Source organism: Homo sapiens, chromosome 3 (assembly GCF_000001405.40).
Source record: "Homo sapiens chromosome 3, GRCh38.p14 Primary Assembly".
In the NCBI taxonomy this organism is placed as follows: domain Eukaryota; kingdom Metazoa; phylum Chordata; class Mammalia; order Primates; family Hominidae; genus Homo; species Homo sapiens.
This window is the reverse complement of record NC_000003.12, coordinates 98614716-99191431: the sequence shown is the minus strand read 5'-3', so window position 1 is coordinate 99191431 and position 576716 is coordinate 98614716. Positions and strand designations below refer to the sequence as shown.

At 38.3% G+C, this 576716-nt stretch overlaps 2 protein-coding genes, 3 long non-coding RNA genes, 1 other non-coding gene and 6 pseudogenes across 37 annotated transcripts, besides 12 other annotated features; 4 read left to right on the top strand and 8 right to left on the bottom strand.

The window, feature by feature from the left end:
• Positions 126573-127073: an enhancer, noted in NCBI's record as "H3K4me1 hESC enhancer chr3:98783203-98783703 (GRCh37/hg19 assembly coordinates)". NCBI's record gives its function as "activates a minimal SCP1, AML or CMV promoter by ChIP-STARR-seq in primed H9 embryonic stem cells {active_cell/tissue: H9 hESC(primed)}" and the evidence as "EXISTENCE:reporter gene assay evidence [ECO:0000049][PMID:30033119]".
• Positions 192591-276866, bottom strand: LINC00973 (long intergenic non-protein coding RNA 973). 12 transcript variants are annotated; one of them, NR_186665.1, is made up of 3 exons: positions 276735-276866; positions 208898-208968; positions 192591-193662 (listed from the first exon to the last, which is right to left on the bottom strand). It is a non-coding gene; the product is annotated as a long intergenic non-protein coding RNA 973 (long non-coding RNA). The 12 variants fall into 12 exon arrangements; NR_186667.1 differs by lacking the exon at positions 276735-276866 and adding an exon at positions 237922-238077; NR_186671.1 differs by lacking the exon at positions 276735-276866 and adding an exon at positions 224115-224348.
• LOC124906343 (U7 small nuclear RNA) lies at positions 203983-204045 on the bottom strand. The gene has a single exon (XR_007096297.1). It is a non-coding gene; the product is annotated as a U7 small nuclear RNA (small nuclear RNA).
• Positions 262675-262866: a silencer, noted in NCBI's record as "fragment chr3:98647410-98647601 (GRCh37/hg19 assembly coordinates)". NCBI's record gives its function as "represses an EF-1alpha promoter that drives an FKBP-Casp9 reporter gene in an ReSE screen in phorbol 12-myristate 13-acetate-treated (for megakaryocytic differentiation) K562 erythroleukemia cells {active_cell/tissue: K562(+PMA)}" and the evidence as "EXISTENCE:reporter gene assay evidence [ECO:0000049][PMID:32094911]".
• Positions 268293-268587: an enhancer, noted in NCBI's record as "tiled region #3286; HepG2 Activating DNase matched - State 9:DNaseU". NCBI's record gives its function as "activates a minimal TATA promoter and a strong SV40 promoter by Sharpr-MPRA in HepG2 cells {active_cell/tissue: HepG2}" and the evidence as "EXISTENCE:reporter gene assay evidence [ECO:0000049][PMID:27701403]".
• Positions 282868-282973, bottom strand: RNU6-1263P (RNA, U6 small nuclear 1263, pseudogene; annotated as a pseudogene).
• Positions 286036-289418, bottom strand: LOC105374002 (uncharacterized). 2 transcript variants are annotated; one of them, NR_189120.1, is made up of 3 exons: positions 289287-289418; positions 288915-289010; positions 286036-286539 (listed from the first exon to the last, which is right to left on the bottom strand). It is a non-coding gene; the product is annotated as an uncharacterized LOC105374002 (long non-coding RNA). The 2 variants fall into 2 exon arrangements; NR_189121.1 differs by having other exon boundaries at positions 288915-289418.
• Positions 289406-290121: an enhancer, noted in NCBI's record as "H3K27ac hESC enhancer chr3:98620155-98620870 (GRCh37/hg19 assembly coordinates)". NCBI's record gives its function as "activates a minimal SCP1, AML or CMV promoter by ChIP-STARR-seq in primed H9 embryonic stem cells {active_cell/tissue: H9 hESC(primed)}" and the evidence as "EXISTENCE:reporter gene assay evidence [ECO:0000049][PMID:30033119]".
• Positions 289406-290838: a biological region, named in NCBI's record as "H3K27ac hESC enhancers GRCh37_chr3:98619438-98620154 and GRCh37_chr3:98620155-98620870".
• Positions 289419-289468: a silencer, noted in NCBI's record as "silent region_14563". NCBI's record gives its function as "represses an Ori minimal core promoter by ATAC-STARR-seq in GM12878 lymphoblastoid cells {active_cell/tissue: GM12878}" and the evidence as "EXISTENCE:reporter gene assay evidence [ECO:0000049][PMID:35858748]".
• Positions 289609-290298: a silencer, noted in NCBI's record as "silent region_14562". NCBI's record gives its function as "represses an Ori minimal core promoter by ATAC-STARR-seq in GM12878 lymphoblastoid cells {active_cell/tissue: GM12878}" and the evidence as "EXISTENCE:reporter gene assay evidence [ECO:0000049][PMID:35858748]".
• Positions 289737-395491, top strand: DCBLD2 (discoidin, CUB and LCCL domain containing 2). Of its 3 annotated transcripts, none has more exons than NM_080927.4 (16): positions 289737-290310; positions 309665-309892; positions 341834-341971; positions 366066-366117; positions 368691-368763; positions 369071-369204; positions 371144-371184; positions 372015-372230; positions 373539-373663; positions 378950-379100; positions 379878-379964; positions 380113-380238; positions 383258-383351; positions 389783-389832; positions 390716-390853; positions 391591-395491. In NM_080927.4, the coding sequence occupies exons 1-16, from the start codon at positions 290106-290108 to the stop codon at positions 392058-392060; spliced, it is 2328 nt and encodes a 775-aa protein (NP_563615.3). In that variant the 5' UTR covers positions 289737-290105; the 3' UTR covers positions 392061-395491. The 3 variants fall into 3 exon arrangements, with proteins under 3 accessions (NP_563615.3, XP_011510721.1, XP_024309116.1); XM_024453348.2 differs by having other exon boundaries at positions 290267-301040; XM_011512419.3 differs by lacking the exon at positions 309665-309892.
• Positions 290122-290838: an enhancer, noted in NCBI's record as "H3K27ac hESC enhancer chr3:98619438-98620154 (GRCh37/hg19 assembly coordinates)". NCBI's record gives its function as "activates a minimal SCP1, AML or CMV promoter by ChIP-STARR-seq in primed H9 embryonic stem cells {active_cell/tissue: H9 hESC(primed)}" and the evidence as "EXISTENCE:reporter gene assay evidence [ECO:0000049][PMID:30033119]".
• LOC124906384 (uncharacterized) lies at positions 319252-319349 on the top strand (annotated as a pseudogene).
• Positions 386348-386454, top strand: RNU6-26P (RNA, U6 small nuclear 26, pseudogene; annotated as a pseudogene).
• Positions 395492-395579: 88 nt separating the features above from the next.
• Positions 395580-459170, bottom strand: ST3GAL6 (ST3 beta-galactoside alpha-2,3-sialyltransferase 6). Of its 18 annotated transcripts, none has more exons than NM_001323360.2 (12): positions 458900-459170; positions 434892-435063; positions 422903-423002; positions 420476-420553; positions 420242-420311; positions 418516-418619; positions 417449-417512; positions 406392-406487; positions 403210-403396; positions 402969-403106; positions 399439-399591; positions 395580-397757 (listed from the first exon to the last, which is right to left on the bottom strand). In NM_001323360.2, the coding sequence occupies exons 6-12, from the start codon at positions 418526-418528 to the stop codon at positions 397671-397673; spliced, it is 738 nt and encodes a 245-aa protein (NP_001310289.1). In that variant the 5' UTR covers positions 418529-418619; positions 420242-420311; positions 420476-420553; positions 422903-423002; positions 434892-435063; positions 458900-459170; the 3' UTR covers positions 395580-397670. The 18 variants fall into 18 exon arrangements, with proteins under 18 accessions (NP_001310289.1, NP_001310287.1, NP_001310295.1 ...); NM_001323358.2 differs by lacking the exon at positions 434892-435063 and adding an exon at positions 408464-408574; NM_001323366.2 differs by lacking the exon at positions 458900-459170 and adding an exon at positions 457841-457976.
• On the bottom strand, positions 408042-409219 carry PDLIM1P4 (PDZ and LIM domain 1 pseudogene 4; annotated as a pseudogene).
• Positions 447008-447057: a silencer, noted in NCBI's record as "silent region_14561". NCBI's record gives its function as "represses an Ori minimal core promoter by ATAC-STARR-seq in GM12878 lymphoblastoid cells {active_cell/tissue: GM12878}" and the evidence as "EXISTENCE:reporter gene assay evidence [ECO:0000049][PMID:35858748]".
• Positions 457819-458566: an enhancer, noted in NCBI's record as "H3K27ac hESC enhancer chr3:98451710-98452457 (GRCh37/hg19 assembly coordinates)". NCBI's record gives its function as "activates a minimal SCP1, AML or CMV promoter by ChIP-STARR-seq in primed H9 embryonic stem cells {active_cell/tissue: H9 hESC(primed)}" and the evidence as "EXISTENCE:reporter gene assay evidence [ECO:0000049][PMID:30033119]".
• Positions 458567-459315: an enhancer, noted in NCBI's record as "H3K27ac hESC enhancer chr3:98450961-98451709 (GRCh37/hg19 assembly coordinates)". NCBI's record gives its function as "activates a minimal SCP1, AML or CMV promoter by ChIP-STARR-seq in naive and primed H9 embryonic stem cells {active_cell/tissue: H9 hESC(naive and primed)}" and the evidence as "EXISTENCE:reporter gene assay evidence [ECO:0000049][PMID:30033119]".
• On the top strand, positions 458781-477099 carry ST3GAL6-AS1 (ST3GAL6 antisense RNA 1). The gene is made up of 5 exons (NR_046683.1): positions 458781-459006; positions 472911-473013; positions 475655-475782; positions 475911-476056; positions 476934-477099. It is a non-coding gene; the product is annotated as an ST3GAL6 antisense RNA 1 (long non-coding RNA).
• A 53265-nt stretch (positions 477100-530364) lies between these two features.
• Positions 530365-533962, bottom strand: WWP1P1 (WW domain containing E3 ubiquitin protein ligase 1 pseudogene 1; annotated as a pseudogene).
• Positions 533673-533967: a silencer, noted in NCBI's record as "tiled region #220; HepG2 Repressive DNase unmatched - State 12:CtcfO, and K562 Repressive non-DNase unmatched - State 20:ReprD". NCBI's record gives its function as "represses a minimal TATA promoter and a strong SV40 promoter by Sharpr-MPRA in HepG2 and K562 cells {active_cell/tissue: HepG2 | K562}" and the evidence as "EXISTENCE:reporter gene assay evidence [ECO:0000049][PMID:27701403]".
• RPL19P7 (ribosomal protein L19 pseudogene 7) lies at positions 570736-571356 on the bottom strand (annotated as a pseudogene).

Below are 576716 nucleotides of genomic sequence, written 5' to 3'. Positions count from 1 at the left end.
AGCACTGCCTTAGCCACCGCAGCTGGTGTCTCAGTAAGCTGCATGCCCCACAAGTCCATTGGCACTGAGCCCTGTTCAGCCCTGGGACATGCTCAGGAGTTACAGTCCTTGTGGCTTAGACTGCCTTTCAAATTTATTTAGGGTCCCAGAGCATTTGAGCCTATGGTGATGAGGCTTGTCAGAACTCAGATTCCCACTGCCGGGGCAAGCAATTGTCCTTTGCCTAGGACTGGTTTAAATACTCCATCCATAGGTGGGAGTCAGCTGAGTTCAGTCTGGTTGTGCTTTCTGCTATGACAGGGCAGCACTGAGTTCAATGCAGTGTCTCGCAATTGCTACACTTTTCTCCCAAACACTCAGATTCTTTTTCCATACCACGTGGCCACTGCCATGGGAGGAGGAAGGGATGATGTAGGTGATTCAGGACTCTTTCCTACCCTCTTCAATGCCTCTTTCAGTGACATAAAGTTAAAACCATGTACTGTGAGCACCTGAATTTTGGTTCTTATAAAGGTGCTTTTTAAGTGTATATAGTTGTTAAATTGATGTCTTTGCAGGAGTGTAATCAGTGGAGCATTCTATTCAACAATTGTGCTCTTCTCCTCCACCCTATTTTTTATTTTATTGGGAACTTCCATACTGTTCTCCATAGTGGCTGTACTAATTTACATTTCTACCAACAGTATATGAGGGTTCCCTTCTCTCACCTCATCACCAACATATGTTATTGCCTGACTTTTAGATAAAAGCCACTTAGCTGGGGGGAGATTATATCTAATTGCAGTTTTGAATTGCATTATTTCTGATGATTTTTTAAAAATTTGATCATTAGGTTTTCTTCCTGTTGAGTTGTTTGAGCTTCTTATATATTCTTGTTATTAATCCCATGTCAGATTGAAAGTTTGTAAATATTTTCTCCCATTCTGTGGGTTGTCTTTCACTTTGCTGATTGTTTCCTTTGCTTTGCGGAAATGTATTAACTTGATGCGATCCCATTTGTCTATTTTTGCTTTGGTTGCTTTTCCGTTTGGAGCATTACTCAAGAAATTGTTGCCCAGACCAATATCCTGGAGTTATTCCCCAGTATTTTCTTTTTATAGTTTCATACTTTGAGGTCTGAGATTTCAGTCTTTAATCCATTTTTATTGTTTTTTGTATATGATGAGAGATAGGTGTCTAGTTTCATTCTTTTGCTATGGATATCCAGTTTTCCTAGCACCATTTATTGAAAAGACTCTGCTTTCACCAATGAATATTTTTGGAGGCTTTGTCAGAAATGAGTTCACTGTAGATTCATAGATTTATTTCTGGGTTCACTAATTGGTTCTATGTATCTTTTTATGCCAGTACCATGCTGTTTGGGTTATCTTAGCTTTGCAGTATAATATAAAGTCAGGTAATGTGATTCCTCCAGTTTTGTCCTCTTTGCTTAAGATAGCTTTAGCTATTCTGGTTCTTCTGTAGTTCCATATAAATTTTAGAATAATTTTTCTACTTCTATGAAGAAAGTCATTGGTATTTTTATAGGAATTGCATTGAATCTGTACATTGCTTTGTTGAGTATGAACATTTTAACTATTTTGATTCTTCCAATTCATAAACATAATTGTGTTTATTATTTTGTGTCCACTTCAGTTTCTTTCATCAATGTTTTATGATTTTCACTGTGAGATCTTTCACTTCTTTGGTTATTTATTTCTAGGTATTTTATTTTATTGTAAGCTACCATATATGGAATTACTTTCTTAATTTCTTTTCCAAGTTGTTTGTTATTGCTGTATACAAATACCCCTAATTTTTGAATGTTGATTTGTACATTGCAACTCTATTGAATTTGTTTATCATTTCTAGGCATTTTAAGGCTGTTTTTAGGTTTTTAGCAGTTTCTAGTTTATATCTTGGTGATCTTATGTTTGTTGCGTATATATTTATAATTGTTACATTATCTTGCTGAATTGACCTCTTTATTATTTTATAATGACCTTATCTCTTTTATGTCTTTTTTCTTGAAATCTATTTCGTAGTATAGCTCCTCCTGCTCTTTTTCAGTTTCCATTTTCATGGAGTATCTTTTTCCATCCCCATATTTTTCAGTCTGTGTTTTTTTTTTTCATAGGCAAAGTGTGTTTCTTCTAGGCAAGAGATCATTGTTTCTTCTTTTTATATCCAGTTAGATCCTTTATGTCTTCTGATTGGAGAGTACTATACATTCAAAGTTATTGTTGATGAGTAAGGACTTACTATTGCAATTTTGTTATTTGTTTTCTGGTTGTATTGTCTTCCTTCCTTCCTTCTTTCCTTCCTTCCTTTCTTCCTTCCTTCCTTCCTTCCTTCCTTCCTTCCTTCCTTCCTTCCCTCCTTCCTGTCTTCCTTTTCATAAAGGTCATTTTCTGTGGTGGTATGTTTTAACTTCTTGTCTTTTATTTTTCATGTATCTGTTGTGGTTTTGTTGGTTTGAAGTTACTATGAGCCTTGCAAATATCATCTTATAACCCATTATTTTAAACTGATGACATCTTAACACTAATTACAAGAACAACAAACAAACTAACAAGCCAGATAAAACCAATATAAACTCTACACTTCAACCCCAGAACTATTTAACTTTTTGTTTTTTTCTATTTACATTTAATTTATTGTCTATGTCTTGAAAAGGTATTGTAATTATTGTTTTTGATGGGCTCATTTTTTAGTCTTTCTACTGAAGATGTGAGTAGTTTACATACACAATTACAATGTTTAATATTCTGTATTTATCTGTGTGCTTACTAGTTTCAATGGGTTTTGTACCTTCAGATGATTTCTTGTTGCTCATTAGTGTTCTTTCAGATTGAAGAAGCCCATTTAGCATTTCTTGTAGGACAGGTCTGGTTTTGATGAAATCCCTCAGCTTCTGTTTGTCTAGGAAAGTCTTTATTTATCCTTCATGTTTGAAGGGTACTTTCACTGGATATACTATTCTGGGATAAAATACTTTCTCTTCAGCAGTTTAAATATGTCATGTCACTCTTCCTTGGTCTGTAAGGTTTCCATGGGAAAGTCTGCTGCCAGATGTGTGGAAGTTCATTTTTATATTATATGTTTATTTTCTCTTGCTGTTTTTAGGATCATTTTTAAATCCTTGATATTTAAGAGTTTGATTATTAAATATGTTGTGGTAGTGTTCTTTGGGTTAAATCTTCTTGGTATTCTATAACCTTCTTGAACTTGACTATTGGTATCTTTCTCTAGGTTTGGAAAGTTATCTATTATTATCCCTTTAAATAAACTTTCTATCCTGATTTGTTTTTTTACTTTCTCTTTAAGTCCAGTAATTCTTAGATTTGCCTTTTTGAGGCTATTTTTAGATCTTGTAGGTGTTCTTCATTTTAAAAAATTCTTTTCCTTTTCATTTCTCTGTGTATTTTTACATAGCCTGTCTTCAAGCTAATTCTTTATTCTGCTTAATCAATTATCCTGTTGACTCTGATGCATTCTTCACTATGTCAATTGAGTTTTTCAGCTCCAGAATTTCTTCTTCATTTTTAAAAATTAATTTGATTTCTTTGTTACATTTCGCTGATAGGATTCTGAATTTATTTTCACTATTATCTTGAATTTCATTGAGCTTCCTAAAAACAGCTATTTTGAATTCTGTCTGAAAAGCCACATATCTCTATCACTACAAGACTTATCACTGATGCTTTATTTAGTTTTGGTTAGATCAAGTTTTCCTGGTTGGTTTTGATGTTTGTGGATGTTCATCGATGTGTGGACACTGAAGAATTAGGTATTTATTGTAATCTTTACAGTCTGGGATTGTTTGTACCCATGCTTCTTGTACAGGCTTTCCAAGTATTCAAAGGGAATTGAGTGTTGTTGTATAAGTTTTTGTTCACTGCAGACAAACTGCGTTATGGTCCACCCTAGATCAGTAATTATGGACTTTTGCAGACTCATAGAGGTACTGCCTTGTTGGACTTGGGTAAGATCTCAGAGAATTCCCTTGAATACTAAGAAGAGACTCTTGTTCTTTTCTCTTACTTTTCCCCAAACAAATGGAGCCTCTCTCTCCATGCTAAGCTGCCTACAGTTGGGGGAGCAGTGACACAAGTAGCCTTGTGGCCACTACCACTGCAACTGTACTGGGTCAGCCCTGAAGCCAGCACAACACCGGGTCTCATGCAATGCTCATGGCAACCACTACCTAGCTACAGCCAATGTTCATTCAAGGCCCAAGGGCTCTTCAGTCAGAAGGTGTCAAATCTAGCCAGGCTGGTGTCCTTCCATTGAGGGTGGCAAGATCCCCTCCTTCATACAGGGTCAGTTCAGAAATGCCATTTGGGAGCCAGGGCCTAAAGCTGGGAACCTTAGGAATCTACTTTGTGTTCTAGTCTATTGCCTCTGAGCTGACACCCAATCTATAAGACAATGTCCTTCCCAATATTCCCTCTCTTTTCCTCAACAAGGAGTCTTTCCTTGTGGACATCACTGCCCCAGGCCCATAGCAAGTGCTACCTAGCTATCACACATGTTCAATCAAGGTCTCTTCAATCAGCCTGTGGCAAATGCTGCATGCCAATGTCTCTCTCTCAGGGCAGTGGGCTCCCCTCTAGCCCAGGGTGGATCAAAAAATGCTGTCCCAGTGCCAAGGCCTGAATTCAGGGACCCCAGGAGCCCACTTGGTGCTTTATCTTACTGTGGCTGGACTGTACCCAAGCTTCAAGACAAATTTCCCTTTACATTTCTCTTTTATTTCGTTAAGCCAAAGGAGTCTCTTCCCATAGCCACTGCAGCTGGAAGTGTGATGGGTCACCCTTGAAGCTAACACAGCACTAAGTCTCTCCCAAGTACTACAGTGATTACTGCTACAGCAGATGTTTATTCAAGGCCCAAGGGATCTCTAGTAATCAAGTGATATATTCTGCCAGGACTGGGTCCTTCTTTCAAGGAGTGTGTTCCCTTCTGGCCTAAGATGTGTTTAGGAATGTCATCTGGGAGCTAGGGCCTAGAATAGGAGCCTCACAACTCTGCCTGGTATTCTATTCTACTGTGGCTGAGCTAGTATCCAAGTTGCAAGACAAAGTCCTCTTTCCACTCCCTTCTCCTCTCTTCAAATAGAAGGAATGAGTCTCTCTCAGAGCTTCAAGCTCTGCTGCCTGGGGTTGGGGTGGGAGTGTTACAAGCATTCCCTTGGCCAACATGGCTGGTGTCTCCATAGGTCACATGCACCCCATGTGTGCTGGCTCCAATCCCAGATGGCACCTGTACTTGTCCAGGAATATCAGTCCTTGTGGCCTAGACAGGGTTTCAAGTTTATTTAGAACTACAGAGCACTTTAGCTGGTGGTGGTGGGGCTAGCTGGAGCTCAGGTTCTGCCAGTGGCAGAACGTTTACCGTCTGGCTGGGGCTGGCCTAAATGCTCCCTCCATAGGCACTATCTGAATTCTTCCCTGTATTGCTTTCCACTATGGAAGGGCTGGTACTGGATTCCAATACAAAGTTCCACAATCACTGCACTCTCCCTCCCTCAAGCACACAGATTCTTTCTCTATGCAATGTGGCTGCTCCTGGGGGACGGGGGAGGGGTGGTATTAGCAATTTAAGACTGTCTTTTCTACCATTTGCCGTGCCTCTTTCCTTGATTTGATGTTAAAAAAAGGTACTGTGATCACTTACCTGATTTTTTTTTATGAAGGTGCTTTCTTGCATGGATAGTTGTAAAATGTGGTGTTCCTGCAGGAAGTGTCAAACACTGGAGGGTTCTATTTAGCCATCTTACTCCACTTCTCTCTCTAGAGTTGATATATATATATATATATATATATAGAGAGAGAGAGAGAGAGAGAGAGATATTATATATATATATATATCTGTAGAGATATATATATATTATATATATATAGAGAGAGAGAGAGAAAGAGAAAGAGAGAGACATTAGAAGTACAAAATGGGAAAACATACATAAAGGATAATAAATTCATCAAAAAGATATTTATGAACTCTATAATGGAACTTCAAAATATGTGAAGCAATAGCTAATAAAATTAAAAGGAGAAATAGACAGATCCACAATTCAAGATTTCAGTATTCATCTCTCAGTAACAAATAGATAACATATCAACATATCAATAAGAATGTAGTGGACTTGATAAACATTGTCAAACAAATTGGCCTCATTGACTTTATAGAACATACCTAAAATCTATATCAAAATAAAAAGGAACTTGAATGGTCAAAAATACTTTAAAACTATGAACCTACAGTACTCAAGGTGGTGTGGTGTTAATGTAAAATTAAACATGTAGATCAATGACATAAAGTCCAAAAATCTATCTATCTATCTATCTATCTATCTATCTATCTATCTATCTAGGTTCAATTATTTTCAACAGCGATACCAAGGTAATTTATGGGGAAGGAATATTCTTTCCAACAAATTCTGCTGGAAAAATTGGATACCAAATTGGATACCAACTGGGTAAAATAAATTTTAATCTTTATCTGACACCATCTACAAAAACTAATTCAAAGTGAATCATGAACATAACTGTAGAAGTTAAATCTATAAAACTTATAGAAGAACTCACAAGACAATCCTCATGACCTTGAGATGTGCAAGGATTTCCAAATTAGGGCACAAAAAATACATGCTATAAGAAAGTAAAGTGATAAGTTGGGCTTCACCAAATAAAAAGAAACAGTAACTTTTGATCTTTGAAGTATATTGTTAAGGTAAGAAAAAGTCAAGTGACAGCCTTGGGGGGATGTATTAAGTAAAGCTATACACAAATGATAGATATAGATATAGATACTACATATATGTGTATTTACATATATATGAAATAAACATGACTATTTGGGCAAATAGTATTCCTTAAAAAGCATTTGAACAATTCAAAACCCATTCATAATAAAGGTTCTCTGCAAACTAGGTTTTATCAACCTAATAAAAATAATTTGGAAAACCCACAGTTAACATTATTCTTACATACTTAATGGTGAGGAACTATTTTTCTGCTAAGATTGGTAACAAATATGTATATCAACAAACCTGTTAAGGAATAATTTTGTACAGCCATTTCACAAAAGAATATATACAAATTAGCAATAATCACATGAAAATATGTTCAACATAATTAGTCATCAGGAAAGTGCAAATTAAAAGCACAACAGCATTTTATAATATATTTGACTATAGCTGCAATATGACTGACAATAGCAAGTGTTATCAAGGATATGGAGCAAGTGAACAACTGGAAGTGTTCTACATTGTTGATGAGACAATGAATAACACAAATACTTTACAAAAACAGTTTCATAGCTTCTTAAATAAACATTTACTATATAACTCAGTAATCCCACTCTTAGGTATTGACTCCCAAGTTGAAAATGTCCATACACAGAGTCACACAGAAAAAATGACAGCAGTTTTGTTCATTACAACCCCAAAATGAACATGACCCAAATGTTTATCAACAGGAGCACTGACAAGGCCGGGTGCGGTAGCTCATGTCTGTAATCTCAGCACTTTGGGAGGCCGAGGCAGGCGGATCACGAGGTCAGGAGATCGAGACCACCCTGGCTAACATGGTGAAACCCCGTCTCTACTAAAAATACAAAAAAAAATTAGCCGGGCATGGTGGAAGGTGCCTGTAGTCCCAGCTACTTGGGAGGCTGAGGCAGGAGAATGGCGTGAACCCGGGAGGGGGAGCTCGCGGTGAGCCGAGATCGTGCCACTGCACTCCAGCCTGGGCGACAGAGCGAGACTCCGTCTCAAAATAAAGAGTGCTGACAAATAATTGAACTTATTTATACACACAACAACATGAACAAATCTCAAAAACATAAGGCTGAGCAAAAAAGGCAGAAAGAGTCCATATTATATGATTAAATTTATTTATAAGAAAAATGTGATCTATAGTGACAGGTGGCAGATGAGTTTTTGCCTGAGCTGAAGTTTGGAAGATGTGTTTTGGGAAAGGGCATAAGAGAACTTCTTAAGATGATGGAAATATTCTATATCTTCATTGTGATGGTGGCTACTTAGTTATTATGCTTGTTGAAGCTCATTGAAATGTACACTTAAATAGGTGCATTTTATTGTATGGAAATTGTAACTTTATAAAGTTAATCAAAAATCAGTTGTATCACATTTTAAAAACTCATAATATACAAGCATAAAGACACCGCATTTCTGCTACTAACTGTAATACCTCTAGACTGAAAAATTGGAAAGTTTTATACACAAATGCATCTAGGTTATATAATCCATTTTGGTTTTGGTCTGAATACTCGTTTTCTGTCATCATGCTAAACTTTTGTTGATAGGCTACTAGTGTTTCTAGTTTGCCTTGCCAAGGTATCAAGCCAGCCCAGTCTCTTCCATCCAGTGGAGCAAAGCATATTCTCAGCCACACAGACTCCATTAATTCAAAGCAATTTCAGCTAATAATTTTTACTAAGAAAAATGTGGGAACATCAGGAGGGCTGGGGGCGGTGGCTCACGCCTGTAATCCCAGCACTTTGGGAGGCCGAGGCGGGCAGATCACGAGGTCGCGAGATCGAGACCATCCTGGCTAACACGGTGAAACCCCGTCTCTACTAAAAATACAAAAAAGAAATTAGCCGGGCGTGGTGGCGGGCGCCTGTAGTCCCAGCTGCACGGGAGGCTGAGGCAGGAGAGTGGCGTGAACCTGAGAAGCAGAGCTTGCAGTGAGCCGAGGTCGCGCCACTGAACTCCAGCCTGGGAGACAGAGCGAGACTCTGTCTCGAAAAAAAAAAAAGAAAGAAAAATGTGGGAACATCAGGAGAACAGCAGAGTGGATTTTTCTGCTCTCTGTTGAATGCCTTTCTATTATGACCATGGGATCAAAGAATGACAGCAAGTGTTGCAAAGATTGCATCTTTAGCTTGGGAAAGAGTTCAATGCTTTTAAAAGAAAAATAGGCACTCTGGCACGTGTTTTTTTTTTTTTTTTTTTTTTTTACTTTTAAGTGACATAAAAATCATTACCTTCCAATTTATGTAATCATGTAACTAGACACTTCTCTTTAATCCAAATGAATGCCATGAATATGTTACCTAGAATGTTTGTACAAACAGTCTGTTATGGGATTTATATGGCTGGATGTGAGCTCCCTCAACGATTATTTATAATAATCATTTATATGGTCTTTTTTTCTAAATCGTGATATCTTCACACTAGGGTTTGTAAATTCCTCATGTTACCTAGTCTGTATTTCTCTTTTTGCTATTTTAAATATTTTTTTTTTACATGAAGGGCATACTGGGGCTGGAGAACAGCTGATCAACATCCTCCAAATAATATCATGTTTAAATAATCATGGTCAGTAACTTTCCGACTGTGCTTTCTCCAAACCAAATAATCCTAATTCCTTTAATCTTGCATGCATCCAGTTGCTTAGGCCTTTTCTTAAACCCCAACAGCTAGATATCAGATAGTTCCAGCAATGTGTTTAGATCAGAGTTTTCAATCTTCCTTTAATTTTGATTAGAACCATTTTCTCCAGTAATACAAATTCATTTCCCATGCCTCATGACTTAAGATAAATTATTCTAAAGTGTACAGAGGGATGCTCCATCAGGCACCCAGCTGTCCCTCTTTTATTACCTAGATTCTAGCCAGTTAATGAATTAAACATTGTCTATCATGTGTTGTGTATGCAAGCATCCTTTATTGAGGATGGAATAGTCATCTTCAATCTCAGCTTTCCCTTGGAAAAGGTTAGATAAAAAGGTTACTAAACTAGTTAGCATAAGGAGCTGTATTATAGGAATATAATTTTCTTCCTAATGAATTTCATTCATACCTTTGGATGGAGAAGAGTGTCTTTCAAGATATATAAAATCAAATCATTATTAACCCTTTACCTAAAAAAATCACTTTGCTACTAAAATGAGAGGGTAAATACTAATTAGCAAATATGATACATGTTCTATACAATCTTTGTTCTTCATTTGAGGAAAATTCTCCAGGTTCCCCTGAATTAAATAGAGATCATATTTTGGCTAAAAGTCAAGAGTCCCAAGAACAAGATTGATTCTCATGAGCCTAGATAAGCTCAACTGAAACTCTCCCCACTCTGTCCAAAGATGTTCACCTTTATGGAAAGTCTTTAGTGTCTTGTTTTGTTTTGTCTTGTTCTTTACTTTTGCAAAACTAACTATATACATGAGCATTAATTACTTTGGCTTTAAAATATATTTTGCTACTCTCACAAAATTGGCTAACTTGTAAACAACTCTGGTTTTAATAACAATAAGAGCTGATATTTGGTAACAATTAGAACAAAATGAGTCTTAGTAATATAAATAAAATATATAGTAAAGTTTTGAAATGTAATTAGAACCAGTTACTCTACAAGTCATTCTATCTAGACAATGTGGTGTTGAACAAGCCCAAACAAGTAAATATTGGAACAGCTATACATCTAGAAAACAGTATTCAAAAAATTTTAGCTGAAATGGTTGCTTAGAATATTAAGTTTGTGACTCACATGAAACCAGCATATAAGTGAATGCTTCATAAGTGGTTTATATGCTTGATCATTTTTCGTAATTTAGCTCAAGAACAATGCTTTTACTATATACAGTTGTTAATAATTGAAATAAATCTCTAAACAACTGAAATAATTTCTAGGATTTTAGATATCCTTGGTATTGGGAAGGTAAATTATGTAACTGACTAAATGGAGCTCATTAGCTGTCTTTAGGTAAAGGTCAATGGTGCCAGTCTTTATAGCAAAAATTAATGTTAGTACTCAATTGCTTTAGGCCAGGTGCATTGACTCACCCCTGTAATCTCAGCACTTTGGGAGGCCAAAGTGGGTGGACTGCTTGATCTCAGAAGTTCTAGATCATCTGGGCAACATGGTGAAATCCTGTCTCTACAAAAAAATACAAAAATTAACTGGGTGAGGTGGCATGTAGTTCCAACTATTCTGGAGGCTGAGGTGGGAGAATTGCTTGAGCCCAGGAGGCGGCGGTTGCTGTGAGCCATGATCCCACCACTGCACTCCAGCCTGAGCAACAGAGACACTTTCTCAATAACAACAAAAAAGAAAATAGGCCTGATGCTGTGGCCCACACCTGTAATCCCAGCACCTTGGGAGGCCGAGGTGAAATGAATTAAAATGAAAGTTCATATTGCTACTGTCTACAAATCTTCTGAGGAGATTCTGTCAAGACTAACATTTCTATTTTATTTGAAAAGTTTAAACAGTAGAGAAAGGTAAAGATGGCACTAAACAAATATGAATTCTCAAGCCAGCATTTTCACCATATTCACAATTTGTTCTTCAGACATTGTGATTATGAAAAATAAGGCTTGGCTGATGAGATATAAATTTCCTTTATTCTTCTTGCCAGCACCCTTCCCTTTCTCCCTGCTCAGAAGCAAACAATGTCATTAATTTGGTGGATATGCATCCAGTATCATTTTGTATTTTTATTACCTTTCATTTATATAAATTTTCGAAAAACATTTGTTAGTGTATGAATTACTGTTGTTATGTTGAGAACTATTTTAATTATAAATTCATTTGGATAAAATAACATCTTTATTATACCAATTCTTCCAATCCATAAACAATAGTTTTTGGTCCCATTTAGTCAGGTTTCCTTTTATGTCCTTCAGTTTTCTCCATAACATTCTGTAAATATTTTACTAGATTTATTCATTGTAGCTTTAGAGTTTATTTTTCTTAAAAACAAGATTATGTTATTGCTACATTTTTTACATATTTTAATACAAGTAGGAACAATAGTGACTTCTGTTTGTTGATCTTGTATCAGCAGGCCTGCAAAAGTCTTTCCTAGCTTTTAGATTCTCTGAGATTATTTTAAAATAATGTTAATTTTACCTTATCTTTTATAATTTTTAAAACTCTAACTTTTTATCTTCATTAATTGGCTATAATATCTACTATGTTGGAAACTAGTGGGCTTAGTGGTTATTTTTGTCTTAATTGAAGATGTTTCTAATAAAGTTTTTATTATTAAATGTAGTATTTGTGATAAGGTTTGGCTCTGGGACTCCACCCAAATCTCATCTTGAATTGTAATCCTCATAATCCCCAAATGTCAAGGGTGGGACCAGGTGGATGTAATTGAATCATGGGGATAATTTCCCCCATGCTGTTCTCGTGATAATCAGTGAGTCTCACAAGATCTGTTGGTTTTATAAGTGTCTGGTATTTCCCCTGCTTGCACTCATTCTCTCCCTGCCGCCCTGTGAAGAGGGGCCTTCCACCATGATTGTAAGTTTCCTGAGGCCTCCCCAGTTATGTGGAACTGTGAGTCAATTAAACCTCTTTTGTTTATAAATTACTCAGTCTCAAGTATTTCTTCATAGCAGCATGGGAATGGACTAATACAATTTGATGCAAGTTTTGGTTTTATCAATTTAAAGGAGTTTCTTTTTTAAATTTTTAATTTTTTTGGCCACCTAGTAGCTATATATATTTATGGGGTACATGGGATGTTTTGATACAGACATGCAATGTGAAATAGGCATGTCATGGAGAATGGGGTATCCATCCCCTCAAGCATTTATCCTTTGAGTTATGTACAATGCATTTACACTTTTTAAGTTGTTTTAAAATGTACAATTCAGTTATTATTGACTATAGTCACCCTGTTGTGCTATCAAATAGTAGGTCTTCTTCATTCTTTCCATCTTTTTCTTTTTAAAAATTTTTAGAATTATTTTTTAAAATTTTGAGGGTATATAGTAGGTGTATATATTTATGTGGTACATGAGATGTTTTGATACAGGCATGCAGTGTGAAATAAGCACATCATGGACAATGAGGTATTTATCCCCTCAAGCTTTTATCCTTTGAGTTACAACCAATCAAATACATTAAGTTATTTAAAAATATACAGTTAAGTTATTATTGACAATAGTCACCCTATTGTGCTATCAAATGGTAAGTCTTATTCATTCTTTCTGTTGTTTTTGTACCCATTAATCATCCCCACCCCCCCCCACCCAACACCCCACTACCCTTCCCAGCCTCTGGTAACCATCCTTCTATTCTCTATGTCCATGAGTTCAACTGTTTTGATTTTTAGATCCCACAAATAAGTGAGAATATGTGATATTTGTCTTTCTGTAGTTGGCTTATTTCACTTAACATAATGATCTCCAGTTTCATCCATATTGTTGCAAATGACTAGATCTCATCCTTTTTTATGGCTTAATAGTACTCCATTGTGTATATGTACCACATTTTTCAAATCCATTCATCTGTTTGATGGACATATAGGTATGCAGAACCATTTGGAGGTTTCTCATAAAACTAAAAGATGAGCTACCATATGATCCAGCAATCCCACTACTGGTTATATACCCAAAAGAAAGTAAATTAGTGTATTGAAGAAATAATAACACTCCTACGTTTGTTGTAGCACTGTTTACAATAGATAAGACTTAAGGGTGTTTCTTTCAATTCCTAGTTTTTTAAGATTTTTGAAAATAATGAATTATTAAATTTTTCCAATATTACTGCATATATTGAAATTATCTACAACTTTTCTTCAGTCTGTTAATGTGATGGATCACGTAAATATTTCTGATGTTATGCTATCCTTAAATTCCTGGCATAAACCCAAATTAGTCAAAATTTATAAATGTACTTTTAAGCACCATAAAATTGTTTTCTTTCAGATGTAAAATCATCTTGGACAACAATTTTTCTTTGATATTTTCCTAATTCATTATGTTAAAGTATCTGCATTTAAATCTTCATGTTCCTTTTACAAGTGTCTTTTATAAAGTGTAGCTATTACAGCTTTATCCAATCCTATAATCTATATATTTTACTGGTTGTACTGAATCAAAGAAATTTTATTGTGATTACTAATACATTTAGATTTATTTCTGCAATCTTATAATGAAACATATTTTACTTACCTCTTTTCCTGACTTCTTGTTGTATTGATAAGGTAGTTTTCTTTTTTCTTCTCCTGAATTAGAAGGGATAGCATTTATTTCCATGAATTTAGTGCTCTCCTTTGAAGTTTTAAAACCTAATTAGCTTTATATTTTTCTGAAAAAGTAAAAAAATTAGTTAACATTTTGGTTCTTTTCCTAAACAAGAATGATAACTTGCTGTTTATCTCCAAAAACTATGTGAAACTTTTATTACACTTTTCTAAATACATTTTTAGTTTAATATTTTTAAGTATCTTTGCTTCCTATTCCTTCTCGGAACTCACTTTTTCCTCAGGGTTAATATTTTATCTTACTGAAAGTCCTTTTTAAGGGCAATCTTTAAGAAAGACATTTAGAAAACTATTTTTTAATTATTTAGTGGGTTTATTTTTTATACATAAAACAATATGAACTCAATTTCATATGTGTGTTATAGCTATTCTCAGCATAGTGACACAGTAGAGAATATTTGATAGATTTATTACTGAAGATAATCACAAAGGTTATGGAGGAAACATAAACAGAGGATGACTGCATTTAATGTGATACTGAACTAGTAATCTGTAATTTACCTTTAAACTAAGAATATTTGATTCTATAAATAGGCAAAAGCCAAGATTCTCAAGCTAATATGTAAACACTAAAAGATCAAATACAAAGACATTAAGTGTTTACATAAAAATAATAAGTTAAACTCTGTCAGGTCGCACTATAAAAAGTTTAACAACTCAGTCAAGTTATAACAACTTAAAAGTGTGTTTATATAACAAGTAAATCATTTCTTATGACTTGGTTTATAGTGAACACATATAAAATGCTTCCAAATTATTTGGAACATTAGGTAATATTGCACAATTTTTGCTAAGGTTCAAACTGTTTATTCTACTGAATGCATATTATGCCATGAGGTAAGAGAGATGAGAAGTATCAGTGTGAGTAGTAAGTAGTTTGAACTTAGGAGGCACACTAATCAGAGTATAAATCGTGATCCCACTTTTTGCCGTCATCTGTGAGACCTTTGGAAAAACACTTTACCTGCTGATGCCCTGGTTTCCCTATCTATAAAATGGAAGTTAACAACACAACACTTTCATAAAAGGTTATGGTGAGGATTAATAGAAATACTGCTGACAGAGCACTTATCAAATAGCTGAGCATATTATAAGACCTTAATAAAAGATAATTTATTATTAACGTTAGAAAAAAGCTTAAATTATTAATATTATAAACATTGTGAACTTTTCCTATTATAGTCTTTCCAGCAAAAGCCAATAACTGGTAGGAAAGGTATCCATATAAAAATTAGAGTCTATCTGGGGAGATAAAACATTTCAGAGTTTTACTCTATTAGGTGCATTCTGAGTAAGCTGATTAATAGGGGGAAATAGTATTATGGTATCTAGGAAATGTCTGCATTATCAATTTGCAATTGGGGTTATGTTGATACGCATATGATAGAATAAATTTTTCTAATCACTTTCAATTCACATTTGATATAGTAAAAAATTATATTCAAGTCAGATTCTGTTTTACATGTCAATTATAAATAAGCACAGGTTGATCCTCTACTATTATTTGTAATGTTTTTACTTGCAGCCTCTGATTATTCATCAACATAAGCCTATGTTGTTTAAAAACAATTTTTAAAAATTGTAGTTGTCAAAGATCAAACATACATTTCTCATAAAAACTCCTAGTTTTTAATATGAAAGAAATATGTTACATTTGCTCTAAACTAGCCATGCACATGCATTCTCCTAGAGTTTTGCATATTATTATGTCTATATAGAATCTCCAGTGGTCGTTAATGTCCTTCCTAGGGTTATATGGCATTTAATCAGTGTACCCACCTGGCAGGACTGTGGTTGATGTTCCACAGCAAGGAAGGAAACGAGCCCATTAATGAAATTTATAGCACTTTATTACATCATTTCTGGTGGAGAGGGGAATTAGAAGTCACTTCTGTTATGGTTTAATTTCTTGTGAAATTCCAGATGAATTCATTGTCATAAATATTCAGGTTCATGACAGAGAAAATGAACAAGCTGCTTGGGCTTTGTCCTCATTTGCTGTCGTAATTGCTACAATTGACTACGATGAGGCAGTTTTACTTCCCATGTAACTGAGCCATTCACTTTGATTTCCAACTTCTTACTTATAAATTGCATAATTTAATAATCATTAAATAATTGAAGCTTTCAGCAATCTAACCAAATATACATTGTTCCTTTTATTTTTTATTTTTATTTTTTAACTTTTAGGTTCAGGGTTACATGTGCAGGTTTGTTGTACAGGTAAACTACATGTCACGGAGGTTTGTTGTACAGGTAACTTTGTTACCCAGGAAATAAGCACAATACCTGGTATTATACTTATTAGGTATTTTTTCCTATCCTCTCCTTTTTCCCACCCCCTACCTTCAAGTAAGTTCCAGTGTCTGTTGATCCTCTCCTAGTATCCATGTGTCATTATTGTTTAGCTCCCACTTGTAAATCTGAACATGCAGTATTTGATTTTCTGTTCCTGTGTTAATTTGATTAGTATAATGGCCTTTAGCTCCATCCATGCTGCTGCAAAGGACATGATTGTATTCTTTTTATGGCTGCATAGTATTCTATGATGTATATGTATCACACTTTCTTCATCCATTCTACCATTGATGGGCATTTAGGTTGATTCCATGTCTTTGCTATTGTGAAAATTGCTACATGGAACATACAAGTGCATGTGTCTTTACGGTAGAATGATTTATATTCCTTTGGATATATACCCACTAATGAGATTGCTAGGTCTAATGGTAGTTCTGTTTTAAGTTCTTTGAGAAATTTCACTCACAGATGGGAATTGAACAATGAGAACACATGGACACAAGAAAGGGAACATCACACACCGGTGTCTGTTGTGGGGGGAGAGGGGAGGGATAGCATTAGGAGATATACCTAATGCTAAATGACGAGTTAATGGGTGCAGCACACCAACATGGCACATGTATACATATGTAACAAACCTGCACATTGTGCACATGTACCCTAAAACTTAAGTATAATAATAATAAAATAAAATAAATCTCCAAACTGCTCTCTACGGGGGCTAAACTAATTTACACTCCCACCAGCAGTGTATAAACATTCTCTTTTCTCCAAAACCTCACCAGCACCTGTTATTTTTTTAGTTTTTAATCATAGTCATTCTGACTGGTGTGAGATGGTATCTCACTGTAGTTTTGATTTGCATTTCTCTAATGATTTGTGATTGAATTTTTTTTTTCTTTTAGAATGTTTAATGTAGGCCCCCAATCTCTTCTGGCTTATAGGGTTTCTGTTGAAAGTACTGCTGTTACCCTGATGGGGTTCCCTTTGCAGGTGACCTACCTCTTTTCTCAAGCTGACTTTACCATTTTTTTCTTTCATTTTGACCTTGATGAATCAGATAATTATGTATCTTGGGGATAGTATTTTTGTGTAATATCTCACAGAAGTTCTCTGCACTTCCTCAATTTGAATGTTGTTCTCTTCGGGAAAGTTTGAGAAGTTTTCATAGATGATATCCTGAAATATTTTCTCCAAGTAGCTTGCTTTTTCCCTGTTTCTTTCAGGGACACCAACAAGTCATACATTTGGCCTCTTTACATATTCCCATATTTCTTGTGGGTTTTATTCGTTCTTTTTTATTTCTCTCTGACTGATTTATTTCAGACAGCCAGTCTCTGAGCTCTGAGATTCTTTCCTCAGCTTGGTCTATTCTGCTGTTAATACTTGCTATTGCATTATGCAATTTTTGTAGTGTGTTTTCCAGCTCTATTAGATCAGTTTGGTTGTTTTTTATAATGGCTATTTCATTTATCAGCTCTTGTATCATTTTATTGTAATTCTCAGCTTCCTTGGAATGGGTTTCAACATTCTTCTGAATCTTAATGATCTTCATTCTTATCCATATTCTGAATTATATATCTGTCATTTCAGCCATTTCAGCCTGGTTAAGAACCCTTGCTGGGGAAGTAACATGAAATTTTGGAGGAAAGAAGGTGCTCTGGCTTTTTGAGTTGCCAGAATTCTTGCACTGGTTCTTTCTCATCTGTGTGGGCTAGTATTCCTTTAATTGCAGTGTAAATGAGTAGTCAGTAGACTTTTTCTGGATGTTTTCAGCGGGCCAAGGCTTTGTGCAGGGTCTTTATTTGTAGCTGAATTCATGTCCTTAGTTTCACAGGGGAGTGTATCAGCCAAGTTATTTCTTGTGTTGCTGTTTTGGGCTGTGATCCACTAGGTGGCGCTTAAGTGTAATGGCCAGTAGGTAGGCTCTTTTTTCCCAGTCAGAAGGCTTCTTTGTATTTCCTCATGATTGTAGCTGTGCTCCCTCTCAGTGATCTGAAGGTATGGGCTCCTCTCCTATCCTAAGATCTCAGCTTGGCACTCCCAGGCTGCACACTGAAGCTCTGGGACAATCTCAGGCCTTATGTTTCGTCCTCAGCTTGGAGGCAGCAGGGGAAGGGATCTTAGCATTGGTTGTGGTAGTGGGTTTTCCACCTATCTCTTGGGGCTGACCCTAGAGAGATGCAGAGCCACTATCAATCAGTGTGATTTGCACAGGATAGGTTGGCTGAGCTGTGAGCCTAAGCCAGGGAGGCCCTGCGTGGTGAGAAACAGCAGAGTGTGGGAGCTGGGGAAGAAAGACTGGCGTCTCCTCCTTAGGGCAACTGCAGCTTGCTGGAGGTGTGGTTAAAGCACTGAGGGTCTTTGCTCCTCCCTGATCTGAGGGCAGCAAATGCAGTACTACTGCAATGGCAGTGGCAGGGAGTTTTCTATTGCCTCTGGAAGCTTGACCTCAGAGAAACATAAAGCCACTGCTACTGGGAATGTTCAGCCATGGGTTTGGGGTGGCTGCTCTGCTGGCCCTAGATGGTGGCTCTGTTTGTTGAAGAATGGGGACTCAAGGGTTCACAGCGATGAGGAACTGTGCTCCTCTCTCTATGGTGACTGTGGTATGATGGCAGCTTAGGTGACGACCTTAGGCTCTTTGTTTCTTCCCCAGATCAAAGACATTAGGGGCAGAACCATTGCTGTGGCAGTGGCAGGAGAGCCCAGTTGCCTCTGGGAGCCCCTCTCCAGGGAAACACAGAGCCACTACCAGTGGGCATGCTCTTCCCTTCCTGGTGAATAGTTGGGAGTAGGGGCTCACAGTTAAAAGTCACTGGACTCCTGTCTATATGACTGCTGTGGTATGCTGCAGGTGAGAGACTAGGCCCTTTGTTCCTTCCTCTGCCAAGGGCAGTTAGGATGGTACCACTGTAGGTGCAATGGCAGAGAGGTTATGAGTTGTCTCTGGGATTTCCTCCTCAGAGAAATGCGGAACTGCTTCTGACTGCAGTATTCAAGTGAGGGCAGGGTAGTGGTGCTGGAGTCCCAGGTTGGGAAGTCCTGCCCAGTGAGGAAAAGCAGTGACAGGCACCTGTGTGGAGAACAGTCTGGCCACTTTTCCACGGTATGGCTGTGCTATGCTGGGGAACCACACCACTCCCTAATCACAATGCACTCTCCACAGCCTGAAGGCTATAGCAGTGGGGACTGTGAGACAGCAAAAATGGCAGCTGGCCTCTCACTCTGGGAGTTCTGTCCATTGCGGAGCTGCTAATGGCTCAAGAACCCCAGTGGTGGGTGGCTGAAGTCCCAGTGAGGAGAAGCAGGATCGGGGACCTGTATAAAAAACAATCTGTATGCTTTTGCATGGGTTGGCTACACTGTGCAGGGGACTGAAAACACTCCCTAATCACCACTTGCTCTCCAGAGCCTGAAGGCTATAGCAGTGGAGGCTGTGAGACAGCAAAAATTGCAGCCAGCCTCTCCCTCTGGGAGCTCCATCCCGGGCAAGTGCAGAGCTCCTGATGGTCTGAGAACCCTGGTCAGGGGGTGGCTGGAGTCCCAAGTTGGGGTGTCCTGCCCAGTGAGGAAAAGTGGAATCAGGGACCCACCTAAACAAATAGTCTAGCCACCATTTCTGTGGGATGACTATATTGTGTTGGAAATCCATGCCACTCTCTAATCACCACTAGAGCCTGAAGGCTATAGTAGTAGGGTCTGTGAGACAGCAAAAATGGTGGCTGGCCTCTCTCACTGGGAACTCCATCCAGGGAAGTGCAGAGCTGCTACTAGCCCAAGAGCCCAGATGGGGAGTGGCTGGAGACCTAGGCCAGTGGGCCTTATCCTGTGAAATACAGTAAAGACGAGGCCTGCAGTCTGTAACTGCTCAGCCCCCTGTACTTGGCCCCTTTCCTGGGGAAGTGTGGGGGAACTTGACCTCCTCAATGACCAGAGCTGCAGCTGCTAACTCCAGGATGCCTGAGGAATCAAGGCTCCAAGAGTTGGGACTTCATGTGTGCCTGAGCTACCGCTCTGCTCAGACTCCGCATGGGTCTCTGTCAGTCTGCAGGCCCTGGTGAGGTGGGCTCACAGGGGGATCACCTTGAGTCCAGGGTTGCAAGGCCCACGGCAGAAGTGTTGGTCACAAGGAATTCTCGCACTCTCGCCATTTCACCAGGTAAGGAAGCCTCCCCTGGCTCCATGCCACCCTTGAGGGAACCAATCCACTTGTTCTTCTCCATTCTGAGTTGTTTCCTTGATGAATCCCAATGTGACCTCGATGTTCCAGCTGAAGATCTAGTAATTACACCCCACTCTTTTTTTCACTTCATGAGAACAGCACACACTAGCTGCTTCTAGTCTGCTGGATTTATTTGTAATTGATTCACTATTACATATTAAATGTACATATTCTAAGTATAGAGTTGGATAAATTTTAGCAAATGTGTAACCAACTTTGCAATCAAGATATATTAGAACATTGCCCTTGCCACCCTGGAAAGTTTCCTGTCACTATTTTCTTCCTTTCTAAAAAAATTTTTGTCTTAGGTTGAGGGGTGCACTTGCAGGTTTGTTATATAGGTAAACTGCATGCCACAGGAGTTTGGTGTACCGATTACTTCACCACTCAGGTAATAAGCATTGTACAGGATAGGAAGTTTTTCAGTCCTCACCCACGGCCCTCCCACCATCAAGTAGGTCCTGTGTCTGTTGCACTCTTTTTTGTGTGTCCGTATGTATTCAATGTTTAGCTCTCACTTATAAGTAAGAACATGCGGTAGTTGGTTTTCTGTTCCTGTGTTAGTTCACATAAGATAATGGCCTCCAGTTCCATCCATGTTGCTGCAAAGGACATGACCTCATCCTTTTTTTATAGCTGTGCAGTATTCCATGGTGTACATGTGCCACATTCTCTGTATCCATTTGTCTGCTGGTGAAAGATTGCTTCCAAGTCTTAGCTATTATGAATAGTGTTGCAATAAGCATGGAGTGCAGGTATCATTTCAATAAACTAATTTTCTTACCTTTGGATATATATACCCAACAGTGGGATTGCTGCATCATATGGTAGTTCTATTTTTAGTTTTTTGAGAAACTTCCAAACTGTTCTTCATACACTTACATTCCCAGAAAACAGTGTACGAGGGCTCTCTTTTCTCCACATCCTGACCAGCATGTTATTGCCTGACATGTGGATAAAAGCCATTTTAACAGGGTGAGATGATATCTTATTGTAGTTTTGATTTGCATTTCTCTGATGATAAATGATGTTGGGCAACTTTTCATATACCTGTTTGCCATTTTTATGTCTCCTTTTGAGAGATGTCTATTTGGATTGTTTGCCCGTTTTTGATTGAATTTTTAGATTTTTTTCTACTTTTTAATATTCATATATTTTCTAGTTATTAATTCCTTGTCAGATAGATAGTGACAAAGATTTCATGATTAGAATACCAAAAGCATTTGCAACAAAAGCAAAAATTAACAAATGGGATCTAATTAAACTAAAGACCTTCTGCACAACAAAAGAAACTGTCATTAGACTGAACAGACAACCTACAAAATGGGAGAAAATTTTTCCAGTCTATCCATCTGACAAAAGTCTACTGTTCAGTATTTACAAGGAACTTAAACAAATTTACAAGAAACACACAGCCGCATCAAAAATTGGGCAAAGGACATGAACAGCCACTTCTCAAAAAAGACATTCATGCAGCCAACAAACATGAAAAAAGTTCAACATCATTGATCATTAGAGAAATGCAAATCAAAATCACAATGAGATACCATCTCACACCAGTGAGAATAGCAGTTATTAAAAAGTCAAGAAACAACAGATGCTGGTGAGGTTGTGGAGAAAAAGGAACACTTCTACACTGTTGATGAGAATGTAAATTGGTACAAGCATTGTGGAAGACAGTGTGACAATTCCTCAAAGATCTAGAAGCAGAAATACCACTTGACCCGGCAATTCCATTACTGGGTATAAACCCAAAGGAATAGAAATCATTCTATTATAAAGATACATACACACATATGTTCATTAAAGCACTGTTTGCAATAGCAAAGGCATGGAATCAACCCAAATGTCCATCAGCAGTAGACTGGATAAAGAAAATGTGGTACATATACACTATGGAATACTATGCAGCCATAAAAAGGAATGAGATCATGTCCTTTGCAGGGACATGGATATAGCTGGAAGCTGTTATCTTCAGCAAACTAATGTAGGAACAGAAAACCAAACACCACCTGTTCTCACTCATCAGTGGGAGTTGAATGATGAGAACACATGAACACATTGTGGGGAAAAACACACACTGGGGCCTGTTGGGCATGCTGGGGAGGGAGAGCATCAGGAAGAACAGCTAATGGGTGCTGGGCTTAATAACTGGATGATGGGTTGATCTGTGCAGCAAACCACCATGGTACACGTCTACCTATGTAACAAACCTGCACATTCTGCACATGTACCCCAGAACTTAAAATAAAAGTTAGTAAAATAATTAGAAAAAAAAGCTTTCTCCCATTCTGTGGGTTGTCTCTTCATTTTTTAAAATTGTTTCTTTTGCTGTGAAGAAGCTATTTAACTTCATGTGATCCCATTTTTGCTTTGGTATCCTGTGCTTTTGAGGTATTACTAAAGAAATATTTGCCCAGACCAATGACCTAAAAAGTTTCATTAGTTTTCTTTTAGTAGTTTCATGGCTTCAGGTCTTAGATTTAAGTCTCCAATCCATTTTAGTTTGACATTTTTATATGGTGAGAGATTGGGGTCTAGTTTCCATCTTCTGCATATGGATATCCGGTTTTCACAGCACCTTTTTGAAGAGATTGTCCTTTCTCCAATGTCTGTTCTTGGCACCTATGTCAAAAATGAGTTCACTATAGAAGTATGGTTTACTTCTACATTCTCTATTCTGTTCCATTTGTCTAAGTGTCTGTTTAAATGCCATTTCATGCTGTTTGGGTTACTATATCTCTGTAGTATAATTTGAAGTCACATAATGTGTCTCATCTTGTTTTGTCCTGTTTGTTCAGGTTGGTTTTAGTTATCCTGTTTTGTTTTGTTTTGTTTTGTTTACAGTTCCACATAAATTTTAGGATAATTTGTTTCTATTTCTCTGAAGAATGTATTGATATTTTGATAGGAATTGCTTGAATCTGTAGAGTGTTTTAGGTAGTATGGACATTTTAATACTATTAATTTTTCCAATCCATGAATATAAAATATCTTTTAATTTTTGTGTTCTCTTCAATTTCTTAAATAAATGTTTTATAATTTTCATTGTGGAGATTTTTCACTACTTTGGCTATGTTTATTCCTAGGTATTCCATTTGTCACTATTGTAAATGGGATTACATTTTTTTATTTCTTTTTAAGATTGTTTGCTGTTGGCATATAGATATGCCACTGATTTTGTATGTTAATTTTGTACCCTGCAATATTAATGAGCTTGTTTATCAGTTCTAATAGCTTTTAGGTGGAGTCTTAAGATTTTTCCAAATATAAAATTATACAATCTGTAAAGAAGGATATTTTAACTTCTTTCTTTCCAATTTTGATGTCATTTATTTCTTTCTCTTGTCCGATTGGTATAGGTAGGACTTCCAGTCCTATGTTGAAAAATAGTGGTGAAAGTGACCATTTCCATATTGTTGCAGATATTAGAGGATAGGCTTTCAGTTTTTCTCTGTTCAATATGATACAATCTGTGGGTCTGTCACATATGGCTTTCATTATGTTGAGGTATGTTCCTTCTATACCCAGTTTTTTTAGGGTTGTTTTTAGAAGGGGTGTTGAATTTTACCAAATGTTTTTTCAGCATCAGTTGAAATGATCATATGGTTTTTGTCCTTTATTCTCTTGATATGATGTATCACACTGATTGATTTGCATATGTGGACTCATTCTTGCATCACTGGAATAAATTCCACTTGGTCATAATGAATAATCTTTTTAATGTGTTGGTGAATTCAGTTTGCTAGTATTTTTGAGGATTTTTGCATCAATGTTTATCAGAGATGTTGGCCTGTAGTTTTGTTTTCTTTATGTGTTTTTGGTTTTGGCATCAGAGCAATACTGGCCTCATAGAATGAGTTTAGAATTGTTCCCTTTTTCTGTATTTTTTAGAATAGTTTAAGTAGGATCAGTGTTATTTTTCCTTTAAATGTTTGACAAAATTCAGCAGTGAATTCTTTGATTCTTGAGCTTTTCTTTAATGGAAAACTTTTTATTATGGTTTTATCTCATTATTTGTTGTTGATCTGTTCAAGTTTTGGATTTTCTCATGGTTCAATCTTGGTAGATTTTATGTCTCTAGGAATTTATCAGTTTCTTCTAAGTTTTTCCAATTTATAGACCTGTAGTTGCTCATAGTAGTTGCTAATGATTCTTTATATTTCTGCAGTGTCAGTTGTAATGTCACCTCTTTCATCTCTGATTTTATTTACTTGTGTCTTCTCTCTTTTTTAGTTAGTTTGATTAAGAATGTAGCTTTCCAATGAGAACACATGGACACAGGGAGGGGAACATCACACACTGGGGCCTGCAGCGGGTGGGAGGCTAGGGGAGGGATAACATTCGGAGAAATACCTAATGTAGGTGATGGGTTGATGGGTGCAGCAAACCACCATGGCATGTGTATACCTATGTAACAAAACTGAGCATTCTGCACATGTAACCCAGAACTTAAAGTATAATAATAAAAAAAGAATTTGTTAGCTTGCTTTCTTTCTTTCTTCAAAAAACTCAACTTTGTTTCATTAAGCTTTCATATTGTTTTCTTGGTTCAATTTCATTTATTTCTGCTTGGATCTTTATTGTTTATTTTCCTTTACTAACTTTGGGTTTGGTTTCCTCTTCCTTTTCTAATTATTTAAGATGCATTGCTAGTTTTGCTATTTTTTTGTAAAGATGCTTATTGCTACACACTCTCCTGTTAGTACTGCTTTTGCTGTATTCCATAAATTTTGATATTGTGCTTCTGTTTATATTTGTTTCAAGAAATTTTTAATTTCCTTCTTAATTTCTTCATTGACACACTCGCATTCAGGAGCATATTGTTTAATTTCAATGTGTTTATATAGTTTCTAAAATTCCTCTTGGAATTGATTTCTAGCATTATTCCATTGTGGTCAGTGAAGAAACTTGATAAACGTACATTTTCTGAACTTTTTAAGATTTGTTTTGTGGCCTACCTAACATATGATCCATACTTGAGAATATTTCATGTATTGAAGAGAAGAATTTTTATTCTGCTGCCGTGGGATGAAACGTTCTGTGAATATCTGTTAGCTCCATTGGATCTCTAGTGCAGATTAAGTTGAGTGTTGCGTTGGTGATTTTCTGTCTGGATGATCTATCCAACGCTTAAAGTGAGGTATTGAAGTCTCTCCCCATTATTTTATATAGATCCATGTTTCTGTTAGCTCTAATACTTGCTTTATATATCTGGGTGACCCAGTGTTGGGTGTTTATATATTTACAATTATATCATCTTGCTGAATTGACCCCTTTATCATTATATGAGGACCTTCTTTGTCTCCTTTTACAGTTTTTGTCTTGAAATCTATTTTGTCTGAAATAAGTATAGCTACTCCTGCTATTGTTTGGTTTCCATTCACATGGAATGTCTTTTTCCATGTCTTCATTTTCAGTCTATGTGTGTTTTTATAGGTGAAGTGTGTTTCTTGTAGGCAGCAGAAAATCCCTTCAGTTACCCTATGTCTTTTAATTGGAGAGTGTAGTCCATTTACAATCAATGTTATTATTGATAAGTAAGGACTAGTACTGCCATTTAAATATATTTTTTCTTGTTGTTTTGTGGTCTTTCCTCCTTCATTTTTTCCTATCTTTTGTGAAGATTATTTTACGCAATGGTATGTTTTATGTTCTTGGTTTTTATTTTTATTTTTTGTGGATCTATTGTAGCTTTTTTGATTTGAGGTTACCATGAGACTTGCAAATATTATCTTGTAACTCATTATTTTAAACTGATGAAAACTTAACAGATTCCAAAAATTAAAGAAAACAAACAAGCAAAGAGAAAACTAATAAAACTCTGCCCTTTAATTTTATCCCCCAACGTTTTAAAATTTTTGTTGTTTGCATTTATGTCTTATTATACTATGTCTTAAAAAGTTGTTGTAGTTATTATTCATCTTTTAGTCTTCCTACTCAAGATATGAGCACACAGAAATTACAGTGTCATAGCATTCTGTATTTTTCTGTATATTTACTATTACCAGTGAGTTTTGTACATCCAAATAATTTCTTATAGCTCATTAACACATTTTTCTTTCAGATTGAAGAACTCTCTTTAGCATTTTTTTGTTGGACGGGTCTAGTGTTGGCAAAATTTCTCACCTTTCGTTAGTCTAGAAAAGTCTTTATTGACCTTCATGTTTGGAGTATATATTTGCCGGATATAATATGCTATGATAAAAGTTTTCTTTTTCTTTGTAACTTCAAATATGCCATGCCACTCTATACTGGCCTGTAAGTTTTCCACTGAGAAGTCTGCTGTCAATGTATTGGAACTGTTTCACATGCTTTTTTTTTTCTCTTGCTGCTTTTTGGAATTTATTATTGACTTTGGGAGTTTGATTATTAAATATCTTGAGGTAGTCTTACTTGGGTTAAATCTTTGGAGTTCTATAAATCTTCTTGTATTTGAATATTGATTATTTCTCTAGGTTTGGAAAGTTCTCTGATATTATATCTTTAGATAATCTCTCTCTCTCTCTCTCTGTCCGCTTTCAGGCAATAATTCTTAGGTTTGCCTTTTTGAGGATATTTCCTAGATCTTGTAGATGTGCTTTATTCATTATTATTATTTTTCTTTTGTCATTTTTGACTGTGTATTTTCAAATAGTCTGTCTTCAAGCTCACTAATTCTTTCTTCTGCTTGATTAATTCTGCTGTTGAGAGACTGTAATACATTTTTCAGTGTGTTATTTGAATTCTTTAGCTCCAGAATTCCTGCTTGATTCTTTAAAATTATTTCAATCTTTTCATCAAATTTGTCTGATAGGATTCTGAATTCCTTCTCTGTGTTATCTTCAATTTCATTGAGCTTCCTCAAAATAGCTGTTTTGACTTATCTGTCTGAAAGTCTATTTTGAATTCTGTTTGAAAAGTCACATATCTCTGTTCCTCCAGGATGGATCGCTGGTGCTTTATTCAGTTCATTTGGTGAAATCATGTTTTTATAAATGGTCTTGGTCTTGTGGATGTTTGTTGATTTCTGGGCATTGAAGTGTTAGGTATTAATTCTAATACTCTCAGTCTGGGCTTGTTTGTATCTGTCCTTCTTAAGAAGGGCTTTTTATGTATTCCAAGGGAATTGAATGTTGTGGTCTAAATCTTTGGTCGCTGAAGCTCTATCTGCATTGGGAGATAATAAAGCCCAGTGTTGCTGTGACTTTTGTAGTTTTATAGATGTGCCACTTTGGTGAACTTGGGTAAGATCTGTGAGAACTCCCTGGATTACCAGCCACAGTCTCTTGTTCTCTTCCCTTACTTTCCCTCAAACAAATGCAGTTTCTCCCTGAGGGCTGAGCTGCCTGGAGCTGGGGCGGGGTGATGCAAGCACTCCTATGGCCACCACTGCTTGGAGTGTGCTGGGTCACACCTGAAGCCAGCATGACACTGGGACTCGCCCAAGGCCCATGGAAATTACTGCCTGACTACCATTGATGTTTATTCAAGCCCAGCAGCTCTTTAGTCAGCAGGTGGTGAATATTGTCAGGACTGGGTCCTTCCCTTCAGGGTAGCAGGTTTCCTCCTGGCCCAGGGTAGGTCCAGAAATTTCATCCGAGAGCTACAGCCCAGAATAAGGGCTTCAGGACTCTGCTTGGTGCTGTATTCTACTGTGGCTGAGCTGATACCCAAGTTGCAAGACAAAGTCCTCTTTACTCATTCCTCTCCTTTCCTTGAGTGGAAGGACTCTCTGCCAGAGCTGCAAGATGCACTGCCTGAAGTTGGAGTAGTGGTTACATGAGCACCCCCTTGGCCTCCTTATCTGATGCCTCACTAAGCCACTGCACCCTAAATTCACTGGCCCCAAGCCCAGCACAACCCCAGGACTTGCCCAAGAATTGCCACTCTTGTCGTCTCGACTGCCTTTCAGATTTATTTAGGACCCCAGAGTACTGTAGCTTATGGTAGTGGGCTAGCTAGAGCTCAGTCTCCCACTGCTAGGATGGATGAGACCCCACTGGCTAGGGTTGGTCTAAAGGCTCTCTTTGTTGGCACTAGCTGAATTCTGCCCTGTGTTTCTTTCCACTGTTACAGGGCAGCACTGAGGTCCAATGGGAAGTCTCACAATCACTTTGCTCTCCATCCTCTAAGCACATAGATTCTCTGTGTCATGTAGTACTGCTGGAAAATGGGGAAACAAGTGGTGTAGGGAATTCAAGACTATCTTCCTACCCTCTACCCTCTTCAGTGTCTCCTTCCTTCATATGATACTAAAACCAGGTACTGTGATTGCTCACCTAAGTTGTGGTTCTTATGAAGGTGTTCCTGCATGGTTAGTTGCTCAATTTATTGTTCCTGTGGGAGGCACAATCTCTGGAGGGTCCTGTTTAACCACCTTGATCTGCCTGCTTTCTTCTCTCAGTATTTTAATTAGGTTGCTTGTCTTTTTATTATTGATTTATCAGAGTTCTTTATTCTAGAGTCAAGCCTTATTGAATATATGTGATAAAAATATTTTTTCTCACTCTTTGGCTTCATTTTTAAATGGTGTTTTTGAAGAAGAACAAATGCTTTTTATTTTTATGTCATTTCTACATTTGTTTTCTGATTTTGTTGCTGCTTTTTGAATTTGTTAAGAAATCTTTGTCTACCTTCTGTCAGTTTTCTGTGGCTACTATAACAAATTACTATAAATAGTGGCTTAAAACAAGAGACATTTATTCTTTAACAGTTCTGCAAGCCAGAAGTTGGATATCAAAGTATTATCAGAACTATCGTTCCCCCAAAGTCTCTAGAGGACACTGCTTCTTGCCTCCTTCAGCTTTGGGTGGCTAGAAATGTCTTGGTTTGGCTGCATCATTCAAGTCTTTCTATCTGTGTTCACGTTGCCTCCTTTTTTTCTGACTCAAAACTCCTCTGTTTCTCTCTTATAAGGATGGATCTGAGTGCATCTTTGTCTCACTTGTATAATCCAGAATAAGCTTCACCATTTAAGATTCCTAAGTTAATCATTTTCATGTAAGGTTTTACTCACAGGCTCCAGGGGTTGAGATGTGAACATATATTTTAGTAGGGCACTATTTAGCCTACTACTTATGCAAAGTCACAAAGATATTCCATATTTTTCTTAAAACTTTATAGTTTTAGTATTTACATTTAGGTTTATAAACTATATGGATATTTTAATGTATGGTATGATATTGAGTCATGATTCTGTTTTCTTTCCATATTGACATAATATTGACCCAGGACTGTTAAAAATGCTTTCTTTTCCCATTGAATTTCCATGACACATTTGTAACAGATTATTTGACCAAAATGTGTAGAGCTATTTCTAGACTCATGATTCTGTTTTATTGCTCTGTTAGTGTATCCTTCTGTCAATTACACATTGCATTAATTACTGTAGCATTATGGAAGTCTTAAAATTAAGAGTGTGGGCTCTCTGGCTTTGTTCATTCTTAAGATGGTTTTTAGCTATTCTAGGTCCTTTGTATTTCCATATACATTGTACTATAAGATAATCAATTATTATCTAAAATAGCCAAGCCTGCTGGAATTTGCACTGGAGTTGCAATGATCTTTCAATCTATAGATCAAGTGAGAGAAAATCAAAATTTTAAAAATATTACTTTCCATCTAATGAACATGGTACATATCTCCATTTATACAGATATTTTAAAACTTATTGCAGCAATGTGTTCGTGGCTTTCAAGTATAAAGATCTTTTCTCTCTTTTTAAAAAATTATTCTGAGGTTTTATAATTTTTGGTGTTATAAATGACATCAATTTTTGAATTTTATTTTTAATTTTTTGTTGCTGGTATGTAGAAATATGATTTTTTTTGCCTATTTACCTTGAGAAACTGATGAATTCATTTATTAGATATAGCAGTTTCTTTTTTATAAAATCCTTTGTATTTTCTGTGTAGATAATAATGCTTCTGCAAATAAAAATTCACTTCTCTTTTTCCCCCTGATCATTATACAAATTGTTTCCTTGTCTTGCCTAATCACATTGAATAGTACCTTCTGTAAAATATTAAGAAGGGTTGAGAGCAGATATCACTCAACATTTTAACATTAAGTATTATATTGGGTGTACATTTTTCTTAGATGCTCTTTATCATGTGGTAGAATCCTTTCTAGTTTGCCTAAAGTTTTTATCTTTATCATAAATAGGTGTCAAAAATTGTCAGATGATTTTTCTGTATTTATTCATATGACCATATGATTTTTCTTTATTCTGTTAACGTGGTGAAGTATATTGACTGATTTTTGAATGTTAAAAATAAACATGCATTCCTAGGATAATTCTTAGTTGTAATATATTAACTTTTTTATATTTTACTGAATTTATTTTTTTTATGGTTTTGATCTGTGTCCCCACCCAAATCTCACGTTCAATTGTGATCATCAATGTTGGAAGTGAGGCCTGGTGAGAGGTGATTGGATCATGGGGGCAGTTTTTCATGGCTTAACACTATTCCCCTTTGGTGTTCTCATTGTGGTAGTGAGTTCTCATGATATCTGGTTGTTGAAAAATGTGTGATACTTTTTCTAGCCACGTAAGACAATCCTGGCCTGGCCATGTAAGACAATCCTGCTTCCCCTTTATCTTCTTTCATTATTTTAAGTTTCTTGAGGCCTCCCCAGAAGCTGTGCATATGCCCAGCATTACGCTTCCTGTACAGCCTGTGGAACCATGAGCCAGTTAAAGCTCTTTTCTTTATAAACTATCCAGTCTCAAATATTTCTTTAGCAATGCAAGAACGGGCTAATACAGAAAATTGGTACCAGGGGTGCAGTATTGCTATAAAGATATCTGAAAATGTGGAAGCAATTTTGAAACTGGGTAATAGGCAGAGTTTGGAAGAGTGTGGAGGGGTCAGAAAAAGATAGAAAAATGAGGAAAAATTTGGAACTTCTTAGAAACTTGTTGAATGGTTATGACCCAAATACCAATAGTGACATGAACAGAGATGGCCAGGCTGATAGGCCACAGGTGAAGATGAGGAACTTATTGGGAAGTGGAGTGGTCACTTTTGTTACACCTTGTCAAAGAGCTTGGTTTGATTATGCCCCTGATCTAGGAATCTGTGGAACTTTGAACTTGAGAATGCTGATTTAGGGTATCTGGTGGAAAAAACTTCTAAGCAGCAAAGCACTCAAGATGTGACCTGGCTGCTTCTAACAGCCTATGCTAATATGTGTTAGCAAAGAAGTGACTTAAAACTGGAACTTATATTTAAAAGAAAAGCAAAGCATAAAAGTTTGGAAAATTTGCAACCTGGCCATGTGGTAGAAAAGAAAAGCCAATTTTCATGGAAGGAATTCAAGCAGGCTGCAAAAATTTATATATCTAAAAGTTGGCCACATGCCAATAGCTAAGAGAATGGGAAAAGGCCTTGAAGGCATTTCAGAGTCCTTTGCAGAAGCTGTTCCCATCACAGGCTTGGAGGCTTAGGATGACAGAATGGTTTCATGGGCCAAGTTCAGGGTCCCACTGCCCTGTGCAGCCTTGGGACACTGCTCAAAGGGGCCCAGGCACAGCTTGATTCACTGCTCCAGAGAGTGCAAGCCATAAGTCTTGATGGCTTCCATGTGGTGTTAAGCCTGTAGTGCAGTGTGCAGGAGTTCAGGCTTGGGAGTCTCCACCTAAATTTCAGAGGATATATGGAAAAGTCTGGATGTCCAGGCAGAAGCCTGCTGCAGGAGTGGAGCCCTCATGGAGAACCTCTACTAAGTCAGTGAAAGGGGGATATGTGAAGTTGGATCCCCTACACAGAGTCGTCACTGAGGTACTGCCTAGTGGAGCTGTGAAAAGAGGGCCACCAACCTCCAGACCCCAGAAAGGTAGATCCATTGGTAGTTTGCATCCTGCACCTGGAAAAGCCATAGGCACTCAATGCCAGCCCTTGAGATCAGCCATGGGGGCTGAACTTTGCAAAGCCACAGGCACAGAGCTACCAAAGCCTGGGGAGACCACCACTTTCACTAATGTGCCCTAGATGTAAGACATAGGGTCAACAGAGGTTATTTTGGAGCCTTAAGATTTCTTGACTACCCTGCTGGATTTTGGAACTGCATGGACCCTGTAGCCCCTTACTTTTGGCGTTTTTCTCCATTTTGGAATGGGAATATTTACTCAATGCCTGTACCCCCATTGTATTTTGGAAGTAACTAGCTTGCTTTGGATTTTGTAGGCTGATAGGCAGAAGGGACTTACCTTGTCTCAGATGAGACAGAACTTTTGAGTTAATGCTGGAATGGGTTAAGACTTCAATGGATTGATGATAAGGCATAATTGTATTTTTCAGTGTGAGAAAGACATGAGATTTGGGAGGAACCTGGGATAGAATAATATGATTTGGATCTGTGTCCCGACCGAAATCTCATGTTCAGTTGTGATCCTCAATGTTGGAAGTGGGGACTGGTGAAAAGTAATTGGATTATGGAAGCATTTAACACCATAATCCACTTAACACCATCTTCCCTTGGTGCGGTCATCATGTTAGTGAGTTCTCATGATATCCAGTTGTTTAAAAGTGTGTGGCACTTTCCCCACTGTAGTAGTCCATTTCCACGTGACTGATAAAGACATACCTGAGACTGTGCAATTTACAAAAAACAAAAAAAGAGGTTTAATCAGACTTACAGTTTCATATGGCTAGGGAGGCCTCCAAATCATGGTGGAAGGCAAGGAGGAGCAAATCACATCTTAGGTGGATGGCAGCAGGCAAAGAGAGAGCTTCTGTAGGCAAACTCCATTTTTAAAGCCATCAGATCTCATGAGACTTATTCACTATCACAAGAACAGCACAGGAAAGATCCATCCCCATAATTCAGTCATCACCTACCAGGTCCCTTTCACAACACATGGAAATTATGGGAGCTACAAGATGAGATTTGGGTGAGGACACAGAGCCAAACCATATCACCCACATTAGTCTTATTCCTAGTCTGGCCATGTAAAACAAACCTGCTTCCCCTTCACCTTCTGCCATGATTGTAAGTTTCCTAAGGGTTTCCTTGAAGCCCAGCCAATGGCCAGCATCATATTTCCTGTACAGCTTGTAAACTGTGAGCTAACTAAAGCTCTTTCCTTTATAAGTTACCCTGTCTCAGGTATTTCTTTATAGCAATGGGGAACAAACTAATATAGATTTTCTAATGTTTAATTAAGGACATCTGTGTTAGTCCATTCTCACACTGTTAAAAAAAACTACCTGAGACTGAGGAATTTGTGAAGAAAAGGTGTTTGACTCACAGTACCAAAGGCTTAACAGGAAACATGACTGGGAGGCCTTAGGAAACTTACAATCATGGTGGAAGGTGAAAGGGAAGCAAGCACAATTTACCATTGCAAAGCAGGAGAGAGAAGAAGGAAGAAACTACCACACACTTTTAAACCATTAGATCTCATGAGAACTCACTTGCTATTATGAGAACAGCATGGGGGAAATTGATCCAATCACCTCCCACCAGGTCCCTCCCCTAACATCTAGGGATTATAATTCAAGATGAGATTTGGGTGGGAACACAGAGCCAAACCATATCATTCTGCCCCTGGATCCTCCCAAATTTCATGTCCTTCTCACATTTCATAACCAATCATGCTTCCCATCAGTCCCTCAAGCTCTTAACTCATTCCAGCATTAACTCAGAAGTCCAAGTCCAAAGCTTCATCTGAGACAAGGTAAGTTCCTTCTGCCTATGAGCCTGTAAAATTAAAATCAAGTTAGTTACTTCCAAGATACAATGGCGGTACCAACATTCGGTAAATGCTCCCAGTCTAGATGGGAGAAATTGGCCAAAACAAAGGGGTTACAGGCCCCACACAAGTCTGAAACCCAGCAAGGCAGCCATTAAATCTTAAAGCTCCAAAATGATTTCCTTTGACTCCTTGTCTCACATCTATCCAAGCCACAGTGACACAAGGGGTAGGCTCTCAAGGCCTTGGGCAGCTCTGACTCTATGGCTCTGCAGGATGCAGACCCTGAAGCTGCTTTCTTGGGCTGTCATTGAGTGCCTGCAGCTTTCCCAGGATCACAGTACAAGCTCTTGGTGGATCTATCATTCTGGGGTCTAAGGGACTGTGACCCTCTTCTCACAGCTCCCAAGGTAGTGCCTCAATAGGGCTCTGTGTGAGGGTTTTAACCTCACAATTCCCCCCACACTGCCTTGGTAGAGGTTCTCCATGAGGGCTCTGTCCCTGCTAAAGACCTCCTTGGACATCCAGGCATTTCCATACATCCTCTGAAATCTAGGAAGCCACCAAAGTTTAGGGCTTGCACCCTCTAAAGCAATGGCTCAAGCTATACCTTGGTCCCTTTTAGCCACAGCTGGAGCTGGAGTGGCTGGAACGCAGGGCACCATGTCCCAAGGCTGCACAGAGCAGTGGGCGCCTGGACCCAGCCCATGAAGTTATTTTTCCCTTCTAGGCCTCTGGGCCTGTGATGGAAGGGGTTGTCACAAAGTTCTCTCATATGCCCTGGAGACATTTTCCCTATTGTCATGGCAATTAACATTTGGCTCCTCCTTACTCATGCAAATTTCTGCAACCAGCTTGAATTTCTACCTAGAAAATGTGTGTTTTTTTTTCCCTCTCTCTCTTCTGCAACATAGTCAGGCTGCAAATTTTCCAAACTTTTATGCTTTGCTTCCTTTTTAAATGTAAGTTCCCATTTCAGACCATCTCTTTGTGAAAACATGACTGTATGCTGTTAGCAGCAGCTAAGCCATATCTTGAACACTTTGCTGCTTAGAAATTTCTTTCTCCCAAAACCTTAAGTCACCCCAAGATATAAGTTCTACAGATCCTTAGAGCAGGGGCACAATGACACCAGTCTTTTTGCTAAAGCATAGCAAGAGAGATTTTTTTTTTTTTGCTTCTGTTCCCTATATGTTCCTCATCTCCATCTGAGACCACTTCAGTATGGGTTTTGTTGTCCATATAACTATCATCATTTTCGTCAAAACCATTCAACAAATCTCCAGGAAATTCCAAACTTTCCCACATGTTCCTGTCTTCTTCTGAGCCCTCAAAACTCTTCCAACCTCTGCCCATTACTCAGGTCCAAAGTCACTTCCATGTTTTCAAGTATCTTTATAGCAGTGGCCCACTCTCCTGGTATGAATTTTCTGTATTAGTCCATTCTCACACTTTTATAAAGAGCTACCCGAGTCTGCATAATTTATGAAGAAAGAAGGTTTAATTGATTCACAGTTTGAAAGGATTAAAAGGAAACATGACTGGGAGGCCTCAGGAAACTTACAATCATGGTGGAAGGCAATGGGGAAACAAGCACGTCTTACAATGGTGGAGCAGTTGAAAAAAGCAGGGGTGGGGTGGGGGAACTGGCTCACACTTTTAAACCATCAGACCTTGTAAGAACTAACTCACTATCATTAGAACAGCATGGAGGAAACTGTCCCTGTGATCTAATCACAGTTCTAATAGAACTTGTCTATTTCATCTACATCATCAGGTTTGTAGGCACGTTATTCATAATAGTCTCTTACTATCTTTCTAAATACTGTAGGGGTTATGGTCACATTTCCTGCTTTATTCTTGGTATTGATCCTTTGTATTTTCTCTCTTTTTTTGTTGGTCAGTCTAGTGATGTATCAATTTTAATAATCTTTTTAAGAACCAATCTAACTTTGTGTATTTTCTTTATTCCCATATAAATAATTTTTAGTCTCTATTTCTGATATCGTTTGGCTCTGTTTCCCCACCCAAATCTCATAATGAATTGTAATTCTCAATGTTAAGGGAGGGACCTGGTGAGAAGTAATTGGATAATGTGTACAGATTTCCTCCTCGCTATTCTTGTAACAGTGAGTGAGTTCTCATGAGATCTGGTTGTTTCAATGTGTGTAGCACCTTTCCCTTTGTTCTCTCTCTTCTTCTCTCTTGCCATGTGAAGAAGGTGCTTGCCTCCCCTTCACCCTTCTGCCATGATTGTAAGTTTCCTGAGGTCTTCCCATCCATGCTTCCTGTGTAGCCTGCAGAAATGTGAGTCAATTTAACCTCTTTTCTTCATAAATTACTCAGTCTCAGATAGTTCTTCATAGCAGTATGAGATTGGACTAATAAAATTTCCTTTCTTGTACTTATGTTGGGTTTACTCTGTGTAGCTCATTCGTTTTAAACTTTTTGTCTTTTAATATAAAAATTCTAAACCATAAATTTCCCTTGTAGTACTGTTGTAGATGATCTTATACATTTGATATGTTTTGCTTTTGTCATCTAAATCAAAATATTTTTTAAATGTCTTAATGATTTATTCTTTGACCTTGTATAATTTAGAGGTGAGTTCCTTAATTTTGACATCGTTCAGGAATTCTGCATCTTATTATCTTTTATTCTAACACAATTTTGTTGTGTTTTAAGAACATATTCTACGTTAGTTCAATTATTTTATCTTTATTGAGTTTTATTTGCTAGCCTTCTATATGGTCTCCCTTTGAGACTTTAAAAATATGCATTTGAAAATGTTGCATTCCACAGCTGTATGATATAGTATTTGATAAATGCCTATTAGGTCAAATCAGGTGAAATTTTTGTACTAAGCTTCTATGTAATTTCTGATGTTTAAAATTTGTTCCAACAATTGCTGAGATAGTAATGTTAGCATCTATAAGTACGATGGTATATTTTTCTATTTTTGCCTTTAATACTGTCTTTTTCATTTGTTTTAGGTATTTTGAAGCTCTGTTGTTAAGTATATGAACACTTTGTTTAATGTACATGAACCCTGTTATAATTTTGATATATTCTTTCATGCCTACAGTAATACTCATTGTTCTGAGGTCTATTTTCTTACAGTAATACAGTCACACAACTTTCTTATGTTTGTATGGCACATGTTTTTCATCCCATTATTTAAATTTCATTCTCCCTTTGTACTTTAAGTTTCTTGCTTATAATAAACTCATTTTTGGCTTTTGTAATTTTTATCAATTTTTTGTTATTTACCTTGTAATAGTTATTTTATATATCATTATTATTTTTTGATACATAATTTTACCTATTAATTGGGGTACATATATTTTGATACAAACATATGATGTGTAATAATGATCAACTAAGGGTAATTGGGATATCCATCTCCTCAAACAATTTTAATTTCTTTGAGTTGCAAACATTCCTAATCTCTTCTTGCTACTTTGAAATATATAATAGCACAATAGGGCAACTATAGCTAATGTTATATTATTAATTCTGATTATCTCTGCCTCTTATATTTAATAAAATTATTGTGATGACTGTGTTTATGTCTACCAGTTTTTTTTTAATTATTCTGTTCTTTTTTTGTTCCTTTGACCCTGATTTTCTGTATTCTTTTGGATTTAGGATATTTATTCTTCTGTTTATCTCCTTTACTAGATTTTTTTATACAAAACTTTTTGTATTACCTTATAATGGTTTTTTGAACTACAATATGCCTCCTTCACTTCTACAGTCCACTTTGGATTAATATTACACTACTATACATAAAATATAGAAAGCTGACAAATGCATAATTTCATGTATCTTTCTTAAATATTATTTGCTATCATTAGCTATTGTTTTCAAATGTTGCACTCTGTTATAGATCTCACAATTCATTGCTGTTGATTTTGCTTCAGTCAATGTCTTTTAAAGAAATCAGTAAAAATTAGAAAAAGCTTTACAAACCTTCCATTCTTGACCTTTTTCAGTATTTGAGTACTCTACAATCTTTACCACAGATTCAAATTTCCAACTGATGTCATTTCTTTTCAGTTTAAAGAATTTCCTTTAATATATTTTATAGTACAGTTGTACTGGTAGCAAATTATCTCTGTTTGTATCTAAAAATGTCGTTTGTATCTAAAAATGTCTTTAACTCCATTTTAAAAGATTTTTTGTTGAAGAACATAGAATTCTAAATTTCAATTGATTCTGATTGAAAATTGCTGTATTTTCCCTCTTAGCACTGTAAAAATATTATTCCATTGTATTCTGGATCATGCTGTTGCTGTTGATGGACTCATTATACTTATTGTGGTTGCCCTAATATGATATGATATGATTATTTTACTTTGATTGCTTTCTGGATTTCTCTCTCTCTCTCTCTTTCTCTCTCTCTCTCTCTTTGGTTTTTATAGTTTTGCTATGTGCCTAAGTTTGGCTTTCTCTTTATTTCTCTGTTTTGAGATTTGTTGAGAATCTTGGATTTGGGAGTTTATATTTATCATACTTTTTAAAATTTACCATTATTTCTTGAAATAATTTTGTGCTTCTTTCTCTCCTTCCTGTACATTTAGAACTTTGAATACACATGTTAAACTACTTCATATTGTCCCATAGGTCACTGATACTCTCTTCAGTTATGTCAGTATTGTTTTTTCCTCTTTGCCTTATTTTGAATAATTTCTGTCAATCTGTCTTCAGCTTCATTGATCCTTTCTTATGCAGTGTTCATTCACATTTAGTGTGTTTTAATTTTAGGTATTATGCTTTTATGTTCTAGAATTGTTTCTATTTTACAGTTTCCATTTCTATGTTGAGATTTTCCATTTGTTCATCTAATTCTTCTTTTTCCTGAAAATCCTTGAACATAATTATAATAGCTATTTTAATTTCCTTGAGTGATACTTCTACTGTTTCTATCATCTGTAGCTCACCTTCTATTGTTATTTTCTTGGTTGTGGACTCCCATTTGATTGTTTCTTCATGTCCCTTATTATGCTAAATTGTGTTTCCTAAAAAGTAAATCTCCTATAGTTTAAAACATTTTAAAAACTCTATCTTCTCAAGCTGACACCCTATCTCTATCTTTCTCATGGTTATCAAACTTCAAGAAAAATATAATCTATATTTGCTTCATTAATTACCCTATCACACCTTTTATGTTAAAATCCAGCTTTGACTCTTACTATTCTAATAAGTCTCTGCCATTCTTAGGTTTTCTGTTTCTATAAATGCATTATTATCTTCCTGTCACCTACACTTTAACCCTTGGAATCACTTCTGATTCTTCTTTCCCTTACCATATCATAATTGTCACCCTATATAATATTAAGATCTCCTGAAATGCTCTTCCCTTCTCTGTTTCTTAAGCCCTCATTAATTTTCTCCTAATGTATTCCTTTAATTTTTGAAAATATTTTTCTATGTTGAGTCAATTTTATTCATTGATATCAAATCAATGTTATTGAAATTCAGCCCTGTTTATCCTCTCAAAAAAATGACAATATTTTCTGCCATCTGCAAAAAACAATAAATGTTCTAGACATATTTTATATCACTTACCTAGTCTGGTCAAAGCTTATACATACCAATTTCCCACTAATTTAGAGTTATATGTCAAACGCATGGAATTTACTGTCCTGTTTCATATTTTAGGTAAATCTGTTGGTTTTGCGGGAAAAGCATTTCTACTACCTTAATGAGCAACCTAAAGATACTTCTTCCATGAAATTCTGTTTCCTCCAAGATTCCTTTAACATGTATCTTCAATCTCTTATGGTATTTACCACTTACTAGTGTGTATTAGGGTCATTTTGTGCTTATTTCTCTCAGATTGCAAGCCCTTAAGTTCTGATTCACCTTGTCTCCATATCTTCTAGCATATTTCTTAATTTTGTAGGTGCTCAATAAATATATTGAATTAAATTATGTTGTCAAATAAAAATGCCAAAACATATTCCATATGAACTATGTAAGAGAGAAAGAAAGTGTGATGTATTTTTGGAAGTTTTAATCCATATAGTAATTAATAAAGTTAAGGTTCTCAAAGAAGAAAACACTCAGCTCATTGGAAAACCATGGCTACCTAGAATCTCTGGACTTCAATGTAATTTTATTCCTGCCTCTAGTTAAATTTCATTATCTTAGATAAAAAAATCTCTGGCTCATTGGCAAAGCTATCAAAAATATTATCATACAAAAATTAAGAAAAAAAGCATAGCTGTACCTCTGAAAGCTGCATTCATTTTATCCTTGTGCCCCAAATGTGCAAGAAATATAGACTAAGAGATATAAAATGCTATGACAACTAAACAAGTTCTGACATATTTCTTGGTAGTTGTTGGAGGGCTTACTGAAGTACAGCTGACTAATGAAAGACCATGAACAGCTTTAGAGATGATCCCGAAGATGACTAAAGGACTGGAAACTAAGGTTAACATTGAGAGGTTAACAAAGCTGGAACTATACAATTTGATGAAGAAAAGACCCAAAAGTCATTTCATGCCAATTTTTAAATGCATAAAGAGACTTTATTCAGTGAGTACTGGCCATCTGCTTTCAAACTCTGATGTGCACAGAACATGACAAAATGGGTTTAGACCAAATTAGAAGGTATTTAATTTTATTTGGAATAATTTTCCATAAGCAATGAAGTTATAAATAAATCTTCTTCTCTAGAAAAGATGAGCATTTCACTTCCATATTTGTGGGGTTCAATGTGTTTCTGTTGAAGGAGGTGCACTTATTCAGTGTGTCTTGAAGATACCTCAAGGGTTCTCACAGTTTAATATTGTCAAAATGTCAATAGATAAGGCTATCCTAAAGTAAATTCTTCCCCTGGTAACTTCTCATTTACTTCACCTTCAAAGCTACCTTTACATTTTACGTCTGTGAGAAATTTTTATTATACCAGTTGAAGCCTACTGTGACCTAGAAGTTTTGTCAATGAGGGAGATGAGATTCTGGTTTCTGATCAACCAATCAACAATAACAACAACAACAAAAGATTTATATGCACTTTAAGAAATAAGCATAAGCTATCATGATTGATATTTTATCATAGTATATTTTCTTAAAATAATTTATGTTTAATTAGATTTTTTGTAAAGACTTATGTTTTGTATTACTACAGTGGCATTTGACCCAGTTCTGTATAGTTTTGGATTACACAAGAAAGTAGATGTCTTAAGCGACTATTATGTTCTGAAATATTTTTTCTAAGGTCAAGGAACAGATTGACTGAATAGCCTTTGAAGATAGGGTAAAGCCCATAAATCTCTATTATGTCACAGCTCTCCTTTCAAAAATGACAATAATCTGACTTGATTTGTTAACTAAATAAAACAGAATAATCCATACCAAAAAACAATTATTTTATTCATGGTATTAAGAACTATAGCCTGGCAATTTAGATGAGCTCGTATTACAAAGAAAGACATCTAGGGTAATACCTTTGCCTAGTGTTACTCACAGAGTCAGTGAGGCAGAGCCATGAAGAAATCTCAAGCCTCTTGATTCCCAGGTTAGTATAATATATTTTATACCAAAGAAAGCGGCCTCTAATCTAGGTGGAAATGTCTCCTGCAACTAATTCACCAACATTGAGCTAAATAATTTAAACCATCCTATAGCAAAAAGACTCTGAATGAAAATTCCCTTGGAAGGTTCCAAACACTTGCTTTCTAATATTCACCACTTATTCTGAATCCCAAACAGGCTTCCTATGAAAATATTCTTCCCATAAGCCTTGGTCTTCAAAGCATGCATATTTTGAAATCAATGTCTGTGTAGTATGTATGTATGTATTAATCCATTCTCATGCGACTAAAGACATATCTGAGACAGGGAAATTTATAAAAGAAAGAGATTTAATTGACTCACTGTTCAGGGTGGCTGGGGAGGCCTCAAAAAACTTACAGTCATGGCAGAAGGGGAAGCAAACACATCCATCCTTCTTCACATAGTGGCAGCAAGGAGAAGTGCAGAGCAAAGTGGGGGAAAAGACCCATATAAAACCATCTGCTCTCCTAAGAACTAACTCACTATCATGAGAACAGGATGGGGGAAAACACCCCCATGATTTCCTTATCTCCACCTGGTCCTTCCCATGATATGTGGGGATTATGGGAACTACAATTCAATATGAGATTTGGGTGAGGACACAGCCAAGCCATATTATTTCACCCCTGGTCCCTCCAAATCTTATGTTCTCACATTCCAAAGCACAATTATGCCCTTCCAACAGTCCCCCAAAGTCTGAACTCATTCCAGCATTAACTCAAAAGTCCAAGTCCAAAGTCTCATCTGAGACAAGGCAAGTTCCTTCCACCTGTGAGCATGTAAAATCAAAAGCAAGTTAGTTATTTCCTAGATACAATGGGTTACAGGTATTATATAAATATACTTATTCCAATGGGAGAAATTGGCCAAAGCAAATGGGGCAGCAGGCCCCATGCAAGTCTGAAATGCAATAGGACTGTCGTTAAACCTTAAATTTACAAAATGATCTCATTTGACTCCATGTCTCACATCCAGGTCATGCTTATGCATATGGTGGGCTCCCAAGGCCATGGGGAGCTGTGCCTCTGTGGATTTACAGGGTACAACCCCCCTCCAGGCTGCTTTCACAGGCTGACATTGAGTGTCTGTGGCTTTTCCAGGCACTCAGTGCAAGCTGTCAGTGTATCTACCATTCTGGGGTGTGGAGGACACTGGCCTTCTCCTCACAGCTCCACTAGGCAGTGCCCCAGTAGGGATTCTGTGTGAGGGACCCAACCCCACATTTCCCTTCTTCCTGCCCTAGCAGATGTTCTCCATGAGGGCTCTGCCCCTGCAGCTAACTTCTGCATGGACATCCAGGCATTTCCATATATCCTCTGAAATCTAGGTGGAGGTTCCCAAACCTCAATTCTTGACTTCTGTGCACCAGCAGGCTCAACACCACGTGGAAGCTGCCAAGGCTTGGGGTTTGCACACTCTGAAGCCATGGCCTGAGCTGTACCTTGGCCCCTTTTAGCCATGGCTTGGAGTGGCTGGGATGCAGAATACAAAGTCCCAAGGGAGCCCTGGACCTAACCCAGGAAACCATTTTTCCTTCCTAGGTCTCCAGGCCTGTGATGTGAGGGGCTGCTGTGAAGGTTTCTGACATGCCCTGGAGACATTTTCCCCATTGTCTTGGTGAGTAACATTCAGCTCCTCATTATTTATGCAAATTTCTGCAGCAGGCTTGAATTTCTCCCCAGAAAATAGGGTTTTCTTTTCAATCATATTGTCAAGCTGCAAATTTTTTAAACATTTGTGCTCTGCTTCCTCTTGAATGCTTTGCCACTTAAAAATTTCTTCTGTCAGATACTCTAAATCATCTCTCCCAAGTTTTAATTTCCACAGATCTCTAGGGCAGGAGGAAAAATGCCACCAGTTTCTTTGCATAGCAAGAGTGACTTTTACTCCATCTCCCAACAAGTTTCTTATCTCCATCTGAGACCACCTTAGTCTGGACTTTATTGTCCATATCACTATCAGCATTTTGGTCAAAGCCATTCAACAAGCCTTTAGGAAGTTCCAAACCTTCCCACATTTTCCTATTTTCTTCCAAGCCCTCCAAACTGTTCCAACCTCTGCCTATTGCCCAGTTCCAAGATGGCTTCCACGTTTTTGGGTATCTTTATAGCAGTGCCCCACTACCCAATACCAATTTACTGTATTAGTCTGTTCTCATGCTGCTAATAAAGACATACCTGAACTTGGGTAATTTATAAAAGAAAGAGGTTTATTTGACTCACAGTGCAGCATGGCTAGGGAGGCCTCAAGAAACTTACAATCGTGGCAAAAGGGGAAGCAAACACGTCCTTCTTCAGGTGTCAGCAGTAAGGAGAAGTACAGAGTGAAGCAGGGGAAACAGCCTCTTATAAAACCATCAGAGCTCATGAGAACTAGTTCACTATCATAAGAACAGGATTGAGGAAACCATCCCCATAATTCAATTATCTCCACCTGGTCCCTCCCATGACATGTGGGGATTATGAGAACTACAAAATGATATTTGGGTAGGACACAGGAAAAGCATATCAAATAGCTGAAAAAAATGTTCATAATAAGTTGTTTTTGGGAGAGAACAGCATTTAAAAAATATAAATACAAAAACATGCACCACTTCTCTAAAAAAAAGGAGTCAAACAAAAATATTAACTATATTAATCTCAAAGTGGTCACATTTTGGGTGGCTTTTTCCCCCTTTCCTTGTTTATCTATAGTTTTTAAAATCTAAAAATAAACATATATTACTTTTGTGATGAGACAAAAAATCAAAATGTTTTCAACAATATTTTTGTGATTTTGGTTGGAAAGTGTATAACATAATCTGAAGTGACTATGTGAGAAGAGGACTTCTAAACACTAGGTAGGCAAAATCTAGAAATGGAATAAACAGCTAGCATTACAGTTTACCATGCAGCCTACCTAATTGTGAATATAATGCTAAATTTAATTTTACAATAAAACATTACAATGTTTCCTGGTTCTTAATACTTCTCAAAAAAATGCCCTTTAATATTAACATCTTAATGGCTAAATAGATGTTCAAATTTGTCATTCAATGTATTAGTCAATCTAAATTAGAAGCGCTGCTGCTGGAAAGGCTTCATTTATGCTGGGACAAAAGTAGTCTGCTAGAAATTATACATTCTTGATTTTCAATGTATAATTATAATTTTATTATATAAATGCCATTAGTTTGCATACAAGATTGTAACCACTCACCATTTCATCATCTAAATTGTTCAACCAACATTCTTTCTTTCAATAGGAAGATAAAATAAAAAATCATGGACATAAACAAAAGTATAAAAGGAACACAGCTCGACCTCCTCTAGTGTATAATCAATTGCCCTTAGAATAAAGATTGTCTTCTTTAAATTTAACTTTCTAATCATTAGTACAAGCCCACTTGCTAATACCTGCACAGTGAAAGGTAACAAACAAGAATGTTGTTTAAAATAGCTTTTTCTTTCTGTCTTAGTCTGTTTTGTGCTGCCATAATGCTACACACTGGTAACTTATAAAGAACAGAAATGTATTTATCACAGTTCTAAAGTCTGGGAAGCCCAAGATCAAGTCACCAGCATTTGGTGTCTAGCGAGGGCTACATCCTCCAGAGCAGAGGAACACTGTGTCCTCACATGGTGGAAGGCAATGGCAAAGGCTCAAATGCTGCAGGAAGCCATTATTATGAGGGCCTTAATGCCAATCACTAAGGGGTAGCTTTCATGGCCTAATCACCTCTTAGAGGTCCCACCTTTAATGCTATCACACTGGCAACACCTGAATTGTGGAGGAGACACATTAAACTAATAGCCATATTCTTGAAACAGAGTATAGGTATAACCCTATTTGAATGGCCCCTGTTTTGCCTAAAATCCTTACTGATACTGAAGAGACTCTTTGTGAGCATTGTTTGAGAACTCCAAATGAAACTCTGCCAATGAATGATTAATAATCAGTTAGTAAGCCAACCCTGGGACTCATTTTTCTGGCACAAAAAAATGCATAATTCTATGACTCTTATTCATCTGATCTAGTCATCATCCTATTAATTATTCTTATTGCTAATTTCTAAGTATTATCTGTACCTTTTTCAATGGAGTTCTTCTGAAATTATTTCTGTGTTACTACCACGGCTCAGCTGTTGATAAGACTTTATATGACTGAAATTCTTAGACCTCCTGGGTCTTGCTAAGGCTTAAAGTTGCCCTCCTTCAAATACATTCACATTCTGTTTGACTGTTTTTAAACTGTTCACTTTATCTGGAGAACACTGGAGATGGGAGAGGGGGGAGATGCATATTTTCACAGTAGAGAAGAAATATTAAAGGCTGAATTAGAGGAAATCAGTCTTCCAGCATAATGTTGATTTGGGCCCTGGTGTTAAGATTGTATCTAGGAATATGAACATCTGGGCCTAAGGCTATATGAGCATGCATTTGAATCATGCATAAACAGGGTTTCTTCAACCTGGTAATTGCTGACTGCATCAATAAAGGTTCTGTCAGTGATTAGAAAACTTATTCTCTGACACCTGCTGGCCAGCCGTGTACTCCAAAAAGGACAGATTTAATCACTATGGAAAATAATTCTACAATTCTATTCATGGGTTATCATAAAGATGAGATAGCCAATTTATGGTGTGTTTTTCCCTGAAAACAGTCCCACACACTCTCTCTTTCACACACACACACACACACACACACACACACACACACACACAGAGCTACCTTTTTTGTGTGGAGACAGCTTGCTTCTTTGCCTACCCATGAGCCTCACATGTAATGACACATGAGAGGTCCTGGAAAGACCTCACACGACTAACTGAAAATTCCTTCAAATCAAGGTGCTTACTCCTATTGGAGGCAGCTTTTAAAATGCAAATGTTATTCAAGGTGAGAAATGTATTCTACTCTTAACACACATTTTCTTCTTGATTTACTCTGGTTACTTTAGGCAGAGCCCAGAAAACACATGCGTTTTGAAGAGAGGAGGAAGAGAAATGATCAGGCTTATAGGGCTTATAGTGTGTTGCTGCCACAGAGCATAAAACTGGGGAAGCCCTGGGAACCACAGAAGATGGAAGGAGGAAGAGAGGAATGGTGGCAAGACTCTACCAGCTTCCCAGGCCAAGTCTGATTTGATATAAAAATGTCTGCTAGTAGTCTCAATTGATTCCTATTTTTCTGTCAATAACTTTGTATTTATGGAGTTTTGAAGTGAATACTTCCCGTTTTTTCTGTAGTTGGTAGTTAACTTGAGAAAAAAATAAATCTAGCCTTTGTTTCAAATTTTTTAAGGAACATCAGGATATTCATTGAACAAGATATGCTTAAAATTATTCACATTTAAATCAAACAGGTATGGAATGCAGAAGACAAGTAAAATTACACAAGATTAAAAGCATTGAAAATCATCCTGAAACCTGCAAATGACATTTCCTGTTACCCATAAAAAATTATCAGGTGAGGATTGGGTATGAGGTGCTGCAAAGTTCCTTCTAATTCTGAGGTTCTAAAGCTTTCTCACCTGTATTTGTATGGCATAACAAATACATACAGAACAAAGTACTTTCACATGTATCTCTAATTTCAGTTTTATGATAACCTTAAGTCAGAGCACATGAGCCCCACAGAGAAAGAAACTGAGGCTGAGGGATTTGGGATGATTTCCCCAAAGTCATCAATTTCTTGTCATGGTTGAATTCTGATTACAATCAAGGTTTCCTGACTCTCCATCCAATGTTTTACTGCCCTTGGTTCACACAATACTCACGAAAAGATATGAGATTGGTTATATCAATCTTGGAACTTTGGAACACCTCTCTGCTTAGATATGGTTGTAAGTTAAGCAAATTTGTGCAGATAAACTTACTAAAGCTGTTTTTATTCTGTTGCCATATTCGTGTGCCAAAATGTGGTAGACATACGGTCCCTACCTCAAGAATTTTAGCTGTTTTAAACAATAGAATTGTAAATTAGTTTCCTTTCCACACATATTCATTACGCTCTTTCAGCATGCAGAGAGCACATATGCTCAAGTTTCCTCTGAAAAGTGGAGTTTATAGTTGGAATACAAGAGAAGTAAGAAAGGACCAAACACAGTCTCCTAAGGCCTTAAAGAGAACAGGGACATGCATCATTATAGCTCAGGATTGACAAAAGCCTTGAGAAGTCAGAGGAATCTTCTCTGAGAAGCCATGGTGAATGCTTATTTTCCATGCTTAGGACTCCAGCCTTAACTCTGTGGGTTCTTTCTCTAGGTGTTTCTTTTTATTAAATCAACTGTCTGTACACTCCTTTCCTGTCTCATATTCTTCATTGATTAGAGCTGCTTATTATGTTAACTTCTTAATTTTTAATTTTTCTGACCTATTTTACTTTTGACTTACTTACTTTCTTCTGAGAGTATCAGTTTGAGTGTGCTAGTCACCCGGACAGACCTGCTAGGACCCTGAAGACCTTTACAGGCATTGCCTATGTTTTGGGTCACGTCCCTTACCCCTTTCCTGATCCAATCAGCTTTCACAAGGGTTGTGGGCCTTGTGATATAAACATGGTGACCACAAGCAAGACTCTGTCCCAAGGAAGGTGGGGAGTGCTGGTAGCCAGAGACCTCTGACTACTTTTTAATATTTTATTTTACTTTGAGCAGTTGGACTTATTGCTTTCTATTTATTTGTTTGGTCAGATTTTCAAATAATATAAGCATTTTAGTAACACCAGTCAGTAAGAAAATCAGATAGTATTAATAATAAAATCAAATAAGGTAGAGATTATGAGAATCAATGATTTAAACAGAAGTCATTTAATATGAGGAATTTTAAAATATATTGTTTAAAAATAATGTATTTTAACTTAAACATGTAAATATCTTTTTTGCTTTTTTTGAGATTGGGTCTTGCTTGATTGCCCTGGCTTGGCTGGGGTGCAGTGGTATGATCATGGCTCCCTGCAGCCTCAAATTCCTGGGCTCAAGAGATCCTCCTGCCTCAGATTCCTGAGTAGCTGGGACTACAGGTACACATCACTGTGCCCGGCTAATTGAAAAAAAAATTTGTAGAGATGAGGTCTCACTTTCTGACCCAGGCTGGTCTCGAACTCCTGACTTCAAGTGACCCTCCCACCTCAGCCTCCCAAAGGGCTGGGATTACAGGTATAAGACAATGTTCCCAGCCCTAGATATCTTTTGATTGGAGTGTCCTATGGTAGTCTGTGCTGCATAAAGACCATCATTCCTAATGTGACATCTATAATTTACAACTTTTGCTTCTTTAAAGTAAGAATGTTAAAACATTTGTAAATAATATTAGTGCATAATTCTTCAGATTTTGAGGTTATTTTCCCAATCCTTTATAATTTTCTTAACTACACCAAAGTTGAAATGAAAAATTATATTTATAAACACAAATTTATAATGCCTTTCAGAAAACTGACTTAGTTTTGGTAGAAATTATTTTTATACAGATTTTATTTATATAATACTTTAATGAATTCAAAATTTTAATAACAAAATATTAAAATAAATAGTTTGAATAGTGGTATAAAACAACAATAAAACAGACAATAGTCTATAACACAACTGATGTAAACGGAAGTGCCAATGTGGTTCAGGGAATAAAATTGTCTCTAGGTTATGAGTATTTGATATGTATAAGCATAAATCACTATGATTTACAGTGGGAAAATACAGAATCCACTAGTCCAGCAAGTGAGCAAAGGAGTTTTCTTGTACATTTACCCAAAGTAATTCATAATTTCTCTTAGATTAAAATAGTAAGTTTTAAAAGGAATCAAAATGGAGAGAAAATCCCAATGGTGAATTTGTGTTGGAAAAATATAAAATAGCATAGAATTAAGACTGGCTACAAATACACAAGAGGCAGAAATGGTCACCTCCTCAGAATATACACAAAAATAAATTCCAAGTGATTGAAGTAGAAGTAGACTTCTGTTTTCCAAGAACATAGGGAGCAAAGAACATAAAGGTTCCTCTTAGGCATTCTTTAAAGTCATTGGGAAACCAGAAATGACAGGGAACATAAAGAGATAAGTCAGTAATAAGAACATAAGCTGCAACTCTACTCTTGGGGATGTGCTAAATTTTGGGTTTTAATGCACCGAAAGAGGAGCAGAGAATGTAGGGCTCAGAATGGATCTGGAATGAGACCACCAATATAAAGTTGGGACCTCAAGAGCCTGCACTCAACCAAAAGGTTAAAAACAGAAAATAAAAACATAGGGAGAGGGATAGGGAGACTACAAGCACATTTATTGGCATAGGGAGAATACAAGGACATTTATTTTAGCATGGACTTTGAGTGGTTAAAAAAAGAAAAGAAAATCTCCATATTGGGCCTGTACATCATCTAGTTTGAAAGAGAAATTGCTGTAAAAATTGATCTTGTAACAGTTATGCTCTTGAGAATCATAGAATAAGAAAACACAAAATTAATATAAGAAAAGAAAACCAGGGGGGAGGAGCCAAGATGGCCAAATAGGAACAGCTCCAGTCTAGAGCTCCCAGCGGGAGCAATGCAGAAGATGGGTGATTTCTGCATTTCCAACTGAGGTACCGGGTTCATCTCACTGGAGAGTGCCAGACAGTAGGCGCAGGACAGTGGGTGCACCACACCATGCATGAGCCAAAGCAGGGCGAGGCATCACCTCACCCGGAAAGCACAAGGGGTCAGGGAATTCCCTTTCCTAGTCAAAGAAAGGGGTGACAGACGGCACCTGGAAAACCGGGTCACTCCCACCCTAATACTGCGCTTTTCCAATGGGCTTAAAAACCGGCACACCAGGAGATTATAACCTGCACCTGGCTCGGAGGGTCCTACCCCACGGAGTCTCGCTGATTGCTAGCACAGAAGTCTGAGATCAAACTGGAAGGCAGCAGCGAGGCTGGGGGAGGGGCGCCCACCATTGCCAAGTTAGTTGTTTTATTAGGTAAACAAAGCAGCCAGGAAGCTCGAACTGGGTGGAACCCACCACAGCTCAAGGAGGCCTGCCTGCCTCTGTAGGCTCCACCTCTGCAGGCAGGGCACAGACAAACAAAAAGACAGCAGTAACCTCTGCAGACTTAAATGTCCCTGTCTGACAGCTTTGAAGACAGTAGTGGTTCTCCCAGCATGCAGCTTGAGATCTGAGAACTGGCAGACTGCCTCCTCAGGTGGGTCCCTGACCCCCAAGTAGCCTAACTGGGAGGCACCCCCCAGAAGGGGCAGACTGAAATCTCACACAGCCAGGTACTCCTCTGAGACAAAACTTACAGAGGAACAATCAGGCAGCAGCATTTGCGGTTCACCAGTACACGCTGTTCTACAGCCACCGCTGCTGATACCCAGGCAAACAGGGTCTGGAGTGGACCTCTAGCAAACTCCAAAAGACCTGCAGCTGAGGGTCCTGTCTGTTAGAAGGAAAACTAACAAACAGAAAGGACATCCACACCAAAAACCCATCTGTACATCACCATCATCAAAGACCAAAGGTAAATAAAACCACAAAGATGGGGAAAAAACAGAGCAGAAAAACTGGAAACTAAAAATCAGAGCACCTCTCCTCCTCCAAAGGAATGCAGCTCCTCACCAGCAATGGAACAAAGCTGGACAGAGAATGACTTTGATGAGTTGAGAGAAGAAGTCTTCAGATGATCAAACTATTCTGAGCTACAGGAGGAAATTTGAATCAATGGCAAAGAAGTTAAAATCTTTGAAAAAAAATTAGATGAATGGATAACTAGAATAACCAATGCAGAGAAGTCCTTAAAGGACCTGATGGAGCTGAAAACCAAGGCACAAGAGCTACGTGATGAATGCAGAAGCCTCAGGAGCTGATGCAATCAACTGGAAGCAAGGGTATCAGTGACGGAAGATGAAAGGAATGAAATGAAGCGAGAAGAGAAGTTTAGAGAAAAAAGAATAAAAAGAAACAAACAAACAAAGCCTCCAAGAAATATGGGACTATAGAAAACACCAAATCTACGTCTGATTGGTGTACCTGAAAGTTATGGGGAGAATGGAACCAAGTTGGAAAACACTCTGCAGGATCTTATCCAGGAGAACTTCCCCAATCTAGCAAGGCAGGCCAACATTCAAATTCAGGAAATACAGAGAACGCCACAAAGATACTCCTCGAGAAGAGCAACTCCAAGACACATAATTGTCAGATTCAACAAAGTTGAAATGAAGGAAAAAATGTTAAGGGCAGCCAGAGACAAAGGTTGGGTAACCCACAAAGGGAAGCCCATCAGACTAACAGTGGATCTCTCCGTAGAAACTCTACAAGCCAGAAGAGAGTGGGGACCAATATTCAACATTCTTAAAGAAAAGAATTTTCAATCCAGAATTTCATATCCAGCCAAACTAAGCTTCATAAGTGAAGGAGAAATAAAATCCTTTACAGACAAGCAAATGCTGAGAGATTTTGACACCACCAGGCTGCCCTAAAAGAGCTCCTGAAGGAAGCACTAAACATGGAAAGGAACAGCCAGTACCAGCCACTGCAAAAACATGCCAAATTGTAAAGACCATCAAGGCTAGGAAAAAACTGCATCAACTAACGAGCAAAATAACCAGCTAACATCATAATGACAGAATCAAATTCACACATAACAATATTAACTTTAAATGTAAATGGCCTAAATGCTCCAATTAAAAGGCACAGACTGGCAAATTGGATAAAGAGTCAAGACCCATCAGTGTGCTGTGTTCAGGAAACCCATCTCACATGCAGAGACACACATAGGCTCAAAATAAAGGGATGGAGGAAGATCTACCAAGCAAATGGAAAACAAAAAAAAGGCAGGGGTTGCAATCCTAGTCTCTGATAAAACAGACTTTAAACCAACGAAGAGCAAAAGAGACAAAGAAAGCCATTACATAATGGTAAAGGGATCAATTCAACAAGAAGAGCTAACTATCCTAAATATATATACACCCAATACAGGAGCACCCAGATTCATAAAGCAAGTCCTTAGTGACCTACAAAGAGACTTAGACTCCCACACAATAATAATGGGAGACTTTAACACCCCACTGTCAACATTAGACAGATCAACGAGACAGAAAGTTAACAAGGATACCCAGGAATTGAACTCAACTCTGCACCAAGTTGACCTAATAGACATCTACAGAACTCTCCACCCCAAATCAACAGAATATACATTCTTTTCAGCACCACACCACACCTATTCCAAAATTGACCACATAGTTGGAAGTAAAGCACTCCTCAGCAAATGTAAAAGAACAGAAATTATAACAAACTGTCTCTCAGAACACAGTGCAATGAAACTAGGACTCAGGATTAAGAAACTCACTCAAAACCGCTCAACTACATGGAAACTGAACAACCTGCTCCTGAATGACTACTGGGTAAATAATGAAATGAAGGCAGAAATAAAGATGTTCTTTGAAAGGATCTAGAACTAGAAATACCATTTGACCCGGCCATCCCATTACTGGGTATATACCCAAAGGATTATAAATCATGCTGCTATAAAGACACATGCACACGTATGTTTATTGTGGCACTATTCACAATAGCAAAGACTTGGAACCAATCTAAATGTCCAAAAACAATAGACTGGATTAAGAAAATGTGGCACATATCCACCATGGAATACTATGCAGCCATAAAAAATGATGAGTTCATGTCCTTTGTAGGGACATGGATGAAACTGGAAACCATCATTCTTAGCAAACTATCGCAAGGACAAAAAACCAAACACGCATGTTCTCACTCATAGGTGGGAATTGAACAATGAGAAAACATGGACACAGGAAGGGGAACATCACACACCGGGGACTGTTGTGGGGTGGGGGGAGTGGGGAGGGATAGCATTAGGAGATATACTGTTGTGGGGTGGGTGCAGCACACCAACATGGCACATGTATACATATGTAACAAAGCTGCACGTTGTGTACATGTACCCTAAAACTTAAACTATAATAATAATAAAATAAAATAAAAAAGAACAGAAAACCAAATACCATGCATTCTACTTGAGGGTGGAAGGTAGGAGGGCAGTAAAGATAAAGAAAACCCTACCTATTAAGTATCTGGTGATAAAATAAGCTGTATACCAAGCCCCAGCAACACACAGTTTACCTATGTTAACAAATCTCTAAATGTACCCCGAAACAAAAATAAAAGTTAAAAAACACTTACCATAATTAAGACATATGGTCTTGATGCAAGAAATGAGAAAAAGAACAATGATGATAATGCAGAGCCTAGAATCTTCTCTTTGTACACACATTTCTTGAAAGACATTGATGGGGCAGTACTAACTGTTGGGGAGGGAATAGGGTAACCAATATAAGTGTGAGACATTTGGCTGCCCATGTAGTAAAAAGACAAGATTACTTCTCTACCTCACACAATACCACATATAAAAATTAACTAAAAGTAGATGCACCATTTGATCCAGCAATCCCACTACTGGGTATCTACCCGGAGGAAAAGAAGTCATTATATGAAAAGATGCTTGCACATGCATGTTCATAGCAGCACAATTTGCAATTGCAAAAATACGGAACCAGTCCAAATGCCCATCAATAAATGAGTGGACAAAGAAAGTGTGATATGCACATATAGTATGGAATACTACTGAGCCATAAAAAGGAACAAAATAATGGCATTTGCAGCAACCTGGATGGAATTGGAGACTATTATTCTAAGTGAAGTAACTCAGGAATGGAAAACCAAGCATTGTATGTTCTCACTCATATGTGGGAGCTCAGCTATGAGGATGCAAATGCATAAGAATGATACATTGGACTTTGGAGAATCAGGGGAAAGGGTTAGGGGTGGTGAGGGATAAAAGACTTTACATTGGATACAGTGTACAATGCTCGGGTTATGGGTGCACCAAAATCTCAGAAATCACCACTAAAGAAACTGTTCATGTAACCAAACACCACGTGATCCCCAAAAACCTATTGAAATAAAAAATTGAAAAATTAAAAAGAAAATAAACGATAGATAAATAGATAGAACTAAATGGGAAACCCAAATTTAAACCTACATGTGAAAGCCAAATTTTTTAATTGTTTAAAGAAAATATGGAAAAATATGTTTATGACATCTAGTAGTAAAGGATTACTTAAGACACACAGGACAAAAACATGAAGGAAATTATGAATACATTTGACTGCTAAATTTAATTCCTTTATTTGACAAAAGACATCATAAATAAATACCAAAACCATGGGTCGGGATAAAATATTTATAATGGCTAAAACCAGCAAAGAATTCATATGTAAAATATAATTTATATATAAAATCATAAATTAATAAGAAAAATATAAACAATAGAAGAATGGATGCAGGCTGTGAACAATTTACAAAAGATAATCCTGAATAACTTGAAATTTATAGAAGTAAAAAATGAGACATGTTTTCATAGATTTTCTATTCTTTCAGTTGAATATGAGGAATGTACAGGAAGACAATAAATAAGTATTGTCAACCTGCCATTTTAACTTAGAACCTGTTATTTTGCATCAATAATCTGAATATTTTTGCAAAGAATAGGATCATAGCACTGTCTACCTATCCAAGTATGAAGGCATACTTGGGATGCATATATACTCAAGCTGCTTTTACTTTCCATCTAGTCCTAAGATATTTATTGACTGTTTTAGCAATGTAATTTCTATAGAACTCATTGAAATATGAATGTTTCTCTCCTCACCATACCCTACATTCGAAGCAGCTAAGAATTGGGAAAAGCCAGAAAGATCTTTTTAAATGTCTCTTTTGTGTGTCTTGCAATTAAGGCTCATTCTCTGGGGACATTAAAAATTTGAATATAGAAAAAAAACATGTAAAAGTTTTTATACCTGAAGAAGCTGTGGAAGCAATGGAGCTGAGAACATTCTAAATTAGGAGATTAGGTTATATCCAGAGGAAGTGTTCTATGGAGGCCAAGAACAAATCTGAAAATTAAGTGAATGATGATAAAAGCTAAGGATAGGAGAGTAACTCCCTGATATTTTGTTTTTACAAACTGGCTTTTCAGGACTTATATACCATTTATTGTTGAAATATGGCAATTTTAAAAAACAATTTTTCTATTTAAAAATTTACTGAGTGGAAAGTTGTTCAAATTTGTCTTTCAGAGAATGGTTAGTGAGTTGGCTTAGGAATCAGACTATATGGCTTTAAATGCTATATTTGCTGTATGCCTATGGGCAAATTATATGAAGCCCTGCTGTTTGGATCTCCAGTTTTTAATTAATGTACTATAGTTCATCTGCTGCTAATTTTAATGCATGTGAAATACTAAATAGTCTCTTTTTAAGGGTTGGAATTAAAATGTGAAGAGAATGATATGAAACATCAAAGAAGATAACATGTGCTACCAATTTCATAGTTAATATGGCTGGACACTGAGCACATGTGTATTTCTGGGTGAATACACAGATTAGATTAAATCTGACCACTGATACTAACCACACACACACACACACACACACACACACATACACATGGAATCCTGGGTACACATTATTTGCATTCCTAAATACCAGGGAATAAAACCACTATACTAAAATTGACATTCCATATGTTCTTTCCTATTAACCAGAAATGAACATATTTTCCAACATAATTAAAGCATGATCAGAACTACAAAATGTGGGGTATACATTTAAAAATGATTTTAGCATTAGGTATATCTCCTAAAGCTATCCCTCCCCCTCCCCCCACCCCACAACAGTCCCCAGAGTGTGATGTTCCCCTTCCTGTGTCCATGTGTTCTCATTGTTCAATTCCCACCTATGAGTAAGAATATGCGGTGTTTGGTTTTTTGTTCTTGTGATAGTTTACTGAGAATGATTTCCAATTTCATCCATGTCCCTACAAAGGACATGAACTCATCCTTTTTTATGGCTGCATAGTATTCCATGGTGTATATGTGTCACATTTTCTTGATCCAGTCTATCATTGTTAGACATTTGGGGTGGTTCCAAGTCTTTGCTATTGTGAATAGTGCCGCAATAAACATACGTGTGCATGTGTCTTTATAGCAGCATGATTTATAATCCTTTGGGTATATACCCAGTAATGGGATGGCCGGGTCAAATGGTATTTCTAGTTCTAGATCCCTGAGGAATCGCTACACTGACTTCCACAATGGTTGAACTAGTTTACAGTCCCATCAACAGTGTAAAAGTGTTCCTATTTCTCCACATCCTCTCCAGCACCTGTTGTTTCCTGACTTTTTAATGATTGCCATTCTAACTGGTGTGAGATGGTATCTCATTGTGCTTTTGATTTGCATTTCTCTGGTGGCCAGTGATGGTGAGCATTTTTTCATGTGTTTTTTGGCTGCATAAATGTCTTCTTTGAGAAGTGTCTGTTCATGTCCTTTGCCCACTTTTGGATGGGGTTGTTTGTTTTTTTCTTGTAAATTTGTTTGAGTTCATTGTAGATTCTGGATATTAGTCCTTTGTCAGATGAGTAGGTTGCGAAAATTTTCTCCCATTTTGTAGGTTGCCTGTTCACTCTGATGGTAGTTTGTTTTGCTGTGCACAAGCTCTTTAGTTTAATTAGATCCCATTTGTCAATTTTGGCTTTTGTTGCCATAGCTTTTGGTGCTTTAGACATGAAGTCCTTGTCCATGCCTATGTCCTGAATGTTAATGCCTAGGTTTTCTTCTAGGGTTTTTATGGTTTTAGGTCTAACATTTAAGTCTTTAATCCATCTTGAATTAATTTTTGTATAAGGTGTAAGGAAGGGATCCAGTTTCAGCTTTCTACATATGGCTAGCCAGTTTGCCCAGCACCATTTAGTAAATAGGGAATCCTTTCCCCATTACTTATTTTTCTCAGGTTTGTCAAAGATCAGATAGTTGTAGATATGCGGCGTTATTTCTGAGGGCTCTGTTCTGTTCCATTGATCTATATATCTGTTTTGGTACCAGTACCATGCTGTTTTGGTTACTGTAGCCTTGTAGTATAGTTTGAAGTCAGGTAGCGTGATGCCTCCAGCTTCGTTCTTTTGGCTTAGGATTGACTTGGTGACGCAGGCTCTTTTTTGGTTCCATATGAACTTTAAAGTAGTTTTTTCCAACTCTGGGAAGAAAGTCATTGGTAGCTTGATGGGGATGGTATTGAATCTATAAATTACCTTGGGCAGTATGGCCATTTTCATGATATTGATTCTTCCTACCCATGAGCATGGAATGTTCTTCCATTTGTTTGCATCCTCTTTTATTTCATTGAGCAGTGGTTTGTAGTTCTCCTTGAAGAGGTCCTTCACATCCCTTGTAAGTTGGATTCCTAGGTATTTTATTCTCTTTGAAGCAATTGTGAATGGGAGTTCACTCATGATTTGGCTCTCTGTTTGTCTGTTGTTGGTGTATAAGAATGCTTGTGATTTTTTACATTGATTTTGTATCCTGAGACTTTGCTGAAGTTGTTTATCAGCTTAAGGAGATTTTGGGTTGAGACAATGGGGTTTTCTAGATATACAATCATGTCATCTGCAAACAGGGACAATTTGACTTTCTCTTTTCCTAATTGAATACCCTTTATTTCCTTCTCCTGCCTCATTGCCCTGGCCAGAACTTCCAACAGTATGTTGAATAGGAGTGGTGAGAGAGGGCATCCCTGTCTTGTGCCAGTTTTCAAGGGGAATGCTTCCAGTTTTCCAGTTTTTGCCCATTCAGTATGATATTGGCTGTGGGTTTGTCATAGATAGCTCTTATTATTTTGAGATACTTCCCATCAATACCTAATTTATTGAGAATTTGCAGCACACCAGCATGGCACATGTATACATATGTAACTAACCTGCACATTGTGCACATGTACCCTAAAACTTAAAGTATAATAATAATAAAATAAAAAAAAAGTTGTAGATCACTATTCTAACATATCAAGCAAGAAAATATTATGCTTGGGAAAGTTTCTTGAAGTGGAATGAGGTATTATGCAAAATGAAGATGAATGAGATTTGGTTATCAAAATGCTAACCATCAACACCTACCTGCCAATCAAAATGTATTGGTAACTTATTTTAAATTTCAGATAAAAAATTATATATATTCTAATGAATCCAAAATAAGTATAAAAAGATAAATAGTATATCCAGAGAAATTAATTATGTAAAAGAATTTTCTGTCTCAGATTATACATCAAAGATATGGTCATGTCTGTTTTACTTACTTCGTATAATATTATGTCACATATGTAAATTGATAGCTCTATTAAAACTGTAAAAAATATTTTAAAAAATCATTTTATACTGAAACATTCTAAAACAAAGCTTTTCAATTTACAGATGAAAAAACTGAGTATCACAGGTGTTAGTGACAAAGCAGGGCTAAAACATTAGTGTCAACTCTGTGTCCAATATTTTTCTCAACCCATAATTTAGTAATGACTTTTCCAGTTGTGTTTAGTGTATTTAAAATCACATTCATGTGGCTAGTTAAAAGAAACAGCTTTTAATTATGGAGGAAATTACTGAAAGTATGTATTGCACATAAACTTTGTGCCCAACACTCAGCTAGAAATTATGGCAAGATGTGTAGTGTAGTGTTTAAGTGTGGCAATTTTAATGAAGAGAGCTGGGAGTGCTTTTGCAAAAGATGACTAAGTAGAAAACAATGTGTGATATCTCACATTTTCAAATAGTGTTGTCATTAAAAGTAAAGGGTCTGAACTCAAGCTGATTGAGTTCCAATATAGGTTCTACTAATTCCCAGCTATGAAACTTTGGTCAAGTTATTTTACCTCCCTTAGCCTCAGTTTTCTCATGTTGTAAAACAAAGTTTTCACCTTCCTCCAAAGGTTGTTATGAGGATAAAATGGCATAAAGTAGTCAAAGCCCTTGTGGGCCAGAGCCTAACAGGAAGTAAGTGGTTAATAAATATATTATCATCATTATTATTATCATTCAAATGGTGTTAAAGTCCAGCAGTTCTTCCTGAAATGTGAAAAACTCCGGAGATGTTTTCTCCTTGGCTATTAGTTTATGGTCACAAATAATGTGTTTAGATTTTTCTGTATCTGTTCATAAAGTTAGGCAAAAACATATCATGGGATTATTATGTGATTAAAATAAGATAGTCTATGTACAGTGCCTAGCAAAGTACCTTGTGCTTGATAAATCTTAGGCCCCACCCTTTCTCCCTCACAAAGAATAGGTTCTAGATATTTCTGTGAACAGGCAAAGATAGGAATATTTTCCCCAAATAAAGTGCTTAAAACAGGTACGGTGGACATTAGAGACAAGTCAAAGAGAAAAATTATAGTAACTTTTGACAAGTTGGATACTGGAGATGAAGGGAGAGAAGACTTAAGAAGGCTAAGGTTTTCTGAGACCAGAATAAAAGAACAAGTCACAGAAATGAGGAGCTGGCTAAAATGGTTAGTTACCTTGTTGAAGACGAAAGTGAAGAGGATGGTTTGAAGTGAAATATAGAGAGATAATTTTTAAAATTTAACATCTCGTAATTCTGTAAGCATGTCAGATAGAGCTACCAGCTAAGAAGTTAAATAGACTCCAAAATTCTGTCATGATTAGCAAGAGAGATCAGAGATGTTCCCTAAATCGACAAAGTCTGTGACAGAAGTTTAATTATAAATTACGTATCTGTTCTGAAGGGCAGGTAATACAAAAGAATTAAGGGTAGCAGACCCACCAAGAGCAAAAGGACCCAGAAAGAGACAGCAGAATAACAGCAAACTCATTGGTTCTGCATAATTTAGCCAAGAGTCTTCCATAGAAATGTGTTATTAAAGCAACTGAGCTCTGAAACTTTGATCAACTGAGCTCTGAAACCAATTTCATTAATGGGATTCTCCCCACACTAAGAATATTGGAAGCCATATACAATAGGTTGAATTGCATTCCCCTAAAATGTGACCCTATTTGGAAGTAGAATTGTTGTAGATATTAATTAGTTAAGGTAAAATGCAGTCATACTGGACTAGGGTAGCCCCTCATCCAGTATGACTGGTTTCCTTATAAAAAGGGGAAAGTAGGACACAGATAAGCAAATGTGGAAGACACCATGTGAAGATGACATCAGAAACTGAAGTGACACTTCTACAAATCAAGGAACGACAGATTGTTAACAAACCACCAAATGCTAGGAAAGAGGCATGAAACAGATTCTCTGTCACAGCCCTCAGAAGGAACTGACCCTGCTGACACCTTGGTCTCAAACTTCTATCCTCTAGAACATTGAGACAACACAGTTCTGTTGTCTAAGCCACCCAATTTGGTTATTGCAGCACCAGCAAACTAATACACATTACATTTCTCTGGCAATATCCCACTGTTGACTATCATTGCTACACGTTACAGAGAACTTTATGTCTTTTCTTAAAAAGAAGAATTCTTTGATGCAACAAGAAGAATTCAAAGAATACTTAAGAATAGATTTTGGGGGGTTTAAGGGAGGCCTATTAAAGCTGAGAAGCAAGTGATGCTGATATGGATCTGCATCGCCACCAAATCTCACATCAAATTGTAATCTCTAATGTTGAAGGTGGGGTCTAGTGGGTGGCTGGACCATGGGGACAGTTTCTCCTGAATGGTTTAACATCATCCCCCTTGGTGCTGTCATCAAAATAGTGAGTTCTCATGAGATCTGGTTGTTTAAGGTGTGTGGCACCTTACCCCTCTCTCTTTCTCCTGCTCTATTATGTGAAGTGCTGGCTTCCCTTTTGCCTTCTGCCATTATGGTAAGTTTCCTGAGGCCTCTCTGGAAGCTGAGCAGAAGCCACTATGCCTCCTATACAGCCTGCAGAATTGTGAGCCAATTAAACCTCCTTTATTTATAAATTACCCAGTCTCAGGTATTTCTTTATTTCAGTGTGAGAACAGACTCATACAGATACACAAATGAATTGCCTATGTCCAGTGAATATGACGTAAAAGAATAGGAGGAATACAAAGATGTCAGGCTTATTAATTTCACACAAGTAAAAGAACATTGTCAGCTTGTTGTATGTCACAATAAAAACTAATGCATATAGTTAAATTTGCAGAGTACACACGTAGAGAATCGGAGTTGACTATTTTGTTTTATTGTAGAGTCCAAATATTTTACGTATTCTAAAGAGCCCATAAAAATAACAGAACAGTAAATGACTTTAGACAGCATCTCATCTTGTAAACGTGGAACTGAGAGCAAGGAAGAGTAAGTGGCAGTCACAGCACTAGCCAAAGTCAGAGGCCTTGTGTCATACAGACTGAGAAGAGGTTGAAGCCCTTGGATTGAGTCAGAATCTCTGTCCCTAGACCTTGCTCGGTGTCCTTAGGTTGCTTGTTCAAAGCATGGTCCCTGAAGCCAATCATGCCAAGAATGTTTATGAAGCTAGCTATTCCCACAGAAACTCTGATTTGGCCTCATAAGCTACTGAGTCATTATGACTCAAGAATTTAGCTAGTTTGTGCCATTCTTTTTGGTTCCTGACCTAATTATGGAAATGCCGAGCTTGAGCTGTGAGAGCTTCTTGTGCTAATAAAAATAGATTCACAGACATGGTGAATTCACAGACATTGGGAAGGAGCAAAATCTGGGAAGTCATCTCATTATTCATTGTATTTGCCCCCTTCCCACTTTCCTCTTATCATCCCCTGAAGATCAAAAAGTGCAGATTGAAAATATCTTAGAAAGAGTCAGACTCCTTTGATTTACAAAAAGGAGACTGAGACTCACAGTAATTGTGCCTTGCCTATGGTTACACAATGAGTTTATAGAAAAACTGGGCTAGACCAAGTTTCCCAGATTCCAAGTTCAGCTTTCTTGAAATAACACTACTCTGCCATCCCAGGGGAGACTTTTTTCCATATATACTGTGTGTGCATATGTGTGTGTGTGTGTGTGCGCGTGTGTATTCAACATTAAGTGAAACAAGCATTCCTGCCTTGCTATTGATTGAATTGATATTGTTAACTCTTACATGTGAAGTATAGATGATAAACAATGGACAAGTCATGCTACAAGTTTGTCCAACCCCTGACCCCTTTATGCATTTTATTATTATAGCCCTAGTATACAGAGGAAATTGATTCTTTTCCAATCACTTTCATTCAAGGATATTATATTTCTGTATAAAAGCTTTGGTGGACTGATAGTTTCCATGAAAACATACAAATGAATATAATAGATAGACCTGTGCCAAACACACATTTATGGCGTGTTCTCAAAGTACTCTAAAAGTAAAGTAATTCTTTTGGGACTAGCCAAAGCATATTTTTAAATACTCTGTGCCAAGATCTCTGCAATTCAGCTACTAACTGACAATAGTTGGCAGTCTTGAGTTCATTCAATCCATGTGTACAAGAGCCTCACTTTCAATATAATGGCTGGCTCAATCCTATGGTTGTAGTACTAGCGAGAATTACTCTGAAGTTAATAGGTCATAGTCTTCTTAGCATGGAGTGAAATACAAACAATCAACAGAGTTTACTGAACTCTTAAATGGCTAATTTGGGCCGGGCACACTGGCTCATGCTTGTAATCCCAGTACTTTGGGAGGCCAAGGCAGGTAGATCACTTGAGGCCAGGAGTCTGAGACCAGCCTGGCCAATATGGTAGAACCCCATCTCTACTAAAAATACAAAAATGAGCCATGTGTGGTGGTGCGTACCTGTAATGCCAGCTACTCAGGAGGTTGAGGCAGGAGAATCACTTGAACCTGGGAGTTGGAGGTTGCAGTCAGCTGAGATCACACCACTGCATTCCAGCCTGGGTGACAGAGAAAGATTCTGTCTCAGATAATAATAATAAATAAATAATAAAATTAAATGGCTTCAAATTTATTTTTCAGATGACTTGTCTAAATTACTCAACGTGTAGATCATAAACTTTGAGTCATAAGGCGCAGTCCTATAGTTTTATTAACTCCTTTTATTCTAATTGTTGTTCTGTCACAAGTCTGCACTTCAATTAGCTTGTAAAGGATTAATTGATAACCTCACAAAGTGCAGACATCAAAAGAAAAAAAGAAAACCAAATTCTGCATGGCAGTTTAGGCCATAACATAATCAAGCTAAAAGTCCTACTATTTATAAAATCTGATCCTAGTTTAAATGAAACCAATACATTCTCATTAATAATAAGTTTTTTTCTTAGCATCTTCTTTTTTCCAATATGCCTATCAAGAAAAACATTAATTTCAGTTGGTACATGGGATTTGCTGTTCATGGTCAGACCTATTTCTGTTCTTCATTTTTAGATTTCTCCATCTACTTTCAGATGCCTGAAAATTTTAGAGAAACAAAACTTTTCATTTTATAAGCAGAGACTAAGAAGGAAAAATACACATGAACATGCTAGGCAATTCCATAAGTGTTAAATGTATGAACGGTACCTCTAAAGGAAATAATTTCCACACAAATAGTTGCAACTTATTTGCTAAAACCATTCCATTTTACTGAATTTGAATTCAAATGGAACTATCTGAATATTCCTCACTAAAAATCTGAGTACACATATTGTCTTGTCACTATGTTTTTAGGGATACTTTTCAGGGATGGTGATTGGAAGCTTAACGCTTGACATAGAGTACAAAGGTGTGAAACCCTCCATTCACACAGGGAAGGATCCTGCTATCGCAGGAACAGAACATGTGGAAATCTGGTTCCAAATTCCACCTGACAACCAGCATAACAGCAATAGAGCTACAGTTTCCAGAAAGAATCATTTCTATTTCCAATATTAACAATTTTTGAGCTGAATTCTTCTCTACCACATTTAAATAAGACAGTTCCTCAATAAAGGGGCAGCAGTTAACCTAGAAGAAAGAATATATTTGAAAAATATTCTGGCCTTTAAAATGTCTAATAAAAAATATTTCTTTCCCTCTAAAACATCAAATAACAATACTCAAAATTATTCATGGTATTTCTGTATGTCTGATTTCACTACACACATTTTTTTTAACTAATTGTGTCTTGCCTAAAATTCTAGAAGCCAGACCCTGTCTAGAATGGACAATTCCAATCTCAGCAGGATTCTCTTTCCTGAGAGGGAAAAAATATTCCTTGTCATTCTTGTCTCAGATTGGAGGAAAGTGGCCAGGAATTTTCATAGGTAGACTTCTTTGGTCAAGTTGCTAAATTTCTGGAATCAAAATAGGCCTTCACTGGGATGGGTTGTGAAAGTGATGTTTGTTCAGTTCTTACATTTGGGGGTAAGTAGATGCCCTGAGTAGAAAATGTGAATGTCTGTCCAAGAGATGTGGGAGTGCCTGTTACCACTTCCTTTCCACAGCATTTCTCTCACTGGCTTGCTGCATCTGGAATTTCTCGGCTTCTTTATGAAAATGTTGATGTTTATTCAGACTTTCTGAAACTTCACAATGATAGTCAGATGTCTGTGGCCACCTAGGTCACTGAATGGGAGGCTGGCAGCTCTGGAGACCACTGAGGCTGGCACCTGCAACACATCTCCAGAGATGTAAAAGCAGACTGGTCAAAGTCAAGTCCAGAGAGATGATGTGTGAATGTTTAGTCTGAGGCATTTTTTATCCGAGTCTCTTTTTTTTGACAACTTAAACTCACCCTTCTAAGTTCGTTGGTCTGACTTAGTTCTTACAAAATGAAGTATAAACTATTTTTCTTTCTTGGCCTGGCAAAAAAAGTAAGACTCTTTTCCGATATGAATATGAAGGGAAGTTGTGAGAAACTTAGGACAGCTGAAATTAGTGAAGTGATTGTACCTTTTAGGAAGACAAACAATTCATTCAAAATGCACTGCAAGTTATAGAACTGCAATTAAATATGCATCACATTTACACATTTTATTCTAATATCCCAGGGCACTCCAATCCCAACCTTCTCACCATGATTCCTGAACAAAGGGGACAACTGTGTGGTAAAGGATAAATGGAGAAAGAAACACTTACAATTGGTCTGAGGATTGCTATGGTTTATCCCACTGTACCTGGATGAGTTTCTCATTAAACTGCAGTTTATTTTGTTGCAGAATTAGGTAAGGTGAAAATGAAGCTGAAAATCAATCAAGTATTTTTTTCACACCTGTGCTTCTACAACTACAGTAGAGTTGAAGAATATAGAGATGTAGGCATTTCAACATAATGATTCAGGATGACCCTCTGTGAGCACAGGAACAGCCACACAGACTAGTTCATCTTTTCAAAGCAAGGGGAAAGGACAGTCTCTGAAAGGGAAAGTCTACCATGGAATTCATTTTGCAATTCAGGGAGTATTTGGGGAACCAAAGATGTAAAAAGACATTTTGACTTATTCAACCTTTTGGTATTCCATTAAAGTTAAAACATACAATCTGTTTGCTGAAAGATATTTCTAACTTATTGAATATCAGCCCATCAAGGAAGAATATGGCAGGAAACGTCTTACAGTTGCTTACAATGGGCAGCAGCCAAGACTAAACATTCATTATTATGGGGTAAACCTTTGTATATCTAAGCACACAATTTTTCAGATAGAATGCATATATAGACTTAGCATCTGGAAAATTTCTAATAATCTCCAATCTGGGTTCATTTTTTAATGGTAGACTAACCACAGCTATGGAAATGCTTGGACTGCACTTCCACAAGGATATTTTGGGCCAAGTAAGGTTGGCGGTATAGGGACTTCATTTCAGAACTTGGCAGTGCTTCTCCTAACTAGCAGGTGTTGGAACTAATAACAGAATCAAGTGGGTAATAATCAGCAGAACATTTATAAATGAAGGCAACAGAGCTCCACTGTTCTCACTGGTGTGCCTGATAAAATGCAAAGTCCCTGGATACATTCATTTCTGCCCATGTTTTATTTGCTTGGAAAAATGTTTGATATGTGAAGACATGTTTACAAGATTTTATCTGTTCTCAAAATATCAATATAATTTACTCAATTACTCTGAGAAAAAAAGAAAATCTCAACTTATCTGTACTACGCTTCGCCAGAGAAACAGAATCAATAGAATGTACACACACACACACACACACACACACACACACACACAGAGAGAAAGAGAGAGAGAGAGAGAGACAAGCATGCATAAAGACAGAGACTGTGGTAAGTCTGAAATCTGCACAGCAGAATGGCAGCCTGGAAATTTTGGCAGGAGTTGATGTCATACTCTTGATTCTTACGACAGTCTTGAAGGAGAATTCCTTCCTCTTTGTGAGACCTCAGTCTATTCTCTTGAGACCTTTAACTGATTGAATGAGGCCCACCCACAGTGCAAAAGGTAATATACTTTTCTCTAAGTCTATTTGTTGATTTAACTGTTAGTAACGTATAAAATATATCTTCACAGCAACATCTAAGCTAATGTTTGACCAAACAAGTGGGCAACATGGTCTAGCCAAGTCGACACATAAAATTAGCTGACTGTGAGCAAAACACCCTATCCCAAAATATGGCACCTTGGAGGTCACTTTCTGTGTGACTTCTCCTACCTTGCTGTGTAAGAGCTGTTCATAAAAATTCTCTGACCTTCCTCCCCTAAAAGTAGGTCATAAGAATTTCATGTGACAGATGTCCTGCCCTACACCCGTGGGGGAAGAAATGTCATACCGTTAAACAGAAAATAATCTTAACAAATAGAACTTGCTGAACCTCCCCTTCCCCTAGTTTATTACTGTTAGATCATCCTCTTTTTTTGTCCATTCATATTTCTCCACAATTATCCACTTCTTTCATCAGATTTAGCCTAAAATTACAGTTTTTCCCGGGTCTTCGGGTCTTCATTTCTGAAGCCTCCTATATCACATTTACTTTGGTCAAATAAACATGGTACCTTTTTCTCTTGTCAATCTGTCTTTTATTACAGGTGTGTGTGATGGTTAATACTGTGTGTCAACTTGATTGGATTGAAGGTTACACAGTACTGATACTGGGTGTGTCTGTGGGGGTGTTGCCAAAAGAGATTAACATTTGACTCAGTGGGCTGGGAAAGGCCGATCCACCCTTAATCTGGATGGGCACAATCTAATCAGTTGCCAGCTTGGCTAGAATATAAACAGGAAGAAAAATGTGAAAACAGAGACTGGCCTAGCCTCCAAGCCCACATCTTTATCCCGTGCTGGATCCTTCCTGCCCTCGAACATCGGAATCCATGTTCTTCAGTTTTGGAAATAGAACTGACTCTCCTTGTTCCTCAGCCTGCAGATGGCTTATTGTGGGACCTCGTGATCATGTGAGTCAATACTTAATTTTATATATATATATATGTCCCATTAGTTCTGTCTCTCTAGAGAACCCTGACTAATACAGGGTGTCAGGCATGAATTTTTCAACTGGTGAGAAAAAGATGTCACTTACTTTCCCTACATAACCACCACAGCATCTTATGCATAATTCACATTTTTATCACTTAAATATGCTCAAATGGGTTTGTGGAAAACTATAAACCTACAAAACTATAAAGTATGAACTATAAGTTTATCATAAATTATTTCAATCTCATGCTTCTAGTTTTCATTTGCCCCTTTATCTGAATTTTGCCCATGAAAAATGTTATTTGGAAATTATTATACTTAAGCCTGTAGATCCGCCAATGTATGGCAAAGCTACTTGAAATCTAAATCAACATTGTATATAAATTTTGTAATATAGTAAGGAAATAAAGAATTAAAATTTTTCACTGAAATGATGTGCAGTGTGGAAATAATATTGATACTCAGCACAAATTCAATTATAGATTTTTAGGTTAAACTTGACTATCTCTCTCTGAAAAGTCAGACTTTGATGGATGAGAAGTTTATGGAGAAAGTAATAACTTCTGGAGGAAGAGGTAACATCCCTGAGTGAGCAGAATCTGCCAATTTAACCATGAAAATCAATAATAAGCAAATACTGCAACCAGAAGACAACCTGGTAGTTTATTTAAATATAATCTCTTGTTATGACATAACCCCCAGGAGGTTTCTGACAAGAAAGAGATTCATGTTATATAGTCATTCACATATATAGAATATTAAAAAATCATACTAAACTTTATTTCTAACCTTTTCCCAATGACTCACCATTAATTGAGAACCCGCTTCAGATAATCACCTAGCAGTTTACCGAGGCTCTGGTTTTTCATCTGTGCTTTCCACTCTCAGTCCAGTTCTCTTGATCACTTCTCTCCATCCCACTCCTTCCCAGGATCCTGGCTTTACCTTCATAGAAGAGCATCTATAAGACAGGCCTTTCCCTTGCCAATTAGTTACACTTTTCATACATAGAATTATGCCAAAAATCTCTGTCTCTAGACTTTTTAAATGAAATACTCCCACTCTCACTCCAACTGGAAAGCAAAAGAGAAAACCCTACCCTTTTGCATAAGCTGAAAAATCCATCTTCTAGGGGCCTAAAGATGAACAGCATATCAAGATGAATCTGTTGCTACTCAACTGATGGATATTAGTATTATCATTAAGCTGTAGCAAGACCCAGGTTTCTCAATGTTTGGAGCAAGATGTTTTCTGTCTTCTGTATTATTTTCCAACAATTTCAAATAAGAAAAAAGGAAGAAGCTGAGTTGCTTAGCACTAGCAATCCAAAGGCCTTTCTTTCTTTTTTTTCTGGGACTGATTAGGAGTGAGTCAAGTGGACATCCAAAGACCACTGAATTAAAAAAAAAAAAGCAGCAAAGTATATCCTTCTGGCACTTGTTTCACAGAAAGGTTTTATTTCACACCTGATGTTTTCGGTATTCTACGATCAGTCATTCATGACCAAAAGTCTTTGGTCTGGAAAGGTAATCAAATAAAAAATACTTATTGAGTTCCTCTGTGTTTCCAGCTTCATAAAGCTCACCTTATTAAGAAAGAAGTAAAAATTTCAAGAAAGCACAAAGAAAATGGGATAAAAAAGTAAAGCATCTTTAAGATTAGGACACACCCGTTTCTGCTATTTTATTTTTACTTTGCCAAAACATTTGCTTTCATGTGGCTGACTCTGTGATGCCTATTGGCTTTTAGGAGGATGAACATCTTGCATCTTTGATACTTTAGCACTGTGGCCTCAAACTTTTTGATTGCATATAGCCCTATCAATAAAATTTTTGAGAATATACCTTCAGTGTATGTATATTTATTTATAAATTACACAACTGTAGCATTTTCATAACATATTATGTATATTATGAAACTACATAAAAATAGAATTCACAAAAGATAAAATATTTAAGTTGAAGTACTGATATCTCTTCCTGCACCCTTGCAAATCATTTTTTACCTCACAGAGTACACAGCACCCCATACCTTCTACTTTGCAAACCATTGCTTCAGCAAAGACTCCTTTTCTACTGGCTCTTTACACCCAGGGAATGTTATTTATTTTTAATTTTAAGAAAACCCTGCACCTAAAATCTGCAGCTTTGCATCTTTCTATCCCTCACTCTTCTCTGCTGAAGAGCCATGTGACTTCAATTTCATTCTTCCAACTACCCATAAATCTTTGCCACCACCAAAATTCTGAATATACTCTTGTTTGTACACCAAATGGATGGATATATACTTCAGTCTGTCTCCTTAACCATGTTGCAGCACTAGATACTATTAACTACAATCTCCTTGAAGCGCTCTTTTTTTTCTTGATTTATGCCTCAGTGCAAGGTTACCAGCTGCTGGTAATCCAAACCACTCGAGGTAGTTCAAGGAATAGAACCCAGAAGTAGCGATCTCTCTGGACCTTTGAAGGACTGGAACCAAAAATGATAACCTGAAATTTGTTTCTTTTGTTAAGCACCCTATGCCCGTTGAATCTGTCATAACTTCTCAGATCAGTTTCAGTCGTCTGTCTGGAAACAGATTTTCTCTGCTTTTGCACTGCATGGCTGCCCTGACCCTGTCCTGATTTACATGGCTTCCAGTTCCAAAACTCAGTAAAAGAACTGGAGTCTCCCTTTACAGTTACATCCATCAAGAAGAGGGAATCTGATTGTCTCAGCTTGCATCTTCTGTCAAGTTCTGGCCTCTGGTCAGCTGTAGCCAATAGTTTGGGAGTTTTTCAAGGGAACTGACTTGAATTGTGTGTTCCCTAACATGACGACAGGGAGAACATGATTTGCACCTCTGGAGCAGCTTCTGTGGCTCCCTTCCCTATGATTGCCTCCCCTTCATGACTTTTCTTCTTAGACTCTTACACGTGTTCGTCTTCTTCTAACTAGTCCTTTAGTAGGGGTATTTCCCTCAAGGTTCTGTCCCTGGCCCTTTCTCCACTCTGCATAATCATTCCAAACACCTGACTTCTGCAACTACCCAACACGGACAACTTCCGTACTTGTCTCTTCAGATCTGCAGTCTGTCCTGAGCTCAAGTCACATGCTACACCTGCCTGCTGTCTCTCTGCCTGATGTCCTCATCCACCACGAGCCCAGCATGTCCAGGCTGATTTCACCATATTCATCCCCACCACTGGTCTTCCCACTTACCCTTGGCTTACCACTAGCAGACCCAAAACCTGGTAGGCATCTAATTAGACTGCTGTTTTTGTCTGTATTACATTTTGGCTCTTACTTGAAATTTCATTTGAAATGCAAATCTCAGTTGCTTAAAAAACATGTTAAAACATCAAGTATTTAAAATCTTTCTGCTTAAATAGCAATCAATAATATTGATTGTTAACTCTTTATCATAAATGACTTTAGCTTATATCTTTCCAAATAACAAATGGCTGTGGTCAGGGCACCAGGTCATTGTGGAAAGTGATGCTGGAGAATGCCTTGGAAAGCCATGGAACATTATCTCTCATTTATTATTCACCCCCACCATAGGAAGTAAGCACTATAATTATATTAATTTTACAGGTAAAGAAAGATGCTGATATGTACAGTTTGAATAAACTGTGCAATGTTATAGATCTAGAAAGAGGCCGAGCCAGGCTTTTAACCCATATTGCAGAGCCCAGCCTCCTAATGATTACAATATGCTTCCTCTTTCTGTGCTACAGAAGTTAGCATTTGATTAAGAAAATAAGCTTGGAAGTCAAATAATACTGGTATGAATCACTGCTCACCTACTTGGGCTACTCACAAAACATCTCCATGTTTCCTCATTTGCAAAATGGGAGGATAATAGAGCTCTTGGAGGGCTTTACTGAGTAAAAAAGCATGATGGAAATGGAGTGGAGAACACAGAGCCTTCCACACAGTTAATTTTCAATAAATATTACCTTTTAGTCTAAATGTTGACATGTGGTAGATGGATGAATAGTATGAGTCACAACCTCTGCTCAGCCACTGTGTTAGCCAGGGTTCTCCAGAGAAATAGAATCAAAAGGATATATAGAGATAGGTAAAAAGAGGCTTATTTTGAGGGATTGGCTCACACAGTTATGGGGGCCGAGAAGTCCCATGACCTGCCATCTGCAAGCTGAAACCCCAGGAGAGCTGATGCTGTAGTTTCAGTCCAAGGCTGAGGCCTGAGCACAAGAAAGTCACTGATACAAGTCTTAGTCTGAGTTCAAAATCCTGAAAACCAGAAGCACCAATGTCTAATGAGAGAAGATGATGAATGTCCGTGCTAAAGGAGAAAGAGCATTTGCCTTTGTTCTGCCATTTTGTTCTATTTGGGCCTTCAGTGGATTGCATGATGCCTACCTGCGTGGGTGAGACTGACCTTCTTTACTCAGTCTACTAATACAAAGACTAATCTCTCTTGGAAACACCCTCACAGTCATGCTCAGAAGTAATTTTTTACCAGCTATCTGGGTATCTCTTAGAGCAGTCAAGTTGACACATAAAATTAATGATCACAACCACTAACACTTTGGATTACTTTGGGCAACGTTCTTTAATCTCCAGGTAATCACATTCTAAAAGAAGATGCCAATTCTATAAAATAAGGTTTCTAGTGAGGAAATATCAGTCAATGTGACAGGCAGAAGGGTCTTCAACCTAGATATGATACAAAACAGGCATTGATGGATATTATTTCCTTTTCCCATTCAGATGGCAATGTAAAAAACAGCAGAAGCTAGTCATAGGACCATTATGAGACCCCGAAATTCAATTGGGCAACATGTGGAATTGAATTTATTAAATAACTGTGGTATTGCTACAAGCATAATGAAATGACAGTAAGCCAGCTGGGAATACCAGGAAAATGAGTTACTCAATTCAAACCCATTCAGATCACCCTAAAAAGTGATGGTTAGCCATGCCAGTTTAAACATAGAAAGCACTCAGAATATTTGTGGTTAATTAGAAATTTCAGGATAGTGACAGCATTTCAAGAATCTCCCAATTGTTTGGTCACAGTTTTGTGGGCTCAAACCCAAGACACTACTACAGGAGAATATTGGAGTGCAGATGTCCATCCTCCACCTCTTCAGTTCTTAAGATTGATTTCCCCTGAAACTGCAGAACCAGTGTGGTCCTCTCCTAATATTCATTCCTTCTCCCCTCCAATTTGATTAAGTAAATCAAATTGGGCTATAGAACGCTGATCTCCAAGTAAGGTGGATTAAATCTGATTAGTGTAGCATAACCAACTCTTCTGAAGTGATAGGTCCAGAATAGGCTCTCAATTTTATAGGAATATTTAATTCAGATTTTCCTTGCCGGGAGAAAAAGAGAACATGAACATCCCCTCAAAACTCTTTCCAGGAATGTTATAAAATATTGTACTATCCAACTCTTTAATCAAATGATAGTAGCATTCAAAACATCCTGTACTTCAACATTTTTGTCTAGATCTTTGCCTATGTTACCCAAATGACACCCTTTTTACAAATTCAGTGCAGTGTAGGGGACCACTCTATAGAGCCAGGACACAGACTTTCCATCCAAAAGCCACAACTGTGGGGGGTAGGGGGGTGGGGGGTCATGAAGACATTTCTGACCAGAACTACTAAGTGCTGACCTAATAGCCTTTTTCCCCACCTTCCTCACAAACAGAAGCTTGATTGTATGCCTGGCAATGTATCCAGCTTACACAGTACATTTTCCAGGTTTCCTTGAAGCCAGGGGTGAACAAGGTACTTAAGTGAATATCTGAGAAATTTTGAAGGAGCACTGACTCAGTTAAGAGAGGGAACTTCTCACCCTTTTTCCTTCTCCTCCTTCTTCCTTCCTATTGCCCAAAACTCAGATGTAATCACCGATACTCCAGCAGCCATTTTAGACCAGAAGGAGATCTTGAAGTTAAAACTAATGTTTTAGCTCAGGCTGCCTTAATAAAATGCCACAGACAGGGTGGCTTAAACAACAGATATTTATTTTCTCACAGTCCTGGAGGCTCAAAGTCTGAGATCAGGTGTCAGCATGGTTGGTTTCTGGTGAGGCATCTCTTCCTGGCTTGTAGGCATCTGCTACCACACTGTTTGCCCATGTCTTTTTCTTTGTGAACTCAAGAATTCAGGGCAGAGATGGGTAAGAGAGGGTTTTCTGATGCCTCTCTTCTGATAAAAACAATAAACTAATCTTAGCATATCAGGGCCTATCTTGGTCAGTTTGAGCTATTATAACAAGATACCATAGAGTAGATGGTTTAAACAACATAAAATTATTTCTCACAGTTCTGGAGGCTGGAAGTTCAGGAGCAAGATACTGGCAGATCCAATGTCTGTTTAGGGCCCTCTTCCTGGTTTCCTAACGAGAGTAGGGGAAGCAAACTCTTTCCTGTCTCTTTGTATAAAGGCATTAAACCCATTCACATAGGGTTCTACTCTCATAACTAATTACCTCCCAAAGGTCCTGTCTCTAAATATTATCACATTAAGAATTAGACTTTCAACATACAAATGGGGTAGTGGGGACAGACATTTAGTTCATGGCATGACCTCACCCTTATGACCTAATTTAACTGCCTCCACAAAGTTTCTATCTCCAGATATAGTCACATCGGGGGGTTAGGACTCTGAGCACATAATTCAGTCTACAGAAGATGGGTAGCAGAGTTTCTCTTGTGACACTGATGCCAACATTGAGCCAATATACAGCCTTAGATTGCCTGTCTCTAAATATCCTTTATATGAGGAAAAAGAAAAATTCTTCTATCTTGCTGAGTCATAGAGTTTCTATAGATTCAAACCTAATCCTATATAATACAATATATATTCATTTATTCATTCAACAAAAATATTTGAGAATGTACTATGTCTTGGATACCATGCTGAGTACTAAGAACTGAGAATAACAAGACAAATCAGATTGATCCCTTGGCTCTAATGAGCTCATGGTTTTATGAAGGAGACAAACATGAATAGGTAATTCACATTTTTAGTGTTCTATAATGATCAGAAAGAAAAAGTGAACAAAGTTCTCAAATAAAGCTTAGCCTGAAAGTTTGGGAAAACCTACTCAAAAGTAGGATTTGAACCTATTCTTGAAGGATGCATGGAATTTCAGCAATTTGGAGGTTGAGTGTTCTCGACATAGAAAACAGTAAAAGCCAAGGAATGGAGGCATGGAAGAGTAAGGAATGTTCATTGGAGAGTGGGAATGTTTCTGTAATTAGCGAAAGATGATGGGGGTGGGAGAGGTACCTAACAAAGAAGCTGGAAAAGTAACTGGTGGCAATTGCCTTATTATACCATATTTAGATTTTGGGGATTTACTCTATGGTGATAAAACACATTGTAGATTTTCTACGCAGTGATGTTAAGGAGCAATATTATTAGATTTACATTTTAAGAAGATGATTATGCAGGTAGACTGGGATCAGGGAGACTGGGTAGAGGATGATTATAATAATACTGATGGGATATGATGAGGATATAAACAAGGCTAAGGGACAATAGTTAACTCATTCATTTCAGTTCTAACCTACCTTGTCAAATGAGTTGCTAATCATCTTCAGATTAGCTTGCACGGGCCAGTAGACTCCAACCCAGAAATGTAGCATAAGTTCTTACCGCATTAAATAGCAGCTCTTGAAAAATGGTCTCAGCTGCTATCATTTAAGTGTCATTAAGTGCATGTAGAAAGAGGACATCACTAAGATGGTAAAATAGAAGGTAACCCACTTATATCCCACCACCACAACAAGAATTTGTACCCATCCACAGTCAAAAGTTTCTCTGAGGAGCCTCAGGATTGATGTGGGAGTTTGTGAAGCCCCATTGGAGCCCAAGGCCAGACCTTGAAGGGTCATTTTGAGAGTGTAGACCAACACCCAGGTGTCTAATCCACTGAATCTGTTCCTGAGTTCCAGCTCAAAAACAGCCCAGTCTTCTAAGCCGGTTGGCCACATTTCCATTAGTTTATGAGCCTGCAACCAAAACCATTTGCCAAGGAGTCCAGAGGAATTCCCTCACACTAGTGCCTTGGTAGAGAGGCTCATCTGCCCACTGACAATGGTCTCGACCATGCTTCTGAAAGTTGCCTTCCATGGATCTGCTCCAGTCCCCACTTCATTGAGTTTCCAGTTCAGAGCTGCTTTTGTAAGGACCCAGAGGGAGACTTGACCATATCTCACAGCCTGGCAGTCTGAGTCTCCCTAATGGGCTCACCAATCTCTGTCCCACAGCAGATCCCAAGGGGACTCCGTTTCGGCTCTGGCCCTTCCCTTAGCCTCAGGGAACTATCCAGTTTTGCTAGAAGACATGTGCTCCTCTGAGCAAATCAGACCAGGCTCTCCAGCCTCTGCCACACAGCAGATTCTGAGAGGCCGACTGTTAGCTCCAGCGCACCTCGCTGCAGTCAGGAAACTATTCCATCTATGCAGGGAATTCTTGGGAGACATACACCCCTCTGAGCCAATGAGACTGGGTTCTCCAGCCTATATTCCACAACAGATCCCAAGCAAGGACCATCTTAGCTCCAGCCCCTCTGGCTCCAGTCAGGAAAATATCCTACCGGTGCAGAAACTTGCGGGGAGGCACACCTCTCTGGGTCACCAGAACAGTTTCCTGTACTCAGGTCCCTGGCGACCATTTCTACACAGCTCTAGTATCCTCCTTGGGTCTTCCCTAGGTCCATCTGGCCCCAAAAGCCATATCAGCCTCAGAGTCCTCCTGATACTCTCAGCAAGCCTGGTCTTAGACTGTCCCCTAGTGCTGAGAGAGGTGCAGTGGTCACAGGCTCAGGGAACATAGTGGTCAGTCTGCTTAGAATCCCTGAAAGGCCCTCTGAAAAAGGACAGGCACAAAGCAAGACTTTCAAGACTAAATTAAGTACCTAATCCCTCGATATACAGACATTGTGGCACATCCACAAGCATCTGTGCAAGGAGCATTAAGAACATTCAGGGAAATATGATCTCACTAAATGAACAAAATAAAGTGCCAGAGACCAACCCTAAAGTGATGGAGATGTGTTATCTCCCAGACAAAAAATTCAAAATAGTTGTTTTAAGGAAGCTGAACAAACTTTAGGAAAACACAAAGAATCAATTCAGAAATTTATCAAAGAAATTTAACAGAGAGATTGAAATAATTAAAAGTGTATGTAGAAAGAAATTTAGTGAAGTGATCAGGGGCAGACATAGTGAACATGCCAGTGCAGAGGCAGTCCTCCTACTTGCTGCCTATTTTCCTTGAGTGCTTGGGTTTGCTCCATACTGCCATTCCCCTACCTAGACAAGAGGACCCCAGGTGTGCTGCTCTGTATCCCTGGCCGCTAATTTGGTGCCGTACTCCTACCTTCTGTTTGCTCATCACACGCCTTTATTTTCTAAAAGATCTCCCTATATGAGATACCACTCAAAATAATATTATTTCCAGCTTTGTGTTACATTTCTAAGGCACACATGAATTATCCCTGTGTTCCTAGAAGAGAGTTCTAATTAGATCTCGATACCTGTTTAATTCTGAACTATGAAAACTTTATTCTCATGATCAGTACTTCCCTGAGGTGCTCTTTCTACGGGAGTCTCTTTTTTCCCTTAACATGGTTTCTCTTTCTTGCCCACATGCACTCCTCAGGCATTTGATGGAAGCATACACTAACTCCTTCCTTGGAAGTGATACTGATAAATGAGTATGTATCAGGGGCAGAATGGTGACCAGTTAGCTACAAAGTCAACTTGCAGCAAAAGCACAAAAAGGTTAGCTTTTCTTTGACATCAATAATGAGGACACAATTTCTTATGATATTTCCTTAGAAATTGCAAAGTGCAGAGTGAAAATACAATGTATTTTTAGTTCTTTGCCTTTCCTCATCCGTTGAAAAAGCAAGCAACTTTTTTCTTAAATTTAAAACTCATTAATCACTTCTGGATTACAGATTAATTTTATCTGAACATTTCCATAATGTCTGAATCCACACATCAATTATGTATACACACACACACACACACACACACGTGTATGTGATTTTATTCAAAACCAGGCCATCTAAAAAATTAAAATGGGAGGCTCAAAATAAAAATGGGAGGCTCCAAATAAAACATGATTACTTTCCAAGATTTCCACTGTGTTCTGATTTCAAATATTGAATTTTTTTTCTGGGATCTGTTGTTGTTTAAATTGTCTGTTCACCAAGCCATGTTCTCAGCTGGAGCACTCAAAAGCAGGGACATATTTCTGTATATATTTTTAAGGTTCATTCACATTATGTTTGAAAGTTGCAATAAATCAACTTAATTTGAATCAGTCCATAAGTTTATATGCCTGTCTAAACTTTCTGTTTGAATATAAACCGTAAGTGCATATTTTCCCTTTAATCATTTTTTTTTCTGTTTAAATGCTGTTTCAAGACTTCAATATGTGTTTATTCGCATTGTTGATTTATTCATTCATTCACCCATTCAGCAGATATATACCATGCTTCTTCTATGTGACAGATCCTATATTGGTAAGTGTGGAGATATAAAGACAAATAAGACATGATCTCTATGTTAAAGGGCTCTCAGTCTGGCAGCGGAGTGGGGCTTTGTAGTTCACATAGCATTTTCAAATACTTATTCACCCTCAATGACCATTACAGTGGGTTTCAACTGGAATGCAATGAGAATCACCTGGGAAGCTTTAAAAAATTACCAGTGCCTGGACCCCACCTCCGGAAATTCAGATTTGATTTCTCTTGGGTCAGGCCTGGTCATGGGCATTTTTTAAAAGTTCATGAGATGATTCTACTATGCAGCCAAGATTAAGGACTGCCGTTCTACTGTTATTTAATTGCTGTGGTTCTCCTTGGACACCATACTGTTTCCCATGCCTGAGTTTTTGCTTCTCTATCCCTGTACTTACTACTTTACATTGGAATCCTTTTTCTGGTTTTCAACAACCCTCTCACCCCCTGACACACAGACACAGTTTTGAACTCCATCTTATCCATCTTGTAGACCTGAGTGCCTAGCACAGTACCTTACCCACAGTAGGAGCTCATTGTTTGTTGAACCATCTTCAACTTGATCACAAAATATACTACTTTGTGTTATCTCTTCTACTTCAGCACAAAAGATGAAATCTTCCATCTGATTAGATCTACTATTTCATTTTTGTCTCCTTCTTGCTAAGGACCCAGGGCAATTGCCCTGGAGCAAGGCAGGAGGACAGGAAAAGTGGTACTGTGATGTTCTACACTCAAAATCATCCCTCCTCACTAATTCCTATTGTTTCATACCTCAACTCCCTCTCTCTGTGCTACATTTGGCAGGAAAGTAAGGAATGTGGCCATTGACCTAAAGCAACCCAGCTCATCCAGCCAAGGTTGCTGTCGGGAACCTCAACAGATCTTCATTAAAACAATTTTTCCTACTGACCCTTAAAGATATACCCAGCTGGGTCAAAATTCAAAATATGCACCAAGTTTAGACCTTAACTGTAAAATCTATAGCACTCAATACTTACGAAATTTCTTTCTTGATAATAGATCTTTACAGTGTATTTTTCTAACGGAATGAATGTTGTTCAAATGTGTTAGGGCCATCCCAAGAAATACAAACCAAGTACTTTAATTCTTCAAACAAGTTAAACTATTAGTATTACCAAAACAATTTGTAAAATTTAATAATACAGTAAAAATAAAATATTAAATGCTTTATACTAGTTTCTGGGCTTAAAACTGACTATTTTGTTGTATATGTGAATTTTTATAAACATGAGTAGAATAAAGTTGTTTAACATCATAATATTTAATACCTTTATTTTATTGTTATTTACAAAAATTAACATATGTTACACACATATATATGTAGTATATGTCTATATGTATGTATATGTAGTGTATGCCATAAATACTAACAGAAAACATGCTCTCATAGAGCATTTTAGCTCCAGTTTCCCCACCAGAAGCATTTTAGCTCCACTTCTGCTACCAGCATAAGGACGAGTTATTCATTTGGGCATGCAATGGGGTTTGTATAACAGGAGAAGAAACCTGAAATTATGACTCAGAACTTACATAGCGTGGGACATGTGCCCCTCCTCCTCTCCATAGAGAGAGAAACATTTACCCTGAAATGCAACCAAATTTTCTCTGATTATATTTTTTTTAGCTTTGTGTGCACACTCAAATCTCATCTTGAATTGCAATGCCATAATCCCCACATGTCATGGGAGGGACCAGTGGAAGGTATTTGAATCTTGGGGACAGTTTCCCCCATGCTGTTCTCGTGATAGTGAGTGAGTTCTCAGGAGATGTGATGGTTTTTTAAGTGTCTGGCATTTCCCCTGCTGGCATTCATTCTCTCTCCTGCCACCCTGTGAAAAGGTGCCTTCTGCCATGATTGTAACTTTTCTGAGGCTTCCCCAGCCATGCAGAACTGTGAGTCGATTAAACCTATTTTATTTGTAAATTACCTTCTCTTGGGTATTTCTTCATAGCAGTGTGAGAACAGACTAATACATCTGGGAAATGGAGGGGAAGGGCTTGACCATGGAACGTAAGCAAGTGGCTCTGGAGAGATGAGTCTCTAAATCTTTCTGGAGCAATGCACCATTTCTACTTTCCAGCACATATTTGCTATTGAAACCTGAGCTATACAAAAATATAAAAGTATTCATGGAGAACTGTCTCCCAATAAAAAATGTACAGATATTTTCTGTAAATAATTTGTAACATTAACCCAATGTTCTTTCCTTTTTGTAGACCCTAGTGTTTCATGAATTTCCACACATTCTGGACACTAAGCTAGAAGTAGCCACATATCCACTCAATAGTGACAGAAACAACACCATATGAAGCAAAGCCGGGATTCCTACATTTAAAATTCTGAATCAAAGCATTAGAATATTATAATTTGGCTGCCAGATTGTTGAACATTCTGGATTCAGTGGAATACAGAAATAAAATGGTTTTCGGCTTTTTTTTTAAACGACTTTCACTATGCCAGGAGGGCTGTTCATTTACCACCTCTTTGTAAAATCTCAGTCAATTTCCATAGTTTTCCAGCCACTTCCAGTTATCAAAAAGTTCGATCCAATTTGTCATTTCAAACTTTAGTCTTTTATCCACGCTTCCTCTAGTTCAAGTTAGCTGTGGCCTGAAGAATATGGAATAAGGAAGGGGCATGGAGTGCTCCATTAACTCATCTTTGTTCCCTTGCTGAGTCCCCTTCTCTTGTGGCATGTGGGAAGCAGACAGGAGAAACGAAAGATTGGAAGCAAACGTTTCTTACTTATCTATAGCTACAGCAGTCCTCTCTGTGAGATGATCTTGATATGATGGCCCTCGAATGGACACATAAGTGGGATCTTTAGATGACCCTTGTTGGGTCTTCTAACTAAAATTTCTGCCTGAGGATATTTGGTCTAGATTGACATTGTCAATCTCCATAAGTGTCTTCCTATACTCATTCAACCCACAGCCTCTTGCTTCTAGGTTGCCTTTGCCTGGAAGATACTTTGCCTATGAGTATTGCATCCATCCTGCCATGACAGGGGGAGTGAGGTGTACCCCTGCTCCATTTTTATCCCCTCCCTCATTTATGCCATATTTCTCCAGTTCCTTTTCTTTTGCTTAATTCCACACAGAGAGCAGCTCAGCAAGTTATCCACCTGGGCATACATCCCACAGAGAATGAGATGCCAGTGGCTGTCTCCTCTAATCTCTAGGATTGGCTCCTTTGGATCTCTTGACTCAGGGAAGGAAGTGATTCCTCAAGGAACCACTATCTATCGCTTCTGTAGAGGAAGTAAAAGTGTTTCAGTTATCTCTGCTTAGACTCCAATTATTCTCAAATTTCTGTAGTCTGTATAGTTTCTGCTCATATAGATAGGTAGTCAGGATACAGTGATGTTTGAAGTAAAACAGCCAACTTGGTCATCTTTTAATAAGACCTGAAAAGGTCTGGCCCCAATAGTACTCATTAAGTAACCTTATTAGAACATGGGGATTCTATGTGTCCTTCTGCTTCTAATTCTGGATCCCTGTTTCCAATTCTGGAACAATAGCAAGTCTCACTTGACAATGTGTTAGGTAGGGTAACAAGTCCCTTAGTTTCTTAGTTAAGGGACAACTAATTAGAATTGTTCTTATTGGAATTATTCTATATATTAGAATTTCTAGTCTTAGACTGCTTCTGATACATACAAATGCATTCTTTTTATTTACATCACCAAATAATCTGCCTTCTGCTATTCAAAATTTTATTAAACACTGCTTTTCCTAAGCTAAGTAATTAATCAGGCTAATGTAATTTAATGCCAAAAGTGATTAGCAGTAAAGAATGTTCTGGCTAGAAAGAACCATTATAAACTCAGTGAAATTCTATTAAGCAGTAATAATAGTGGATTTTAAAAGGTAAAATAGTTTTTCCAAGGTTATCAAATTAATTAGTGGAAAAGATAGAACCAGAATCCTGACCTCCTGACTTCTGAAAGAGGAAATTTTCCCAAATACATCATGATTTTTGTTTTTTTGCACAAATCAGCATGACCCAACAACAAAACTCACGTGAACCAAAAACATCCAGCTAGTTATACTTATTTGATGGCATATCTCTGGGCACCATGATCTTAAATGGCCATGAAACAATTATGACATAACATAAATGATCAAATAATTCCTTTCTGTATTGTATAACCTGTCATGAGACTGAGCCATGTGTTCTGTGAAGACAGGCAAGTTCAATACTCATGCTGAGTCATACTTAAAAATTGGCACATGTATTTGGAATGCACGTGGGAAAGACATCATTGCACAAAAGTGTGTATTCAGAAGAGATAGCAAGTTTGGCTTAAAACCATAGAAACCAAGTTTCCGGGCAAAGTATGTCATTTTGCAGCTGTTTCCTGCATCTGTAACAATCTTACTACAGTTAACCAGATTAAGTTGGAGGTGTCAGGATATAACCTGGGAGCATGTCTCTTGATGACTCCTCTGGGGTGTTGGGGAATTTTAGTATAAGCAATTACTAATATATCTATAATAAGCTATTGTAAGATGTACTAAGATCAGTGAATAAGAATAATTATAACTCTAAACCATCTTTTCCACAAACTTCAAGAAGTTGAACTAACTTTGCTAAAACATCTATGGGAAATATACTTCTCTTAGGAAAATTGAGGTGGGCATATCTTTTGGGAATGTCTTTGGAAATATTTATAGGAGGGTAAGCTGACATCCAGAATAAGGAGTACAGCCCAAGAAAACTAATTTAGTTCCATAAAGTGGACATTCCAAAGTCCAAAAGCAAGGAGACACAGGGGGAACAAGGGAACCATATATATAAACCAAAAGATTATATATGTAGTGATAATGGTTCCTCAGCCCAGCTTCCTTATTTGGGCTCATTGATATAACTAATCTTTATTGAGCTCTTAACTTCTGCCAATAATGGGAATATAATAATATTAGACAAGACATGGTCTCTACCATTCAGGAATTTATTACCTCTATGGGAAATAAATTAGTACAGCAATAATTACAATGAGAAATGACACTAATTGTATCACTTCCTGCATCTTGCTTTGCATCTCTCTTATGTCTTGATATACAGTTCCTTGGGTATGCTAATATTACTCCTACTACAGGGTAAGCTCTTTGGGAATAGTGATTATGTCTTTGAGGCTTTTGCAGTGCTTGGAAATGCCAAATATTTTACAAGCAAAAGGGATTACTTTGACTATGAGCAAAGCGTTACAATTTATGAACAACTTTTAAGTCCACAAAGTCACTTGGCTAAGGGCCACTATAACCCTATGAAATGTTTAGGGCCTGTATGATTATCCCTATTTCTTAGTCAGTGAAAATGAGGTTTGGAAATCTCAAATTGATTTCCCAATGTAAGTGGTAGAAGAGGCACTAGGCTCTATTTTCCATTCCCTCTGTTATTCCTATGATTATGTGTTGCCTCCTTAGAACATGATAAATGATCCACAAGTGTGATCCATGTTTGAAAGAGAGATAGATCATGTGAGTAATCAAAAAGATGTCATAAAAATATGGCATTGAGCTTATAGTATTGCTTCAAGACCTCTCTAATATTAACCATATTTAAGAATTTTTTTGCTATTTTATTAATTTGTATTCCAATTTGCTCTTCTGATCAATATTGAGGATGCTATTTTAAGTTGAAAACTTCTAGAGAACAAGGCAATATTTTTGTATATGAGGAATAGTATTCTGAATACCTGTTGGTAATAAGTACCTGATTTTCAATGACTGGGTAATTTATCTTGAAATTTTAAGACTTAAGACCACACAATTGTAGAGCTAGAAATGACTCTAGAAATAAAGTAGTAAAATTGTCCTACATGTTTTTGCCATGTAGTGGCCTTTTTATGAGCCTCCTCCCCCCATAGTTCTCCCCTACTTATTTTTAAATATTTTGCCACTATTATTTAGTCCAAAAATAAAGAAAACATGTCACAACTCTGCAAGGAATGCACAAACTAATGTGAGATGTAAATCTGTAATTAAATAACTGTACAATAAACATATTATCCTCTATCTTACGCCCTTTCAATCTGCTTCATCTCAGGAAATGGTGCCACTGTTCACTCAGCTGCCCATGTCTCCAGCCTAGACTTCATCATTCATTCCTGTTTCCCTCATTGCCCAAATCCAATCCATTTGAAGTTTACCAGCATGGCTACTGCTCTTAATTCAGCTCAATTATCACTTCCTTAGAAAGACCATCCCTGACCTCTTGATTTAATGCAGCCAGCCTCCCTGCTGTGGTTTGAATGTGTTCCCTCCAAAATTCAGGTGTTGCCAATGTGATAGTGTTAAGAGGGAGGGCCTTTGACAAGTGATTAGGTCATGAGAGGTCCTCCCTCATGAATGGAATTAATGCCCTTATAAAAGAGGTTTCCAGCAGCATTTGGCTAGCTTGCCCTTCTGCTTTCTGCCATGTGTGCCACAGCATTCCTCTCCTCCCAGAGGATGCATCAACAAGGTTCCCTCTTGGAAGCAGTGAGTAGGTCTCACTGGAAAACCAAACCTGCCAATGTCTTAATCTTGGACTTTCCAGCCTCTAGGACTGTGGGCAATACATTTCTGTTCTTTATAAATTACAGTCTGTGTTATTTTGTTATAGTAACACTCCCCAACTTCTGCTACCCTCTATATTCTTAAACTGCTTTATTTTTATTAATGGCACTGATTACTACCTGAAGTAATATTATTTTAACATTTATTTGCTTATTATTTATTTCACACTAGAATGTATAAAAATCATGAGGTTAAGTACTTTGTATTATTCTCTGCTGTATCATCAGTTACTAGAACACATAGTGGAAAGTCAACAAATATTTGGGTGGATGACTAGAGGGATGAATATATGGACAAATGAATGGATAGACATATCAACCAATGGATTATTAAATGGATGAATACATGAATAGAATGATATAGTGAGAGTACAATGAAAAGAAATGAGGAATCATGGCTGAAGGAAAAGCTAAAGATAGATGATAATCAGTTGGGTCTTAAAAAAAAAAAGTAGAAGTTAATAAGACAAATTAGGTAGAGGGGAGCAGTGCCAGCTAAGGAAGCTAATACAGACATGAGAGTGGGTATAGATCTTTCAGTGAGTGTGGAATACAAGGTATGGATCAGAAGCCACAGGAAAAGAGCAGTTTATTAGATTGAGGCTATATATCTAAAGACCTTGTATCCTTGCTAAGGACTTTGGATTTGCTCTTTGAGTAATATGGAAGAGATTTTATAAATAAAAGTACCACGATAAGATCTGTGGTGAACATGGGTTGAGCACACTTCACAGGGAAGAGCCAGGAGTCAGGAACAGAATTTAGGGCTTACTTTCAACATTACCAACTATACTATCAACTATGAGTGGAGGACCTAGGCCAAGGATGTGGCATGAACATGAACTTGGAGAAACATAAATAGGACATATTTCTGAAATAAAATAAAGTGACAGAATTATATGGTTGCGTTTGAGAAAGGGGGAGATGAAAAACTAAGGGTGATTCCATAATGCCCTGCTTGGGACCTGACAAGAGGGTGATGGGTTAATGAAAGTAGGGAAGCCAGAGGAAGGGTCAGGAAGTAAGAGGAAAAATAAGAGTTCAGTTCAAAGGAACAATATAACATATGGGGGTTGATTCGATTTGTTGGGTAGTTGGATATTTGGTTTGGGAACTGACAGAGAGATTGATCTTAAGAGTACAATGTTTATGAGCATGAAACTATAGGTGGTAGTTTAAGCTATGAGAGTGTCCATCAAGCAAACTTTGTGTATTAATAATTATTTTCACACCTTTAACTTATAAAAATAAAGCTTCTAATCAGAGCTATTGATTAGGACCCATGCTAACACAAACATTATGTTGATGCTTTGAATATAAAACAAAGAAACTTGAATTTTTAGTTGTCTTTTGTTGAATGTATGATTTCTGAGTTTTTTTTTTAACATACTGTCAATAACAGTCCTTATTCTTTGCAAATATCTGGTAGGGAGGAAGTCTGGGGCCTTCAAGTTAGGAACCAATGACCTAGTCCAACCCTTTAGGGAAAAAATCCTTAAACCCAAGGCATTATATCAGTTTAACATTAATTAATTCTTACCTTGAACTTGAATATGGAGGCTCTGTAGCCATGGAAGCTCCTTGTGTCATCTTTAGGATTTCCCTCAGCTCATTTGATACAGAAGTAAAAGAATATGGGTTGAGCAATATATTGACCCAAAGGCCACTAAGTTCTGACCAGCTCTCATTTTACCTTTACCTATGCTCTTATCCAGGGAAGTGGGGAGATGTGCACAGGACAACAGGACAAGGAGAAGAATGACAGTGGTAAAAGGACATGAGAGAGAAACATACAAATTTTGCCAGTCTTGTCCTTAATAAGGAGCAAAAGCAATATTAAGAAGTTTTGTCTCTAGTTTCTAGAAATATATAAGTAGATTGTCAGTTTACTGGAGGTATGATAGAAGAAAGCCAGATCAAGAATATGAAAATGGAATCTGCTTAAAAGCAGAAAATTTTTAATTTAACTACAGGGAAAATGCTAATGCTCTTAAAAATTAAAAACGTATTTGAGAATTATTAGGGAAACAAAAGTATGTATTTGCATAATGCCTATGTCTGCAGTTAATTTTTACATTTCCAGTCCAATTATTATTACTCATTGTTATTTAAAATTACTTATCCTTTTAAATTTCCCAGAGATACTAAACATAACCCCCATAACATCACCCTATGGAAATTTGCTGTGGAAAAGATGACTTTGGTGGCACATGGCATGTAGGCAACCTTATAATCCTAGTCACAACTGCAAAATGGGCAGTTTGTTATTGGAAGTGAAAAGACTTCTCTCTCAATTCTTAGAAACTCAAGGTGTTCAGAATTAATTTTTCAAGATTTCTAACTTTTCATTCTACCTTCCTTCTCACATCCCAGTAAAAATGATTTATCCTGAATTATAACCACTGTAGGCTATTTGAGAAGAGGTATGGCCCAAATTCTACTTAGAAATTCCATTCTCGCACCCCTTAGCTATGAGAATGGCCTTAGACAGGTATGTAACCTCTTTAAGATTCATTTCCCTCATATATACACTAAGAATAATTGGTCCACATAGTAAGATTGTTTTCAGGACTAGAGAAGATACTACAAGGATGGCCCTCAGTTCCACAGCTGGCACATTGAAGTGCTTAAAATATTTAAATATATTGTTTGACATAATTCAACTAAACCGTAAGTAGGAAGGACTGACCAGCTTTAAACATTCAGGGTATACCCACACTTTAAAACTGAAGTCTATAGCTGAATTAATTTCTTATTAATGGAATAAATAATAAAAAATGTATTATGTGCTTTCTATGCACCATATTATGATTTACCTATAACATCTTATTTAATCCTCAAACAATTCAATGAAGGAAGTTATAATATTAGAGGAATTTTACAGATAAGGAAACTGAGGCACAAACAGTTTAAGTAAATTGTCCAAAGTCACACATAACTACCAGAGCTCAGATTCAAATGTAAGCCATCTAGTTCCAATTTAAATTGAGAATTTTCCCACCTCCCTTTTATTTACTATGTCACCCAAAACCCAGAAAAAAGTGGAGCAGCAATTTTCCACCTGAGAATCAATCATTGCTGACAAAAAAAAAAGATTGCTTCAGAGAGGAAGAACAAATGTTTAGAGAGAAAGAACAATCAAAGGAGACTGACAAGCAAGAAAGCAAAGAAGAGAGGGGTGATGGATAGATAAATTTCCAATACTAGCCTCAATTTTCATTTTGGAAGCTCTTCATCATAATCAGGAAGATAATGAAAACTAAAAACAGAACAAATCAGTGGCTTTAAAACTGAAAAAAAAAAATTAGTTTTTCTGGCCAGACAAATAAATACCAGAGCAATATTCCCAATTTGCCCATAAAGCTCCATCACTGGATTAGGAATAAAGACATGTGGTCCTTGCTCCTGCTCTGACTCAGTAACTTATACAAGGTAGAATCTTTGTTTCAAGGGGTAGAGAGGTGAAAAATATCTGAGAGAGCATCATGCCCCGTTGAAACCTCAAGGCATAGGGGATGAAAGTGCTGATAACCAAAAGTAGCTTATAACAATGCTGACTAGATACATCAACAGTTTTCTGTGTGGTTGTCAGAGTGAATGGGAGCCAAAGACAGTCACCTGGGAGTGTCTTTTGTGACTTCAAGGACTACTCAACTCCCCTCCTCCACTTCTTTTAGTGCACGAGTGCAATAATCTCAAATCAGAAACAAAAGAAAGAAAAATACACTCTTAAAATTCTTCCATAGTGCCCCTAGCACTCATACATTTTATTTGTAAAGTGATAAGATAATTTCTGAGGTTCTTTTTGGTTTTATTGCTCAATGATAACTTCAAGAATCAGTGAAATTCTAAGTGTCTCGCCTAAAAAAATTTTAGAAAATATATTTATACTATAAAGATGTGTAAAACATAGTAATGAGTATGTGTGAACAACTGAAATAAAAAAATGTTTATTAATATGCAAATTCCATATTATACACTGTTAAGTAGTTATTATTTAAAATTTCAATTATGCTTATAAAGAGGTTATACAACATGAACAGATGCTTCAATTATTTTACTAAATGAGAAAAGGCAAATATAAAATTTTATGCACAATACGGTCACAATCATAATTCAAAATGTACAGGAAAAAGACTGGGTGGAAATATACAAACTGTTAGTATTGGTTGTTAATAGGTAGTAGGAATAGGCATAATTTTCCTCTGCTCTTCTAATTTCCAACTTTCTACAAGTGTGTTGTTTTTATTAAAATGTTGATCATCTATATATATTTTGGGATTTCTTTTTTAAAAAGTTTAAACTATTTTATATTGCAGCCAGCACCGGGTAACAGCATTGGGCAACAGAGGACAAGCAGGCAGAGGCCCAGGTATCCATGAGCTAGAAGCCTTACCTAGTAAACTAATCATATAGCCACAGTCATGTCACCTGATAGGATGTAGACCAACTTAATTGTGATGGAGAACCCAAAGAACTCCAATTTCTTCAACAAATAATTGTTGACACTATTATTTGTTAATGACAGGATTTCTCCTGATGAAATCTGAAATCATTTTACCAGTGTGATAGTTAATTGTATGTGTTACCCTTACTGAAACACAGGATGCCCAGATACTCGATTAAACAGTATTTCTGAGTGTGCCTGAGGGTATTTCTGGAAGAGATTAGTGTTGGAATAAGTAGATTAAATAAAGCAGATTGCCCTTCCCAATGTAGTGGGTAGCATCCAATCTGTTAAGGGCCTGAAGAGAACAAAAAGTGGAAGTGAGAATTTGCTGACACTGCCTGACTACTTGAGCTGGGACATTAATCTTCTCCTGCCTTCAACTCTCCTTGTTCTCAGGTCTTCAGGCTCACATTGGAATCTGTACCAAAAACTCCCCATTTCTCAGGCCTTCCAACTACACCACTGTCTTTCCCGGGGCTCCAGCTTACAGATCACAGATTGTAGAACTTCTCAGCCTCCATAATCACATGAACCAATATTTTGTAATATATATAATGAGATACCCTGTCGATTCTGTATCAATATCCTACTGGTTCTGTATCTCCAGAGAAGCCTGACTATTCCAAGCAGACATCACACACTATTCATGCCAATAAAAGGTTCTGAGATCATTTTATTTTTTATGATAACCTAGGCCATGTTCTGATATTTAGCCAGCAACACAATCAAAATTAATTAGTCCATAACATGGTTCTATATAAGCAAATATACAAAGTAAAGCCTGCTCATCTTTCTGTAAACTTGCTTTCATTTTTAAAAAGCTACTTCTGGCCCAATGAGAGAGAAGCACAAAGACAGCAGGAGCTAAACTTTGTCGCCATTCAGACCTTTGAAGAATTTTCAAACCATCTACTTGCAAATCTGAAGAAATAGTAATGAATTTCAATAGAGGAAAAATACCATCAATCATTAATTTGCTTAATTTTGTTGGCCAAGTTCTTTCATACACTAAACAGGAAAAGAAATGACTCCACAAGGAACAGGGAGATGTGAATGCAGAATCTTGGTCCCAAAACCACATTCCCTGGCACCCACTGTGGGATTTGTTTTAAACCCTAGGCACCAGCAATCTCTGTCTTGGAAAATCCATCTAGGGCATCAATCAAGCTGCAGGAGATGGTCTCTTTTTGACTAAGCAGAGCCTTGAGAGGAAAATCAGGGGTAACCTGAAATGAAGGCTCCTAATAGAACACTGCTTCTGCCCACATCAGGGCCTTCCCAGACAGTGAGGGCTGAAATCAGTTGCCAAGAAAAGCCTTCAGGGTTCAATTAAGAGCAGTGAGATGTTGGAAAATACTTAGCAAAAACCAATCTTTCAAACCAACATAGAATGTAAAAATTCTGGATGTTGTGGGCAATATATTACACTAGATCCTTCTGATTATATTAGGTGTATAATTAGAACTTCTTTACCAAAAAAGTTTGGTACAAGGTGAATAAGACTCCTAAGGTCTGCCCTAAAGGGTAGACCAGGTTAGAAGAGAAGAAACATTATTTTTAAAAAGAAATAAAGACCTACTGACTAAAAAGAGAAAATATCTCAAATCAGTGGCTATAAGACACAATTTCAGGGATATCTACCTTTGGGATAATATATTCATTTTTCTTAAGAACAACTTGAATTAACTGAAAAGCAAATACCTTGTGATCAAGAATGCTAGAACCAGAAGCAGCCTTAAAGATTATTTAATCCAAACCTCCTCATTTTCTTATGAAGCTGCTGAAATTCAGTGAGGTTTAATGGCTGCCTGTATTAGTCCGTTTTCACTCTGCTGATAAAGACATATCCAAGCCAGGCACAGTGGCTCACACCTGTAATCCCAGCATTTTGGGAGGCCAAGGTGGTTGGATTACAAGGTCAGGAGTTCAAAACCAGATTGGCCAATATGGTGAAACACTGTCTCTACTAAAAAAAAAAAAAAAAAAAAAAATTAGCCAGGTGTGGTGGCACATGCCTGTAGTTCCAGCTACTCGGGAGGCTGAGACAGAAGAATCACTTGAACCTGGGAGGCAGAGGTTGCAGTGAGCCGAGATCATGCCACTGCACTCCAGCCTTGGCAACAGAACAAGATCCCATCTTGCAAAAAAAAAAAAAGACATATCCGATACTGGGCAATTTACAAAAGAAAGAGGTTTAATTACAGTTCCACATGGCTAGGAAGGCCTCACAATTGTGGCAGAAGGCAAGGAGGAGCAAGTCACGTCTTACGTGGATGGCTGCAAGCAAAGAGCTTGTGCAGAAAAACTCCCCCTTATAATTCCATCAGATCTCATGAGAGTTACTCACTATCACAAGAACAGCATGGGAAAGACGTGCCCCCATGATTCAGTTACCTCCCATTGGGTCCTTCCCACAACATGTGGGAATTCAAGATGAGATACAGGTGGGGACACAGCCAAACCAAATCATTCCACCCCTGGCCACTCCCAAATCTCATGTCCTCACATTTCAAAACCAAGCATGCCTTCCCAACAGTCCCCCAAAGTCTTAACTCATTTCAACATTAACTCGAAAGTCCACAGTCCAAAGTCTCACCAGAGACAAGGCAAGTCCTTTCTGCCTATAAGCCTGTAATATCAAAAGCAACTTAGTTACTTCTTAGATACAATAGGGGTATAGGCATTGGATAAAACAGCCATTCAAAACTGGAGACATTGGCCAAAACAAAGGGGCAACAGGCCCCATGCAAGTCTGAAATCCAGGGGGGGCAGGCAAATCTTAAAGTTCCAAAATGATCTCCTTTGACTTCATGTCTCAAATCCAGGTCATGCTGATGCAAGAGGTGGGTTCCCATGGTCTTGGGCAGCTCAGCCCCTGTGGCTTTGCAAGATATAAACCCTTTTCTGGCTGCTTTCACAGACTGTGTTGAGTGTATATGGCTTTTCCAGGTGCACAGTACAAGCTGTCAGTGGATCTACCATTTTGTGGTCTGGAGGACGGTGGCCCTCTTTTCACAGCTCCACTAGGTGGTGCTCCAGTAGGGACTCTGTGTAGGGCCTCTGACCCCACATTTCCCTTCTGCACTACCAGAGGTTCTCCATGAGTCCCCAACCCTGCAGCAAACTTTTGCCTGGGCATCCAGGTGTTTCCATACGTCTTCTGACATCTAGGTGGAGGTACCCAAACCTCAATTCTTGACTTCTGTGCAGGCTCAACACCACGTGGAAGCTGCCAAGGCTTGAGGCTTCCACCCTCTGAAGCAACAGCCTAAGCTGTACCTTGGCTCCTTTTAGTCATGGCTAGAGTGGCTGGGATGCTGGGCACCAAGTCCCTGGACTGCACACAGCACAGGGATCCCTGGACCAGGACCACTAAACCATTTTCTCCTGAGCCTCCAGACTTCTGATGGGAGGGGCTTCTGTGAAGACCTCTGACATGCCCTGGAGACATTTTGCCCATTGTCATGGGGATTAACATTAGGATCCTCATTACTCATGCAAATTTCTGCAGCAGCCAGCTAGAATTTCTCCTCAGAAAATGGGTTTTTATTTTCTATCACATTGTCAGGCTGAAGAATTTCAAACTTTTATGCCCTGCTTTCCTGATAAAACTGAAGACCTTTAACAGCGCCCAAGTCACTTCTTGAATACTTTGCTGCTTAGAAATTTCTTCCACCAGGTACCCTAAATCATCTCTCTCAAGTTCAAAATTCCACAAATCTCTAGGTCAGGGGCAAAATGCTGTCACTCTCTTTGCTAAAACATAACAAAAGTCACCTTTGCTGCGGTCCCCAACAAGTTCCTCATCTCCATCTGAGGCCACCTGAGCCCAGACTTTATTGTCCATATTGCTATCAGGTTTTGTCAAAGCCATTCAACAAGTCTCTAGGAAGTTCCAAACTTTCCCACATTTTTTGGTCTTTTTCTGAGCCCTCCAAACTGTTCCAACCTCTGCCTGTTACCCAGTTCCAAAGTCACTTCCATGTTTTCAGGTATCTTTTCAGCAGCACCCCACTCTACTGCTACTAATTTACTGTATTAGTCCATTTTCACACTGCTGATAAAGACATATCCAAGACTCAGCAATTTACTAGAGGAACAGGTTAAATTGGACTTCAGTTCCACACAGCTGGGGAAGCCTCACAATCATGGTGGAAGGCAAGGAGGAGCATCACATCTTACTTACATAGATGTCAGCAAGCAAAGAGCTTGTGCAGGAAAACTCCCCCTTATCATAACCATCAAATCTCAAAATACGTACTCACTGTCATGAACACAGCATGGGAAAGACCTGACCCCATGATGCAATTACCTCCCACTGGGTCTCTCCCGCAACACGTGGGAATTCAAAATGCGATTTGGGTGGGGACACAGCCAAACCATATCATTGCCTAAAATGAGACTGCTTAGTAGGATCAGAGCCACTGAAATAATCTTTCACATTCAAATAGAACTTTGAGGTTCTCAAGCACTTTTTAATTTAATGGCTTATTTAATCCTCAACTAGCTCTGAGAGGTTTAGTAGCAGAGACTAATCAGTGGGTTGGTTCGTGTATTTCTGACAGTTTTCCAAGTAAAATTACATATCACTTGGGAGAAAATTAGGGTTTAAAACCTGAAAAATGTTCTTAATTCAGTTTTGCCAGTTCATTTATAAAAATGTCAACAGCTTCTATGTTCTTATTTGTATTTTGTCTCAGAATCATACAGGATGAATGACCAGCTATCTGTGAATTCTGCTAAAGTAGGAGGAATTCAGGCTTTTAAAGGGAAAACCCCTATAATGGTATCATTTTTGTTCATTGAAGAATAAAACACAATTCTTTCCCTTAGAGATTTTTCATGGTTGGACAGATTCCCATCTGTAGGTAAGAGTTGAGGCATACTCTTTTCTGGAATTGAGGATGAGACCTGTCCTGAGCTTGATGGTCCCCTCCATTCTTGGAAGAGGGGATTTACTTGCTTATTCATGGTTTTATTTCAGCCTAATACATCTCAGAAATATTTTGATTCTCAAGTGCATTAAAGCCTGAATTCACCTAAAAATTCACCAGTTTGGCTGTAATCGTATCTACCAAGAGCAAAATTTAAATTGGGCCTAGACAGAGACTCTTGCTCTAGGAGTGATTAATGTGACTTCCACTCCTTTCCCACTTCCTCTCCAAGGACTAATGTGGAAAGCAAGACTACACTAATGCCTAAATAAGCAGAAACTTTCTTCCTTCATTGCACTTTTAAACATTATAGTTTTTATAATGTATTGATTAAAAACATATTTTAATCATATTTAAGTGATATATTTAACTTAATTTCTTCCCAAATAAAATAATCACATTCTCCAATGCCCAGTTAAGCTCTTTTCTTCCTAAAGCTACTAACCAAACAGCCAGTCTTGAGTAAACCAGCAATTCCACACTTTGTATGGAAGTAGGACTAGAAAGTACATTAAGTTCAAACAGGAATAACCAGTGAAATTTAATGAAATTAAGTACAGATTGGGGATTTTAAACATTTGTGCTTCTCAGACTTGGCACATGATGGTATATGTCTTCTATCTTCCCTAAATCATCTTTTGAGATTTTGCTGGAATCGCTCCTTGTTAAATCATTTGACATGTAATTGGTTCAAGGCTCACACTCCTATTAATCGTCCCTTTTGGCCTATATAGCTTTGAATATACCTCATAAGAGATTATAATGAAGGATATATAGGCTGAAGAGCTCTAAGCAGAAACTTCACATTACACATGAAGACCACCATTCATGAAAAGGTTTTCAATTTGATTTTTATCATCTAGTAAATAAACTGAGTGGGGTTTGTTTTGTTTTGTTTTTGAGGAAAAAACTTGGCCTTTATTACACTTATAAACTGTAACACCTGTGCTTCTGTGGAGCTTGATAAATCTGTTCAAGGCCAAGAAAAACCGCTAATCCATAGAAAATTACCAAAATCCATTTTCTTCCTCTCAAATTCATACCTGGACCCAATTGTAAATACTGAACTTAGAGGGAATTTATCTGAAAAGGAATCTTTAAAAGCACATCAACTGTATTTCCACTGCATTCTTCCAGTTGAACTTAGGCATTTTGAACAATATAGTTGATTATCATCTTCACATGATAGATGCAGTAGCACTCTCCTCATTGTATTTTCTCTTCTACATTTCATAGTCTGTGACTATTTTTTAAATATTTCTGATATATAGCATTGCCAAGGAAAAAGGGAAAAGGAATACTAATAGTCTCATGTCCGCAAGTGTCCATACACTGTCTCTTACCTCTTCTTCATTTTTGCATATAAGTAGTCCACTAGACTGCAATTACAATGAGCATTAGATATTCCGAACTCTCTATTAATCAAGAACATATTGGAAATATTTTCAATTACAAAATCTAATATTGGATAAGAGCTAATGAAGAGAGATAATTAAATCTCCTGTTACATTGATGGGGATTAAAATATTTCCAATTTCAAGATCTAATATTAAAAAAACTAATGAAAAAAGATATTTAAAACTCTGAATATGAAACTAGGATGTTACATGAAATCACCACTTACACAAAAACAGGTTCAAACAGATGTTCGTTTTCAATTCACAGAGTCCTCGAGTACTCCTTCTTTAAAGAAGACCCAGCCTTCAAAAAACAAAAAAGGAATGTAAAAGCAATTTAAATCTCTAATTAAGATTCTCAAAGCATTTCCAAAGAGAATTTTACTCATAATATACAACAAAAATGCCTCTAAAAATCTTCATCCATTTTTCTCCCCGTGTCTTACATTGAACAAATTCAGCTGCCCAATTTTCTCTCTGCCTTCTATAAAATACCCCAAACACTTTTACAAAACACAACAGCCATGCTTTCTCTTTTTTGGCCTTCACTCATATATTCTTTTCTCCCATAAACAGGATGCTATACTATACACAGTAGAGGAAGGGCTGGTGCAAGTTTAACCTCCAAATATTTTGTAAGATGATGTCCAAATTTCTTAACAAATCTACCTGAAGAAGATATTCTACTGGCTGCTGAAACAAACTCTAATTCAACCTTTCTATTTGGGTCCCCACAATCCAGTGGAAATTCAAACCAAGCATTTCAACTTACACTATTGGCAATGATTTTTCTAAGGCTTGAATTTCAGGGTTTCAAAACAAGACTTCAGTGCCAGCTTATCCCATGGCAGGAAGAAAAGCAAATGAAACCACAGAGACGTGCCAGTTTTAATTTGATTCCCGGCTCAGCAACCCAACCCTAGTATGAAAATAAAACCCAAAACTCCAAACCCTCCTGTAATAACCAACAAAAAAATGCCATCCCTGCCCCCCAAAAAAAGAAGCATTCAAAGTTAATCCAAATGCAACTAGTGAGTGTAATAAGCTTCTCAGACAGAGGGGTGCAAATGGGTATGCCGTTTTAGGGCTAGACAGCATGGCGGGGACACATAACCTCAGTGGAAGAATGTATATGGGTATAAGGAAGAACACAGGAACTCGAGTTTTGACTTGGACTATAAAACTCTAATCCTGAAGATAGAATTTGTACTTAATTGAATCTAACAGCTTTAGCAGGGCCTTTTGGGTAAAAATGCTTTCACTTCTACCCTGTTCTTCCATAATTGATTTAACATGAACTGGGATGGGCGCTAAAAGTCCTGAATCCTGAACAGAGTCTGGTTAACCAAAACAGAAACAGCAACACAGGATACAACACAACACTGTCCAAAATCTACAGAACATAGGAAAAGTTAAGGAAACACAATAAAGGGTTTATCCTGCCTTCGAGGCAGGATAAAAGTCGTGTGCTAATTTCCAAATGAACGGGTCTTTTAATTTATGTGCAAATAGTTTCTAAACAAAAATTCCAAGAACTAAGCTAACTTCGTATCACAGTGACTTCTTATGTGAAGTGTTTTCAGGAGAAAACAAGAAAATATCACACAAGGAAAAAAGAATGGTTATTTGGATGAGCTCTGATAAATAAATTTGAACTACCTAATTAGTCATAAGAGTTGACGTGGTAAATATTCAGTAGTCGTAGGATTCTACCCTGCTGAGAATGTCCTCATATTCTTGGGACTTCAAATATGCTTTTCAGAATGTTCCTCATTTAATGCCTGTTAACTGCCCTTCCTACTTATTTTTTTTTACCCTCTAGTAAATGGCTGTAAGGTCACCTCCATGGTCAAAGTCTTCATTTGAAGAGCACAGGTAAGTGATGTAAGGTTGGGGGAACGACTTAAGCAATTATTAAAGAACTAAACAATAAACCCATGGGGATAACACAAATAACTGAAATTTCCTGGGGATTTAACCTGTCACTACTATTAGTACGTGCTCATAAAAAAATGGGGCAACCAAACTTTTTGAACATTTGACATAAGCAAAATAAACTGAAACTTTTAGGAACTTAAAATTGGTAGAAAGGAATGTTTGTTAATTAATCTCCTTAGTTAATCTGTCATTAATTCCTTTTTGTGTTCACCTAAGGAGTCTCGACCCAACAGCTTTAAGATAATGTATTCTCCTTGATTTAAAAATATGTATATGAATCAGGTGTGGTGACTCACACCTGTAATCCCAGCACTTTGGGAGGCCAAGGAGAGATGATCCCTTAAGGCCAGGAGTTCAAGAACAGTCTGGGCACTATAGCAAGATTCTGTCTCTACAATAAATAAATAAATTAAATTAAATTAAAATATTTATATGTATGTAAATCTATCATCTGGATTCAAATGTCAAGACTGTGCCACACTTGTTTTATTCATCCTTTTAATGCTTTTATTTTCTTATTAATGCTAAAGTATTGCAAAGAATTCTAGATATCATGTAATTTCATCTCAACATATTTCAGTATGCATCCCCAAAAGTTTTTAAAAATTATAATGTCTTAGATTTCAATCTTTAATCCATTTTGATTTGATTTTTGTGTATGACAAGAGATAGGAGTCTAGTTTCATTCTTCTGCATGTGGATATCCAGTTTTCAACAATCCTATTCTTATAATTTTTAATAATGAAATATTTTAAACAAAAAAATTATAAGACCCACCAGAGAGATAAAATAGACATAATATTTGACCTTATTTGCTTCAGTTTGGCTTTAGTTTGTTTTTTCAAAGGAATAAATCATTGCAAATGCAGTTAAGTTTCTCCTTTTTTCACTAGTTTCCCAACTACATAATGCCTCTTAGCCAGGATATTAAAATGCCTAATAAACCAATTCACACCAAGTTTTCACATAAATTCTACAGTTATCTATCTCACTTCAATTAAGACAAAGCCTCTACTAGTTATAAGCTTTGTCATTGAGTCACCTCTAAAAATATTTCCTAGAACTAGACTCTTCCACAGCCTTAGTTTTAAGTTATTATAAATTGCCTGAATGTTTTAGCTCAAGCTTTGTCAATATGCTAGAACATTATACTCTTTCTGGTAGGTATAAAAATAGAGATAAAATTTAATTTATAAGAGCATTAATCTACAAGTACTACCACCATGTCTCTTTTAAATTAAAAAGTAGAGAAATTTAATTGATCTTCCCTTGAACTTAATGTGAATTGAGACAAATTAAATGCATCTAATTTATTTAATCAAGAGGTATACACTAAACCTGAAAGACTTATCTGAGATGTGGTAATAAATTTATATAAGCCTACTTCAGGTTAATAGAAAGGGATTATTTTTAATCTGTATTTTCTTTACCTAGTGCACCTCCTCATAGTTTTTTATCTATCTGAACTCATTTATTGCATAAGAAATAATGTGCGGGGGGAAGGATAAGAAAAGAAGAAAGTAGGAATATTAAAGGTGTAAGTTACCTAGAAATTTGAGCTTGTCCAACTTAAATATTAATTTTCCTCTATGATTGTGCCAGTATATTTGCATTATTTTTCTAAAGTTGAATAGAAAGCAGCTAATTGTAGATTTACAATTTCTGAAAATGACAAATAAGGTGGTTGACAAGAAAAAAGGTCTATTGACAGCAAATATCACAGCCAAATCACAGAATCATAAATGATTCAGGGTTCAATTTTTTGTTTCATTGTTTTTCCTTTCCTTTTCACTTTGGCAATATGCCATTTGTCCAATTCATTGTTTTTAATGACAGGGACAATTTATACCTTACTGAATCTACTCTCATTCTGAGTTAAAGACCAGTTCAATTAAATCAGGCATTTATGGAAAGCAGGATATTGGAGTAGGGGTAAAGCAAGCAGAGACACTGGTAGACTAAAAAAAAAAAAAAAAAAATATATATATATATATATATATATATATATATATATATATATATATATATGACAACTATAGATGTTTGTACTCTGAAAACTTAAGACAGTTTTTCAGGTGAGTGAAGGCAGATGATTATATCTGAAGAATGAGGACAATCTACAAGACCAAAACTACATCGATTTAGCTAGTTAGCCCAGAAAGAAGGCTGGCTTTCCCCTCAAGATTCCATGAAGATTCCACTGTATCTACTATTGCCACCTCAACTGTTTCTTCGACTTGCTGATAGTTCATTAATCTGGCCTAACTTTAGTTAATAGAAGGAGGGAGAAGGCAAAGACAGATAGACTTCAATAAGGGAGGTGGTCCTTTCTGTCTCACCTCTCTCTCTGACTATTCATACATGCTGCTGATTTAGATACTACATTGCAAAAGGCTAAAGATCTGCAGATTTAGCCCACTAAATATTCTTTTCTTCATTTATTTGTGTTTCCTTATTTTTATTTTGTATTTATATAGAGTTGTACATATATGGGGGGTACATATGATATTTTGGTTCCTGTATACAATGTGTAATGATCAAGTCAGAGTAACTGGGATACACATCACTTCAAACATTTATCTTTTCTTTGTTTTAGGAACATTACTATATTCATATTCCAGTTATTTTGAAATATACAAATTATCATTAACTATAATTTCCCTACTGTATTATCAAATGCCACAGCTTATTCCTTCTAACGATATTTTCATACCCCTTATCCAACTCCTCTTCATCCCCTCTCCTCTGTTTCCTTCCTAGCCTCTGGTAACCACCATTCTACTTTCTACTTCTGAGATTAACTGTTTAAGATTCTACACATGAGTGATATCATGCCTATTTTGTCCTGTGCTTGGCTTATTTCACTTAATATCATGTCCTATAGGCTCATCTACATTGTTGCAAATGCCAGCATTTCATTCTTTTTATGGCTCAATAGTATTCCATTGCATGTATATATCACATTTTCTAGTCCATTTATTCATTGATGGACATTTAGGTTGTTTTCATATCTTGGCTATTATGACTAGTGCTGTAATAAACATGGTGATGCAGCTATCTCTTCAACATATTGATTTCATTTCCATTGGATATATACCTAGTAATGGGATTGTTGGATCATATGGTGATTCTATTTTTAATTTCTTGAGTAACTTTCGTACTGTCATCCATATTTACATTCCCACCGACAGTGTATGAGTTTCCCTTTTTCCATATCCTCATCAGCATTTGGGTTTTTGTTTTTTTTTTTGTCTTTTTGATAATAGCCATTCTAACTGCAACAAGGTTATATACCTCATTGAGGATTTTATTTGCATCTCTCTGAGATGAGTGATGTTGAACATATTTCCATACACCTGGTGTCATTTCTATGTCTTCTTTTGAGAAATGACTTTTCAGATATTTTGCCTATTTTTAAATCAAATAATTTGGCTTTTTGCTGTTGAGTTGTTTGAGTTTCTTATACGTTCTGAATATTAACCCCTTGTCAGATGCATAATTTGTGAATATTTTCTCCCATTCTGTAAGTTGTCTCTTTACTCTGTTGTTTCCTTTGCTGTGCAGACATCTTTTACTTTAATATAATCCCTCTTGTCTACTTTTAATTTTGTTGCCTGTGCTTTTGAGGTCTAACCTAAAAATTCTTCATTTAGACCAATGTCCTGCAATGTTTCACCAATGTTTTCTTTTAGTAATCTCATAGTTTCAGGACTTACATTTAAGTCTTTAATCCATTTAGAGTTGATTTTTGCATATGGTGAAAGATGGGAATCTAGTTTTATTCTTTTGCATGTGGATGTCCAGTTTCCCCAGCACTATTTACTAAAGTGAGTATCCTTTTCCAACAGATCTTCTTGGCAACTTTGTTGAAAATAAGTTGGCAGTAAGTACATGGACTTGTTTTTCTTGATAATCCAGAAGTTAAGCTTAGGGTACAGTATGCTGCTCTAAATTGTCTAAATATTTCTAAGGCTGGTCCCTCCTCTCCAAAAAAACAAGTTAATTAAGTCGTTTTTATCTTCAACCAGTCATCTTTGTAAAATAATAGGACAAATAGATATCATCAGATTTTACCTGATTCTACAACCACATTCATTTTTAGAATTTTAAAATATACCCAATAAAATGGTAAATATTCCATAATTTTATTCTTGTATAAGGGAAAAGCATCAATGAGGAAATCAGAAAAGCTATTTTGATATTGATTGTCCCACTAACTAGTCCTTCTTCCCCTTTGGATTTTAGACATATCTGTAAAATGGAAGGATTAGATCACATGATCTATAAGTTATCATTATTATTGTTTGATATGCAAGAGTTATGCATCTATACTTCACAATGCAGTCTTCATGTCTCTTTTCATATGTATGATAAAGTCTTTTGCCTAACAAGTATCTATCCACCTCTATTAATCTCCACTTCCTCGCTCCTACTCCAGGCCAACATAATCTTCAATCTGGTTGACACAGCAGCTCTACACTTCTCCATTTGTGTCTCCTTCCAGTCCATTCCCCAGATAGAAGAAATAATAAATTTAAAACAGAAGTCGTATTATGTTAAACTCCATCTTAAAAGCCCTCAATGGTTTCCTGTTGCATTTAAATACAATGCAAGAGAAGAATCTACGAGGCCCTATAGGATACCCCCAGCACCCTCACATCCTGCTCCAGTCTTACCATTCTCTGTCATGCTTTCCCCTTGCTCATAGTGCTCCAGCTACACTGTCCTGTTTCAGCTTCAACAACTCGCCAAGATCTTTCCTACCTTGAAAGGTGTTTTTACATATTCCTTCCTCTACCTGACTCACTCTTCCACACAGTATTCCCATGATTAGCCCCTCATCCCTGAAATTTCAGCTAACACATGACCTAAAATGTCACCTCCATAGATAAGCTTTCCTGATGTTTCTACCCCAAACCATTGTTCCTCTCTCTATTGTTTTCTAGCTCAGCATCTTACTTTGTTTGTTGATATTATCAACATTTGTAATTATTTTCCTTATCTATTTACTGGGTTTGAGTTTGACTCCCTCCCCCTTGTTAACTGTTTTTCTGTGTCTGTCCTGTTTAGCATAATATCCCCAGCACATGGCCTGGTGTCTAGTACATATTAGACTTCAATAAATATTTGCTGCATGAATTAATAAATATGTGATGGAGTTGAGACTAAGTCTCTGTTTTCTTTTATGTAACACCTGTGAAGTGTGTGTATCATGTGCACAGATTCTTAATACATAGAGATAATGACCTAAGCTGAGTTAATGGAAGGAGTAGAAGAAGGTTAACCCTAAGGTGGTTAACAAGAATTGCTCTCCCTGCACAGATGTGAGGCAAATCTGCTCCACGTGTAAGAACTTGGTGCTCACCTGAATTCTGTTCTATATCTACCATTACGTGCTCTTGTTTGAAGCAATCACTTCCAAGCCTTCTCTACAGTCTGCCTTTATCTTCTCCAGGAGGGAGAAAATATAGGGGTAGAGTAGGCAAGCCTCTCTTTTTAGGCAGTGTTTTGCAAATACCTTTTACCTAACACAGAAGGTTAAGTGAAACAGATTTGATGAGAAACAAATGATGACATGAATCCCACCCTCTGCATGTTGTGAAGGTTCCTTAGAAATAAGAGTGCAGCAGCTTCCTCCATATTCCTTCATAAAAACAAATCCGAAGTATTTCACAATTACTTCCCTGGGAAAATGCTCCTACCCCGACTCCCAAACCCAACATTTTCAATTCTGCCAAGTCAGAGAATTATTTTTAATCTTCAGAGTAATTTCCTTTTTATCAGCTGGGTCAGTTATACAATTACAATGATTGACTAGTTTAAAAGTTGAAACATGAACATTTTCTTTCATTAGCAATTATTGATAAACAACTGCCATCTCATTACCATAATAAATTTCTTAGTCCTGTGTCTCTGGAAACTCATTTTGCAAGTGTTTAATTATGAATTCTGACAATTTTTTTTATTATTGAAAATCGGTTGATAATTTCTCATGGCAACTTGCTGCCAGTTTAAAGACTCACAATTTTATTTCTTTTTGCTCAGATGTGATATCAACTGTGGACTTTCATGCAGGTTGTTGAAAGCAAAAGCTACCAATCATCCCAGTGACCTAAATAGAATATTCCCAGCTCTCTATAAATATGTATCATTAGTAGCCAATGATATATATTTGTATCATGTATACATATTTGTGTAATGATACATATGTATCGTTAGTAGCCGATGACACATCTCAACAGAAAATAGATGTTTTGGCATGATTATGGTCTGTTCTGCTAGAACCCACTTACTTAGCAAAGTCTCCTGAAGCTTAGTACTAGTCTTGAGCTTGTTAATGCTGCAGATCTAGTTCTTTTATCTACTTTATATGCAGAGCCCTATAGTTGGCAGAAGAATATGGTAATTACTCATTAAATATTTGAATCAAATGAGTCACATAAAATGTGAACTATCACATTGGTTATAAAATCATTTCTACAGAGAATATAGATTGAAATTGTAAAGTATATTTATTAAAAACTGTGGGATCATAAAGATCATTTATTTCAAATTCACTATTTTTGTAGGTGAAAAAGAAGGCCCAGAAAAGTTAAAGAATTTGACCAATATTATACTTTTATTAACTAGAACTGGAATTCCAGTTTCCAAGATCCCTTCAATTGCCCTCTATTTCAGGCCCTGAACACCAGTACTATATGTTCAAGGTACTTATCATTAATGCAAAAACATGGTTCTAATGCAAAGATGGAAATGTGAAGGATAGAAGTTACATAAAATATGACAAACTGAAAGAAATTGAGGTCTATTCTGAACATTGGATGTCCTGATATAAAACATTTAAAACACCTACCTATCATTAATTTTTAAGGTTTTCAGACATTATCCAATAGCTAAGGAACAGTAATATGCATTCATCTCAATATAAACATAAAGAATTTAATCTCTTTCACTGGTAATTTTCTGAAGTAAAGCATTTAATTTTCTTACATGGCCTCCTCCCCTGACATAATCAAGAGCATAGTAATGCATGTCTATTGGGGCACTCTATATATAGACCACACAAACACTTAACAGAGTCAATAAAATTATCAGCCACTTCATTTTAATATCAATGACTTTTTTATTGTTGAACAATCTCCTTAGGCTACAAATATCTCAATAAATCCATTTTTGGTTGCTGCTGCCACTGTTATTGTTGTTTTAATTAATTTGACAGTAGTTTGGGGCAGGCATTGCTACTGTTCATAGACAATCAGTTCCCCTCTCCTTCAAGGTGCCTGGAAAGATTCCCTAGAAGGTAAGCGGTGAACAGAAGTGGTGCATGTCATTTTCCTGTAGAGGCATTCAATTGCTAGGACCCAATTTCCTCTTAACATTTCACCTGCCCCAGCAATTATAGGCTCCATAGTCAAAAAACTAGAAAAAGTACCCCCTTCTTCAAGACTGACATTACATATGAGCATACTGAACACATTCAGAATCTCTGCAGAGGAAAAATAAAACTGTTTAACACAGTATTCATCAATTAATTTGACCCCAAACTTTTTATTGTCTAACATTTCTTCTTCCTTAGAATTATCTTGGACAATAGCTGGCTATGCTTTAGACATTGGTAATTAACTTAGTAGAGATTAGTTAACAACCAACTGAGTAGAAAGATAGGTGCTTGGAGAGTAGGTTGAAGAGTTGAGCACTAGCCATTGACTGTTTCCATGTGGAAATGACATGAAACGTTTCCAGTGGTATGCCTAACTTCAAGGGAATTCTTCTAGGTACCTCAAAGCAGAAGGAAATTAGATATCAATACCTGTCACGAACTGCTCCCAAAGTTTATTTTTGAAGACCATGGGGATGGGGGAGATTTGTGATACTAGTAACCCAAATGATAATGATTCAAAATAGCAATTGACAAAATTAAATGCCACAGTTCAGTGAGAAGATGGAAACTACACTAGTAATTTGAACAGGGAAATTTTAATGTAATGAATTATTAGCTAATAAATGGTGATCACTGGAAGGGATAAAGAGGACTCTAAAGAATGCAGAATGAACAAATGCTAAACTGCTATATCTAGGACAGAGGGAGAGCATTAAAGGAGCAAACTAAAAACCCACAGAAGGACTCCAGACACCCAAGGCTGTAAGTCAGACCTTGTGGAAGAGTGTGTAGCTGTGGTCCGCTAGAGGAAGCAGAAGTTTGCTGGGGTGCCAGCAGACTGGACATGGTCTGCAGGAAGCTATCTGTTGGGGGACAGAAAAATTCACTGCAGAATGAGTGCCACAGGGCCTCCCAAACACTACTGTCAACCATGCAGTGAGAAGAAAAGATAAAGCACACTAGAAGTAGAAAAAGAAGCCCCTTCTTCTGCTATGTTTTAAAGTGTCTCTCCAGCCTCCTCTATTGATAAAGCTTAACGTGGAGCCAGCTGGCAAAGAAAAAACTGTATGGAGTCCAGCTATAAAAGCACAAAGCAGTGCAAAGAGGGATGAGTGTGGATCTGAGAGACAATAAATTGAAGACCAGCACATCCAGGAAATGCCAGAAGAAAAAAAAAAGGGAAAGAGAGAGAGAAGGAGGGCTGCGGATACAGAAACCACAAACCTACTATAGACTCACAATCCATTTCTCAACTCAGCACTCTGTGTAGAAATAGAAGCCTAATTTGAAGCACACAATAGACTTTATATTACATGCACCTATAAAAAATTTCCTGGGGAGATGAATCACAGCGTTCTTCATGTTTTCGAAGAAGTTTACAGCCCTATAAAGATTAAGAAGAACTGAAGTAGAGTACTGGGCAAATGTCTAGGTAAGTGAGCAAAAAGAATTTTTCCGTGTCAATTACTCAAGACTCTACAAGAGCAGGCTTATGAAAGTAACTTTTAACCAAATTTTAAACAGTAATTTCTCCAAGGAAAGGTTAGAGAAAACAGAGATGACTCTAACAAAATTTAGAAGGAATAAAATTAAAGAAGTTCAGATTCTGCAGACAAAATATCCAGGCTGAATGCCTTCCCCATTGCTTTGGACTTCCAGCTGTTTTTGGATACCTGTCCCAGGGTTTTGCATAATTTTTTCCGATGGAATGATTCCACAAGTGCACAATTAGAATATATTTACTATTTTCCTTGGACAATTGTTTTTTACATATAATAAAATTGAGCCATTTTTAAGAGCAGCATGTACCACAAGGAAAAAACTCAGACCACAGACTGTTTAAGTAGGACCCATTTTTTAAAAAATGAAATTTAAATTCCTCTCAAATGAGAAGAATACCTTTCTTTTCTGTGACAGGCTGTTACTTCAGCCAAATCTCTGGAGAGGTTTGGAAAGTTCAGAAGATCATTTCTGCCCTGAGGCTGAATGTATTTTATTGTGGATTACTAACGCACCACAGACAAGGAAAGAAAATAGATTATTTTACCCTTTGCGGAGCCAACTCATATGAAATTCTGCAGGAGAATTTTAGGAAAACATGCATTTCCATGCCCCAGAGAAGAGTATGTGCATTATATCTTTTACTTTTCAAATGCAAAGAAATTTTTAGGCTTAGTTATTTGTTAGATTCATACATTTACCGGATTCTTCTACTCAAGAGACTTTTCATATTGTCCTGTAAATTATGGTATTTTTATTCAATTGCATGGGACTCAGAGATTTTTACATTTTTTTATAGAAATGCCCCCACTTTCCTAAATGACATATTCCTGAAAAAGGTTTGAAAGTCAAACAGCTGAAATTCAATCAATAGACATATACAGTATAATATTTGCTGTATTTCCATAGTCCAAAAATTTTATGAACCGCAAAAGTATGATTCCTGTAGTCACTGCTTCCCTCTTGGACACAGACAAGTCTAGTGGATGGGTGTAAGACGGCTAGACAAAAGTCTCTCATGTTAGAGCTTTACATTTAGTAAGACCCTCATTCCTCAATAGCTCAAACTCTTGGTCTCCTTTGTTTGAAAATAAGCTATATACATTTATACAGAGACATATATGCATATGTATACATACACATACTCCTGTTTTAGGACAGGCCAATCCCAATGAAGTAGAAGAGTCTGGCACATTCATTGGCTTTTTAAATGATGCTGTCACTTCAAGAAAATGAAATCAACCTTATTAATGTGATGGGTAACACAGTGTTTAAATTTGCAGTCAAATGCTCTACCACTGAGCTCTACCCCGTGGAGTGTTTAAATTTGCTTAAATTTGCTCTGGAGCCAGATTATCTAACATATAGCCTAGCTCCATCTCCTACTATCTGTATAACCCTGGTCAAGTTACTTAACTTCTTCATGCCTAAATGTTCTTATCAGGAAAATAAGGATAATATAAAGCACTTACCTGATAAGGTTGTTGTGAAAGTTAGGTGAGCTATTAGGCATAAATGCACTTGTGCTTCTACCCAGCCTATGGTGTGCCCTGTCTACGTTAGACAGTGGTGGCAGTAGTAACAGTAGTAGTGACAGTAGTGGTAGCATTTTACTATCACATACTACCAACATGAATGTTAATGGCACTTGTTGGAGCAGCCCACCTCGGACTCCCAAAGTGCTGGGATTATAGGCATGAGCCACCACACCTGGCCTAAGCTTTTATTATCTAATTTTAAAATCATGCAAATAGATATAATTAGAAAGTTAAACAATTACAGGACAATTCCGTGTTAACTGTCTGTCTGAATTAAGAACTAGAACTGTCCTAATATAGCTGAAACCACCTCTGGGCACCTTCTGATTTCATCGCCTGGCCTGACCTCCCCACGCCTGCTAAAGCTAATCATTATCCTGACATTTATTTTATTTTTAATCGTTTTACCACATACATATATATATGTAAAACACATTTTGTAGGGTTTTTCGTGTTATTTTACTTTTTTAAATGGCAGCAAACGATATGAGGTCCTCTTGACTTCCCCCTAACATTATGTTTTTAGGATTCTTTCATTTTTACTGCATATAAATATAAGTTATCTATTTTTTCCACCGCTGAGTCTATACTACAATCTATCCATTCTATTGCAATGAATATTTGTTTCCAAATATGTGTCCCATGAGCTATATATTCAAGAATGACTCTACAGCTTAGTATATATATGTAGAGATGCTGGTTGTAGAATGAGCACATCCACCTGTACTGGATAATAACAAGTTATTTTTCAAAATGATTATGTCAATTTTCATTCCTGCAGTAGTTGATAATCCAACTGATCTGTATCCTTACCAACTCTTAGTACTATCAGTCTGCTTAAATTTGCCAATGGGACCAGTATAAATTAATATTTTCGTGACTATAATTTATATTTTCCTAATTACTAATGAGCATGAGCATCTTGTTATGATATGTATAGACCATTTGCATTTGCTCTTTTGTGTAATATTTGTTCAAGTCTGTTGCATTTGTTCTATTTGGTTGTCTTTTTGTTATTTGTTAAGAGTTCTTTATATATTTTAGACAATGTCGCCATGTTGTACAATTTCAAGAAGTACATTCTCAAATCCAGAGGCTGCCATTTACTTCGAATAGAATGCAGTTGTCCACCTTGAAGTTGTGTAATACCAATTTCTTGGCCTTGCAGTGTTTTACATGTCATATGCTACAAGTTTGTTCTCCAAGTTTATGGCCCATATTTTTGCTGTCTTTATGGCCCATATTTTTGCTGTGCCTCCTGATGCACAGAAGTTCTTAAATAATTTCAATGTTTTCTTCTTCTATTTGGTGTTGCTAGTAGTTTTGTATCACATGCAAGAAATCTTTTCCTATACCAATGCTATAAAGACATTTTCTTATACTTCTAAACAATTTAAAGTTTTGCATTTCATATCCAACTTTTTTAATCCCTCACAAATTGAATTTTGTGCTTTGTGTGAGAAAATAATCCAGTTTCATTTTTTTCCATATGTAATATTTCATCATTTACCCAATGATATATAATGTCACCTCTACCATACATCAATTTTTCATATGCACTGGATCTGTTTCTGGGTTTGCTAGTCTGTTCAAGTCAATATGTTCATCCTTGCTCAATAATATACTATCTTAATTCCTATACCTTTACAATAAATATTAATGTCTAGTAGCACAGATCTCCCCACCTACTCTATTTCTGTAGGAAAGGCTTGGCTATACTGGGCATCTCCCCCTTATATATTTTAGAACTAGCTAATCAACTTTCTCAAAACAATTAGTTGAGTTTTGAGTAGAATTACATGGGACCTATAAACCACTTTGAGGAGGACTGATGTCTTTACATATTTTGAAGTATTTTCCATAAGAGTCTTGCAAATATTTTGTTAGATGTATTACTAAATATCTTTTTATTTCTAATATAAATTAATTCTATATTTTAAAATATATTTCCATTTGTATGTTTCTCTATGTCCAATACTCTTAAATTCTGCTACTGAGTCTAACAATATGTAATTATGTGGTATATTCTATTTAGATAGATGCAAATACTTAGATTGATACAATATCTATTTAGATAGATACAAGTATCTAAATAGAATACACCACATAATTAACACATTGTTAGACTCAATAGCAGTATTTGCAAATACTAGTAGTTGTACTACTGCCTTTCCAAGTCTTATGAGTTTTTACATAGTTCTTCCTTTATTTATTTTCGTGTATTATTACACTAACTGGAATCCATTGCACAATGTGGAATAGAAGTGGTAAATAGTGGGCATCTTTGTCTAATTAAGCTTTTTCACTCTATTTCAACAAGGAGACATATTTAATCTATTGATACAGTGTAAATTATAAGCAGCAAATTAAATACTAACATCTTGAATGAGGAATAGCAGTCAGAGAAAAGTGTAGCTGTCTAAAATCAGTTGCCAAAGACACAAAGGGATGAAAATTCCTTTTTATGTTACAATAGCTTCTGAGAGCATCACAACATTGGAGTCCAATATGATAATTGGATAACTGATGATTAGAGCAATGGCTTTCCTTCTCTTTATTCTTTGCTAGCTTCTCCTTCTCTGGTAATCCTTTAAGCACTAGAGTCTCAAGGACCGTGTACTGGTCCCATACTTTGGTCACATATTGGCCCTCCAGTCTCACCTGTATGCCTAAATTCCAAAATTTAAATCTCCAATGCTAATTACTTCTCAAGACTCCTGAGTTGTGTATCCAATTGCCTAACTGACATCTTTTTTAGATGTCAAATAGGCATATAATTTAATTTTTCCCACTCTATGATCTCAGAAAGTGATATCAGCATCCACCAGCTTTAAAGTAAAAAACCCAGGAGTTACTCTTAATTCTCATATTTTTCTGACCTCGCATTGATAATTAACAAAAAATCTATTGATTCTACCTTCAAAATGAAAAAGTGTACAATCTTGGCCATTATAGGCCAAGTTGTCGTCATCACTCACCTAGACTACTCTAAGAATTTCCTCATTAGATTTCCAGCTTCTATTCTTGGTCTTCTCTGATCCATTTCCCACATAGGAACCACCATGCTTTCTTGAGAGAGAGAGAGAGAGAGAGAGAGAGAGAGAGAGATGTATATATATGTATATATGTATGTGTATGTATATATGTATATATGTATGCATATGTATATATGTATATACGTATGCATATGTATTTATATGCATATATATATTTTGAAGTATTTTCCATAAGAATCTTGCAAATATTTTGTTAGATTGATTACTAAATACCTTTTGGTTATTTCTAATATAAATTGGAAGATATATATATATATCTTAAGATATAGATACATATACATGTATGTGTATATGTTTACATGTATATGTATATATACATGTATATATATGCTTTCTTAAGATATATATACACATACATGTGTATATATTATGTATGTATATGTATGTGTATATATATGCTTTAAGATATACATATCATGTGTGTATATTATATATATATATATATGATCATGTAAATCCCTGCTTTAAACTCTTCAGTGTTATTTCATCATAATTAAAATAAAACTTAAAACTCTTATTGGTCTAGGACAATAAGTCCTATATTATCAAGCCCCTAGCTTCCTTTCCAGCATCACCCTCTACCAGTCTTCCCTTGACAACTATGCTTCAGCTACACTCATCTTTTTACTGCACCTCAAACATGTTAAGCTTGTACAAATCTATATTAGGGTTCTTCAAAGAGACAGACCAATAGGATGCATGGTTGGATAGATTAGATAGATGATAGATAGATAGATAGATAGATAGATAGATAGATAGATAGATAGATGAGAAGACATTTATTGGGGGGAATTGCCCTATGGAATTATGGAGGCTGAAAATTTCTATGATAGGCCATCTGCAAGCTGGAGAACCAGGGAACTTGGTGGCCTGGCTCAGTCTAAGTTTGAAAGTCTCAGAAACAGGGAAGTCCAGGTATAAATCTCAGTCTGAAGTTGAAGGCCTGAGAACCCAAGGGACTGCTGATGCAAGTCCCAGAGTCCAAAGGCTAGATACCTGGTGTTCTCACATCCAAGGGCAGAAGAAGAAGGGTGTCTCAGCTCTAGGTGAGAAAATATTTGCCTTTCCTCTGCCTTTTTGTTCAATCCAGACCCTCAGCCAACTGGAAGCTGCCTCACCTTGGGAGGGTGTGTCTTCCCCACTCAGACCATTTACTCATATGTCAGTCTCCTACAGAATCACCCTCACAGACACATCCAGAAATAAGTTTACCAGCTCTATAAGTATCCCTTAACCCAGACAAGTTGACACCTAAAATTAACCATCATGCCATCTTAGGGCCTTCTGTTACTATTAACTGGAATACTCTTTCCCCTGATTCACACCTAAGTTTAAAAATGTCATTTCAACAGAGAGGCCTACATTAACCATCCAATCTAATGTGGCCACTCATTTGTCCTCCATCACAGCAACCTATTTTAATTATCTGCTTATCACTAAATGTTTGCACTTTTGTGTATTCATTTATTTTGAAAAAGATATTCTTCAAAATTCATTATTAAGAAAATGAAAAAACAAATTATAGTCTGGGAGAAAATATTTGCAAAATACATATATGCTAAAGAACTTGTATCCAGAATAGATATGTATCTTACAACAAATAGCCCAATAATAAGTGAGAAAAGTACTTGAACAGACACTTCACCAAAGAAAGTATACAGATGGTCAGTAAGAACATGAAAAGTTGCTCAATATAATATAGTCATTTGGGAAATATAAACTAAAACCAAAAAATATCATTATACACTTACTAAAATGACTGAAATAGACTAACAGTACAAAGTACTATCAAGGATGTGGAGCAACTAACTCTCACACTTTACTGATGGAAATTTAAAATGGCACAGCCACTTTGGAAAACAGTTCAGTATTTTCTTATAAAATTAAATATATACTCACCATACAACCCAACAGTTCCACTCATTAGGTAACTACTCAAGAGAAATTACAATGTTTGTCCACCCACAAACTTGCACTTGAATGTTCATAGCAGCTCTATTCATAATACATACAAACTAGAAGCAACCCTGGTGAATAGATAAATAAATTGTAGTCAATCTAAATAATGGAACACTAATGAGCAATTTAAAAGAACAAATTACTGAGGGGAAGAGAACAAAAATGTGAATCACAGTAGTGATTGTCAAGAGAATAAGGGGAGGAAATTGATTTAAAAATATATGCATGAAGAAATTTGGGGGATTATTAAATGTTCTAAATGTTGATTGTGGTGGTAGTTATGTAAATATATACATTTGTCAAAACTAATGAAATTATACATTTTATAAGATGAATTTTATCGTATATAAATTATACATCAGTAAACCTGACTTTAAAAGGTAGTCACTCTGGCTGGGCACAGTGGCTTATGCCTGTTATCCCAGCACTTTGGGAGACTGAGGCGGGCAGATTGCTTGAGGCCTGGAGTTTGAGACTAGCCTGGCCAACATGCCGAAACCCCGTCTCTACTAAAAATACAAAAATTAGCTGGGTGTGGTGGTGCACGCTTGTAATCTCAGCTACTCAGGTGGCTGAGGCATGAGAGTTGCTTGAACCTGGGAGGCGGTGGTTGCAGTGAGCTGAGACCACACCATTGCATTCCAGCCTGGGTGACAGAGTGAGACTCTGCCTAAAAAAATAAAGAAAAACATTAAGAATAGTCATTCAGTAAAAATTAGTTGAGTAGCTCTGAACCATCATTAAAAAACTGTTTAAAAATCTATGACGTAAAGTATCTAACGCATTTTATATAATTTTTATTAAAAAATAATATTTTTACTAAAAAATAAAATATTTAACAAATAATAACTTGGTTAAATGAAAAGTGTACATATATGCAACACTTTATTCTTTAACATTGTTAGGTATATGTGGTCATATTATACATAATATGCATGTATGTATACCCTTGGAAGTGTGACTACAAAATAGGAGAATGGTTTTCATGTGTAACCTGTGGGAGGCAATTTCGTTACTTTATATGCTTCCCATGTATACTCCCTCCGTGCTGTTCTCATTCTCAACATCTTTGTTAGGCTTCTCATAATTCTCACCTTACTTCTACAACAGCCTCCACACCTTCATAGGTCTCCTTTATTTTAGTCTACCTCCACATTTCAAATTAATCTCACACCCACAATAATCTACAATGAGTTTCCATCAAACTCTAAATGAAATTTAAGCTCTTTGTTCTGAAATTCAAGACCTTCCTAAATCAGACCTCAAACCTGTTATTTAAACCTTATCTTTACTTCTTGATCCACAGAAAAGTATACATCATTTAGATTAATGATAATTCAGGAGCAGTTCACATCATTCATTTTCCTTCGAAGGCCTCCCCCAATACTGTCAAAAATCTGTCCTTCCTGCCCAACTCCCTGTATCTTATGCTAATACTCATTGCCTGTATTTTTCAAGTGAATGAATGTATGAATGAATGAAGTATCACTTCTTCTATTATATTTGCCTTAGTCTCCAAACCAGATATTTCTCCTTCCTTTAATAAACTATGAGCTTTTCTGTATTTTTTCTTATTGTATTTGACATATTTCCCTTACATTGCCATTAAAAGTAGACTTGTCTCATTCCTCATACCAGAACATATCTACTTATTTTGTGTAATTTTGTTTCACTTATCTTCATCTCCATAGAGCATCTAGTTTTACATATAGTATATCCTCAGAAACAATTCTTAAAAGCATGTGTAGATGTTTGACTAAAAAATATAAAGAACACAATTCATAAAATGAGGTTGTATCATGACTGCTAAGGACTTCGTGAAATTATAAGAGGCTGCCCCTCTTAGTGCAAATTCAAAGTGAGTTGCACCCTGAAATTGTTGGAAGGCACAAATTTTTATGACAATTAACTTATAACTTATTTAAAACAATATGCACAACAGTAGTTTTGAGCTCAATTACATTGACCATGTGACTCATCTGATCTTTTTTTATGGAAGTCAATAGCTCAGACAACTGAATAGGAAAGATGCAAGTAAAAATGAATGATATAGTATGTGTAGTAGGTAATCAGTAATAGCCTTTGTTTCATTTCTACTTTTGTAATATGTAAAAAATTATCATATTCTAATGAGTAAAGATATTAATTCACAAGGTAAAAATTATTTTATTCATTATGTGAAAGGATAATGGGTAACACTAATTCCTTGTATTAAGACTTTATATTTCTCTTCCTTGCATGTCTAATTACAATGGTGCCTTTTTATGCTTTCTTGAAAGATATACTTTTCTTCTGTAGGCACTGAACAACATTCCATTACCAATACGGACATTTACCAATCCTTAATGATACAATAACATGGAAAATGCTTGAAATGTTCTTTGTCAATTAAGTTAACTTTTATAAACAGCTAATTAATTTCTAGATCATATCATTGAAAGCATTATTAAACATTACAAGCCGATCCAAAGAATGGAAAGAAAGAAATTTTTATATATTGCACATATGACAGAATTAAGAAACTTTTATTATGATACAGCATGCTTTTTAAAAAAGTTTATTTCTGTTGGGCTATGGAGAAACTACTTTGTAATTGAAATATATCATTAAATACTTCGAAATTTTGTCTAATTATGGTATTCTAGTAAACTGAGACTTTTGTAATTAAGGCTTTAAGCAGGAGGCAGTGTCCACCTACACCTCTAGGTTAGATCTGACTGACAAGTGTGCCAATTCATATAAATGCATAGCAAATGCCAGATGAGGAGGAGCAAGAACTCAGAGATATACGCAAATAAAGATGATTTTCCATCAGAGGGGAAACAATAACTACTTTACCAATGTCAAAAGCCATATAACTTTTCTTAATGGTTTTCTGCTTTCTCCAACTGAAATCAGATAGGAACAAAGTACTAAGAAACTGAAAAACCAAACAGATGCCTTTTCTATGAAAGTATTAAATCGTTGTTAGGAGGATTAAATCATTGTTAGGAGGATTAAATCGTTGTTTTAAATTGTTGTTAGGAGGATAAAAGACTTCAGGAGTTTCGACCTCTAGTGGCGCTCTCAAAATTTGAAAACCATGTGAGAGTGGTACATAACCCAGTTTGAGCAGGATACTCAAAGCAAGCTAATCTTTCTAAGGATGAGAAAAACAAAACTATATTAAAAAGTATTTAACAATAATTCAGTGTTAGTAAATACAGAATCAAATGGGTTTTTGTTTTAAGCTTATTAAACCCTTGTTCTAAAATGATATGTAATTTATTTCGAGTATATACACTTAACCAGTTCAAAGAGATAACTACTTTCAGGAGATTTGGAAATAAAACAGATGTGTTGATCCTTTATTAAGCACACCTATGGAAAACCAAGGTGTTATAACCAGAAGCCCAGGTGGAGATAATGTCTCCAATAGCAGCAAAATGCATAGAAGACAAACCTCTAGATTACTGGACTAACAAGCCCAAAACTTTCAAGAATTAGCACACATTACAGGGAATAGCAATTGGCAATGATCAGTTGAGTTAAACTTTTCATATCCAACAAGGAAAAATGTGATGATTCCTGGTCTCACATAAGATAAAGAGTAGAGGGTGGAGCCAAGATGGCTGAATAGGAACAGCTCCAGTCTATAGCTCCCAGAGTGAGCGACACAGAAGACAGGTGATTTCTGCATTTCCAACTGAGGTACTGGGTTCATCTCACTGGGGAGTGTCAGAAAGTGGGTGCAGGACAGTGGGTGCAGCGCACGGAGAGTGAGCCAAAGCAGGGCAAGGCATTGCCTCACCCGGGAAGTGCAAGGGGTCAGGGAATTCCCTTTCCTAGTCAAAGAAAGGGGTGACAGATGGCACCTGGAAAATTGGGTCACTCCCACCCTAATAGTGCGCTTTTCCAATGGTCTTAGCGAACGGCACACCAGGAGATTATATCCCACGCATGGCTCAGAGGGTCCTGTGCCCACAGAGCCTCGCTCATTGCTAGCACAGCACTCTGAGATCAAACTGCAAGGTGGCAGCGAGGCTGGGGGAGGGGTGCCCACCATTGCCAAGGCTTGAGTAGGTAAACAAAGCTGCTCAGGAAGCTCGAACTGGGTGGAGCCCACCGCAGCTCAAGGAGGCCTGGCTGCCTCTGTAGACTCCACCTGTAGGGGCAGGGCATAGCCAAACAAAAGGCAGCAGAATCCTCTGCAGACTTAAATGTCCCTGTCTGACAGCTTTGAAGAGAGTAGTGGTTCTCCCAGCATGCAGCTGGAGATCTGAGAACGGACAGACTGCCTCCTCAAGTGTGTCCCTGACCCCCGTGTAGCCTAACTGGGAGGCACCCTCCAGTAGGGACAGACTGACACCTCACACGGCTGGGTACTCCTCTGAGACAAAACTTCCAGAGGAACGATCAGGCAGCAACATTTGCTGTTCACCAATATCCACTGTTCTGTAGCCTCCGCTGCTGATACCCATACAAACAGGTTCTGGAGTGGACCTCCAGCAAACTCCAACAGACCTGCAGCTGAGGGTCCTGACTGTTAGAATGAAAACTAATGAACAGAAAGGACATCCACACCAAAACCCCATCTGTACATCACCATCATCAACAATGATAGACTGGATTAAGAAAATGTGGCACATATACACCATGGAATACTATGCAGCCATAAAAAATGACGAGTTCATGTCCTTTGTAGGGACATGGATGAAGCTGGAAACCATCATTCTCAGCAAACTATCGCAAGGACAAAAAACCAAACACCGCATGTTCTCACTCACAGGTGGGAATTGAACAGTGAGAACACATGGACACAGGAAGGGAAACATCACACACCAGGGCCTGTTGTCGGGGAGGGATAGCATTAGGAGATATACCTAATGTTAAATGACAAGTTAATGGGTGCAACACACCAACATGGCACATGTATACGTATGTAACAAACCTGCACGTTGTGCACATGTACTCTAAAAAAGTATAATTAAAAAAAAAAAAAGATAAAGATTAGATGTGCCCCTGTCTGTAACAAATTGGAGTTTCTCAGCCCAAGGCCAAGTATTTACAACAGTGGTTCTTAACTCTGGTTGTTTATTATTAATAAAATCATTTTGGAGCATTAAAAAATATGGCCTGGAGCAGTGGCTGATCCCTATAATCCCAGCACTTTCTGAGGCTGAGGGAGGCAAATCACTTGAGGTCAGGAGTTCAAGAGCAGCCTGGCCAACATGGCAAAACTCTATCTCTATTAAAAACACAAAAATTAGCCGGGCCTAGTGACATAGACCTGTAATCACAGCTACTCAGGACGCTGAGGCACAAGAATTGCTTGAACCTAGGAGGTGGAGATTGCAGTGAGCTGAGATTGCACCACTGCACTCCAGCCTGGACAACACAGTGAGACTTGGTCTCAAAAAGGAAAAGAAAGAAAAAAAAGAAAAAGAAAGAAAGAAGGAAGGAAGGGAGGGAGGGAGGGAGGGAAGGAAGGAAAATGCCTGAGCCCCACCCTCACAGATTTGATTTAATTTGCCTTAGGTGGACCCCTGTCACCAATATATTTAAACCTCCCTCACCGCCAAGTGATTCTAATGTGAAGCTGGGGTTGCAAACTGCTGTATCATTGCAAAGACGATTGAAGAGAAAGATGTTCTTGCCCTTCAGCTTTAAAGTAGCCCTAAGATCTCTAAAAATTTGATGAAGAGAGTAGAAAAAACAAAAACTGCAATTTAAAAGCATTACACTGTACACTCATTGCAAATGGTGCAGTCTTGAATTGGAGTAGATCTTCCTTCTGGGGAAACCAACTCAAAGGGCCTCTCATATAAAGGTAAAGCAAAGACTCCCTGGTAAAATAGAGGTGTGTGGAAAGACCAGGACTCCAATATTTTAAAAACTGCTTTGTCACAGACAGTGTTGCATTTGGAGTAAATTTTGGTATGTAGTGGGGAGAGGGATGGGTTAGAGTTGAAGGAGAGAGGGATGAGGAGTAGGTGGTATGGCACTTATGACCCTCTGGCTCCTTGAAATGGATATGAGCCTCCATGGTTAGAGTGATGAAGCCCAAAATCCAAATTTTTCACAGGAGGTTCTGTAGAATTCAGGCCCTGTGGAAAAGTGGTAGGCAGGGAATAGGTGACTCTGTCTGCCTCTCAATGGAACCTAGCTTTGACTCAGGGCTGGCAACCAGGAGAGCATCTGGAAATAGCACCACTGTCATCCCCATAGGAGTTCTGATCATGAGCACTCTCAGCTGAGCCAGTCACAATGCTTCTCTGTGGATTTTATAGATGTGAGACATGGGCCAGTAGAAGCCAGCAGGAGAAAAACAATAATATGCCACTTTTAACTGAGAGATAACCGTTGGGGAACTTCACAAATAATTGGAGTATACTTGGGGTTATGTGATCCTATTATCAAAGCAGTGATTAAAAGTTAATGTAACTTCTTTTTTAGTCACAGAGAAGACCAGGACATAGAGGTTCTACATATAAAGCACAAGGAAAAACATTCAGCAAGAGGCTTATCTCAGGGACCTACAAGGTTCTTACCACTACAACTAACAACAGAAATAACAGAAATGCAGGATATGGTTTGAAAGATGATCTAAGTGATGGCAGGGCTGAACTTTTTTCTCTCATTTATTAAACAAGTATCTCTATCTTCTGTTTGCACTTTATGTGTATCCCTCCCAAAGCCGCCCACTCACTTGAAAATAAACTTTTCAGGTGGAAGGTCAGTGCTATTTGGCCAAAAATATATACAGGTTGAGCATTCCAAATTCAAAACCCCAAAATCTTAAATGCTTAAAAATCTGAAACTTTGCGAGTGTCAGTGTGACACCACAAGTGGAAAATTCCACATCTAATCTCATGCGATGGGTCGCAGTCAAAATGCAGGCGCACAGTTAAGTTATTCAGCATCCCCAAAAGAAAAAAGACCTTTTTATTCTCCTTCTGCTGTATTTTGGCACAGGCCCAGAGTCCCACACACAAGCACACCCACAAGAGGTAATAAAATGGCACATGTGCAGGCAGGATGCACCGATGGCAGGTTCCCCACAATGTCCCACATGAAGCCAATAACTATGTACATTACTCACTATAATTGTACGTTTGCTTGTTTTCTTTTTTGCTTATTCTCTGTGATGTAAGACCTAAGGAAACAGAAGGATACACTGTGGAAGTTCTATGCTGAAAGTGATGAACAAAAGTTAATGAAAAATAGAAAAACACTACCTAATGTTAAAAATAAAGATCTCAGTCAAGTATTGAGAGACCAGATCTGTCAGTGTTGCAGTGAACACATGCCACTTAATGGTATGCTGACGATGAAAAGAGCAAAGATTTATCATGATGGACTGAAAATTGAAGGGAACTTTGAATATTCGACAGGAAGGTTGCAGAAATGTAAGAAGAGACACAATATCAAATGTTTAAAGATTTGTGGTGATAAAGCATCTGCTGATCAAGAAGCAACAAATTCCATTGACAGGTTTGCCAAGGTCATCACTGATGAAAATCGGATGCCAGGGTAAATATAGAACGCTGATGAAACATCACTGTTTTGGTGTTATTGCCCCAGATAGACACTGACTACAGCTGATGAGAAAGCCTGTGCAGGAATTAAGGATGCCAAAGACACGATAACTGTGCTGGGCTGTGCTAACACAGCAGACACGCGTAAGTATAAACTTGCTGTGATAGCCAAAAACCTGTGTCCACACTGATTTCAAGGAGTTAATTTCTTAGCAGTCCATTACTATGCTATCAAAAAGGCATGGATCAACAGGGACATCTTTTCTGATTGGTGTCACAAATATTTTGTACCAGCAGCTTGTGTTCATTGTAGTGAAATGGAACTGGATGATGACTGCAAGATTTTGTTATTTTTTGACAACAGTTCTGCTCAACCTTCAGCTGAAATTCTCATCAAAAACATTTTTTATTCCATGTACTTTGCCCCAAATGTGATTTTATTAATTCAGCCATGTGACCAGGGTATCTTTAGATGAATGAAGAATAAATGTAGCATTTATTCTTTCTTGAGTAGCATGCTAGCAGCAGTAAACGGAGGGTGTGGAATGTTTTCAAAAGACATTTTGCATAAAATATGCTGTATAAGCTGTTGCCAATACTTGCTATACAGTTGACTAAAGACAATTTGTGCATGCCTGGGACAATCTCTGGCTTGCAACTATGTCCAGTGATGATGCTGAACAAGGTGGTGACTTTCAAGGATTCCATATGTCAAGTGAGAAAAAAATGGTGTCTGACCTCCTTGCTTATGCAAAAATATACCTTCCATCAGTAAACTGGAAGAAGTAGATATTGAATAAATTTGTAACATTGATAATGAGGCTCCAGTTGTTTATTTATTGACCAAAGGTGTAATAGCTAAAATGGTTCTGAATTAAGGCAATCATAATACTGATGATGAAAATGACAACACTGTAGAAAACATGCCTATAGATGACATGATAGCAATGAAGCATAAGCCTTGCTTTACTGTTAAGTACTTATGTGTGAATAAGCACAATAAAAGGATTGCTTATCAGTAGCATATAAATTCGGAGTCGAGAATGAGGGTGAAACCAAACAACCACAGATTGTCCACATGGGTTCCTTATATAGTGACACTTGTGCTTTCTGATGTTCAATGTACACAAACTTTGTTTCAAAATTATTTAAAATATTGTATAAAATTACTTTCAGCTTAAGCATATAATGTGTATATGAAACATAAATACATTTCATCTTTATACTTGGGTTTCACCTCCAAGATACCCCCAAAAAATCCAAAATCCAAAACACTTCAAGTGCCAGTCATTTCAGATAAGAGATATTCAACTAGCTTCACTCCCTGCCAGAAATGCCAAATAAGTTATCACGTTTCTTTTTCGTACACACACAAACACACACAAAGTATAGTCATTGCCCCTCCCCCAAAGACCTTATAATCTACTTATAAAGAACTTGTCAAAGTCATCTATATAGTGAACTAAACTTCATGTAAATTATAATAAAACATTCATCTGGGTTATCTCTGACTTGCTTATACAGTGAAGGTTTGGGAATATGAATATGTGTGGCCCAAGAAAGATGAATATAATCCAGAGATAATGGGTCAACTGATATTGATAGGCACATTGTTTATAAGGTTATAACAAAGGTGGGATCAATATCATAACTGCACGTTTTAAAATATAGGTTTTATTATTTTTCAGGTATGATATGGCCTCAGGAAATGGTTGTCACTGAAAAGACAGTTTGTTACTGTATTAGGGTTCTCTAGAGGGACAGAACTAATAGGATAGATGTATATATAAAGGGGAGCTTATTAAGGAGTCTTGACTCACATGATCACAAGGTGAAGTCCCACAATAGGCCATCTGCAAGCTGAGGAGCAAGGAAGACAGTCCAAGTCCCAAAACCTCAAAAGTAGGAAAGCTGATGGTGCAGCGTTCAGTCTGTGGTCGAAGGTTCAAGTGCCCAAAAGCTGAAGAACTTGGAGTCTGATGTTTGAGGGCAGGAAGCCTCCAGCAGGGGAGAAAGATGTAGCCCAGAAGACTAAGCCGGTCTAGTCTTTGCATGTTCCTCCACCTGCTTTTATCCTAGCTGTGCTGGCAGCTAGGATGGTGCCCACTCAGATTGAGGGTGGGTCTGCCTCTCCCAGTCCACTGACTCAAATGTTAACCTCCTTTGGCAACACCTCACAGACACACTTCGGAACAATACTTTGCATCCTTCAATCCAATCAAGTTGACGCTCAATATTAACCATCACATTTACTCACAGATCCCAAGAGAAGAAGGCATGCCACACCATGTGGGGACAACACAGGGAAGCACAGTGTCAGTCAGGAGGCAGAGGAGCAAGAGGAAAATGTGGGCAAGAACCTTTATTGTGGTTTCTGTGGGAAAAAACAGGTGAGCTGGGGTAAACAGATTTAGGATTGGCTAGTTTGAATGATTTCAGAAGGGTCTGGTGCAGATCAGCTGTCTGCTACCTGACCCTTGGGTGATTAGGGCAGGTGGATAGTGGCCTGAAGTGTGAAAGCCCCTATAAGGGAGATGGTAAGGTTTGGACTATGGATTCCTCAACCCATATTGGGCAGTTATGCATATGAAAGGCATGCTAGAAGAAGAGTTTTTTGCTATCTCCAGGAATTAGCTAGCCCTGGGAGGAACAACCACTCCAGGGTCAGCAAGTCTCCAGGGTGTCAAAGCATCAGAAAATAAAAGGCACAGTTGATACACTGCATTACCTATTCCAAATTGGTAGTAATTTCTGAGCTGAACATAGGTTTAGATTTGGATTATGACTCCAGAACCCAGGTGAGGCAATAAGACCTGGAAAACTAACTTGAAGTCTAAACACAGCAGGTTCTCAGTTTCAGGTTTGCTGAGGGACTCAGCACACATCAATGTTATTTTTAAAGGTGAAAATGAACAGGAGCTGGAATAATAGAAAGGTAACATGGAAAGATGATGAAATAACCCTCCCATCATGCTTGGCATCAGTGAGACGATTGTTAAAGTGTTTCTGCCTGGTTTACAGCTCTACTGCCCCCATCCTCAACCCAGAGGGAGATGGAAAATTCTTTCAACTGCTAAAGAGCAACCAAAGACAGGGTGGGAAAATTGATCTACCATCATCTGTATTCATGGGAAAGATAGTTTACAAACCTGTTGTCATTTTATAATACAGTTAAAACTACATTTTTGTTTGAGAACATCTGAAGTGGTCAAGCAAATATTCACACACCTCCATTCTTCCTTTCTTTGCTGAGATCAAACTCCCTTTTCCTCACACCCATTGTGTTCACCTAAAGGTCTGGAAAAGTCAATTTGAGAATGTGTATTTCCTCATTGTGACTACATCAAGTAAAAATCTGTTCACCGATAACTGAAAATTTGCTCACTCTCTCTGAAATATTTCTTGCAGCAGTTCACAATTTAAACTTTAGAACACAAACCTGGGGCAATTTGTTGAATAATAGTCACCTCCTTTTAATATATCTTACCCTCTTGCTTCTTCCCCTGGTCCCAGTGTACTTATAGTCCCCCCTCACATGGTCTGGCTGGGTCAGGGCCTTCCTTGCTTTCGTGACCACTCCATCGATGCATAGAGCTGCTCTTGCCTCCCTGCTGCTAACGTTAAAGTCTTGAAGTTGCCAACCTATATCGAGTCATCTGAGAGAGGACAATGTGTTTTCTGTAAGATAAGCAATATGGTGGATGCACAGGCAGATTCACACTCTGAGTCCACATGCCACATAACACTGACACCAACACTCCCCTGCATTTTTCTGGGAAAGTGATATCTATTTTAACAAATGCATTAATTAAACAGTTAAATAACTTTTGTGTGTCAAATATCATTTTAGGACTTTTAGGGTATAATAAGAGGCACAGAATCTGATCAGCTTTCAATGAATTTGCTATTTAACTTTAGAAACAACCAATTTATACCCGTGAAAATTTAATATGTGAGTTATATATCAGTACAAAACAAGCCCCCAAGGCAGTTTTGAATTAATTGCCAATTAAGAAGAGTAGGTAACATTTGTGGGCACAGTGGCCTGGGAAGATGCCATGAAAGAGGCAGGATATGTGTGAGGCTTTTAAAAATGGGTAGGATTTAAAGAAGAAAAGCCAGACTGGGGGTATGGAGGAAAGACAGAGAACAAGGCATGATAACAATAAGCCCAGGCAAAGAAGAAGATCCTGATCCTGACTGTTTGTCAGGTTTCAGGATGAGAGCAGGAGAAAGAGGATAGAGAGTAACATTATAAAAGTGGCAGTTTGGGAAGATTTATTTCAAGATACTAAAATCTCTAGGTCTCCCTGTTAGATCCAAGTGCCCACTATTCCTTGTAAGATGCTCAGAGCTAATCCACCATGGACCACACCCCCAGCCTTCCCTCCCTTCTTATTTGCCAAAGGAAGAGAATCCCCAGACATCTAAACTGTCATCCCTCAAACAATCTGAACCTCTTTACCCTCTAACTCTGACTCTACCCCTTTTCCCTGCCTTCAGCAGTATCCTCAGGAGTTTCAATGAAGAGAAAACTCCCTCAAATCCTCAGCCTTTTGAACATATGTTGCCTCTCTTCCCTTATCTCCTCTAAGAATGCATCCTCTGCAATCCTCTCCAGTGGAGGCTGTAGTTTCTGCTACACTCCCACCTCCCCTCCTTTTGAATTTCAAGGTTAGGAGGGATAACTGGTGTTATCCTACAATGGTCTTCCATTACTCAAAATTGACCCCTTATTAAAATATATAGATAGACAATGCATATATGCACACATACCTTGCTTCTGAGGCTTATGCAATCAGCCAATTAGCTGTAACCCTCAACATTCATCGTTGCTGTCATCAACAAACCTGCCAGGCCCTACCCTCATTCACCAAAGATATTGTTGTTGGCTCATTCTTCCCCTTTATCCCAATTCTTGCCATTACCCTGGTTGAATTCAATATCTTGTCATTTTCTTGCAAAAATCATTCAGTGTTTCCCACTGCTCTTGGTTCTGAGCATGGTCTACACTTCCCAGCAGGATAGTAACCAATCTCTTAGCAGATTCCATGTATTCATTCATATTGGCCTTCTTTAAGTTCTTGGAAGACCCCAGGTTCATTCCCGGTCAGGATCTTGCAGGTACTGGGCTCCCTTCCAAGAACACTGAGACCCATCCTAGCTCCCAAAGACTCCTACCCCCTTCCTTCCACAACCCTAATGTTGAGGAAGTCCAATTCATCCTTCAGCTCTCTATTCAAATGGCCTATTCACAGGTTGAATGTTTCCATGCTAAACTCAGCCCCAACTTACCTAGACTAAACAGTGATTCCCAGCTGAGGGACAATTTGGCACCCCAAGAAACTTTTGTTTGTCACAACTGATGAGTGCTCTGAAGAGTACTTCTAGCATGTAGAAAGCAAAGGCCAGAGTGCTGCTAGTCATCTGTGAACAATGTTCACAGCACGGTCCCCACAACATAGAACTATCCAGTACAAAATGTCAATAGTGCTAAGGTGAGAAATCCCACATGAGATCAGAGGTGCACCCTGTACATTCTGTTGCAGTGCTCATCACATTTATAGTATTATTCATTTAATGTCTGTCTTTCATGTCTATCTTGATCACCATGAAATCATAACTACATACCATTTGGAACACTCTGGTGACCAATACCCATTTATGCACAAGAGAGAGACAAGAAAAATTGACAAGAAAAGAAGTCAGGTAGGAAAACACCAGTTAGGAAAGCTTCAATAATTCAATAATGAGGAAAGTTTGGACTAGAATGTTGTAAGTGAAAATGGTGAGAGTGCGGGGCATGGTGGCTCATGCCTGTAATCCTAGCACTTTGGGAGGCTAAGGTGGGAGGATTAATTGAGGCCAAGAGTTCAACACAGTCTGGGCAACATAATGAAACACATCCCTACAAAAAAATAAAAGAACTATGGAACAAAGATGGCCGAATAGGAACAGCTCCAGTCTACAGCTCCCAGTGTGAGCGACACAGAAGATGGGTGATTTCTGCATTTCCATCTGAGGTACCGGGTTCATCTCACTAGGGAGTGCCAGACAGTGGGTGCAGGACAGGGGGTGCAGTGCACTGTGAGCGAGCCAAAGCAGGGCAATGCATTGCCTCACTGGGGAAGCACAAGGGGTCAGGCAGTTCCCTTTTCTAGTCAAAGAAAGGGGTGACAGATGGCACCTGGAAAATAGGGTCACTCCCACCCTAATACTGCGCTTTTCCGACGGGCTTAAAAAACGGCACACCAGGAGATTATATCCCACACATGGCTTGGAGGGTCCTAAGCCCACAGAGTCTCGCTGATTGCTAGCACAGCAGTCTGAGATCAAACTGCAAGGTGGCAGCGAGGCTGGGGGAGGGGCGCCCACCATTGCCCAGGCTTGCTTAGGTAAACAAAGCAGCCAGGAAACTTGAACAGGGTGGAGCCCACCATGCTCAAGGAGGCCTGCCCACATCTGTAGGCTCCACCTCTGGGGGCAGGGCACAGACAAACAAAAAGACAGCAGTAACCTCTGCAGACTTAAATGTCCCTGTCTGACAAAATTGAAGAGAGCAGTGGCTCTCCCAGCACATGGCTGGAGATCTGAGAATGGGCAGACTGCCTCCTCAAGTGGGTCCCTGACCCCTGACCCCCCAGCAGCCCAACTGGGAGACACCCCCCAGTAGGGGCAGACTGACACCTCACACGGCCAGGTACTCCTCCAAGACAAAACTTCCAGAGGAATGATCAGACAGCAGCATTCGCAGTTCATGAAAATCCACTGTTCTACAGCCACCGCTGCTGGTACCAAGGCAAACAGGGTCTGGAGTGGACCTCTAGCAAACTCCAAAAGACATGCAGCTGAGGGTCCTGTCTGTTAGAAGGAAAACTAACAACAGAAAGGACATCCACACCAAAAACTCATCTGTACATCACCATCATCAAAGACAAAAAGTAGATAAAACCACAAAGATGGGAAAAAAACAGAGCAGAAAAACTGGAAACTCTAAAAACCACAGCGCCTCTCCTCCTCCAAAGGAACGCAGTTCCTCACCAGCAACGGAACAAAGCTGGACAGAGAATGACTTTGACGAGTTGAGAGAAGAAAGCTTCAGACGATCAAACTACCCCAAGCTACTGGAGGAGATTCAAATTAAAGGAAAAGAAGTTAAAAACTTCGAAAAAAATTTAGACGAATTTATAACTAGGATAACCAATACAGAGAAGTGCTTAAAGGAACTGATGGAGCTGAAAGCCAAGGCTCGAGAACTACGTGAAGAATGCAGAAGCCTCAGGAGCCGATGTGATCAACTGGAAGAAAGGGTATCAGTGATGCAAGATGAACTGAATGAAATGAAGTGAGAAGGGAGGTTTAGAGAAAAAAAAAATAAAAAGAAATGACAAAGCCTCCAAGAAATATGGGACTATGTGAAAACACCAAATCTATGTCTGATTGGTGTACCTGAAAGTGACGGGAAGAATGGATCCAAGTTGGAAAACACGCTGCAGGATATTATCCAGGAGAACTTCCCCAATCTAGCAAGGCAGACCAACATTCAGATTCAGGAAATACAGAGAACGCCACAAAGATACTCCTCAAGAAGAGCAACTCCAAGACACATAATTGTCAGATTCACCAAAGTTGAAATGAAGGAAAAAATGTTAAGGGCAGCCAGAGAGAAAGGTCGGGTTACCCACAAAGGGAAGCCCATCAGACTAACAGCAGATCTCTTGGCAGAAACTCTACAAGCCAGACGAGAGTGGGGGCCAATATTCAACATTCTTGAAGAAAAGAATTTTCAACCCAGAATTTCATATCCAGCCAAACTAAGCTTCATAAGTGAAGGAGAAATAAAATCCTTTACAGACAAGCAAATGCTGAGAGATTTTGTCACCACCAGGCCTGCCCTAAAAGAGCTCCTGAAGGAAGCACTAAACATGGAAAGGAACAACCGGTACCAGCCACTGCAAAAACATGCCAAATTGTAAAGACCATTGATGCTAGGAAGAAACTGCATCAACTAATGAGCAAAATAACCAGCTAACATCATAATGACAGGATCGAATTCACACATAACAGTATTAACTTTAAATGTAAATGGACTAAATGCTCCAATTAAAAGACACAGACTGGCAAATTGGATAAAGAGTCAAGACCCATCAGTGTGCTGTATTCAGGAAACCCATCTCAGATGCAGAGGCACACATAGGCTCAAAATAAAAGGATGGAGGAAGATCTACCAAGCAAATGGAAAACAAAAAAAGGCAGGGGTTGCAATCCTAGTCTCTGATAAAACAGACTTTAAACCAACAAAGATCAAAAGAGACAAAGAAGGCCATTACATAATGGTAAAGGGATCAATTCAACAAGAAGAGCTAACTATCCTAAATATATATGCACCCAATGCAGGAGCACCCAGATTCATAAAGAAAGTCCTGAGTGACCTACAAAGAGACTTAGACTCCCACACATTAATATTGGGAGACTTTAACACCCCACTGTCAACATTAGACAGATCAATGAAAGAGAAAGTTAACAAGGATACCCAGGAATTGAACTCAGCTCTGCTCCATGCAGACCTAACAGACATCTACAGAACTCTCCACCTCAAATCAACAGAACATACATTTTTTTCAGCACCACACCACACCTATTCCAAAATTGACCACATACATGGAAGTAAAGCTCTCCTCAGCAAATGTAAAAGAACAGAAATTATAACAAACTGTCTCTCAGACCACAGTGCAATCAAACTAGAACTCAGGATTAAGAAACTCACTCAAAACCACTCAACTACATGGAAGCTGAACAACCTGCTCCTGAATGACTACTGGGTACATAACAAAATGAAGGCAGAAATAAAGACGTTCTTTGAAACCAACGAGAACAAAGACACAACATGCCAGAATCTCTGGGACACATTCAAAGCAGTGTGTAGAGGGAAATTTATAGCACTAAATGCCCACAAGAGAAAGCAGGAAAGATCCAAAATTGACACCCTAACATCACAATTAAAAGAACTAGAAAGGCAAGAGCAAACACATTCAAAAGCTAGCAGAAGGCAAGAAATAACTAAGATCAGAGCAGAACTGAAGGAAATAGAGACACAAAAAACCCTTCAAAAAATCGGTGAATCCAGGAGCTGGTTTTATGAAAGGATCAACAAAATTGATAGACTGCTAGCAAGACTAATAAAGAAGAAAAGAGAGAAGAATCAAATAGATACAATAAAAAATGATAAAGGGGATATCACCACTGATTCCACAGAAGTACGAACTACCATCAGAGAATACTACAAACACCTCTACCCAAATAAACTAGAAAATCTAGAAGAAATGGATAAATTCCTCGACACATACACCCTCCCAAGACTAAACCAGGAAGAAGTTGAATCTCTGAATAAACCAATAACAGGATCTGAAATTGTGGCAATAATCAATAGCTTACCAACCAAAAAAAGTCCAGGACCAGAGGGATTCACAGTCGAATTCTACCAGAGGTAGAAGGAGGAATTGGTACCATTCCTTCTGAAACTATTCCAATCAATAGAAAAAGAGGGAATCCTCCCTAACTCTTTTTATGAGGCCAGCATCATCCTGATACCAAAGCCTGGCAGAGACACAACCAAAAAAGAGAATTTTAGACCAATATCCCTGATGAACATCGATGTAAAAATCCTCAGTAAAATACTGGCAAACCGAATCCAGCAGCACATCAAAAAGCTTATCCACCATGATCAAGTGGGCTTCATCCCTGGGATGCAAGGCTGGTTCAATACATGCAAATCAATAAATGTAATCCAGCATGTAAACAGAACCAAAGACAAAAACCACATGATTATCTCAATAGATGCAGAAAAGGCCTTTGACAAAATTCAACAACCCTTCATGCTAAAAACTCTCAATAAATTAGGTATTGATGGGATGTAACTCAAAATAATAAGAGCTATCTATGACAAACCCACAGCCAATAGCATACTGAATGGGCAAAAACTGGAAGCATTCCCTTTGAAAACAGGCACAAGACAGGGATGCCCTCTCTCACCACTCCTATTCAACATAGTGTTGGAAGTTCTGGTCAGGGCAATTAGGCAGGAGAAGGAAATAAAGGGTATTCAACTAGGAAAAGAGGAAGTCAAATTGTCCCTGTTTGCAGACGACATGATTGTATATCTAGAAAACCCCATTGTGGCAGCCCAAAATCTCCTTAAGCTGATAAGCAACTTCAGCAAAGTCTCAGGATACAAAATCAATGTACAAAAATCACAAGCATTCTTATACACCAATAACAGACAAACAGAGAGCCAAATCATGAGTGAACTCCCATTCACAATTGCTTCAAAGAGAATAAAATACCTTGGAATCCAACTTACAAGGGATGTGAAGGACCTCTTCAAGGAGAACTACAAACCACTGCTCAAGGAAATAAAAGAGGATACAAACAAATGGAAGAACATTCCATGCTCATGGGTAGGAAGAATCAATATTGTGAAAATGGCCATACTGCCCAAGGTAATTTACAGATTCAATACCATCCCCACCAAGCTACCAATGACTTTCTTCCCAGAGTTGGAAAAAACTACTTTAAAGTTCATATGGAACCAAAAAAGAGCCCGCATCACCAAGTCAATCCTAAGCCAAAAGAACAAAGCTGAAGGCATCATGCTACCTGACTTCAAACTATACTACAAGGCTACAGTAACCAAAATAGCATGGTACTGGGACCAAAACAGAGATATAGCTCAATGGAATGGAACAGAGCCCTCAGAAATAATGCCACATATCTACAACTATCTGATCTTTGACAAACCTGAGAAAAACAAGCAATGGGGAAAGGATTCCCTATTTAATAAATGGTGCTGGGAAAACTGGCTAGCCATATGTAGAAAGCTGAAACTGGATCCCTTCCTTACACTTTATACAAAAATTAATTCAAGATGAATTAAAGACTTAAATGTTAGACTAAAACCATAAAAACCCTAGAAGAAAACCTAGGCATTACCATTCAGGACATACACATGGGCAAGGACTTCATGTCTAAAACACCAAAAGCAATGGCAACAAAAGCCAAAATTGACAAATGGGATCTAATTAAACTAATGAGCTTCTGCACAGCAAAAGAAACTACCATCAGAGTGAACAGGCAACCTACAAAATGGGAGAAAATTTTCACAACCTACTCATCTGACAAAGGGCTAATATCCAGAATCTACAATGAACTCAAACAAATTTACAAGAAAAAAACAAACAACCCCACCAAAAAGTGGGGGAAGGACATGAACAGACACTTCTCAAAAGAAGACATTTATGCAGCCGAAAAACATATGAAAAAATGCTCACCATCACTGGCCATCAGAGAAATGCAAATCAAAAGCACAATGAGATACCATCTCACACCAGTTAGAATGGCAATCATTAAAAAGTCAGGAAACAACAGGTGCTGGAGAGGATGTGGAGAAATAGGAACACTTTTACACTGTTGGTGAGACTGTAAACCAGTTCAACCCTTGTGGAAGTCAGTGTGGCGATTCCTCAGGGATCTAGAACTAGAAATACCACTTGACCCAGCCATCCCATTACTGGGTATATACCCAAAGGACTATAAATCATGCTGCTATAAAGACACATGCACATGTATGTTTATTGTGGCACTATTCACAATAGCAAAGACTTGGAACCAACCCAAATGTCCAACAATGATAGACTGGATCAAGAAAATGTGGCACATATACACCATGGAATACTATGCAGCCATAAAAAAGGATGAGTTCATGTCCTTTGTAGGGACATGGATGAAACTGGAAATCATCATTCTCAGTAAACTATCACAAGAACAAAAAACCAAACACCGCATATTCTCACTCATAGGTGGGAATTGAACAATGAGAACACATGGACACAGGAAGGGGAACATCACACTCTGGGGACTGTTGCGGGGTGGGGGAGGGGGAGGGATAGCATTAGGGGATATACCTAATGCTAAATGACTTGTTAATGGGTGCAGCACACCAGCATGGCACATGTATACATATGTAACTAACCTGCACATTGTGCACATGTACCCTAAAATTTAAAGTATAAAAAAAAAAAAAGAACTAGTCAGGAATGGTGCTACACGCCTGTGGTTGCAGCTGATCAGGAGGCTGAGGAGGGAGGATTACTTGATCCAAGAAGGTCAAGGCTGCAGTCAGCCATAATTATGCCAAACATTGTAGCCTGGGCAACAGAAGAAAGCCCTGTCTCAAAAAAAAAAACAAAAAAAAAACAACAACAACAAAAAAAAAAAACAGAGAAAGAAAAGAGGAGATCAAAGGATGAAAGAAAGAAAGGGAGAAAGAGCGGAAGGAAGGAAGGAAGGAAGGAGAGGGAGGGAGGGAGGAAAGAAGGAAGGAAGGAAGGAATGGGGCAGAAGAAAGAAAGAGAGAAAGTGAGAGAAAAAGAAAATGGTGAGGATAAAAGCCAGGAAAGAGACATCTTAAGAAAGAATCGAAAGAACACATGAATAATTAGGTATGAGTAATGAAAAAGAAGTATCAGAAAAGAAAGTTGAGGCTTGAGCAGTCTCAAATGGAACAAATAGAGCAGTTTTATTTTTTATTGTATTATTTATTGTTCTTTTGTATCAGAAATTATTTGAGACAACTTAAAATCAAAGACATATAAAGTAACATTAAATGAAAAACAGCAGCTTAAGTGTCAAATAATGGGAGCAATCAATACTGATCATTCTTAGCAGCAACCTGAAAGAAAGGTAAGTGCTGCAAATTAATATGAAATAAAAATCTGAGCTTTCTGAGAGCCAAGACACAAAGCAAATCATAAACATGATTGGTCTCCACCTTCAATGAACTTTGGCCACACTTCATGCTATTTTCTTCAGTTATTTTGTTATTAATATTCTTAATTTTTGTGTTTCTTTGATTAGGGAAGATAAATTTTCCAGGAACTGAAATCTAAGAAGAAAGTATCCAAATGATTTTCTTAAGAAACATTATGCTACAGTGCAAAATGTTTTCAGTAGTAATTTTACTGAAGTGCATAAATGTCTCTCATGTGAGCTTCTTTTATTTAGGCTCAGGATTAATTAGTGTTATGAAGGTGTCTATACATCAGTGATTCTCAGCTACATGAGGGGCTGCTGGTGTGTGGTGAGGACAGGGGGTTTTTCAAACCGTGTTCATGCCCTTCTGCACTAGCCCTCCAGCTCTCCTGACATTAGACTCACTCATGGAGCCAGTGAGACAGTTGTCTCTCATCGGTTAAGTGCTTTTCACTAGATATCCTGTTGGAGAATTAAGGGGAAGGGTTGGAATGGGGATGAGGGGAGTGAGTGGGGATCTGTGAATGGGATTTGCAGTACAAAGAATTCTCTTTCCACCTGCTTGTACAGTTCTAAACAAATATTTCCTTAATAAACTCAGATGTGATTTTTCTAATTTGCCTCTGGATTTTACATGGGATTGACTGTAGTGTAATAGGTGATGTGACTGATCAGTAGTCATCCCTTTTCCCTACTTCACCAAGAGTTTATGAAAATCCTTGATCTGAAGAAAGAATTAAAACTATTAGATAGAATCATTACTAAAGTGAGTTCCAGATCAAGCTATGATGTAACAGAAAATAAGTATCTTAGATATTTCTAAACCCATGGCAATGAATGGCACACTCAGATCAATATGTTCAAAGAAGAATCATCAACAATTTCCTGAGCTAATTTTTATTATTAATCAGGCCATCTGAACATTCTAGTAATCACCTGGAAACAACCTAAAATCATTTCTAACTATAGGTTAATGTGGATTTGGGACAAAAATTTTTCCCTTAAAACATCTCTAAGATTAGTGTATTCCAGTTCTATAATGTGAATATTGGCTGGCACATTGCTGACAGTTAGAAAGAATGCAACGGCTAAATACCATGTGCAATTTCTCAAATCACAAATTTGAAGGATGGTTTGCGTCATGTCCCAACAGGACATTTTTGGGAAAATAAAGTGTTGTTTCTTCATAACTATTGCAGCTAATAAAATTCTAAGCCAGCTAGATAATTTTCTTTCATTGGTTAAATGCATTGTCACTAGGTATTTTGTCGGAAAATCTTGTTAAGAAGAAGGGCTGGGAAAATGCGTGCGCTAGGAGCATGTGTGGGGGTGTGGTACAGAGAACTCTCTTTCCACCAGCTCATACAGTTCTAAAGCACATATTTTCTTATTAAACTCAGATGTTATTTTTCTAATTTGCCTCTGGATTTTTAATGACATTTACTCCAAACGCAACATTTAATAGCTCTGTGAAAATAATAACAAAATTGAACAGAAGGGAAGTGTTTAGTACGAAAAAGTTGGATTTAAATTCATTTTCCAAGTTCTCTTCTTCCCTTTCCCCTTTCGTGTTTTGCCACTGACAATAATTCCAGTGTCAACAATGAGAACCTTAGGGATAAGTCAAAATATAAATGATCTACATTTATTTGGTTAACTGCTGGAGGAAAGACAACATCCCGTTTGAAGTTCATTATTAATTGAGATTAGATCTAAACCTTCCCAGTTAAAATGGATTTATGTGGACTATTCTGGCTTCCAAAATCAGCTTGGCAAATTTATGACACTATTGTCTGAAAGTAGAGATATAATTTATTGAAACACTTTATTTTAACCCTAGGTTGGATTCACATAGTGTTGTGTGCTAATTGCTCATTGGTAGTCAATAAAAACATTGAAGCTCAAGAATTAGGCATTGTGGTTTATGGCCTGCCTTGCTATTACTCAAAGTTCCTGTGTTCAGGACAGACATAGGCACCCTCTGTGGCGCCAGTGTTTTACTACCTTCTGATAACTATCCTCTCACTGCTGGGGGTCACCTGCCAGCGTCCCCCTCCCAAGCCACCCTGCTTTAAGTAGTATTGCATATTCCAAGTGACATCGTCCTTCTTTCTTACCCTCTAGGAAATCTCCTGAGTTGGGTGCACTGACCAACACATCTCCATGGTACTAGTTATTTCACTATGCTATCGTTGAATTGATATACATGTGCCTCTTTAAATGATGAGATATTTGAGGAGTCACATTCATCCTGGTATCCCCAGCTTTAGATAATACTTGGCACATCGTAAAGGTTCATTATTTGTGGAAGAAACAAAGATGAGAAGGAAAGAAAGAAGGAAGAAAAGAAAGAAGGAAGGAAGAGAGGATGGAAGAAAAATAACAGGAAGGAAGAAATGAAGGAAGCAGAAACTCTAAGAGAAATACAATCCTACGTAAATATTTATTAAAATAAAAACAACTGTAGCCACCTTAAAAGAACAAAACCTCAAGAAAGGTTTTATTTTCAAAAGACACTTAGTAAAACAAAATATAAATTTTTAAAGGTGGAATTTCAAGTTCTCTATTACATTGGTAAAACAAATGCTTGAAGTCAGGAAGCTTTCCTAATGCCTCTTAAATCACTCCATATTTACAGCTAAAGTAAATGGGCCTCAGTAAATGGGACCCTGCCTGTGTTCCCCATTTATACCTGTTTGCAATGGAATTTTCAAAGGTTTGGAGAAGGGGACATTAAGGGTGTTCACCGTCATATAGAGGATGAACCAGCAAAGTCCCAAATAAAGGTTCACAAGCAGATGAGCAAGTGAGTATTGGAAAGCCAATACTTCAAATTAGTGGAACTACTCTTTAGTAGTCCTGGAAGTGACCACTCTAAGTTCTCTGACATTATCTTGCTCAGCTACCCTTGTTTACATACTTTCATTACCACCCAGTCTCAGAGAAAGAGGCCTCTGTCCTCTGTCCTAAAGATAAGATTTCCTCTTGTTCTTTTAATCTCAAGTGTTCTCATCTCCACAAATGTTTTTTTCCCTGCAATTAACATTAAATTAAAGAAAAATTCTTTAGCAGTTTCAGCCTCCGTCTCTAAACCAGCCTCTCTCCTTCTTGCCTTCAAACATTCTCAGATCTCCCCCATCTGAAAATAAAGTATACAAGCAGTTGAACACAGCTATTCCTCCTATCAATCCAGCCATCTCTCTAGTACACTTCGTTTTTACAAACCATTGGGTAACATGTTACTGACCCTCTCAAATTTATTATAACAACATAAAGTTACCTATAATGTCATTCCAAACAAGTCTGAATACCTCATTTGGGTAACATTTTACAGGTTTGACCGTTTTCTTTTACCAAACACTATTGCCTTGGCTTTGCTTGCATTATATTTTGTTTCTCCTTCCTCACTAATCAATTAATCTATGTTTCAGTCCTCTTGTTCCTCTACTGCCTTAACTAAAATGATGATTTTCAGGCCTCCATTTTTTTTCCTGTATGATTTCCAACATTTTCTAATCTCAACCTCTTGCTCCAACCTTCAATTACTATACATTTTGAGTTGTAGACTCCTTTGTTTCAGACATTTGGAGAGCTGAAAGTGATGGGAGTGGGGGAAGGCTTAGGGGAAGAGTATAAATTGATGTACTATGAATGAAAGAGTCATCTACGTCTTTATAATTTACATGGAATTGACATTGATAATCATGTCTCTTGTTCTATATTAAGTGTTACATGATATGTAATGTTACAAATATTTCAACGAAAACTACTTAAATTATTTCTTTACCCAACCTGGAAATATTAGATGCCCCTGCAAAGTTCCTCCTTTTGAGTACTCAAATCTTTATTGATTCCCCAACAAAGTCCAGAAATTCTATTGATATTTTCTTTCAATAAGCATCAGAATTTTTTCATTTTTACTCCCCATACTTTGATTGGGCTTTTATTATCTATTGCTTTAATTATGTCCATTGTTTCCTCTTTTGTGTCACTTTTTCCTGTTTCTTCATCTCCTATCTATCCTAAGACACAATGACTGCTTTCTCTTTCTTAGATACCTATCATGTTTTGCTCCATATTACGAACTGAAAATGACCTATCCCCAATTCCGAGCTAAAGTTATTCCAAAGTAATTTTATTTATAATTTTGAGGAATGAAATTTGTAGATAAGGAAGAATGTCTTGAAACATTTGACAAAATCTTTCAAAAAAAAAACTTATAAATGAAGAAACATAAGCTAGGTGTTGGCAGAGTTAGGGGGATTTGTGCCTGACTGAATAAATAAAATGCTTCTGGGCTTGTGTCTGGCCTTGTCCTGTTCCTTATGTTTATCAGTGATTCATGTAAGGACAAAAGCATGCTTATAAATCCTTAGGAGACCAATATTTTGGAGATCTATAACAGCACGACAGAAATTCAAAACATTCTCTCTGGGCTTGAAAATATGACATGAAGTTATGTGATGATGAAGTAAACTGTACTTAGAATAAAAGAATCAATTATACAAGTTCATGAAAGGAATCTGGTTTAACAGCAATTCTTATGAGAATATAAAGACTTTAGTTGACAAAGAGCTTAATATTAATATTAATAATATGACTTACAGAATGGAATATAAGACTATCCTAAGAGAATATAGATTTAGATTAAAAACTAATTCAGTGGTCCCTAAACTAAAAGATGAGGACTAGCCTGTTACTGTAATGAAAGAGTGCTGATGTTGGTTCTGCAGCTACCAACAAAGGAGAAATGCCACAGGCTCTCAGTGTCATCTTTTTATTATCCCCATCCCCATTTCCGGCTCTCACTAGAGGTTCAATACATGTTGCTCACATAAACAAATAAACAGACAGATGGTGATGCAGTGGCAGACATCAGCCTAATGGGAACATCATTTACATATCTGAAGAAGTTGAAAATATTTATTTATTTATTTTGAGACAGAGTCTTGTGCTGTCACCCAATCTGGAGTGCAGTGGCACAGTCATACTTCACTGCAGCCACAAACTCCTGGGCTCAAGTAATCCTTCTGCCTTAGCCTCCCAAGCAGCTGGGACTACAGGTACCCACCACCACATCTAGCTATTTAAAAAAAAAAAAAAAATTTCTAGAGACGTGGGTCTTGCTACATTGGCCAGGCTGGTCTCAAACTCCTGGCCTCAAGCAACCTTCCTGCCTCCGCCTTCCAAAGCAGTGGAATTACAGGTGTGAGCCACTGCTCCTGGATGAAAATATTTAAATATTTCATGTATGTGTATATGCAATAAATGTATGCATGTAATGAAGAAGGTATTGACTTTCAAAAATTTCAAAATTAGGCAACTACAGATGACATGTTTACAGAAAAATTTCTAAGACAGTTGGGGAAACATGGAAATAATTATAAGCAAGGTATGAGTCTATCTATTTTGGCTAAAGTTACACATTTTATTCTGAAAGAGAGATTTCAATGAAACTGAAGCTGATAAGGGCTCTTTTTCCAAGTACCTAAAAAATCTGGCCTTTGTAAAGCCAAACATAATTAAATAATATAGCATCGTAGACCAGCTGCATAAGAATAATTATGTGGCATTAGATTCTACATCTCACCACTAAAGATGAACTTCCTGACTTCCCTCTAAATGCAAAAGATTAGAATCTTTCATTAAAATGAGGACTGAGTTGTACAGAACTGTACTTTCTGAATATCATTTATCATTGGCGATGATGTAAGGCATTGGAGCAAATCAAATGAATAAGTATTTATTGAGTGCTTAGTTCTCTACCTTCAAATAAAAAATTTTTCAAAGTACTATGAAAAAGTGAAATAATGTGCTATATCAGAGAAATGCTTTTAAGCTAGTTAATCTCCAGCCAAGCGTACTCCAAAGTGTATTGCCAAAAGGTGGCACTAACAAAGGAAAAAAAAACCTGGGTTTGGCAGAAATTTTGTGAGCACTACAAAGCAGAGATTTCTTAAGGGATACCTCATGAGTAATAATAGGTATACCTCTTGGCCTCCAACCAAGCAGAGATAAATGAGCTTTTCAAACTAATGTGCTAACCCTAGTCATTCGATAGTGACTGCTAAAAGTAATGTGATGGGGTGGATTCTGAAGCCAACTCTAAGCTTATCAGTAAAAAAGTACCATGATCAATGATCATGTCTGGAATGGATGGTAAATCAACAGCATATTTGCTCTGGTAGTTCTAAACCTGTAACATGCTGTTAAGTAATAAAATAAACAAACTTCCAAGTATCCAAAAACATCTTTCCTGAGTTTTCCCAACCAGGATAAACCTAGTTTTACAAATGAAAAATAAAAATCCTGAGGAATGATTCGGCCTCCATCTATTTTTAATACTTTCACTTGAAATCTTCTCTCCCTTCCCACCTCCACCACCCATTCCTGCTGGCAGACATCTCCAACTTCCAGTAACCCATCTAAAGACCTTTAAAACTGTAGTTCATGCTCCTCGTGTTTCCCACCAGCCTTCACTCAAATGGGTCTACCTCCCATGCTCTATTACCCCTGTGAAAATGTGCTCTAAGATGACAGCCAGGTAATCTGATCACCTTAAGCCTTATTTGAATTTAAAGAGAACTTCCATTTTGTGACACTTCCAGTACCCTTTCTTTCTAAGTAACATTTTTATCTTTTCAGAGACTATGATTTCCCCCACCTGCTCCTCCCAATCTTAGTATTTAACCCAAAGGAGTCAGTCTAATAGTAAGATTTTAGGAATATTTCAGGGCAATTAAAGTGTTAGGATAACTCTATTTTCCTTCCTACATCTTCATAACTGTACTTCCCCTGCCTCCATAAGCTTTCCAAATAGAATGTTCATACGTTAATTGAAATGCAGTAGGTGTACCACAGTATTGCTTCTCTTGCCCAGATCTATACATGCTGCTCTTAGAATGAATACAGACAAATGATAAGGATTATGTCAATGAAGAGAGCTAACCAAGCAGAGTTCCACCTGAGAAGTTACTATCTGTTCCTTCTGTTTAAAGGCCAAGTTACTATTTTAATGTAGCCAGAGGACCCATAATATTAACTCAAAAAATGCTTCTGATACATACATTTGCTTTGTGAACTGATGTATAAAACATGAACTCAAGATGAGATATCTTCAGTTTTCTTTGCCACAAAGAGAAATGACACCAACATGCCTGTGGTTTCATCCTTCTCAAGAGACACATCTTCTTAATATGTCTACTGAGTTACCATCATGGTCATTGGAGTGCCTTTCAAGGAGAGACATCACTCTGGCTACCATGGACACAGGTATGGTAGGACTCTAAATCATTTCCCTGACATTACTTCTCTGAAAACCAATTCATTGAAAAACAATTTGCTATGTTTTCCAGTTTTACTCATTTGACAAAAAAAAAAATTTAATGCTATCATTTTTAAATATTGAAATATTTGAGTATAAATTTCTTATGAATATGTATTAACATATTCTAACTGGTAATTCATTTAAATATGTTCGGGAAGAATATTTATTAAAACAACTTTTTATGAATTGAGTAAATGTGTTGTTCGATGAATTAGTCGTTCAATATTTGATATTTTGGGAAATGGGTTTTTGGTAAAATTGGCTTTTGTCAAATTGATTTTGGGTGGGTCAACTTGCTTCTCTATAGTAGAGACCATTCCGTCAAATATAATAGAGTAGTGTAAAACCAAGATTTATTTAAGATAGAGCAGTAGTCTCAACCATAAAAAATCATGTCCCATAGTGGACATTTGTCAATGTCTGGAGACATTTTTTGTTGCCACAACTGGAACAGTGGGAAGTTCTATAGCTATCTAGTGGGTAAAGGCCAGGGTTGCTGCTAGACATCTTCTAATGTACAGGGCACGCCCTCCCCACCATCAAAGGATTATCTAACATTAAACGTCAATACTGCCTAGATTAAAAGGCCCTGAGATAAAAAAGACATCTTCCTCAAAATTCTGTCTACATCTCTCCTACATCTCTCTACATCACCTTGGTGTGTGTGTCCCCGTTGCTCAATCTTAAAATTATTTCATTTTAGTTAACTGGTTTTGAGCCTGATTCTCTGGGATATATTTTGAGTACCCTCTGACTATCTATGGCTGTTTGGACACATACACGTATTTTTATTGGATTTGAGAGGGAATTGGGTGTCTCTTTTTACACTCCCTACCACCACTAATGTGTCATTTATGTAAAAATCTCCAAAATAGGGAGAGTACCTGAGAAGGAAGTAAAAGTGGCTCATTTTCTCTTCTCTCCTCTTTTCTTTTTTCCCTTTCCTTTCTCTACAAAGTCCACAATTCCTTTCATTAAAAGTAATATCAGACTCTAAAGGGCCTTACAGATTGTTCTAGCAAAAACATAGAACCAAAGACATAAGAGGGAAAAACCAAATGGAACATGTAATTACTGTGGACACAATGTTGAACTATTTAAACAAGCCCTGCAGTGCAAGAAAGAAAGAGCAATTACTTAGAAAAGAAGAATGTCCCAATTCCCAAAGGCAAGAGTGTGTCATAACCCCTAATCTTCAGAGAGTCTTCAGCAGAGTCTTCAACAGAGCCTGTCCAGTAAGGTCTGGCTGCTGGAGGTAGAAGAAGCTGCCTAGTCCATGTCCTCCAGAGACCAGCTTGTCAATTCCTTCCTGTTTCTTACCAGGACCACACCTGTTGAAAGTGGCCAAAGGAAATAAAATTTGCAGGTGCCTTGGGAGCAGTTTTCTTCACTGCCCATGTGTCAAAGCAAAAATCTGGAAGTGGAAACAGAAAGACGATTTTGTGGTATTGGTGGAGGGAACAAACAGCTTGACTGACTAGGAAAAAGTCAACTCCAATGCCTTCCTTTATAGGATCCAGCTTCTCCAGAACATCAGCTATGATTTCTTAAGCTTGGATTTTAAGAAGAAAAGAGAAATGGCCAGACAAGGGTAAGATAAGTCAGTTGAGCAAGAGAGGAGACAGTGATGTTATCCTGACCTGTCTGCAGCCTGTCTTAATAGAGGAACAGAGAATGAAGCAAATGTCAGGGTTGGAAAAGACTTCAAAAGTTTTCTAAATCTAAGCTTCTCATTTTGGAGCTGAGGAAATAGATATCCAGAGGCTAAGACATTCATGTATTGTCACATGCTAATAAAAGTCATAACCAAGTCTCTCCTCTCCACTTCTGGACTGATGTCCTTTTGACCCCAATGCCAATTTGGGGTAACAAGCCTAAAACCCATGTGCTCTTGACTAAGTCACCTCCCCTATCTCTACCATGGTTGTTTTGTAGGATTGACAATATTTGAGACCTAATACATGAGAGTGCACAGATGAAACATAAAGTAAGAGATATTGGCAATTGGTATACACAATTTGCTGAACAACACTCCATAAAAGCAAATCTAACTTATTAACCTTATGAAAACTTCTGATAATTTAATATATAAATATTTCAGACTTTTTATAAGCTAGTCTTCAAATTGGTGTATGAGTAGCCTTCAGCACATGATGTTGATACTTAAAATTAATTAAAAGAGATTAAGTTTGTAAAATAAAAACTGGTGATGTGAACTCTACAAAACTGATGTGTCCATATGGAATCTGTTGTTTAGTTGGGAAACTGATAGTGGTTGCAACATCTAGAATATCGTGAGGATATAACTAAAATTGGGCTAAGCATGTACGATCAGAATTGAGTCAAAGCCTCCAATGCATATTCATATAATATTTGTTTAATTAAGACACATGAGATTATCCCCAGACTAATATCACATGTTCTCTTGGGCATAATAAAGAGTAAACTGCTCTCTTTTTTTTCCAATTTCATTTGGCTCTGTGAACAATAAAATAAAATTAAGATTTTGGATCCCCAAATTTTCAGCTGTCCTATAATACATTTTAATGCCATTTCCATCCCCTTTAAGTCAGCCAAAAATGAGTAGGCTAACTTATAACTAAATGTGTTTGCCAAATTTTTTCAAAATCAAAACTCCTATAAAAACCTCACAGAAAGGAGTGGCAAAAAAGGTCACAAATATCCTTAAATACTTTTGAAAATACCAAGTGGGTTATTTCCTTTTTGTTCTGAAAAAGTGGCCAATTTACCTATATGTCATAATTAACGTGTGATATTTTAATTTTTTATTTTTATTAATATATAATAGATGTGTATATTTGGGAAGTATGTGTGATAATTTAATATATTTACATATATTTGATAATTTGATACATTTATATAACTTGTAAAGATAAAATCAGCATAATTGGGAGATTCATCACCTTAAATGTTTGTGTTTTCTTTATGATAGAAACATTTGAATTATTCTCTTCTATCTATTTTGAAATATACATTAGATTATTGTAAACTACTGTCACTCTACTGATATATCAAATCTAGGTCTTATTTCTTGTATTAAACTTTATATTTGTACCCATTAATCAGTCTCTCTTCATTTTCCCTTCCCCCTACCTTTTCTAGCTTCTGATAGTTACCAATGTACAGATACCTCTTGGGTACATTGATTTCCTTTCTTTGGGATTTATACCCAGTAGTGAAATTGCTGGATCATATGGGAATTCCATTTGTCATTTTTTTGAGGAACCTCCATACTATTCTCCATAGTGGTTGTACTAGTTTACATTTCCACTAACAGTGAACAATGTTTCCTCTTTCTCCACATCCTCGCCAGCATCTGTTATTTTCTGTCTTTTTTATAAAAGTGATTTTAACTGGGATGACATGATATCCCATTGTGGTATTGATTTGCATTTCTCTGATGATTAATAGTGTTGAGAATTTTTTCATGTACTTATTGGCCATTTGTGTATCTTTTTTCTTTTTATTTGTCAAAATTTATGGGTTACATGTGCAATTTACTTACATGCGTAGAGTAGTGGTCAAGTCAGTGCTTATAGGGTATCCATCACCTGATAATGTACATTGTACTCATTAATCAGTTGCTCATCATCCTCCTTCCTCCCACCCACTAACCTGCCAAGTCTCCATTATCTATCATTCCATTCTCAATGTCTACATGAGCACATTTTTTGGCACCCCCTTATGAGTGAGTGCATGTGAAATTTGCCTTTTTGTGTCTAGTTTCACTTAAGATAATGAACTCCAGTTCCATCCATGTTGCTGCAAAAGATATAATTTCACTCTTTTATGGCTGAACAGTATTCTATTGTGCATATATGCCACATTTTCTTTATTAATTCATCCATATCTTTGTGTTTCATAATGTGAAAAGTGCTATGATAAATATACAAGTGCAGATATCTTTTTGATGTATTGACTTATTTCCTTTGGGAAGATAACCAGTAGTGAGATTGCTGATTGAATGCTAGTTCTATTTTTAGTTCTTTAAGAAATATCCATGCTTTTTTCATAAAGGCTGTACATTCCCACCAACAGTGTATAAGAGTTTCCTTTGCTCTACATCCTCACCATAATCTGTTATTTCTGAGTTTGTAATAACAGCCATTCTGACTGGGGTAAGATGATATCTCAAGGTTGTTTTGATTTGCATTTCTCTGATGATTAGTGATGTTGAGTTGTTTTTCTTTTCCATTTATCTGTTGACCATTTGTATGTCTTCTTTTGAAAAATGTCTATTCATATCATTTGCCCACATCTTAATGGGATTATTCGGGGGGTTTCGTTGTTGAGTTGCTTGAGTTCCTTGTATACTCTAAATATTAGTCCCCTGCAGATGAATAGTTTGCAGATATTTCCCCCCATTTCTCAGGTTATCTGTTCTCTCTGTTGATCTTTTTTAGCTGGGCAGAAGCTTTTTAGTTTAATTAAATCTCATTTATCTACATTTGTTTTTGTTATCTTTTGTGGTCTTAACCATAAATACTTTGCCCAGACAAATGTCCACAAGAGTTTTCCCTAGGTTGTCTTCTAGTCTTTGTTTATTTTTAGATCTTACTTTTAAGTCTTTAATCCACCTTTCATTGATTTTTGTATATGGTGAGAGATATGGGTCCAGTTTCATTCTTCTGCATATGGCTATTCACTTTTCCCAGCACCATTTATTCAGGAAGGTGTCCATTTCCCAAAGTATGTACTTGTTGGCTTTGTGAAAGATTAGTTTGCTGTAAACATGTGGCTTTATTTCTGGGTTCTCTATTGTGTTCCATTGATATATATGTCTATTTTTATACAAGTACCATCTTATTTTGGTTACGATAGCCTTGTAATATAATTCTAAATCAGATAATGCGATATCTCCAGCTTTGTTTTTGTTGCTCAGAGTTGCTTTGGCTCTTCAGGTTCTTTTTTCGTTCCATGTGAATTTTAGAGTTCTTTTCTAATTATGTAAAAAAAAAGTGAGCTAGGTATTTTGATAGAAATTGCACTGAATCTTTAGATTGCTTTGGGCAGTATGGTCATATTTACAAAATTAACTCTTCAGATCCATTAGCGTGAGATGCTTTTCCATTAGTTTGGGTCACCTTTAATTTCTTTCATAAGTGTTTTGTAGTTTTTCCTGTAGATATCTTTCACTTCCTGTGTTAAATTTATTTCTAGGCATTTTACTTTTTGTAGATATGATAAATGGAATTGCCTTCTTAAGTTTTTCTTAGCCAGATTGTTATTGGTGCATGGAAATGCTATTGATTGTTGTACATTGATTTTCTATCCTGCAACTTTACTGAATTCATTTATCAAATCCAAGAGGGTTTTTTGGTAAAGTCTTTAGGTTTTTCTAGATATAAAATTATATCATCAGCAAATGAGGATAATTTTAGTTTCTCTTTTCCAATGCTGTTTATTTCTTTCTCTTGCCTGATTGATCTGGCTAGCACTTCCAGTACTATGTTGAATAAGAGTGGTAAAATTGGGCATCCTTATCGTGTTCTAGTTCTTAAAGTAAATGCTTTCAACTTTTTCTCATTATAATGTTAGCTGTGGGTGTACCATATATAGACTTTGTTATTTTGATTAGAGATTAAATTAGAAATAAATATAAAACCTGAACAGACTAATAATGAGTAGTGAGATTGAATCAGTAATGAAAAGTCTCCCAACATAGAATATTCCTTCTATGCTTAGTTTAAAGATAATTTCTACCATTAAGGAATGTGAATTTTATTAAATGCCTTTTCTGCCTCTATTGAGATGATCATACGGTTTTGTGCTTTATTCTGTTGACGTAATGTATCATTTTTATTGATTTGCATGTTTAACCATCCTTGCATTTTTAGTATAAATCCCACTTGATTGTGGTATATTATCTTTTTGATGTGCTATTGGATTTGGTTTTCTAGTATTTTGTTGAATATTTTTGCATCTATGTTCGTGAGGGATATTGGCCTGCAGCTTTCTTTTTTTTTTGTGGATTCTTTGTGTGGTTTTGGAATCAGGATAATGCTGGCCTCACAGAATGAGTTAAAGAGAATTTCCTCCTGTTTCACATTTAGAAATAGTTTTAGGAAGATTTATACTAGTTTTTCTTTCTTTGTTTGATAAAATATGGCTACAGATCCAGCTGGTCCTGGGCTTTTCTATGTTGGCAGACTTTATATTACTGATTTAATCTCACTAGTCATTATCAGTCTGTTCAGGTTTGATATTTACTCCTATTTTAATCTTTATAGGTTGTATGTTTCTAGAAATTTGTCCATTTCCTCCAGGTTTCCAGTTTGTCACTGTATAGTTGCTGGTAATATTCTCTGATGATCTTTTGTATTTCTGTGGTATCAATTGTCTGTCTCCCTTTTCATTTCTGATTTTGTTTATTTGGGTCCTCTTTCTTATTTTCTTGGTTATTATAGCTAGTACTTTATCAATTTAGTTTACATTTTTGAAGAACCAACTTTTTGTTTTGTTTTTCCTTTTTATTATATTTTTAGCCTCTATTTCATTTATTTCTGCTCTGATTGTTAACATTTCTTTTCTTCTGTTAATTTTATGTTTGGTTTGTTCTTGTTTTTCTAGTTCCCTGTTGTGCATTGTTAGATTGTTATTTTGTAATATTAATACTTTTTGATGTAGGCATTTATTGCTATAAAATTCCCTGTAGCACTGGTTTTACTTTATGCCACAGCTTTTGGTATGTTGTATTGTCATTTTCATCTATTTCAAAGATGTTTATATTCCCATCTTAATTTCTTCATTGACCCAATGGTCACTCAGGAACATGTTTAATTTCTATGTATTTGTATATTTTTCAGAGTTCCTCTTGCTATTGATTTCTAATGTTATTCCATTATGGTCAGAGAAGATACTTGATATTATCTCCATTTTTAAAAACTGGTTGACTCGTTTTGTGGCCTAAAGTGTGGTCTATCCTGGAGAATGTTCAATGTGCTGATGGAGGCAATATATATTCTGCAGTTGTTGGATACAGTATTCTGTAAATGTCTGTTAGGTCCATTTGGTCTAAAGTTCAGTTTATATCCAAAGCATCTTTGTTGATTTTCTGTCTAGATGATCTGTCTAATGCTGAGACTGAGGTGTTGAAGCCTCCCACTATTATTGTATTGCACTCTATCTCTCTCTTTAGATATACTAATATTTGCTCTATAAATCTGGATGCTCCAGTTTTTGGTGCATATATATTTAGAATTGATGTATCAATTGCAGGATTGATCCCTTTATCCTTGTATAGTGCACTTATTTGTCCTTTTTTTAATTGTTCTTAAAGTATGTTTAATCTGCTGTAAGTATAGCTACTCCTGCATGCTTTTGGTTTGAATTTGCATGGAATATTTTTTCCATCCCTTTACTTTCAGTCTATGTGTGTCTTTACTGCTAAAGAGTGTTTATTTTAAGTAGTATGTAATTTGATTATTTTTAAAACTCTAGTAATTCTATATCTTTTAAGAGGAGAATTTAATCCATTTATTTTCAAGGTTATTACTGACATGTGAGGCTTTGTTCCTGTCATATTATTAATTGTACTCTTGTTATTATAATTTCTTTTCTTTCTTTTTCTCTTATGCTTTGCCATTTAGGTTTGGTGGGTTTCTGTGGTAATACCATTTGAATCCTTTCTCTTTCTCCTTTGTATGATTGCATGACCAGTGAGTTTTATATTTTTGTGTGTTTTCATGATGATAAATGTCATTCTTTGCTGCCAGTTTTAGGACTCTCTTCATTAAGCATTTCTTGTATGGCTAGTCTAGTAGTAACTAATTCCTTCAGCATTTGTTTGCCTGGAAATGACTTTATTTCTTCTTCATTTATGGAGGATAATTTTGTTGAATGTAGAATTCTTATATCATTGCATTACCTTCTGGCCTGTAATATATTCCTCTGGAAACATCATATTTCCTTGCTTTTTCATGTTTCCTTTGCCCTTAAATTGATATCTGTGCATCTGGTGTAATAGTTGCTCCTTCTTATTTTTGAATTTACATTAGTAGGGAAGGACTTTTATCTGAAGACATATCTATGGTGTTAGTTGGGTAGGGTATTTTTGCTGTGATGGTGAATGCAGTACTATAGTCTCTGTATGATTTCATTGGTTGTAAAAAGCATTAGCCGTATTTGTGTTTTTTTCAGTGGGTTAGATGTAGTTATTAGTGGAGGCTGTAGTGAAGTTGTGCTGGGACTGGGAAGCTAGATTGACCAGTCTGCAGGTCACAATTGTGGCAGCAGTGGGCTGAGCATACCTATCTTTGTGCCCCAGGATGGTGCACACTAGCACCTGTATTGTCAGTTACTGGCAGGCTGATTCTTCAGCCTCCAGGTGGCATTCTTGAATGCCATTATGGTAGTTATGGACCTGGCAGGTGAACAGATTCTCGGGACCCTGAGAATCAGATGTGGTGTGAACAATGGGAATAGCAATGATGGGACAATTTTCTGGATCATAAGTGGTGTTCACTAATGTTAGCAGTGGCTGCAATGGGGTGAATGGGTGTCCATGGGAGGCCCTAACCCCAATGGTGACAGTAGGCACCAGCTGTTGTGAGCAGAGGCAGAGTGATCTTCAAATAGCTCAGGTGAGAGGTGGGTAGCAGCCGTGCTGAGGATCCACCACTAGAGAGGGTGGAGCCACCCTCAATGGCCACAGCCTGGGCTGATGGGTAGCTGATACACATTCCTTTCAGACACTAGTTCCAGCAGGTCTCACTCCCTGGTCTAGCTGCAGAAGCCCACAACCAGTTTGAGATCAACTTGCAAAGGTGAATCACACCTTGCTTAAATCCTGGTCTCAGACTCCAGCAGTGCTTACTTCCTGACACCGTCTGCTGCCACCCAGGCCTCACCTACTTCTAAGCGGGAGTGTAAAGTTTGTCAGAGACTAGTATTGAAAATGCTGCCTTGTTGAAGCTGCTTAGATCTCAGATAGTGTATTGGTCTTAGTACAAGCTCCCTTCTGCAGCAGTTTCATTCCAGGGACTCCCAGCAGATTCCTGTTTGTTTCAGGGGTTGAGATGGTCAAGGCGTTCTTCCTCAGCTAGGATAGCATGATAACACAGTAAGGGTGTGAGCCACTAGAAGTCTATTACTCACCCCTCCCCAGGAGTAACTAGTAACTCTCTCCAGGAGAGTTACTGGAGATGCTATCTCCCCAGGAGATAGCATAACACAGTAGAGGTGTGGGCCACTGGTTTATTACTCACCCCTCCCCAGGACAGTTACTCCTGGCCAGGGAGACTGTCTCTCCTCCTTTTTCTTTTGTGTTGTTCCTCATTTCACTGTTGAATTCCAGCATTCTCTCTTGGATAATGTGCTCAATGTGTGACTGTCTGTACACTACTCCAGCTCTTCTGTGTGGAGCAGGCAGTCATGAAATGCTTCCAGGCAGCCATCTTTAATGAGATTCTCTCCTCGGATGTCTTCTTTTGAGGAATGTCTATTCAGGTCTTTGACTCATTTTTCAATCAGATTTTTTTTTATATCAAGTTGTTTGTGCTCCTTGCATATTCTTATTTTAATCTTTTGTCAGATGGAGAGTTTGCAAATATTTTCTCCCATTCTGTAGATTGCCTCTTTGTTGATTGTTTCTTTTGCTGGGTACAAGCTTTTTAAATTTTTTTTTTTTTTTTTTTTTACCATTTCACTTTTTTTTTTAATTTTATTATTATTATACTTTAAGTTATAGGGTACATGTGCCCAACGTGCAGGTTTGTACATATGTATACATGTGCCATGCTGGTGTGCTGCACCCATTAACTCATCATTTAGCATTAGATGTATCTTCTACTGCTATCCCTCCCCCCTCCCCCCACCCCACAACAGTCCCCGGTGTGTGATGTTCCCCTTCCTGTGTCCATGTGTTCTCATTGTTCAATTCTCACCTATGAGTGAGAACATGCGGTGTTTGGTTCTTTGTCCTTGTGATAGTTTGCTGAGAATGATGGTTTCCAGTTTCATCTATGTCCCTACAAAGGACATGAACTCATCATTTTTTATGGCTGCATAGTATTCCATGGTGTATATGTGCCACATATTCTTAATCCAGTCTATCGTTGTTGGACATTTAGGTTGGTTCCAAGTCTTTGCTATTGTGAATAGTGCTGCTATAAACATACGTGTGCATGTGTCTTTGTAGCAGCATGATTTGTAACCTTTTGGGTATATACCCAGTAATGGGATGGCTGGGTCAAATGGTATTTCTAGTTCTAGATCCCTGAGGAATTGCCACACTGACTTCCACAATGGATGAATTAGTTTACAGTCCCACCAACAGTGTAAAAGTGTTCCTATTTCTCCACATCCTCTCCAGCACCTGTTGTTTCCTGAATTTTTAATGATCGCCATTCTAACTGGTGTGAGATGGTATCTCATTGTGGTTTTGCTTTGCATTTCTCTGGTGGCCAGTGATGATGAGCATTTTTTCATGTGTCTTTTGGCTGCATAAATGTCTTCTTTTGAGAAGTGTCTGTTTATATCCTTTGCCCACTTTTGGATGGGGTTGTTTGTTTTTTTCTTGTAAATTTGTTTGAGTTCATTGTAGATTCTGGATATTAGCCCTTTGTCAGATGAGTAGGTTGCAGAAATTTTCTCCCGTTCTGTAGGTTGCCTGTTCACTCTGATGGTTAGTTTCTTTTGCTGTGCAGAAGCTCTTTAGTTTACTTATATGCCATTTGTCAATTTTGGTTTTTGTTGCCATAGCTTTTGGTGTTTTAGACATGAAGTCCCATGCCTATGTCCTGAATGGTATTGCCTAGGTTTTCTTCTAGGGTTTTTATGGTTTTAGGTCTAACGTTTAAGTCTTTAATCCATCTTGAATTAATTTTTGTATAAGGTGTAAGGAAGGGATCCAGTTTCAGCTTTCTACATATGGCTAGCCAGTTTTCCCAGCACCATTTATTAAATAGGGAATCCTTTCCCCATTGCTTGTTTTTCTCAGGTTTGTGAAAGATCAGATAGTTGTAGATATGCGGCATTATTTCTGAGGGCTCTGTTCCGTACCATTAGTCTATATCTCTGTTTTGGTCCCAGTACCATGCTGTTTTGGTTACTGTAGCCTTGTAGTATAGTTTGAAGTCAGGAGCATGATGCCTGCAGCTTTGTTCTTTTGGCTTAGGATTGACTTGGTGATGTGGGCTCTTTTTTGATTCCATGTGAACTTTAAAGTAGTTTTATCCAATTCTGTGAAGAAAGTCATTGGTAGCTTGATGGGGATGGCATTGAATCTATAAATTACCTTGGGCAGAATGGCCATTTTCATGCTATTGATTCTTCCTACCCATAAGCATGGAATGTTCTTCCATTTGTTTGTATCCTCTTTTATTTCATTGAGCAGTGGTTTGAAGTTCTCCTTGAAGAGGTCCTTCACATCCCTTGTAAGTTGGATTCCAAGGTATTTTATTCTCTTTGAAGCAATTGTGAATGGGAGTTCACTCATGATTTGGCTCTCTGTTTGTCTGTTATTGGTGTGTAAGAATGCTTGTAATTTTTGTACATTGATTTTGTATCCTGAGACTTTGCTGAAGTTGCTTATCAGCTTAAGGAGATTTTGGGCTGAAATGATGGGGTTTTCTAGATATACAATCATGTCATCTGCCAACAGGGACAATTTGACTTCCTCTTTTCCTAATTGAGTACCCTTTATTTCCTTCTGCTGCCTGATTGCCCTGGCCAGAACTTCCAACACTATGTTGAATAGGAGTGGTGAGAGAGGGCATCCCTGTCTTGTGCCCATTTTCAAAGGGAATGCTTCCAGTTTTTGCGCATTCAGTATGATATTGGCTGTGGGTTTGTCGTAGATAGCTCTTATTATTTTGAGATACGTCCCATCAATACCTAATTTATTGAGAGTTTTTAGCACGAAGTGTTGTTGAATTTTGTCAAAGGCTTTTTCTGCATCTATTGAGATAATCATGTGGTTTTTGTCTTTGGCTCTCTTTATATGCTGGATTACATGTATTGATTTGCGTATATTGAACCAGCCTTGCATCCCAGGGATGAAGCCCACTTGATCATGGTGGATAAGCTTTTGGATGTGCTGCTGGATTCGGTTTGCCAGTATTTTACTGAGGATTTTTGCATCAATGTTCATCCAAGGATATTGGCCTAAAATTCTCTTTTTTGGTTGTGTCTCTGCCAGGCTTTGGTATCAGGATGATGTTGGCCTCATAAAAAGAGTTAGGGAGGATTCCTTCTTTTTCTATTGATTGGAATAGTTTCAGAAGGAATGGTACCAGCTCCTCTTTGTACCTCTGGTAGAATTCGGCTGTGAATCCATCTGGTCCTGGACTGTTTTTGGTTGGTAAGCTATTGATTATTGCCACAATTTCAGAGCCTGTTATTGGTCTATTCAGAGATTCAACTTCTTCCTGGTTTAGTCTTGGGAGGATGTATGTGTCAAGGAATTTATCCATTTCTTCTAGATTTTCTTGTTTATTTGCATAGAGGTGTTTGTAGCATTCTCTGATGGTAGTTTGTATTTCTGTGGGATCGGTGGTGAGATCCCCTTTGTCATTTTTTATTGCATCTATTTGATTCTTCTGTCTTCTTTATTAGTCTTGCTAGTGGTCTATCAACTTTATTGATCTTTTCAAAAAACCAGCTCCTGGATTCATTAATCTTTTGAAGGGTTTTTTGTGTCTCTCTTTCCTTCAGTTCTGTTCTGATCTTAGTTATTTCTTGCCTTCTGCTAGCTTTTGAATGTGTTTGCTCTTGCTTTTCTAGTTCCTTTAATTGTGATGTTAGGGTGTCAATTTTAGATCTTTCCTGCTTTCTCTTGTGGGCATTTAGTGGTATAAATTTCCCTCTACACACTGCTTTGAATGTGTCCCAGAGATTCTGGTATGTTGTGTATTTTTTCTCATTGGTTTCAAAGAACATCTTTATTTCTGCCTTCATTTCATTATTTACTCAGTAGTCATTCAGGAGCAGGTTGTTCAGTTTCCATGTAGTTGAGTAGTTTTGAGTGAGTTTCTTAATCCTGAGTTCTAGTTTGATTGCACTGTGGTCTGAGACAGTTTTTTATAATTTCTATTCTTTTACATTTGCTGAGGAGTGCTTTACTTCCAACTATGTGGTCAATTTTGGAATAGGTGTGGTGTGGTGCTGAAAAGAATGTATATTCTGTTGATTTGGGGTGGAGAGTTCTGTAGATGTCTATTAGGTCCGCTTGGTGCAGAGCTGAGTTCAATTCCTGGGTATCCTTGTTAACTTTCTGTCTCATTGATCTGTCTAATGTTGACAGTGGGGTGTTAAAGTCTCCCATTATTATCGTGTGGGAGTCTAAGTCTCTTTGTAGGTCACTCAGGACTTGCTTTATGAATCTGGGTGCTCCTGTATTGGCTGCATATATATTTAGGATAGTTAGCTCTTCTTGTTGAATTGATCCCTTTACCTTTATGTAATGGCCTTCTTTGTCTCTTTTAATCTTTGTTGGTTTAAAGTCTGTTTTATCAGAGACTAGGATTGCAACCCCTGCCTTTTTTTGTTTTCCATTTGCTTGGTAGATCTTCCTCCATCTTTTTATTTTGAGCCTATGTGTGTCTCTGCATGTGAGATGGGTTTCCTGAATACAGCACACTGATTGTTCTTGACTCTTTATCCAATTTGCTAGTCTGTGTCTTTTAATTGGAGCATTTAGCCCATTTACATTTAAAGTTAATATTGTTATGTGTGAATTCGATCCTGTCATTATGATGTTAGCTGGTTATTTTCCTCGTTAGTTGATGCAGTTTCTTCCTAGCATCAATGGTCTTCACAATTTGGCATGTTTTTGCAGTGGCTGGTACCAGTTTTTCCTTTCCATGTTCAGTGCTTCCTTCAGGAGCTCTTTTAGGGCAGGCCTGGTGGTGACAAAATCTCTCAGCATTTGCTTGTCTGATAAGGATTTTATTTCTCCTTCACTTATGAAGCTTAGTTTGGCTGGATATGAGATTCTGGGTTGAAAATTCTTTTCTTTAAGAATGTTGAATATTGGTCCACACTCTCTTCTGGCTTGTAGAGTTTCTGCTGAGAGATTCACTGTTAGTCTGATGGGCTTCCCTTTGTGGGTAACCTGACCTTTCTCTCTGGCTGCCCTTAACATTTTTTTCCCTCATTTCAACTTTGGTGAATCTGACAATTACGTGTCTTGGAGTTGCTCTTCTCGAGGAGTATCTTTGTGGCATTCTCTGTATTTCCTGAATTTGAATGTTGGCCTGCCTTGCTAGATTGTGGAAGTTCTCCTGGATAATATCCTGCAGAGTGTTTTCCAACTTGTTTCCATGCTCCCTGTCACTTTCAGGTACACCAATCAGATGTAGATTTGGTCTTTTCACATAGTCCCATATTTTTTGGAGGCTTTGTTCATTTCTTTTTATTGTTTTTTCTCTAAACTTCTCTTCTCCCTTCATTTCATTCATTTCATCTTCCATCACTGATACCCTTTCTTCCAGTTGATCGCATCGGCTACTGAGGCTTCTGCATTCATCACGTAGCTCTTGTGCCTTGGTTTTCAGCTCCATCAGGTCCTTCAAGGACTTCTCTGCATTGGTTATTCTAGTTATCCATTCGTCTAATTTTTTTTCAAAGCTTTTAACTTCTTTGCCATTGGTTCAAATTTCCTCCTTTAGCTCGGAGTAGTTTGATCATCTGAAGCCTCCTTCTCTCAACTCATCAAAGTCATTCTCCATCCAGCTTTGTTCCATTGCTGGTGAGGAGCTGCATTCCTTTGGAGGAGGAGAGGCGCTGCGGTTTTTAGAGTTTCCAGTTTTTCTGCTCTGTTTTTTTCCCATCTTTGTGGTTTTATCTACTTTTGGTCTTTGATGATGGTGACGTACAGATGGGTTTTTGTTGTGGATGTCCTTTCTGTTTGTTAGTTTTCCTTCTAACAGTCAGGACCCTCAGCTGCAGGTCTTTTGGAGTTTGCTAGAGGTCCACTCCAGACCCTGTTTGCCTGGGTATCAGCAGCAATGGCTGCAGAACAGTGGATATTGGTGAACCACAGATGCTGCTGTCTGATCGTTCCTCTGGAAGTTTTGTCTCAGTGGAGTACCCGGCCATGTGAGGTGTCAGTCCACCCCTACTGGGGGGTGCCACCCAGTTAGGCTACTTGGGAGTCAGGGACCCACTTGAGGAGGCAGTCTGCCCATTCTCAGATCTCAAGCTGTGTGCTGGGAGAACCACTACTCTCTTCAAACCTGTCTGAGAGGGACATTTAAGTCTGCAGAGGTTACTGCTGTCTTTTTGTTTGTCTGTGCCCTGCCCCCAGAGGTGGAGCCTACAGTGGCAGGCAGGCCTCCTTGAGCTGTGGTGGGCTCCACCCAGTTCGAGCTTCCCAGCTGCTTTGTTTACCTAATCAAACAACTAACTGGGCAATGGCAGGCACCCCTCCCCCAGCCTCACCGCCCCCTTGCAGTTTGATCTCTGACTGCTGTGCTAGCAATGAGTGAGACTCTGTGGGCATAGAACCCTCTGAGCCAGGCAGGGGATATAATCTCCTGATGTGCCATTTTTTAAGCCCCTTGGAAAAGTGCTGTATTAGGGTGGGAGAGACCAGATTTTCCAGGTGCCATTTGTCACCACTTTCTTTGACTAGGAAAGTGAATTCCCTGACCCCTTGTGCTTCCCAGGTGAGGCAATGCCTCACCCTGCTTCGGCTCGTGCACTGTGCACTGCACGCACTGTCCTGCCCCTGCCGTCTGGCACTCCCCAGTGAGATGAACCCGGTACCTCAGTTGGCAATGCAGAAATCACCCGTCTGCATCACTCACGCTGGGAGCTGTAGACCGGAGCTGTTCCTATTCGGCCATCTTGGCTCCTCCCCCTAAATTTTTTTTAAATTTCTGTGGGTACATAGTAGGTGTATAAATTTATGAGGTACATGAGATATTTTGATATAGGCATACAATGCATAATAATCAAATCAGAGTAAATGCAGTATCCATTACCTCAAGCATTTATCCTTTCCTTGTGTTACAAACAATCTAATTATACCTGTTTAGTTATTTGTTTTTACATATTATCCCAACAGTGGGCCTATTGTTGCCACCATTATGCTCATTTTGCTTTTCTTTTTATTTTTTTAACTTTTATTTTTGATTTAGGAGTACATGGCAGATTTGTCATATAGGTAAATTGCATGTCATGGGAGTTAGGTATACAGATTATTTTGTTACCCAGGCAATAAACACAGTACCTCATAGGTAGTTTGTCAGTCCTTACCCTCCTCCCACACTCCACCCTAAAGTAGGCACTGGTGTCTGTTGTAACCTTCTTTGTGTCTATCTGTACTCAATGTTTAGCTCCCACTTACAAGTGAGAACATGCAATATTTGTTTTTTTGTTCCTGCATTAGTCGACTTAGGATAATGGCTTCCAGCTCCATGCATATTAGTGCAAAGGACATGATCTCATTCTGTTTTATGGCTGCGTAGTATTCCATGGCATATATATAACACATTTTCTTTATCCAGTTTACCATGGTCATCTAGGTTAATTCCATGTCTTTGCTATTGTGAGTAGTGCTGCAATTAACATACACATGCATGTGTCTTTATGATAGAATGATTTATATTGGTAAATAACCAATATTGAGATTGCTGGGTCCAATGGCAATTATTTCTTATGTTATTTGAATAATAGCCAAACTGCTTTCACAATGGCTAGACTAATTTACATTCCCACCAGCAGTATATAAAAATTCCTTTTTCTCAGCAGCCTTGCCAGCATTTGTTATTTTTTGATGTTTTAATTATAGCCATTCTGGCAGGTATGAGATGGTATCTCATTATGGTTTTGATTTACAATTCCGTAATGATTCATGAGGTTGAGCAGTTTTTCATGTGCATATTGACCACGTGTATGTCTTCTTTTGAGAAGTGTCTGCTGTACCTGTCCTTTGCCAATTTTTAATGGGGTTGTTTTTTGCTTCTTAATGTGTGTAAGTTTCTTATAAATTCTGGATATTAGACCTTTGTCAGATACATAACTTGCAAATGTTTTCTCCATTCTGTAGGTTGTATGTTTACTCCATTGATAGTTTTGTTGTTGGCTGTGGGTTTGTCATGGATGGCTCTTATTATTTTGAGATATTATTCCTTCAATGCTTAGTTTATTGAGGGTTTTTTAACATGAAGCGATGTTGGATTTTACCGAAAGCCTTTCTGTATCTATTGAGATAGTTATTTGGTTTTTATTTAGTTCTGTTTATGTGATGAGTCATATTTATTGACTTGAGTATGTTAAACCAACCAGCAATAAAGCCTACTTGATCGTGGTAGATTTCGATGTGCCACTGGATTCAGTTTGCTAGTATTTTGTTGAGAATTTTTGCATCTATGTTCATCAGCAATATTGGCCTGAAGTTCTTTGTTGTTGTTGTTGTTGTGTCCCTGCCAGGTTTTGGTATCAGGGTGATGCTGGCCTCATTTAATGATTTAGGTAGGAGTCTCTTCTTCTCAAGTCTTTGGAACAGTTTCAGTAGGAATGGTACCAGGTCATCTTTACATAATACATCTGGAAGAATTCAGTTATGAATCCATCTGATCCAGGGCTTTTTCTAGTTTACAGGCTTTTTATTACCGATTCAATTTCAGAATGGGTTATTGATCTGTTCAGGTATTCAGTTTCTTCCTGGTTCAATCTTGGGAGGTTTTATATTTCCAGAAATTTATCCATTTCTTCTATGTTTTCTAGTTTGTGTACATAGAGGTGTTCATGGCAGTCTTTGAGGGTTTTTTGTATTTCTGTGGGGTCAGTGGCAATGTCCACTTTGTCATTTCTGATTGTGTTTATTTGGATTTTCTCTATTTTTACTCTCTTAATTTGTGTATATAGCTAGAAGTGGGATTCCTGGATCATATGCTAGCTCCATTTTTAGTTTCTGTAGTAAACTCCAAGCTGTTCTCCATAATGGTTACACTAGTTTACATTCCCAACAACAGTGTATATACTTCCCTTTTCTCCACATCATCAACAGCATGTGTTATTACCTGTCTTTTGGATATAAGCCATTTTAACTGGGGTGAGATTTTATCCAGTTGTAGTTTTGATTTGCCTTTCTCTGGTAATCAATGGTGTTAAGCACCTTTTCAGACACCTGTTTGGCATTTGTATGTCTTCTTTTGAGAAATGTCTATTCAGGCCTTTTGGCAAAAGCTTTTTAGCTTGATGTAATCTCACTTGTATACTTTTGTTTGGGTTGCCTGTGCTTTTGGGATCTTATACAAAAAAACTTGCCCTAGAGAAAGGGGAGTGGGTTAAAAAAAAAAAAAAACTACCAATTAGGTACTATGTTCATTACCAGGGTGACAGAATCTGTACTTCAAACTCCATCATCACATAATATTCCCATGTAACAAATCTGCACATGTATCTCCATATCTAAAATAAAATTTGAAGTTAAAAACATTTGTTTTGCCCAGATCAGTGTCCTAGAACATTTCCCCAATGTTTTTTTTCTAGTAGTTTTATAGTTTCAGGTCTTCTACTTAAGTCTTTAATCCATCTTGATTTGATTTTTTATATGGTGAGAGGTAGGAGTCCAGTTTCATTCTTCTGCATATGTTAACCCATTTTCCAACACTATTAATTAAGAGGGTGTCTGTTTCTCATTATAAGCTCTTAGTGTTTTTGTGAAAGATGAGTTGATTGTAAATGTGTAGATTTATATCTGGGTTCTATATTTTCTTCCATTTGTCAATGCGTCTGTTTTTATGCCAGTACCATGCTGATTCGGTTACTGTATCTTTGTAGCACATTTTGAAGTCAGATAGTGTGATGCCTTAAGGTTTGTTCTTTTTGCTCAGGATTCGTTTGTGTATTTGGGGTCGTCTCTGATTCCATGTACATTTTAGGATTTTTTTTTCTATTTATGTGAAGAATATCATTGGTATTTTGATAGGGATTACCTTGAATCTGGTTAGAATTTTCACCTTAACAAAATCAATTCTTCCAATCCATGAGTATAGGATATCTTTCTATTACTTTTTTGTCCTGTTCAATTTTTTATTCATAGTTCATAGTTTCCTTGATAGACCTTTCACTTCTTTGGCTAAATTGATTCCTGGGTATTTCATATTCTTTGTAACTATTGTATGTGGGATTGCTTTCTTGATTTCTTTTTCAGATTGTTCATTATTGGCATATATAAATGCCACTGATTTTTGTATGTTGATTTTGTATCTTGTAATTTTACTGAATTTTTTATCAGTTCTAAGTTTTTTAATGGTCTTTAGGTTTTTCTAATTATAAGATCATGTCTTCTGCAAATGAGACCTCTTCTTTTCCAGTTTTAATGTTCTTTATTTCTTTCTCTGGCCTAATTGCTCTGGCCAGGACTTCCAGTATTATTTTAATAAAAGAGGTAAAAGTGAGCATCTTTGTCTTGCTCTAGATCTTAGAGGAAAGACTTTCAATTTTTCCTCATTTGATATGATTATGGCTATTGGTTTTTCATATATGGCCTTTATTAATTTGAGGTATGTTTCTTTTTTACCCAGTTTGATAAGAGTGCCTTGTTTGTTTGTTTGCTTATTTGTTTTTGAGACAGAGTCTCATTCTGTCACCCAGGCTGGAGTGTAGTGGCATGATCTCAGCTCACTGCAACTTCTGCTTCCTGGTTTCAAGCGATTCTCCTGCCTCAGCCTCCCAAGCAGCTGGGATTACAGGTGCCCACCACCATGTCCGGCTAATTTTTGAATTTTTGGTAGAGACAGGTTTCACCATGTTGGCCAGGCTGGTCTCAAACTCTTGAACTCAAGTGATGCACCTGCTTTGGCCTCCCAATGTGCTGGGATTACAGGCATGTGCCACTGCACCCAGCCCTGATAAGAGTTTTTATCATAAAGCGATGTTGAATTTTATCAAATCCTTTTTCAGCATCTATTGAAATAATTATAGATTTTGTTCTTGGTCCTGTTAATGAGATGTATCATGTTTTTTGATGTGTGTATGTTGAACCATGCTTGCATCCCTGGAATGAATCCCACTTAATTATGATAAGTGTTCTTCTAAATGTGTTCTTAAATTCAGTTTTCTACAATTTTGTTGGGAATTCTTTCATCTATGTTCATGAGGGATGTTGGCCTGTAGTTTTCATTTTTTTGTCGTATTTATCTGGTTTGGGTATCAGGGTAATGCTGGCATCATAGGATGAGTTTGAAAGTATTCCCTCCTCTTCAATTTTTTTGAAGAGTTTGAAGAGAATTGGTATTAGTTCTTCCTTAAATGTTTGGTAGAATTCTTCAGTGAAACAATCAGGTCCTGGGCTTTTCTTTGAAGGGAAACTTTTTATTACGGCTTTGATCTCATTACACACTATTAGTTTGTTTGGGTTTTCTGTTTCTTTATCATTCAATTTTGGTAAATTGTGTGTGTCCAGAAATTTTATCCATTTCTTCCGGATTTTTTTATTTGTTAGTATATAATTATATATAATAGTATCTCATAATTCTCTATATTTCTGTAGTCTCAATTGTTATGTCTCTTTTATGGATCTGGTTTTATTTATTTGGGTGTTCTCTCTTTTATTTGTTAGTCTAGCTAAAGGTTTGTTGATTTTCGCTATCTTTTCAAAAACCCAAATTTTTATTTCATTGATCTTCTGTATTTTTTTGATTTTTTAAATTTTCTAATTATTAGAGGTACATCATAAGGTTGTTTATTTGAAGTCTTTCTACTTTTTTGGTATAGGCATTTATTGCTAAATAATTTCCTCTTAATGCTGCCTTTATTGTATTGTATGGATTTTTTTTGTATGTTAAATTTCCTTTTTTAATTATTTAAAGAAGCTTTTCAAATTTCCCTCTTAATTTATTCACGGACACATTGGGTCATTCAGGAGCATATTGTTTAATTTATATGTGCTCGTGTATTTTTCAAGTTTCCTCTTCTTATTGATTTCTAGTTTTATCCCATTGTAGTCAGAAAAGATAACATGACCTCTACTTTTTTGAATTTGTTGAGACTTATTTTGTTACCTAAGATATTGTCTATCCTGGAGAATGTTCCATGTGTTGATGAATAAAATGTGTATTCCGCAATAGTTAGGTGAAATGTTCTCTATGTGTCAGTTAGGCCCATTTGGTCTATTGCGTAGTTTAACTGTATTGTTTCTTCATTGATTTTATTTCTGAATGACCTGTTACTGAGAGCTGGGTGCTAAATTTGCTACTGTTTGCTTTATATGCTTGGGAGCTCCAGTGTTGAGGCCATTCGTACATTAAAATGCTATATTGTCTTGTTGATTTGACCTTTTTAATCATTGTATAGTGACCTTCTTTAGTTTTTACAATCTTTAATTTGTAGACAGTTTTATTTGATATAAGTACGCTACTCGTGTTCTTTTTTTGATTTCCAGTTGCATCCCATCACTTTCAGTCTATTGTTTTTTTGTAGGTAGAGTGGGTCTCCTGTAGCGTATAGTTGGGTGTTGTTTCTTTATTCATTCAGCCAATCTTTGTCTTTTAATTGAAGAATTGAGTCCGTTTACATCCACTGTTATTATTGGCAAGTAAGGACTAACTACTGCTATTTTTTTTCTTGTTTCCTGGTTGTTTTGTAAGTCCCCTCTTCCTTTATTTCTTATTGTCATTTATTGTGGTTATGTTCTCTGACAGTATGTTTTAATTTATTGCTTCTTATTTTCAGTGAATCTGTTATAGGTTTTCTCATTGTGGTTACCATGAGGTAAAAAATATAGATATAATACATTATTTTATTTTATTTTTTTAATTATACTTTTTAAGTTTTAGGGTACATGTGCACAACATGCAGGTTAGTTACATATGTATACATGTGCCATGTTGGTGTGCTGCATCCATTAACTCATCATTTAACATTAGGTATATCTCTTAATGCTATCCCTCCCCCCTCCCCCACCCCACAACAGGCTCGGGTGTGTGATGTTCCCCTTCCTGTGTCCATGTGTTTTCATTGTTCAATTCCCACCTATGAGTGAGAACATGCGGTGTTTGGTTTTTTGTCCTTGCGAGAGTTTGCTGAGAATGATGGTTTCCAGCTTCATCCATGTCCCTACAAAGGACATGAACTCATCATTTTTTATGGCTGCATAGTATTCCATGGTGTATATGTGCCACATTTTCTTAATCCAGTCTATCATTGTTGGACATTTGGGTTGGTTCCAAGTCTTTGCTATTGATAACACATTATTTCAAAGAGATGAGAACTTATCTTTGATCACACAGAAAAAAAATAGGGACAAACAAACCAAGAAAAAATCTTTAACCTCTACACATTAATTTTATCACCCCATGTTTTGACTTTTAGTTACCCCCATTTACATATTTTTATATTGCCTATCTTTTAGCAGGTTATTGTAAATATTATTGTTTTTGATAAATTTTTCATTTGGGTTTTATTCTAAAGTTATAAATAGATTGCAAACCACAATTATAGTATTAGTGTATTCCGCGTTTTCTGTGTACTTAATTTTACCAGTAACTTTTACACCTTTAAATGTTTTCTCTATGCACACTTTTTTCTTTAGATGAAGTTACTGAAATTTGTTATATTAGTTATACATAACTGTCAATTACTGAGAGTGAGGTGTTAAAGTCCCCTTCTATTATTATATTGCAGTGTTTGTTGTAGGACAGGTCTGGTGGTGATGAATTCTCTCAGTTGTTGTTTCTCTGAGAAATAAAGTACTCCATATTTATAGAATAGCTTTGCTGGATATAGTATTATTGGATGACAGTTATTTTCTTTCAGCACTTTGAAAATGTCAGACCACTTTCTTCTGGCTTACATGGTTTCTGTTAAGGAGTCTGTTGCCAGATGAATTGAAGCTCCTTTATATGTTATTTTCTTCTTTTTATCTTGCTGCTTTTAGGATACTTTCTTCATTCTTGACCTTTGAGAATCTATTATATGCCTTTGGGTGGTCTTATTTGATCAGATATGTTTGATATTCTCTGACCTTCCTATACCTGAATTATCTCATTCTCAGGGTTTGGTAATATTTTTTCTCATTTTTTTGAGTAAGCTTTCTACAATTTGCTCTTTCTCAACTTCCTCTTGAACACCAATAATTCTTAGATGTTTGTCTTTTGGGATAATTTTTATATTGTGTAAGTGATCTGCATTCCTTTTCATTTTTTTCTATCTTTCTCCTATGACTGTGTATTTTCTAATAGCTTATTTTCAAGGTCATTGATTCTTTCCTCTGTTTGAGCCATTTTACTCTTGACAGTCTAGTGAATTTTTCAGTTCAGCAAATGTATTTCTCAGTTCTAAGATTTCTATTCGATTTTCTTGTATTATTTCAATCTCTGTTAAATTTCTCTAATAAATTTCTGAATTGTTTTTCTGTTATTTTGGAAATCACTTAGTTTCCTTAAAACTCCTATTTTGAATTCTTGGTCAGAGAGTTAACATATCACCATCTTGTTAGGGTTAGTCACTGATTCTTTGCTTTGTCCATTTGGGAAGATCATGGTTCCCTGTTTGCTGTTGTTTCTTGTGGGTATACATTTGTGTCTTTGCATTGAAAGATTAGTTATCTATTCCAATATTCTCTGTTTGGCTTATTTAGGTTTTTAAAATATGTCCACTAGGTCCCTCCTTCCTTTTTGGTATGAGATGACACCCTAAGCCCAGGTTTGCCTTGGTTCTAGGAAACAGAGTGCCACCGTCTTGCATTAGAGAGGTCCCAAAGGGGATTTCCCTGTATCACCTTTGGGACCTCCCTAATTCAAGGGAAGGTGGCTAGGAGTTCATGTTCAGTGTACCCGTGGAACAAATCTCCTACAGGACAGTTCTGCTGAACAGCCAGTCTGATTTGGCACCTTTTTTGGCTGAGTTACAAATCAGAATTTCCAGGGCTGGCAATGGTAGTCCCACCTCCCCTTCTTTGTCTTTGGCTCTCCTCAGAGATATTTTTCCCTTCCAGCACTCCTGATGCTTCCCACGATTTGAGCCAGGGACAAGTCTCCTACATGGAATCCCAAATGGTGGGGAAGCTAATTGTTCACCTCAGTCTCACTTTTTCCAGTATAGAAACCATAAGTTGGGGGGTAATTTTCCATACACTTGGTGCTGGACAGACTGGGGAAGAGGGGCATTGCAGATATGGAAGTTCAATTCTCTCACCACCTGCTCAGAGTTTTTTCACTTATCTGTGGCCATAGGAACTGTCTTATCCTCATATTTGAGTTCTGGTCTATTGCTGGTGATAATCTCTGTGCTGCATATTTGTTTTTGGTTTTCTCTGGGGGAAAATGGAGCCAGCTTGTTTCTACACCACCACTTTCGAACTGGCACTTCTAGCAACATACGATAATTTTTAATTGGTTATTTCCAGTGCTTTGAAAGATGTATGAATAAAAACTTGCATCTTTGCTGTGCCTCCAATAGGGTACAGAAAACTTATCATTTCAAACAAAGATATATTACCTCAACAATTGTAGGAAAAGTGCTAATGATGTGTTGAGTAGCAAAGATCTAATGTTAGGCAATGGATGGTGTTTTACAAGAAAGGATCAAATAGAGTGCAAATATTTTCTTACCAACATTGCCCTGCTCTGCTTCTCATGTCCTCCCTACAATACCAAAATATGAGCTCAACTGACTAAATTATAAAGCATTTGACTGACTTAGAAGACATTATTACTATCTCCCATACATGCTTTCCTAGATTTAGAAGGGCATTTAGAATTAGGTTTGTCAGATCTTACACCTGTTAGAATGGCTATTATCAAAAAGACAAGGAAGAAAAAGGAACTCTGGTGCATTGCTGGTGGGATTTTAAATTAGTACAGCCATTATGAAAAACAACATAAAGTCTCCTCAACAAACTAAAAATAGAACTGCCATATTATCGAGGAATCCCACTTCTGGGTACATATTCCAATGAATTGAAATCAGTATGTTGAAGTGATATCTGCACTCACAAGTTTATTGCAGTATTATTCATAATAGCCAAAACATGCAATCAGTCTAAGTCTCCATCAATTGATGAATGTGTGAAGAAAATATGGTATACATACACAATGATATGCCATTCAGCCTTAAAAAATGGAGGAAATCCTGTCATTTGCTACAACATGGATAAACCCAGAGGACATTATGCTATGTGAAATAAGCCTGATACAGAAAGACAAATACACATGGTTTAATTTATATGTGGACTCTAAAGAGACCAAATTTATAAAACTAGAGAGTAAAATGGTGGGTATCAAAGGCTGGATATGGGGTGATGGAAGGGGAGGGGAATGATTAAGTGTTAGTCAAAGGGTGCAAAATTTTAGTAAGGAGAAATAAGTTTTAGGACCTATTGTACAGCATGATAACCACAGTTAATAATAATGTATTGTATATTTCAAAATGACTTTTAAAAATAGGTTTTAAATGTCCAAAAAAATGGACACGTGAATTAGCTTAATACAATCATTGCACAATGTACACATATATCCAAATATCACATTGTACCCCATAAATATATATGATTATTTATCAATTACAAATAAAAATAAAACAAAAGGGGACAAAACAGAACTAGGATTATCACATAGCCACACAGATACCTTAAACATCTGTTGTTATCCTGATGACTATAGGGTCATGTAAAGACCAGGTCAAATGAAACAACTTGATATGGCAAATCCAGAAGCACAGGTGTGTATCTGAGGTAGACAGAGAGCCTGCCAACATTTTTCAAGTCCACTAACTGCTCCTTAATTTTTCTGCAGAGAGAGAGTGATATGAGAAGTAGATATCTGGTAACAAAGTGAGTAGAAAATCGTAGATTTTTCTGACTTGTAGCTTAGAGGCTTGTCTCTTCTCATTGTATTTCACATTTGGTTGTAATCTTCCTGAGGTTAGAATTGTAGATACTAAAACTTTTAGCACAGTGTCTTATATATAGTATACAAATTGCTGAATTCAATTTTCTGCACATTAACTTTCAATATTAAAATAATGGACTAAGGATAGCATAATTTTATGAGGATTAAAAAGAGAATATCTGACAAAGACACACTAACCTGAACAAAAAAATGTAAATAGTAATTTTAAGTAAAACCAGATTCCTTGTTGGCCAATAACATTGTAGCAGACAAACAGAAGTACAGAAATATTCAGGAGAAAATACTTGGAAAATAATTTGGTATGATATGGCTTCAAATGTCCAGATGCCAGGGCTCAGGAAATAAGAATGCCTTCAAATCTTTTAAACAATTAAGCCAATGCAATCATCTAGAGATCATTCAAAGTTAGTGAGATGAGATCTATCCATTGATATTTCTGGTAGAACAGAATGTGAAAAGCATTTGAGAGAGAAAGAAAGGATAGTGAATAGAAATAATAATATTTAGTATAAAACATGTTGATATAAAGAGTTTTCCCAAAATCCTATAGAAAACCTCTTGTGATACAGTAGGAATTCTTATTCAGTTCTTTTTACTGATTAAATCATAGCAAGGGGCCAAATAACTTCCTAATTCACTCAGCTACCACATGGCACATACAGGACTCTATTCTATATCTTTAACTACAAATTCTCACCTCTACTATATACTTCCTATTTAATTTGAGAGGGCACCACAGAGGGCCTAACCAGGCTGAAGACATGGTCAAATATTGATTTTGAATCTGTTGAATGAGGAATAGAAGTACTGATCTGAATAAAGTCAATAAAATAATCTCTGGTTATGTGATTACTTATCACTTTCCACCCCCACTGTTTAATCCTCTGTTATAGAATTAATTATCCTGGAATCACAGAATTAATGTGTGGTAGCTGAAAACTGAGATGGAAATTTGCATGCAACAGGCAATTGGGCTGGTTTTGAAACTTTGAGAAATACAGCCACCTGTTGGACATAGTCTGGTATCACACTCTGTTCACCATTTGTTTTTTAATGTTCTTTGAATGCGAAAAACTTTTGTTAATAACCAAAACGTAAAAAAAAAAAAAAGCATAATTGTCACTATTAGAAAAAATAAAGATGATTAAAAACAGTTGAATGTCTTATTTTGTCTGTTTAAAGAATGAACCTGTGTATTAATAATGTAATTTTCTAGATATAGTCTGAATAAGCTGAAAAGCTTTCATCATCATAAGAACCAATTAATAAATAATTTTTTTAAAAAAGTTATTTCCTCACAAATTAGTAAAAGTAGGAATTTGTTATTTTTTTCATTCCACTCCAGCACTGGCCTCTAGAGCAGCAGTTGGCAAATATTTTTTAATGTTTTTCAGATAGTAAATACTTTAGGCCTTGAAGGCCATAAGCTTCTTTCTCCTTTCCCTTTTATCCTTTCATTTTGGAAAGTTAAGCATCTTTATTTTACTTAATAAAAACTGTATATATTTAAGGTGTACAACATGGTGTTTTGATATACATATACTTAGTGCACTAATTACTACTGTCAAGCTAATTAACATATCCATCTCCACCTATTTACCTTTCTGCATTTGTGGTGAGAACACTGAAGATCTACTCTCTTAGTAAATTTCAAGTATACAGTACAGTATTATTAACTATAGTCCCAATGCTGTACATTGGATCTCTAGAATTTATTCATCCTACATAACTGAAACATTGTACCTTTTAACCGATGTCGTCTCATTTCCCCACCTCCCCAACAACACACAGCCCCACCCCACTCCTGCCCCTGGTAACTATCATCTACTCTCTGCTTCTAAGAATTTGATTTTTTTTTAGATTCCACATGTAAGTGAAATCATGTAGTATTTGTCTTTCTGTTCGTGTCTTATTTCACTTAGCATAATGTCCTCCTGGTTCATCCATGTGGTCACAGATGGCAGGATCTCGTTTTTTTTGAGGTTGAATAATATTCCATTATATATATATATACCACAGTTGTTTTTATCCATTGATCCATGACAGACACTTAGGTTGTTTCCACATCTTGGCTATTGTGAATATGTTTCTATTGCAACTATTCAACTCTGCTGATTTAGCATAAAAGAAGCCATACACAAAGGGAAACAAATGTGCATAGCTGTGTGACAATAAACCTTTACTGATAAAAACAGTTGACAGGCCAGATATAGCCCACAGGCTATAGTTTTCTTATACCTTCTTGTGATGGTTAATATTGAGTGTCAACTTGATTGGATTGAAGGATGCAAAGTGTTGATCCTGTGTGTGTCTATTAGGGTATTGCCAAAGGAGATTAACATCTGAGTCACTGGACTGGGAGAGGCAGAGCCATCCTCGGTCTGGGTGGGTACCATCTAATCAGCTGCCAGCACAGCTAGAATAAAGCAGGCATAAAAGGGTGGAAAGAGTTGACTTGCTGAGTCTTCTTGTCTCCATCTTTCTCCCATGCTGGATGCTTCCTGCCCTCAAACATCGGACTCCAACATCTTCAGCTTTTGGGCTCTTGGGCCTATACCAGTGCCAAGGGCTCTCAGGCCTTTGGCTGCAGACTGAAGGCTGCACTATCAGCCTCCCTACATTTGAGGTTTTTGGACTCAGGCTGGCTTCCTTGCTCCTCAGCTTGCAGATGGCGTATTGTGGGACTTCACTTTGTGAACATGTGTCAATACTCCTTTATAAGCTCCCCTTCATATATACACCTATCCTATTAGTTCTGTCCCTCTAGAACACCCTGACGAATACACTGCTCTAAAGGCCTTTGCGTTGGCTATTCCCTCTGCCTGAATCACTCTTCCCTCAAGTATTCACACAGCTTACTCACTCACTTCCACAAATCCTTGTTTAAAGTATCTCCTTTCCAATGAAGTCTACCCTAACTACTCCACTTAAAATTGCAATCTGCAACCTTGCACCCCATCCCAGGTCTAAGAAACAACCTCACAGGCCACTCACAACTGAAACACCCCCAGGCCAGCTGAGCAACTGTGCATCCATGCTCCTGGCCAGAGAAATAACCCCAGGACCACAACCCCAGAGATCCAAACCCCAAGTCAGCTGACCCACCATGTGCACCTGTCCTAAGAAACCTGGCGAGTCCATCATCAGCAGAGCCACATGCCTGCTGCCACAAGCCCTTGCAGCCCAAGCCACTGAGAAACTCCCATATGTCATTAGTGTGACTTATGGCTGAAAAACTTAGGTAGAGACTACACTATTGCATCTACCTAGAACCAGAGGCAATGCACCCCATCTAACTGACACCCCCAAGTCCCATTCATATGAATAAATGTTTCTCTACAAAACCTACTCCATAAAATTGGAAGAGGTGACTATTTCACCAGATGCATTGAAATCAAACTAGAAACATATAAACATGAAAAAGCCAGGAAACATGATGCCTCCAAAAGAACACAGTAATTCTCCAGTAATAGGCCCCAATGATAAAGAAACATACAAAATGCCAGAAAAGTAGTTCAAAATAATAACTTTAAGGAAACTCAGTGAGATCCAAAGGAATACAGATAGACAATTCAACAAAATAAAATTGCAACCCTCTACTTCTCTTGCTTTATTTTTTTCTTAACAGTTAACTCATTTTAATGTATTACATTATGTTCATTGGAGCCCATCTCTCCCAACCGGAATGTTAGCTCCATGGCCAAGACTTAAAGCAGTGCCTGGCATGTAATAGATACTCAAGAAATATTTGTTGAACAAAAAGATGATTTATTCACATTTGCTCCAAAAACAATTAACAACACTAATTTTGTTTAAGAATGTGACTCCTGGCCAGGCGTGGTGGTTCACGCCCGTAATCCCAGCACTTTGGGAGGCCAAGGCAAGCAGATCACCTGAGGTCAGGAGTTTGAGACTGGCCTGGTTAACATGGTGAAACCCCATCTCTACTAAAAATACAAAATTAGTTGGGCATGGTGGTGCACGCCTGTAATCCCAGCTACTTGGGAGGCTGAGGCAAGAGAATCACTTGAACCCAGGAGGCCAAGGTTGCAGTGAGCCAGGATCACGCCACTGCACTCCAGCCAGGCTTGCATATAATTTCAAAAGTTTTATAAATCTCTTTGCTTTACTCATGAACGTAGTAGAAATGTCATTTTTTAAATCAGAATATCAATGAATATATTGCCCATTGTAGTCCCCAAAACTCTATCATTTTATTTAAACCTTACAATATTCTTATTACACAGACAATATTATCACCACTTCATAGATGACAAAACTAATGCTAAAAAATGTCAGTAACTTGCTCATAGTCACAAGGTAGTAAGAGAATGGCCTAGGGTCCATGTGTCTTGATTTTAAAGCCAGTTTTCTTTTCCTGACAATGCAACTGTCAGCCAACCTTGCCTCATTCCAAGCCTCTTGAGGACTCCTTTCTCCATAGCTGAATTAGCTTCAGCAACACCTCAATCCCTAGGACAAATTTGACTTCAGATAAAAAGGATTTGATGAGCTTTGACCCAAATTTGTAGAGGTGAACATCATTCACTTTGCATTTAAGATGCTTACTTATTTTCCTCCTTACTTATTTTCTTATTTGGCTCAACTACCAGATTCCCATCTCTAATTAGCTGGATCTGAATACCTTGTAAACTCTTGTACAGTCAGTTCCTTGCCTTTGTCTAGTGACAGTACTGGCTCTTAACAGTCTCTCCAAAGATCTACGTTCCCACCTACAGGCTGAGGCTCTGCTTTCTGATAACGAGTTTCCTAGGTGCTGACTGTTTCCTACGCCAGATTTCCAAATATCACTCACTCTAATCTTATGCTCTGTTCATGAGCAGGACAATCTCAGTTCTTTGGAGAACCTTTTCCCCACCTATAATTACAATTCCTTTCCCATATTTCTTCTGTATAGTCTGTAGCCTCTATCGTCTTGATATCATGCTCTCCTTTTGTGCAAGTTTAGGTACCTTCAAAGTACCTCTACCAAAACAGAATTTGGCATATGAGGCATAAAAGCCAATTCTGCTTTCTGCTGAGGAGTTTTAGCTAAAATGTGGCCAAAGCCTCTTTTGTGTTTAAGCGCTTTTCTGTGAGGTAAGGCTCCCAAGTGGAAAAATGCTGAACATGCTTCCTGCTACACTGTCTCCTGACTTATTACTAAAGAAGACAAGTTCAATATAGATTGATAGCAATGACAATTGAGTGAAACAGTAAAGCTGAGCTGTAACATGGAGGAAGAAATAATGAAGCCTGATAAAAAATTGGAGAAATCAGAAAAAATTAACAGAAAATTAGAATGGTTCTATAAAATCTCCAGCCTATGTGATTAGAGGAATAGTGGTTCCACTGCATAGAGAAAAGTAGTTGGAAAGTACAATCAATGTTGGAGTAAAGATAAATTCACTGAACAAATGGAGATTATGTTAGAATATAAATATATATCAAACTGAATATAAAGATTAGTGTCTTCCACCACATAGCATTCTAGAATTTCAAAACTTGTTTTTGCATTTATTTAGTGTCACACAAGGCAACCTGAGATGAATAAATTTTGACATATTTATCCTTTGACAAGTGAAACTGAGGCCTAAAGAGGAAAATAACTAAAATTCCACAGACCTTGTGTATGAACCCAGTACTTGGGACACCTTATGCTTTCAATTTGATCATTTGGCCTCTCAGGCCAACTACAACAATTGACAACTTTATCTGAATGTAATTCAGCCAAAGTCATTTAGTCAATAAAATATAGAGGAAATTGGACCAAGGGGCTTGTTAAGGGCAGAACTGATAGTTTATAATAAAATCTAAGGGTCGTAAACTCAAAGTTTAAAAGCTCTGATATTTTCTTTTATGAAAGAGAGAATAAAATAGATGGGATAAAATACAATAAAAGTATTCCAGGGGTAATTTGGTCAATCTGTCTTTCTCCAAACATCCACAAATTTCTATTAACTTTATTAAACTCCATGACCAAAAAGCCAGCCTCTGTACTTTCCCATCACAAACAACCAAAAAATTCATTTTACATGATTGTTTTATTTTGAATGTCAGTGATATGAATTATTATCTTTAAAATGGTCCAGTTAGTTACATTTTAAGCCAATATTTGCTTGTACTTTTGTTTAATTTCCAAAACAATGAAAGTATTTTGCCCTCTGGAGTGTTTCTAATAAAGATAATGGTATTTTAGAAATAAATCAATACTTGGTACTTACATAAAAGTTTTCACCTGAGAAGTGCACCATGTCTTGGTGTTACATTGTTATTTCACTGACCTCTGCTTATTTTGGCTAATGGGAGACACTGTTCTCACTTTACCAGAAGAGAAACCAAAGTCCAGGACCTGTCTAACGAAACAATGAATTAATGACAGTTTTTGGAAGAGGAATCAGTACGTTTGATTTCCAAGGTTTAAACAGATTTGTGATGCCAGGATATAATCCTTGTTCAACATGAAAAGTTGCCTTCCCACCCCAGGGGCCAAAGACACAGGAGAAGTTGGCATTCTTACGACATTTTAGTAAGAAGTGTTTCTTTTTCATTATATGATCCCAAGCCTTTACAACTCCAAAGAAAGAAAATTATTTCAAGGTACTTAGGATAAGGAAGAAACTCCCATGGCTTGGAAAACTTCTCACAAAAATTATTTTCTAACCTGTATTTAGTAGATGTTCACTGACAATAATTTTCTGTTTTCACCAGAGTTTAAGATTATGAGAATGCTACAACAGATAGAAAAAGAAGAAAGTGTTAGTCTGGGGAGAAAGATAATAAACCTTGATTTAAACAAAGTCTCTCCTGATCAAGCCCTCTTTATTCCATTTGAAGTTTCTTCAAAAATCTTTTTTGCCTCTATCTTCTTCCTTACCCTTTCTGAAAATAATGAGTCCAAGGATATTTGATGAACTGAGCAAGGTAGGTGTCCATGCCAGAGAGTGGGGAGCAAAGTGGACCTGAGTGTGCAAAAAGGGCATCCATGCAGGGTGTCAGCCCATTAGGAGCTATGAGATCCCAAGCAGGATTAAAAAAGCATCTGTGTAGGTGCAGGGAACCAGGCTGACCTAGGGGCTCAGGTTCCAAGTTGGGATTAAAGGGGCTGTTTGTGCAGAATATCAGAGCTTGAGAGAGGTGACAAGGGTGTCCATGTGAGGACTGACCCAGAATGAGGTGTCAGAGCACAAGTAAGGTGAGAAGGTCATCTTGGCTGAAAGACAGCCTAGCTCAGGTTATCATCAAGCAGGATGAGGAGGGTTTCCAGGCTGGGGTCCTTCAGCATGGTGTGTAAAGCTTGGGCAGAGAGAGAAGGGTGTCCATGCAGAACAGGGGATATCAGAGCCCAGCATATAGGTGAGCCCAGCACAAGGGTGAGGAAGCCAAGCATATCTAGACGGGGCATCATTGGTGACAGTGCCAATGAGAGATTGGACACCTAGGAGATTTCACATACACACACACACACACACACACACACACACACTTTGAAGAGGGAGCCAGTTTTCTCATTGTCAAAAAAGGGAAGTACAAATATGGAAAGAAAACTAGAATAAACTCCTGTGTCATTGGATTAGAACTGAAGATAATAGATGGGTAAATAGATACATTAATAAAACATTTTACTTGGCATTTTATAAGCTCCCAGTAATTTGTGTTCCCAAATTCATGTAAACTTTTTTGATCACTGAATGTTTAGGTTGTGAGAAGAATGTGCTTAGTAAAGATAATATGGTTTTTAGATTCAGGCTCAAGTAATATCTTGGGTTCAAAATGTATCTCAACTATTGGGTGATTTTATATAATCATGGTGAAAACTGTGGGACAGAAAATAAACAAACTGCAAAATACTTTTAAGTTTTTCTAAGACAGCAGTTCTCAACCAAGGGTGATTTTTCCAGTACTCTGATCTCAGGTATATTTGACAGTGTCTAGAGATGTTTTTGGTTGTTACAACTGGAGGTTGCTAATGTTATCCAGTGGGTGAAGGTGAGGGATGCTGCTAAACATCTTGCAGTGCACGGGACAGCCCCTGCAACAAAGAATTATTGTTACAGGCTGAATTGCATCCCCTCAAAATTCATGTGTTGAAGCAAAAACTTTTGTACCTCAGAATATGACTCTATTTGGAGATAGAGCCTTTCAAGAAATGACTAAGTTAAAATGAGGTCATTTGAGAGAGGGAGTCCTAATCCAATCTCATTGATGTCCTTATAAGAAGAGGAAATTTGCACACAGAGACACCAGAAATGTGCTTGCAGAGAGGAAAGACATGTGAGGACACACAATGAGAAGGTGACTACCTGCAAACCAAGAAGAGAGGCCTCAGAAGAAACCAAACCTGCTGACACCTTTAAACCTCTAGAACTCTGAGAAAATCTATTCCTGTTGTTTAAGCCACCCAGTCTGTGATATTTGGTAATGGCAGCCCTAGCAAACTAATACAATTATTCAGCCCAAAATGCCAAAAGCGCCAAGGTTGAGAAACTCTGGTTTAATATATACAGAAATAGTCCTGACAAGAACATTCATGTGTGGGTAATATAGTTTAAATATGTGTCCCAACCCAAATCTCATGTGGAATTTTAATCCCCAGTGTTGGAGGTGGGGCCTGGTGGGAGTTGATTGGACCATGGGGGCAGTTTCTCCTTAAGGGTTTAATGCCATCTACTGGTGCTGTCCTCACAATAGTGAGTGAATTCTCACAAAATCTGGTCGTTGAAAAGTGGGTAGCACCTCCCCCGCTTGCTTTCTTGCTCCTGCTTTCACCATATGATGTGTCTGCTCTCCCTTCACCTTCTGCCATGACTGTAAGCTTTCTGAGGCCTCCCCAGAAGCCAAGCAGATGCCAGTACCATGCTTCCTGTACAGCCTGTGGAATTGAGATTCAATTAAACCTCTTTTCTGTATAATTACCCCGTCTGAGGCATTTCTTTATAGCAATGAGAGAACAGACTAATACAGTGGGAAAGACAACCTGGCTAATATTCATCATTAAAATGGCAAACAGAAGGAAAGAGATAAAACAGTTTTGCCTCCACAAAAAATAGAAAAAGAAATAGCGAAAAAACATCACTCCCCAGGACTTTATGTAAAGGATGGGCCAGTGCAGTTAAAATTCTTTTTGGGCTGTAAAATTATTAAAAATATGTAATCAGTCTGATTTCAGGGTAAGTATATTTTTACTTCTTCGAATTTTTAGAATAAAACTAAATCTGGAAGACTCAAGAATTTGATTCCTACATGCATTTTCTCAAAATATTTTCACCCAAAAGGCTAAGGAAACCCAATCTTGGCTTAATTCCAAAGTTACTTTCCCTTGGTTTACAAAGAATAATATCTTCCTTGATACCACATATTTATTAGAGCTTTCATAAAAGTTCAAATGCGTTATATAATCTAATTTCTTCTTTGTCAGCACAAAAGTAAACCCTCAAAATACATTATAAATATATACCCAAAAGCTAAAACTATAAAATGTCTAGAAAAACACATAGAAAAAATCATTGTGACTTTCAGTTGGCAAAAATTCTTAGACACAAAAAGCACCACTTTTATAAGTGATGCTTATAAGAAAGCAGTGATTAGCTCAACTCCAGCAAATTTTTATATTTTTATTTTTTGAAAGACTCTATTGAGAAAATTGAAAGATGAGGTACTTGAGATTGGGAGAAAATTTTTTTTGTTTGTTTTGAGACAGAGTCTTGCTCTGTCGGCCAGGCTGGACTGCAATGGCACTATCTCGGCTCACTGCAAGCTCCGCCTCCCAGGTTCACGCCATTCTCCTGCCTCAGCCTCCGGAGTAGCTGGGACTACAGGCGCCTGCCACCACGCCCGGCTAATTTTTTGTATTTTTAGTAGAGACGGGGTTTCACCATGTTAGCTAGGATGGTCTGGATCTGACCTCGTGATCCGCCCGCCTCGGCCTCCCAAAGTGCTGGGATTACAGACGTGAGCCACCACGCCCGGCCAAGAAAATGTTTTTAATACATATGTCTGACAAGGGACTTGCATCCAGAACATAAAAGCACTCTTATAATTCAATAAGAAAAAGCAAACAGCTTCACTAACATGTCAAAAATGTTTGAACACAACAAAAGAAGATATTTTAATGATAAACACATAAAAAATTATCCACATCATTAGTTATCAACACAACAAAAATTAAAACTATAGCAAGACACCACTACATACCCATTCAAATAGCTAAAATTTAAAAGACTGATATTACTGGCTGGGCGCAGTGGCTTATGCCTGTAATCCCAGCACTTTGGGAGGCCGAGGCAGGTGAATCACTTGAGGTCAGGAGTTTGAGACCACCCTGGCCAACATGAAACTCCTTCTCTACAAAAATACAAAAAAATTTAGCCGGGCATGATGGTGCACTCCTGTAATCCCAGCTACTTGGGAGGCTGAAACAGGAGAATCACTTGAACCCAGGAAGCAGAGGTTACAGTGAGCCAAGATCATGCCATTGCACTCCAGCCTGGGCAACAGAGCAAGATTTCATCTCAAAAAAAAAAAAAAAAAAAAAAAAAAAGACTGATATTACCAAGTCTCACTGAGTGTGAAGCAACTGAAATTCATACATTGCTGGTAGATGAATAAACTGATAATGCCATTTTGGAAAAGAGTGTGGTACTTTCTCATAAAGTTAACATCTCATACAACCAGTACTTCCACTTTTAGGTATTTAGCCAAGAGAAATGAAAACATTGGCCCACAAAAACACACGTATATATACATTTCTGGCCACTTCACTTAAGATAGCAAAATCTTGACACAACCCAGAACTTTGTCAACAGAAAACGACATAAACCCATCATGGTTTATTCATACAATTAAATATGATTCATCCATAAGAAGGAATAAACTACTGATAAGTGCAATAACGTGAATAAATCTCACTGACATTATGCTGAGCCAAGAAAGCCAGACACAACAGTATATACCATATGATTCTGTTACTATAAAACTTTAGAACTGATAAAACCAACTCATGTGATAGAAATCAGATCAGTATCTGCCTGAGGTGGGGTTGGAGAGGAATAACTAGAAAGGAACATGAGCTTTCTGGGGTGATGGAAATGTACTCTATCTTAATTTGGGAGGTAGTTGCAAGCTTGTTTTCATTTATCAAAACTCATTTAACTGTCTACTTAAAATGGGTGCATCTTATGGTATATAAATTATACTTCAATAAATTTTATTTTAAAAATATGCAGAAGTAACTATATTTATATGTGACAATGGAAAGGACCTGCAAACAGCAACACTCCAAATCAATGAGCACACCTAGTACCCAAACTTTAGTGTTTAAATATAATTCTCATGTAAAGGAACCAGGAATTCTTGGGAAAATGGCTGGTTTCAAGGTTGAGGAAAACACAAAATGAAACTAGAATATGTTGTTGTGGCAGAAACTCAAGAAGTACTCAAAAAATAATGGACAGTGTCAAAAAGGACAAAGAAGCCAGCTCTAAGGGACTCCTGCTGGCCAACTCTGAGAGAATCTGAGTATCAAAATGTATAAGGATAGTAACAGATTATAACCCACTAAATTAAACAGGGAACCTAAATAAGAAATAAATAAATGAGTAAATTGAATATGATGAAGAAAGAGATATTTATTTGATTTTAAAAGTATCTTCCCTCAAAATACTTTTTAAGTACAAAGTAAAAGGATGTAGGAAAAGGATGTAATGCTACAGTGAAGAAGCATGGCAGACACCACTTCAATCAAATGATCAAAGTAAGCATCATTAATAATGCAATAAATTGAAATTGCCACCTACTAGGGCATATGAGGAGACTGCATCAGTTTTGTGACTCTACTATTAAAGACACATAACCTGAATCTATTCCTAGAGATGTTACTATACGCATCATGCCAACTTTAACTTATAGAAATGCAGCAAAAATCTCAAATGTTTCCTTCTGGGTCAGCAGATACCCTATACACAGTACAAGCATTGATAACTCTTCTTATTGTACCACTCATCCTTTCCTCCCTTAGACATATCTCTGATCCATCATCTTAATCTCTTTGCTATTTTTATATCTTTAGATATGCAGCACATTTTTCTAATTAGAGCACTTCTACTTCCTCAGAATTTGTATAAAAACAGATAGCAACATGAATATCACTAGAAGATTTTATCTGGAGACTAACCTCGTATCTTTTAAAATACCAGATCTCTGTCAAGAACAAAGTTTCCACAGGACAGTAGATTATAAACATCTGGCACCCAATGGCCAGTGATTCAGTTACTGGCTGACATTTCAACCCTGAACTCATCTAGCAAATGGTGTCTAAATTATAATTTCTGCTAAGCCTATAAATAAGGAGATAGGAGGCAGCACCTGGAGACTCCGAAAGCATGAGCTGGGGTCTTTTGTCATGCTTGGTATAGCACAGAAGCTTTGTAAAAAACTTAGTCACCTGGAGGTCAGTGAAAAATGACAGTGGCAGCTGCAATCACTCAAGTACAAAGAGGAAAAAATGTTTCTTTGCTGGACTGCATGGTTGGCTGGGCACTAGCCACTTGTGACGAGAAGAGAATTCAATTCATAACCTCACTATGTTCCTTGGGCGGCCCATGCATACTTCCTGACTTCTGTAAGGGTTACTGGTAGCACAGCTTCTCAGCCCTTTGTCCTTATTTGAGCATAGAACACTAAATCCCACTTTTAACACCATTGGTAAGAGAACATTAAATCTCCAGTCTCTGGGGTACTCCACAAGCCTGATCTCAACCTGGGAAAGAATAGTTCTCACCTGATGGAGCAAAGCCTGTCAGAGAAACAAACATACCATCTGATTTTTAAACTCCAAAATGTGCTTAAATTTTTAAACATTCCATCTCTGCTAATCTATTTAAGAAATGGAGTGATGGAAGTGAATACCTAAGACTAAGATGAGTCTTCCACCAGAGAGCCAAGCTAACTCACTACTTTAGGAGCAAGAGCTAATGCTTTGTTGTAAATCTAAGAATGCTTTGCATCATTTTTCCACTGTTCATTAAATGAAATGTATACCACTTAATTATTATTCATGTGACAGAATATTTTTATCATAATTATATTTCAATTTAGGCTCATTTCAGAGCTAGAAAACCCATTAAACAGAAACCCTAATATCTTCAGAATTATTGAGAAGAGAGCCCTGACTATATAGTCACACTGCTTCATTCTCTTGTCCCCTTCTGGTGAGACTTCAAGAATGTACCTTCCATTGACCCATTCTCTTCTCCTGATAAGTATACATATTTAACAACTGAATTCATTATAATTAATGCCCCCTAATATACAAAGGGCCATGAATCTTTAAAAACAAGAAAATTGGTGAAATCAGGGAAAAGGAAATATAACTGGCCAAAAACACATTAAAAGTGCTAAACCTAACTGATGATTAAGGAAATAAAAATTGAAGAAATTATACTATCAGAATGGCAAAACAATTATTCAATGATAACAGCCATTGGTAAAGATGTGAGAAACTAGGTAGTTGAATTGAAGCTGATAAAATCTCCTTAGGGAGCAATTTGGTATTATGTTTTAAAATGTAAAACTCATATTCCCTTTGAGCTAGCTCTTCCATTTTCAGAAAGTTATGTTATAGACTCTCATATACACACACTAGTATATATACACATATGTATATATGTGTATAAACACACATGCTAATTGCCATTTTAATTTTTTAATTAAAAGCAACCTAAATGCTCACTGATAAGAAATATGTTAAATATAATATATAGGTATATATACACACACACATTACAATGTATTGGCATATTCATACATTGAAAAGCTGTGACATCATGAAGACACCAAAGCAAATCTAAATGGAGCTGTCTCTCAGGTACACCAAAATAATAAACATATTTTGGTAAAAATTGTGTGTGTACATATATATATATATATATATATATATATATATGTCTTTTATAACTACATAAGCTTACATAAGCATACAACGTTTTTGGAAAGATCCACAAGAAACTCTTTACAGTGGTTAGTTCTGGCAAAGAATACAAAGGGTCCAAAATGGAAGGAAAGCTTATTTCTGTCATCATGTACCAATTTGAACTATTTGAATTTTGTTCATGTGCATGTATTACTTGTTCAATAAAAGGAACATGTTACATATAATATTTATGTTATATATATTTATTTGACCTGCAAAAATAAATATTATATGTAACATGTTTCTAGTTTGGGAAAACCTCATTAAAGTTCTGTGAATATTCTTGTACAAATTGTTTTGTGGACACATGCACTACTTTTGGCACATCCCAAATATAATATACTCAAAGCCATCTGTATTAACTTCTCTCCTTCATCTTACATCTTCAATTCATTTTCCTGTTCACCAGGATGACAAAATTTTTTTTTAAAAAATATTCAATCCCTAGAATTTTTTTGACTCTTCTCTCCTCTTCACTTTCTGTGCAAAATGACTCTTCAAAAACTATTGTTCTCTTTCTCTTATAGTTCACATTGGCATATGACAGACTACTCAAAAATTAGCGTTGTAAAACAACCACCATTTTATTTTTCTTATAATTATGTGGGTTAGGAATTACAATTGGTTCAGCTAGGTAGTTTTCACTTAGGGCCTCCAATATATTTGCAATCAAACATCAGCTCATCCCTGTTATCTGAAGGATTAACTAGCCTTGACATCCAAGACAGCTCACTCATATAGCTGGCAGCTGGTAATGGCTGATATAGTTTGGATGTTTATCACTTCCAAAACTCATGTTAAAGTATAATCCTCCATGTTGGAGGTGGGGCCTAGTGAGAGGTGTTTCAGTCATGGAGGCTGCTCCCTCATGGCCTGGTGCTGTCCTGGTGATTGTGAGTGCATTCATGTGAGATCTGGTTGTTTAAAAGTGTGTGGCATCTTCCCCCTCTCTTTCTTGCTCCTGCTCTTGCCATGTGACACACCTGCTCCCCCTTTTCCTTCTGCCATGATTGGAAGATTCCTGAGACCCTCACAAGAAGCAGATGCTAGCACCGCGCTTATATGGTCTGCAGAACTATGAGCCAATTGAACCTCTTTTATTTACCCAGCCTTAGGTATTCCTTTATAGCAATGCAATAAGGGCCTAATACAGAAAATTGGTACCAAGGAGTGGGATCTTTCTATAAGGATACCTAAAATTGTGAAAGCAACTTTGAAACTGGGTAACAGGCAGAGTTTGGAGGGCTCAGAAGAAGACAGGAAGATGAGGAAATGTTTAGAACTTATTTTAGAGACTGGTTAAATGGCTGTGATCAAGATGCTGATAGTGATATGGACAATGAAGGCCAGGCAGATGAGGTCTCAGAAGGAAATTAGGAACTTATTGGGAACTGGAGTAAAAGTCATCCTTGTTATGCCTTAGCAAAAAACTTGACTGCATTATGTTCATGTCCTAGGAATAAATGAAAGCTTGAACTTAAGAGTGATGACTTCGCATATATGATGGAAGAAATTTCTAAGCAGCAAATGTTCAAGGTATGACCTGTTTCTAAAAACCTACACGTTGATGTGGGAGTGAAGAAAGGACTTAAAGTTAGAACTTATGTTAAAAAGAAAACTGTAAACATGTGCAAAATTTGCAGCCTATCCATGTGGTAGAAAAGAAAAGCCCATTTTCAGGAGATGATTGTATTTTGCAATATGAGAAGGGCATGAAATTTGAAGGGCCAGGGGCAGAATGATATAATTTGGATGTTTGTACCCTCTAAATCTCATATTGAAATGTAATTCCCAATGTTGGAAGTGGGGCCTGATTGGAAGTGTTTGGGTCATGGGGACAGATCCCTCATGGATGGGTTGGTGCTGCCCTCATGATAGTGAGCGAATTCTCATGATATCTGGTGGTTTAAAAGTGTGTGGCACCTCCTAGTCTCCTCTCTTGCTCCCACTCTCCCTATGTGATGTGCCTGCTCCCCTTAGCTTCCACTATAATGGGAATCTTCCTGAGGCCCCCACCAGAAGCAGATGCAGTGCCATGCTTGTCAGCCTGCAGAGCCATGAACCAATGGGATATTCCTTTCTAGCAATTCAAGAACAGCCTAATATAGTGGCTCTACCAAAGAACTTACATGTGTCCTCTTCAGAATGGTGGATTCCAGGTAGTAAGATTTCCTAGATGGTGGCAGATTTCCTCCAGGGCAAGCATTCCAAAAACACCAGGGGGAACCATACAGTCCTTCTAACCTAGCCTAAATTATTAGCCAATTGTTAAACATTGATCAAAACACCACTGACTTAGTTCTTCCTTCTTTGCTTTCTATGTTTGTGTACATGCTGAAAAGCATTTAGAAAACTATGAAGTGTTTCACAAAAGTTAGAAAATCATTAGAAAATGATTATAAAAAATGGGTCTTATGTCTATGACAGGATAGATTGCTGAAATATCAACTAATGTTTTGATCTCATTATATTTTTTACCTTGGATTTTCAAGCAAGGTCATTAGTCTTCTTGTTCTTTTATTCAGGGACATTTATAGGACCAAAGCAAAATTTCATAACAACTTCCCTCCTGTATCTCATTTTCAAACACTAGACTTACTGAATATTATGCTAGAGGATGGCAAGAAAAAGTCAAGTGCCTTTTGAAGGGTGAGTAGGGGAACAGAGAAGAGAGGGATACTAATAGAAAAATCTTCCTTCTCATTCTCCTAGAGGTTTCCAAGGTGGATTACTGCCAGAACATTATAGCATATATCAGGAGTTGACAAACTGCAGCCTGCAGGTTGGCACCAAGTTTTGTAAATAAAGTTTTTTTCAAAGATGACAGATTAGAAGCTTTTAGCATGCCTCAGACACTTGTAAATAGCAAGACAGTACATAAAGATCATCTCTGTGAGTTTTAATTCAAGAAGGAAAATTGGAATCCACCAGAATTGTGAAGGACATCCAAAATCCTGGGCATGAGAACATGGGTAAACAGCCCCTGTGACAGCATCTGGCTAATAAAAAGATCCTGGTGTAGGGTGGGTTCTCTCCTGTCTACACCCAGGCAGATCACTAGACATTTGGAGCACCTGATCACCTGAATAAGCAGCCTGACCCAGCCAGTCCTTCCTATACAAAGACTGTTGTGAAGTGGGGTCCTCTTTGCTCCATGCTCAGGCAAATCTCCAGGCATCTGGAGCTCCACTCTCTTACATTAGGAGTTTAGGCTGACTCCCCTCCCCATGCAGATAACTTGGGGCCAGGGAGGAGGTTTCCCAGCTCCATGCCTAGGCACACCTCTGGGAACCTGGTGGTCACCCATGGGATTCTCCCCCAGCACTAGTGTTTGTGCCTGCCAACCCATATTGCCCCCATCTCCTCTCCCTGGAGCTGAACAGGGAACTCGGACCACTGAGCATTCCACAGATCAACCCATTGGCTGATGCAACAGAGAGTTTCTTCCAGTAAACAAGGATCAAGTATATACCCAGCCACACTGGCCACATCTGAGTCTTGTCTGTAAGTGCCATCTACTAGCTTACAGGTTGAACTGAACAGCCCAATATAAAACCTACTGACAGAGGTGCATAGGGCTATAGAATTGAAGCCAAAAGACCCTATGCATATTCTCTACAGTCACATCCCCTAGAGAGGGGGAGAAAGGGAAAAGCAAATGAAAAAAAAAAAACAATAATATTTTAGGGAAGGAAAGAAAAAGAAAAAATTCCACCCCCACAAAAAATTACAAAAATTAGAAATTCCAGCATCTTCAAATAATATGGAACCAGCATAAAAATTCTGGCACCATGAAAAATCTTAATGTAGTGACACCACCAAAGGATCACACTAGCTCTCCTACAATGGTTCCTAACCAAAATGAAAATTCAGAAATGACAGATAAAGAATTTAAAGCATGGATTGCAATGAAGCTTAACAAGATCCAAGACAAAGTTGGAAATCAACACAAAGAAACTTCTAAAGCAATCCAGGAAATGAAGTAAAAGATAAACATCTATAAAGGAAATCAACCAGAGCTTCCAAAATTGAAACACTCACTAGAAAAATTTCAAAATACAGTTAGAAGTTTTATCAATAGACTGGAATAAGCAGAAAAAAGAATTTCAGAGCATGAAGACTAGCCTTTTAAGCTAACCAAGTCAGACAAAAAAAAAGAATTTTAAAAATGAACAAAGTCTTCAAGAAATATGGGATTATGTAAAACCACCAAACCTAGAGGTTATTGGCGTTCCCGAGAGGGAAAGATAAAAAATAAACAACTAGGAAAACATATTTAAGGGAGTAATTCAAATAAATTTTCCTAATCTTGCTAGAGAGGTAGACACAAATACAAGAAATCCAGAGAATATGCAGGAGATACTATATAATACAAATATCACCAAGGCATATGGTCACCAGACTGTCCAAGGTCAATGCTAAAGAAAAAGATATTAACATCAGCTAGAGAAAAAGATCAGATCATGTACAAAGGGAAACCCATCAGGCTAACACAGGCTTCTCAGTAGAAACCTTGCTAGCAAAGAGAGATTAAGGACCTATTTTCAGTATTATTAAAGAAAAGATAAATCATGCTGCTATAAAGACACATGCACACGTATGTTTATTGTGGCACTATTCACAATAGCAAAGACTTGGAACCAACCCAAATGTCCAACAATGATAGACTGGATTAAGAAAATGTGGCACATATACACCATGGAATACTATGCAGCCATAAAAAATGATGAGTTCATGTCCTTTGTAGGGACATGGATGAAATTGGAAATCATCAATCTCAGTAAACTATCGCAAGAACAAAAAACCAAACACCGCATATTCTCACTCATAGGTGGGAATTGAACAATGAGAACACATGGATGCAGGAAGGGGAACATCACACACCGGTGCCTGTCATGGGGTGGGGGGAGCGGGGAGGGATAGCATTAGGAGATATACCTAATGCTAAATGACGAGTTAATGGGTGCAGCACACCAGCATGGCACATGTATACATATGTAACTAACCTGCACATTGTGCACATGTACCCTAAAACTTAAAGTATAATAATAATAAAATAAAATAAAAAAAGAAAAGAAATTCCCATCAAGAATTTTATATCCCAGTAAACTAAGCTTCATAAGTGAAGGAGAAATAAAATATTTTTCAGACAGGCAAGTTAAGGGAATTTGCTAGCACTAGACCAGCCTTACATGAGATCCTTAAGGGAGTTCTAAACATGAAACAAAAGAAGAATACCTGCTACCACAAAAACACACTTAAGTACATAGCCCATAGGTCCTATAAGGCAAGCACACAGTAGCAACCACAAAGTAGAAACTACAAAGTAACCAGCTAACAATTTCATGATAGGATGAAAACCTCAGATTTAGATATTAGCTTTCAATGTCAAGGGTCTAAATTCCCCCACTTAAATGACACACAGTAGTAAGTTGGATAAAGAAGCAAGACCCAACTATGTGATATCTTCTAGAGACCCATCTCACAAGTAATGACACTCAAAAGCTCAAAGTAAAGGATTGGAGAAAGATTTATCATGCAGATAGAAAATGAAAAAGATTCTATTCTTGTATCACATAAAACAGACTTTAGGCCAAAAACAGGGAAAAAATGGACAAAAAAGGGTACTATATAATGACAAAGGATTCAATTCAACAAGAAGATTTTCTAATTCTAATTATATGTGCACCCAACATTGGAGTACCTAGATTCATAAAACAAGTACTTCTAGACCTACAAAAAGCCATAGACAATGAAACAATAATAGAGGAGGATTTCAACACCCAACTGACAGCATTAGACAGTTCATCAAGGCAGAACACAAAGAAATTCTGGACTAAATTTGACAGTTGACCAATTTAACCTAATAGATATCTACAGACAACTTCATCCATCAACCACAGAATACACATTCTTCTCATCTGCACACAGAACATACTGAAAGATCAACCACATGCTCGCCATTAAGCAAGTATCAATAAATTCAAAAAATTGAAATTATACCAATAATACTATTGAACCACAGTGGAATAAAAATAGAAATCAGTACCAAGAAAATATTTCCAAACCATACAATTACATGGAAATTAAACAACTTGCTCCTGAAAGAACATCTTTGGGTAAACAACAAAATTAAGGCAGGAATTTTAAAGTTCTTTGAAATAAATGAAGACAGAGACACAACATATCAAAATCTCTGGGATATGGCAAAAGCAGTGTTATGAGGAAAGTTGATAGTACTAAAGTTAGGAACTTCTCAAATTAATGAAATAACAAAACACCTAGAAAAATTAGAAAAACTAAAACAAACTAACCCTAAAGCTAGCAGAAAAACAAAAAAAAACTAAGAGCAGAACTGAGCAAAATTGAGAACCAAGTATCCATACATTTTAGCTCAACAAAACCAAATGTTGGCTCTTTAAAATGATGAACAAGATCTATAGACTGCTAGCTAGATTAATAAAGACAAAAAGAGAGGTAAATCAGATAAGCACAATCAGAAATGACAAAGGTTACATTTCTACTGATCCCACAAAAATGCAAAAGATCCTCAGAGACTAGTAGAAACACCTTTATGCATACAAACTAAAAAAACTAGAGGAAAATGAGTAAATTCCTGGAAACACACAACTTTCCAAGATTGAATCAGGAAGAAATTGAAACCTTGAACAGACCAGTATCATGTACAGAATTTACCCAGTAATAAAAAAGCTAAAAACCAGAAAAAAGTTCTGGACTAGATGGATTCACAGTCAAATGCTACCAGTAATACAAGGAAGAACTGGTACTAATTCTACTGAAACTATTCCAAAAAATTTAGAAGGAGAGACTCCTACCTAACTGATATGGTTTGGCTCTGTGCCCCCTCCCAAATCTCATCTTATAGCTCCCATAATTCCCACATGTTGTGGGAGGTACCCAGTAGGAGATGATTGGATAATGGGTGTGGGCCTTTCCCATGCTGTTCTCATAATAGTGAATGGGTCTCATGCAATCTGATGGTTTTTTAAAAAATGGGAATTTGTCTGCACAAGTTCTTCTCTTGTATGTCAGCGTGTGAGATGTGTCTTTAAACTTCCATCATGATTGTGAGGCCTCCCCAGCCACATGGAACTGTAAATTCAATAAACCTCTTTCTTCTGTAAATTGCCCAGTCTCGGGTATGTCTTTATTGGCAGCATGAAAACAGACTAATACAGTAAATCGGTACCAGTAGAGTGGGGCATTGCTGAAAAGATACCCAAAAATGTGGGAGCAGCTTTGGAACTGGGTAACAGGCAAAGGTTGGAACAGTTTGGAGGACTCAGAACACAGGAAAATGTGGGAAAGTTTGTAACTTCCTAGAGACTTGTTGAATGGCTTTGACCAAAAGCCTGATAGTGATATAAACAATAAGGTCTAGGCTGAAGTGGTCTCAAATGTAGATGAGAAACTTGTTGGGAACTAGAGCAAAGGTGGCTCTTGTTATGTTTTAGCAAAGAGACAGGTGGCATTTTGCCCCTTCCCTAGAGATCTGTGGAACTTTGAACTTGAGAGAGATGATTTAGGTTATCTGGCAGCAAAGCATTCAAGAGGTAACTTGGGTGGTGTTAAAGGCATTCAGTTTCCAAGCAGCAAAACATTCAAGAGGTGACTTGGCTGCTGTTAAATGCATTCAGTTTTATAAGGAAAGCAAAGCACAAAAGTTAGGAAAATCTGCAGCCTGACAACGTGATAGAAAAGAAAATCCCATTTTATGAGGAGAAATTCAAGCCAGCTGCAAAAATTTTCATAAATAACAAGGAACCAAATGTTAATCACCAAGACAATGGCGAAAATGTCTCCACGGCATGGCAGAGGTCTTCACAGCAGCTTCTGGCATCACAGACCTGGAGGCCTAGGAGAAAAAAGTGGTTCCGTGGGCTGGGCCCAGGGTCCCTGTGCTGTGTGCAGCCTAGGGACTTGGCGCCTCTCATCCTAAGGAGCCAACATAAGGCTCCTCCAGCCATGGCTGAAAGGGGCCAACATAAAGCTTGTGCTGTGGCTTCAGAGGGTGCAAGCCTCAAGCCTTGGCAGCTTTCATGTTGTGTTGAGCCCAGAAGTGCACAGAAGTCAAGAACTGGGGTTTGGAAACCGCTGCCTAGATTTCAGAAGATGTATGAAAACACCTGGATGCCCAGGCAAAAGTTTGCTGCAGGGGAGGGGCCCTCACCCACCTCTGCTAGGGTGGTGCAGAAGGGGAATGTGGGGTAGGAGCCCCCACACAGAATCCCTACTGGGGTGTCACCTAGTGGAGCTGTGAGAATATGGCCACTGTTCTCCAGACCCCAGAATGGGTAGGACCACTGACAGCTTGCAGTGTACACCTGGAAAAGCTGCAGACATTCAATGCCAGCCCATGAAGGCAGCCAGGAGGGAGGCTCTACCCTGCAGAGCCACAGGGGTGGAGCTGCCCAAGACCTTGGGAACCCACCTCTTGCATCAGCATGACCTGGATGTGAGACATGGAGTCAAAGGAGATTATTTTTGGAGCTGTAAGATTGGACGGCCCTGCGGGATTTCGGACTTGCATGGGGCCTGTAGCCCCTTTGTTTCAGCCAATCTCTCCCATTTGGAATGGCTGTATTTACCCAATGCCTATACCCCCATTGTATCTAGGACATAACTAACTTGCTTTTGATTTTACAGGCTAATGGGCAGTAGGAATGGGCAGTCTTAGATAAGACTTTGGACCATGGATTTTTGAGTTAATGCTGAAATGAGTTGAAACTTTGGTGGACTGTTGGGAAGCCATGATTCATTTTGAAATGTGAAGATATGAAATTTGGGAGGGGCTGGGGTGGAATGATGTGGTTTGGCTCTGTGTCCGCACCCAAATCTCATCTTGTAGCTCCCACAATTCGCACGTATTGTGGGAGGGACCTGGTGGGAGATGACTGAATCTTGGGGGCTGGTCTTTTCCATGCTGTTCTCGTGATAGTAAATGGGTCTCACAATACCTGATGGCTTTAAAAAATGGGAGTTTCTCTGCACAATCTCTTTTTATTGCCTGCTGCCATCCACTAGATGTGACTTGCTTCTCCTTGCCTTCTGCCATGATTGTGAGGCCTCCCTAGCTGTGTGGAACTGTAAGTCCAATTAAACCTCTTTCTTTTGTATATTGCCCCATCTTGGGTATGTCTTTATCAGCAGCATGAAAACAGATTAATACACTAACTGATCCTATGAGGCTGGCATCACCCTGATACCAAAACCTGACAGACACAACAGCAAAAAATTATATAGACTGATATCCCTGATGAACATGGACATGAAAATCCTCAACAAAACACTAGCAAACTGAATCCAGCAGCACATCAAAAAGTTAATTTACCACAATCAAGTAAGCTTCATTCCTGGGACACAAAGTTGATTCAATATATGTAAATCAATAAATGTGATTCACAACATAAACAGATTTAAAAACGAAACCCATATGATTCTGCATCTCGAAAGATGCAGAAAATGGTTTTGATAAAATCCAACATTCTTTCATAATAAAAACCCTCAACAAATTAGCCATCAAAGGAACATACCTCAAAACAATAAGAGTCACCTTTCACAAACCCACAGCCAACATCACCCTAAATGGGCAAAAACTGGAAGCATCTGCTTTGAGAACTGAAACACAACAAGGACGCCACTCTCACCACTCCTATTCAACATGATATTAAAAGTCCTAGCCAGAGAAGTCAGGCAAGAGAAAGAAATAAAAGGCATCAAATAGGGAAAGAAGAAGTCAAACTATCTGTCTTTACTGATGATATGAACCTATACCTAGAAAACCCTAACAACTCTGCTAAAAGTTTCCTGGAACTGATAAATAACTTCAGTGAAATTTCAGGACACAAAATCTATGTACAACAATCAGTGGCATTTCTATACACCAGCATCCCAGCTGAGAGCCAAATCAAGAATGCAATTGCATTAACAATGGCCACCAAACACACACACACAAACAAGGAATACATCTAACCAAGGAGGTGAAAGATTTCTACAAGGAGAACCACAAAACACTGCTAGAAGAAATTATAGACGACACAAACAAAGGGAAAAACATTCCATGATCATGGATGAGAAGAATCAATATCATGAAAATCGTCATACTGCCCAAAGCAATCTACAGATTCAATGCTATTCCTATCAAATGACCAATGTAATTTTTTACAGAATTAGAAAAAACTATTCAAAAATTCATATGGAAGCAAAAAAAGAGCTTGAATAACTAAAGAAATCCTAAGCAAAAGGAACAAGGTCAGAGGCATCACATTATCCAACTACAAACTATACCATGAGCCTACAGTAACCAAAGTAGCGTAGGACTGATACAAAAAGAGACACATAGACTAATGGAACAGAATAGAAGAAATAAAGCCACACACCCACAGCCATCTGATCTTTCATGAAGTTGACAAAGATAAGCAATGGGGAAGGATTCCCCATTCAATATATTGTGCTGGGATAACTGGCTAGCCATATGCAGACAAATAAAACTGGACCATCAGCCTGTCATAATACTAGAAGAAAACCTAGGAAACACTATTCTGGACATCAACCTTGAGAAGAAGTGTATGGCTAAGTCCTCAAAAGCAATCACAACAAAAATAAAAATTGACAAGTGGGACGTAATTAAACTAAAGAGCTTCTGCACAGCAAAAGAAATAGTCAACATAGTAAACAAACAGTCCAGAGAATGGGAGAAGATATTTGCAAGCTCTGTATCTAATGAAGGTCTAATATCCAGAATCTATATGGAACTTAAACAATTCAACAAGAAAAAAAGCAAACAACCACATTAAAAAGTGGGTGAAATACATGCACAGACATTTCTCAAAGGAAGACATACAAGCAGCCAACAAACATATGAAAAAAATGATCAACATAGCTAACATCAGAGACATGCAAATCAAAACCACAGTGAGATAGCCTCTCACACTGGTCAGAATGGTTATTACTAAAAGGTCAAAAAACAACAGATGCTGGCAAGGTTGTAGAGAATAGGAAACACCTATATATTGTTGGTGGGAATATAAATTAGTTCAGCCACTGTGAGAGTGCTTTAGAGATTTCTCAAAGAACCTAAAACAAAAGTACCAGTTGACCCAGCAATCCCATTACTGAGTATATATCCAAAAGAAAATAAGTTGTTCTACCAAAAAGACATGTGCACCCATATGTTTATGACAGCCCTACTCACAATAGTAAAGATATGGAATCAACATGGAATGCTACGCAGTCATATAAAGGAATGAACATGTGTTCTTTGCAGCAACATTGATGTAGCTGGGGGCCATTATCCTAAGTAAATTAATGCAGAAGCAGAAAACCAAATACTACCTGTTTTCACTTATAAGTGGGAGCTAAACATTGGGTACTCATGGACATAAAGATGGCAACAATAAACACTGGGGACTAATAGAGGTGGGAGAAAGGGGGCAAGGTTTGAAAAACTAACCATTTCATACCATGCTCACTACCTGGGTGACAGAATCAATCATACCCCAAACCTAAGCATCATGCAGTATAGCCATGTAACAAACGTGTACATGTACTTTCTGAATCTAAAATAAAACTTGAAATTATTTTTAAAATTATAAACCAAAACCAAATAAAAAATTTAAAAAAATATTTTTGCAACACAGTCAATCCTATTCGTTAAGATATTGTGTATGGCTGCTTTTGAGCTACAGTAGTAGAGTTTACTAGTTGTGGCGTATTTACTATCTACAAAGTTTTACCCATGCTCTATGTGAATGGCACCATCTAGAGCTGAGTACTACAAAACTTGCACAATCATGCAGCATCCCAAAAACTACAGATCCCTGGCAAAAATCATCATCCCTACTGTGTCAGGAAAGTGACTTCAAATAACATGTGAGGTTCAATGGGGGCTATATTAGTGGGACTGTAACAGGATACATTTTAGAAGAGGATAAAAATCACAACTGCAAATACAAATTTAACATGTCAAGACTTTTATTTAACTAAATAATTGAGAGAATCAATAATATATAACAACCAGTTCAAATGAAGATTTGACTTCCAGAGATTTACAGTTTCTAGCTCATCAAAGAACACCAGAGCTACACAGTTAAAGGAGTGTATTAGTCCATTTTCATGCTGCTGATAAAGACATACCTGAGACTGGGTAATTTATATATAAAGAAAATGAGGTTTAACGGACTCACAGTTCCATGTGGCTGGGGAGGCTTCACAATTATGGCAGAAGGTGAAAGGCATGTCTTACATAGCGGCAAACAAAAGAGAGTCAGAATCAAGTGAAAGTGGAAACCCCTTATAAAACCATCAGATCTCATGAGACTTATTCACTACCACAAGAACAGTATGGGGTAAACTGCTGCCATGATTCAATTATGGGAATCATGGGAGCTACAATTCAAGATGAGATTTGAGTGGGTACACAACCAAACCATATCAATGGGCAAAAGCAGATTTTAATCAGGAACTATTGCAATATGGGAAAAGAGACCTCAATATAGAATTGTAATCAATTCCAAACACAACACGGACAACTTGTGGATTTATAGCCAACGAGCAAGGTCGGGGTTAGTGGATGCAAAATTACTAAAAGGAAGCATTAAGTGTAAGGGGTGATTTCTAGCTAAATAATCCAATAGGATTCTTATTGAAAGCTGGCCAGGATGAATGGATGTCACCTCGGGGACTCAGGGGAATTATAAATTAAATCAGATATCAAGGGTAGGGGTTCTGGTTAAACCAACTTAGCAAGACTGTTGCTATGGTTGTGTAATGCGTGTCTGATAAGGATAGACACTAAGGTCACAGCCTACAGGGCTTATAGGCAACTGACTAGGGTTTGGTCAAGGAGACAGTTTTTGTCAGTTTCTCCTCATGTTTCAGGAAGGAAGAAATTCTTCTTGAGCAATAAGAGTCCATTACACAAATGCCTTTTGTTCATTAAAGACCAGCTGAACCATCTGTTGAGACTTGGTAGTAGAGGATATCTGCTGGATGGTGCAAGTAGTCAGGTATTGAAGGAGGAGAGTTTCTAGGAAAACAAAGTAAGACAAAAATTAATGGTTGAAGCAAGCTGAAAACCCAGTTTCTGAGTCCAGAGTATAACCAGCTGACAAGAGTTTATGTTGGGTTAAAAGCATTTTTAGATGGTGGAGTGAGGATGGCAGTGGAGAGCTGACAGATTTCCTGGCTTGCAGTTTGAATGTCTTTGGTGATGATACATGCATTAGTGCTGCAGTTTTGGTTATTTCTCAGAACAGAGCATGGAAACATCTAGCTTCAAATACAGGGCTTCTTTAGATAGTCCCAAGAAGAACATGGGCAATCAGGTTTTAGTTCTCAGTAATGCAAAGTCAGGAGTGTGGGAGAAAAATTGGAAATGTTCATTTGGAGATATGTAGCCAGATTTCAGAGGAAACTAGAAAAGTTGAGGAGGTTCCAGTCTAGTTTACAGATAGATAATAAAGTAGAAAGTAAAATGGAGTTACCAGGAGGCGAAAAATAGCTCTAAAACAATGAACACTCAGAAAAGTATGCTATAGCTTTCCATGAAAATACAAAATTTCTCACTACAATCACCCTCATTTTGATTAAAGATAACTAAAGTAAGGTTATTCTTGTCTTCAGAATAAGTCTGGTCTCATTAGATCTGGCATGATTGTTTACCTAGGTGCAGCAAGACTATAATTGACCACAAAGACCTTTTTAAGTTTGCTTTGCTGAAACTTTTCATAAGGAATCTCAGATTAGACTTCTAAAATCCTCTCAAGACTAGGAAACCAAGCCAAGACTTTGCCACCAGATTTTACCTTCAATACCTACCAATTTGGGTGAATCCCTCTCTCCTTGAAGTCCCCAAAATACTCTAAGTTTCCTAGGCCTGCCTGAATAAAAACTACATTACTCACATGGAATGCTGCAAACACTATAAGTTAGTTCCCAGGCTATTTTTTCTAGAAGGGCTTTTTAAGCATTGGTTCCGTAAAGTCAACCTTAACTCCTTAAATCTGTCTGGTCATATCTGATTCTATGCCTATTATTCTTAAATATAACATTCCAGTCAAAGCCTTGGTTAATACAACCAATGTTTCCAATTATGTCCTGGTAAAATAAAAAAGGTAGATTCTTATTGAACTTATGTAAATAATTATATTACCATGAAAATAAGAATATTCAAAAAGAGCTTTGGAATTCTGAAGGGATCAGGAAAGGGAAAAGATAAATGTTTCATTTCTGTTTACAAAAGTATAATATACTAAATCATTGTAATTTATGGATAGTTTAAGAGAAAAAAGAAAGGGGTTTCTTATATCCAAAAAATGGAGCATTAAAGAACTAACAATATTCCAAAGAAAAACCATTATCTTCTCTCACCAGTTCATTCAGTCCCATGTTATTAATTCTTATTCTACTCAGCCTTGAGTTAATAGTTTCATAAACCCATCAGCTTTTCAATAAAACTCTTGGGACTTACATATGATTCCAAGGAAGACAGGTAATGAATGAGATTAAATTTTCTGCTAAACAGGTGGCTGGGTCTCAGATTCAGAATATATTTGATTTAAAGAAACTAAAGCATGTTGATATGTTTTGTATCTCTGAGTATATGAAGTAAAGTTCATATCTGTTGTATTCAAGTTTCTTGAGGACAGAGGCTTTGTCTTACTTCTATTTTCTTAAAGCTGACGCTGGATAAGTGATTCAAAAATATTTGCTAAATGGAATTGAAAGAAAAAGTCAATGAACAAAATAAATATAAACTAAGAAACAAAGAAAATTGGATATTTTACATAGTTAAATAAAACTTCATCGGGGGGAAGACTTCTAACGATGGATCATCTCACATGTGCACTATCCAAATTCTTATCTAACTTCACTGTGTCATGTATGAGAGAAATAACAAGAAGAATCTAATCTAGAAACTTAGGAGTTGCAGAGAGAGCCTTACATCTGCCTGTTTTCTAAGGAAACTGATTGAGGAAAGAGGATCAAATAGAAAATTATTTTCTCCTGCAGGAGAAAAAATATACTGGAAGTTTACACTTTAAAGGACACCTTAAGGATTATCTGATTCAACTGTTTTATTGTCTTTAAGCTAGTTTGCAACTCTGTAAATTGAAAATAAATGGTAACAACACAAAAATAATTCTTGCCTATTGACATGCAAATTCCATCCTGTTCAATAAAAGTCCAATTGATTTCCCTTCCCCTCCTGTGGAAAAACCAATTTTGCCCCCACCTGCAAGTTCATTTTAATATTTCTGATTTATAAATGTGTCTGGTCTTCAGATTCTCTTCTGAGCCAGCTGTAACATCTCCCTGGTTCCCTCATTGGTAAATGAGTAGAATAAAATATTTACCGTCTGTTCATTTTTATTTCTTTGACAGTCATGAGTTTCACCTTTTTTGAAAATTAGTTTTTAAGACTTCCCAAAATAATATTAGTTTTAGGAGAAAGTAAATATTCAATTCAAAAAACACACATAGTTAAAAACAGAATCAAAAAGAGGACATTCAAGCTGTCAAAATAAATTAGGAGGTAAGCTTGGAATAATTATTAGTGTGTTAAGGATACAGGTAAATATTTATGCTCATAATACATCACCTAAGCCCATTGCAGTAGCAACAGCATTCAGGTAATACTCTAAAAGCCATCTATAAATACATTGTTTTAATTATTTACCCCATTGCCTTCATCAAAATGTAGAGGTGAGTCAAATCCCAAAGCCAATTTCCTTTTTCTCCCTGTATTTACATTTGTTTCTTTCTTTTTGCTAAATATCCATGCAAAAATCACACTAGTGTTAAAATGTGTACATGTTATAGGGCTCAGTTATCCTCTTTTGAGTCTATTAAGAAATCTCCTGTGGTCTACTTCCAGGTAAGGCACTATAACAGCCCAATTCCTCTAGGACTGTCTGAGTTAACCTTCCTCAGAAGAGAGAAATTTGTGGAATAGCTTCAGGTTACAAAAATCACAAGGATCTTATTATGCCAACTGAATTTGATGTGAGACACCTATTATTTCCAAACTCTATGGAATACAATTACACCATTAATTCTCTGGAGAGAAAGAGGAGAGTTTTCAGGGATAAGCATTAAAAGAGGTTCCCTTCTAAATTATAATTAATTGGGCTCTGAGGAAAGTAAACCACAAGCTGAGAGAGAGATGCTCATTTGGTGAAATAAATGCAGTTTCTCCCAGACACCAGAGCATTGTTTGGGAAAGGATATTTTAGAATTGAATATGTGAAAAAATAAGAAGAGGTAACACATCATTTCCACTGCAGTTTTGTTAGATTCTAAAAACTACACATTATGTGCAAGAGAACACCAAATGATTCCCCAGAACACAGACTCAAATGACAATCCTGGTTGATTACTTCTTTTCAAGCTACATTAACTGGTGATAAAAAAGTTACAGGCTTTCACCAGCAGAGGGAAATACTGTCCTAAGGAAAAACATGGAATCTCATGCCCATTTTTTCCATCTTAATTCTTCTGTGGTATAAGCAAGAAATGAATGCTTCTCCCTAGTTCTTCTCATTTTATGGCATGTTGAACAGCAGAGAATTTTCTATTCAATGCCTAGAGCATAATTGTTTTGAGGAAGGATGAAGGAGAATGCAGGAAGCTGTGAGATCAGAGAAGAGTCAACTGAGAGCTGTCAGGCTTTAGGAGACACATGAGGCTGAATTATAAAATAGTTCCATGTGCAAAGAGCTTTCCTTACATATTCATAACTCACTCCTCTCTCAAACCTCCAAATCCAAAGCTTATTCTGGAATATTGATGAGTCCTCATTGGCTCTTTTCTATGGGAGACTATTAGCCATCCTCAACCAACAGGAACTTCTAATGTATAGGCATTCAGGGAGTGTCCTTCAGGAACTATATATTTTTAAATGTCTAGCTGTTTTCCACTTAATATCTCCATAACCTTTTGGCTTTATTTTCCAAGGTTCCCAATTCTGCCAACAATTAAGAAGCTGATTTCATGAAGGGAAGCTATATCCTGCAGTTGAATTACACAGCAAGTGTCACAATCCTGAATGAAAAGGAGAATCTATGTTCCTGTGATACAGCAGGCCTAAGCATCCTCCTTCCAAACCAACTTTAAAGCCCCTTCTAGGGTCACAGCAAGCAGAGGTCACTATATGTCACAAGAAAAGAAGGTAGAGCATCTTCAGCAGAACACTGGGGTTGCACCCTTTGGTTAGAGAGAGATTGTGCAGTGCCACATTATACAGTTGTCTTCAGAGAAGAAAGAAAGAAAATTGGAGCAAGGAAGGCAGGCAGGCAGGCAAAATGGTACAGGTCACTGTGTAAGACACTTTGGCAATTTCTTTAAAACCTAAACATTCTTACCACAAGATCCAGTAATAATGCTCCTTGGTATTTATCCAAAAGAAGTTTAAAATTTTTGTCTATGCAAAAAAAGCACATAAATATTTATAGCAGTTTTATTCATAATTTCCCAAACTTGGAAACAACCAAGCTGTCCTTCAATAGGTGAATGGATAAAGAAACCGCGGTGCACATGGAATACTATGCAGCCATAAAAAAGAATGAAATCATGTCCTTTGTGGAAGCATGGATGGAGGTGGAAGCCATTATCCTAAGCAAATTAATGCAGGAACAGAAAACCAAATATCACATGTTCTGTCTTATAAGTCGGAGCTAAACATTGAGCACAGATGGACACAAAGAAGGGAAAAATAGATACTAGGTTCTACTTGAGGATGGAGGGTAGGAGGAGGGAGAGGATCAAAAAACTACTCAGGTACTATGTTCATTACATGGGTGATGAAATAATCTGTATACCAAACCCCCACAACATGCAATTTACCTATATAACAAACATGCACATGTACCCCTGAACCTAAAATAAAAGTTGGAAGTAAAAAAAATAAACTGTGGTACATCCAGATATGATGAATTATTTAGCAATAAAAAGAAATGAGGTGTGAAGACATGAAAATGCATGGAAGAACCTTAAACATATATTGCTAAGTAAAAGATGTCAATCTGAAAAGGCTATATTCCGTATCAATATAACCATATGACATTCTGGGAAAGGCAAAACTGAAGATAGTACAAAGATCAGTGGTTGTCAGGGGTTCAGGAGGTCAGAAGGAGGGACAAAATTTTTAGGGCAGTGAAACTATTCTGTAGGATACAGCAGTGACAGATACATTTGAAAAAACACAGAATGTACAACTGGGTGTAAACTATAGACTTTATTTCACAGTAATGCATTAATATTGGCTTATCAATTCTAACAGATATGTCACACTAATGAAAGATGTTAATAACAGAGGAAACTGAAGGGAGAGGGCAAGGGTCCTATTGAAATTATCTGTATTTTCTGCTCATTTTTCTGTTCATTTTTCTGTAAACCTAACTACAAAAAAATTAAGTCTACTATGAATGAAACAAACAAATGAAGAATATCAAGAAAGAGCTATGGGGTTGGAAACTCCTAGTAAAAAGGAAATGGTCTGACACCAGAATCTATTGAATATCTTCTCTGTTTTATTGTATATATTTATCATATAGATGTTCAGGTCCAATCAGGAGTCAGAAATCATATAGTGATTTAAACAGGGGAAGTTTAATATACAAAGTTATTAAACTATGGTCAAAGTGTAACTATAAAATATTTTTAAGGCTAAATATGCTACCGTAGGATGAGGAGAGCACTAAAGAAAGGCCAAATTTGGAACGTGTGACTTCTCCCCAAGTCTGGGTTGGAAAAAGTAAGATTGCAGCCCAGTGGACAGCAGAGAGGTTTCCTCTTTGCCTGGACCAGATCTTCTGCAGTCACTGAGCAAGCAGGAAACAACCCTCTGGGGCTCACGCTTTATACAGCCAGTGGCCAGCACGCTGGCAAGCAGAGTCAACCTTCCAGGCATGGTGAGAGTATAAGTGAGCTTCAGAAAGTGGTTAGAGACATAGGAGTAATAAGAAGAACAAATACCCTGAGGAGAAGAGGCCTAGAGTGCAGTGTTTCCTAGTGTCTCTGTCAATAAGGACCAGGAAATTGATCACCAGGTCAGGCAGGAGCTTCAAGGTTGTGTAGGGGCCAAATATTCTGGGCTTTTGGCTGGGACACAGCACAACCCTGTCTTCATCATCACACCACTAACTGACCCTACAATCACTGGAAGCAGCAGAAGATCCCCTTTTGCCTCCTATGTCCTTCTAGTGCCCTCTACTGAGGATGTTGAACATCATCCTCACTGTAAAGGAGATGCTTACAATAATTCCTTCCTTTATCACAGAACAAATATTGGAGAGTAAATTTGGAGCTAAGGGGCAATAAATTGATAACTGTCATATATGAATAAACTGTATGTAATTAAATACAGAATGTGAGTGCAATGATTCTCAAAAAAAATTTTTGTATTCCTAAAGTTCTAAGATTAAGAACCCTTCCAGGTATTTGTTAAATAAATTATTTGACTGGATTGACCCTCACTGCCCATTAAAATTAAGATTCTGGAGATCGTGCCGTTGCACTCTAGCCTGGGCAAGAAGAGCGAAATTCCACCTCAAAAAAAAAGATTTAAGATTCTGGAGTCTAGAGTGTGAAGTAAGCCCCATCACAGAAATCTAAGTGGGTGAGTCCCATTGTGCCTTCCCAGTATCTGATGTTATAGCAACACTGTGCTGAAGTTGTTAAAATCCAAGTCTGTTGGGAAAGTGAAGTCCATGATGATAGGTCTAAAAAATGTCTCAAATAGGAGAAGTTCAAAAGATTTCAAAGATGCTTTTGGCATTTATTTCTGGTTTGTTATAAGAATTGAATACTTTCCAAACATGAAGGGATAAAATGATTCAGGACTAAAGGCACCAATAAAATAACCTACTAAGGGAAAGTCTGCTAAGGTAGAACAGTAGCATGAGTGGTTAAGCAAGATTTTGGAACCAGACTCCTTGGATCGAAATCAGGGCTCTGCCACTTATTAGTGATGCAAGGTGCTTAACCTCTCTGTAAGTCAGTTTCCTCATTTTTAAGATGGAAATGGTAATCATTAAGGTGGCTCTTAGAGACATTGTGAGGTTAGATGAATAGATACATGTGAAGCATTCAGAACAGTGCCTAGCACAGAGTCCATGCGATATAAGCATGGCTATTCTTATTTTTAAACTTGTACATGTACTGTACAAATAGCAGGTAAAATCAAGGGAGGAATTTTAAAGAGTAAAATGAATACCATATTAAGAGATTGGAAAGAAGACTGTGAAACATGAAAAAAAAATTAGAAATTCCAAATCTCTAGACATTGTGAAGCATGAGACTTCTCCCATAAAAGGTAAGTGCAGATTTTTCAAGGGAGTCATGGCATCCCATACCTCCCACAAAATAAGAAAGGGCTCTAGTAGTTATGAAGAGTCTGCTATTCCCTCCGAAAAGTAAGGGTAGACATGGTAGTAGGTGGTTACTGAAGGGCATACCTTTCCTGGGGAAAGTAGTCATCTGCAGTTCTTATCAAATAACCCACCTCTTTCTCGGTCTCAATGATTGTATTATTTATACTCACTTCTGCTTATTACATGGATAACTTACATTCAGATGTTTTGCATCTAGAATTTAGATACTTTATGGTAAACACACTCATTTCTGAATATTTTCATTCAGTTTAACAATCCAGTTGTTTCCACTGGAAATTTCTTGGTGTATTCTCAACCATAATAAGATACTTTCCTACTTTGAACTTCTATTGAATGATAGCACAATTGCACATGCCGCTTGCAAAAAATAATTGGAGTTGGTCATGCTTGCTTTCTTAGGCAGCCTCATTTTCTAGGATGCAAATGGATGAAATACAGGTTCTGACCTTAATTTTCTCACTCCAGCATGCTTGAAATGATTTCATTGTCTCATGCTCCACTAGGACAATTCTATCAACTATTTTATTTCTTAATCTGTAAGGATATTAAGGTATAGTATTTTTTTCTAGTGTATGTCTGTGCATCTCTTTCTGTTCAAGTGTTTTGCGGTTTTCCATTAAAATCCCATCCTCTTAAACTTTTAAAAATTCTGTCCACTTATTTTATATCCTAAGAAGATTACATAATTAATAAAATAATAAATATTATACAGGTTAAATTAATCTGATTTCTTTCTGCATTGTGAGAAAAATCAACTTGGTTTCATTAAGACTGCTTGCCTCAGGAATCATTCCATTGAGTCATTGTAGGATAATACAAGTATATATAGCTTCTGATAAATACATCATAGATTCCAATAAGAAACCTGATTCCAAGCCCCTACTATACATGGATGGAACTGCCCTTTGTTCACCAAAATGGTAAGTTGCAATAAATGGCACCCATTATTATTCCACAGACTCAAATTTTGGCCAAAGACAGAGCTGGGATGGATGCTTAGACAGGAGGCACAGTGTATTAGTTCATTCTCACACTGCTATAAAGAAATACCTGAGACTGAGTAATTTATTACGAAAAGAGGTTTAATTGGCTCATGGGTCTGCAGGCAATACACGAAGCATAGTGGCTTCTGCTTCTGGCGAAGCCTCAGGAAGCTTCCAATCACAGCAGAAGGCAAAAGGACAGCAAGGTGTCTAGCAAGGGGGGAACAGTGGCAGGGTCAGGAGGGAGGAGCAACACACTTTTAAACAACCAGCTCTCTGAGAACTCTATCACAAGAACAACACCAAGGAGATGGTGCTAAACCATTTATGAAGGGTCTGCCCCCATGATTCAATCACCTCCCACCAGGCCCCACCTCTAATGTTGAGGATTACATTTCGACATGAGATTTGGGCAGGGACATAGATTCAAACCATATCACACAGCTTCACTCCCTGGTCACATTCTGTATTAAGAGCGCATTTGTAAAGAAAATATGTTAGCATGACAGTTAACACCATGATGAGAGGCATCAGAAGACAGTAAGTGAAGGCAGAACTCTAAATAAAGTAGAAGACGAAGTCAAATTGTTGGGTTTGCATTTTTGGGGTGGTGGGCATTGTTTGGTTATGTTTATTGTTGTCATTAGAAGCTTGCTGCCCATCCATCCACCAGTAAATGAAGGCTGTGATTTCCCTCCCATCCCTTCAGCCAAGGCTCCTAGGGAACCACATTATAACCCTGCCTCCAAAGTGTCTTGCCTAAAGTCTCACAACTACTATGTGTCAAAACAGGATTCGAACCCAATTGCCCTTGGCTTCAATATTCTCAGATTGACCTTCAGGTCTGTTACATAAACCCCCAATGTGTGGCTAGCCTGGAAAACACAATGTAAACCCCACTACAGTCCCTTATCTGAAATTCCAGATCCAAAATGTTCTGAAAACTGCAAGGTTTTCCTAAGTTTGTGGTAAATGCATTTGGTGGTAAATCTGACCTGAACTGACAGAAAGATATTTACAGTCTTTTTTTTTAATTGTTTTTTTTTTATTTTATTATTATACTTTAAGTTTTAGGGTACATGTGCACAATGTGCAGGTTAGTTACATATGTATACATGTGCCATGCTGGTGTGCTGCACCCATTAACTCGTCATTTAGCATTAGGTATATCTCCTAATGCTATCCCTCCCCCCTCCCCCCACCCCACAACAGTCCCCAGAGTGTGATGTTCCGCTTCCTGTGGCCATGTGTTCTCATTGTTCAATTCCCACCTATGAGTGAGAATATGCGGTGTTTGGTTTTTTGTTCTTGCGATAGTTTACTGAGAATGATGATTTCCAGTTTCATCCATGTCCCTACAAAGGACATGAACTCATCATTTTTATGGCTGCATAGTATTCCATGGTGTATATGTGCCACATTTTCTTAATCTAGTCTATCATTGTTGGACATTTGGGTTAGTTCCAAGTCTTTGCTATTGTGAATAGTGCCACAATAAACATACATGTGCATGTGTCTTTATAGCAGCATGATTTATAGTCCTTTGGGTATATATCCAGTAATGGGATGGCTGGGTCAAATGGTATTTCTAGTTCTAGATCCCTGAGGAATCGCCACACTGACTTCTACAATGGTTGAACTAGTTTACAGTCCCACCAACAGTGTAAAAGTGTTCCTATTTCTCCACATCCTCTTCAGCACCTGTTGTTTCCTGACTTTTTAATGATTGCCATTCTAACTGGTGTGAGATGGTATCTCATTGTGCTTTTAATTTGCATTTCTCTGATGGCCAGTGATGGTGAGCATTTTTTCATGTCAAGTACTCCACTTAGTGTCAATATTCAAACATTTTCCTAGAGAAGCATTAATGTGTTTGAATACTGTCCTCAGACCTTGCTGTGGGTATACATATATTTTATTTATTTGTTTTCTTTTTCCTTTCTTTTTATTCACTTTTTGTGGGGGGTGGGGAGGCAGATTCCTGGTGAAAACTGGAAAATGTACTAGACAAATTCTAAAAGATCTGTAACACTGTGGGTATATATTGAGACAGTATGTAAACAACAGGGCAGTCACACAGGGCCCTACACTTAACAATGACCCTGCACTTGGCTAAAAGCTCTGCTGTGGCATCATGAAATCCTTAATAATTTTTTAACAAGATGCCTTGCTTTCCCCACCCCCACCACAGAGCCCTGTAAATTATGTAGCTAGTCCTGAGTATAAGCACTACAGTACAGTAGTATAAGCACTACTCATAATATCCTCATGGTATCTAATATATCTACTACTATATAATACTATAATATTATAGTACTGTATAATATTATAATACTATAATATTATACTACTATATAATAAGTATACAGTAGTATACAGTAGTATAAGCACCACTCATAACTTTTCTGATTTTTCTAAAATCAGAGAAGTTACGAGCTCTGAAACACATCTGACCCTAGGGCTTTGGCTAAGGGACCTATGTTACTACACTACCAGTATTAATTCTATTGTTACTAACACCATGGATTGAGTGCCTCCTGTAGGCAAATGATTTCCTAAGGACTTTACAGGTGTTAGCTATAACCCTGTGAGGTACATATTATGTTATTCATTTTTTTTAATTTAGTAAAGTGAGGTTCTGAAAGTTACCCTAAAGTTTTAAGATCACCCAGCTAGTAAATGGCAGAGTTGGAATTCAAACTAAGGTCTGCCTGATTCTAGAACTTGTTTAATATTCTAGGAGGTAGGTGCTTTGGAAGTATTAGGATGAACCATGAAATTGCCAATATCCAATCATTTTACATAGAAAAATGGCGATTTCATGTGGCTCAACTTAATATGAATGACTACTTATAAAATATAATCTCCCTCTATTTCATTTATGGGTGTTTTTTAGTTTGAAACGATGACCAAACTAATCCTTTTGCTAAAATGTAAATAAAAGATTGCAGTGAAGTCAGAAGAAAAATTTATGTAGTTCAATTTAAAACAAGTTGCATGTCTCATCCTGTCTCACTAGAGATGACATCACTGCTCCTAAATAGGGAGGATGGATCACATGGGAGAACTTGTTTTTATTGTGATCAGCTGCAGGCGATCAGCAATATGACCTCATCTGCAGCTGAGGGGATTTGACCTTTGCCCCTTTAGGTATGTGAAGCAGAAAAAAATCCTTCACAGGCTGAGGAATGCAAAGCAGACAAGCATCTTCAGCCAGCAGAGTTTATCAAGCATGTGTTCAGTGCAAATGCTCAGACTTGGACATGATGCAAAAGCAATTAAGAGAAAGAACAGTGAGTAGCCTGGGAGTTGGGTGGGTCCCTTGGTGTTTCTCAGTAATACTAGAAAAATATGTTTTTCATTTTCGAATAATAAAAGATAAGAAAGGGGCCTTTAAAAAAAAATGCTTCTTGTGCTAAGTTACCATAAGCAGATGATAGAATTTAAGTTCTTATCATAACCAGTTTCCTGTGAGAATATCTTAGATGTAATCAAGTCAGATCTAACAACTGATCAATTTAACTGGCTAGTTTTAAAAACAAACTCTAAGTAAAACATGCTCTTCAGCTGTATTTTTAAATTGATGCAGTGAAAGTGACAGTTGGACAATAAAAGCCCAGGTTATCCACTCACAAATGTCTAGGAATGTGTGGAAAATTAACGAGATAAGTTGCTTATTGTGTATTCTTTCCTCGTCCTGTTTATATCTACTTAACTCCCAGACCGAAAAGCTCACAGTGTTACAGATTTCCTTCTGTTCAAAAACTCCTTATTAACCAGAAATTGCTTAATATTTTAGGGCTTTGACATGTATTATTTGATGTAGCACTCATGGGCACCATGATGAGGAGCTCTTAAATCAGCTTAAGAAAGGTGAACTACTAAGATCAAAAGAGTGTTCCTTTTTCCTGGTGAGTAATTGTTAATGAATATCTTCCAAATCAAACACCTTGCAAGAAGCAGAGTTTTTGTATTTTACTAGCAACAAATTGGAGAGATGGAAGCCCTCCAAAAGAGTTCTAGAATGCTGAAATATGAAACGTAAAAAAAATTTCATCCAGGTTAAAAAGGCAGTTTATTATTCTAATTTTCAGCTGCACAGTTACCCAACTTAAGCCAAGTCTTTTCACACTTCCTGAGTGATTTTTATCTTACCTACTGCTTCCCACTTCCCAAGTGGGAAGAAATCTCATTCCCTCCAACTGAGAATCTGAGAAGACCAATTGCTTTAAAAAATGTAAGAAAAATGGCTGATGATTTAGGCAGTTAGTAGTATAATTATTTCTTCTATTTTTATTGTTTTTGTGATACTAGAAGTAGTCATTTTCATGTTTATCCAATATCTTTGAGGTCCAAAGTGAGGTGTCAAATTTCACAAAAACTTTATATTTCAGCAATATTTTTGGTGGGTAGATTTTCAAAAAGTTTTGCTTGGTTATCACTCAGTGCACTCAGAAAAATAGTCATTTACAAAAGTAAACATCAAGAGATAGTGAAAAACTTGATGAAAGAAAAAGTATTATATCCTAATGTCTACCACTAGGTGAATGGATAAATAAATTGGGGTTTATCCATACAACAGAATTCTACTGAGTATCAAAATAACTGAACTATTGATACACTCAACAACAGGAATACATCTTGAAATAATTATACTGAGTGAAAAAAATTCCCTAAGACATTTTGTGTGACTCTTCCAGTTTATAAAATTCTTTTAAAATGCAAACTAATCTTTAGTGACAGAAAGCAAATGAGTGGTTGCTTGAGAACAAGGAGAAGAGGCAGGGAGGGACAAGTGGAAGGTATTACAAAGGGGCAAATGAAGCTTTTGCAGGTGATGAATATGTTCTTTATCTTCATTGCAGGTAATGAATATGTTTGTTATCTTCATTGTGGTGAAGTTTTTTAAGTGTATACATATATCCAAACATATTAAATTTTATACTTTGTGCAATTTAGTTTATTTCAGTTATATTGCAATACAGTTTTCAAATCTTTAAATAAAATTAGGCATGAAAAAAAGGTATTGTAATTTGCCTTAAGTCACAGGTCTAGGTCACGGAGGAACAAGGACTTGTAATTAGCTGTCTGAAACTAAAGTCAGCAAGGAGGAAGAAAAGATCATTCTTCCAAATGATAGGTTTGCCAGTTAGAGAGGACTCCTTGACTAAGGAGGTTGCCTACTGATTATGTGAAAGTCAAGAATGTTCCAAGAGGGAAGTCCTTTAGAGGAGTGTTACTAGTTTGGATGATTTAATGTGAGGGCCAGTCTTACATTTTGACCAGTTTTCTTTGCAGGGCATCTAAAAACATGATGACCTTGATTAATCAGAGAAAAATAAATATGATTTCATATTTATTTTGAAACTGGCTTTCCTCAACCAGTTTATGGGTACTTAGTAAGTCTTCAAGGATTATAAAATAAATAGGTACTTGGAATATCTTGAAAAATTCTGGGAGAATTCTTCACATTCTTCCGAACTACTGGAAAAAAAAAATACACCAGGATGATGATTCCTTAGACCAGGGTTTTTCGGCTGCAGCATTATTGACATTTGGAGTTGGATACTTCTTTGTTGTGGGTGACACCCTGTCCGTTATAGGATGTTTAGCAGCACTCTTGTCCTCTAACCACTAAATGCCCAGAGCACAGTCCTCTTAGTTCTGACAACCAAAAATGTCTCCAGACATTGCCAAAATGTCCCTTGGAGTACAAAACTACCCCTGATTGAGAACCACTGCATCAGAATCATTGTCATGTTTGAGAAAAATTCAGAAATTGTAAATAAGCAAACAACTAATTTAGAGAAGAAGGGTTGATATCATTACTAACAAAAGAGCTCTTACAAGCCGGTTAAAAACTATACTGCTAGAGAGAGAAACATAAAACAAATAATAACTTCTAATATTTCAAATTAGCTTGCCACTGGTAAAGAGCTTTAAAATTTACATTACTTCTAAGCTGGGTCCTCTTTGCTGCTTAGTGGGTTCGGCAAACATTCTCTAATTTTATTGCCTACCTTATACAGCATTTCAGCCTGTAGTTTCAGCTGATCATTTCTCAGCCAATATACATCTGGTAGCATTGGATCTTTCCTTAGCTTTCAAACAATAGTAGCCATTGTCTTTAAACAATGCTTATGGCCCATTATGAAGTGGCCAGTTGTAATAAATGTATCTCAAACGTTAGTACAGAAAAAGTGCATCACACTTGAAATCATCTTGTTTCCATCAATCAAATAAACTCAGTTTCCATTAATTAAATCAGATGCCATTCTGATTTAAACTAGGCAGCAAAAAACCCAGAACTAAAAGAAAAGCTCAATGATATAATCAAGCTATTTGAATGAGTATGAGTGGTTGTAATAATATTCTCATTCTGTGATTATAACTTATTTAAATATAAATATTTATTGTGTACATGTATACAATGTAAGCCACATTAAAACATTTGGGAAAGAATATAAGGGTGTAAATAATGAATAAATTAATTAATTCATGATCTTTTTTCTTAAAATGACAATAGGTAGAAGTTCTGATCCTAAGAAAAAGAAACAATGCAAATGTTTGGAGAAGACCTCTAAATCTGGATTCTTCAAAGTAAAATTTGTATGCAAGGCCATTGATAAAAGATACATTGTATATGTGATAATTTCAGACCCTTCCACAATGCAGAGAAAGGATTTATTTGCATGCTAATGTATGCCAAAGGATAAGTAATTCCTCCCCTTCTTCTCCTTCTACATACTGGTCACAAAGCTTAGATTCAATGTCAAATAAATTTGAAAGCTGGTACTCGAAGTCACTGCTGGGGAAGAGAAAAGCTTTATGCCTGTAGCTGGGCCCATGGACAAAGCCAAGGATTCAGTAAAGTACTGAGGCTTACATTCCAGCTGTGTAATCATCTCCCTCTGTGACCTCGGACAAATGATTATGCTTCCATTCTTATTTCTTCATCTGTAAAAAATGACAAGAAAAGTTTGGAAGGGGAGATCTCAGTGTTCATACTCAAACTATAGATCAAATTGTTATAATTAAAACCACAACATAACCCAGTTCTACAAACCTATAGCAGATGCCATAATATTATATCATTTGTCAGTAAAAATCTGCTTCTATTCCATCTGATACAGACACAAAGGTGATGTATTCTTTAACAGGCAAAATAAATCCCAGTAGAGAATACTACTGGCATTGTTCTTTCCTTGCATTCAGCTCATTAAAAACAGAATGATCGTGTGGGAACCTTGAAAAAATGACTGAATATACTAAGTGAAGCACTTCTTTAAGAGTACATAATTTTAATTTTAATCAAAATCCCAATTTTATTTTTAATATTAGCCTTCAGCAAGAATGTGAAAACACTAAACCAAGAAAATTTACTTTGTTTATTCCTTTAGTTTAATAAGAGCAAATTGTTTCTAGTCTTAGTTCTATGAACAACAAGGTATGTGACTTGGACAGATATGGCTAATTTATAGAAAAGAACATTGTATATAATCATTATGCATTTATATTTAAGAGCCTTTACAGTAATATTGAGGGTAACTATAACATCAAGTAAAAAATTATTTAGAAGAGTTTTTACATTTTTAATCACTTAGAAAAGTATTCACAGAATACTAAGTGAACAGACAAAAAAAAGAAGTAAAACTTATATGTATAATATAATATCAACTACCAAAAAATGCCAGCGGTAGTAGAAAAATCTACCAAAATGTTAGCAATAGTGGTCTTATTTAATGTGGTGAAATTGTAAATGATATTTTTCTCTTCTTTCAATTTTCCTCTTTATTATATTCTTTAACACCTATATATTATTTTATAATCAGAAAATAATAAACTATTCATGAAAGAAAATATAACTCCCAGGCAATGAGAACTTCAGCTTCCATCTGTTAATTTCTGCAAACAGTAGTACCCATTATTACTGAGAATGCTCAGAGAATCTTACACACCAATGACATTTCAGAATCAAAGGATTAGTTATATCCCATGCCATACAAAAAAAATTGATTCCCCAGTATTACTTACTTCCTCTACTCATTACTGCAGCCAGAGATCAGGGTTGACAGTGAGGGAATAATTGTCCTTGCCTCAGACCAGGAAGCCTTCAATTCCAGGGAAAGAGATAACAATGCGAAGGAGTAACACAGCTGGGGAATACCTTATTGATGAAGCCACAAAATAGCTTTCTAAATGACCAGAAGTCGTGCCTAGCAAATGTATCAGCAAATCTCTGTGGCTTCATTACCCAAACTTCTTCCTCTAGGAAACCACCTACTTCTCCCACAGAGGAGTCATGAGCAGTTAGTGTCAGCTCAGGAGCAGCCACAACTGTCCACATGCTCCCAAGAGCTTCTAGTGTCTTTCTAAAATATACACACAGCTCTTTCTGGGTATAAGTATGACTCATTTCTTCACTTATTCTATATTTATTGAGCACCAAGTATGTGTCAAGCCCAGGAGACAAAAATATCTCCTCATTTAAAACAGGTAAGTCAAGCATTTTGAGGTTATAATTTGAAGTTTGCCTCAAGGTATTATAGAAAAAGTTTGCATTTTAGAGTCAGGTAGACTTGCGCTTGAACCCCAACAGGAAAATAATATTTATGGTTGAACTTGGATAATTTACTTAGCCTTTCTGAACTTTGATTAATATTCTATAATGGGGCTAGTCATACTAATATTATTTTAAATATCTGGTACATAATTGTGATTCTCAATAAATAATTTTACTTTGTTAGTAACATATTTATTAACAATTAAACATAAGAGAGGCATATTCTGGAAAAAATCATTACTACTTAAGAAGCATACAGAAAAATAGAATAATCAATACATATAATTAGAGCAGTATGTCCCTGAGGAACTTTGATGGAGAATAGCCCATTAGTCCCTCAATAATTTGAAATAAACTGAAATCTTTCTAGACATTTTAAATGTTTTATCTATTTCTGACAGAAGCACTAATTTTAACATAGAAGCTCTTCAAGTAAGTTGCTAACTGTAAAGTACCCTATTAAAACCACTCTTTCTGATCTACCCAAACTAAGGAAAAAAGAGAGAGAAACATACTGTTAAATTTTGGCTAAAGCCAAAGTCAAATGCTTTAGAAAAAAGGTAACCAGCTTCTCTACTTGGACCAGACTCATCAAGAAAACAAGTGAGAAAAGTCACTTTGTATCCTCATTCATTATTTTCTAGGTAGTGGGAAATAACAAAAGTGTTCCTGAATGAAAATAGAAGGGAAACGTTCTAAACAAGAGTGCCCAGGGTCAATCAAATGTGATCTTGTTTTGCTGAGAGGGAGGATATGTAGAGGAATCATGTGGGAATGAGGCTGAGGGAAAGGTGGGATGGCATTTGGAGAGGTTGTAGATTCCAACCTGAAATATTGGTATTAATGTCCTCATCATTTCATTTAAGATTTATAACATCTGCATGAACTAAGCATTTTGGAGTTGAGGAAACCAATTCCCATTAAGAGATCTGGCCAATGTCACACAGCAAGAAAGGGAAAGACAGGATTGAAACCCAATTTCCTGATTCCTAGGTCAGAGTTGACTGCATGCTTCCTAATAGACCCCTTAACAATGAACCAAACTCAAAATTTGGAAGACTGGAATAAGGAAATCTGCTAATATTGGTTACATTGTTTTATAACTTTATCCCATAGCATGTAAGGTGACAAATTTGTTTTGGCAGCATCCTTAGAATTCATGTGAACAATAGGTGTCAAGAAAGTATCATAATGAAATAGAGACAGAAATCACATATGGGTACTAATTATTTAAAAATCACTTAGAAGGTAAGTAAATCATCAAGATTTTCCTTTCTAGAGAAATGATCTAATAGAGGAAAAACATGTTTGTCTTTCCTCGGATGGTTTCCCACAATTTCAAAAGGATTGTTTTGCTTTTAACATATTTTCTCCCATGACATTCTTTGATCTTCAGATTAACTAAAATGTGTGAAGTCCCTGTTTGCTGAGAGCAAAAGAGAACTACAACTGTTCATAACCCTTCCCCTGCTCTCTTCAAGCTATGATAGGATTCAGAGCAAGGAAATATCTGCCAAGACTTGAAAATGCCATCTCTATGTTCTTGCATATGCTGTTCCAGAAGAGGCAGGCCCTTACTCTTCCTGACCTCTACAACCTTCCTTTACCCATAAATAGAATTACTGGATCCCCATTTGCAGACTCCACCTCTTATACCCCATCTCTAAGACCAATTCTGACATTTGGCAGAAAAGATGTAAATCACGTTGATTCTCTATTCTAGCATTCATCATCCTGTGACTCTCGCTCCTAGACAGGTCTTGAACTTGTATCCCAGTCTCTAACTGTGAGCAATTAAAGGACAGCAACTATATCTTATTTTATTTTATGCCCTAGAATCTAATATATTGGTGGCTTACACATAGACAAAAATGTTTGCTGATTGACTGACTGACTGACTGACTGACTGACTGGTGGAATGGAGCTTCTGCCCTGTTGGTAAAACCCAGTTGACACCTGTTTGGTAACTCAATCCCTGTTCTACTCTCTGTTTAAGTTCTTGCTTTGGTTACCTTCTTAGTAGTCTAGCCCGTCTGGGATGTAGGACCATGTCTTACACCTGGAAATGTACTTCACAGGATATGATTCCTTTCCCTGAGCTCCTACTGATAAATTTTTGACAATGGTAGAATTTACCTTGCTTTTTGAATCTCCACATATCATTTCTCCCCAGCTTCACCACAGCCCTGACATACTGACTTGCTGTAATACTGCTTCACTCTGGGTAGGTTGTGTTTGTTTAGGCTATCACATTGGCGAGTATAATACATACTACTAGATGACTTCTGCTAGTCTATTTTTCTGGTGGTACATGGATCACTTGTTTTTATAAAAAGTAATTCACATCTTACCGCAGACTTACTTCATTAATCTATAAAATCTGTTACTATCCAAATTATATCACGGTTCCATGAAGTAATCTGTCAATTGCCAAAAAAAAGAGAGATGAGATAGGTAAAATAAATAAACTTATTGACCCACAGAGAATAATTAAGTCATTTTGAAACTCCTCATTGTCCTTAACAAAATAGGATGTGTATATTTGTGTGTGTTTGTGTGTCTATGTGTGTGTGTATTTAGTTTTTGTTTAAGTTAAGCAACTCTCTCTGACCTCTGTTTTCTTTCTATTGAAACAATAGGTCTGTAAACACATTACTGCAGATTGAAAGTTTTCATCTTAAGCTCCTGCTTCATCTTATTTCTCAAAGAGTTGAACAACCTAACAAGCTGAAGCAAATCATACTCTGGAGAGCTACATTATTTTAATTCACTAATGATTCCATTTTAAGGCATCTGGAGACCCAAGAGTCTTGTACATGACAATTAAAACCTCACAACCAAGACAACACCCCAACCAAAAAAAAAAAAACCTATGCCAGATCATGGTCTAAAAAAACCCACAAAGACTTAGAAAAGACCCCTCAAATTTGGAAAAATCAGAGGAGTTTGTTGTCTTCACAAAATAATTGATGGCATTGTCATCAGTTTTTCAAAATTATTTCTGAGCCACTAAGCAATGAGTTGTTGAAGAGCATTTTCACTTTGTAAGAGGAAGGATGACTCATGGTTTCAAAGACAACTTGGTGCCAAGTTGAGGCAGGGTGGTGATCCCATTTTATCTACCTCAATGCACTTAAACCTTAAACCGATTGTTTAAAAAATACGCTTAATTTTTCACAAAGATTCACATTAGCAGAGGGATCATGAGGTCATGTTTGTCCATCTAACACCACATCCTGCCTCCAGTAATGGCTAGAGAATTCCTCAGAGGAAAGAGTGATGTTCATTTCATAATATTTCTTGTTAGCAATGAGATGAAACACTTAAGTGAAAGTATTTTCTTTTAATATTTCTTCACTACATGAGAAAATATAAGATACTAAATTTAATATTCAAGGACAAAAAAGATATTAGGTCAATTTTCTTCAGTCCAACTCCAAGATCTAGTTAGGTCATTAAATGTTAGAACTGAGAAATTTTAATAATGACTTTGATTTAAAGTTCAGAGGAAGTAAACTTTTAAGTTCATATGCAATTATGGTAGAATATAATTATATTCAAATCGATCTCCATAGCTGATTTCCATAGAAAGTCACAAGAAGAATCAGGGAGAAGGGATGTAAGACCCCCTGGCCGGGCGCGGTGGCTCACGCCTGTAATCGCAGCACTTTGGGAGGCCGAGGCGGGTGAATCACGAGTCAGGAGATCGAGACCATCCTGGCTAACACTGTGAAACCCCGTCTCTACTAAAAAATAAAAAAAATTAGCCAGGCGTGGTGGCAGGCGCCTGTAGTCCCAGCTAGTCGGGAGGCTGAGGCAGGAGAATGGGGTGAACCCGGGAGGCGGAGCTTGAAGTGAGCCGAGACCGCGCCACTGCACTCCAGCCTGGGTGACAGAGCGAGACTCCGTCTCAAAAAAAAAAAAAAAAAAAAATGCCAACGTATAAAACCCCAAGTCAAACCACACACTTGACTCTCTCAAGTCACCCACTTAGTCCTCTTCCAAGTGTATTTTACTTCCTTTCATTCCTGCTCTAAAGCTTTTAAATAAATATTCACTCCTGCTCTAAGAAAATCATAAGAGGAGAAAAGTGAGTCCTATGAACTGAATATCTGTGTCCCCCACCAAAACTCATGTTGAACCCCTACCCCTCAATGTGATAATATTTGGAGGTGAGGCCTTTGGAAGGTAATTAGGTTTAGATGAGGTCTTGAAGGTGAGGCCCACATGATGAGATTATTTTCCTTATAAGAAGAGAGAGGGACAAGAGCTCACTCTATCTCTGCCATGTGAGGACACAGAAAGAAAGCAACTATCTGCATGCTAGGAAGTGGTCCTCACCAGAAGCCAACTACTTGGGCACCCTGATCTCGGACATCCAGCCTCCAGAACTGTGAGAAATTGTTCTTGTTTAAGCCAATAGTCTATGGTATTTTGTTATGGCAGCCCAGGCTGACTAAAACAACGGGTATAATTCAGTACTCAATTGACTACTTATAATTACCATAAGCCTTCCTTCTGGAGTAGATCAGATCTTTTTCTCAGAGGTGGGGAGGGGAAAAAGCCCATTTTGTTTTTTGTCTGTGAGTGCAAAGTGTCCAACGCTGGACTGAGTTTAGGGAAATATTCCAAAGCACTTAGTTTGGCTGCTTGTGACCCACAATGCACAGGAACTAAACAACCACAATCTATAATGCTTTGCCTCTGCACAGATTTTCCAACAGTATTGTATTATTATATATTGTTAAATACTTCGTATTAGTCATTCAGAGCAGCAGAATTTTTTTTTTTAAGTTCTGGAGTACACGTGCAGGATGTGCAAGTTTGCTACATAGGTAAACGTGTGCCATGGTGGTTTGCTGCACCTATCAACCCATCACTTAGGTATTAAGCCCAAGATGCATTAGCTATTTTTCCTAATGCACCCCTTCCCCTGATTCCACCCTCCCAACAGGCCCCAGTGTGTGCTATTCCCTTCCCTGTGTCCATGTGTTCTCATTGTTCAGTTACCACTTATAAGTGAGATTAAATGGTGTTTGGTTTTCTGCTCCTGCATTAGTTTGCTAAAGATAATGGATTCCAGCTCCATCCATGTCCCTGCAAAGAACATGATCTCATTCCCTTTTATGGCTGCATAGTATTCTGTGGCGTGTATGTACCACATTTTCTTTATCCAGTCTATCATTGATGGGCATTTGGGTTGATTCCATATCTTTGCTATTGTGAATAGTCCTGCAGTGAACATATGTGTCCATGTATCTTTGTAATAGAATGATTTCTATTCCCTTAGGTATATACCCAGTAATGGGATTGCTGGGTCAAATGGTATTTCAAGTTCTAGATCTTTGAGGAATCACCACACCATCTTCCACAATGGTTGAACTAATTTACACTCCCATCAACCCTGTAAAATTGTTCCTATTTCTCCACAGCCTCACCAGCATCTGTGGTTTCTTGACTTTTTAATAATCACCATTCTGAATGGTGTGAGATGGTATCTCATTGTGGTTTTAATTTGCATTTCTCTAATGATAGTGATGTTGAACTTTTCTTCATATGTTTGTTGGGAGCATGAATGTCTTCTTTTGAGAAGTGCCTGTTCATGTCCTTTGCCTGGTTTTTAATGGGGTTGGTTTTTTTTTTCTTGTAAATTTGTTTAAGTTCCTTGTAGATTCTGGATATTAGACCTTTGTCAGATGGATAGATTGCAAAAATCTTCTCCCACTCTGTAGGTTGCCTGTTCTCTCTGATGATAGTTTCTTTTGCTGTGCAGAGAAGCTCTTTAGTTTAATTAGAACCCATTTGTCAATTTTTGCTTTGATTGCAATTGCTTTTGGCAATGTCATCATGATATCTTTGCCCATGCCTATGTCCTTAATGGTATTGCCTAGATTTTCTTCTAGGGTTTTTATAGTTTTGGGTTTTATATGTAAGTCTTTAATCCATCTTGAGTTAATTTTTGTATAAGGTGTAAGGAAGGGGTCCAGTTTCAATTTTCTGCATATGGCTAGCCAGTTCTCCCAGAACCATTTGTTAAATAGAAAATCCTTTCCTCATTGCTTGTTTTTAGCAGAATTTTTAAATTATATTTAATGTGATTGATTCTTGGCCTTTGCCCTTGAAAACTGAGCTAACATTTACACTGGCTTCCTATTTGTAATTATGAGATCAGAGGCAACTCACTAACAGATAGTTAGTAGTTCAGTCCCTCTCCAAAGAAGATGGTTTAAAGTGCTGAACAAACATGACACCAATATCTCTCAACTTCTATGGGAACAGGAAATGACTGGGTACCTAAAGGTTAGTTCTCTAAAGACAGAGAGAAAAAGGTGGGTCAAGGACTTCATTTTTTTCTGTATCCCATCCTTTTATTTGTTATTCCAAAAGAAAAGCCTGTAACAACTGGGAGAACAAATTAGGATAAGAGATGATTAAAAAGCTGAACTTAATTAAAAGAATGGACTTTTGAGAAAATAATAAAAGCACTGGTTTAATGACAGCAGAATAGTCACACGTATTGAGAAAGGGAATAGAAATCAAAAAAATGCATAAGATATAACAAAAAGGATAAGATTTATCCATAATAATAGTTAAATTAGTATACTTTGCTACATGCCATTTAGGTACTGCCATTTGAAATCCTCAGAATAACCTCCAGAGGTAGATGCTATGGTTTAAATGTGTTTCCTCCAAAATTCAGGTGTTGCCAATGTGACAATATTAGAAGGTGGAGCCTAAACCTTAAACAGGTGCTTTAAGATTAGGCCATGAGGGCTCCTTCCTTGTGAATGGGATTAGGTGCCCTTATAAAACGCTCTGACTTGGGGAGTTCATCCTTCTATTAGCCTTCTGCCTTTCATCATGTGAGGACACAGCAAGAAGGCTCTCATCAAATGCCAGCACCTTGATCTTGGACTTCCCTGCTTCTAAAACTGTGAGAAATACATTTCTGTTCTTATTAATTAACCAGTTCTTGACCAGATCTTGGGCAAGTTACATAACCTCTCTGAGCCTCATCTTTCTCCATGGTAAAATAAAGATGTCAGTAATTTCTATACCAAGGGATTATTTTGAGGATTAAGTGGGCTGCTTTTGCTAAAGTGTTTAAAATGGTGACTAGTCCATAATAAGTATTAAAATGTTTTAGTTAATTAAATTGTAAAAATCCACATAGGTTAAGGCAAAAAAGTTTAAAACTTCAGTATGAATTGACTACTTATTGCTTTACAATCAATATTGACATTACATGTAGCCCATATTTGCCAACTGCTAATTATTTTGTAAAAAAGTCAACCTAGGCCGGGCGCGGTGGCTCACGCCTGTAATCCCAGAACTTTGGGAGGCCAAGACAGGTGGATCACGAGGTCAGAAGATCGAGACCATCCTGGCTAACACGGTGAAACCCCATCTCTACTAAAAATACAAAAAATTAGCCGGGCGTGGTGGCGGGCGCCTGTAGTCCCAGCTACTCGGGAGGCTGAGGCAGGAGAATGGTGTGAACCCAGGAGGCGGAGCTTGCAGTGAGCTGAGATCTAGCCACTGCACTCCAGCCTGGGCGACAGAGCGAGACTCCATCTCAAAAAAAAAAAAAAGTCAACCTAATCCTTAAAAAAAAAAAAAAAAACTGTTCTGTGAAAGAAATTAAATATGGCCCTTGGCACTCAGTCTTTTTGTTCCCCTTAACAGCACTTCCTTCTTTGCTACCTCTATTTTCAGCCTGGTTCTGCCTGCGTGGTGGTTCCCAGTACCTGCAGGCCTCCTTCATCATCCTACAGCTAAAAATGGCAGTGAAAAACTTATTACCCACATGTACAACTAAGTTTCAGAAGAATTCTCATTGGCCTAAATTGGGTCACATGATAATCCCTGAACCAATCACTGTGACCAGTGAACTGGATGTGTTGATTGGTCAAGCTCGGGTCACACAGACAAGGGGGAAGGAGAGTCCACCCCAGCCATACCACATAAACTGTGAAAGATTATATCTTAAGGAAAATGAAGGTGCTGTTATGAGAAGATGGAGTAACAAAGGCTAGAGACAAGACAATAAATCTTTGCTATAATGACGAATAATATTTTTGTGCCACAAAAAAAAATTTTACTGGGAAATAGAAAACTTCGTTTTCATACTTTGAAAGATAATGACAAACTGTCATTCCAAGGTTAAAAAACGCTAATAATTTTGTTCCTATGGAATTTTCCTTCTGCTAAACTATGTATTATAGTTTTCTTTCCTGTTAAGAAAAGATTCTTTTCATAAACAGAGCAGTTTTAATATGTATTTTTAAAATTTTTGTTTTGTTAACCATTTGCAGATCTTATTTGGAAATTACATTAACTTTGTTCCTTTTAGTTCTCTTATAAAGAAAAGTGAGATAATGAACACATACTCAAGGAAACAGAGAATGACGGACTTGTTGAAAGTGCAGTGAAACCAACCTCCCTCTCTCTCTCTCTCTGTGTGTGTGTGTGTGTGTGTGTGTGTTTAATATTTCCATGATGACTCCTGGGAAAGAACCTCTGGGATTTATATTCCCTTCCAATCCTTCCCTCCCCCAGAGTGAGATCATAGCTCATTCGGTCCTTTTGTGTTTTCTTTACATTGCCCTTCAAAACACATTTAATAATGCATCCAGAAAAACTAAAATTAGGGTAACTAGATGAAGAAAATTTATGTCAAAATTCATATTGGAGAACTGCTGCTTTTTATCTTCTTAAAATCAGAAGGAACCATGATCAAAAGCCACTTTTAATTTAATTTCTTAAAAATCTTAGTACATATACTTAATCAGAAGCCCAAATAAAAGTGATATCTGGAAACTCCCGATATTCTATTCTGTGGTTAATTTTGTCATGCTATGTTATCGGAATTTTTCTGTGCTCCTATAAAGTGCCACTCATCACATTTTAAAGTGTTTATCTTTTATGGTTGCTTACTTCATCCTTTTCCTAATTTGCTGAAATGATTTTTCTAAAGAATTACTTTAGATAAAATTTGGCATTTGCCTTACTCAAAAAATGTAGGCCATTTTATAAGCCATGGTGAATTCTTCACAGCACAAAACTGACATTACATATTAGCTTTGTGTAACGTTAACCTCAGGGACCATGAGATGTACTTAGTATTAATTTGCCCTTATTTCCCTGGCTACCTACTGAACGTGAATTCCCCCATGCTCAGTAGGCTGAGCCCACTCTGTGGGCTGTCCTTCTACTGACTTCCTCTACATCTTATTCTCAAGTGAGATGTAAGAATTTTTTAGCTCAGAGGTGTCAGTCCGCTGACTCTGACATGTGTGTGTTGTAACCCCTGCCATACATCATTCCACAGACAGGGTATAACAAACTGATATTTCTATGAATAGAGGAAAAAACCTCATATACAAAGTCCCCAAACCTCATTCAATTATGTGGGTGATTCAACCAAGCCCAATCTCCAAGTTCACATCTTGGAAAAAAAGGCCCATTATCTTTCTTTATGTTAGAGGACATTATGACTAAACATCATGCTCATCAATGATTATGCTTCTCTGATATGTCAAGAACCTCTGTCTCATAACCATTAGGAAATGTGTCATCTAGTAAATCACCCTAACTTCCTGGGGAGATGAAAGGATCAAAGTAAGAATAATAGTCTGTATGATTCATTGGCATGTAATTTAGAGAAGGTATATTGTTAGGATAATCATTTTTAGTGTTGGAAATCTTGCCTCACTTCTTCAAATTTCTTATTCTGAAATCGAAGTCCTTAGATCACTAGTAAGTTCTTCAACAGAGACTTAAAAATAATGGTGACATTTTCAAAAATTCTATTGCCATGTTCTCAAAGCACTTTTATTTGCAATAAAGGGCTAAAATGTGAAAGGTCATTCTAATGTATTCTTTTTTAAAATGAAGCATCAATGGAGATTTGATTTTTATTTATTTTTTATTATTATTTATTTATTTATTTATTTTTGAGACGGAGTCTCACTCTGTCACCCAGGCTAGAGTGCACTGGCGTGATCTCGGCTCACTGCAACCTCTGTCCCACCCAGGTTCAAGCTATTCTTCTGCCTCAGCCTCCCCAGTAGCTGGGACTACAGATGCACACCACCACACCTGGCTAATTTTTGTATTTTTAGTAGAGACAGGGTTTCACCATATTGGCCAGACTGGTCTCGAACTCCTGACCTCATGATCTGCCCGCCTTAGCCTCCCAAAGTGCTGGGATTACAGGCCTGAGCCACCATGCCTGGCGGAGATTTGATTTTTTATCACCATACAATTAATAACTTGGGTGCTACTGTGAAAACAAGCAATGTCTTTGAGTGTGCTAATAAGTCTCAGTAATAAGTTTTATGCAAAGGCAGCTAAAAAAATGGGAGTGTATGAATGCTGTAGGAAGTGAAGAGGAAAGAAATGAGAGGAAAATGAAGGGAAGGGAAAGGAGGAAATGGCAGTGAGAAGATGTAGATGTAGCCTACGTAAAATATCCTTGACAGGTTAAATAAGCAACTGTTCACAAAGGGAGTAAGTGCCTGACCCATCTACACAGAAAATGTGACAGAGTTCTCAGACCTCTGGATAGATGTGAGGAGCATTTTTCAGTTTAGACTAAAGGTAGAGGTTTCTCTAGTCCAAATCTAAGTATAATAAAACCTTCCCATTGCCATAATTCGAAACAAAAAACAGTCATACCTACTTAGCTTCCTTCCTGAATAACTCAATTCAAAAACCATTAGGTGGGGTCTTAGTGAGCTACTAGTCCATATGGGGTAGGAGAGAAGTGAGACTACAGTGGCCTACCACTGGGTAAGAGTCCCCATGAAGGGGTAGCAGTAGCTGAGCATAGGACCAGGAGATTAAGAACACAGGTTGAGGCCGGGTGCGGTGGCTCACGCCTGTAATCCCAGCACTTTGAGAGGTTGAGGTGGGCGGATCACGAGGTCAGGAGATCGAAACCATCCTGGCTAACACGGTGAATCGCCGTCTCTACTAAAAATACAAAAAATCAGCCGGGCATGGTGGCGGGCGCCTGCAGTCCCAGCTACTCGGGAGGCTGAGGCAGGAGAATGGTGTGAACCCAGGAGGCGGAGCTTGCAGTGAGCCGAGATCGTGCCACTGCACTCCAGCCTGGGCGACAGAGCGAGACTCCTTCTCAAAAAAATAAATAAATAAGTAAGAATACAGGTTGAGCACCCCAAATCCAAAAGTAAGAAATCTAAAATGCTCCAAAATTCTGAAGTTTTTAGTGTCAACATGATGCTCAAAAGAAATGCTCATTAGAGGATTTCAGATTTTGAATTTTCAGACTTCAGATGCTCACCTAGTAAGTATAATGCAAATATTTCACAATCCAAAAAAATCTGAAATCTGAAACACTTCTGGTCCCAGGCATTTTGAATAAGAGATACTCAACTTGTATATGAGCATAATGGGAACCAGCTTTCTCATTCTCATGAAAAAAGCAAAAACTGGAATGAATCCTGTGGTGTTGGATTGGATTTCAAGGTATTGATATGAACTCATAGTTTTTATCAATTGATAGATAAGTGCATAGATAGAATGATATCAAAATAGAGATAAAGAAATAAATATAAATATTGTGGTAGCCTGTCTCTAAAATGGTCCCCAGTTTTTCTTGCCTCGGAAGGTATTCAGACTTCTGTGTAGACACCTCCCATACTAAACAGTGTCAACCTGTGTAAGCAATAGTATACTGTGAAAATTACAAAGTGAGACTTTGAGACCAGGCCATAAAAGACATTCTGGCTTCTTCCTGGCTATCCTTCTGGGGGAAACCAGACACCATTTTATGAGATACTCAAGCAGCTCTATGGAGAGGTCAATGACATGAGGAAATGAGGCCTCTAGCCAATAACCAGCCCTAACTCTTCGGACATGTGAGTGAGCCACCTTGAACGTGGATCCCCCAGCCTCAGACAAGCCTTAGGCCACATCTTGACTGAAATTTTACGAGAGTCATGGAGCCAGAACCATGCCCTCTGAATTCTGGATAAAACTGCGAAGTAATTAATGTCCATTGTTTTAAGCACTAAATTTTGAGGTAGTTCTTTTTGTACCTCAAAAAAAAAATTTTGTACCTCAAGAAAAAATAGATAGTTAATGTACTGGTGAATGTATGTATGTATAAAAAACACTTGCCTACATATATTACCTAGCTCTATCCATTGACAGACTCTGGATACAATAACACTTCAAAACCAGAGAGCATACTGGTGCCAGATCTTGATTTCTAAAAACAATTCTTCACTAAAAGGAACCAGTGCTCCTCAGAGAAATGGCTAACTTCAGGGTGAGAGCAGGAAAAATTAAAGATGAGTCTGAATGTTTTATTTAATATATCAAGGAAATGGTCAAACAATTATGAAAGCCAGTTTGGAATAGCTCCCACTGGTGAATCTGGGACAATCCAAGCCTCAGAATGAATAATAACCTACTGAATAAAACAGGAATTTATACCTCCATACTGATATGAATAAATAAGTAAAAAAGTAAATTGGAAGGAATAAATTATTGCAGTAGAATGCCAACTAATAAATGCAGAAGAAATGGTAAAATTAGAAGATAACTAGCGGGCAACCATCATAGTAATAATTAATTCAGCCAAAAAATGTCAACAGATACTAAAATTACCAAATGTAAGTGTGATGAGAAATGAAATGTTACATAGGCTCAACTATTCACAAAATGCTTATTAAATATAAGGAAGAAAGGAGTGACTGTACAGTGGAGAAATCTGGCAGACACCACCTAAACAAATTATTAAAGTTAACATCATCAGTAATGGGACAAATTGAAAGCATGTGCCATCTAATTGGATGCAATGAGAAGAACACAAAATCATTACTGTAATATTCCAGCCCTAGGAGAAGCACAACTTGAATCTAATAATAAGGAAACATTAGATAAATCAGATTTGGTGACTAATGTGATAAAAAGTCCAGGTCATGAAAGTGAAAAGAGACTGAGGAACTGTTCCTGATAAAGGAGACAATAGAAACACAACAGCTGACTGTAACATGTGATCTTGGACTAAATTATTTTTAAGGAAATTATTGGGATAATTGGCAAAAAGTTGAATGATACTTGTGATTTAGGTAATAATAGTGAATCCTTCTTAATTTCCTGATTTGATAATGTTACTGTGGTTATACAGAAAACTACTTACTTGTATAAAATATTCACTAAGGTATTTGAAGTTATGGGGCTTCTTACCAACAACTTAGCTCAAATTGTTCAGAATCAAAAAGCTCTTAAATCTAGCTTTGCTAATTCTTTGTAGGTTTTTTATTATTTTAAAATAAAAGGACAAAAGAAACACATTACAGATGTGAAAATTACAGCACTCATTTGGCGGAGAACATAAAGGCAGAGAACAAAAAGACACATCATGCTAAATAGAAAAAATACACAGAAAGGGCATGCATAGCAGGCATCATATACCCATAAAGTGCCAACAACAACAGCAACAATAAAAGAGAAAGTAGGAACATGGAGAGCAGATCCAAACGGAGACATCCACTGAATTACTTACCATCCCAAGAGAAAACAGATGGTGTAGTTCAAAATAGAATAATTTCATGAGGGTTTATTTACAAAGAGACTATTTGCAAAGATGTGGATTATGGGAACCATACATCCAAGGATTAGTAATAGCCTAATACCTAAGCTATTAAGAGGGGCAGACATAGTACAGGATCCACAGAGTCATGCCTACTGCCTTACGGGAGTCAATATTCTGTTGGAGAGACACAGCCAGCAGGAAGAGACCTTGCAGCAAGGGTGCCGGGGCCTCATTCCCCTTCCCTCCAATCTACTGCCAGGGCTCCCCATTGGCAAACTGGGCAAACTCAGTAGGAATGAAAAGGGTGTGGGAACTTATGATGTGGTCCACATGAGTCAACCTGTCTGGCAGAAAACAAGATATAGAAGAGCTGAGAGTGATTGAGGAGGCAAGAGAAGTGATCTGACCTATCTGCCTTGAATTATATGAAATTAAGAACAGCAACGCTTAGTTCTTTAAAAATAACCATACATAAGAACTCTATTTAAAATGTTTGAGAAAATTACTTTGTAAAGACTGAAAATTCCTTTAAATTGCAAAAAAAAAAAAGTGAGCCAAATCAAAACAACAACAAAAAACCATTTGGTACACTGGTGGGTCATCAACAGCAAGGATCACAAAAGTCATTGGATGATTCAAAATGGTACAACAAAAGAGAAGAGAACCAGGAAAGCAACAGGAAGCAACTATTAGTCACAGTTCTTTCAAGCACAACCTACCTACAAGTTTTGCCAGTTCCCTAGTCAGAAGAATTGAAAGTAAATATCAAAATTATTGGTAAACATAATTTCGCTTGTTATCTATTTAAACTGCAAAGAGTTCTCATAACTTTCTGCAGATTCAATCTTTCCATTTTATCTTTTCGTTGCTGTATAAAGTTCAAAAGCCGAAATCTCTTTGGATTGAGTAAATCCCATATTTAAATATCAGTCAATATGTTTTTTACCCCAAATTGGCAGGTAAAAGGCTGTTATTAAAAAATGTTGCCTTGGCCAGGCACAGTGGCTGATGCCTGTAATCCCAGCACTTTGGGAGGCCGAGGCGGGTGGATCACCTGAGGTCAGGAGTTCGAGACCAGTCTCAACATGGAGAAACCCCATCTCTACTAAAAATACAACAGTAGCCGGGCATGGTGGTGCATGCCTGTAATCCCAGCTACTTGGGAGGCTGAGGCAGGAGAATTGCTTGAACCTGGGAGGCGGAGGTTGCAGTGAGCCGAGATCGCGCCATTGCACTCCAACCTGGGCAACGAGAGCGAAACTCCATCTCAAAAAAAAAAAAAAAAGTTGCCTTAACCAAGCTTCTTCTTAGATGATTATGCTTAAACTCCTGTACAGAGCAGACAAGTGTAGAGAATCAATACAGTTTGAAATCAGATAAGTCTGTCTCATGGGTTTCCTCAAGTTTAAAAGCACTTAATAAAAACAAGCAAAAGTTATGGAAAAAAATGTTCTATGATAACAGTACCTCTGGTGTTTATGGTGACATTAAAAGAGGAGTTACAACCATCATATTTTATTATATTTTTATTTTCATAACAACACTATGGAAGACCCAGCACCTATTAGCCCCATTTTGCAGATGAATAAATTAACTAAATTTCCGCAGCTAGTAAGTAGCAGAGACAGAATTTAAACCTAGATTTCCTGAATACAAGCCTAGTGAATTTTCCATTATAATTCTACCTATAATTAAATCCAAATGTAAAATCAAGCCACTTTATATTTCCTAAGAATACTCTAATATGCATTGTGCTGTTATCATAATGAAGAAATAATTTTCTTCCCCAAAAAAATGAAGGAAGGATAATATTGAGGCAAGAAGGAAAGGAGAGAGAAAATGAGAAAGAAAGAGAAGTAATGAAAGGGTTTGTATTTGAAGGACATTCTGCTAAAATTCACTTGCAGAGAGAATGTTGCTTTGAAAGTAAGGCTAAGAGAAGCCATGGGTGGCCCTGCTCATATTCTTCATTATAGCTCCAGGTTGTGAATGGCTACTGGCTTGAATTCTATCCAGGGAACTATTAGAAAATGTGTTTATATTGCTTGGGAACATCATTGCTAATAAGAGATACCAAGGTACACAAGGGAAATAGTAGTAAAACAAGCAGAGTAGTCACTTAAAAATCCCTTCAACAGTCATTTGTTGAGTCCCTAGTATTAAAGAAACAAAGATAAAAACATGTAATGTCAGTCACAGTGGAATGAAATCTGTTTTGCTGATAAACAGCCATGCACATCCCAGAGACTTGAAACTGGGATTTATTTCACATTCTCACTACATGTCTGTGTGATTTGGCGGAGTTTCTGCTTCCTGTCATGCTCACTTTTGTCCCCAGGCTAATGCAGCAACCTCTATCGTGGAACACCACTGGTCATTGAGGCAGATGGAAAGATAGTACTCAACAAATTGCTTAGGGAGTCCACCTGGAAGAAATACATTTCATTCTGTTCACATTTCATTGCCCAGAGTAACTAATGACCAAAGCACAAGACCAATCCACCTCCAGGAAAATAGAGAAGTACAGCATGCTGGAGAAAAGAACTGGAAATGTTTGTTGAACATAACTAATTACTACCTGATACTTTCCTTCCAGGATGTTCCTGGCTAATGCTTAGTCTTCCTCTTACATCTTTATATTCCCACAGTAGGTTCCTGGGACAGAGACAGGACTCACCGACTATTCCATATGCTCCCTGTGTTTCCCAACCTCGCTTGCAATTAGGTTACAGTCCGGTGACTAGTTAAGGCAAATAGACCACGAATAGAAAAGATATTTGTTTATAACTCCAGGAGTTGGAAATTAGTGTGTAACTTCATCCTTCTCTTCCTGTGCCAGGGGGACCCCAAACTCCAGGTGTTCCCAGGGGTGTAGCTCCATTAGCCTGGTTTCCTGAATAACTTCATGGATCATCATGTCCACCAACTCCTCTGAGCATGCAGTGTAAACAAGATCAAAGCTTTGTTGTATAAGCACTGATATTTCAGAATGTCTGTTGCGCCAGCTAGCATTAATTATTCTAATAAGAATACTAGTACCTCAATGTGAAGTGTTGGTATAAAAACAACCTAAAACATATGAATTTGCTTAGTGGGTAATGAGCATCAAGGAAACTGATATCAGCAGCTGAAATGATAATGAGAATGTGTTTTTCAGTGGTGAAATATTTGACAAAACCATCATATGCAGTGACTTGGAAGTCAGCTCATATGGGTATTGAGCCAGGAGTTTAGAGACAAGGGTAGAAAATAGAACTTTAGTACTGTGCATTGGTGGCTCTTATATAAACTCAGAAAGAATTGACCGTGGGAAAGCGGATTGGAAGATAATTTGTAGGGAAAGACCAGAAATTCAGGGACTTTCAATCTGGAAAGTCAACTGCTTCTATACCTCAAAAGTAAGAAACAGGACTAAAAAGGCTTTGAGTGACAAATACCCAAGAAAAACTTTCAGTTCATTCAAGTGTTTCTAGGCAAATTCAGATTAAGGGTATAATCTTCCCATTTAAGCTCAACAGCCCCAAGATAGCCTCAAAAAAGCAAGGCGCATGTATGAAGAAGCACAGAAATAAAGCAGATCTGAAAATCCTATTTTGAAAGCAGCTTTTAGTGTGATTACTGGTATGTAAAATTTACTTGTGATATACAGATCAAAAGCCTCTTGATAGATTGCATTGCCAAAAATACTGGAACATGACCAAAAAAGCATTTGATTGAAAGCAAGACGAACCTCCAAGCTGTTTTCATGTGAATGGCCTGAGAAAGCTATTCAGCATCCAAGGAGGGCATGTACTTCCAATATCCACTTCAGATCCACTGAAGAAGAAAAAAAGATACATCCTGCAAACATCTATAGACAAAGAGATGCCTCCTATAAACAGCATCACAACCTAAAGATTTAAGGAAGCTCTCTCAACCCAGAGTCTACTCCCAATGTCTACTCAGTTGGATTTCAAAACTTCCACAGCCTAATGACCACTGGCTGTCTCCCTTCTCCCCCTCCCCAAATCAGAGTGGGTTCTGCTGTTATCCTGTCCTTTTTGTTCATCATTGTCTACTGGGGAGTGGGGATACTGGAAGAAAACCTATCTTTGTGGTTGTTAAGTGTCTCAATAAGGGAAGCCTCATCTGGACCTAATGGGCAGACTACATTAGGATGTATACACACTCTGAGTCACTGCTGAGGTAATATAAAGGAAGAGAAAAAGTCTCTTCATATTTTAATGATTTGAACTCTTTTGCTATTAGAATTTAAAGCTTTCATTTTTAGATTTTTAATAATTTTGCTGGATTTTGAGAGGAAATTTAGAGATGGTAGAGAACCAAGGTGGATTATTCCTAACTTTGCATCACCAATGAATACTGAGGGAAATGTTTGTATAGCATAAAAGCTGATATTTCAGATCCCAGACTACTGCTAGATGGCTGCACCCCCGCATTATTATATCCTTAGGTAAGGGGTAATTCTATTAGTTAAGATTCCTTTGGTTGCATATGACCACAACCCAACAAAAATTAATGGAAAGAAAAAGAGAAATGAGTTGACTCATCTGGTTAGGAAGCACACTGAGATAGATCATTAACTTGGAAGAGAAGCCACAGAGACCAGTGATTCAGGGACTGAGTCAGGGGCCTCAGGAATACCATGATGCTGTTGTTCTCTGCTTCTCTTTGTATTTGGCTTCTTTATTTTCTACTCTTTGCAGTCTCACTCCATGCATGAATTGACGGCCACTGACAATTCAGATCCACATTCTTACAGGTTGCATGCTAAGCATGAGAAAGTCATTCCTATCTACCTCCCACTGTAAGGTTCTGGAGAATAATTCTGATTGGCCTTGTTTAGTTGATATGTACACTGCTGTCAATAATAACTGTTCTAGTGGATGTGGTACCGCGACTGGCTCAGCCTGATTCATGTATTCAACTATGTGCCTGGGAAGGTAGAGGATAGGAATGCAATGATCAATATGTATACCAGGACCATGTAAAGAAGAGAGGAGTCTGCCAAAGGAAAGGAAATATTGTAGCTATGAAAAGGAAGATGGAAAAGTTGAGTGGGCAGAAAAAAGAGCTACCAGATTCTTCTAAGATAACCTAGATACAAATAGCAATGCCCACCATGGAATGTACCAAAAAAAAAGCATACCTGTGAGCAGAGGCACACACTTTTCAATCTAGGGCAGCCTGACTTTAATCAGTTCTAATGATTATCCAGACTCTTTGTCATGGTTTCCTCATTTCTCCATTTTGAACTACTCCCACTCTTCAGTAGAATACATGGATCCCCTGGGACAAGTAGTATGATTATAATGATATTCTACTGCCTCCTTCTCATTCTCTTCCAGGCTTGGGAGTGACCCCAGATTGAGTTCACATGCTCTCTAAAGCACTAAAAACCACAATATTTATATAAGCCCATATACATTTTTATTAAATGACTAAATGCTTTGTAATTACCAAATACTTTCTAATACCTCCACCAGATTAATGTTTCTACCATGTCACTTTATGTCACCTCTTAATAGAAAAACACATTCTATTTTCTTTAAATCCTCCTGAATAAACTACTAAGTCCAGGCTTTGAAAGCATTCAATAATGTAACTCACAAATATCTTTGCAGTCTGATCTTTTACTATTCTTTTATTCATGCCTTCTTTTTCATACAAAACAGACTACTCCCTGTCTCTAGGATACATATCATTTTTTCATCCCTCCCCATTTATTTACTAAGTCAACATATATTGGTTGCTTATTTATGTGCCAGATACTATTATAAGTCACGGGGATGCAAAGATGAAAACATGAACCCTTTCTTCAAAGAGTTTGCTCTAACTATAGAAGAAACATACATTGTAGATAATTACAATTCTCTGTGAAGTATATTGTAAGTGAGGTATTAAGAAATGGTTAGGCCAAATGATTGCATAAACAGTGGGGGCAAGTTTCTGCTTGAATGTGATATTTAAGCTGAGGCTTGAAAGATAAGCATAAGTTTGCCAGGTGGGAGAACAGCAAAGGGATATGCAAACGTCCAACAATAGAAAGATAGGTAGTTTGTTCAGGAAAATACAACTTTAGTAAAAGCTGCCTCAATTAACACCCACTAAAACAACACTCAAGGTTAAACAGGCACTACATGCCTGTATAAATATATTGGCTAACATGTAGAACATGCTAAATGCTTATAGCTAAAAGATTATTTTCCTGCTTACCCATGGGATTATATAGCCACTAGTTAAATTTTATGTTTGTTAAGAGTCAGTGGTATCTGCCAAAATCTGTTGTATTTGTTGTTATAATTACACAATTGAATTGCTATATAAACGAAGGTTTCTTAACCTAAGCACTATTGACATTTGGGCCAGATAATTCCTTGTTGTGAGGGGAGGCTATTCTGTGCTTTATAGAATATTTAACAGCATCCCTGACCTCTCCTGTTGGATGCAGGGAGCACCCTCCCCTGAGCTGTGACAACTGAAAATGTCTCCAGATGTTGCACTGTTAATGTTCTCTGGGGTACAAAATCACCACTGGTAGAATTGGGCCAGGTTATGAAGGGCCTTGTAAATGGACTTGATCAATACAATGAGAAGCTACTGAATGTGTTTTAGTAGTAGAATAACATATGTGGCAATATATTTCCAAGGATAAATCAGAAGAGGCAAGACGATGAGACTTGTTAAGGAGGCAGTTGCCATAGAACAGGTAAGAAGTAACTAGGGTATTGATGAATACAGTAACAGTGATGGTCAAAAGCAAATCAATGAGAGATTTTAGATGCAAATAAGTGTCATTCACTCTATTGAGATTCTCCCCCACTTTCTCTTCCTTTCTGTGTTCAGCTATTAAATCCAATCCAACCTCAAGGCACAACTAAAATCTCATGTCCCCAGATCAAGCCACCGGAAATGGCATGTCCTCCTCTGAATCTTGTAGCTCATTATTTGAGCTTCTCTTAGGGCAGTTCATGATATTATTAATTTAATACCTACATTATAAACTAAATTTTGAGTCTAGATTATAATTTTGAGTCTGGGTTATTTACAGGACCATATTTTGCTCATATTTGCTTTTAAACTCAGTGCCCAATAATATGCTTTTTATATAGCAGATGACAAATATTTATTGAGCATATTGTAGAATTCTAGGCCGAATTGCTTCAATACATTTATGTGTCCCTTGAATTCTTGTAGCCATAAGTATTGGGGGTGGAGGAGAGCCTGGGCTCAATTTAACCAGCACTGCATTCTTTATAGGTCTCTTTCCCACAGTTTCTATCTGCTCACATCACTGGAAGAAGTTTATATTCATTAGTCTTATAGCTTTTCTTATAAACCGCTGCTTAGAGAAATTCAGCAAAACAACATCCAAAAGCCCCTGTCAAAAAAAAAAAAGTAACCGAAGCCTAGATGGTATCAAAGTAGTAAACAATTATATCAAACAATATTAAGCACTATGTGAATTAATGTTAAACAAAAACACCCATCTGGATTTTTCTCAAAGTAAGAGTTTTTCTGCCCGAATAAACCACCTAAACCATCATTCACTGTATTATCTCAACTATATTTTTATTCAGTTGCTCATAGCTATCCTATTAGTTTGTACCAACAAGTGACAAGAAATATTAATTGTGAACAAATCTTTAATTGCATACTTGAGATTTATCTCTAGTGATAGAGGTTGGGACAAATATGTAAAATCAAACTGAACCTCTGTCACGTTGTATACCTGAATTGTTTTTATCCATGAAAATGGCCAATTATATTATGTGTTTCATACTTTATTGACAAAGCAGGAAGTGCAAAAAATGCCAAGGTCTCTGCTAATAAAGATCTTACGGGGGAGACAAAGGAAACAAATGTCACTTTTATCAGTGGCAGCATGGGGAGTGGGGTGGCTGGCTTTTCAGTTACATCTGGTCCCAGCTCCTCGTTCCATTTTAAATTATGGACCACCTTGAGGTTTTATATATGCTGTCCCTATTCCAAACCAGATAACTCAGACATAGTATCTGTCAGATTTTCACAAAATTAACCCCACTCACACAATGCCTTTGTGCATATTGCACAGTGTACCAATGGGTTAAGGTGACAGCAATGCTAAAAACAATTACAACTGAATATTAGATACACAGATTTAAGAGTCTCTTAGCCATTTCCATAAACTTAGCTTACATCTCCAACCTCTAGCATTCCCTTCAATCACCTGGGAGAAAAGTATCTTATTAGAGTCAACCCTACCATGGGTAGGGAATCCATCTGTTATTATTATCCATACTTAAGAAATAAGAAAACTTGTGGGCAAGGAAGTTAAATGAGTTGTCTGAGGTCACAATTGTGACAGACTAGCCTCAAACTCAGGAATTCTGACACCCCATACACTTCTCTCTCTACCACAACTTCATGTTCTCTAGTTTCATTACATGGTCCTAATGTCAATTGATCCTCTGAGAAGACCTGTCTCTTCTCAATAAAATCTCTTTTTTTTTCTTGATTTTATCTGAATGTTCCCAATACCACTGGTTCATCAAATGCCTGGTTTTTACATCTATTATGCTAGTAAACAGTTATTCTATAGGCAGTAACTGTTAATCTTGTCAATGTAAATGATCAAATTGGAAATTTCAAAATAAAAATAAAAACAAACGTCTAACAAAATAAAATTAACTGGCAAGCTAATACAACTGTCTTTAAAACACCCCACAATTGATGTCATTGAGTATGGAAGGTCTTCTGGCAAAACAGCCCTCAAGCCAAAGGCTACTAAAGGAGTAGGTCTATGTAGCACTATATAGTATCCCTTACCTGAGCCCCACTCTTTACCTACGGAGAGAGAAGGCTCTGCATGATACAAATTGTATCAAGAAAAAGCCTTCCCAACATTTATGTGAACAACATGAAATGCTTCTTCATATTTTGTGCAACATCCCTCTGATGGGAAGGATCCCAGATATCAACCCTAAGGAGGCTGTTATATTTCCCAAAGTTACAATGATTATCTCTTCCAAGGAGTCTAAGCAAAAGCATTTTTGCTTTCCAAACTTTTAGGTCAAAAGGTCTTTCAAAGACATAACACTAGGCAACTTTTGACAAGAAACTTACATACTTTGACTACAAATAGTATTTTGCAAACAATATAAGTAAAAGCAAGTTGGTCAACATTATAATTTAATCTTAGTAATTATTTAACCAAAAAAATGAATATTTTCAGTATTTGACATCTTGTTCATTGTAAATTTTGATGAGTTTGCCCTCTTACTCATTTTCGTCTGCTTTTTCAGAATTTGGCAAGAGTAGACAAAATAAAAGCATGTTTTACTTTTAATTGACTTTCAAAAAGTATTTCTGCTTTGAACTGTCTTTAATGTGGAAAGTTGGAACATTCATATCAAAAGAGCCATATTGTATAAACATAATAAATATTTGTTTAGTGTAGGGGTGAGCCATGCACTCCGCCTGACCAAAGACATCAGTGTTACCCACTCTGGTGTACTGTGGGTTTTTCCAGAACTTTTTCTATAAACTTATTTTAATTTACTTGTGCAAAATAATATGAGTACACATACTGTTTGTCAACTTTTCATAATTAATTTAATATTATCTGATTGTTCCCAATAATACCTCCTAGTTTATCAAATTAGCCCTCTAATTGCTAGATTAATTTTTTTCATGATTTTACAGATGAAGAAATTGAAGGCTCAGAGAGGTTAAGCTATTTACTGCTTGTTTGACTTCTGGCAGCTTAACTTCTATAATTTGTTTCCAAGTTATGCTACGTTTTTATATGACTTGTTTCCTGTTGCAATGATGGTATTCACTAAACTGTTCCAATCTGGTATCTGTGTTCCATTTAGGTCCTTGTGTGGTGTCCAGCTAAATTTAAAATAATTCCTACTTTGAAACAACATTTTTTCCAATCAATAAGGTCAACTAGTATATATAAAAATTAATTAATAAGAAACGCATTCTCATTGTCAGAATAGTTCAAAAATGGAAGTGACAGAACCAACAGGGAGAAATTTTCCTTTATGGGAAATAATCACTAGATGGGAACATTGTAAGGAGAATTCAAACTTTAGAAAAATATTCACCTAAATGACTCTTGAACTCAAGAATGTTTATTGTTGATGAGGATGATAACATGAGTGTGAAGAAGAGAAAAAGAAAGAAGGGAAGAAGGAAAGAGGCACAATACATTATTTTATTTGTGTTTGCCACCCAGGCTGGAGTGCAGTGGTGCGATCACAGCTCACTGCAGCCCCCACGTACTGGGCTAAAGCAATTCTCCCGGATCAAGCAATCCTCCCACCTCAGCCTCCCAAGTAGCTGGGACTGCAGGTGCAAGCCACCATGTTTGGCTAATTTTTTTTTCAATTTTTTGTAGAGATGGGGTCTCCCTATTTTGCACAGGTTCCTCCCAAACTTCTGGGCTCAAGCAGTCCTCCTATCTTGGCCTCCCAAAGTGTTGGGATTACAGGTGTGAGCCACTGTACCCAGCCATAATTCTTTTTTGTTTGTTTGTTTCTTTAAGATGGAGTCTCCCTCTGTCACCAGGCTGCAGTGCCTTGGCCCGATCTCGGCTCACTGCAACCTCAGCCTCCTGGGTTCAAGCGATTCTCCTGCCTCAGCCTCCTGAGTAGCTGGGACTGCATGCGAGCACCACCACATCCAGCTAATTTTTGTATTTTTAGTAGAGACGGGGTTTCACGATGTTGGCCAGGATGGTCTCTACCTCCTGACCTCATGATCCACCCACCTCAGCCTCCCAAAGTGCTGGCATTACAGGCATGAGCGACTGCGCCCCGCCCATAATTCTTATAAATAACTATATTCTGTGTGGAATGCGATTCCCAAAAATAATGATGTTGAGCAGTCTTGTTGTAAGCAGCCTTGAAATGGAATCAAGGCTTTGCTTAGTTTGAATAAATGTTCTTTAAATATTTGTTTGCTTTTATAAATGAGGGATTTTATTGCTCCAATTTCTATAACATTGCATTATGCACATGCTTTGGAGCTAGTCAGGTATAGTTGTAAATAATTACTATATGACCTTGGGTAAGTAACTCAAACTTTTATAATCTCAGTTTACTCACCTACAAAATGGGCATAGTAATAACTGCACCTACCTCATAGTATCACTGTGATAATAAAATGAGAAGCATTTTGCACAGTGCCTGGTACACAGCATGTGAAATATTAGCACCATGTTTGCTACATAGAAAACACTTTATAAATGAGGTATATTATTAAAATTTGTTGCATTAATTAAAAGCTATCTGCCACACCTTGATCTCCCCCATAAGGCCATTTCTTTCTGATTTTCTTGAACAATGAAATTATGCTTCATATGGAACTATTTTATTGTAATATTTCCACTGCAGGATATATTATTTATTCAGTGTTCTGTAGATCCATTAAGGGATGTCTCTCTTCCAGAGTTAACTGCTGATCATTGATCAATTTTCAAAGGGTTTATTAACTTTTTTATTTTAAAAAATATAGAATCATATTTCCCTCTGAGAAATCATCACATGATATTAGATCAAAAACAGAATTTTCATAAACTCCAAACTTTTGCATTTCTAGGTAGTCAGTAAAGAAAGATGGGCAATGCAGTGTGATTTCCAGAACATTTACATTTGTAATTTAAAAGATTTTAGAAAAAATAATCATTGGAAAAAGTGCCATTGATTCTGATTTATATAGAAGTGTTTCAACATTCCTTTTTCTTTTTGTCTATAATTTAAGTTGATAATGTTTGTATTTCAGGCACTCATTCCCTCATTTTAGTTATTAAAACAAGATGGATGCACACAAGTTCAAAAATTTACTCCTGGACAAGTGTGTGCACTATTGATGCCAACTAATTCACTCAGTCTTGTTGGAGGTGGGGAATAACTGATTTTCCAGCTTAATATATTTTCCTCATAGAGGTTGAATTTATGTTGGAGGCAACTAGTAATTTCCCTCTACCGATTTTAAAAAGCACAAAGACAAGAAGACCAAATATCTCCTGTGGGTCTCTCATTCACCAGCAGACACCCTCCCTTGCCTATTCCTTGATTCTCCACTAATTTTTCGCCTAGGTCATTTTTTCTCATTCCTATAAATCCAAATGGTCTACAGACACTTCCTATGAGATCTCATCTTGACTAATCACTATATATGACTCACCCCCAGGAGTCCAACACAATTCTGGGTGTGTAGATAAATTGTTCAATAAATAAGAATTTCTAACAAAGAAACTTTGTAGTGGCAAATGTTGCATTGTAACTTGCAGCTCTCACTCTGGGCCAGCAAGGCACAAGTGTTTTCATTCATCCCATATAAAATCAGCCCTGAATGTTTGCAAGACTAGTGGGGCGGGCTCCACTTTTGTAGAAATGATTCACATACTTCTGTCATCTTGGACATGCATGTTACCCATCTGGCTTTCTTGGAGCCATTCCCCTAAATAGCTAATCCATCAAGAAAGGCACATCCAGATCAGGAGGTTTTGTTTTGATTTTAGAAAATTCTTACACCAGCTTCACACCTTACTAACAAGTTGGTCAGTGAAATCAGCACAACTGAAATGTGTCATGCTGCTTTGCACACTGAGCAGACAATTCATAAATTTAATTTCATATTTTTATTTAAAATATATAATTCTATAAATTTACAACATATGAGGGTTTATGCTGAAAACCGATGTACATTTGAAGGTACTCAACAGTTCTAAAAGAGGACACAAATAATGACTTAATGGCATTAAAGTGTAGTTGGATACCTCAAAGGAACCACAAGAATCAGCCTTTAAACAAGGAATGACAAACTGACATTTACTGCAGTGTGCTCCAAAGCTGTTTAGTATGAGGACAGGGTATACTGGCATGTAACATTCTTTTCACAGTTCATTAAATGACTTAAACTATAATAAGAACAAGATGGAATGTATGGCTATTTTGTAAGCAGAAAATTTATCCTCCAGAGAAAACAGACTGGTTAGGATGTATTTATATTGTTTTGGTCTTTTTTACATAGAGAAAAAAATATGATTTGATTTTAGATTATGTTTCTGTGATTGCCTCTAAAATGTTTTTTAAAATATTCCTTGTGCTCAAATTAATGAGAAAAAAACCGAGATGCAAATGAGCCAGGGGCTGCTCAACTTGCTGAAGTAAAGCCTGTTAACAATCCAATAGCTTTAGCTCATAATCTCACATCTCTCAAAGTGTTAAAAGAATACTAAGATTATAATTTTATTAATTTATAAACATAAATACATATGTTACAAACTAAAAATAATATTGAATGTGTTTCCTTGGTCCTGATGTTAATGCCACTTCCTTGGTGGAGATTTGATTAAAAAGCTTAACCAAGTGTTGCTAAAGAAAATATTCTGATCCTTTATGGATCTCTTTGTTTTATCATCTTAGTTTTTATGCTCATTCATTTCCTCATGGTAGACTGAAAAAATCTAATAGCAGACTATCCCTGTCCTTCTCTGCACACGGTCAATATTCAGATTTGAAGGAAAAATTTTCTGAGGGGTAAGAAGATGGTGGATAGGAGACAGGGCTAATGTGTAGCTCCCACTTGGGTGGATAGAACAGCTTGTGGAGACTCACACGTGAAATTTTGCTTTAAGAACCACCTCAGAAACATTCCAGGTATATTAGTCAGGGTTCTCTTAGAAGGACAAAACTAATAGGAGATAGATAGATGATTGATAGATAGATAGATAGAATGTAAGTTACACATGTAAAGGGGTGTTTATTATATATTAACTTACACAATCACAAGGTCCCACAATAGGCTGTCTGCAAGCTGAAGAGCAAGGAGAGCCAGTCCGAGTCCCAAAACTGAAGAACTTGGAGTCTGATGTTCAAGGGTAGGAAGCATCCAGCACAGGAGAAAGATGTAGGCTGGGAGGCTAGATCCGTCTGTCCTTTTCATTTTTTTCTGCCTGCATTATATTCACTGAAAGCTGATTAGATTGTACCCACCAGATTAAGGGTGGATCTGCCTTCCTCCAGCCCACTGACTCAAATGTTAATCTCTTTTGGCAACACTCACACAGACACACCCAGGATTAATACTTTGTATCCCTCAATCCAATCAAGTTGACATTCAGTATTAACCATTACACCAGGAAAACTGAAAAAATTCACAAATCCTTGAAAGAAGTGGCACACCACAGCAAATTCTGCAAAACAGACAAAAAACTATAAGATCCCAAAGTCTGAGAGTAGTGAAGCTGCCTCCAAACATGTATCGTCACCGGGGAATCTGAAAATCCAGATCATGGGAGAAGGATTTAACCTTACCTAGAGCTGAAACAGATCTAGAGAGCTGCATAAAATATAAAAGTAGAAGCACAGTGGGAGGAGCCTTGTAGACACTCCCAGTCTCCAGCTTGGCCCAGGGAAGCCCCCTGATGATATCTCACAGGGGCCCTCAGGGAAGGCATCCAGCAGAATAAGGGAAGGGTCACAGGGTGAAAGAAGCTTCTAACTGAACTTTGAAATAATTTCAACTGGGCACAAACTTTCTTGAGCAGAATCTGAGGAGTGGATCAGAACTGCTACAGATATGAGCAGAAGAGCCACCACCAACATTGTGGGCAGATGGGGAGCAGTGAGGCCTGAAAGCCATGCTTGCTTTCTCAGCGGGGAAGCTTACTGCCTGGGGCAGGCTGCCTGGATATAAACTTGATGCTATTAGCAGGACACTGTGGGAGTGAAACAAGCCTTGCCAACTGTGTGGGAGCTGGGTAAGGCCTTTCACTACCAGCTATCCCCAACTTCCCTGGAAAACTATATGGCACAGCAGAGGCAGCCATGATCCCTTCTGGAACATAACCCCATTGGCCTGAGAAACACCCTCCCATCTGCAACAGTGGCTGCAGCAAGCCCTGCGCAAGGAGACTCTGAGCTCAGACCCACCTAACCCTGCCCCACCTGATGGTATTTCTCTACTCACCCTAATAGCTGAACACAAAAGACATAAACTCTTCGAAGCTTATGGCCTCACTCATCACCTGAGACTACTTACCCTGGCCAACTTAGGGCAAGCTTATATCACTCTACTACTACTGCAGCTGGTGCTCTCTTGAAAGCACCAACTCCTGGCTGGAGGCAAATCAACTCAAGCCACTACAGCAACTCATTACAGAGTAACCTTGCTCCCAGGAAGGAGAAAACAGGTAATACCACTGACTCCAGCATCCTGGCTAACCAGAGGTCCTGCGTCTGTCAATGTGACAACTTCAATGCTAGCATAACCAGAATTTGAGAGAGCCAGCACACTAAACATATATACAACCAAGGATTCTCACAGAGTCTGCTTCACTCCCCTGCTACCTCCATCAGAGCAGGTACTAGTTTACACAGCTGGGAGACCTGAAGATGGATCACGTCAAAGGACTCTTTGCAGACATTCCCTAGCACCAGCTCGGATCCTGGTAGCTCCACTGGGTGGCTAGACCCAGAAGAGCATTAACAATCACTGCAGTCCAGCTCTCAGGAAGCCCCATCTCTAGGGAAAGGGGGAGCGTACCACACTGAGGGATCACCCCATGGGACAAAAGAAACTGAACAGTAGGCCTTGAGTTCCAGACCTTTCCACTGAAATAGTCTACCCAAATGAGAAGGAACTAGAAAAGAAATTCTGGTAATATGACAAAACAGCATTCTATAACACTCCCAAAAGATCACACTGGCTCCCCAGCAGTGAATTCAAACCAAGAACAAATATCTGAATTGCCAAGTATTCAGAAGGTTGATTATTAATCTACTCAAGGTGATACCAGAGAAAGGTGAAAAGCAACTTAAAGAAATTTTTAAAATTACAGGTTATGGATGAAAAATTCTCCAGAAAAGTAGATATCTTTAAGAAAAAATAATAACTTCTGGAAATGAAACACACACTTAGAAAAATACAAAATCCATTGGAAAGTTTCAACAATAGACTAGAACAAGTGGAAAGAAGTTCAGAGTTTGAAGACAAGGCTTTTATTATTATTATTATACTTTAAGTGCTAGGATACATGTGCAGAACATGCAGGTTTGTTACATAGGTATACATGTGCCATGGTGGTTTGCTGCACCCATCAACCCATCATCTACATAGTATCTCCTAATGCTATCCCTCTCCCTACCCCCGACCCCCCGACAGGCCCTGGTATGTGATGTTCCCCTCCCTGTGTTCATGTGTTCTCATTGTTCAACTCCCACTTATGAGTGAGAACATATGGTGTTTGGTTTTCTGTTCCTGTGTTAATTTGCTGAAAATGATGGTTTCCAGCTTCATCCATGTCCCTGCAAAGAACAAGAACTCATTTTTTATGGCTGCATAATATTTCATGGTGTATATGTGCCACATTTTCTTTATCCAGTCTATCATTGACGGGCATTTGAGTTGGTTCCAAGTCTTTGCTATTATGAATAATGCTGCAATAAACATACATGTGCATGTGTCTTTATAGTAGAATGATTTATAATCCTTTGGGTATATACCCAGTAATGGGATTGCTGGATCAAATGGTATTTCTAATTCTAGATCCTTGAGGAATTGCCATACTGTCTTCCACAATGGTTGACCTAATTTACACTCCCACCAACAGGGTAAAAGTGTTCCTATTTCTCCACTTCCTCTCCAGCATCTGTTGTTTCCTGACTTGTTAATGATTGTCATTCTAACTGGCGTGAGATGGTATCTCGTTGTGGTTTTAATTTGCATTTCTCTAATGACCAGTTATGATGAGCTTTTTTCATATGTTTGTTGGCTGCATAAATGGAAGACAAGGGTTTTGAATTAATCCAATCAGACAAAGACAAAGAAAAAGAATTAAAAAAATGAACAAAGCCTCCAAGAAATTTGGAATTACGTTAAATGGCCAAAACTAAGAATAACTGATTTTCCTGAGGAAGAAGAGAAATCCAAAAGTTTGGAAAGCTTATTTGAGGGAAAAAATTGAGAAAAATTTCCCTGGCCTTGCTGGAGATCTAGATATCCAAATACAAGAAGCTCAAAGAACAACTGGAAAATTCTTTGCAAAAATATCATCACCTAGGCACATAGTCATTGGGTTATCTAAAGTCAAGATGAAGGAAAGAATCTTCAGAGCTGTGAGACAAAAGCATCAGGTAACCTACTAACAAAACCTATCAGGTTAACAGCAGATTTTTCAGCACAAACCCTACAAGCCAGAAGGAATTGAGGTCCTATCTTCAGCCTCCTGAAACAAATAAATTGTTAGCCAAAAATTTTGTATACAGCAAAACTAAACTTCATAAATGGAAGAAAGACAAAGTATTTTTTCAGACAAACAAATGCTGAGAGAATTTGGCACTACCAAGTCAGCCTTATGGGAAATGATAAAAGGAGCTCTAAATCTTAAAACAAAACCTTGAAATACATCAAAATAGAACCTCCTTAAAGCATAAATCTCACAGGGCCTATAAAATGAAAAAAAAGTATTAAGGCAATGGCTAGCATGATGAATAGAACAGTAACTTACGTTAATACTAATGCTGAATGTAAATGGCCTAAATGCTCCAATTAAAAGATACAGATGGCAGAATGGGTAAAAATTTACCAACCAAGTATCTGCTGTCTTCAAGAGACTCACCTAACACATCAGAACTCACATAAACTTAAGGTAAAGGGGTGAAAAAAGATATTCCATGCAAATGGAAACCAAAAGCAAGCAGGAGTAGCTATTCTTATATCAGACAAAACAGACTTTAAAGTAACAACAGTGGCTACGCACAGTGGCTCATGCCTGTAATCTCAGCACTTTGGGAGGCCAAGACAGGTGGATCACCTGAGGTCAGGAGTTTGAGACCAGCCTGATCAACATAGTGGAACCCTGTCTTTACTAAAAATACAAAATTAGCCAGACATGCCTGTAATCCCAGCTACTTGGGAGGCTGATGGCAGGAGAATCTCTTTAACCCAGGAGGCAGAGGTTGCAGTGAGCCGAGATCGCACCATTGCACTCCAGACTGGGCAACAAGAACAAAACTCCATCTCAAAAAATTAAATAAATAAATAACAACAGTAAAAAAAAAAAAAAAAAAGACAAAGAGGGACATTATATAAGGACTTGTCCTATAGGAAAATATCACAATCCTAAATATATACACCCCTAACACTGGAACTTCTAAATTTATAAAACAATTACTACTAGACCTAAGAAATGAGATAGACAGCAACACAATAACAGTAGGAAATTTCAATAATCCACTATACTCCACTGACAGTGCTAGCCAGCTCATCAAGACAGAAAGTAAACAAAGAAACAATGGATTTAAACTACACCCTAGAACAAATGGACTTAACAGATATTTACAGAACATTCTACCCAACAACAGCAGAATATACATTCTATTCATCAACACATGGAACATTCTCCAAGATAGATCATATGATAAGCCAGAAAATGAGTCACAATAAACTTAAGGAAAGGCCAGGCATGGTGGCTCACACCTGTAATCCCAGCACTCTGGGAGGCTGAAGCGGGTAGATCACGAGGTCAGGAGATCAAGACCAGCCTGACCAAGATGGTGAAAGCATCTCTACTAAAAATACAAAAATTAGACTGGCATGGTGGCAGGCGCCTATAATCCCAGCTAATCTGGAGGCTGAGGCAGGAGAATCATTTGAACCCAGGCAGCAGAGGTTGCAGTGAGCCAAGATCATGCTACTGCACTCCAGCCTGGGCGACAGAGTGAGACTCTGTCTCAAAAAAAAAAAAAAAAAATTGAAATTTTATCAACTACTCTCTCAGACCACAGGGGAATAGAATTGGAAATCAACTCCAAAAGGAACCCTCAAAACCATGCAAATACATGGAAATTAAATAACATTCTCCTGAATGATCACTGGGTCAACAATGAAATCAAGATGGAAATTTTAAAATTCTTGTAACTGAACTATAATAGTTACACAACCTATCAAAATCTCTAGGATACAGGAAGTGCAGTAGTCAGAGGAAAGGTCACAATATTAAACACCTACATCAAAAAGTCAAAAGTACACAAATAGACAATCTAAGGTCACACCTCATGGAACTAGAGGAAAAAGAACAAATCAAACCCAAACCCAGCAGAATAAAACAAATAAAGATCATAATAGAACTAAATAAAATTGAAAGAATTGAACAAAAAAATACAAAAGATAAATTATCAAAAACTGTTCTTTGAAAAGATAAACAAAATTGATAGACTGTTAGCAAGATTAACCAAGAAAAGATGAGAGAGGATCCAAATAAGCTCAATTAGAAATGAAATTCGAGATACTACAACTGATACCACAGAAATACAAAAGATAATTCAAGGCTACTATGAATACCTTCACACATACAAACGTGAAAACCTTGAGGAGTTGGATTAATTTCTGGAAATATACTACCCTCCTAGATTAAATCAGGAAAAATAGAAACTCTGAACAGACCAATAACAAGTAGTGAGATTGAAACAGAAATTAAAAAGTTGCCAAGAACAACAACAAAAAATGCCCAGGACCAGATGGATTCACAGCTGAATTCTATCAGACATTCAAAGAAGAATTGGTATGAATCTTACTGTAACTATTCTAAAAGATACAGAAAGAGGCCATCCTCCCTAAATCATTCTATGAAGCCAGTATCACCCTAATACTAAAACCAGGAAGCGACATAACAAAAAAAGGAAAACTACAGAACGATACCCTGATGAACACAGATTCAAAAATCCTCAACAAAATACTAGCTAACTGAATCCAGAAGCATCCTGTGCTCAGAATAACTAACTGATAAACCATGGGACTGGCATCCCTTAGAAAGAGCTTTACATAATCTAGCCCTTATTATAGGAAAACTGTGGTCCTTCCTACAACCTTCTCACTTCATTCCCATACTATCTCCTAAACTCTTGGTCAAATCTTGCCTTTACTTGGATTCCTTTAATCAAAGGAATCCTTTAATCAAAGGAATCCAATCCTTCTTCAGCCTCCTTCTTGTCCTTATAACCTGAGAATGGATTTGACTTTTTTATTTTGAGCTCTGGAACTCTTATTTCTTGAGATACATTTGTTCTGGCTCCATCTTATTCCAACCACCCCAGGGAAGAGCACTGGCATTAGTTAGCTTAACTGACTTCCTGTTAGGAGGCAGAAGAATCCATCCTATTTCATACCTCCTGCTCCATACCAGGGTTTATACACCAGACTCTTAGGCATTCTCCTAAATTGAGATTGTCCTTTTCCAGTCCATTCTCCATCACTTTGCTACTGCCATCCTAAAACACTTTAACATCTGCATTAATCTGTTCTCACACTGCTATAAAGAAATAACTGGGTAATTTATAAAGAAAAGAGGTTTAATTGGCTCATGGTTCTGCAGGCTATACAAGAACCATAGCAGCTCCTGCTTTTGGGGAGGCCTCAGGAAGCTTCCAATCATGGTGTAAGGCAAAGAGGGAGCAGGTGTCTCACATAGCAGGAGCAGAAGCAAGAGAGAGAGCAGAGAGGTGCTACACACTTTTAAATGGCCAAATTTAATGAGAACTCACTCACTGTTGTAAGAACAGTACCAACAGGGATGGTGATAAACCGTTCATGAGAAAACCACCCCCACGATCCAGCTACCTCCCACCAGGCCCTATCTCCAACACTAGGGATTACAATTTGACATGAGATTTGGTGGGGACACATGCTCAAACTATATCAACATCTCATTAAAACTTCTCATAATTCCATACCACTATAAAATGTAGTACAAACTCCTAAGCCTATGACCTAACTTTACCCACTCAGCTACTTCTTACAACTCCTTTGTCCTAGCCACAGTGGTCTTTTCACTGTCTCTTAGAACATATCCACCTGGTCCTACCTCCCACTTTGTATGCTGGCTTCGCCACCCTCTTAAATTTTACCCAGCATTTTATTCCTAGCTCAAGCTCACCTCCTTCATGAAACTTCTAATGCCTGTTCCATGTTGTTCTACCCCTATTTAAATACACCTAGAAAAGTTTGGAGATTGCAAGGGTTTGCTGTGTGTATTACTCATTGCAGTAATTAACAAAATATAATTATGTGATTATACATGTTTATCTAATGTATAATGGGAATTTTAGTTTTCCTAACAGTATATTTCATGAAGATAAGAACTATATCTTCAAATTATTTAAACTGTTTATAATATTAACAAATAAATACTTATTGAAAAAAGATCCCAATAATTCAAATGACTTTCAAGATTGTCATTCTAGTCATCACATGGGTTGAAGACAAAGAATATACTAGGTTATCTCATAAAATGTTTTCTATCTATGTATTTCTCAGATAGCCTGAGGTGGTTGTTTATGGAAGCTATAATTACAATTCTTGTTTCCAAACAACCAGATGGATTAATATCTCAAGGCATCTGTTAAATTTCTCATTTTGCATGGGCTTTTAATTGCCATGAGTAATTTGTTTTGAGTCACACAGATTGCTTTCTTTTTGAATATTTCTAAACCGAGCTCTAATTAAGAGGAAGAAGAGCAGAATGATTAAGATTTGCATTTAAATCCAGCTCTGCCCAATTATGAGCTGCTTAATTCTTAAGCAAGTAGCTTAACCTCACTGTCTTTATTACTTTATCTGTAAAATGGAAACATTAATAATAAGTGATGTATACTATTAGGTAGTATTAAGCAGTACTTATATATAGTAAACATAAAACACATGTTAGATCTTATAGTTATTAATCATTTCTCTCTAGGCAAAGAATCAAACATAAAAAGACAACATATGAGCTTTAATATAATTCCTTTTCTGGAACAGTCATAGCTGTTATCGCTATTTTTCATAGTCTAATCTGATTCACAATTTTGGAGCAGACTAAGGATAATGAGCTTGATTCTTTTCTTAGTCACAGACAGGGAAGGAAGTGAATTTTCCTCACCCACATGGTTCCAAAGCACAGAGACAAATGGAGCCAAGCAAAGAGATAAGATGAGAGCAGAGAAGATGGTTTTCTGGCATTCTCTTGGAGGTTCCCCTCTCAGTGTTGTGTTCAAACTTACAAATAAAACATTGAGCAGATCAAGCACCAATATTTCTCATTCTTGCCATCTGATTTGATTGTGCTTTTATCTAATCAAACTAGCATGTTGGCCAACTGAATTTAATGAATTTGGCATAACTGACTAGTTGCTTTTGCCCTGAGTTCATTCAGCCACATAGTAGAATAACCACAAACTTGTCAAGATAAAAACTAGTTACTTAAAGCCAAATTTTTAGCCAATGTTTTAGCAACCTGAGTATTCTCTGTAACTCCACTCAAAAAATAAGAATTAATATTTTAAATGTTTTTAAAAATGCGTTCATTGTTAGGCATGGTGGCTCATGCCTGTAATCCCAGCACTTTCGGAGGCCAAAGTGAGTGGATCACTTGAGATCAGGAGTTCAAGACCAGCCTGGCCAACATGGTGAAACGGCATCTTTACTAAAAATACAAAAATTAGCCGGGCATGGTGGCGCATGCCTGTATTCCCAGCTACTCAGGAGGCTGAGGCAGGAGAATCACTTGAACCTGTAGTCCCAGCTACTCAGGAGGGTAAGGCAGGAGAATCACTTGAACCTGGAAGGCAAAGGTTGCAGTGAGCGGAGATTGCACCACTGTAATCCAGACTGGGCAACACATTGAGACTATGTCTCAAAAAAAATAAAATAAAATGCATTCATTATTATTAATTATATTCAATTGAAAGAACACTAATTTGTCATGAAAATATATCATAATCATCATGCTAGTATTTGTCCTATGCGTCATAAGACCACAGTGGAAACAATATAGAATGAAGAAAAATAAAAGTCTGAACAATAAACGCAGACACTGAGACCCTGAGAATGTTTAATGTTGAGAAAGTTATTTAAAAAAAAAAAAAAAGCTTTTTCCAAACATATTCACATAGACCACCACATATATTTGCATTCCAGGTCGGCCACTTATCTCACCTGTGTCTTTATCATCATCCCTTCACCCTATATTACTTACTTACAGCTTCTCATAAATCAGCAGGAATACATCACTAATAATCAGTTTTTCTTGATTTAAATCAAACATTTTAATGAAGTGCTTGGAAGTACATCAGTACCTAATTCCTGCAGTGTAATATTTTCCTTTCCAAAATATGTCTGAATTACAAATTTTGTTAAACTCCCATCAAATAGGCCTAAAGGAATTGTAATACTCTGCAGACATTTGGAAATGCTAGGATTTAGTTCATTTTACTTAATATTGACTTTACAAAGCTCCAGGAGGCCTATTTCTATTACCAGCTCAGTCACTAGCTTAGTTGTGTGACCTTGAGCAAGTCATCTAACCTCTCTGAATCTCAGACTTTTTAAAAATCTGTAAAACAAAGTGGCTAAATCAAATAATTTTTAAACTCCTTCCTAATTTATGTCCTTATCTTTTACACAGGATATTTAAGATCTCCAACTCATATGGTATATTGCTTCTATAAATTGGGATTATATCTCATCTATCCTTTTGCTATTATCCTAGCTGCAGAGTTTGAGATGGGAAGATGAAAACATTCCACTCAGATGTGTTTTATCTGGAAAAAGCTCTACTTCATAGAAATGACAACCAATAAGACAACTTGATAATTAAGGATAAAACACCAGAATGGATAAACACCAAGTTAAATATTAACAATACGCCATACCTTCTTGAAAGGAAACGGAACAGTTATGAAACTTCATGCATAAACTGATCCTGTAGCTGAAAATTTGTTTTTAATCACATATATTAAAATTCAAAGTTATTTTATTATAAAGACAGGTGAGGAGTTTGGTGGAATCAGGAATAGCAGTTAAAGCAATTCTCATGTTGCTGAAATGTAGCCAAGAAGAATATCTGTAATAGAGGTTTTCTCCAAGAACACTGTGACATACTTGCATTATGAACTCTCAGGGATTTAGATGAGGGCATGTGGCTTCACCTTCTAATGCTGAAAGGAGAGAGGTGCCTGGTGCACCAAAGTAGAGACTGGGTCTTATGTGATGCCTCTACCATGGGAATAAGCAAAAGTTTAAATTTAAAGAAACTAGTCTGTTTAGTGAAAATCAGTCCAAGGGCCTAAAAGAAGGCTAAGCGGTGACTTTAAAGAAGTGCAGTGCACTCTCCTTCTTGCCATTTCTGTTTCCTTTCGAGTATTTTGCCTAGAACCTTGACTTGGCAGAGTTATCACAAAATGGCAGTGCTACACCTGAAATAACGAGCCGGCTGTACACCAGAACTGTTTATTCTTCCACTCTGTCTGTCCGAAGAGAACGTGACCAAACAAATCTGGACACATGGGAACCAGCAATCTTTGTTTTTAACAAAAGCTCTTCATATGTTTATGACGCACACTAAAGTTTGAAAGTGGCTCACGCCTGTAATCCCAGCACTTTGGGAGGCCAAGGCGGGCGGATCACAAGGTCAGGAGATCGAGACCATCCTGGCTAACACAGTGAAACCCCGTCTCTACTAAAAATACAAAAAATTAGCCGGGCATGGTGGCGGGCGCCTGTAGTCCTAGCTACTCGGGAGGCTGAGGCAGGAGAATGGCGTGAACCCGGGAAGCGGAGCCTGCAGTGAACCAAGATAGCGCCACTGCACTCCAGCCTAGGCGACAGAGCGAGACTCCGTCTCAAAAAAAAAAAAAAAAAAAAAAAAAAAAACAACTGAGATTTCATAGTTTCGCTATGCTTCTTCCTTACCCCCACCTGAAAAAGTAAAAGGCTTAAATTCACTAGAAATATTAGATCCAGTTTCTAATTTCAGTTGCTTCTATTTTATTGAAGGAATCAGCAAGATCTGACACACCTTGATTTTTTTTATCATTATTAAAATCCTCTAACTCTGAAATTCATTTCGATTAAAATCTAGACATTCAAGTATCAATTGAATAGAATAGGTCAATAAATATCTGTTGATCTGAGCAACCTTATCTTTCAATCTCTGAATTAAAGAGAAATGTGGTATTAACAAATTTACTCTTTCATATTTAGAAGAACCCTAGCAATATGTCACCTCAGATATAAAAAGAAGGAAAATCTCTTCATGTGTTTTCTTCTTTGCTTAGCTAAAAGCAGGAGTAACGCTCCAAAAATTATAACTTCCAAACAGATGACAAGAGAGCTATGTGTAACAAAAATAAAATTTTATTTTTCACCAATACTATAAAGACTAAAAAGAATAATGTATAAGTAAGACTAAATTTAGCTGCAAGTAGATTAAACAAGTTAGAAATATATTTCTCTGTCAGTATTCTAGGGACAGAGAGTTCAAAGTTCATAGTACAGGTTCAGGTGTCATGGACTTAGGTCCTTTCTCTCTGTGGAAACCATGGTCCAAAATGGCTGTTGGATCATCAGATACATTTACATTTTGAGTAGCAGAGACAAATATGGAGGAAAGAGGACATGTCATTCACTTAGAGAAAACATTCCAGAAACTGCACAGATCACTTCTTTGTAGATCTGATTGCTAAAGCTTGGTTATATTGCCACATCTAGCTACAAGAGATGCAAAGAAGAAATCTTTATTGCAAGCCGCCTTGTGTCCAGCTAAGGAAAGAAGAGGGGGAAAAACGGCTACTGAAATTCAACCACAAATGATAATACCCAGTCCTGGCCAAAGTGTGAGAAAACGGGCACTTTCTTTTTTAACATTGCTGTAGGAATGTAAATTGCTATAGTGTTTCTACGGACACTTGACAATATGCATCAAACACTTCAAAACATGACCCCAACACTTTAAGGAAGTTATCCTTTAAAAAAAGAAAACAAATAGATATACTATTAGTCAAGGCTCTCCAGAGAAACAGAACCAATAGAAGATACTTATTAATTATTTAATAATTATTATAAATAATTCACTCATGCAGTTAGGGAAGCTGAGAAGTCTCAATATCCACAATCCAAAGACTTCAGAACCCAGGGAGTCCATGATGTAAATTCCAGTCCAAGTCCAAGTGTACAGGCAGGAGAAGACCTATGATGTCCCAGCACAAAGACAGGGAGGAGGAGAGAATTAATTCTTTTTTTCTCAGTCTTTTGTTCTTTCAGGCCTTCAATGGACTGGATAAGGTCCACCCACATTGGGGAGGACCATCTCCTTTATTCAGTCCATGGAGTCAAATGTTAATCTCATCCACAGACAGCCTTAAAGAGAGACAGACTCAGAGTAAGATTTAACCAAATATCTGAGCACTCTTTGGCCGTCAAGTTGACACATAAAATTAACCATCACAGATACATATTACTATAATATTTACCATAGTGGTTTTTAGTTGTGGTAAAATACACGAAAATGGTTAGATAATACATTTTATAAGTGTAGAGTAGTGTTAAGTACATTCACATTGTTGTGCAACCAATCTCCAGAACTTTTATCATTTTGTAATACTAAAACTCTATGCTCATTAAACAACAACTCTGCATTTCCCCTCCCTCTTCTTCCTGGCAACCACTATTCTTTGTTCTGTCTCTATGAATTTGACTACTATAGATAACTCATATGAGTAAAATCACACAATATTTTTTCTTTTTTCTGGCTATTTCATTTAGCATAATGTCTCTGGGTTTATCCATGTTATAGCATGTATTAGAATTTTCTTCCTTTTTAAGGCTGAGTAATATTCCATTTTATGTATATAACACATTTTGTTTATCTATTTGTCAATGGACACTTAGGTTGCTTCCACTCTTTGGCTATTGTGAATAACGCTGCTATGAACATGGATGCATACCATGGTGATTTTAAGACCATAGGTTTTGCTCTTACTACTATTGGTGGGAATATACATTGCTATAAAATGACAAAAGTTAAATATTAATGTAATTATTTCTATTAAATATACATTTATTATCTGTAATGATTAACCCAAGAGTAGCCATTTGTTTAGATGTGACCATGATCACTCAAACACATCTGGCCAATTATATCTGTCAGCATCCTATCAGGAATGTGTATAAGGATTTATGTATTTTGCAGGGAATTGGGTTAAATCACCTTCTACTTATGAGATCCTATGAAACTCTTTCTCAGAGAAAGTTACAGCTTGAGCCCGAAGATTATATGAGCATAGAAGTCATATAGTATTAGAGCTGAAAGTAATTTTAATAGTAAACCAGGAAAATGGCTTATTTTTAAAATGAAGATGCTGAATCTGAAGAAAATTAATGAATTTCCCAAAGTCAAGGTAATTTGCATTAGTTCTAGGACCTCTAAATTATATTTGAATGATTTATGGATATGAAAACTGGCTATAGTAAAGAATCTCTAAATTACAGGAACCAACCTGAACTTCATCTACATTTCTACAGAAACTTATACTAGATCTTCCATATTTTTATGTGATAATTTTATACTTGCAATGATTTTTTAAGATTTAAAAATTATTTTAAAATTTATATACAGAAAAATTGATCTTTTTAGGTGGAGTTGTATAGGTTTTAACACATGTGTAGATTTGTGACCATCATTGGGACCACAGTCAGGATACAGAACAGTTCCATCACACCAAAAACCTCTGTACTTTCTCTTTCATAGTCAAACCATATGCCATTCCCTAGATCCTGGCAATCACTCATGTGTTTATATCCATATAGTTTGCTTTTTCTAGAATGTGATATGAGTAAACTCATAAATGTGTTATATTTTATAACTGGCATTTTCACTCAGCATGGCTTTGAGATTCATCATGTTGTTACAGCAATAGTTCATTCCTTTTTATGTTGAGTAGTATTCCATTGTATTGATGTAGCTCAGTTAATCTATTCACCTGTTTAAAGGCATCTGGGTTATTTCCCAATTTGGAGTGATTGTGAATACAACTGCTATAAACATTGAGGTACAGGTTTTTTGTGTAAATGTAAGCTTTTACTTTCATATGTGTTTGCATAAACATAAGTTTTCATTTCTCTCATCCCTAGGAGTGAGATTCCTAGGTCATATAGTAAACATATATTTAACTTCTTAAGAAACTGCAAAACTCTCTTTCAAAGTGGCTGTGCCATTTGACATTCTGAGCAATGTGTATGAAAGTTCTAATTGTTCTGCATCCTTGTCAGCACTTGAAATTGTTTATTGTTTTTTAAAAATAGCGGTCTTTCTAATATATGTGTAGCTGGATTCCATTGTGGATTTAATTTGGATTATCCTAATGGCTAGTGATACTGACATTTTTCTTGTGGTTATTTGTCATCTATATATCTTTGTTAAAATATCTGTTCACATATTTTGTTAATTTTTAAATTGAGTTGTTTTCTTATTGTTGAGTTTGGAGTATTATTGGATGTTAGATATGTAATTTGCAAATATTTTCTTCCAGATTGTATCTTGTCTTTTCATTCTCTTAATGGTGTCTTTCACAAAGCAGAAGTTTTTAATTGTTTGGAATCCAATTTATCAATATTTTCTTTTAGAATTAATGCTCCTCTTCTTCTCTTTCTCTTCTCCTTCTCATTCTCCTTCCTGTTCTTCTTATTCTTGTTCCTCTTGTTCCAGGGGTACACGTGCAGGTTTGTTTGTCGTATGGGTAAATTGCGTGTTACTGAAGCTTGGTGTATAAATGATCTTGTCACCCAAGTAGTGAGCATAGTACTCGATAGGTAGCCTTCCAACCTGTGCCCCCAACCCACCTTCCCCTCTCGAGCAGTCCCTAGTGTCTATTATTCACATCTTTGTATTCATATGTATTCAATGTTTAGCTCTCACTTATAAGTGAAAACATGTAGTATTTGGTTTTCTGTTCCTGTGTTAGTTCACTTAGCGTAACGGCCTCCAGCTGCATATGTGTTGCTGCAAAGGACATGATTTTGTTCTTTTTTATGGCTGTGTAGTATTTCGTGGTATATATGTACCACATTTTCTTTATCCAGTCTACCATTGATGGGCATCTTAGTTGATTCCATGTCTTTGCTATTGTGAATAGTGCTGTGATGAACATATGAGTGCAAGTGTCTTTTTGGTAGAATGATTTATTTTCCTTTGGGTATATAGCCAGTAGTGGGATGGCTGGGTCAAACAGTAATTCTGTTTTCAGTTCTTTGAGAAACTGCCTAAGTGATTTCCATAGTGGCTGAACGAATTTATATTCTCACCAGCAGTGTATAAGTGTTCCCATTTTTCTGCAACCTGGCCAGCATCTGTTGTATGACTTTTTGATAATAGCTGTTCTAAATGGTATAAGATGGTGTCTCATTGTGGTTTTGATTTGCATTCCTCTAATAATTAGTGATGATTAGCATTTTTCATATATTTATTGATTATATGTATGTCTTGAGAAGTGTCTGTTCATGTTCTTTGCCCATTTTTAATAAAGTTATTTCATTTTTGTTTCTTGAATTGCTTAAGTACTTTATATTAGATATTAGACCTTTGTTAGATGCATAGTTTGTGAATATTTTCTCCCATTTTGTTGGTCATTTACTCTGTTGGTAGTTTTTTTTTTTTTTTTTTTTTAGTGTGCAGATGCTCTTTAGTTTAATCAGGCCCCACTTGTCAATTTTTGTTTTTGTTGCAATTGCTTTTGGGGACTTAATCATAAATTATTTGCCAAGGTTGATGTCCAGAATGGTATTTACTAGATTTTCTTTTAGAGTTTTTATTGTTTTAGGTTTTACATTTAAGTATTTATTCCATCTTGAGTTACTTTTTGTAAATAGTGAAAGGAAGAGGTCTAGTTTCAATCTTATACATATGGTTAACCCAGTTATCCCAGCACTATTCATTAAATAGGGAGTCCTTTCCCCATTATTTGTTGTTAACTTTGTCAGAGATCATGTGGTTTTTAGTGTATGGATTTATTAATATTTGAGTTTTCTATCCTGTTCAATTGGTCTATGTGTCTGTTATTGTACCACTACCATGCTAGTTTGGTTACTGTAGCCCTGTAGTATACTTTAAAGTTGGATAATGTGATGTCTTTGGCTTTGTTCTGCTTAGGATTGCTTTGGTGATTCAGGCTCTTTTTTGGTTCCATGTGAATTTTAGTTTTTTCTAATTCTGTTAAAATGGTTTTGGTAGTTTGATGGGAGTAGCACTGAATCTATAAATTGCTTTGGACAGTATGGCCATTTTAACAATATTGATTTTTTCCTCTCCATGAGCATGGAATGTTTTTCCATTTGTGTATTTCCTGATTTCTGTCAGCATCATTTTGTAATTCTTGTTGTAGAGACTTTTCACCTCCTTGGTTAGAGGTATTCTGAGGTATTTTCTCCTTTTTGTGGCTATTGTGAATGGAATTGCATTCTTGATTAGGATCTCAATGTGGATGTTATTAGTATATAGAAATGCTACTAATTTTTGTATACTGACTTTTGTATCCTGAAACTTTACTAAAGTTCTTTATCATATCTAGGATCCTTCTGGTAAAGTCTATGGGGTTTTTGGCATAGAATCTTATCATCAGTGATAGTTTGACTTCCTCACTTCGTATTTGGATGCCTTTTCTTTCTTTCTCTTGCCTGATTGCTCCTGCTAGGACTTTCAGTGCTATATTGAACAGGAGTGGTGAGAGCGGGCATCCTTGTTTTGTTCCAGTTCTCAAGGGAGAATGCTTCCAGATTTCACCCATTCAGTGATGTTGGCTGTGAGTTTGTCATAGACTGCTCTTACCACTTTGAGGTATATTTCTTCAATGCCCAATTTGCCGAGAGTTATTAACATGAAGGATGTTGAATTTTATCAAATGCTTTTTCTGCATCCAGTGATATGATCATGTGGTTTTTGTTTTTAGTTCTGTTTATGTGGTGCATCACATTTATTGATTTGCATATGTTGAATCAATCTTACATCCCAGGATTAAAGCCTACATAATAGTAGTGAATTAACTTTTTGATGTGCTGCTGGATTCAGTTTGCTAGTATTTTGTTGAGGATTTTTACTTCTATGTTCATCAGGGATATTGGCCTGAAGTTTTCTTTTATCATTGTGTCTTTGCTGGATTTGGTAGCAGGATGATTTTAGCATCATAGAAAGTGTTAGGTAGGAGTCCCTCCTCTTCCTCGATGTTTTGGAATAGTTTCAGCAGAATTGTTAACTGCTCTCCTTTTGTATCTCAGGTAAAATTCAGCTGTGAATCTGTCTGGTCCAGGGCTTTTTTTTTTTTGGTTGGTAGGCTTTTTATAACTCATTCAGTTTTGGAACTTGTTATCAGCCTGTTCAGCATTTTAATTTCTTTCTGGTTCAATCTTGGGAGGTTGTGTGTTTCCAATAGTTTATTTCTTCTAAGTTTTCTAGTTTGTATGCATGGAGGTTTTCATAATAGTCTCTGAGGATATTTTTGTGTTTCTGCAGGTTTGTTTTTATGGTCACTTTTGTCTTTTCTGAGTGTGTTCTCTCTTTTTGTCTTCATTAATCGAACTAGCCATCTATCGATCGTGTTTAATGTTTAGAAGAACCAACTTTTGGGTTTATTGATCTTTTATATAAATTTTTGCATTTCAATTTTATTGAGTTCAGCTCTGATTTTTGTTATTTCTTATATTCTGCTTGCTTTGGGGTTGGTTTGTTCTTGTTTTTCTTGTTCCTGAAATTGGTAGGTGCAATACCAGGTTGTTTATTTGAGATCTTTGTAACTTCTTAATGTAGATGTTTAGAGCTATAAACTTTCTTCTTAACACAGTGTTATCTGTGTCCCAAATAGTCTGATATATTGTGTCTATTTTCATTAGTTTCCAAAAATGTTTTGATTTCTTCCTCAATTTTGTTCTTTACCCAAAAGTCATTTAGGAGCAGGTTGTTTAACTTCCAAATAATTGTATAGTTTTAATAGATCTTCTTAGTATTGATCTCTATTTTTATTCAGCTGTGATCCAAGACTGTAGTTGGTATGATTTCAGTGTTTTTTTTTAATTTGTTGATACTTGCTTTATGGCTGACCATATGGTCAATCTTAAAGTATGTGCCATGTGCAGGTAAGAAGAATGTATATTCTGTTGTTGTTGGGTGGAGTGTTCTGTAAATGTCCAGGTCCAACTGGTCAATGTTGAGTTTAAGTTCCAAATATCTTTGTTAGTTTTCTGCCTCAATGATCTGTCTGACGCTGTCAGTGGGGTATTGAAATTCCCCACTATTATTGTGTGTTTGTCTAAATCCTTTTGTAGATCTCTAAGAACTTGTTTTATAAATCTGATTGCTCTAATATTGGGTGTGTATATATTTAGGCTAGTAAAATCTTCTTGTTGTATTGAACCCTTTATATTTTTGCAATATTCTTCTTTGTCCTTTTTGATCATTGTTGGCTTAAAGCCTGTTTTATCTGATATAAGAATAGCAATGCCTGCTCTATTTTGTTTTCAGTTTGCCTGATAGATCTTTCTCCATCCCTTTACTTTGAGTCTATGGGTGTTGTTACTTGTGAGATGAGCCTCTTGAATACAGCAGACAGTTGGGTCTTGCTTCTTTACTCAACTTGCCGCTCTATGCCTTTTAAATTAGGCATTTAGCCAATTTACACTTAAGGTCAATATTGATATGTGAGGATTTGATTCTGTCATCATGCTGTTAGCTGGTTTTTATGTAGACTTGATTGCCTAATTCCTTTGTAGTGCCAATGGGCTATGTACTTAAGGGTGTTTTGTGGTGGCACGTATTGTTCTTTAATTTCTGTTTAGCACTCCCTTTAGGACTTCTTATCAGGCAGGTCTAGTGGTAATGAAGTCCCTTAGCATTTGCTTGTCTGAAAAGGACTTCATTTCTCCTTTACTTATGAAGCTTAGTTTGGCCAAATATGAAATTCATCTGCAAACAAAGATAATTTTACTTCCTCTTTTCCTATTTGAATCTTCTTAATTTCTTTCTCTTCTTTGATTGCCCTGGCCAGAACTCCCAATACTATGTTGAATAGGAGTAGTGAGAGAGGGCATCATGGTCTTTTGCCAGTCTTCAAGGAAATGCTTCCAGCTTTTGCACATTCAGTGTGATATTGGCCTTCAGTTTGTCATATATGATCTTATTATTTTGAGGTATGTTCCCTTAATACCTAGTTTATTGAGAGTTTTTAACATGAAAGGATGTTACATTTTATCAAAGCCCTTTTCTGCATCTATTGAGATGATCATGTGGTTTCTGTCTTGAGTTCAGTCTATGTGATATATCACATTTATTGATTTGCATATGTTAAACCAAACTTGCATCCCAGGAATGAAGCCTACTTGATCGTAGTGGATAAGCTTTTTGATGTGCTGCTGGATTCGGTTTGCCAGTATTTTATTGAGGATTTTTGCATCGATGTTCATCAAGGATATTGGCCTAAAGTTTTCTTTTTTTTGTTGTATGTCTGCCAGGTTTTGGTATCAGGATGATGCTGGCCTCATAGAATGAGTTAGGGAGGAGTGCCTCTTTTTCAATTCTTTGGAATAGTTTCAGTAGAAATGGTACCAGCTTTTCTTTGTACCTCTAGTAGAATTCAGCTGTGAATCCATCTGGCCCTGTGCTTTTTTGGTTGGTAGGGTATTTATTACTGCCGCAATTTCAGAACTCAATATTGGTCTATTTGGGGATTCAGTTTCTTTCCGGCTCAATCTTGGGAGGGTGTACGTGTCTGGTATTTATTCATTTCTCTTAGATTTTTTAGTTTCTGTGCATAGAGGTATTTATAGTATTCTCTGATGGTTGTTATTATTTCTGTGGGGTCAGTGGTGATATTCCCTTTATCATTTCTGATTGTATTTATTTGAATAATCTCTCTTTTTTCTTTATTAGTCTAGCTAGTGGCAATTTCTTTTATTAATTTTTTCAAAAAAACACCTCCAGGATTTGTTGATTTTTTGAAGGGATTTTTTTGTGTCTCTATCTCATTCAGTTCATCTCTGATCGTGGTTATTTCTTGCCTTCTGCTAGCTTTGGGGTTTGTTTGCTGTTGGTTTTTTAGCTCATTTAGTTGTGATGTTAGGTTGTTAACTAGACCTCTTTCTAGCTTTTGATGTGGGCACTTAGTGCTATAAATTTCCCTCTTAACACTGCTAGGAAGAATCAATATCATGAAAATGGCCATACTGCCCAAGGTAATTTACAGATTCAATGCCATCCCCATCAAGCTACCAATGACTTTCTTCGCAGAACTGGAAAAAAAACTACTTTAAAGTTCATATGGAACCAAAAAAGAGCCCACATTACCAAGTCAATCCTAAGCCAAATGAACAAAGCTGGAGGCATCACGCTACCTGACTTCAAACTATACTACATGGCTACAGTAACCAAAACAGCATGGTACTGGGACCAAAACAGAGATACAGACCAGTGGAACAGAACAGAGCCCTCAGAAATAATACCACACATCTACAACTATCTGATCTTTGACAAACCTGACAAAAACAAGAAATGGGGAAAGGATTCCCTGTTTAACAAATGGTGCTGGGAAAACTGGCTAGCCATAAGTAGAAAGCTGAAACTGGATCCCTTCCTTACACCTTATACAAAAATTAATTCAAGATGGATTAAAGACTTAAATTTTAGACCTAAAACCATAAAAACCCTAGAAGAAAACCGAGGCAATACCATTCAGGACACAGGCATGGACTTCATGTCTAAAACACCAAAAGCAATGGCAACAAAAGCCAAAACTGACAAATGGGATCTAATTAAACTAAAGAGCTTCTGCACAGCAAAAGAAACTACCATCAGAGTGAGCAGGCAACCTACAGAATGGGAGAACATTTTTGCAATCTACTCATCTGACAAAGGGCTAATATCCAGAATCTACAAAGAACTCAAACAAATTTACAAGAAACAACAAACAACCCCATCAATAAGTGGGCGAAGGATATGAACAGACACTTCTCAAAAGAAGACATTTATGCAGCCAAAAGACACATGAAAAAATGCTCATCATCACTGGCCATCAGAGAAATACAAATCAAAACCACAATGAGATACCATCTGACACCAGTTAGAATGGTGATCATTAAAAAGTCAGGAAACAACAGGTGCTGGAGAGGATGTGGAGAAATAGGAACACTTTTACACTGTTGATGGGAGTGTAAACTAATTCAACCATTGTGGAAGACTGTGTGGCGATTCCTCAGGGATCTGGAACTAGAAATACCATTTGACCCAGCCATCCCATTACTGGGTATATACCCAAAGATTATAAATTATGCTTCTATAAAGACACATGCACACGTGTGTTTATTGCGGCACTATTCACAATAGCAAAGACTTGGAACCAACCCAAATGTCCAACAATGATAGACTGGATTAAGAAAATGTGGCACATATACATCATGGAATACTATGCAGCCATAAAAAATGATGCGTTCATGTCCTTTGTAGGGACAAGGATGAAGCTGGAAACCATCATTCTCAGCAAACTATCGCAAGGACAAAAAACCAAACACCGCATGTTCTCACTCATAGGTGGGAATTGAACAATGAGAACACATGGACACAGGAAGGGGAACATCACACACTGGGGCCTGTTGTGGGATGGGGGAGGGAGGGGATAGCATTAGGAGATATACCTAATGTAAATGACAGGTTAATGGGTGCAGCACACCAACATGGCATATGTATACATATGTAACAAACCTGCACATTGTGCACATGTACCCTAGAACTTAAAGTATAATAAAAATATACAAAATAAAATAAAATTAAATTAAATTAAAAAACACTGCTTTAGTTGCATCCCAAAGATTTTGGTATGTTGTCTCTTTGTTCTTATTAGTTTCAAAGAACTTTTTGTTTTCTGCCTTAATTTCATTATTTACCCAAGAATCACTCAGGAGCAGGTTGTTCAATTTTCATGTAGTTGTGTGGTTTTAGAGAATTTCCTAATCTTGAATTCTAATTTGATTGCATGATGGTCTGAGAGACTGTTTATTATTATCTCAGTTATTTTGCATTTGCTGAGGAATGTTTTACTTCTGATTATGTTACCAATATGTTCACATTGGACAATATGGTCTCCATTATGTGGAGAGTTCTGTAGATATCTATCACATCCACTTGATCCAAAGCTGAGTTGAGGTTCTGAATACCTTTGTTAATTTTCTGTCTCAATGACCTAATATTGTCAGTGGAGTGTTAAATTCTCCTACTAGTATGGTGTTGGAGTCTAAGTCTCTTTGTAGGTCTCTAAGAACTTTCTTTATGAATCTGGGTGCTCCTGTATTGAGTCCGTTTAGGAGAGTCAGCTCTTCTTCTTGAATTGAACCCTTTTCCATTATGTAATGCCCTTCTTTGTCTTCTTTTAATCTTTGTTCGTTTAAAGTCTGTTCTGTCAGAAGGTAGTATTGCAACCCCTGCTTTTCTCTGTTTTCCATTTACTTGGTAAATTTTTCTCCATCCCTTTATTTTGAGCATATGTGTGCTTTGCATGTGAGATGGGTCTCTTGAAAACAGAATACCAATGGCATCTTGGCTCATTATCCAGCTTGCTATTTTGTGTCTTTTAATTGGGGCATTTAGCCCATTTACATTACATTTAGTATTGTTATGTGTGAATTTGATCCTGTCATCATGATGCTAGCTGGTTATTTTAAAGACTTGGTTATGTGGTTATTTTAAGGACTTGTTTATGTGGTTGCTTCATAGTGTCACTGGCTCATGTATTTCAGTGTGTTTTTGTAGTGGCTGGTAATGGTTTTTCCTTTCCATATTTAGTGCTTTCTTCAAGAGCTCTTGCAAGGCAGGCCCAGTGGTGACAAATTCCCTCAGCATTTGCTTGTCTGAAAAAAATCTTATTTCTCCTTTGCTTATGAACTATTGTTCAGCCAGATATGAAATTCTGGGTTGGAAATTATTTTCTTTAAGAATGTTGAATATTGCTTCCCAATCCTTTTGGCTTATAGGGTTTCCACTGAGAGTTCTGCTTTTAGTATGATGGGTTTCCCTTTGTAGGTGAACAGTCCTTTCTCTCTGGCTGTTCTTAATATTTTTTATTTCATTTCAACCTTGGAGAGTCTGATGGTTAGGTGTCTTGGGGTTGATCTTCTCATGGAGTATCTGACTGGGGTTCTCTGCATTTCCCAAAATTGAATGTTGCCCTGTCTTGCTAAATTGGGGAAGTTCTCTTGGATGATATCCTGAAGTATGTTTTCCAACTTGTTTTCATTTTCCCTGTCTCTTTCAGGTATCCCAATCAGCCATAGGTTCAGTCTCTTTACGTAATCCCATATTTCTCAGAGGTTTTGTTCATTCCTTTTAATTATTTTTTCTCTATTCTTGTCTGTCTATCTTATTTCAGAAAGATAACCTTCAAGCTCTGAGATTCTTTTCTCTGCTTGGTCTATTCTGCTATTGATGCTTATGATTGCATTATGAATTTCTTGTGTTGTGTTTTTCAGCTCCATCAGGTTGGTTATGTTTCTCTCTTAACTGGCTATTCTGGCTATCAGCTCCTGTAATGTTTTATCATGATTCTTAGCTTGTTTGCATTACATTATAACATGCTCCTTTAGCTTAGCAAAGTTTGTTATTACTCACTTTCTGAAGCTTACTTCTGTCAATTCAGCCATCTCAGCCTCAGTCCAGTTCTGTGCCCTTCCTGGAGAGGTGCTGCAATCATTTTGAGAAGAAGCACTCTGGTTTTTTGAGTTTTCAGCATTTTTGTGTTGATTATTTCTCATCTTTGTAGGCTTATCTACCTTCGATCTTTGAGGTTGCTAACATTTGAATAAGGTTTTCGTGGGTTTTTTTTTTTTTTTTTTTTTTTTTTTTGAGACGGAGTCTCGCTCTGTCGCCCAGGCTGGACTGCAGTGGCGCGATCTCGGCTCACTGCAAGCTCCGCCTCCCGGGTTCACGCCATTCTCCTGCCTCAGCCTCCCGAGTAGCTGGGACTACAGGCGCCCGCCACCACGCCCGGCTAATTTTTTGTATTTTTAGTAGAGACGGGGTTTCACTGTGTTAGCCAGGATGGTCTCGATCTCCTGACCTCATGATCCGCCCGCCTCGGCCTCCCAAAGTGCTGGGATTACAGGCGTGAGCCACCGCGCCCGGCCTTGTGGGTTTTTTTTTTAATGCTGTTGTTTTTTGTTTGTGTGTTTGTTTTTCTTTTATAATAACCCTCAGGCCATTCTATCATAGGTCTGCTGAAGTTTGCTGGGGGTCTGGTCCAGATCCCAGTTGCCTTGTTTTTTTCCCATACCTGGACTTATCACCAGTGAAGCCTTTAAAACAGCAAAGATAGTAGCAAGCTCCTTCCTGTGGAAGTTCCATCCCGGGGCGGTTCTGACCTGTTGCCAACCCACATGCATCAGGAGGTTGCTGGAGACCCCCATTGGGAGGGCTTACCCAGTCAGGAGGAACAGAATCAGTGACTTACCCAAAGAAGCAGTCTGACTGCTTTTTGGTAGAGCAGTTGTGCTGCACTCTGGGAGACCCTTCCTTGTCCAGACAGCCTGTATTCTCCACAGTCTGCATGCTGGAGCAGCTGAATCAACAGGACCACAGAGATGGTGGCAGCCCTTCCCCCAGGAACTCCATCCCAGGGAGAGATCAGAGTTTTATCTGTAGAACCCTGGCTGGAGTGGCTGAAGCCCCTGCAAGGAGATCCTGCCCAGTGAGGAGGAATGGATCGGGATCCCACTTGGCGGGCAGATCACGAGGTCAGGACATCGAGACCAAGGTGAAACCCTGTCTCTACTAAAAATACCAAAAAAATTAGCCGGCGCGGTGGCAGGCGCCTGTAGTCCCAGCTACTCGCAAAGCTGAGGCAGGAGAATGGCGTGAACCCGGGAGGCGGAGCTTGCAGTGAGCTGAGATCGCGCCTCCGCACTCTAGCCTGGGTGACAGAGCGAGACTCTGTCTCAAAAAAAAAGCAGTCTGGCCACAATCTGGAAAGGTAGCTGTGCTGCACTGCGGTGGACCCTTCCTCATCCAGACCATCTGTATTCTCCACAGCCAGCAGACTGAAACAACTAAGTGAACCGAACTGCAGAAATGGCAGCTGCCCCACCTCCTGAGGGCTTCCTCCCAGGGAAAGATCAGAGCTCTGTCCATAGAACTCTTGCTGGCATGGTTGAAGCCCCCACAGGGAGGTCCTGCCAGTAAGAAAGAATGGATTGGGGTCCCATTTAAAGAAGCAGTCTGGCTTTGCTCTGGCAAGGCAGCTGTACTGTGTTGTAAAGGACCCATCCTCATCTGATCATCTGTATTCTCCATAGCTGGCAGGCTGGAGTGGCTAAATCAACAGAATTGCAGAGATGGTGGTCACCCCTCCACACAGGACCTCAGACCCATCTCAGGCAGACTCCAACCCACTGCCATTGGCAGGTTGGGATTCCAAACCAGTGGGTCTTAACTTATGAGGTTCCGTGGGAGTGGGGCCCTCAGAAATAAGCTGCTTGGCTCCCTGGATTTAGCCCCCTTCCTAAGTATATGTATGGATGGATTTCGCACCTTGACAGGAATCCTGGGGTGGGAGAATGTAAAACTCCTGGGCCTCTGTCTATGCCTGAACAGCTGCTCTGCCGAGACTCCACACAGCTCTGTGTATCAGACCCAAGGCCCTGGTGGTGTGGGCTCATGAGGGAATCTCCTGATCCATGGATTGTAAAGGTCCATGGGAGAAGCATGGTTTCCCAGTCCAGGTTGCATAATCACCTACCACTTCCCTTGGCTGGGGTTGGGGGTTCCTCTCGGTGCCACTCCCAGTTGGGCCATTGTCCCACCAGCTCCCTAGTTTTCTTTGTTCTTTGTGGGTTGGATTGTTTGCCTGGTCAGTCCCAATGCAAGAACCTGGATATTTCAGTTGAAGGTGCTGAATTCACACTCCTCTTTGATCATTCCTCTCTGTGAATGCCACAGACCACACCTGCTTCTAATTGGCTATCTTGGCTCGATTGGCCTAATTTCTTTTACTCGTCTTATTGCAATAACTAGAACTTTTAGTACATTGTTGAATAGAAGAGTTGAGATTAAACGTTCTTACTTTTTTTCTGGAAAGCATTTCGTATTTCACAATTAAATATTAAATTAGGTTTGCCATTTTTATAGATGCCTTTTATCAGGTTAAGTATATTCCCTTATAGTCTGAGTTTGCTGAGTTTTTATAAAACTCATAAATATTGAAAATGAATTTTTTAAAATATAAAACTCATGAATGTGAATATTAAATTTTTCAAATGCTTTTGCTGTGTCAATTGTTATGATCATGTGGTTTTCCTTTTAGTCTCTAACATAATGAATTAAATTGATTTATTTTTAAACATTAAATCAACTTGGCATTCATGTAATTAACCTCACTCAGTTGTTGATCACGACTCTTTTACATATGGCTGAATTCAACTTACTAATATTTTATTGAGCATTGTGTATATGTTCATGTGGAATATTGCTGCATAGTTTACTTTTTTTCTTGTAATGCCTTTGCCAGATTTTGGCATCAAATTAGTGCTGATCACATAAAATGAATTGGAAAGTGTTCTCTCTTCTATTTTCTGGAAGAGGTTTTATAGAATTATTATTAGTTATCCTTTAAAAGCCTGGAAGCATTCACCAGTGCAACTGTCTGTGCCTGGAGGGTTTTTTGGGGGGAAGGAGAAGGTTAAATTATAAATACAAATTCTTTAATAGTTATGGAGTTATTCAGATTATATATTTCATATTGAGTTCTGGTAGTTTGCGCTTTTTGAGGCATTTATTCATTTCAACAAACTGTCAAGTTTACATGTAGAATTGTTTGTAATATTTACTTACTATTCTTATGATGTCTAAAAGGTCTATAATCACACACCCTGTTTCATTCCTAATATGAGTAATTTAAATTTTCTCTTTTTAAATGTTTTTAGTCTTTTAGAAGTATATCAATTTTGTTGACCTTTACAGCCAGTTTTTTGCTTCACTGATTTTCTCTATTGTTTTTCTGTTTTCAAGATTATTGATTCTGTCCTTATTTGTATTACTTCCATCTTCTGCTTGTCAGGGGAGTATCTAACTATTGTTTTTCCAGTTTCTTTAGATAGAAAGTTCAATTATTAATTTGAGAACTTTTATTTTCTAAAGTAAGCATTTGGTGCTATAAATTTCCCTCTCAGCACTGATTTCATGCATTCCATATATTTGGATATGTTGTATTTTTATTTTCATGGAACTCATTGTATTTTTTAAAGTGTCCTTTACGATGTAGCAGCATGGCAGACACTAGCTGCCAGGGCTGTTTGATTCACACTTATGACTTATATAAGAAATAAAATTATATAAAACGTCCTGGTAATTTTTCCTTGATAATAAGATTATGTTTACCTTAAAAATAGTATATTTTCTATAATTATTTTTACATAAGTGGAAATAAAAATGGGGAATATAAAACTTAAATGATGTTGACCCATATGAAATTATACTGTTTTACTTATTTAATACACAAAAGCATTAGTCCCCTGTGGTTCAATCTAATAATTCTTAGAATTTGATACATATGGTTCTCCTTTAAGTATTGCTTCTCAATATCTCATTTTAGGAATTGGGGTAACAAAGAAAGACAAAAATTTGTGGTGTATATCAGAGTCAGGACCAGATGAGGCCTTGTGAGTCTTCTAGATTAAAAAAATGAATTATTAGCTTAGCACAGTAGCTCACACCTGTAATCCCAGCACTTTGGGAGGCCAACGTGGGAGAACTGCTAGAGCTGAGGAGTTCAAGACCAGCCCGGCCAACACAGGGACATGCCCAAATCTACAAAAAATACAAAAATTATCCAGGCATGGTGGTGTACCCCTGTAGTCCCAGCTACATGGCAGGCTGAGGTAGGAAGACGGCTTGATCTCAGGAGGTCAAGGCTGCAGTGAGCCATGATCACACCACTCCACTTCAACCTAGATGACAGAATGAGACCCTGACTCAAAATTAAAAAAAAAAAATAAAAATAAAAAATAAATTCTTCCCTTTTTTTTTGAGATGGAGTCTCGCCATGTCGCTCAGGTGGGAGTGCATTTGTGCGATCTCGGCTCACTGTGACCTCTGCCTCCTGGGTTCAAGCAATTCTCCCTCAGCCTCCAGAGTAGCTGAGATTATAGATGCACATCACCATTCCCAGCTAATTTTTGTATTTTTAGTAGAGATGGGGTTTCCCCATGTTGGCCAGGCTGGTCTCAAACTCCTGACGTTAGGTGATCTGCCCGCCGTGGCCTCCCAAAGTGCTGGGATTACAGGCGTGAGCCACCATGGCCAGACAATAAATTCTTAAGACCAGGTTAAAGGAGGCAGATGCAGCCTTGACTAGGTAGTTCAAGTCTTCTAGAGTATCCAAGAGGTTATTTAGACACAAATATCAGAGCATGAAGATAATGCCAAAGATGAGGCCTCAGGTAAAGGCTACTCATTGCATCTCTAGTTACAGGCCATACTCTAGTATGTTCCAAAGAGGGTACCTTACAGAATCAGCTACATGAAAATCTGTTTTTGTGGCTCACAGCGTGACATTGGACAATGTTTTTAACTTTGTTTGTGAAGCAGAGATAATAATGCCTGATTTGTAGTATTGTTGCAGAGATCTAGCTATACAACACGTGGGAGGGCCTGGGATAAATTAGGCAATCAGTATATGTTAATTTCCTTCTTCCTTAGCCTCTAAGGAAATCGCTGCTCTGGAAGACCCTAGAGTTAGAGGAGTGGTGCATATTAATGGTTCAGGCATGGCCTTTCAATCACAGTGCTATGCTCAGACCTTGTATTAGTCTGTTCTCAAGCTGCTATGAAGAAATACCTGAGACTGGGAAATTCATAAAAGAAGGAGGTTGAATTAACTCTCAGTTCCACATGGCTAGGGAGGACTCAGGAAACTTACAATCACAGAAGGCACCTCTTCACAAGGCAGCAGCAGAGAGAATGAGAGCCGAGTGAAGGAAAGCCCCTTTTAAAACCATCAGATCTCGTGAGAACTCACTCAGTATCATGAGAACAGCCGGGGGAAAACCGCATCCGTGATTCAATTATCTCCACCTGATCCCACCCTTAAAACATGGGGATTATTACAATTCAAGGTGAGATTTGGGTAGGGACACAGAGCCAAACCATATCAGACCTCATTAGCCATATGACAAATGGCAAATTATGTAACTTCTTGATATTTCAGTTTTTCTTCTATGAAAGGATTTATCAGTACTGCCTATCTCCTAGGGTTGTTGAGAAGATTAAATCAGTCAATATATGTAATGCCTTTAGAACACTGCTCTGCAAATAGCAAGCACTATGTACATGCTATTTTATTAGTGGCATCGGAAAACTGATTCGGATCAACAACTTCATTTTGAAGGTAATCATGGAGTGGGGAGAGGCAGAAGTTGGATGAGGAAGAGAAGGAGGAGAGGAAAGGAGAAAGAAGAGGAGGGGCAGGTAGGAAGAGAAGAAGAAGGAGAAGAGGAGAGAAAGGAAGGCGGAAGATGAGTGGGGCATGAGGAGAAGGGGAGGAGGAGGAAGGGGGAGAAAGGAGATGTAAAAGAGAAGAAAGAGAAAAGAAAATACATATATTTAAAACAGCCCCTTTCTTTGTCTAAGAAGCTGGGAAGAATAGTACTAACACTGTGGCAGACAGGACACTTGCTACATCAAATATTTCTAGTAATGAAATCTTAAAGTTTCTTTTGTGTTTGTTTTGTTTTTTGAGTCAGGGTCTTGCTCTGTCACCCAGGCTGGAGTGCAGTGGTGCGATCTCAGCTCACTGCAGCCTCCACCTCCTGGACCTGGGTGATCTTCCCACCTCAGCTTCCTGAGTAGCTGGGACCACAGGCACATGCCACCACGCCCAGCTAATTTTTGTATTGTTTGTAGAGACAGGGTTTCGCCATGTTTCCCAGGCCAGTCTCAAACTCCTGGGCTCAAATAATCCTCTCACCATGGCCTCCCAAAGTGCTGGGATTACAGGCACGAACTGCCACACCTGGCCTCTGAGAATATTTTTATTGTTTGCTTTTGAAGGATAAAAGCAGGTAATAAGGAAAGTCCAGAGAAATTAACCAGTGAGAATATAGGTAAAATGGTGAGCAAAAAGAGAGAGGGAAGTTGCTATGCAGCAATGCTACAGTCATTGTGGATTTCATTTCAGAGAGGAGGAACTACAAGTGACAGATAATCACTTCATTTACTTTAGGTCTCTGAATACAAGATAATCCTTGATGCAAAAGTATCTTTGAGGAGCTTAGTGATTTTTCCCCTTAATGGATTGATGTCTTCATAGTACACATTGTAATAATTGGTTTTGCTTTATCTCCTAAATGTATGACCTTATGGCTTTCTTTTTAATAATTGTTGGCAGCTAGCTCTGCATGACAGCATTGAATACAAATATCACTGATGATGATGAATGGATTGAGGAATGCGGAATGCATTGTACTAAAAGGGTAAGACATTATGTCTATGTAATTGCTTCATCTCCGTTAGGATAGACAAAGTTCAAAGAAATGTGAACACAGATGACTCACAAGACATGTTCTTTAGGGTGACCCAGAACGCATTTCTCTGATTACATTAACCTTTTCTCCCTTCTGCACTTATCACAAGTGCACTTGCTGTACAGGGCATCTTGACAGGGTGCTCAGCCACTTAACTTTCCCACTTTTATTTATTGCAATATTTCCCCAAAGACAGCACTCAAAAACAGTAAAGTGGCAGGAAAACATTCATCTGAAATTGAGTTTCCAACATTTTTCCAAAATGCATATTAAGCAGTTTATATGTTTCATCATAAATATTATTCTTTCATATTTTGTTTGTAATATTGCCCGTCAGTATGTACTAATAAGAGTTTTGAAAAGCCTATACTAATTTGGTATTTTCTAGTTAACAACTGTGTGAGACACATTTTGGGGGGCCTAACCTATCTTTGTAAAGATTCTTAAAACAGTCTTGTTGGAATGGTATTCTAATTGATATAATTTTCCAACAAATAGGGTGTTCAACAAATCGTGATTCAAATACTTGAACCTTCTATTGCCTGAGAGCTCACTACTTAATGAGGTAGCCTTGACTATTGTCTTTGAACATTTTGAAGACTTTGAGTATTTAGATGATTGTTTCTGATCTTAAGATATTAACTCTGTAACCTCACAATCTATGCCTCTTCCTTATGATGATTCTTGGAATATCTGAAAGCTGGCATTACATGACCTCTTTGCCAAGCTTTTGTCTCCCGTCATGAGAAGTGGTCACTGGACTGAAGAAAATGTTGGCAAATGTCCTAGACCTCTTGAGCCTGACAAAATTCATCATGAACTCCGACACCAGACTTAAAGTATTCCAGCATAGTCCTATGGGTCAAAGTAGTTAGAGTATGATAAAATATTCACTTTCTGTCTCCTGAACCATAGTTTTTTTGGTCAGAAGACTGCTTCCTTCTTAGGAGCAGCTTACTTATCTGCTGTTCAAATCCAGATTACGACCAACTAAAAAGCCTTGTTCTTTTTTATACAGACCACTAAATAGTCACCCCCTTCCCACTGTCATTTTCTATCCCTTGTTTTAGGAAATCTAAAGAATCCATTCTATTAGATCATGCTAAAGGCCTTCAATACATAATGATTAAGAGCTTGTACTTTAGATCCAGTCTACTCGGGCTCAAAACTTAACTCTATCATTTCCTTGCTATGTGGCCTTGGGCAAGTGACTTGATGTCTCAATACACCATTCCTCATCTGTGAAATAAGAATCAAATGAACTAATTTATGCAAATCACATAGAAGAGTGGATATAGTGAGCACTAGACAAGTGTTTCCGGCTATTATTTTGTGTTCAGCTATTTCTCCCAGCATTGTATCTTCTGCAGACTAGAATACTATGCTGTCTATGCAGTAACCTGAGTGATTGATAAAAAGGCAAACAGTATAGTAGCAAGAACAGACTCACAGAATTCCTCCCAGGTTTCTCTTTGAGTTCCAAGAGTAGAGTAGACATTTGCCTAGCTTTCTGTCTGAAATGTTGGAAGAAGCACCTTCACATAGTCATAGTGGGGTCTATAGAGATAGCAGCACAGCAGATCTAGCCATGAGAGGGCTACAGATTATCCTCCTCATCCTCCCAAGTTGTTCATAACCTAAAGTGGTATAGAGAGCATTTGAAAGTACCTGTGGGTTCTGAGTGGGGTTTCGGGAGAGTCCTCTGGAGATAAAGCAAGATGATATGCCTATTTAGGGCTGTGCAGTCTGGACAAGGAATGCATGTCAGTAAGATCCAGGGTAGATAGTACACCACTAAAGTTTGGATTTGGATTTGTGTCTTTGCAGGTGGTAGAGGCAGGGGTAGAGCATGAGTTGGGTTGTTGTCCACACACCATACCGTTGCCAATGCAGCTGGAGCACTACAATCACCAATGGCAAACACCAAAACAGAAGGATCACTTCTAGATCAAAAGGCTAGCCAGTGGCACCATAGATCAAGACCTAAAAGCAGACATCTCCCTCCCCAGTGATGTCTTGAGACAGAGACCCTCTCAATTACATTTTTTGTATGCCTCAGCTTTTCTGAACTGTTGTGATTCCATAAAATGTATACACTGCATAACTAAAAACCTCACACATACACACTCTAACTTTCCCACTCTTCCTTCTTTTAAATGGTAGTGCTCTTTTATTCTCTTACCACTATGAAAGGGTTTGGGGCACTCCTACAACTACCTCAGAGAGAAAAGCTAGTTATTTAAGTACTGTAGATGAGGTAAAGTACACAAATACATCATATTATCTAGTTATGCTGAAATACTTTTTAAACCCTGATCAGTTCATTTAAGCATTCGCTAAGATGTCTCTTTTTTAATGCAGTGTAAACCATTGGCTTTCAAACTTTGGGGACTAATCGGATACGCTTGGTTGCAAGTGACATAAAACCTTATTCAAGCTTATTTAAATAAGAACATTTATTAGCTCACAGGAGAGGAAGCCCAGACATAGTCCAGGCTTCAGAACATTGTTGAACCAGTGGCTCAACAATGTCATGAAGATTCTAGTTCTTTTCCTCTCTTTGCTCTTACACCCACAGTGTCAGATTCCTCATCTCATATTGTAGGCTGGTTTCCAGGCTGGGCCAAATGCTTCCTCAGACATGTGCATTTGGAGGAAGGGCAGCTTTTCTCTCTCAAGGGTGAAGGGGAAAAGCTGGGTGATGGGTACATCAGGTTTATTCATCTATTCTTTCTGAATTTGAAGCAAATTTTGCAAAAGAGCATGGAGTTACCCTTAGATCAAGTATGCTCCCCCAAAACTGATATTAATTCTCAAAAATATATTGCTGACATACGATGTGCAAGCTATGAAATGAGTACTGGGGAGTTAACTACCAGAACCAGAAGAATCAGAAATCAGAAACTTGTTGAATCTGAAAAAAGCAATGGAACCTGTTCCCAGAAAATACAAATATGTACCAAATTTTGCACTCAATTTCAGGAGGCTCAAAAAGCCTCCTGAAGCACAATTAGAGCTCCCCCGGGAGTCTATGAACTTCAAGGCTATAAACCCAACAAGGCTATAAACTGACCCACGGGGCACAATAATTCTAACAGTATGCCTTTCTTTTCATTCTAGGTCCAGAAATTGCCACAAGTCTCTTTTTGAGTCTCAGAGAAGCAAGGCCATCATGTATAAGCCAGGTTGCTTTCTGATCTTAACTTGATAAATGAAATCAGCTGCTGATATCTCTTCAACAAGCCCTAGCTTCATTCTTTCTGCTTCCTATATTGCGTACTCTTCTTTCAGCTCTCCACACACTCCACAGACCTTGACATATACAGACCCATCCAGTTTTCAGGTCACACTGACCCTTCCTTTCTCTTTGCCTTAGGCTACTCCTTAGTTTCTGCAGTTTGCATCAAAATATTCCAGATTCTAAAGTGCAGATTTATTAAGTGTTTACTATGGAGTAGGGTTGGTAGTAGGTATTTTGCCTACATTAAATTGCTAAATGCTGACAACAAGTTCATAGGGAAAGGAATATTTATGTTGTTCTAAGATGAGGAAGTCATTCTACACAGACATTAGTTACCAAAGGGCAGAATTGGGATTTGAACCCAGGCCTTCCTGACTCTAGATTATAATGCTCTTTCCACAGCTTCACCACATCCCTAGACCTTCTGTCTTCCCCTTATTTAGTTCTGTGCATTACAAAAAAAGATACCAACTTCCCAAAGAAGCTTTTGTCAATTGCCTCTTAGCATTTTAAAAATTTCAGATCTCACATTAATATAAAGCCATGAAAATATCAACTTTTGATCTAGAGCTCATCCTTCAATTCACACTTGCCCTATGGGAGGGGAGTATTTCATCCTTTTTTAAAATTAATGCTCCTAAAAAGGGGAGTTTTTTGTTTCATCTCATTTTTTTTCTTTTCCTCTATTGCTCCTGGGAAGATCTTAATTTGACCCAATAACTGAAAATATTTTGGTATATGATTTTTAAGCAAAAGACACAATAGTTTTCTAACTTCTTTTTAGTTATCTAAACATTATCTGTTTTAGTGCTTCTTTGAAACACTCCTCTAGTTTTTCTAATCTTATTTATATAACTAGTCATCTTCTCCACATTCCAGTCAGGGGAGTAGAATCACAGACAGAAACAATCTTCTACAATGCTGAGATTGTGACAAGAGACAGAGCTCTTTTTTCAAAGCTGCTTGCTTACAGTAAATTTAATCATACTGCAGTTCTGTGATGTTAATAACAAAATCAAATACCTTCTCCTTGCATCAAAAAATAGCTTGGTATTTATTATATGTACACAAATAACTCCTAGCAAATTGGATATGGCTCACATGTATGTAGGAATGAAACAGCAAACTAACGCTTGAGTGTCTTCACAGTCCTGGGACTAGACCTTAATAGAATGACAAAGTTACAGAGAAAAGTGGGGCTTTGTAGATAGATAGAAAATGACTAGGGTAATATCAACATTATTTAGTAACTGGTATAGCACATGTCCTTATCAGATGCCAACCTCAGCCCCTGTGCAGGGGCCTAGAATCCTCCAACCATGCTACAGGTTGCCAGATTAGATGCTAGACAGTAAGGAGATCTGTAGAGTAGGAGCCACAGTGGTGAGGGCACACTTGGGGAAAACAGGACAATGACTATTTACTTACTGAATGAAAATATTCCAAAACTCTAGTATCTGCCCTTTATGGTATAAATCTACTGCATATCAGTTGTAAGAAAAAGGGTCAGAGATTAGATGACCCAAAGTCCCCAGAAAAGTCCCAGTTTATACTTGGTATTCCAGTGCTATTAGCAAGAGCTCCTTTTGAGACAATCACGTTTGCTTTTTGTGCCTTTATATTAGGATGACCATATATCTCAAAGTGTCTCTGATTGGACAATATATAGTCACCCTAATACAAGGATGAAAAGACAAAATACGATTCTCCCTGAATAAAAACTCATAGACAGGGGAAGACCTTGACATCCAGAAGAAAAAAAAATGGCAACACAGAGAAATTTTCCCTACTAATTCTTAACAAAGACTGTGGGTATATGAATGCCAGTGTTCAGTGTAATCTAGGGAGTCAAGGACACAGCTGAAGACAGCCCAAGATAACAGAGCTGCCAATGAATCCCATTGCCATGCTCTAGGAAAAGTAAGAGCCAGAGGAAAGACAGAAGACAAACACAGGGAAACTTGGCAAAGAGACTCTTCAGCCACAATAAGCAAAACAAAAGAAAACCCAAAGAATGGACAGGGCTGCCTTGTATGGCCATGGAGGTTGTGCACTACCCAGCAACAGAAATTTCATTCCCTCCATTAGACTATCACATGAATGCCATTCCCTAGAATTTAACAGTGCATTAGCATATGTGGCAGTCTCAAGACTAGCATTGTCTCAGCTCCCATGTGCCTGCACATTGACCTAATATTTTATATAAATTTTCCTTTAATTAAATTTCTTTTCTGAAACCCATCTGTCAATAATTCAGATGATATGTTCAGGATTTTTCTTCAGAGTTATGTGCAAACAATTCTATGGTATTAATTACTTGGTAACTTTGAAGAAGAGTAATCACTTCATCCCACAGTCAAAGAAAAAAGTAAGTCATAGACTGCATTTTCAAAATAAGGCAGATAAAGCAGTGAGCAAAGATTCATTAAGGATGCTTCCGCACTGTGGAACAATTCACAAAGTTCCTACACTTACCAGTTCACAGGCTGTATCACTTCCTTTGTATAATACTTTTTCATTTGACAAGGAGTGCAATTAAGGACCATTACATGTTATATAGTGGGCAAGGATAATCAAAGAGATTGCAGTTATTATGATCTTTATATCATTAAAACAGACATCTTTTAAGTCACCATGGAAAATAAAGATGTCCTAGTATATTCCAAACTCTTTCACAGAAAGTAGATACAAATAAAAAATTCACATTTACATTATACTCCCAAATTACAATGTCTTCAAGTTTTACCTTCCTTGCTGGAACTAAAAGGAGAAATAAATGTTTCTCTGACAGAAAGGTCAGAGATGGTTGAATTAAAATGCAAATGAGGAATCAAAGTGACCTAAATAATATTTTGACAGCTGTTGGGGGCTGAAAAAATTAATATAGTTTTCATGGTAGCTAGTAACTCCTAAGACAATACTTTGTATGTATCTACCTTCATGCCTTTGTCCATGTCATTTGCTTCTTTGATAGTGTCCTAAACTTTCAACTTACTAAAATCCTGTCCATTCTTCATGTCCTCCTCTATGAAGCTTTCCAGATCCTTCCAATAAAATGCAATATCTCCATCCATTACATCTATACCTATTTCATGGTATGCACTGGACTCTACTTTGTATTATATATATTTGGATGCTTATCTAATCATCTCTAATAAGTTTCTTCAAGGAAGAGTCATTACTTATTCATATTTATTTTCTACTATAGTATTGAAGACAATATGTTAGACATTTTAAAAATTGCTTAAGGTTTATTTAATTAAATTAGGGAATAGGGAATAACAGTCGTACTGTAACTCCATACTCAGTATCTATGAAAGAGACTATTGTACCAACTCATAACAAAGTCTTTTCAATAAAAAGTTCTTTTAAAGTCTCCTACCATCTTCCACAAGAAGTTCTGGACCCCTGTGGCTCTCTCTGTGGCTCTGAGGGGCCTGGGGCTGGATTTTATGTCCCTGAAGATGATGGTGTGCTGCCAGAAGGGCAGTTGTGTGCTTCCAGAGCAGAGACAGTAGATTCACAAAAAGGTGAAGATGTTAGTTTGCCATACCCAAAGCAATTATTGAGCCTACTGCCTACAGTGAACAAGATTTGGGTGATACTGTCTCCTCTAGAAGCTATCAATTACTGGGTGCTATTGGAAGGTTTTGTCCAATTTTCATGGGGTGGCAGGGGAGGGAGAGCTATAATTCCAGAGTCATCTATGTGGTTCCAAAAGCAAGGAAAATTAATACATCTCTGATCTTCAGAATTTAGCAACTGTCATGAAGTAAAACGATGTTGTGGCCACTAAAGTTGCCAGTAGTGAAGGGTTATACTAAGATCCACCAGTGGTTGAGAAGAAATGCCATCAGGACCCAGTTCACTTTGTTGTGACATTCTAGTATTATTACTCAGAAAATTTCATGTTTTTATGTGGACAAACTGGCTTAGTAAAAATGAGCCTGCTGTTTCTCAACTAGCTTGGCACCAAGTCAATACATGCTCTTGCCCACCAAGAAAGTAGCTGCTAAAATGCAAATAGGGTCTTCAGACTGCAGGGATACATGATGGAAGTATCCACTGATCAAGCCTGGCACACTGGAACTCATGGCAGGCTCGAGACCAAAATTAAGCAGTGTGAATAGTACTGGCATGCAGGATGTTTCAGAATCTCAGTGAAATTTCAGAACAGCCTATTTATTTTTTAAGTACACACTATGGGCTGGTCTTTGAAATTGTGAAAGCGGGATGGAAAAAGTTTAATATATAGACATTCATTTATTTGCTTCCCAGCCTCATTTTCAGCTCTGATTCTCAAATTCTAGCCCTTCTGCCTGATATTCCCTCAACTTATAAAACTGTAGCTCTTGTCCTTATTGACACATACCTTTTAAATTCTTCTTCTGTCACTTTAACATCATTTTTAGGGCAGGAAGAGGGAATAAACATTTGTGGTTAATCCCCCATAATTATCTAGAAATTAATGTCTCAGATTCTTTGAGGCTTGGGAGACTACATTAGGTAAAGTTGAGGAATGCTGATACATTCTCTAAATACAAAATTCAACCCCGGCTAACCTCCAGGACCTGGGCTTGTATGTCTTTCAAAATATACAAGACTTTAATTTTTAAATGAAATGTTAGATAATACAAGAGATAAAATGAGTATTCACTAACATCGTTTTCAAAACAGCCATTTGTACCAAATCACAATTTTATGACAAAAAAATGCACTTTTATTAGGTATTTACCTTGTTGCCTGTTGGTAATAAGCTTTGGAAAGAACTTTGATTGATGCAAGCAAAATTTCCAAAACAACATGGAGGCAGTGTGGTCAAGTGGAAAAAATCACATGTGCTCACATTAGACAGACTTGGAGTCTCAACCCAGTGAGACCTAGCCTAATCACTGAATCAGTGTGCCCATAGTTGTGAGTAATTATACTCGCCTCACTGAGATGCCATGAGACATCAATAATACATGTCGGGGAAATGTCCAGCAGAGGTTGATACTCACTAATCATGAAGCCCCATCTCCTTCTCTTCTGGCCAGGGTTGCTGAGCATTGGAGGTGACCCAGTATTAGAGTATATGATTCTTCATTTGCTACAAGAGAACACCTCATCTGGGTCACCAACAGCTTTCTGACGAATGCTGAGGAAATTGTGTGCAACTAATTCCTACAACGAGAATCCCGTACCCACTGTGATGGGTGATCTGTTTGCTCAAGACAGAGGAGCCCATTAAGCAAGCATCACGTATGACCTGTTACCGGGGTTTAGACACCATCTGCAGCCTGGCTTGCTGCCCATTGCACGTTGTGGCCGTGAATCAACATTGTGACAGAGAGGGCACTGGGTCAGCTACATTCCATTAATGGATCAAAGTGTTTCATTTAGATTCCTACAGCAAAGGAGAAGGAATATGGATGATATGTAGCCTGGGATGGACAAAAGCTTAGTTGGCAGAAACAGACATATAGAATTTTTTAATGTAAATCTGACAAAGCCAAAGTCCCTGATGAATTTACACAACATGGTTGCCATAATTAAGTCTTCCAACCAATTGGTTCTCAATATTTTTCTCACCACTATTCAAGGAGGCCACAGGTGCTATTAGGGGCTATCAGGACTTTTAAAATCCCCATCAGGTGATTCTGTTGGTACTTACCATCTCAGTAGAGCAGCTCATTTTACTCTATAGGCCAAAAACTTTACCATAATAATTTTAATGCAGCTTGTTTTTAATCAATTTGGAAACCTGATTTTTAAAATTAACATTCATTGTTCAGGATGTAGAATTTTCAGCTGCTTTGCTTTTTTTTCCAAAGACATTTTACATTCTCAATATATCCATAGTGACAATTCATATTATATTCTCCAAAATAGTTTCTTATCATTTATTAACTACATCAAGTCCATAAAGGCAATTTTTAAAAGAAGATATTTAGCGGCTACTCACTCTACCTTTCATTAATATTAGCTACCTCTGGTATCATTTGGGTTGGAAAAATAAAGGTGGGGTTTATTTTACATAACAGAATGAAATTAGACCCACAATTATGAAAATTATAAGACCAGGAAAAAAATCTTGATAAAGAAGAACTTACATTGTTTAAATGCATAATATACATAATATATAATATATAAGTTGAGAAATAACTTTTAGAAGAGAAAATTTGATCACAGATGGGATTTGAGTGTAATATTTTAACACATACTCAAACATGGCTTGTTCATTTCATTTTCTCTCCATTAGGGCACAGATGGTGTTAAACATTTCATTCTGGGCCATGTATAACTATAATTTGTCTAAATTGATGGCTGCAGTAAGAATGCATGAATGATTGTGTCAGTTTGTTCACTTGGAGAGAATTTCAATTATACACAGTGTTGTAGTTATTATTAAAATAAAATCAGAGGACTGATTCATCATGGCTTTCTGGTGAGCATACTATTTTGTAGGTGATTTAATTAATTGCATACATATATGATTAACAGTATCTAGAGTGAATATAACTATGGGTGAATATATTGATGTTGTAATAATGATGTACTTTCTTAATATTAGTTATTTATTAATATGAGAATAATAGTAAACGACAAAAAGACTAAAGTGAATCCTGAATTAACTTTTGTCTGGTAATTGATTTTAGGTGGAAAAAGCTTAATATTTCAAATCAAACAGCTAAACAAATAGATTTTGTCATTAGATGGGGCTGTTAATAATTGAGTGCCTTCCAAATAAGGTCCCAAATAAGAAGGAAATCCATGAATTTTGTTACTACATGACTTTTTGTGACTCAGTAATTTATGATTTTTATGAAGGCCATGCTCTTACCCTCCACTTAGGTCAACGCAGTAGGATAAGCAATGTGCATCAAATATACTGATTATATTCACAAAATGAATCTACATATCTTTGGAATCAAGCATTGATTTAGAGAGATCACCAATAAATAATGCCAGATATGTGGTTTAAAAATCGTTCTTTTAAATTCAGAATTGTATAAGCACTAGGCATGTACAGTTTTTTACAATTAAAAGAAAAAATAGCTAAGTCAGGGAAATTATATTCTCCTTTGTTTCTCTCCTAGGAATTATTTTTGTCTGCAATCAATCCTTCAGAAGAATCTCTCACATCTTCACTTTTGTGCAGTATGTTAACTATGAACAAAATGATAGTGTATGTCAGTCAAATGTAATACTTATATTAAAACCTGATTATTAATGCAGAAGCTCATGGAAAGTAAGGTTAATCTGAATAATATATTATTTCTCTTAGTCCACAATCTATCATTTCACAAACCATGGTTAATAGAATGACAAAAATAAAAAGCTTTGTTTAAATGAAAATGTATAATATATTCTTCATCTCATTTATATCTTATTGTGTTAGGTAGGCGAACATAGCTAGTCTGTGAATGTGATAAAAAGAAGATGATACATTTCTTTGTTTTAAAAATCTTAAGTATTCCTGCTAAATAGTGAGTTTCCAAAGGCTTGCTATTATTTAAAATATTGCTTCCTAGTCTATTAACTTATTAAACAAATATCTTACAGTTTAAAGGATTCAAAAAGGCTGGTTAAAAGAAGAGATCTATGCATTAAAAAATCCCAATTTCTATTTTTTAATATTAAAAACATTCCTTTTAAATATCTTTTTTTCCAACTTTTATTTTAAGTTCAGGGGTACCTGTGCAGGATATGCAGGTTTGTTACATAGGTAAATGTGTGCCATGGTGGTTTGCTGTACAGATAGTCCCATCACCTAGGTATTAAGTGCAGCATCCATTAGCTATTCTTCCTGACCCTCTCCCTCCTCCCACCCACACCCTCCGACAGGCCCCAGTGTGTGTTGTTCCCCACTATGTGTTCATGTGTTCTCAACATTCAGTTCCCACTTATAAGTGAGAACATGTGGTATTTGGTTTTCTGTTCCTGCATTAGTTTGCTGAGGATAATGGCTTCCAGCTCCATCCACGTCCCTGCAAAGAACATGATCTCATTCCTTTTTATGGCTGCACAGTATTCCATGGTACATATGTAACCACATTTTCTTTATCTAGTCTATCATTGATGGACATTTAGGTTGATTACAAGTCTTTGCTATTATGAATAAAGCTGCAATGAACATATGCACACATGTATCTTTATAACAGAATGATCTATTCCTCTGGGTATATATACGCAGTAATGAGATTGCTGAGTGAAGTGATATTTCTGCCTCTAGGTCTTTGAGGAATCACCACACTGTCTTCCACAATGGTTGAACTCATTTACACTCCCACCAACAGTGTAAAAGTGTTCCTTTTTCTCCACAACCTTGCCAGCATCTGTTGTTTCTTGACTTTTTAATGATAACCGTTCTGACAGGCATAAGATGGTATCTCATTATGGTTTTGATTTGTATTTCTCTAATGATTAGTAATGTTGAGCTTTCTTTTTTTTTTTTTTTTTGAGACGGAGTCTCACTCTGTTGCCCAGGCTGGAGTGCAGTGGCGCGATCTCAGCTGCTCACTGCTGCAAGCTCCACCTCCCAGGTTCACACCATTCTCCTGCCTCAGCCTCCCGAGTAGCTGGGACTACAGGTGCCCGCCACCACACCCAGCTAATTTTTTGTATTTTTTAGTAGAGACGGGGTTTCACCATGTTAGCCAGGATGGTCTCGATCTCCTGACCTCGTGATCTGCCCGCCTTGGCCTCCCAAAGTGCTGGGATTGCAGGCGTGAGCCACTGCACCCAGTCGCATGTCTTCTTTTGAGAAGGGTCTGTTCATGTCCTTTGCCCACTTTTTAATGAGCTTGTTTTTTTCTTGTAAATTTATTTAAGTACCTTGTCGATGCTGGATATTAGACATCTGTCAGATGGGTAGTTTGCAAAAATTTTCTCCCATTCTATAGGTTGTCTGTTCACTCTGATGATAGTTTCTTTTGCTGTGCAGAAGCTCTTTCGTTTAATTAGATCCCATTTGTCAATCTTTGCTTTTGTTGTAATTGCTTTTGGCATTTTCTTTATGAAATCTTTGCCCGTGCTTATGTCCTAAATGGTATTGCCTAGATTTTCTTCTAGGGTTTTTATAATTTTGGGTTTTACAATTGTCTTTAATCCATCTTGAGTTGATTTTTGTATATGGTGTAAGAAAAGGGTTCAGTTTCAATTTTCTCCATATGGTTAGCCAGTTAGTTCTCCTAGCACCATTTGTTAAATAGAAAATCCTTTCTCTATTGCTTGTTTTTGTCAAGTTTGTTGAAGATCAGCTGGTTGGAGGCGTGCAGTCTTATTTCTGGGTTCTCTATTCTCTTCCATTGGTCTATGTGTCTGTTCTTGTACCAGTACCATGCTGTTTTGTCACTGTAGTCTTGTAGTATATTTTTCAGCCAGGTAGCATGATGCCTCCAGCTTTGTTTTTGCTTAGGATTGTCTTGGCTATTTGGCCTCTTTTTGGGTTCCATATTTGATCATAGTGGATAAGCTTTTTGATGTGCTGCTGGATTCAGTTTGCTAGTATTTTATTGAGGGTTTTTGCATTGATTCTTATCAAGGATATTGGCCTGAAGATTTCTTTTTTTGTTCTATCACTGCCAGGTTTTGGCATCAGGTTAATGCTGATGTCATAGAATGAGTTAGGGAAGAGTCCCTCCTTTTCAATTCTTTGGAATAGTTTCAGTACAAATGGTACCAATTCTTCGTGCCTATGAAGTGAATCCATCTGGTTCTGGACTTTTTTTGGTTAGTAAGCTATTTATTACTGCCTCAATTTCAGGACTCATTATTGGTCTATTCAGGGATTTGAATTCTTCCTGGTTCAGTTATGGGATTGGGGGTATGTGTTCAGAAGTTCATCAGTTTCTTCTAGATTTTCTAGTTTATGTGTATAGAGGTGTTGATAGTATTCTCTGATGGTTGTTTGTATTTCTGTGGGGCCATTGGTGATAGCCCTCATCACTTCCGATTGTGTTTCAATCTTCTCTCTTTTCTTCCTTAGTCTTGCTAGCAGTCTATCTATTTTGTTAATTTTTTCACAAAAACACCTCCTGGATTTTATTTTTTTTAATGTGTTTTTTGTGTCTCTAACTCCTTCATTTCAGTTCTGATCTTGCTTATTTCTTGTCTTCTGCTAGCTTTGGGATTTGTTTGCTCTTGGTTCTCTAGTTCCTTCAGTTGTAATGTTAGCTTGTTAACTTGACATCTTTCTAGCTTTTTGATGTGGGCATTTAGTGCTGTAAATTTTCCTCTTAACATTGCTTTCACTGTATCCCAGAGATTCTGGTTCATTGTTTCTTCATTCTCATTAGTTTCAAAGAACTTCTTGTTTTCTGCCTTAATTTCATTATTTACCCAAGAATCATTCAGGAGCAGGTTGTTCAATTTCCATGTAGTTGTGTGGTTTTGAGTGAATTTCTTAATCTTGAGTTCCAATTTGATTGCATGGTGGTTTGAGAGACTGTTTATGATTTCAGTTCTTTTGCATTTGCTGAGGAGTGTTTTACTTCTGATGATGTGGTCAACTTTAGAGTAAGTGCCATGTGGCAATGAGAAGAATACATATTCTGTTGTTTTTAGGTGGAGAGTTCTGCAGATATCTGTCAGGTCCACTTGACCCAGAACTGAATTCAGGTCCTGAATATCTTTGTTAATTTTCTATCTGAATCATCTGTCTACTATTGTCAGTGGGGTGTTAAAATCTCCCACTATTATTGTGTGGGAGTCTAAGTCTCTTTGAAGGTCTCTAAGAACTTGCTTTGTGATTCTGGGTGCTCCTGTATTGGGTACATATATACTCAGGATAGTTAGCTCTTCTTGCTGAATTGAACACTTTACCATTATGTAATGTCTTTGTCTTTTTTTTTAATCTTTGTTGGTTTAAAGTCTATTTTGTCAGAAACTAGGATTGCAACCCCTGCTTTTTTCTGTTTTCCATTTGCTTGGTAAATTTTCCTCCATCCTTTTATTTTGAGCCTATGTGTATCTTTGCATCTGAGATGGATCTCTTGAAGACAACATACCGATGGGTCTTGGTTCTTTATCCAGCTTGCCATTCTGTGTCTTTTAATTGGGGCATTTAGCCCATTTACATTTATGGTTGGTGTTTTTATGTGTGGATTTGATCTTGTCATCATGATGGTAGCTGGTTATTTTGCAGACTTGAAAAATATGGAATGCTTACAAATTTGCGTGCCATCCTTGTGCAGGGGCCATGCTAATCATCTCTGTATTGTTCCAATTTTAGTATATGTGCCACCGAAGTGAGCACCCAATTTCAATTCTATTCTCTTCGTTCTTAGAAAATAAAAATTTGAATTATTATATTATTATTTGCTTATCCTAGTGTGAAAGATGTCACTTGCCTGGACGATTCCAAATCCTCTAGCTTGCTATGGTTCAAACATCCTGACTTATATAGGGATGGGAACCTAGTTTCTTGTCAAGAGAGTGGGGAGTGGCGTGAAGATTTAAGTTTCTCAAAATCTCTAGTTATAGTAGTCTTCTGCTTCCTCTGAATCCTTGATCCATGCTTTCATTTCACCACCTGCTGATGCTGCCCTTGTTTATGTGGAAATAGGCATGTCCTCCACTCACAGTGCCCAAAGTCTCCCCCAATCAAGGCTGTGATTGTAGTAAACTTAATGAAGAGTTTGGGAGGAAGGCAAGGGGAAGATTACAGTATAGCATATATAGCAAACACCTTGAAATTATTTATTAGATATCCCTATTTTTAAAGCATCTTTGCATTGAAATGAGTGGGAAATTATATTTCTTACATCTCTGAAGCTCCAGCTTCCTGCCAAGTTGCTAACCAGCTTTATTTCCTCTGACCTGGCCCCATCTCCTCTCTGAAAAGGTTACCCTGCCTGTCCAAGGTTCTGTTCGCTTCTTTCACAGAATAAAACTGGGGCTATTCATATAGCCTCCATTCATTAAGACATTGCTGGGATGCAGTTGGGGGACCTGAGGATTATTTTCCAAATCAAACACACCCTTTAAGGTGCACTGGTGTTCAGCAAAGACAATTATTTCCCAGAGACCAATTCTGTAGTTATCAGCGTTTGGTTCTTTTCCCTCCTCATTAGGTAGAAATCTGGGAACTGAAGACTTAGAATTTGACGTGAGGTGAAAGGGAGATGTGAATAAAGAAAATTTGGAAGTATTATCAAACTTCAGATTTAGAATAGGATCCCATCATTTTCTGTTATGGGCAAGGAAACTGAGGTCTAGAGAGATTAGGAGCCTTGCTGGAGGTTATATAGCACTTTCAAGCAGAAATTGTATACAAGAGTCTTATCTAGGGCTGTTTCCATTATCTCACAAAACTTAATTTCTCAGAATCCAAAGAGCATTTCAACTCTGTACATCTAATTCTCAACTGCGTTGCCAGCAAAAGTCCCACAGGAAAGGATACAGGCATATAGCAGGGGAGGCCTGCAGGTTACCTAAATCATATTATCTCAGATATACTAGCATGGTCACTATTCACATTTTACTGCTATGTTAACCATCCATGTATAATTAATTTCCTAATTTCTAGGCATGATAATAATGTTATGGAAGGCAGTTTTCACATGCTTTTACTAAAATCCTTTGAAATCTCCATCAGAGATAAAATACTAGACTGAAGCCTTCTTCTTGTCATGACCCATAAGAAAATGAATTGGTTAATTTCCTAAAGTTCCTAGAAAAACCAAGAGTGTGAGAGAGACTGGGGCAAGAGATGGAGAGAGAGAAAGAGAGTAAGATGGTTGCAGTAGATGAAGATGCAAATGGAAAATGCTAAAAGTTAGTCATGTTGCTGATATATACAAATGTTAATCTTTTAAGAGAAATATTTAACATTATCATCCACTGGCAGAAATTAAATACCTTCTATAATAAATTAGATTTCTGGCACTTTTGCCTTAAATTTGCTATAACAAATATCTTTTAAAAAGTTTATAAGTGTTAAGAAAATATGAGTAATAAACTTAGGAGAGTTGACTGAAATAAGTAACTGAAAAAAGCATACAAGATAAAGAGAAAAATGTGTCCAAAACACTTCTGTTCACAGAAAGAAAGTGTCTTCAGCGGAATTCAGACATTTAGCAGCAAAGTTGGCTGTAAACATTTTCCCAAACAGTCAACAGGACAAAGAAAATGCTCCTGTGAGAACAGTAACCAGATCTTAAGGCTCTGGTCTTTGATGTTTGAAGTATTTCCCCAGAACTGCCACAATCTTCTTTCTCTCCTACCCCACTGGAAGATCACAAAAGTACATTCTTGTTCATTCCCTCTTTCTGTTATCCTGCCAAAAATACACAGTCACTGATAAAGCTCACCAATGATTCATTACATACCATCCTCCTAAGGTTTCCAGTATAAATGCCATTTTTAATGAGCCTCTTTTGTTTCATTAATGCTAACAGACATTTAATAGCAATGATGGGTGCCAAATGATTCTTACGGTACCATTTCATTGAAACCCAGATGTTTCTGCACAGACAGAAACAAAGGCACCAGCCCCCAGGTTCTTTTCCTACATTCTAATTTCCTTAGCAGTTGGCTGAGCTTGGATTCATTTGAAAGTAGGAATAGTAAAATGTAACTATTCTTTTTATATTTCCCCTTTTCCCTATAGATTAATTTGATTTTCTTCATTCTTCCATTTTTTTTTTTTTTTAATGAGACGGAGTTTCACTCTGTCACCCAGGCTGGAGTGCAGTGGTGCATCTCGGCTCACTGCAAGCTCCACCTCCTGGGTTCATGCCATTCTCCTGCCTCGGCCTCCCGAGTAGCTGGGACTACAGGCACCCGCCACCACCACACCCGGCTAATTTTTTGTATTTTAAGTAGAGACGGGGTTTCACGGTGTTAGCCAGGATAGTCTCGATCTCCTGACCTCGTGATCTGCCCGCCTCAGCCTCCCAAAGTGCTGGGATTACAGGCATGAGCCACTGCACCCGGTCTTTTTTTTTTTTTTTTTTTTTGAGAGGGAGTCTTGCTCTGTCACCCAGGCTGGAGTGCAGTGGAGCAATCTCGGCTCACTGCAAGCTCCGCCTCACGAGTTCACGCCATTCTCCTGCCTCAGCCTCCCGAGTAGCTGGGACTACAGGCGCCCGCCACCATGCCCGGCTAATTTTTTGTATTTTTAGTAGAGACAGGGTTTCACTGTGTTAGCCAGGATGGTCTCGATCTCCTGACCTCGTGATCCGCCCGCTTCGGCCTCCCAAAGTGCTGGGATTACAGGTGTAAGCTACCGCGCCCGGCCTATTCTTCCATTCTTTACTGATTAAGAAACATGAAATAAAGAATGAGAAAAAGAGGAAGAGAGATAAAAAATTAAAATTTAGGTTGAGAATCTATTTTTATTTTTAAATATCTTAATGTAGAGTAAACAACCAGAAATACAATAAAATAATACACACTTTTGAAACCCTGTAAAAAGAAGCCAGAACCTGGGCTTGCCTTGTGGAGGAACTGTAGCTTCTTGGAGCCTCTATGTGCTACAATGATGGCCCTCTCCAAACCTATCCACTTTGAGACTTGATTAGAATCCCCAGTTCTGCCCCTGGGTTATGCATCTGGGTTGCATGGGTAAAATGGTCCTGGACAAGTATTGCTCCCACTGCCTCATAAGATGTCATTCCCCAAACAAACCAAGTCCCCAGAAGCAAGGATCATGACAAAGTTGTCTAGAGCAGCATGCAGAGAATAAGAAAGGTAATATAAACTAGAATTCCACTTTACCCGCATTGTCTTAGAAATGAATGCCTATTATATTCCTTTGGTGTGAGGTCCCAGGAGAAAATTTTGATCATTTCAGAGCAGCCTTCTGTCATTGTTTGGCAACTAAGTAGAGAGACAATAATCAGAAGAGAGAATATGGGTGCAACAGCATCAATCCTCTCCCACATCTGTGCTATATTTGTAATTTTCTATATACATAAAGCAATAGGGGGCACCACAAATGTTCTCTAGCCAGACTTCCAGACCCTGTCTTCCAAAGCGAAACTCCGGAAGCTGAGGCATAAAATAACACAGAAATAGTCAAATGGCATCAGTCACTAAGACCTTCTGATTTTGCTGCTTTAAATATAACTCCAACTTGCTCCCACCTCCCTCTCTTTTTCCCTGCCAGTGACCTAATTCAGAACCTCTTCACCTCTCTAGTCTCTACTTTTAACAACTTTAAAACACTAGACAGTAAGTAAAACAGTGATGAGAAATGTAAGTGCTCCTTCCTCTTGCTTTACACGTATGTAGTCGGGATCTTTTCCTGCTATATTAAAGGGGTAGGGGTTGCTAGAGACCAAATTTTGCCTCTTCCAGAAATGCTCCATAACTGTGCTAGTTCTTAGGTGAATTCTCTGCCTCTGCCACAGTTCTATGTAGTCAATAGAATGCCAGGCTAAGATTCACACTACCTTGCTCTGCCACCACATCTGTGACCTCAAGCTTCTCTTTCAATGGTCCTATGAAAGGAGTGATTCCACATGAAATAGGTTGTCTCAGGCACTACTACTAGAAATCTTATTTCATGACTGACTGCTTGCCACATTAGCACATCATGTCTGATAGGTTCAATTCTGAATTTATGATTTTTAACTTCTACTTCTTTATCCAACCAAACCAATTCTCCTTCTTGTACTCCTTACTGTGGGAAAGACATCACCTTCTACCAGAAACCTGGAGACTTCCTCAACTCCTTACACTCCACATAATCAGTCACCAAGTTTAAAAATATTCCCCTAGTTGGTCCCGCCTTCCCAAGCCCACTTTTAATGCACTAAAAACTCACCATCACTCCCTTTAACTGCAGACTGGCTCTCCCTGGCTTCCAGTCTTGCTCTTACACCAATGTATTCCTCACCCTACTGGCTGATTGGGGTTTTTACAATAAAAACCTGATAATGACCGGGCGCGATGGCTCACGCCGTTATCCCAGCACTTTGGGAGGCTGAGGCGGGTGGATCACCTGAGGTCGGGAGTTCGAGACCAGCCTGACCAACAATGGAGAAACCCCGGCTCTACTAAAAATACAAAATTAGCCGGGTGCGGTGGCACATGCCTGTAATCCCAGCTACTAGGGAGACTGAGGCAGGAGAATCGCTTGAACCCGGGAGGCAGAGGTTGCAGTGAGCCGAGATCATGCCATTGCACTCCAGCCTGGGCAACAAGAGCAAAACTCCATCTCAAAAAAAACAAAAACAAAAACAAAAACAAAAAAAAAACTGACAATGTCATTCTTTCTTAGAACCCTTTAGTTATTTTCCAGTGATACAAAATAAAATCTTGACTCTTAGCTTGCCTTACATCTTGCCCCTCCTAACTTTTCCAGACTAGTCTCCAGTTCCTCCCATTACGTCAGCAGTAGTCAATCCAGCTCCATCAACACCATTCCCTATTGAGCCTGTGACCCAGCCTATTTTGCCTCTGGCCTGAGATCACCTTTTTCACTTTAGTTTCTTATTCAAGACACTGGCATTTCAAACTGACGGGTTTTTTTGAACTCCGTTCACTGTGGTATTGTGGCACCAGTCCACACCTCTAACAGGGCACTAATAACAATAGGTTTGTTTACATGTCACCTCCTCCTCCAGAATGTAAGTTCTTCTCAGTAAACTTTTTATGCCCAATGCCCACAATGGCTTAGAGCATAATAGGGTTTCTTAGGCATTTAATAAATGTTAATTGAATAAATTTGGTTAAAGAGATTATTGTATAAGAAATATGCAGGGGAGTTGAAACATACGACCTCCAAAGTCCTTTCCAACTTAGACTTTCATTGAAGGATATCAGTCCCTTCCATGTTTTTGAATATCACATCTATGTATGACTATGTATACATATGTATATGTATACATGTATGGCTATGTATGACTCCCAGAGCCATAATTTCAAAGCTCTCAATCTGAGCTTTCGACTAAAATATCCATCTGCCTGTTACATAGCTTCACTTATTATCTAAGTTGGCATCTCAAATTCAATACGTCCAAAATTAACTTACTTTCCCACACAACTTGTTCCACCTTAGCAGTTTTTTGTATTTGCTAATGACACCATTGTCCTTTCAGGGACTGCTGTTAAAAACATCCTACATGGCCACTCTCTTCTAAAATAAATCACTGCGTAGACCTCTGCATTCCTCTTTCCTAAAATTCTTTTTGTCGTTCCATAGGCTTACAGTCTCCATCAAACTGCTTGTGACTCTAATTAGCACTTACTTCATTCTGACTTGCATGCTATATTTCCATCTCTGTTCCACATTTCAAGATTTCTGTAGATAGACAGCAGGTGCTCAACAACTCCTTGTAGAATGGCTGCATGAAGGTTGGGATGTTAGGTTTAAATTGCCTTTGCGGCACGGATCTTGTTTTACACTTTTTTGTCCCCCACCCCCCGCCATAAAAAGAGCAGAGAAAACAGGGAACACATATATTAAAAACTGAACACTGCATCTATTATTCTAACTCGGAGCTGTTGCAACAACTGGCGGCAGTTTTAACAAAACAAGCCACGCTCTGCCATTAAAAAAAAAAAAAAAGTCCCTTAGACTCAGCTCCCAGCTAAAACAACCCAGGATCCAGGTTTCCCACCCCCTTCCAGTGGTCTGATGTGCGTCGGAGGAGCGAGGAGAAAGGAGCAAGGAGCAAGCTGGGCCTGAGGAGCAGGGAGCGCGGGATGGGGGACGTCCCGGAAGTCACTGACGAGCTGGCTGCCGCCTCTGCGGGATCAGTTTGGGCTGAGGGCCCAACAATAACAGGCGCCCGGGCCGGGCGGGGGCCGCGGGGATCCGAAGCTGGAGGGCGGGACCTGGATTGGAGGAGGCGGGTGGGACGCCTCCAAAGGCCGAAGGGGATTGGAAGAGGGAGGTAAGGGGCGGTGGAGCTCGAGGAATGGGCCGGAGAACTAGCGGGTCGAGCGAGGAGCGAGCATGCTGATTGGGTTTCGCGGAAGGAGACGGACCAGAGCTGGCCGAGGATTGGCCGCGGTGCCTAGGGGGCGTGGCCGGCGCGCGCGAGAGGGAGCGCGAGGGAGCTGGCTGCGGGCCTGCCTGCCAGCTAGCCGGAGCCGCGGGTGAGCGCGGCGAGCGGCGACCCTGGTGAGGAGCGCGGCGCGGGAGGCACGTTCCTTAGCTCCGCCGCGGCCGTCCTCCGCGGCTCGAGGACTCCGCTTCCTTCCCTCCCCTCCCCTGCGCTCCGGCCTGGGGTCTCGGCGCGGGGAGCGGAGGGAAGGGACGAAGGAGGAGTAGGTGAAAGCGGGGTGAGGGGCGGAAGGGTCCCGGCGCGGGGTGAGGCGAGGGCTGCCTCTTGTTCTCCCGCCGCTGCCGCCGTCTCCTGGTCGGGTGCCGCGGCCAGAGGCGCGCGGGGCTGCCGAGGCACCCGCACTATGCAGGCAGACTGCCGGCCGCCGCGATGGCGAGCCGGGCGGTGGTGAGAGCCAGGCGCTGCCCGCAGTGTCCCCAAGTCCGGGCCGCGGCCGCCGCCCCCGCCTGGGCCGCGCTCCCCCTCTCCCGCTCCCTCCCTCCCTGCTCCAACTCCTCCTCCTTCTCCATGCCTCTGTTCCTCCTGCTCTTACTTGTCCTGCTCCTGCTGCTCGAGGACGCTGGAGCCCAGCAAGGTGAGTGGTCCCAGGGGAGTGAGCGGCGGGGGAACCTCCGTCGGGGCTGCGGGTCTCTTGGCCCCTGAACAAATCTGCAGACGCTGCAGGGAGGCGCGGTGCGCTTTCGTGCGTGGCCGGACCTGGCTGGGTACTCACGGGGTTGAGTTGCAAAGGCAAGGTCTTGCCCGTCTGTCCCCCAAGTTGGCGCGGCTTTACTTTTTGGCAAGGCCATTTATTTTTCTGAAAGGGGGACGTGAGACCCTGCTATGAAAGCCTCGTTGATATTAGGTCCTTCTGGGGAAAATTTTGGGGAGGAAAAAGAACCTTTGGAGGTAATGACCCCTAAAGTTAAGCTGCACGGATGGATGGACACTGTAGGAAGGCAGGTTAATTAAATAGCATCTTAAGCCTATTAAAGGTAAGTGGTGGTAATTATGATCCTTTGTGAAAGAGCCCGGGTTCTGAAGCGAATGGAATAGTTTCTGCTTATCTCTGAGTCTTGGATTCAGAACATGTTCTTTACAATCCATCATTGAGGCTGGTGGTCTAGACTGCCTTGGTCAAACACTGGGTCTGACCCAACGCTATGCTAATTTGCCCAAGTGAAGCTCTCCACATTAAAAAGGTAAGCCTTTCCAGAAAGTGACAAAACTTTTTTTTTTTTCCACCTACAATCCTTGAAAAACCTGTTCCAGAAACAGGCAAAACTGTTTATTAAATACTTATCATAATGGAAGGAGAATGCAGGGTGATTTCTTTTCCCCTTTAGTACTGTTTTCCCGTAGTGTACCACACTTTTTGAATCAGTTTGGCATCAGTTTTTGAAAAGATATTTCCATTGCATTTTCCATTTTATTGCAGTGGGAAGGATAAGGATTGGATTGTTACTTATTGCTAGGAAGAGAGTTTTTTAAAAAGAAAATTGTTCTCTGCCTTTAAGCCCAGCTTTATGTTGCTCTCATGGTTTTCAGTGAAGTATGGAATCATGGCCTGTCATTAAGAAGATGCCGAACCTTGACAGGCATGTGGAAATATAATCTCTGTAACTATAAGGAAAAAATGTATTTGGCAAACTGACCCCTTACATCTAGACACGTTTCTATATAGAGTAACTCAAAATTTAGATGCTTAGCATTTAGGTTTTAGTTAGATCGTCTTCTAAAATTACTGAACATCATCATCATTTAATATATTAAAGTGTGAAATCCTTCTTTCCACTGTAGAGATGTATTTCCCTCCTGGTAGGGGGGAAAACAGGCTTATATATGGCTAACACTTAGGGCTTACTTTGTGGCTGGAACAACTGGACTAAGTGGTTTGGGTTTATTAACTCCTTGAATCTTCACTACAATCAGCTGAGATAGTTATTGTTATCCCAGTTCAAACGTAAGGACATTGAGACACAAAGAATATAAGGTACCTTGATGCAGGAGGGCATATTACTCCATAGGCAGAGTACTCTGCTTTGCTTGTTTCTGGATCTGATAGTGTTTGTATCATGTTATTAAAAAAAATCTTGGAACAGTATAGAATCAGTTACATGTCTACCTTCCAAATGAGGGATTGCCTTGTTTTTAGAAAAGGCCAGTCTACCGGGCGCGGTGGCTCACACCTGTAATCCGAGCACTTTGGGAGGCTGAGGCGGGCAGATCACGAGGTCAGGAGATCGAGACCATCCTGACCAACATGGTGAAACCCCGTCTCTCCTAAAATACAAAAAATTAGCCGGGCATGGTGGCACATGCCTGTAGTCCCAGGTACTCAGGAGGCTGAGGCAGGGGAATCGCTTGAACCCGGGAGGCGGAGGTTGCAGCGATCGCGCCACTGCACTCCAGCCTGGCGACAGAGCGAGACTGTCTCAAAAAAAAAAAAAAAAAAAGAAAAAGAAATAGCCAGTCTAATCAGACAAGCAACATTACTTCATTTTTTAAGGTTTAATATAATTTTTTTTTACCAGAACATTTTAACAAATACATTTCTCTTTAACAGTGTCATCTTATGTAAACATCAACATAAATAGAAATGATTCTGATAATTAAAAGACTTTTTTTTTTTTTAGTTCTTCTAAATTGCTTGGGTAAATTTTGCTAAATCATTTAATATTTAATCTCTTTGTACCTCAGTTTTCTACATCATTAAGGTGAGCATGCATACCTATCTCATAGCTTAATATAAATGAAATGATAGTATGCAGGAATTTTGCAAAGGGAAAAGCTTAAAATAGCTATAAATGATTATTACTAATCTCGATCTTACTAAGTTGATAAATTAAGAGCTAATTAGGTATACATCATCTGAAAACTCACAATTATTTGAGATTTGAATTTTCTCATTTTTAAAAATTAAATTTTTTACTCAAAGGACCCTAAAGCAGCCCGTGGTGGAATTCCTTTTAAGCCAGTCTTCCCAGTCTAACAGATGTTCTTTAGGGTCTACTGATATTCCCTCACATAACCTGAAAAGAAGTCTGTTTAAAACACCTTTAGAATTTTTAATGGGATTTGTACATGTTGTAATGTTCAGCTACAAGGTAGAGTTTTTACTCTATAAGAAGTCTTAAGACTGGAAGGAAATAAACTGTTGACAGTTGTTGTCTTTTGGTGGTAAAATTGTGGGACATTTCTTTATACTTTTCTAAATTTTCTGTAATTCGCATATAGTCAGAATAAAAATTAAACTGCAAAAAAGGTTTCTTTGATAGATTTTTTTTCTTTATTTGACAACTGAAGGTAGAAATGCATCTAGTATGGAGAGGTAGAAATGTGCTTCAGTGTCTTTTTTCTTTCTGACATCATTTTGAAATAGCAGAATATATTACCTTCATTCCAATTAATGTCATACATAGCTATTCCTCAATAGATTTTCTGTTCACAATGACCTTTCTTTTTATTTGGCTCCGAATAAAATGTATCATTAGTTTGAAAACTTACCGACTTTTCACAACAGATGTATTTTAACCAGTTCTGTTTCACTTATAAATTTATAAATATATTCTGTTTACCTCTATTTATTATGTTGATGTTTCACATATGGCTTGTATTTGTGTAGAGTTCTAAGTTGGATATCAAGAAGTTGGTCTTCGAAATCTTTTTTATTGAAGACTTTTTTTCTGTAAAATGTACCTCTCAAAAAAATTAAATTGGTGAAACTTATGCTGGTAGCATATTTGCTATTGTATTAAATTTATTGGAAGTTGATGGTTTACTATGATTTTAGGTCTCTGGTTTCCATTATGACTGTAGGAATTTGGGTTACTTCATATCAGGAGCTCAGCTTCCTCATTTGTATCCTGGAAGGCTTGCCTACTTTCTTGGTTAGAATGTAATTTGAACATGGTAAAATATCAGGGAATTAATTCTTAAAAACCATTAAGCCTGATTTGTTTGGGCCTATTAATATATAACATGTTGTGAAGATATTAGTTTTTCTTTGCTAATTTAATCTGTGAAACAAATCAGGTTCATTCTTAAAAAGGATGTTTCAGTTATTTGAACATATTTGGAACCAATATGTGAAAAAGTTTATATTCTGTCAAGGAATGCCTTTATTTGCTTGTGATGCAGGGAAATATTTTTGAACAATATTTGTGAGTTGCCAGAAAATAAAAACTTATTTCTCTCTGCAAATAAACATTTGTAATTATTTTTCACATTGACATTAGGTTAATTTAGAAATTTCCATTGTCTTTTCTTTGTCTGATAAAACATTGGGGCTCTTATCCAGTTTTGTTCAGAAGCAAATAAATCAAAGCATCCTTTTCTGCTATATTTCTAATTAATTTTACAAAATGAAAATTAGAAGCAGCACACAATCCACACGTGTGAATGATCAGATTGAAACAGCACATTTTTGAAACTTGTAAATGAAAAATTGATTCTAAGATTGCAGGTAAATTATAGGTAGATTTCTCAGTGTTAGAAACAAAAAGAACATATTATTTTCCCTGGGGATAGTTGATAATTCCATTTGAACATCTGAGCCTCATTTTAAAGACAAACATGTAAAAATATCTTAAAATGGTGGAATTGGCATAAGTAAAATACCAGTAGTAGAATTAAAATGACAAATTAATTTCCAAAAGTTAATAGATCATGTATGTGGGAAAGGGCTAGATTTACATAGGAGTAGAATTTAAATTTAGGACTACACTTAGCAAAGTGACACTGGGAAGTGAAGCTCAGGTAGTAATGTTGGACATTAATTGAATGCATACAAGTAGACAGTTTCTGCTTCCACTTCTTGATATATTTGGAAGGATATGGAATGATGACCCAACAGTAGAAGGATGAGGAAAAGCTTCATAAAGATAGTGATATTTGCTAAGTGTGATTGTTGAAATATGAAGTGAGACAATTTGGCAATTTTTCTGATGTGGCTCCTGGATTCGGTTTTCTTTATAACAACCTTACGGCCATAGGACTTTGTATTTATTTTTAAATATTGTATGGATAACAATGATTATTACTCAAAACTAAAAACGTAGATGATTATCCACATTTCTGTCTTCTAATCCATCGACTTATAATTTTTAACTTTCCTTTCTATTACATATTCACATACCTGCATAATCTTTTGTAGTTGTAATTTTAATAGTGTGTTCATGTAAAATTAACTTATAGGCTAATTTAGCACACATAAGCATACCTACAAAATACAGTAAAACAAAAATTTCAAAATGCAAAATTTTATCATAAGACATTCAGTATTTATAAAGTAATTACTGTATTGTTCAGAGCTGTTATTGTATTTAATTGAATTCTTCATTCTGGAGAAAAATCTTTGAGAAAGTATTTCAGTTCAAAATGTTAGTTTAGAAACAAATATCAGGCTAATTTTTCAGTTCATTATTTGGGTTAAATTAGTACAACCTATGAGGACAGAAAATACAGATATTCAAATAAACTAGTATCTAATGAGTGCCAGTGCAGTACCCACTGAAGCTGATGAGATACTCATGATTTCCAAGGGCTACTAAAACATCATTCACCAGCTGAACGTGCACCCTGATGGGTGTGTAATTGAAAGAAAAACTTTGATTTGCTGCTTGAATTATGGGAGAATCCCAAGATGCACGTTCCCTCAACTGCTTTTTAAGGAGAGTGGCCCAGAATTCCCTGCAAGGCTTTTGTTGAGTAGGGTGTGTGCAACCTTGCCTTCAAAACTGAATTGCCTGGGATCAAAGAGAAGGTATTGGCACTCTTTATCATTCTCTCATTAAGAACTATCAGTATGAAGGGGTACCAACTGTGAACTCTCAAGAGAGTGTGCATGTACCTCAGTATAGTCCTGAGACATTCAGAGAAGAGTAAAACATTGTTATTGTCTTCAGAGAACCTACAGTCTATTTGAGAAAGTAATTCAAGTTGGAATATATATAATAATAACCAAGGAAGGATATCAGAAGGTTATGTAAGGCAGAGAGAACTCACCACTCCTGGAGAAGCAGGAGACGCCTACTATAATAATAATCAAGGAAGGTTATAAGAAGGTTGTATAAGGCAGAAAAAGCTCACAACTCCTGGAGAAGTAGGAGACGCCTCACTGATAAAGTGGTTTTAGATTGGTAAGCTTTGAAGTTTGGTAGGTTTCTTGTCCACAAGGAACAGCAGATATTTGAAGAGTAAGATCATAAGATTATAACCTGGGGAGTCAGGAAAGTGGGAGTGTGAAAGCCCACCCTTTTAGAATGAGTAGCAAAACTCATTCTGGTCATGCTCCACTGTTTGCTTCTTGAACTCATGCCCTGTGTCTGCCCAGTTATTGGAAAAACGTTGGTTGGTTACTGTGGGCCAGGCATGGTACCACATGCTGGGGCATTTTCCTCTTGGAGCTGTGTTAATGACTTCCATAGTGTTGCCAGCAGCCCCTTTATCATCTGTAAGATACCGTCCAAACTCCTTTGCGTATCATGTAAGTAATTTTTTTCACAGTCTGGTCCCTCCCTTTCACTCTGACTTAATCTAATGCCAGCATTTCTCACACTGTATAGTTCAGATATGAGACTGAGCTAATTTTATTCTTCTAAGATATAATTTCATGCCATTTTGCCTTGTTCCCTATACTAACCTCTTCATATATGCAGTTTCCTCTACTTGAAATGCTCTTACTTTCCTTGTCTTCTCGGTAAACTCTCGATCAGCCTTCAAAACCCTTCTTGGGTATCATCCCTTTATGAAGAGTTCTCGAACAGTCCCCACACACTCATCTCCGGATAATACATTCCACACTGTATTCTAAGTATTTATTCCTGCCAGCGGAGAGAGTTTTATTCATTTTCTTATTTCTAATACTTATCATAGTGTCTGTCATTCAAATTATGTGAATTAAGAACCCCATTTCTAGAGTTAATCTGCTACCCTGAGCACATTATTTGGTTCATCCCTTGGCACCGGCATGCACTTCATGCTGTTGTCCTTTGCCTAATCCCCGTAAATTAGTGGTCAGTTCAGGAGCCGGGAACAGAGCCATGTCTTGACCCTTACTACCTGTTTGCTCAGAGCCTAACAGTCTTCCCAGCCTTTCCCAGTCCCACCTCTTCCCAGGAGGAAGACTCCTTTGCTGCACACCCTTGACTATGAGAGGAATCCTTCAAGCTGAAATTCTGAAAATAGACATGCCTACTTCTTAGAAAGCTCTGCTCCCCTCAGATGGGTCATCCTTAACAACCGTGACAGCCTAAATCAGTGCCAGCAATTTGGGCACACTTTCTCCTTTGCATGCTTTCAGCTTCTGACTTCAATAGGCATCTCCAATATTATAAAAGTCCCCCTAGTTTTTGTTCTCGTAGTTGCCTGTCTCCTTTTTCTTGCCAGTGGATGTTGCTGGGGAGCATTCAGGTAGCTTCACTAATCTGGTGTAATAGAAAAGTAATGAGAAATGGAGGCTGGAACGTATTGTGGAGGACTTCCCATTGAGGGGCAGACTGAGGAGTTTGTATCTGCGATGTTAGGCCTGACATTAGCCTCAGGTGCTTCCTCTTTCACCTGGTTCATTTGTCTGTCACTAGGTTTGGTTATCTCTTCTCAACTCAGGCACCCCAAATCCATCATCTCAACAATGCTCTTTCCGTGATCTTGGACAGTTCCCAAACTTGGGCCCATGTGATAATCCCCATTCTCTGCTTTCTCTGGTTCTGGATAGCTCATAGTTACAAGATTAAGTCATGTGGTCATCGTGATTAGATCTGCCACAAATGAGGTCTGGCTAATCAAGTCCCAAGTGGGGATTACTGCTTAGCAGACTATCTCACTTTGTAAAGCTGATTTGTACAGCCGAACTCCTGCCCTGCTCCTAATCCTTGCACAGTATGACTTCCTCCTGACTGAAACCTTGTCCTCTTCCTCTTTATCAGAGCACTGCTACATTGGGGAATGTGAATTTTGTTTTGGCATGCTTTACACTTTGATGGCACTTTTACTTTATATCTGGAAACATGCTCAAAATGCCACTGGCTTTTACATATCTCTTTTTTCATTGCTTTGTGGTACCTTGTATCTCTGCTTTTTTCAGTGACGAGCTTTCTAAATGGTAATCTACATTTGTGCTGTATATTTTCTTAGTGACTGGCACACAGCAGATATTTGTTAAATTGTTAATTTATTTTTTAACCCTTGCAATAAAAAAGCAAGGGTTTTGTTTCTGCTTTACTGAAACTGTCATTTACACTGTCAGATTTTTGTTTGTTTTGGTTTTTGTTTTAGTTTGAAAAACCAAGCAGCTTTGCCTATCTTTATTATTGGTTTCTTTTTTTTTTTTTTCTTACTACAGTGGTCTTTGAAAATCTGGAGGCTTTGGACTTGGACATACCTGGATTTAAATAATAGCCTTGTTGAACTTGACATCCAGTTACTACTCTAAATATTTTAAAATATGTAACTCATCTTTCTTTTTAGACTGTAACGAGGGCTGGGATTGAATCTGGGTAGCAAGTAAATTTTTGTTCAATGAATGAATCAATATGTCAAAGAAAATTTTGTTTCATTTTACTCTGCAGTTAAAATTTCCATTTTTATATGTTTCCGTTCCACTAAGACTCACTTTTCCATCCCTCTTCCCTTTATCCCCAATTATTGTTCCACCCCCAGCTCAGTGAGAGGAGTCAGAGCATGCAATAGAGGAATGTGGCAGAAAGGCATGACTGTCTCCAGCCCACCCAAATCTTAATGTGAGTTCTGTGCTCTCCTTTTTGACCTTTGCTCTGCCTCTTCAGCCTTCTGCCTGTTGGTGTGCTTCAGTGTTTTTTGATCCCCACCATCTCAGATCATTTTATCTCTTCTTTCCTGATATACCTTTGTTTCTGTCTACTCTTGGCATCCTAAAAGCCAGCTTTATAGGTCTGGATGTGAGGTGGACATTCTTTTGCATGCATGGAGGAAGAGTGTTTTAGTTAGGACTTTTGAGGTTATAGAGAACAGAAATCCATATCTGATTAAGGTAGAAGGAGAAACTATTGGGAGGATTGAGAGGGGAAGGCAGGAATGCAGCTAGACTTCAGGAACCAAGGACTCAGCTTAGTTCTTCCCTCTTGTTTCAGTCTGGCTTTCTCTTTGTGGAAGGAATCATGGCTGCTGGCAATCCCGAAGGCTTACGGTTTTAACACGGAGAAATTCTGTATTTTCCCTATTGTACAAGGTCCAGGAAAGGGTGAGTTGGCCCTCACATTGACCCAGTGTGATTCAGTACCCACCCTTGGACCAGTCAAATAACCAGGGGGCATGAGGTCATATTAAAACTGTTGGGAAACTGCAGAGCACCTTCCAGAGAAGGATAAGGCAGGGTACTAGATAAACAGAGGCATCCTCTTCTAGGAGAAAGAGTGTTACATTTATAAAGAGACCACTGTATTTTAAAGAAGTTCTTACTGAACCTTTACATTTATCTTGGGAGATGGGTGGTGGTATCCTCATCCGTGAGGTAGTTGCATCCTCACCAGTATACTGGTTAGGGTATGTAAGCTTGTGGCAGTTAAGTGTCCAGGATCTTGAAAACTGGCATGTCTAGAATTTGAATCTAAGTCTGTTGGACTCCAAAGCCTATGTACTTTCTAATGTGTTAGTTGTCTACCATAACATTAGTTTAGGCTTATTTCTCATTCAACAGCATGTGCTAAGAGCCTTGTATGTTTTATTTCTGTGTGTATGCTTATAAAGGTGAGTAGAATGCATTGCCTTTCTAACCAAATTTTATAGGTTGGTATGGTAACCTGACATAAATATGCATAATTAAGCATATTAAGTACAGAAAGATATTATTATGGAAATAGGGAGAAACACCAGGAGCTTCAGAAAGGTTTCACAAAGAAAATAACATTGAGTAGGTATTTGCTAGGTGGATAAAAGGAGGAGGGACGTTATTCTTGGCAGAGTGGAATGTTAAGTGCAGTGGCACAGAGGTGAGAGCGTGGAGCATGTGGGGAGTCACCTATAGTTCAGGACTGTGGAACAAAGAGGTTGTGGGAAAAGTGAAGAGATGAGACCAGAAAGGGAATCAGGGGCCAGATTATGATAGCCTTTGTATCCTGGCTGAAGCATTTGAACTTCGTTGTATCATCAGTGGAAAACAGTTAAAGGATTTCTAAATAAGGGACCTACATGACCCAGTTAGTATTTAAGAAACTCTGGCTGAAGTGTGGACAGTGGATTAGAGGGAGAAAAGATAGAAAGTGGGGAAACCTATTAGAGAACTTTGCAAGGGCCTGCACTTGTTCAGAGGGACTAAATTTAGAACTGCTAAGGAGATAAAAAGTATAAAATATAATGATTAGTTAAATTTGAGAGAGCCAAGTCAGTTTAATATTGAGATTTTTCTTTCTGGAATCTTCTTCCTCTTCCTGCATTCCACTTCTCTCATTCACCAGGATTTCTACCTAGCTAACTGCTTGCTTGCTTGCTTGCTTTTTTCTTTCTTTCTCTCTCTCTCTCTCTCCCTCCCTCTCCCTCTCTCCTTCTCCCTCTCCCTCTGTCACACATGCACACACACACACACATTCTCACACTCACACTGAAGCACTCATTACTTCCCTGTAGTACTCATCATCCCTGGAATGACTCTCTGTGTTTGTCTTACTCCCTATATTGTAAACTCTGTAAGGACAGGGGTCTTGTCTGACATTTTTACTGTTGTTCCTAATACCTAGTAGCACACTGCTGGACATGTGGAGGTTGTTCATTGAATGCGTAGGACATGTGGAGTTTCAAATGAAGTGGAACTTCTGAGCAAAAGTGCTTAGTATGTATATAGATAAGATTGAAGACTTTGGAGCTTTCTCCATTTAGTGACAACTGAAGTCAAGGAGTAGATTGCCCACATAGAATACAGAGTGGGGAAAGAACTCTGAAGAATAGCAACATCAACAGCTGGTAGTAACAAGGTTACATACAGTTAAGGTCTGCGAGATGCAGTTGGAGGGTTAAAGGAATTAAGACATGGGAGGAGAGATTTAAGAAGGAGGGAGGGGAGATATGAAGTAAGGGAGAAGGAAGCAAGAGAAGGAAGTGCCAGCAATGCCAGATGCTGTAGAAGGTAACAAAAGATAAGGATGGAAAATTCTCCATTGGCTTTTGGCAGCTCAGAAACTGACTGCTTTAGTGAAGAGTTTCATTGGATATGTAGATCTGTGTGTTTCCTAGGGCAGCTGTAACAAAGTACCACAAGCTTAACTGACTTAAATTTATTGTCTCACAGTTATGGAGGCTAGAATTCTGACAGCAGGGTGTGCAGAGGGCCATGCTCTTTCCTAAGACTCTAAGGTAGGATCCTTATCTCTTTCTAGCTTTTTGGTGATTGCAACTCTTAGCATTGCTTGGCTTTTAATATATCACTCCAGTCTCTGCCTCTGTGGTTACATGTGGTTCTCCCTGCATCTCTGTCTAAACTTTCCTCCTCTTAGAAAACACCAGTTGTTGGATTAGGGCCCACCCTAACTCCAGAATGACTTCATTTTAACTTGATTACATTTGCAAAATCCAGTTTCCAGATAAGGTCACATTTGTAGGTACCAAAAATTAGGACTTGAACATGTGTCTTTTTGAGGGACACAATTCAACCCGCAACAGTCTTGAACGTGAATTGCAGTGCATTGACATTAGAAAAGGAGGCAAAGAAGACATCAAGTATAGGCAACTAAAGAAATCTATGTACAAGAAGGAAAAAGTGAGAAAAAGGTGGTAGATGGGGGGTGGTGAGGGGACACCATGTAGAAGGAGGTTTTGTGTGTTTTTAGTTGTTACCCTTAGTGTTTTAAAGCTTGTAAAACTGCAGATCCAAGGCCCCACTGAAGAACTACAATTACAGGTTATAATTTGCAAAAAAGGCAAAATCAGTTGTCTTGCAAATATAAGATAAACACACCAAATATTTTGTTCAACTCATTCATTAATGAGGGAATCAGTAAAATGTTAAAACTGTCCATAGAGTATTTGAGAAGCTAGGTGTTTATAGGCAATGTTAGGATATGATAGCTGCATTAGATGGCCAAAACTGATTAATGGCCAACAAAGCCTTAAACTTTTACCTATAGGTTATTTTTTCAACTATAGAAAAATTATGTGCATCTTTACCAAACAATCTGTAAGTTAACATGTAACCAAGACTGCAACCTTTAATCAGCATTAAATAGCAGGTGGTAATTATTTTGCCCTATAACTTTGAGTGGCTTTTGCTTTTTATGACATTTAAAGGATGTGCTGCACACTTTTTTTTTACCCTATTTCCAAGTTTCAGGTCATCTTTCTGACATACTTGTTAGAATCCAGGGAGGTGGAAATAGGAGCCTGAGAACCTTTAATTAGCCTGTAAGTGATTCTAACATTGACTTGACTTTGAGTACCACCAAATAAGAGAAAACTGAGAGGCTTTGAGTGCCCATCTGAGGCTGGAACCCATTACTATCTGATGACACTCATCTCCTGGGTTTTGTGAGTTTTTTCTCTTTCTATAGTGCTCAACTCTTTGACAAAGAGAAATTATTTAATGATCTAGGGTGGAGCTTTTGCCAGGCAGATATATGCTCAAGAAGAATACAGTGGCTAGAAAGCGAAGATATCAGAAAGAGTGTAGTTAATGTATTGGACGTGAGGCCCAGACTAGGTAGAGAAAGAAGTGAGGCCAGGATCAGCTTAACAGATGGAGAGAGAAGAGAGAAATCCAGTTCACAGAAAGTATGCAGTGGGTGTAAGAGAGCTGAGAGGTCAGGAGACTGTAACCAGAAGAGCGAGATGTTAAAGTTTTTAAGATTTCAGAGTTGGGAGTAGTTTCCAATAATGGCAAAAATAAAGTCCAGGTTGTGGTCCTGAGAGTGAGTTACTGAACTGCAGTAGAGGTCATTGGGTTGATTAGTGAGCATTACTTTCTCATAAATTTATACTTTCTACAAGACACTAGAAGCTTTAAAGCATGCTATAAATTTAAATTTCCTAAAATAATGTGCCATTGTTCTCTTAACTTTCGCCAGATTGTAGCCAAGTGTACTGGGTCAATAAACAATGGGCAAAAGCTGTTCTGATCTTTTATGACAATAATAGTACTCACAAATATTTATTGAGCACATTGTTATGGCTTAGGACCTTGACACCAGTTGTTTTCGTATGGTATGTCGTTTAAATCTTAACCTTGGTAGCTTGAATTGTTAATATTCCCATTTTACCCCTGGCAAAACTGTGATTTAGCAGCAATAAGTAACCTTTTCAAGGTCATAGTGAGTGGTAGATAGGACATTTAAATTGATTGTATGACTCCAGTGTGTATAACCATTGCATTCTAGGTAGAGTATGTGCATGGTGGAGTTGAAGAGGATTTATATATAGCTCACATTCCTTCATGTTATTCAGTTTTGTAGATTATCACACATGCAGAGATGAGTTTGAGCTTAAAAAGAATGAAGCTGGGGGCAATGTCTTTTTAAAAAAATGGTCACATTGACCCTCTTTGGACTCTGAATGCATGTGCATCTTATGCAGTATTTTAAAAATTAAATAAATGAGCTATCAAGCCACAAAAAACCATGGAGGAAATTTAAATACATTCTACTAAATGAAAGCAGCCAATCCGAAAAGGCTACCAACTATGTGATTCCAACTGTTTGATGCTCTGGAAAAGGCAAAACTAGGGAGACCCGAAAAAGATCAGTGGTTACCAGGGTTTTGGGGGAGGTAGAGATGAGCAGGTGGAACATGGGATTTTTAGGGCAGTGAAACTACTCTGTGTGATACTATAGTGGTGGGTACATGTCATATATTTGTCCAGACCTATAGAATGTACACCAGGAGTGAACCCTAATATGAACTGTGGACTCAGGGTGATAACAATGTGTCAGTGTAGGTTCATCAATTGTAACAAATGTATCAGTTTAGTCAGGAATGTTAATAATGAAGGAGGCTATGCAAGTGTAGGGGCAAGGGATATATGACAAATATCTGTTCTTTCTATTCAGTTTTATTATGAACCTAAAACTGCTTTAAAAAGTGAAATATATTTTAAATACTAAATTTATGTTATATATGTTTTACCACAATTTAAAAACTGTAGGGATGGAGAAAGATATACCTTGTGAACACTAAAGAAGACTGGAGTCACTGTATTAATTTCAGACAAAACTTCAGAACAAGGAAAATTACCAGGGCTAAAGAGGACATTAAAAAATTAAGTGAAATTAGAGTAGTATTTGAATTATCTGAGATTTGTAGTGATGCAACTTAACAAACCTCACAATTACAAGGTTGATATAGTACTTCTGGTCTAAAAATTCACAGTACCAAATAATAAAAACTTTATTGTAACCAAATGAAATCAGATACGTTAGTTAACAGTTGCAACTTACTCTTCTGAACACTTTTCTGTTTCGTAAAAGCTCCATGCTTTCTCATTTTAAGATCTCGCAGATATATTATGTGACCAAAGTGACAGTTATTTAGAGCAAGTATAGTCAGACTCACCAGTTCACCAAAAAAAACCTTGAAAACTCACTGGAAAAGTTTAAACCTTTGCTCTCCATTTTTGGCATATTTGTGCAAGTGTATCCTGCATTTGCTGTTAAAGGAAATAATTTTGGAAATCACAATGTTCATATTATTAAAATTCAGTAATGCATATATAAGAATATAATTAATACAATTTATCAGTAGTGATATGGCTAAAATCTGGGGGTGGCTGGAAAGTCATATGGAATCAGCATCACAAGCACATACTTAAACAAAAAACACACTTGATTTGGAGTTTAATTAGAGTAGCCTAAAAAAGCATGCATTCTTTGTTGCAATAATTCATTATCATTTAAATACGTTTAATTTTCTTTCTCTTTTTTCTAGGGATAAGTAGTAAAAAAAAAAAAAAAAGGGGGGGGGTTTTCCTGTAATAATATCAAAATTTGTATCTGGCTTAACACATCTGACCTTACACTCTTCAGAGGAAGTGAACACATGTTCTATGAGTAATTCCCTAGATAAATGTGCAGCCAAAGAATCATTAAGATCAAATTCCAGTGTTTATTCTTAGCTGAAATAAAATTAAAATTCAAAAATTAGGTTAACAGGCTTCTACCCTTTTTGATCAGTTATAGTCTGGTGGAGAACATGTCGAGGAGGAAGATGAAAAAGAGAACCTGTCAGTGATAGTGCTGATGGAGTTTGGAGAAGGAGAAAGTTAGTGAAGTTGGAGTTGGTGAGAATGTATGGATTGGTGCTCTGAATGTTGTTTTTTCCAAGAGTAGTTTTACTCTTTTTGTCAATTCTGCCTTATGAGCAGGAATAATAGTAGGTGGTGTAGCCTGGTCACAGATCATTATTCTTCCCAGTGTACAAAGCTACTCAGAATTAATAGCAGTCACAGATGATTACTGTTAGCTCCTTTCCCTCCTAATGTTAAGAGCTCCTGACCCAGAAAAAATATATATCATTTGAGGTCTGTAGACTAATAAAAAGCATTTCTTTATGTTAAAGAAAAATAAAACATTCCTTTTACTTTTTTTAAAAATTGGAAAGTCGGAACATAAAACTCTTTAGTATAACTGCTGATCTTTGGGGGAAAACCAGTCTCTTAGTGAATAGAACAGCATTACCCTTTGGGCCAAATGGAACCCAGCCAAGAGCTAAACCAGATCTTTTTTCTGAGATTTTCTAGCTTTAACTCTAAGTCAGCACTTAACCTCAGCACTATTCACTTTTAAGGTTGATCATTCTTTGTTCTGAGGGACCTCCTGTGCATGATAAGATGTTTTAGCAGCTTTTCTGGCCTTTACCTACTAGATGCCAATAACACCCCTCCCCCTCCAGTTGTGACAACCAAAATTGTCTCAAGACACTGCCAAATGGGAGGTAAAATTGCTTCTGTGGGGTCCTCTTCTCCTCTGCCCTGCAACCCACCTTTTGAGAATCACTGCTCTAAGTGTATTACATAATTGGTTGATCAAGAATGTTTTCCCAATTTTAGTTCTACTTTTAAATATTTTGTCGTATTTTAAGTATCTTGGTGGAATAGGCTTTACTTTTAAGAACTGTAAAAATAAACTGGAAACACATTTCTAATTTAGGGGTGAAAATGAGAACGAGGTCTTTCCTTGATTTGCAAATTCAATGTTAAGACCTTTGCATACCTAGCACAGTGTTTTTCAGATTGCAGTTGGGGACACATTAGGGGGTCATGAAATACTTTAGTGGGTCATGAGCGTGCATGCGAGAGTGTATAGGGTCACGATGTAAACGGTATTTCTTTTGGAATAAGCAAAAAAAATATGTATATGTCTAGCCTTCCCTTTTGAACTGGAGTATTCTGAACATATATTTCATAGCAGTAGGTGCTTAGTTAAGCTATTTATCCAGTCAGGTTAAACTTGTCAAATATTTTTTGAGATACAAAGCATTCAAATTTGTTCATTGCTGTAGATTGGAGACCTGTTGTTAACTTTAGTTTCTGGTGCATATCATCTTGCTTGCAAGAGGAGGAAGCTCTGAACTCCATCACATATTTTAGAACATTCTTGGCACGTTACTTGTGGACTGTTCCTGCCCTCCCCCTACACAAGGTTATGAAAAAAGACAACTCTGTAATTATTTTCTTCATCAGCATGCATGCAAAAGTCCTGTTTTTCATCAGTTAGTATTTCTTTTGTTAACTTTTGTAGAAATTATCCTTCATGTTGGAAAGGGCAGTAAATGTTCGTGTATTTATTGAGAATCAAACATGAGCATAAGACACCTAAAAATTACTCCTAACACTCTGCGTGTACTCTTTGTAAAAATCATTTTTAAATGACAACCGTAAGTTGAATAATAGCCTACAGGGAATACCTTAAGTGTGACAATCTGCCACTACAAAGTCGTAGATTCAGCTGTTAATAGAAAATACTTGAGTTTCTGAAATTCATCTACACTTTCAATCACCTTAAAAGCTGCCTTTGTTTTCTATTTACTAAAGAACGTGCATTTATATTTTGAGTTACTTTGTTTATTCAGTGGTTATTTTATGAAGATTGAACCACCTACAGGAAGAATGTTTTCATCTTTTCAGTAGTAAGGGCATTTCAGACTAGTTTTATAATGTTAGGAACTCTGTCTTAGGGTGGTAGTTTTTTCCTCTGAGGAAAAATGTTAGTGATTGTTTAAGAGTTATTTATCTTACAATTCATTTATTTTCACAGTAGATTTTTTTATATCCCTATGTTTTTAATTTAGCTGATATCCAGCAGAGATATTCAAGGTATTTTCATGCCAGTTTCAGGGGAAATTTGTGGTTTTTTTTTTTTATGGACTGTGTAACATCCTACATTTTATATTTGCAAAAGACCAGTGGATATATTGCACAGAAATCCACGTTTATTACATTCTGCCCTTATATATTTTTGTGTTACTGAGTTGCTATGCCTAGTTCTTGTGTATGAAATGAAAGCAAGTATAGAAGATAGCTAAAATTTAATGTTGATTAAAAACTAAGCTTTGTGTGAGAGATACTTGTTCAGAAAGCCAGATTTCTAGTACTGACCTTTAAAAGTAGACTAAGGAGCAATACTAATATGGATTCAACAATAAAATTTCTTTATCAGCCAAGGATACGATTTTTAAGTATTATCATAAGAATTTAGGTACAAAGTTGTTCCATCATTAAAGTTAGCTTTGAGACTAATTTGAAATTACTTTTTCATAGATTAATGTACAGTTTCCTTATTCAATTAATAAACATTTATTTAGCATCCACCACTTACTAAAAACTACATGAAATTCTTATTCATAGGCTTTTGAAAGTTTTCATCTTTTCTAGCAAATATTAGCACTACATTTGTTCTTAAAAATAATCAACATAGTAGAAAGTTCTATTACAGCCCTCTGTGTCCATATTGAGTTTAGAACTCAGCAGTGTCACTTTTAATATAGTTTTTGTGTAAGTGCTGTACTGTTCCAAAAGGTGATTTGTAAATAACTGTTTTGAAGGACAAAATGCTGTTATTTTAAAAGCATATATTCATCATCCTACTAGAAAGAGATTTATTTGAATCTTATTGTTATGGAATGCTGAACAGTACAGTTGGAGCAGCTGCTGAAACTCCTAAATGAACATTAATTTTTCCTTCTGGGTGCTCAGTAAAAACAAAATACAAACTTTATGATAAAGAATGCAAATATTTCATTTTTACAAACATGTTGTTAACTAAGTTTCTGTATTTAGCTGCTGAATAAATTTCTGGAGCAAATAATGCTGCTGCCAATATATAAAGGTCATTTTTTCAAATCTTTAATTTTACTTCTCCTTATTCTATAGGGAAAAAATAAGGTGTGCGGGAGGAACTACTAAAAAGTTAAATTTCAGTAAATATAGAATTAAACTTCATTAAATATTGCTTTAATAATTTCAAGAAGGAGTGCCTTGTAGTCTGTAATAGTCAGTAATCTGCATAATCTTTCGTACATAGTGTTTTTAGAAATATTCAGCTTCTCGACATTTATGCAGCCAACAAACATATGAAAAAAATGCTCATCATCACTGGTCATTAGAGAATGCAGATCAAAACCACAATGAGATACTATCTCATGGCCAGTTAGAATGGTAATCATTAAAAAGTCAGGAAACAACAGATGCTGGAGAGGATGTGGAGAAATAGGAATGCTGTTACACTGTTGGTGGGAGTGTAAATTAGTTCAACCATTGTGGAAGACAGTGTGGCGATTCCTCAAGGATCTAGAACTAGAAATACCATTTGACCCAGCCATCCCATTACTGGGCATATACCCAAAGGATCATAAATCATGCTACTATAAAAACACATGCACACATATGTTTATTGCGGCACTATTCACAATAGCAAAGACTTGGAACTAACCCAAGTGTTCATCAGTAATAGACTGGATAAAGAAAATGTGGCACATATACACCATGGAATACTATGCAGCCATAAAAAAGGATGAGTTCATGTCCTTTGCAGGGACATGGATGAAGCTGGAAACCATCATTCTCAGCAAATTACCACAAGGACAGAAAACCAAACACCACATGTTCTCACTCATAAGTGGGGGTTGAACAATGAGAACACACGTACACAGGGAAGGGAGTATCACACACTGGGGCCTGTCAGAGGCTGGGAGGCTGGGGAAGGGATAGCATTAGGAGAAATACCTAATGTAGATGATGGGTTGATGGGCACAGCAAACCAACATGGCACATGTATATCTGTGTAACCTGCGCATTGTGCACATGTACCCCAGAACTTGTATAATTTTTAAAAAGTTAAAAAAAAAAGAGCTTCCATTCAGCTTCTCACAGATATTTTGGTTCATGATTTGTAAATAGATGAAGCTGACCACATTTCTATATTTTACATTCACTTTTTGAACAATTAAGTTGCTCTTCTTTTGAAGATTGGATTTATTATAACATGTATATGTATATTTAATGACTACTAATTTATATTTACTTTTATTTGTTCAGAATTGAAATCTCCTTGAACTTATAAATTATATAAGTAACCATTGATTATTTTGACCTAACTTGTCTTCTCTTGCCTCCTGTGAATAGATATACTAAGAACAATGTCAGGTCTTGTGATTTGTTAAAGGATACAAAGTTACAGCTAGATAGGAGGAATCTACCACTGCAGGATGGCTATAGTTAACAAAATTATGTAGTTTCAGGTAACACAAGTGATAAATGTTTGAGATGATGCATTTGCTAATTGCCCTGATCTGATCACTATACATCATATGTATCAGAACATCACTGTGAACCCCATGAGTATGTACAATTATTTGTCCATTAAAAAAAATAAAATAGAAAGTATGGGTGGTATAAAATATTTGATGTCGTGCATATTTTTAAATCTTCACAAAAAAATCATTATAGAGGAAGTAAAATATGTGAGAATAATTTATCATTCTTTTCACTTTTTTTAAAGGTGATGGATGTGGACACACTGTACTAGGCCCTGAGAGTGGAACCCTTACATCCATAAACTACCCACAGACCTATCCCAACAGCACTGTTTGTGAATGGGAGATCCGTGTAAAGATGGGAGAGAGAGTTCGCATCAAATTTGGTGACTTTGACATTGAAGATTCTGATTCTTGTCACTTTAATTACTTGAGAATTTATAATGGAATTGGAGTCAGCAGAACTGAAATAGGTAGGACTTTTTTTTGTAAATGTACATGTAAATACATCATTGTCTCAATGATGTATTTTTTTGATATTAACATTAAATAACCATGCAGTGTAAGGTGCTATGTGGGAAATTATTGAATATGTGTAAAAATTTTGAATTTGAATCTTTTGGGAAGAGAAGATTCTTGTCTGTTTACTTTATTTACTTTTCTAATAAGCACATATTGGTACCCTTGCCCAAGATGCCACTGTACTACTAAGAAGGAGGAAGTTAATTCTCTGTTTTTTTTTTTTTGTTTTTTTTTTTGAGACAGAGTCTTGCTTTTGTAGCCCAGGCTGGAGGGCAATGGCGCAATTTTGGCTCACTGCAACCTCCGCCTCCTGGGTTCAAGCTATCCTCCTGCCTCGGCCTCCCAAGTACCTGATTACAGGCGCTCGCCACCATAGCCGGCTAATTTTTTTTTGATTTTTAGTAGAGACGGTTTCACCATGGTGGCCAGGCTGTTGGCCAGGCTGGTCTCAAACTCCAGCCTCAGGTGATCCACCCACCTCAGCCTCCCAAAGTGCTGGGATTACAGGCGTAAACCACTGCACCCAGCCAATTATCTCATTTTTAAAAATGTTTTCCTTTCATAGTTTTATTTGCAATTGAAGAATACAAGTATAATTAATGCTTAGGAGACAGTATAGCATGGTGATTAAAAACAAGGGTTTTGGATCCAAACTTCCTGGGATTAAAGCATAACTCTCATCAGCTTGCTGTGTGACTTTGGCCAGATTACCTGACCTCTCCATTTTTTCTCTTGTAAAAAATACAGGGAATGAACTAGTATGTGTAACGTGCTTAGAAAAGTAAACAGCACCTAAGATATAATATATGCTTAGTAAATGGTAGTGGCCATTGTTGTTGTTCTTGATTAAGAGCAGTGGTTCTCAATTATAGCTGCATATTAGAGCCACCTAAGTAGTAAACAATACCATAAACCCAGTTACCATCCTAGACCAGTTGAATCAGAATTGATTAGGTGGAACCCAGGCCTCAGTATCTTAAACGCTTCCTGGGAAAATCTCTTGCAGTCACGTTTAAAAACCTTTGATTTAGGCATCAGTACCTTTCTTAAGCAAGAAAGGTGGAAAAATTTGTAAGGCTTTTTAGGTGAACTAACATTATAAAATTAGGAATTCTCTGTGAGTTTATTTAGAAACATTTTTTGGTTCCAGTGTGTAAAATATCCTTCAGAACTATAATAGGAATCCAATATACTGTTCTTTAAATACCATACTATGTTCATCCTCTGGCTTCCTCTCCATCTCTAGTGAAATCCTTCATCTCTTCTTTACTTTTTTGGCCTCTTATCTACCAGAGGAAAAATTCCTGCCCTATCTCCCAGGCTGCTGATTGATAAACTTTGGTGCTTCTCAGTCACTTCTTGATTAACCTGGTGGTTTGAGCACCACGTGCGTATTGCATGAATATATGGTGTTGAACAAAGTTTTAGGAACACAAATCGCCTGAGGATGTAGAAAAACTTACTGTGATATTAACACTAATAGAAGATAACTGGATAGTAGATGTCTCCTGCAGATGCAGTAGGGAGCAGACAGTACCACCTGAGCATTCTTTAAGCAACAGTGAGGAAAAGTGAACCACAGTTTGGTCACCCCTCTAACACTTTACAGGAGATAAGGGAGATAGAGAAATACATTCTACTGAGTGTAAGGACTAAATTAAGGATATGAGAAATTCTGTAGAACAAACGACCTAGTTTCTTCAACATATACATAGCATTTTAAAAAAATAGGAGGAGGGGGAAGGTAACTGTTCTACATTGTGACATATCTTCCTAAAATAATATGTAGACTTTGCTTGGATCTTGATTCAAGCTAACCACTGAAAGAAATTATTTTTAAGATTATCAGACCGAGGTGGGCGGATCACGAGGTCAGGTGATCGAGACCATCCTGGCTAACATGGTGAAACCCTGCCTCTACTGAAAATACAAAAAAATGAGCCGGGCGTGGTGGCGGGCGCCTGTAGTCCCAGCTACTTGGGAGGCTGAGGGAGGAGAATGGCGTGAACCCGGGAGACGGAGCTTGCAGTGAGCCGAGATCGAGCCACTGCACTCCAGCCTGGGTGACAGAGCAAGACTCCGTCTCAAAAAAAGAAAAAAAGATTATCAGAGAAATTTGAAGCATTGGGCATTCAGTGATGGTAAAGAATGACTGTTTTAGATGTAATAATGTTAAAATTATTTTTAAGTTCTAATTTGTTAGAGACATTCTCAAGTTCAAATGTCTAGGATTTATGTTTAAGTATTTCAGAAATAGGGAGAAGGATAGGAGAAACAAGGGCACATTAGTGAAGCTGAGTAATGGGCAGATGGGAATTGTTACACCCTCTTCTTTCTACTTTTGTGTAATTTTGAAAATTCCTATAAAGAAAAGTGGTTATGTTAAAATAAAACAAGAGAATTATATATTTAGATAATACATAGTGGCACTGTTGGTAGAGTGGAAGAGTGGCGTGGGGAAGATTCTGAGCACAGGTTTCAAATTGCTCGCTGAATTCTAGTCAAAGCTCCAGGAGTTACTTGTTGAGAGTCCTTTTTCTACAAAGTGTTGAACCTGCCCAGACTTCATAGTCACTTTCTGTACGGTCTGAAGATTAAAAGAAGTAATACTTTGCAGTGTTTGGTGTGTAATAGGTATTTAATAAATCTCAGCTTTCCCTTATTTCCATTGCTTTTTCCTATTCTCCTCATGGGTGAATGGAAAGCTGCAGAAAGGTCAAGGGGCCTGAGTGATGATGGTTCCTGTTGGGCTTCAGTTTGTACCCACCCTTCCCCCATCACACCTACCGTATACCCACTGGTCCTCCATTTGGTAGCAGCCTATGGTTAGTGGTAGAAAAGTTTCTTAACGTATTGCAGAGAAATAAAGATAATTCAAGAATAGTCGTTTAACATTCTGGTTAAGATAGGTCTGCAGAGAATTACAGGATAGAAACAAATACATTGTGGGCATCAGGATTTCAGGGATAATGTCACTGAATCTTTTTTTTTCCCCCTATATCATGTTTTCTCAGTGCCCCTTTAGAAAACAAGCATTAAAGGAGAAGAGAGTTCATTGGTCTCTCTGTGTTTCTGATGTTCACATTTGAAGTATATGGGCTAATGATTTCGTGGGATGTGTGTCTGATGCTTCCTCATTATTAGATTCCAGTGACAGACTTTTGGCAAGAATACCACAGATGCGCTGTTCTCAGTGTATCATATCATGGCACATGAGATTGATTTGTCCCATTTCTGGTGCTATTAACTTTGATATTTTGGCTAAGGTGATGTCTCTCAGTTTTCTACACTGTAACTATGCTGCTCTTCATAACCAATACATGTCTGATTGGGAGACTCTTTGAAATGTTGGAAATATCCTGTTACTCATCAAACTTATACCCACTAGATTTGGGACATATTAATCTTGTATGAATCAATTATTATTTTCTAATTTCATTATTCCTTCTGTATTTATTAGGTTTTTTTTTCATACTAAAAACAGGATCTTTCCCTTCTCTCCCATTTGTTTGTTTATATCAGTGTGAAGTCAATGGATTCCTGTGTTAGGCCATCACTTATCACCCTTTCCTGTCATTATTTTGGTGCTCAGATTGTCCCAAATCTCCAGTGGGAGCCTCTTCACGCTAGCTCCTATGTCCTTTGGTGATGTCCTCATCATTATTTGAGTACCTCTTTATATTCTGGCACAGGATATTCTAGGTTTATCTTGTGATTGCCCTGCTCCAGCCCTGGAATCAGCCATTTCTTCAGGGAACCCTGGTTCTTTTTAGTGGAGAATGGTATTAGAAATCAATGTCTGGTTGCTAGGTTTAGACCAATGAGCTACCATATGCCTATCAACAAATAGATTTAGTAAATAGACATTTGTATATACATATGTATATACATGTACCTGTTATATCTTTTTATATTTATCTGCCTGTATTAAAGAGCATGAGTTTATGCTGATACCTTTAATACTAATGCAACATTATAGGGTTCATTCTATCCTTTTCCTATTTTTCTTTCTAACTCACTTCTCTGACAGTGAGAAATCTTGCTCCCATTACCTGTAATGTATTTACTTGTTCAGTGCTATAACCAGAAAATAGTTTTAGAATTGCTAACCCATGACTCGAACTGAAAGAAGCCTGCTACCTAGAATTCGTACCTGAGGACTTAGAGTCTAAATACTACATTAAAAAATTCTTTAGGCTGGTTCTTACTCCACCACCACCTGCCCTTCAATGTGGTTATGTTACTCATTTGAAATATGGTTTGGTTCATTTCTTTCTGTTCATCTTCCATTATAGGTTTTTTCTTTATCCTTGTTGGTTTTCTTTCTCTTTTGTTGAATATGTTAAACATTAACATGATTCTCAAAGTTAAAACTGTACAAAAAGGTAGATAAGTGACATTCCTCCCCTTTACAGTGCATTTCTTCTTTCCTTTTAACCCCATCTCCACTCACTCCCTGTAGCTAACCAATTGCATTAGTGTTTGTTTTATCTTTTCCGTACTTCTTTATACAAATGACATTTATATTTTCTGTTTTCTCCTTTCTTATACGAACTTTAACATTCTTTCAATATTCTTTTGTACTTTGCTTTCTCCCTACCTATCAGTGTTTTCTGGAAATCACTGTGCATCATTTTGTAGGATAGTCCTCATTCTTTTTATAGCAGTATAGAACTCCATCATGTGGATGTATCATAGTTTATTTAATCACTCTTTTATGAATGGTTGTATTGGTTGCTTTCAATATTTTACAGTTACAAACTATTTTTGTATTCTTAGAGGTGTCTTTGGTGTAGATTCCTGAAGTGATTGCTGAGTCAAAAGGTAAATTATATACTTTGTTAGACATTGCTAAATTGGAAGTTATACCAGTTTGCATTTCCATAGCATAAAAATGCTTGTTTTCCACAGCCTTCCCAACAAAGTGTGTTGTCATATCTTTTAAGTTTTGCCAATTGATAATGATAAATAGTGCTCAGTATAGTTGTAATTTGCATTTCTCTTACTATGAGTGAAATTGAACTGTTTTTTCCCATATGTTGACGGCCTTTTTTTTTTTTTTTTTTTTTTTTTTTTTTACTTTTTATCTCTTCCTGTCTTTTGCCCGTTTTTCTGTCAAGTTTTTTTTTATTTTTAAAGACAGGTCTTTCTATATTGCTCAGGCTGGCCTCAAACCCCTGGGCTCAAGCAATCATCTCACCTCAGCCCCCTGAGTAGCTGGGACGACAGGCACACACCATTTGCCCATCTGTCAAGTTTTATTGGTCTTTGTTTCTCTCAGGTTTTAGGACTTCTCATTATCTTTTAGGGATATTAGTCTATAAACATAATAGTGGTATATGCTACAAATAATTTCTCCTAATTTGTCAGTTGTCTTTTGACTTTGTTTATGTTACTTTTTTTCAACCATGCAAACTTTTAAAAATGTATTTATAGTTAGATTCATTAGTCTTTTTTTAAATTGCATCTAGATTCTAAGTCCTAGTTAGAAAGCTTCTTCCTATATCCCAACTAAAGATAAATTTACCCATTTTTTTCATAGTGGGATTATATGATTTCATTTTTTATATTTAGATCCCTGGTACATCGGGGTTTTTTTCTTTTGTATGGCATGAAGTATAGATCTCATTGTGTTTTCCATATGACTAACCACTTGCCCCATCACCATGCATTTAAAAGTTTATCTTTGTCCCAGTGGTTTGAAATACTGCCTTTATCATATACTGCAGTTCTGTATGTGCTTGGGTCTATTTCTGGACTTTGGGTTGCACTCCACAGATGTATCTATCCACATACCAGAATGTGACTGTTTTGTAAAGGCTTTCAGAGGCTTTACGGTATGTGTTAATGCCTGATAGGGCTTAGTCTCCTTTCAGAAACGTTCATTTTTAGTGTTTTCCTGGGTCTTCCTTCCTGTTTGTTTATCCATGTGAAGTTTAGTATCAGCTTATCTAACTCCACAAAAAAGCTCGTTGGTGTTTTTATTGACATTATACTGTTTATAAATTAACTTTATGATGTTGAGTTATCTTAAGTTCAAAACCAAGAGCTCTTTTTTTTTCTCCTTTCTTCACATCTACTTTTGTTGTCTTTAAGGATTGTTTTAAACTCTTTCTCATGTAGGGTTTACACATTTTTTGTTAAACTTAATCCTTAACATCTTATCTGCTTTGTTGCAATGGAGATGGAGGTGTTTTTGTTTTGCTGTTATATCCTGTAACGGGTTCCTAATTATGTGAGATTGTATTTCTGTATGTTGATTTTTTTCTGCTATTTTACTGAGTTTTTAAAATTATTTCAGTTAGTTTTATCATTCACTTTCTAGGGATTTTCAGATACACAATCACATCTGCAGATAGAGATAGTTCTACTTCCTTTTTTTCCATTTCTTATGCCTATGGTTGATTCTTTTATCTAATTGTATTGGCTAACACCTCCAGTCCAGGACTACGTTAAACAGTAGTGGAGAGAGTGAGCATCCTTTCCGGGTTCCTTATCTTAGTGGAAATTTAAAGTGTCTGAGCTCAGGTTGCCGTAACAAAATCTATAGACCGAGTGGCTTAAAAAAACAGCAGTTTACTTTCTCAGAGTTTTGGAGGCTAGAAGTCCCACATCAAGATGCCAAGCAATTCAGTTTCTGGTGAGGGCTCTCTTCCTGGCTTGTAGATGGCCACCTTCTTCCTGTGTCCTCACATGACGAGGTTGGAGGGATGAGGAGAGAGAAACAGCAGGTTCTCTTATGTCTCTTCTTATAAGTACACTAATCCTGTTGGATCAGCGCCCCACCTTAGGAAAACTAAAACCATTTAATTTTAATTACCTCTCTAAAGAGCCTAACTCCAACTCTAGTCATATTAAGAGTTGGGACTTCAACAGCAATTAATTTTGGGGGGCGTACCAGTATCTGGTCCATAATAGGAAGTATCCACTGATTTCCATTAAGTGTTGTTATCAAGAAAGACTATTGAATTTTGTTGAAAAGCTTTTTTAGCATCTATGGAGGTAATGATATGGTTTTTCTACCTAAATCTATTGGTATAGTGTATTATATTAATGGGTTCCCTAATATTGAAATAACTGTGCATTGTTGGAATAAGTATCTCTTGGTTATGATGTGACATTCTTTTAATGTGGCATTGGATTATGTTTCCTAATATTTTATTAGTATTTTTGCATAAATATTGGTGTGATATTAATTTGTAATTTACTTTGCATTTTCTTTATCAGGCTTAGGTATTGATACTATACATACAAATAAAAAGAAATATGAAGTTTTCCTTTCTTTTTAGTTCTCTGGAAAAATTTACAGAGAATTTGAACAATCTAGTTTTTGAAGGTTTCACTCTGTGAAGCTATTTTAGCCTGGTGCGTTTTTGATAGGATGCTTCCTTAATGACGTTCTCTGTTTCTTCTCAGGAAATTGGTCTGTTTGAGCTTTCTACCTCTAATGGGTCCAATTGTAATAAACGGTACTTGCCTGGTAAATTACCCATTCACCTAGGTGATCTAATATATTGGCCATGATGTCTGTAAAATAGAATCTTACAGTTATTAACATGGTTATTTCAGTGTTTTTCCAATAGTTATTTACCTCCTGTCATTTCTTATTTTACATATTTATGCTTCCCACCCTCTTTTTTCATTAAATTAGCTAGGGGCATGCCTATTCTGTTAAATTTTTCCAAAAAATGAATCTTGATTTATTAGAACTATTGTTTTTCTGTTGTCTACATTATTAATCTCTATTTTCATGATTTAAAATTTTTTTTTTACTTTGTTAACTGCTAGTTTTAGCTAGGCATTTAATTCACTTTTTCTTTCATTTTTATTGATAAAAATATCTAAGCCTATGAATTTTACTTTGATCACATCCTTAAGAATGATATCACTGATTAATATGGGTCAATTATATCATTTTTTAGGAATTTTTAAACTTTGGTTTATGTTTTTCTTTTACCCAATAATTGTTTAACAGGTTTATTTCTAATTGGAAGGACCTTTCTTTGTTATTGCTAATAATGTATAATTCTATTGCATTATAGTCAGAGAGCATTGTAAAATTTCTACTTTATAAGCTAATGTATGACCAGTTTTTTTGTGAATATTCTATATATACTTGAGAAGGTTTACTCTCTACTGTAAAAAGTTTGATATGCATTTAAAAATCTGTCTTTATTTTGCTGTTTCTGTCTTCTATATACTTATTTTATCTGTTTGATCTCCTATTTGGTGTGGTTCTTTCTCTTTCTTTGCTGTCTCCTGGAGGTTTTGCTTTTATAAAGTTGCTGTGCTGTGTCGACTAGATATTCATAATTCTAATATCTCCATTTTAAATTATGACTTCTCACATTTAAAGGTTTCCTACCCATCATATATTACTTTTTAGTTTGAATTCTCCTTTGTTTGACACCAGTATCACACACATACCCTCCTATTAATTCCTTATTGTTTTCATTATCCTGCTGTGTCTGTCTGTGCCCATCACTTTATTTTTAGCCTTTCTGAATCACTTTGTTTTGGGTGTCTTTCTTGAATATTGCATATTTTTGGGTCTTTATGAGCCAAATTGCAAATATTTTTAATGTCTAAGTTAAATCCATTCGCATTTATTTATAACTGATACATTTTAACTCTTCCATATCTTTCAAAGTTATGTATATTATATTTGTTGTGTTCATTTTTTCTACATTGTTTTCTGTCCTTCTGGTTTTTTTTAAGTGTCTTTTCGTGTTTGGTAAGGTTTATAGTTTTGTTCTAGGTGCTGCTTTTCAATTTATACTTTTTAAAATGCCTGTGGTCCCTATTGTCTTAATCATTTACTATCCGATTTGTCCATTTTTAATGGTATTCTTTATTTTCTACCTATTGCCTATAAAACATTCAATGAACTAGACTTCTTTCCCCTTCCTTCTGTACCCAGTTTCCTCAGTTTTATTCTGTTTAGTGTGGCTACGACAGAATAACTGAAGCTGGATGTTTTATAAAGAAAAGAGGTTTATTTGGTTCATAATTCTGGTGGCTGGAAAGTGCAAGAGTGGACAGCTCATCTGATAAAGGTTTTGTGCTGCTTCAACTCATGGAGGAAACTGGAAGGGAAAGGGGCTTGTGCAGAGAGAGAGGGGACCGAGGAGGCTGACTTGCTTTATAACAACCCACTGTCATGGTAACTAATCCAGTCCTGTTAGAGTGAGAACTCACTCCCGTGAGATGGCATTAATCAATTTATAAGAGATCTGGCCCCATGACCCAAACAACTCCCATTAGGCCCCACTTTCCAATACTGTCATGCTGGCAGTTAAACTTCAACATGAAGACTATACTTTCAGAGATCACTTCTGTAGTTTATTATTAGAAAGTTTCTCTGAATGTGTAGAACACTGGAAAAAATGATCTAAGACTACTGTGAATATGTCTGTGCACACAAACTAGAAAGTCTAGAGGAAATGGATAAATTCCTAGAAACACACAATCCCACAAATTTGAATCAGGAAGAAACAGAAATCCTGAATGGACCAAGTAATAAGTAGTGAGATTGAATCAGTAATAAAAAATCTCCCAATGACAACAACAACAACAACGAATGCCCAGGACCAGATGGATTCACAGCTGAATTTTACCAGACATGGAAAGAAGAACTGATGCCAATTCTACTGAAACTATTCTAAAAGATGGAGAAAGAGGGAATCCTCCCTAATTCTTTCTATGAACCCGGTATCACCCTAATACCAAAGCCAGGAAAAGACACAACAAACAAGGAAAACTGCAGACCAATATTCCTAATGAACATAGGTGCAAAAATCCTCAACAAAATTCTAGCAAACCAGATTCAGCAGTATATCAACAAGATAATTCAGCATCAAGTGGGTTTCATACCAGGAATGCAAGGATGATTTGACATATGCAAATCAACAAATGTGATTCACCACATAAATATAATTAAAAACAAAAAAAAATCATTTCAGTAGATGAAGAAAAAGCATTTGATAAAATTGAGCATCCCTTCATGATAAAACTCCTCAACAAACTAGGCACAGAAAGAACATACCTTAAAATAATAAAAGCCATATATGACAAACTCACAGCCAACATACTGAATGAGGAAAAACTGAAAGCATTCTTCCTAAGAACTGGAACAAGACAAGAATGCCCACTTCTGCCACTTTTATTCAACGTAGTACTGGAAGTTCTAGCTAGAACAGTCAGGCAAGAGAAGAAATAAAGGGCATCTAAGTTAGAAAAGAGAAATCAAGCTATCTCTGTTTGCTGATGATGTGATCTTATACCTTGAAAATTCTAAAGACTCCTCCAAAATCTCCTAGATTGGATAAATGAATCTGTAAAGTGTCAGGTTACAAAATCACCATACACACATCAGTACTACTGCTATATACCAATAATGACCAAGCAGAATCAAATCAAGAACTCAGTCCCATTTACAATTGTTGCAAAAAAAGGAAAAAAAAAAACCCTAGGAATATACTTAACCAAAGAGGTGAAAGATCTCTACACATAGAACTGCAAAACACTGATGAAAGAAACCATAGATGATACAAACAAATAGAAAACCTCCTATGTTCATGAATTAAAAGAATCAATATTGTGAAAATGACCATACTGCCCAAAACAATCTACAGATTCAGTAGAGTTCCTATCAAAATACCACCAATGCCTGCCTACCTTTCTTTCTTTCTTTCTTTCTTTCTTTCTTTCTTTCTTTCTTTCTTTCTTTCTTTCTTTCTTTCTTTCTTTCTTTTTCTTTCTTTTCTTTTCCTTTTTCTTTCTTTTTTTCTCTCTCTTTTTCTTTCTCTATTTCTCTCTCTCTCTCTCTCTCTCTTTCTCTATCTCTTCTTCCTTCCATTTCCCTTTCCCTTTCCCTTTCCTTTCCATCTTACTCTGTCACCCAGTCTGGAGTGCAGTTGTGCAATCTTGGCTTACTTCAGCCTCAGCCTCCTGCCTTAGCCTCCCAAGCAGCTGGAACTACAGGTGTGTGCCATCATATCCTGCCAAAAACACCATTTTTCTCAGAATTAGAAAAGAAAATCCTAAATTCAAATAAAACCAAAAATCCTGAATAGCAAAAGCAGTCCTGAGCAAACAAAAGAAATCTGGGGGCATCACATTAGCTATCTTTAAGTTATACTGCAAGGCTACAGTAATCAACACAGTATGACAACTGGTATAAAAATAGACACATATACCAATGAAACAGAATAGAGAACCCAGATATAAAGCCAAATAACTACAACCAACTGATCTTTGACAAAGCAGACTGAAACATACAATGGGGGAAAGGACACCCTATTCATTCAGTGGTGCTGGAAAATTGGATAGCCATACACAGAAGAATGAAACTGGTTCCCTATCTCTCACCGTCTACAAAAATTTACTCAAGATGGATTAAAGACTTAACCCTTTCCCCATTTGCTCTGAGAATACTCACCAGTGGCACTTGCGGCTGCATCATTTACCCCAAAGTAAATTTGCCACAAAATAGCACCCTATGATTATTATTTTTGCATTGCTCTAGTATATCAACTTTGGAAACAAAAGACATTATCCTATTTATAGCACTCCATTTTTAGTAGCGGTATTTCCACTTACAAAATAAAATCTCAGCCACTGAAAATGTCAAATCTTAGAAAACAGCATTCCTACACATGATGCTAACATTGTTCATGAAAAGTTGTTGGCCAAGGATTAGTTTCATGAATTCAGTTTTTCTGAAATAGATTATTCTGATGATTCAGACAATTCTAATGTTAGTTCTGTTTAGAAATAACTCCAAGAACAGTTTTTATATTTTATTTTCACATTGACTATCAGTCAGATTTGCTTCAGCCTCAAAGAACGTGTTTATGTAAAATTAAATGAGCGCTGGCAGCAAGCCACACCTTTTTTTGAAAACAGGAAAAGGGTCAAATGTAAGACCTGAAACCATAACAATTTTAGAAGAAGCCCTAGGAAAAATTCTGGATATTGGCGTAGGCAGAGAATTTATTAGTAAGAGACAGAGCAAATGCAACAAAAATAAATAAATGGGACTCAAACTGAAAAGCTTTGTACAGCAAAAGAGATAATCTGCAGAGTAAACAGAGAACCTACAGAATGGGAGAAAATATTTGTAAACTATACATCTGACAAAGGACTAATGTCCGTAATCTACAAGGAACTGAAATTAGCAAGAAAATAAATAATCCCTTAAAAAGTAGACAAACAACATGAACAGACATTTCTCAAAAGAAGATACACAAAAGACTAACAAACATATGAAAAATGCTCAACATCACTAGTCATCACAGAAATGCAAATTAAAACTGCAGTAAGATACCACTTTGCCCTAGTCAGAATGGCCATTAAGAAGTCAAAAAACAATAGATGTTGGCGCAGACAGGGAACACTTATACACTGTTGGTGAGAATGTAAATTAGTTCAACCTCTGTGGAAAACAGTATGGAAATTTATCAAAGAACTAACAGATCTACCATTCAGTTCAGCAGTCTCACTACTGATATCTGCCCAAAGGAAAATATGTCATTATATCAAAAAGATACCTGCACTAGTATGTTTATCATAGTAGAATTCACCATGGAAAAGATACGGAATCAACCTAAGAGTCCATCAAACCAATGAGTGGATAAAGAAAATGTTATATATATATGATGTAAACATATAGACACAGTGGAATACTACTCACCCTTAAAAAGAATGAAATAATGTCTTCGCAGCTCCTTGGATAGAACTGGGGATCATTATCCTAAGTAAAGTAACTCAGGAACAGAAAACCAAGTACCATATGTTCTCACAAGGGGGGACTAACCTTGTGGATAAATAACAGCATACAGAATGCTGTAATGGACATCGGAGACTCAGAAAGGGGGAGGGTGGTAAGGGATTAAAAAATCACCTGTTGGGTACACTGTACACTATTTGGGTGATGGGTACACTAAAAGCTCAGATTTCACCACTATAAAATTTATCTGTGTAACAAAAACTACTTGTACCCCTAAAGCTATTGAAAATTAAAAAAATATATAAATAAATTTCAACATGAGATTTCATGGGGACAAACCATGTCCAAATCATAGCACTCTCAGAATATACATTCATAACACACAGCATGTATCATATCTTCTTATTCTTCAACCCCATCTCTAACTTTTCTAGATCTATAATTAAATATAATAAATGATCACTGTCTTTTTCCTCAAGTCCTCCCACTAGTCTATTGTTTGGATGAAGTTCATCTTTGAATAGGTTGATTCCTTAAGAAGGGCTTATGTTGCAGATTTTGCATGTTTAAAACTGCTTACTTTGTAAATTTTTTATGGCCTTTAGGCTTCAGGGGGCTGCTTGATAGTATTTAAATCTTGGATTCAAATGTTATTTCTGGTCGGGCACGGTGGCTCACGCCTGTAATCCCAGAACTTTGGGAGGCTGAGGTGGGCAGATCACAAGGTCAGGAGATCGAGACCATCCTGGCTAACAAGGTGAAACCCCGTCTCTACTGAAAATACAAAAAAAGTAGCCGGGCGCGGTGGCAGGCACCTGTAGTCCCAGCTATGCAGGAGGCTGAGGCAGGAGAATGGCATGAACCTGGGAGGCGGAGCTTGCAGTGAACCAAGATTGTGCCACTGCACTCCAGCCTGGGTGACAGAGCGAGACTCCGTCTCAAAAAAAAAAAAACAAAAAACAACAAAAACAAATGTTATTTCTTTGAGTTAAAAAAAATGCTTTTCCATGATTCCCTTACTTCATATTGTTTTTTGAGAAGTCTGATGACAATTGAACTCTCCTGCCATTATAAGGTATTTGGTTTTTGTACAGTGACCATGAGGATTTTTTTCTTTACCTTTAAAGTCTATTAGTTTTCTAAGGATATGTGTTGAAGTTGATCATTACAGGTTTTCACTGGTACCCAGTGGACCCTTTCAGTATGTAAATTCAAGTCTTCCTTTATTTCTAGAAAATTGAATTGGATTATAGTTTTAATACTTCTTATTTAATGATTTTTTAAGTGACATGAAAATTGTACATATTTTATAAAATACCTAGGAATCCAACTTACAAGGGCTGTGAAGGACCTCTTCAAGGAGAACTACAAACCACTGCTCAATGAAATAAAAGAGGACACAAATGGAAGAACATTCCATGCTCATGGATAGGAAGAATCAATATCGTGAAAATGGCTATACTGCCCAAGGTAATTTATAGATTCAATGCCATCCCCATCAAGCTACCAATGACTTTCTTCACAGAATTGGAAAAAACTACTTTAAAGTTCATATGGAACCAAAAAAGAGCTGGCATTGCCAAGTCAATCCTAAGCCAAAAGAACAAAGCGGGAGGCATCAGGCTACCTGACTTCAAACTATACTACAAGGCTACAGTAACCAAAACAGCATGGTACTGGGACCAAAACAGAGATATAGACCAATGGAACAGAACAGAGCCCTCAGAAATAATACCACACATCTACAACCATCTGATCTTTGACAAACCTGACAAAAACAAGAAATGGGGAAAGGATTCCCTATTTAATAAATGGTTCTGGGAAAACTGGCTAGCCATATGTAAAAAGCTGAAACTGGATCCCTTCCTTACACCTTATGCAAAAACTAATTCAAGATGGATTAAAGACTTAAATGTTAGACCTAAAACCATAAAAACCCTAGAAGAAAACCTAGGCAGTACCATTCAGGACATAGGCATGGGCAAGGACTTCATGTCTGAAACACCAAAAGCAATGGCAACAAAAGCCAAAATTGACAAATGGGATCTAATTAAACTAAAGAGCTTCTGCACAGCAAAAGAAACTACCATCAGAGTGAACAGGCAACCTACAGAATGGGAGAAAATTTTTGCAATCTACTCATCAGACAAAGGGCTAATATTGAGAATCTACAAAGAACTCAAACAAATTTACAAGAAAAAAACAACCCCATCAACAAGTGGGCAAATGATATGAACAGACACTTCTCAAAAGAAGACATTTATGCAGCCAAAAGACACATGAAAAAATGCTCATCATCACTGGCCATCAGAGAAATGCAAATCAAAACCACAATGAGATACCATCTCACACCAGTTAGAATGGTGATCATTAAAAAGTCAGGAAATAACAGGTGCTGGAGAGGTTGTGGAGAAATAGGAACACTTTTACACTGTTGGTGGGAGTGTAAACTAGTTCAACCATTGTGGAAGACAGTGTGGCGATTCCTCAGGGATCTAGAACTAGAAATACCATTTGACCCAGCCATCCCATTACTGGGTATATACCCAAAGGATTATAAATCATGCTGCTATAAAGACACATGCACACGTCTGTTTATTGCGGCACTATTCACAATAGCAAAGACTTGGAACCAACCCAGATGTCCATCAATGATAGACTGGATTAAGAAAATGTGGCACATATACACCATGGAATACTATGCAGCCATAAAAAATGATGAGTTCATGTCCTTTGTAAGGACATGGATGAAGCTGGAAACCATCATTCTCAGCAAACTATCACAAGGACAAAAAACCGAACACCGCATGTTCTCACTCATAGGTGGGAATTGAACAATGAGAACAGTTGGACACAGGAAGGGGAACATCACACACCGGTGCCTGTCATGGGGTGGGGGGAGGGAGGAGGGATAGCATTAGGAGATATACCTAATGTAAATGACGAGTTAATGGGTGCAGCACACCAGCGTGTCACATGTATACATATGTCACCTGCACGTTGTGCACATGTACCCTAGAACTTAAAGTATAATACAAAATATATATATAAAAAAAGAAAATTGTATATATGCTGTACATTATGTTTTCATATGTGTATACATTGTAGAATGGGTCAATCAGACTAATAAATGCATTACCTCACGTACTTAACGTTTTTGTGGTGAGAACACTTAAAAAATCTCTTAGCAATTTTTAACTATACAATACACTGTTATACAGTGTTTCTTTTTAACTTATCACTCCTATGTAACTGAAATTTTTGTGTCCCTTGACCAACATCTCTCCAGCTCATCCCTCCAACTCCCCCTTCAACCCGTTCTACTCTCTGCTTCTGTGAGTTTGTCTTTTTTAGATTCTACATGTGAGTGGGATCATGTAGTATTTGTCTTTCTATGCCTTGCTTATTTCGCTTAACATCATATCCTCCAGTTTCATCCATGTTGTTAGAAATGTCAGGGTTTCTTTTTTTTTTAATACAGGCTGAATAGTACTCTGTTGTGTTCATATACCACATTTCCTTTATCCATTCATCTACTGATGGACATTTAGATTGATTCCATATCTTGGCTATTGTGAATAATGCAGCAGTGAACATGGGAGTGTAGGTATCTTTTCAACATACTGATTTCATTTTCTTTGGATATGTATACCCAGTAGTAAAATTACTGGATCATATGGTAGTTTTATTTTTAATTTTTTGAGGAACTTCCATACTGGTTTTCATAACAGCTATACTAATTTAGATTCCCACCAATAGTGTAGAAGTGTACCATTTTCTCCACATTCTTGTCAACACTTTTGTCTTTTTGATAGTAGCCATTCTAGGAAGCATGAGGTGATATCTCATTGTGGTTTTATTTTCATTTCCTTGGTGTTTAACGGTGCAGAACATTTTTTCTTTTTTTATTATTATTTAAGTTCTAGGATACGTGTGCACAGTGTGCAGGTTTTTTACATATGTATGCATGAGCCATGTTGGTATGCTGCACCCATTAACTCGTCATTTACATTAGGTATATCTCCTAATGCTTTCTCTCCCCCCTCCACCCACCCCACAACAGGCCCCAGAGTGTGATGTTCCCCTGCCTGTGTCCAAGTGTTCTCATTGTTCAATTCCCACCTATGAGTGAGAACATGCGCTGTTTGGTTTTTTGTTCTTGCGATAGTTTGCTGAGAATGATGGTTTCCAGCTTCATCCATGTCCCTACAAAGGACATGAACTCATCTTTTTTTATGGTTGCATAGTATTCCATGGTGTATATGTGCCACATTTTCTTAATCTAGTCTATCATTGATGGACATTTGGGTTGGTTCCAAGTCTTTGCTATTGTGAATAGTGCCACAATAAACATACATGCGCATGTGCCTTTACAGCAACATGATTTATAATCCTTTGGGTATATACCCAGTAATGGGATGGCTGGATCAAATGGTATTTTAAGTTCTAGATACTTGAGGAATTGCCACACTGTCTTCTACAATGGTTTAACAAGTTTACAGTCCCACCAACAATTTAAAAGTGTTCCTATTTCTCCACAACCTCTCCAGCACCTGTTATTTCCTGACTTTTTAATAATCACCATTCTAACTGGTGTGAGGTGGTATCTCATTGTGGTTTTGATTTGCATTTCTCTGATGGCCAGTGATGATGAGCATTTTTTTCTGTGTCTTTTGGCTGCATAAATGTCTTCTTTTGAGAAGTGTCTGTTCATATCGTTCGCCCACTTGTTGATGGGGTTGTTTTTTTCTTGTAAATTTGTTTGAGTTCTTTGTAGATTCTCAATATTAGCCCTTTGTCAGATGAGTAGATTGCAAAAATTTTCTCCCATCCTGTAGGTTGCCTGTTCACTCTGATGGTAGTTTCTTTTGCTGTGCAGAAGCTCTTTAGTTTAATTAGATCCCATTTGTCAATTTTGGCTTTTGTTGCCATTGCTTTTGGTGTTTTAGACATGAAGTCCATGCCTATGTCCTGAATGGTATTGCCTAGGTTTTCTTCTAGGGTTTTTATGGTGTTAGGTCTAACATTTAAGTCTTTAATCCATCTTGAGTTAATTTTTGTATAAGGTGTAAGGAAGGGATCCAGTTTCAGCTTTCTACATATGGCTAGCCAGTTTTCCCAGCACCATTTATTAAATAGGGAATCCTTTCCCCATTTCTTGTTTTTGTCAGGTTTGTCAAAGATCAGATGGTTGTAAATGTATGGTATTATTTCTGAGGGCTCTGTTCTGTTCCATTGGTCTATATCTCTGTTTTGGTCCCAGTACCATGCTGTTTTGGTTACTGTAGCCTTGTAGTATAGTTTGAAGTCAAGTAGCTTGATGCCTCCCGCTTTGTTCTTTTGGCTTAGGATTGTCTTGGCAATGCAGCTTTTTTTTGGTTCCATATGAACTTTAAAGTAGTTTTTTCCAATTCTGTGAAGAAAGTCATTGGTAGCTTGATGGGGATGGCATTGAATCTATAAATTACCTTGGGCAGTATGGCCATTTTCATGATATTGATTCTTCCTCTCCATGAGCCTGGAATGTTCTTCCAATTGTTGACCTCTTTTGTTGAGCAGTGGTTTGTAGTTCTCTTTGAAGAGGTCCTTCACATCCCTTGTAAGTTGGATTCCTAGTTATTTTATTCTCTTTGAAGCAGTTGTGAATGGGAGTTCACTCATGATTTGGCTCTCTGTTTGTCTGTTATTGGTATATAAGAATGCCTGTGATTTTTGTACATTGATTTTGTATCCTGAGACTTTGCTGAAGTTGCTTATCAGCTTAAGAAGATTTTGGGCGTAGATGATGGGGTTTTCTAAATATACAATCATGTCATCTGCAAACAGGGACAATTTGACTTCCTCTTTTCCTAACTGAATACCCTTTATTTCTTTCTCCTGCCTGATTGCCCTGGCCAGAACTTCCAATACTATATGAAATAGGAGTAGTGAGAGAGGGCATCCCTGTTTTGCACCAGTTTTCAAAGGGAATGCTTCCAGTTTTTGCCCATTCAGTGTGATATTGGCTGTGGGTTTGTCATAAATAACTCTTATTATTTTGAGACACGTCTCATCAATACATGATTTATTGAGAGTTTTTAGGATAAAAGGCTGTTGAATTTTGTCAAACCCCTTTTCTGCATCTATTGAGATAATCAATGTGGTTTTTGTATGTGGTTCTGTTTATATGCTGGATTACGTTTATGGATTTGCATATGTTCAACCAGCCTTGCATCCCAGAGATGAAGCCCACTTGATCGTGGTGGATAAACTTTTTGATGTGCTGCTGGATTCGGTTTGCCAGTATTTTATTGAGGATTTTTGCATCGATGTTCATCAGGGATATTGGTCTAAAATTCTCTTTTTTTGTTGTGTCTCTGCCAGGCTTTGGTATCAGGATGATGCTGGCCTCATAAAAAGAGTTAGGGAGGATTCCCTCTTTTTCTATTGATTGGAATACTTTCAGAAAGAATGGTACCAGCTCCTCCTTGTACCTCTGGTAGAATTTGGCTGTGAATCTGTCTGGTCCTGGACTTTTTTTGGTTGGTAGGCTATTATTGCCTCAATTTCAGAGCCTGTTATTGGTCTGTTCAGGGATTCAACTTCTTCCTGGTTTAGTCTTGGGAGGGTGTGCATGTCCAGGAACTTATCCATTTCTTCTAGATTTTCTTGTTTATTTGCGTAGAGGTGTTTGTAGTATTCTCTGATGGTAGTTTGTATCTCTGTGGGATCGGTGGTGATATCCCCTTTATCATTTTTTATTGCGTCTATTTGATTCTTCTCTCTTTTCTTTATTAGTCTTGCTAGCAATCTATCAATTTTGTTGATCTTTTCAAAAAACCATCTCCTGGATTCATTGATTTTTTGAAGGTTTTTTTGTGTCCCTATCTCCTTCAGTTCTTCTCTGATCTTAGTTATTTCTTGCCTTCTGCTAGCTTTTGAATGTGTTTGCTCTTGCTTCTCTAGTTCTTTTAATTGTGATGTTAGGGTGTCCATTTTAGATCTTTCCTGCTTTCTCTTGTGGGCATTTAGTGCTTAAATTTCCCTCTACACACTGCTTTAAATGTGTCCCAGAGATTCTGGTATGTTGTGTCTTTGTTCTCGTTGGTTTCAAAGAACATATTTATTTCTGCCTTCATTTCGTTATGTACCCAGTAGTCATTCAGGAGCAGGTTGTTCAGTTTCCACGTTGTTGAGCGGTTTTGAGTGAGTTTCTTAATCCTGAGTTCTAGTTTGATTGCACTGTGGTCTGAGAGACAGTTTGTTATGATTTCTGTTCTTTTACATTTGCTGAGGAGTACTTTACTTCCAACTATGTGGTCAATTTTGGAATAAGTGCAATGTGGTGCTGAGAAGAACGTATATTGTGTTGATTTGGGGTGGAGAGTTCTGTAGATGTGTGTTAGGTCTGCTTGGTGCAGAGCTAAGTTCAATTCCTGGATATCCCTGTTAACTTTCTTTCTCATTGATCTGTCTAATGCTGACAGTGGGGTGTTAAAAGTCTCCCATTATTATTGTGTGGGAGTCTAAGTCTCCTTGTAGATCTCTAAGGACTTGCTTTATGAATCTGGGTTCTCCTGTATTGGCTGCATATATATTTAGGATAGTTAGCTCTTCTTGTTGAATTGATCCCTTTACCATTATGTAATGGCCTTCTTTGTCTCTTTTAATCTTTGTTGGTTTAAAGTCTGTTTTATCAGAGACTAGGATTGCAACCCCTGCCTTTTTGTGTTTTCCATTTGCTTGGTAGATCTTCCTCCATCTCCTTATTTTGAGCCTATGTGTGTCTCTGCATGTGAGATGGGTCTCCTGAATACAGCACACTGATGAGTCTCGACTCTTTATCCAATTTGCCAGTCTATGTCTTTTAATTGGAGCATTTAGCCCATTTACATTTAAGGTTAATATTGTTATGTGTGAATTTGATCCTGTCATTGTGATGTTAGCTGGTTATTTTGCTTGTTAGTTGATGCAGTTTCTTCCAAGCATTGATGGTCTTTACAATTTGTCATGTTTTTGCAGTGGCTGGTATTGGTTGTTCCTTTCCATGTTTAGTGCTTCCTTTAGGAGCTCTTTTAGGGCAGGCCTGGTGGTGACAAAATCTGTCAGCGTTTGCTTGTCTGTAAAGTATTTTATTTCTCCTTCACTTATGAAGCTTAGTTTGGCTGGATATGAAATTCCGGGTTGAAAATTCTTTCCTTTAAGAATGTTGAATATTGGCCCCTACTGTCTTCTGGCTTGTAGAGTTTCTCCTGAAAGATCTGCTGTTAGTCTGATGGGCTTCCCTTCGTGGGTAACCCAACCTTTCTCTCTGGCTGCTCTCATCATTTTTTCCTTCATTTCAACTTTGGTGAATCTGACAATTATGTGTCATGAAGTTGCTCTTCTCGAGGAGTATCTTTGTGGCATTCTCTGTATTTCCTGAATTTGAGTGTTGGCCTGCCTTGCTAGGTTGGGGAAGTTCTCCTGGATAATATCCTGCAGAGTGTTTTCCAACTTGGTTCCATTCTCCCCATCACTTTCAGGTACACCAATCAGACGTAGATTTGGTCTTTTCACCTAGTCCCATATTTCTTGGAGGCTTTGTTCATTTCTTTTTAGTCTTTTTTCTCCAAATTTCTCTTCTGGCTTCATTTCATTCATTTGATCTTCTATCACCGATACCCTTTCTTCCAGTTGATTGAATTATCTACTGAAGCTTGTGCATTCGTCACGTAGTTCTCATGCCATGGTTTTCAGCTCTATCAGGTCATTTAAGGACTTCTCTACACTGGTTATTCTAGTTAGCCATTCGTCTAATCTTTTCTCAAGGTTTTTAGCTTCTTTGTGTTGTGTTCAAACTTCTTCCTTTAGCTCAGAGAAGTTTGATGGTCTGAAGCCTTCTTCTCTCAACTCGTCAAAGTCATTCTCCGTCCAGCTTTGTTCCGTTGCTGGCGAGGAGCTGCGTTCCTTTGTGGGGGGAGAGGTGCTCTGATTTTTAGAATTTTCAGATTTTCTGCTCTGTTTTTTCCCCATCTTTGTGGTTTTATCTACCTTTGGTCTTTGATGTTGGTGACATACAGATGGGGTTTTGGTGTGGATGTCCTTTCTGTTTGTTAATTTTCCTTTTAACAGTCATAGCCCTCAGCTGAGGTCTGTTGGAGTTTTCTGGAGGTCCACTCCAGACCCTGTTTGCCTGGGTATCAGCAGTGGAGGCTGCAGAACAGTGAATATTGCTGAACAGCAAATGTTGCTGCCTGATCATTCCTCTGGAAGCTTCGTCTCAGAGGCGTACCCGGCCATGTGAGGTATCAGTCTGCCCCTACTGGGGGGTGCCTCCCAGTTAGGCTACTTGGGGGTCAGGGACCCACTTGAGGAGGCAGTCTGTCTGTTCTCAGATCTCAGACTCCATGCTGGGAGAACCACTACTCTCTTCAAAGCTGTCAGACAGGGACATTTAAGTCTGTAGAGGTTTTTGCTGACTTTTGTTTGGCTATGCCCTGCCCCCAGAGGTGGAGTCTACAGAGGCAGGCAGGCCTCCTTGAGCTGCGTTGGGCTCCACCCAGTTCGAGCTTCCTGGCCGCTTTGTTTACCTACTCAACCCTCAGCAATGGTGGGCTCCCCTCCCCCAGCCTCCTGCTGCCTTGCAGTTCAATCCCAGACTGCTGTGCTAGCAATGAGTGAGCCTCCGTTGGCGTAGGACCCTCCGAGCCAGGCGTGGGATGTAATCTCCTGGTGTGCCGTTTGCTATAAGACCATTGGAAAAGTGCGGTATTAGGGCAGAAGTGACCCGATTTTCCAGGTGCCATCTGTCACCCCTTCCCTTGGCTAGGAAAGGGAATTCCCCGACCCCACGCGCTTCCCAGGTGAAGCGATGCCAGTACCTCAGTTGGAAATGCAGAAATCACCCATCTTCTGCGTCGCTCACACTGGGAGCTATAGACTGGAGCTGTTCCTATTCGGCCATCTTGGAACGGAGGACCCAGAACATTTTTTCATATATCTGTTGGCTATTTGTATAATAGGGGAGGGGATTGTTTTCATAAACTTTTTCTGAAAAATGCCTACTTAGGTCTTTTTTCATTTTTAAAGTTACTTGTTTTCTTGCTTTTGAGTTGTTTGACCTCATATGTTTTTGGTATTAACCCCTTACCAGATACATGGTTTGCAGGTATTTTCTCTTTCTGTGTCTCTTCACTCTGTTGATTGTTTTCTTTGCTATGCGAAAGCATTTTAGTGTGAGGTAATCCTATATGCCTATTTTTTAATGTTAATATTTGTTCCATTGCTTTGTGTATTTATTTTTAATACTTATGAGAGGTGACAGCGTGCTGGCAGCCCTCGCAGGCCTCGCTCGCTCTCGGCACCTCCTCTGCCTGGGCTCCCACTTTGGCAGCACTTGAGGAGCCCTTCAGCCTGCTGCTGCACTGTGGGAGCCCCTTCCTGGGCTGGCCAAGGCCGGAGCCGGCTCCCTCAGCTTGCGGGTAGGTGTGGAGGGAGAGGCGCAGGCGGGAACTGGGGCTGCACACGGCGCTTGCGGGCCAGTGCGAGTTCTGGGTGTGTGTGGGCTCGGCAGGCCCCACACTCGGAGTGGCCAGCTGGCCCTGCCAGCCCCAGGCAGTGAGGTGCTTAGCACCTGGGCCAGCAGCTGCTGTGACTTTTCGCTGGGCCTTAGCTGCCTCCCCGTGGGGCAGGGCTCGGGACCTGCAGCCCGCCATGCCTGAGCCTGCCCCCCACCGTGGGCTGCTGCGTGGCCCAAGCCTCCCCGACGAGCACCGCCCCCTGCTCCATGGCACCCAGTCCCATTGACCACCCAAGGGCTGAGGAGTGCGGGCGCACGGCGCGGGACTGGCAGGCAGCTCCACCTGCAGCCCCGGTGCGGGATCCACTGGGTGCAGCCAGCTGGGCTCCTGAGTCTGGTGGGGACTTGGAGAACCTTTATGTCTAGCTAAGGGATTGTAAATACACCAGTCGGCACTCTGTATCTAGCTCAAGGTTTGTAAAGACACCAATCAGCACCCTGTGTGTGGCTCAGGGTTTGTGAATGCACCAATCGACTGTATCTAGCTACTCTAGTGGGGACGTGGAGAACCTTTATGTCTAGCTAAGGGATTGTAAATACACCAATCGGCACTGTGTATCTAGCTCAAGGTTTGTAAACACACCAATCAGCACCCTGCGTCTAGCTCAGGGTTTGTGAATGCACCAATCGACACTCTGTGTCTAGCTAATCTCGTGGGGATGTGGAGAACTTTTGTGTCTAGCTCAGGGATTGTAAACGCACCAATCAGCACCCTGTCATAACGGACCAATAAGCTCTCTGTAAAATGGACCAGTCGGCTCTCTGTAAAATGGACTAATCAGCAGAATGTGGGTTGGGCCAGATAAGAGAATAAAAGCAGGCTGCCGGAGCCAGCAGTGGCGAGCCAGCAGTGGCAACCCAGCTTGGGTCCCCTTACACACTGTGGAAGCTTTGTTCTTTCGCTCTTTGCAATAAATCTTGCTACTGCTCACTCTTTGGGTCCACACTGCCTTTATGAGCTGTAACACTCACCGCAAAGGTCTGCAGCTTCACTCCTGAAGCCAGCGAGACCACGAACCCACCAGGAGGAATGAACAACTCCAGACGTGCCGCCTTAAGAGCTGTAACACTCACCACGAAGGTCTGCAGCTTCACTCCTGAGCCAGTGAGACCACGAACCCACCAGAAGGAAGAAACTCCAAACACATCCGAACATCAGAAAGAACAAACTCCGGACATGCCACCTTTAAGAACCGTAACACTCACTGCGAGGGTCTGCGGCTTCGTTCTTGAAGTCAGTGAGACCAAGAACCCACCAATTCTGGACACACTTATATGTCAGTTGAATCTTCTTTGCCATTTATATCCCCTTTCATTTCAGCCACATTCTCACTGATCCTTTTTACTTTTTAAATATTCTTTTTAGTCTGTTTTTTTTCTTCTTTTCAACATTCCTTATGTTTTCGTTAGAATCTGTAATTCCTTGTGCACTTTATAATGTCTTAATTCTTCATTTTTGGTATACTTTTGTCTTTTTCTTATATTTCTTTCCTGAGGTCAACCAACTCTCATTTCTTTCTGCTTTTTTTGTCCATTTCTGCCCCTAGTTTCTGAATTTATGCTTCAAGATGTTTTATCATATCCCAAATGTATGAGGACATTTAATTAACTTTGGAGTGTTGTGCTGTAGTTTCCTTCTGTCACTGTTTTTATAGGGGGAGAGGGTTTTCATAAACTAAATTTTAGGGATTCCCATTTTTTGTTTTCTTTTTATACTGTGTATTTTTAAGTAGATTAACATTGTACCTCTGTATTTCTGTGGATAGGGCTGGCAGTTTGCAGTGGTTTATAAGCTTTGTAGCTCATAATAGGCCCCTTTGTTAATATAGTTTTTTCTTTTTTTTCTTCTGAGAGAGACCATAGTTCGGGAGAGATTGCATATATATTTGTTGTTTTGTTTTGTTCTTTCAGTATCCTAAATGTTTCCTCTGAGGTTTTGAGGCAGATTATTGAGGAATTGACAACTGTCCATTTCTCAGCATTTAACTGGAGGGAACTTACTCTCCTGTGAGATCCTGCCCCCATCCAAGAATTCCTGTTTGTGAGCCTTTTAAGTGAATATTAAAAGGTTTTGACATCTCCTAAGTAGTGAAGAGTATATTTTTTCAGAAAAGCTTTAAAGAAATTTCTTGATATTCTATGAATGTCTCATCTGTGATGCTTGGCACCACATCTGGTTTTGCTGAAGTCTTCACATTATTATGACTCATTGCTTTTTGTATTAGCATACTTGGCATGAGAAACTGCCAGCTATACTGAAATAATCTGTCAACTTAGTAAGAGCTAGGACCTTGAATCACTACCTTTTCAAGATGTTTTATTAAGAAATAGAATGTGAAGCTCTCTTTACAGAGTTGGCTTGTTTTCCAAAAGATAACTCTTAAAGTCCTTTGCTAAAGTAGAAGTTTCATAAGAGAGAAGGAAAGCCCACTTGGAAAATTTCGATGGGGAATTTTGATATTACCTTATGAATATTTCAGCCCATCTGAATGCTATAAATTTTTCTATCAAGACCGTTTGGTTACCATTGTAGATAGTGGTAAAAACCTATATGCTCTTTTGTCTGAGCTACAGTTCTGAAAGGATTTTAGAGGAGGGAACTATGCTTACAGTCAAAGAAATGCATAGTTTTAAAACTACATTTTTTTCCTGACTTTTGAATTCATAAAAAATATTAAAATTTTAATGTTATGTTTGTGTGAGTGTGGTAAAACTGACACTTTTTTATGTTGAAGATGTACGTAAGTACACATTTCTATACGTAGAAGAGGAATTGCTGGGTCACTGGGTTGCATATGTTCAGCTTTAGCAGTTATTGCCAAATGTTTTTGTGGCTGTACTATTTTATACCCACCACCAGTGTATAAGAGTTCTAGTTACCATTCTCTGCTTTTCTCCATGTTAACTGTTCTGGTGTGTGTGTACTGATGGCATGTTATACATAGTTTGCTTTGTATTTCCTTGATAGCTGATGATACTGTGCTCTTTTCATACATTTATTATCCATTTAAATATCTTTGTTTATAAAAAATCTGTTTACATTTTCATGCATATTCTCTATTGGGAGATCTTTTTCTTATTCATTTGTTGGAGTTCTGTATATATTCGGGTAATGGGTTCTTTTTAGATGTAGTAAATGTATCTTCTCCATTGCTATGGGCTGCCATTTTACTCCCTTACTGGTATCTTATGATAAATAAACGTTAATTTTATGTAGTTTGCGTTTACTAATTATTTTATGGTTAGTACTTTTTGTATTCTGTTTAAGAAATTTTTGCCCAGTTCTAGGTCGTGAAGCTCTTCTCAAAGTTTTCCACTTAAAGCCTTATTGGATTTGTTTCTAATATTATCCTCAATCCATCCAGAATTGATTTTTATCTGTGTTGTGTGAGGTAGGAGTCAAAGTGTCAAGGTACATTTTTCCCTTGCAGCGTTTATTCACTTTAAAATGTGCAGATATCAGATCTGCTGCTTAAGAAGAATAACACCAAAATAGCCACTTTTCTAAAATCAAGATGTACAATGACTATGATATGTTGTAGAAAAACATAATTTAAAATACTTTTCTAAAACCACTATATTTTAGAAGGAGAGGCAAATTCATTTTTAGTAATATTGTTAAATCCCTTTTAAACCTAGTAAATATCTGTTATGTCCCATTTTAAATATATACCCAATAGTCTAATTGTTCAAAAAGAAATTAGAGCTATACCTTCCTATCATTATCTTCTGCAGGCAAGTCTTTGCTGAAGCAGCTAAAAGTAAGGCTAAATCCAGCCAAAAGGACAGCTTATTCACAGTATAAGAGAAATGATTATGGGAAGACATTTTAGACATTCAAAAAGAGAACACTCAACCACTCCAAGCAGGGGGTTAATTTGTACATCTCCACCTCACTCTGGCCCACCAAGCATAAGACAATGGTCCTCAAAGCCAGACTTTTTAAAGAAACTACTGATGGGAGTTATTTAATGATAGCATCTATGGTAAACATTGTTCAGGAGCTATCATGGCCTCTTCTGTACCTTAGAGGATTCAACTGTACATTTGATTTGTCCCACTACACTAAGCTTTCTGAGGGCATCACTGCCTCTCATTCCATTACTGAATCCCCAGTTCCTGCCTGGCTTAGTGCCTGGATATTCAGAGTTTCAGTAAATGAGTTCCTTTGAGAATTCCAAATTTTGTTTTTGAGACTAGAGATGCTCTATACTAGTTAAAAAAAGAAAAAAAAAACCTGTTCGTAAATAAGTTTGTAAATTAGGACTGAGGCTCTTTAAGCAAGCTTCATTTCCCTCCACTGAAAGTGGGCAGAGCTGATGTGCTTTTGTTCTAGCAAGTAACTCTCTACCCTCTGGTTCATCCTTCTAAGTTGCAGATTCCTAAGGAGAGCATTGTTCCGTGGCACACCTCAGGAAGTTGAATGAGCTTCCATTTAATTGAGAACATAAATAAGATTTCTCAAGTTTCGTAACAATATTAATTATACTTCTGGTTTATCAGAGTCAGATGCACTATCTCCCCTCTTTTGAATACAGAATGTTTCCATTTAACACCTTCTAGAGCTTAATTTATTGCTGTTATTCATCTACTGTGGTTGATGTGGACATCAGAAGAGGCATGGTGACCATAAGGTCTCTATACTCTGTACAAGTGGCTACAAGCTCACTGCCAACAGGGTCTAGACAGATGAAATAAAGGAGTGAAATGGCCTAGGCATATGAAGAATAACAGCATAGCCATGATGATAAATGATAGCTGAGCTTCAGGACTGGTGGCATTGTGGAGTGATAGGGCTGTGGCAAACTGGAGTGTGACTTTCTTTTTCAAAGGGGACAGCTGCTACTTAAGGACAACCACTTAGAAAACTGGCCTAGATTTCCTTTTTTTCCTTGTGATTTTTCAAGAGAAGTTGGAAATTCAGAATTTATGTTAAGTTTCCAGATTTTGAGAACTTTAACACCTAATTTAAACATTTTTGAAGGAGAGTATAGCCCAGAGCTGTACAGACCAAGAGGCCTGTGGGCTAATTTGGGTCCTGAGCCATCAATTCTAACTTCGCCTCCATACCTCTATCAAATTCAATTATCCAAAAGCACAATATTCTTGGACTGTACACTAAATTCCTGGTTGTATTCTGTTTTACTTTGCTTCTTAATAAATTATCACAAGCCTACAACTTAAAACAGCGCAGTTTTATCATCTCACTTCCCATGGATCTGAAGTCTAGGCATTGCATGGCATGACTGAATTCTCTGCTTGGGGTCCCACCAGGCTGAAATTAAGGTGTTAGCTGGGAATACGTTTCTCATCTGGGGCTCACAGTTCTCTTCCAAGTGTACTAGTTGTTGGTAGAATTCAGTTCATTGCAGTTGTAAAACTGAGGTCCCCATTTTCTTGGTAACTGTTGGCCAGGGACTGCTTTAACTTTCTAGAGGTGACTTGCAATGGCCCTGATAGGCAAGTTGCTACATAGATGTTTGCATTCTTCCAGGCCACCTGGCATGTGTCTCTCTTATTTCCAATTCTGCAACCTGAGAAAACAATGTGCTTTTAATGGGCCTACCTGATTAGTTCAGGCTTACCCAGAAAAATCTCCGTTTTGCCATATATGTAACATAAAAGAAGTTAAAAATGAAACTGACAGGGAATCCTGGTAAGAAATACCCTAGAAGGCTGGGTGCGGTGGCTCACGCCTGTAATCCCATCACTTTGGGAGGCCGAGGTGGGTGGATCACCACAGGTCAGGAGTTCTAGACCAGCCTGGCAAATACGGTGAAACCCTGTCTCTAATAAAAATACAAAAATTAGCCTGGCGTGTTGGTGTGCGCCTGTAATCCCAGCTACTTGGGAGGCTGAGACAGGAGAATTGCTTGAACGTGGGAGGCAGAGGTTGCAGTGAGCCAAGATCACGCCACTGTACTCCAGCCTGGGTGACAGAGCGAGACTCCTTTAAAAAAAAAAAAAAAAAGAAATATCCTAGAAGCATTAAAAGATCACATACTAGAGGAAATTTTACAAGTAAACACACATTGGAAAAGTTAATCAAGAAAATAACAAGTTACCAGTCTCTTGATCACCAATACTGCTGGGGAGAAGGGGAATAAATTGGTACAGCCTTTTTGTTTAATTAGATTCCATTTGTCAGTTTTGGCTTTTGTTGCCATTGTTTTTGGTGTTTTAGTCATGCAGTCTTGGCCCATGCCTATGTCCTGAATGGTATTGCCTAGGTTTTCTAGGTTTTTTATGGTTTTAGGTCTTACGTTTAAGTCTTTAATCCATCTTGAGTTAATTTTTGTATAAGGTGTAAGGAAGGGGCCCAGTTTCAGTTTTCTGCATATGGCTAGCTGGCCAGTTTTCCCAACAGCATTTATTAAATAGGGAACCCTTTCCCCGTTGCTTGTTTTTGTTAGGTTTGTCAAAGATCAAATGGTTGTAGTTGTGTAGTGTTATTTCTGAAGCCTCTGTTCTGTTCCATTGGTCTACATACCTGTTTTGGTACCAGTACCGTGCTGTTTGGGTTACTGTAGCCTTGTATAGTTTGAAGTCAGGTAGCGTGATGCCTCCAGCTTTGTTCTTTTTGCTTAGGAATGTCTTGGCTACATGGATTCTTTTTTGGTTCCATATGAAATTTAAAGTAGTTTTTTCTAATTCTGTGAAGAAAGTCAATGGTAGCTTGATGGGGATAGCATTGAATCTATACATTTGGGCATTATGGCCATTTTCCTGATATTGATTCTTCCTATCCACGAGCATGGAATGTTTTTCCATTTGTATCCGCTCTTATTTCCTTGAGCAGTGCTTTGTAGTTCTCCTTGAAGAGGTCCTTCACATCCCTTGTAAGTTGTATTCCTAGGTATTTTATTCTCTTTGTAGCAATTGTGAATGGGAGTTCTCTCATGATTTGGCTCTCTGTCTGTTATTGGTGTATAGGAATGCTTGTGATTTTTTCACGTTGATTTTGTATCCTGAGACTTTGCTGAAGTTGTCTATCAGCTTAAGGAGATTTTGGGCTGAGACAATGGGGTTTTCTAAATATACAGTCATGTCATCTGCAAACAAAGACAATTTTACTTCCTCACTTCCTGTTTGAATACCCTTTATTTCTTTCTCTTGCCTGATTTCCCTGACCAGAACTTCCAGTACTATGTTAATAGGAGTGGTGAGAGAGGGCATCCTTGTCTTGTGCAGGTTTTCAAAGGGAATGCTTCCAGTTTTTGCCCATTCAGTATGATATTGGCTGTGGGTTTGTCATAAATAGTTCTTATTATTTTGAGGTATGCTGATTTTGAACTTTTTAAAGCAATTTTATTCCTAAGTTTTTTAACTTTTTTGATGCTATTATGGATGGAGTTTTAAAAATTTCATTTCAGATTGCACTAGCATATATGGAAATGCAGTTGATTTTTGTATATGGATCCTGTGACTTAGCTAAGTTTCTTTACTAGTTCTAGAGAGGTTTTGTTTTGTTTTATTTGTCAATTCCTTAGAATTCACTACTCATAAGATAAAGTATCATCCTTGAAAATGATATCCTTGGAGGTCCACATTACTCTTATTCAAGTGATGTTGCCATAGCTTAAAACATTTTTGGAAGTCCTTATTCAGGCTTTCTTACACAAGTTACCAAGCACATAAGAAAATCAGTTTTTATTATTTATTAGTGTGTGTCTTGCTTTAATTTTTCTTCTTCTTTCTTTTTATCTTAGTATCTTAGATCTGTACTGAGGATATGTTATTTTTTATATATCTGATAGACCAAGCTTGTCCAACCTGTGGCCTGCAGGCCACATGCGGCCCAGGACAGCTTTGAATGCGGCCCAACAGAAATTTATAAACTTTCTTAAAACATGAGATTTTTTTGTGATTTATTTATGTTTGTTTGTTTATTGGTTGATTGATCGTGCCCAAAAGCTGTCATTAGTGTTAATGCATTTTATGTGTGGCCCAAGACAATTCTTTTTCCACTGTGGCCCAGGGAGACCAAAAGATGAGGCACCTCTGTGATAGACATTAAAGGATGAAATTTAGGCACACAGTTTTATATATGCATCTGACATTCAAGGAAAAAGCTGTGGATGGAAGGTTAAGCTTGTGAGTTGTCAGATCATAGTTAAAGCCATGGGATCAGATATGATCACCTAAAGAGATTAACTAGAAATCCAACAACCCTCAGAAGTAAAATTGAGTAGGTCCAAAAAAAGGCTTGAGGGATGACCTGAGGCTGGAATCTAAGGGGTTTGAGGGAAGCACTTTAAGAATACTACTAATTAATCATCAATTCATTTGTGAGCCACCTGCCTGGATGAAATATTTTGTTAATTTTTTTTTTAGTCCCTCATTATTGTTTTGAAAGAGTATACATGTCTTTCACAGGAAATTAATCTCTATAAGTTCAGTGATGCATGTACTGCTTTTCCTTTTGAATCATTTGAATAGACATTACTTGTCATTTTTTTCCTCCAGAGCAATATGATTGGTAATCATTAAACATTTTAGTCATTATTCCATACTAATTTAACAGCCAGCTTGGTATATTATTCTGCTTCTGTTATCTACATTGCAAATATTATTGACTTCATGAGAGTCATCCCAAATAATCTGCTTTTCTTTCATTCCTAGGCAAATACTGTGGTCTGGGGTTGCAAATGAACCATTCAATTGAATCAAAAGGCAATGAAATCACATTGCTGTTCATGAGTGGAATCCATGTTTCTGGACGCGGATTTTTGGCCTCATACTCTGTTATAGATAAACAAGGTAATTTTCACCTTTTGCAATGGTTCCTACAGTTTGTAATTTCTAACAACAAAAATAAAATGCTTTTTTTAAGTACCTGTTTTCTGAAATTGGAATAGAGCAGAAAGACTGAACAATTAATAGCACATATATAAATTTGACAAATAAGGTGAGTTCAGTTTCAAAGTTCCAAAAATAAAAGTACATAAACGTTACTTCCCTTTCCTTAGTAAAGGAAATACTGCTGAAATGCTGATTTTTTTTATTTTTATAAGATTGGAACACGAGCTATAATAACTTTTTTTTTTTTTTGAGACAGAGTTTTGCTCTTGTTGCCCAGGCTGGAGTGCAGTGGTGTGATCTCGGCTCACCGCAATCTCCACCTCCCGGGTTCAAGCAATTCTCCTGTCCCAGCCTCCTGAGTAGCTGGGATTACAGGCATGCGCCACCATGCCCAGCTAATTTTGTATTTTTAGTAGAGATGGGGTTTCTACATGTTGGCCAGGCTGGTCTCGAACTCCTGACCCCAGGTGATCCGCCTGGCTCGGCCTCCCAAAGTGCTGGGATTACAGGTGTGAGCTACTGCACCCGGCCTATAATAACATTTTTAAAATTTATAAATTATTGAAATGTTTTATATCAATTTAAAACATTATTATTCACAGTTTACCACTTCATAGTGCTGTGTTAAAGACCATACTACCATTATTTTCAAAGAATAAGATCTCACATCCCCAGGAGTACCTGAGGAGTGCTGAGACAGCATGAAATAAACATGGGATATTTCTAAATTGCTAATGTTTAGGAGGAAAATGTGGTGTAAAGGGGGAAAATTAAAAACAAGGTTATTCAGATGCTGGTGAGGTTGTGGAGAAAAAGAAACCGTATACACTGTTTGTGGGAGTGTAAGTCAGTTCAGCCATTGTGGAAGACAGTGTGGCAATTCCTCAAAGACCTAAAGACAGAAATACCATTCAACCCAGCAATCCTATTACTGGATATATACCCAAAGGAATATAAATTATTCTGTCATAAAGACATAAGCATGTGTATGTTCATTGCACCGCTATTCAATAGCAAAGACTTAGAATCACCTTAAATGCCCATCAGTGATAGACTGGATAAAGAAAGTTTTGGACATGTATACCATGGAATACTATGCAGCCATGAAAAAGAATGAGATGTTCTTTGCAGGGACATGGATGGAGCTGGAAGCCCTTATCTTTAGCAAACTAATTAATGCAGGAACAGAAAACCAAATACTGCATGTTTTCACATATAAATAGGAGCTAAATTATGAAAACACATGGACATATAGAGGGGAACAACACACACTGGGGCTTTTGGGAGGGTGGGAGGTGGGAGAGGATCAGGAAAAATAACTAATGGATACCAGGCTTAATACCTGGATGATAAAATAATCTGTAAAACAAGCCCCCATGACGCAAGCTTACTTATGGAACAAACCTGCACATGTACCCCAAACTTAAAAGTTTAAAAACAAAAGATTATCAAATAGAATAAAATCCAAAATTTACCTGAATCTCTAAGATAAAATGCAAGACCTGCATGAACTCTCTCACGTGTTTTAGCTGCTGTGGGATGTGTTCATTTCCCCCTGCTATATAGGGGTACCATGATGAGAAAGTTTAATAAGTGTTGCTAGTACAAGAATATATCAAAACAATCATTTAAATTTTTAACAGTTGATTATTTTGATATTCAGCATTGAATTAAGTTACCATTTAAAAGTTTAAATTGGCTTTTACTTCATATTGTATAAATGAGGAGATTCTCAAGAACCTCCTAGTTGTGAGAATGCTGGGCACTGGGAATTATAGGGGAAAGCAAGCGATTCCTCCTCAGCTATGGTGGGCTTGAGATAAACACGATATGTCTTATTGAAAGTTTCATATAGAAAGTGATAGAGGAGAGAGCTGTTCTGTGTGGAGGAACCTGCCTTTCCTTAGTTTATAAGCAGTAGGGCAAGATGTGAAGGCTAACAAAATCTTTCATAGTAAATGAGAAGGAAAATTCATTTGGATGAAATAATAGAAAAGAACTAGAAACATTATGCCAAATGAACAATTAATATTTTCGACAGAACCAGGAAAACTTAGTCAGTGTGATGTTATGGAAAGGACTCTTGGTATCCCTGCCTCTGCCACGTGCTAGCTGGCTAACCTCTGGCCAGTCATTTCACCACTGTGAGTTGTATCTTTGAATGGATTCGTTGTGAGGACTGAATCTAATAAAAACATGTGTACTGTTTGTAGGCTCATGACATAGCAGACACATACAATGTTAGTTTCCCCCCTTCTACCACTGTACACATGCATACACGTGTTCCCCACCCCTACCACCAAAAGAGTAATGTAGAGAACACAAGTGAGATGATAATGGATTACCGTCCTTTAAGTTTTACTTATTGAAAGTCTTGGGTTGATAGGTGAGAGGATAGAAAATAAAGTTAATTTGCTTCTTATTTTCATTAAGTTTCTTAATATCAGGTTAAATTATTTATTTTGATTCATATTTTTGCTTTTCTCTGTTATTTATCAAGTTGAAGGTTTCTGGAAAATAAGTATCCTGTTTTTTTAAAAAAAGGTTCTCATATTAGATATTTAAATTATGAGGCTTTTTGGCCCACAGAAACCTTAATGTCCTGCATGAAATTTACTTAAGAATTGGCTATGACCTCAGATAAAAGAATCAGTATGTTGTGTAGCTTACAAACCTGTACCAAATTTCAAATGGCTATATTCTATTTTAGATGAATCTTAGCTTCCAAAGATTTTTGAAACAACCACCTTAATCAGGAATTTCTTGATACTAAAACTTTCCAAAGTCATAATCATCTTGGGAAATCTCATTTAACAGCTCCTAAAATCTTATTATTTTTTGCCTGTCTTTATCCCATCCATCAAGCATTTGTTTTATCTGAACTAGAATGAATTGCCTGAACTATATTCAAGACAACACTGGTTGAATTTCTTATTACTTCTTCTTGGGTGGCTTTTTGATGACAATTTCTTATAATGACTCATTAATTTGAAGGTTGCTTGGCTTTGGTTGAGGTCCTCAGTATATTTTTATCCAGGAAACTTAACTGCCACAATGAATTCCATAAATATTTTCAAGGAACCTAGCTACATGTCCCTAGCCTAGAAGTCTAGTTGAAGATTTAGAGTATTTGGGAATGAAAAGATTGTGAAAAATATTGCTTCATCAGCTACTTCATTTGTTAGGCTCTCAAGATGACTTGTGTTATAGCATGGGTTGTTGATAGAGTCATCATTTTGCATGAGATAGACTAATTCTCATTACCTTGTGCAAGAGCCCATTATAAAAATCTATTCCTTTTGATTCCTTATTTCCTGCCCTATACTTGGCACCAAGGAAACAGCAGTAGATAAGACACAATCACACCTTCATGGAACTTGCAGTATAGGGTTGGAAAAAGATATTAAACGATTACTTCATTGCAACTATGAAATAAAGTATGGTGAAAGAATCACCAAATGATAGGGGCCAGAGGTGTGTGGGGAGTGGAAGATTGATAAAAAGCAGAGTTTTCCTGAGGAAGTCACTTTTAAGCTGAGAAGTGAAGGATTGGAGTTTCCAGGCAGACAAGGAAGGAAAAACATTCTACAGAAGGGAACAGCAGGTGCAAAAACCTGATGGTAGAGAAGAGCTCTGGGAGAACTGGAAAAGAAAGCAGAGTAGCTGAAGTAGATTGGGTTGGGGGAGAGTAGGCTTCATTATTCTGAACCTTACAGAAAATGTAAGGGTTGGAGCTTTTTCCTAAGAGTGCATGGAAGCTGTTAAGGAAGATGTTAAGAACAGAGAAGTGGTGTGACTGGATTTATGTTTTTGTTTATGCAGTCTTCCCTGCTCTGTGAAGAGCGGGTCAAATAAAAGTAAGAATAAATGTAGAGAGGCCCGTTAAGAGGCTGTCCGAGGAGGCAAAGCAGAGATGATTGAATTAAGAGGTCTCGTTATAAATGTAACTAGAATTATGCCAGTTTGTAAAGACTGTAGAGTCAGACATATCTTCTATAGGGAACATTTCGATGAATTAGAGTTTATCTTGGTGGAATTTAAGCTCTAGGAAGAGTCTTTGAGCATTAGGAAGCCCTCTTGGGTAAAGCTCTGAGCTACAGTAATGCCCGGGTTGTATCTTGGGCTCTCTACCTGGAGTCCTCTTCCACTTTCATTTCTAGTTTTCATTAAATTTTTAATAAAGCTTTTTCCCCCCTCTGCTATTTTTAATGATCTTTGAGCAATAGTTTTCAGCTTTTTTCATTACCAGTTATCTCTTTCCATTTTCACCTATAAACCTCATTTTTGAAAGATAGTGAAAGGAAAAGTTCCCATTTCCTCAAGCAATTTGATATATAGAAATATGAATCAAGACTTCCAACAACTATGAGAGGACTAATAATTTCTACTCTAAAGTAGCATAATCTCAACAAATTTCAACTGTTCCACAGAAGCAGCCACTAAATACTTCCTTATACAAACAACCACATCTATAGTCCTCATAATAGGTATTCTCTCTAACAGTCTATTCGCCACACAGTGAACTATAATAAATACTGTTAATCAGTTTTCATCTACCACGGCCAGACTTTCTGAAAATTTGAACGTGTATGTGGACCTTTGTGGTATCTTGGACTTTTATACTGGCAACCCCTGTTTAGAAGCTCTATAGAAACTCCTGAGTTACTGCTGGTGTTACTGAGTGAGGCAGAACCTACCACAGTAAGGTCCAGACTCAGGTAACTTGGATCTTTTAATTTAGTATAATAATGAATGTGGCCAGGTGCGGTGGTTCACACTTGTAATCCCAGCACTTTGGGAGGCCGAAGCGGGTGGGTCATCTGAGGTCAGTAGTTCGAGACAAGCCTGGCCAACATGATGAAAACCTGTCTTTACTAAAAATATAAAAAATTAGCCGGGCGTGGTGGTGGGTGCCTGTAATCCCAGCTACTCAGGGGGCTGAGGCAGGAGAATCGTTTGTTTGTACCCGGGAGGCGAAGGTTGCAGTGAGCCAAGACTGCATTACTGCACTCCAACCTGGGCAACAAGAATGAAACTCTATCCCAAAATAATAATAATAATAATAATAATAATAAATGCTACTGACATTTTATTCTGAAAAGTAGATTTAAAAACAGTGGTTGTCATTGGAATTGAAAAATAAAATGAATTTTATAGATGATCTAAATTTCTGTTTTTGAATCTGTTCAACAATGACCAGTTTCTAGGAGGAACTGGACATTTGTAGAATGGTTCTGGGTGACGAATTTTTTAAGTTGTAGTTATAAAACAGTGAACTCAAAAGAAATATATACATTTGCATTGAAAGCTTCAAGTCCTTCAAGACAGCATTTATTCATATGTACCATAATTGGGGTGTGTGTGTGTGTGTGTGTGTGTGTGTGCATGCATGATTGGAAAGTGGTGATCCTGGTATTCTTTTTGGAGAACATGAAATTGTCACTTAAAACATAATACTGAATCTTACTACTTTAGATTTCACCAACTCGAAATTTTGTAGTGCTCAGTCTATAAAGTTTGCCTTTATTTTGGACGGGAGAAATAGTAAATAGTTTAAAATTTCATGTGAAATAATGTAGATATTAATATAGTTCCTAATCGGAACTCATAAACACATGTTCATTCATTGTCTGCCACCCCTTAGAATCTGATGACAGTGCACTTAAGACTTGTAAACAGCTGAGCCTGGAAAATATTCCCATTTAACAAGATTATCATTGCTATATGATGGATTATTTTTAGAATTAACACCAATAGTATAAAAAATATTTGCTGCATTTTTTAACCACATCATTTTTGCAAATATTTGCCATTTTTTCATTCTTACATCAGATTATATGAGTTTGCAAATGAAACGTAGGGCTGACTAGATAATTCCTTTCTAGCAGAGTCCAAATTTCTGTAACCGGTTATTTTTTTCCTGCATGGAATGTTTTCGGCTTTGAAAATAGAGTGTGAATTCCTTAGATTGTTTGCCTTCTTAACCGTACAGTAATTTTATAGAATCTGTTTTGTTTCCAGTACTACAATTGGCTAGGTTCCTATTTGTTATTTTTATATTGGGTTCCAAATTTTGGTTCCTGTATCTGGCAAACATTTTAAAACTCTGATACTATTAAACTTAGTAAGATTTTATTAATGAAGTTTCAGTTTACATTCCTATCTTTAGATATGCTTTTATTTCCATACAAATGAGTATGTATAATGTTTGTATGTATAATATAATTAACACGCAGAAGAATATTTGTAGTTTGGTGTCAGTTTGTAGAACAAAGGTGCTGACGAACAAAGTGTTACCAATTTTGCAGAGAAAGAGAATTTAAACACTTAATCTGTTAAGATGGTGTTAACCTGAAGAGGCAATTCACATTACAGGATAGAGTTTATTCCAAGCTGTTAGATAAACCTGAAGAGCATCTTAATGATTTTAATGTTTTCTATGTTTTTAATTTTTTTGGCATATTAGGAGTGCTGAGAAGAGACTACATACGTGTTTGTGCTGTCCTGTGCTGTACAGTGGCTCTATCCTTCACTGTTGATAAATACTAATGTATTTATTAGCTTCCTAGATACTGTGTAGGTCACAAAATAATTATGCTATATTTTAATGTTTTGTATTCATTTTTTAGTGTATGGAGATTTAGATAAGGAGTTTGATTTGATCCAGTTAACCATGTGTAGCTTATAGCGTGTTTGACTACATAGTTTATTGCTTAGGCAACTGAGCTATGCTTTATATCATCCATAGGAAAGCATTAATTATTTTCATCTGAGAAAATTTTTTCTGGGCTTCTACTGTGGACTCTGCTTTCATAGATGACATTGTTATATTCTTAAGAGAAACATAAGGTTTAGTGTCCACTCTCAGTATGTAAAAGGAGAGAAGAGGTAAAATACCTAGTATAGTGTCTGGTACTTAGTAAATGTTAATTGGCTCTGAATCACTATAAATTATGTTGTACTATACTATATATGTAAATTTCTCTTAACAGAATTGCAGATGCTAAAAAATCAATGCCAGATTCCTATAATAGGAGCAAGGAATTAGTCTTAGGACCACACAATAATATTGTCAGGAGAATTTAGCAGAAGACCAGGCTTATCCTACATCCTTTAGCACTTGAACAGAGTAGCTGTTCATATATCTACGATGCAAGGCTATTGACAAGATGAGAACTATGAAAGCAAGACCACATATTGTTTAAGGCTCTGGGAAATTGGTTATTTAAATAATTTTAGATCACATAAGAGAGAAGAATGAATAGGTGTACATTTTCTTGTTTCGGCCTATATTTTCTTATTTCTAGTAAATAATACAGTAACTTTGGAACAGTACTTCTGTGCTTTCTTTTTTGAGATGGAGTCTTGCTCTGGCACCCGGGCTGTAGTACAGTGGCACGATCTCAGCTCACTGCAGCCTCCGCCTCTCGGGTTCAAGCGATTCTCCTGCCTCAGCCTCCCAAGTAGCTGGGACTACAGGCACACGCCACCATGCCCGGCTAATTTTTTGTATTTTTTTTGGTAGAGACGGGGTTTCACTGTGTTAGCCAGGATGGTCTCGATCTCCTGACCTCGTGATCTGCCTGCCTCGGCCTCCCAAAGTGCTGGGATTACAGGCATGAGCCACCGTGCCTGGCCACTTTCTTGAGTTAGAATAAATATAGGCACTTGAGTTCAACTGTGCAAAAATGTTTACAGCAAATATAGTTGTCATTATACCAACTTATTGTGGTAAGTGATGGCTACTGACACTACTGAGGGTCTTTTTCAATTCATTCAAGAACACAAAACAGTATTGAAGGAAAATCTAAATAAATATATTTTGCAACCCTACAATCTCAGAAATAGCCAACACTGTCAATCAAAAATATTTCTATGATAGTAACCAATGTGCTGATATTTTTTGATTCATTTGTTAACATAAAATATATTTTCATGGTATTATATATGGGTCAACATAAGATTTCAAGTTTAAATATTTCATGCAACAGTTACAAAGTTCTCTAGCCTTTGCAGTTATTATGTCTTGAAAATGTTTTTAATTGTACTTTATTTTTTTTAAATGTATATATCAGTTATGGCAGATAATATAGCTAACTAAGTTTGCAACTGTCTTAGGAAATCTGATGTTGGTGTTTTCAGAAAACCTGACGTTCCTCAGGCTGTTATTGATTATTGGCTTGCCTTCACATTTGTATTCTCTCCTGCTCTTTCTCACAATCACATTATCCTGCCTTCAGAGCCCCATCTGAGATCTGCCTGCTCTGGACAGCCCTCTAGGATTAGGGAAGGCAGGTAATGGGGAAGGATAGAAACTCTTTTTATAGATACTATGGTTACACTTCCTTTGGGTTAAACTCTACTGTGAAGACTAGTGTATATTCAACACTGAAGATGCTCTTTTGGGGGCTATACAGAAAAAGAGGGAATGCCAGTTTGCTTCAGCAGAATCCCTGAGGGCATTCTGTTTACTACTGCCATCGCTGTTATCTACAACACCCAAATGAAGTGTACCATATGTGTGATACTTCGTGCAGTAATGTGTTACAGTCATTTGTATGTATTGTTTGATTAAAATTACCAGAATAAAATTCTATGCAGAGGCTGTCAGTTTAAAACGTAGCAAATAACAGGCATGGGGGCTCACATATGTCTTCTCAACAGTTTGGGAGGTTGACGTGGGAGGATTGCTTGAGGCTGGGAGTTCCAGACCAGAAAGGTAGTGAGACCCCCATCTTTACCAACAATTTAAAAAATTAGTTGGGTGTGGTGGCACATGCCTGTAGTTTTAGCTACTTGGGAGGCTGAGGTGGAGGATTGCTTGAGACCAGGAACTTGAGGCTGCAGTGAGCTAGGATCATGCCACTGCACTCTAGCCTCGGTGACAGAGCAAGGAAAAAGAAATGTAAATTATATACTGCCCCGTACTTTGAACATATCACTGATTTTTCTAGTATTATAGGACATATTAAAGTGGATCCAGCAAGATAAGTGTTTTCTCAGTATTTATTATAATCTAAGCACTTCACATGTAATAAGTTCATCTTTTAAGTTGCTCAGTCCAGAAATTTTAGTGTATCTTTGACTCCTCTCTTTTTCTCAAGCTTCATATTCAGCTGCCAATTCTTCGAATATATATGTACATGTACCAGAATCTGACTACATCTTAACAGCTCTACTACTACCACTCTATTTCAGGTTCCAACTTTTACCTCAATTACGGCAATAAATTTCTTACCTTTGTTTTTGCTGTTTTCCCCCTTCAATCTACTCTGAATTCAGTGGTCAGTATGATCTTATTAAAGTGAAAGTTTCATCTCACTCTACCAACTATCCTTATCTCCAAGATGCTCTAGCATTCAGCTTCCCATTACTCATCTGACTTCATCTTTTACTTGTCTACTGTGGCCTCAAACATGCTGAGCACATTTCCTAACAGGGCCTTTGATTCCCGCTGCCTGTTCTCAGATTCAAATACCTAACACCTCACTCCCTCACCGATTTTAAGAGTTTTACTTAAATGTCATCTTCACAGTGATGCCTGATCTGACCACTGTACTTAAAATTGTAACTCCCTAACTTTTTAAAACTTCCTTGTTCTCATTATTTTTCTAAAGTACAATACACATTCTAACACAGTATTTTTTTCTTACTAACATTGTCTTTTACCTCCCCCACCCCACCCAGAGGTATACTCCCTATACGAAGGAATTTTTATCTGGTTGTTCTTTGTTTTATCTCTGGTGCCTAGAATGACATCTGGTCATAACACATGCTTATTAAATATATGCTGAATGAATAAATGAACGAACTGCCAGCCCTGGCTCTTTTACTAGGCTTTATTTCACCCATCAATACAGATATGCTACATATGAAAGGACACTGTTATTCTATGATAGTTTCTTTTTATTTTATAACAGTCTTATTAAGTTATAATTCACACACCATACAATTCCCTTATTTAAAATATACAATTCAGGGGGGTTGGCCAAGGTGACCAACTAAAAACAGCTAGTGTGTGCCGCCTTCATGGAAAGAAATAGAAGGGGCAAGTAAATACAGCACTTCAACTGGAACACCCAGGTACACAAACGGATTCATCAAGAAAACAACTCGACTGCATTCCAGCCTGGGCAACAGAGCAAGACTCTGAGAAAGAAAGAGGAAGAAAGAAAGAATGAGAGAGAGAGAGAAGGAAAGAAGGAAAGAAAGAAGGAAGGAAGGAAGGAAGGAAGGAAGAAAGAAAGGAAAGAAAGAAAGAAAGAAAGAAAGAAGGAAGGAAGGAAGGAAAGAAAGAAAAAGAAAGAAAGAAAGAAGGGAGCACAGGGTTGGGGGTAAGGTCACAGATCAACAGGATCCCAAGGCTCCCTCTCCCTCTCCCTCTCCCTCTCCCGACGGTCTCCCTCTCATGCGGAGCCGAAGCTGGACTGTACTGCTGCCATCTCGGCTCACTGCAACCTCCCTGCCTGATACTCCTGCCTCAGTCTGCCGAATGCCTGCGATTGCAGGCACGCGCCGCCACGCCTGACTGGTTTTGGTGGAGACGGGGTTTCGCTGTGTTGGCCGGGCCGGTCTCCAGCCCCTAACCGCGAGTGATCCGCCAACCTCAGCCTCCCGAGGTGCCGGGATTGCAGACGGAGTCTCGTTCACTCAGTGCTCAATGGTGCCCAGGCTGGAGTGCAGTGGCGTGATCTTGGCTCGCTACAACCTACACCTCCCAGCCGCCTGCCTTGGCCTCCCAAAGTGCCGAGATTGCAGCCTCTGCCCAGCCGCCACCCCGTCTGGGAAGTGAAGAGTGTCTCTGCCTGGCCGCCCATCGTCTGGGATGTGAGGAGCCCCTCTGCCTGGCTGCCCAGTCTGGAAAGTGAGGAGCGTCTCCGCCCGGCCGCCATCCCATCTAGGAAGTGAGGAGCGCCTCTTCCCAGCTGCCATCACATCTAGGAAGTGAGGAGCGTCTCTGCCCGGCCGCCCATCGTCTGAGATGTGGGGAGCGCCTCTGCCCCGCCGCCCCATCTGGGATGTGAGGAGCGCCTCTGCCCGGCCGAGACCCCGTCTGGGAGGTGAGGAGCGTCTCTGCCCGGCCGCCCCGTCTGAGAAGTGAGGAGACCCTCTGCCTGGCAACCGCCCCGTCTGAGAAGTGAGGAGCCCCTCCGCCCGGCAGCTGCCCCGTCTGAGAAGTGAGGAGCCTCTCCGCCCGGCAGCCACCCCATCTGGGAAGTGAGGAGCGTCTCCGCCCGGCAGCCACCCCGTCCGGGAGGGAGGTGGGGGGGGTCAGCCCCCCGCCCGACCAGCCGCCCCATCCGGGAGGGAGGTGGGGGGTTCAGCCCCCGGCCTGGCCAGCCGTGCCGTCCGGGAGGGAGGTGGGGGGGTCAGCCCCCCGCCCGGCCAGCCGCCCCGTCCGGGAGGTGAGGGGCGCCTCTGCCCGGCCGCCCCTACTGGGAAGTGAGGAGCCCCTCAGCCCGGCCAGCCACCCCATCCGGGAGGGAGATGGGGGGGTCAGCACCCCCACCCGGCCAGCCGCCCCATCCGGGAGGGAGGTGGGGGGGTCAGCCCCCCGCATGGCCAGCCGCCCCGTCCGGGAGGGAGGTGGGGGGGTCAGCCCTCCGCCCGGCCAGCCGCCCCGTCTGGGAGGTGAGGGGCGCCTCTGCCCGGCCGCCCCTACTGGGAAGTGAGGAGCCCCTCTGCCCGGCCAGCCGCCCCGTCCGGGAGGGAGGTGGGGGGGTCAGCCCCCCGCCCGGCCAGCCGCCCCGTCCGGGAGGGAGGTGGGGGGGTCAGCCCTCCGCCCGGCCAGCCGCCCCGTCTGGGAGGTGAGGGGCGCCTCTGCCCGGCCGCCCCTACTGGGAAGTGAGGAGCCCCTCTGCCCGGCCAGCTGCCCCATCCGGGAGGGAGGTGGGGGGGTCGGCCCCCCGCCCGGCCAGCCGCCCCGTCCGGGAGGGAGGTGGGGGGGTCAGCCCCCCGCCCGGCCAGCCGCCCCGTCCGGGAGGTGGGGGTGTCAGCCCCCCTGCCCGGCCAGCCACCCCGTCCGGGAGGTGAGGGGCGCCTCTGCCCGGCCGCCCCTACTGGGAAGTGAGGAGCCCCTCTGCCCGGCCAGCCGCCCCGTCCGGGAGGGAGGTGGGGGTGTCGGCCCCCCGCCCGGCCAGCCGCCCCGTCCGGGAGGGAGGTGGGGGGGTCGGCCCCCTGCCCGGCCAGCCACCCCGTCCGGGAGGGAGGTGGGGGTGTCGGCCCCCCGCCCGGCCAGCCGCCCCGTCCGGGAGGGAGGTGGGGGGGTCGGCCCCCTGCCCGGCCAGCCACCCCGTCTGGGAGGGAGGTGGGGGTGTCGGCCCCCCGCCCGGCCAGCCGCCCCGTCCGGGAGGGAGATGGGGGGGGTCAGCCCCCCCGCCCGGCCAGCCGCCCCGTCCGGGAGGTGAGGGGCGCCTCTGCCCGGCCGCCCCTACTGGGAAGTGAGGAGCCCCTCTGCCCGGCCAGCCGCCCCGTCCGGGAGGGAGGTGGGGGGGTCAGCCCCCCGCCCGGCCAGCCGCCCCCTCCGGGAGGGAGGTGGGGGTGTCGGCCCCCCGCCCGGCCAGCCGCCCCGTCCGGGAGGGAGGTGGGGGGGTCGGCCCCCTGCCCGGCCAGCCACCCCGTCCGGGAGGGAGGTGGGGGTGTCGGCCCCCCGCCCGGCCAGCCACCCCGTCCGGGAGGGAGATGGGGGGGTCAGCCCCCCCGCCCGGCCAGCCGCCCCGTCCGGGAGGTGATGGGCGCCTCTGCCCGGCCGCCCCTACTGGGAAGTGAGGAGCCCCTCTGCCCGGCCAGCCGCCCCGTCTGGGAGGTGTGCCCAACAGCTCATTGAGAACGGGCCAGGATGACAATGGCGGCTTTGTGGAATAGAAAGGCGGGAAAGGTGGGGAAAAGATTGAGAAATCGGATGGTTGCGGTGTCTGTGTAGAAAGAAGTAGACATGAGAGACTTTTCATTTTGTTCTGGATCTCAAATTTCATAACGCATGGGCCCTTTTCACCAAAAAATAATTTCCATGGGTTCCAATTGAGTAGCATTAACTGTGGAACTAACGTTCCATGTTATACAAATTTCATCCACAGACTTCCACCTCTGGCAATTACTAACTGGTACCAGATCTACCCTCCTCTGCCACTGTAAACAATCAGAAAACTGAGCAAAATATTGGAGGCAACCATTTTCAGGCAAGGGACAACAGGCAGTGCAGAACCAGAGCACCTGCCGGCAGGGAAGCAGCTGGTAAATATGTGGATACATACAAAACAGCAGCTTTTCTTTTGTCCTCTTAATTTCCTTAAGATGCAAGTGGCTATTTAAAATAATAATATTGCAAGGTGAGGTTTACATACACACACACATACACACACACACAGGAGGACTGATTTATTACTATAAAATGGTGAAATCTATACATAAGTTCAAAAGAATTTAGATTCTCCTCAATGTGAATAAACAAAAATTTAAAAATCTTAAAAAAAAAAAAAAAGAAAGAAAGGAAGGAAGAAAGAAAGAAAGAAAGAAAAATTCATCTCCTCCCCTCATATAAGCACCAAATAATTATAGTAGCATATGGAGTGGCCAGGCGTGGTGGCTCACGCTATAATCCCAGCAGTTTGGGAGGCCAAGGTAGGTGAATCACCTGAGGTCAGGAGCTTGAGACCAGCCTGGCCAACATGGTGAAACCCTGTCTCTACTAAAAATACAAAAATTAGCCAGGCATGGTGGCACGTGCCTGTAGTCCCAGCTACTCGGGAGGCTAAGACGAGAGAATCGCTTGAATCCGGGAGGCAGAAGTTGCAGTGAGCCGAGATTGCACCATTGCACTCAAGGCTGGGCAACAAAAAAGAAACTCTGTCTCAAAAAAAAAAAAAGAAGAAAAAAAAATAGCATACGGAGTGAGAGGATGGATAAGTGAACCTGGCACATATTTGGTGCTCAATAGATGTTTACTGAGTGAAGAATAATTAAATGGCAAGAAAATAGTTATCTTAGAAGAACAAATGAGAAGGGAATCATTTCTGGCTGGGGACACCCAGGAGTTGACATTTGAATTTGACCTTGAACAGTGGGTAGGATGCTTTTGGTGATGAGAAACCCATTCTAGGTAAGGGAGGAATGCCAGGAAAGAGTAGGGACTTAAGAATGTGCGAGTATGCCGGGCGCGGTGGCTCCTGCCTGTAATCCCAGCACTTTGGGAAGTTGAGGCGGACAGATCATCTGAGTTCAGGAGTTCGAGACCAGCCTGACCAACATGGTGAAACCCCATCTCTCCTAAAAATACAAAATTACCCAGGTGTGGTGGCACATGCCTGTAATCCCAGCTACCTGGGAGGCTGAGGCAGGAGAATCGCCTGAACCTGGGAGGCAGAGGTTGCAGTGAGCCAAGATAGGGCCATTGCACTCTAGCCTGGATGACAGAGCAAAACTCTGTCTCAAAAAAATAAAAAAAAAAAAGAATGTGCAAGTTTATAGCAGAAGGGCTGGTGGCCTATTGGGATGGAAAATTTAAAGACAAGCAGTAGGAATCAGTTGGGATTATGACAGGCAGCTTTGGGTTTGAAAAAGGAAGTTCCAGATGTCAAAGCAGTTCAGACTGAGGGGAGGCTTTTAACTTTTTAGGATAACATCTATAAGTTTCAATATATGGAAAAGATATCTGCACTCCCATCTTTATCGCAGCACTATTCACAATAGCTAAAATATAGAATCAATCTAAGTATCCATCAATGGATGAGTGAATAAAGAAAAGGTGATGTATACACAATGGAATATTATTCAGCAATGAAAAAGAATGAGATCCTGTCATTTGCAGCAACAGGCATGGAACTGGAAGTCACTGTGTTGTGAAATAAGCCAAGCATGGATAAGCAAATATCACATGTTCTCACTCATATTTGGGAGCTAAAAACGTAAATCTCATGAAGTTAGAGAATAGACTGGTGGTTACTGGAGGCTGAAAGGGGAGGAGGTGGGGGGATGAAGAGAGGTTGATTAATGGGTACAAATATACAGTTTGATAGAAGAAATAAGACCTGGTGTTTGATAGATCAGTAAGGTGACTATGGTTTACAATAATCTGTTGTATATTTTGAAATAGCTAGAAGGGAATAAAGCAAATGTTTTAGCATAAAGAAAAGTATTCAAGGTGATGAATATCCCAATTACACTGATTTGATCTTTGTGAATTCTATGAATGTATTAAGTTATCATATGTACTCCCCAAAATAGGTACATCTATTATGTATCAATAAAAAAATTTAAAACAAAAAAAAAAAAAAAAAAGAAAACAACTCTACTCACAGAGAATGGAAAAAAGCAAAGCAGGACAACCACCCACTCAGGAACGACACAGGGCCAGAGGAGCCTCCCCCACCCAGGGAAGTGGTGCTGGAAAATCCGAGGTGACTGGGGACCAGAGCAGGCCCCTAGTTTACTGGAGTAGTCATGGAAAAGTGGCCAGACTGTTTCTTACATGGGTCTCCACTCCCATATCTCCTCACTGGGCAAGTCCTCCAGGCTTGGGTTTCCAGCCTCCCTTCACTGGGACTTTGGAGCCAGTAGCAGCTCTGCAGCAACCTGGGACAGAGCTCCCACTGGGAGGGTGGTGTTTCCATCTTTTCTGCCTTGCAGCCCTCACCTTTGCTGTTTCCAGGCTCTGGAGAGTCCATGGGACTGAAGCCTGGTCTGAACCCCAAGCACAGTACCCATCTCACCAAAAAGTGGTCAGACGGTTCTCCATGTAGATCCTGGTCCTCACTTCTCCTCACTGGACAGGGCTGCCTGACCTGGGACTCCAGCACAACCACTGTACCCCCACCTGACCACTTCAATTAGAGGCAGCCCAGCAGTTAAAGGAACACCCACACAGAGAGATGAGAAAGAACTAACACAAGAACTTCAGCAATTCAAATGGCCAGAGTGTCTTATGTCCTCCTAACGATTGCACTAGTTCACCAATGAGGGTTCTTAACCAGGCTGAGTTGGCTGAAATGACAGAAATAGAATTCAGAATATGCACAGGAATGAAGAGCATCGAGATTCAGGAGAATGGCAAAACCCAATTCAAGGAAACTAAGAATTAACAATAAAACAATACAGGAGCTGGCAGATAAAATAGCCAGTGCAAAAAAGAATCTAACTGACCTGATAGAGCTGAAAAACACACTACAAGAATTTCACAACCCAATTGCAAGTATTAACAGCAGAATAGACCACGCTGAGGAAAGAATCTTGGAACTTGAAGACTGGCTCTCTGAAATAAGAGAGTCAGACAAAAGTAAAGAAAAAAAGAATGAAAAGGAATGAATAAAACCTCTAAGAAATAAGGGATTATATAAAGAAGCCAAATCTGCAAATCACTGATATCCCTGAATTGGATGGGGAGAAAGCAAACAACTTGGAAAACATATTTCAGGATATCATCTATGAAAATTTCCCCAGCCTCGCTAGAGAGGCCAACAGTCAAAATTCAGGAAATACAGAGAACCCCTGCAAGATTCTACACAAGATCTCCCCAAGACACATAATCATCAGATTTTCCAATGTCTAAATAAAAGAATGTTAAAGGCAGCTAGAGAGAAAGGGCAGATCACCAACAAAGGGAACCCCATCAGGCTAGCAACAGACCTCTCAGCTGAAACCCTGCAAACTGGAAGAGATTGGGGACCTATATTTGACATTCTTAAAGGAAAAAAATCTTCAAGAATTTCATAACCAGCCAAACTAAGCTTCCTTAGCAAAGGAGAAATAAGATTCTTGTCAGATAAGCAAATGCTAAGCGAGTTCATTACCACCAGACCCACCTTTCAAGACATCTTGAAGCTAGCACTAAATATGGAAAAGAAAAACCATTAAAACACCACTAGGAAAATACACTCAAGTACACACACCAGTGACACTATAAAGGAACCACACAAACAAGCCAGCATAATAATCAGCTAACAACACAATGACAGGATCATATGCACACATATCAATACTACCCTTGAATGTAAATAGCCTAAATGCCCTATTTAAAAAGGCATAGAGTGGCATGCTGAATAAAAAAGCAAGACCCAATGATACGCCGTCTTCAGGAACCCATCTCACATGCAATGACATCCATAGGCTCAAAATAAAGGGATGGAGGAAAATCTAACAAGCAAATGGAAATCAGAAAAATGCAGGCATTGCAACCCTAATTTCAGACAAAACAGACTTTAAACGAACAAAGCTCAAAAAAGACAAGGGCATTACATAATGTAAAGCATTCAGTTCAACAAGAATACCTAACTATTCTAAATATATATGCACTCAACACAGGAGCACCCAGATTCATAAAGCAAGTTCTTAGAAACCTAAAAAGAGACTTAGGCTCCCACACAATAATAGTGGGAGACTTTAACACTCCACTGACAGTATTAGACAGATCATCTAAGCAGAAAATTAACAAAGATATTCAGGACCTAAACTCAACACTGGACCAAATGTATCTAATAGACCTCTACAGAACTGTCCATCCAAAGACAATAGAAAATACATTCTTCTGATTGCCACATGACACATACTCTAAAAATGACCACATAATCGGACATAAAGCAATCAGCAGATGCAAAAGAACCAAAACCATACCAGACACACTCTCAGACCACAGTGCAATAAAAATAGAAATCAAAACTAAAAAAAATGGCTCAAAACCATGCAATTACATGGAAATGCTCCAGAATAACTTTGGAGTAAATAATGAAATTAAGGCAAAAATCAAGAAGTTCTTTGAAACTAAATGAGAACAAAGATACAACATTCCAGAATCTCCGGGATGCAGCTAAGGCATTGTTACAAGAGAAATTTATAGCACTAAATGCCCACATCAAAAAGTTAGATCTCAAATTAACCTAACATCACAACTAAAAGAACTAGAAAAGTAAGAGCAAACCAACCTTAAAGCTAGCAGAATATGTATAATCAAAATCAGAGCTCAACCTGAAGGACAGTGAGACGCAGAAAAACATTCAAAAGGTCAACAAATCAAGGAGTTGGTTTTTTGAAAAAAATTAATGATAGGCCACTAGCTAGATTAATAAAGAAGAGAGAAGGGCCAAGAGCGGTAGCTCATGCCTGAAATCCCAGCACTTTGGAGGCCAAGGTGGGTGGATCACTTGAGGTCAGGAGTTGGTAATGAGCCTGGCTGACATGATGAAACCTCGTCTCTACTAAAAATACCAAAAAAAAAAAAAAAATTAGCTCAGCATGGTGGCATGTGCCTGTAATCCCAGCTACCCGGGAGGCGGAGGTTGCAGTGAGCCAAGATCACACCACTGCACTGCACTCCAGCCTGGGCAACAGAGCAAGACTCCATCTCAAAAAAAAAAAAAAATTACTAGCATTTCTGTACACCAAAAACAGTCAAGCCAAGAGCCTAATCAAGAACACAATCCCATTCACAATTGCCACAAAAAGAATAAAATACCTAGGAATGCAGCTAACTGGGGAGGTGAATGATCTCTACAACAGGAATTACAAAACACAGCTCAAAGAAATCAGAGATGACACAAACAAGTGGAAAAACATGCCATGCTCATGAATTGGAGGAGTCATTATCATAAAAATGGCCATTCTGTCCAAAGTGATTTACAGATTCAATGAAATTGTTATCAAACTTCCAATGACATTCTTCACAGAACTAGAAAAAACTACTTTAGAATTCATATGGAAACAAAAAGGAGCCCAAATAGCCAAGGCAATCTTAAACAAAAAGAAAAAAGCTGCAGGAGTCATATTACCTGACTTCAAACTGTACTGCAGGGCTACAGTAACCAAAACAGCATGGTACTGGTACAGAAATAGGTGCGTAGACCAATAGAACAGAGTAGAGAGCACAGAAATAAGGCCACATATCTGCAACCACCTGATCTTCGACAAAGCTAACAAAAATAAACAATGTAGAAAGGACTGCCTATTTAATAAATGGTGCTGGGATAACTGGCTAGCCATATGCAGAAGATTGAAGCTGGACCCCTTCCTTATATCATATCCAAAAATCAACTCAAGATAGATTAAACACTTAAATGTAAATCTCAAAACTATAAAAACCCTGGAAGACAATGTAGGCAATAGCATTCTGTCATAGGAACTGTCAAAGATTTCATGATGAAGACACCAAAAACAATCACAGCAAAAGCAAACATTGACAAATAGGATCTAATTAAAATTAAGAGCTTCTGTACAGCAAAAGAAACTATCAACAGAGTAAACAGACAACCTACAGAATGGGGAGAAAATATTTGCAAAGTGTGGATCTGGCAAAGGTCTGATATCCAACATCAATAAGGAACTTAAACAAGTTTACAAGAAAAAAGAAACATTAAAAAGCAGGTAAAGAACATGAGCAGACACTTTTCCAAAGAAGACACATATGTGGCCAATAAGCATAAGAAAAAAAGCTCAATATCATCGATCTTTAGAGAAATACAAATCAAAACCATAATGAGATACCATCTCATACCAGTCAGAATGGCTATTATTAAAAAGTAAAAAAATAACATGCTAATGAGGTTATGGAGAAAAGGGAACACTTAAACGCTGTTGGTGGGAGTGTAAGTTCAACCATTGTGGAAACCAGTGGTGATTGCTCAGAGTGCTAAAAGCAGGGCCACCATTTGACCTAGTAACCCCATTACTGGGTATATACCCAGAGGAATATAAATTGCACTCATATTGTTCATTGCAGCAGTATTTACAATAGCAAAGACATGGAGTCAACCTAAATGTCCATTAATGGTAGACTGGATAAAGAAAATGTGGTACATATACACTATGGAATACTATGCAGTCATAAAAAAGAATGAGATTATGCCCTTTGCAGGGACATGGATGGAACTGGAGGCCATTAACCTCACAGGAAGAGAAAACCAAATACCACATGTTCTTACTTTTAAGTGGCAGTTAAATGTAGCACATGGACACATAAAGGGGAACAATTGACACTGAGGCCTACTGGAGGGTGGGAGGAGGGAGAGGAACAGAAACAATAACTGTGGGATGCTAACTAGGCTTAGTACCTAGATGACAAAAGATACAGCAAACCCCCATGACACAAGTTTACCTATATAACAATCCTGCGCATATACCCTTGAACCTAAAATAAAGTTAAAAGGAAAACTACCTGTTGGGTACTATGTTCACTCTCTTGGTGGTGGGGTCTGTACCCCAAACCTCAGCACCATGCAGTATACCTATGTAACAAACCTACACATGTACCCCGTATCTAAAATAAAAGTTGAAATTAAATAATAAAATATCTGTATATACAATTCATTGATTTTTCAGTGTATTTAGAGTTGTACAGTTATCACCATAGTCAATTTTAGAACATATTTATCACCCCAAAGGAAATTCCTTAGTTAGTAGCAGTTATTCCCCATTTCTCTCCTCTTAACCCCCTACAATCCTAGGAAACCACGAATCTACTTTTTATTGCTATAGATTTGCCTATTCGAAACATTTCATATAAATGTATCACATAGTATGTGGTCTTTTGTGACTAGCTTCTTTCACTTAGCATATTTTCAAAGTTTATCAATGTTGTAGCATGAATCAGTACTTCATTTCTTTTTATGGCCAAATAATATTCCATTGTATGTATATACACCCCATTTTGTTTATCTATCCATTCATCAGTTGATGAACTTTTGTGTACAAATGTTGGTGGGGACATAGGTTTTTAATTCTCTTGGGCATATACCTAGGAGTGAGATTTCTGGGTCATATGCTAACTCTTTGTTTAATATTTTAAGGAACTGCCAAACCATTTTCCAAAACAGTTGCACCATTTTACAATTTTACTAGTACTGCATAAAGACTCCAGTTTCTCCACATTTTTGCCAGTGCTTGTTATGTCTTTTTTATTTTCGCCATCCTAGTGAGTGTATGGTGGTGTCTCACTGTGATTTTAATTTGCATTTCCCTGATGGCTAATGATGCTGAGCATCTTTTTATGTGCCTGTTGGCCATTTGTATATCTTCTTTGGAGAAATGTCTGTTCATATCCATTGTCTGTTTTTAAATTGGTTCCTTTGTCTTTTTAATGCCACATAATAATATTCTTTATTCTGGATATTAGATACATCTGTTTTCATTGATATATCATTTGTGAATGTTTTCTCCCATTCTGTGTGCCATCTTTCTCTTTCTTAATGGTGTCCTGTGAAGTACAAAAGTTTTTAATCTTGATGAACTTCCATTTATTTTTATTTGTTTTCTTGTGCTTTTGGTGTTTTATCTAAGAAATCACTGCTTAATCCAGAGTTGTGATATTCTCATATATTTTTTTCTAAAAGTTTTATAGTTTCAGCTCTTGAGTTTAGATCCACTTTATTTTGTATGTAGTTTGAGGTACGGGTCCAATTCATTTGTTTGTTTGGTGGATATCCAGTTGTCTCAGCATCATTTGTCTAAAAGATAATTCTTCCCCCCATTGAATTGTCTAGGCACCCTTGCTGAAACTCAGTTGACTATAAATTTGAGGGTTTATTTCTAGATTTTCAATTCTGTTCCTTTGATTATGATGACTTATACATTGCTATCAGAAATCTCTGGGGCAGATGGATTTTTCTGGAGCTAGGCTGTGTTCTTATTAGCTGGGAGCATTGTAGTAATGACAATTTTCTGGAAGGCTGTTTACTTGGGAAAAGCTTTTAAGAAAGACATTTTAAAGCTTCTTAATTGCCTGCTTTATTTGATGTTGTTTTCTTTGTAGAGTTGTAAAGGTCAAAGTGTGTACTTAAGGCTTTCTTTATCTTCAGTCTTCTTGGCTCTCCTTGTAGCTGTCCATTTTGAATTCTTATTTTTCTCCTTGAGAGCTCTTTGAACTTCCATGGAATTTGAGAGCAACTTTAGTGAGTTGCACATTTGCATGGCATAGTTTTGGAGTCTCAGCACTGCATGCACTTACAACCAAAGCCCTGTTCTGATCAAATAATCCATAGTTGACCAGATTTCTGGCATGTGGCTGGAAGATAATGGGGCCAGCTGGCAGTCTTCTTGTGGTTTAAGTGCCATATTGGACCACACAGTACCTTTCATCCCAGGCTATTAATCTTAGAAATTCAACTTCTAATCTTAGAAGTCGGAAATTTTTTTGGTGGAGCAGAAAGTGGAAAATTGATTCTTGTTGATGCTGGGCAAAGATTGACAGGAATAACTAGAGAACTGGTAATTCAATTTGCCTGCTCTTCTGGTTGGTCAACTGGGTGGTAGTGAGCCCCTATTTAGGCATCTATCCTATTAAATTCCTAAAGCACAGATTTAGCTTAACTGTCATTCAAATGCCTGTGGTTTATAACTATTAATTTATACACTTGCCTTGAAAATACCCCTTTCTTACTGGTACAACACAGTTATTAAGCTCTAGTTCAAGACACATTTTAGTTGAATAGTAAACACAAAATTTCTTCAGAATTATGGAATAAAATGATCGATTATCATATGCTTGCTGTGGTAACCATTAATTTAACAAATATTTATATACTGTTCAGTGTGCTAGGAGCTATCTCCATCAAGGGTATATTGGCTACCCTTGACACAGTTCTTTAATCAAGCGTTTATATGTAAAATCACTTACTTTTGTGATTGCCTTGGGGTCTTCTTCCAGGTTTTCTTCCCTGCAGGTTAGTAAATAACTGGACTTAGCCAAACATGCTAATGATCAGAAACTTTTATTCATCCATTGATTCAATAAATAAGTCTCCTGTATACCATATGCTGTTATTGCTACTGGAAATACAAAGGTGAGGACAAACAGCCTCAGGCTCTGTCCGGGGACTAGGCTTTATAGAGTGATTTTGCTTATAACTCTATAATTACACCAACAAGTCAGGCTTACATATTAACATAACACATTACGTTTGACAACACAGAATAGTCATCTGTTTATTAAAACAAACAAAACTTAAGTGCCTACTGTGTGCTAAAGGAATTTGACTTGTGAAGCTGAGGGACAGCTTCTGTGAGGAAGTGGCAGTGAAGCTGAGCTCTTAGAGAGGAATCAGCTAAGCTAAGTAGTAGTGGGAAAGCCTTACAAGTCGAGAGAGCAGCTTGTGCCAGGGGACCAAAACAAGACTGGAGCGGCGAGAAGCCAAGGCAGGTACACACAAGACTGCAGAGTAAGACAAGGCCAGCACTTCAAGACTCTGTAGGCTGTGTTGAAGGCTTTGCTGTCTAACCTAAGAGAAGGAAGCCACTGAAATGGTGTGTTTTGTTTTGTTTTTTTTGCTTTTTTTTTAACCAAAGCCACTTTTTACATAGCCTATGAACTTGGTCTTAATTAGAGGCAGATTAGTTCTTGCTCAGCTGTATTGGTTTCTAGGCAGAAAATGTTAAATTTTAGAAGTTTTATTTCTTTAGAGCAATGCTACTGCAGCTTCCGTGTGCTTAAGAAATTACTGAGAGGACTTGTTAAAACAGATTTTTGGGCACCACCGCCAGAGATTCTGTAAGTCTGGATGGAGTTCAAGAATTTGAATTTCTACTAAATTTCCAGAAGGTGCTGATGCACCAGTCCTGTCTCTGGACCAGATTTTAATTAGCAGTTATTAATAGTTAGAGCCATAAAATTAACTCTCTTTGTCATTATTTTCCTTATGTGCAAACAGCAAAGGGTCATTTTTAGTTATATAATAACCAAGAAATATTTCTGTGTGTGGGTAGCTGTATTTTACAGAAACCACTTTAAAGCTATAAATTTTACTTATCTATGCATGTTCTAAATATATATATATATATATATATATATATATATATATAAATACACATATACATATATGTGTGTATATGGTATGTGACTTCCTGAGGTGATGTAGTAAACAGTATTGAGGGGACATTGCTCCAAAAATCAAGAAACTTAATATCAGAAAGAAATTGTGATTAACAAAAGTTGGCAAAGTTTTTAGTACCACTTTGACAGTGCCATTGAGATTTTTGAAAATTAGAGTAGTACAGTTTGGGATTCTGAGACACTTGGAGTTTCAGCAAGGTAATCCTGTATATTAATGGAATCAGTTTTTTATTTTTGTTTTTCTAGATCTAATTACTTGTTTGGACACTGCATCCAATTTTTTGGAACCTGAGTTCAGGTATGATTATATTTGTGACTTTTTTTTTTTTTTTTGCTTAAATGTTACTTTTCATTCACTTCTTCATTTTCATTCTGTATACTCTTAGGGTTAATGTATATTGTGTGATACATATCATTGTTCCGAGACTTCAATAAATTAGAGCTTACTTAAAGCATAAAGCCATTTAGTTGCATGTTTACATTTTGCTTTTATTGTAGCATTTAGATCTGCAAAATGAAAGTATCATTTTAATATGCTTTGAAAGTAGAACTAGTTGCTTTTCAAAATCTAGCAAAACTCCTAGTAAAAGTTGAAAAGGTATTTATCTTTTTTCAAAAAATTGAAAGAGCATGGTTTTGGCTGTTATAGAATTCTGCAGTGTTGTTACTCAAGTACCATTTCTACTATTTCTCTTCTTTATGCCTTTGTCTCTTGCCTAGACAACTTCTAATCGAGTTCCTATTTCTGTTTGCTGGCTGCCATTCACACTGCTGCCAAGTTGTTTCCAAAATACATATCTGATCATTTCCCTGCATAAAAATCTTGAGAAACTACTTATTATGATAAAAAACAGTTGTCCAGATTTCCTTAACCTGGTCTTCTCGTTCTTTCACAAGCAGTCCTCAGGCCATTTTTCCAGTCTCATCTTATGTTCTCCATATTGAAATGACTCTTGAGTTATTTACAGTGCTCTGAGCTCACAGAGCTTTTACCAGGAACCACTTGCCTCCTCTGCTTGGCAGATCATTCTCATCTTTCAAGAGCCATCTTACTAACTTTTCCGAACTTACTACCACTTCCCCCCAAGAACCTTAATTTTGTCTTCAAGAATGGTTCTGTGTGGGAAGGGTGCCCTCTTCAGCATTTGAGGGGGACGTTAGCTGGGGTAACCCTAGCATCAGTGTATGGTAGACAGCCCTGGCAGAGGGTCAGCTGCGCTCGCGCCACTCTCCAGCTCCATGATCTGCCACAACAAATCCAAGCTCCCATTATCCCTGTCCGGGGCTGCTGTACTATTGCCTAATGGTGTCCCAGCCTCCACTCATGATTCCTTGCTATCTCTTTTCTTCCCAGGAGCCAGAATAATCTTTTTTAAAAATACTAATCAGATTATGTATGTAAGCTGCCAAAATCCTTTACTGGCTTCCTATTTTTACTTAGAAATATATTCCATACTCTTCACCATAGCCCACAAGGCTCCTGCATTACCTGCCCGTCTGTCCAGTCTTCTCTCTAACTAACCTTAGTTTTGCTCTCTGGCACCTACTTGCACTGCCGTCCCCACTTCCGGACACACACTAGGCCATCCTGCCTCATGCTGTGCTCATCCCTCTGACTAATGTGCATTTCCCACCACTTGTTCTAGTGACACCCCTTAGCTCACTGCTGAGGCTTCACTTCCTAAGAGCCCCATCCTGCCACCCCCATTCCCTGACTGGGGGCGGTACAGAGTCCTGCATAAGAGCATGGACTCCAGACCCCATTTGCTACCTGCTAACTGTGTGAATGGGCATACAGTTCCTTAATTTCCCTGTTTCCTAAAATGAGGACAACACTAGCATCTCCTCCATAGAGTTCTTATATGGATTACCTAAAGCACTTAGGGTGCTACCTGGCAATTCATTAAGTTTACTGAATTATTGTGTTACTTGTATTAAGTTAGATTTCTTGCGGTTATTTCAGCATGACTTCATAGCAGAATCAAAATCAATTATTTGTGTAAGTATTGGTTTAATGTCTTCTACCACTGGAATATAAACTCAGTGAGGACAGGGGCAATATTTGTCTGTTTGACTTTTGTAAACCCAGTACCTAGTACTGCCCTACACTCAACAGACAGCATAATAGACACTCAAATAAATGTGTTGGGTGGATGGGTAGCAGCGTGAATGAATGCACCTCTTTTAATACAGCTTAAATTGGATCAATAGAGGGTTGGTAAAATGTATTATGGCATATCCACAGAATAGAATATCATTTAGCTCTTAAATTTGATGAGTAGGTTTTATAGTAGAAACATGTCTACCATTCATTATGAAATAAAATAATCAAGGCAGTATGTAATAAGACAAAAAAATGTTTCAAATGTGTGAGTAAAGACATATTATATATATATGGATGGAAGAAAGTCTGAAAGGGCTTTTTAGAACTGGTGGTCCTGGCCGGGCACAGTCATTCACACCTGAAATCCCAGCAGTTTGGGAGGCCGAGGTGGGCGGATCACCTGAGGTCAGGAGTTTGAGACCAGCCTGGCCAACATGGTGAAACCCCATCTCTACTAAAAATACAAAAATTAGCCAGGTGTGGTGGTATGCACCTGTAATCCCAGCTACTCGGGAGGCTGAGCCAGGAAAATCTCTGAGACCCAGGAGACAGATGTTGCAGTGAGCCAAGAAGGTGCCATTGCACTCCAGCCTGGGCGACAAGAGTGAAACTCCGTGTCAAAAAAAAGAAGTGGTGGGTCTTTGAGGGTAGTGAAATTATGGTATTCACCTTGAACTGAAAAATGTGTCTGTGATATTTTTGGGGGGTTGCTTTTTTCCCTGTAAAATACAGCATTATGTAACCTTTTGCTTGTTTTCATTTCTCAGTAAGTACTGCCCAGCTGGTTGTCTGCTTCCTTTTGCTGAGATATCTGGAACAATTCCTCATGGATATAGAGATGTAAGCCAGATATAAACTTATTTGAAAATTGTGATATAACTCTATTTTTTTAGAACTCCAGAGTAGTTAGAGGTGTGTTAATCATATATCCTTATCTTTTGCCTTTTTAAGACATTTTTTAATCATATGTGTTTTATTCTTTTTCTTCTGCTAAAACTGTTGTGTTACAGTACCAATAATCTATTTTTGTTTATGAAGTTTATGAAGAAACTGCCTAGATTAACTGATTTCTCAGGAAGTAGAGTGTCTTGTTTATGAATTATTAAGAGAAAATTAAAAATGAATCTTTTCTTTTCCCTTCCTTAAGTCCTCGCCATTGTGCATGGCTGGTGTGCATGCAGGAGTAGTGTCAAACACGTTGGGCGGCCAAATCAGTGTTGTAATTAGTAAAGGTATCCCCTATTATGAAAGTTCTTTGGCTAACAACGTCACATCTGTGGTGTAAGTATATATGCAATTTAAAAAATATATGCTATATATAATTAGCATTCTGGGTAGCACTGGGCTAAGAACTAGCTAGATCTCAGCAGTATCACTGTTAATGGTGTTCATGAAAGAACATTTAGGCAGTAAGCACTCACATTAGTGTGCTCAGTGTCTGTTTTTTTGTTTTGTTTTGTTTGAGACAGAGTTTCGCTCTCATTGCCCAGGCTGGAGTGCAGTGGCGTGATCTCGGCTCACTGCAACCTCTGTATTCTGGTTTCAAGCGATTCTCCGGTCTCAGCCTCCCAAGTAGCTGGGATTACAGGTGTGTGGCACCACGCCTGGCTAACTTTTGTATTTTTAGTAGAGGCGGGGTTTCACCATGTTGGCCAGGCTGCTCTCGAACTCCTGACCTCGTGATCCACCCGCCTCGGCCACCGAAAGTGCTGGGATTACAGGCGTGACCCACCGTGCCCAGCCAGTGTCTGCATATTTTGAAGAGTACAGGTGGTGTTGTACTACTTTAGCTTATTGTTCTTCAAAAATGTAGTCATTTGGAAGAGTAATGTGTTTCTTCTGTCTTTTCTAAGTGTTAAAAAAAAGTCTACATAAGAGTCTAGAAGTTTGTTGCCAAATCCTTATTTATTTTACAGATTGAAAGGCTTAACTACTGTGTTCCTTATAGCACATGGGGATTCAAGATAATTGAAATACTTTAAATATAAATTTAAGTTTGACATAAAGTGTTACATCATAAGCATTATTGTGAATCTTCCTTTCATTCTAAGAGAATATTTTGAAGATGTATTTTCATGGTAACTATAGTGTTCTACTGTTTTATAAAACGTAGGGTAGGCATCAAAAGCAAGAGAAATTGAAACATTAAATAGAAATGCAGTGTTAGCAATCTGTTTTTATAAATCTTGTCTCTTAGATCTGCTCAGTCTTTCAGACAACACTAAGCCTAATTGAAACCAGCTTTTCTTCAGAGGTCCTAGGCCAATTTTCATTCAGAAGACACAAGCATCATCCATATCCAGATTGGTATACAACAGGATTCAGCAGATTTGTTCTGTAAAGATCCAGCTAATAAATATTTTAGGCTTTACAGGCCACATGTCGCTGCAGCTTATTCTTTTTTTGTTTTATTTATAGCTCTTTATTCTTAACTCACGGCCCATACAAAACAGGCCATGCATGGGCAGTCATTTGCCCATCCCTGGTATAGATTCAACTACCTTCCCTTCTTTTTTTTTTTTTTTTTCTAGATTATTTTATGCAGACCCTTTCATTCCTTTACCATGTTATACCTTTAGAAAGATTTAGTGTTTGTGAATTCTCTCTTTCATACTTTAAAAAAGAAAACAGGGATAAATTGCATCCTCTTGTAATGGTTTGTATGTTGGACTAAAGGCAGGAGTGTACACTGAAACTTCTTCCATGAGATGTTGATTTCTCCTAAAAAAAAAAAAAAAAAGAAAAAGAAATCTATTAGTACCCAACTTTTCTCATGTTTATCCGAAAAAACTTGAGCCTCATTCTCTGAGAATTAGACCTTTTAGTGTATTTTCATCGAAAGCATTTGCCACAGAAAAGTGTTAAGAATCCATTTATTTCATGAAATAAAGTAGTGAGAGATTGACAGTAAACAATGAGTAAATACATATGAAAAAGAAGTACATATTAAAGATTACATAGAGAACTTTTGCACAATCACATATGAAACTGGGTGCTAGATACTTGTAGAGAAAGCTGTTTATGCTGATTTCAGAAGTTGTCCTGCTTAGAAATGAGACTTTTTTCCTAGGAACAATATTAGTTGTCTAATTTTTAGCCACACAGTCTTCTTGGTTCTTTTATTGGGTGGGGGGAACCAAATCAAAAGAAAATGTTTCACTAAATATGGGGCATCATGTGTTATGTGAGTATCACCAAAAAAAACCCTTCTCTCTTTCAGGGGACACTTATCTACAAGTCTTTTTACATTTAAGACAAGTGGTAAGCCTTTTATGGACTTTATAATTTTTTATTTATATAATATTTTTTGAACACTGTTAGGCACTGTGTCAGTTGCTGATTTATTGTACTTTCTCACGTAGTTGTCTTAATAACACTATGAGGTAAGATAGTTATCTAATAATATAATGAATAGAGCAAATTGAAAGTTTTATATTTATAGAGAAATGGTCATGTAAGCAAGGAAGGTTCCTTAAGAAAGATGACTTTTGAACTTGTCTGAAGAAGTAATCAATTCGTTCAACAGAAAATACTTACTGAGTGCCTTCTCTTTATGTGCCAGGCATTGCTCTGGTTCGAGTGATAGAGTAAAGTGAACAAACTCCTGCCTTCCTGGAGCTTACATTCTAGTAGTGAGAGATTGATGATAAGCAATGAATAAATTTCTGTTTATAATGTACTGTTTACAATATGATAAAAGATGTAGGAAAATAAGGAGGACTGGATTGAAGTTGGGAAGGGCCTTCCTCCCAGGGAAGACCTCAGGGAGAATGCAACATAGGCCAAAAACCTGAAGGAGGTAAAGGAGTGAGTTACTCAGTTATTTGGGAAGAGTGTCCCAGGGAGAAGATAATGTATCTCCATTAAACTAACAGTCATGCTTATAAATGAGCATGTTTGTAGGTTTCCTAATGATACACAAAGACATATGCCCAAGAAACACTTGCCTAGTTTTGAAATTTCTCTGTTACAGTGTATTATTAGTGTAGTGTATGTTAATTAAAGATGGAATAGAAAGTTTTCAGTGAGCAGGTCTACATGCATTTTGAAATTATACCTGGAAACCAAATTTAGTCTTTTCTTTGTTTCAGGATGTTATGGAACACTGGGGATGGAGTCTGGTGTGATCGCGGATCCTCAAATAACAGCATCATCTGTGCTGGAGTGGACTGACCACACAGGGCAAGAGAACAGTTGGAAACCCAAAAAAGCCAGGCTGAAAAAACCTGGACCGCCTTGGGCTGCTTTTGCCACTGATGAATACCAGTGGTTACAAATAGATTTGAATAAGGAAAAGAAAATAACAGGTTAAGAGACAAAAATTTTCTAAAGCAATTTGTAACACTTATTTTATTTGAAAAACTAGTAACATCTAAGATTTTCAGAGAAAATTAAGGCATTAAAATTGTAATTATATGGTTTTATATTTTCTTCACTGATGTTAATATTACTAGAGACACATTTTATGAAACATGGCAGAGAAAAGGAGTTATTTGTGTTGGTCAGGGTTCTCTAAAAGGACACAACTGATAGGACAGATGTATATATAAAGGGGAGTTTATTAAGGTGTATCGACTCACATGATCACAAAGTGAAGTCCCACAGTAGGCCATCTGCAAGCTGAGGAGCAAGGAAGCCATTCCGAGTCCCAAAACCTCAAAAGTAGGGAAGCCAACAGTGCAGCTTTTAGTCTATGGTCAAAGGTCCAGAAGTCCCAAAGCTAAGAACTTGGAGTCTGATGTTCAAGGGCAGGAAGCATCCAGCATGGGAGAAAGATGTAGGCTGGGAGACTTAAGCCAGTTTAGTCTTTTCACATTTTCTTCTGCCTGTTTTTATTCTGGCCGTGCTGATGCAGATTAAATGGTGCCGACCCAGATTGAGGGTGGGTCTGCGTGTCCTAGTCCACTGACTCAAATGTTAATCTCCTCTAGCAACACCCTCACAGACACACCTGGGAACAATACTTTTCATCCTTCAATCAAGTTGACACTCAGTATTAACCATCACAGTATTTAATTCGTAATAGCTTTTTGTTTCCATTGTAATGAGACTCTTTTTTTAAGGTAGTGTTTCAGTAAAGTGGTCTTGAGACATCTAAAATAACGGTCTCCTACAGTCATTAAGAGAAATTTATGTTAAAGGAGTCCATTTTAAATGATGAGATCATTAATTTTCCACATGTGGAGAGTATAAATTTAATTTAGGGGAACTTAGCAAATGGTCGGAATAATTGGTTGGGATTGGTTTAATTTTGTTAAAATATTTATTTTGTTTTGGTACTGTAAATAATACCAATAATCATCTTTAATCTGTTCATTCCCAGGAAGTCATCTTACCCAGTAGTCAAAATCTATTTTACGACGTTATAAACACAAGACACCAAAACAGAATAGTTCTTTACTTAATTAATGCCCACCCATAATCCTTCCTCTCTCTCCAAGGGAATAAGGCCAAGGATTTAGTAATTGTTATGACAAAAACGTGCACTTGGATATGGAAATGAGCCATAATTAGAAATGTTCGAGCTGTGCATTTCAAGTGTTTATACTTTGATGCTGAACAAACTTAGGGAATCAGACCATGTGCATTAATGAAAGCAACTCTTCATTCCCCAGGCATTATAACCACTGGATCCACCATGGTGGAGCACAATTACTATGTGTCTGCCTACAGAATCCTGTACAGTGATGATGGGCAGAAATGGACTGTGTACAGAGAGCCTGGTGTGGAGCAAGATAAGGTAAAATGATTACCAAGGTATTTTTAAAAAACATTTTTTAAATGGGTGGTTGCCAAGTCACAGAGCTCTCCTGTATAAAAGAGATGTAGAAGTTTAGAATGTCTTATACTACCCTCTTGTGGTTATTTTAGGTAGTGTTATTGGCCTTACTCTACTGACTTTAGAAAATTCTCAGTAGTTCTAGGTTCCTTTTGGTGATTGTAACGGTGAGTACTTTTCTGATTTTTGTCATTGCATTTTTAATTGAATTGTTTAGACACTTTATTAAGAAAGTCTAAAAGGGACCTTGTAATTTCTTATTTTTATGAAGCTTTTTTCAATTCACCAGATGATGGAGAGCCTTTGTTCCCAGATTTCTACTCTGTAGGCAAGAGGTAAAAAAAGAAAAAAGCTGAAAACCAACGTGCATTAAATTATAGGATATTAGAGATGAAAATTCATCTGAAGATCATCTCACCAACTTTCATCTTGGGAAACTTCTGTTTTTTCTTACATGAAGAATTGCTCTAGCATCTAATTATGGAATCTTTGTTTTAGTTAGCAACAATTTATGAAGATGCTGGAATGAGCCAGAGGAAATGATAAGGGGTGGGGAGCAGGCAGAGATGGGTCTTATTCAGATGTGTATCCCTTTGATCTTTAAATGGAGAAGTCCTTGTGCCTAAGGAAGATAGATGTCTCCCATCAGTACCAAAACTATGGGGCTGGGCATGATGGCTCACTCCTGTAATCACAGCACTTTGGGATTGCTTGAGCTCAGGAGTTTGAAACCAGCCTGGGCAACATGGCAACACGCCATCTCCACTAAAAATACAGAAAATTAGCCAGGCATGGTGGCGCATGCCTGTAGTCCCAGTTTCTTGGGAGGCTGAGGTGGGAGAATCACCTGAACCCAGGAGGTTGAGGCTGCAGTGAGCTGTGATCACTCCACTGCAATCCAGCCTGGGCGACAGAGGGAGACTCTGTCTCAAAGTGGAAAAAAAAGAACTGAAACAATGATGACATTTTTTCAAACTTTCCTATGAGTTTGATTTTGATTATATATTTTTGTTTTTTATCATGTATGATTTGCTAAAAAGTCTTCAATTACTACTTTTCTCATCTCTTTGTTCAAAAACCTCCAGGGGCTCATTATCTTTCATATGCATCTTAACTCCTCTGCTTTTATTCAAGGCCTCTTTCTTCTCTTCTACTTGGCGTCACATGAACTTCATCTTTGGTGAGCCTCTCCCTGTTAAAGAAAATAACAATACTGTCTCCATACATATCTTCTACCTCATGCCCCTAAACTTGACTACTCTTTACTCCTGCCACATCCATATTCATTTGTATCACATTTATTTTGCTTGTGGAATATAGCTAAATTTTTGGAATGTTAAGAATTGTTCAGGCTTATACTATAAAAACTTCTAAACATTAAATGATATTTCTGAAAAAGATTCTATGTTGCATTCATTTTTGAAAGGTAATTTCTCTAAGTGTAGAAATCTGGGTTGATCAGTGGTTTTTTGGTTTTTTTTTTTTTTTGGTTTTTCCTTTCAATAATTGAAATACGTTGTCTGCTGTTTGCTGGCTTGCATTGTTTTTGACAAGAATTCTGCTATTATTTCTGTTCCTCAATATGTGATATGTCTTTTTTTCTGTGGCTCCTTTTAAGGTTTTCTTTTTATCATTTGTTTTAAGCAGTTTGATTGATGTGGCTTTTTTATATTTTTCTTCTTTTTTTTTTGCGTGGGGTTCTTTGAGGTTTTTGGATCTGTAGGTTATGATTTGCATCAAATTTAGAAAATTGTAGTTCTTTTTTTTTCAAATATTTCCCTTCCCCAATTCTAATTTTATGAATATTATGACCCTTGAAGGTATCTTACCATTCACCAATGCTCCGTTCTTTATTTTTTTCAGTCTTTTTCTCTTTGTATTTTAGTTTGAAAGTTTTCTGTTTTGTCTTCAAGTTCACTAATCTATTCTTCTGAAATGTCTAATCTGTTAATCCCATCCAATGTATTTTTATCTCTGATACTGTATTTTTTATCTCTAGATGTTCAGTTTGGGAGTTTTAAGATGTCTCCAGTGTGTCTTTACATGCTCATGCTTTTCTCTATCTCTGGAACATGGAGCATATATAATAGCTCTTTTAATATCCTCATCTGCTAATGTTATCCTATGTCATATATGGGTCTTTTTATGTTGATTGATATTATGGATCATATTTTACCTGCCCGAATTTTTTTTATTGGATGCCAGACATTGTGTTACATTGTTTGGTGCTGGGGTTTTTTGTTATTAATATTCCCTTAAGTATTTTTGAGCTTTATTCTGGAATGTAGTTAAGCTACTGGAAACAATGTGATATTTTCAAGGCTTGCTTTTAAACTTCATTAGGCAGGACCTGGACAGCCTTCAGTTTTCTTATTTTTCTCCCCCACTGAGACAATACTGTTCTAAGTACTCACTGCAGCATCCCATGTATTATGAGGTTTCTCTGTTCTACCTCTTGGCAGTGTAAGGAATTCCCAGATCTACGGAGCTGTGAGACTTGTCCTGCTGACTCATTCCAGTGTTTCTTTTACTGGCCATAGGTCATTTCTTTACATGCAGCTGAAGATTTAAGGGATAACTCCTTATATATTCTAGAAGTGTCTCTCTCTCTCTCTCTCACTCACTCTATCTTTATAGCTCTCTTCTCTCCTAATCTCTGCCTACAAATTCTAGCTACCTTATTGGCCTCCCACTCTCAGCTCTGTCTCTGCAACTCAGTGAGACCGGCAGGCTCTGTTAGGGATCTCTCTCCCTGCACTGTGGCCTGGAAACTCTTCTATAGACAGTACTGGGGCAATAAATAGCAGGGTTCACCTTATTTGTTTCCCTTCTTTCCGTCATTATTGCCCAAGGCAGCCTGTTATCCAGTTTCTCAGGTACGTATAGGGCTGAACAATAAGTCTAATCCGTTACTCTTATGGTCAGAAATGCAAATCTTCACATTGAATTGTATGAATTAACAGTCTTTTCCCGCTCATGTAAGTCCATCTGCTCCCTCATCACCTCCAACCCAAGGGTAATTGGTGTATTCATTTTACCCCTTTTCTGAGCCTGCACATGTGCATGAGTACGCAGAGACTGCATTTGGTTTTGTTTTTAGAAAATGGGATTTATATATATATATACAATTTGTTTTCATAATATATCACTTTCTAACATTATGCCATATTTATGTGTGGTAATCAATAAAATTTAAGTTTCTTGAGGGTGGGAACTGTAGCAACCATATCCATTTTCTCTTCATGACACCTCACATACTTCTCTGTACATGAGGATTCTCAGTAAATGCTCATAGGTTGACTATAGCAAATCTTTTTTACTCAGTTTTTATAAAATTGAGACAGCAATATAGAGGAATATCTTAAAGATAGTTTTTATGTGTTAAAGTAATGATTTGTTATCGTCCCTGTTCCACTAATATAGTAAGAATGAAAATAATTGCCTTTCATTTTATTTCAGAGTAATATCTGAGGAAATCACGGGAGCTCACTAGTATGGAAGTTATTGTAACTGCAAAACAAACTTTTTAGGAAATGAAGGATATTAACACATCTTTCGAGATTTATAGTCTAATGCCAAGTGAATTAGCCAAGAAGAAATAGAGCCACAATACTTGGAAATAGCTTGATTGAGAAGTTAAACATTTACTTAATCTCATCTTAGCTGATTAGAAAAAAAATCACTTTGATTTTAGGCAATATATGCTTATTAATGGTCTTTAGAAACTACCTAGTTGATCTGACCTAGAGAACAAACAGGGCTCTTTTTAGCTTATTGGAGTCCATACTTAAGTCGGAAGACCCAGAGTCAAGTTGCTGCCCTGTCATTGACTAGCTGTGCAATCCACTTACAGATTCCTGTGCCCTCCTATTTCATAGGGTTGTCTGAATTAGTTACATTAAAATGTTTTATAAATAATTAAGTGCTGGTCCATTGTAAGATACTATCATTATTTGCTTGAAGTAGTTAAGGGAATGAGACTCACCTAAACTCATATTTTTACCTAGGGATTATTTTTATAATGCATTTGTTGCTAGTTAGTTACAAGCATTAAATTAGTCACAGGCCAGGCGTGGTAGCTCACACCTGTAATTCCAGCATTTTGGGGGAGGTCTAGGTGTGAGTATACTTGAGGACAGGAGTTTGAGACCAGCCTGAACAGCATAGCAAGACCCCTTTCTACAAAAATAAAAAATCACCAGGTGCAGTGGCTCATTCCTGTAATCTCAGCACTTTGGGAGGCTGAGGCAGGTGGATCCCTTGAGGTCAACATGGTAAAACCCTGTCTCTACTAAAAATGCAAAAATTAGCCGGGCGTGTTGGTGCACACCTGTAATCCCAGCTACTCAGGAGGCTGAGGCAGGAGAGTTGCTTGAACTTGGGAGGAAGAGGTTGCAGTGAGCCAAGATTGCGCCACTGCACACTAGCCTGGGCAACAAAGCGAGACCTCTTTTCTAAATAAATAAGTAAATATTGCCACACATGTTGGCATGCGCCTCTGTAGTCCTAGCTACTCAGGAGGCTGAGGTGGGAGGATCTTTTGAGCCCAGGAGTTCTAGGCTGTATTGTGCTATGATCCCGCCAATGCATTCCTTGGATGACAGAGCAAGACTCTATCTCTAAAAATAATTAATAATTTAAGCATAAAATAGCATTTCAAAGTCACTTCTAGTTTAAATAGCAGCATGGAACAAAAACCGGGATAATAGGAGAACTGTCTTTATGCAGTTTATCCAGTAGGTGGAGGTATATATCTGTTATATGTTTGTTAGTATATGTTCACCTTCAGCCTGTTGAGAGAAAAATTATGAAAAGTACACAAGCAAAATATTTCCCCTAAGACTTGGCATGATCAATTTTGTTTTACTTTAAAAATAAAAATTAATATATTTAAATAGTTGGTAATTCCACAGGACTAGAGTTACTGATTTACTAATAGGATAAATTGTCTCACTGGATTTGAAACCTTTTACCCAAATGCCAAGTTAGCCCTCTTGTTAAGTTCTTAAATCATCTTAAAATCATTTCTATATTAAATATTTTTGTTTCATAAACTTTTGATAAAAATGTGCAGCATCTTAATATTTTTCCAAATTATGATTATTTTCTTAAAAATTGATCCTTATTATCATACTTTCCAGATGTAATTTAAGGCCTAGAGCAAAGAACAAAAACATGTTTAAGTGGAGAAATTTAGCCCTGACCTCTATTGATTTGAAGTACCAATTTTTTGTTGTTTTTTTAAAGATATTTCAAGGAAACAAAGATTATCACCAGGATGTGCGTAATAACTTTTTGCCACCAATTATTGCACGTTTTATTAGAGTGAATCCTACCCAATGGCAGCAGAAAATTGCCATGAAAATGGAGCTGCTCGGATGTCAGTTTATTCCTAAAGGTAAAGAGACAGTTCGTTTAAGATATGTTTTTACTGGATTGCCAATTTAAAATGGTTTTGCTGTTCTCAGAGAGAGTAATTAATAATGTGAGTGTCTTTCTGGTTAAACTCTAATTACAATATCTTCTTAAAGGGATGTTAAAAAAAATGGTTACCCTATTAAAAAGTTAGTTATAAGAATGGTTTCCAAAATTATAAGTGGAAGAAGAAATAGCATCATTCATAAGATAATGTAAATGAGATCACTTTCCAAATTTAATCTCAATCCTAATAATTTTAAATCAGGTGTCATGTACTGTAATATTTGTTTAACATAAGCATGAAAGATTGTAACAATACATTTAAAGCAAGAATAATTTATCTCAATATTATACATTTTAATATACTGTTTACTTTTGTACGCCCAAAGGCTACCACAGTGCCTGACACATCGTTGGCCCTCCATAAATAACTATTAAATGAATTGAATAAGTACTGTATCAAAATGTGGATGACTCCTTTATAGCTTTAGCATTCAACATCACTTTCCACCCCATTATTCTTCTTCCTAAGATTATTTTCAGATGATTTAATTATTTAAAAACTGAGAAATCCTGGCATATTTGTGCCTTTATTGCAGAGTATAATATTTATCCTTCCAATATATTTCTCTCTGAGAGTTAAAATTATTCTGCAGAATTAAATACTTTAGGAAATATTGAAGACATTTAGCATTACTATTTTTAATTATGATTTTTAAAAACAAAATGTTTAAATTTTTCTAAACCATTTTTCAAGGTCGTCCTCCAAAACTTACTCAACCTCCACCTCCTCGGAACAGCAATGACCTCAAAAACACTACAGCCCCTCCAAAAATAGCCAAAGGTATGCCTGTTTTTAATGTGAGAATTTGATATTCCTTGGATTTATGGTGCAACTTTCCAAAAATATATTAAAAGCATTATCAAATAAGTTTATGTTAATCAAGTTGGTACAGATTAAAAAGTAAAGAGCTTTTGAAACTTTTTTAAAGGTCGTGCCCCAAAATTTACGCAACCACTACAACCTCGCAGTAGCAATGAATTTCCTGCACAGACAGAACAAACAACTGCCAGTCCTGATATCAGAAATACTACCGTAACTCCAAATGTAACCAAAGGTATGCAAACATGGAAATGAACGCCTAGTACATAGTATTGTTTTGTTCTTAACTGAAGTTTTCACGGGCATTTTTAAACCTTCAGTTTATTTTCTTCCAACTATAGTTTTTAAGTATAGCAAAAAAAAAAATTTATTTTCTTTCATAGGAAAAGACTGCATTGATCTAAGTTGTAGTCTCTGCTGCCATGTAGAATTGCTCTTTAAATATTTAGAGAAGGCCACTGTGTTGCAGGCCTCCTCTTGTGATTTATTGTTCCTTACAGCTAAACATGTTGACTCTCAGGCTTAGAAATACAATATTTTCTAGAAATAACTGAAATCATAGCAGGAAACAAACTTGTTTCCCTTGATAATATATTAATTTGATGGATAGGGAACTTGATGGCAAAAAGGGGAAAATAAAAACAGAACTTTTAGTAGAAACTAGTAATTGTTAAAAAATACTCATAGTTAACATATTCATAAAAAAAAACTTTGGTCTCTTTTTAAGTGTTTGCAATTATATTTTTTAAGATCATAAATAGAAATTTATTAGAATTTACTTTCAAGTTTTGTTATCAGTGATAAATAAGGTCTCAAAATACATAAAACATAGTAGTCTTACTAGTTGTTGAAAAACAAAATTTCAATTGAATTCAAAAAAGTGTCAGTGTCATAGTAGACTAAGTATCAGAGTTGTCACATAAAAAGCTTCCTTGTTTTCAGGAAAGTGCAGAGAGAGAAAGCCGTTCATCCAAAGTAATTTGTGCCACATAGAACTTCAGTCATTCTCATTTTTTGAAAGTTTGCCTGGATTCAGATAACTTTCTCTGACTTTCCCCATGTTGGTTCTTTCCCATCTTCTGAAGTATTTTCACAAAGATGAATTACTTTCTCATGCTGCAGGTACAGCTAGAGAGAATCAAGGGTTCTCAGAGGCAGGAGATCTCAGCATCTTTTAACTGCTTACCAGTTGTCAGAAGGCATGTACTAAGGCAGAATCCCAGACCACATGCCTGGATGGAGATCAGTCACTGAAAAGTGTTGCTCATCTTAAAATCTGATTGCATCTCAGACCCTCAAGGCTAAAAAGAGTCCTTAAATAATTTCCTTCCAGAATTAGGATCCCTGTATGCCCAAAAAGAATAACAAAGAATGAGTTGGTCTTCTCAGAGACCTCCTGTCTCTTTTTTAGGGGGATGGTAGTATATAAATTTATTTTTTGAACCTAAGAAGATGTTTTAAAGCCTCTGATTAAATCACACAGCATCCATCTAAACTTGATTATCTTCTCTTGTCTCACTAATCTTATGGAAAAAGCACATTTACCGTTGTGAATTCTGAGTGCTTTCTAGTCTAAGTCATTATTTCTGTTTATGGACTTCTCCATTTTTACAGCCAGGCTGAGAGTGATTTCATGGAAAAGATTATGTCATGGTCAGATTTGTGCCTCTGTAGTTTCCAGGTCCTCCCTCAGTGGGGCCCGTGGCACCAGCTGGCTGACCTTCTGAAAGGCTGCAGTAGCTCTTCTGTCTGTTCTCAACTGTAGCTATTTTACATATTCCCCTTATTTTCAAGCCCTTCACCCAGATATCTTCACCCACTCTCAGTTACCGCTCCAACTTCACAGAGAAAGTAGGGAGTTTCCTTCCAGTGAAACTCCCTTTTTGTGGAGCCTACAAACCTATCTGTATCCTCTGTTCACTGCAGTGAAAAGGGGGCTTCCTTATGTTGCCCAAGGCTGATTATATCACCTGTGCCCTGGTTCCCCTCGATCTACCTCTCAGGGACCCAATCTTACTGATTATCCTCTCCCCCTCCTGTATCTTCAGCCTCTTTCTCTCTTTTGGATACAGTTGTTTTAAGGAATAAAGAAGATGGTGCAGGTTAGACTCATTGCAGTGTCCGGCTCTGAGCCCCCAGTAAATATCAGCAGGTGCTGCTATTATCATCTTCATGGCAAGTAGGGGGTTGAGCGACAAAGGAAGAAACTAATATCCCAAGTGACCTTAGGCAGATCATTTTCTATATCTGGGCCCAGAATTCCTTATCTCTGGAGTGAAATTAGGGGATTAAATGATCCCTAAATCTCTCCCAGTTCCAGCATTATGCTGGCTTCTGACCTGGTCACACACACATTTCCAATTGACTTTCTTAACACCACATTGTTACCTTCCCATATATATATATATGAATGTTTTGCCATTATGATGTAACGTCATTTCAATTGCTGGATTATTTTCTCTTGTAAGGAGGATACCATGATTTATTCCCTCTCATTTTTGGGCATTTGGATTATTTCCAATTTTTCACTCTTACGCAGAAACAGGGAGAACATCTTTAAGGATGCATCTTTTTTTAGTTTCTGAGAATAAATTCTAGGAATGGAATTGCCAATAGATTTTTGTACATATTGCCCAAAAATGCCAATCAGTGAGATAGCATCAGTTTATATTTCCATTAAAAAATAACTGTTTCCTGGTAGCCTGTTCATCAATTAGTTGTTGTTTTAAATATTTGCCACTTTGATTAGCAAAAGTAGTATTTTGTTGTTTTAACTTTTTTTGTGTTGGTTGTTTAACTTGTATTTCTTTGATTACTAGTGAAGTTAACATATTTAATGGTTACTTGTATTTTTTAATGTATTACTAGTTAATCTCTGCTGATTTTTCTCTTAAATGTTTGGATTTGGCTTGTAATGCCCTACAATATAATAATTATTTAAAGTAACTCTTCTCATATGTAGAAAATATATTTTCCCAATTTTTCATTTGTCTTTCAATTTTATTTTAGTGATTTAAAAATTTAGGAAAATTTCACATCTCTACACAGATGGAATGAATAGTGTAACAAGCTTTTGTGTATCTGCAAAAGCTTCTACAGTTACCACCACATGCCCAGTCTTGACAAATAATGTTTATGGTATTTCCGTGAGGTAGAAAAATGTTGAAAGATGATGTGGTTAATTTTCCCTAGTGATTTCTGCCTTTGGTGTTAATATGGCTTTTGTTTGTCTGTTTTTGTCTTTGTAACTTCAGATGTAGCGCTGGCTGCAGTTCTTGTCCCTGTGCTGGTCATGGTCCTCACTACTCTCATTCTCATATTAGTGTGTGCTTGGCACTGGAGAAACAGGTTAGTACATAACTAGTTCACCTGAGTCCAAAACTACCAAATGTGAAGTAGAAGCTAAATATAGAAGATGAAAATGTTTACCTGTTTGAGAGTGAGAGTTAAGGTAATTATTAAAATGAAAATTTCATGCTTCTCCTTTATTCCCATTAAAAATAAATAAGTTCAATTCCACAATCAGTTACTAAGTACCTTTTTTGTATCAAGTTCTGCATTATACACTGGGATATGTACATTAATATGAACAATTTCTGACACATGATAGTTACATTTACTTAAAGAATGAGACACAATTCCTTTCTCTGAAGTGTTTAGCAGGGTTGACTAACAAGGAACTATATCATGTGGTTTGATGAGTTATGAACCATGAGAATTAACTGAAGTTTTTTCTTCGGGAAAGGGGACTCCTCAAGTTTGGCTTGCTTTGCCTTAAAGGAATTGTAGTTGGCTAGATAGAGGAAGGTAGATGTCTTTGTTTGGGATGCTGTAAGAAAATACCATAACCTGGGTGACATAAATAATAGAATTGATTTCTCACAGTTCTGGAGGCTGAGAAGTCCAAGATCAAAACACTGCAGATACTATGACTAGTGAGGGCCTGCCGTCTGGCTCATTCATCAACAGTGCCTTCTTGCCCGATCCTCTCATGGTGGAAGGGATAAACACGCTCTCTCAGGCCTTTCCTGTAAGGGCACCAATCCCATTCATGAGGACTCTGCCTTCATGACCTAATCACTTACCAAAGCCCCACTTTCTAACGGGGGTTAGGATTTCAACATATGAATTTTGGAGAGATGCAAATATTCAGACCATAGCACTAGCAAATGGCCCAACCTGAGCCAATTGTTTGAGTGAAGGCACAGAGATATGGAATGTAGGCAAAATAGTGAGTCATCGCATGTACGCTTGGCGTGGGAGAGTCCTGAGAAATAACCATAGAGGTTCAGTCTGGGCCTGGATCAGGAAAGGCTTTTCTGGAAGAGAGAAATTTAGATTTCATTCTATAGATGGAAAGTCACTTGAGTGTCAAGCAAAGAGGTGATATTGTCAGATGATTGTACAAAGATGGTGGCAGTTTTGAAGGGTAGATTGAAGAGGAGAGAGGCTGAGAGACTTAGCAAGATGAGTTAGGAAACCACTGAGGCCAGGCAGGCACATAACACACTGATTCTAGGAAAGGGAGAAGAGATGGAGTGGAGATGTTTCCCAGTAGCATTGACAGGATGTATGACTAGTTGTCTAGTAAGGAAGAAGTGATACAGGAGGAATCTGAGGTTTCTGGCTTGTGCAGTTAGACCAGTAGAGGTGTCATGAGTTGAGATAACACAGCAGGAAGGACAGGTTTGGTGGAGAATGAAAATGACTTCATTTGTTCAGCCATGCAACAAGTATTTGAATATTTGGCTGTTACCCTATGTCAAGTATTGAGCCATGTGCTGGGGATTCCAGTGATGAACCCCAAAGCTTACAGATTAGGAACGGATGCAATGCAAAAAAAACTCCCAGCTGTAACACCAGCCATAGAATATATGCCATGGGAGGAAGCTAGTGGATCCCAGCTTCATGAACAGGCTGTCTAAGCAGAGACACAGCAAATTAGTATGAGAACAATAGGGAAAGGAAAGGACTTTAGGAAATTCCAAAGAGGAGAGAGTATGATGCATTTAAGGAACTTAGCAACAACAGTGATAGTAGTGATGAGGCCCGCAGCAGCAGAAGCTAATTTTTATAGAAAATTGAATGCTAATCTTAGTCACTATTCTACATAATTATTCCAAATACCTGTATTTTCTATTTTCAATTTTATTTTAGTGATTTAAAAATTTAGGAAAGTTTCACATCTCTACACAGATGGAATGCATAGTGTAACAAGCTTTTGTGTATCTGCAAAAGCTTCTGCAGTTACCACCACATGCCCAGTCTTGACAACATGCACCTCTACGCAAATTATTCTAAATACCTGAATTAATTAATTTAATCCTCAAAACAATCTACGAAGCAGGCACTATAATAAGCCCCGTTTTACAGAAGGAGAAAATGAGACACAACATAAATAACTTGCCTAGTTATGGGCAAATAACTTGCCTAGTTTATGGGCATAAATAACCTGCCTAGTTATTGCCTAGTACATGGGCAGAGGGGAGTTTTGGACCAGACTTGAGAGATCGTGCTCTTACCCACTGCTGCTCTGAACACATAATAAATAAAGTATAACTCACTGTTATTAAAGCACAGGGTGTGAGGGGGAGGACTGAGGAGTGCCGCTGTTGAGAGGGCAGAAGTCAGACAGAGCCTGAGGTCAGTTTGGGATGGTGTTGAAAGGACCCTGTGGACATCCAGACTCCTGAGGCAATTCGACCACACACCTGGCGTTAAGGACACGATCTGAGCTGGAGAATTGAAGTTACTGTTAGGAACGTAGTTGAAATCACTGATGAGTGTGGCTTTATGACAAGGAGTAAAGGAGCAGATACCATTAATATGCTGTGGAAAATAGGGAGGATGAGAATGATAATAAAAACAGCTGCAGCTTATTGAATCCAGAGCTCATTCTAAGCACTTTATACGTAATGAATAAGTAACCAGAAGCTTTGTCACTTATGTGTATAAAATCCTTTATAGTACAACCTATGGCTAATATTGATGCCATAAATTTGTTGTCCTAGCAATATAGGGCATCTAACTTCTATTTAGAAAAGATGATTTATTTATTTTTTTATTTCTAAATCATGTGATGATTAGAGCATTTTCAGGGAGAAAGGTGTTTAATCAGTATTTTTTTTTATTTCTTTTCCATTCAAGTGTTTCATTAACATCTTCAACACTCATTATCTTTTCCACAAATTTTTTATTATGCTGTACTTTGAAATAATGAAATAAGTATACCTACGCTTTAAAATGAGGATGCATTTAGTATCAAAAATATAGTCTTATACTGGAGAATGTTTCCCAGTAGGAAAAGCACATGGCTTGGGCTTTTTATGAAAACCACATTTGTGGTGCTCACTTCGGCAGCACATATACTAACATTGGAACGACACAGAGAAGATTAGCATGGCCCCTGTGCAAGGATGACACGCAAATTCATGAAGCGTTCCATATTTTTAATTGACCACATAGTTGAAAGTAAAGCACTCATCAGCAAATGTAACAGAAAAGAAATTATAACAAACTGTCTCTCAGACCACAGTTCAATCAAACAAGAACTCAGGATTAAGAAACTCACTCAAAACCACTCAACTACATGGAAACTGAACAACCTGCTCCTGAATGACTACTGGGTACATAATGAAATGAAGGCAGAAATAAAGATTTTCTTTGAAACCAATGAGAGCAAAGACACAACATACCAGAATCTCTGGGACACATTCAAAGCAGTGTGTAGAGGGAAATTTATAGCACTAAATGCCCACAAGAGAAAGCAGGAAAGTTCTAAAATTGACACCCTAACATCACAATTAAAAGAACTAGAGAAGCAAGAGCAAACACATTGAAAAGCTGCAGAAGTCAAGAAATAACTAAGATCAGAGCAGAACTGAAGGAGATAGAGACAAAAAACCCTTCAAAAAATCAGTGAATCCAGGAGCTGGTTTTTTGAAAAGATCAACAAAATTGATAGACTGCTAGCAAGACTAATAAAGAAGAAAAGAGAGAAGAATCAAATAGATGCAATAAAAAATGATAAAGGGGATATCACCACCGATCCCACAGAAATACAAACTACCATCAGAGAATACTACAAACACCTCTATGCAAATAAACTAGAAAATCTAGAAGAAATGGATAAATTCCTGGACACATACACCCTCCCAAGACTAAACCAGGAAGAAGTTGAATCCCTGAATAGACCAATAACAGGCTCTGAAATTGAGGCAATAATTAATAGCCTACCAACCAAAAAAAGTCCAGGACCAGACGGATTCATAGCCGAATTCTACCAGAGGTACAAGGAGGAGCTGGTACCATTCTTTCTGAAAGTATTCCAATCAATAGAAAAAGAGGGAATCCTCCCTAACTCATTTTATGAGGCCAGCATCATCCTGATACCAAAGCCTGGCAGAGACACAACAAAAAAAAGAGAATTTTAGACCAATATCCCTGATGAAAATCGATGCAAAAATCCTCAGTAAAATACTGGCAAACCGAATCCAGCAGCACGTCAAAAAGCTTATCCACTGTGATCAAGTGGGCTTCATCCCTGGGATGCCAGGCTGGTTCAACATATGCAAATCAATAAACGTAATCCAGCATATAAACAGAACCAAAGACAAACACTACATGATTATCTCAATAAATGCAGAAAAGGCCTTTGACAAAATTCAACAACCCTTCATGCTAAAAACTCTCAATAAATTAGGTATTGATGGGACGTATCCCAAAATAATAAGAGCTATGTATGACAAACCCACAGCCAATATCATACTGAATGGGCAAAAACTGGAAGCATTGCCTTTGAAAACTGGCACAAGACAGGGATGCCCTCTCTCACCACTCCTATTCAATATAGTGTTGGAAGTTCTGGCCAGGGCAGTCAGGCAAGAGAAAGAAATAAAGGGTATTCAATTAGGAAAAGAGGAAGTCAAATTTTCCCTGTTTGCAGATGACATGATTGTATATTTAGAAAACCCCATCATCTCAGCCCAAAATCTTCTTAAGCTGATAAGCAACTTCAGCAAAGTCTCAGGATACAAAATCAATGTACAAAAATCACAAGCATTCTTATACACCAATAACAGACAGAGAGCCAAATCATGAGTGAACTCCCATTCACAATTGCTTCAAAGAGAATAAAATACCTAGGAATCCAACTTACAAGGGATGTGAAGGACCTCTTCAAAGAGAACTACAAACCACTGCTCAATGAAATAAAAGAGGACGCAAACAAATGGAAGAACATTCCATGCTCATGGATAGGAAGAATCAATATCGTGAAAATGGCCATACTGCCCAAGGTAATTTATAGATCAATGCCATCCCCATCAAGCTACCAATGACTTTCTTCACAAAATTGGAAAAAACTACTTTAAAGTTCATATAGAACCAAAAAAGAGCCCACATTGCCAAGACAATCCTAAGCCAAAAGAACAAAGCTGGAGGCATCACGTTACCTGACTTCAAACTATACTACAAGGCTACAGTAACCAAAACAGCATGATACTGGGACCAAAACAGAGATATAGACCAATGGAACAGAACAGAGCCCTCAGAAATAATACCACACATCTACAACCATCTGATCTTTGACAAACCTGACAAAAACAAGAACTGGGGAAAGGATTCCCTATTTAATAAATGGTGCTGGGAAAACTGGCTAGCCATATGTAGAAAGCTGAAACTGGATCCCTTCCTTACACCTTATACAAAAATTAATTCAAGATGGATTAAAGACTTAAATGTTAGACCTAAAACCATAAAAACCCTAGAAGAAAACCTAGGCAATACCATTCAGGACACAGACATGGACTTCATGTCTAAAACACCAAAAACAATGGCAACAAAAGCCAGAATTGACAAATGGGATCTAATTAAACTAAACAGCTTCTGCACAGCAAAAGAAACTACCATCAAAGTGAGCAGGCAACCTACAGAATGGGAGAAAATTTTTGCAATCTACTCATCTGACAAAGGGCTAATATCCAGAATCTACAAAGAACTCAAACAAATTTACAAGAAAAAAAAACAACCCCATCAACAAGTGGGCGAAAGATATGAACAGACACTTCTCAAAAGAAGACATTTATGCAGCCAACAAACACATGAAAAAATGCTCATCATCACTGGCCATCAGAGAAATGCAAATCAAAACCACAATGAGATACCATCTCACACCAGTTAGAATGGTGATCATTAAAAAGTCAGGAAACAACAGGTGCTGGAGAGGATGTGGAGAAATAGGAACATTTTTACACTGTTGGTAGGACTGTAACCTAGTTCAACCATTGTGGAAGACAGTGTGGTGATTCCTCAGGGATCTAGAACTAGAAATACCATTTGACCCAGCCATCCCATTACTGGGTATATACCCAAAGGATTATAAATCATGCTGCTATAGAGACACATGCACACGTATGTTCATTGCAGCACTATTCAAAATAGCAAAGACTTGGAACCAACCCAAATGTCCATGAATGATAGATTGAATTAAGAAAATGTGGCACATATACACCATGGAATACTATGCAGCCATAAAAAATGATGAGTTCCTGTCCTTTGTAGTGACATGGATGAAGCTGGAAACCATCATTCTCAGCAAACTGTCCCAAGGACAAAAAACCAAACACCGCATGTTCTCACTCATAGGTGGGAATTGAACAATGAGAACACTTGGACACAGGAAGGGGAATATCACATACCAAGGCCTGTCATGGGGTAGGGGGAGCAGGCTTACCAGTGAATTTACTCTGTTTGCTAACTTCTCTTCTGTATTTTTCCAGAAAGAAAAAAACTGAAGGCACCTATGACTTACCTTACTGGGACCGGGCAGGTAACTCACGTGGTCTTTGCATCTCATTTCTATCAGAGGGATGTCGCTCCCCTACAGGGGGCAGTAGTGAAAAAAGAGTCATTCTCTGGCCCAGGTGAACTCCCCGACACTGTTAGAACAATGGCATTACTCTTCAGTTCTCACCATTTTTACCCTTCTGCAAAGTCTCTTGTAATTCCTAAGTAATGAAATGAAAAGTACAAATTTCTTAAAACAAGCTCTGTTCTTTTTCTTCTGGAAAACTTGTGTAGTTTGTCCTGTGTATCTGTTTCTCATGAGGAGACCGGCTTTCTGTGGCCCACGTGAACACTGAGTAAGAAACAAAAGACTGTGGTCTCCAGGACACAGTGTGTGTTTGTCCTCTGCCATGGTTATTCACCAAGTGGAGTCCAGCAGTTTAGGAATCGGGAGGTCTCCCATGATGAGTTGTCATCTTCTGAATTGCTGCAAGTGACACCAAAGGGGCCCCCCTACCAGTTTCTCACTTCCCAGTCTCACTACTGGATCAGCTCTTAGGAGCCAGGAGAGTTCACTGCTGTGGCTAGGATAGAAAAGGGCAGCTAGTGCCCCAGGGTAGATCTTGGAAAATATTTTTTGGGAAAAATGTAATTAAGGCCACCCCTAAAATAGATACTGTATCTGGCTGTACTATACTAACAGTGATTTGCCTGCATGTGTTTGATAGAGATTTCTACCATGTACTGCTTGGTGCTGGATAGTCTATCACAGCAAAAAAAAAAAAAAAAGTTGGATTATAAAGGCAAGTTTGTAGAGATATTTGTTATAGAAATGGCTTAAATGCAACAGGATTTTTCTCTTGATACTACTGTTTGAGATACAGGTTTTTATTTAATGGTCTCTTTGGCTTGCCGTCACAATGAAGGTTGGTGGAAAGGAATGAAGCAGTTTCTTCCTGCAAAAGCAGTGGACCATGAGGAAACCCCAGTTCGCTATAGCAGCAGCGAAGTTAATCACCTGAGTCCAAGAGAAGTCACCACAGTGCTGCAGGCTGACTCTGCAGGTAACTATGTTGCAGCCTTCTGGTACCAGGCAGAGGGAGAAACTGCTTAGGCTTGCTATAAAGTGCTTTGGGATTTACAGTTCTTTGATCCCTTTCATGTTTAAGAAATGAATTGTTTCCTAAAGGTAGAACCACTTTTTTAAAAGGTGACTCTTCAGAGAGTCATTTCTGTATCTTGGATATTCTGTCTGTAAAGTTGGGACATTGATTTCTAAAGACTCTGGGCATTATGTATGTTAACTGAGGCTTGTGGGGAGACCCGAGATGTTGAGAGGAGAGCGGGAAAGACAGAAGAAGCCTTACAGTGTTTATCCTCTTAGCCTAGTACATACTTATTTTAAACATTTCCTAATATTTGAAAAAAATCTCTGAAATTATTTTTCAAGATTAATATTTATTCCAGTAACTGAATGTTTCTTTTCCAATGAAATATTCTGAAAATAATTCAGAAAGGAAATATTCAGTAAAGAAATATGTTGTCTGTAAATCTAAAGAACATATGTGAAAATTCTATATGCAAAATTACATGAATGAGACTTTCTGGTATATTATTACTATGAGAAGTACTAGACAGTATGTTTAATTTTAATTTTCAAAGTTCTTACAGATTAAGTATTGATGGCAACAAAAGTATCCTAAAGAATGTTTGCTTTTAGTATAATCTGCAGCTGCCACCCTAAATTATGCAATCTCTTTACTAGTAAAATGACTTTTCTGTTGTTTTGTGATATCCACAGAGTATGCTCAGCCACTGGTAGGAGGAATTGTTGGTACACTTCATCAAAGATCTACCTTTAAACCAGAAGAAGGAAAAGAAGCAGGCTATGCAGACCTAGATCCTTACAACTCACCAGGGCAGGAAGTTTATCATGCCTATGCTGAACCACTCCCAATTACGGGGCCTGAGTATGCAACCCCAATCATCATGGACATGTCAGGGCACCCCACAACTTCAGTTGGTCAGCCCTCCACATCCACTTTCAAGGCTACGGGGAACCAACCTCCCCCACTAGTGGGAACTTACAATACACTTCTCTCCAGGACTGACAGCTGCTCCTCAGCCCAGGCCCAGTATGATACCCCGAAAGCTGGGAAGCCAGGTCTACCTGCCCCAGACGAATTGGTGTACCAGGTGCCACAGAGCACACAAGAAGTATCAGGAGCAGGAAGGGATGGGGAATGTGATGTTTTTAAAGAAATCCTTTGAAGATGATGCTGCTTTTTACAAAGCATCGTTTTAAAGCACATGGCCTTTTTTTTTTAATTATTAGTGGTAGTAATATATAGAATGTATTACATAACTGTCACTGAAGTGGTTGGGGAAAATGTGGTGACTGAGGTACAGGAAACTACTAATCTTGCCATCTTGCTTTAAGGTGTTATGGTGGCACAGTTACTGCTCGCCTGTTAAATTTCAAATGTCCTGTTTGATACTACTGTAGAACACTATTTTTAATACAGAAAAAGCTCCCTATAATGCACTTCAGAGAAATTAAAAATCACAGAGTATTTATTACCAATGCTGCAGGTACATTAATGAACTCGAGATGGCTCTGTAAGCCTGACTGGCAATAACGCACGGTACTGTTCTTGAAATACCTAATGGCTTGAAATTCTAGTCTGTTTGTGAAAGATGGGTACTATCATGATTTCCTCTTCTATTCCTATATTCTTTTCTGGATTTTTTTTAATAATTAGTGATATAAGCATTGTTTTTATTGCAGCCATATCCACTTATCCATCTTAAGATCTGTAGCTGGGATTTTCTGACTTGTAATGAGCAGGGGGATTGCTTTTTCACTTTGTGACACTCTTTAGAGCTTTAATGCTTCACAGTATATGGCCTGGTCTCATCCTTGCGTGTTCCACTTGAGGCCCTTTGGTGTCTTGCCCCATTCTTGTGTTTATAAAATGTTTGAGTATTTCTGATGAGTGATGCTTGCCTTAGTCTCATGAATTCAGATCCCTTCATGTCCTTTAAGTATGCTCCTCAATGTGTAAACAGGAACAACTTTATGATTTGAAAGCTTTAAAGGAGATTCTTCTCCCACCCCCAACTTTATTTGCAATGGGATTTTTCCTAGGAGAGTTATGAAAAGTTGAAGGCTTCTAAGGGAATACTGTAAACATGACCCACTTATATTTATCACAGTGAAAGGCAAAATTATTCACTCAGAAGTAATATAAATTACCTCTTTAAAAAGTAACCAGAATTTGTCCTTTTTGGTTTTATACATTCACAAACATATACATTTTTCTTGAGTCTCAAGGTATTTTATATTTTTAGTCAGAAAAAATAATTTTTCATTTCAGTTTTCCATAAACTGTTACACAAAATATAAACCTAACGTGTATTTTTCAGGACTGCGTGATCGTGCACTTTGTGTGGTAAGAGGTTTGAGTAGTCCTATATGTCACCTAGGGAACAGACATTATAGCTTACTAGCAAATGAATATTCATGCCTTGTTTTTGATACCTCCTGGCAGCTTCCATGTCACCACTTGTTCATACCTGCCCAGAGCTAGTTTTAGACATGGCAAAATAGAAATCATCTGTAATTTATTAGCTAACAATGTAAAACCATCTTTTAAAGCCTTCAGACTGTCAAGACGACATGAGCAGCTCACCATATGATAAAAATACATAAATTTGACATTCCCTCTTCCATAAACCTTTGTTTGTAGATTTAATGTTGAACAGTACTTTTCCATAAAGTTCTAGTCACTTCTGTTGGCCTGAGCCACCAGATTATGATGTTGCCAGAATTCACTCAATTTGAATAAAGATGAACAGTATTTGTTTTCTTGTTTCCATGAATTATATCAGTATTCTAAAACATCGCTTCAGAAAGAGAACTGTTTATTTCTGCAGGCTTCCTGTCCTTTTGTGGTATGGTTTTTTGGCCTTATTTTCACTGGCTTTTCCTTCTCCAAACTTTGAGGCGTGATTTCATTCATTGAAGAATCAATACATATTTTGTTTCAAAATGTTTGAAACAAAAGACATAGATGGTAGACTTTTATTAAAACATATATGGATGTGGAAAGCACATATATTAATGCAGTCATCCCTTTTCAGGTGGGAAGAGAGCAAACCAGTTGATTTTTTAATTCATCCTTAGTACACAGAGAATATACTTTTCCTCAAGTAATATACCTGTTTGAAGCTTTAAGAGAGATGTTTTTGGTAACTATTTCATTTTCCCAAAGAAGTTTGCTATTCTTGTGTTAATTGTGTATACCTGATTGTTTTTTCCTGGAGGTTTTTGTTGTTGTTGTTTAGTTTTGGGTTTTTTTTTTTTTAAGAGGGGCAAGTGTTTTCTGAAATGATGCATATTTTAAGACTCGATTCATATTGCCACTGTGCTATCCTTGAACTACCAATAATTTTTATAAAATATCTAGTTTTTACTACTTTTATATAAACTTTACTTTCCAGATGAAGAGCTGAGCCTGATTCAAATGGTTTTTCTGCTTTATACTTCTTTTTAGTTCATTGGTTTTTATAGTAGAGGTTTTCTATTTTTTTTTTTTTTTTTTTTACTACATTTATATGTCTGATACATATACGGCTTTGGAGACAATCAAGTAACAACTGAAAATGTGAAAGTAACCATATCTGACAAAATTCCCTTGAATTTTTATCCTTTGCTTGCAACATTTAAGACTCAAAGTCACTGGTATATTGGATTAAGTTTTTTCCTGTTAATGCAATTATAGAAATACATCGGAGACACAACAAATGTGGCCATTACAGGTTTCATAAAATTACACTGACTTGGCTGTTACTTGATCTTAGGAAACAGCACAGTTTAAGATATTGTGAATTCTGACTTATACTTTATTAAATGCTGTAAATCTAAATAGATCCTGTTGGATGTGATGGGTCTAGTCCAGTTTATTTAAGTTCATGTTTCACTGTTTGCACTTTGCATTGAACAATGGGTTTATTCGCTGATGTAAACGGTTCGAGTGAAGAATTAATGCAGTAAGTATGACAACACATACACACTTGCCTCTCCCCATCTCCAGAAGAGGGGAGCAGAGTCCGAGCTTATCTAAATATGAATGTGGCCACAAAGCTGTGGAAGGTGACAAAGCTTAAACACCTTTGCCCTGGCTCTGCATTGTCACCTAGAGAGCAAGAGGTCTATAGAAACATCATGTCACATGAAACGATTCTCTGCTTTTTGGTTCTGAACTTGAAGTCCCTAAACTGCAAAATCTAAGAGTTGGGTGGTTATTAAAATGCTTTTAAAGTCAACTGTGGCACCAATTCTAATGTAATCCAACTTGTGACTGTTTTTTTTTGTTTTGTTTTGTTTTTGTGTGTGTGTGTGTGGCACTGGGAAAAGTGGAAACAAACATGTATTGAAATACATATTGGAAATAAAAATGGTTTGAGCGTCAGTGATATTCTCCCAGAATGTACTTATCTTACCTCGGCATGTACTGTAGTCACTCAGTATTTGTATATGTTGCTAGAATTTAGATTGTAAAATAGTGAAATTTTAATGTGTTCATTTGTTTTTAATGTATATATGTCTTGCTCAGATTATTTGGTTTAAATAAAACAACCTTGAGGTTTGTAGCTTTTCCTTATACTATAAAATGCCAGATTCTTCTATTTTAACCTCACTAATTTATGGCCAATATTGTGCTTCCAGCAACATTTGAAAATGACACTGTTAGTTTACTTTGACTTTTTCTATGACCAGCGCCATCCTTTTTTTAAAAAAATAATTTCAACTTTTATTTTAGATTCTAAGGGTACATGTGCAGAGTGCAGGTTGTTACATGGGTATATTGTGTGATACTGAGGTTTGTGGTATGAATGATCCCATCATCCAGGTTGTGAGCATAGTACCCAATACATAGTCTTTCAGCCCTTGCCCTCCCCGCTCCCCTCGCTCCCCCCGCCGCAGTCCTCAGTGTCTATCGTTCCCATCTTTATGTCCTTGTGTACCCACAGCACCATTCTTTTTGAAGCCTGATTTACTTTATATCAATTGAACTTCAGCAGCCACACTGCAGCCTATGGCTGTGTGGTATGAGGGGAAAATCACACTGATTGATTACATGTGATTCCAGTTCTGGTACCTTCCTTTTGCACCTCAAAAAGTTATAAGAGGAATCAAAACTGTGGGACTCTGCAAACATATGCTGGTATTCATGTCTAATCTGGGTTAGATCAACTACTACTGTTCTCCCCTTTATTCTGCTTTATAAGTACCGCATTCTGTTTCTGAGCCAAATCTAATGTATTTCACCCTTTATACACCCTCTTTAGAGAGGCAGGTTGGTTGTCAGTAATCAAGCCATGGTTTTCCAGTGTTTCCCAATTGTATTTATTGGTCAAAAGAGAGTAATTCTTTCTTCAGCTCATACCTCTTCTGACAACTTTTAGTTCCATCCTTATAACCTCTATTTTTCTGTTTCTTCACCTCTCATTCCCCTACCTCCAGATGGCCTTTGGTTACATTTATTAAAATATAGGAAGGAAGACTAGCTCACCACATTTGTAGGATTGACTGGCTTGCATTGGATCAGATTCTCTGGTGCACCCTAGGTAGCCAGGCAAGCTTTCCATCTGAAGATTAGCTTTAATCATGGGAAAATGAGATATTCTTTTTGTACCATTTAAATCCAAAAATCCCAACTTCACTTTTTATATTTTTTAGAAGACAGCCTCACTCTGTCACCCAGGCTGAAGTGCAGTGGCGCGATCTTGGCTCACTGCAACCTCTGCCTCCCGGGCTCAAGCAATTCTCGTGCCTCAGCCTCCCGAGTACCTGGGACTACAGCGCATACCACCACGCCCAGCTAATTATTTTGTATTTTAGTAGAGATGAGGTTTCACCATGTTGGCCAGGCTGGTCTTGAACTCCTGAGTTCAGGCAATCCAGCTGCCTCCCTCGGCCTCCCAAAGTGTTTGTTAGGATTACAGGTGTGAGCCACCCTGCCCGGCCTCAGCTTGACTTTTCTTAAGTGTTTACTTGTTCTGTTATCTTCTTTACCTTTCCTAATTTACTTCAAGTGGAAAACCTTCAAAATTTAATGAATAAGTAAGTCAGGCAAAAAAAAATAATGTTCAAGATTTTTTTTTCCTTCTTGAGCTTGCCTAGCTTAGCTTCACTGTATAAAGTTAAACTTCATTTCTTTAAAATAATACAAAGCCATCAGAGTTTAGTAATTGTATTCTTTCTTTAGTTATTTACTTATCTAATAAGAACTTTATGTTTAGCCCATTTCCTTTAACTTAAAAACAAACACTGCCTTCATTGTACCAAATTACTCTTCACAATCATGGTTCATTTAATTCTGGGGGTTGTCAGGAGAGAGCTTAATTAAACCAGTATGAACTTAGATTTCCAGAGCCAAGTGGTTTCGGCTTGCCACATCAAGCCACAATCGTGATTTTCCACCAGCCATGTTTACAGTAGCCAAATATCCTCCTCAAAATGTCTTATTGTAGTCAGAATTGTTGTGGTAAACTAAATCCTTAGTAGGAAGTCATATCCCTTCAAAAATCTAAGATGAAGTAACTATAAAAAGACGTGTGAAAACACCTCAGAAAACTAGCTTATTTTAAAAACAATGCAATCAAAACTTATTTTCCTGTTATCTTTACATTTCTTGGTTTTCATAAGTTAAATATACAGTATTCACAGAAATTAAGCTGGTGGTTATGAATCACCAGGCAGCAACAGACAGTATACATAATTATTTGACGAGTGCATCCAACATATTTTAAACTAAAAATTGCAGTACAAAAATAAAACTAACACTGTTAGCATCATCTTCTGAGTCTGTAGAGTCAATCTTGAGTCAAGTTGATTACGAGGTTTTTTTCTATAATGTCCTTCAAAAAGAGCTGCTCTGCAGTCACATTGTGATACGCGTTCTAAAGAAGAAAAATACAATTACCATCATTCTTTCCCAATCTCAAAGTATTAGCAGCACCAATGGAGTACTTTATATCTAAAAAAATCCGAATAAAGAACTCGAATGTTAAGTAACGAGTTGCATGTACTTTTAACTTTTGATAGCCTTTTAAATTACTTTCCTTGCTGGTTCTTGTGCAAAAGCTTTCCCTACAGCCCACTCTTTCCATTTCAACTCTCACATAAGTAAGACTCCTTCATATCAAACCCTGGTAGACCGAATCATGGTACAATACAAATCTGGAGACCAAAATTTTGAGTTGTTCACTTTAATGGAAGAAGCCCCTAGAAATCAGTTTAAAAACAAACAAAATCAGCCTGGAGATAAACTATTATAATGCCTGGTTCAGTTTAAGATGTGTTAAAAATTACTGTTCTATACATGAATATCCAAGTTTTCTTCCTGAGGAAGTTGTTTTAATATTCTGCTCTTTAGATGACACTTGAAATACCACAAGTGCTACAGGAAAGTTTAGGGCGGAGGAGAAATCAGCCTAATCCAAAGTCTGTTGGGGTACCTCATTCTTGAAATACTTAAGTGCTTGTCTTACCTGGTGGGGACAGAGGGTGGGGGTGAGGGACAAAAGACAATACTAAATCTAACCTGATTTATACCACTTTCTCAGCTTATATAGTGGGGTGATTCAAGGGGACTGATTTCATGAGATATATCCATATACTTTTTATCAAGTAATATTTCAATATTAAAAGTATACAGATAACATTTTAATCCCATCACTTGTGATGCACTACTAATTTAAGTTAGAATTACAAAACTAGGAAACTCCTTCCCAGTCAAGTAAATTACAAATCCTTAGCCAGGCACAGTGGCCCATGCCTGTAATCCCAGCACTCTGGGAGGCTAAGGCGGGCAGATCACATGAGGCCAGGAGTTCGAGACCAGCCTGGCCAACATGGCAAAAACTCATCTCTACAAAAATACAAAAAAAAAAAAAAAAAATTAGCCGGTCGTGGTGGCGGGCGCCTGTTATCCCAGAAACTAGGGAGACTGAAGCAGGAGAATCACTTCAACCTGCGGGGTGCAGGTTGCAGTAAGCCGAGATCATGCCAGTGCACTCCAGCCTGGGTGACAGAGTGAGACTCTCAAAAAAAAAAAAAAAATTTAAACTAAAATTGTTAAAAAAAATAAAATACAAATCCTCACTATTAATCCCTATTCAAGAGAAGTGTGATCCAGTATGAAAGTTGGTAACCTTTTTGATCATGAAGATTCTCTTGTAGGGTTAAAATATTCTACACCATCTTGTCTACTTAAAAACAAATGAGAATAATTAAGCACAGCAATGCAAGGTGAATTTGTAATATCTCAAACACAGCAGGTTGCCTGAATTTCAATAGTGCAAATATAATATCTAAAGTAAGGTTCTGTACTTATATGGGTTTGATGACACTTGGCAATAACCATGAGGCCCATAAATTGGGATTTCATGCTGTAGTAAAATGATCCTGGACATGAGTTCTAGTTACAGCCCTTGGTAGCCCTGTAATCACCATCAAGCCCTCAACCCTTCAAAACGTGGTCCCTCAGTAAAATGAGTGTGAGAAGAGAAAATATGGGCTTTCCATCCCTCAAAGATTAGTCCAAAGCATATGTATATTACCTAAAGTACAGTATATTACCTTATTCATCAAAGACATGGTGGCATTCCCATAGTAGTGCAAAGGACTCTTGAGGTCAGAAAAGTTGTATTTAAAACCAGCTAGGTGAACTTCGTGACATATGTAAAACGCCAATGTGATGGCAATAATTCCTGTTGTTGGGTGTTTAGGTTTCTGGGGGAGGGGATGAAAAAAACTTTTTTAAGCAAAAGGAGCTACTTGTTACCAAAGCATATTTGGTTGGCTGAATCATATAAAACAGGGATTTCTAAACATTTAATAAGGAGAGAAATAACTAAACTCTCATTATAAGGCTCAAGCCCCAAAGAGTATGCATATATACCTTAACTCTAAAAAATATATAAACTGTGATTGAAATCTTAGGAAGTCTTTAAAATAAAATATAGCTGTGGTATTAGCCCAGAGGACAACTATCCAATGAAAGAATACTGTGAGGCTTAAGGAAGAGAATGTTGCTGTATTGTTTTAAAAAACACAAAAACATGATGAGTCAGGCTCCTTATGGCAAAAGCAAAGCCTGGGAATTTTGAACACGTGTATGAAATATAAGGACAGCTTCATTCACAAACGGATGGAATCATGATAAAAGACTTCATATAAATTCGCCTTCGAATAGCTATATTTTATACTCACCATTTAAACTAACTCTAGGGAAAGGCTAATCTAGTACTTCAATGATAAATTGTAACAGTATCTGACTAGAAAATAAATATTCCAAATGCATACATAGCAATATCACAATCTCAGCTGCACCATTATACTTTTAGAAAGAAAAACCAAGCATCCTCTTTCCTTATCTTACATATATCTTGAAAACCAGTGTGATAGATATTTGACAAGAGGGTCTTGGCTTTCAGAAATTGTAATTCTCACTGAGATGGCCTTCAAAGCGAAAAACAAGATACATCTTAAGCTTTTTACATAACACTTTCAATAAAGTGTTTCTTATAGTTCCCATTGAAATTACATATGACTTACTATGATTTTGAGGAAAAGAAAAAAAAATCGAAGAAGCACAACCAAATCAATTCCAGGAGGCAAACTTGTCCGAAAGCATTAACTGCCTTCAGCATAAAATTTTCTTTATCCTATGTACCATTGTAACCTAGGAGTCATTCAGCCTCATTGATCCCATTGCTTTTTCCTTCTCCTTGCCCCTTTTCATGTCTTCTACTTCCTTTCTTCACATCTTAAGAGTCCTTCATCCGTCTTTATAACCATTCCTTTATATAGACCAGCTCTTCTGCAGCCATCACCCACAGAACCTATATTACCACCTGACAAACTCTTATAAGAGGAATAAGCACTGCAGTCACCCTGTACCCACACCCCAGCAACAGAATAGGGCAAGAGAAAAATACGTTTACCTGGTTGAATGTTGAATTTATGACCCAACTCTCAAACAGGCAGTAAGTATTGCCTAGCAATCCAGTTACGTTTGACTAGTAAATTTCCATTCCTACTCTCCAAGATGAGAATTTATAACTTTGTATCCTGCAACAGCCCTAGTCTTCTTCCTAATTTGACTAGTTAATCTTTATTTTTTTAAGGAAACAAAAGCAGTCAAAAGAGTGGCTTCATCATCCCAACTCCAAATCTACCATCTTACCTGTATCTTTACTCACATTTGCAGTGCTTATTCCTCTTATAATGGATGAGATGTAACTTCAGCAACTTTTCACTAGTGTATATTTTATCCCATATCACTTCTCAACAATTTTACTTCTGTACTTAACTACTTTCTCCCCTCATCATCAGTGTTTCTTTCTGCTGAACCATTCCCTTCAGCATATACACAGACCAAAAATAAAACACGCTTCTTCGATCCTATATCATCTTCCAACTATTGCTTCATTTCTACGATCCTTGTTCTAGCAAAAAGTCCACTAAAGATTTGTTGCTGCTTGCTCATGTCCCAGGTTCTCTTCAACCCAATTCAAGCAGGCTTTTTCCTTCTTTCTTGTTAATATATATCACCAATATGACCTCCACGTTTCTAAAACCAGGGTTTATTATTTACATTCAACCTCTGGACAGCATCTGACATGGCTGACTTCTCTTGAAATACAGCATTTGATTTCTGGGACACCATGTCCTACTGGGACTTTGATGTAGCTACAGCTAGTTCTAATGTCATCACTAAGTATGCTCAGGGTCTTCCTGTGCTTTTGGAATTAAAGATATTACCTAAAATGAAGAAGCAAGAGATATACCTGATCATACTTCACTTAGGAATATAGGAAGTGAAAACTCACAAAACACACATTCAGAAGCTGTCCTTTACCCTCAAAATTACTAGGAAGTCAGGTTTAAATTTAAAACATGTATGCTTTTTGACTTGAGCATTCCACTTCCAGAAGTCCATCCTACAGAAATCCGACAAATGGGCAGAAAACCCCTATAAACACATGTACTGCTATATTATTTAAAGAGAAGAAAATGTTGGATATATCTGAGTGTCTATAAATAGGGGAAGAGTTAAATAAAGAGAAAAAAGAAAATAACAACAATACCTATGGTATAATCATAATTATACTGAACAAACAAAAAGATTATGTGTTTATGAATGCATAGCAAATAGTCTGGAAGCACATAAAAGGTAGAAAAGCTTGAGAGGTTACATGGGTTGTAGAGGGAAGAGAATAGACTGGTGACTTCCTTTTTGATTTTTAATATTCCTTTATTTCAGTGTGCAACACTAACATTTGTTTTCAGCATATAACACTTTTGAATTTCTTAATCACAATTCTTATCATGCTAAATATACATCATGAAAATACATGATGTATATTTATTTCTTTGGATTTTTCCCTACTTTAAAAAGGGGTGAAAAACTCATTTCAACCAAGGTGTCATGTTATACAGTTACTCAAGCTTCCAGTAAAAAATATCTCTGCCACTGTATGGGTCTAGAGTATTGTTTTCTAGGGAAAGAAGGCAAACAGGAGTGAAAGTCAATGAGATTTCATTTTGAAGTTTCAAGAACTCTTTCAATATTGCTGTAGCTACCATTTCTTGAGAATTTAATGCCAACATTTCCTCTGACCACAGAAATGTTTCTGGACTACTTTATTGTCCTTCCTCACCTTTCCTCTGGCTTTCCTGTGATATTTTTATCAGAGCATCTCAGACACTTCTTTTTAGCCTGCAAAGCCATGCACTTGGCCTGAAGCCAGGCCAGCTACTCTGAGCACAAGCCTGCCCGTCAGCCCACCCAGTCAGACTCTCCTCACTGCAGAACACTGAAGACAGAGTTATGAAAGATAAATTGTTTCGGCATGCACAAAGAGACCCCAGGAAGGCCCTACAAGGGCAGGAAAAAAACCCAACTTAAAATTACATTTCCTTGCAACATAAATGAAAAACATAAAGATAATATCCATAGATAACTACTTTTACTAACTCAGAGATGGCCCTCAGAAATCATCTCATGAGCTGTGGTTCTCATACAGTTTCTGAGAGTTCCCAGGACCCTCTATCCTACCTCAGCCAGATCTGTAGTTTGAAACCATGCAGAGATAAATACATACCTGATTTTTGGGAAACACTTTTGGAAAATGAAGCAGTTCATAAGCTGCTGTTCTGATAATGAAAGGATCTAATATTCGGATTTGATAAGGTTTATAAATCAGGTTTAAGGCTGGTTTCTTCCAAAAACCATTAGTGTTCTGAAAGTAAAAAATATAGAGAATAGAACAGTGTGGCTGTCTGTTTTTTAAGGAAAAAAAGCACTAAAGGTAATCTGAAGGCAGAACAATTTTGCCTACTTACTATTTTGTCACCCATCAACAATTCCAACAGCCACCTTAAATCATGTGGCTTAAAAGCAGTGAGAATCACTGTCGTATTAGGGTCATTGTGAATAGGATCTGAAAAAACAGATTCTGGATAAAAAAGTCGGAAGGTTGTCCTTCTCCCAACTTCTTCTTCATGTCCTAAAACAGGACCATTATTCATTCTGTGGATAGTAAAACATACAAGATATGTAGACCAAGTGCAGTATCTGCCATTCCCATCACAGTTCTCAGAGGTTTCAGAGTTGGACAAACATCAGCCTTTTATCCTGTGCTCTGAAGCCACAAAGCAATAGATCAATCTTTCACACATAATGGCCAAGGAGATCATTCCTTTTCATGAAATAGTTGGTTGATCAAAGGCAGAAATGTTCATTTGTATTTGAAAATTAATTGTGGAGCCAATGATAATTCAGTCTTACCTCCAGGGGAACTGAAGACTAAATTTAAAAAAGTGGGAACACAGAGCCACAGGATACCAGAGTTGAAAGAGAACTTGGAGGACAAACCCCTGGAGAGAAAATTACTTGCTCAAAGCCACACAGTCATGTAGCACATGGATGTGTGTGACTGACAGGTAAGAAGAATCACATTTAAGTTGGTTTAAAGACCCATCAAAATTGTTGTACTCTGAAATAAGGTTAACAATATAAATCTGCTATATTATATTCAAGCACAACCAAATGAATGTCTATTGCTAGAGTAAACTAAAGAACCACAAAGGATCTACTGTTGGGTTTGTGTATGCTGAAAGCCAAGGTTGGACATGCACTATTTATGCACACATTATGAAGCCATGCTATAAAAAAAGAAATGCTTTGTTTCCAAAACAGTGTCCCCAAAGAGATAAATACTGTTTTGCCCTTTGCTACTGACTCTACGTAATATAAGACGAACAGACTTATTAACACTTGAGATGACTTTCAAAATGTTGTACCCATGATATTTTCCTGCAAGGGTTTCCTGTGGCTCTAAATTATCAGATTTAGACAATTATGGGTAGAGAAACCTGTGATTGCTTCAAAATTGTTTTGTAGGTAAATTATCACAGCTTCCTCAAAATGGATAGTAAACAGAAAATAAGGTGACCTCACCATGCAGAAACCCTAGGCAGCTTGTAACCCCACAAAACCCCCAAAGCTGCCAAACCATCCTAATGTATTGCCTCAGTATGCTAACTTTGCCATTCTTTAAACTATTCATAGCTACTCCTAACACACACACACACACACACACACACACACTTATCCCAGATGATGACCTTATCTTGACCTTTCACTAAAAAAATAGAGATAGAAAGGTCCGTATTTTCCCCTCACTACATCAGAGGGACTCTTGGTAGTTGTAACCACAATCCTGGCTCTCCTTTCCATTATGAAACATTAACCACACTTGTGTTCTGAACCCCCTTCCCCTCTCTTTTACCACCCCAATCTCTTTCTCATTTCCACCAGTTAACCAATGTACTATAGTGCCTCCAATCTTTTCAAAAGAAGAAAACAAACAAAAAAAAAACCCTGATTGCATAACCATCTCTAACTGCCATCTGATTTCTCAACTCCTCTTTGAAGCAAAATCCCTGGACTACATTGGTTTCTCTACATCTTCATCTGTACATTCAGGTGTACATTCTCTGCATTCCCTCTTCGACCTAGTCCAGCCGGGCTTCTTGCCACATCACGCCTCTAAGCCTGCTTTTATTGGGAGTGTCAATGAGCCTCAGGTCACCAGTCCAATGGTCACCACTCTGTCCTTATCTTGCATGACCTCTCACCAGCACTGGGATACAGTTGGTCACTCCTTCTGTCCTGGAACACTTTGCTCTCTTGGCTTCTGTGATCACCTTCTCCCGATTTTCTTCTTACCTCACTGGTGGATCCTCTTCATCTCTTTTACACATTCCTTTTTCTTTGCTCAACCTCTAAATTTTGAGTTCTCTGAGGCTCAGTCCTCACTCTCTTCTCTCTCTCTCAGTCTCTCCTTGGGAAATCTCACCCAGTCCATGGTTTAAATACAGCTTATAGGCCACACACCATCAAGATTTTAACCTGTTTATCCAACTGCCTACTCGACAAACCCACTGCAAATCTAACAAGCATCTCAAATCTAACATGTTCATATCATGGTTTTCCTCTAAACCTGCTCCTATACCAGTCTTCCCCAACTTAATAAATGATACCACTCTCCAGCCAATCTCCTAAGCTGAAAACAGAGTAGGAGGCATCCTTGATTTCTTTATTCTCATTACTCTTCACATCTAATACGGCAACAAATCCCGATAACTCTATGTCTAAAACACATCTTCAGTCAGTCCACATATCTCTTCCTCTCCTACAACAATCCTGTCCCAAGCCACCATCATATTATACCCGAATACAGCAACCTAATTGGCCTCTTCATTTCCACCCTTGTCCCCCACATTCCATTGTCCATGCCACAGCCAGAATATTTAAGACATAACCAGACTGCTTTGTTCTCTTGCTTAAAACCCTTAAAAAGCTTCCTGTTGCACTTAAAATCCAAGTTTCTAATCCTAGCTTACAAAGTCCTATGCAGCCTGATCTTTGCTCACCGCTTCAGCTTCCAATTCCACCACTCTCCCCCTGCCTGCTACTTTCCAGCTTCACTGGGTTTCTTTGCTACTCCTCTCAAACTCAGGATCATCTCCTCCTGAGGCCCTGCAGCAAACATCCTTTCTGCCTGGACTGCTCTACCATAATCTTCATATGGCTGTTGCTGTGTGGTCACTTGGGCCCTGCTTAGATGTCTCTTTCTCAAAGTGGTCAATCATTACAAAGGAGCCATTCAAAGATTCTCTGTTATATCCTTTTTAAATTATGTATGGCATTTATTATTTTTATATATTTAATTACTCATTTTCTTCCCTCCACAGGGAGCACAAACATTGTTCTTATCCATTGCTATCTCTCCTGTGGCTAGAAGCATGCTAGCACACTAAGGAGACTTAACAAATACTTGCTAAATGAGTAACCTGAAATCTAGGTCTAACTCTAGCCAACAACCAAGAGAGAAGGTTGTGCAATAAAAAAAAAACCAAATGGAAACATCTCCCCTTCCTGTCAAAACACAGCTGTATTAAGGCAAGAAACCATATTCTTTTGAAACAATTCTAGGGTAGCAAATAGAAAATATATTTACCTTATTATTACATCATAGGAGTCGATTTTTTCTCCTAATGTCTTATTCTTCAAAACTCCTCCATTACCAACCACCACACACTTTTTACAGGGTATGCTGTTGGACAGATGGACAAGTGAGAGATTGAGCCATCTTTTACAAAACTGATTCCAAGAATCCATGCATACTGTCAGAAACCCAGTGCCAAATTCCACTTGTTGCGCAAGTAGAAAAAGAACCAACTGCGACTTACAAGTCTAGAGCTGTATTAAAAAGATACAAGATTCAATGAGTAACATTCTATAGGAAGAGCATATCATTGTCAGCAACTATTATCAGCCCATACATGTTCTCTCATTTGATTCTCATACCCACCTATTGAGATAAGTAAGCCTGATATTCCCAGTATACAAATGAAGAAAGAGGTTCAGAAATCTATTATGTAACATTTTAAAGTCATACTCCAAAGTGGAACTAGCATGTGGATCCAGAACTTGAGACTGTGAAACACACCTCCATATAGGACTCTGCATTTGTGTTTTACATTATGCAGGTCTACATTCTTTGCCAGCATTACCCACTCCTCGAAGATTCTACCTCTGGCTCTCTGCTGCACAAGTGTGGAGATGGACAGTTTGGAATCTGGTGAGAAAAGTGCAGTTTTCTGTACCCTGCCCATGCTCACTTCAATTTCTCAAACATGGACTGGTCCTTGGAGCTTAACCAATACAAACTAAAAGTTCACGCGGTGTTCCTGGCAAACAGCTTTAAAGTAGAACACAAAGGGGAACTTCGTGTTGCTGGTCCATCTCTCTCCCAGCTCTTACCCTCACCCAGGCAGGCCTGGAGAAATGACAAAATAGACTGTGTCCTTGCCCGCTAGGGAACAAAACCACAGAAGGGAAAGTTGTTGAGGCTATCCTTCCAGGGCCCTCATGGCATGGAAAGTCTAAAGAGAACACTGTTTCCCTAAGACCCGTGAAATCAGCAGACCAGATGAACTCAAGACCTTAAGGATTTTAGGAAATCAATGAGTAGCAAAACTGTACAAACACTGTAGAACCCAGAAACATGGAGAATGTGAGAATTCGGAAACTGTTTAAAAGAGCCAAGCATTGGCTTTGTCAGGTAAACAGGAGATGATGTACACACTCCTATATTCATTAAATTTACCTTTTTTGAGTAGTACAGTTCATCTGATTGTAAGGTTTAAAATTTAAAAAATACTTTTAACATATTTTAATTGGAAGCTCTATGCTCTCAAATATTAAAGAGTCATGCCTAAATCAGTGTCTACCTAATCAGTCAAGAAAAATAAGTACCAGTGGCACAGGTTGGTAAGGACTTGGGGGCGGGGAGGGCTGTCCAGCAGATGCTCCTTCAGTGTGTGCCTGAAACCTCGCCTTGTGGACACATCTCATGTCACAGTAGGTTCCAGAAGGGTCTGTTTGTTCATTTAAATTTTCTTTGCATTTTTTTTATTTCTTTTTTCTGGGAGTCTATAGATGGAGCAAAAATGAAATCAATGTCAGACATATTATATTTGATTTGGTTCAAATGTGGCTGATGTCCATTTGCAGCAGAGAAGAACTGAGGGGAGGAAGGTACACAGTGTTGCCGGCAAGGGGACACTGAACAAAAACAGTTTGCCATTCATTGTAAAAGTGGGCGGGCACCACACAGTCAGTGTGAGTCAGTTAACCAAGACAAGGGACTCAAGGTTCAATGAGCAGGGATAAAACCAAGGTAAGCGGGTTGTGGGGTGGGGGAATAAGTACAGAACTTTCAAGAGACAAGGCCAGAACATTTAGAGAACTAGCTGCAGCAGAGGCTGGCTGGAGAACGGTGGTCAGTGCAGGTCTGCTGGATCACTTGGGGAACATGATGACCACATCGTACCCTCAAGTGGTGTGACTTGCTCCTGGGCATGCTCTTCACAGTAGATTTGATGGAAAAAAAAAAAAAAAAAGCCCTTCTCTTTCGGGTGAGTGTCACAATCAGTGCACACGTAACATTCAGGGAGGGGATGATGGTCCCCGCAGCTTTACAAACATGCCTACAATGCCAGGACCACATTTGTCACACATGGGCACCTTCTGAGCATTTCCAATTGATGCAGCCACTGAGTAATAGACTGAGCTGAGTAACACTTCTGAATCCTGAGGGTTGTTGAGATCCCCTTTTATCTCAGACTCCAGGATTTCCTGCAAAATCAGGAAAGAGGTAGACTGTTTCAGGGGTTCATTCAACTCCTGTTTCTCCTGAAGCATCTTGTAAACTTCAGATTCTTTGTTGATTATGAGACCACTTGGAGGCTGAACATGATCTATGGACACGCCATTGGCCTCCTCCCTGCTGGCAGCAGTTTTTGAAATACCAGCAATATGGTATCTCAAAGTATTGTTGAAGTTGGAGATGTTTTCAGAAGAGAGGCCAGCTGGGTTACTGTACTGGTTTGGATGACCCCAGGGACAGTGCTGGAAGCAGGAGAGGCAGTAAAGAGCATGGTACTTGGATTGTAGGCACTTCCTACGTGCAGGACCTCCTGGGGTTCAGAGTGTAAATTCATCTTGTATGGATGACACTTCCTTTTCTCCATCACCAGAAGAGACTAGATTTTATATTCAGATCTGGCTATTGTGAGAGTCATGGTACAGCCTTTTGACTTTTTTCTGAGCTTCCAAGGGCATCATATTGCTGATATTTTCCCTATCAATGGCTGTAATTACATCTTGCATACATCAATTAGCTATAGCAGCCTTGCTTCTGAAAGTGACTGGGAAAACAGCTGAGAAGCTACTGGAAGTCCTTGCTGTCCAGCAGGCGGAAGCCTCATGGTCCTGGGCTCTCTGTTTCTAAATAAGAAAGTAACATAACTCTAGATGCTTTTACAAGCAAGTTTGATTTCAATCCCTATTCTAGAAAGCCAACTTTATCAAAGGCTCTCTGCTGTGGGGCCATGTAGTATGGCTGAGATGGGAGCTGCTGAATATTCAAAACCCTTTCCTCTCAGGGTATTATTGCCATTATCCTCCCCAAATCATCCCATGAATATGCTATAGGAGGGGGCGATTCTCACACTCCCAGCTTGCTTGCCCTTTCCATAACCTCAGGGTCAGTTTAATTCAGATCAGAGGCTACACCTCCTAAAGCTGGCTCCATCTCCACTAGGAATGTTAAGCAAGGCTGGGCACTGGGGAAGGCATGGCTAAGACAAGATTGAAATAACAGCTGTTCCCATGAGATAACCTGCATAGGGGTAGAGGGGGAATATCTATAGATGGTATCTAGTCTAATCCTCTCCATTCAATGAAGGCTGTAGGCCAATCCTCTGTCAAGAAAAGGGGCTGCCTCGCCCTGAGCCCAGGTGCCTCAGGGGCTCCTGCATCCATCCTGGCCTGGAGTTCCCAGTCTGACACTGGGCTACCTGACTCCACCTACATGGAACATGCAGGGGCAAAGGCCAACAAGCCACCAGCATACCACCAGAGCCCCTGTCCTCTACAAAAGACTCCTGAACAACAAGCCAAATATCTGAAGTTGACCCCAGAAAGGTTACTCAGCTCAGTCTATTTTTTTTTTTTTTTATACTTTAAGTTCTGGGATACATGTGCAGAACGTGCAGGTTTGTTACATAAGTATACAAGTGCCGTGGTGGTTTGCTGCACCCATCAACACATCATCTACATTAGGTATTTCTCCTAATGCTATCCCTCCCCTAGCCCCCAACCCTGCGACAGGCCCCAGTGTGTGATGTTCCCCTTCCTGTGTCCACGTGTTCTCATTGTTCACCTCCCACTTATGAGTGAGAACATGCAGTGTTTGGTTTTCTGTTCCTGTGTTAGTTTGCTGAGAATGATAGTTTCCAGCTTCATCCATGTCCCTGCAAAGGACATGAACTCATTCTTTTTTATGGCTGCATAGTATTCCATGGTGTCTATGTGTCACATTTTCTTTATTCAATCTATCATTGATGGGCATTTGGGTTGGTTCCAAGTCTTTGCTATTGTGAACAGTGCTGCAATAAACATACATGTGCATGTAGTATAAAGTCTATATAGTATAATGTCTATATAGTATAATGATTTATAATCTTTTGGGTATATACCCAGTAATGGGATTGACTGAGCTCAGTCTTAGACGTGGTCAGTTATATAACATTGCTCAACAATGAACTGATAGCTTAGACCTTAGTGTTCACAGAAGTTTCCACTCTATCACACTGAGTTACAGATGGTCATCAAGCCCTAGATAATGCGTGGCCCAAAGAGTATCATGGTAAGAGTAGCTACCATCTGTCATATACATGTGCCATTATCACTGGTCATCACTCAGACTCAAGGTCCTGGACCTCCACCCACATACCCTATAAGCCAAGAAAAAAGAGGGGTCTAGGGTTTCAGGCAGATCTCTTCTGCAGGGCAATTCCTCATACTCAGCCTCTCCTACTTATGGTCCCAGCAGTTCAAGGACTTTTAAAAAACAGGAAGAAATAACATAGACATTGCCTCATTTAGAACGCCCATTCCAAAGATTCTTTGCAGCTCTACGTCACCATATTTTTAGGAGTTTCATTCTACTTTTTTTTCCTGTCAGCTTATAGGGGACAAACAGAAAGAGAGAAGGGCCTTTACTATAGGAAATCATGCCAATGCTTTTGAAAGGAAACCTTATCAATGAAAGTCCACTTTTCCTCCTGGTAAAGGATATTGCAAAGATTTACGCATTTTTCTGAAAATCACATAGAAACTCTTTTGAGGGCATCCCTAGGACTACTCTTTGGCAATAACACTTTATCTACAGCTAGTATTCATAGTACCACCATGGCTCTGGGAAGTATGGAATGGTACAGATAAGCTGTCTGAATCGCACTCCTCGTTACTCATTGCTTCCCTCACTCTCTAGCAAGTACCCCATACTCTGAAAGGACTGATTCATTCTCTCCTTGACTTCATCCATTTGGCTTGTGATTCTGGCTTCCTCTGCCTTTTTATGTGTGGAACAATGACTTTCAGTGTCCTTTGGGTGACTGTAAAACTTCACATATTTAATTAACATAACTTTCATGTAGAAATAGCTGCAGTAAATTGTGAGTCCCTAGAGGAAAGAATAGTATCATTTATATCTCTGTATCCTCCCATCTACAACACTTCCTGATTCACAGGCTGTGCATTTTAGAATTCAGTTTGGTTGTTACATTAAGTATATGGAGGTTATTTCCCTACTTTGTGTTTGGAGAAGGAATTACTTTTTACTCCTCCAACCACCCTGGAAACACGGAGGAAAATGCGTATGCTCTAAACTGCTTACCCAGAAAACAAAATAATTGTTTTGGAACCTGTTAATGGAAATCTGGAAAGCTGCTAAAGCAGTGGTAGTAAGAGATTACACTTCCCCCAGGTGAAAGCTGTGTTTCTCATAAAGTCAGGCAAAAGCTGGAAGAGTCATTACCTTATGCAGAGGGAAACATTAAACACAATCAATATAGAGCAAGCAAACTTGAGTTGCCCATTTCAAATGATCTATGATGTGTTTTATTTTACAAATGCTTTTTGACATGCATTTTCCCTTCAATACCATCATGTACATTAAAATACATGACTCTACCTTCAGTGTAACAATCTATGGCAAATCATACCACTCACATTCCCAACACCCATTACCCCATGTGCCTTGCTAGCAGATCCCTGCTTTCCTAAGCCTATAATAGTGAGCTCATTGTCTCTGCCAATGTTTCATCTAGACATAGCCATGTGACCCATCCCTGGGCAATAAGATATTAGGGAAGTCTATTAGATGCTTTTGGAAGAGATTTTGCTGCTGCCAAAAGAATCATGTGAACAGGATACTTCATTACTCACTTCTTCCTTTCTGCTTAGACATTGACACGTGATAACAAAAAGTTAGAGCAGCTACACATCAGAGAAAAAGACAGCCACAGAAAAACTACCCTGGAGCCTTGACATCACTGAGCCACTAACTCAATCCCCCAACCAGGGCCACTCCAAACATATGTGCAAGTTGTACACAGTCCAATGTCCGGGAGCACCATTCAGATAACTATATGAATGAATCGGTACTCCCTGGAGTTGTGCAATCCACAGTCTGTACAGCCATAAGCAGCCCCACACTGCAAGCTGGAACCACAAATATGCAGACCTGAATCCACATGTCTACGCAATACAGGAGATAATAAATGTCCACGTAGTTTAAATCACTCCTAGTGAAGACTATTACTTGCAGCCAGGAGATCCTCAAACTACACAAGGAACTGTAGTTGGAGACCTGGTTGCTAGTTCTGGCTCCTCCGCTTAGCACCTCTTAGGACCTTGGTGTAGTAATCTGACCTCTCTGATCTCGGTTTGCTCTTTTGTGAAGTAAGGGAATCACTTAGGTCTTGTATGTTACTCTCTGATGGAAGAGACCATTTCCTTTGGCAAAAGTACTGAGACTTCTATACCTTTACCCAACATCTGACCACAGCCGATGCTAGAAAGCAGGCAGGGGCTGCTTCTGCATATTCACCACAAATGATTCACTCTGTTGATGTAGAATCGCAACTTCCCCTCATCCTCAAGCTCTCCTTGCTAAAAATCCTGCAATGTAAAGAAACTCTGCAAAACAGCAGAATGTCTAAAGTAGGGAGGCAGATATTGATATTCCGTTTAGAGTTAGGACTCTTTTTCAATAAATACACCACTAATGTCTAATTCTTTTTTAAGTTTTCTAAAGACATGCTCCTGGCCTGGCTGGTAGTCAATCTAACCCAGCTTTGCTGATGCTGACATAATGGATGCTGCTTGAGAGAGCAACCAGGCAGCTTTTACAAATCCTTGTCCATTTAGCAGGCAACTGACTTGACACAGGTGCTTTAGTCAGGTAAGATATTTATGTCTAGTTACTATATAACCACCTGTGCTGCAGGACTAAAGCATTCTTCATAAAACTTGGCATGCTTTCAGAAGGAATGTTGGTGGTTGGGGATGGGGAGCTTGTCTGTGCATTTTAAGTGGGAGCTGAGATTTGATCATTTAGGGTTGCTGCTGTTTCTAGCTGTGTGAGGATGTACTTCCACTGAGGAGAAAGCAATAATCCTTAGGACTAGGGGGCAGACTGGTGCTGAGGAGCTACATGGACAGCCAGGAAGGATTAGGGCCTTGGAATATGGCCATATTTTTAGTATTCCTTTTCTGTGATGCAATTCTCTTAAAAAATCCTCAGTCTTCAGTGAAGTTTGTTAAACTTAGTCACCTTATGTTGGCTGTGCTTTGGAGAATAAAGAGAAGAGCCTGTGTCCATGAGAAATCAGTAGCAGCAGCAGATAAAAAAGATGCACTGAACTCAGTTGTTAGAGAGCAGAGTCAGATATTTGACTTCAGAATCCTGAAAGTGACCAGGCATAAAAACAGATGGGGACCAGGGAAATGATGCAGAATATTGGTAAAGACAGCTATTTGTTCCCCAATAATCTTGTTTCCTTCATCTGTTAAAATCATGTTTGCTTTTAAAGGTGAGCACACAGTCACCTGGAATACAAACTACATTTTCCGGTCCACATTCCAGCTAGGGGTGGCCTTGTGATGGAGTCCTATCCAATGGGATGCAAACAGTGGTTGCTAGTCAATGTTTAACAATCAGTTCTGGGGGAGGGGGAGGAGTATGAATGGGCAAAGCCCTGATTTGTAATGTTTGCCAATTCCCATGGTACGAATACTCTCACCTTGGCCATTTCAAGCTTTCACCTTGATGGCACTAAATATGGAGCTGAATACAAAGAGATACAGCTCTCACAAGTTGGTACCAACTGGTTCCAGCACATCATTGGAGGTAAGGAAGTGTTATATGGGATTTCTGGGAGATGCCCTTAAGAAGAAGGCATGTCTTAAAGGGTTGGGGTATGCCCTTCGCCCTTTCCTCCTCCTGGCTGGCAGGGAGGTAGGCGTGATCGGTGGAACTCCAGCCATCATACCAGACCAGAAGGAACAAGTTGTATATTTAGGAATGGTGGCGTCAAGATAGAGAAGCAGCCTTGGTCCCTGATGCTCACAGAACCAGCCCTGGCAAGTTTACCTGCAGAGTTCATTTACATGAAAACTGGACAAATGGAGAACTTCCTTCTTACAATCACAACTGATATTTTGAGTTTTCCCATTCACAGTGGAATCTATCCCAACTGAGGGCATCATACATGCTGGACGAGATATCTGACAAAACTACAACTTATATCTGGTAGAATCTTAAAGGATTCAGATTTGAAACAACAGCACCAACAACATCTGACCCTTTCTAGAAGGGACAAAGAGGATGGAAGGAGAATAAAAAGCAAGGAAAATAATGTGCTTAGCTGTTATAACTCAAACTACGTCGAGCACCTTCTAGAGCACAGGTAGGAAAAAATGAGCAGAGAGCAAGGCCAGCAATTATATAAATATCAGTAAAGAAAGCAGAAAAAGGAGGAAAGTAACTTGAAAGTAATCCCTTCTACCTCAGCTCCTCCTCTCTGACCTACAGACCCATGATGAAGGACAAGCCAGCCTAAATATCAATACCTTCCTCCTTGGACGTGTGGGCCCAGCTCACAAATTCACAAGCCAGGGGCTCAGGGAGGACTCTCCTGCCAAAGGCAGTCTAAATTCTCTGCCTGAGAAAGAAAGACTGTTCTCAGACATCTTTCTTCTAGAGCTTTATTCCCAGGCTGAGAAGAGAAATGAGAACTACATAAGGTCACTTGAGGAACTAAGTTGACTCAGAGGCAGCATTCAGGCAATTCAGTCCATTCTGCCTTTCTGGAGTTTACTAAAAATGTATTGCTCAGGCACAGCCTGGTTGGTTTTTTCCTATGTGTTGTACATTGGGCACATGATAAAGGTAGAATGACTCACTTAAAATATAGGCAAAATTTAATACTACATGTGAACCCCTCTGAAAAGTGCTATGCAAATAGAAGATAATAGTGTCATAAATATATTCTTATCTATTTTTGAAATACTCGATAAGGTTTGCCCAGGTCGAACACACAACTCAGCAATGCTAACTGAACATCTGTGATGTTACAAAACATGTGTCACTGTGCTCCCTCTGTGGGGATCCTACAGGGTTATTTGCCATTCATTCTTTATCTAGAGTCTCTGACTATACATTTACTTCACTTCAGACTCTTGGCAACTTCAGACTAAAGGACTCCTGCAGTCAGCATGATTTTCAATCCCTCCTCACCAGCTACACTCTACTTCTCTCCCAAGAAAGGTAATGCTAAGAAATGAACTTAGCATGATGGTGGGGAGTGGGGAGATTCTGGTGACAGGAGGAAAGGGGCAGGAAACAGCAAGACCAAGGCAGCAAGAAGAGAAAAATTAGCCTGATGGAGGCATACACAAACAGATGAACACCTGTGGGACAAGGGGTTATGAAAGCAACTAAATAAAGCACAGTCTAGTTCTTAGATAAAAATTAGTCAAGAACAAAACTTCTAGTCATATAGCCTCCAGAATCCTGACAGTAGCTTGCATGTATGGAGTCAAGCATCTTTACAAATATTTGCAGATAATTGCTGCAAGGACTCACAATTATCTTTTTTTTTTTTTTTTGAGACGAAGTCTTGCTCTGTCGCCCAAGCTGGAGTACAGTGGTGGATCTCGGCTCACTGCAACCTCCGCCTCCCTGGTTCAAGCAATTCTCCTGCCTCAGCCTCCCAAGTAGCTGGGACTACAGGCATGCGCCATCATGCCAGGCTAATTTTTGTATTTTTAGTAGAGACTGGGTTTCACTATGTTGGCCAGGCTGGTCTCGAACTCCGACCTCACGATCTGCCCGCCTCAGCTTCCCAAAGTGCTGGGGGATTGCAGGCATCAGCCACAGCACCCGGCCACCTTTATTACTCTTAACTCAGACATCCAGGCACTGGAGTTGAACTATCTAGGTTCACATCCTGGGTCTGGCATTTACCAAGTGTAACAAACTGTGTGCCTAGCCTCAGTTTCTCCAGAAACTTACAGAATTAGAGAGAATCAACATAAAGCACATATGTGAAAGGTCTGCAAAAAACAATATTCTACAAATCAGAGCTACATAAATTTGGGGGTTGAAAAAATTTATGGTTGCTATTGATATGCAATCAAAATTAAAATTGATTAGGTTGATGGCATAGTTTGAAGTTATAAAAAACTGAAATGAACCAATACACATTACACAAATACACACTTCACGTCAAGCATCTTGGTCTCCAACAGAGAAAAATGAGATAAACCTGGACAAAATCTAACGCTGCTCTTATGGCAAACTCTGTCTACACTTTCAGACCTCTATCCACTACCCTCACTCTCTGCACCCAAAAAATAGCACTCCTATTCTCTTGGGCAAGAGGGTAAGTTCTGCCATTTTCCTTTTTAATGGAGGCCTTACATCTGTAGACTACCCATATTATCACACTGGCACCCTGGCCAAATTCTAAAGTGTGGCTTGAAACTTTGTGAAATAAACCTACCTCTGTAAAATAAGCCCAACAGTGAAGAAGTCTATTTTTGGCAATTCAATTTATATGGGGTTATTTAATGACAAAATTGTCTAAAAACTAAATTACTTTTGTAGTCAGAAAACATCAAAGCAAGTATATTTGTCCTTCAAATGTAATTCTGATTAAAAAAGAAGAGAGCTGCTTCCAAAATCTAATAATCTCCTTAACAAGTGAGACAGAAAGAATCTCATCAGTAGTTTGGAGGATGCATGGAAAAGTATGGGAAACAGCCTATAAAGGGAAGCCATGAGCTGATTAGCAGGGGGTGAACTAATTCTTAAGTAGGAACAACTTAGAAAAAAATGAATGTAGGTTAAAAATGTCCTGATTTGGGACCAGTGTTGATCATCATCAAGATTCTGCAAACTTTTGAGCCAACCAGTTATGCAGCGTCTAAATTAATTTTATAGGTATTTAAGTGTCAAATTACTACTAGAAATTTTGGTTATGCACAAACGCTATGAAATTTTCCTGAGTAAATACATCTTACATTTCTTGGGGTACATATTTTGAACCAGCTTAGCTGAAGCTAAAAGCCAGACTAGAAGCAAGGAAATAAACTCACTTGTCAAACTCATCAAAGAGATCACAACTCTGCAGTTTTGAAAGAGCAAGTCGAAAATATTCCGCTAGAAAACAAATGGAGTGTTATGAATAAAAGGATAATCATGTCTTTTTAGTACTTAGTAAACCACCTTACTCCCTCCCACACAAACCCATTTCCAACCAGCATGGCCACATTGATTTATTCTGTGAAAAATTAATGATACAACTGCAATTAGCCAGCACTACTTCAGCAGGCCCATTCAAAATCGTAAATGCTCTAAAGACACTTTCCAAAACCTCCCCAAAAAACAACACATTTAATCTGAAAAACAATCATATAATTTTAAAATAGCACGATTCTGAAATTGATGTTAGAATAGAAATAGTAAGTTTAACCCAATTAAATTCTCAAATTCTCTGCAAAATAGTTTTAAAATAAAAAATAAAACAAAAAAATACAACCCCCACCCTCACAGGATCAGTTGAATAAGCAAAATATGACTCACAATGTTGAAGGCTTGTCACCTTGGGCTTTTATGATCCCTCAAAAATCTAGAACTTAATGCTATATAGGGCCAATCACTTATCAACAAGCAGAAGGGAAAGTGTTTTATCATTAGAAGATGGAATAATTATCTCTAAACTTAACAAAAATAAAATATCCACTGGTTAAATTAAAAGACTGCTTAAGGAGATAAGAATCGCTGATGAGATAAAACTCACAGGTAAAAAGAAGCCATGGGAAGCTAGGAAGGAAGCTAACCCTCAGGTTTTCCTGCTAATTCTAAATTAGAATAAAGTAAGGCACCAGAACTTACATGGATCACATGGCGGCAGAGCAAATGTAAAAAGTAGTTTCTCAACAACAACAAATCTACCCCTGTTATCCTTTGGTTCTATACTGCCTCAAAAGGAGTGATAATTTATATTTTAAAATGTAATTCATTTCATTCCATCCCAAAATCATATCCATTGGAAATCATTAGGAAGCAGAAAGAATAAAAGCCCTTAAAATTATATTAACATGCCATTCTCATCAAACACCACTCAAATTTAACAGAACCAGGTAAGAATACTACTACTGACCTGATGTTCTCATCCCATAGGGCAAATCAAACTTATCGCTACCATACAAGGAAGCAATCTTTCTAAAATCAGCCGCACACAGAAAAGGGTGAAACTGATGAAACCTGGAAGGAAAGGATAAAGAATGATTTTGCCAAATACCTACTATATTTGCAAGCTTTTAAAATCAAAACTAAAAGTAACTACAGCATATAATCCATATCATTATACTGGCTATACAAAAATGTATAATTTTTTTTAATTTTTAAAAATAACTTTAAACCGTGCTGAAATATTGCATAGAATGGGGTACTTAATGGAACTACACAACTGAAATGAAAACACTTTGCAGCCACTAAGATGAAAATTATGTTACAACTCAGGAAGTAAAAACAAAACTTAAAAACAAACGAAGAGCAAGTGATAAAATAATAGCCATATATAGGAAAAAACAAAGTAATATTATAAAAGTGCTGATGCTAAGCTATTTCTAAATTTAAAAGTACCATATATGTGAAGTTGTATCAGCTATGACAAGTCTGGGGTCACTATCCCATAAATGACAGCTGAAATCCACACCCAAGCCTAATTATAAGGGAAGATGTTCTCTTTATAACACTGAAGATAAAAGCTCCAGGTTTCCCAGAAGAGCTTCTCCAAATTGCTGCTGGCTTTTCTGTTTCTGAGAAAGTGGCCTCAAGTACACTCTAGGGGACTGCCCTCAGAGAATACTGTCCACATGATAAACATAAATCTACCTGTCGCTTACACTGTAGACTTACATATTGCTGAATAATCTTGCATAAATACTTTAACCCTTTTGGGTTTTCTCAGAAAGGAAAGGATATCTTTTTTCACTAAAGTTATGGAGTACCTTAATTCTAGAGTAGCATTTTAACCTGTGGTCTGCAACCCGTATGTGGCTCAGAAAATCAATTTTGTGAGTCACGATCGGCATCTTTTTAAAAAGTGAATGGAACAGAACACAGTACATCTGGAGTAGTAAAGGTAAAAATTCTTTTTTTTTCTTATTATATAAATATGTGTTTGCACTAGATCCCAAGTAAAATGTATTTCTTCCTGAGTCATGTTCAAAAAAGTTTAAAACACTATTCCAGTTTTGCAGTGGTCCTCACTGGACGCACACCCCTGGAAAGGCTACAGGCAGCCATAGCAAACTTGGAATCATATACGAAAAAGTCTTATGTATTTGCAGTTTTCCAGAGAGTTGATTGATTGTAAAGGGATCTGTAGCCCCAAAGAGTTAAAAAACAGTAATAACAAGGTGCAGTAATAAAAGACAATAGGAAAAAAAATGAATTTTTAATGCTTCATAGAAAAAATGCTGAACAGATTGTGCCTGTTTTACCCAATTAAACATGCCTTGAACAGATTTTTATTTCTTGTTATCTAGAGCATTTTGACCAGCAATCTGTCAAAGTCAAAGTGATGGAGGAAAAGAACATATGTGAATAGAAGAGTAAATTCTTTACAAAGCCCAAGAGCCACAATCAACAATCATTGACATTTTATGTAGATTAATCATTATTTGCATTCTATGTAGTTCATTAAAAGTTAATAAAAGGGAAAATTTCTACTCAAAAAGTTTAACCTAGAGGCAAGGAAGGAGAAGCCACAAATTAATAAGGGTGGAAAATAACATGAGAGCAACAAGGGGGAAAAATAAAACCCTAAAGAACAATTCGCTTTTTTATAATCAAACACAAATAGACCTCTCTAGCCTCACCTGTGTGAAAAGAATACTGGTTTGATTGAGTTCCTCAATGCCTTTTCTTAAAATATATGCAGAGCTCTGACTAAAAGCACAAAAAGAGACAGGATATTCAAGCTCTTCCTTAAATATGGGGTGTCCACTTTATACTGCTAAGATTTGCATTAAAAAAATAAACAAGTGTGGAAAATGATTACAAGCACATTTAGAATATTTTGTATGCCACAGGTTTTTCTGGTATATTTTTACCTCAGCAGAGAGGCAAAAGCTGGCTTTGATAAACAAGGCTGGATCTTATTTCTCCGTTTCATTTCCACAGGTGCCACCCTATGAGACAAAAATAATGTCAGTCAGAAACCAGAATCGGGCACCCTGCCCAAAGGGAAGCAAATGCCCTGGGAACTCATTCATGCCACCACTGAGAGGTTCTGTGGCAGCAAACAAAAATACTCCCTGCACCTCTTGAGGTCTGCCAGTACCTTCTCCAAGCCCTACACACACCTGAGATTCATGGATGTAAGGAAAGGGAGGGTGGAAAAGCTGAGGTGATGAGCAACCCAGAAGTGATTCCAAGAGCAATGATTCAAAGGACCTTCAGAGAAGGGCCAGGATTACTGCATTGTAGAAGCTGCAACCAGGCTCACTTTTTAGAAGTCCCTGAAAGCTGGAGAAACCGAAACTCACCCCAAGGGCACGTGGCTATTTACCTCCTCCTGCCACATCTGCTGACGCACACCGGCAGCGAACACCACAGAAACACCTGACCTGAACAGGTTCCATAGACCCTTGCCTTGGGATCCGGGGGACTCTACAAATCACACTATTGAGAGTCATTTCTAACTCTTCTCTATTCTTGGCATAAGTTAGGCCCTTGTGTGCTCCTGAATGGAGTACTTGTCTCCACAATTTAAAAGGGTATTGTGAAACATGACAGAGCACAACAAGGAAAATAAATGAAAGGGGTGGTGGATGGCAGGATCCAGACTTAGCTGGGAAAGAGGAAAACAGCTTAATACAAAAACTTATTAATGATCATCAGTTATGTGAAGAATTCATATTTAAAAACTAATCAATTTTCTTCTATAATCAGCAGAATTCAAAATGAAGGAAATACCCTAAACCCTTCATGGACAGACACAATTTTCCATTTTTGTGGGTACAAAATCCCCATAGTTAGAATTGCTAGGTTTCTGAACTGTGAGGCTAGTAAACTCCTTACGCAGGAAAACATCTTTTGTGAATACCACAATGGCAAGGACTCCTTGATTTATACATAAGGAAGATACATAAATATGGTGGACCAGCACACTAGACCAAAAAATCTCAATTATATTTGGAGGATAACATGAAGATATTATTTGATTTCTAAAGTCATTAAAACATAGAAAACAGTTTTAGGATATTGTGAAGACAACCTTTGGGTGACTTTTTAAAAGAAAAACACAATTATATGTCTTAAATCATTTTTAAGGAAGCAAGTTCATTGCACAAACAACTGTCTGAGCTAATATCCCAAGGTACTTGCTGTGACTATAGTAATGTGTTAGCTGAGGAGTGACATGGTCACTTCAACCCTGATGACAAAAGACTGCTGATTTAGATCCTTTTCATCACCTTCTTTATCATTTTCCCTGTGACCAACAATAGGATTTGTAGGAAAGTAGCAATCTAGTAAGCTTTTTGCTTTCTCTTCTATTTTTGTCTTCTACTACTAAGGGTAGGACAGAGAATGTGGCAAAGATGTAGGGATAGATCCCCTTGATGTAGTCCTCATTTAGTACATAATCAGACTTCAAAATTCTCTAGCCCGATATTTGGGTCCAAAGCCTAAAACTTTAGGGCCAAAACTATCCACCTGGCATTGGGTTTTTTCCAGTGGCCATTTGCCTAACGTCCTTCCATGAAAAGCATTACAATTATTTTTCAATCAACCAGTAATGAAATCAAATGCAGAAGCATCAGCTTTTTTTCATCAAGTAAGCACAAGTTAGAAACATGATCTAAGATGTACTATGAAACACTGGCAAAAAATACTGACTCTTTGTCTAAGACAGGAAGTTATGTGATTTATTTTAGCATAATTATGTACTGCCACCCGCTTGGGATTTAAAGGTCATCAAAACTTTTTTCCTAGCCAAAGGACTGACAATGAGAAGGTTAAAATCCCTATTACAGAGGCTTTCTCTTCAGTAAAACTATCTGTGCCTCTTCAAAGTTTTATATGTGGTATTTCAAGTCAAAGCTATTTCAGAAGATACATATATCATCGTTCACCAAATATATTTAAACAAAGGAAACCATATGTAATATCTGTATTTTATCAATAATCTCTTAAGCAAGCATTTTAGGTTCCAAAAGTACCACTGAGCCCAGTAATTACGCCATTAACTCAAGGAGATGATCTATAGCATAAAGAAAGAATGTTATAACCCAAAGATGGTTAACACCATGGCTTCCCTGGGAAGTCAATAGAAAGTAGGTGTTGCTTGTCAACTTTTAAATTGTTCGAGATACAATCTATAGGATACTGGAATGGTAAAACCCCAATTTACAATGGAAAGCAAGAAAATATTCAAAATGGTACAAGTTTTTTTCATAGGACCCTCTACTATAATTTGTGGATTTGTGTGAAAGACTAGGTTGAGAGTTATTTTTAAATAACAAAATGAAACTTACCAATAGACATTCGTTCCCCATAATATGCAATGCAGTACATAATAGAGGAAGACAGCACTCAGGAATATGGCCACAAGATACCCTCTCATGGCTGGCTCACCTGAAACACAAGGAATGAAGTCCAAAGCAAAGGCCAGGTTGTTATACAAATGGATTTTCACAATGGCTCAAATATAAGCATTATTGGAAAAAATATACAAAAGGAACTATAGAAAAAAATGATGTGGGCATGTAATTTTGGAAATACTCACTAAACGTGCAGAAAGATAATGTTTTTTCTGTCTCTCCTTTTATCAATAAGCACAACATAATGTATGTTTAGGCCAATAAACAGTTCCACGGTCTCAAAGGTAGGGGCCTCCCCCTACTACTTTCTCATGGTAGGTAAGAAAGAAATAATTCCTTCAGAATAAAATTTTACACATCTATTCCATATCCAAAACTTTTTTCACAAACATTAAAACCTATCTATTTTCTCTCTCAGTAGAAAGTGAATAGATGCCTTAAACTGTGAATATTTCATTTCTTCAGTGCTTGAAATGATGTTAAAATGTTATACATTATAATTTTTACAAGTCATTTTCTAATTTTTAACTGAGGAAAAAAGCTACTGAAAAAACATTTCCCTCATCCTCAATTTTTATATACTTTTAGATCCACCTATTTGATTTTTCCACATCACAGTTCAGGTATATTCAGCTACTTGCTTGTTTTGTATTAAATTGACAATATTATTCATTACACATTTGCAGACAGACAAAAACCTTGACACAATCCTCTCTAAAATGTAAATGCAAAAAAAGCCTTTATAGAATATATTTTAAAAACCTATAAAACATGTTTGGTTTTCTCTTTTGCTTCAAAGGAAAAAAGGAAAAGTTTCCATTGTCTTATGTAATTAAATGTAAAAGACAAATTTAACATATGGTTCCATAATAGACCTATTTCAACGCCTGTGACTTTAAACAGGTACACTGCTTCTCTGTCTCCCTTATCAAGTTTCTAGTTCGTCTAAACAACTGCATGTGCCACTCCTTTCACTCCTATCCATGCCTATTAACCTCAATCATGGCGATGCAGTATAGAACCTGGGAGTCTGGTTGAATAAATTTCCAAATAATATGGCATTGCCTTCTTTTTAATGGTAAATATGTTCAAATGGAAATCTTAAAATAAACCACTCCCTTTGCCTTCATAAGTAGAATATACTAAACATAATTTAAACTTTTCTTGATAATATGGGGTCAGCTCAACAAATATAATTGTTCTGGGCTTTCTTACAGTTGAAACCCTCTGCAGCTAATGGGTGTGTGGGGCTATTTGCTAAGCAGTCCTAAACTGGCATGATTATCTGGTTGAGTTGCTTTTCACTCCTCCCTTGCTGTCAGCTGTTGGTTCTTGCTGCTATTAATGCAGTCACCACCCCCACATGCCACTATTCTAAATTAGTTAGAAATGAAAACTATGTCAGGAGAAAGCAAATAAATAAGCAAGTTAATGAGCAAACTTTAGTTCACACATACTTCTAATTAGGTATACATAATCCCTGTGAAGAGTCAACACTGGTTGGAAATCAGAAGACAAGATTCACAGCCTAACTCTACATATGGTGTGGGGACCCTAAGGTAAATCAGTCTACCTCTTCTGACCTGAGGGTCCTCATGTGTTTACAAGTGAGAACACACCATCTACCTCTTTGGGTTATTAGATGGTCCTGGAAGGCAGTTTACCATGGGCCAAAATAGTGAGGAACATCTTATTAAATGCTCAAATCAAACATTTAAGGCTCCACTAAGAATAACTTCATTTGGCTGGGCGCAGTGGCTCATGCCTGTAATCCCAGCACTTTGGGAGGCTGAGGCAGGTGGATCACGAGGTCAGGAGTTCAATACCAACCTGGCCAAGATGGTGAAACACCGTCTCTACTAAAAATGCAAAAAAATTAGCCGGGCGTGATGGCAGGCACCTGCAATCCCACCCATTCAGGAGGCTAAGGCAGAGAATTGCTTGAACCCAAGAGGCAGAGGTTGCAGTGAGCCGAGATCACGCCACTGCACTCCAGCCTGGGCGACAGAGTGAGACTCCCTTTCCCAAAAAAAAAAAAAAAAAAAAAAAAAAAAAAAAGAATGACATTTATGCAAAGATCCAACAAGGATAAAACTTACCAGTATCAGCAAAATTTTTTAATGTATTTACATCTAAGACAGTATATGAAGGTCTAGGGAAAGAAGTCAGTATTTACAAGTCAAAATTCCTATGTATTCTCCAAAACATACTCTTTGGGCAATTTATGTATTATTCTACAGAACACGGAGGTATGGGTAAGCGAGACTTGTGTTATTGTTTTGTTGTTTTTCATTCACTAATATGTGGTCTAATTAAAAACAAAGAAGTGTGAGAGAATGCTCTGTTTTCAAACAATAAAACGAACCCACTCTTGAACAGCTACTGCACACGCCACCTGAAAAACATTTAGGAAGTTAAGGCACTATCGTATTTCATGTACAATTCACAGCTTCAGTATTCAAGTTGCAAAGGACACGGGCCAGCCAGGATATCCTTGTGATAAACATGGTTCCTCTGCTTGCTCACAGGAAAAAGCTTCCACAAATAAACCAATTATCTAATTATATTGTATAAGTGGAAGGGCATTTTGCTTTGAGCAAAAACATTCAAAGAAAAAAACAGAATTTAAGAGGTTATCTGCTTTTAAAAAGACATAAGGCCCTTTAATATAGCTTTGATTACCAAAAAAAAGAGTTTTCAAGATCTTGACATTAAACAGGACCAATGCCAGCTTTGTGGCTGCAGATGCTCCTAAAATCAGGGTCCCTAAAACATCCTTTACAAAAATGTGGGTAGAGGATGGCAAGGGAAAGAAGGACTCACTGGCAGAGGACAAATGTTCACATATTCTCCAACTAAGATATGTAACCCAATGTATAAGTAACCTATATATGCCAAATTAAACTCAATCTTGACAAATGTTTCACTTTGCTTTAATAGTAAAAGCATATTTTGTGTGGAGCATCAAAGTTCATAAAAAATCTTTTATATGTCCATCCCTCCATTTAAGGCTCAAAATAAGCTTGTTAGATGGGTGTGCAGGTGTTGTCTTCTTGATGAATGAGGAAAACTGAAGGTTTATAAGGTTGAGTTGTCTGAGGTCACACAGTTTAAGGAAGACAGAAATAGATTTATGGTTCAATCATTTCTTTCTCAGAGTTCCATTCCTGGTGTTATCCTGTCTCTCAAGATAAAAAGCACAAGGCAAATCTAAAAGAGATAATTCTAATCTGAAAATTCCTAATGGTGTTCCATTGGTATCTTGAAGTCTAGAAGGGTAAATTCAGATATTGGTGAAAGGAGGTGACTCTAGGGCAGGCTCAAGAGTCTGCACCAGGCGGGGACTTGTTAACATGCACACTCCTGAGCCTCTACTTAATCTGAATCTCTGGGGCTCAGGAATGTGCATTTAAACAGCATCCACCAATTTGATTCTTATGCACACTAAAATTTTGAGAATCACTGCTCTAAGAAATACAATAGAACCATGGAAGAATTTCTGAAATACAGAGACTGTAACAGATACAGATCCCATAACTAGATGCTTTGTATTATTTTTTTTTACCCTAAATGCCTAGCACGTGGTAAATGCTCAATGAATAACAACTGATTAGAAGCATTAAGATGTATGAGTGCTTAGCCTGTGCCAAGGCATGTGATAATTGCTTTTGGTGTATTACCTCATGACATCCTGACAACCACCTTGCAAAAGAAGTGGTAGACTTACAATTCCTATTTTGTAGAGGAGGAAACCAAAACTCTGGGAGAAGCAACGACTTTGTTGAGCTGACAAGTAGCAGAACGAGGACTCAAATCTGTCTCTATCAGGCCACAGGCCATGCGTTATACTACCTCCCCCTAGATGTGAGCTTTCACAAGTGAGCACAGGCCCCTCCTTTTGCTACCAGACTAAACATTACTGAACATTTCTCCAACTTAAGCAATCCTGCAAGCTCCTTAAGCAATATCAATTCTAGTAATTGATGAAATGGAGGTAAAGCTTATAATACTTTTGATTCAAACTCAGCTGAAATAAAAGCCTGTTACTCCCAACCCTGTTCCCAGTTCTGCTCCTCCCAACCATGCTAGCATTGTTTATAAAAACAAACTCTACGGAGAAACACTTGAAAAAAATGTCAGGTTTTTTTTTAGACTCCCCTAATGCTTTCTCAAACCAAAGGGAGCTTGCTTTTCCAACCAGCTAGAAAAAAGCATGTTCAGCAATAATTCTAGAAACATTGTTCTACTTATCAAGCATTAGGTTAGTGCAAAAGTAATTGTGGTTTTTGTCATTTAAAACCAACCTAATAGAAAAACCCGGTGGGTATCTCAGTCAATATGCAACACCAAGGAAGAAAGACCCTTGGCGTTCTCTATTCCGGATGCTGAGCACACACAAACCTCACCTCCCTGTCTCCTCCATCCCCAGTTCTGTTTCAGTCTGGAAGCAGGTGCTTCCTAATGCCCATCTGCAAGCCCAGCCACCCCAGGCACTGGGACTGATTCTGACCCACAGAAAGAGAGTCTGAGGAGCCCTCGACTAGCAGCTTAACAGTTGGGTCAGGTTCCTGTGGATCCAGTAGTGATCCTGGTCATCTCATCCACTGGACCTGGGTTCCTGCTGCTGGGTGCTTAAACTATACCACACTTTTCCAACGTCTGCATTCTTCTCTTTCCTAGTCACCCTAGCAGCTCTGCAGCCAAACTTCCATTTTTTTTTTTTTTTTTTTAGTCACTAGGATCCTAAACCATGTCCCCATCTGCCCTGGGGTGAGGCACCCTTCTGTTCCCTGCTTCCTCAGTGGCAGACATACTACTCTTTCTACTACTAGGTCTCTTCTCAAACCCAACATGCTGCTGTTCAATAATACTCCTCAGTAACTCACATCTTTGTGCAAATAAGAGAAGCACATCCCCCTTCTACCTCCACACAGCCTGTGGGCACCTAATGTCTAATATCTCAGCAGCATCTAGATTTAAGCCACAACCTTCCCCTTAAGCAGGTAACCTTGTTCATGGCTCACCTCCATACCTTTACCAGGTGGCCCTGCTGACACCTGTGTCCATTCAGCCCCTGGACAGGCCGTCATCCATCCTAGTCTCTGCTGGTCTTCAGCTCACACTGACATACACTCCAGACTGTGTGGAACATGGCCAACAGATTTCACATCCTGCCTTCCTTCCTCTTTGTACTTATTACTCAATTTGTGATTATAATCTGCAGTCACATGCCTACATGAGCAAATCTACAACAGAACCTCCAACTCTAGCCATGCATTAATGTCTAGATTTTTTTTGGTCCAGCCTCATAGGTCCCCTAAGCCTAAGCCTCACAGACCCAGCCATCTCCATATGACCTGAGCCTTAATGTACAGGACTCCACAGTGATGAATGGAAAGGCCTCAGTCCTCCTCAATTCATTTACTACCTCTCTTTTAGGTTTGGTCCTTATTACTAATTAGGTAGTCCAAATGCGTGAGATCAGCTTCATTCATATCCCAAGGATCTACAACCTCTGGCAGCGATGATCATGTAAATGATAGCACAGTTTATTAACCACTTACTAAATGGCCAGCACAGTACTAAGCCCTTTTTCACATAAGGATGAAATCACGGATATTTTCATCCCCATGCTAGATATGTTTAATACCCAGAGCACTGGCCAGAATTCAAACTGAGATCTGATTTCAAAGCCCACACTTTGAAATTGTGGCTTATAGAAAACTATAATAACCATATTTTTAAGAGTATGAACTGTTAAATAATCATTTAATAATATCTTTTAAAAATAAAACAAGGGGATGATACACATTAAATTATGCATTTATCAAACACACTTCTTTAGAAACATTATAATATGAAAAGCTATTAATCTCATAATTAAAGAGAGAAATCCTAAGGAATCAGTAGTCTGGTTGATGGGATTTTCTGCTAGAAGGATGACGAAATTCTCAATAGACCATAATTAAAGAAATAAAAAACAGCACATATAGATTTTTTAAACATACAATATTACAACGAAAAGGCTAAATTTAATCTGAAGTTATAAACTAATGCTATTTAATACAAGTTAAGAAAAAAACTCTGACATTGCTGAGTAAATTAACAGAAAATCTGATTTATGCCCCCCTCCAAAAATATTGAGTTGTGTAGTGTCAACAAATTAGATCAGCTGTATACATTTTGACTGATTTCTAAGAATATAACTATTTTCTTTCTGCATTGCAGAAAGGGAACACGTATAATTAACTTTCTTTCCCTCTCCTCCCCCAACTCTTCTGCTAATACAATGATATGAAGCTGGTTCCGACATGCATATGCACAAACACCCTTCTCTTTCAGCTTTTCAACAAAGCCAGTGCTTTCACCAGTGCTTTCACTGTCCTTAGCACATGTAGACAGATCTTTTCACTTAATTAAAGATAAGCCTTCTGCCAAAGCAGATGACCAGATCCTCTCCTGAAAGTGGGGTGTGCTCACTGCAAAGAATATAAAAAGGAGAGAAATGACTTCTCAGCAGAATTTTCTTCTTTAATAGCACAACAGGACACACTAAAATCATTCAGCTAATAGCAACTATATGGGATGCTAAAAATAGAAGAACTGGAGTTCCTGTTTTCAAGAGCTCTCTCTTCAGACTCAGGTCCATTGCAAGTACACAAGTAAGCTTTTAGGGAACTTCTTTTGTTCCTACTGTTTATTCACATTTTCTTTCCATGCCCATTTATTCTCTTAAAGTAAAAATTGTCCCTGTATTCTCTTATTAACATCCTGCTAATAAGATATCAGCTTCCAAGAAGCATTAGATGTTGTTAACAGGTTGATGACTGTGGCTACTTTTTTTTTTTTTTTTTGAGATGGAGTCTTGCTCTGTTGCCCAGGCTGAAGTGTAGTGATGCAATCTTGGCTCACTGCAACCTCCACCACCCGGGTTCAAGCAATTTCTCCTGCTTCAGCCTCCCAAGTAGCTGGGACTATAGGCACGTGCCACCATGCCTGGCTAATTCTTTGTATTTTTAATAGAGATGGGGTTTTGCCATGTTGGCCAGGCTGGTCTCGAACTCCTAACCTCAAGTGATCCACCCACCTCGGCCTCCCAAAGTGCTGGGATTACAGGCATCAGCCACCATGCCCAGCCTGTGTGTAATTTTTAAAATTGCCTTTATTCATTTTTTTCCTTTTTTTGAGACAGGGTCTCACTATACTGTCCAGCCTGGTCTCTAACTTCTGGGCTCAAGTAATCCTCCTGCCTCAGCCTCCTGAGTAGCTGGGGATAAAATTTTTATACACTAAAATTCGCCACTTTTAAGTGTATCAGGTAACAACCACTGAAGTCATGATTCTAAACATTGTCATCAACCTCAAAAGTTCCTTTGTTCCTCTTTGTAGTCACTTCCTTCTTCCCACTTCCTGGCCCCTAGCAGCCTGATCTGCTATCACTATAGTTTTGCTTTTCTAAAATTTCATATAAATTGAATCATATAATATATATCTTATTTCTGACTTCTGTCAATTAACATAATACTTTTTAAAAAAATGCTCAAGTTGTTGCTTGTACCAGGAGTTCATTCCTTTTTGTTGCTAAATAGCATCCCATTGTATGGTCATACCACAATTAATTTATCAGTTCACAAGTTATTTATCAGGCAATACACATTTGGTTTCTTTGCAATTTTTGGTTATTGTAAATAAAACTGCATTAAACATTCAAGTGCAACTTCTTGGGTGGATATACGTTTTCATGGGCCATATGGTAAACACGTTTAACTTTATATGAAAACTTTATATTGCATTGTGGTGCCTATCTCAGTTATATTGCATGCTGGTGCTTATCTCAGTTTAAAAAAAAGCCCTACCTATACCAGTTCAAATTATTACTGCTATTGAATAATACAAATCACTGACCGAGGTAAGAATCTCTTATCTATTAATATCAAGAATTTCATAATGTGTACGTACTCGACTTTAGGATATGGAGAATAGAGCTCACAGTCTGGTGAAGGAGCTGTTACACTGTTTCAAAATTATTTCCATTATCTGCTACGAGAATTAAAGCAAACTATTTTACACCTCTGTTATTCAAAGTGTGGTCCATGGACCAGCAGTACTGGCATCACCTGGGAAGTTGGTAGAGCTGCAGAGTCTCAGCTCCAACCTTTGATCCACTGAGTCAAGTGGATTTTGGCAAACCCCATGTGATCTGTGTGTTTGAGAAGCACTGCTGGAGAAGGTCAGAGAAAAAAGGAATTGTATCCAGCCGAGAAGATCAGGGCTTCACAGAAAACAGTTTTTGAGGGGAACTGGCAGCTCATTCTAAGTTTTATGCTACATCTTTTAAGAGTCTTTAGGGCTTGACCTTTGAAAGTTTTCAATCAACAGAAGTTTCTCTGAAGAAACTAGTCAGATTCCCTTTGAAAATAAGTGGCTTTGAGAAAAATTTCCCTCACCACTCTAGGGAATGTTTGTGGGGTTTTTTGTTTTTTGTTTTTTGTTTTTAATTCCCTGGACACTGTCTTTCCTGTATTATTTTCAGTCTCATCCTTCCATCTACTATTAGTGTCAGTATGATACTACCAGTATTTTTGAGGGAAAATATGTAGGATTCCTCCATTCACATTACAGCTATAGGACACACACCTTATCTTGCATCTCCTTCTGATTCACCTAAGTGCCAACTGAATCATTGGCCACATATTTACAACATTTCCAATTATTGCAATTTACAACTTGAACCCAAGAATTACAGATCTTAGAGCTGGGAAGACCGCAAGAGTTGGGGGCATTTAGACACAGTGAGGACTTACGTATCATACTACAGAAGAGGCAGCCAGGATTTTGAAAAGTTTAAAAAAAAAAAACTTGTCAAAGGCTATCTTGCTAATAAGTAGCAAAGTTGGTAATAAAGAAGAACATTTTACACGGGTTCCCCTCCAGCACAATTCCTGTCACATTATGGGTGCACAATAATATTTACTTATTTCATGAGTAAAAAAGTCAATAAATGAATAAATAAATTACTATCTCCAAACCCACTCGTCTTTGTTTTTGTTCCAATCCTCTCTGATCTCTACGGTTTTCAGTTCCAGAATCTCCCCTTGGGTAGCACTACACGGCCTCCCTCCTCTACTTCTCTGCCTGTGTTTCTAGATTTCCTCTTCTTCCTCTGTCCACCTAAATACAGGTGTTTTCAAGCTGTTATCTTAATCCTGTTTCCTAAACCCATGTTCTCATTACTTCTCACCTTAGCTACTAGCAATGATCTCTAATCTTTCTTCCCTTTAAACCAGCCCACACGCTGTACTTGGCATAAAATCCTCGAAGTGCAGCTCTCATCTTGTCACTTTGCCTGGTATTTAAGACTTCCATGATTTGGTCTTAATAATTCATTGGCAATTTATTCTTTGTAGGTAGTAGCATAATTAGGTGTTAAGATTGTTTGCTTGACAATCAGACCCCCTGAGTTTGAGTCTCAGCTCTTCTTCTGATGAGTTGTATCACCCTGGGAATTTGCCTAATCTTTTTACACTTCAGCTTCCTTGGCTGTAAAATAAGAAATAATAATACTTCCTAATAGAGCTATTACAAGTAGTAAATATAAAATACTTAGGTAAGTAACTGGCACATGGTAAAGACTCTCCTAATCTTGTTTCAATTCTTCTTTTAAAATTAGTGAAGTATCAGCTTCCCATGCACCAAGCCCTCCCTAAAAACTTAGCTTCCTAATGTCCTGGTAGAGATGCTAAAGAACTCATGACTTTGTGCTAATAACAGCCTCGAAAAATTAAGTTTCCATTACTGTGCTATTATTGCTGCACAATCATTTTAACATCTTAAAGTATCTGTGACAGGAAGCTTTACTCATCTGCTTTTGAATATAAAGTGAAAGGCATTCAAAATAGTATTAATTCACTGGCAAAACTCATCTTAGAATTAGACCCTATTTCTGGCTATAGAAACCATATCTTTTTTATGCTTTTCATAATAAAACTGCTCTGAAATTTAGTAAAAACAAACAAAAAACTCAGATTTGTAAACAACATTTCAAATTTATGTTTTGAAGCAAGCAAATAAAAATCAAGAACTCTATAAACAATCTGAGTTGGCAAATAGGTTTCATGAAATAGGTTTCATTCTCATTTGGATCCATTATAATGTTGAGAAGGATTCAGATATTGTGTCCTAGGTGTTGAAGCAAATACCATGGTGACTCTAGCAATGTTTAACAAGGTAAGGATAAAGACTGGAATTTTTCTCACCCTAGGCTAGAGAATAAGGACAGAAGAATAAACACTGTATGACAGGTGCCAATAAAAAGTTAAAATTAGGACCGGGCACGGTGGCTCAAGCCTGTAATCCCAGCACTTTGGGAGGCCAAGGCAGGTGGGTCACTAGAGGTCAGGAGCTCGAGACCAGCCTGGCCAACATATAGTGAAACCCCGCTCTACTAAATAATACAAAAATTAGCTAGACGTGGTGGTGCACGCCTGTAGTCCCAAGCTACTTGGGAAGCTGAGGCAGGAGAATTGCTTGAACCCGGGAGGCAGAGGTTGCAGTGAGCCAAAATCGTGCCACTGCACTCCAGCCTGGGCAACAGAGCAAGACTCCGTCTCAAAAAAAAAAAAGAAAAAAAAGCAGTTAAAATTAACTAAACGCTTATGTGATAGAACAGTTTTAAATGCTTTAGACATAGACTTATTTTAATCCTCAAAACCAACCTTTACGAAAGGCTTTATCGTCATCCCTATCATACAGATAAAGACACCAAAGCACAGAGAAGTTATAACTTCCCCCGGGATACCCAAATCAAAAGTGACAGAGCTGGGACTTGAACCCAAGCACGTACTAGAGTCCAGGAGCATCACAAAGACTCTCAAAATACTTCCATCTTTTTGATGCCAGAAATGGTAAAGATTGACAAGAAAAACAGCTTTACAAATCACCAAGATGATTACAGTCCAGATTCCACTAAATTGAGGTGTTGCTGGCAGTAAAACCTGAGGATCCAGCCCTACCTCCAGCCTTGATTCAGGTCCTCAAGAGTTCTGCAAGTCCAGTGGCTAAGGACCACGCTGGGGAAGGACTTTGAAACCCTCATGAGCAATCTCAATAGGAACAAGCAAGAGCTTAAGAGGTTCCCTAGGACTAAATCACAAGACCATTATGAGTGTCCATATTGGCCAGCACTACTAAAGCATAATGTTATCAGTCAATAAGTGTCTTTCCCAAAAAGATCTCCAAACAAATTTGCTAGAATAATCATTCTCTGATGAACCTTAATAAATCATTGAGTGCCTGCATATATTCATGGGTAAAACATGTAGTTCATTCCTGGTAGACATCTGAACTCTAGATCTTTTTTCAGAATAAAGTTATACATTGATGTCTGAAATCTGTGCATAGGATTCCAAAAAAAGTAAGAAAAATCAGCCTAAAAAATTAGAAGGTACTTTAATGAAACTATCATTAATTGTTGCACTTAAAGACAGAGAACTGGAATTAATTCTATTGAGAAAACAAGGCCCAAAGAGGGAAACCCTCTTGCCCAATATAAAGCTGGTTAACAGTAGAATTTCTATAATATTTGTGATGCATATAATGTTCTAATTTTAAGAGTTTTCTTACTCCTCACTTATGTATTGGTTAAGAAGAGTCCCAAAGAAGGCCCATTCAACTGAGAATAAAAATAATATTTAAGACTCTCATAGCTCAACTGTGGGATATGCTGAAGGGTCATGGGTTACATTAGCAGTCTTATAGGCCCCCAGGCTGCAAAACTAGTAAGAGAAAAAAATAGCAGGCACCTGTATTCATAGAAGAGGGGATTTTAACATCACCCACAAGAGAAGCATTGTATAAGAACATTACAAGTGCTCAAGTTTACATTTAAGCAATTTGAGACAATGGTGGTGTTGCCTTTGCTTACCTGCACTTTTAAGAATCTGTGTCCTAAAGACCCTCTGTTCGCAAAGGTGGAGAATTTGCGAAAGAGGGACCAGGCTGCCAAAGACTCAGGACGCTGCCTGCTGAATTGCTGGGGCCTCTCTGTTAGAAATTATCTAAAACCCAGGGTTGTGCTGCTTCCTCACTTGCAAATGCTGAAATAAAACATAAAGATAGTATGTTTCTAAGAATGGTTCAGCTGCCCCAGAAAAATGTAAAGTCATTTTTAAAACTTTAAGGAAAACGCCATTTTAGTAAACTCACTTCTGATCTCCTAAAAAATGTTTTCCAGGATGATGAAATTACCAAACACAAAAACAAAACAAAAAATCCAACAGTACATATTACATTATTGCCTGCCTTTCAGAACTGGCTTTCCAAAGGACCCAGCTCAGTCTCCTTAAAAATAATAACATACCCAGCTCAATTAATCCCAAGTAACCTGGTAATGAAAGAACCATCTGTCTTCTTTTCCAGCTTCTCTCCACACATACACGCAGCTTTATTTTGAAATGCAGAGGTGAGGTGAGAGAAGTATCTATTTCTCTGAAAATCATTAGAAGAGGAAGGGACAGAAGGAGAGAGGAGAATGAGGAGGAGATCAAGAAGAATAAAAATATCTAGAAGAAAGTGAGGGAAAAAGAAGTGTGGGTGAAGTATTAGAACAACTAGTTTAAAAATGTGCCGTGGGCTACTTTCTAAAAAAAAAAAAATGAAAAAAATCTCAAACCTCTCTTGCTACAGCTATTTTTACACAAGACTAACACACACACACAGACACGCACACACAAAATGCATGCTCTTTAGGACGTTAAAAACAATTATGCTAAATCTACTCTGCCTGTGTGCTATAAAAGAACAGCATGGTTTATGGAGTATTTTAAGTCCATTATTATGGTATTAATATTCCGGTATTTTGCCTATTTAAGTTAAAGGCACTTGAAAAATAGCAGCTGCATGAATATCTCATTAACCCTTGTGCTGTTTCTTAAAAGCAGAAAATGAAATTCCCACATGGAAGATACCCTCTTTATACTAGAAAAAATGGCAACATCCTTATCTTCAAAGACAAGATGTTGAGACAGAGCTTGTTGAAATAACTCTTATCTTTTAAGCCTCCCCACACAATTTAGCTGCATTTTCACAGTTTATTATGTTCAATCTAGTATATAAGTTCAGGCCGGGCGCGGTGGCTCACACCTGTAATCCCAGCACTGTGGGAGGCTGAGGCAGGTGGATCACGAGGTCAGGAGATCAAGACCATCCTGGCTAACATGGTGAAACCCAGTCTCTACTAAAAAGACAAAAAATCAGTCAGGCGCGGTGGCAGGCACCTGTAGTCCCAGCTACCCAGGAAGCTGAGGCAGGAGAATCGCTTGAACCGGGAGGTGGAGGTTGCAGTGAACCGAGATTGTGCCACTGCACTCCAGGCTGGGCGACAGAGCGAGACTCCGTCTCAAAAAAAATAAACAAATAAATAAAAAATAAATTCAGACACACTGAAGAGATATTGCATGTTCAGTTCCACACCACTGCAATAAAGCAAATATCACAATAAAGCAAGTCACAAATTTTTCAGTTTCCCAATGGATGTAAGTTATGTTTATACAACAGTCTATAAGTGTGCAGTAATAGCATTGTGTCTAAAAACCAATGTGCATATCTTAATTTTAAAATATTTTACTGCTAAAAATGCTAATGATTGATCATATGAGCCTTCACTGAGTTATAATCTTTTTGCTAGTGGATGATCTTGACTCAGTGCTTATGGCTACTAACTTATCAGGCTGGTGGTTGCTAAAGGTTGGGGTGGCTGTGACAATGTCTTAAAATAAAACAATGACGTTTGCTGTGTCAACTGACATTTCCCTTCACAAAATATTTCTCCGTACCATGTAATGCTCTTTGATAGCATTTTAGCCACAGAACTTCTTTCAAAATTACAGTCAATCCTCTCGAACCCTGCCACTGTTTTATCAACTAAATTTATCTACTATTCCTAACCCTTTGTTGTCATTTCAACAAAGTTCAGAGCATTCTCACTAGGAGCTGATTTCATCTCAAGGAATCACTTTCTTTGCTCCTGCATAAGAAGCAATCCTCATTCATTAAAGTTTTATTATGAGTTTGTAACAATTCAGTCACTTCTTCAGGCTCTACTGCTAATTCTAGTTCTCTTGCTATTCCCATCAATCTGCAGTTTCTTCCTCCACTACAATCTGGAAGCCCTCAAAGTCATCCCTGAGAGTTGTAATCAACTTCTTCCAAACTTCTGTTAAAGTGGATATTTTGACCTCCCATAAATCACAAACGTTCTTAATGGCATATAGAATGGTGAATTCTTTCCAGAAGGCTTTGAATTTACTTTACCCACATCCATCAGAGGGGTCACTATCTATGTGACCCCTAGACACACTATCTATGTGACACCTAGAGCTTTACAAACTATATTTCTTAAATAATAAGACTTGAATGTTGAAATTATTCCTTGATTCAGAGACTGCAGAATAGACGTTGTTTTAGCAGGCATGAAAACAACATTAAACTCCTCATACAACACCACCAGAGCTCTTGGGTAATTAGGTGCACTGTAGAGCAATAATATTTTGAAAACAATCTTTTTCTTCTAAGCAGCAGGTCTCAATAACTGGCTTAAACTATTCAGTAAACCATGCTGTTCCTTTATAGCACACAGGATGAGTAGATTTAGGACAATTATTTTTTAATAGATGGGTTCTCCCTATGATTCCCAGGCTGGCCTCAAACTCCTGTGCTCAAGTGATCCTCCTGCCTTGGCCTCCCAAATGCTGGGATTACAGGCGTAAGCTACCGCACTTGGCTGATTTAGCATAATTTGTAAGGGTTGTAGGATTTTCGGAATGGTAAATGAGTACTGGCTTCAACTTAAAAGTCAACAGCTGCATTAGCCCCTAACAAGAGGGTGAGCCAGCCCTTTGAAGCTTTGAAGCCAGGCATTGACTTCTCTCTAGCTATAAAAGTCCCAGAAGCCATCTTCTTCCACTAGAAGACTGTCTGTCTACAATGAAAATCTACTGTTCAGTGTAGCCACCTTCATCATTTATCTTAGCTAGATCTGGATAACTTGTTGCAGCCTCTTCTTTAACACTTGCTTCTTCACCTTGCACTTTTGTGTTATGGAGAGTTTCTTTCCTTAAACCTCATGACTTACAACTTTTCTTCTGCAGGTTCCCTTAGTCTTCATGGAAAAGAGTTAGAGCCTTGTTTGGGATCAGGCTTTGGCTCAAGAAAATTTTGTGGCTTGTTTGATGTTCTATTCAGACCACTAATACTCTCTATATATCAGCAATAAGGCTTTCACTTTACCATTTGTGTATTCACTGGAGAAGCACTTGTAATAAGAACTTTTCCTATGCATTCACAACTTGGTTAACTATCTCAAGAGGCATAGTTTCTGGTCTGTATTGGCTTTCAACAGGCTTTCCTCACTAAGCTTAATCATTACTAGCGTTTGATTTAAAGTGAGAGATATACAACTCATCCTTTCACTTGAATACTTAGAGGCTATTGGAGGATTATTAATTGGACTAATTTCAATATTGTTGTGTCTCAGAGAATACGGAAGCCCAAGGGGAGGAAGAAAAACAGGGAAAAAACTGGTCGGTGGTCCATTCAGAACACATAAACATTTATAGATTACGCTGACTGTCTTATAGTGGTGTAGTTTGTGGTGTCCCAAAACAATTACAATAGTAACATCAAAGATCAGTGATCAGCTGGGCGCGGTGGCTCACGCCTGTAATCCCAGCACTTTGGGAGGCCGAGGCGGGCAGATCACGAGGTCAGGAGATCGAGACCATCCTGGCTAACACGGTGAAACCCCGTCTCTACTAAAAATACAAAAAATTAGCCAGGCATGGTGGCGGGTGCCTGTAGTCCCAGCTACTCGCGAGGCTGAGGCAGGAGAATGGCATGAACCCAGGAGGCGGAGGTTGCAGTGAGCCAAGATGGCGTCACTGCGCTCCAGCCTGGGCAACACAGCAAGACTCCGTCTCAAAAAAATAAAATAAATAAATAAAATTTAAAAAGAAAGAAAAAAATATATATTTTATAAAAAGATCAGTGATCATAGATCACCATAACAGATATAATAATAATGAAAAAATCTGAAATATTAAGATTACCAAGATGTAACACAATGGTAAGAAGTGAGTACATACTGTGGGAAAATGGTACCAATAGGCTTATTGGACAAAGGGTGGCCACAAACCTTCAATGTGTAAAAAGCACAATATCTATGAAATACAATAAAATGAGCCATGCCCGTAACTGGCTCTAACTGCTTCTTTGCGTCTTTACTTCTTTATGAGGGCTCCCATGCCACATAAAACTTGTAAAATTAATGTGCATGCTTTTCTCCTGTTAATCTAACTTATGTCAATTTAATTCTTGGACCCAGCTGGGACCTTAAGAGGATGAAGGTGGGGTTTTTCTGCTGCTATGGTCTCTGTTAGAATATATTTATTTTAAAAAATTCTTAGAAAACAAATACCTTAAAATTGGCAAATATTTTATTTCATAGGCCATTTATGAACTCTAATGCCCTTAAACAGGGAAATAATTATGCTTGATTATGAAAATCATATAGTAACATAAAAAATAGATTTTACCAAAGAAAGTTTTTAAAAGTTGACTACATGAAGATTATTTCCATTTGTTAGACATATGCATATGTAACACCTTATAGTAAATCCTCACTTATTGTTCATAAGTTCTTGGAAACTATGACTTTCAGCAAAGTAAGGTACATCAAAACCAATTTTTTTCATCAATAATAAAATGACAATGAACAAAAATGTTTTGCTTAAGGTTGTAGTTTCCAAAAACCTATTAATGACATTAAATGAGAATGTACTGTACTGAAAGGCATTAAAGAAAAACAAAATCAGCTGATGTGCTGAATTGTAGATTACAGAGAATTTTTTTAAGTACATAAATGTTTCAATTTTCAAAGAAACTGAAAGTGCTTATTTTCATATATCTCTATATACATTTCACTTTTGAAGTGTTAAGTAGCAAACCCATTTAGAAATCAAGAGAAAAGCAAAGGAGTGCTGTTTAATGCCTACTATTAGAGAAGTCTTCACCATGAGACAGAATTTTGAACCTAAAGAAATTATGGATCATGATATATTTGTGCCTCAGGATTATTCTCTCCTTAAATGTATAGAAAGTATAGTTCCTGAGTTTCCATCATCTTCTATCCACTATTACTTATTACTAAAGAATCCATCACAATTTTAAAGTTGGAAGGGTCCTTTAAGATTATTCAGTCTGGGACGAGCGCAGTGGCTCACACCTGTAATCCCAACTACTCGGGAGGCTGAGGCAGGGAGAATTCCTTGAACCTGGGAGGCAGAGGCTCCAGTGAGCCAAGATCATGTCACTGAATTTCAGCCTGGGCAACAGAGCGAGACTCCATCTCAAAAAAAAAAAAAAAGATTATTTAGTCTGGATAAGTTGGTAAAGAAACCTCAAGCACTGTCATACTGGGGGAAACAGGGATTTAGTTACACCTGGGGAAGCTTAAATCAAGGAAGGAAACAAGACAGCCTAGTCACAGGCTTGAAGGTCCTTCATGAAGAGGATTTTACTTGGTTCTGATGGCTACCAAGCAGTTATGCCAAGGCCAGTGAATGCAAAATTCAAGGAGTTAAGTTTGAGCTCAGTACTAGGAAGACCTTGCTAATATTTGGACTGCCTAATACAGGATGCATTCTTGGAAAGTGGGTCACACATTACTAGTATGTTCTAAAGTCCATTTGGCAGGAGTGGGCAGAGCAGTGCTTAACAAACTTTAATAGCCATTGGCATCACCTGAGCATCCTGTTAAGTTGCTCATTCTGATTCAGCATGTCTAGGGCAGGGCCTGGTTATCTGCATTTCCAGCAAGCTCCCAAATCATGCAAAAAAAAAAAAAAGAATGCCAGTGCTGCTAGTCTGAAGCCCCTGCTTTGAGTGGCAAGAATTTAGGGTGAACAGGAACATTCGAATGTTACTTAAACCAGGGTTTCCCAAAGTATGGTCACTGTACAGAGTCTTCTAACTACATTATTTCAAAAGTCTTCAGCCCTGATTTTGAGGCAGATGATTAATAAATAGGTTAAGTGGTTATTAGCAGAGTTTTGTGAGTCCACACATTCAAATGTCCAAAAACATGTTATATCCTATACCCCCAAGGTCATACCCCAACCAGTAATTAATTTTGCACAATTCTAAAGAAGAGATGTTTCACTTCCATAGAAGAATGGTGACCTTATTCTGAGCTTGGAAAGTACTTAAAACTAAGTAAATGTGCTCTGATGAAGAAAAGAATGAATGAATTTGTGATTTCAGTATACTACCATTAATGAAAATGCAGAATGCAAGAAAACATGGCTCTAAAGTAATTTTTCCAGGGATTTCTGTTAAAAAAAAATCATGTGTCTCTGAACGGGGCAGGGAAAGTCCCCTAAGGCCACAATTTGCAGTCTTCTTTTTCATTGTAGGGCTTTACATTATATTCCTAGCCCTGGAATTTCACCTCCCAACCACCTATACAAACTATAAGAATTTCTTAAAAGCTTTGAAGGTACTCGTTTATTGCTTGGTCATATTTTGCTCTGCTCCTCAACTGATCCAATAGATTTGGGCTTTCAATCAGTTCAAAACTCTCTGATGTCTTTCTTGGAGCAGTATGCTGATATCTGAATACACAGCCCTTCCTTACACTTGAAAGCATTCTTATGTTTTTCTCCCAGGGTAAATAAAACTACAACTAAGGGGGAACAAGTTTCTGTCTTTCCTGATTCTAAAAGTCCCCCTTCCAAAGAGTTTACTGTTTTAGTTTGCTTAAAAGTTATAAATAACATTTCATCTGATATTTGAAAGTTCTGTTTTCAAATACTTATTATGCCAATTTATTCTGAATAAGCCTGGATTATTCTGGCCCTTAGGAAATATCCTCTCCAATCTGATTTTTTTCCCTTACCTTTTCTGCTATTTTTAAAAGAAAGAAATGAGTTAGCTTAAGGGTGAACAATCAGATGAGCATATACCAAACCTTAAAATTCCCGTGTTGAAACTGTCCTGCTCTCCACAGCAAATGAAAATGTGACAACACATATACCACTATCAATCAGATGATTTCCTAGAGCTAAGTTACAAATATGAGGTGAATCTTAATTTAGGGCAACTTATAATTTATTATTACAAATAAATCAATACATATGATAGATTTTTTTATGAAATGAAACAATCCTAGATTTATTTCCTAAAACCAGTGGATTGATCCTTAAGGCAAAGTGAATTTCAAAATCATTTCTTGCTAAATTTAACTCTGAATGTTTTCACTTTCTAGGGTAACTTTGTTGATTTCTTCAATAAAGAATTTCTCACTGACTACTCTGTGCTGGACACTGTTTTAGGCTTTGGAGATACAGCAGCGAAGAAGAAAAACAGTTTACAGTTCATCAAGAAAGGCAGAAATTAACAAGTAGTTCACAAGTAATCATCAAGTTCCAATTGTAGGGTGACTAGGGACTGATCCAGATAGGGAAGGACAGGAAGTGTCTCTGAAGGATGAAGAGGAGTTAATCAGATAAAACAGGGTAGAAAGAAAGAACATTCCAGGCAGAGGAAGAAGCATTTGCAAAGATTCTGAGGTGAGAATGAAAATGGTACACTCAAAGAACCGAGGCTGCAGATAGCAGGGGCAGTGATGAAAATAATAATAGCGCAGGCCAGGCGCGGTGGCTCACACCTGTAATCCCAGCACTTTGGGAGGCCAAGGCGGGCAGATCACCTGAGGTCAGGAGTTCGAGACCAGCCTGGCCAACATGGCAAAACCCCGTCTCTACGAAAAATACAAAAAATTAGCCAGGCATGGTGGCAGGCGCCTGTAATTCCAGCTACTAGGGAGGCTGAGGCAAGAGAAACGCTTAAACCCGGAGGCGGAGGTTGCAGTGAGCTGAGATCTCACCACTGCACTCCAGCGTGGGAGAAAGAGCAAGACTCTGTCTCAAAAAAATAAATAAATACAAATAAGAAAAGAAAATAATAGCTAATCTTTTTTGCACACTTACTACATTCCAGGTTTCACAGGCACAAACTCATATAATCCCCACAATAGCACTGAGATGGAGATGTGCACTACTATTCTGACTCTACAGAAAAGGAGACTGAGACCTAGAGAAGTTAAATGACTTGCCCAAGGTCTTAAGCTAAAAGGTATCAAGGCTGGTTTGCTCTTAGGCAGTTTGCTGCCAGGGTCCTTATTCCCAACCTGTAAGCTTCCCAAGAGTGAGATCAACTTGAAGCTTTCCTCATGTTCAAAATTCATTCTGTTAATTTTCAATTTGCACAGAATGACATCATGAAATATTAGGTGTGCCTAACAATAGCTTCAGTCTCATTCCCAGAATCTTGATAAATGTATGGCTCCTAGTTGTGATCTATTTCATTAGGAAATATTATGCATATTTATCACAAAAACATTAATAGAGGTCCAAATGTTAATTTAATAAATGCCCATGAGCTCATTACCAAAAATAACCATCTCTTCTGAAAGATATTTTTAAACTAGATTTATGGTCCCTTCCCTACCCCCATTCCTCTCCTCCCAGTATCATGGATTTGATACATAGTCAGTCCCCTTTTTATATATACACACAAAAACACATACCCACACATACATATTCATAAACATTATAGAGTATATGATATTGTTTTCAGTGTTAACATTTGAATAGCAAATACATAATATTCTGAAATTTGTGTTTATCACTCTATATTTTTAATTTTTAGGTCTATCCATATGGTGCCTAAAGATCTGGTTCATTCTTTTTAAATGCTCTATTCTATCAAACAAATACATCACAAATTTGTACATTCCTTGGAGTAGAAATTAGGTTGTTTTCAGAGACTTGATTATCTAAATGTCATTTTGGAGCCAAATCACTTTTTGCCAATCTGGTAAAAACAGTTTACTAAGCTAGTGAATCGTACAAATTGCTAGAAATACTTTAGAATTGTCGTTTCATTTTTAAATAGAATTTTTTTCTAAAACATAAACATGTTTTTGGTAGTTTAAGTCATGTAACATAAACCTTTGGTAGCTCAAGTCATCCGAAGATACCTAGATATTTAAAACACTATGAATCTCTGAAAAAGGAAATAAAACAGAAAAAGATTTCCAGTTTATGTGAATCTATAATAACGCTGTTGAAAACAAAACATATTGAAGAGAAAGTAGATGCAGAAAATAGTCTTCTTATAACCAATTTCTCTTCCTGATAACCATACTGACGGGGCTGAAAAAATGAGCGCATTGAAGAAAGTAGATAAACAAACCAAGGTTTCTCTGGAATGCTTTGTTCTGTGTTCTGGCCAGAAAATAATCCAAGGCACAACCTTACAGGAAGGTTACCACATTGTTTTTAGAATCAAGGGACTGTGAAGTGCCTACCACATACCATAGACAATGTCTGATAAAGGGGACTATTAAACAGAGCATGAACGAGCCTGGTCTTTAGTCTTGAAGTGGTTAGACTTATAAATGATGTGACTATAAACAATGATCTACTTACATGAACGGCAAATGTTACCTCAAAGACATTGTAACAAGGTTTATTATCAAGTGTAAACTGAAATCTAGTTAACAAATATGTGAAGACTCAAATATCCTAATTATCCTGATGTGATTATATGAATGTATCAAACTATAACATGTGCCCCCAAAATACATACATATAATATGTAACAATAAGGAAATTAAAATAAAATAAATAATATTGCATAATTTTTAAAAATTAAAAAAATAATTTTGTTTTCACTGACAAAAATGTGAAGACTCATGTATGGAATTCTTTCACTGTTAACGTTATTTTCTATAAAGAAGAATCTGAGAAAACATTAAAAGGTAGATCTTTCAAAAGATGGATAACTATTTACTGACGACATTATTCACATTATAAAACAACCCAGTCTAGAAAATACAATACAAAATTCAAAGGGCATTTCTCTTCTGGGGCAGAGGGGAGAAGAAAAGTATCTTCTACAGAAGTGTACGCAATCCCCAAGAAGGTAAATTAAAAAAAAAAATCTGGGCTCCCAATGAAAAACGTCACCCCAGTACACTGAGGGTTACAATGGAGTCTGTTTGGCCTCACTTTCACAACCTACTAGAACAATATTTTAGTACATTCCATAGCCAAGCTAAGGAGTTATCAGTTCTAGATCTCTGAAGCTTAAGAAATCCTCCTGGGCTTAGGAAAACGCTTCCAAGCTTCAGGAGGCACCCCTGAAATCAACTGAAATTCATATCACTAGCATAATAGTTTAGTGAGAAAACCGACCAAGCAGATGGAGCAGCCCTATCATTTGTTCATCTATCCATATATCCATGTATCCATCCATCTCAGCCCATCTCATCCATCCATCTATCCAACCAACCTATCTCATCCATCTATCCATCCAACCATCCATCACAGATAATTATACCCATCTATCACATGCCATGAAATCTCAGGGTGTAAGGACTGTCTGAGCCGAGAGAGTATGGATGTACTAAAGGCAAGCCCATGTAGTCACACATTTAAACACAGACAATAAAACATAACATACACATAACCCCTTGCTCTATCCCTGACCTCTGAACTACAAAGTGTACTGTTTTATATTTTTTCAATTACATAAAATGTGCATTATATATAATATATAATTAGCCTAAAACTCCCTCCTCCAAGGGCAAAATACTTCCCAGTATAAACAACAGGAGCTAGAAGCTGAAAGAGGCTTAACAAGAGAATTAAGAATGTCAAATAGACCAGAAACCAAAACTAGGATTACCTAAACTTCTGAAAGTTGGTGATTTTTAAAAATGTCTTGAAGACTTTCCCATAGTTGCTAGCAATATTCCACTGCTTCTGAACAGAAAAGAAAGGGACAGTTGAAGAATGTACATCCACTCTAGGCTGAGGACATTAAAGACCAAAGGACAGTCTGTGCTAAGAGGATTTAAAAGAAATGCCACCAGCAGAGTCCCTAGGTCCCAAAGCAAGAACACAGGAACTGGCCTGAGCCTAGAGAGTCACTCTGGGGACTTCACAACAGTACTGTCCTTGTGATTCCCCTAACACCAGAAACTCAGCCCAAAATAAAAAACAGATAAGTTCACAGGCGCAGTGGCTCACGCCTGTAATCCTAGGACTTTGGGAGGTCAAGGGGGGTGGATCACCTGAGGTCAGGAGTTTGAGACCAACCTGACCAACATGGTGAAACCCCGTCTCTACTAAAAATACAAAAATTAGCTAGGCTTGATGGCAAGTGCCTGTAATCCCAGCTACTCAGGAGGCTGAGGCAGGAGAATCGCTTGAAACCCAGAGGCAGAGGTTGCAGTGAGCTGAGATCACACCACTACACCCCAGCCTGGGTGACAGAGCAAGACTCCATCTCAAAAAATAAATAAATAAATAAAATTTAAAAAAAAAAAAGTTGTAAGGCAGTTTAAAGACGATCTTTCAATGAGTAAGGAACATCCCATGTCTAGTATGCTCTGCATGGTTCCCTATTACTAACCAAAGTCTAATTGTTGGGCTGCTTTTTAAACTGAGGGCTTTTCTATTTTATCAAAGAAGAAGGAATCTTTGACATGCCAAAGTTCAGCATAATGAAGCCTTTATTTACAACATGCCACACTATTTGGAAAATCAGGATTTCATTTAAAAAATAAAGTGAGCTGATTTTTTTTTTTCCTATCAAAGATATTTTTGGGGCCAAAGGAACTGGGAAAAACTGGACACCAGAGGTGTGGCCCCAATCTGGTCTAGGAGGATGAATAAGAACACTTCAGCAGAGACCCAGGCAAGGTGCAGAAGGGCAGGTCTGCAAGGCTCAACCTGGAGCATGTCAGGAAGCAAACTGGCTCAATCTCAAAGTGTAGTAAAGAGCAGAGTCAAGAAATGAAGAAAAACCAATATAATGATAATGAAACTTGTCTGCCCCCAGGGCACATCACAGACAGGGAGTAAGCAGAAGCAAGAGAGGCAGTTTTTGAGTCAGTTTAGAGAGCCACAGCTTGGACAGGGTGTAGCCACTACTCAGTTGGACCATCTTCAAGACCAAGAACCAAGTGTACTCAGGGGATGCAGAGAAGAGGGATCAGTACCATGGCAGAACCTCTGTATTAGTGCCTAGGACTGCTGAAACAAAGTGCCACATACTGGGTAGCTTAGAACAACCGATATTTACTGTCTCACAGTTCTGGAGGCCAGAAGTCTGAAATCAAGGTGTTAGCAGGGCCATGCTCCCTCTGAAAACTGTAGAGAGGAATCTTTCCTTGCCTCTTCCTAGCTTTGGCTCTGCCACCAATCTTGGGCATTCCTTGGCTTGTGGATGCATCACTACAATTCTCTGTCTTCACGTGGTGTTTTCCCGTGTTTCTGTCTTCACCTGGACACTAATCATATTGCATTAGGGACCCACCCTACTCCAGTGTGACCTCATCTTAACTAATTACATCTGCCATGACTCTATTTCCAAATAAGGTCACAATCTGAGGTACTGGGGATTAGGACTTCTAAATATCTCTTGGAGCGGGGGGGGGAGGGGGGCACAACTGAACCAATTACACCCTCGTTGGGGTGCCCAAGGCTCACCCTCAGCCAGACGGATCCTAATATCCTAGGTCATTCAGAATACCAGGCGCTAATTAATGTGAAAGAGAAACAGGAAAGAATTAATCTATGGTGGCAAAAGTCAGAGTAGTGGTTACATGTGAGTAGTAATAGTGACTGGGTGGGAACACATGGTACCCTTCTGGAGGGCCTGTATTGTCCTATTTCTTCATCTGGAGGCAGCTTGCCTGGGTGCATTCACTGTAAGGAAATTTATTGAACTATACTTATATGCTTTGTGCACTCCTCTGTATGTCTGATATATTTCCATAAAAACTTTACAAAACATTAGAGAAGATGGAGCTATCCAAGAAATAGGGGTCTTGGAAGCCCAGCTAGGACCTCAGGGAGGGGCATTATCTGGGAGGAGTTACACAGCCAGGAGTTGGCAGCTCAGCCCTGCGGGTTCAGACACTTGAGTTGTCTGTTCACCTGAGAAGCAGAATTCTTAAGAGGCTGCTTTATAACTGGAAATGCTGAAGTAATTCATTTAAATAAAAAAAAAAAATTGGGCCAGGCACAGTGGCTCACGCCTGTAATCCTAGCACTTTGCGAGGCCAAGGTTGATGGATCGCTCTGAGCTCAGGAGTTGGAGAACAGCCTGGGCAACATGGTGAAACCCCATCTCCAGGAAAAATACACACACACACACAAAAATGAGCCAGGCATAGTGGCTCACATCTGTGTTCCTAGCTACTCCAGAGGCTAAGGCTGGAGGATCGCTTGAGCTGGGAAGCAGAGGTTGCAGTGAGCCAAGATTGCACCACGATATTCCAGCCTGGGCGACAGAGCAAGACCTTGTCTCAGAAAAAAAAAAAAAAAAAAAAAAAAGAGCCTGGCATGGTGGCTTATGCCTGTAATCCCAGCACTTTGGGAGGCTGAGTCGGGCAGATCACCTGAGGTCGGGAGTTTGAGACCAGCCTGACCAACATGGACAAACCCCGTCTCTACTAAAAATACAAAAAAATTAGCCAGGTGTGGTGGTACATGCCTGGTATCCCAGCTACTTGGAAGGCTGAGGCAGGAGAATCGCTTAACCCAGGAGGCGGAGGTTGCTGTAAGCCAAGATTGCGCCACTGCACTCTTGCCTGGGCAACAAGAGCAAAACTCCATCTCAAAAAGAAAAAAAAAAAAAAAGAAAGAAAGAAAAAGAAAAATATAAGGGCCAAGAAGTCTGTATATTTGAATCAGTAGATTGGCAACTTCTATAGGCAAATCCATGAGTGATAATTAAAAAGTTGTTTGGTAAGCATGGACCCCTCAATAAGGGTATGATCTCCCCTGCACAGTGCTGCAAATATGCTGATATTCTGCTTTGCTCTGTTTTCCTAGCCTCCTTGCAGACCTCTCCCTGACATTCCACTTTCAGGCTAATTAAAGTTCAAGTAAGTTATAGAGTTGTTTCTTTCACATCTAATTCTTCTCTGGGAATTTTAAGCTCTTGCGGTTAGGGTGTTTTGGGTCCTAATGCTTAATTTCCAAGGAAGAGGAAACACCACAAAAAGACAGAGTTAAAATCTACTGGACAACACTCAAACTTAGAAAACATATTTTTGGAGTAAAAATGTAAAATTTTTTAGAGCTAAATATTAACATCAGGTATTGCATAAGCTATGAATAACACATTGATATATCAAATCAAAGGAGTGGAGAGGGGAAGGAAGTCAAAACTTAATTGCAATGCCAACAAAGAAATACAAACCAAATATTGATGAAAATGTATTTGTACATTGTCATACACATAATTGTGTAAAATGAAGCTGTGAATAGAAAGCACTTGGCTTTCTACTGTGTAAAATATATGAAGAAGGTACTGAAAGGTTCGAGGCCACACATTTGTAGTGATCCTCTTGACTCTTCTCATTGGATGTCTCAATCCCGTCAAATCCCATCTCTACTATCAAACTTCATACAGAATCCCCCACCTCAAAAGTCACAAATGACACTTCACATTTCTATCCTTCACTCAAGTTATTAAAAGTGAGAGTGCTAAATATCAATTATATATTAACTTAACTAATGTTTTCATCATATTCTGGTGACAACAGCAATTGGAAGGAATGTATTACATGCCATATTGTAAGCCCCAAGTCCAAATTTAGAAGCAACATGTAGAATTTACCTGTTATAAATTGTTTATATAGACCTACCTCCCTAAGTGCCTTATAGAGAGATATAAATATATAAGCCATAGGCCTCTAAGTCTGATCCAGCTGGCTCCTACGGCCTGTCCTGCCTTATCTCCTGAAATGCTTGACTCTTGACTCATCTCCTGAAATGCTTGACTCTAGTAACACCAAACTTTGTGCACTTCTCAATCCTTCTTGGCAGTTTCATGTCTCAGCGCCTTTGGTCATACTGTTCCTGCTGCCCGGAATGTTCTCCCTCTCCTCTCACCCTGCCCCCCAATTCCCCTCCCACAACATTCCCACTCCCCAATATAAATTGGAATAATCTGTTAGGATTCTGTTCTTCAAGGAGGACTTCCCTTTCTATCTCTACCCTGCATCTGGATGATGACATAGGAGTCCAAGAAAGCATATGTAAAGCTGTTTCAAGATCAGAGATAACTACAGTGTTTCTATGTTTTGAACCATAAAAAAAAAAAATCTCAGATTTCAAGAACATTCGGAGAGAACGGTTTTTGCTCCTTAAGCCTAGTTTATTCTGAAAAATTCATAGCTCTATTCAACCTACAGATTTTCTCTCCCTAACTCCACTTGAAAGCATATGTACATACATGCATGCACACACACACACACACACACACACACACACACTGAATCCCTCTACTATATGCCCATGGATCCCTTTATAATAGCAGAGTACTTGGCATATGATAGATGCAAAGTATTTGTTGCTGTTCGCTGAAGAATGATGAAAGAAATATAATAACATAGGTAGATTAACATAGTCCAAAGGGAAGCCAGGTGCTAAGAGGAAACAGATCTGAGAAAAAATTAGAGGTATATAAGAACAATCAGAAAGGGTTTCTGGGGAAAGTCAATTTTTAACTAATTGAGGAAGAATAGAATTGTCATAATAGCTATAAAAACAGAGTTATAATAGTAATAGTGGCAGATAACACTGATTAAATATTTGATATTTGGCAGAAACTATGCTCAAATATTTGTATGTGTTTTTTTCATTATCACAATTACTGTGATGTGGATATTATTTCAAATTTATAGATAAGGAAAGTAAGGCTCAGAGAAGTTAGGCTATTTGTTCGGAGTCATGCAGTGATAAGTTATGAAGCTGGAAACTGAACACGTTATAATCTGGCTTAGATGGGAGAGTGTGGAGGAGAAGGAGAATGGCACTGAGTGTCAAAGAACAGCCTGAGCTGAAGCACTAGGAGACCTGCGTGGCTACAGCGTCAAACAGGACAATAAAAAGAAAGTTAGCAACATAAGATGGCAGAAAACCTCAAAAATCAGTGAGAGAAATTCTCTGGATTTTTAAGCAGAAAAAAAATAATGAAAATCATTGATGGTCATAGAGAGCTTGAATATAAGATTTTTGTAAGAATATGATTTTTTATTCTATGACTAAAGCAGAAGAACCATACACATCAAATTTGTAAAAAAAAAAAAAAAAAAAAAAGTGTTTTGCAATAAGAGAGCCAGATTTGCCCTCCAAAAAATTCAGTGTGTGCAAAATATTTATAGTTACTTGGTGATCAGAAAACACACATATCTCCTTACATCCCGTTTATCAAAAAATCCAATTATTTATCATTTAATTGTAGCATATCTGGGATAAAAGAATAATAATTAGCTAAATCACTTCGACATCTACCTGAAATATTGGCTTTAAATATTAAAAATATTTTGACAGCAATGTCCTTTATCTCACAAGATCACTTACAACAGAAAGCTCCTTTAATTACCACAACCTATCAATTAAATAAGATTATAAATTACATTTAATTGCTGTTCTAAAATGTAGTTGAAAAATTCATTTGTACCCTATTTGAATGCCTGGATTATCTATCACCTCACTGCTCTCATCTAAATGCAACTGCTTAACCCATCTTACAGTTTTTAAATGCAATGAGTTATCCACAAAAAAGACAGAATTAAAAAAATAAAATCTACAATCTCCTTTTATTCTTTGGCCCTATGCTAACCATAGAAAATGTACACATTCCCTATATCTGCTTCCTCCACCCCTTAATACATTAAGGACTCTTACATATTAAAGTTGCATAAGATTTTAATAAAAGCATTTGAGACTTCCTTCTAGGTTTCCTGCCTAAATATTTGTAATGGAATATTTCCTAAGCTGAAAACCCCACTAAGAGGTCAGAAGCAACAGGCTGATACCTCTTAAGACTAAAATCTAATGGTATGGGAAAGGTGATTTCATAGAATCAGCTCAAAGACAAGAGGTCTGTGTTTATATGGCATTTTGCATGGGTTTTTTTGGGGTTTTTTTTTTGTTTGTTTGTTTTCTGTCTCAATTTCCTTCAAGTCAAGTCTACTACTGGTTATTTCTCATCTTCTGCTAGCTTTAGGCTTGGTTAGCTCTTGTTCCTCTAGTTTCTCTAGATGTGATGTTAGGTTGTTAATTTGGGATCTTTTTGAATTTTTGATGTAGGCATTTGGCACTATAAACTTCCCTCTTAGCAGTGCTTTAGCTGTGTCCCAGAGATCTGGTATACTGTATCTTTGTTCTGATTAGTTTCAGAGAACTGATTTCTGCCTTAATTTCACTGTTTTCCAAAAAGTCATTCAGGAGCAAGTTCTTTAATTTTCATATAATTGTATGGTTTTGAGTTATTTTCTTAGTATTGATTTCTATTTTTATTGCATTGTGGTCTAAGAGTGTGGTTGGTATGATTTTGGTTTTTTTGAATTTGCTGAGGATTGTTTTATATCCATTTGTGTGGTTGGTTTTAGAGTATGTGCCATGTGCAGATGAGAAGAATGTATATTCTGTCATTTTGTGGTGGAGAGTTCTGTAGATGTCTATTAGGTACATTCTGTCAAGTTCAGGTCCTGAATATCTTTGTTAGTTTTTGGCCTTGATTATCTGTCTAATACTGCCAGTGGGGTGTTAAAGTCTCCCACTGTTATTGTGTGGAAATCTAAGTCTCTTCATAGGTCTTACCTTGTGAATCTGGGTGCTCCTGTGTTGGCTGCATATATATTTTGGATAGTTAGGTCTTCCTGTTGAATTGAACCCTTTATCATTATGTATTGCCCATCTGTATTAGTTCATTCTCACACTGCTATAAAGAAATACCTGAGTTTGGGCACAGTGGCTTATGCCTGTAATCCCGACACTTTGGGAGGCCGAGGCAGGAGGATTGCTTGAGCCCAGAAGTTCAAGACTAGACTGGGCAACTCAGTGAGACCCCGTCTCTACAAATAATTTTTTAAAAAATCAGCCGGGTGTGGCGGTGTGTATCTGCAGTCCCAGCTACCTAGGAGGCTGAGATGGTAAGATTGCTTGTGCCCATGAGGCTGAGGCTGCAGTGAAGAATGATTGTGCCACTGCATTTCAGCTTGTTCAACAGAGTGAGACCCTATCCAAAAAAAAAAGAAAGAAAGAAATACCTGAGACTAGGTAATATAAAAAGCAAAGAGGTTTAATTGGCTCACGGTTCTTCAGGCTGTACGGAAAGCATGACTGGGAGGCCTCAGGAAACTCACAGAAGTCTCCTGGCAAAAGGTGAAGGGGAAGCAGGCACATCTTACATAATTGGAGTAGGAGGAAAGGCGGGGGTGGGGGGAGGGCGGGGGGAGGCTAAACAACCAGATCTTGTAAGAACTCACTCAGTATCAGAAGAACAGCACCCAGGGGGATGGTGTTAAACGATTAGAAACTGCCCCCCATATCCAATCACCTCCCATCAGGCCCCACCTCCAACACTGAGGATTACAATTGAATATGAGATTTGGGTGGGGGCACAGATCCAAACCATATCACTATCTTTGTCTTTTGTGGTTTTTGTTGGTTTAAAGTCTGTTTTGTCTAAAATTAGAATAGCAACCCCTGCTTTTTTCTGTTTTCCATTTGCTTGCCAGACTTTTCTCCATCCCTTTACTTTCAGCCTTTGGATATCATTGAATGTGAGATAGGTCTCCTGAGGTTTCAGGTTTTATGCCACTGTGTTAATCAGAAAAGCCATAATTTAGTTGTTTTGTATGTTAGTTAAGTATGTGAGTTAACAATGGGCCAAAGAATCTCAAAAATAATTTTCTATCTAAAAATTGTGCCAAGTCTCCCTAGATACTAATAGAGTGGTGATGATGAGACATCTTGAAATCAAAGGACAAGAGGATAAAAGGAATACTGTATAGGCGTCTCTGAGCTCTGCCTGTCTTTGTGATATTCCTGTGCTCTGCCCTAGGGAAAAGAGAGGGGAAATCAGTTATGGTAAATTAGTAGAAAGAAAAAAAGGCAACTAAGGGTAGAAATTTGTGTGTTTATGTGTGTGAGAGAGAGAAAGAGAGACAGAGAGACAGGAAGGGGCCGCGTGTGGTGGCTCACGCCTGTAATCCCAACACTTTAGGAGGCCGAAGTGGGCGGATCACCTGAATTCAGGAGTTCAAGACCAGCTTGGCCAACATGGCGAAACCCCATCTCTACAAAAAAAATACAGAAAATAGCCAGGTGTGGTGGTGCATGCCTGTAATCCCAGCTACTTGGGAGGCTGAGACAGGAGAATCACTTAAATTCAGGAGGCAGAGGTTTTAGTGAGCGGAGATCGAGCCACTGCACTCCAGCCTGGGTGACAGAGCAAGACTCCACCTCAAAAAGAAAGAAAAAGAAGAGACAGGAAAGCCTATCATGACTGGGTGAAGACTGAATTAGGCTCTCATCAAAAATCTCCAGGCATGCCAATTCTAACTAGAATACGATTCAAACTCCACAAAATCTGCCTTCCTATCTTACTGACTACATCTCCTCCCACTCCGTCTTTTGCACTCTTCTTTAACTACATATTGTCTTAACCACTCTCTTCTCACACTGCACCTTCTGTTTCTCAAACGACCCAAATTCACTCATGCCTCATGTATTTGTAACTCATTTTTTGACTCTGCCCCCCATAAAACATAAGCTCTGTAAGAGCAGGGGCTTTGCTGTGTCCAACACGGCACGCTCCCAACCCCACCCACAAGAACATCTCTTGTTACATGGTGGACATTCAGTGAATGTTGGTTGACCATTAGGGAAGTCCCATCTCATGGATGACCACATGGAATATCACCCAAAGTCCACTGAAAAAAACACTTTCTGCTCCCTTGTTGCCCCCATCTTTCAGCATAGTGACTCTGACCCACAGCCATAACAACTCCAGGCCTGCTTCCACAACCTGTGGAAGGTGAGAATAACCCTCCCACCTCTGGAGGAATCTCCAGCTTCCTTGCCGTCTCCTCTTCTGGGGGCCTTGTTCTCATCATGTCCTAAAGATCTTTCCATTCCCAACCAAATAAAAAGTAAATCAATGTTTAAACCATCTTTCAAAGCCTAGCACTAAATACATTGCAAAGTATGCAATGATGCTATCTGTATACTTTGTCTTAGGCTAAGCATATAAGAAGGGGAAAGAGAGAATGGGGGAGAAGATAACTTTTCACTCAGCTTTCCAATGTTTTTAAGAAAATCTCCTAAGGGCTAGGTGCTTTCCTTTCCCTCTATCTCAATGGTGCAGGAAGAGGAAGGCCCCTGGTCAGATACAAAAGTTTGTGGCAGTAAAAAGGTAAACTGGACAATCCTCCTAGATGACCAAAAGCTCTCCAAGAAAAACAAACATGGGCACAAGGAAGAAAACCAGGTCTTACTGATCCTGTTATCTTTTACTTTCATAACCTCACTGCCAGAATCTCAGCACTTCTTAGCCTGATTATACGACAGTCAAGTTCCTGACCAAGTCTGAGACACTGCAGCTGATTCAGTGCTGAGGTGTCACCATCAGGGGAAAGAACTCCAGCTATCCCACAATGGTGAGGGAATTGTGTTTCTGACATCCTGATATGGAATTGTAAATAAAATTTCCTACCAAAACACTATAATATCCAATGTATACATTCTATTCCATGCATCAAGCTCACTCCAAATCAAAATCCATTTTAACCCCTAAGGGTTAAATTGGAAACTGTGATGTGTGATGTGTGCTATTATCCATCACAGTTGGGACAGACAGGAGAGAATGTTTCATTTCAACTGTGAGGGTGGGGATGTAACCCTGGGAAAACCTCTTCCAGGTAACATATAGCTTGAGTAGGAGCTTCAGTGAAAATGTATTCAGAAAGGAAAGAACTTTTGGAATATGCCCATTGAAGACAGCATAAACTCCTAGATTTCGCCAGACCCTGATCACCTAAGTGACACATCAGAGATGTGCAGAAGATAGAAGGTTCCTGGCTGGTGAAAGTCTAAAGCTGTCACAAGGAAGGCAAAGTACGCAGACCACCTATTCAAAAAGCCCAGCCTGGGGATAACTAGAAAGGCATATTCAGACCAAGGTATATATAAATGGAGGATATGCCAGGCAAAGGAGAAAGATATGCACAGGAAATGGAAGAATTTGTGCAGAATGTATACTGCAGAGGATTCCTGGGATGGTGTAGGCAGAGGTAGAGTCAAACCTTTATGTGAGCCACTGCAACTCAACCTAAGGCAATCTTGGTTTTTTAAGCTATAAAATGGGGCTAAAAATTCCTTTCTTGCAGGAGTTTTGTCAGGAAGATTAAATAAAATAGCATATGAGAACACACCAAAAATCAGAGTGGGTGCCAAATAGGAGTTCCATGCTTCCTTCACCTTCTCAATAAGCATCACCTAAAATGCATACTAAACAGATCTCTGGTCACCACTCCTGGATGGAAGCACAATTTCCATGGAAGCCATCTGGCAGTCTGCATGGTTAGCAGATGATGCTTATCAGGGAAATGCGGGAAACATGGCATTACTCACGTCTTCTCCCATAAGGTTCCACATGATGTGGAACACAGAAATGTCTCCAACAGAAGAAAACTGCTGTGAAATCCAGTCGTCTGCCACTGAATGAGAACACCTACGATTTACAATTTCACAGGAGACAGACTAATGTTTTTAAATGGTATGTCTCTTAATGGTATTATTCTGTCAATACTGTCTATTCTTGAGCCTCAAAGGTTTTTTATTATTATTATTGATATAGGGCATAAGAACAAACTATCTCCAACAAATCTACTGAAATGTAGTCAAAATTGCAGTCCCATTTTACTGCACCATGTAAACAACATATGGTGCAATCTGGGACTGAGACATTGTGGAACTATAGTAAAAATACAATTCAAGGAAAGCGACATCACAAGGAATGAAGATCTCCCCTCCCAGTCTACATGACCACAAGAACAGCTTAGGAAACCAGACCAATGCAACACTTTCTAGAAAAATTATCTTCTTATAAGCAAAGTTGCCATTATCCAAAGACCCTCTGTGGAATTTGGCCTTACTCAGAGACAATAAACTAAATAACAGTCTAAGGGCATCGTTTTTCGCAGATCTTGGTATGAAAAGCGTTCTTAGTGAAACAAAAAGGAAGCAACATAAACCAACTTGCAAATGTCAAATCGGCATGCTTTCAAACGGAAAATAACCTGGCAGCCTGAGCAGATGTTCCCAAATATTTAACATCTCCCTGTAAATAAAAAGACAGTTTTATGGTCTGCAGCTAGGTGAGGAAGATTGAGGACCGGAAAGTCAAACATTCGGGCTAGCCTAAAAGAGGTGGCCGCTGGAGACCCGAAGAGTTACGAGGTTCAAAGGTCAGCGTGGACACGAGACCACAGACCACGAGGAGCTTTCAGCAGATCTACAGTTTCCTTAACTATCCACCTACTCACAGCACCCAGCTGGTCCTCGTAAGGCAAATGGGACTTACGACTTTAGACTCGGTGTGATTTCTGATACACTAGCAGTCACCACGTTATTTTCATCCCTACCCCCACACACTGTTTTTAAACATTACCTTTCAACAGCAACCTCTTCTCCCCCTCCTGCTCCTCCCCACTGTCCCCGCCAACCCTCGCTACTGAAAAATCCTAAAAGAAGGTGCTTTGGGTTTGTTTTTGGTTTCTGGGCGTCGCTTTTTATAGGTTTTCTTTTAAGCCAAAATAACAGCACACAAGAAAGAGGCTTGAGATTGCCGGGATCTCCGGAGCCGGCGGCCTCAAAATGACAAGTTGCTTCTCCCTTATCTTGAAAATTAACAGCAGCCCAAACACTGCAATTTACTCACCGTCCTCCTTTCTCCTAAACTGCCTCGGAGCTTGTTTTGTTAGGTCTAGTTCCATTGTGGAGGGAAAAAGGGTTTCTCGAAAAACTTTATACGGTAAGAGACCAGAACCTTCCAGACCCCTCAACCCTCCTCGCGTACAGACCCTTTTACAAGAAAACAATAGTGAACGAGGAGCTGGACACTCCTCTTGGCTTCCCAATTGCACAACCTCGCCGGCGATTCGACAAAAGAGGGTCCCAGAGCAGATTCTCTCGGCCCCCACGGCTCCTGGGCTTACCCGCGAGGCTGCGCGTCCCTCCCGCCCTTCACTGGGGCTCCAGGATCCCCGGGTGCCCTCTCGGCGGTGGCTGCGGCGCACGCCGGCTGGCTCGCGGGTCCCAGCGCCCATGGTCCCTTTACGCCTCCGCACGCCACCTCCTTGGTGCTGGCAGGATATGTGGAGGGGCAAACAGCGCTCCGTGTCCCCACCCCCAACCCTGAGCCTCAGAGGCTGCAAAGCCGGAGGGTCGGGGCAGCACAGACCCCAGGCCGCCCGGACCCCGGCCCAGACCGGTCTTCCCGCACCCCCAATTTCCCTCACCCGGGCAGTGCAAACCCGCAGCGAAGCCGGCCGGCAAGAGTGACCCGCCGAGGCCCAGGAGCGACGACCGCAGAGGCGCACCGGGCTCCGAGACCTGAGGGGCCGCTGCTCCAGCCGGCTGCTGCCTCTCTCGCGGCGCCTGCCACATCGGGCCGCAGAAGCCCGAGGCCGGCAGAAACCAAAGGAAGGTGGCGCGGGCCAGGGGCGGCGCGGGCACGATTCCTTCCCCGCGGATCTGGCGGGGGAGCAGAGGAGGGAGCAGCCCTGCCCGGAGTCTCAGGCTCCCGCCAGCCCCAATCCCGGGCGACTGCGCCGAGCGCCTCCGGAGTCGCGGGAAGCTCCTCCTGCTCCGCGGCTGGCGCCAGTTGCACGGTGGCCGCCCCCAAATTCGAGGAGGAAGGTGCAAAGTGGTGGGAGGCTGCGGGTCTCCCGGAGGGTGAGGCGTTGGGGACCAGGCGGGAGCACAGCCGAACCCCTACCTTTCGGGCGGGGCGGACACCAGCCGCGCGCCCTCGCCGGGCGCCGGGACCGGAAAATCACCGCGAAGGGAGGGACGAGGAAAGGCGGCGGGTGGCTTCAGGACAAGGTAGGAGGATCGATTTCCACAGCCAAGAAGACACTCCCATCCCGCCCTGGTTTGTTTGGAAAGCTGCAGGAGCTAAAGTGAGGGGTGGCCGGGTACTCCCCTTCCCCGCCCGGCTGGCAGGCGGCAGAAGTAAACACTGAGGCTTGTGGCGCCGCGGACTGACTGTGACACAAGGCTCAGCAGAAGGTTTGGTCCCTATCAGAAGGGGAGGAGTGTTCAGAGAGCTCCTGAATTCCGGGGCTCTGCCCTTCAAGGGCAAATGTGTTCGTACTTTTTATCTTTTGAAGGAGATAAATTACTTTAGGGAGAACGAAGGTGGAACGTGCTGTTTGCGTTTTCTTTTCTCTCCATAGGCAAAACCCTACGTTATTAATGTCCTCTTACTTGGATGGCTCTGAATACTTTTTAAAGTGTGTTTGTCAAATAATTCCTTGTCTAGAAACATTCAAGTCATAGCTCCAACCTTTGGGCCCTGAGCAGTGTAATCACGTGCCATCAATTGACCCCAGAGAGAAGACCCACGGACTTGGATGTAATTCAAAGTTGGCAATGTGTCACGAACTGGAACAAAGTCCTTCATCTGTGATGGGCTTTCTGGTATTTGTCCTTTTTTTTTTTTTTTTTTTTGAGACAGAATCTTGCTTTGTCACCCAGGCTGGGGTACAGGGGCATGATCTTGGCTCACTGCAACCTCTGCCTCCCAGGCTCAAGCGACTCTCCTGCCTCAGCCTCCCGAGTAGCTGGGATTACAGGCTGGGATTACCACTCCCAGCTAATTTTTGTATTTTTAGTAGAGATGAGGTTTCATTATGTTGGCCAGGCTGGTTTCGAACTCCTGACCTCAAATGATCCGCTCGCCTCCACCTGCCAAAGTGCTCTGGTATTTGTCTTAATTGTAATAACAGCCCTAGGAGGTATCATTTGTTGTTTTCCCAACCTTACTTTAAAAAAAAAATGGCCGGGCGCCGTGGCTCACACCTGTAATCCCAGCACTTTCGAAGGCCGAGGCGGGCGGATCACGAGGTCCGGAGTTCCAGATCAGCCTGACCAACGTGGTGAAGCCCCGTCTCTCCTAAAAATACAAAAATTAGCCGGGCATGGTGGTGCGCGCCTGTAATCTCAGCTACTCAGGAAGCTGGGGCAGAAGAATCGCTTGAACCCAGTGAGCTGAGATGGCGCCACTGCACTCCAGCTTGGGCGACACAGCGAGCCTCTGTCTCAAAACAAACAAACAAACAAACAAACAAACAAAAAACTCAATGGGTTCAGATAATTCATATTCTTTGCCCTTTCTACAGATTGCCTTTGACATAACCCACACAGATTTTGTAATTTTAAACGTGGCTCTTGAGACATCAGGATAGTGAAAGAGTTTTAGGGAATTTGTCTATCTGAACTAATTGGTGTTGAGGTTTACTTTGCTCTTTTAATTTCTCCTGGGTTCTTCACTGACCCCTTGTTCATGATCTTAAAAACTAAAACTGTATTTCACCTCATCCACTCTGGCCTTCTGGACTTCTTGAATCTGCAAAGCAGTGTGCTAAGGAGAGAGGCTATCTGCTGTTCTGAGGTGACGTTTGTATTTCATATTTGGTAGTGGCCAGTAGTGACTACTGTTGACCCCAACCTAGTTCAAAAGCTACCTCTTCTGCTGACCTGCTGTGTGACTTTGGGCAAGTGGCATTACCACAGTGGGCTTCATTTTTTGTCAGGTGTAAAGTGAGATAATACAGCTAGTCTTGAAGGGTGATTAGGATTAAAACAGTCTCTGTTGTAAAGAAGGCTTGGCACAGTGCTTGCCCCCAAAACCATCAATTCAGGAAGTAAAATGTTGACTTTAAAAATAACGCTAAAAATATTAACTACCAGTCATTGCCCACCATGAGTCAGCCACCCACCATGCATTGTATCTGTTCCTCTCACTCACCCTGCAAGCCAGTCATGGTAGAAAGGAAGGAACAGAGTCAGGTGGTCTAGGGCTGTGCTGCCTACATTGGAGCTGTGACTCAAAGGAAAGCACCTGAGGCCAAAATCATTGTTCTTTCTGAGATATCACTGCTATGTAACTCTCTGTGATGGGAGGGGCTTTTGATCAGTGTAACATTAATTTTTAAAAATTCAAGATATATTATTGTATGGGCACATGATTGCTATTATATAAATATTTTATATTCCTGTGGAAACTGACAAAGGCTTAAGTAGGGTGATGGAATTAAAAGTTTTTAGTCCTCTCTGGGTTAGTGTTTTTGGTCATTGTTTTGGAGAAAATACCCTCCCAATATATGTATATTTAATTTGGCCTTTTGGTAGAAGATTTCTTCTAATAAGCTGGGAGGGGAAAAGCCACAAAGAAGGAGAGGACTCTTGGGACATGCAAGGTCTTTCAAAGGCCCCTAAAATTATAATTTTCAGGCAGTGTACATATAGGGCTGGCCCTGTTTTACTAGGTTTGTTTTTTTTATTATGGTGGTGCAGTCTCTTTAAAATAAATGCTATTGTTTCATAGACTGTCGCCTCTGCGCACCAGTGACAGGTAGAGGCCAGGTTCCCCACATTACCATGGGAGGCCATTCAGCACTAAATGTGCAGTCTAGAATAGACCAAAGTATTTCCTCCTCATCCCCATTGTAGGGCCTGCCTTCTAAATTCTCCTGTTCTGTGCCAAGTACAGCCTTTTCTGCCATGACTGATGGCAAGAATGTCTACTCCTTGTAGGAGAGACCTACTCATAAGGGTGTGCTCTCAGCAAGACAATCAGATCAGATCATAGTAAGTGAACCCCAGGACTGGAGATACCTATAAAGTGACATGAGGCCACTTTCTTACAACATCCTCTTAGAATAATTTTTAAAACTTTAAATTTTTTTTTCTTTTACAGTACATGATGTTCAAAAGGTTTCTTTTTAAAAACAGTTTTCAAGGTCGAGTTCAATTTTTTTTTTTTTTAATTTGACACATTGGTCAGAGAACATTGAGTTCAATTTTAAACACCATCTAGCTCATGACTGAGCTTGACCAAGCTAATCGTTTTTACATACAATCCTTCCTCCAACTCAAGGAGAAAATCCTGCCAGTGCAGTCTTCTGGCTGTCTTGGAGTTTTATCTCCTATAAGCAATTATTTAAAGAACATGTGCATCTCAAAAATAATAAGCCACAGTAGGTCGGGCGCGGTGGCTCACGCCTGTAATCCCAGCACTTTGGGAGGCCGAGGTGGTTGGATCATGAGGTCAGGAGTTAGAGACCAGCCTAACCAACACGATGAAACCCCGGCTCTACTAAAAATACAAAAATTAGCTGGGTGTGGTGGCGCACGCCTGTAATCCCAGCTACTCAGGAGGCTGAGGAAGAAGAATTGCTTGAGCCTGGGAGGCAGAGGCTGCAGTGAGCCGAGATCCTGTCACTGCACTCCAGCCTGGGCTACAAGCGAGATTCCATCTCAAAAAAAAAAAAAAAAAAAAAAAAACCCACAGTGCCTAAGCAGTATAAATCCTGACTTACAGCTATGACTGTCCACAGTGTAGAAAATGTATCACATTAGCAAAAAGCAGTTTAGTTGCATTAAGCAGAGTCATACTTCTCCAAAATCTCTATTTCAGACTAGAGTCTCAGCTACATTTTTGCATATGTAAATATCCATTGTGATGATTTTTCCAGTATTGTGATTGTACAGAAAAGGAAGTCAAGTCTACCAGGAAGCTTATTTGCAGCTTCATAAATGATGACATCCTCATATTCTACCAGTTTTGTCAAAGTTTCAGGGGTCTTCATTGCTCAGTCTCTTTTACCACAGGCTGGAAGGTGAGGGGAGGTGGGATGGTGTGACTGGCGATAAGTTCATCCCAAACTCCTGAACATGTAGAACATCTGTACAGTGGAAACCGTAAATAGGGCAACTGACAGAAAATAATTGCAATGTATTTTTTTTAAAGGGAGAATATCCAGAATATGTTAAAAAAAATGCCTATGGATCAGTACCAAAAAAAAACCCTATTTTAAAATAGAACACAAGCCATAAACAAGCAATTCGTACAATAAATACAAGGGCCAGGTGCAGTGGCTCACGCCTGTAATCCCAGCACTTTGGGAGGCTAAGGCGGGCAGATCCCCTGAGGTCAGGAGTTCCAGACCAGCCTGGCCAACATGGCGAAACCCCGTCTCTACTAAAAATACGAAAATTAGCCAGGCATGATGGCGGGCACCTGTAATCCCAGGTACTAGGGAGGCTGAGGCAAGAGAATTGCTTGAACCTGGGAGGCAGGGGTTGCAGTGAGCCGAGATCGTGCCACTGCACTCCAGCCTGGGCGACAAAGTGAGATTCTGCCTCAAAAACAAAAAGAAAAGAAAAGAAAGAACAAATAGTTTACAACCATGTGCAAAAATTTGTGTCCTTTTATAATAATACTACTTTAAAAAAATAATGAGAAATAAGATTGGCTGAAACTAAAAAAAATGAATGCGATACAATTTTGTTAAAAGGTGTCAGAAAACTGTTTATGGAATTGTAAAGTGCTACTTCCTTTTTAGAGAGCAATTTGGTGATTGGTATCAAATTTACAAGGTTGTTTAGGGTTTGAATTTCAAGACCCTAATTAAAGTTCCTTAACTTTTCTCCTTAGAAGACATTTTGGCCTCAAGTCAACAAGCAATGTAGCAATGTAGGGGGTGGAAAAGAGCTCTCTTAGTTGACTCCTAGCTACCTTGGTCAACACGGGAGGAAAACTTCCAATTGCTGAGCGGTTGCCAATACAGACTCAGAGATGGTGGGAGCTCTTCCTGGAGTTGTGTGGGGGCAATCTACAAAATAATGGCAACTTGGGGCAAGGCAGCTTCCTCAGAGCTCTTATTTGATTATGGGAAGGACTAGAAGCCTGAACTACTGTACGAGTTGATGGGCCCCCCTTTCAGGAGAGGAGGGAGGTATCTCACCCCATATGTCTGTGGAGCTTTTCTCCTCATTTCTGCTTCAGAGTCTCAAAACTAATAATTCTGTCAAAGTATTACAAATAGCTTTACTTTAGGTATACACTTAATTCATTAGTTATGCTTAACCTTTTTAGCTTACACCTTTGTCTCGTTTTGGGGGGTTTACAGAGCTGGACTTAAAGCAACTTCATGTGAATGTTTGTAAAAATATTTCCAAATGCTTGATTTTCACAATAAGCACCTATTGACTTTGTAGCTGAAAAAATTTTTTTCAAAACATTTAACACTTAGAAAGTTTTACATGCAATTGCTTAGAGACATCAAATTGACTTTTACTTGTTGGGGAAGGGAGATCAATTATTTTTCTGAGAAGTGACAACAGCTGATATTGTAAAGGGGTGTGTGCGCAATTATCATTAGGATCTTGATAGTTACAGTACTTTGGCTATTTATTCTCATCCTCAGAATTAAAAGAACTCATCTACCCCCAAACTTATGATTCTCTCATCATCATAAGGATACTTAGAGTGGCTTGTCAAGCTGAGACACTAATAGGATACAAATTTCGTGCTGGGGAATACACAAGAAATTGCCACACATGCACACTGGGGGCCCTCTCTCAGCTTTTGATCATTACACCTGGAAGTAAACGGAGTGACACCAAGAGAATAGAAAAAAAAAAAAAAAAAACCTCACATGTGAGTTCATATTTGCTATATCCCTCTAGATGCTAGGAGATTTTCTATAGATTATATTGTTTATTACACACATCAACCCTGAGGGCTATCATTATCCCCATTTTCCAGATGAAGAATTGAAGACTCAGAGAAGTTTCATAATTTGTTCAAGGATCTAGAGCTAATATGTGTCAAAACGGGGACATAGTGCCTTTCTGTTCAAGAAATAAGAAAAATTAATACCTATTATTCTACAATGTGACATTCCAGGAAAACATTTATAGCCATAATAAATTTAATGTGAATCCTGTGAAGCCTTAATTAGCCTTTTGTGAATGAGTATTAAGCTGTCAACTGAAATGGAATTGCAGTCATTTCCAGTTCCCATTGTTTCAGTTCTGGTTCTCAAACACCATGATGTTTTCTTCAGGGATATGTAGAATGTAGATTACTGAAAACTTTCTTCAGGACCACAGGCATCATTCCTCCTAGCTGAGTCAATGATCTCTTTCACTCACTCTTCGGGGATGAATCCAATTTTTAAGGTAACTGTAGTGGCAGAAGCAGTAACTAATGGCATCAGGCTCATAGGAAAAATATGTTTAGCAGCTCCCTAGGAGCATGCAAAACCAGTACTTCAGTTCTTCATTTCTGCTTCTTATGGGGAACTGTTTATTATACTACAGAACATTATGAATACAAGAGAAACAGCATTAATAATTAAAGAGCCATACATACAGGGAACATCTTGCGATGAACTGAATGCGTTCCCCAAAAATTCATACATTGAAATCCTAACCTTTCATTCGTTCCCATGATGGTATTAGGAAGTGGGCCCTTTGGGAGGTAATTAGGTCATGAGGGTGGAGCACTCATGAATGAGAATAATGCCCTTATAAAAAGGGCCCCAAAGATCTCTCTCAAACTCCTTCTATCGTGTGAGGATGCGACAAGAAGATGGCAGTCTGCAGCCTGGAAGAGGATCTTCAGCAGAGCTCAGCCATGATCTCAGACTTCCAGCCTCTGGAACTAAAAAATGAATATCCACAGTTTCCAAGCCACGCAAAATCTATGGTACTTTGCTGTAGTAACACAAACTAAGACTTGTGAACATCTGAAATAGAAGTATAAAGAAAGATTTAAATTGGCGATTTTTTCCCAGTGATTTTGACTACTAATCTGTTTTACTACAGTTTTTGTTTGTTTTTACTATATCTTCTTGTAAACCTTTTAATTTACTTTTTGTACTCAAAAGTGCCATGTTAGCAAAAGTTTTCCAAATCCTGTTCATTAATGGCAGTGACTGTTACTTGTGACGAGTATGTTAACCATATGGTGATATACTGACCATCCAAACAGCTATCTGCAATGCTTCAAAAGTGGTAAATACTGATAACTTCAATCATCATTATAATTTTTTATTATCCCCAAAAATGAAGGGTCTTATGAATCCTTACCTAAGGACTAAAAAAGAACACATATAATTTGTGCTCTTTGGAGAAAGGGAAGGATGTAAGCAGAATTTAATTGTATGTCTCTGCTTATCACATAATAAATTAATGCATTTTAACAAAATCAAATGGGTCCTGGACTTTGGACCCACAATATTTTGTATAAGCGATAAAAGATTTTACTGGCTATAGATTACAAAGTTGAATATTTTGAATCTTCCTGGGCCCTTGATAGTGAAGAGTCCTGCTTACTGACAATGTCTCAGACAAAACTCTAATCCACAGGCTGAAAAACAGTAACACACCAATACTAAAGATTTGGAAGTTGTTCCTAAATTTTACTTAACCCCAGGATTATTCACAGGTTCATTTGAACATCACTTCAGAAAAGGTGCATGTCCCTTCCAGTTCAGTACCGCCTACCTCCAACACTTACTCTGTATCTGAGATCTCTCAAGGATTCATTACCCAACTTCCATTGAGGGACTAGCGAGTCTTCTATTCCTAGCTCTGACTACTTTCTTAAGTCTTAGTCTTGTATCTCCAATTGCCTGCTGAACATTCAGTTTAACATGTGTTTATCAGTTCCCAATGTAAAGCTAAACTCTTTAGGCTTCCAGCTCAGCCAGCCATTTAACTTACATTTTTATTGGTGATAATGCTTTTTCTCCCACTTATGAAACCTCAGTCATCCTGACCTCTCCTTTTTCTCATCTTACTTGAACTTTCCTCCTTCATGTCATTAACATACTTCATATTCAATCATTAAATACATCTTTACTTAGTGCCTACTATTTGCCAGGCACTATAGTTCTAGGTGCTAGGAGTACAGTTTACCAGCAGGAAAATAAAAAGAAATTATTGCTTGCTCTCTCTAGAGGTGCTCGCTCGCTCTCTCTCTCTCTCTCTCCCACCCTCGAGAGAGAGCAAATTTTTTATTTTTATTTTATAAAATTTTTAGAGACAGGGTCTTGCTCTGTCACCCAGGCTCGAGTATAATGAATAACACAATCATAGCTGACTATAGCCTCCAAATCCTGGGCTCAAGTGATCCTTCCACCTCAGCCTCCTGAATAGCTCAGATTACAGGTGCGCACCACCACACCGGCTATTTATTTTTTGTAGAGACAAAGTCTCACTATGTCGCCCAGGCTGCTGCTCCAACTCATGGCTTCAAGTGATCCTCCGCTTGGCCTCCCAATGTAATGGGATCACAGGTGTGAGCCACCATGCCTGGCTGCTTACAGTCTAATATTTAATGGTGTCCAGAAAGAGTCTTCAGAGGTCATCTTGTTGATCGCTTTATCTCTGTTTCACTTGTGCTTCCCCTCCCATAGTGTTCATTCGCATTCCCTGTGGGAGGTCACCTAGAGCTGGGATCTGTGCGATGCTATCCCAGGGATCCACAACTCACCATTCTACTTCTCAGTCTTGGGCTAGTCGCCCAAACTCTTTCTCTCCTTAGGTTTCTTTTCTCTTTCTCTGTAGAATAACCTGCCTCTTCCACCTCGCCACGCTCATTCCCCTAACATGAAGCACAACAGTGGACTCCTGCTTCTCTGACTCAATCAGTCTAAGATTTCTAAACAAAAGAAACACAAGTTGAGTTGTCTTCTGGATATCTGGTGACTTTTAGTTTTTATTCTGTAACCAAAAAATCACTGAGCCAACAGAACACCAAAGCTCTGTTACCTTCTTGAGATGGAGGAGTGATAAATATTTACAGCAGGGATATATGTGGGAACATAAAGAGATTTAAGAGTAATTCCTGTTTAACAGTCATCTATCAACACAAGGCAAAATATGGCCACCCCAAATATATGAAAGCCCTCAACAGACAAGAAGTCAGATGAAGCAGGGGGAAAAAAAAAAAAAGACCGAGCACAGTGGCTCGCGCCTGTAATCCCAGCAATTTGGGAGGCCGAGGCAGGCGGATCACGAGGTCAGGAGTTCAAGACCATCCTGGCCAACAGGGTGAAACCTCATCTCTACTAAAAATACAAAAATTACCTGGGCGTGGTGGCGTGTGCCTGTAATCCAAGCTACTTGGGAGGCTGAGGCAGGAGAATCGCTTGAACCAGGGAGTCGGAGGTTGCAGTGAGCTGAGAGCGCACCACAGCACTCCAGCCTGCCAACAGAGCAAGACTCCATCTCAAAAAAAAAAGAGGGGAGAGGGGATTTTGCATTCATTATCATATCTAATAGCAACAAATCTAGTAGTTAGATATTACTGAGGTAATATGATGAGAGCAGAAACAGTCAAGGACAGAACCAGAGGCAAACCCAGGTCTCCGTGGGTCCAAAGCAAAGACACACAAACTCACCTGACAGAAGCGGGGGATCCAGTGCTCTTTTAGGAACCCTCTCAATTGACTCTGACATAAAAATAAAAATTTTAACTGAGGAGAACAGATATAATTTAATTCTCAACTTTCTGAGGTTTGATGAAATATTGATAACAAGTAACTAATTCATGTCATTACTTTTTTTTTAACTTTAAGACTAAATTTCAAGTTTGTCATTACATTTCCATTTTTTTCCTTGTAAAAATTGTGCTTTTCTTACTATCCTTAAAAAGAAAGATCTGGGAATGGCCTATTAAGTAAACAGCTGTCTGATGCAGCAGCCCAGACCTTACAGTTTTCCCTTCTTTGTAAATGTTATTTCGGAAAAGATTCAGTACTTTAGGAATTGAGTAGCCTTTTCCAAATTGTATCGTGCTGGGAGATGCTAATCTGAGTTCTAAGAACAAAGGATATCTCGCAAACAAGATTGAGTACTAACCTCGCCTCCCACACCCCTGCCTCCAGGCCATATTCAGTACATATTAGCATATTAAAGAACCAGGTAAAAACAGCAAAAAGGAAAGCTGTTTAACTTTCCTTAAATGTTAAACAGATCTAAACAAGCTTGTTTTTGTGTCAAAGACTTTTTTATTCAGTATTCTATCATAATCTCCTATCTCTATCTCCCAAAACAAATTAAAACAACAATAAAAAAACCAATTGCTGTAGATTTGGGTCTGTATATATCCAGTTGGAGGACCAACAGCTGGGATCTTTGATAAAATCAACTGTGACTATAAAGGGTTAAAGATGAAAGTCACTTTATTTCATTAGGAATTTATTTATCAATCTATTAATTTATTTTAGAGACAGGGCTGGAGTCAATGGCACAGTTATTCATTGCAAGCTCAACTCCTGGGCTCAATCCTCCTGTCTCAGCCTCCTGACTATCTAGGACTAAGGGATAATACTACCACACACGGCATATCTATCTATCTGTGTGTCTGTCTGTCTATCTATCTATCTATCTTTACTTATTTATTTATTTTATTTTTTTTTTTGTAGACAGGGAGTCTTGCTATGTTGCTCAAGCTGGCCTTAGATATCTGGCCTCAAGCAATCCTCCCAAGCTGGCTTCACAAAGTACTGGGATTATGGGTGTGAGCCACTGCACCCAGCTCTAGAAATATATTTAGAAGAAAATTGCTTGGCAAACTTGCAGTGACAGGTTTAATATAAAATCATCACTGTATTTTTGAAACCATACATCTATCAGCATTTCCTTTTTTTTTTTTTTTTTTTTTTTTTTTTTTTTTTTTTTTTGACAGAGTCTCGCTCTGTCGCCCAGGTTGGAATGCAGTGGCGTGATCTCGGATCACCGGAACCTCCACCTCCTGGGTTCTAGACATTCTTCTGCCTCAGCCTCCTGAATAGCTGGGATTACAGGTGCATGCCACCATGCCTGGCTAATTTTTGTATTTTTAGTAGAGATGGGGTTTCACCATATTGGCCAAGCTGATCTTGAACTCCTGACTTCAAGTGATCTACCCACCTCGGCCTCCCAAAGTGCTGGGATTACAGGCATTAGTCACCGCAGCCGGCCAGCATTTTCTAATATTTTATTATATAAGTATTTATGTTTTAGTTCATGCATAATAAAATAGATTCTGGTCCAAATCTGGATAAATGTCTGAAATAATTTTCTATTATTTTGTCTGCTGGCTTTTCTCATTTCTATAGAAGCAGCTTGTGCAATGTAAATTCTCTAGCATTAAATACTTTTACAATCAAAGTCTTAGTGCAACAGAAATTCCTTTGGCATCAACCTATGTCTACTTATTTCCAGCACAACTTGATAGTACATCAGAATGTGAACTGAATATTGGAATGATATTTGATATGTGTATCACACCTTCATTAATTTATTGCTTTACATATTTCATGAGAACCTATGTGTCCAGCACAGTGGCATTGTAGGCACTGGACATACACAGTTCTAGATGGAGTTTCTGCCTTGGGAGGTGATATGAGGAAAATAGTCATTGAGACTAAAAATATTTACTGAGATTCATACTTGTCATGCATTGAGCTAGGTTCAGAGAATACAGTGGTGAACAGACAGGTTCCCTATCTTGATGATGCTTGCAGACATTGTTCATTCAAGCTGCTATAACAAAATACCATAAACTGGGTAGCTTGTAAACAAAAAACATTTATTTCTTATAGTTCTGGAAGCCGTTAAGTCCAAGATCAGGGTGCTGGCAGATTTAGTGTCTGGAGAAGGCTTGCTTTCTCATAGATGACAACTTCTTTGTCCTCCCCTGGTGCAAGGGGCCAACCAGCTCTCTGATGCCTCTTTGATAAGGGAATTAATCTCTTATAAGGCTCTTCCTTCATGACCTAATCACCTCCTAACCCCACCTCTTAACACTATTGCATTGAGGACTAGGTACAACATGTTTGGGGGAAACACAAACATTCAGACCATAGCAGATATGTAGACTAATACTATTTCAGCATATTGCAACTATTAGACATAAACAGCATTAATAGAAAAAAGGACACAACCTCCTAGGTACATCAGGAAAGATGGAATTGGTGATGTGCTTTATGCAGAATATAATTGTCTCTTTTTTTCTTAATTTTTCTTTACTAGTATTGCCTTATCTTTGCTTTAAATAAAGCATGCATGTACCCAAGATTTGCCAGAAGAACGATTCTATCTCAGGATTCTCAGCCACTGAGATGTGAAATGGCTTTCCAAAAAAATCTTCAGTGCTCGGACACTCTGATTCATACCACCTAACATAGCTCAAAGCCATAGCATGGATCACTGATGCCTGCCTAGGGTTTCTGATTCTGTAGGATTAAAGTGTGATATGAGACTTTGTACTGTTAACAGGCTCCCAGAAGTTGCTGATGCTGCCAGTCCAGGGGCCACACTTTAAAAATCATAGTTTAAAGGATTAAATATACCAACTTAAAAGTTAAAATAATTATTGGAAGATTGTGAGGCAGATAATATCTCTGTTTCACAGGATGAATAACAAGCCTAGGTTATTTAGAAAATGCAAAGTTATAAGGAGATAGACAAAACTAAATACAGTAATAAATATTTCATGTCCTCAGTGCAACAGTCTATTAACTTGAAGCCCAAAGCCTCCATCTATCACTGATCATCAGAATCCAAAATACTTTGAGGATGAAATGCTTTATTTGACTTGTTATCACTCTCTTTTTTTAATCTCATAGACAGATGTTTTAGAAATTTAGATATTAAAAAGTTGTGACCGCATCTGTGACCAGTATTATAATGCTGGACTTCATGATGCGGCCTCAAGGCCACTGCTTTAATGTAGGTAGGCAAATTCCTTTTTTCTTTCTGCAGCCTCAACCTCCAAGGCTCAAGTGATCCTCCTGCCTCAGCCACCTGAGTAGCTGGGGCTACAGGCATGCGCCACCATGCCCAGCTAATTAAAAAAAAAAAAAAGGTAGAGATGAGGTCTCACTATGTTGCCCAGGCTGTTCTTGAATTCCTGAGCTCAAGCGATCATCCTGCCTCAGCCTTCCAGAGTGCTAGGATTATAGACGTGAGGCACCGTGCCTGATGGCAAACTCCTTTTAAGACAGCATCAGGCTGGGCGCGTTGGCTCATGCCTGTAATGCCTGCACTTTGAGAGGCTGAGGTGGGTGGATCACCTGAGGTCAGGAGTTGGAGACCAGCCTGGCCAACATGATGAAACCTTGTCTCTACAAAAAATACAAAAGATTAGCTAGGAGTGGTGGTGGTGAGCGCCTGTAATCCCAGCTACTCAGGAGGCTGAGGCAGGAGAATTGCTTGAACCTGGGAGGCGGAGGTTGAAGTGAGCCGAGATGGCACCACTGCACTACAACCTGGGTGACAAGAGTGAAACTGGGTCTAAAAAAAAAAAGACAGCATCAGTGAGAGCAAACAACAGGGACAATGATGGTGGTAACAGTCCAGAGGAATTTGGCAACATGAAGAGACAGATGCCAACTAAGTGACTTGAAATGAGAAAAGCAAAATGAACATGGAGAGAATTTATATTTTCAGAAGAATCTATTTGAGGTCTGAAAATTCAGTGTACCCAGTATCAAGAGGACTATACTCATAAACAGAGTTATAAATAGAAACATCATAACCAAGTCAAAAAAGAAAGTATCTATACTGTATTTTCCTTCTGCTGCTGCTGTAACAAAGTATCACAAACTCAGTGGTTTAAAACAACACAAATTAATTTTTCTTTTAGTCCTGGAGGTCAGATGTCTGAAATCAACGTGTCAGAAAGGCTATGTTCCCTTCTGGAGGCCCTTGGGGGCAATTTTTTCCCTGCCTTCTTCAGCTTCTAAAGGCTACCTGCATCCCTTGGCTCTTGACCCCTTTGTCCACCTTCAAGGTCGGCAGCACGGTGTCTTTAGAGAAAGAGTTCTCTGACTGCAGGCCCTGCTTCCCTCATCAGATCTCCTTCTCTGACTGTCTGTCCTGCTTCCTTTTTGTCATCAGATCTCCTTTTCTGACTGTCTGTCCTGCTTCCTTTTTCTCAGGACTTTGTGATTACATTGGGCCCATCCAGATCATCCAGGATCATCTTCCCATCTCAAGATTCTTCACTTAATCACATCTGCAAAATTCCTTTTGCTGTGTAAGGTGACGTATTCACAGTTTCTGGGTATTAGGATGTAGACATCTTTGTGGGTGGAGGGAGGAATTATTTTTCTACATATGCTATTTATTTTGTTCTATCAAAAAACTCTTGAGGGTGCCGAGCATGGTGGCTCACGTCTATAATCCTAGCACTTTGGAAGGCCGAGGTGGGCGGATCATTTGAGGTCAGTAGTTCGAGACCAGCTTGTCCAACATGGTGAGACCCCAGTCTCTACTAAAAATACAAAAATTAGTGGGGTGTGGTGGTGCGTGCCTGTAATCCCAGCTACTCGGGAGGCTGAGGTAGGAGAATCACTTGAATCCAGGAGGCAGAGGTTGCAGTGAGCTGATATCATGCTACTGCACTCTGGCCTGGGCAACAGAGCGAGACTCCATCTCAAAAAAAAAAAAAAAAAAAGAAACCAACAAAAAACTTGGGGTAGTGTTTTCTGGGCATATTTTCAGGAGGACATTGATTAATGGTGTTATATGGAAGAGTATAGAGAATAACCATGAATCATTCATTCACTTGACAAACATTCATGAAGCATTCCCTATGCACCAGACATACTGATACACAGAGCCAGACTTAGGGCAAGGATAACTCTGGGGATATGGGTAAGAACATGCTGAAGCTGTACAGTGTGGTACTAATGAGCCAGGACTCTGGAGTCTTATGATTTGGCTTTGAATCTTGGCCCCACGATTTATAAACCTTATGACCTAAGCAAATTACTCATCTGTGTTTACCTCAATTTTGTCACTTATGAAGCTAAGAAAATTAATATCTGTACCATAGGGTTCTAGTGAAGACTAAATAAGGTTATTGATAACGTTTTTGGCACACTGACTGGCATAAAGAGTTCAAGAAGTGTGGGCATGGAGGAGGAACTAGAGAGGACTACAAACAGAACATGGAGTACTTACTGCCATAGGGACTTTGGAAAGGCTTTCCAGAGCTAAGCCTTGAAAGCTGAGTTTCATGTCATCAGTTGGGAGTTGAAGAGATGAGGGTTATGCCAGGAGCAGACATAGTGATGAATTTGGAAACCATGAGGAAGGGCTGAGGAGATTGGGAGGAAAAGGGCTGGGGGTCAAGGAGGACCAATATTTAAATATTGTGCTTCAGCCAGGCACCATGGCTCACACCTGTAATCCCAACACTTTGGGAGGCCTAGGCTGGTGGATCTCTTGAGGCCAGGAGTTTGAGACCAGCCTGGCCAACATAGCGAAACCCTGTCTCTACAAAAAATACATAAATTAGGCCAGGCGCGGTGGCTCACGCCTGTAATCCCAGCACTTTGGGAGGCTGAGGTGGGCAGATCATGAGGTCAAGAGATCAAGACCATCCTGGCTAACTTGGTGAAACCCCACCTCTACTAAAAATACAAAAAAGTAGCTGGGCGTGGTGGCGGGCGCCTGTAGTCCCAGCCACTCGGGAGGCTGAGGCAGGAGAATGGCCTGAACCCCGGAGGCAGAGGTTGCGATGAGCTGAGATCACGCCACTGCACTCCAGCCTGGGTGACAGAGACTCCGTCTCATAAAATAAATAAATAAATAAATAAATAAATAAATAAATAAATAAATAAATGAATAAATAACCAAAAAAAACATAAACTAGCTGGGCGTGGTGGCATGCACCTGTTGTCCCAGCTAACAGGAGGCTCAGGCATGAGAATTGCTTGAACCCTGGAGATGGAGGTTGCAGTGAGCCAAGATCCCGCCACTGCACTCCAGCCTGGGCAACATAGCAAGACCCTATCTCAAAATATCTATATATCTATATCTTTTGATAGATATAGATATATAGTGCTTGGATATTGACACAGTAATGAGAAATTAGACTTATTTTACTTCTATACAGAAAAATACCCAAGCCTAAGTGGAAATGACAGAAATAACTTTTATCTCCATATTTGAAAGAAATTGTGATTAATAAGGATTTCCTTAATTTTTTGAGGACAATATAAACCCTTCTCTGTGCACCACTCACTGTCAAAACACACTGCCTTCTTTGTGGGGTATCTACTTTATGTCCATTTTCCTCTTCACTTGTGTTAATAGGAGCCCAAGTATTTTCATGATCAGTGGGCCGTAAACTTTAAAGGAGGCTGGGCTTTTCTCCCGCCCCAAGGGTGTAAATCAGGATTGGTTTGAGCCAATCATGACAACCATTGCCTTTGTCATTGGTTAAGACAATGGACATTGGTTACGATGGACGTGTGGCACAATTCTTGCTGATGACATAGGGGAGGAAAGGCTTTGGAAAAGTTTTTCTTATCTCTTAAAAAGATAAATGAAGCTGAGTGCAGTGGCTCACACCTATAATCCCAGCACTTTGTGAGGCTGAGCCTGGAAGAGCACTTGAGCCCAGGTGTCTGAGACCAGCCTGGGCAACATGACGAAACCGCATCTCTACAAAAAATACAAAAATTAGCCAGGCATGTTGACATGCGTCTGTAGTCCCAGCCACTTGGGAGGCTGAGATGGGAGGATCACCTGAGCCTGGGAGGTTGAGGCTACAGTGAGCCGAGATTGCACCACTGCATTCCAGCCTGGGCAACACAGGCCGTGTCTCAAAAATAAAAAAATAAAAATAAAAATAAATAAATGAGGGATGTGGCTGCACTCTCTTCTCTTCCAGCTGTGAGATATCGGTGGGCGAGGATGTGATGCCTGAAGATGTGGCATCTACCTTGAAACAGTCAAGGACCTGAGGATGAAGCCAGCATCTGAGGAAGACAGACAGAAAGGATCTGGATACATCATGAGGTAAATGAGCTGCTAAATTATCCAAACCTGGAATAATAATAAAATATGTCATTTAGTATATTTACAGGTAGTATATTCAAGTACATTCAATGTTAAAGTCAATCATGATATTCTTCCCCTTCTTACAGCCTGAAAAGTATCTTGCATACACAACTGGCAGCACAGAATCCTGACAAACCTCTCATCAGAAATCAACCACAGACTCTTTATGCTCTTACCAAAATGCTGGCTTTGAGAACTAATTATGAATGAAAATTACTGATGTGATTTTCAGGTGAGAGACCCTATTAGACAAAATTTTGGATTCATTTTTTTCTCTTGAGTAAAACATGGGGAAAAAATCTTTCTCAATTTTATCTTTGAATCAAACTATATCATGAAAGGGCTATGTTTTTATCCCTTACAATTAATACCATGAAGGGTCCAGCAATAGAATACATCACCTGTATTAACTATATAACTATCTTTCAGAATTAATTCCTGCATAGGTAAATGAGTAATTCTCTAATTCCTACAATTTCTACAACTCTAAGATTCTGTGATATCAAAATTTTCAAGTATTATACTAAACTCTCAATATATATTGATAAGCTGGTTCTTTTGCTATTGCAAAAATTCAACTAAGAGATAGGAAAATGGGTCAATGGCAACAACAAATTAATGGAGACTGCAGCAAAAGATTATTTAACATACTTTCTTCCCTTTTATGGAAAAGAGAGCTGTTCTCCTTTTTGAACCATATTCCCCTAAATACCCTCACAATCTTCTTAGGCCTCTCACTCCTTCATTTTCTTTTCTAGCCCCTTCATCTCATCCTTATTTTGAATTCAGATGAGTTAATACAGTTTGATGGCCTAGTTCAGATTCTAGAAAGGGACAGCTATTCAGAGATGATAGTGACATGCTTTTCTCTTCTCACATTGCTTCTCTTTAAAGAATTTACAGGACTTCTGCCTACATTTACATCTGAAAACAATAGTTTCATTTGGTGTCACATCCTTGCCCAAATTTATTGAGAATATTGGTAAAGGACAACATATTTACAAGGATTTCTTTATTAAAAACTGGGGAGATTGGCAAGTGACACTGTCACTAAATAAATAAAAATAAAAACTGAGAAAAGCAATAACATTTGATTTGTCATTTCCCAGTCTAGGGAAGAATATCAAGTTAAACTTTATGAAGTCCAAGACAATGGGAAAAGAAGAGGTGTTCCTGTCCAGGCCCTCTTCCAGTTAGAAGGTGATGGTTTCCAGAAGTCTGCACCTGTATTTCAATTACCTATAATGGAGTTTATAGGACTAAACTATATTCACTATATTTTCTTATTTTTGTGTGTGTGTTTGATGTGCTGGCAACTGGGGACTTGGTAACTGGGGAGGGATAGCTCTTCTCAGGAAGAGCTAATTCTTAGAGATACAGGGAGCATGCTTTTCATATGCAAACTACTCAAACTGGAGTCCACACTTCCCCAACCTCCTCTATAGGACTCTTACTCTCCTGCCCGATATTCCCCTGCTCTAATCATCTTGGGGCCAGGTACCAGGCAACTCAGGACGGCCACTACACCTCCAGAGCCCACTGACATTATTAAAACTAGACAATTCTAAGCTGCTTGCCCTACCTTGACCTTATTCCTTTTGTTGCAAAACGCAATAAAGGGTCTTGCCACATTTTCCTTCTGCTCCCTCTGCCTCCGGACTGACCCTGGTGCTTTCCTTTGTGGGCCTTCGTGGCTTACCTCGTGTTTCTAGGAACCTGCAAGTGTAAAAACTTCTTTCTTCATGACAGTCATTTCCATGACTGCTGCCTTACTATACCTGATTTAAACAAATCCTGAGCACATTTTAAAACATAAATTCAACAGCTGGACCTGCTATGCAGAGCAATTCAGGCGGAGGGAATGGCTCATGCACACTCTCCAAGTACTGTTAGGTATGAGTTCTAAATTTCTCTTCAAAGAATCAATATGTCAGTATGTTCAGTTCTTTGCCTTCTACTGTTAAACTTAACTTCCTCGTAAAGCAACCTTTTTCCATTACCTGCTCCACCCTGACTCATTCTGATTACCTGCTCATTCTCCACCCTGGCTTACTCTGATTTCCTGCTCTGCCCTGTAACCATTTTTCCCGCCAAACCACTCACCCTGTCACTCTCTTTAAATTAGCCAATTGGAATTAGTTTAGCCTGTGCAGTCTAACCCAAGCCAATAGGGGAACCATACAGCAGCAGGGACCACGTGCCTCAGGGATAAGAACCCCTTCCCCTCCCTTGTCCAAGTGTGCGCTCACGATTGCTCCATCTGTAAGGGTGCACCCTTCTATAGAAGTACGTTGTCTTGCTGAGAATTAAAAAGAAAATTTTATATTCGAGCGCTATTTCTTTTGCGGCACTGAAACTTTATTTATAATAGTATGAATGAGCCTGGCATGTGCAGGGAAGAACCAGCAGATCGGTCTGGCTGGAGCATATCATACGAGGGGAGCGTAATGGGCAAGGAAGCCAAAGAGGAGGTAGGAGCTAGATCGTTCATCACGCAGGGCCTCGAAGGCAAGGGTAAGGAATTGGGATTTGATTCTAAATGCGAAAGGAAGTAAATAAAATATTTTACGCAAGGAGTGATTGAATCTGACATATTTTTTAAAAAATCACTCTGAGGTCTACTTGGAGAAAGAATTACAATGATGCAAGAGTGGAAGCAGAAAAGCCAGTCTGGAGACTACTGCAGGACCTGAGGCAAGAGATGACAATGGCTTGGACCATGCTGGCGGCTGTGGATATGGAGCCCAGTGCCATCTAAATTTATCCTAAAGAATGCAGAAAATCAAAGACTAGTCTCATATGAGACAAACTCAAGCCCCAGCAGAATAACAAGTGGGACCCTGAGGAGTATAAATAATGCCAGATCATTTCTTTCTTTGATAGAATGATGAGTCACCTTAATCAGGGGAAGAAGAGTTTCTGGTAAAAAATCTTGAGTCACGCACTTTTTTTTTTTTTAACGTCTCAAGGTAGAATTGTCTAATGCTTAGGTGGTCCACATCTTACAGGTTATCTAGTTTGGTTCCCATATTTCATGAGTAAGAAAAATGAAGTGAACTCATCGTGGTGAGGGTCTTGCCCAAATTAAACCTCTGGAGAGTAGATTCTTTAATGCTCAAGAGGCTTTTTGCAAGGAAAGAACATACTCTTTGGGCATTGTTCAATGCTCAATTTATTAGTCTAATATTCTATTCCCAGTAAAATGCTCAAATTCAGGAAGGATTCCAAAAAATCAGTTCGGGACGGGTGCGGTGGCTCACGCCTGTAATCCCAGCACTTTGGAAGGCCAAGGCTGGCGGATCACAAGGTCAGGAGATCAAGACCATCCTGGCTAACACGGTGAAACCCCATCTCTACTAAAAATACAAAAAATTAGCCAGGCGTGGCAGCGTGTGCCTGTAGTCCCAGCTGTTGGGGAGGCTGAGGCAGGAGAATGGTGTGAACCTGGGAGGTGGAGCTTGCGGTGAGCTGAGATTGCCCTACTGCACTCCAGCCTAGGAGACAGAGCAAGACTCCATCTCAAAAAATAAAATAAAAAATCAGTTCAATGTTTTTTCTGTTCTTTTTTGTGCTTCTGTTTTTTAACCTCTTCGAGGTAAGACTGGATAATGATACCCATCCAACATATTTTCAATATGTTTTGGAAAACAAAGATATTGATAAGCAGGTACTATGCAGAGTGCCAGATTAAAACCTTTAGAGACTCAAAGTTCAAAAATGTTATAGAGTCCATACTCAATATGTAATTCTATATAAAAATAATACTAGTCCATAATGTAAGTGGGAGACCAGCAAGATCCTGATAATTTTCAAATGACTTTTTCTGTAGTTTAAAAATAACCACTTTTTAACTTAAAAAAAGTTCTTTTGATGCCTCTGTTTTTGGTGTCCTAAGAATGTATTTAAGCTGCATTTGGGTAATCCAGTTGCAGTTGAGCATCTGCTGTGCTTTACACTAGATGAGGAAATGGGATATGACAGAGAATGACTGGAGGGCTTCTTGATTGCGTTATCAGAACAGACTTCTCTGAGGAGGGAACTTTCAAGTTGAGGTCTAAATGATGAGGAGAACCCAGCTACGTAAAGATTAATGGAATGAGCAACCCAGGAAAAAGAAAGAAAGAAGAAACAGGATCCTGGACATCAAGTAGCTCCCCATCTAGTCAGGGAGACAGACATAAAAAGAGCTCATTTTGGCCGCGCATGGTGGCTCACACCTTTAATCCCAACACTTTAGGAGGCTGAGGTGGGTGGATTGCTTGAGGTCAAGTGTTCGACACCAGCCTGACCAACATGGTGAAACCCTGTCTCTGCTAAAAATACAAAAATTAGCCGGGCATGGTGGCAGACGCCTGTAGTTCCAGCTTTTTGGGAGGCTGAGGCACGAGAATCACTTGAACCTGGAGGCAGGGATTGCAGTGGGCAGAGATCGTGCCACTGCACTCCAGCCTGGGCAACAGAGAGACTCTGTCTAAAAAAAAAAAAAAAAGGAAAAAGAGAGCTGATTTTAACACAATGCGGTTCCTGCTGCACCAGGCATGAGAACAGGAATCCAGTGGAAGGAGTGATTAATTAGAACTAAGAATTGAGAAAGGGCTGTGCCAAGCAGAATATACAAAATTATAGAGTAGCATTGTAAAGATTTAAACTCTTGCTTCAACAGAGACATTTGTTAAAAAACAGATTACTGGGCTTCACTCCACATTTACTCAGTCAGAATCTCTGAGTTGGCTGCCTAGAAATCTATGTTTTTGACCAAGCACCCTTCTGATGTGAAGACTTTTTGTGATCCTCTGATTTATGGAATAGGTTTTGAAGTTAGGTGACTCGGACATAGGACCTACATCTCACTTTCATCACCTGTGAAATGAGGATAATAATACAATCTTCCTCATTGGGTAACTTTGAGGATTAAACGAGGTTGTATTTATAAAGTGTTATCTATTATGGCTATTATGTGAAACGTATAGCTTTGATCATAGCCGAGTGAAGAACTGAACAAGCTGTCTCTGAGCTCACTTAACATATCTCAGAATCTTACTTACAGGTGAAATGATAGTGGCAAGGTCACAGCCATTGGGATAAACTAAGGAGACTAGAAAAGCAACATTCAGGGTTGGGGAGGAAGCCAGTTTCTACTGGAGCAGGAGAAGAGTGCACAGCTGTTGTGTCAAAGGTTTGCAGAAAACAGCTGGCTTTTCCTCTTTCTTGTTTTTTGTTTTGTTTTGTTTTCTTTTTTTCTTTTTTACTTCCTCCTTTAATTAAAGTACAAATTATTTAAAGACTTCCTTCCCCACACCTGAGCCTAGCCTTGGCTAAGTCAAAAGAGAGTTATCTCCTTAAGAAAGGGAAGCCCCTAGGGAAGTGAGGAAGTTAGCTGGGCCAAGTTTGGCCGAGGAGAGTCAGGACTAGGAAATACCAGATTGATTAAAACCCTTTCTACAGTCCACAGGGCCTGAAAATTGCTTCCAGCAACTGACAAGTTCATCCCCTTCCAACTGGTCTGACAAGCCCTGAGGAAGGAGGAAGACAGTGATATCCACCCCCCGCTGCCCCTACCTCCTTAACTGTAAAATTGTCCATCTCATCTTGAACTATCCAGAAACCAACATGGGACTACACAAAACCACTACTTGAAGTCAGCACCAAAAGAGTTGTCTGTGGAAAATGGTTGACCAGGGTCAACGTTATTTATAGATGTGCAACAAACTGCCTACCTTCTAGTCTTCAATTATCTGCATATGTATAGGAGATGTTGGAAATTTGTTTTTGGACTGATTCTTTGAAGCCTTACCTCCTTGCATAGTCCTGATAGAATAACAAATTAGGTTCCCAATATTGAGTGAGAAGAGTGGGTTTCAGGAGTCATTCACACACTGCATTCTGCCTTCCAGAGGCAGTGGGAGGCAAGAATAAGAGAAGTATCATGGGCTTTGGGGTTAGCCAGGACTACACCCAAATTTCTGCTGGCCTTGGTACTAGCTGGGTCCTAGAGTATGACACGTTCCCTGTTAAGTGTTTTTGTTTGTTTGTTTGTTCTTTTTTTTTTTTTTTTGTCTGATCTGGTAGCCTGCAGTAAATTGTTATTTCCTTGGCCTTAGGATTTATAGCCTGTGACCAGTTACCAGATTATCTCACCACTGAAGGCCTAGATAGTACTGTGTATAATGAAAGCAAGTAAGGTTATTAACACTTGAAGCTTTTTAACCATAGTATTTCTCAGTTCAAAGCAAAGAAACCCATCCACCTATTTATTTTTGCATGACTAGTATAGATATCTATAATATTGAGAGGACGTTCCAGCTTGGCTTCCTGGGTCAAGTAGGGGCTCAGAAAGCTGTGAAACTCACTCATTTCCTGCATCAGGACTTATTTCGGTCCTGGATGAATAATATTGAAGATATATGCTTAAAATATTCCTAACACCAGGATTTGTGCATGTGTTTTCTTCCCCAAGAAACCTATAAACAGCAAAAATTTTGCTGTAAGTTTCCCTGTGTCCTCTCTCCCTCTCTCTCTTCCCCCTCCCCTAAAACTAAAAGGAACGTTAAATGCCCATTTTCTGCTGGACCTTATCTATGCTCCTAATTCCAATTCCTTGTAAACATGCTTTGTAAAGTCCTGTGAGATCCTGTCTCCTTTGCCATGCCGCTGCAAGGTCATAAAGTAGATAAAACCTAAGTTGCAATTCCAGTTTTCCTCAAAATCTAAAACATGTCACAAAATAATTTACTGCCTTTGTTTCTGCTCTGGCAACATCTTCCCTCTGCAGGCACGTATTTCCCGCTTTAAAGAGTTTAAAAGGCAATTGCATAATCTAACTCTGGCTACCCGCTGGGGACCCCTTCCACACTGTGGAAGCTTTGTACTGTCACTCTGCTCAATAAAGCCTACAGCTTTTTTTCTCTTGGTCCGTGTCTCCATCACTCTCCGCGGGCAGCCGCCACACTAATTCTTTGGCGTGGCTAAGGCAAGAACCTTTGGCATTACAATATGTGCTACCATATTTTGTTTGTTTCTTTGTTTAGTAATTTTTTCTTTTTTTACTTTTTATTTTTTATACGATTTTTTTTCTTTTTTTAGAGATGGGGTTCTGTTGCCCAGGCTGGTCTCGAATTCCTGGACTCAAGGGATTGCTCCCACCTCAGCCACCCAAAGTGCTGGGATTACAGGCATGAGCCACCATGCCTAGCCCCATGTGTTTTTTAATGATAAGAAAAATATAAGTTTTATTATTTAATCAGTGTTTAATGGCTGGTTCTGAAAATATGATATTACTTATATTTTGCAGGTTGATTCTGTTATACAAGTACAGAATAACTGCAGTACAAAACAGCAATCAAGTCTGAACAGGAAATCTCTGGACAAAGAGAAAAATACTATCATTGAAATAAGGGACAAGGGATTATGGCAATATTAAATAATGGCACTGATTAGTGAAATGATTCTAGGGGGAAGTGTCAAAAGATTTTCTAAAGAACATGTACTGAGCAGATGATCGCTGACTGCATAATTGCCCTTTCTGGGTAGGTGTGTAAGACACACACACGCACACACACGTTTGGGAGAATTGTGACCATCGGGTTCCATAGTAACAAGATAAGTTATAATAGCCACCTTTCATTGAGCACCTACAATATGTCACAAACTGTGATAGGGACTTTATGTATTTCAATACACTATCTGTTATCTATTTTCCTTTTTTTTTGGAGACGGAGTTTCACTCTTGTTGCCCAGGCTGGAGTGTGATCTCGGCTGGTGCTATCTCGGCTCATGGCAACTTCTACTTCCCGGGTTCAAGTGATACTCCTGTCTCAGCCTCCCGAGTAGCTGGGATTACAGGCATGCACTACCACGCCTGGCTAATTTTGTATTTTTAGTAGAGACGGGGTTTCTCCTTGTTGGTCAGGCTGGTCTCAAACTCCCGACCTCAGGTGATCTGCCAGCCTCGGCCTCCTGAAGTCCTGGGATTACAGGCGTGATCCATCTCACCCGGCCTTGTTACCTATTTTCTATTGGTAACTGAGGTAAAACCTATTGGAGGCTTAGCAGTAGGTTCATGTGTTCATACATTTTGGGGAATGTAAGAGAGTATCAGGGCAATTGATTATTGCCTTTGTGGGTTGAAAGCAGCAACACAGGAATAGATTGCTGATATGAAGAGTGAGATGACCTGTAGAGTAAGCAATCTAACCATTAACATCAACTCAACTTGGGCAATAAAATTTGATATTTTACTTATGGGACAAATATTTATTGAGTGTCCAGTTTGTGTCAGGTACTAAATACGTAAGCTTTACTAATCCCACTTCTAGAAGAATGATTTCTTTTTCTTTTTGAAATAACACTTCAGCAGAGCACCACATTGTTTCAGACTTAAGTTTCCTTTTCCATTTTGTCGACACCAACAGTGTTCTTATAATATTAACTCACCAACATTTAGTCTATAATATGATTGCCAGGGATGTGGCAATATGTCCTTGGGAGCTTCAAGCCATATATATCTGGTCCATCTTTTGGAAAGTTCATGACATAGATGGGCAAGGATACAATTTATACTCAGGAGATGCAGCCACCCTAACAGAGTTACAAATGAATGTTAAATGACATAAACTATGCGTAGTGCAAGCACGGAAGCATCTCTTTGGTCTGAGGGATATTTGCAGGGACCTTGAATAGGCAGAGAGAGGGGGACATGTGGTCTAAGCCTCTGAGTTGGGAGAGGACAATGATGGGCATGGGGGAGAATGTATATGCTGTTTGACTTGAGAGGATGACATGTAGGCATTATGGTAGTCTTTTTCTTGACATCTGATACACAATCACTTCTTTCTTTTCTCCATGAAATCTAGCCACAAAGATGAGTTGCTCAAATGTCAAGGTCTACCCCTCTTTAAAGCCTCCATGATTTGCACTCTCTGCAGCCTTGGCCAGGATTGTCCTTATCTTGCCCTGTCGCTGATGGGTTATTTACTACTCATCTTTCAAGGGCCGGGTAGAATTTTACCTATTCTGAGACACCTTCAAGCAGAATGAGTCTTTCCTTTGCTGTGCTCCCATGACACAATGCTCATCTTCAATAAATAATTATATTTTTTGTACCTTCAGTGTATCATGTTCATCTTTGCATCCCCAGTTTCCTCAAGAATCCTGGCATGAAAGAATATGCTTGTTGAGTGAATAAATTGGCTGATTCTAATGTTCATAAGGCAAAGTTCACCTGTCCTAATTGCTGATTCAATTCCAATTTGACAGTGTCTTACAGATTCTGGGTAAATTGGGATACTTCCCTTTGTCCTAACATTGGAAAACCTTGGAGAAAAGTATTGTTATTTTCTACATCAAGTACTTTATCTGAGACATGGGCAGCTAAATAAAAAATTGACACCTATTTCCTGCTTTTTGCTGATGTTCTTTTAGCATTCTATTTATATGCTAACACTACCATTTTAGACCCTTGAAAATCATTTTTTTAGCATCACTCTATATATGGTATGATTTAAGGACAGATAGGGAGGCTGTGTCCTCAATCCTCATTCTATACATTTTTTCTGATGTCTATTAGTCCATTATTAATGATACATTCTTTAGGTCAGGATTTCTCAACCTTGGCACTATTGACACTTTGGGCTAGATCTTTGTTATGAAGGGCTGTCCCGTGCATTGTAGGATGTTTAGCAGCATTCTTGCCCTGTAGCAATTGACCCACTAGATGCCAGTAGTGCCTTCCTTCTGGTTGTCACAACCAAAAATATCTCCAGACATTGCTAAATATCCCCTGGAGGATGGAATCATCTCCAGCCAAGAACTTCTTTTTTAGAGAAAAGAGTTTCTCCCTTATAGACACACATGCACTTAAATTTCATTCTTCTTTGAGCCCTTTCTCTTTCCTTTCACTTCTTCCTCTTCCTCCACCTCCTTCTTTTCCATTAAATTTCCCCCGAGACTGTCTCTTTTTCTGAGTACTATATTTGTCTTCTCTTGCAAGCAGGAGAAAGAGAAATTCAGATTCTAGAATTAGAATCCCAAGAACCACTTGTGGGTATGTAAAATATAAGTGTTTGCATTTCAACTAAAGATAATATTTCTATGGACATCACTGGAAGTCAAATGCCATAATAGTTTCTTCATCCTCTAAGCCTTTCTTATGAAAACCAAGAGCTTACTATTCTCCCAGAAAATGTAACACATGGAGCCATTATTAGTCACTAACAACTTAGCGTAAACAACCATCCCAGTTTGACAAAGACTGAAGGAGTTCCCTGGATGTAAAAATTTCAGTGCTAACATTGGGGAAGTCCTAGGAAAACTGATACAAGTTGGCCACCCTAAACTTAGTGTGTAACCCTTTTAGCCTCTGACCTATATGGTCCAGTCCATGCATACAGTCTCATCCATAGAAGCTCAGACCAAATATCTATTTAGTAAGAAAAATGGAATTATGTTCTAATTTTTGTGCTTTTGAAAATGTATTAAAGTTGATTCTTTACCAACCCCCTGGCAACAACCCGTTTACCTTTTTCCTTCTTCCCCAATTATCTTACCTCCACTTTATTCTAGCACCTTTCATTTGCCCTCAATTTCCAAAATCCTCTTATCTGCTTATTTTGAAGGTTAGCTTAACTTCATTCCTTTCTCCTCCACCTCCCAGGTTTCACCTTCACTGCTAACATTCAACATGAATGTATGAAACTGATTTGACAGGGACAGGAGAAAACACTTCTTGGGTCAATGGACGGACTTTTTTTTTTTTTTTTTTTTGAGACAAAGTCTTATTCTTGTCCCCCAGGCTGGAGTGCAATGGCACGATCTCGGCTCACTGCGACATCCACCTCCCGGCTTCAAGCAATTCTCCTGCCTCAGCCTCCCGAGTAGCTGGGATTACAGGCACCTGCCACCATGCCTGGCTAATTTTTGTATTTTAAGTACAGATGGGGTTTCACCATGTTGGCCAGGCTGGTCTCGAACTCCTGACCTCAGGTGATCCGCCCACCTCAGCCTCCCAAAGTCCTGGGATTACAGGCATGAGCCACTGTGCCCAGCCAATGGATGGACATTTTGAGGAGAAAAACCAAGTCATCGGATCATCATTCTCTTCTGTGAGAGAAGGAAAATTCCAGAATTGTAGAATATTACATATGTGATGAGCTCCTTCCCAATAAGAATAGCTGGAAGTGAGGCCAGGCGTAGTTGCTCACACCTGTAATCCCAGCACTTTGGGAGGCCGAGGCAGGCAGATCACCTGAGGTCGGTAGTTCAAGACCAGTCTGGCCAACATGGTGAAACACCGTCTCTACTAAAAAAAAAAAAAAAAAAAAAAAGAAAATTAGCCGGGCGTAGTGGTGCTTGCCTGTAATCCCAGCTACTCGGGAAGCCGAGGTAGGAGAATCACTTGAACCCAGGAGGCGGAGGTTGCGGTGATCCGAGATCGCGCCATTGCACTCCAGCCTGGGTGACAAAAGCGAAACTCTGTCTCAAAAAAAAAAAAAAAAAAAAAAAAAAAAAAAAAGCTGGAAGTGGAAGCAGGGAAATAGGGAAATTAGAACATCATAACAGTTGAGATTTGATGAGATGCAAAGATGGGAAGTAAGATATCCACAGATAAGGTACTGCTTGGAGTAGCTGTGGAGGATACAAGGCTGGCAGTACTCAGTTCCTGAGTCTTTAGCAAGGGGCAGAGGTAAAGAGTAAGAGCACTAAGGCCGGGCGTGGTGGCTCATGCCTGTAATCCCAGCACTTTGAGAGATGGAGGCGGGCAGATCACGAGGTGAAGAGTTTGAGACCAGCCTGGCCAACATGGTGAAACCCCGTCTCTACTAAAAATCCAAAAATTAGCCACGCATGGCGGTGCACGCCTATGATCCCAGCTACTCAGGAGGCTGAGGCAGGAGAATCGCTTGAACCCGGGAGGCAGCAGAGGTTGCAGTGAGCCGAGATCGCGCCACTGCACTCCAGCCTGGGTGACAGAGCGAGACTCCATCTCAACAACAACAACAAAAAAAAGTAGAAAGAGTAAGAACACTAAAAAGGGAAGAAAATTTGCTGTCTCACAGCCCTGGGTGAAGCCAAAATTATGGTCCTCTGGTAACACCCTTATCTTCAGCTCCTTTCCTCACTCAACATTGAGACATTTCAAACATAGCTACCATTTGGCCAACTAAATTGCCTTTTCTTCAGTGATTTGAAGTCAGTACACCTCCCACCACAAAATCTTTAGCCAAAGTTTTCTGAAACACTCAAACTTTGAAAAAAAAATATTAAACTGTAAAGTCACTACTGTGATATCAAAGGTCCATGGACTTAAAAGAAGATCTAACGAGGCCGGGCGCGGTGGCTCATGCCTTTAATTTCAGCACTTTGGGAGGCCGAGGCAGGTGGATCACCTGAGGTCAGGAGTTCAAGACCAGCCTGGCCAACGTGATGAAATCCCGTCTCTACTAAAAATACAAAAAATTAGCCGGGCCTGGTGGTGGACGCCTGTAATCTCAGCTACTCAGGAGGCTGAAGCAGGAGAATTGCTTGAACCCAGGAGGTGGTGGTTGTAGTGAGGCAAGATGGTGCCATTGCACTCCAGCCTGGACAACAAGAGTGAAACTCTGTCTAAAAAAAAAAAAAATGATGTAACGCTTCTCATGTGTAGAAGCAGTAGCACTTTTAGCACTTTTAGAAAAAGTCTCAGAAGGAGTCCTGGATTTTTTTTTTTTTTTTTTGAGATGGAGTGTCACACTTGTTGCCCAGGCTGGAGTACAATGGTGCAGTCTTGGCTCACTGCAACCTCCGCCTCCCAGGTTCAAAGGATTCTCCTGCCTCAGCCCCCTAAGTAGCTGGGATTATAGGAAACTGCCACCACGCCCGGCTAATTTTTGTATTTTTAGTAGAGACGGGGTTTCACTATGTTGGCCAGGCTGGTCACAAACTCCTGACCTCAGGTGACCCACCCACCTCGACCTCCCAAATTGCTGGGGTTACAGGTGTGAGCCACTGTGCCTGGCCTGGATTTTTTTACTCTGTGAACTTCAGTGGTCTGTTCCCCAAATAACCCTCATAATTCATATTTTGAATGTCATAAAATTGAAATTATTTCCTTAACTTACAAAAACCATTTCTTCCATTTGGGGAGCATGATCAAAGCATCTCGAAGATAGGAAGGAACTCATTGCTGGGAGGGGCATCTATTTCTGTTTATAAGATCCTGAATTCCACAGAATGAAGATATTCTCATGCTTCAGGCATAGTGACTCAGCTCTTCCTTTTCCAGTAAATTTAATTGTTAATGAATCTTGCCCTGCCTTTCTCAGAGGCAGATGACACTTTTAATTTCATCAAATCAAATTCAATTAGTAAGAGTGCTTTGAACTCCTGAGTAGGTTGGATATGTTTTTGTGTGCTCCATCTTAACTTTTTTTCTTTTTTTTCTTTTTTTTCGAGACGGCGTCTTGCTCTGTTGCCTAGGCTGGAGTGCAATGGCGCGATCTTGGCTCACTGCAACCTCCGCCTCCCAGGTTCAAGTGATTCTCCTGCCTCAGCCTCCCGAGTAGCTGGAATTACAGTCACGCACCACCATGCACAGCTAATTTTTGTATTTTTAGTAGAGACAGGGTTTCACCATGTTGGCCAGGCGGTCCGAACTCTTGACCTTGTGATCCACCCACCTCGGCCTCCCAAAGTGCCAGGATTACAGGTGTGAGCCACCACACCTGGCCCCATCTTAACATGTATTATAAAAATTATTCTATTTTCTTCATAACCATAATTTCCCCCAACATTTCTGTATTGAAGATATATTATCCCTTTGGGCTCTGTATTACTTTTGTATTGCTGTTGTAACAAATTATCACCAATTTAGTGGCTAGTAACAATGCAAATTTATAATCTTATGGCTCTAAAAGTTGGAAGTCTGGGCTGAAATCAGTGTCAGCAAGTCTGCGTTGCTTCTGGAGGCTGTACTGGGGAATCTGTTTCCTTGCCTTCCCCAGTTTCTAAAGGCCACATGCATTCCTTGGCTCATAGTCTTTTCTTCCATCTTCAAAGTCAGCAGGATAGCATCTTCAAATCTCTCTGACTCTTGACCTTCTTCCTCCCTTTTCCACACTTAAAGAGTCCTTCTGCTTACACTGAGTCCACTGGGTAATCCAGGATAATCTGTTTATCTTAAAGTCAGCTGATTAGCAACCTTAATTTTATCTGCAAACTTAATTCTCCCTCTCCATGTAACCACATATTTGTAGGTTCTGGGAAGTAAGATATGGACATTTTTGGAGACAATTATTCATCTACCAGCTTTATACAGGAAGTGGTCCAACTAGACTTCCGATGTTGATGGAAGCTTTATGTCACCACAACTGGGCTTTACGTCACCAGAATTGAGCATTCATGAAAGCAGAAACTCAGAGTCACTGGGGGTGGGTGGGAAATGGAGGGGTCTGAATGTGTCCTCAGGCAAATGCTGGCTTTGTTTTTTGGTTACTTCTTAGATTTCCCACTTTTACTTTGATTTTTTTGGCTTTTATGGCTACCTCAGTTTCCTTGCCATGCCAGAGCAACATTAAATATGTGTTATACTTCCTTTTTTAAGGCTTAAGTTATTTTTATTGATTGAAACATTTAAGAGAGCAATGTTCCATTGTGCCACAGATTTTACAATTGTTCTTAGAAAATACAAGTTCAGTCTTATCTAATATAATTTACCTCTATTCCCTGCAGTTGTAACATCAAAACTGAAATTCTTACCCGAGTAGCTACTCCTTCCTCAGTCTGCTTCAGACTTGCAAATTTATAGTGGAAGAAAAGGGCACTTTGGCTTCATTTCTTTTCTTTCCCTTCTGCTTCCTCTTGTATTTGCAGCTGTTACTTTGGACTCATCCATTATCAAGTATAATGGGAAGAGAGAGAGAGAAAGCTATTTTCTCTAGATTATTGTCTACATAGAAAATTTTGGCAGAGGCATTGTGTCTCATGCCTGTAATCCCAGCACTGCAGGAGGCTGAGGCGGGAAGACCTATTGGGTCCAGGAGTTTGAGACCAGCCTGGGCAACATAGTGAGGCCCTGTCTCTACAAAAAGTAAAAAAAAAAAAAAAAAAAAAGGAAAGAAGGCCAGGTGTGGTGGCTCACGCCTGTAATCCTAGCACTTTGAGAGGCCGAAGCAGGCAGATCACGAGGTCAGGAGATCGAGACCATCTTGGCTAACACAGTGAAACTCCATCTCTACTAAAAATACAAAAAATTAGCCGGGCGTGGTGACACACACCTGTAGTCCCAGCTACTTCGGAGGCTGAGGCAGGAGAATCGCTTGAACCTGGGAGGCAGAGGTTGCAGTGAGCCAAGATCACACCACTGCACTCCAGCCTGGGTGACAGAGTGAGACTCTGTCTCAAAAAAAAAAAAAAAGAAGGAAAGAAAAAATCCAGGCATGATGGTGCTATTCTTATTAAACTCTCAGCTACTCAAGAGGCTGAGGCAGGAGGATAGCTTGAGCCTGGGAGGTCGAGGCTGCAGTGAGCTGGGATTCTACCACCACTGCACTCCAGCTTGTGTTGCGACAGAGGGATATCGTGTCTCAAAAAAAAAAAAGAAAGGAAGGGAGGGAGGAAAGGAGGGAGGGAGGGGAAAAATTTTTCAGACACCCACAGACAAATTATTACAATTAAGTCATTTGCACTTTGATACACCTGCCACAATCATTTGGAAAAGTAGAATTTTTAAAATCTAATTTAGATTAGCAACAAAATAATATATTTATAAATAAATCTAAAAGATGTATGAAATGTTATTTATGGATAGAAAGAGTCAACATTAAAAATATGCCAGTTCCTCTAAATGTATCTATAGATTTAACACAATTCCAGTGAAAATTTCAACAGGGTATTTTTTGGTTCCACTGTACTTGATAAGCTCATTCAAAATGTATAGAGCTGAAAAAAAAGCCAAGAATAGCCCCAGGACTCTTCTGAAGGAAAAGGTGTGTATGGTGGGGAGAGATTTGCCTCAGCAGATATCAAGCTATATTGAATTTTAGTATCCAACTGGTGTAGACACAGACAAGTAGACAAACCACCCTCTAGCCAACTCATTTGCCTGGAATAACAGTTATGTTTATTTTATAATTTTTAAGTCAACTATTTTGGCTGGGATCAATTGGATGCTTTTCTCAACTGGCTCATTTAGTTCAGAGTGCCTCTGAGCAGGTAAAACTTGCTCTGACAGCTCTGCTCCTGAAGGTTGATCAGCTGTTGGCTGGGTGACAGCGGTGGTTGGGACACACATCTCTTGTCATCCAGCAGGTATTCCCTGTGGGTTTGCAAGGGGCAAACTGTTATGTTTAGAGCCAAAGTGATCTAGGCCTGAAACTATTCCTTCTGCAGATGAGATCCTTGCACCACAGTCTCATCTAATAATGGTTTGGGATCTCATAATCTAAATCAGATCAGATGAGTCTCTTCCGATATTGCTCTTCTAGTTTTAGAAGCCAATGAACTAAAAAGACAAATTATCTGCCCCAACACACGTGATATATAATGATGAAGCAGGGACAGGATTATTTCAATAAACATATTGAAATATCTGTTTAAGTCTTCTTGTATAATTTTTACAACCATTTCTTTGTCCACATGGTCAAATTCAGATTCAAGGAATAGAACAGAATTTACCTCTTCATGGGAGTAGTTGCAAAGTCACATTGTGAATGGATAAGCATACAGGGATAGATAGAATTTGTGGCCACTTTTGCAATTTATCAATAACATCGATTTTTTTTTTTTCTGAGGGGGACAGAGTCTTACTCTGTTGCCCAGGATGGAGTGCAGTGGTGCTGTCTCAGCTCACTGCAACCGCCGCCTCCCGGGTTCAAGAGATTCTCCTGCCCCAGCCTCCCAAGTAGCTGGGATTACAGGCACCCGACACCACGCCCTGCTAATTTTTTTGTATTTTTAGTAGAGACGGGGTTTCACCGTGTTAGCCAGGATGGTCTTGAACTCCTGACCTCGTGATCCGCCCGCCTTGGCCTCCCAAAGTGCTGGGATTACAGGCGTGAGCCACCACGCCCATCCAATAACATGAAATATTTTAAAGTAGTAGTTTAAACATTTATTTTGTGGCGGGGCGCAGTGGCTCACATGTGTAATCTTAGCACTTTAGGAGGCTGAGGCAGGTGGATCATGAGGTCAGGAGTTCGAGACCAGCCTGGTCAACATGGTGAGACCCTGTCTCTACTAGAAATACAAAAATTAGCCAGGCTTGGTGGCAGGTGCCTGTAATTCCAGCTACTCAGGAGGCTGAGGAGGAGAATTGCTTGAACCCGGGAGGAGGAGTTTGCAGTGAGCTGAGACCACGCCACTGCACTCCAGCCTAGGCAACAGAGTGAGACTCTATCTCACGAAAAAATTATTTTGTATATTAGCCACCTATATAACGATAATGTATATAAATAGATATTTCAAATAATATTCTTGGTAATTTTAGTGTTTCTGGCAACAGCTTGTGGCAGGAATAAAAGTGTTAGCCCTGCAGTTTTCTAATTGTTCCCTCGTACATGCATTATTAACACCTTCAATTCTTTGCTGGAATAGATTTTTTAGTCACCTACCCATTTTGTGAGGACTAGTTAGGTTAAAATCAGAGCCAGAATATGTAAATTCACTTAACAAGGCACCTGTGTTCTGCAATATATAGCAAACCAATGAGCAATGGTGCTGTTGCGTTGTCATTGTGTATCTTCTACTTGTCCCTTAGGCCCTTTTCACATTGTACATGACAGGTGATTGGCTGACAATCATAAGGGAAGTGTCAATATATGTTTTTAAAATATTTTAAACTAAAACTACATATAAAGAGAATGCATATATCCTAATACAGCATATTCTACTTGCACCCTAATGGATTGTCTGGTGTACTCTCTAGAGATTGTTTGCACCGGTATTTCGATAATTTCCTCATCATCAAGGCTACCCACAACATTTTGGAAAACTTGCATCACTTTAACTAAGTCATTTGTACATAACTTTTAAGCGGGGTAGTGGGAGGTCTGGTCATTCTCTTTTTGGAAAGCAAAGAAGCCTGTATTATCCAGTCTGCCCTATTTTCAGTTCTGGCTGAGAAAGAATGTAGACCTTCTTCTAAGTCTCAGTAGATAGATGAACTGACAGACAAATAGATAAATTAGATAATTCATAGGCAGAAATGTATCATTTTATTTGATTAACCTGATTTTTGTTTTGTTTGCCCTCAAGCTTTAGGAGAAAGAAATGAATCACAAGAAAAGCTAATAGTCAGAAGTTATTCATGAATCTAAATTCCTGGTTATGTCTGGTGGTCAGTACAGAATTTGACCCAATGCTTTCTATGTGTTTAGCCCTTCAACAGTGATTTCAAATGTTCCTATTCGTAATTCCTAAGGTACTACAAAAATATCACCTTTCCTTTATGAAAAGTTTATATAGAGAGGGGTTATATATGAGATACGTGTGTGTGTACATATATATATATTTATCATATATATGATAGTTAATTTTATGTGTTAACTTGGCTGGGTCATGCTGCTCAGATATGTGATCAAACATTATTCTGGATATTTCTGGATAGGGGAGTATGGATGAAAATAGCATTTAAATTAGTGGACTTTGAGTGCAGCAGCTTGCTCTCCATAATGTGAGTAGACATCATCCAATTACTTCAATAGAACAAAACAATAGTTTCCCCAGAGAAGGGAGAATTTTCCAGAAGATGGCCTTCAGTAGTGAACTGCACCATTAACTCTCCCCTGGTCTCCAGTCTGCTGGCCCAACCTGCAGATTTTGGATTTGCCAACCTCCATATTCATGTGAGCCAATTCCTCTATCTATCTATCTATCTATCTATCTATCTATCTATCTATCTATCATCTATCTATCTATCTATCTATCTACATATATATACATGCACATACACATCATGTTGCTTCTGTTTATATATAATTTGTATATAAACATACATATGAAATTTATAAGAAAAGGAAGTAGATGAGTTTAAAGAGAGGTTTACAGCAATGCATTGTCATAGAAAGGAATTTCTGGCCTAATAGAATTTGCCATTCTTTAATTATACTAAATAAAGATTCTCCTGTGCTTGCTCAGAATTCACCAGTGCTTACGAAATTCTGGTTTGGGGACACTCATTTAGGTTTTGAGTCCAACTGCTCGTTAGAATCCTGGTTCTGCCATTTTCTGGCACTGTGACCTTGGGTAAATGACTTCATTTCTCTCACCCCATTTTTCTCATCTACAAAATGAGGCCGTTTATACCTACCCTATGCCTAGGACAGTTGTGAGGACTGAATCAGCTAATTATGAGATGTTTTCAATAGTATCTGGCATGAAAAACATGAAAGTTCTTTAACTCTCTTCTTTAATTTTGAGTGAGCTTATTTGGTTTCTGTCCAGAGGATACTTGTTGTCTTTTTGCCACACTTAGTACTTTGATTCTTGAAAGGAAAAGTATCATAACCCCTTAGGTTGTGGCAAAAGAATTATCCAGAGATATATGGAAAAAATGGTTTTTATAGAGACAATAAATAACATCCTGAATTTGTATTAGGTGGCCAAAGAGGAAGATGACTCATGAATCATATGAAAATTCTTTCAGAAATGCAAATATTTCTCATCTACTGTTTTAAAGGTCTGGTATGTTCTCTTTTTCACCTCATAGAATTTAAATCTCCTGAGGGTCAAAGGGTTTCAAAGAGGAATTTGCATTAAAAAAAATTATTCCTGATATTTGATAGAATTTCTGCTTCTTTGGTAAGTGGGAGTAGAAGGGAGCTGGGAAATTCTTATTTCATACATTTCTGATGGAATCTTATTGACTGAGTAAGCAGGGGGAAATTTTTATGTAAAATACTTTTATAATCATCATGATAGGCACAAGTTAGGAGCAAAGTGTTATAGATTTATAAGAGGATTGGAAGGAGAGATTAATTCTATGTGGATTTTTTTTTTTTCATTCTGTCACCCAGGCTGGAGTGCAGTGGCGAGATCTTGGCTCACTGCAACCTCTGCCTCAGGGTTCAAGTGATTCTCCTGCCTCGTCCTCCTGAGTAACCGGGATTACAGAATTACAGGCCTGCGCCACCACACCTGGCTAATTTTTGTATTTTTAGTAGAGATGGGTTTCACCATGCTGTCCAGGCTGGTCTTGAACTCCTGACCTCAGGTGATCCACCCACCTTGGCCTCCCAAAGTGCTGGGATTACAGGCATGAGCCACAGTGCCCGGCCTCTAACATGGATTTTTAGAGTATTTTTTTTGAGAGAGTTTGGGGATTCATTCAGTCCTCACAACTGTCCTAGGCATAGGGTAGGTATAAATGGCCTCATTTTGTAGATGAGAAAAATGGGGTGAGAGAGATGAAGTCATTTACCCAAGGTCACAGTGCCAGAAAATGGCAGAACCAGGATTCTAACGAGCAGTTGGACTCAAAACCTAAATGAGTGTCCCCAAACCAGTATTTCATAAGCACTGGTGAATTCTGAGCAAGCACAGGAGAATCCTTATTTAGTATAATTAAAGAATGGCATATTCTATTAGGCCAGAAATTCCTTTCCATGACAATGCATTGCTGTAAACCTCTCTTTAAACTCATCTACTTCCTTTTCTTATAAATTTCATATGTATGTTTATATACAAATTATATATAAACAGAAGCAACATGATGTGTATGTGCATGTATATGTATGTAGATAGATAGATGATAGATAGATGATAGATAGATAGATAGATAGAGAGATAGATAAATAGATAGATAGAGGAATTGGCTCACATGAATATGGAGGTTGGAAAATCCAAAATCTGCAGGTTGGGCCAGCAGGCTGGAGATCAGGGGAGAGTTAATGGTGCAGTTCACTACTGAAGGCCTTCTCCTGGAAAATTCTCCCTTCTCTAGGGAAACTATTGTTCTGTTCTATTGAAGTAACTGGATGAGGTCTACTCACATTATGGAGAGCAAGCTGCTGCACTCAAAGTCCACTAATTTAAATGCTATTTTCATCCATACCCCCCTACCCAGAAATATCCAGAATAATGTTTGATCACATATCTGAGCAGTGTGACCTAGCCAAGTTAACACATAAAATTAACTATCATATATATATGATAAATATATATATATGTACACACACACATATCTCATAGAGTAGGTTTGTGTATCACTTTTTGTGTACACCATTTGTGTACACCCTTTTTTGTGTACACCATTTGTGTATCACTTATCTGTGACCTGGAAGCTGTCTCCCCGCTTCCAGTCTTCCTGCCTTTGCTTCAAGTTGTCCCGCCTTTCCAGACGGAACCAATGTACTTCTTACATATATTGATTAATGTTTCCTGTCTCCCTAAATGTATAAAAGCAAGCTGTGCCCTGACCATCTTGGGCACCTGTCATTAGGACTTCCTGAGGATGTGTTATAGGCTTGTCCTCAATCTTGGCAAAATCAACTTTCTAAATAAACTGAGACCTGTCTCAGATTTTCTGGGTTCACAACTTGTTAAAAAACAAACAAACAAACAAACAAAAAATGCTATATTCTTTTGGCTGATGGGTTAAAGAGAGGGGAAAGGGAATGGATATTTCTACTCAGTCACTCCTTGCCTTTCACTTGATGGACATCCTTTCTCTTAAATCTTAAGAACCTTCTGAGGTAGACATCATAACCTTCATTTTGGTGATGAAGCAACTGAGTGATATTGAAAGAAGTTGACCAGCTTGTCCAATGTCACTCTGCTAAGACACGTGGGAGCCAGTATGAAAACCAGATCTGTAGGTCTTCAAAGTCTGTTCTTTTAAAATAAACTGTGTAAATTTATATGCTCCAAGTGTGGGGTTTAAGACAGGAGAAAGATGATAAGTAAATGAAGATGGGGTAAATAAATCTTATATATTATTAACAAGGTGCCAAGAGTGAGCACATTAGCAACCTAGAATGAAGAAAAGGTAAAACACCACTTTCTTAGTCACAAAAATCAAACTAAAGTAAATTTATGAATTCCCCTCTCCTTCCCAGAGGGTTGTTTCAGGATGGGACAAAGAAATGTCATGAAGCTTAATCCAAAATATTACTTTGGTCTGGCCAGACAGACTGGGGAGAACTTTCTTGTTCACTGACCCTAGGACAGCTTCAGATAGCTATAGCAGAGGGCAAAAAAAGGAGGCTGAGAAGCTTGGTGAGTGTTTCCTGTTCTCTCAGGAAACACTGATTTCCCATCTGCCAGACTGTCGGCACTTTTCACTGACTGGCCTCACAAGGAAAGCTCCCAACATCACTTCCCATTTGGCTCTGCTGTGTTGAGTCCAGAGGGAACCTGTTTATGTCACCTTTCTCCCAGAACCACCCATGCCATAGTCAGGAATGACATGGGGAGAAGAGGAAGCCAGAGATGGGGCTGGTCTTCGACATGAGGGGTATATTGGTAAAGCCCTTTGGAGCATGTCCTGGAAGCGGGTAGGCAAATAAGTGAGACTGGGCCTAAAGAGCCTGAAACTGTTTGTTAGGAGAATTTGAAATCAAGTGTCCAAGTCCCTGGGTGGAGAGCAGAGAAAAATGTGTCCTCAGAGAAGAGAAACCATAGTGATGTAATCCGTGACAACCTGCAGTGGTGCAATCAGTGACAGCAGTTTGGCTTAGTCTCTGCTAGTCCTGTTGGCAGGACAGAAACATTTGCCCTGTGCTGTTTCCCAGTCTGTTCTAGAATTTATTCTGTCACAGCAAAATTGACAATAGTGACAGCACTGTCTGTCCCCTTCCCTTGCCCTATGTATACAGTTCTTTCTTCCTTCTTTCACTGCTTCCCTCCTTATTTTTCCTTTTTTATCCATGTATTCCATTTAACTGCTAACACCTATAGACACTGTATAGCTTTTTTGTTTGTTTGTTTTGAGACAGAGTCTTGCTCTGTCACCCAGGCTGGAGTGCAGTGGCGTGATCTCGGCTCACTGCAACCTCTGCCTTCTGGGTTCAAGTGATTCTCCTGCCTCAGCCCCCCGGGTAGCGAGGTCTATAGGAATGCACCACCACGCCTACTTTTTGCATTTTTATGGAGACAGGGTTTTGCCATGTTGACCAGGGTGGTCTCAAATTCTTGACCTCAAGTGATCCACCCGCCTTGGCCTCCCAAAGTGCTGGGATTAAAGGTGTTAGCCACCACACCCGGCCTCTGTATAGCCTTCTTGATGCCTTTAGAACAAAAAAAAAAATGTCTGATTGTCACCTATTTGAGGATACAGACCAAACCTACCACAAGAAGTACCACAATCAAATATATATACACACATATATATGCATTTACATATATTTCACAGAATTTTCTATTGGCTAGTGAAATTTATTGTGCTATAGGAGAGTCAAATCAGGAGCTTTTTATATGGGTGCCATGAGAAATTGAACTTAATCTAACCTTACTGAGGACTGTTGACAAATGTGACTAATTGTATGTGCTAGATAGTGTTGGACAACTGTAGGAAGTGCTGACAAAGACTTATGAAGAACAAAATGCCAGTAAGCCTGATCAAGAGGTGTGGAAAACAGGATGTCAGAGTAAGCTCAACATAGCTACTGATGCAAACTGAATAATTGCTTACCGTCTACTGAAAGTGCAATGATGAACTGTAGGTTATAAATAGATCTGAATATCCATCATAGCTTTGTAGCCATTTGCTGACTTCTTATAAGAATTCAGGTTTTTTTTGTGTTTTTTTTTTTTCAATAACAAGCTTAGCTAATTCTATGTTTTTGTTTTGTTTTGTTTTGTTTTGTTTGAGACGGAGTCTCGCTCTGTCGCCCAGGCTGGAGTGCAGTGGCGCGATCTCGGCTCACTGCAAGTTCCGCCTCCCAGGTTCACTCCATTCTCCTGCCTCAGCCTCCCGAGTAGCTGGGACTACAGGCGTCCGCCACCACGCCCAGCTAATTTTTTGTATTTTTAGTAGAGACGGGTTTCACCGTGTTAGCCAGGATGGTCTCGATCTCCTGACCTCGTGATCCGCCCGCCTCGACCTCTCAAAGTGCTGGGATTGCAGGCGTGAGCCACCGTGCCTGGCCAACAAATTCTATGTTTATTAGTTATGAATTTGCCTATTCCTTTGGGCTTTGATTTCTCCCTACCCAACCCACCCGCCCCCAGTGTTAAATAAATATCATTATGACTGCTGGTTTGGAAATGGGCTCAAATTCCCTGTTCTGCAACTAGCGGAAATATCAGATAAGTTTTAAGCTCTCTGAGTTTCAGTTTTCTCATTTGTAAAATCAGAATGATAATAGCTACCTTGCAAGATTGTTTTAAGGATTAGAGGTGTTTGTGTAAAACCTCTAGTATATATTTCTTAATACTCAGGTATTCCATAAATGAAAGGAACGCTGTTTATTATGTTAAGTCAACTACAGTTTTTGGTTTTTTAAGACAGAGTCTCACCCTGTTGCCCAGGCTAGAGTGCAATGATGTGATCATAGCTCATTGAAACCTCAAACTCCTGGGCTCAAACTATTCTCCTGTGCCTCAGCCTCCCAGATAGCTGGGACTGCAGGCATGAGTCACCATGCTAGCCTAATTTTATTTTTAGTAGAGACCAGGTCTCTCTATGTTGCTCAAGCTGGTAACTGCCGGACTCAAGTGATCCTCCTGCCTTGACCACCAAAATGCTAGGATTACAGGCATGAGCCACTGGGCCTGTCCAATTATAGGGTGTGTGGTTTGTTTTTCTCTTTGTTTCTTTCTTTTCTTTTTTTTTTCCTGTTGTTGTTGTTGTTGTTGTTGTGGTTTTTTGAAATGGAGTCTTACTCTGTAGACCAGGCTGAAATGCAGTGGCACGATACTGGCTTACTGCAACATCTGCCTCCCGGGTTCAAGCGATTCTCATGCCTCAGCCTCCTGAGTAGCTGGAATTACAGGCACCTGCCACGATGCACAGCTAATTTTTGTATTTTTTAGTAGAGACGGGGTTTCGCCATGTTGGTCCGGCTGGTCTTGGACTACTGACCTCAGGTGATCCACCCGCCTCGGACTCCCAAAGTGCTGGGATTACTGGCATGAGCCACTGTGCCCGACCTTTCTTTCTTTTTCTTTTTTTTTTTTTTTTTTTTGGTATGGAATATGTATCACCATTTAAAATGAAAGTTGAGGCCGGGCGTGGTGGCTCATGCCCACAAATAAATAAATAAATAAATATTTAAAAAAATACCTGGGCATGGTGGCACACACCTGTAATCTCAGCTACTCAGAAGGCTGAGGCAGGAGAATCGCTTGAAGGTGGAGGTTGCAGTGAGCCGAGATCACGCCACTGCACTCCAGCATGGGCAACAAGAGCCAAACTCTGTCTCAAAAATAAATAGCCAGGCGCGGTTGCTCACCCTGTAATCCCAGCACTTTGGGAGGCCGAGGTGGGCGGATCACGAGGTCAGGAGACTGAGACCATCCCGGCTAAAACAGTGAAACCCTGTCTCTACTAAAAATACAAAAAAATTAGCCGGGCATGATCTCACGCGCCTGTAGTCCCAGCTACTCGGGAGGCTGAGGGAGGAGAATCGCTGGATCTTGTGAGACGCAGGTTGCAATGAGCCCAGATCGTGCCACTGCACACCAGCCTGGCGACAAAGCAAGACTCCGTCTCAATACATAAATTAATAAAAATAAAAATAAATAAAAGTTCAAAAGACTTACTATGGAATAAATGCTTCTGGTACAATAAGTATAGATGGAGGTTACAAAATCTGATAGATTTTGGGGGCCCAAATATTGTCATATTTATATGTCTCATCTTGGAGGGGAGAGCCATCTTGCAAGTATGAAGGTACAGAGCCAATGTACCAAGGAGGGTGGGAGGAGGGTCCCACCTCCTAATGAAATTGCTGAACTGCTCTAATAAAATTAGAAATATTTTTCTCCATACTTCCTGGTTCCACACTTCTCCTGTTTATAAAGCTACTTTTAGCAGTGTATTGTTACTTGAAGCTGAGTGCACACTACCTGACGAAAAAATTTAGTCTTAAGACTGAATTTTTTAAAAATTAATTCTTAAATTTTTCTTGTTTTCCACTACATATTATAGGAAAAAAAAAGAAACTCCGTTATATATATTATATATATTTCCATATATATAATATATTTTATATATATTCCCATATATATAATATATTTTATATATATTCCCATATATATATTTCCATATATACAATATATATTATATATATTTCCACATATACAATATATATTATATATATTTCCATATATATTATATATATTTCCATATATTATATATATTTCCATGTATATATTATATATATTTCAATATATATATTATATATATTTCAATATATATATTATATATATTTCCATATATATAATATATATTATATATATTTCCATCTATAATATATATTTCCATATATAATATATATCATATATTTCCATATATATAATATATATCATATATTTCCATATATGTAATATGTATCATATATTTCCATATATATTTATTATATATATATTTCCATATATTATGTGTTATATATATTTCCACATATATAATATATAATATATATTTCCATATATAATATATATTACATATAATATATATTTTATATAATATATTATATATTTCCATACACATAATATATAATATATTTCCATATATAATATAATATATATTTCCATATATAATATAATATATATTTCCACATATAATATAATATATATTTCCTCATATAATATAATATATATTTCCATATATAATATATATTTCTATATATAATATAATATATATTTCCATATATAATACAATATATATTTCCATATATAATATATTATATATATTTCCATATATAATGCAATATATATTTCCATATATAATATATTATATATATTTCCATATATATTATATATCTGCCATATATGTATATATAGACATATATACATTTATGTACGTATATGTATATATACACATATATACACATATGTATATACAGATATACGCATATGTACATGTATGTATATACACACATATATACACATAGTACATGTATGCATATACACACATATATACACATAGGTACATATATGCATATACACACATATATACCCATATGTATATATACACACATACACATATGTACATATATGTATATATGCACGTATATACGCATATGTACATATACATATATTACCATACATATATGTATATATACATATAGTACATATATTATACGTATATGTATAATTTATTATATTATTATATTAATGAATTAATTAATTCATTCATTAATATATTAATATATTATTATATTATACATATACGTATAATATATGCATATGTATATATACATATATTACATATGTACATATGTACATATACACATGTATACGTATATATGTGTATATATACATATATTACATATGTAATATATGTATATATGTACATATATGTATACATGTGCACATATATATTACATATGTACCTATATGTATATATCTGTATGTATACATATATAGTGGACATATATGTGTATATACATACACATATATAGCGGATATATATGTATATATACATGTACATATATATAGCAGAGATATATACATACACATATATATTTATATTATACTTTAAGTTCTGGGATACTTGTGCAGAATGTGCAGGTTTATTTCATAGGTATACACATGCCATGGTGGTTTGCTGCACCCATGAACACGTCATCTACATTAGGTATGTCTCTGAATGCTATCCCTCCCCTAGACCCCTACCACCTGACAGGCCCTGTTGTGTGATGTTCCCCTCCCTGTGTCCATGTGTTCTCATTATTCAACTCCCACTTATGAGTGAGAACATGTAGTGTTTGGTTTTCTGTTCCTGTGTTAGTTTGCTGAGAATGATGATTTCCAGCTTCATCCATGTCCCTGTAAAGGACATGAACTCATCCTATTTTATGGCTGCATAGTATTCCACGGTGTATATATGCAACACTTTCTTCATCCAGTCTATCATTGATGGGCATTTGGGTTAGTTCCAAGTCTTTGCTATTGTGAATAGTGCTGCAGTAAACATACGTGTGCATATGTCTTTATAGTAGAATGATTTATAATCCTTTGGATATATACCTAGTAATAGGATTGCTAGGTCAAATGGTATTTCTGGTTCTAGATCTTTGAGGAATTGTCACACTGTATTGCACAATGATTGAACTAATTTACACTCCCACCAACAGTGTAAAAGCATTCCTATTTCTCCACATCCTTTCCAGCGTCTGTTGTTTTCTGACTTTTTAATGATCGCCATTCTAACTAGTGTGAGATGGTACCTCATTATGGTTTTGATTTGCATTTCTCTAATGACCAGTGATGATGAGCTTTTTTTCATATGTTTGTTGGCCACATAAATGTCTTCTTTTGAGAAGTTTCTCTTCATATCCTTTGCCCACTTTTTGATGGGGGTTGTTTGTTTTTTTTCTCGTAAATTTGTTTAAGTTCTTTGTAGATTCTTGATATTAGCCCTTTGTCAGATGGATAGATTGCAAAATTTTTTCTCCCATTCTGTAGGTTGCCTGTTCACTCTGATGATAGTTTCTTTTGCTGTGCAGAAGCTCTTTAGTTTAATTAGATCTCATTTGTCAATTTTGGCTTTCGTTGCCATTGCTTTTGGTGTTTTAGTCGTGAAGTCATTGCCCATGCCTATGTCCTGAATGGCATTTCCTAGGTTTTCTTCTAGGGTTTTTGTGGTTTGGGGTTTTACATTTAAAGTTTTAATCCATCTTGAGTTAATTTTTGTATAAGATGTGTGGAAAGTGCCCAGTTTCAGTTTTCTGCATATGGCTAGCCAGTTTCCCCAACACCATTTATTAAATAGGGAATCCTTTCCCCATTGCTTGTTTTTGTCAGGTTTGTCAAAGATCAGATGGTTGTAGATGTGTAATGTTATTTCTGAGGCCTCTGTTCTGTTCCATTGGTCTATATATCTGTTTTGGTACCAGTACCATGCTGTTTTGGTTACTGTAAACTTGTAGTATAGTTTGAAGTCAGGTAGCGTGATGCCTCCAGTTTTGTTCTTTTTGCTTAGGATTGTCTTGGCTATGCCAGCTCTTTTTTGGTTCCATATGAAGTTTAAAGTAGTTTTTTCCAATTCTGTGAAGAAAGTCAATGGTAGCTTGATGGAGATCACATTGAATCTATCAATTACTTCAGGCAGTATGGCCATTTTCATGATATTGATTCTTCCTATCCATGAGCATGGAATGTTTTTTCATTTGTTTGTGTCCTCTCTTATTTCCTTGAGCAGTGGTTTGTAGTTCTCCTTGAAGAGGTCCTTCACATCCCTTGTAAGTTGTATTACTAGGTATTTTATTCTCTTAGTAGCAATTGCGAATGGGAGTTCACTCATGATTTGGCTTTCTGTTTGTTATTGGTGTGTAGGATTGCTTGTGATTTTTCCACATTGATTTTGTATCCTGAAACTTTGCTGAAGTTGCTTATCAGGTTAAGGAGATTTTAGTTTGAGATGATGGGGTTTTCTAAATATAAAATCATGTCATCTGCAAACAGAGATAATTTGACTTCCTCTTTTCCTACTTAAATACCCTTCATTTCTTTCTCTTGCCTGATTGCCCTGGCCAGAACTTCCAATACTATGTTGAATAGGAGTGGTGAGAGAGGGCATCATTGTCTTGTGCCATTTTCAAAGGGAATGCTTCCAGTTTTTGCCCATTCAGTATGATATTGGCTGTGGGTTTGTCATAAATAGCTCTTCTTATTTTGAGATACATTCCATCAATACTTAGTTTATTGAGAGTTTTTAGCATGAAGGGGTGTTATATTTTGTCAAAGGCCTTTTCTGCATCTATTGAGATAATCCTGTATTTTTTGTCATTGGTTCTGTTTATGTGATGGATTACGTTTATTGATTTGCCTATGTTGAACCAGCCTTGCATCCCAGGGTTGAAGGCGACTTGATCATGGTAGATAAGCTTTTTGATGCGCTGCTGGATTCAGTTTGCCAGTATTTTATTGAGTATTTTCGCATGGATGTTCATCAGGGATATTGGCCTGAAATTTTCTTTTTTTGTTGTTTATTTGCCAGGTTTTGGTATCAGGAAGATGCTGGCCTCATAAAATGAGTTAGGGAGGAGTCCCTCTTTTTCTATTGTTTGGAATATTTTCAGAAGGAATTATACCAGCTCCTCTTTGTACCTCTGGTAGAATTCGGCTGTGAATCCGTCTGGTCCTGAGCTTTTTTTGGTTGATAGGCTATTATTTACTGCCTCAATTTCAGAACTTGTTACTGGTCTATTCAGGGATTCGACTTCTTGGTTTAGTCTTGGGAGGGTGTACGTGTCCAGGAATTTATACATTTCTTCTAAATTTTCTAGTTTATTTGTGTAGAGGTGTTTATAGTATTCTCGATGGTAGTTTGTATATCTGTGGGATCAGTGGTGATGTCCCCTTTATCATTTTTTTATTGTGCCTATTTGACTCTTCACTCTTTTCTTCTTTATTAGTCTGGCTAGTGGTCTATTTTGTTGATCTTTTCAAAAAACCAGCTTCTGGATTCATTGATTTTTTGAAGGGTTTTTCGTGTCTCTTATCTCCTTCAGTTCTGCTCTGACCTCAGTTATTTCTTGTCTTCTGCTAGCTTTTGAATTTGTTTGCTCTTGCTTCTCTAGTTATTTTAATTGTGATGTTAGGGTTTCCATTTTAAATCTTTCCTGCTTTCTCCTGTGGACATTTAGTGTTATAAATTTTCCTCTAAACCCTACTTTAGCTGTGTCTCAGAGATTCTGGTATATTGTGTCTTTGTTCTCATTGGTTTCAAAGAACTTATTTATTTCTGCTTTAATTTTGTTATTTACTCAGCAGTCATTGAGGGACAGGTTGTTTAATTTCCATGTACTTGTACGGTTTTGTGTGAGTTTCTTAATCCTGAGTTCTAATTTGATTGGACTGTGATCTGAAAGACTGTTTGTTATGATTTCTATTCTTTTGCATTTGCTGAGGAGTGTTTTACTTTCAATTATATGGCCAGTTTTACAATAAGTGTGATGTGGTGCTGAGAAGAATGTATATTCTGTTGATTTGGGGTGGAGAGTTCTGTAGATGTCTATTAGGTCTGCTTGGTCCAGAGCTGAGTTCAAGTCCTGAATATCCTTGTTAATTTTTTGTCTCATTGATCTGTCTAATACTGACAGTGGGGTGAAAGTCTCCCAGTATTATTGTGTGGAGTCTAAGTCTCTTTGTAGGGCTCTAAGAACTTCCTTTATGAATCTGCATGCTCCTGTATCGGGTGCATATATATTTAGGATAGTTAGCTCTTCTTGTTGCATTGATTCCTTTACCATTAATGCCCTTCTTTGTCTTTTTCGATACTTGTTGCTTTAAAGTCTGTTTTATCAGAGATTAGGATTGCAACTCCTGCTTTTTTTTTGCTTTCCATTTGCTTGGTAAATGTTTACCATCTCTTTGCGTTGGTATGTGTGTCTTTGCACGTGAGATGGGTCTCCTGAATATAGCACACCAATGGGCCTTGACTCTATCCAATTTTCCAGTCTGTGTTTTTTAACTGGGGCATTTAGCTCATTTACATTTAAGGTTAATATTGTTATGTGTAAATTTGATCCTGTCATTATAATCCTAGCTCCTTATTTTGCCCATTACTTGATGCAGTTTCTTCCTAGTGTCGATGGTCTTTACAATTTGATATGTTTTTGCAGTGGCTGGTACTGGTTTTTCCTTTCCATATTTAGTGCTTCCTTCAGGAGCTCTTGCAAGGTAGGCCTGGTGGTGACAAAATCTCTCACCATTTGCTTGTCTGTAAAGGATTTTATTTCTCCTTTGCTTATGAAGCTTAGTTTGGCTGGATATGAAATTCTGTGTTGAAAATTCTTCTCTTTAAGAATGTTGAATATTGGCCCCCACTCTCTTCTGGCTTGTAGGGTTTCTGCAGAGAGATCTGCTGTTAGTCTGATGGGCTTCCCTCTGTGGGTAACCTGATCTTTCTCTCTGGCTGCTATTAACATTTTTTCCTTCATTTCAACCTTGGTGAATATGAAGATTATGTGTCTTGGGGTTACTCTTCTCGAGGAGTATCTTTGTGGTGTTCTCTGTATTTCCTGAATTTGAATGTTGGCCTGTCTTGCTAGGTTGGGGAAGTTCTCCTGGATAATATCCTGAAGAGTGTTTTCCAACTTGATTCCATTCTCCCCGTCAGTTTCAGGCACACCAGTAAAACGTAGGTTTGGTCTTTTCACATAGTCCCATATATCTTGTAGGTTTTGGTTGTTGCTTTTCATTCTTTTTTCTCTAATCTTGTCTTCACACTTCATCTCATTAAGTTGATCTTCAATCTCTGACATCTTTTCTTCTGCTTGATCCATTCAGCTATTGATACTTGTGTATGCTTCACGAAGTTCTTGTGCTATGTTTTTCAGCTCCATCAGGTCATTTATGTTCTTCTCTAAATTAGTTATTCTAGTTAGCAATTCCTCCAACCTTTTTTCAAGGTTCTTAGCTTCCTTGCATTGTGTTAGAACATGCTCCTTTAGCTTGGAGGAGTTTGTCATTACTCACCTTCTGAAGCCTACTTCTGTCAATTCTTCAAATTCATTCTCCGTCCAGTTTTGTTCCCTTGCTGGCGAGGAGTTGTGATCTTTTGGAAGAGAAGAGGCAGTCTAGTTTTTGGAATTTTCAGCCGTTTTACACTGGTTTTGTCTCATCTTTGTGGATTTATCTACCTTTGGTCTTTGATGTTGGTGACCTTCGGATGGGGTTTTTGTGTGGACGTTCTTTTTGTTGATGTTGATGCTATTCCTTTCTGTTTGCTAGTTTTCTTTCTACAGGCCCCTCTGCTGCAGGTCTGCTGGAGTTTGCTGGAGGTCCACTACAGACCCTGTTTTCCTGGGTATCACCAGCAGAGGCTGCAGAACGGCAAAGATTGCTGCCTGTTCCTTCCTCTGGAAGCTTCGTCCAAGAGGGGCACCCACCAGATGCCAGCCAGAGCTCTCCTGTATGAGGTGTCTGTCGACCCCTGCTGGGAGGTATCTCCCAGTCAGGAGGCAAGGAGGTCAGGGGCTGACTTGAGGAGGCAGTCTGTCCCTTTTCAGAGCTCGAACGTTGTGCTGGGAGATCTGTTGCTCTCTTCAGAGCTGGCTGGCAAGAAAGTTTAAGCCTGCTGAAGCTGTGCCCACAGCCGCCCCTTCCCCCAGGTGCTCTGTGCCAGGGAGATGGGAGTTTTATCTATAAGCCCCTGACTGGGGCTGCTGCCTTTCTTTCAGAGGTGCCCTGTCCAGATAAGAGGAATCTAGAGAGACAGTCTGGCTACAGTGGCTTTGCCAAGCTGTGGTGTGTTCCACCCAGTTCGAACTTCCCGGTGGCTTTGTTTACACTGTGAGGGGAAAACTGCCTACTTAAGCCTCAGTAATGGTGGACGCCCCTCCCCTCACCAAGCTTGAGCATCCCAGGTCGACTTTAGACTGCTGTGCTGAGAGCAAGTATTTCAAGCCGGTGGATCTCAGCTTGCTGGGCTCCATGGGGGTGGGATCTGCTGACCTAGACCACTTGGCTCCCTGGCTTCAGCTCACCTTTCAGGTGAGTGAAAGGTGCTATCTTGCTGGCATTCCAGATGCCACTAGAGTACACACACACACACACACACACACACACACACACAAAACAAAACAAAACAAAACGAAAAAAAAAAAAAAAACAAACTCTTGATAACTGCCCAAATGGCCGCCCAGTTTTGTGCTTGAAACCCAAGGCCCTGGTGGTGTAGGCACCCAAGGGAATCTCCTGGTCTGCAGGTTGAGAAGACTGTGGGAAAAGCATAGTATTCAGGCTGGAATGCACCATTCCTCATGGCATGGTCCCTCACAGCTTCCGTTGGCTAGGGAAGGGAGTTCGCTGACCCCTTGCACTTCCTGGGTGAGGCAACGCCCCACCCTGCTTTGGCTCACCCTCTGCGGGGTGCACCCACAGTCTAACCAGTCCCAGTGAGATGAGCCGCATACCTCAGTTGGAAATGCAGAAATCTCCCACCTTTTGCGTTGATCTTGCTGGGAGCTGCAGACTGGAGCTGTTCCTATTCGGCTGTCTTGTCAGCTACACCAACTCTGCTATATATATATATATATATATATATATATATATATATATATACACACACACACACACATATATATATACACACACACACATATATATATACACATATATATACACACACACACATATATATACGTATATATATGTGTGTGTGTATATATATATATGTGTGTGTGTGTATATATATATATATATGTATTTTTTTTTTTTTTTTGAGATGGAGTTTCGTTCTTATTGCCCAGGCTGGAGTGTAATGGTGTGATCTCGGCTCACTGCAACCTTTGTCTCCCAGGTTCAAATGATTCTCCTGCCTCAGCCTCCCGAGTAGCTGGGATTACAGGCGTGCACCACCATGACCAGCTAATTTGGCATGCTTAGTAGAGACAGGGTTTCTCCGTGTTGGTCAGGCTGGTCTCGAACTCCCGACCTCAGGTGATCCGCCCGCCTCAGCCTCCCAAAGTGCTGGGAGTACAGGCATGAGTCACTGTGCCCAGCAACTCCGCTGTATTTTAAAGAGGAGATTAATCACCTTTTTTATGGCCCTACTCATGATTAGTACTTTAGTCATAATGGGAATTTCTGTAAGATGAATGATACAGTTAGTGATTAATCTGAATAAATTATATGCAATTAGACATTGAAAACATCTACTGAACTTATGTGAGGAGTCAATATGTAGATATGGGTCAATTTATTGCTGTAGGTGAGAACCTGACCTCTTGGTGACTCATTAGTTGTACTGTGAGGATAATGTCAACTAGTTTTTAGCTATGTTTAGATGTTAGTGGCATATGGGGTTAATACTTTTTATTACTTTAATAAGATCTTTGAAAGACAGCAGAGTTTTTTTTTCTTTTCTTATAATGTGTAGTAGTTTTTAGTTGTAACTCTAGAAACAACTAAATTGCTAGTCAAGTTAAAATTAATGTTCCTTTTACCTAACTTTTAAACAAAAGTGAATTATCTCTGGAAGATAATATTATCTAGAATGTTAAAATATCTGTAAAATTTATCATATAGGCTGTCAAGTTGTCAATAAAAAATTACTAGGCATATCAGGAGATGAGACCACAGAACTCAAAATCAACAGTACAAATAGGTTATAAAAATATACCCACTGAAGATTCAAATATTGAAATCGTTGTACATGGACTTTAAAATAACTGATGTTAATATGTTCCAGAAATCAGATGACAAGATGGAGAATCTCAGCATACAACTAAAAAAATCTAAAAATTCTTCAAATGATAATTCTGGAACTGAAAAAATCTATAATAACTAAAATTAAAAAGTTAATAAAAGCAAATTAGAAGCAGTCAATGAAAGCATTAGTAAATTGGAATATAGATGGAAGAAAATATTCAGTACAAAGCACACAGAGAAAATAGAAAGAAAAATATAAAAAATAATTTAAAAGCGATAAAATATGGGAAATAGTGAAAATATTTAATATATATGCAATTGAAATCCTAAAATCAGAAGAAAGGGGAGGAGGAGAAGGGGGATGATGAGGAGAAGAAAGTAATGAACAAGTGATGTATGAAACAGAGACAAAATTTGAAGAACAAAATGGCAGAATTTTACAAAACCTCAAGGCATAAATTCAGGAAGTCATAAATCCCATGCAAATTCAATACAGAGAAAACAACATATAAGTGTATCATACCAAAACTGCTAAAAATCAAAGGTAAAGAGGAAATGTTAATACAAACTGGAGGAAAAATGAGTATAATCTTCAAAAGCAGCAAGAAGACTGACACTTGAATTCTTAACAAAAGAAAGTAAGCCATAAGCATCATAATAAGTAAGTAAGCCATAAAACATAAAAGAAAGTACGCCATAAACATCTATTAATATAAGGTCAAAGCTAAAAGAAAATAACTGTACTAGGATTCTACACCTGTTAGAAATATTTTTCTAAAGTAAAGGTGAAATGAAGATTTTTGAGATTAAAAAAACATAATTATTTATTAATAGATTCACACAAAAAAATACTAATGGGAGTTCTTTAGTCAGAAGGTACATGGTTCCATATAAAAATTACAAAGCAATAGGATGAAATAAAGGACAACAGAAAGGATAAGTACATGAGTAAATCTAAAAATATGAAATATATAAACAATAATAATATGTGGGTTTAAAATATATGCAGGAGCAAAATCCACAACAACAATAGCACAAAAGTCACAAAAGATAGAAGGATAAATGGTCTTAATGTGCTTCATGAATGTTGCATTTTTTTGGAAGTAATATAAAAGTACTACTTTATATCAGATTTTAACAGGTTAGAATGCACATAGTAATCTCTAGAGTAACAACTAAGAGAACAGTAAAAAAAATGTGTAATAAGCTGAAAGAGTTGAAAAATAAAATAATAAAGTGTCTAATTAATTCAAAAGGCTATAAGAGAGGAAGAAGGAACAAAGGAAGAGAAAGAGCAAGAGAAAAACACATAGAGAATCAACACTAAATTTAAACCCCTAAATATCAGAAACTATATCAAATTTTATCAGAGTAAATATTCTAATTAAAAAACAATCATTTTCAGACCTGATAATAACAGTACTATATGCTACTTATAAGAGACACATTTTAAATATAAGAATGCACAAAAGGCCAGGCTCGGGCCTGTAATCCTAGTGTTTTGGGACACCAAGGCCAGCAGATTGCTTGAGCCCAGGAGTTCAAGAACAGCCTGGACAATGTGGCAAAATCTTGTTTCTACAGAAAATACAAAAAATCAGCCAGGCATGGTGGTGCATGCCTGTAGTCCGATCTACTTTGGAGGCTGAGGTAGGAGAATTAACTCAGCCCAAGAGGTCAAGGCTGCAGTTAGCAGTGATAGCACCACTGCCTTCTAATCTGGGTGACAGAGTGAGATCCCGTCTCAAAAAAAAAAAAAGCACAAAGATTAAAAGTAAAAGGATGGAAACATACAGCCATACAGACACTAAATAAAACAGCGCTGATACACTAATATCAGATAATGTAGGTAAAAACATTTACTTAGAGATAAAGGACACTACAAATGATAAAAAATTAATCCACCAGAAGATACAATGTTCTAAATGACAGAATATTAACCAAATAGCCTTCAAAATATTTAAAGCAAAACCATACTAAACTAAAAAAACCAATGAAGCACATCCACAATCATGGTAGAAAATCTTAACACAAATCTCTCAATAACCGATGAAGCAATAAAAAAAGTAGACATTCAGAACATTTGAACAGCATTGTAACCCGTAGCTATGGAACATACATTCTTTTCACATGTACATAGAACATTTATCAAAATTGATAATATGATAGGCCACAAATGAAGTTTTAACAAATTCTAACAAATTTAAATTATGCAGAAGATATTCTCTGATCACAATTCAAAAAAAAAAACAGTAACCAAAAGATAATTAGGGTTTAAAAAAGCCTCAACCCATACCTCACTTCATAGACAAAGATTAACTCAAAATGGACTATACACCTAAATGTAAAAGGAAAATTTAGAAAATTTTTATAGAAAATACAGGACCTTTGTTACCTTTGGTAGGCTAAGGTCCCTTATATGATACACAAAATACACTAGGTATAAAAAAGAAAAATTATAAACTGGACTTCATTAAAATAAAAAAAATCTAGTCTTCAAAAGACATCATTAAGAAAATAGGAGAAGATAATATAAAAAAATATTTGCAACTGAATAAGAGGACAAACAACCTGAGTTTAAAATACGTGCACATGATTTGAATAGACATTTCACAAAAGAATATATAGAAATGACCGAGTACATGCAAAATGCTCATCATCATTAGTCATCACAAGAAATATAAATTAAAAACAATTATATACCACTGCAAAACAATTAGAATGATTAAAATTAAAAGGGTTGACAATACCAAGTATTAGGATGTAAAGCAGCTGGAACTCTCATGTAGTGGGAATAAAAAATGGTACAATCAATTTGGAAAAGAGTTTCATAATTACTAAGTAATTAGTAAACACCATCTCACCCAGGGATTTCACGTTAACCAAGAGAAATGGAAGTGTATGTGCACAGAAAGAAATATACTAATATATATTCACAAATGCTCATGTGAGCTTTATTCAAAAAGCCCCAACCAGACAAATCCAAATACTTATCAACAGGTGAATGAATTAATAAATTGTGGCATATACATACAATGGAATATTTCTCAGCCATAAATGCTAACAAACTGCTGATACCCACAACAAAAATAGATGAATCTCAAAAACATATATTGACAAAATAATTCAGATAACAAAAGATAACATTCTGTATTATTCCATTTATATGAAATTCTAAAGTAAGCAAATCTTAATCTGTAGTGACAGAAACAACAATTGTGTTTGCCTGGGGTCAGAGGTATGGGAATTGACTGCAAAAGGTCATGAGGGAACATTTTAGGGTAGATGGCAAAGTACAGTATCTTGGATTTGTTGGTGGCTAAATAGGCACATACATTTGTCTTATATACTTAAAATCAGTACACTTATGTTAAATTATGTCTCAATAAAGCTGAATTAGAAAAGAGAATTAAAAGAAACAAAGTAGAAAATTTCCAAATGCTTGAAAATTAAGCAATATAATTCTAAATAGTGCATGTATCAAAATAATCACAATAAAATATAGAAATATTTAAACTGAATTAGGGTGAAAATACAGACTATTGAAACTTAATTGGATGAAAACGCATGCTTAAAAGAACAATTTATAGCTTTAAGTGAAAATATTTAAAATGTCCATTGTAAGTTTTGGGTTTCTTTTTAAGAATATCTATAGATTATCTAAATGTCCAGCTCAAGAGGTTAAAAAAAGAACTGTAAATTAAACCCATTGAAACTAGAAAGAAGAAAATAACCAAGATAAAAGTAGAAATTAATGAAATACAAATCAATTTTATTATAGAGAAGATGAATATACTCAAAGTTTGGTTCTTTGGAAGGAGTAAAAACATTGATAAATTCCTGGAAAAATTAATCTAGAAAAGAGTAATAAGTCATAAATTATATCAACAATGAAAAAAAACCTACTAATTCAATGAATATTAGAAACATCATAAGAGGATGTTTTAAATAACATTATGCTAATAAATTTGGAAACTTGAATGAAATAGAAAGATTTTCAAAAAAAATCAAAATTGACCAAAATGTATACAACACCAAACAAAAAGTATAAACAATCCTATGTCAATGTAGAATCTGTAATTAAAATTATAAAAATAAAATTCTAGGACCACACACTTCAATGGGAAATTCTTCCAAATAACTTTAGGAAGAAACAGGACCATTAAAGAGAGTAGAGAAAGAGGTGACTCTTCCCAACTCATTTTATGAGACAAACACAACTTTAATATTAAATTGGAGAAAGATTTAACAAGAAAATGACGTTATAGGCTAGTCATTGATGGAATAATCCTAAATAAAATGTTTTATATATATATATGTTTTGTCACATATATATATATGACAATACATCATGAACAGGTATAGATGTATTCCAGGAGCTCAAGGTTAGTTTGGCATTAAAGAAAAATCTCCCAATGGATTTCACTACATTAAAAGAGAAGAGAAGATAAATAATATAATCATTTAATAGAAACAAAAAAACATGAGATAAAATTTCAATGTTTTTTCTTCTTTGACAAACTTGACAAATACAAGCAATGGGGAAAGGATTTTCTATTCAATAAATGATCCTGGGATAACTGGCTAGCCATATGCATAAAATTGAAACTTGACCCCTTCCTTACACCATATACAAAAACTAACTCAAGATGAATTAAAGACTTAAATGTAAAAACCAAAACTGTAAAAACCCTGAGAGACAACTTAGGCAATACCATTCTGAACATAGGCACGGGCAAAGATTTCATGCTGAAGATATCCAAAGGAATTGCAACAAAAGCAAAAACTGACAAAGAGGATCTAATTAAACTAAAGAGCTTTACTCAACAAAAGAAACAATCAACAGAGCAAACAGATGACCTATATAATGGGAGAAAATTTTGCAATCTATGGATCTGATAAAGGCCTAATAAGGAACTTAAACAAAATTTACAAGAAAAAAACAAACATCCCTATTAAAAAGTAGGTAAAGGACATGAACAGACACTTCTCAACAGAAGACATACATGTGGCCAACAAGCACACGAAAAAAAGCTTAACACTGATCATTAGAGAATGCAAATCAAAACCACAATTAGATACCATCTCACACCAGTCAGAATGGCTATTAATAAAAAACAAAAACAGATGCTGGTAAGGTTGTGGAGAAAAAGTTACGCTTATACACTGTTGGTGGGAGTGTAAATTAGTTCAACCATTGTGGAAGACAGTATGGCAACTCCTCAAAGACCTAAAGTTAGAGATACAATTTGACCCAGCAATCCCATTACTGGGTATATAACCGAGGAATATAAATCATTCTATTATAAAGACACAAGTATGTGTATGTTCATTGCAGCACTATTTACAATATCAAAGACATGGAAGCAACTTAAATGTCCATCAACGATAGACTGGATAAAGAAAATGTGGTACATACACACCATGGAATACTATGCAGACATAAAAAGGAATGAGATCATGTCCTTTGCAGGGACATGGATGGAGCTGAAGGCCATTATCCATAGCAAACTAACACAGGAACAGAAAACCGAATACCATATGTTCTTACTTAAAAGTGGGACCTAAATGATGAGAACTCACAAACACAAAGAGGCGAACAACACATACTTGGGCCTATTAGAGGATAGAGGCTGGGAGGAGGGAGACAATCAGGAAAAATAACTAATGGATACTAGGTTTAATACCAGGGTGATGAAGTAATCAGTACTACAAATCCCCATGGAACAGGTTTACCTATGTAACAAACCTGCACATCCTGCACATGTACCCAAGAACTTAAAATAAAAGTTTAAAAAGTCAATGTTTATCCATTATAAAAATTCTTACAAAATTAGGGATAAAAAAGGACTATCCGATAAAGATGCCTTAAAAAAACTTACCACAAACATCATGCTTAATGGTGAAATATTGAAATATCTCCCCCAATTTCACGAATAAAATAAGAATGCCTGCTACCATCATTTCTGTTAAACATTATTCTGGAGGAACCAGCTTGTGCAATAAATCAAGAAAAAAAGTTGTAAGCATTGGAATGGAAGAAATAAATAATTGTTAGTGTGTACAAAAAACCCAAAAGGATCTATAGGTGAACTATTAAAATTAATAAGTGAATCTGTAAGATTACTGAATACTTGCCAATATACATAAATCTATATTTCTTAATACTAAAGTCTTGAGAAATTAACATTTTCAATAGCATCAAAACAGCAAAATCTAGATATAATGTAATGAAATGTGTAGGTTCTCTACACAAACCATAAAGCATTATTGAGGCCGGTTGTGGTGGCTGACACCTGTAATCCCAGCAGTTTGGGAGGCCAAGGCTGGTGGATCACTTGGGGCCAAGAGTTCGAGAACAGCCTGACCAACATGGTGAAACCCCAACTCTACTAAAAATTAAAAAATTAGCTGGATGTGGTGACAGGCACCTGTAATCCCAGCTACTTGGGAGGCTGAGGCAGGACAACAGCTTGAACTCAGGAGGTGGAGGTTGCAGTGTGCCAAGATCATGCCACTGCACTCCAGCCTGGGTGACAGAGTGAGATTCTGTAAAAAACAAAAACAAAAACAAACAAACAAACAAACAAAAAAACCAAAAAAAGTTATTGAGCATAATTAAAGAAGATATACATAGAAACATAGAAGAAAACCCATGTTTATGGATTAGAAGACTCAACATTTTCAATATGTCAAATACATCCTAAATAGCTCTATACATCTATAGATCTAATGCAATTTCAATGAAAGCCCAAGCAGTTTTTGTGAAAAAATTGACAAGCTAATACTAAAATGTGTATAGCAATGGAAGAGACAAGAAGAGCCAAGGTAATCTTGAAGAAAAATAAAAGAGTTGTAGAAGTTATAGTACTAAATATGAATACTTACCCTAATGTTACAATAGTTAAGAATAAGCAATTGACTACTGGAATGAAATAGAGAATCTGAACAGACTCATACATACAGAACTGAATTAGTGAGAAAGGTGGCTCTGCAAAGAAGTGAGGAAACAATATTCTTTACAAATAGAAGGTGCTACGTCTATTGGATCTCCATATGGAGAAAGAAAGTGAATCCTGGCCCCTTTTTAACACCATGTTAAAAAATCAGTTCCAGGTGGATTTATACCAAATATAAGGGTTAAAATGCAAAGCTTTTAAAAGAAAGCACATGAGAATATTATCACGATCTTGGGGTAAGAATGATTTCTTAAGCATGGTGAAAGCACCAATAAACAAAAACAAGATAGACAAATTGGGCCATGTTAGACTTGGAAACTTTCTTTTCAATCAGAAGACATTTTTCGTATAGTTACTAGGCAAACCACAGAGTAAGAAGGGTTATATATAAAGAAATCCTTAAAAAAAAAAGCCACAGATAACAAAGTAAAAAAAATGCTCAAAAGACATTTGAGCAGACACTTCACAAAAGAAGATAGCTAAATGTAAATCAAACCCCAGTGAAACAGTAATCTATCTGTCTCTAGCAGAATGGCTAAAACTTAAAATTATAAATACCAAGTGCAGAGCTGTGGAACAAAAGGAACTCATATACTTGTTTGAGAGAGAAAACTGGCACAGCAATTTGGAAAACTATGGCAGGGTATACTAAAGCTGTACCTGCACATAACACGTGATCCAGCAATTTGGCTCCTATTCATATTCCCAGCAGAAATGCATACACATACATACAAATTGTCACACAGTACTATGTATAATAGCTCAAGTCTGGAAACAACATGAACGCTCACCAACGTAAGAAAGGATAAATATAATATGGCACATTCAAACAATGGAAAATCTCTTGAAAAATGAACATGAACAAATTCCTGTTTAGTGCAAAATCAGAGCAAATTTTACCAACATAATGGTAAGTGAAAAAAGCCAGATACAGAATGATATAGACTATATGATTCATTATGTATTAAATTTTAAAATCAGGCATAACTAAATGATAGAAGTCAGGAGATTGTTTACATTAGGGGATGAGGTAGAGGAGGTAATGATCAGAACGGACACAGGAGGTTCTTCCCTGACATTGGGATGTCCTAGTTCTTGATATTACGGTGATTATTAGGATATGTTCTTTCTGTGATAATTCATCAAATTCTATGCTTATGATAGTCTTTTCTGTATATATATCAATAAGGTTTGTTAAAAAGGGAGATCAAAAGAAACCATTGTGGCTATAACAGAGAATAAAATGAGTATTTCTTGAAGCCTATGTCCCTTTAAGTATGTATTTGTTTTCTTCTTCACTATCACCTCATGAAAAATATACTTAATTTTTTTATTTTACAGTTGAAAATACCAAGCCTTAGAGAGAGTAAACAACTTGTCCAAGGTGGCAAAGGTTGTTTTTTGTCTCCAAAACTTCTGTTTTCTGCACCGTATGTATATAGTTTTAGTTTGCTTCAGAGTTCACACATTGTCTTTTCAGACAATAACTATTTTAATAATCTAGATGGTTGAATCTAATCACATAAACTCCAAAGAAAAATAATTAATTTTATATAAATCTGTCTTTGCTTTCCAGATAATCCCTTGAGAATGCAACTTCTCAAAATAATAGGGAAGCCAAGGGTACTTCTCAGCAAGCGTAGGAATCCTTGCTATGAGTTGAATGAAGCTGAAATGGGAGAGTAACCAACGTGATTTATTCCAGGCACTCAAAGTAAAGAAAATGTAACATTATTTTATTTTCCAAATAAAATCAATCTGACCTCCCTTCCCCAACAACACCCATCAAAGGTGAAAGAAAATCTAATTTTTATGTGGTAGAAAATCTTAATTTTAACTGACAATTCTACAGGAATCCTAGGGCCTTTGGTAATTTAAGGACGAACTGCTGATCTTGACCCTATGTTTGTCACGTGAAAATGTTCATTTTTCCAAACTGAACAATGCATTCTACACTAAGCTTTACGATCAGGAACCACTGCCTGTTCTCACATAGGGGATGCCCGCATAGCTGCACCACATTGAGGTTGTGCAAAAAGATTTCCACCACTCCCCTTCCTCAAGTCCAGGCCACTCCTTTCCCTCTCAACCCTTGGAACCCTGACCTTTTCAAACAACCCACCTCCTAGATGCCATTCTAGTTTTTTGTTGTTGTTGTTGATTTTTTGTGTATTTATTTATTGAGACAGGGTCTCATTCTGTTTGTTGCCCAGGCTGGAGTGCAGTGGCACAATTTTGGCTCACTGCAACCTTGACCTGCTGAGCTCAGGTTATCCTCCCACCTCAGCCTCCCAAGGAGCTGGGACTACAGGCGTGCACCACCACACTCAGCTTTTTTTTTTTTTTTTTTTGTATTTTTTGAAGAGATGGGGGTTTCCCATGTTTCCCAGGCTGGTCTCAAACTCCTGGGCTCAAACAATCCACCCACGTCAGTTTTCCAAAGTGCTAGGATTACGGGTGTGAGCCACTGTGCCTGGCCCATTCTAGGTTTTTGAAAACAAAGCCCTCAACTTTTTTCTTTTTTTTGGCAAAAGTGAAACTCAGCCTCTCAATGGTCAAAACCTTGCCAAACCTCTTTAGAGCAGGAAAAAAATAATGTTTGAGTTCACATCTAAGAAGAAAACACACACACTCACACACATACTTATGCACATATAGTTACAGGAATTCTGTCGAAAGAACCTGAGGGGTTTATAACCAAAATACTTTGGGAAAATCTCAAAAATGTTTGGGGTATAGTTTAAGCAGATGTGTATGTGTGCAGGTGTGGAAATGTCCAGCAAGTAGGTTGGTGAGGTTCCTGCCAAGACAGTAGGGAAGTTTAACTTGATTCTGTAATCACAGCTGGTGTGGCTGGGTTATTCCCCCAAGGAACAAGACCATCTTTTGAAGTTTTCCAAAAGTTATGAATGGGAAAAAGCAGAACCATATACTTGGGATGAGGATGGCACTTTGGTGAGACAGGTCATCAGTGCTAGAGGAAGATGAGTGGCGGTGGCACTGTTGATGCAGGACAGCTCTGTGGACACGCACAGACAACCAAGGAGGAGGTGTGTGGGGCATTCCCTCTGTTCTGCAATGGTGTTCGCCACAGTGAGAGTCCCAGGAAAAGGGAGGGGTGCAGAAATAATTCTTTAATTGTAACTCATGCCTCTATTTGGTTTTCTCATGGTTGGTGCGGTCTGGGAAACAAAGCTCCAGTGTATGTGGCTCTGTGCTAATTAATCAGGGATTTATCATCATAGTAGTTACTCCAGGGAATGAGCCTCACCAACATTCCAGCTATTGTGCTAAGTGCTTAATATTTACCAGGTCAATTACCACCCTGCAAAAAAGTGACATTAGCCCTATTTTATAGACGAGGTAACTGGGGCAAGTAAGCCTCAGAGTACATAACAAATAGCAGAGCTTGAGTTCAAATCCAAGTGTAAATCCAAAGCCTGTGTGTTTATCATCATTCCACATTTTTTCTTAAGATAAAACCAACTATATCATGTTGCTTCTTTCTTCCTAACAAAGCAGAATGTATGAGAGACTGTAGGCTCTAGAAGTGACATTAGACATAGTGCATTTAAACTTGCTGGGACCAGTTGGGACAGAATACAAACCTTATGTGAGCTGGGAAATAAAGAGGAAATTTACTGCCAGTAATGGACTCAGATTTAAAAAAAAATCTTGTTGGACTGGCTTGATATCTATTTGGATGTTAGATCCAAACATAGTATTTGGAATTATGTTCACTACATGGACACAGTAGCAATAATTTTTCAGTAGAGCTTAAACAAATTCAAATATGAGTCCTATTTGTACCAGGCAATTAGATCTACTGATCTCTTGCCTCATCTTAAAAGTTGGGGGCCGGGTACGGTGGCTCATGCCTGTAATCCCAGCACTTTGGGAGGCCGAGGCAGCGGATCACAAGGTCAGGAATTTGAGACCAGCCTGAACAACATGGTGAAACCCCGTCTCTACTAAAAAAATAAAAAATTAGCCAGGCGTAGTGATGCGTGCCTGTAATCCCAGCTACTCAGGAGGCTGAGGCAGGAGAATTGCTTGAACCTGGGAGGCAGAGGTTGCAATGAGCCAAGATCCCACCACTGCACTCCAGCATCAGCAACAGAAAGAGACTCTGTCTCAAAAAAAAAAAAAAAAAAAAAAAAGAAAGAAAAAAGAAAAGTTGGCTGGGTGCGGTGGCTCATGCCTGTAATCCTAGCACTCCAGCACTTTGGGTGGATCATTTGCAGTCAGGGGTTGGAGACCATCCTGGCCAACATGGTGAAACCCCATTTCTACTAAAAATACACAAATTAGCCGGGTGGTAGTGGTGTGCACCTGTAATCCCAGCTACTCAGGAGGCTGAGGCAGGAGAATCACTTGAGCCTGGGAGGCAGAGGTTGCGATGAGCCAAGATCGCACCAACACACTCCTGTCTGGGTGAGAGAGTGAGACCCTGTCTCACCAAAAAAAAAAAAAAAGTTTAAGTCATTTTTAAAAATAAGCAGTCTATATATGTACTTAAAACCATTCAATAGTACACTTTAAACAGATGAATTTTATGACATGTAAATTATATCTCACTAAGCTGTTAAAATAAACAAATGCTTTCATATTAAAGAATTATTTATATCTCTACATGGCTTTTTCAGTTGTATACATGCATGCATTGGCTTTGCCTAGTCATAATCACTTTACCCTTGTTTGTACTTAAGATAGTTTTGCATTCACTTTTCTACAATCTTGTATTTGTGTTGTTAGTGGTTGCACAAATTTCCTCATGACACCTGTCGTTTAATCAGCCATTGTGTAGCTGCTACACAATCAGATTGTTTCAAGGGCTTTGCTCTTACAAATGCCGCTGTTTTACAAAGGTGTATAAATAAAGCTTTTATTCTTTAAATTTCCAATATTGGGATTATAACGTTGAAGCTACAAACTTTTTAGGGTTCTTGCTATATATTGCTAGAAATAGTGCATCAATTTTTATGCCAGTAGCAACTCTTGAGTTCACACATATCTTATTGGTCTTTCCAGCTCCTACCGTGATTTAACATAAGTATTTGAGTGTCTAATATCCACGATATAGTCTATAATTTTAGAAAAGCTCAATTAGTATTTCTTATTTCTCCCCTGTGTAATAGGAAGTTTCATAAAAGTTAATATTTTATTATTTTATTTATTTATTATTGAGACGGAGTCTCACTCTGTTGCCAGGCTGGAGTGCAGTGGCACAATCTCTGCTCACTGCAACCTCCATCTCCTGGGTTCATGCGATTCTCCTTCCTCAGCCTCCCAAGTAGCTGGGACTACAGGCACACACTACCATGCCTAGCTAATTTTTGTATTTTTAGTAGAGATGGGTTTTCACCATGTTGGCTAGGATGGTCTTGATCTCTTGACCTCGTGATCCACCCGCCTCAGACTCCTGAGGTGCTGGGATTACAGGCGTGAGCCTCTGCGCCTGGCCAAAAGTTAATATTTTAAAGAGGAAATATTTCTGGACTCTGTATTCTGTTCCGTTGGTCTATGTGTCTGTTTTTATGCCAACATCATGCTATTTTGGTTCTTATAGCTTTATAGTAGATTTTGAAATCACATAGTGTGTTGTTCTAGGCTTATTCTTTTGGCACAAGATTGGTTTGGCTATTCAGAGTCTTTTGTGGTTCCATATGACTTTTAGGATTGTTTTTATATTTCTGTGAAAAATGTCATTGGAATTTTCATAGGGATTGTATTGAATCTCTCTATTACCTTGAGTAGCATGGATATTTTCACATTATTAATTCTTCTAATCCATGGACAAGGGATACCATTTCAATTATTTGTGTCTTTTAAAATTTCTTTTATCAATGTTTTATAGGTTTCAGTCTTTTACTTTCTTGTTAAATTTATTCCTAAGGGTTTTTTTTTGGTATTATGAAATTATTCTTTTAACTTTTTTCAAATAGTTTGTTAGTATATAGAAATGCTGCTTTTTATGTTAATTTTTGTATCCTGAAACAGTCCTGAATTCCTTTATCAGCCCTAACAGTTTTTTTGGTGGAGACTTTAGGGTTTTCTATACGTAAAACCATGTCATCTACAGAGACAATTTAACTTTTTTTTTTTTTTTTTTGAGATGGAGTCTCACTCTGTTGCCCAGGCTGGAGTACAATGGCATGATCTCAGCTCACTGCAACCTCTACCTCCCAGGTTCAGGCGATTCTCCTGCCTCAGTCTTCCCAGTAGCTGGGACTACAGGCGTACACTACCACATCCAACTAATTTTTGTATTTTTAGTAGAGATGAGGTTTCGCCATGTTGGCCACCCTGGTCTCAAACTCTTGACCTCAAATGACCCACCTGCCTTGGCCCCCCAAAGTGCTGGGATTATATGTGTGAACTACCTCGCCTGGCTTCCACCATGCCTGGCCTGGATGACTTTTATTTCTTTTTCTTACTTAATTGTTCTGCCTAGGATTTCCAGTATTATGTTGAATAAAAGTGGCAGGAGTGGACATCCTTGCTTGTTCCTGATCTTAGAGGAAAAGCTTTCAGTTCTTCACTATTGAGTACAGTAGTCCCTCCTTATCTGCTGCAGTTTTGCTTTCCATGGTTTAGTTACCTGTAGTCAATCACAGTCCAAAAATAGGCGAGTACAGTTCAATAATATATTTTGAGAGATTGAAAGAGAATATATAAGGAACTCAAACAACTCAATAATAAAAAAACAAATAACCTGATTAAAAAATGGGGAAAAGATTTGAATACACATTTCTCAAAAGAATACATACAAACAACAAACAGGTATATGACAAAATGCTCAACATCACTAATCATCAGGGAAATGCAAACTAAAACTGCAATGAGATATCATCTCATACCTGTTAGAATGTCTATTATCAAAAAAAAAATGATAACAAATGTTGGTGAGGATGTGGAGAAAAGGGAACCCTTCTACACTGTTGGTGGAAATGTTAATTAGTACAGCCATTATGAAAAACAATATGAAGGTTGCTCAAAAAATTAAAACTAGAGCTACCATATAATCCAGCAATTCCACTAAATGAAATTAGTTTCTGCACTCCCACGTTCACTGTGGCATCATTCACCATAGCCAAGCTAAGGGATCAACTTAAGTATTATAATATATCTATCAGTGGACGAATGGACAAAGAAAATGTGGTATATATACACAATGGGATATTATTTAGCTTTCAAAAATAATAAAATCCTGTCATTTGCAACAACAAGGATAAATCTAGAGAATATTATGTTAAGGGAAACGTCAGACACAGAAAGACAAATACCACATGATCTCCCTTATATGTAGAATTGTCAGCCTCATAGACCAGAGACTAGACAGAGGCTAGAATGGTGGTTTCAAGGCACTTCGGAGGAGGTTGTAGAGATGGTCAAAGGCGTAAAATTTCGGTTAGACCCAAAGTTTGTTGTAAAACATGATGGCTATAGTTAACAATGTATTGTATACTTGAAATTGTTAAGAGGGTAGGTTTTAAGTGTTTTCACCACAAAAAAAGTAAAATAATGTGTATGTTAATTAGCTTGAATTGGCCATTCCACAATGTATACATATATCAAAACATCATGTTGTACATAATAAACATACACAACTTTTGTTTGTCAAAATATATTAAAAAGATGAAATACTGCTAACTCTCAGTTAAACCAAAATGAAACATGCTTTTACAACTTTTCTAAATAAAAACAATGAGCTGCTTCCCTTACTTTTCTTTCTTACATTTATTTTTTTCCTGTTTGCAGTACAATTTCTTCTTTCCTTGTTGTTTTAAAGCTGATTATAACTTCCCCAGGTAATTAAGACAATACTGAAAACTTTAAAAGCATGGCTTATCTCATTTCCTAAATGTAGTTACAAATTGTGTAGAATGTTGGTGCAAATGCCCATCTATATTTATTATTTGGCCATATCTTCATTCTATATATTTAAATAAGAATTTGCTAAAAAAAAAAGTGGGGTGAAATTAATATAACTTTTGCATTAGCATTGAGGAGTTTAAATTAAGACTGCAGAGTAAACTGTGGCAACTGGATTGTAAGAAATTCAAAGGCTAAAATGATGTCTTATTCTTATATCATGTACTTTCATAGTATAAAGGAAGTGGTTAATATGTGCTCATTAAATGGAATTAAAAATTTAGTACTGGGAATATTTTCATGATTCCAGATCAGTAGGAGGATATTTCAGATGTGGTATCAGGCTGGGTCTGTTTATAGTAGAAATAAGAGTCTGTCTTTCTAGTGAAAACTAGAAAGAAAAGGTTCTAATGACAGCATTTATCATCCAACAACAATATGTTAGTCATTAAGAAATTACTAGCTTCTTTTGTTTCACTACAATCTCTAGAGGTACAGTGTAATTATCCGTGATTACATATGATAAAGCTGAAACCTCAGAAGTCAAGTGATTTGTGGAAGATCACACAGTGAGTGGAAGAATTAGGACCAAGCCACAGGTCTCTAGCTCCAAATCTTAGGTTCTTAGCACTTGACAAGCTTTTCCCAAACTGTTGTCTCAGGACGCTGATCCAGGGAGTACCTGCTGTGTGCTCCATTATCCTATTAGAAAGTCACGGCCGGGCACGGTGGCTCACGCCTGTAATCCCAGCATTTTGGGAGGCCGAGGCAGGCAGATCACGAGGTCAGGAGATCGAGACCATCCTGGCTAACACGGTGAAACCCCATCTCTACTAAAAATACAAAAAAAATTAGCCAGGCGTGGTGGCGGACGACTGTAGTTCCAGCTACTTGGGAGGCTGAGGCAGGAGAATGGCGTGAACCTGGGAGGCGGAGCTTGCAGTGAGCCGAGACAGCGCCACTGCACTCCGGCCTGGGCAAAAGAGCGAGACTCCGGCGGGGGCGAAAGAGCGACACTCCGTCTCAAAAAAAAACCAAAAAACAAAACAAAACAAAAAAACAAAAAAACAAAAAAAGTCACGGCCTGGCTTGGTGGCTCAGGCCAGTAATCCCAGCACTTTGAGAGGCGAAGGCAGGTGGATCACTTGAGGTCAGCAGTTTGAGACCAGCCTGACCAACATGGTGAAACCCCACCTCTACTAAAAATACCCAAATTAGCCAGGTATGGTGGCAGGAGCCTGTAATCCCAGGCTGAGACAGGAGAATCGCTTGAACCAGAGGTTGCAGTGAGCCGAGATCGCGCCACTGCACTCCAATCTGGGCGACAGAGCAAGACTCCCTCTCAAAGAAAAAAGAAAAGAAAAGAAAGTCACACATATCAGAATATTAAATATGCCAACACATAGATCTGCTCAATTTAGTTTATCTTGGGGTAGAGGATAATAAAATATCAAAATTCATTTTTTAAACATTTAAGAATTTATTTAAAATAACTTAAAGAGTACAGTTGAATTGTTTGTAACTCAAAGGATAAATGCTTGAGGGGATAAACACCCTATTTTTCATGATGTGCTTATGTCACACTGAATGCCTGTATCAAAACATCTCTTGTACCCCATAAATACATATACCAACTATGTACCCACAAAAATTTTAAAAATTAAGAAAAAAATAAGAATTTAGTTAGGCCCATTTTTTTCCTTGTGAAATAAATAGCAATTTTATTTACTTATAAGCTCATAAGTGCTTTTTGGAATGCCATGTCAAACCAAACTGGTCTACATAAACCATTATACTACTTTACTAGAAGGAAATAAAATTCATTTGCTGTTCTTTTATTTGGCTCTCAGTGAAGTATTATATAACCCCTCATATTATGTTAAAACAAAACTGTAAAGAACATAAAAAAATTCTCCTTGCTCTTTGCTTTATATCTTGGGAAATGTTTTGGGTTTCCTCAGTGAGTGTTTTTTGTTCATAGACATGATCATCTGTTATGTGTGTTACAGGAGAAATGAGGTTTAGAATTGATGAGCCAGCCACCCTCCTCCCCATCTTAGAGGTGAGAACTCTGATCCTAGAAAGGTAACAGGACTTGCCAAAAGTCATTGTTGGAACTGAGCTTCTCATCAGGACTTTCATTCCATGTCATCTGCTGTAGTATGAAGTTTTTTGCCTGACCCAACCTAGGATATCGTTAACAATGAGTTCAAGTTCATGTGGGAATTAAGGATATGAGCCTCTTTTAAGAAAATAAAATATGCTGGCCAAGCACACTGGCTCATGCCTGTAATCCCAGCACTTGGGGAGGACGAGGCAGGAGAATTGCTTGAGGCCAGGAGTTCAAGACCAGCCTGGGCAACATAGTGAGACCCTATCTCCACAAAAAAAGAAAAAAAAGAAAATTAGCTGGGTGTGATAGTGCATGCCTGTAGTCCCTGCCACTTGAGAGGCTGAGGCAGGAGGATCACTTGAGCCTGGGAGGTCGAAGATGCAGTGAGCTATGATTGTTCCACTGCACTTCAGCCTGGGTGACAGTGAAGAACGAATGAAGGAATGAACGAATGAATGAAAGTGAGAGAGAGAGAAAGGAAGGAAGGAAGGAGGAAGGAATGAAAGAAGGAAGGAGAGAGAAACAGAGAGAAAAGAACGAAAGAGAGAGAAAGAAAGAAAACAAAAGGAAAGGAGGAAGGAAGGAAGGAGGGATGGAAGGAAGGAAAAAAGAAAGAAAGAAAGAGAAAGAGGAAAGAGAGAGAGAGCAAGCAAGCTAGCTGCTGAGAGGCACAGAAAGACAAATTTTATAAGGACCAGCCCTGAACTGAAAATTTCTACTTCTTTTTCTCCCCTTTCCAGCCAGAACTGCAGGTCACCAGCAAAGGTCACAGGTAGGCAGACAGGGCAGCTAATGATACAGTGGAGGAAAATTCTTTCCTTTTGTTTCAGGACTAATTTGAAAGAACATAGCCATATAATAATATCATGAAATCTTGTACTTTATTTTTGCTGGGTTTCTAATTCAGTTAAGTACTATAGAGATGTATTAAGATTTGGTCTTTTTTCTTGAAACCATTTTGTAAATTTTAAAATAAGTTAGAGAAGTAGAAGTTTAAAATTTCACAAACAAAATTTACTACAAAAACTATCAGGTTTAGATCTCCTAATAGTTTTCCATTGAAATTGCTCTGTTTCTATAAAATGATGAGATAGATTACCTATCAGTAGCTGATACCATCTCAGAATCTTTGAACAAAAACTAGCCCCACTAATAAATGCCTTATTAATTTCAACAAAATGTGACTTCTAAAGCCAAGAAAAATAATTGAAAATACTACACAAATATGTGATAAAAAAGTTATTTCCAAAAAATATGGAATGTATTTAAAACACTGCCAGCATGATATACATGTGTCTGTATCAATGTAATTTCCCTTGCTTTGGTAGTATTATTTGAAATATTTAGCTATCATAGTTTGTTGTTGTTGTTCTGATCCAAAAGCGAAATGAAAATTTAGGTATGGACTAATTTTATGGCAATATGGAATTGATGAGTTATGCTGTTATGTGAAGTATCCATCTGAAATATTAAGAAAAAGAAAGGAAGGCATAATCTTCCTCATTTTTGGAACAGAAGACATTATAATTTATTCCACCTTTCAGTTCTTCCCATTTGGTCAATATTCTATCTATCCATAAGTACTTTGATGCTACCAAATGTATTGTTTTTACCCTTTTTACTATTTTGTGATATCTACCTATGTTGTTTGTTGGTGGTTAATCTTCCCTGCAAGCCACAAAGCACCATAAGATTTTATGGAATACCTACAAAATGGAGGCTTCAGCTCATCTATGTCTTGCAAAGATATAAACATAAGAAAAGAACAGCATTGAATTCCAGAGGCTGATAAATGTCACTTCTTTTTTTTAATATGCTTATTTAATTCAGATAAATAGAACTGTTATGAATTTGAGAGGAATGAAGATATTCAAACACTAACAGAAAATCGTTAGCCTCATATTAGAGCACTCAAATGCTTATGTAACTCTTCAATCCATCTGGCTTCATAAAACCGAAACTTTGAACACAAAACAAGTGGCAGAGTTCACATTACCTTTTATATGTTCCTAGGTATGAAATTGCATCAATTTATTATGAATTAAATTTGAAAAAATCACAGATTTAAAAACAAAGTACAGCAGTGCCTGATTCTTTTTAATTCCACAAATATCTAGCATCTCAAAGTATCATGTAAACAAACTTCTTTGCTGCTCAATGAATCCTTCCAATTTTGATAATAAACTAAATAGTATCAGATCTGGTATATGACTTTCATGTGTAAGTTATGGTTTTATCCATTACTTTGACAATATTACTGATGTAACAGAGAAAGAAAAATTTTCAACTATTTATTTAAAACCAACTGACAGGTTCAAGCACCTGTCTTCAGAAAAGCCAGCAGCATTTTTTTTTTAACATACTCAAAGTAAGATTTGGCCTAAGCCCTTAATACCTTCCTGAACAGACATACAAATAAACACCCTCAGGAGATGTTACACAAGGGAGAGAAGAACATGGAGCAATTTGCACTTTTTCGCCTAGATAATATTAACAAGGTAAAGCAAATCCAGATCTTTATGAATGAACAGCTGTCATGTTTAATACACTTGCAACTCTATAAAACTAGAGCCACTATCACATATGCTTATATAGATACATATGTATTTTTAATAAAGTCTCTCACTTGCTTCAAAATTTAAGGATGATCTTTTTCCTGGTCAATCATTTCAAAGGACAACAAATAAAGTAGAAAAGGATGAAATATGTTTTGCATATTGCTGTGGAAGAATGGAAAACATACTTTGAGAGGTTCAGAAAATTCACTGTACAGAATGAACAGCTTATATACACTATGTGCAATTTTTCTTGGCTGGGGTATTTGAATGCAAGAGATCCTCCAAAATAAGAAGCCACATTCATTCTTGTCCACATCCCTCTGTCTCTTCTATTGCAAAAAGAAGTTTTTCCTTTAGTTGTTCATAACTCTTATATGGTGGTAGATCCAAGAGATTAAAACATGTATGGCTTCTTGGTAACCAAGTATCTTTGCCAACTTTTTCAATGCAAAACTTTTGAGGCCCATTACTTCCCATGAGCTCAGCAAATCCTCCTAGAGATAAACGGCAGGTTCCAGTGACGAACTGCAATAGTAGCATTCTTACTTCATTGTCTGTCTCTTTCACAAACTGCCAGAACCGAATGATTTGCTTGCTGTTTCTTGTATAATGTTGATAAACAGTATTTCTCTGCCAATCTGCCAAGTCAACCTGCTGTGTGCCACACAACGTAACCTCTAATTCTTTTTCATTGAAGTACTGTAGCCACTGATGAGGAACAACTCCATTAAAACCATCAAGGAAAGCTTTGGTCTGTTCTTGTACTCCTCGAGAAAAATGCCATTCTGTCATTAAACCAATATATTCATCTTTGTTCTCCTCAGTCACCAGAATATTGGAAACTCCCAACTTCAGGTCATGTGAAGTAACTTTTCCCCAACTCTCCATGTCAACAGAAAAGTACAGTTCTAAGCCACATTCTTCAATGTTGTTATCTCTTATCCAGATAAGGGAGTTATAAAATTCAGTATCAATAGATTCCAAATCCTTAATAGTAAGTTTTTTACTTAACATATGCTTGTAGAATGGTAAAGAGAAACCAGTATCTATAAGCTTTCCATGAAATAGTGCCATGGCAATAAAACGACCAATGAAACAGTAGTATGAAAGATGGTCTGGATTAATGGTTGATGCTGGATTTATCTGCAGAGAATAGTTGTTCTTCCCCACATACTCAAATAAGCATTACATTGGGTTCAAAACTTCATGTGAAAGCAAGAAAAGCCATTCTCTTGCTAGGCCACCATAATCAAGTCCTTCTTCTCCTCTAAATATTACATATAAGCACCTCCTCAAGTCATAAGGTTTTAATGCCATAATCTGTTGGAAGGAATCTTCAAACAATGTCTGCCGGGACACATTGATCTTTACATGACTGGGTAGTGCATTAGACTGGCACAAATAACGGAAGTGAGCAAGTTTCCGCCTAAAGCTGTGTTCATAATCAATTTGTGGACCACCTTTAGTTATGGATGACTTCCCATTGCAAGGATCTTTGAATGTTGTTGTTCTTGCATTGTGATTAACAAAGTACCTTACACCTTCACGAGTATATCTTATTTCCCAGCCTTCTGGCAGAGGTTCTTCATTCTGTAAGCCTTGAGTTCTTGGATCTTCCCACTGGGTTGTTTTTGTATTACGATTCACAAAGTAAACCCTGTCTGTTGAATCCACTCTTTTTTCCCGGCCTGGTGGCAAAGGTCCATGAGGGTCATTTTCTGCGGCTAACATTGAAGCTGAATAGAGGTATCATTGGTTAAACTGTTGCATAGCTCCCTGAGGTTGGTTCTGCTGAGATTGCCACTGTTCAAAATTTCTGACCCATTCCATGGTAGGCCGCTGCCATGTTGTTCTTCTGGTGTTATGATCCACATAATAAGCTCTTCCACGATCATCAACTCTTCTTTCCCAACCTGAAGGTAAAGGTTGTGGTCTCTCCCGTGTGGTAGTTTGAGTATTATGATCCACATAATAGGTTCTACCATGAGGATATTTTCTTTGTTCCCACCCTGATGGCAAGGTTTCTGTGTTGGCATTCCCAGACTCCTGCTATACTGGATCCATACACCCATCTGGCTGTCTTGATTTGGCTGTTTCAAAAGCAGAACTACTTCCAGAATTAGAGGTGTCAGGGTCTAATATACTTCTAGATTCAGATCCCAATTCTGCACTGGTAGAAGGAATGCATTCATTGTTTTCTGAGGAAGTCAGTATTTCTTGAACTGGAGGATCTTCAACAGTAGTACTAGTGCAATTTGGAGACAAGGCATTTTCTTCAGACACTACTGGAATACCCATGACAGAAGCATTATCAGTTGGTGCAAATGAGGATGATTCTCCATTAACAGTGTCATCGGCAGGCTCAGATGTGAGTAGTTTTGGGGCTGGTGTATTTTTGGGTCTGGCAGCAACCTGAGATGGAGATGAAGGTATGTTGTCTCCATTAACTACATACGAGCAGCATGAGTTTTGGACTAGAGTGCTTGTAGGTACATGATTATCTATTCCATTCGTGCCTTCAATAGCCAACCTGGCAGTTGTCCTTGCTGAAGGCTCTCCATTTTCATGTAAGGCATCACCATTTTGCTGTATTTCTATGGCTGGAGTTGAGCTGCAGTTTGTTATATTTTCTTGCTCAATCACCAATCCATCAAGCACAACTGTCAATTCACCAGTTTGTGCTATGCCATTCTTGTTTTCTAAGGAAAGTTTTAATTGTTCTTTCACTCTTTCCAGTTTTCTATTGTGTATCAACAGAGCTTGTTTCAGATCTGTCGTTGCATTTCCTAATTAAGCATCTGCTTTTAAAGTGTGATGACTCCAAACTCGAAATTCCAATGTAGTCTGTGGCGTAACATTTACAGTTAGCTGTTCATCCCATTTTAGATTAGAAGAACTACTGGATTTTGCTGTTTTCCTAATTTCCTCATCTACAACTACTTCTGTATATATTGCTGTTCCGAACCAGTTCTTTCTTCTCTTAAGTTTGGCACTAGAAACAGTTACCTGTAACTGCAACCTTCCACTGTGGTTATTAGTAGTATCTGACTTTGGTGAGGCAGTGGCCATGTTCCAAAATTCAGCTAAAACTATGTATCAGGAACTGCTAGACACTGGAGATACAAAGATGAGTAAGACACGATTCCCTGTTTCAAGGAGCTCACAACCCAGGCGCGAAGCTTTCGGCTCCCGGCAGCCAGGCGGCCGCGGCACCTGCACCTCCTCCTGCAGTGGGCGCCCTCACCCTTCCGCGACGAAGATCACTATCTCGCAGCAGGTGCGGCGGCGGCAGCCACCCAGGCGTCGGCCCCAGCAGCCCAGGCCGCCAGCAGTCACTGGGTGCCGGCACACCGAGCTCCAGCTCGCCGACACCTGACTCTCCCCCGACCCCCACCCCGGCCCTGATTTGCATTTTTCTGATGATTAGTGATACTGTGTTTGTGGTCCACTTGTATGTCACATTATTCCATCTGTACTTAAATGAGCTCCTGCCGGAAGGAATAGGCACAATTCCTCTTTTACCTGCAGAATATCAAGGGCTTTGGGATTCATGATGTTTTCCTATAAATTGTTACAGAAACAAGTTCTGCTCTGGGCAATATGGAAGACTAGTTTGTATATTTTTATACAAATGAAAATTTATATCAAATCATTATGTATTTAAATTTCATCGGAAGCTAGACGCGATGGTTCACACCTATAATACCAGCACTTTAGGTGGCTGAGGTGGGAGGATTGCTTGAGCCCAGTAGTTCAAGACCAGCCTCGGCAACATAGCGAAACCCCATCTCTACAAAAATTAGCCAGGTGTAGAGGTGCATGTCTATAGTCCCAGCTACTCAGAGGCGGAGGTGGGAGGATTACTTGAGCCCCGGAGTTTGAGGCTGCGCTGAACCGTAATTGCACCATTGCACTTCCATCCTGGGTGACAGAGTAAGACCCTGTCTCAAAAATAAATAAATAGACCGGGTGCGGTGGCTCACGCCTGTAATCCCAGCACTTTGGGACGCCAAGGCAGGCGGATCACCTGAGGTCAGGAGTTTGAGACAAGCCTGGTCAACATGGCCAAACCCTGTCTCTACTGAAAACACAAAAATTAGCCGGATGAGGTGGCGGGCGCCTGTAATCCCAGCTACTAGGGAGGCTGAGACAGGAGAATCGCTTGGACCCAGGGGGAGGAGGTTGCAGTGAGCCGAGATCACTCCATTGCACTCCAGCCTGGGCAGCAGAACGAGACTCTGTCCGAAAAAATAAATAAATAAATAAATAAATAAATAAATCTAATTGAATATATTTAAAACAATGATTTGACAGTTTTATTTTAAAATGTAAATTTTTACATTCTACTGAAAATTATGTCCTTTACAACTATAAAGTTATGATAAAAAATTGAGACATTAACTTTGAAATGTGTGATGGAGTCACATATTTTTACAAAATAGTTTTAGTAAATTTGTGAGCAAAAGTTTGAATACTATCAACCTACATCACATTTAACAAAGTCCTATCCATCAGAATTTGAGAAGAAATGGATGAGAGAAAGCAATGTGAGAGAGTGTGAGAGAGAACCACTATTGACCAAAATTTATTCAAATCATGTGGGAAAATTAAACAAACATGACAATGGAAATTCAAGTTTATAAAATTATTTTTAAATTTGAAGTATATTACTAGGAATGAAAAGAGAGTGGGTTTTGATTTCATTTTCTCTGATCTAAGAAGTGACAACTGAACCATTGGCATTGATCATTATGTCCATTGCTTAGTAGTTGGTAAGTAAGTGGTATTTGAGTCTAACTCACATTGATAAACACTTGCATTATAATTTTCAAACAGAGTAGTGGGCCCTAAGAAATGCATTTTCCACTCTGATCAGTGTTTTTCATAAAATAGTATAATTAAAGCTTAACTATCAACATAGAGAAGGGCATCTGTTGTGGTCATGTAAGAGCAGACGCAGGAAATATTTATTCATGGAGTCAGAAGTTAAGACTGACGTATCTGGAAATGAGACAAGGGCTGGGTGGAGCTAATCAGGCCGTTTTATTTGTAGCTGTTGCCATGGTGTAAGCATAAATTTGTGGCCCTGTCTGCTACTAACAGTGAGCCATGCCTAAAAATAAAAAAATTAATAACTTCAAATATGCAGTATACTTTCTATAAATCCTACCAGTGGTGTTCCAAGAAATAACAAGTGTAGCAAGAAAGTAAGTCCTTAGATTGGCATTTTCCGTGTGATTCTGTGTAGTGCTATTAATCTTGCTACAAGATTTGAGTGTCATGTTGCTTACATATAAATCATTAATGTTCATTGGTGTTTACCAGAGTTCGAATATTTGCTATAGGATTTACTTATTTGTGAGTGCTTTAAAATATATAACTTTTTATTTATTAAACAACTTTTGGCTATTCATAATAGGAAGAAAAGAGTATGAAGAATGTTGGAAGCATTTTACAAATAATTTGTTGTTTTGAGAAGTTTCAAGAAATCTTGAGTACCAATGTCTTCTTCTTCTTTTTTTTTTTAGACAGGGTCTTACTCTGTCACCTAGGCTGTAGTGCAGTGTGGCCTTCTCGGCTCACTGCAACTTCCACCTCCCAGGTTCAAGCGATTCTCCTGCCTCAGCCTCCCGAGTAGCTGGGATTACAGGCACCCACCACCACACCCAGCTAATTTTTGTAATTTTAGTAGAGACAGGGTTTTACCATGTTGGCCAGGCAGGTCTTGAACTCCTGACCTCAGGTGATCCTCCTGCCTTGGCCTCCAAAAGTGTTGGGATTACAGGCATGAGCCACCATGCCCGGCCCAATGTCTTATTCTTGCATCCAGAAGATTAACACTTTTCAGACATTTGGAAACATTATTCTCAGTGTCTGCTAAACATACAATCTTCTGAATGCTAGTTTATTACTTTTTTAATAGGAAAAAGGGAGAATCATGTGACGATATTGGGTAAATTCTGTAATTGGGCTTAGGTATTTATTGTAAATGAACACAATGGAATTCCAATTTATAAGTCTCTTGCATTTGACCAGCTTGACAAGTCAGTCTGCTGGATTCTGATTACCTCTTTGTGAACTGATAGAACTGAGTGATTGTGTGGTGCACAGTATGTGAAAATGGTGAAGCACTGCCTCCTGTAAGGTACTGCATGAAGCAGTCCATTTCCTCCACATTTGAATGTAAGTTGTCTTGATTTTTCTACCAGAGGAAAACAAACTATTAAAAAAAAAAAGACTGAACACAAACTAAAACCATAGGACTGAAAAAGTCTTTAAGAAAGAAAACAAAATGATCTTATACTCAAGGATCCTTGACTTTTAATAAATCACAAGATCCTACTGACGAGGCCTAGATTATATATTTTGAATCTGTCTTTTCCTACCTCTCCACTGCCAGCACTATTTTCCCACTGAACCACTGCAGTTGAACCCTAGTCACTCTCTTTTTTTTTCTGGAGGTGGGGTCTTGTTCTGTTGTGCAGGTTGGAGTACAGTGGCACAATCCTGGCTCACTGCAACCTCCAAACTCCTGGGCTCAAGTGCTCCTCCCTCCTAGGCCTACCAAAATGCTGGGATTACAAGTGTGAGCCACTGAGCCCAGCCTCTAGTGTCTATGCTTGACCTCCAAATCCAATCCATCAGCTACAGTGCTACGACAGATTGTGTCATCTAATAAGTGGCAAATCTGATCAAATCATGTCTATGTTTAAAACTCCTTGCATTGCTGTCTCTCTTTTTTTTGAGACAGGGTCTTTCTCTGTCACCCAGGCTGGAGTGTAGTGGCACGATCTTGGCTCACTGCAACCTCTGCCTCCTGGGCTCAGGTGATCCTCCCAAGTAGCTGGGACTACAGGTGCACACCACCACACCCAGCTAATTTTTCTACTTTTAGTAGAGACTGGATTTTGCTATGTTGCCTAGGCTGGTCTCGAACTCTGGGCTCAAGTGATCCCATGGCTCAGCCTCCCAAAGTGCTGGGATTACAGGTGTGAGCCACGGCACCCAGCCTTCTCATTTCTTAAAGAATGAAACTCAAGCATGTTAAGACGGCATGACAGGCACTTCCTGATCTGACTCAATGCCATTGGCTAAGCCTGAAATGCTTGATCCCTCAATCCCATCCAACTGACCTCTGGGTTATTCATTTAATCCTACTCAGGAGCTTTTTTATGCTGCGCACCCGTCGCTAGCCAGGCACAATTGGTCATGCTGCTCTATGTTCCTCTCTGCCTCACATAGGCTTTTACTATTGCATTTACCAAACAGAATTCTAGTTCTTTGCAAATATATATATGTGTTCTCTATTATATTATGTATGTCTTGATGTCAAGGCCTATTTTAACTTTGTATTCCCATCTTCTAGATGAATAGAATCCCATAATGAATAGGGGGTGCTCAATAACTTGTTTAATTGAACTGATTTAGTATGACTGAAGAGGTACAAAATCTAACAATTTTGTTTCTGATGTGTAAGAAGCTGTCTCTGCAATGTTTTAAAGAAATTACTTTCTACTGGTAACATCATATTGCTGGAAGTTAACCAGAGGCACAGATAAATTATTTGCAAAGACATAATTGCTCTTATTTCTCTTAGTATTAAAATGAACACAATGATAATGGTAATAAAACTATCTGCAAACACAAGCAAACCTCCAAGCTGTGGCCCAGTAATCTTTTGATAACAAGCAGTGTGCTGGAGGGTCTTCAAGTGTTTCGTGTTGCCCTTCCAAGAGATTGCAGTGAGATTATTTTCTTCATAATCAGACTCAGTTCTGTTCCCATAGAGGACCACAGCATATTTGTCTACATAATCTTTCTTTCCTTCTTTTTCTTTCTTTCTTTCTTCCTTTCTTCCTTCCTTCCTTCCTTCCTTCCTTCCTTCCTTTCTCTTTTCTTTCTCTTTCTTTCTTTCTTTCTTTCTCTCTCACTCTCTCTCCTTCCTTCTTTCTTTCTTTCTTTCTTTCTTTCTTTCTTTCTTTCTTTCTTTCTTTCTTTCTCTCTCGCTCTCTCTCCTTCCTTCTTTCTTTCTTTCTCTTTCTTTTTTTTCTCTTCTTTTTTTTTTCTTTTTTTTTAAATAGGGTCTCACTCTGTCACCCAGGCTGGCATGCTCATGGCTTACTGCAACCTTGACCTCCTAGGCTCAAGCAATCTTCCCACCTCAGCCTCCCTAGTAGCTGGGACTACAGGTGCCTGCCGCCATACCTAGATAATTTTTGCATTTTTTGTAGAAACCGGGTTTCACCATGTTGCCCAGGCTGGTCTTGGACTCCTGAACTCAAGCGGTCTACCTGCCTTGACCTCCCAAAGGCCTGAGATTACAGGTGTGAGCCAACATGCCTGGCTTGCTTATATAATTTTCTAACAGTTTTAAACATTTTCTTTTCACAGTCATAGGGAAATGGAAATTAAACTACAATGGGATATACTACACACTCACAAAATGGCTAAAGATAAAATATTTGTTTATGGTTTTCATCTGTTCCATGTTAAAGTATTCCTTATATGTTAATAAATTGAGCTTAATTCGTCTCCCTTTTTCTTTAATACTACCTATATAGGTGTCATGTTATTTCTCCTCCTCCTCTTCCTTCTACTCCTCCTCTTCTCTTCTTTTCCTCCTCCTCATCCTTTTCTTCCTCCTTCTTCTTCTCCTCCTTTTCTTCTCTTCTCCTTCTTTTCCTCTTCTTCTTCTTCCTCCTCCTGTCATTGTTGTTTGAGTTAGAGATTTCTGGATCATCTATTTGTAAGAATTTCCTGTAGGGGCCAGGATAACAATCTATGCTGAGAGATTTTTATTTTCCTAATGCTTTATTTTCCACAGTCAGAAAATCAACTGGCCTTCTTCAATTTTATCTTCATGATTCTTTATGAGCCTTGTCTCTTTGCATTTATGTACTTAACTGGTTCCAGAGGGGCCTTCTGTCACATCCAGTCCTGTTCATGGGCCCTCTTTGTTGGACAAAGGGTATGGATTTTGCCCTCAAGAGGAATTGCTCACATGTAGAAAGTATATGTTTTATTGTTTGTGTTTTATGACTAATGGTTTCTCTCTTCTGAACCTCCCTTCCTTTGTGTATTCCAGGCAATAACTGTTTTTGACATCTGAATTTAGCAGTTTTGGTATAAAAAGCCACAAGAGCATTGCAGGTGTGTTTAAGAACAGGATGTACCAAAAAGTTTTAGAAGTGGAAGATCTGAGAAATCAACAGTGAATATGCACTCCCAAAAAAATGGGGCCTCATCCTCAGTGAGACTGGTGTAATTGAAGACAGCAGGTGCAACGGGAGAGTTGAAGATAGAAGGGTTAGAATGTGTTTGGGTGAGGAGGCAACCAGAAGTGATAGATTCAAGAAAATAGCACTTATAAGAGGGAGAAGTTAGTGGAAGTTTGGAACAGGATCCGTTGATGAAGGTAGCTGCTTCCCTGGAGGTGGTGAAGGAACTGTAGAAGTGTGGAACTAATTGCAAGAGCTTCTGTGAGGAAGTTAAGATCTGAAATTCAGGTGAGACCTGTTACCTGAAGTGAGCTCTTGAGCTGAGAAACTGGAAAAGCTACTCCTTCCCTCACTTCAAGAGATCCTTCTTTCAGCTGAAAAAATGTCAACTCCTTCAAATATGATTGACAAAGTAATTGTGTAACTAGAACATCCAAAGAAAGATATTCTAGGAAATTAAAAGGGCAAAAAAGGAACTGAAAATAGACGCAAAACTTCCCTGAGGACTAAGAATACTTGCTAACAAAATATTGCTCCAAAGCAGAGAAAAATTGTAACACAATATTTCAACATGCATAAAGGAGAAAATATGATGTAATTGCAGTAAGGGAGGAAAACAAAAAAAACAAAAAAGATCTCAGGGAAGACATGTCCAAAAAAAAAAAAAAAAAAAGGTGATGGCCAGTCAACAGAAGGTAATGGTCAGTCAATACAAGGATATGAAATGGTAATTGGTAAAATTTAGGAAAGAAATTGGAGAAACAGACAGAATCATTTCATAAGTAAAGACTAAATTACAAGGGTCATATAGGAAAATAGACACCACAGAAAGCACAGCAAGACGGAGTATACACATGGGAAAAGTGAAGGAAATTAAAGAGAAGCAAAAATAATTTTTAAAGAGAGAAAGTGAAAGTTATAAACGACAATAAATGATCTAAAATATTAGTAATTGTAGTTTCTCCAGAGAAAAGCCAAAAGAATAGAAAACAAACATTAGAAAGTATTCTTAAACTAAGATTTGAATCTTTTCCATTTTTTTTTTTTTTTTTGGAATGAAGTTTTGCTCTTGTTGCCCAGGCTGGAGTGTGATGGCGCGATCTCAGCTCATCTCCCGGGTTCAAAGGATTCTCCTGCCTCAGCCTCCTGAGTAACTGGGATTACAGGCACCCACCACCATGCCATGCGAATTTTTGTATATTTAGTAGAGATGGAGTTTCACCATGTTGACCAGGCTGGTCTTGAACTTCTGACTTCAGGTGATCCATCTGCCTCGGCCTTCCAAAGTGCTGGGATTAGAGGCGTGAGCCACCATGCCTGGCAGATTTGAATCTTTATATTAGATGCTATATCCAAGATCTGACAAATCTGTCCCAGAATTATCAATATCAAAGCTAGTAACATTGGTTAGTAGATATATCCTACTAATACATATCTTACAAACACTAGACATGTCCTACTAATATTAGTAACAAACTTTGGGCATCTGGGCAAAAAACATTGTGTCTTTTCTAAGGGAAAGAAGCCAAGATGGCACAGCTATAGTCAATGCTAATGGAAATGGAAAATTTGAGCCAAAGATTTAAAATCCGACCAAGCTGTTCTTCAAGTGTCAAGGCTACAGGCAAACTTTTTTTTTTTTTTTTTTTTTTGAGAGAGTCTTGTGCTGTCTCCCAGGCTGAAGTGCAATGGCATGATCTTGGCTCACTGCAACCTCCACCTCCCTGGTTCAAGCGATTCTCCTACCTCAGCCTCCAGAGTAGCTGGGATTACAGGTGTCCGCCACCACCATGCCCAGCTAATTTTTATTTTTATTTATTTTTTTTTAGTAGAGACAGAGTTTTACTATGTTGGCCAGGCTGATCTCGAACTCGTGACCTCGTGATCCACCCACCTCAGCCTCCCAAAGTGCTGGGATTACAGGCATGAGCCACTGTGCCCAGCCACAGTGAAACATTTCTACAAATTCAAGGACTCAGGAAATATTGTTCACATTAGCTCTTACTGAATCATCTCCCAGAGTATAAGATTCACCCAACCATAAGATGATCAGAGTAACCTCAGCAAAAGGACTGAGATAAACATTGAATATATGAGGGGTCTTCAAAAAATTTATGGAAAATGCATATTATAAAAAACTGTGCATGGATTTCAATATGATTTTGCACCGAAATAAACTTGTACTAACAACTCTAAACAGGCTCTTAGTTTGAGGCACTAATACATCAGTTTAAAAAGAACCCCTATCAGAGTAACATGGATTCTGCTAAACGTGAAGCAAGAAAAAACATCAAATTTATGATCAGATTTGGTAAATAATGGTGACATCATTCTTGCTTTACAAAAAGTTTATGAGGACAATGCCCGAAATAAATTTGCAGTTTACAAATAGATAACTTGATTTAAGAAGGGATGAAATGAAATTGAGGATGAAGCCCATAGTGGCAGAACATCCACACCAATTTTCAAGGAAAAAGTTTGTGTTCTAATTAAAGAGGACCAATGATTAACTGCAGAAAGAACTGCCAACACCGTGGACATCTCAATTAGTTTATCTTACACAATTGATTGAAAAATTAAACAGACTTTCCATCCAATGGATGCCAAAACCCTTGCACCCAGATCAGCTGCAGACAAGAGCAAGCCTTTCAATGGAAATTTTAAACAAGTAAAGTCAAGATCCTGAAGTGTTTCTTTGAAGAATTGTAACAGGACATAAAATTTGACTCTACCAATATGATCCTGAAGACAAAGCAATATCATAGCAATGGCTACCAAGAAGTAGAAGTGGTCCAGTCGCACAAAAGCAGACTGGTCAAGAGCAAAGGTCATGGCAAATATTTTTTGGGATGCTCAAGGCATTTCACTTGTGAATCTTCTGAAGAGCCAAAGAATGATAACATCTGCTTATTATGACAGTATTTTAAGAACGATAGCCAAAGCTTTAGCAGAAAGATGCCCAGGAAATCTTTACCTGACAGTCCTTCTCCACCACAACAATATTCCTGCTTATTTCTGTCATCAAACAAGAGAAATTTTGTGAGACTCTTGATGGGAAATTATTAGGCAAATCCACCTTAGCATCCTTTATTTGGCTCTTTCTGACTACTTTTTGTTTTGTAATCTTAAGAAGTCTTTAGGGCCGGGCATGGTGGCTCATGCCTGTAATCTCAGCACTTTGGGAGGCCGAGATGGGCAGATCACGAGGTCAGGAGTTCGAGACCAGCCTGGCCAACATGGTGAAACCCTGTTTCTACTAAAAATGCAAAAATTAACTGGGCATGGTGGCGGGTGCCTGTAATCCCAGCTACTCGGGAGGCTGAGGCAGGAGAATAATTTGAACCTGGGAGGCGGAGGTTGCAGTAAGCCAAGATCACGCTGCTGCCCTCCAGCCTGGGCGACATGAGCGAAACTCCATCTCAACAACAACAACAACAACAACCAACAACAACAAAAACAAAAGAAGTCTTTAAAGGGCACCCATTCTTCTTCAGTTAATAATGTAAAAAAACAAAAAAAAACCTGCATGGTTAAATTCCCAGGACTGTCAGTTCTTTAGGGATGGATTTGATGGCTGGTATCATTGCTTATGAAAGTGTCTTGGACTTGATAGGGCTTATGCTGAGAAATATAAAATAAAGTTTATATTTTATATTTTTATTTCCATTTTTCATGAATTTCCTGAAGTCCCCTCATACCTATAAATAGAACTAGGACTAAAACAATGTCTAATATAAAGTTTGGAAAATACAATGTAAATATGAACATTGTATTATATAAACTTTCAGACTTTAGAGCCTTTTTTAAATTGTAGTTTTTATGATATTTTTAATCTAGTGTCTGCATTTATAATGAGAAATTTATATAGTACCCTTAACCCCTTTTGTTTCAGACAGTATCCATTGATTTCTACTAGCATCACATGAATTACCTTGTAACTTCTTCCTCCTCACCTTTCTCCCTAGCTTTCACTACTCAATTTTAGTCAACAAAATGATCATTTGTTATTGGCTGACTTGTGTTCTCACAAAATTCATATATTGAAGTCCAGTACCTCAGAATGTAACAGTATTTGGAGGTAGGGCCTTTCAAGGGGTAATTAAGTTAAAATGAGCTCTTTAGGTGAGCCCTAATCCAACCTGACTGGAGTCCTTATAAGAAGAGGAAATCTGGACATAAGGAGGGACACCAGAAATGTGCGCACACACAAAGCAAAGGCCATGTGAGGACACATTGAGAAGGCAGCCCTCTGCAAGCCAAGGAGATGCCGCAGGAAATACCAAACCTGCTGACACCTGACTTCCAGCTTCCAGAACTGTGAGAAAGCCATCCAAACTGCGGTATTTTGTTATGGCAGTCCCAGAAGACTAATACATTTGGTCTTAGTGTTTACCTGTATGTTCTGTACTCTTAATACTGTGCATACATAATAAAAATAATATAGAGTAACGTGACAAAATACACCTGAATATCTGTCATACTGGTAAGTATAAATATGCTTCATTTACCATTTATAAAATTACACCAAAAGTAAAATATCATTCTGACTAAAAGTGTAAAAAGATGGATGAATGAAAGCTTAGGATTTCCATATCAAAGAAAGCACTATACTAGGCAAAGAAGAGTTCACGTTGGGAAGGGAAAGAGGATAGACTATAATAAATCCACAGTAAAATATAATAGTCATAGATATCTGTTTATTTGACAGTGAATGTTTCCACATATGCCAGTATTGACAGATGACCTCCCTGTTCTTCACCACATCCATCCTGCTCCTGTGGTTTTCTCCCCCAGTTCGGCTGATAGCAGTTGCTTTTGGTGCATCTGTAATTTGAGTTTGCAGGATTTTTTTCTGTCTCTTAGTTTCATAAAAGTTATGTTTTATGGGTATTTGTCTTCATTGTTGTCCCTTTTAAAATTTGAATTATTTTGGGAGGAATAGTAGAAATATTCAGCACCAAGCAGATGACACAAGCCTATCAGAAGTTTTCTTTATATTTAATTTTGTTGTATTGGCAAGATTTCCAGGATAAAATTAAACAAAGTAGTTATAACAGGAACCCTTGCCTTGTTCCAGACTTCAGTGAGAATACCTTTAAAGTTTCACCACATGTGATGTAGGTTCTTGATAAGGATTCTTTATTAGGCTCAAGTCTCTCCATCTATTTCTAGTTTGCTAAGAGCTTTAAAAATCAGAAATGAACCTGGGTGCGGTGGCTTATGCCTGTAATCCCAGCACTTTGGGAGGCTGAGGCGGGCGGATCACTTGAGGTCAGGAGTTCGAGACCAGCCTGGCCAACATGGTGAAACCCCGTCTCTACTAAAAATACAATTAGCGGGGTGTGCTGGTGGGCACCTGTAATCCCAGCTACTCAGTAGACTGAGGCAAAAGAATCAATTTAACCCAGGAGGCAGAGGTTGTAGTGAGCTGAGATCATGCCATTCTACTCCAGCCTGGGTGACAGAGTGTGACTCTGTCTCAAAACAAATAAATAAATAAATAAAAATAAATGATTGTGATTATTAAATGACTACATATAAGCCTCTCCTCAATAATCTTACAATGTTGTGTATTGCCGAAACTTGTATTCTTGAGTTATATTTTATTTATCAAAATGGATTGATCTTTATACACTGCTACATTTCTCTTTGTATCTAATTGATTTTTGCATTGTAGTATTTGTATTTAATAGTTTTACTTCTGTCCTTTTTGGGTTTTTATTTCAATCAATAATAACTTTTTAGGAAAAGCTCGTGACTTGGCAGACAAGGAAGATGGTGGTAGGAGATGGGGCTGATGTGCAGCTTCCACTTGGATGGACAGAACAGTGTGTGGACACTATCACCATGGACATATGATACAGGAACCACTTCAGGAGTGTACCAGGGAAACTGAAATAATTCACGGATCCTTCAAAAGAAGCTGCAGGCTGCTGCAAATTCTTCAAGACAGGTGAAAAATTGAGTTCCCAAAGTGTGAGGTGTGGGGAAACCTGCCTCCAAACACATGTTGCCACTGGGGAACTCGAAAATCCAGATTACAGGAGAAGAATTTAACTTTACCTAGAGCTGAAATGGATTTAGAATGAAATATAAAAGTAGAAGCACAGTGGGAAGAGCCTCGTAGGCACTCCCCATCTCCAGCTCGAGCCCAGGGGAACCATCCCTGGCTGTATCTCACAGGGGACCTGTGGGAAGGCAGCCAGCAGAATTTGGGAGGGGTCACAGGGTGAAAGAAGCTTCCAACTGAAATGTGTACTAATTTTGACTGGGTGCAAACTCTCTTGAGCAGAATCTGGAGCCAACGGGAACTGATGCAGAAAGGAGAGCAGGAGTCGTCACTGACAGTGTGGGCAGATGAGGAGGGGTGTGGCCTGAAAGCCGTGCTTGCTTTCTCAATGGGGAAACTTACAGCCTGGGGCTAGGTCTGAGTCCCACGTGCAGGCTTCCTGGAGATACACTTGGCATTGTGAGCGGGACACTGCAGGAGTGAAACCGGCCTCACCAACTGTGTAGGAAGTGGGTATGGCCTGTTGCTACCGGCTTTCCCCCACTTCCCTGGTGACAGAGGCAGCTATAATCCCTTCTGGAACATAACCCCACTGGCCCAAGAACCACTCCCCAATCCCTCAAAGTGGCATGGCAAGCCCTGCCCAAGGAGAGTCTGAGCTCAGACAAGCCTACCCCTGCCCCAACTATATGGTATTTCTCTATCCACCCTGGTAGCCGATCACAAAAGACAAAAACTCTTGGAAGCTTTACGACCCACCCATCACCTGAGAAACCCAAATACTTATCCTGGTCAACTTAGGGCGAGCTTATATCCCCTTTCTACTATCAAGATCTGGTGCTCTCTCAGAAGTGCCACCTCCTGGTTGGAGGCCAACCAACTCATGACATTACAGCAACTCATGACAGAATAACCCCGCTCCAAATAAGGATTAAACAACAGCTAATTCCACAGTCTACAACATCCTGCATAACCAGTGGCCCTGAGTCTGTCCACGTGACAATTTCACTGTTAGCATAACCAGCATTGGAGAAAGCCAGCACACTAAACCCATCTACAACCAAGGACTCTGAGTCTACTTCTCTCCCCTGTCACCTCCACCAGAGCAGATGCTGGTATCCGTGGCTGGGAGACTGATATGGTTTGGCTCTGTGTCCCCACCCAAATCTCATGTCAAATTGTAATCCTTACATATCAGGGGAGGGGCCTGGTGAGAGATGATTAGATCATGAAAGTGGATTTTCCACTTGCTGTTCTCATGATAGTGAGTACGTTCTCATGAGATCTGATGGTTTAAACGTGTGTGGCACTTCCCCTTTGCTCTCTTTTTCTCTCCTGCTCTACCATAGTAAGATGTGCTTGCTTCCCCTTCACCTTCTGCCATGATTGTAAGTTTCCTGAGGCCTCCCAGCCATGCTTCTGTACAGCCTGCAGGACTGTGAGTCAACTAAATCTCTTTTCTTTCATTTTTTTCAGACACAGTCTTGCTCTGTCACCCAGGCTGTAGTGCAGTAGCACAACCTTGGCTCACTGCAACCTCCACCTCCCAGGTTCAAGTAATTCTCGTGCCTCAGCCTACCAAGTAGCTGGGATTATGGGTGTGTGCCACCATGCCCTGCTAATTTTTGTATTTTTAGTAGAGATGGGGTTTCACCATGTTGGCCAGGCTGGTCTTCAACTCCTGACCTAAAGTGATCTGCCTGCCTCAGCATCCCAAAGTGCTGGGATTGCAGGCTTGAGCCCCCACACCTGCCCTAAACCTCTTTTCTTCATAAATTACCCAGTCTCAGGTAGTTCTTTATAGCAGTGTAAAAATGGACTGATACTGAGACCTGAAGACAGCTCACATCACAAGACTCTTTACAGACATTCCCCAGCACCAGCCCAGAGCCTGGAAGTCCTGCTGGGTGGCTAGACCCAGAAGAGCAATAACAATCATTGCAGTCTGCCTTGCAGTAAGCCCCATCCCTGAGGGAATGGGGAGTGCAACACATCAAGGGACCACCCCATGGGACCAAAGAATCTGAACGGCAACCCTTCAGTTCCAGATTTTTCCACCGAAATAGTTTACCCAAATGAGAAGGAATCAGGAAAATAATTCTGGTAATATTATAAAATAAGGTTCTATAACACCCCCAAAAGACCACACTAGCTCCCCATCAATGGATCCAAACCAACAAGAAATCTTTGAATTGCCAGATAAAGAATTCAGAAGGTTGATTATTAAGCTATTCAAGGACATACCAGAGAAAGGTGAAAACCAACTTAAAGAAATTTTTTTAAAAAATACAGAATATGGATGAAAAATGCTACTGAGAAATATATATCATAAAAATAATCACAACTTCTGGAAATGAGTTTCAGCAATAGAATCAAACAAATACAGAAAAAACATCAGAGCTCAAAGACAGGGCTTTCAAATTAACTAAATCTTGAGGGAAGAGAGAGACCCTCTCATATTGTTTTATATTGTTTTATACTCAGTACCTGTTTTAAGAAAAAATAACGAGGAAGTAAAACCAAAGACAGGCAGCCCAGCGCCAGGCCCGAAACCAGGCCTGGGCCTGCCTGGCCTAAACCCAGTAGTTAAAAGTCAACTCATAACTTAGAAACCGATGTTATTCATAGATTCCAGACATTGTATAGAAGAACATTGTGAAACTCCCTGCCCTGTTCTGTTTCTCTCTGACCACCGGTGCATGCAGCCCCTGTCACGTACCACCTCCTTGCTCAAATCAATCACGACCCTTTCATGTGAAATCTTTAGTGTTGTGAGCCCTTAAAAGGGACAGAAATTGTGCATTCAGGGAGCTCGGATTTTAAGGCAGTAGCTTGTCGAAGCTCCCAGCTGAATAAAGCCCTTCCTTCTACAACTCGGTGTCTGAGAGGTTTTGTCTGGGGCTCGTCCTGCTACAATCTGACAAAGACAAAGAAAATAGAATTTGCAAAAAATGAACAAAGCTTCCAAGGCAATCTGGGATTATGTTAAATGGCCAAACCTAAGAATAATTGGTGTTCCTGAGGAAGAAGAAATCAAAAACTTTGGAAAACTTATTTGAGGGAATAATTTAGAAAATTTCCTGGTCTTGCTAGAGATCTAGACATCCAAATACAAGAAGCTCAAAGAACACTCAGGACAAAAAGATCATCATTCAGGCACATAGTCATCAGGTTATCTGTAGTCAAGACAAATAATTTTAAGAGCTATGAGGCAAAAACATCAGGTAACCTATAAAGGAAAACCTATTAGATTAACATCAGAATTCTCAGCAGAAACCCTGCAAGACAGAAGGGATTAGGGTCCTATCTTTAGCATCCTCAAACAAAATAACTGTCAGCAAGAATTTTGTATCCAGCAAAACTAAGCTTCATAAATAATGGGGAGAAAAAGTCTTTTTCAGACAAACAAATGCTGAGAGAATTCACCACCACCAAGCCAGCACTACAAGAAATGCTAAAAGGAGCTGGGCATGGTGGCTCATGCCTGTAATCCCAGCACTCTGGGATGCCAAGGCAGGTGGATCATTTGAGGCCAGAAGTTTGAGACCAACCTGGCCAAAATGGTGAAACCCTGTCTCTACTAAAGATACATAAATTAGCTGGGTGTGGTGGCAGGCATCTGTAATTCCAGCTACTCGAGAGGCTGAGGCAAGAGAATTGTTTGAGCCCAGGAGGCAAAGGTTGCAGTGAGCTGAGATCATGCCCCTGCACTCTAGCCTGGGCAACAGACTGTGACTGTCTCCAAAAAAACAAACAAACAAAGAATGCTAAAAGGAGTTCTAAATCTTGAAACAAAACTTCAAAATACACCAAAATAGAATCTCCTTAAAACGTAAATCTCACAGGGCCTATAAAACAATGACACAAAGAAAAAACTGAAGGTATTCAGGCAACAACTATGGCAATGAACAAAACAGTATCTCACATCTCAGTGCTAACGTTACATGTAAATTGCCTAAGTGCTCCACTTAAAAGATACAGAATGGCAGAATGGATAAAAATCCAACAGTATCTGCTGTCTTCGAAAGACTCACCTAATGCATAAGGACTCATATAAACTTAAGGTAAAGGGATGGAAAAAGATATTCCACACAAATGGAAACCAAATGTGAGCAGGAGTAGCTATTTTTATATCAGACAAAACTGATTGTAAAGCAATAACAGTTAAAAAAGACAAACAGTAACATTATATAATGATGAAAGGATCAGTCCCACAGGAAAATATCACAATTCTAAATATATATGCACTGAACACTGGAGCTCCCAAATTTATAAAACAATTATTACTAGGCATAAGAAATGACATAGATGGCAACACAATAATTGTGGGGGACTTCTCAGTACTTCACTGATGGCACTAGACAGATCACCAAGACAGAAAGTCAACAAAGAAACAATGGACTTAAACTATACCCTAGAACAAACGGACTTAACAGACACTTACAGAACATTCAACTGCACAACTGCACAATATACATCCTTTTCATCAACACATAGAACAATCTTTAAGACACACCATATGATAGGCCACAAAACAAGTCTCAATAAATTTAAGAAAATTAAAATTATATCAAGTACTCTTTCATACCACAGTAGAATAAAATTGGAAATTAAGTCCAAAAGGAACTCTTAAAACTATACAAATACATGGAAATTAAATAGTCTGTTCCTGAATGACCTTTGGGTCAACAACGAAGTCAAGATGGAAATTTAAAACATTTTTGAAATGAATGATAATAGTGACACAACTTATTAAACTCTCTGGGACATGGAAAGAGCTCTGCAAGAGAAAGTTCATAGCATTAAATGCCTATATCAGAAAGCCTGAAAGAACACAAATAGACAACTTAAGGTCACACCTCAAGGTCTAGAGAAAAAAGAACAAACTCAAACCCAGCAGAAGAAAAGAAAGAAGAAAGATCAGAACAGAAATAAATGAAATTAAATAAAAAAGAGAAAAATGAAACAAAAATGTGATTCTTTGAAAAGAAAAACAAAATTGATAGGCCATTACTGCGATTAACCAAGAAAAGAAGAGAGAAGATCCAAATAAACTCAATTAGAAACAAAATGGTAAAATTACAATCGATACCACAGAAATACAAAAGGTAATTCAAGGCTACCATGAATACCTTTATGCACAAAAACTAGAAAGTCTAGAGGAGATGGATAAATTCCTAAAAATATACAACCCTTCTAGATTAAATTGGAAGAAACAGAAACTCTGAATATACCAATAACAAGTAAAGTGATTGAAACAGTAATTTAAAAATTGCCAACAAAAAAAGTCCAGGAACAGATAGAGTCACAGCTGAATTCTATCAGGCATTCAAAGAAGAATTGGTACAAGTCCTACTGAAGCTATTCCAAAAGATAGGGAAAGGAGGAACCCTTCCTAAATCATTCTGTGAAGCCGGTATCACCCTAATACCAAAACCAGAAAAGGACATAACAAAAAAGGAAAACTACAGACCAATATCCCTGATAAACATAGATGCAAAAATCCTCAACAAAATACTAGCTAACCAAATCCAACAGAATATCAAAAAGATAATACATCATGATCAAGTGGATTTCATACCAGGGATGCAGGGATAATTTCATATATGCAAGTCAATAAATGTGATACCTCACATAAACAGAATTAAAAACAAAAATAATATGATCATCTCAATAGATTAAAAAAAAGCATTTGACAAAATCTAGCATGCTTTATGATTAAAACCCTCAGCAAATTTGGCCTAGAAGGGACATACCTCAAGGTAATAAAAGCCATTTATTACAAACCCACAGCCAACATTATACTGAATGGGAAAAGTTGAAAGCATTCTCCTGAGAACTGGAACAAGACAAGGATGCCCACTTTCACCACTTCTACTCAACATAGTACTGGAAGTCCTAGCCAGAGCAATCAGACAAGAGAAAGAAAGAAAAGGCATCCAAATCAATAAAGAGGAAGTCAAACTGTCACTCTTTGCCAATGATAAATCATATACCTAGAAAACCCTAAAGACTCATCCAAAAAGCTCCTACATCTGACAGGAATTAAGTAGTTTCAGGATACAAAATCAATGTAGACAAATAAATGGCACTGCTATACACCAACAATGACTGAGCTAAGAATCAGATCAAGAACTCAACCCCTTTCATGACAGCTGCAAAAAGAAAAAAAAAAAAAAAAACTTGGGCATACACCTAACCAAAGAGGTAAAAGATCTCTACAAGGAAAACTACAAAACACTGCTGAAAGAAATTATCTATGACACAAACAAATGGAAACACATCCCATGCTCATGGATGGGTAGAATCAATGTTGTAAAAATGACCATACTGCCAAAAGCAATCTACAAATTCAATGCAATTCCATCAAAATATAATTCTCCACAAAACTAGAAAAAACAATCCTAAAATTCATGTGAAACCAAAAAAGATCCCCCCATAGCCAAAGTAAGACAAAGCAAAAAGAACAAATTCGGAGGCATCACATTACCTGATTTCAAACTATAGTACAAGGCTATAGTTACCAAAACAGCATGGTAGTGGTATAAAAATAGGCACATAAACCAATGGGACAGAATAGAGAACCCAGAAGTAAAGCCAAATATTTATAGCAACTGATCTTCAACAAAGCAAAGAAAACATAAAGTGGGGAAAGGACACCCCATTCGACAAATGGTGCTGGGGCAATTGACAAGCCATATGTAGAAGAATGAGGCTGGATCCTCATCTCTCACTTTATACAAAAATCAACTCAAGATGGATCAAAGACTTAAATATAAGACCTGAAACCATAAAAATTCTAGAAGATAACATTGAAAAAACCCTTCTAGACATTAGCTTAGGGAAAGAGTTCATGACCAGGAACCGAAAAGCAAATGTAACAAAAACAAGGATAAATAGATGTGGCCTATTAATAATTAAGCTAAATTATAGAAAAGATAAAGATAAATAGACAGGACCTATTAATAATTAAACTAAAAACTTCTTCACCGAAAAAAGAAATAATCAGTAGAGTAAACAGACAACCAACAGAGTGGGAGAAAATACTTGCAAACTATGCATCTGACAAAGGACTAATATCCAGAATCTACAAGGAACTGAAAGAAATTAGCAAGAAAAAAACAAATAATACCATTAAAAAGTGGGCAAAGGACACAAATCGACAGTTCTCAAAAGAAGATATACAAATGGCCAACAAACATATGAAAAAATGCTCAACAACACTAATTATCGGGGAAATGCAAATCAAAACTACAATGCAATGTCACCTTACTCTTGCAGAATGACCATAGTTTAAAAATAAAAAAAAAATAGTTGTTACTGTGGATGTGGTAAAAAAAAAAAGAACATTTTTACACTACTGGATTTAATGTAAACCAGTACAACTACTTTGAAAAACAATATGGAAATGTCTTAAAGAACTGAAAGTAGAACTACCATTTGATCTAGCAATCCCACTACTGAGTATCTACCCAGAGGAAAAGTGTGTGTGTGTGTGTGTGTGTATGTGTGTGTGTGTGTGTGTTTATGTATGTGTGTGTGTGTATGTATATGTGTGTGTATATACACATATATATATATAAAATAAAATATGACTCAGCCATTCTCAGCAACTTGGTTGGAGTTGGAGACCATTAATTTAAGTGAAGTAACTCAGGAATGAAAAATCAAACATTGTATGTTCTCACTTATAAGCAGGAGATAAGCTGTGAAGATGCAAAGGCATAAGAATGATATAATGGACTTTGGGGATTCAGGGGGAAGGGTGGGAGTGGGGTGAGGGATAAAAGACTACACATTGGGTGCAGCGTACACTACTCGGGTAATGAGTACACCAAAATCTCAGAAATTATCACTAAAGAACTTATTCATGCAACGAACTACCATCTGTTCTCCCCAAACTATTGAAATAATAATAATAATAATAACCTTATAAATTATGCTAGGTTACCTTTTCTTGAGTCAATTTGACAACTTGTATATTGTTTATTATTGTTATTATGTTATTTTATTCAAGTTTTAATATTTTAATGGCATAATTATTTATAATTTCATCTTAACATTGAAAAAATCTGCTATATTCGTAATGTCCCTTTTTTCTTCTGGGATTACAGGCAACCGCCACCACACCTGGCTAATTTTTTGTATTTTTAGCAGAGACAGGGTTTCACCATGTTGGCCAGGCTGGTCTCGAACTCCTGACCTCGTAATCCACCCGCCTCGGCCTCACAAAGTGCTGGGATTATAGGTGTGAGCCACTGCACCCAGCCCATGTTGTTCAGTTTCTATCCATTTGTACAGTTTCCAAAGTTCCACTTGTTATTGATTTCTAGTTTATTTCCACTGTGGTCTGAGAAGATGCTTATTACGACTTCATTTTATTGATATGATATCTAACAAATTTTTAAAAATTTGTTGAGACTTGTTTTTATAGATGTAACTTATGTCCTGTCCTAATGTTGCATGGGCTGATGAGAAGAATGTGTATTCTGCAGCTATTGGATAAAACGTTGTGTAGATGCTTGTTAGTTCCATTTGGTCTAAGTGCAGTTTAAAACTAATGTTCCTTTGTTGCTTTTCTGTCTAGACGATCTGTCTAAGGCTGAGAGTAGGGGGTTAAATTTCCCAACTAGTATTGTATTGGAATCTATCTCTCCCTTGCAATCTAACTTTCTATGTATATCTGGGTGCTCCAGTGTTGGGTGCATACATGTTTAGAATTGTTATATCCTCTTGCCGAATTGATACCTTTATCATTATATAATGACCTTCTTTGCATCTCTTTGCTGTTTTTGACTTAAAGTGTGCTGTATTTAATATAAGTATGTTTACTCCTGCTTGCTTTTGGTTTCCGCTTGTAGGGAATGTCTTTTTCCATCTCTTTATTTTCTATCTATCTGTGCCTTTACACGTGAAGTGAATTTCTTGTAGGCAGCATATAGTTGGGTAATTGAAAAAAATAATTCACTCAGCCAGTCTATATCTTTTAAGTGGAACATTTAATTTATTTGCATCTAAGATTATTGATATGTGAGGACTTATTCCTGTCATTTTGCTAATTGTTTACTGGTTTTGTATATCAGTTGTTCCTTTCTTTCTCTTATTGACTATCCTTGCAGTTTGATGATTTTCTGAAGTGGTAACATTTGAGTCCTTTCCCTCATTTGTGTGTTTGCTCTATCAGTGAGTTTCTTATAGGGTGGTATAATAGTGATGAATTCTGTTTTTGCCTCCTGAGAAAGATTTCTCCTTCATTTATGAAGAATACCTTTGCTGGATACAGTGTTTTTGGCTATTTCTTTCAATGCTTTGAATATATAACCCAACTTTCTCTTGGCCTTTAAAGTTTCTGCTGAGAGAGGAGTCCAGCTCAAATTTGTCTCCTTGTTCTGGCTTTCAGGCAGTAATTTTATTAGAAAAGTCTTAGGAGGTAGATTCTGGGATTAGTAGGTGACTGATGGAAGAAAAGGCAAGGTGTAGAAAGTTCTAAGGCATGCACAGTTATCTCCTCATGCTACCTCATGGATTGCATGTGCAAATTCAGGTGTAGTTAGTATGAAACACATAGTGGATCGCTTCTTGGCCTTTTGGCTAAGATCAAGTGAAACACACAGTGGAAATTCAGAAGGTGAGGTCAGCAAGCTCATTCTATGCAAACTCCAGTTAACCATATTGGTTCCAACCAATTTCAGCCAGTTTTTGAAATCTCACAAGTGGATGGAGTTTCAGTGTTTCAGCAAGTTATTTCTTATCTGCCCTCCTGCAAACTCAAGTATTTGTTAGTTATTTGTTTCTTACTCTTTGAGGTACAGCTTCAGTTTCAATTATTCAGCAAGTTGTTTTATATCTGCTATCCCATAAGCCCAAGAATTTAATCATTAAAAAAAAAAAACTGTTGGAACAGTTTCAAGTTCTGACCAGTTTATGCAACTTAATCATGTCAAGATATAGAACATTACCATCACCGCAGAGAGGTCACTCATACCCCTTCTTAGCCAATCCTTGCCTCCCCAAGATAGCCATTGTTCTGACATTTTCCTTTACAGAAGTATTTTATATGTTCTAGAATTTCATGTAAATGGAACTCTAAAGTATGTACTTGTTAGTATAAAATTCTTTCAGTATGTTTTTTATATTCTTCCATGTTGTATCTGTAGTTGACTCCTTTTTATTACTGAGTAGTATCCTATTGATATGGTTTGGCTATGTGCCCACCCAAATCTCAGCTTGAATTGTAGCACCCATGGTCCCTACGTGTCATGGGAGGGACCTGGTGGGAGGTAATTGAATCATGGGGGGGGCGGGTTTTTCTTGTACTTTTCTTGTGATAGTCAATCAGTTTCATGAGATTTGATGGTTTTATAACCTAACACATGCTCTCTTGACTACCGCCATGTAAGACATGCCTTTGTTCCTCCTTTGCCTTCCACCATGATTGTGAGGCTTCTCTAGACTTGTGGAAATGTGAGTCCTTTAAACCTCTTTTTCTTTATAAATTACCCACTCTTTTTTTTTTTTTTTTGAGACAGAGTCTTGCTCTGTCACTCAGGCTGGAATGCAGTGGCATGATCTCGGCTCACTGCAACCTCCACCTCCTGGGTTCAAGCGATTCTTGTGCCTTAGCCTCCCAAGTAGTTGGGATTACAAGTGTCCACCACCACACCTGGCTAATTTTTGAATTTTTCGTAGAGATGAGGTTTCACCATGTTGGCTAGGCTGGTCTCAAACTCTTGGCCTCAGGTGATCTGGCCACCTCGGCCTCCCAAAATGCTGGGATTACAGGCATGAGCCACCATGCCCATCCCTTTGGGTATTTTTTCGTAGCTCTATGAATATGGACTAATACACTTATTATACAAATATACTACAATTTGTTTATCCATTCTCCTATTGATAGGCTATTTCCATTTTTTAGTTATTATAAAGCTACTGAACACTCTATGCAAATCATTTTGTGAACACATACTTCCATTTTTCTTGTATGATATATAGGAGATGGCTCCTGGTTCATGAAGTATTAATAGGTATATGCTTAGTTTTACAAGAAAGTGTCATAACTTTTTCCAAAGTCGTTATATAATTTTACATTTTCACCAACAATGTGTGAAAGCTTCAGGTGCTTTACCAAGTTGCCAACATATGGTGTTGGCAGTCATTTTAAATGTAGTCATTCTGATGAATATGTAGAGGTATCTCATTGTGGTTTGGGTTTGCATTTTCCCATAGCTAATGATGTTAAGTTTTCTGTGTGTCTCCACGTTTTTTCCTCATGATTGAGGTTTATTAATTCTTTAGCATTAATTTGTCTAGGTCCTCAAAATTCTGTTGGGATTATGACCAAAATTGCTTTAGTTCTATTGATTTTGGACATATCATCTTCATAATACTTAATCTGTCTTTGTTCTATTATATAAAGCTTTCATCTCCTCTAGGAAACGTTTTACTTATATAGGTTCCCAACTGGATTTGTTAGGCTTATTCATATGTATTCTTATTTGTGGATATTATACGAGTTTTTAAAAACTGTTTTCTCCTTTTATTGTTGTTACATATGGAAGGTTTGTTTGTAGCTGTTTATCCTATATCCAGCAACTTTATTAAACTTTCCTGTAAGTTGTAATAGTTTCTCAGTTCTAGTTGTGTTAAATAAATCAGTCTTTTTGCAAACAAATATATCTATAATGCAAATTTTCTATTGCATTATCTAGAATAGTGATTCTCAAGAGTAGTTCCCAAAAGTGGATTTTACGTTTCAAGAGACATTTGGCAACATCTGGAGACTTTTTTTGGTTGTCACACTGGGGGAGGAACTATCTGGTAGGTAAAGGCCAGGGATACTAGTAAACATCTTACAATACACCTGACATCCCCCCACAGCAAAGAGTCATCTGGCTCAAATTGTCAGTAGTGCTGAGGTTGAGAAACTCTGCTTGAGAACTTCCAGAAAACATTCAATAGTATTAGAATAAAGCAATGTTGTTTTACTCCTGATTTTAATGTGAATGTCTAATATTCATTAATAAGTATAAAATTAGATATAAATTAGTGTGGTCATAATAAGTATACAAGTGAGACATTTATTCAAGAGTACTTTGTAAACTAGTAATTATTCAATGGTGACAGAAGCTCACCATGGCACTAATTCTCAGGAAAGTTGCAGAAAGGTGTGAAGAGGGAGGTGAAAATGTTAATTACATGGCTGACTTTCACCTGGAGACATGCCTTTGCTACTAGAATTACTAAGGCATAAGAATTATACAAGATTGGTTAATATCAGCCAGGCTACTTTGGGCCTGCAGGTAGAGGAAACCCATGATATTGATAGTGAATGTCTTCTGTAGGTTGCAAGCTTCTATAAGCTTTCTTAATTGTTGTATATCTAAATAGTCCTATTCTTCCCTTACTTGTTATGATTCACCCAACTTACCAGCATGTAAAGAAGTTTTCCATTTGCTTTTTGCTGCTAGTATTAAGAAAGCTCCTATTAATTTGTCAGTTTTACATTCTTTGTAAGTAATATCTTTTATGGAGAGCTTTCTCGTTGTTGATGCTCTAAAATTATACTACAGTGAGTTTAATATTTTGTCAGTTTCTCTTTCTTGCTGAAGCTTCAATTAGATGTTTTTGTTAGAACTCCATTTTATAACATTTTAAATACCATTTTTAAATTCTTTTGGCTGACAATTTCTGAGATTACTTCTAGGTCACTTGTTTGTTTAGCTGTGTTTATTTGAATATTCAGTCCATTTGTTAACTTGATTTTTTCCAAGATATCTAATAGGTCCATTCTTAGAACCACTTGTTTCTGTTTCAAACAAGATACTCATTTCTGTCTAAAGATATTCAATCTTTTAAGATTCTGCCTCTGTAATCCCAGCACTTTGGATGGCCAAGGAGGGTAGATCACCTGAGGTCAGGATTTTGAGACCAGACTGGCTAACATGGTGAAACCCTGTCTCTATTAAAAATACAAAATTAGCTGGGTGTGGTGGTGCTCACTTCTAATCCCAGCTACTCGGGAGGTTGAGGCAGGAGAATCGCTTGAACCTGGGACGCAGAGGTTGCAGTGAGCCGGGATCGCGCCATTGTACTCCAGTGTGGGTGACAGAGTGAAACTTTGTCTCCCCCAAAAAAAGATTCTGCCTCAATTCTAGTGATGTGTTTTCTTATTGGAAATGCTTCTGTTATGTATTGGCTTTCCTCAAGTTTAAGTAGAAGCACTATTTATTACTAACAGAATACAAAATTTGAGCATGTGCTGTTCTAGACACTTCATATTCATTAATGTACTTATCCTTTTGTTAACTTTATAAAGTACTATTAACCCCATGTGATGGTTAATACTGAGTGCCAACTTGATTGGACTGAAAGACACAAAGTATTGATCCTGGGTGTGTCTGTGAGGGTGCTGCCAAAGGAAATTAACATTTGAGTCAGTGGGCTGGGAAAGACAGACCTACCCTTAATCTGCGTGGGCACAATGTAATCAGCTGCCAGCTCAGCTAGAATATAAGCAGGCAGAAAAATGTGAAAAGAGAGACTGGCCTAGCCTCCCAGCCTATATCTTTCTCCCATGCTGGATGTTTCCTGCCCCCAAACATCAGACTCCAAGTTCTTCAGTTTTGGAATTCGTACAAAGAGCAAGAAGAGCTCCCCAGCCTGCAGACGGCCTATCATGGGACCTTGTGATTATGTGGGTTAATACTTAATAAACTCCCCTTTATACACATATCTATTCCATTAGTTCTGTCCCTTTAGAGAACCCTGACTAATACAGATTTCGGTACCGAGACTGGGATAGTTCTAGAGGATCAGAATATTAAGGATGAAGTTCTTTCATTGGCTTTGGGTTTCTAGAGTTGGCTTATTAGACCCCAGAATGCTAAGGACTCTACTTCTAACAGTATGGAGAACACTGATAGTCCTCGGCATGAACTGTTTAGAGAGTTATACAAAATAAATGCATTTAACACTCCTGATTTGTTGCTCATGCGAGGCAAGGAGTTCAGTGACTCTATACATAATACCTTTGACTATATGTGGAGAACCAAGGAACATAATGAAGCTGGTTGGTTCCTCCTAAGTTCAGTGGACAAAGTGATTAAAGAAAATGAACTCAGGCATTCTATATCCCTGCTTCAGAAGCCGATACTGAGCCTCAAATCTGCTAAGATTGCCTGAGTGAGAGTCTTATCTCCTGTAGAGAAAGAGTTGAAATTCTGGACAGACAGACACAAGCTCTTATCATGTGAGTGGCTGACCTGCAATAAAAGGTACGTGCACAGCCTTACCAGGTGTCTACTGTTAAAGTGAGGGTATTTATTGGAAAAGAATGGGACCCTGCAGTATGGAATGGGGATGTGTGGGAGGACCCTGATAAAGCTGGGGATACTGAACTTGTAAGCTCTAATGAAACTTTTTTGCCAGAAGAAACAGCTTCCCCATTCCCAGTAGTGGCAACATTGCCTCCCCCACCCATGCTGCCATCAGCCTTTCCACTTTTCTCTGAGGAGATAAACCCTGTGCTGCCTGAGGCAACAGTGGCAGCCTCCCCTGAGGCAGTTGCCAGGCAAGACAGTGTTGATTCTCCTCAGGAGCTACCCCCAACACCCCTGTTTGCTTCTAGACCTATAACTAAAGTCCTGGCCGCCCGTAGAGGTGAAGTTGAGAGTGTGACCCATGAGGAGGTATGCTACACTCAAAAGAACTGCTTGAATTTTCCAATTTATATAAACAAATCTGGAGAACAGGCATGGGAATGGATATTTAGGTATAGGATAATGCTGGAAGGAACATAGAGTTGGATCAGGCTAAATTTATTAATTTGGGCCCACTAAGCAGGGACTCTGCACTTAATGTTGCAGCTCAGGGAGTTAAAAGAGGTTCTAAAGGCTTATTTGCTTTGTTAGCTGAAGTATGGATTAAAAGATGGCCCACTGTGAGTAAGCTGGAAGTGCCTGATCCCCCTTGGGTTAATGTAGAGGAAGGAATGGAAAGGCTTAGGGAGATTAGGATGGTGGAGTGGATTAGTCGCTTTAGACCTACTCATCGCTGCTGGGAGGGTCCAGAAGATATACCCTTGACCAATGCCTTGCAAAATAGGTTTGCGAGAGCAGCACCTGCATCTTTGAAGATCCCTGTAATTGCTCTTTTCTTTATGTCAGATCTAACAGTGGGAACCACAGTCCCTCAACTACAAAATTTAAATACAATGAGAATAATTGGATCCCAAGGTGGCAGGGGGCAGGTGGCAGCACTAAACTGTCAAAGGCAAGGTAGGTGTAGCTACTGTAATGCACAGCAGAGGCAAAGCGGCAATCAGAATAGTCTGATTGTACAGAACTCAGGCATTGGCTAATTAATCACGGTGTTCCTAGAAGTGAAATTGATAGGAAGCTTACTGCATTCCTACTTCATTTATGCAAGCAAAAACCTTCTAGGTTGAATGGACAAAAGACTAATTTGAATTATGAAAACAGAATCACAACCCCTCAATCAATTTCCAGACTTGAGCCAGTTTATGGACCTGGAACCCCTTAAATGAAGGGGAGGCCGGGTGCCCTTGAGGAAGGACCCCACTATATTACTGACAATTTATGGAGTGAATCTTTCTCCCTTCCCTCCCAAGGAGACTTACAGCCTTTTACCAGGGTAACTGTGCATTGGGAAAAGGGAAATGATCAGACATTTTGGAGACTACTGGACACTGGCTCTGAGCTGACATTGATTCCAGGGTACCCAAAATGTCACTGTGGTCTGCCAGTAAAAGTCAGGTAATTAACGGAGTTTTAGCTCAGGTCCAACTTACAGTGGGTCCAGTGGGTCCCCAGACTCATCCTGTGGTCATTTCCCCAGTGCCAGAATGCATAATTGGCATAGACATACTTAGCAGCTGGCAGAACTCCCACATTGGCTCCTTGAATGGTAGGATGAGAGCTATTGTGGTGGGAAAGGCCAAATGGAAGCCATTAGAACTCCTTCTGCCTAGAAAAATAGTAAATCAAAAATAATATCGCATCCCTGGAGGGACTGCGGAGATCAGTGCCACCATCAAGGACTTGAAAGACGCAGGGTGGTGATTCCCATCACATCTCCATTCAACTCTCCCATTTGGCCTGTGCAGAAGACAGATGGATCTTGGCAAATGACAGTGGATTCTTGTAAGCTTAACCATATGGTGACTCCAATTGTAGGTGCTATACCAGATGTCAACTCCAATTTCTTCAGTTTTGGAACTCAGACTGGCTCTCCTTGCTCCTCAGCCTGCAGACAGCCTATTGTGGGACCTTGTGATTGTGTGGGTTAATACTTGATAAACTCCCCTTTATATATACCTATTCCATTAGTTCTGTCCTCTAGAGAACACTGACTAATACACCTCACTTTACAGATGACCAAACTGAGGCAATGAAGAGGTATAAACTCAAGGCCAAGGAGTTAGTAAGTTTTGGAGCCAGCGCACAATCCTATAGAGCCCCTATTTCTTCCTAGAGGGTACTAGTCACATGAGGCCCTGAGAAGCCTGACTCAAGCTTGCATGCTCATTCTTTGCTCCTGAAAGTAATTACCCTAGTAGCTGCTAATTGGCTTACAGTGGAATGGATAGGGGCATCCACACACTTGGCTGCAATGCATTAATTGCCTCTGTGTACCCTCCTGTTGCCTACACCTACCTTGGCTATGAAATGGCACTGCACCATCCTTCACGTGAAAGTCACCCTTTCTAGACCAAGAATTGTTTTCCATCTTAGGTCTGCGTTTAATATGAAGGAACCCCTATTATATTGTATACTTAAAGTACATATACAAATAAGAGGAGAACATTGAGACTTAAGGTTTCACCACTTAATTTCTAGTATATCCACTTGTACTGCTTGCATTTACCAAATCCTGACTCTGGGTGCTAAGGTAAGGTGGGGGCATGGTAGAGGGAAGATTTTTTTTTTAGCCTAACACACCCACTGTCTCAGGAAGCTTTTTATACCAATTCCACATTGCTATTGGAGCACTGGAAGCATTAGTTCTACCAATATTTTTACACATAGTTATAATGCAAAGCAGATTTATTTGCATGCACAGCAAAGAGGATTAGGAAACTAGATAAAAAGGAAAGCAGTCTTCAGGCAAGTGGAACTGACCAAGACTCTTAAGTAGCTGACTCTGAGATCATTATAATGGCAAGACTTGCTGTGCTGCTGCCTTCAGAAGTTAGGTCTCTTCAACTGATGTCTCAGCAGACTCAGCAGACTTTTCAGACAGGCCTTTCTGCTGGAGGGACTCTTCTAATAGCTTCTGATGGTATTCCAGAAAAGCTATGCTTGCTGTCTGTTTATCTATGAACTCCTTTACGAAGTCTATGAGCTATAGAAATAAAACAGGGAAGCACCCACATTGAGGACCATGTCTGCAACAAGAATCTACCTATATTGTAGCCCAGGGACCAGCAGTCCTGGGAGCATGTCAGAAATTCAAAATCTCAGGCTCCACTCCAGATTTACTAAACCAGCCTCTGAATTTTAAGAAAGTCTAGGTGATTCATATGCATATTGAAGATCCAGCAGCACTGATCTAAGATATTCAAGACCTTTAGGTGAATACAAGCACCTACTTTCAATGGGTATGAGTATTAGGTTGTCTTATTAAAAGTACAGGTTACTTTAACAGGCTACTACTGCAATGGTTTTCAATCCTGATTATTTGAATCACATAGAGATTTTGAGTAGCTGCCCAGACCTCATTCCTAAAGATTAAAATTTAAGTGATCTGGCATAAGGTTCGAGCATTTGTACCATTTCAGAGCTCCTCACTGAGTCCAACATGTGTCTGGAGTTGAGAACTATTGTAACTAGGCCCATTTTCTTCACTTTGACTTCCTGAGAAGCTAGGAAGTTAGAAAGAAGTTATCACTTTGAGGTAGAGTGCTTACCAATAACCAGGAAGACCTCAGAGAGGTCTGTATTGTAATAGGTCACCATTAACATCTACTTTTGCAGTAACAGTCTAGAACAGTAGTTCTCAAACTGTGGCCATCAGCCAGCTGTATCACCACCTAGATTTGTTAGAAATACATTCTTGAGACCTATACAAAACCAACCCAATAAACAACTTTTGGGAGTGAGCCCTAGAAGTGTGTTTTAGTAAGCACTCCAAGTGATTCTTGTGCTCAGTAAAGCTTAAGCATTTCTGGTTTAGGATATTTACAAGCCAACAGCAACAGAACAATTGTTTTATTTAATTTTACAGAGTGCATTACTCCTAGGAAGATGTTTTCACCATACACTAAATTTCACTTTTCTTCACCAGGACAGCTATCTGCCCACTCCCGAACTACTCCTAGAAATAAGTTCCCAGACTTCCTTCCAGGGAAAAAAACACATGTTGGGTGATCTATTGCCTTGGTCCCCTTTCTCAGAAGCAAATCATAATCCAGAAGTGAAAGATGACACTGTTTGTCAGAACCAGCTAACTACTTACACCAGTTTCATCATCCTTAGTAGCTGTGATTTTCAGGTCTTGTAGGACATTGGTTAATGTGTTCTCCAACTGCACAGCAAACTTCAGGGCTTGTAAGCCATTTCCCCAGTTATCTATGTTGGGCCTCTGTTGAAGAGGAACAGGAGAGTCGCTTTTTTACTTCAGGCACAGTTTTGTTGCATTCTGCTTCCTGCATAGGACCATGACTAGGTTTGCATAGTGTAATGGTCTCCAAACTTTGAGGTGCAATGGAATCAGCTGAGAATCTTAAATGTTAATACTTGGCTCTCAATCGTAGACACTGTGACTTAATTGGTATGGGATGCAACATGGGCATCATGAGTTTTAAAAGATTCCCAGGTGATTTTAATGTGCTACAGAGCAAGGGTACTACTAGCACAGGTACACATACAAGTATTGCATTAGCTTTGGAATTCTATGATGGTGGTCCATCTCTCATTAGCACACATTTACTTCTTTTTATAAAGCAGGAGTTAAAAAACAACCAAAACAACCACCTTAGGAAAATTAGGGATGTTCCTGGATGTAATAGTCCCAACTAAGGCTCAGGTTGTTTCTTTGGAGTGTGTGCCCAAACAAAAAAAGTTTGTTTTACTACTTTAAAGAGACAGCCATATTAAATACCTGAACATGTACCTGAATTAGATTAACAATCTGAAATAGGACGCTAACACCTCTGAGAAGAAGGCATTAGAGTAGCGCTTCTCAAACTACACATACCATTAGGATCATCTGGAGAGCTTGTTAAGTTGTAGCTCTTTGGGCCTATGTCTGGGGTGAGAGCCACAAATTTGCATTTCTAGTGAGTCCCCAGGTGATGCTGACAACCCAGCGACCAAACTTTGTGACGCTCATTAAGACAAGCCAAACAAGCATTTAGTGGCTAAAATTTACCCCAAATGATGTTGACATATACTTGCTTTCAGAGTCAGTTAGTTGCTAAGAAGCCCATGTAGGAACATGAGTAACCTAAAATGTTACATAGCAACTAATCAGTTTAATTCTCTAGACCTGGAAAAGGCCCCACAGAAGTCAAAACAAAGTTTGACATTCACCTTAATAACTGGAAGGCAGATAATACCCTCACGTTTTCTTAGATATCTTAGGAACTGCTTTGCATGCTCCCTTTTCAACTCAGCCTGCTCCGAGAAGAACTTGGCAAAAGGAGGCATTCTCATATCTTCACTGTAATAACAGGCCTGGTCAAATGTAAGAAAAGGGGGAGGCTGAGGATGAGGTAAAATAGTTTTAAGACCTGAATTGCACACAAACTCACTTTGTTGTCTCAGTGGTTGTCCAGGAAGAGGCCTTCTTTGGTCAGTCTTGGATCCTGTTTGTTCTTTGACTTCAGAAGGCTCTGGCTGTCCCCCAGAACCTAGTCTACCTCAAAGATCAGCCATCCAGATCCTAATATACTGGTGCCTAATGTCTTGCTCTTATGGCTTCTTCAAGGGTCATAGTTTTGAACTTAGATGCTAGCACTTATATCCTTTAATTGTGTAGATATGACACAAATCTAGCATAAATTTACATTTTAAAAATCTATTTCATCAATCCTAACACATCTATGTTAATTTTGAAATAGCATATAGGTATAAAATTGTTTATTCAGTCTATCACCAGTGTTTGATGCCCATGTAGTTTTGGCAACACACTGGAAAGAACTGTAACTTTCCCTATCAAAGCCCATAGCTTTTAATATAGGGCCACAGAGCAGCAATATCCCAACCACTGAGTTGCTGTTTCATCTGGTATCCAACTACCAATATGGCCATAAGAACTATTATTAAGAAGATAGAAGTTATATTATCACCCAGAGCAGAGCTGAAACCTCCCTCTCAGTTGCTCAAGAACCCATACTAACCATGGATAAGTAAGCATCACTGATATGCAGCTCATAAGATGCTACTCGGTTAATAGCAACTCCACATTCTTCAGAGAAGGGACCGTGGATTTCATATTCCATCTCAGCTTTAGGGAAATCCAGCCATAAAAAGTACCACCCACTAAGGTAAGGGACTTCTTAAATACTAATAGGAATATAGCCAGCCCACTTCTTATAAGCTGAAATTCCATTCAGCTGAGATTAACAGCTACTAATCTACCAACGAGGACATTGTTTCTAGATGAAAGAACCAATCAAACCAGAGAAAACAGTGAAGAGAAAGGGGGTTAGTGCTCTTACTATCCCAGTCAGTGTTCAGTGTTTTCTCTCTTCTTCTCTCTGATTGTGGTTCTCTCTGATATATTTCCTGAGTAGTGAGGCATTAACAGAAAGGATGCATTACCTTTATTTTTTTTTTCTTTCTTCAAAAACTATTATGGCACCACATGCTGGATCCCATGGTGAATCTAAGAAGACTGGCTAAAATGCATTTTGTCTATGAGGTACCATTACATCTCCCTCCTTTCTCCATAAGACCCCAACACACATAACTGATCTTAAGGTGGGATATGATGGGAGTTCTGAGATGTCAACACCATTATTAGCTGAGGGGAATAGGGCAGGTTTTATTAGTAAATTGGCATTTTAAATTGGCCCTGGAAAGTAAACAAGAACGTAGAGAAATGGAAATGGAAGATGGGCATTCCACCTGGAAAACAAGCCTACATAGGCTGTAAATATGAGAGGTGTTAGTGGTTTCTCCAAACTACAGAAGACTGTTTCAGCTGGGAACATTTTGGCCCCCTCCTTTTACTATATCCCAAAGGTCCCCACCTGCCCCAACATACACCTTAATTTGCATCCCTTGAGGGCAAAGACTGTTTCACTTGTTTTGGTATATGTACAACCCATAATGGAGTATTTTGTAAATAATACATGCTGAAACAATGTTGATTAAATAAAAATATATTTCATGTGTAAGTAAAGAGCAAGATTTCTCATGCATCTGGTGGATTCCTAGTTTGAGCCTAAGCCGAGTCTGCTTGAACCTCATTAGAAGTGGCAGGTCACCAAAGTCTATCTCTTGAGGCAGTGAGGAGTGAGGCAGCTTCCTGAGAACTTTTGTTTCCTGACTGCTCTTGTCCCAGTTGAATTTAATGCCTTAGTCCCAAGAAGAGAGAGGTGCTTTGAGTCAGTGCTTCTCAAAGAGTAACTTGCATATGAATCACCTGGGGCTGTTGTTAAAATGCAGATTCTGATTGTGGAGGCCTGAGATTCTGCATTTCTAACAATGCTGCCGAATGCTATTGGTCCATGGACTACACTTTGAGTAGTAATGGTTTAAGTACATTCCTAAAAAGTTGTTTCAGTAAAAATTCCATAAGACAGAAATGGCACTACCAGTGGACCCTGTAATAGTAGAGGAAAAGAGAACAGTCTATGCTTCTTCTCCACAGACCCCTGTACTGCCTTGGCATGTGAGAGCTCACAGGACCTTCATGGCAGCATCTCTGGGGAGGCAGCAGCTCCAGGGCACTCTGCAGTATCCCGCCTATGAGGTTACAGCAGGTGAAGAGGAAATAAAGTGGTAACTCATTAGATAATTAATTGTTTTTTTTTCATAGTATATGTAAAACATTACCTGAACTTCCTCCAAAATTTGGGGACATTTTAAGGAGATTAGGATCCTATGTGAGCAGATGAACAAGTGTCAATGAAATCTGAATTATTACTGTTACTATTAAATCTACAAGATACTAAATCTGAAAGATACAGATTTTACCTACTGGGAGATGTTATGAGAGTTTGGATATTTCTGGGTGATCTATTGTATTCTTCCATGTAGACATTCCAGGATTCCATCATGCCACCTGGGCCAAACACAGTGCTAGATACATATGAATAAATTATCCCTGTTGGATATGGTTTGGATATTTGTTCCCTCCTAATCTCATATTGAAATGTGATCTCCAGTATTGGAGGTGGGGCCTACTGAGAGCTGTCTGGGTCATGGGGGTGGATCCCTCATGAATGGCTTGGTGCCCTCCCCGTGGTAATGACTCCATGGGAGATCTGATTGTTAAAAAGGCTCTGGGACCTCCCTGTCCTCTCAATCTTGCTCCCCCTCTTGCCATGTGACATGCTGGCTCCCCTTGCCTTCCAAGATGAGTAAAAGCTTCCTGAGACCCTCATCATGCTTCTTGTACAGCCTGCAGAACTATCAGCCAAACAAACCTCTTTTCTTTATAAATTACACAGCCACAGGTATTCCTATATGGCAGCACGAAGGAACAAACACACTGTTCTTGTGGTTAGACATTATTAAGAAATATTGCTATCTAAACACTTAAAACCAACCTTAGCAATTTGTAGAAGAAAAGAATGGGGCCGGGCGCGGTGGCTCACGCCTGTAATCCCTGCACTTTGGTAGGCCAAGGCGGGTGGATCATCTGAGGTCAGGAGTTTGAAACCAACCTGGCCAACATGATGAAACCCCATCTCTACTAAAAATACAAAAAATTAGCCAGGCGTGATGGTGGGCACCTGTAATCCCAGCTACTCAGGAGGCCTGAGGCAGGAAAATCACTTGAACCCGGGCGGTGGAGGTTGCAGTGAGCTGAGATTGAGCCGCTGCACTCCAGCCTGGGCAACAAGAGCAAAACTCTGTCTCAAAAAAAAAAAAAAAGAATGGAAAAAAACCACATCATCAACATCAGTAACAACCACATCATCAACATCAGTAACAGTGTGCTATTATGGTATATTTACAGGTGACTTTTTTCCTTTTCTCTTTTCCATATTTTTCAAACTTTTATAATCATATATATATATATATTATTCATTTTGAAAAAGGAACCTAACAAATGCCTTTTCTAGAGAATTAGCACCATGCCTTTCCTTAATAGAAGCTCCACATAGGCCAGGTGCGGCAGCTCACGCCTGTATTCTGAGCAGTTTGGGAAGCCCAAATGGGCAGATCACTTGAGGCCAGGAGTTCCAGACCAGACTGGCCAACATAGCAACTTCCCAACTCTACTAAAAATACAAAAAATTGGCTGGGCCTGGTGGGGTGCACCTGTAGTCCCAGCTACTTGGGAGGCTGAGGCAGGAGAAGTACTTGAGCCTGGGAGGTGGAAGTTGCAGTGAGCCGAGATGGTGCCACTATACTCTGGCCTGGGTGACAACAGCGATACTCCATCTCAAAAAAAAAAAAAAAAAAAGAATATCAGAAAATATAAACTTTCATGTGTGTTCAGGTAATATATGTGTATTTTTAAAGCTAAGGCCAACAAAAAGAGTTTTGAAGAGGGAAGTATATGGTAGGTCTAGAAGAGGGAAAATTTTTGACCAAGAAGAACAAGGTAGGGAGGGAGACAGACACTAATAGGACAAAAAGTGCAACATTTACCAAGGAGGGAGAGAAAGCAGAGCAACTAGAGTTGTATAACAGAGAGAATCATATGTAAAAAAAGCTCCCTCAGATATTAACAGAGAAACATAAATACAGTAGAAGAGAAGTCCAGGTAGGGTAGTACCAAAACCAAACCAAAGTGTCTAGATGATTTACATCAGGATACATGTCCAGGTCTAAGTGAGCTTTATTCTTTGGTTGAAATAATGACTTCCAGAAGTGACTTGGGAAGCGCTATTGGTAATGTTTAAAGAATACTGGAGGGAAATGCCAAAATACAACTAAAGACTTTTATGATATCTTCATGGCAAGATGCAGACATTTGCACTGGATGATAACATAGGCCAACTGGCATCTGAAAATCAAAGAAGGCTATTTATTGGATTGGGAATAATTTAGCAAAAGTTTTGGTGATATGATATAAGGCATTGCATCAGTCATGTCCTTTTTTCTAAGCGAAAAATTTAGCTGCATTGAGTTTTAACATCTAATTAGATGTAAAAATTTCACAAATCTGAAAGGAATAATTAGCATGCTGAGTGACAGAAACAAGGTCTACAGAACTTGACAGGTTAAACCAAATAGGCTAAAGTTAATATCATTAGACATAAGTAAAAATAAACATAAAATCCTATATTTCAGCCAGATGCGGTGGCTCACACCTGTAATCCCAGCACTGTAGGAGGCCAAGGTGGGCAGATCACAAGGTTAGGAGATTGAGACCATCCTGGCTAACGCGGCGAAACCCTGTCTCTACTAAAAATACTATATATATATATATATATATATATATATATATATATATATATATATATATTAGCCGGGCGTGGTGGCGGGCACCTGTAGTCCCAGCTACTTGGTAGGCTGAGGCAAGGAGAATGGCGTGAACCCAGGAGGCGGAGCTTGCAGTGAGCCAAGATTGCACCACTGCACTCCAGCCTGGGTGACAGAGCAAGACTCTGTCCCCCCCCCAAAAAAAATCCTATATTTCAGATTGGTAAATCAATATCTTATCAATAGAAAGAGGGTATCTTATTAAACAGTAGTTCATGTGAAAATGACCTAGATTTTTACTTGGTTGACTGGTCAATATGACCAGAGAGTTGACAGAAAAGCAAATACAATTCATTTTTTTCCTTCTCAGGTAGATAGAATTGTTTTATTGAATGATTGACTTATATAATTGATGAAGCCACTATGTACAGACAAGAGAGGGGATTATTTACTTATTATTTATTTCTTGATTTAGCCTTGATGATCTCCTCCTTCTTGGTCTGAAGATGCTCCTCATGGTACTTACTTGCTCCTTTGAACTTAGACCTGTGAGCCTCAGCCTAGTCAGCCAGAAGCCCTTGTAGGCCTTCAACGTGTAGACATGTTCCATGAGAATCCACTTGTTTTTGAACACATTTCCTTTTGTGTTTAAGTATGAGCTATGAAACATGTGGGGTTAAACTAGATCCACAGCATTTTCTGAGCAGCAGGTGCAGAAATCTCATCCTTCACATTCAAGTTAACTTCTTAGGCAGTCAAGCATTGACAGTCCCCTTTTGCTTACCTTCACTTATATGGCTGCCCTTTCAGGGGACCAAGGTATTTTTCTGGCATCAATCCTAGAATGAACAGTCACAGGCTTGCTGGTGTTCAGGCCATCTTTTGTCAGCTTCTGGATCTGCTGATGGGCACTGGTTTTGGTGATTACATTGGTCTTGCCCAGGTCTAACCAGTCCTCCTTTTAGCAGCAGAGGACTCTGGAGGTGAGCCTCTTCTGAAGCTTCAGGGCTGTTGTTCATTTTTCAAGAAGCAGTTTAGTGACCGGATTCTAAGAGATGCTCATCCTGTTGTAACCATGCAGTGACTCATATTCTAAGGGTCCAGCCATCTAACACACACTTATACCTAGGGCCTCGCAGAAGTAGGTGACCAGTGCTACATGGTAATAAGAGATAAATAAGGACTTGAGAAGGTTTTGCCTACTATTTCGTCATATTTGTATTTTATTTCAGGTGTCACATTTTTGTTATGTTTATATTTTAATTTTGGCACTACATTTTTGAGACATTGACAACTGTAGGATAACTGGGTGAAGGAGAGGTTTATTTATTTCAATGCTTGTGTTATAGAGTTGTAAGATTTAGAAATGCTTAAGTGTTGAAAAATTGATGCATAAAATCATTTTCAACAACCTTGCTAGGCAGCTGCTATTACTCCTTTTGTGACGGTGAAAAACAAAATCTAAGAGAGGTCAAGTTACTCACCTACAGTTGCACAGCTAGTTAGTGGCAGAGTCAATATTTGAACTCATCCAGCTTTGACTCTAAAAATCCAGGTTCTTTCTAATATATCATTCATCTCATTGTATTCAAATAAATGCTTTCTTTTTCTGATTTGTTAATGTTAAAATATGAAAAGAACTATTAGGATACAAAAATTTAAAATGCATTTAGTGATACTTATGAACTCATCTATATTAAAAAATGAAAATATAGTAAACAAAATATTCAATTTGATAAATAGTAAATACTCCTATGTACAATATTGAAATTTATTTCTTAGTCCTCTAAATATGCCTATGTTTCTTCTAAATTATTGTCTACAGCCTGGAACTTTATTATATATAGTCCAAATAAAAGCATGTGAAATTAGAGCTTTCAAAATAAATATAGTTTTGTGACTGAATGAAAGATTACTGTATATAAGCTTAACGCATTCTAAGAAAACTATACATAATTCACTTTCAATAGGCTCAGTGAAATAGCAATAAACAAGCATATTAATTTCATATGATGATGGATATATATACACATAAGTATATTTCATAGAAAATAAAATGAACAGAAAATTGAAACTCGTTAGTATTTTAGACTGTGGTTTCTCTGGAGACATAATCACAGATACCAAAAACTTGTATCTAAAGTCACTGTAATAGCCACTTCAATTGACAAATGTTGGTTTGTGATCCACTTAAATGTACATTTTAATGAAAAATTATGAATAATAATTTGAATATTTCCCTCATCCATCAAAATACAACATGGCCATCTCCCTAGAGAAGGGAAATTGTGATATCTCAAAAGAGGCTTGTCTGTATTCTATAAACTTATACTGGTAATCATCTCTTAAAATAGGAGTACACTATTGCATGAACTTTTCTACGTCTGTTTCAAACACCTCCCCGCTGCCACCACCACCACCGTCAACAAGACACTTCTACAATGATCGATAGTTTGGACACTCATTTCTTGGCCAGCATCCTTGAACTCCTGGAGTTCCTGGACTGCTGAGGAAGAAATGCTCAATATTCAGTGTGAAGACCCTGGCTGTCTGCATCTTAGAGGAATATGTATTTGGTTTTGATTTCAGCTTAATATGACCCAGGGGCTGGAAACAGGACTGCTGAACTAACAGCCAACACCAACATGTCCTTCACCTGGAAAAGGGTCATGCGGGTATTAGGTTAAGGTGTTGGGAGAAGAGTGATGAAGGTGGGTTTCTGTAATCTGTGAAGTTCATTGGCAAGGGCTAAAAGGTGGGGAAGAGAAGTATTTTAAAACATTCTTCAGGTCTTTGATTTCTCTCACCCTCCTTTCCTCTAAGAAATCTAGATTAATGGATGAAATTTTGTGATTATTTTTTATTTTCCTATACTTGTATTATCTTGATTCTTATAACTTGGATCTGAATAGGAGATTTTAAATGAATGAGTGATATTGTGAGCTATGTAATGCCATGGTTAAGAATGCAGGCTTTACCAGAGATAGTCTGGGTTTGAATCCTTTCTTTGTATTCTATTCAAGGCAATTTTCTGGGCACTAGGAATGCAGCAGCAAATGAAATAGACAAAAATCCCTGCTTTCATAAACCATGCTTACCAGCTTTAGGACACTAACTAGTCTGTAACTCAGCTTCCTTTGCAGTAGGAATTGTAAGTGTCCCCACTTCTTCGGCCTGATTGAAGTGTTAAGAGAATCGATGCACAAAATAATGCTTAGAACTAAGCTTTGCACATAGAAAGCATTTAGTAAATGTTAACTGTTACATGTAAGACCAGATTTTTCCCCTTTGTTTTCTGTTAATTTGAATTGTGAAGTATAAGCATACCAGAATCTCTGGAAGCTCCTGCACACAGCCCTTTTCTCAGCCCCTGCTTTCAGTGAATCCCAAACTTAGACACAGTCCTTCATTGATGACATTTGCTCCATATGCCTTCTCTCACTCTGTGGCTTTCATTTCACTTTTTAATAGAATCTTTTAATAAAAAGATGTTCTTAATTTTAATCTAGGTCATTTTCTCAATCTTAAGGGGTTTTTTTTGTTTTTTGTTTTTGTTTTTTGTATTCTGGCTATGAAATTCTTCACTACCCCAATATCATGAAGACATCCTTCTATATCTTCTAAACCTTTATTTTTCACTCTCACATTGAGAGTTACAGTCCATCTGGAACTGATTTTTGTGTGTGGTGAGAGATAGAGAAATGTTTCCTATTTTTTACATAGGAATGTATAATTGACTGTGCTAGGCGGAATGATGGCCCCACAAAGATGTCCATGTCCTGATCACTGGAGACTGTGAATATGTTACCTTTCATGGCAAAGAAGACTTGGCAGATGTGATCTCGAGATAAGGAGATTATCTTAGATCATGTCAGTGGACCCAATCTAATTAAACGGGTCCTTAAATTGCAAGAACAATTTCACGCTGTAGTAAGAGGGGACTGTGACTAGGGAATGACAGAGAGATATAACATTGCTCACTGTGAAGATGGAGAAAGGGGTCATGATCTGGTGTGGCACATGGTGGGAACGTGAGTGGTCTTTAGAAGTTGGAAATAGCAAGGAAATAATTCACTCCTAAAACCTCCAGAAAACAGCAGAGCTCTACAAACACTTTGATATTAGCCCTGTGAGACCTGTGCTATACTTCTGACCTAACATTAAAATAGTAAACTGATACTGTTTTAAACCATTAAGTTTGTGGTTGTTACAACAGCTATAGAAAATTAACACATTGGCCTGGCATTATTTATTAAAGAAACCATCTTTACCCATTGTTCTTGCAGTTACTTTTGTCACAATTGCATAGTCTGTTTCTGCATTTTTTAGTCTGTTTCAATAGTCTGACTGTGTTTTTGTGCCAGTACTACACGCTTAATTTCTGTAGCTTTACAATAGGACTTGGTACTCAGTAGAGCAAATTCTCCTCTGGTGTTCTTCTTTAACAGTGACTTGACTATACTTGCCTCAATATAAATTATATCATCAGCTTGTCTATTTCTTAATAACAACAAAAATAACTTATTGGGATTTTGGCTAGGATTATATTGGCTCCATGGGTCAGTTCCAGAAGTTGACATTTTTATAATATTGATTTAAAAATCTATGTCTTATATTCTCTAATTTACTTGATCGTCCTTAATTTTTCACAATAATGCTTATAGTTTTTTATGTAGAGGCCTTGTACATACATTTTGTGTTATATATCTCTAAGTGTTTAACATTATTTGATTATGTTGTAAATGGCATATTTTCTTTTTTTCTTTTTTGGCTAGTGTATAGAATTGATTTTTGTATATTGACTTCACATCTAGTTTCTTTGCTAATACACTTACAAATTCTAAAACTACCCGTAATTCTTTTGGAATGTTTACACATACAACCATATGACTTTAAATAATGATTTTTTAAAAAAATAATAAAGATAACTTCTTATTACTGTATTTTTATGTCTCAAGGTATTAGGATTACTGTTGGTAATGTGGGACTAGTCACAGTTTTTTAAAAATATAGAGTCCATCAATAAACAAATTTATTGCCATGCTTTAAGTCAATACATATGAAACTTGTGCTATTTCAGTTGTAGCATTGTTTCCATTATAAATATGTCTGAAATTTGTTAATTAGTAGGTTGGCAATTCAAAATTCATTTTCATCAATTCAGAAAAGGATAAGGCTAAATTTATCTTTCTTCTCACAGTTAAAAGGCAGACAGTTAAATAGCATTAGAAAGGTTAAGAGGAGGCTGGGTACAGTGGCTCACATCTGTAATCCTGCACTTTGGGAGGCCAAAGTGGGAGGATCACTTGAGGTCAGGAGTTCAAGACCAGCCTTGCCAACATGGCGAAACCCTGTCTCTAATAAAAATACAAAAGTTAGCCAGGGCTGATGGCACATGCCTGTAATCCCAGCTGCTCAGGAGGCTGAGGCAGAATTACTTGAACCCGAGAGGTGGAGGTTGCTGTGAGCCAAGATTGCGCCATTGCACTCCAGCCTGGGCAACAGTGCAAGACTCCATCTCAAAAAAAAAAAAAAAAAAGGTTAGGAGGTATATTCACCAACTTCTTGTAGCGTATCTCAGCTAAAACCCTTATTACTTCATTGAATTAACCTTTTAACCAGCCTCCCTTTTTCTAAGCCTTTAGTGTGTTTCTTCATAATGTTAGAAAAGTATTATTTTCCTTTTTAAAAAGACTTTATTTTTTACAGAAGTGTTTAGGTCCACAGAAATACTGAGCAGAAAGTACAGTTCCCCCATTGTCCCTCTTCTACCTGCTCCACAAACAGCCAGGAAGAGTCCATGTTGCAGTTGAAATGTGAAGACCACCTGCTGACAGAATTCCCTTTTGTTTGGGGGAAGTCAGTTGTTTCTTCTATTAAGGCCTTCCACTAATTGTACGAACCCAACCCACATTATGGAAGACAATCTGCTTTATTCAAAATCCACCAATTTAAATGTTGATCTCATCCACAAACACCCTTTTGGAAATATCCAGAATAACATTTGACCAACTATCCAGACACTGTGGCCTAGAAGGGTTGATACAGAAAATTAACCATCACAAGCTCACTCCTTGTCACCTTGGCACTCATACCCATCTCCTAAACCATATTTAAATCTTCAAATAAGGACAATAATAAGGTTATACCTCTACCTAACATGAGGTATGGAATTATGTGGGTACAACTGAAAATGCACCAATCCTTTCCCCAGAAGAAGATGCAAAGTCTTTGGCTGATATTTACTCTTCTTGATGTCCTGTAACTTACACACTGTGATGCAACATTAATAATACTTAAATTCTATGATATAAAGTCAATATATCTTATGTTACATGTTAAGGTGATAAGAAAGGAAAAA

What these genes read in the sequence shown, in the direction of transcription:
- DCBLD2 (NM_080927.4), top strand. Translation starts at nt 290,106, where the DNA reads ATGGCGAGCCGGGCGGTGGTGAGAGCCAGGCGCTGCCCGCAGTGTCCC. An exon ending in TAAGGAAAAGAAAATAACAG is followed by an intron (nt 372,231 to 373,538) that starts GTTAAGAGACAA and finishes TTCATTCCCCAG; the next exon opens with GCATTATAACCACTGGATCC. An exon ending in GCTGCAGGCTGACTCTGCAG is followed by an intron (nt 390,854 to 391,590) that starts GTAACTATGTTG and finishes TGATATCCACAG; the next exon opens with AGTATGCTCAGCCACTGGTA.
- ST3GAL6 (NM_001271145.2), bottom strand. Translation starts at nt 458,568, where the DNA reads ATGTGGCAGGCGCCGCGAGAGAGGCAGCAGCCGGCTGGAGCAGCGGCC. An exon ending in GCTTTTGCCTCTCTGCTGAG is followed by an intron (nt 418,620 to 420,475) that starts GTAAAAATATAC and finishes CTTTCCTTCCAG; the next exon opens with GTTTCATCAGTTTCACCCTT. An exon ending in CTATGGGATGAGAACATCAG is followed by an intron (nt 417,513 to 418,515) that starts GTCAGTAGTAGT and finishes TTTGTTTTCTAG; the next exon opens with CGGAATATTTTCGACTTGCT.